The sequence below is a fragment of the Caretta caretta genome, chromosome 8 (genome assembly GCF_965140235.1).
Source record: "Caretta caretta isolate rCarCar2 chromosome 8, rCarCar1.hap1, whole genome shotgun sequence".
Classification (NCBI taxonomy): Eukaryota; Metazoa; Chordata; order Testudines; family Cheloniidae; genus Caretta; species Caretta caretta.
In genome coordinates, this window is record NC_134213.1 from 64562376 (window position 1) to 65139091 (window position 576716).

The 576716-nt window shown below is 40.5% G+C and overlaps 4 protein-coding genes and 1 long non-coding RNA gene across 24 annotated transcripts; 3 read left to right on the plus strand and 2 right to left on the minus strand.

Annotated features, from left to right (window-relative positions):
• The first annotated feature begins 631 nt into the window (after positions 1-631).
• CRB1 (crumbs cell polarity complex component 1) lies at positions 632-163755 on the plus strand. 8 transcript variants are annotated; one of them, XM_048861064.2, is made up of 12 exons: positions 632-897; positions 50752-51333; positions 64336-64531; positions 68278-68417; positions 73323-73505; positions 104764-105717; positions 109829-110061; positions 110747-110912; positions 115654-116560; positions 118679-118807; positions 124303-124429; positions 159615-163755. In XM_048861064.2, exons 1-12 carry the CDS (start codon positions 822-824, stop codon positions 159828-159830), a joined length of 3909 nt encoding a protein of 1302 aa, XP_048717021.1. In that variant the 5' UTR covers positions 632-821; the 3' UTR covers positions 159831-163755. The 8 variants fall into 8 exon arrangements, with proteins under 8 accessions (XP_048717021.1, XP_048717020.1, XP_074987651.1 ...); XM_048861063.2 differs by having other exon boundaries at positions 633-897; positions 109829-110379; XM_075131550.1 differs by having other exon boundaries at positions 633-897; positions 109829-110379; positions 159715-163755.
• Positions 163756-175044: 11289 nt separating this feature from the next.
• DENND1B (DENN domain containing 1B) lies at positions 175045-420513 on the minus strand. Of its 3 annotated transcripts, XM_048860503.2 has the most exons (24): positions 419871-420513; positions 416523-416587; positions 349655-349698; positions 322487-322536; positions 312530-312649; positions 298298-298367; positions 295827-295907; positions 289818-289877; positions 287937-287990; positions 283709-283819; positions 265691-265791; positions 253738-253783; positions 250233-250334; positions 239854-239979; positions 223799-223900; positions 215508-215598; positions 210258-210298; positions 209270-209338; positions 206608-206664; positions 205662-205772; positions 188922-189010; positions 185637-185853; positions 185232-185298; positions 183168-183307 (listed from the first exon to the last, which is right to left on the minus strand). In XM_048860503.2, exons 1-24 carry the CDS (start codon positions 419885-419887, stop codon positions 183297-183299), a joined length of 1902 nt encoding a protein of 633 aa, XP_048716460.1. In that variant the 5' UTR covers positions 419888-420513; the 3' UTR covers positions 183168-183296. The 3 variants fall into 3 exon arrangements, with proteins under 3 accessions (XP_048716458.2, XP_048716459.2, XP_048716460.1); XM_048860501.2 differs by lacking the exon at positions 185232-185298 and having other exon boundaries at positions 175045-183307; positions 419871-420506; XM_048860502.2 differs by lacking the exons at positions 185232-185298; positions 289818-289877 and having other exon boundaries at positions 175045-183307; positions 419871-420472.
• A 21599-nt stretch (positions 420514-442112) lies between these two features.
• On the minus strand, positions 442113-470381 carry LOC125641133 (uncharacterized). 2 transcript variants are annotated; one of them, XR_007357991.2, is made up of 4 exons: positions 468358-470381; positions 467370-467417; positions 449000-449156; positions 442113-444752 (listed from the first exon to the last, which is right to left on the minus strand). It is a non-coding gene; the product is annotated as an uncharacterized LOC125641133 (long non-coding RNA). The 2 variants fall into 2 exon arrangements; XR_007357990.2 differs by lacking the exon at positions 468358-470381 and having other exon boundaries at positions 467370-467752.
• Positions 467999-473078, plus strand: C8H1orf53 (chromosome 8 C1orf53 homolog). Its single transcript, XM_048860625.2, has 3 exons — positions 467999-468298; positions 471360-471461; positions 472852-473078. The coding sequence occupies exons 1-3, from the start codon at positions 468005-468007 to the stop codon at positions 472921-472923; spliced, it is 468 nt and encodes a 155-aa protein (XP_048716582.1). The 5' UTR covers positions 467999-468004; the 3' UTR covers positions 472924-473078.
• A 4131-nt stretch (positions 473079-477209) lies between these two features.
• LHX9 (LIM homeobox 9) lies at positions 477210-499388 on the plus strand. 10 transcript variants are annotated; one of them, XM_048860616.2, is made up of 7 exons: positions 477210-477533; positions 477751-477881; positions 483680-483964; positions 485696-485898; positions 487002-487357; positions 493180-493382; positions 494641-497506. In XM_048860616.2, exons 3-7 carry the CDS (start codon positions 483791-483793, stop codon positions 494896-494898), a joined length of 1194 nt encoding a protein of 397 aa, XP_048716573.1. In that variant the 5' UTR covers positions 477210-477533; positions 477751-477881; positions 483680-483790; the 3' UTR covers positions 494899-497506. The 10 variants fall into 10 exon arrangements, with proteins under 10 accessions (XP_048716573.1, XP_048716572.1, XP_048716579.1 ...); XM_048860615.2 differs by having other exon boundaries at positions 477765-477881; XM_048860622.2 differs by lacking the exon at positions 477210-477533 and adding an exon at positions 478467-478853 and having other exon boundaries at positions 477586-477881; positions 483846-483964.
• The last annotated feature ends 77328 nt before the right edge of the window (positions 499389-576716 follow it).

A 576716-nucleotide genomic window follows, 5' to 3' on the forward strand; every position in this document is an offset into this window, starting at 1 on the left:
TTTTTAAGGGTACACAACCATTTTTTCCTGGACCTAGGGACATGCAGTCTATGTAGTGAGAGTTATCCCAGAGCAAACTTTTATGTCTGAATTTATAAACTCCCAGAAAACCAGGATTTGTAATGGAGATGATGGTAGATTCCCACCTAGAGCTTGGAACTATAAATATGTTCTAATGAAGACCAGAGCACTTGGGCAAAATCCCCTTTTAATGCACCTCCATAGCTATATATAGTACAGAAAAGACACTATAAATAACTAACCAAAGATGAAGGGAATACCTCTGGCTTTTGTAGCTAAAATGAAATTGCTCCATGTTTCTAATCCATTTTGTAAGGGGGGTTAATACAGCAGGAATGCAAAATGTACAAAGTATTATTATTAGCAATGGTTCTTTAATGTTATATCAGAGAGCCTGGGATATAATGGAGCCTTAAATAAAGAATAAAATGTGTTGTTTTCTGAAAGCCTGACAGATTACCCTGGAATTGTGTGTGAAATTTGAGCTAGGCATTTAGTCGCACAGATCTATAATAGAAAGCCAGGGGGAAGGACTCCAATCCATGCAGCAGAGAAATCTGCACCAGGTTTGAAAAATCACCCAAACATGCTCAGCTAAAATCTTAACAGGCACAACTGCCTTTTGAATCAAAGTCTGTAGGTTTGCAGTGAACAAGCTGACGAGAGTCACAGGCAGAGATGGGATGTAGCGGACTCTGTGTCTTGGCTATCATCCTGGTCTCAGAAGTGAGGAGAAAGCAGTAAAGATCAGCACCAGCCCCTTGGCAACTAGGCAACTTAGAGGAGGATGTCCTATCAAGATGAATATGGCTCATTCAAGAATTAACTCTCTACTCATCTTCTACCTCAGTTTTTTGCTGCTCATCCATTTAAAAAGTAAGTGTTCCTCTTTTTCTTATCATTCTGACATGTCCTAGGGCTAGGTGGCTAGATAAACACCTCTGGCAGAAAGCTAATTTTGTCAGGAAGCCTCTAAGCCATTGGTTAAAGATGCCAAAATGAGTTGGTCCAGGGAACTATAAGTTTTATAAATTCATAGAACAGATGGCTTTAAGATCTGAGTGTTCACACTGTTTGATGTTCATAGAGAATGAAAGCATTTAAATTTTTTTTTGTTTGAATATTCAAAGTTTGGTGCTAGGAAACCCATAAGAAATATTCACATACAAATACACATCCATTTCAACCTTTGCACTTTTGGAAACTGACAAACAGTCCATTTAAACCTGGATGTTTAAAATGATGTGTTAATATGGAGATTTCTCTTTTGTTTCCTAATCCAACATATTACTTGTTATACTAACTGCTCATCTCGATTATGTATTGTTATTGTGTCCATCAAGATACTGTCTAAGCACTACCATACAATCATTTTTTTAAAAAAACTGTAGGAAAATTAATTAAACAAATATGATATGTTTTGTGGTTTAAAAGCCTTGATTTTAACCTGTGTAAATATCAACATTAGTTGATATTTAGTCTGATCATTTTTATTAAAGAAATCTCTTCAGCAAACTTCCACATAAGCTGAAGTATGCACAATGGGTTTCCTTAATAATTTTGTCAGCTGGATGACAGTAAATAGAATCCAAGGAGATTAAATGGCCTCAGCTGGTGAAGCTGATGTAAGTTTATGAAAGGCAGTAGCTATTGAACATGTTTAAAATGAAGACGGCAAGAGTGTGTGTCTGTGGGAAGAGGCTGTGTGATTGGTGACTGCTGAGTTTGAATTGCAATAAGACAAAGCTTTGAGCAGCTGGCATTAAAGAAGACTTGGCATTAGCGTACAGTGTTTTGTAATCTGGGTCACCTTCTGTTGCTGCATCAGTCAGATTGTTACTTGTACAGTTTACAGCTCAGCGTAAATCAGACCCTGAACACCCAGCAGAAACAGTTCCATGAATTAGCACTGTTAAAAAAACTACAACAAAACTTTAGAGCCAGGAAGACTAATGTGACATATCTTATACATTCAAGTATAGTTTCTGATTAGTTTTCTTGCTGGAAGACGTACTGCGATACGTAGTCATTGCTTGCACCAATGTTCTTTTCCAAACATCTTACAGCAGGACAACTATTGGAAAAAGACTTCTTGGAACTTTTATTTTCAAGATGCAGTTTTTATAGTCACTGTACTTTTTCATAAACAAACAGCCTTTAAATCTCTATGTAAATGTCGCTTGGAGAGAATCCTCTACTGTAATTAAAGGAATTGAAATGATGATAATGAAGAGATTTCATTTCTGCACAATGCAGGCAAATTACGGTATGACAGATACTGTGTTAAAGGGGAAAACACAGAAAGCTTATAAGATTAAGAATGTTATAGTAAAAGTATCACACACACAAGCCACTGATCGATGCGTAGGCCCTTGAATGTAAGCCACAAGCAGTACCCCAGAGGCAGTAAAGAAACAACAAAAATAATATCAATTTGCAGGGCTCAGTCCTGGGTTTGGCTGAGCCTGGCTTGATGTAGGACCCCAGGGCAGGCAAAAGTAGTTTTTGTCACCGTTCAACTCCCTTCCCCAATCAGCCCAAATCAACCCTGGCACAAACTAAAGCAGACCTTCTTCCTTTCTCTAGATATGTCCATATGGGAGGAGGGCTAGCAGGGGGTTGCCTTATACCACCTGAGGATTCTGTGTGGTGACTGAATTCTCAGTTGGCTGTCTGATTTGTGACTGCTTTGCACTGGGTGGAAGACTGTCACGGAACAACCACAGCAAGGACTGGACCAACATAGATTTTTAAGTACTGCACTTTCTGCAATCTCAACAGGGTACTTTATGGCATAAAACTTTTTCGAAGAACTTTTTAGCTACTGTTTTTTTTAGCGGTAAACAAAATTGTTGATTACAGCTATTTTCTAAGATAAGTATAAAAGGAGACCATGACATAGGTATAAGGGGTGTGCAGCAAAACTGAGGCTATATAAAATATGAGCGACAATAGGTATACATGGTTATAGAAGTTGATTTTTTTCAAATAATTTTATCCTATTGGGCACATCTTTCCCCAAATAGTTCAACAGTTAGTCTAACACAGGCACTAGAGCCCAGATCCATAAAAGTATTTAGGTTCCTAAATCTACCATTAAGATTCCACTAACATTCTCAAAAATGCTGCTTAGTTGTTGCCTAACCCCACAGGCTCCTAACTCCCCAAGGCACCTGAATTTCCACCAATTGGCATTCGCAAAAGCACCTAAGTGCCAACACCATCTCACAGCTAATGAGCTGCTCAGAGCCCTAACTTAAGCCGAAGCTCACGAGTGGGGTTCTCAAAACTAGGCAGGAGAACGTCTATCTCGCCAGTGAGGTCTGATCCTGTAAGCATACTCAGAGCACTCATAAAACCTGACACCTGACACAAAAGACAGCTGGGGTGAGCCGGTCAGGAATTTGTCGAGGAAGAGGTTGTGTGTGTTTTGCAGGAACGTTGCGATTATGTCAAAATTTTGGAAATGTTTTGTTTCATATTTTATATTTTATTATAATTTATATTATATAAAAATTTAAATGTTTCAGCTTTTACATATAATATTATATATTATAATGTAAAGGTCAAAATGATAGTCAGCTGAAATGTTCTGACCTTATTGAAATGAAACGTTTTAATAAGATCAAAATGAAATTTTTCAGAATATTTCCTTTGTGAAAAATTGCAAATTTTTAATTTTTTGTCCTGATTTGGGATGAAATGAAATTTCAAAATCTCAGACTTTCCATGGGAGAGCAATTCCATTTTTCTACCAGCTTTACTTAGCGCATGGGAGTGCGTTCAGCATTATGATGGCCCTGGGCTGGATTCACCCCCACCTTGCATCTTGTACAATCAATTACACCTGTGCAGAGCAAGTGCAAGTGAATGTACAGTGGTACTAAATCAGAATGATAGCATTTACTACACACTTTGCACAAGTGTAAATGTCTGCATAAGGTCAAGGCAGTGAAGAATCAGGCACCATGTCTCTAAGTGGGGTTATCTGCTGAGTAGGATGTATCCAGCCTCAGCAGCTGGCAAGTGCATATATTTCTGTCACCAGTGAGTACTAGCTGGCAGATGGTGGACACTCCTACTTAGAAGAACAGCAGAGTACAGCACTATGGCACAGTGCTCTGGCCAGCAGGATACCTCCTTGCTTCTCATTCTTCCATTGGGCAAGGTGGGATTTGACAGTGGCTTGGGTGCGGGTCTATAATACATTTAAGAACTGACTCTACAAGGTGTTGAGTACCCTTATATCCCATTGAAGATCCCAGGAGTCTGCCTAGTAGGGCTTCTTTGTAACCATGTTTTAATTTTACATTCACATAGAAATATCTAAAACAGAAATAATATTACTTAGCACTGACTTTAGATTAATTAGCATTTGTAAATTATTGTGAATTTGATATAAAAAGATTTCCCCACACAAATCCAGAACACAAAAGATAATTTCAAAGGACAACTCAAGGTGCTTTTTTATCAAGTGTCAGTCTCCACGTATGTGACACAATGATAATATTTACTTCAAACAGTGTTAAGAGGATTAGTTATTTAATTCTTGTACAACATGATGTAAGTGTTGAGTACAAGGAAATCCCTCATTTTATTAAAGTCTTGGGAGACATCCAAAAATTTCATAATACTGGGAATTTATGTAATCAGGGGAACATATAATAGCCTTCTGTAAAGTTGGGGGACAACAGCTTTTTTAATGAAACAGAGTTTCGAAAAATTGCAGTTAATAAACTTGTGTTTTACTTACGTTATTAGATGTACTCACATCACTTAACATCAAACTGTACAGTGAGAGGAATTTCAGCCAGCAAATCACAGCCCAGAAAAATAAAATATTATCTTCTCTCAAACAATATCTAATTCCTTGTTGATGCTATCTGCGCCAAGTTACATCACTCCACTTTCACACATCCCACTCTGCATGTAATTATTATTCACTTCTTCAGAAGCTATCCTTGAAGCGTGATTTTCCCAAACCCCATCTCTTAAGTGACCTCATCGGAAGAAATGAGGCAGCAACAGCACAGAATGTTCAAAACACTCATGTGGCAAAGGAAACATTTGTTTTGCCAAAAAATCTTTTTGTCCTGCTACGGCATTGATATACAGTGGTACCCATTAAAACATAGGCATTTGTCAACAGTTACTAAACCATGGAATCTGGAAGAAATACTCCAGTAACTCAGGTATTACACTGGGGTAAGATGACTTTTTAATAGTGACCACAGTATATTCAGGATGGCAAATGTCTTTTGTGATTATCCGAGTTTCAGCACCCATTTAATCTCAGCATTTATGCCAGGCTCTTCACCATGGTATCTGAGCACTGTTCTTCACTTAATCACCCTCAAAATCAATTTGTTGCCTAGTATATTCCAGTGCCAGGTGCACTATCCCCTAGGAAACAAAGAATAATTACATATGAAATGTATTAATCTGATCACTAGCATGACCTGAGGTGCCCAGCATCCCCACCCACAAATATTACACAGCAGGAAATAAACATTGATAGTTTAGTTCTTGTCTGACTTACACTGGGTCCCATGGCATACTTGATATTTTTTTTTCCTTAAAATCAGTTGCATTTCCTGAGCTGACATCCTGAGAGCAGTTCTTCCTCCCATCCATCAGCAAGAAGCAGTACTCCCCATGGAAGTGGCGATACAGAGTAGTGCAGTGGTGAGGCAGGGATGAGTAAGAGAGCAGAAGAGGTGCAAAGGCTGCTCGGGAGGCTTGTTCAACATGCAGTTTCCTCTGATTGTGAAAGAGTGTCAGAGGCATAAATGATGATCTTTCCCAAGTTTCATCCCATATTCATACCAGGGAAGGGATGGTCTGGAGTTCCAAAGTTCAGATTCAGCTCTAGATATGTAAGTGTTCAGATCTGGGGGGTTGATGTATGTCGCCTGTATACAGTGAGCATGACAGAAGTGTCTAATGTACAGTTCAGCCAATTCATTTACATGGGATATGAAAACAATATCTAACTGTAGAACATTTTCTAGACAGGAAACTATGTTCTCCTGAGACACCACAAGTGGTGGTGGCCATTGAGCTCAGTATTTTTAATTCATGTTACAAATAAAATGCGTGAAGCTGCTAGATAAAGCTGATGAAGAGCAGTGGAAAATGCCGTCTTTCCCTATTTAAACTCTAAATATAGTTGAACATCTGCCACCTCAGATACTGATATTAAATTTCTTGAATGAAACATTGGCTCTACTTTAATATGTCATTGTGAAATTGCCTTTTAATTGAAAGGCTCAGGCCAACGTTCTTTGCTTCTTTTCAAATGATTCAATATTTATCTTGTCTGCCATCAGTAAGGTAATTTGCACCTCAGATGCAGACACCCTACTGTTTGACATGCTGTACAGCAGAATCAATTTTAGCTTCTCTCTTTGGCTATCATTTGTAACCACTTGTTCGTAATCATCATTAAAGTGTATTAACCGAGGGAGAGACCAAATGTTTTTTGGTGTAGAAAAGTGGAGTTCTTTTATTCAGCTGCAACCTTTTATTTTAGAATCAGACCAGACTAAGCCTCTGTGACTTCCACATTGAATAACTTCAGTGCACACTCTGGCCCAGTTCAGGAAGGCTCTCTATTCAGGACTGCATATAAAAGGGGGTTACCTTTAGTCATAAGCTTCCGTTCTGTTAAAGTCAATGGGATTTAAGTATGTGCCTCACATTAAGCACTTGAGTAATTGCTGTTCTGAATATGGAAATACTTAAAGCTCTTGCTTAAATTTCTTCCTGGTCCATATGGGTATGTCTATGGGTATGCAATAAAAAACCTGAGGCATTCAGGCTCATGCAGTTTGGGCTGTGGGGCTAAAAATTTTAGTGTAGATGTTTGAGCTCAGGTTGGAGCCCAGCTTCTGAGACCCACCCCCCTTGCAGAGTCTCAGAGCTTGGACTCCTGCCCAAGACCAAACATGTATACTGCAATCTTTAACCCCACCACCTGAGCCCAAGTCAGCTGACCAGGGCCAGCTGTGGCCATGCTGCAGGTCTTTTATTGTAGTATAGATTTACCCATATGAGGCCACATTTAAAGAGCACTCAGAAATAACAGCTGGTGCAGAAGATGCCTACTTCCTGGTTGCCTGTTTGCTTCTGCTTCAGCTGATTCAAGGTGTCAACTATACTCATAAAGCCCTACATGGTTTGGGCCTCCTGGCTACCTCAGTTACCATCTCAGCCCACAGAAGTTGAGGTCATATGAGGTGCTCATGCTTATAGAGGCTAAATTGAAACATCTGGTATTAGTGGCGAAGGATTCTCAGTGAAGGACCAATGATGTTGGAATATGCTTTTTCCATGATCTGCCAGTGCCCAACCTGGTGTTCTTTAAGTCATAGTGAAAAACTCATCTCTTTTCTCAAACGTGCTAGATGGGGTGCTTTGGTTGAGAGGGAGAGATTGCTGCTGTTGGAGAAAAAATATGAGGAGATTAGGCTCAATTGTCCTCTGGCAAAGGAGAAGGGGCCATGTTACAGAGCAGATAGCTCCCTAGTTCTCCACTGGCCTACCCCCGCTGTGAGAGCAGCCTCGGGTCTTTTGCCATTGGCATAAAGTCCACTGTGGTGGCAGGGGGGAGCTGGTGAAGGAGCTGACTTCAGGCTTTATGCCCTTAGACGTTAACCCTCCAGCAAGGGAATTCTCCGTTGGCAAGTTACATTTTTTTTAATTCAAGATTTGTAATCCAGGTACTTAAAGAACATAATAGTATCCCAAGCTATTTTCTTTCCTTGAAGTCTGTAGATAATTTTTATAACAGGGAGTATCATTATCAGATACACATATTTCTGCAAAGAAACCAGACTATCAAAATAATTTGAATGATTATTTCTGACTGTGTCTTAACAGTGATAAATATAGAAATAAAATACGTGAAGGCAGGATACCTTGGAAGTGTAATATTCGACCAGGGGTGGCCAACCTGAGCCTGAGAAGGAGCCAGAATTTACCAACCTACATTTCCAAAGAGCCACAGTAATACATCAGCAGCCCCCCACCAGCACCTCCCCCATCCCAGAGCCTCCCACCCACCAGCAGCCCTCACAATCAGTGCCTCACCCTCCCTCCCAATCAGTTGTTTCGTGGGGTGCAGGAGGCCCTGGGGGAGAAGAGAGAGGAGCGAGGGCACGGCAGACTAAGTGGGGCGGGAAGGGGTGGAGTGGGGACAGGGCCTGTGGCAGAGTCAAGGGTTGAGCAGTGAGCACCCCCCGGCACATTGGAAAGTTGGCACCTGTAGCTCCAGCCCCGGAGTCGGTGCCTATAGAAGGAGTCGCATATTAACTTCTGAAGAGCTGCATGTGGCTCCAGAGCCACAGGATGGTCACCGCTGTATTAGACATTAGGCAATAAAGAGACGTTACATGGTACCATACATAAAACTGTCAGTGAAAAAGAGTCTGAGTCGAAACCTGGATCCAACGAGCACTGAACTTTTGAGAAGCTCAGATATGGATTTACAGCTCCATTACTTGAAAGTGTGCCAAACCAAAACTCTGGGTTCCAATACCACCAAACACCGGGGAAGTGCAGACCAGGATCCAGTCTGGATCTGAACTCTTGTCTATAGCTGTAAGAGACACAACAGCAGTCTAACATCTTATTAATGTTTTCCACATCAGAAAATTAGGATGTTAATTAGGATGTTAATAATTAGGACCAGCTGTTGTTCAATATACCTGCAACTATACATTGTAGCAGTATGCAATAGGAGTTACAGCACGGTGTGTCTAGTGTCATGCATGTAGATGAAATGGGAGGCATATCACACACATGGCTATTGGCTGTGGAAAAATCATGTAGGCTATGCCAGTGTTTCTCAACCTTTCCAGATTACTGTACCCTTTTCAAGAGTCTTATTTGTCTTTGGACCACAAGTTTCACTTCACTTAAAAAACTACTTACTTACAAAATCAGACAAAAAAAAAATACAAAAGTCTCATAGCACACTATTACTGAAAAAGTGCTTACTTTCTCACTTACCATATAATTATAAAATAAATTGATTGGAATATAAATACTGTACCTACATTTCAGCACGCAGTATTTAGAGCAGTATAAACAAGTCACTGTATATATGAAATTTTAGTTGGTACTGATTTCACTAGGGCTTCTTATGTAGCCTGTTGTAAAACTAGGCAGATATCTAGAAGAGTTGATGTACCTCCTGGAAAACCTCTGCGTACCCTCAGGGATACGCATACCCCTGGTTGAGAACCACTATGGCTATGCCACAACACTCTAGTTTGTGGAAAGATGAAGTCCAGGTGTGTCACATCTCTCTCATTTCACAGACGTGCACGTCACATACCACAAAATACTGCAACTGATCTCATATATTATATAGGCTGCTTCCATGCTGCTGTGTTTGCTTATACATGGCACTGTAAAACAATTCAGAGAAAACCGTACCTTTTGTGTTCATCCCAAAGCTGTAATGGTATGAAAGATAGTATCATTAATTTTCATGGATAATTTTCAGTTCACTCATTCTCAGATATCCTTTTTTTAATGAAAATGTCAGAGTTCTCCTACAAAAAAAATCAGTAGAGAGGTCTTTTCCATAATATGAACAATATTTGGGAAATATTAAATCAGATAAAAACACAGTGGCTATGTATTTATGTAACTGAATCATTGCTTTATATGCCCAATGTCTTCCATGGAGTCTCGCAAATCCACAGACTATCCCTGAGAGTTACATTTTTCATTTAGATGGCAGATATGAAAGAACACGTAGATTGACAAATCAACAATAGCTACACATGTGAACACTTTGATCAAGCTAAGGCTGGCACTAATTTCAGCTCAAAATTCTCCCCATTCATCTTTTTCTAATGGTACAGTACATCAGTGTTCTCTTTATGATCCCACCAACTTTTGTTCTGATTCTATCCCTTTTTGAGGACCCTCCAAGCATGAACAGGCACAGCTAGAGATATACCAATTTTTTCCCCACAAAGCCTCCCTACAAGAGAAGCCACTTCAAGTCTTTAGTTAAAACTTTATTCACACAAAGTCCTACCAGTGGGACAGAAGCTTTGTCATGCCATTAAAGGCCCATATAATGGTAAGTTTGGGGATACACAATGAAGATCTTGTTATGATTTATTGGTTGCAGTCCATAGATAGCTATGGATTAGGGTTGCCAATTTTTTAATAGCACAAAAAAGAACACCCCTGCCCCACCCCTTGCCTGAGGCCCCGCCCCCGCTCGCTCTATCCCCCTCCCTCTATCGCTCATTCTCCCCCACCGTCACTCACTTTCACCAGGCTGGGGCAGGGGATTCGGGTGTTTGAGGGGGGCGAGAACTCCAGATGGGGTGCGGGCTCTGGGGTGGGGCCAGGGATGAGAGGTTTGTGGTGCGGGAGAGGGCTCTGGGCTGGGGCAGGGTGTTGGGGAGGTGTGGGGTCCTGGCGGCACTTACTTCGGCTCCCAGGAAGCAGCTGCCAGTTCCCTGCAGTGCAACCTCTAAGTGCATGGGTGGCCAGGGAGGCTCCAGCACTGCCCTCGTGCCCGCAGGTGTCACCCCTGCAGTTCCCATTGGTTGCGGTTCCCAGCCAATGGGAGCTGCAGAGCTGGCACTAGGGGCAGGGGCAGTGCGCTGAGCCTCCCTGGGCACCTATATGCCGCTTCTGGGAGCTGCGCGGAGCTAGGGCAGGTAGGGAGCTTGCCTTAGCTCCGGGCCCCCACTACACCGCTGACCAGACTTTTAACGGCCCGGTCACCAGTGCCGACCAGAGCTTCCAGGGTCCCTTTTCAACCAGGCATTCCAGTTGAAAACCGGACACTTAGCAAGCCTACTATGGATATTGTTCTGCTGCATGCAAGGCAGCAGTTTAAATTAGTTTGTGTTCAGAAATTTTGATGAATGAACTAATTACAGTGAATTTCTCTTTTTGGGAAATTCCCACATATTTTGAGATCTACATGAGAAGGGAGCATGCGTCACCAGATAGAATAATAGATGCAGTGAACTCTGCCAAAAATCAAGAAGAACATGGATAACAGGTTGCTCCCATCCTACTATCTCATAGAAGTTGGCACCATGTAGCTAGGGACAGACATGGGCCTCTTAACTGCACATTATCTCTCTAAAATGACCATTGAAAGTGAATTGTGCCAAATGTAGGTGTGATTTAGGCCCCAACTCTGTGGCTGACTTTGTGTGGACAGACCTCTGAGCTCAGAGAAGTCATTTGCAGGATCAGGGCCTTAGATTTTAACCCAGTTTTATAACAGACCAATCATCAATGTTGTTGTTTGCTTTATGTTATCATAGACTCTACACAATGAAGAATCTAATTCTAATGAAGGATAATCTAATATTAATAAAAATTCACTGGATAAATTTTAAAATCTAAAACTATCTTAATCCATTATAGTGACTTCATGATTTTTCAGCTCAGTTGAAAAAAATCAACCATTTATTAATGTATACTATTCCATAATTTTCTACCCCAAATGTACATAAATTAGACTGTCATTCCATCTGGGAGTTCTGTGCAAAATATCTCAGCTTTATTTGACCTCCTCCTTTTCCCCTCTGAAATGTGAGCACTGTGTAATTTTTCCCTATGAACAAGGACTTTCTTTCTTGTAACTATTCTCATTACTCAGTAAACTTCTAATTAATGCCTAATTACTGTAGTCGGAATAAAGCTCTTCTTACAAAGACATTTGTGGTTTTGCTCATGTTGATGGTCCCTCATGCATACCAGGATGACATCAGGCAGGTTCCCAGCAATCAAGGGAATCATGAAGTATTGTTAGAATGAATGTTTGATGAGTTCATAACAGATACTGTACTTTAATAGTTCCTCATTAGTTAACTGCGGAATGCAGTGGCAGCTAGAGATGCATTCAATTATGTCAGAGTGCTAATGTGAGGAGCCTTGTGGCTTTCCCCTTCAATTCTGGTTTGCACAGATTTCATCATAAATAAAATATTTCTTCCTCTTTCTCATTCAGATAATCATCCAAAGTAAGCCCAAAGTGAGAACTTTAACTTCACTGGAGTCCTTTTTAAGTTCCTTTTATGTACCTCATTATAATGCACACACACAAAATTTCCTCGCTGCCTTTGGAAGCAAACTGTCTGAATCACAAGGATATAAAGTGGCACTGGCCACACTGTAATTCATGCACAAGGGAATAACTTCTGCAAGTTGTGAGTAAAGTCAAAATTTCTGTGGTAGCAAGAATTTCACCTGGCAAATAATATAAGCTAATTACACCTCTAACACCTCTCTCCTACCTTTCCCTACACTGTGGTGCATGTCACTGGTACCTACATGCACCACAACCACAAGGTCCTCTCCACGACTGCACATAAGTCTATCTAGACGTCTCAAGAGATCTGCAACCTTCCTACCCAGCAGGCAATTCACCAGGTGGTTCTCCCAGTCATCACAAACCCAACTGTCTATATTTCTGTCTATATTTCTAATAATCAAATCCCCCATTACTATTATCTGTGTCTTCCTAATAACTGAAAGTAACTTCTTAAGCTCTTAAAAGAACTGGGTCAGGTTCCACTTCTTTTCATAGCCATCATTCAATAACTGAACAACACAACCAGATTACAACACAGCAATTAAATATTTCACAGTCCAATATAGAGAGAAAGCCATCCCTACTGCATGTTTTGTGAAGGAGCTAAAATGGGAACTGAGGGGTGCTGAGACTCTCTACATTAGTCTCTAGATATCCCAGTGTGGTTTTGCCAAAATGAAAACACTCAAAATTTATGGACGCTTCTGAAAATTTATGTGCAACAGCTTGATGCTGCTCCCATTGAAGTCCATGTCAAAACTGGCAGAGACAGGAAGGATATGTAAGTGTTATAACTGTTTGTTCTTTCTGACCTCTCAAAAATGCTTTCTCCATGTACAGTAAAAGCTTTGCTATCCACCATGTTGGGGGAAGAGAGGGTGCTGGTACGTCAAAAATTCCAGTTAGCTAAGAGGGAGGGAGTTTGGGTGTGTGAGCCACCCGGATTTGGCATCCGCAAACCCCTTCCTCATCCAAACTCCCTCCCAGAGCCTGTGTCCCACACCTCCTCCCGCACTCCAAACCCCCCACGCCTGTTCCTCCACCACAGAGCAGCAGGGACATGACACCGCTTCCGGGGAGCCACGCAGAGTCAGGTAGTGAGCCTGCCAGCCCTGTGCCAACTGGACTATAAACCAAACTTTCAATGAAGATCAGAAATGCCAGTGTATAGAGCTTTCTGGTTGATAAAGTGCCACATGACACAGCTTTTACTGTATTTGTTTGTTTATATAAAAATGCGTGTGTGTGTATGTGTGTGTGTGTGTGTGTGTGTACATGCATTTGTTTATGAGTGTGTGTGTAGATGTGTGCATTTATGAAGCACACAGAAATAATGATTCTAAAGAAAGGAATGAGAAAATGATACTAAAGGGAAAATGCAACTGGTGACTCATCAAGGTGAGATCTTTAAAGTAGGAAAATTCACTCTCAGGTTAGTTACTAATTTAGTCTACAGACCTTGACTGTGGATCTTTAATTTGGCCTTTGTAGTTAATGTTAACAGTCTGGAGCTTTAGGACCACCAATGAGAAAATATCAACTTCAGGGAAGATTGCTACCTTTGCAAAATCTGCTGAAATCTAACTTACCAGCTTTTTATTCTTTTTAAAAAAAGTTTGGGTAGTTCAATACAGGAATATAAATAGTCACAAATCAGAAAGACCTAGGGAAAGGAAGGTGATTCAGTAGGAAGATCATTAATCAACCCTATAAATTGGTGTTGTCTATGAATAATGATCTATTACATCAATAACAAGAAAGAAAAGAATTTAGATGAAGGGTATTTATCATTTATTTCCAGCTACCTGCACAGGTTATGCACATCATTTTGCAGCATTGACATATTTTGTATCAGAGAAAATGTAGTGAGAGACCAGTAATAAAATATTAAGAGAGCTGAGCACTGATATAAACAAATAAACTGTATATATAGATGGGTAAAAGTGTCAGAAGTGCTTAAGGGCCATATTTTCAAAGGTGCGTTAGTGCCAAAAGATGCAGATTGAAATAGGAGTTAGGCAACTAACATGCTTGGGCATTTTTGAGAATCCCATTGGGGCACCTGAAGATTCATATCGGTGCCTCAATACCTTTGAAAATCTGGCCCTATGTGACTTAGGAGCCTAATTCCCTTTTTTTAAAGTGAGTTAGGCACTTAGGAGCCTAACTCTTATTGATTTTCAATGAAACCTGGCTACAATGTCACTTTTGAGATTGAAACTTAGGAGCCTACGTCACATAGGCATTTTCCAAAATTTTACCCCTTGTCAAGTGTTTCTCTTGGGAGTTATTCCTCTAGTGGGCAGTCATGCATGTTAGAACTGGTGGAATTGCAATTTTATTACAAAGGTATATTTTGTTAATTCTCAGGACTTGATTCTGCCTCGTGGTTTAGCTTCAGGTTACAGAGGTTTACCATCAAAATGCACTTCGTACATCAAAAGATTGGTAACATGTATAACTCACAATTTACGAGACTTGGATTTGTTTGTAATGTTCAGGGTTCACATCACTGGTATGATGTCCTATTGTGTATTTAGGAATTTAATATTTATTGGTCAATTTTTCAGCAGTTGCAAATGCAAATACTTAACTTCCTTGTGCACAATAGATAATTGTGAACAGTATTTGCATATGCAAGTGTAAAATTCTAAGTGAAAAGTGAATGCACACTTGCAAATTTGATCACTTCTCTTGAGCCAGTCTACCTATCCTGATGGAAAAAATCTCCCAATCCCTTACCTACACAGATTACTTTATGAGAGTGTGATATTTAACTGAGTGTCAGAGTCCAAGGGTGTATCACACATTAAAATCATTTAAATTTGGTCCAGTAAATTCAAAATAAATTAGGGTGTATATCCATAGAACCCAGGAAGGGTGATTTTATGTCTAAGTCACAGAACAGAGAGCCAGGAAACTGGGGTCCTATTCTGCAGTTTTCATATATAATGCTGAGTAAGTCACTTAATATCTGTGTGTCTCAGTTTTAGCATCTGTAGCACTGGAATAATCCTTCTCTAACTCTAAACGTATTGTTAGGCTGAATTAATTGTTTGAAGAGCACACAATGCTCCTTGGATAAAAGGCAGCAAATATATGCAGAGAATAATAATAATAATTAATCGTTCCGTGTTATACTATGTATCCATATAACACTGAAACAGGTAAAGCTGATTTTGTTCAATGCCACATTGGCTGAATTAAATAGCTAGGGATCCTACAGCAATGAAATTCCAAATGCTCTCCAACAAAGTATGCAGGTGTGAACTCAGTGAAAATTTGTAGTTAACCAATAACCATGGGAACTAGGCAGGATTACTTAAAAGGCTTTTCAAACCCCATCAGCCAAATTAGATTTTTCCATACAACTTAAATATTCACTGTTTGGTTAATTGTAAGACACCTCTTTAAAAATAAAAAAAAAATCAATCATAATATTTTAACCTCTAAGCAACTTTGCAGTGTTTGAAGAGTCAAGAAAATAATCAAATATGACTATTTTTGTTCCTGATACTTACTATTTTTTCTTAGGGGAGACTTTTATCCTAAATCTGGATGCACAGACAACAGGCATCATGCAGATGATACTATTATTCTCGATCGTTGATTTTAAAGATAGTTTATCAATCAGTCCTTAAATTGAACTTTTCTTTATTTCCTTATAGTTTTTCACATTGGCCTTATCAGTGAAAGGCCTCTCAGATTAAATTAAAAATAACCTGGCAAAAAACAGAAACAGATTTTCAAGTTAGAGTCTTACATTCACTTTATATTGATTGGTTTTTACTCCTCTAGAAAATAAGTCACTATTTTGCACAAATAGTACAATATTTCTGCAGGAAGTCCCAAAGCCTCTCTCTCATACATAGCCCAAGCAGCTGGGATTAGAGGACCCCTTGGGGCTACAGGGAAATAATCCTCTCTCTCCAGGCATTCTGCAGCTGTTGCTGCAAGCTCAGGCTGGAGTAGCCTCTATGCAGCCTCTGCAATGGGGGCTGGAGTCACAATGCCTCTAGAAGTGTGGCCACTAAACCACTGTGTGAATGGTTCCTGCTTGAGTCCCACTCTACTAACCAGGGTGCAGAGTTTAGCGGGGACAGTGGTACTAGCCTGGAGCTGTCTTTGTATGCTGGGGAGCACATGGTCTGGCACTGTGCCTATGCATCCTGAGTGAGTACTGCTCAAAGGGAGAGCTCTCTTCCTCCCCTGGCTCATCTGCACAAGGCCAGGCACGATTGAATCCTATTTCTTTAATCTCCCCTAGAATGAGACAGACAAAGCATCTTTAGATCTCAGCGAGTCCCACAGACAGGGCACACAGAATCATACTGACTCAGATTTATAACTTGGACAAACCAAGTGCTGATTCCTACCTAAATAATCAGCCACAAACACAACGGCCCTGAGTCTCCATTGTTCCAGGTCTGTGGGAACCATCTTTGTGCCTCCTGTATTCTGGGGCTATCAGAGACCTGCCTGGCACCTAGTTCAGATAATAAGCCTCAAGGCTGCTGTAATTTATGTTCAAGCTGCCAGTGGAACCCAAGTGGCCACAGAGAGCTGAGAATAATTGAAGTACACTGTGTGTTGGTTATGCCTCTGGCAACATATCCCCATTTTGGGGATGATAGTAGGAGCCTTTTCACAGCTCTGTGCCAGCCAAGGAGAACCTCAGCACTGAGTGTAATCTCCGGGGGCCATATTTACCAGCTGTCCATCCACAAAGGGAATGGATCATGAAGAAAACTGTACTCAGCAAGAGGGAAGATTTGCTATGTAGACTGTGCCACATTTATTCATAACTTTGAATGGGAGTTAAAGGACTTTGAAATCAATGTATAATTTGACAGGGAGCCAAGGCAAAGACTTTGAAACAGGAGCAATATGCTCAGACAGTCCATACATTCCAAGGCCATCTAATCTTGTGATCATCTAGTCTGACCTCCTGTATGACAGAGGACACAGAATTTCCCCAAAATAATTCATAGAGCATATTGTTTAGAAAAACATCCAATAACGTTACATGTCAATAAGGATGTGGATATAAGGCATTTCAAATAATTTGCATTTATTATGTAATGAGAACAGGAGCTCCCAAAATCAAGTGCAATAATTTAGCACTGAAAAGGCAGCCACCTATCTTAGTTGTTCCAAATCAGATATGCTGAGCAGTGATCTGATCCTGGTGATATTTTGTAGATGATTGAAAATAAGTTTCAGTAATGGATCCAGGATACATAACCATTCATAAATCTGGTGACAGTATAGCATCCAGACTTCTTACACCTGAAGGAGGAGTCCATGATATATAAAATCAACAGGTAGGAGCATAACTCACCCACCTTTCAAAACCAGTGACTGGCACCTCTGGTTTGTTTGCATGGTGATATTGATTTTTAAATACATTTTCTTAAATATGTGAAGTATCCATTGCTGAATGTGCCATAATGGCTGGCCAGAGAGTACATTTCAGTAGAATTTCAGGTGCAAGAGTAAACTGTTTCTGAGCATCAAGTGTATGGCTTTGATTATGGGCCAGATCCTGGGGTGTGGATAAACAATGCAGAGCACAGGTTAGGATGTACGTATATCACTGGCTTATACCAGCACTGCTCCACTGTGCATGCTGGCCTCCCTCATACCAGGCTTCAAGATCCACAGGGGGCCAGAAACACAGCTGAAGTCTGGCACCGTGTAAGGAAAAGCCCTGGTCACACTCGCTTTCCTCCAGCCATGGCCACTTGACAGTGCCAGCACAGAGTGGAGAGTTAGCATTTAGGAGGGCATAAAGAGAGGGAAGGTACCAGCTTTGCAGATTGGGCAAGGAGGGCCGAGAAGCTGGTGTGGTAAATGGCATGGAGCTGTCAGTGAGAGCAGCAGCACTGAATCTGGCATTTGTTGGTGGAGCTGGGAAGGATGTAATCGGAGATGAGATCAAAGCCATAGGATGGAGTGGAGCTGTGCCGGGCCTTCAAGACTCTTTTTGTTCTAGTCCCAGCTGTAGAACAGAAGTTTAACAAAACGTTTTCTGAACATTTCAGAATCTTGATAAAAAATTCCCTTTGAATTTCCACCTAAAAACCATATGAGGATATGAGGGGAGCAAATGGGAGAAGGAGACTTCCTAAACCCCAACCTATTTGCTCACTGCCCTTATATTTCAGGATTCGAAAGGGCACATTACAGTGTGTCCTGTTATAGGATAGCACAAAATGATGTTATAGGATAGCACAAAATGAAGGTGAAGCGGTCACCTTCAGCCCCCAACTAAAACCCCTCCAACGCATTATTAAGGATCTACAACCTATCCTAAAGGATGACCCAACACTCTCACAAGTCTTGGGAGACAGGCCAGTCCTTGCCTACAGACAGCCCCGCAACCTGAAGCAAATACTCACCAACAACCACATACCACACAACAGAACCACTAACCCAGGAACTTATCCTTGCAACAAAGCCCGTTGCCAATTGTGCCCACATATCTATTCAGGGGACACCATCACAGGGCCTAATAACATCAGCCACACTATCAGAGGCTCATTCACCTGCACATCCACCAATGTGATATATGCCATCATGTGCCAGCAATGCCCCTCTGCCATGTACATTGGTCAAACTGGACAGTCTCTACGTAAAAGAATAAATGGACATAAATCAGATGTCAAGAATTATAACATTCATAAACCAGTCGGAGAACACTTCAATCTCTCTGGTCACGCAATCACAGACATGAAGGTCGCTATCTTAAAACAAAAAAACTTCAAATCCAGACTCCAGCGAGAAACTGCTGAATTGGAATTCATTTGCAAATTGGATACTATTAATTTAGGCTTAAATAGAGACTGGGAGTGGCTAAGTCATTATGCAAGGTAGCCTGTTTCCTCTTGTTTTTTCCTACCCCCCCCCCCCAGATATTCTGGTTTAACTTGGATTTAAACTTGGAGAGTGGTCAGTTTAGATGAGCTATTACCAGCAGGAGAGTGAGTTTGTGTGTGTTTGGGGGTGGGGGGGAAGTGAGAAAACCTGGATCTATGCAGGAAATAGCCCGACTTGATTATGTAAAGAGTTGTCACTTTGGATGGGCTAGCACCAGCAGGAGAGTGAATTTGTGTGGGGGGGTGGAGGGTGAGAAAACCTGGATTTGTGCTGGAAATGGCCCACCTGCTGATCACTTTAGATAAGCTATTACCAGCAGGACAGTGGGGTGGGAGGAGGTATTGTTTCATATTCTCTGTGTGTATATAAAGTCTGCTGCAGTTTCCACGGTACACATCTGATGAAGTGAGCTGTGGCTCACGAAAGCTCATGCTCAAATAAATTGGTTAGTCTCTAAGGTGCCACAAGTACTCCTTTTCTTTTTGCGAATACAGACTAACACGGCTGTTCCTCTGAAACCTGTATCTACCATGTAACTGAAAAGGGCAATCAATGGCCAGATTTTTGTAGCACCTATAAAACAAGGCTCAGTTGCTATCCCCACACTCATCCACATCATCTTTGCCTTTCATTTGGAGGGTTTTTTCCCCAAGTGAAACATCACTGACATTTGTAATTCTATATTCACACTTAATCAGACTGAACATTTTGCAAGTCTTGGTCTGTGTAAAAACGCCCTCTGCTTGATATAATGAGAACTGTCTGTTCCTTTCGATCTTTAGCATTTCATGTCTAGTTCAATTACATCCAACATGCAGCCAATTTGGGGCTCCTGTGATGGAGTGAGGACACCAGGTAGCCCAAATCAATTACTATTTTTGCATTTTAAAGGCTTTTTCCAAAGTACATTCAAATTCACAAAGAAATAGGGGACCTTCCAGTACTTCGGTCTTTGCTTGTGCTAGAGAAAAGTACCAAATCCTCTTCCCAGCACATGGGCTGATTAAACAGGCTGGCCGGTGGAGAGATCTGGTAGGCTGGATGGGGAGAGATGTAATTCTTCCCTACAGGCTGCAGAGCAAAAGTGGAGCTGCTTTGTGGCCACTGCTATAGCCTGAAGAATACAACAGATCCAACAGACACTGCACCCAAGGGGAGGCAGTTGGCTGGTGATTCCATATAGACAGGGATGTACTAGCCCTGCACCCTGCCCTGAAAAATCCTATCTGCTGTAGGGCCCAGGAAGGCTTCCTGGAGAGGTGTTCCATACAGCACTCCCTGCTGTTCTCCCTGAGCAACAGAACCACAGTAGTTATGCTGCATTCAAGGCTTTCTGTGTCATATGGGCTGCATCACATGACCCAAAAGACTCAGAGGTGCACCTTCAGCACCAAACACAGCATACAGTAGCCCTGATTCTAGATTTACTTATTCTGGCCTTACACTAGTATAACTCCATTCCATTTTGTTTTATCACTGGTCAGGCCCAGCGTGCTATTTTATGTTTATACACACAAACTTTGTTTAATAGCTTATGATCAGGAACAGTTTATTTTCAAGTGGATTCAGGAGAATTCCCTTTGAGACTCCTTCCCTGCGTTAGGAGGCATCACAAGTAGGACCACACTCTTTAATCTTCTTTGAAAGACTGACTGAATGGTGGTAATAATCCTTGCCCATTAAATGTTAGCTCTACTCTGTGGTAGTAGCATCTGCATTTGCTTTCTGTTAAATGCAAGTGGGTTGTGGTTATACATAACACGGATTTCTATGTAACAGACAAGATGCAGTCATTTAGAAATCTATTTTTTTAATATTATCTGAATGATAGTGATGTGTTCTCTGAGCTAACAAAGGAACATGTTGTTCTGGGGGAAATGCACTTAGGGACTTACAAATGATTTAATTATACCTTATTTTAGTACAGATGAGCTGTGTCAAATATTTTGCAAACAGATAAAGATTTCACTTATTTTATCAACACATGCACATGCATGCACACACACACACAAATACTGGATGTTCAGACAGCTGGCAGATTGCTTCACCTCTCATCTTTCAGCCTTGGATAGCTTTTATACTAGAATTGTGAATTAGTTTGAACTGAAAAATTTGAGTCTGTCTTCATGGGTGACTGCTTCCTTTCTGCAATCAACTGCTCAGTGTTTGTATTTTCAGTGGTAACTACAGAGAAGTATTATGCACTTACAATAACATTGGCTTCTGGAAAATAAAGCCATACCACAAAGCATTTTGGGAAGGGCTAGAAGAATTGACATAAAACTGATAATAAAGAAATGAAACATTTTCAGCCAGGCTGAGTCAGTTATCACGGTGCTGGTATAGCAGTCATCTGAGCCAGGCCATCAGAAGAACTGCATTATCAGTTCTGGGATGTTTGTAGCAATCCAATGGATGATTTAGGGCTTGGGGAATGCTAGGGGATGAATGGGGGAGATAGAATTATTGGGATGAGGCCTTTAACTCCCACTTCAGACACAATTTAAAAAAAACTGGGGAGGGAGATTAGGGCTGGGAAATAAACTAAATCAAATATCAGTGTCCTTAAAAACATATAACATTTAGCCCTGAAGCATGGCTCAAAATCCTCTCCTTTCAAAATCTCCCCTGCAGGATCCCAGCATCACAGCCATGTTATTACTTATGCCCTTCTAACAGAACTCCTGGGGAGCCACAGGAATGCTGAGCATTACCATCACTGAGACGCCCGCCTTCAGAACCATACCATGACACTACAGCTTAGAACAATATCGGAGTGGGGAAGGCACTTGTGTACAAAATAGCCACGTGATGAGTGCTGCTATCACAGGAACATCTGCAAAATCTGTCGCTTCCTTTTAAAAAAAACCTGAACCACAACCTGTGTAGTTTTTAGGATTTTGACCTTGATGCCAAGGCCAGAAATTCAGCCTTTCATACTGCAGTCATGCCTCATTCCAGCTATTATATGCCTCATTTCTGTTAATCTTCTCTAATTAGTTCTGCTTCTTAAGTGAAGTCTTGGAAGCTAACATTTTTCTATGCTAGCAGTCAGGGCTTTGCTTTCATGTTCAAGGTCAAATTCCCATTTCACCTTGTGAAACTCATTTGTCCTCTCAGCACTCAGAGGGATATATTTTAATTCAGGTTGCGTGGCCAGATTTTCAAATGGCATTTTACTAACAGTGTTGAATTAAAACAGTGACCAGAGCTACAGGGGAGTCCAGTTTTATTGTAGGCATAGATGTCCTCCTTGGTTTCACTTCTATGGATACTGTATTTGCTGCTGCTCAGGCAGGCACAGAGTCTCGAAGTGCCAGGGGAACACCGGACAGAGAGTGACCCCTGCCACCACCCTTTGAAAGTGTGCAGTGTGTACCCCACCCCATGGGATCTAGCTCCTCCCATCCCACTCCTTCGGAGAAGCTAGTGCTGCCAGTGACGCAAGCAATCATTGCGCTCACAACGCCAAATTCAGAGGGAAGGTGTAAGTTAGATCCCCTACACTCAGTTAGACTCCACTGGACCTGCTTACACCCACTTGGCAAGTGGGTATGAGTGTAAAGAAGTCACCCTAAGGGAGTCTAAGCTGCTGTAACATCGATGTTGTTTAAACCAGAAGAGGAACATTACATCAGTTTGGACTTCTTCTAGACTTACTCTGAATTTAGCTCAGAGAGTGCAAGCTTACAATTGTGACAAGGCTGTGCACAATACTGCAAGTGTTTGTGTAGGTGGGGGCTTCTTGCACACTCTTCCACTGGTTTGTTTGTCTGCACAGAGCTAGTGACAAAGTATCCATAAAATACTTTCACTAGATATAGTGCCTGTCATGTGAAGATCTCAGAGCGCTTTATAAACATGCATGAGTGAATCCTCACACCACCTCTGAGAGGTGGGTATTATTGCCATTTTACAGATGAGAAAACCGAGGGACAGGGAGATTAGTTGTTCAGTGTTGCTCAGCAGGTCAGTACCACAGTCATGAATAGAATCCATGTCACCTGACTACTGGTGCTATGGTTTAAACCATGATTTCTCCTCTTTTGGGCTACTAATGCCCATGACATGTTACAGCTGGACTAAAAGAAAGCTAAGTCATGAATAGTGACTGCAGTGACAGATATACAAGACACAAGATATCATTGAATCATAGAAATATAGGACTGGAAGGAATCTCAATAGGTCATCTAGTCCAGTCCCCTGCCCTGAGGCAGGACTAAGTATTAATTAAATTATCCCTGACAGGTGTTTGTCCAACCTGTTCTTAAAAACCTCTAGTAACAGAGATCCCACAACATCCCCAGACAATTTGTTCCAGTGCTTAACTACCCTTAAAGTTAGGAAGTTTTTCTTAATGTCTAACCTAAATCTTCCTTGCTGCAATTTTAAGCCCATAACTTCTTGTCCTGTCCTCAGTGGGTAAGAACAATAATTTATCACCCTCCTCTTTATAACATTTTACTTGAACACAGTTATGTCCCCTCCCCTCAGTCTTCTCTTTCCCAGATTAAACAAATCCAATTGTTCCATCTTTCCTCATTTTCTAGACCTTTCATCATTTTTGTTCCTCTCCTCTGGACTTTCTCCAATTTGTCCACATCTTTCCTAAAGTGTGGTGCCCAGAACCGGCCACACTACTCCAATTGGGGCTTTTTTTTTTGGCAACAGTATTACTTTGGAATGGGAGCTGTGTTAGTCTGTATCAGCAAAAAGAACGAGGAGTACTTGTGGCACCTTAGAGACTAACAAATTTCTTTGGGCATAAGCTTTTTTGGGCTAAAACCCACTTCATCAGATGCATGCAGTGGAAAATACAGTAGGAAGATATATATATATACAGAGAACATGAAAAAATGGGTGTTGCCCTACCAACTCTTTTGCATACAATGTACTTTGGCCAAACCAGACAGTCTCTATGCAAAAGAATAAATGGACACAAATCAGACGTCAAGAACTATAACATTCAAAAACCAGTCGGAGAACACTTCAACCTCCCTGGACACTCGATTACAGACCTAAAAGTCACAATTCTTCAATAAAAAAACTTCAAAAACAGACTCAAATGAGAAACTGCAGGACTGGAATTAATTTGCAAACTGGACACCATTAAATTAGGCTTGAATAAAGACTGGGAGTGGATGAGTCATTACACAAACTAAAAACTATTTCCCCATGCTAATTTTGCCTCTACTGTTACTCACACCTTCTTGAAAACTGTTTGAAATGGGCCATCCTGATTATTACTACAAAAGTTTTTTTTTCTCCTGCTGATAATAGCCCACTTATTATGAACCGCGGCCACTGGGAGCTGTGAGCAGCAGTACCTGCGGACGCTCAGGTAAACAAAGCGTCTCGCGGCCCACCAGGGGCTTACCCTGAACAAGCCGCAAACCAAGTTTGGGAATCCCTGATCTAGGGTTTATCACCATAGTTTGCTTATGAGAAGGTCATGTGAGACAGTATCAAAAGTCTTACGAAAGGTGAGATATATCACATTTCCAGCTTCCCCCAATCCACAAAGCTTGTTACCCTACCAAAGCAGGATATTAGGTTGGTTTGACATGATTTGTTCCTGACAAATCCATTTTGATGGTTATTTATCATTGTATTATCTTCTAGGTGCTTTGTATTGTTATTATCTTCTAGGTGCTTACAAATTCTTTGTTTGATTATTTGCTCCATTATCTTTCTGGGTACTGAAGTTAAGCTGACTGGTCTATAATTCCCCAGGTTGTCTTTATTCCCCTTTTTATAGATGGGTACTGTCAAGGTTCCTTCCCCACTCTGAACTCTAGCGTATAGATGTGGGGACCTGCATGAAAACCCGCTAAGCTTATTTTTACCAGCTTAAGTTAAAACTTCCCCAAGGTACAAACTATTTTACCTTTTGCCCTTGGACTTTATTGCTAACACCACCAAGCGTCTAACAGATATATAACTGGGAAAGAGCCTGCTTGGAAACATCTTTCCCCCCAAAATCCTCCCCAAACCCTACACCCCCTTTCCTGGGGAAGGCTTGATAAAAATCCTCACCAATTTGCATACGTGAACACAGACCCAAACCCTTGGATCTTAAGAACAATGAAAAAGCAATCAGGCTCTTAAAAGAAGAATTTTAATTGAAGAAGAAAAGTAAAAGAATCACCTCTGTAAAATCAGGATGGTAAATACCTTACAGGGTAATCAGATTCAAAACATAGAGAATCCTTCTAGGCAAAACCTTAAGTTACAAAAAGACACAAAAACAGAAATATACATTCCATTCAGCACAGCTATTTTATCAGCCATTTAAACAAAACAGAATCTAACGCATATCTAGCTAGATTACTTACGAAGTTCTAAGACTCCATTCCTTTTCTGTTCCCAGCAAAAGCATCACACAGACAGAGAGAACCTTTGTTTCTCCCGCCGTCCAGCTTTCAAAGTATCTTGTCTCCTCATTGGTCATTTTGGGCAGGTGCCAGTGAGGTTATCCTAGCTTCTTAACCCTTTACAGGTGAAAGGGTTTTTCCTCTGGCCAGGAGGGATTTAAAGGTGTTTACCCTTCCCTTTATATTTATGACAGGTACTATATTTGCTCCTCTGGGATCTCTCCTGTCCTCCATGAGTTCTCAAAGATAACTGCTAATAGGTCAGAGATATCTTCAGCCAGTTCCTTAAGTATTCTAGGATGTATTTCATCAGGTCCTGCCACCTTGAAAACATCTAAATTGTTTAAGTAATTCTTAACTTGTTCTTGCCCTATTTTAGCCAGAGATCCTACCCCACTTACACGTTCATTATGTTAGTTGTCTGATCACTGCTAACCTTTCTGGTGAAAACTGAAACAAAAAAGGCATTTAACACTTGCTGCATTTTCTTTATTGTCTTTTCCCCCTCATTGAGTAATAGGCCTACTCAGTCCCTGGTCTTCAACTTGCTTCTAATAATGTGTAAAATATTTTCTTGTTACTCTTTATATCCTTAGCTATTTTAATCTCAGTTTGTGTCTTGGCCTTTCTAATTTTGTCCCTGCATGCTAGTGTTGCTGTTTTATTTTCATCCTTCATAATTTGATCTAGTTTCCACGTTTTGTAGGACTCTTTTTTGAGTTTCCAATGATTGAAGATCTCCTGATTAAGCCAAAATGATCTGAGACCTACTTGGTATATTTCCTGCGCATTGGGATAGTTTGCTCTTATGCCCTTAATAATATCTCTTTAAAACACTGCCAATGCTTGTGACCTTGTTTTTCCCCATAGTCTTGCTTCCCACAGGATTTTACCTACAATCCTCTGAGTTTGCTAAAGACTGCTGTCTTGAAGTCCATTGTCTTTATTCTGTTGTTTTCCCTCCTGCCATTCATTAGAATCATGAACTCTGATTTTGTGATTGAAATCAGTGGAGAATTTCAACAGAAATTCTATCTATCTATCTCTTGGTATAGATCCTTTATTAAATAGGAAAAGGGAGTAGTTAACATGAGATTCCCCAAGAATATGGAATACTACACCAAATATAGACTAAAAGACCTTAGTTTCTCCTCAGCCTTAAGGTTCCAGACTGTAGTGCCACACCTACACTAGCCCGATGGGTTTTGTCCTGAGTAATATATGAAAAAGAGGAATAAGTAAAACCTGAGGGCAGACTCTGACGAGTATTGTTCAGATGTACAGGGAAAGGACACAAGGAACTTATCACACATGTACTTCTATGCAGGGACCAGCAAAGGCTTGCTGAGAAGCTCCTGGCTAGCTCACCCAAAAGTGCTAGAGATAATTGGGGGCACACTGACCCTACCAAAGAGAGATAGAGTTGCCACTCTGGTGTGTGCTTCCTGGGAGAGCCCAGGAAAAATTGGTCAGCCACAATTCCACCTGTGGGCTCCAGTGGCAGCACACCCATATGCATCTCCTAGTGGGCCTGAGTAAGGGTCCCAGGGTTTAGCCTTATATTTTCAAGTAACCAGTTTGATTCCCCTCCCCCCTGCCACAAAAATCAATACACATTTCACTACATAACAAACATAGCCAATCACTGGGTCTGCGACTTCCATTACTGGTTTGAAACGGTTTCAGTTGCACAGCATTTCTTTATCTGGTTAACACTCCTTGCACTCTCTCATTATCACCTCAGACCAACCACCGACTATAATCCTCAACCTGCCATCCTGTAGGCCTTCCTTTATGATGATTGGCTAGTTGCAATAATTACTAGAGGCACATAACTGGTGAGGTGTGAACAGTAATGGCAGGAGGCATCTGAGCCTCTGGCGAGAGAAACACTCAACTACAGCTGACACCTGATCCAAATGGGCAGAACATTTTCATATTAATGGAATCTGAGGAAAAAACCCTCACGTTTTAATGCAACATAACAATCTACGGTATAATCAGTTAAAACAGCTTACTTAGAACAGTGCTGCTGCAGGTTGAACTTAGTTTCATATACTACTTGCAGTTCAAATAAAAAAAACCATAGGGTTAAGGCTTTGGATTTCATGCTCTCATTCTGAACAAATGGCCATAGTAGTGGAACAGAAATCTTTTCTACTCTAATCCAGAGGTCCCCGAAGTGTAGGATACACCACCTATGGGGGCGTGGAGGACTGTCGGGGGGATGGAGTTGTGGAGGGGTGTGGGCCAGCCCTCACAGGGGCAGGGAGGGAGCACCACCCAGCTCTTCCCACTGCCAGCTCTGCTCTGGTCCTGCCACCAGCTGCAGCCCTGGCTCCTGGCCCCGTGTGTGCCTAGCCCCATCCTCAACGTCTGCCGCGGCTCTGTTCCCAGCCCAGAACAGATGCTGGGGGCAAGGCTGGGAATGGAGTTACACTTGACCACAGGCCCAGTTGCCGGCCCCCACTGCAATCCAGCTACAACTTCACTCCTGCCCCCAGCCTCAGCCCCTGGCCGAGACCTTGCTCCCAGACCTACCCCCAGCTGCGGCCCCAACCTCAACCCCCTTACCCCTTTCCATATTCCCTTTCCCAGCCTTGGCCTCGCTCCTGGTCCCAGCTCCGGGGGAGTGGAAGGGAGGGGAGGGGAGGGCAGGGCAGGGCATGGAGAGGAGTAAGGGGGGACACAATCCGAAAAATTTTGTGTTTCATAAGCAGTGTGCTGGAAAATTTGTTACTGACTGATACATCTGTACCTATGTTTTTTTCCAAAAGGAGTGCAAATAAATATAGAGATCATTTTAAGAAACACTTAGCATTTTCACCTTTAATTTGAAGGCATATGGAGTTCAGAGGGATTCTGTATGGTCACAGATTTCCACCCACACGGATTCACTTGGATTCTGGTGTCCTCAAGTCATGTTGGGGAGGACCTCACTCCAGCGGTAGATGTCATTGCAACTACGTGAGCCGAATACTGTCTGACATGAGTAAGAGTATCAGAAACTGGCATATTTGAGCTATACATCCACTCCCACTACTCCTCCTCTCCAAAGGATGTCTCTCTCCCACTCTCCAAGGATCTTGCTACAAGAAAAGTTGATTCAGGGGTACTGTGTTTTGTTTGTGGTCTGACTCTATTTCCTGGGGGTCAACCCTTTATCCTCTATGTTTTTTGCTCATTAGGGAAGTAGTTGTAGGGTTATCCAAATCTCAGTTTTCCTGTACATCTCAAATATTGTCAGCTGTAAATATTTTCTAGGTATTGAATCCTTTCACCACGTACAATACTTAATATTCATAGTTATTGTGTGTTAAAAATGAACATCCAAATCCCAGATTCTTTGCCTAGAGATAGGCTATCTACATAGCTCAGTATGCTACTGTCTGTCAGGAATGACAGTAGAATATTGTTTGTACAACACCTAGCACAACGGGGTCCTGGTCCATGACTGGGGCTCCTAAGAGATACTGTAATACAAACAAATACATAATGTCAGAGACCAGGAGCTATTATGATATCTGTCTCCTCAATTGGTCCATAGGCCAATAATATTTCAGGTCTTACCAGCTAAGCTTAAGACATTAGTGTTCTACCCAGTCCAACAGGGTTTTATTAGTTCTGAACTATAAAGGGCCAGATCTAACTTCCATTAAGCCAACCATTGTGGGGGTTTGGTTTGATTTTATTTTGTTTTCATTGACTTAATGGGAGCTGGATTTGGTCATAGGACATTAGACTTCTTTAAAAGTTAAATGGAGATTTTTTTTATTTATACAGTGCTTAGAGGATTTGATCCAGCACCCTCTGAAGGTAATAGCAAAGTCCCCATTCAGTGGTGGAAGATCAAGCCTATAAAGCACTTTGTGTGAAGGTCATTATGGGATCGATTCCGCAAAGTGTTGAACATGTGGCCTCAATCCATGCTCTTCTATACATGTGAGTACTACCACTGAAGTCAGTGGGATTATTCACATGCTTAAAATTAAGCACATGCTTACCTTCTGCTGAACTGGAGGCAGAGTGCTCAGCGCTTCCCAGGATCAAGCTGTGCAGCACAGCTGTATGCTATTTCCAGAAGTATGGCATATTTACAGCAATGTACGGCATATTGACAGCACTTATTTGGATGTACGTCAGATAAGCAACATCTCTGACCTACCACTGAGCCCCGGAATATCCTCGTTTACAGAGGTACAAACTCCAGCACTGTGTAGCACAAAAAGGGGTGGAGTACTTTGAATTAATATTATTGAAATATTACATCAGCGTCCAAAGACCTCAGTCAGATTGGGATCCCCCTTGTGCTATACTGGAAATGGAATATGTCAAAGGAGAGAAGTAGGGAAACCAAGGGGCAACTAGTTAGGACAGGTCCCCCTGCCAGTTGAACTTTTCTCTAGTTTTAACACTGTGTTGTTGCCCTGACAGCTTCACAGTGGCTATATTCTGCTTTTGCATATCTTGATCGTCCCTCTCAACTCACAGTGACACTGTTTTATCATTGAAATATTTGCTCTGTAGACCTATACTGACAGGGCTTTCCCCTTCCCGCCCATCACAATGTCATCTGCACAGAACTGCATTGACACTATCTTTACATTGCCTTGACATTGTTTAGACACTTATGAAAACTTCATCATTATATTAAGCCCCCCTGTAGCAAATGGTGAAGGCAGCGTTGCCAGGAAATGAAAAAGTACTATGGAAACTGTAAAATAACTGCAAGGAGTTATGACATTGAAAATGATGTCTGACAAATTCCTAGTAGGCGTTACAAACTGTAATTAAATAAAAAACACTTGTCTCATGATTGGCAAAAATGCATCTCAAAGAGGAATCAATTTATTATTATTATTTCTTTGTAGCTGTGGGTCAAGGTTCAGTAAAACTGATGCATGGATGTGTTAATTACACCTCTTTGCACCCTCTGGCAGTGTCTTCTCTACTGCCCTCATGCAGAGGAGCTGCTTTCACTCCTAGCAGCTGTTTTCACTCCTAGCAGGAACTCCTATAGGAAATCAGCATGCTGGAATGTTGGAAGGGGTTGAATCAGTGAACTCGCCAACCATCGAGCTACACTCCCTTCCAAGAATTCAAACTTGAATTCCTTTTAGGATCCCGTTAAATTAGCTGGAGGCTCATCCTGATATTAGTAGGGGTTATTTCCTATTTGGTAGTAAAACTGAATTTAATTTTAATGAGAGCAAACAAAAAGGAAGTGGCTTTGAACTTGGAAGCAGCTAGTAGTCCTTTGGCACTCAGACTAATGCAAGACCACTGCATTTAAGAAGGTAGAGCCACCAAAGGCAATGGGCAAAAGTATAGTTTAGTGAATTCAGTAAATGTAAACGGATGCAGCTAGGGAGAGACAAAAGAAAGCAAACTTGACATTGAATGGCATTTTACTCAAGGAAAATGGAGGAAAAGGACCTAAGGAAAATAGTAAGTAATAATAACCTGAAAGAAGGATCTCAGTGTTGGGGGCAGCCATAGCTCTACGTATGCAAATGATTGCATAACAAATCAAGGAAAGTAATGGTTAGAATACACTAAGGGCCAGATTGTGTCTTCTCAGCAACTCCTACTGAAGTTAATCAGAACTGTGTGGTTAGAAACCTTTAGAGTGGTACAGTGAGCACTAAGTATAGATAAAGACCTTGATATTTTGGACAATGTACAACAGGCATCATCTGAGGACTGGATGGACTTTCTAATGATAAAAACTGGAGATATATATATTTGTCTTGTGATAAGGAAACTAGGGATGAATGGAGATCTAGATTTTTAGTATCTTTGAGATGGGCTCAAGCCAGAGAGTTTGGATCTAGGTCCAGTTTCTATCTGAATTTCAGGATTACTCAGATTCAGTGTTCTGTTTTAGCCCATTGTAGAGACTGGTTCTGGATAAAAGCCTTCATCAAATTCAGGGGAAGGGGCTTAGGTTCTGATATTTCAGTGTGGGCACAACTCCAGAAAAAACATCTTTCTGACTCCTGGGCTGGTGATATCATATCTAGTCAGATTAGAGCTTAAAGTACAGTTCTACTGTGGAAAAGTGACTGTACATATGGCATTGTGGGGTTCCATGTTTAGCATTACTCACTGTTAATCAGATCCAGTTTTCTCAGCTAACAGGTGAAACTACGGGGGTGTTTTTAATCATCAGTTCTGAAAACTCGCCCTGGGGTATGATTCAAGTGTTTTCCCTCCACATCACTGCCACTAATAAAGCTTCTGTAGGCCAAATAGTGTCCTTATGGTGGCACTGGTGCAACCTCTTTAACCTTTATTGGGTGTGCACAGGAATGACTGGGGATTAGTAGGGCACAGTTCTATTGATGATGCACAAAACTGATGAGAATCCAGCTCATTCTGTCTCATCAGAGATGATTCTGCATATGCACGTGCTGCTGATCTGTTGAGTAGTGAGGGATCAGCCTTACAATTGCTTTTCAGACTCCTGCCACACTTTTAAGATCTGCCAGATTTTGGCCAGGCGGAGCTTTGTCTCTCAAAATATTATTCTTGTAGTAGAAATTTAAAGCTAGGGTTTGAAATGCACACCGAGATTTTTCTGAAGTGGAGTATAATAAGGTGCCATTTAATACACCCTCCAGCCTGCTTGTGGTACTGCCTACATGCTCAGGACAGCTCAGAAGGGGAGGCAGCCATATGTCTGCTTGGCTGGTCTCCAGTGTAAATTAAAGTATCCTCAGGGCTACTCTGTTTTACACCAGTTGCCAATGGCTCCACAGGGCCACTGAGCTTACACAGACCCAGCCCTATCCCCTATTTCTTGGCAATATCTCCTGCTCCAAAAGCTGGGAGAGAGAGAGTACCACAGGAGCTCTACATTACCTGGGGATTCCCTTATGCAGAGGGAAATCTCAAGTGGCCATTTAAATGAGCTTTAGGGCTTATTTGGGCCACCAGGGAAGTGCAAAGCACTCTTAGTATCCTGGAAGATGTAGCTTCACATCTTCATACAGCAGGCCCCTTTTTCTGGTCTGCTTTATTAAGTACATGCTATGGCTAGGGAACCATGCTCTCACACAAATGAAATGTGGACATGAACTCTGCCAGTCGCTATACCCTACTAAGCACTTCACTGATGCATGTGATGCTGGGATGGAAACAGGTGCCTGGACTTTATATATGGCTATTGCAGATAACTCATTAACAGTAGGTTTTATCTCAAGTAGATGAACAGATTAAAACAAACCTCTAGCAGCCTGATACCAATGTAGACTTTATTAGCCCACTCTCTTCACCTGAAATAGTCACAAAGAAACCCTGGACGGGAGTATTACAAGGGCTGCTTTGTGTAGGTTACACACATAGACACACATGAAACCCCGGTGTAAAGTAATCAGATGATAAAGACTATTATAATGGTTTTATCTTGTATGCCATATCTCCTCTCTAGGCCCAGCTTCAATCCTGGGTCTATGTCCAATGGAAGCCAGAGCAGACCTAGATGCACAGCCCTAGAAGCAGTAAATCTACCTGCAGTAGAATCTGGCTGCACATTCTCCATTGTTGCAGGGGCTATCACTGCACGGAAAGAATGCAGCTAGGAGATGCACTGTTTCAGTTCATCCATTGATCAGGGATGCCCTCCCCCACCAAAATCCCATGGACAGGCAGACAGAAGCAGTGCTACCTAACCTACTTTAGGGTGCATCTAACTTGGGGTATAGACTGATCAGCTGGTTCAGGGTTGTGTAGTTTACTGCTGTTCCAGTTTGGTGAATTTAACTTCTATCATAAATTTCTTAGATGTTTCTGGGAACCAATTGACAGGTCTGAGATTGCTTATATCTGCCCCAAGAGTCAAAATTCTGTACTCTAATAATCCAACACAACTCCAGTTGACTTTCCTGGGAATTTTGCATTGGGACAATAGCATTCTTCTGGGTGCTTCGCCAGGATGAATTGAGAGCAGTGTCCCCCATCATAATGAAAAAAACTGTTGATGGACCAATAAATCTGGCAGTTCCTGCATTTAACTATTGCATGTGTATCTTGGATTTCAGGATTAGAGAAGAGTTAGCAAATTTCTCTTATGTCATAAAACCACTTAAGAGGAATACAGTATTCTTAATCAGCAAATGCAACTTTTATTGAGATCAGTGGGAACTGTGTGTAGAATGAGGGCAAGCTGAGGACTTTAGGGAAAAATCTGGGAAGAAGGGGACTGTGAGAAGTAACTATTTTTGCTAGGAAATCACTAGTAGTGCCATACTGTACTATCCTTTCTTCTGCTTAAAACTAGGTATCATTATATGTTCCTAGCAAATTATTACAAAGATACTACATATTTGTGAATCTAAGGAATAAAATAAGTAAATTCTTAATTTTATATTTCATTGTATTAGTTTTTCCTCCTCAGTAAAGATAATGGTGCTAATCAGATATTATAATTAGATATATGTCTTAATTACTTGTATTCAGTACAGATGAGCAATCCTGCCAAACGTCTGCAAATATTTTTTCAAAATCTTAAAAATTTCCATTTGGCTATGTCCATGATCCTTTTGTGTTTACTTTCTATGAATATTTGAGCAAAGGAATTTTTGGATAGAAGTGCTTGGTGAAACAGTGCAATTTAAGCAAATACTGAAGAATATTTACAGGATATGAATTCTGAATTATTAAAAAATGGAATATTTACGCTGGCAACCTGATCCTAAAGTTTGTCTATACAAACACTCAGTTCATGACAAGTTCGATGTAAATCTACCTTACACTAGCCTGCTACACACTAAGTGTCCATGTGGACCCTGCTGTTGCACACTAAAAGAATTCCCGAGGGCACTTGGATCTACCCCATTTTGAAACAGGAGTGGATTAGAGTGTCCACATGGACAATTAGTGCATGGCAGGCTAGTGCGGGATAGATTCATTTCAGCTTGCTGTTAACTAAGTGTTTATGTAGACAAGTCCTAAGGCTTAAGCTCATCCATTAAGGAAACATTCATACCGTGTGACCTATGTGTCCAATGAAAACTAACCAACACATTTCTGACTTTGAATGTCAGCTAATTAAAACAGACTCATAGTCTAGGTCAAAAGGCCATCATGATCATCTAGTCTGACCTCTTGCACATTGCAGGTGACAGAACCTTGCCCACCCACTCCTGTAATAGGCCTATAACCTCTGGCTGAGTTACTGAAGTCCTCAAATCATGATTTAAACACTTCAAGTTACAGAGAATCCACCATTTACACTAGTTTAAGTGCAAGTGACCCATGTCCCATGCTGCAGAGGAAGGCAAAAAAAAAAAAAACCCAAAAACCCCAGGGTCTTTGCCAGTCTGATCTGGGGAAAAACTCTAAACATTTAGGTAAGAGCCACCAGCCAGACACCTGGGAAAGAATTCTCTGCAGTAACTCAGAGTCCTTCCCATCTAGTGTCCCATCACCAGCCATTTGAGCCATTTGCTGCTAGTAGTTGCAGACTGGCTACATGCCATTGTAGGGAGTCTCATCATACTGACCTCTCCATAAATTTATCAAGCTCAGTCTTGAAGCCAGTTAGGTTTTTTGCCCCCCTGCTCCCCTTTGGAAGGCTGTTACAGAACTTTACTCCTCCGATGGTCAGAAACCTTTGTCTAATTTCAAGCCTAAACTTGTTGATGTCCAGTTTATATCCATTTGTTCTTATATCCACATTGGTGCTTAACTTAAATAACTCTTCTCCCTCCCTGGTATTTATCCCACGGATGTATTTCTAGAGAGCAGTCATATCTCCTGTCAGCCTTCTTTTGGTTAGGCTAAACAAGCCAAGCTCTTGGAGTCTCAAACTGAACATGCACGCTCTACAGACCTAGCATATTTGCTGAAGTTATTCAGTGACTAATTTCAAAAACTGGATAGAAAAAATCATAAGCTGTTCATGGACAATTTGAAACAAGAAACAAAATTAATCTAATACTATTAGCACTAATATAAACTCCCATTCACCATGGGAGAGGGGAAGAGGAAGAAAACTTGAAGTGTAGCAGTTAGAAAACATCAGACCAAGCCATTTTTCTGGTATGCTAATAGAAGGGGAGCTAAAGGACACAGCTAGGACCTGATCCTGTAGTTATTATCCATAAAAACTCCAACAATCATAACAGAACCAAAATTTCCTCTTTCAAAGTAGTAGAATTAAAATATATTAATTACACCAAAATGAAGACAATTAATATTATATTTATGTTATTTGAATGTCATGATCATGGTCAGGTTTAGTATTTATGAATAATCAGTTCCTTAAAAATATCAGTACCAAGCAGTCACAAAAATACACCACTCATGCACCTATACTGAAACTATTAATTCAGATAGTTTGTTCCTTGTAACTGTGAACACAGTGTCTTAGGAGTACAGTAACAGAATGCCTAGTTTCGTTCAAGGCTACCTATAACAATTAATTATCGCAAGATCAAAGGAAATATGATCCCTGGAAAAAATTGCTTTTGAGAATCCTAAAGTACTAAGTAGCGGGAATTAGTTCTAAATCTATTCTTCAGCCTTTCAGCCCTGCATACTATGCCCTTTGGGACTGTAAAACATGCCATGTCTTGAAAAAGATCTCCCTGAAAAGGCTCTAGTTTAGATGCCGTCACTGGGTATTTACAAGTTTCAGAGTAGCAGCCGTGTTAGTCTGTATCCACAAAAAGAAAAGGAGTACTTGTGGCACCTTAGAGACTAACAAATTTATTTAAGCATAAGCTTTTGTGAGCTACAGCTCACTTCATTGGATGCATGCAGTGGAAAATACAGTGGGGAGATTTTATATACACAGAGAACATGAAACAATGGATGTTACCATACACACTGTAATGAGAGTGATCAGGTAAGGTGAGCTATTACCAGCAGGAGAGAGAGAGAAAAAAAACTTTTGTAGTGATAATCAAGGTGGGTCACTTCCAGCAGTTGACAAGAACGTGTGAGGAACAGTGGGGGGGAGGGAGGGGAGAAATAGTTTTACTTTGTGTAATGACACATCCACTCCCAGTCTTTATTCAAGCCTAAGTTAATGGTGTCCAGTTTGTAAATTAATTCCAGTTCAGCAGTCTCTCGTTGGAGTTGTTTTTGAAGTTTTTTTTTTGAAGAATTACCACTTTTAGGTCTGTAATCAAGTGACCAGAGAGATTGAAGTGTCCTCCGACTGGTTTTTGAATGCTATAATTCTTGATGTCTGATTTGTGTCCATTTATTCTTTTCTGTAGAGACTGTCCAGTTTGGCCAATGTACATGGCAGAGGGGAATTGCTGGCACATGATGGCATATATCACATTGATAGATGTGCAGGTGAACGAGCCTCTGATAGTGTGCCTGATGTGATTAGGCCCTATGATGGTGTCCCCTGAATAGATATGTGGACACAGTTGCAACGGGCTTTGTTGCAAGGATAGGTTCCTGGGTTAGTGGAGAGGTTTTAGCTTCAGCTGCCAACTAAAACCTCTCCAACGCATCATCAAGGACCTACAACCTATCCTGAAGGATGACCCATCCCTCTCACAGATCTTGGGAGACAGGTCAGTCCTTGCTTACAGACAGCCCCCCAACCTGAAGCAAATACTCACCAGCAACCACACAACAGAACCACTAACCCAGGAACCTATCCTTGCAACAAAGCCCATTGCCAACTGTGTCCACATATCTATTCAGGGGACACCATCATAGGGCCTAATCACATCAGCCGCACTATCAGAGGCTCGTTCACCTGCACATCTATCAATGTGATATATGCCATCATGTGCCAGCAATGCCCCTCTGCCATGTACATTGGCCAAACTGGACAGTCTCTACGTAAAAGAATGAATGGACGCAAATCAGACGTCAAGAATTATGACATTCAAAAACCAGTCGGAGAACACTTCGATCTCTTTGGTCACTCGATTACAGACCTAAAAGTGGCAATTCAACAAAAAAACTTCAAAAACAGACTCCAACGAGAGACTGCTGAATTGGAATTAATTTGCAAACTGGATACAATTAACTTAGGCTTGAATAAAGACTGGGAGTGGATGGGTTATTACACAAAGTAAAACTATTTCTCCATGTTTATTTCCTCCCCCCCCCAATCCCCGGCTGTTCCTCAGATGTTCTTGTCAACTGCTGGAAATGGCCCACCTTGATTATCACTACAAAAGGTTTTTTCCCGCCCCCCCGCTCTCCTGTTGGTAATAGCTCACCTTACCCGATCACACTCATTACAGTGTGTATGGTAACACCCATTGTTTCATGTTCTGTGTGTATATAAATCTCCCCACTGTATTTTCCACAGTATGCATCCGATGAAGTGAGCTGTAGCTCACGAAAGCTTATGATCAGATAAATTTGTTAGTCTCTAAGGTGCCACAAGTCCTCCTTTTCTATTTATATTATGGCTCTACAAACGCGCAACATAGCTTACCCGAAATGTTTCCTTTAAATAATAACAATAAAAAAAGTCAAAACCAAACCACTGGATTTTTTTGTTTTGTTTTTAGATCAAAATAATTGAGCAAATCTGATGGGAATTCATGAAATGTTTTCGATGAACTGAATTTGTTTGATGGAACTAGTTTCATCTGAACAACGTCCCCCAGCCTTACATGGCACGGTTTCTCCCTGCCCAGGCAAAGAAACAGTGCCCTGCATCCTGCAAAGGGTAGCACTGGCAGTAGCACGATGCCAAGGGCTTTAAAAGCCCTTTTGAGCCCACTGGTGCAAAACAGATGGAAGCAAGAGCAGTCTGGTTACATCTAAGCAAAGAATGGAAGTGGAAGAGGAAGTGCCAGAAGAAAGCAGTGACACTTAGGAGGTTTGTGTTCTTGTGCACTAGCTTGCAAGATACTCCATGAGTTAATGAGCAGCACCCTTTCTCTCATTGTCTTAAGTGCTCCTTAATGGGAGGGGAAGCTGTGAGGGTGTGTGATGCCAACTTAGTGCCTTTGAACAAACACACCACATTGTGACTTGATAGGTAATCAGTGTGTGGTTGTTTTGTAGGAAAACCTGTCATATTGTCAGTGTGTTTAGTATAATCGGTAGCTGTTGCTGTACGGTGCATATAGGAGGAGGCAGGCTGGGATTGCACAAAGATAAAATGGTAGCAACAGAAAACAATGGAAAACAGTAACAGCCTTCATGCTCGGGGAGCAGTGTCACATTAGCATGTGCTTTCAGGGCTCATGGAAGAATAATGAAATGAAGGCACCCATTTAATAGCCAATTCTGTAATTTGAATCACAAATGTCTTTGATCTTCAAGTGTTTCCTAAACAACATTTTCAAATTATAATGCTTTTCAGTAGTTACTGATATACTAATATGCCTTGCATAGTGCTTCTGCTGTAGCAAATATGTTGTTAATTTAGTTTCTTTGTTTCTGCCGATGCAAGTGCATTTGAAAACAAAATTGGCCTTTTCCATGGAAATTGAATGTTTTGAATAACTGACTTTTTTTTTTTGGTGGTGCTGGTTACTATGGTAATAATCTTGATTCAAGATTTAAACCTGCCTGTGGTTTCTATAACAACATGATAGGATGCTTTGGAAACACAACTGAAGTAAACACATTCAAGAGACCCTTAATCTTAACTCTTTTATGACCAAATGGTTAGCATCTTCCTAGGGCTCACTGGCATGTGCTTGCTTGTTTGACAGAAGCATGTTTAGACCTTCTGAAGTACGGCACTTATTTCCAAAATGAAACTAAGTAAACATTGGGTATTAATTCTAAATTGTGCACAGGCTCTGGACCAAGAAGGTCAGGTCATAGAGAATGGCTGAAGCATGAGGAAGAAGGGATGGCATTTCTTTGGCTCTCATCAGGTGCCTGAGTGCTGATCTGGTCTCCAGAAGAAACGTAGAGTGGCAATGTAATTAAACTGTTCATTGTATTAAATGATGGAGCACAGCTGGGAAAGGAGGAATGGGACACAGATAGAAATGGGAGAGAGAGATGGAGAGAACAGTAGTTGTGAGAGCTATATGACTTAGGAGAACTTGAGCGGTACTGAGGGAAGGTAGAGGTTGGACCCCAGACAATGCTAGTGGATGAAGTTGTGTTGGTGGTGCCTTGTATCTCTTGAGGTATTCCCATCCATCAGTACACGTTCCTATGGCTTTATTGGTGTTGTACCTACCCCCTTGGCATGCTTTCCTTCCCCCATGTGTTGATCCAATCATAACATCCATTCCTTCAAAGTCATGCTAAAGATGTCCGAGACAACTCAATCCCTGTCTCTTTGTTCTCCGTATTATGCTTCTGTGGTCTCATATTCACCAGTGCTTCTTTAAGTGCCACCAGTGCCACCCCAAGGTTTAATGCATATGCACAGCCAGAGCCTTCTAGGGCTGTCTTTTCCAGGGAGTCACAGCATAGTTATGAACCACATGTTTTCACTGGCACATTGCAGATAAACTGAGATATGTCTAGGTATACCAGAGCTAAGCACTCTCCAGTGCAGTGCTAAGCACTTTGAGCAATGCAGATACATCCACTTAAATGCTAATTCTCTCAAAACCTTACTAGGACCAGAGAACTTGATAGTTCAGTGACAGGAACTCATACATTTGTGTTATAATCTCAGTGACAGATTTGTTTAAACAAGAAATGAACAACAAATGTTGAAGGATGGTTCTGACTCCGAACCCCAGGGACAGGACTAAGCAGCTACTCAGGAGTTTGTTGTACCAGCACTTCTCTGCTAGCCTTATCTGGTTGTGAAGGAAACCTTCTGAATGTGAACCAATGCCATCTACTTTTGCTAAGTCACCTGACAGACTGAGAGGCCAATGGTGCTGTGTTTATCTCAATGCACTGTCACCTCTAAAAGCTAATGAGGACTTTCCACATGTCAACATAGTTAACTATTCTGCTGCTGATCATTTTAGCAAAAAATCCCAACCCATATGGGCAGGGACTGTGGGTTGTACTTGAGTGGAGCAGCACGCAATTTCTCTTACTCAAATATAATCCCTGCTCAACACCACTTGATTAATAATTAAGGAATTAAATAGTTATGACTAAAGGCACTTAAAATTGAAAGTCTCAGCTATCAACTAATAGTCCAGCATGTGTGCTGCAGCAGGACAAAGAACAGTAGTACGTGTTAACACTTCAGTGGCAGGTATAAGGCTAAACATTCAAGCCTTTGACAATGTGTTAGGCAACACTAGGGGATGGTGCTCCCCTCAGATGAACCATGTATAGTGATGCACAGCTGGATCTGCTCAATATGAAACAAAAGGTCTGGGCAAGGACAGAATACCAGTCTTCGCTTTGATCTCCCTTGCCTATGTTAGTGTGTGTGGTTGTTACTTAAATGTGTGTGAGAGAGAGTCACAATAATTTAAACTTCCTGATTTTAATTTAGCAGACAAGTGAAGAACTAGCTATATGTTCAATAAAGGGGAATGTGCAGCCAATTAAGTCCCCTGCCAGGCACCATGCGCTTGTCAGTGCTGATGACTTTAAAATGTATCCAGGATCTAGTTGTCTTCCGCAGGGGAGTTCTTCTCCTAGGAAATATACCAGCTGCTTTGAGAAGGTCAGAAAATGTCTGTAGATTACATGAGAGGACCCTACAGCTGTTGGTGCTGAAAGCACCAGTGAAGATCAGGCCCTTCTTTCTCCAAGAAAAAAAATAGCAGGCCCTACTGAGGAATCGGTTTGCTAACAACAAGCATCTGCAAGCCGTGATGAACTAGTTAGCACAGTCCAGACCTGACAATAGTTCACCTGAATGCGATGAACTAGGCCCTTAGTGACTGAAATTTAGTAAAAACTCCTGCCTCGAGTTACAGTATTTAGCTACCTTATGGAAATGTGTCCAGAAAGAACATTTATTTGGGATTGTGTATATATATATCAGAAACAACCCAGCAGAATTCTGAGGGCCAAAGGATGTGTTTTTCTTCTCTGACTACTACCTACACTTGTAGGGCTTTTTAGAGGAAAAAGAAAAGGAAAGAAAAAAAACCTCTTACCTAATCATCTTATCAGTAAATGATTTACATTTATTAAGTGTTGAGATCCTCAATGGAAGGTGCTATAGAAGTGCAAAGTATTATGAAGTGCTGCTATGGTCCAAGCACAAAGACAAGTCTCCTGACCTGGGTTCCAGGCCCAACTCTGCAGCTGACTCAGCCTGCCACTTTGGGCAAGTCATTTATTCTCAGCGCCTTTCTGTAAAATGGGGATAACGATACATACCACCTTTCATAAGCACTATGAAATATGGGGATGAAAAGCATTGTATAAACATGTTTTAGTATATTTTAAATGCTAATAGCCCAATCTCAACAACCTGTCTCCAGCAAACAATCATTTTAGCAAAACAATGCTAGACACTAGGCAGAACCAGGAGCATAACCAGCCATGGTGCTGAGACAGAGAGGTGGAAAACAGTGTGCACTCAGAGCAGCAACTTTTGCCCTGATACCCTAGATCGTCCATATCTATGCCTAAAATTTGCCAAAGTACAAAAGCCTAAGGGTCAGGGGGAAACAACTTTGGGAAACTGATTAGTGCATCTATATGCTGGCAAGTCTCTACTCACCTATCATATGGTGACAGGGACCAAAGATAATATTTTTTGCCAGTATATTAAAAAAAATCACCCTGGACAAGGTGGGGCTGTGGAAAGGGCTGAACCCCAGCTTTGCAAAGATTCTGAGACTAACTGGAATCAAAGATGAGATTATACCATATCCACCTTCTTCTCTACAGGCAAAAGTCATTCCCATCTGACTTATTCTGGGAGCTACTAGATAGGAACAGGCCAGGTCACTCTGCGAAGCTGACTAACAGCTGTGTGTCTATTGGGAGTGCAGGTTGCACTGTGCAGTGCACAGCTGGACAAGTGAGTCAGTGCTGGGATTGGAGCCCAGTTGATCAGGGGACAATAGGATCCTGGATTCAGAGTCCTTACCAATATATGCAAAAAGAAAAGGAGTACTTGTGGCACCTTAGAGACTAACCAGTTTATTTGAGCATAAGCTTTCGTGAGCTACAGCTCACTTCATCGGATGCATACTGTGGAAAGTGTAGAAGATCTTTTTATACACATGAAGCATGAAAAAATACCTCCTCCCACCCCACTCTCCTGCTGGTAATAGCTTATCTAAAGTGATCACTCTCCTTACAATGTGTATGATAATCAAGGTGGGCCATTTCCAGCACAAATCCAGGGTTTAACAAGAACGTTTGCGGGGGGGGAGGGGGGGGTAGGAAAAAACAAGGGGAAATAGGTTACCTTGCATAATGACTTAGCCACTACCAGTCTCTATTCAAGCCTAAGTTAATTGTATCCAATTTGCAAATGAATTCCAATTCAACAGTTTCTTGCTGGAGTCTGGATTTGAAGGTTTTTTGTTGTAATATCGCAACTTTCATGTCTGTAATCGCGTGACCAGAGAGATTGAAGTGTTCTCCGACTGGTTTATGAATGTTACAATTCTTGACATCTGATTTGTGTCCATTTATTCTTTTACATAGAGACTGTCCAGTTTGACCAATGTACATGGCAGAGGGGCATTGCTGGCACATGATGGCATATATCACATTGGTGGATGTGCAGGTGAACGAGCCTCTGATAGTGTGGCTGATGTCATTAGGCCCTGTGATGGTGTCCCCTGAATAGATATGTGGGCACAGTTGGCAACGGACTTTGTTGCAAGGATAGGTTCCTGGTTTAGTGGTTCTGTTGTGTGGTATGTGGTTGCTGGTGAGTATTTGCTTCAGGTTGGGGGGCTGTCTGTAAGCAAGGACTGACCTGTCTCCCAAGATCTGTGAGAGGGATGAGTCATCCTTCAGGATAGGTTGTAGATCCTTGATGATGCGTTGGAGGGGTTTTAGTTGGGGGCTGAAGGTGACGGCTAGTGGCGTTCTGTTATTTTCTTTGTTAGGCCTGTCCTGTAGTAGGTGACTTCTGGGAACTCTTCTGGCTCTATCAATCTGTTTCTTCAGTTCCGCAGGTGGGTATTGTAGTTGTAAGAATGCTTGATAGAGATCTTGTAGGTGTTTGTCTCTGTCTGAGGGGTTGGAGCAAATGTGGTTGTATCGCAGAGCTTGGCTGTAGATGATGGATCGTGTGGTGTGGTCTGGATGAAAGCTGGAGGCATGTAGGTAGGAATAGCGGTCAGTAGGTTTCCGGTATAGGGTGGTGTTTATGTGACCATCGTTTATTAGCACTGTAGTGTCCAGGAAGTGGATCTCTTGTGTGGACTGGACCAGGCTGAGGTTGATGGTGGGATGGAAATTGTTGAAATCATGATGGAATTCCTCAAGGGCTTCTTTTCCATGGGTCCAGATGATGAAGATGTCATCAATATAGCGCAAGTAGAGTAGGGGTGTTAGGGGACGAGAGCTGAGGAAGCGTTGTTCTAAGTCAGCCATAAAAATGTTGGCATACTGTGCAGCCATGCGGGTACCCATAGCAGTGCCGCTGATCTGAAGGTATACATTGTCCCCAAATGTAAAATAGTTATGGGTAAGGACAAAGTCACAAAGCTCAGCCACCAGGTTAGCCGTGACATTATCGGGGATAGTGTTCTTGACGGCTTGTAGTCCACCTTTGTGTGGAATGTTAGTGTAGAGGGCTTCTACATCCATAGTAGCCAGGATGGTGTTATCAGGAAGATCACCGATGGATTGTAGTTTCCTCAGGAAGTCAGTGGTGTCTCGAAGGTAGCTGGGAGTACTGGTAGCGTAGGGCCTGAGGAGGGAGTCTACATAGCCAGACAATCCTGCTGTCAGGGTGCCAATGCCTGATATGATGGGGCGCCCAGGGTTTCCAGGTTTATGGATCTTGGGTAGTAGATAGAATATCCCAGGTCGGGGTTCCAGGGGTGTGTCTGTGCGGATTTGATCTTGTGCTTTTTCAGGGAGTTTCTTGAGCAAATGCTGTAGTTGCTTTTGGTAACTCTCAGTGGGATCAGAGGGTAATGGCTTGTAGAAAGTGGTGTTGGAGAGCTGCTGAGCAGCCTCTTGTTCATATTCCAACCTATTCATGATGACAACAGCACCTCCTTTGTCAGCCTTTTTGATTATGATGTCAGAGTTGTTTCTGAGGCTGTGGATGGCATTGTGTTCCGCACGGCTGAGGTTATGGGGCAGGTGATGCTGCTTTTCCACAATTTGTGTGTGGGGAGGTGGGAGGAGAAAACCTGGATTTGTGCTGGAAATGGCCCAACTTGATTATCATACACATTGTAAGGAGAGTGATCACTTTAGATAAGCTATTACCAGCAGTAGAGTGGGGAGGGAGGAGGTATTTTTTCATGCTTTATGTGTATAAAAAGATCTTCTACACTTTCCACAGTATGCATCCGATGAAGTGAACTGTAGCTCACGAAAGCTTATGCTCAAATAAATTGGTTAGTCTCTAAGGTGCCACAAGTACTCCTTTTCTTTTTGAGAATACAGACTAACACGGCTGTTACTCTGATACCAATATATGAGTATAAAAGGGGATGCTAGGTGAAGGTTAAGGAGGAAACCAGCATGTGGTCTATAAACAAGGTGGATGTATAATTCAACTTACTGGGGGGCAGAGGTTGTTCCCCATTGAGCCTGAAATCATTCATTTGAGGGAGATAAGAGCTGTTAAATAAGACCTGAATAGGATCAGAACTGAGGGAATCATTTATTCTTGTGTCTGTTAATTTTTTATGTTTAAAAACCCCCAAACCCATGAAGCACCTAGCTCTGAATAGGACAGATATTAGAAGAAACTGATCCCTAAAGCAAAAGTATTAAGAGTGACCTAGGAGCACAAATCCCATTGAAAGTCCATGGAACTGTGCCAAGTCACTTCTGAAAATCCCACCCTAGAATCTTCCTCTCTTTGTTATTGTTCTGTTGATTTAACCTTAAAGGGTCAAATTTGGCCCTGAGGTGCACATGGCTGTGCATTCAGAGCCTCATAAATAACATTGTCTTGTAACATCATGAGAGTGGATTCTGGCCACTGAAGCAGAAATCTGTAAGAAGAGAGAGCATCATACATTTTTCAGTGTTGATTAGTAATATGCTCTCAATTACACAAGTGCAACCCTGTTAACTTCAGTGGACTTAAACCATCTTATCTGAATGAAGATATGGCCCCTTTATTTCTAAAAAGTCTCTTAAATGTGACTAGTTTCTTCTAACTCCATCTCATTAATGTTACAGACTATTTACACCATTTCTAGTAGTATGGGTGATAACCAGTAGGTGGCGAGCTTTACTGCAAAGAATTTAGTATAGAAACTCAGAGAATCCAATATATTCCATCTTCTATGAAATGTACTGCCAAGCATTTCACATCAAAATGCCTTAACCATGGGGTAAAAGGTTTGGCGCTAATTTCTCTAGTAATTAGATTAATGTGGTGATGTTTTAAAGAGACTCAGATAATTACTTCATGTGTCAATCAGTCTAAATCTAAAGTGATCAGTGCTTTGTTTGAATTGTTCTAATGTTAAAACATTAATTTTAAGAATCTCTGTCAGAGCAGGTCACTGCTCAAGTGATCTTAATTGGTTGAGAATGCAAAAGGTTCATTCTCTGCAGAGTTTAGTTTGGAACATGTGAGGACACATAAGGTGATCTCTATATAAAGCTGCCAAAATCTAGCTCCCAAGAACATTCAAATGTTTCGTCACTTGCCCTACTCTCCTTTCCTACTATGTTAAACTGAGACATTGTTCTTCTGATAGCTACCATGTAGCACTCAACCTGAGCCATCCTGTACACCCGTGTGCCCTTTCTCCTGGGCATGGGCTACTCACACCATAGGTCACATCCTGCACAGGTAAGTGGGGAGTAAGTAGACCCTTGACCCTATTCTCCCCTACCCAGTATGCACTCACCAGCACACCTGAGCTGGGCAGAGGAGGAGAAGTAACCTGCAACAGGAAGAGGGCTGTGGCATGGAAAATGGTGGGCGTGGGGGGAACCAGGACCATATTGTGACTCAGAGGGTGGGTTTTCAAAAGCACCTAACTCACTTAGGAGCCTTGAGAATTAATGGAATTTGTGCACCTAAGTTGCTTACGGGCTTTCAAAATTCCCACCCTTTGAGTCACAGCCTGGTCCCTGCTGTGCTACTGGGGAAGCATGGCTACATGATGCCCCTTATTCAGAGCAATTGTACGGTGCCAATCTAGCTTGTAGAGAGAGAACATTGCTGTGTGTCAAATTGAAACTGGAAAGGAAAAATAAAGTGTGATTATACAGTCTGGACAAATACACTAGGGGCCAGATCATGGACCACACACTGTGGCAAAAAACCACAAGGAGGGGCATGCAGATCTGTTCTTCCCCAAGGAGAGCTACAGGAAGAAAGATGGTAGCAGTGCAGATGCTACAGCTTGGTAAGAATCCAGATACCTGCCTTCTTAACAGAAGAGGCTACCATCAAGAGACCACTGTGCATAGTTTCTTCCAGGAGCTCCAGTCTGCCTATGCTGTTAATGCAAATTCTTGATCCTGGTCGGCAAAGCCATCCGAAGGGCAGGACCCATCCTAAGCAACGACAGCATCTCCATCCAGGACTGCTTTTATGCTCTTTGGGACTATACAAATAAAACCCAAAGCCAAGCACATGAGAGAGAGAAAGTGCCCAGTTCTTTGTGGCCCTAAGGGCCCTTTATGTTGCTCTGACATAAACCAGACAGAAGCGTCCGCCTGAGAATCTCCCCAGCTGAGCTGTTGACCTACCACTCTTGTAGCCTGTATAGTCATAGCTAGATACAATTGCTAATTACTTAAACAGCCTAATTTCTTCAGATATATCCTAATCATACAATTTCAATTAATGTAACTATATAAACAGTTTGAAGAATGCATTATTGTGTTATTAAGATCATATGGTCCTAAGAAGTGCCTAACATAGATGCTAGTTTTCTTAAAGAACCCAGCTTCATTAATTCTAACAAACTAATTAACAGATTTACTTGTAAATTCTCAGATAATGAATTCTATACTCAAGTAAGTTTGGGAGGATCTGCTTCCCTCCCTGCCCCTCCATGTTCATAACTGGGAGGCTGAAATCATTCTAGAAGTGCAAAAGTCAACCTTAACTATGGTGTCACAACCAGGGCCTCCATAAAAAATTCCTTCCCATCCCAGATTCTAGTCACAGTCTGATTAAAACTCCCTAGTTTTTTATTAGTAAAATTTAGTTCAAACTCCTATGGATAATTCAGGGCTGGGGGGGGGGGGAGGGAAGCTCCTACTCTTTTTTCCATAATCCTCGTAAATGGGGAAGTAAAAGATTTGGTTTTCATGATATTCTGGGAGACAGTGGGAGGGGAGGAATAGGTGGCTAGAAAAAAAAACAGTTTAAGAAGCAAAACCAACTCTTTTCAGGTCTTATTTATACATCATAATAAAGAAACAAAAAGGCATAAAACACATGTTTTTCATTTGCAGGATACCTTAAAGGCCACTACTGGTTTGGGTCAAATCATGGAATCATTGTTAATATGGTATATAATATTCACACACAGGCTTCTTGTTTCATCAGGCAATAATTAGGCCTTTGAGTCAATAAATATATCCATCTCTGCGTATGTGGGACCCATCCTCCAAATTAGTATATTTTATTTTCACATATACCCAGAGCTCCTCTGCACATCTCATAAAGAGGAAGCCACATGATGAGGCACAGCTCACCTCTCTGATGTCCAGATGTGTCACTCTGCCACAGTTCCGACTATAGGCATGCTTTCCTGGTAAGATGATCTGAGGCTTTGTCCCTCTGGCCCCAGAAAAAGTCCTCTCCTTGCAGGACAAAACCAGGGAGTCCAAACTAAATAAGTCCTCCTGTATCCTCCCTCAAACAACAAAAAAACCAAACCAAAATACTGTACAAGCCCTTTTGTCCTCTGTGACTGGCCTCATTGGTCTTTTTTTCTCCCCAGATTTGTTCTCCTACGCCTTCCATCTCAGTGAAGAGGTTCCCCAAGTCTCTTGTATTACAGGCTGACCACTGTTCCATTGCCTTCCTAGGCTAAAAAGTTTATCATCTACAGAGCTCTGTAGATAGTCGACCTCCTGTCAGTGGCAGATTTCTCTCTCTCTCTCTCTCTGGACTGATTGTGTCATTATATCAGCTCACACTTTCCAGGTGCGACAGCTGAGGTGTCAGAGAACCTCAGCTCTCCTTTTCCCTCAGTTCCAGTCTAGGGACCCTGAGAGTGAAGTGGCCATCTCATTCACTAACACCCCACCCTGCCTCACTTCCCCCAAGCCACTTCCTACACTGCCAATCCCTTCCTTGGGCCTTCATAGCCAGTTCCCTCACAGGCTCTGTTCTTGGCTCCCTTTCTACAAGGAACTCCCCTGGCTCTTGGTGCGTGTCCCCAGTCTGCCATTATTCTACCCCAGGAATCTCTCAGCAGTGAACTAACTATCACTGATCTGTCTCCACAGCCCAGTTATTGATGAGCCTCCCAGCTCATTGCTTCTCCTACCAATACCATCTGCCCCACCCCGAGAGCAGGCTGCCTTTTACGTATCCTAGCTGGCCTGCCTCTCAGTCACCTGCTCTCTGGACTGCCAGTCCCAAGACCCAGGAATAAATTAGAGACAGATGATAGCTGAGCCTGAATTCCCTTTAAAGGGACAGCTCACCCACATACAAGGAACAGCATATTATTAAATAGAACATTCCACCATTCGTTATCAAGCAGCTACAATACAACAAATGTATACTGCCTACTTCTAAAACAGGGCTCCAGATCAGAAACTGAAAGGGGGGAAAAAACATAATATGATGCAGTCAGACCAGGACTGCAACACAGATAGTTTAATATAATATGCATTCTCCAGCACACATGCACCTCTTTTGTCTCTTGACTGAAGGGTCCATTCAGCTTTATTTAGTAGCGTCTCAGCCATGGTGTGACAGCATCTTTTTTTCGACGTATGAATACGGATTTTCCCCCTCCAGTAGTATACTTTTTGTTTATTTAAACAGCTTTACTCCTTTTATTCTGACTCCAGAATGCTGCACAGTTCCAGGAGCACTATATTGTCATCACTGAAGAAATTCCGTGCTACTCAAATGTTCATTAGACATGACAGTATTTGTTCATAGCATGATGGCAATTGGTTACAAAAAAAGTTGCATTGGATAAAATTGTAATCCTAATATTCTAGTAACAGTTTAAATATTATACATGTGTTAAGCTTTTAACATTATTTCTACATCTTCTGTTTTATTTCATGGGCTGTGTCAATAACTAAACCACCCCTCCTCCTCATTTCCACTCATTGGTCGTGACTGGATGTGACATTTGATCCATTATTGTCTAAAGTCTATGTTAGGATTGCCTACTGGCTTAGTAGGAGGCAATCAGAGAATTGCTTCCTCAGGCCCCAAGTCAGCAGTCCATCCCTGTTCAACAAAGCACCTAGGGACAGGCTTACGTGCTTTGCTGGTTAGGGATGAACTTAAACATGTGCTTAAATGTTTTGCTGATCTGGGGCCAGGGGTAACAGACATCCTGCAGCAACAGGATCATCTCTGTTGACATCTCTCCAATGATCCTCTCAGACCTTACAAACTAAGCTGTGGGTGAGTCAGGTCAGACCTGAGTGAGAGAACTCTAAGGTGCTCTAGGAAATGGTGCTGATGATTCCCTAGGTGGTATGCTTTCTGCTGAATTGGTCTTGAAGTAATGCCCTGTGATGATAGGGTCAATGAGCTGTTTCATTTTGGAAGAGAGAGGTCTTCTAAGTCCTGACTATTAATGAGCAAGAAAGATCACATAGCATTCTGTAAGAAGACAGTATTAACCCAGGTAATTCAGCTAAATTTCTGTTTACGTAAATTCCTTGTGCTGTTTCAGTTGGATAAATTATTCTTCACTTGTTGCCCTGAACTGATGCTGTGCTCAGTTAAATAATTGCCATGTCTCCCTTCTCCCCCACAAGTGGCTGCATCCACTTGGTCCGACCCAGTATGGCTGTTCTTATGAAAGATGCTGTATACATATAAGACTTTATTATCCCTCTCAAAAAAATCAATTTAGGATCCAGTGTTCCACATCATATGCATTCCAAACCACTGGCTGACTGTACTAATGTTCAGTGATGGTTGGGTCACCATTTTGTTATTGGTATTAGGCGGTGAGTTTGCAAATCTTGCCACTGCTGACAGTGGTCTCTGGAAGGGATGGGTAATAGGAAATTACACTCTGTTCAGGCTGTGGTACTGGTTTTTTCGTTTTTGTTTGTTTTGTATTAAAGAATTCATTGCCACCACCTCCCCCAACTCCATTTTCTTTTCAACAGTGAGAATTACAAGAGAGAGGTGGAGTTTAAAACAACATTATACTAAGATTTGTAGTTCTTTCTTATTTAAACTGCTCTGGAAGTTTCTCAGTAATTTTTGTGTTTCCTTCCTAGAGTCACTTAGCATAAGAAATGATTCCAGGTGCCTGTCAAACTCTTGCCAAAAGAACTCTACATGTGATGCTGCTGCTAAGGACGATTCCTGCCGCTGTGCGGACACAGTTGATATTTTGGGGGAAGACTGCAATAAAACTGATGATCCTTGCTCCTCAAACCCTTGTCTTCAAAATGCTACCTGTTTAAGCACTGCAGGAAACCTCAGCTTTACTTGTGAATGCCCCACTGGGTACAGTGGAACTACCTGTGAAACAGCCATCAGCCTCTGTGACACAAACCCTTGTAGACATGGAGGCACTTGTCAGAATGGCTTGGCTGGCCCGACCTGTGTTTGTAGTGCAGGATACACGGGCATGCTGTGCGAGACTTACTTCAATGTGTGCATTTCAAATCCATGCCACAATGGAGCATTGTGCAGGGAAGGAATTGACGGGTACTCCTGCTACTGTGTCCCAGGCTACCAAGGCAAGCACTGTGACCTGGAAGTGAATGAATGTGATTCAGATCCCTGCTTGAATGGGGCTACGTGCCTGAACCAGATAGGCAAGTATGACTGCATCTGCCCAGCTGAGTACATGGGTAAGCTCTATTAAAGAGATCTTTTTTCATTTTGACATGCAGAACAACTTTATGTTCCAAGCTATCTTTCTCACTGTTTATTTACTCATATTTTCATAACAAAGTTGGATCAAGTTCTCTGCTGAGTGCTGCTGCTTTTTGGGTTATCACATCAGTTTTAGAGATGGAAGGATTCAGGAAGTTTCACATTACACAAAATCTACAGAACATTTGACAGAGATCAACCTACTTCACAGACTTTGAATAACTTTCCTCTTAAAGCAACCTTCTTAAACTGGATGTGCTCAGAATGCTACACCATGTGTTTTGCTAATCAAGTAAAATCAGGTGTATTAGATCTTCAGGCATACAATGTTTCAAAACTTCAGACTGAGATCCCCTGGACTGGATTTATCTGCCAAGCTCTTTGGCCTTTGCATTTGCTTTTCAGGATCCCTTTCTTCTGCCTTCACAGCCCCTTCTCTCTCACTTTCTCCTCTGCTGAGAGTTGGGGGTTTTTCAGACTTTTTTCAAATGCTTGATTCAAACTTTCTTTCTTTCCCTCTCTCCATACCCTTGCTCCAAGTCATCTTTCTCCTTCTCCACTTTTTTGGACCTCCATGTCCACTTGATTTTTCTGTCGATCACTCTCACCTACTGCACTGTACATGACTTTACCCTTCATATTGTTTACTTCTAGTTTCTTTCTGTGGTCTCTCCTAGTCTATGCAACATACTGATAGCATATACTCGATCCAGTAGTTTCCTCTACCACTCATTTTCCTGCACCACTTCTCAGCCAGCACCTGCAACCAGTTATGTGGCTAGCTCCCCAGTCAAACACCCTTCCTCAAAACCATGGGAAAAGATTCTGAATGGAACACAAAGCTCAGAAAGTTCCCTCCAGCATGGAAACTGGGAACAGTAGTTTAGTGGGTCCAATGTATTCTAAAATGCATTTTCACCCTCCTCTCATAAGTAGTCAGGTTGATCCTTTAAGTGATGCAGACATTTTATATTTAGAGAGTGCACTTCAGAAGCATGGACATTTGTCCAATGGTCATTAGCATTATGTTTGCCGTGCAAGAGACCTAGATTCATTACCCATATCCAGTTCCTCATTCTTCAAGCTGCTAGTGGTTAAGAGTGTTCGAGAGGCAGCTTACTCCGCCTTTGCTGGCACCTTGCAAAGGTGTTAAGACTATTAACAATGGGCCCTCTTGATCAGATTTTGCCCTGGTGTCATAGCACCTAAGTGTGGGTTAAAAGCCTTAGAAAGATGATAGATGATTACAAAGGTTTAAGAGGAAGATCACTGTGATAAAGCATCAGGCTAGAGGAAGTTCTCTCTGTAGGACTAGGGGAAAATGTCTTTTACCTTTGAAGAAAAATAGATATTTAGAGCCAAACTTTCATCCTTCCACTTTGAACCTACGAAACAAAATTGTGCATTCATAGTGTCTACAAAACCCACGTTCTTTGCACATTCAGTGGCTGCACACACTTTTTTTGTACTTGCCATTTAGCTCCAGTGCCTGAAAAAATTGGCTTTATTGTTAAGGTTATTGAAAAACTAAAATCAATGAACTCCCTCATTATCTAATTGGATTTCATTTGACATCTTAAAGACTACATGGAGTTAGATAACAAAGCCACAAGAAAAAAACAAAACACCACTGTTGGGTTCCAGCACAGCATTTTGAAAATCAAGTGATTTTTTTTTTCTTGCTTATCATGTAATTCACTCTATGGGGAAGCACTTTCATGGTTCCAGGTCATTGCTTTAGTCGGCATTCTGATTTTGTGTAATAAACAGTCTCACAGAATGCAGAGCTCTGTTCTTGGACGGCATAGGAGGAGGGTTAGCACTACCAAGCTTTAAAAAAAAAGCAGCCAGCGAGATTAAGTGGCTGATCTGTAGTGAGGTAAGGGGAGAAAAAAAAAGGAAAAAAAGCACTAGACAGTATAAAAAATTGTAGCAGTTGCTTCAAGCGATTCAAATGAATAAGAACTAAAAGATGTGGTTTAAAACCCCATCCAAAAACTCCACCAGGGAGTGGAAGTCAGAAGGTAAAAGCAGATTTCTATTGCTGACACAGAATTCATTTGGAAGCCAGCCCTCAGTTAATATCCTTCATGTGCACAGAGAATGTTATTTAAAGGAAGCTTGTTGCCTTCCTGCCACCCTGCTGCTATCAGCGGGTGTCTCAGCCCAGGCCAAGGGATGAGAAAACTACAGAACTAGGGGAAAGCCAAAGTGGAGAAAGAAGGAAAAAACCTATTAGCAAGAAGCATGGCTATTCTGAAATGATCAGACTTGACCCGGACCTCCTGATGTACTCAGGAAGCTGTATTTGTTTAACCTGTGCTGTTAGCTCGATCCAGGGCTGGATCTACAGCACAGGAGATCTGCTTGAAGGAAAGAAGATTGTCTCTATAGAGACAAAGGGAGGGAAAACATAAGAAAGAAAAAAGGAGAGAAATGAAGAATTAGAGCAACACAGATTGTTGGAGGAAGCTCACTCTGCTGGAGTCGCTCTTTTTATCTCAGAGCTCTGCTGTTTCCCAGGCTGAGTCTCTCTGCTCTTCCCAAAATCAGGGACTATCATTCTGATGGAATGTCTACACTGCAATTAAAAACTTGCGAGTGGCCTGTGCCAGCTGGATCAGGCTCACAGGGTTCAGGTTAAGGGGCTGTTTAAATGTGGTGTAGGCATTCAGGCTCAGGCTGCATCCCAGCTCTGGGACCCTCACCCCCTCCTGCCCCCCCCCCCGCAATCAGAACACTAAAATTAAAAAAGAGTTAATAGGTGGAGGAAAGAGGTGGAAGCCAAGGAAGGAAAAGAGGTCTTGTATACAAAGCAGAAGAAATTGCACCGTTCTGATGTACAGCTCAGGCATGACTTCCAGCAGTAGTGAGACTAATAACAATAATTCTATAAAGGAGTAGTTGGCTGTTCCTTCAGCAGTAAAATGCCAGCTTTAAAGCCCACTTAACCAAATGATTTATCAGAAGCCATTTTTGTTATTTTCTGCACCTTGCTGTGAGTTGTGTTAAATGCATAAGCCAGAGGGATTATTGGATGAAAGCCCTGAGGTGTCCCCACTGGTAATAAAAATCCTCATTTACTCTGTCAGAGGATCTTGCCAACTGTTATTATCCTGGCCTGACACCATGAATCACAGTGGGAAGTCATCCAACCTCATCTCATTTCCCTAGGATGTTAAAGAGGTTATAACTTTTGATACATAGGTGGAGATTGCACAGTAAATCTACAGCGGTAATGTTAACCAAATGCTTGAGTTACTGGCTTTAGTTGCTACCAGTTTCATGGGCTATCACTGCTACTTTGTGTGATTGGTATGTTGCATGCAATTCCTAAAATAGCTGAGAAATTTCTCACATAATTCTTACACAAATGGGAGAGGTTAGAATGTCTAAAGAGCTGAAGAATGGAAAATGTACCATGAAATCTCTATTTTACTATGATAATGCACTGCATGTGTGAAATTATGTACAAGACGTGTCATACAGCTGTTAAATAATAAAGCTCAATTGGTTTGTCAAACCTTTGCTGGATATGCTGGCAAAATGTAATATTTCTCCATTGTACTAATTACACTTTCATTTCACTTAAGCAAACAGAGCATGGTATAAGAGCCTGCTCCTTGCTGATAGCCAATCACATTTATTATCTAACTAGACACAGTTGAAACCATTGCCAGTAGGTGAACATTTAAGTGTAAATTATCAAATATGTATACTGTGGTTCCAAAAATAAATCCTATTCACAGACAACAGAAAAGGCCATTTTGATTGCACTTGGCAACAGATCAAATAGATCTAATAGGCCAAATTCATCCTAGGTGGAATTCCATTTAGTACAGTAGAATTATACTTGAGTTGAATTCAGCACAATGTGAGGATATTATTGCATGCCCAAAACTAAGTCCTCACCCTGTCTTTTTGCACTGATGTAATATTTCCAGCAGTAGTGGACATGCCACGCTGGTATTTAGGGTAGCTTTATAAAACTCCATCCTCCTTCCCTGTTGTGTCAGGGCATTGCAATTATGATGCACTAAATTATCCACTTGTAATGATGTGTGATTGCACACATGTATTGACACTATGATTGCTAGGATATATGGGCAGTATGGATAATGACCTACTGCTCCAAAGACATAGAACTCCTCTGTTTGAGCTAAGAGTTTTCTTTTAATTTTCAGTCGTTCAAGAGGTAGGATCCACTTTTCAAGCCAGTCACTAGAAGGTAAGATACTGACACAGAGAGATATGCTACAGGAGCGCTGATATAGTCCATCCAGCACAGGGTAGTTGTACTCCCCCATACAAGTCAGTTTATAATGTTTGCCCATTCTTTCACTCCTGCCATGCTTGGGCAAAATGTAATTTGAAGGCCAAAGTTTCCAAGTGACTGAATCAGTTCCAGAGGTGCTGAGAACCCATACAGCTCCCACTGAGGTCAGAACGGGAGACAGGAGCACTCATCACCTCTAAAAAATCAGCTCACTTATGTGCTTAAATAGGAACTTAGGTGCCTAACTCTGAGCACCCACCTGTGATGCTTTACAAAGCTCCACTAAACATTTATCATCTTCTCCTGAGCTCCCTCTCTGTGACTGGGGCTGTGCATGCAGGTGAATATTTGTGTTCATTTTTGTAATTAGCTAAGAACAGAATGAATAATGGACCTGATTCTGCAGAGCACTTATGCATGTGATTAACTTAAAACACGTGAGCCGTCCCAATGATTTCAATTCAGACTACTCAAGTGCACTGAAGTTAAGCACAGGGTTAAATGTTTTGCTGGATCAAAGGCTAAATGTCTTTTCTTTTATGGGTTAGGCCTGTATATTATGAATAGAGGTTTCTGTTGCTGCGGTTTTATTTTAATTGCCTTTTTACCGTATTTAGGGCAGCATTACAGTTAAACACAGGTACACACCTTTCTTTTCTTGTGCTTAAAATGTCATGCTTCTGGATGTCAGCCCCACAATGTATATCATATCATGTTGGGTAGATACATTGAAGCGGGAGAGGAGTTTCCTTTTGAAGCACCTGGACACTGGAGTTGATGGACCAAAGGCATGACCCAATGTAGCAAATCCAATGTTTTTGTGGTAATAATCAGGCATTCTCTGGCCTGTAATTTTAAATCTGGTTGAAGTGAGACTGTTGCACTAGTTTCATTTTGTCACATGGTTTCCAGTGTTTGGAGCAATCTCTTAATGAACTCTGGCAGATTTATGATCACTAGACATAGTTCTGGAAACACATTTTTTACAAGTTCAATTATTCATAGGGCAGCAACCATGGAGGAGTTCCTTGCTGTATCTGGTGAAATATACATTACCACAAAACCTTAGGAGATCATTCCAGTTGTAGGACCTAATACCACACTCCTCAGATACACAAAACTCCCTCTGAAATCAGTGGTTAATTGAAGCAATGAAGCCTCAGAATATTGTTGTTTTGCATACATTGAAGACATGACCTATTATATTTTTAGAAAATATACTTCAATTACCTCTGATAATAATCCTAGTTATTTTATGTGCCAGTATGTTTTTAAAGAACATTTTAAACCACCAGTGTTAGCATTTACTACAACTGTATCGAAAGATCCCATTTTCAAGGTTTATTCTGATTTATTGTGATATCTCCGGCTCTAATACAGAATTTTACAAATGTGCTGCATTTGTTGTTGGCCAAATTAAGTCAGTGACCAAGTCATACAGAGTTTAACACTAGCAGCCTAAAGGTTTGGGGAAAATACTCTTAATCAAAGTGTACATATCACTCAGTGTATCATATACACTATCTGTAAATACATAGTTATTTTAAAACTGAAAATTATTTACAGCCAATTGAGAACCTTTCATTTTATTTTATTAAATGAGTACCTATCCATTGTGCTAGGTTTTGTACAGATATTACAAAACATATATTTTGTATCTATGGATAAACAGTATCAACAGGTTGTTTTCAGTTACCCCAGTATAAAATTGGAGTAACTCCAAAGAGTTTTAACCTGGATACATGTGGAGTGATTGACAGCATAATTCGGCCAGATACATCTATGTAGGCAATTTTAATTGTTAAATGATACTTTATATGGAAACTAAAAGTATATATTTCTACTCTGCAAAGTAACTGTAAAAATGCCAGCCTTCCTACCCTGTGAATTTTCAGGCATAGCTCCTTACTTTAACGAAGAAAAAAATAATATTTTTTTATTGCTATTAATACTGCAGTAACAACACAGCTACAGGAGAATAACCTGGATGCCATGTATCATCATCAGCATTATTAAACGAGTAAATATGATATAAGGTAATTGATTCAAACATGGAACCCCACAATGCTATTTCTGTAGGGCAACCTTTCAGATTATAACTGTGCTTTAAAAATATATTATGGCCTACTACCTGGGAAATTTTCATTTATGAACCAACAGAGTATTTTTAGTGCAAAAATAGTCCAATAATATAAAAACAATAATAGGTATTTTCTTAAGTGTATGAAAATATTTTTCTCTGGATCAAATGTTCAGAAATGGTCTCTAAAATTACAATCCACCATTTCTGATTCCAAGGTTTTCATTCTCAAATTGGGTAGTTTCACAATCACTCAATGTGCATCTGCAAATACAGTTTGCCCTTGCAATACTGAGTTTTGCATATGCAAGTGCTGGGAAATCAAATTTTCATGTTTAATTTTAGAGGTTTATAAATATTTGCTTCTAAATTGGAAGTCTGAGCATTGATTGAATATGAGTTAGAAGGAAAAATGTATCACAAAAAACATGATAGATTTAACCCAAGGTACATTATGTTGTGTCTGAATGTAACATCGTGGTACCCACCTCTTGCAAATGCCCCCTTCTGGTTGGGTGTGTCTTCAGTCTTTAAACTGTCCCAGCCCTAGTATTGAGCTATCCCTGGAGGCAATGGTTTTATTCTCTCTGGGCCCTTCTGATCCCAGCTCTCCAGCTAGGCCTCTTAACAGTTCAGATCCCCTTCTGGAGGTTTATCACTCACCAGTTGTCAGCCACTTCCCCAGTGGCTTCTGGGGGGTACCCAGGTCTGCCCACTACTCTGGGTGCCAGCCCAGGGACCCTAAGAATAGCAGCCATCCAGGGCCATGTCCTTTTAACTAACCTGCTTTCAGCTCCCTGGGCCACTTCCCCATGGCCCCAGCCTTCGCCAATGCTTCACCCTTACCTCAAGACACTTCTATGTTCAGGCCCAGCAGCCAACCAAGAGCTCTTTCTTACTGCTCTGGTCCCTGCCAGCACTGAGCTGTCCATGGTGCTGCAGTTCCCTTTGGCCAGCCAGGAACACAAACTACACTCCTTTGGCTCCAGCAAGGAACTGACCCTGGTTTTCACTGCGGCTCCCTTTATACTAGCCTGCAACCCTCTTATTGGCTAGCCCCTTATAGCATCCCCTCCTGATTGGCTGCTTCCTGTGCAGTCCTTCTAGGCCTCTTAGAGGGCTTAGCTCCACTGCTCCTTTCCTGGGACAGGTGTGACAGGACCCTGAGGCCTCCAGCACCAGTAGCTCCACCCCACCACAATGAATAAAACCCTTATTAAATGTCAGATGTTGACTATAAATACTGATGGAAGAATAGAACATCTTGTACATCCTGCCTTATACAATTTAGGAAACTGTATAAATAATCATCATCATCATCATCATCATCATCTGTGGAAAAGTGAGCTTTTATGCCTTCCTGTAGTTTGCAGAGCAGGGGCTCCATTTAAGTCAATGTGTGATAGGAATGCAAGATTGGGTACATTAATATTTAATGCAGAGACTAAGGCTATGTCTACCCTGCAGAGTTTTGTCACAAAAGTTATACTGCTTTAATTAAACCACTGTTGCATGTCCACACTATGCTCCTTGTGTCAGCAGAGTGCATCCACACTAGAAGCTCTTGCATCAACACCGAGAGCAGTGCACTGTGGGTAGCTATCCCACTATGCAACTGGCTGCAGGGTGCTTTGGGAAGGGTTTGCAATGCCTCATGGGGCAGGTACAGTGTCACATGATGCAGGTTTCTCAATCCCATCATTCCATGGGCATCCTACTAGATTGCCAGCTGCTTTTCAACTAAAGTGTGTGTGTGGGGAGAGTGTGTGACAGGGAGTGTGAGTGTGGGGGGAGGGGAGAGACAGAGTGTATGTTGGGGGAGAGTGAGAGAGTGGCGGGAATGAGAGAGACAAAGCATGTCTTGGGGGAGTGTGTATGTTGGGGGAGAGTGAGTGTGTCAGCATGCTGTCTCTAAGTTCAGACAGCTGCCGGAAACAACTAGTCGTGAGGCAGGGGAAGGGGGACACCCCGGACATCAGCCCCCACCTCCCTCTCTGGTGCTGCACAGCAGTCTCTTTCTCTCTCTCTCTCTTTCACACACACACAAACACCACACATCTGCCCCTGCCAGCAGCTGTGTTTCTAGTGCAAAGGAGAACAGGAGGATCCAAACATTAATGATTTGCTCTTTGTTGCAGGAGCTGAGAGGCAAGCTCAGCTGTCAGAACTTCCCAGAGCTTTGAAAGGGGAAGGGTGCATGCCTGCAGGGCATCTGAGTTCAAAACAGTGAGCAGAGCAGTCACACCAGGCATTGTGGGATACTAGGGGAGGCCAGTTATGGTGATATAATGAACAGCAGCATCTACACTGACACTTTGTCGCTTTAAGTTTGCCACAGAAAGCTTTATGCCTCTTGTCAAGGTGGTTTTTATTTTGTTGCTGAAACGGAAGAGTTTTGTCGCCAAAAGTGGCATTGCACTGTATCCACCTCCACTGTTTCATTGCCAAAAGCTGCCTTTTGGTGACAAAACTCTGCAGTGTAGACAAGGCCTAAATGGTGCTGATGCTATGTATTTCACTGATTCTTTTGGCAGAGCTGGGCATGAGTCTGGAACGAAACTTCCCCAAGGTTCGGGTATGTTCAGATCTGGAATTTTGTATGTTCTACAACCTGGTTTTAACTCTGACCATTGATGGAGGCTATAGAAAGCTTTCCAAAGTTATCTTAGCAAACAGGGGACTATGACAAAAAAGACTATTTGTCCAAGGACTATTTTTGGTTTTCTAATCAAGCCTTCAAAATGCCCTTGAAATGTCTGAATTACCCCTTAGCACACACAAAAAATAATGTTTTAAAATGCATTGTCTTTATATTGCAAATGTTGCCATCTCCTGACCCTACATTAATTTTCTTCCTCTCTGTGTCTGGCTGCACTGTAGCATTTTGGTCCTTTTCAGAATCATATCTCTAGCAACAATTTTTTTCCAGTGGGAGTTTCCCATCATATAAGAAATATTAATGCGCTTTAAAGTCATGATATAAGGCATGCTGTTAGGGTTGATAATTACAAGCAGGATACTTGCTGAAAGTGATTTGATTCATATTGTATGTGCCTGTCTGTGGAGCTCTCAAATGCCACAGATTTGAATACAAAGACACTGCTATTTCGTCTGTGAGCAAATGGCAAGGAGATAAGCAGCTGGAGATCAGAGCACTGCACTATTCTCACTGCTGCTTCCAGCAAGATGAGTACAGACAACACCTATCATAGCTAAAATGAAGCATACAGCCCTTCTGGAACTAAAGAAAAAAAAGCAGCAAGTATATTTGTGGAGGGAATTAGGATTCTATGGGCGGTATTTGTATGATGTTTGCAGAGACTATAAAACATGTTCTTGTCATAGCAGCACAGGCCTGGCTTCTGTTCGGGGCAATGTCATGAACTTTTGGTGTGACCCTGGGTAAAACTTGAGTCATTCAGGCTGATAGCTTGCAATCCTGCTCATATTGACTTTAATAGTGGAGGATCAGGCTGAGGTGGCATTTCGAGATCCTTGAGTAGGTGCTACCAAACCCCTAGTCATTGCTACTATCACTAGCTATTGAATCAAATGTGATTTTAAAATGGACTTAAATAAAAGGAATTTATTTATTGTTTTGCAACAATATTTGTGGTGAACCTTTGGTTTAACTGGGCATTGGGCTGAGTCAAATTCAGCCCAAGATCAAAGTTCAGCAAAAACAAAAGTCAACAAACTGTAAATCTCAGCAAGCAGAAGAGCGTACATGAAAACTCAAAGGCTGGGACCACTCTGAGGGAAATCTCCTTCTATTGCTCTAGTCCTGGTCCTGGCAACGGTGGGAGCACTGGAGTAGAAATGCTGCCGGTGTTATCATCACTATGTCACCAAAACTCACGTAGAGCTCCTACCCTTGCTAGCACCAGCAAAGTCGCAACAGTAGTTGAGCACAACTAAGCGATTTCCCTGAAATCCTCAGTGCAGACAAGGTCACAGCACTGTGCATCAGGGAACAGAACTGAAACAAGAAGGATGATCTCACCATCAGCTGGCTGCGTGCAAAGCCACAACAATAGCCCAATCCCAGGTGTCTGCCCCCTCTGTATCTAGGCATGGCCACACAAGGACTGAAGAGGCAAATGGAAGACAAAAGGAACTCCAGTCATTGATGAGCAAACAAGGGATTTGTTTTACCCCAGGCTGTTGTTTTAAATTCAAGCCCCTGCATAGGTAGGTAATGGGGAAGACGGCCGAAGGCTCCACCTCATGCAAAGGACAGCCATAGTGTGGCTGAAGAGCGGAGACCACACTCCATCCTAGTGCCTCTACTGGCATTGGCTGCCTGAAAGGGAGCAGGGCGAAGGAGGGGCAAGTGTGGAAGATGGAGCATAGCATGCCCTCTCCAAGGGTGATGTAAATGCTACACTGGTGTATGCTGCTGGGGAGTCCCCACAAGGATTCTTACCCCCTGGCACACATTGCATCTCCCTCCAAGATGCCCATGCAAGCATCCAGGTCATACTCTAGGCCAGCAGCATTAAATCAAGATGTAAGCAACATGCCCCCAGGGGTCAGTGAGGATGGAACATGGTCTCTGCTCTTGAGTCCTTATGCTCTACCTGCCCCCTTCTGGAATTCTAATGTATTGGGTGACACCAAATACCATGAATCAACAGGAACTCCGGTACTTAAGGGAGTTAGGTGACCAGCTCCCACTGAATGCCAAAGGGAAGTGGGTACTTAAGTCTCCTAAGGCCCCTTTGAGAATTCCAGCCTCAATTCTCAAGAGACAAAATCCACATTGGCTTCAGTTTTCAACAGATGAGCGATGCCCACAAGCAGCAAGAGAGAGAACTTTGGAATTATAGATAGGTAGGTGATCCTATACATATACATTAAGGCCCTGATCCTACTGCTACTGAAGTCAAAGGCACAGAACTCCCAATAACTTTAGTGGTTCAGAATCAAGGCCTACAGGCCCAATCCTGTTTCTATTGAAGTTAATAGAAGTTTAGCCTTCAGTTTAGACGTGAGTGTTGTTATTATTGTGTTGTGGTGGCACCCAGATATCTTAATCAGGACCCCACTGTGCTAGTCACTGTACCCACAATTAATACAAAAAGACAAAGAGCGTACAGTCAAATCATATGACAAGGGAGGTGGATCAAACAGGCAGTGAGGAAGGGAGAATGACAAGGTAACAGTAACACAGTTATGTTGGGTATAAACCCACGGCCTCAGCACACCAATTATCTAGCCTGGCAAAACTGTGGGAGCAGGAGCAGACTTCAAGTGCTAAAACAGGCAAAGTTTGTAATTTGAAAATAGATGGGCTGAATCCTTATCTGGTGTAAATTGTCATAGTTCTGATTTGCATGAGCTGAATATCTGCCCCAAGGTTGTTGGTTTTTTATGTACCTGAAAAATGTGAGGAGCAGCCCTAATTTGTACGTGAAGATTCCATAGTCTGATTTAACAGTTCTTAACACACATATCTACACCACAAGTAAAACCACGTTGTGTTTAGGGACACCTTTTTCTAACACACATTTTATTTCTCATGCGGAATGGACACTGTCACTATGTTAGAATTAATAACAAAGGTCTTGACCATGAAGGCTGGATTCTGAACGAGACCAAGCAAGACAGCAAATTGGATTTGGACTTTGATCTTCCTCACCCCCTACAAAAACATATGCTTTCTCTGAATTACTGTTAGGAGCAAGGAAGCATTTAATTTTTCTGCAAAGCCAAACAAAGGGAACACTTTGTAGATGTTGCTCTGGGTGCCAGATTTTCTTATTTTTATGCACTTCTAATTTAATTTATTTAAATAATAAATATTATTTTTTCTGATGGTTTTAACCTGCCAACTGCAAGTGTTCTGCCAGCTACAATATCGCCACTGAATAAATGTGAGTTGCCAAATTTGGATAGCAAAATCACAGTTTTCAGTAGCATCTCCTGCCCTCCATTTAGCTAAGAAGAAAGCAATAGTGCTAAAAAGGTATTTTAGGAGAATTTCCTGCTCAAAAGAAAAAGATAACTTAGCAAATAATACCAGCATCCTTTGGAATAGGTAGAAGAGACTTTCTTTTAACCTGCATGGTATCCTAAATATGGGTAAACAGACTTCAGAGTTGAGCTAACTTTGCAGAACATCCCAGAGGAGCTGTTACAATACTGTATTGTAACAGCCCTTCTGTTGTCAACAAGATATCACACACACCAGCGTATTTATGAATTGCCAAGGCAAAGACCAACACAATGAGACAATCTTCCAATTAATTCAACTAACTGTAAGGCCTACCAATATTGACAGAGTCCCTTTAAGTGACTGGTTCCTCACAAATGCTATTAAATACAAATGTAATTGTAACATGGTGTAAGTAATCTGAAAATTAAAGGGTTTGGTTTCCATGTGAATAGTTAAATAATAAGATGTGATTGTAATTATTCCTTGTGAATGAAAGCTGTTCTGTTCTCTTCTGTAAATTCCCCCAAATCTGCAAAAATGTAATCTTGCAATCCCTACTGAAGAGGCAAATGATTTTCTAAAAGAGATACTTGCTTGAAGAAAGCTTACATAAATATGACATTTAAAGTGTTCCCAGAGAAAACCTGAAGAATTAACACTTTGCTAAACTTTTTTTTTTAAAGGTATAAACTGTGAGCTGGAAATTGACGAGTGTTTGTCACAGCCTTGTCTAAATGGTGCAACCTGTCATGATACTTTGGGTAGCTATTTCTGTTCCTGTGCACTTGGATTCCTAGGTGAACTCTGTGAAATCAACATTGATGAGTGTGCCAGTCAGCCATGCCTCAATGGAGGGCAGTGTATAGATGATATCAATAGGTATGTATCCTAGATATAGGGTAACTTATACACAAGAAGGACCGATGCTCTGTAACTTGAACACTAATAGGTTGAAATAACATCTGGTTAGCTGAGTTGTCAAATTGTTGATTTCATTTACTAAAAGAGGACCCAATCCTGCACTGTCCTGAGTGCAAGTTTGGGTGCATTAAGAAATGCAAGATTGGGCCCAGAGCTGGTAAACCAATGGGAGTCTGCTGCAAAGACTGATTGCTAGGTAGACTCCTCATATTTGTAACTTTACAAAGTGCTATTTAGTCAGCGCTGCACAACTATTATTTAAAGGTGAATGCTGCACCATTTTGATGAAACAAATCTTGAAAATCATATTAATCTGCCAAAACTTCAGTTTCTTAATCAAGATGAGGACATGTACAAAATATAACATGTTGGCATTGTTCAGCTGTCCACTTTGAAAGAATAGAAACATTAAAGAAAAGTGAAAGACAGGGTAATAGTAACCATAATAATAGACATCACTAGAAAATGTGCAAGACATTTTGCAGATATATAAGGCAACAGATCCTTGACCCAAAGAGCCTACAGTCTGCCTCGATAAAGGACAGGAAAAAATAAGGAAAAGGGACATGACTTACAAGCAAGTTCCTTTTGCTGAAATTAAATGATCCTACAAGGAGATTCAAGTGCAACCCAGGCAGGCCAAAAACCAGGTCTCGGCTCTTTGATGATAGCATTGCATACTGTACATGTGATTCCAAAAGAGGGGAAACTGTGCAAAAGTAAAGTCTATATTATAGAAGTTAGGCTGGAAAGATTCAGTTAGTTCAGCTAGGTAATTCCTCTGTCAGTACTGGATTGTTCCCTACCATGTGAATTCCAATTCTTAAGGGGCTATTTTGAAGGTACCAGTTATAAAGAAATCCATCAGAAGAGCCATGTCATCAAGAGCCTGGGCTTGACTTTAATTCACAAGAGGAGAAAGATCATGTTCCAGCAAAGAACTTTTGCACCACATTGCAACATTACGCTAACCTTGTAGAATTCCCTTTCTGTAGTCCTGAATGACTCTGAGCAATACAAAGCAATTCTCGATTTTCCAGTGCAGTTCAAGCATAGTGGAGTGAGAGAAAGAGGTCGCCTTGCATCTGACACCCACTCAGCAGAATCATTTAGAAAGTCTGAGACCTTTTGAGGGCACACACATATTGTGAGCAGCAATAATGCTCATTCTAGCCAGACCAGATCACACTCATTTACCTACTGGAGACCAAAACTGTGGCACATGTAGGAATGCTTTGAAGTGACTGATTATACTGCAGTGTTTCTGGAGGTCAATTTGGTAATCATAATGAAAAAGGATCTGCACCCTAATTACATGAAAAAGGGGCTTGGACAGCAGAGCAAATCTGAAATATGAAGATAGTTAGCCAGTCATTTTCTGCCATCCCTCATCTTATTAAGATGTTTGAGTTAGAAGAAAGCTTTTATTCGTCACATCCTCATTTCTACTTTCTACCTCATCCTGCAGTGAAGTTATCCTTTGATGGGACAATCTGCTGCTATGAACATGAGTGTGAAGTCACATATTTAGCATTATGAGCTATTTATTCAAACACTAGGCCAAATTCTGCCCTAATTTTCAGTCCTGAAGCCCTATTGCTTTCAATGAGGTTACATGGGTGTAACATAGGGCAGAACTTGACACACTGGGCCCAACTCTCTTCTGAAACCAGTTTTAAATTTTACATTGACATCAGTAGAGCGTCTGCTAATTTACACTGGTACCTAACCTGCACCCACAAAATACCAATATGTGTACACAAAAATTATAGTTGTGTGTGCTCAAAGGACCTGATCCAAAGCCCATTGAAAGCAATGGAAATACTTTCAGAGGGATTTGGGTCAGGCCTAAAATAAGCACTGCTATGGACAAGTGGCTATTTTGCACATTGTGAGATCTGAAGCAGGGTGCCTCCAGAAAGATCGGTCTGGTGGCCTGTTTAAGCGTACACCAGTGAAATCACAGCCCTCTGCACTAGGAGGTATGGGTGCGGAATTTAGAGTCTCACTGGGCTTTCTATCCACCCTGCCCTCCTTTTATTAATTATGCAAACCAAATCCTATATACAAGTTAACCTCAAGGATTCCCTAGCAAATCATTGCAATTGCGTGTACATGAGAAATGGGTACATATGCAGATTTTGCAGTGCAAGCAACGCTATTTGAAAATTCACTGTGACTTCATTTCTGGGTCAAGGGAGAAGAGAGGATGGGCTAAACACAGATCTTCACCAAGCAGAAAATGTATCAAGGAAACATATGAAAAACTAACAAAAGAAATGACATTTTTCTGTTCTGAGAACACTTTTAAGAGTTTCTCTCAGGCTGAAAAAGTATATAATTGATCAGAGAAGACCTTCTCACCTCACATTTGACTTCCCAAATTCCATACACACTGGACCAAATTCATCCATGGTCTAAGTCCACATGCCCATTGGTTTTAGCGGTGTTACACACATTACGAATGAATTTTCCCCATTGTGAATTTTTTTCCCTACCATCCAAAGAAATACTGTAGAATGTTAATACTATAGTAGAAATGTTGCATTATGCTCTGGTGTTCAACAGCACTACTTGCTTCTCCAGAATAAGGCTTTGGAGTTAAACCCTAACATCAGAAAAGAAGTGTAGTCTTTTTATCTCAAGGCTAGAGATGTCATGTTCAGTCAGAAGTCTTCATGGTTTTAATTGCACAAAAGCCAAGGGATTTTTTTTCAAAATAAAGGAAATTTAATATAGTAGCTGAATTAATTTACTTTCTGATGACATACACAGATCCTCTGTTCTTACTAGATAAAGATGAAATGCAAATCACCCCAACAAGCATATTATAACTCAGCCATTTTGCAGAGGCCTGTCGTTTTGTATGACATGTGTTGCATTAGGTGATTGGATCATGCCAGAAACATAGGAGGTATGACATATCACGGTGCGATTACAAGATACTATGTGTAATGTGACACAGTTGGCATTTCTGAAATCAGCACAATGGATTAAAAAGCAGGCACTATTGATTGCCTGCAAATAGTTCACTACTGCACATATTCAGATCTCATCTTCAAGCACAAGCTACTTTATTTCTGAATAGAAAACAATAGCACTGTTGCCAAGTTAAAGAGATATTAGTATTATTTCTCTTACAATATCACACAGAGGCCTCATTGTAAGAAGCAGTCCCTGCCCTGAAGAGCTTATAGCTTAAATAGACCAAGCATACACAGGCAAGTATAAGAAAGGAAGCATCGTTATCTACATTTTATAAATGGGGAACTGAGGCACCAAGACTTGCCCAAGGTTACACAGGAAGTCTGTGGTAAATCTAGGGATTGAACCCAGATCTCCTGAGTCCCAGTCCAGTTCCTTAGCCAGAAGACCCAAGGCTGGGAAAACAACCCTCGTTGAAAGTGTTATGAGTGTGTCATTTAGGCTTGCAAGGCATTGTGCTGTTACATAATAATAAGTACTATTATTATTTATTTCCCATGGTGCCCACAATGTGCTAGGTGCTGTACAAACACAAGAGGAGGCACAGTGCCTGCCCTGATCTTTCAACTTTAAAAAAGCGTTTTCATTTTAAATGGGTCATCTCAGCACAGGATGCTTTAGAAAATGTTTCCCCTGTAAAAGCACTTCAGTCCAAAGATCATATATGAGTCATCATTATGACTTCTAGTTGGCCTCACTGTCAGCCTTTTGTATTGTAGGTATAGCTGCAACTGTACCAGTAGTGGATTTACGGGCCTGAACTGTGAAATCTTAATTTCCTTATGCCAGTCACAACCATGCCACAATAATGCTACCTGTGAGGACAGCGCTGAGAATTATACATGCCACTGTTGGCCAGGTAAGCTCTGTATTCTCTTACAAGCATTCATAGAATATCACAGTTGGAAGGGACCTCAGGAGGTCATCTAGTCCAACCCCCTGCTCAAAGCAGACCAATCCCCAACTAAATCATCCCAGCCAGGGCTTTGTCAAGCCTGACCTTAAAAACCTCAGAGGAAGGCGATTCAACCACCTCCATAGGTAACACATTCCAACGCTTCACCACCCTCCTAGTGAAAAAGTTTTTCCTAATATCCAACCTAAACCTCCCGCACTGCAACTTGAGACCATTACTCCTTGTTCTGTCATCTTCTATCACTGAGAAAAGTCCAGATCCATTCTCTGTGGAACCCCCTTTCAGGTAGTTGAAAGCAGCTATCGGGATCCCCCCTCATTCTTCTGTTCCGTAGACTAAACTATCCCAGTTCCCTCAGCCTCGCCTCATGAGTCATGTATTCCAGTTCCCTAATCATTTTTGTTGCCCTCCGCTGGATGCTTTCCAATTTTTCATCATCCTTCTTGTAGGGGCCCAAAACTGGACAAAGAACTCCAGATGAGGCCTCACCAATGTCGAATAGAGGGGAACGATCACATTCCTCGATCTGCTGGCAATGCCCCTACTTATATATCCCAAAATGCCATTGGCCTTCTTGGCAACAACAGCACACTGTTGACTCATATCCAGCTTCTCGTCCATTGTAACCCCAAGGTCCTTTTCTGCAGAACTGCTGCCTAGCCATTCAGTCCCTAGTCTGTAGCGGTGCATGGGATTCTTCCGTCCTAAGTGCAGGACTCTGCACTTGTCTTTGTTGAACCTCATCAGATTTCTTTTGGCCCAATCCTCTAATTTGTCTAGGTCCCTCCGTATCCTATCCCTACCCTCCAGTGTATCTACCACTCCTCCCAGTTTAGTGTCATCTGCAAACTTACTGAGGGTTCAGTCCACACCATCCTCCAGATCATTAATGAAGATATTGAACAAAACTGGCCAGAGGACCGACACTTGGGGCACTCCGCTTGATATCAGCTACCAACTAGACATGGAGCCATTGATCACTACCCATTGAGCCTGACGATCTAGCCAGCTTTCTATCCACCTTATAGTCCATTCATCCAGCCCATGCTTCTTTAATTTGCTGGCAAGAATACTGTGGTACACCGTATCAAAAGCTTTGCTAAAGTCAAGGAATAACACGTCCACTGTTTTCCCCTCATGCACAGAGCCAGTTATCTCATCATAGAAGGCAATTAGATTAGTCAGGCATGACTTGCCCTTGGTGAATCCATGCTGACTGTTCCTGATCACTTTCCTCTCCTCTAAGTGCTTCAGAATTGATTCCTTGAGGACATGCTCCATGATTTTTTCAGGGACTGAGGCTGACTAGCCTGTAGTTCCCCGGACCCTCCTCCTTCTCTTTTTAAAAGATGGGCACTGCATTAGCCTTTTTCCAGTCATCTGGGACTTCCCCTGATCACCATGAGTTTTCAGAGATAATGGCTAATGGCTCTGCAATCGCATCCACCAACTCCTTTAGCACCCTCAGATGCAGCGCATCTGGCCCCATGGACTTGTGCTCATCCAGACTTTCTAAATAGTCCTGAACAATTCTTTCTCCACAGAGGGCTGGTCACCTCCTCCCCATGCTGTGCTGCCCAGTGCAGTAGTCTGAGAGCTGACCTTGATCGTGAATACAGAGGCAAAAAAATCATTGAGTACATTAGCTTTTTCCATATCCTCTGTCACTAGGTTGCCTCCCTCATTCAGTAAGGGGCTCACACTTTCCTTGACTTTCTTCTTGTTGTTAACATACCTGAAGAAACTCTTCTTGTTACTTTTAACGTCTCTTGCTAGCTGCAACTCCAAGTGTGATTTGGCCTTCCTGATTTCACTCTTGATGCCTGAGCAATATATTTATACTCCTTCCTGGTCATTTGTCCAATCTTCCACTTCCTGTTAGCTTCTTTTTCGTGTTTAAGATCAGCAAGTATTTCACTGTTAAGCCAAGCTGGTCGCCTTCCATATTTACTATTCTTTCTACACATCGGGATGGTTTGTCCCTGTAACCTCAATAAGGATTCTTTAAAATACAGCCAGCTCTCCTGGACTCCTTTCCCCCTCATGTTATTCTCCCAGAGGATCCTGCCCATCAGTTCCCTGAGGGAGTCAAAGTCTGCTTTTCTAAAGTCCAAGGTCTGTATTCTACTGCTCTTCCTTCTGTCAGGATCCTGAACTCGACCATCCTTTAAAGCAGAAATGTCCTCACTTCCCTCAGATACAAGAAAACACATATCTACTGTCATAAATATAAAGGGAAAGGGGTTAAGAAGCTCTGATACAATACTATAAAATCCTTTTACCCGTAAAGGGTTAAGCAGCTCAAGTAACCTGGCTGGCACCTGACCAAAATGACCAATAAGAGGACAAGATACTTTCAAATCTGGGCTGGGGGGTAGAGGCTTTGTCTGTCTGTCTGTGTGATGCCTCTGCCGGGGACAGATGAAGAAAGCAAGCAATCCAACTCCTTTAGAATTAGTAGGTAATCTAGCTAGAAAATGCGTTAGATTTTCTTTTGTTTTTGGCTTGTGAAATTTGCTGTGAATGTGTATCCCTGTTTTTGTGTCTTTTTGTAACTTAAGGATTTGCCTAGAGGGATTCTCTATGTTTTGAGTCTGACTGCCTGTAAGATTATCTTCCATTCTAATCTTACAGAGTTGTTCTTGTATTTTTTTTGTTCTTCTAATAAAGTTCTGTTTTTTAAGAATCCGATTGGGTTTTTAGGGTCCTAAAAACCCAAGGCTGGTCTGTGCTCATCTTGTTTATTCTCAAGCCTCCCCAGGAAAGGGGAAGGTGTAAGGCTTTGTGGGATATTTTGGGGGAAGAGTCTCCAAGTGGTCTCTTCCCTTTTCTTTGTTAAGTTGCTTGGTGGTGGCAGCATACTGAATCCCAGATACGGGGAATTTTCTGTCTTGGGAAAGTTTTAACCTAAGCTGGTAGAAATAAGCTTAAGGGGTCTTTCATGCGGGTCCTCACATCTGTACCCCAGAGTTCAGATTGGGGAAGGAACCCTGACACCTACATACATTTAAAAATATTGTTTGTGACCAGCCTTGGAAAGTGTTCCTGGGAGAGAACCTCAGTATAGCTCCATTGGCTTCAATGGAACTCTGACAGTTTACCCCAGCTGAGGACAGATGTCCCCATATGAGGTCAAAATGAACAAAATTACAGGTCTGTGTACTCCACAAGTACAAAGTATTATTAAGTCAAGTCATTAGCACAGTTGGAACTATAATCTGGGGTTTACTTCCCAATCGCATGCTTAATTCATCAGCCCATGGGACATGGGAACTGTTGCTGCTGCCGCCGCCAGGTTTTCCGTCTTCACAAAAGGGACTTTTCGATTGAAATGAGAACCCTGGTGCTCCCACACAACATGTTGAATGCTCCAGCTGGAAATAAATTGAGCTATAAGTGGATTTTGAAAACCAATCTCCTGTGGTCCTCTGAGCGCAGGTCCTTACAGGTTAGAACAAGGGTCAGCACACAGGGTGCAGTTTCAGAGTCACATAGCCCTTCCTGCAGCCATGTCCTGCTAAACTGAGGAACTGCTTCATAGTCAGTTGTTTGAGAAAACACTTCTGCATCCCCAGACAGGATGCAGACACTATAGTTTCCAGAGAGACTCATTGTGGTTAGTCTGTAGGCTGGTAGATTGTTTTCCTGCTTACTACAGTGTAGTGGGAGCTCAGATAATAAGGTGATTGTTGCATTAGAAATGCATCGATTTGACAGAATTCTTAGAATTATGCAGGATTCTCAGGAATAACAAGTCTTTGCAATTCTGTAGCACCTTCCACTCAAGGAGCTAAAATCACTTTACAAATATTAGTTTATTTGGCCTCCCTACACTCCTGTGAAGCTTGCAGCCAAGCCAAGAACATGTTTCCTGATTCCCAGTCCTTTGCCTTAATCACAAGACTACCATCCTTCTTTTATATGCCCTGCTATTTTTGAAATGTGTGTACAGTTGAACTGGCATTGAGGTAAAGCTGAGGGTTCTTACTTTTCTCTCTTCCTTGAGAGATTTTAGAATCTGAGTGGTTTCTTTCTAGTCTAGCTGCATCTGCTACTTGCTTATTACCAAGGTGTAAATGATGTATTTGGAAAAACCGAACCAATAAAACAGAAAAAAGCAATGGTTGGAAAAGGCCAGCTGCTTCCAAGTAAGGCTCCTCTTAGGCAAAGAATACTAACTGAACAAACAGGCATGTAGAAACTGAGAAAAGCGTGGAATAGTAATGGACAACACTTAAAGGTTTGTTGGAAGCTAATCACCTCAAAGTGTGGATGCTTACTGTAAACATTTATAACCTTTTGGGTTTGTAAAACTTGGCAAAAAATGTTATAAGAATCATCTCTTTGTCCTTAGTTTACCAGTACTTCCTTCTTCTAGTTAGTACCATGAAAATATCCCCTCTTGCTGTGGATTTTTGGAACCATAAAACAGCAGCAGAAAGAACAGTTAAAACAGAAAACATAAAAAGGCTTAACTGCACCTTTTGAACCACATAGGGCATTCAGATCCATGGTTCCAGTTTGACACATTGTAAAGTTTGATTCCAGATTTATCCATGGTTTATAGTGCTCAATATTTTCAAATCCAGAATGTTGGTTCTGACTACTCTCTACCATCACACTGGCCATGGAGATTGTTTGATGATGACACATTCTTGTTGTGGAATTAAGGGAAATTAAAGGAGGAATAATATTCTCTCAGGTATTTGTTATGAGACTACAATTTTGGAAGTAATATTTTCCCCTGGAGAATTGAAACTTTTACAACACATCTTAAGTGGCTTACTTATCCAGGGAGACTCATATGTTTTTCAAGACTGAGTCAAACACCTGATTTCTGTTCCACAGGGTATGCAGGTTCCCATTGTGAGATTGATGTAAATGAATGCAGCAGTAATCCGTGCTTCTACGAGAGTGAATGTGTGGAACGGTCCTGGACAACCTGGTATGGACGTATTCTAGAACTGCCAGCAGATTTCAGCTACAACAGAGCATCAGGTTATGTGTGTAATTGTCGCCCAGGATTCACAGGTAAACCTGTTGGGAAAAACTGAAGATATAATCTGTTACAGTATCCTATGGTTTAGAATAGAGTTACATGTTGTATAGGCGACATAGTGCAAAGGGTCCCCCTGGTGGTCATAGTAAATATGGATTTTTAGCAGAAATATTGAGGGCAAGGCTCCCAATTCTACAAGATAAAAAAAGCTGCCACACACTTCAGTGACAAAGCTACTTAAGAAAAGCATCAGGCTACTTAATTTAAATGAATGGGTAATTACCGAGGGACTACTAATTTATTAAAAAAGGAGTTGTGAGGGTAGCAAGTTACCAGGAGTTGCTAAATTTGATATCCAAACCAATCCCTGAGCAAGGAGACAGAAAGAGAGACTTTGTGTCTTCTGCATTTTTGTGCTTGGAACACTGTTGCTCTTATTGCATGAGTTTGAATTTTACTAAAAATTCCTTTTGGTAGGGTCTTCTTTTCTCATCTGTCTGGGGATCACTGTGCACACTTATAACATTCCACAGTGGGCATTTTTGTAAATCAGACATGAAGTAAAAATTCTACTTGACAAGTTTACAATTTCTCTCTCAATCTCTGCAATCCTAATGCACTCCATATTGTAAAATCTAGGTATCAGTGGTAACCCTCCCTCACAATGACCCAAATGCAACTCCGTTGATACATGTAACATGTAAGGCACTGGTGAGCTTCTACATCTTAAATGAAAATTAACTTCAAAGGAGTTTGTATGTTTAATAAAAATCTTTTAGTGATAATCATAATTCTATAATAGAAAGGTAGGTCTGTCCTGAGATTCATGTTCCGTTATCTAACGTATTAATCCTTTAAAAAAGCCCAGCAGTGTAAGGCTATGGATCTACAGTCTGGCCCCGTCAACTCCACTCTCCTATTCCCCAAGAAAAAAGAATGAGTCTTTAAAAACAGAAGGGATGAATTTTACCTATCTTCAATTTGACATTCTGTTCACCTCCTGAGTGGTTTATAAAATCTGCAGTGTCCTCCAGTGGGTAGCATGACTGACCTCTCTGACTCAGCAGGTACAGAAAATGATTTTTCTTCTGCAATTCTCTTCCTCTGTCTGTCTCTCTGGATTTTGGATGGCTTTCTACAGAGTGGTCATGTGAGCCTAAATGATTCTGCTCCATTCTTTTCCCTTAACTATCCTTCCCTGTCCTGTCACCAAGTATTGCTATTGCACTTTGTTCTGTCTGAGGCATCCATCCCTCCCCCTGTATATTCAGCACCCTCACTCTCCTCCCAATCCCTCCTCTATCACCTTGCATCCCATCCCCACCTTGCATCCCTCAGCTCTCTGTTCCTCCCTGATTAGCCTACTTTAAAAATTCACATACTGTTCAATATGGCTCCCATTATTGTTCTTTGGTTTAACCTTCATCCCTCCTTTCCCTACCACTCTCTTTTGCCTGTTCCCTTCTGTCAAGGTTCCTTCCCCACTCCGAACTCTAGGGTACAGATGTGAGGACCTGCATGAAAACCTCCTAAGCTTACTTTTACCAGCTTAGGTTAAAACTTCCCCAAGATACAAACTATTTTACCTTTTGCCCTTGGACTGCCACCACCAAACGTTTATCTGGGTTTATTTATTAGGAAAGCGTTGTTTGGAAACGTCTTTCCCCCCAAAATCCTCCCAACCCTTGCACCCCACTTCCTGGGGAAGGTTTGGTAAAAATCCTCACCAGTTTGCAGAGGTGACCACAGACTCAAACCCTTGGATCTTAAGAACAATGAAAAAGCATTCAGTTTCTGGAAAGAAGGATTTTAATAGAAGTAAAAAGTAAAAAAGAATTACCTCTGTAAAATCAGGATGGTAAATACTTTACAGGGTAATTAGATTCAAAACACAGAGAATCCCTCTAGGCAAAACCTTAAGTTACAAAAACATACACAGACAAGAATATCCATTCTATTCAGCACAGCTTAATTTCTCAGCCATTTAAAGAAATCATAATCTAACGCATTTCTAGCTAGATTACTTACTAAATTCTAAGACTCCATTCCTGTTCTGTCCCTGGCAAAAGCATCACACAGACAGACTCAGACCCTTTGTTTTTCTGCCTCCTCCCAGCTTTTGAAAGTATCTTGTCTCCTCATTGTTCATTTCGGTCAGGTGCCAGCGAGGTTATCCTAGCTTTTTAACCCTTTACAGGTAAAAGGATTTTTCCTCTGGCCAGGAGGGATTTTAAAGGTGTTTACCCTTCCCTTTATATTTATGACACCTTCATATGTCAGGTTTGCCTGATTGAGGCTCTGATTTTGCCAACCTTACTCCCCGGGTAGTCCAACGAAAGTCAATGGGACTACTTACAGGGTCAGATACTGCTCAGTATGAAGAAGAATCCAGCCCTTACATCAGAAACTCTCTAGGGACGGGACAGTATATTTTGTATTCTCTGTAAAGTTTGGCATTATGTGAATGTTTAACAACAATAAATAATAATAGTTGCTGATATCTGCTCTGTGGCCTAGATGACATTGGTGCTTGGCAGATACTCTCTTCCCTACAAAAGCTTTGAGCAAATGCTAAGTCTATTGCACAGCTGTATAATTCCTGTGTGAGTATATGCAATATGGGCACATGGAATATAACACGTTTTCAATAGTTAGGATCCTAAATCCATATTTAGGCACCAAAATTCATTTTTCAAAAGTGCTGAGCACCCAGAGCTCCCATTGACTGTGTATGAATTTAGGAGCATCACTTTAGACTGTTTTTGAAAGTCCTTGCTAAAGTGTTTATATTACGTAGTCATCCTGTAGAATGTACCATGGGGCAAAAAAGCAAGTCAGAATGAACAGAATCACTCTTTGCACTCAGTGTGATAGGGGACTGGCTAGACACAGGAAGAAGGTATGTGTAATAAGAAAGGTTGCAGAAACTGCTGCTGAAGAACCATTCAGCAGCCACATGTTGTGCGAGGCAGTGGCAAAACAGGTTTATTCTCGTTACTCAGGACAGTTCAGCTGCAGCATCTGGTTCTCAAAGTGGTCCAGCTTTTAGCCACTTTCCTAGCTGGATTGGCCAAGGTACAAGGAGGTCAAGTGTCTTGCTCCAAGTCACACAGTAAGACAGCTGTTCTGCTGGAACTGGATTGTAGGATCCCCTGGGCATCCAGTGCTTTGCTCTAACAACTAGAGAAAACTGTCTGCTGGAGTTAGAGATAATGCAGTGAGACTGATTTGAAAAGGAATAAAATCTGAGTTAGTGCTGATGAATGTGGTGCCCTTAGTTGCAGTGCTAGTAACCACACCAATTCCAGTCTTTTGTGTGTGTGTGTGTACATACCCACAGACACTATAGTCAGAGGCAGAATCTACAGTCTATCATATATATATTCTTGAAAATGAATGTACTCAGAATCTGCTTAGTATGTCAAAAAGCTGCTTAGTATGTCAAAAATTCTGATGCTAAAATCTCCATGAGACTAGAATGGAAACATTCACTTCTAGGGGTGGTAAGTCATTTCTCCAATTAGAGCCAGGTACCCAGGCTTTCAAATAATAAATCACACTGTTCAGTGGGAATTAAGGAAGACTGGGGTTGATCAAGGTCTGTAATGGTTGCACTGCTCAGTCTGGAGATAAATCCATAACGAAGTTCACACACGGGAACATATTGGCTGCTGGTTTGTGTATGTGTATATAAATATACGTACAGTTGCCTTCTACAGTATGGAATGTCAGATGCTGTCGTCTGCTTATCAGTTCTATTAACTGGCTAAACTAAGTTGCTTTGGCTTGCTTGTTAAAGTCTGTGTTTTTGGAGCTGAAGATCTTGAGTTCTTCTGACCTTAACACCTAAAGATCCGTGTATGTTTAAGTACACTGTATGCAGCCACAGATCGCTATCAAAGCAAAGGATCAGTAGAATAAAGCCTGTTCTCTTTAATAAATAATCTTATACATTTTATTATACCCATTTTATTACAGTGGAATGTAAATTAAACTTGTGAATTCAAATAGCCAAAAAACCCCACAACACATAGTAGAGCCAAATTTTTCCCTTGAATACATGGCACTACCTGCTAGGGTCAATCATTAGCTGGAGTAAATTGGAATAACTTCAGCAGAGCTACACTGATTTACCCCAGCCAAAGATCGGGTCTCCATTCTTCTATTGGGGCACAGTTTCACCATCCCTTGCTGCAATAAGTCACATGCATGGCAGTGAACATTTATAGTTGTACTCTACTGTCCATTGGGGAGCGGAGAGAAATACCACCATATGTACTGTGAGACTACCTAAGGGTCTGATCTAAAATGAAGTCAACGGGAGTCTTTCCATTGACTTCAATGGCCTTTGGATCAGGCATTGATTTTGTAAATGCTTCTAATATATACCCTTGAAATACCATAGTTAGATATATAAGGTTAAAAGTAAGTGCTGTAACTCAGTGGAAAACTGAGACTCTCTCCTTTTCGAAGGTATGAAATCCCATTTTCTAGCCCAAAGGGTCAGAAGATAATGAACTTACTTCAGGGCAAAATATTGCTCATCTTAGGCCTCAGGACATCTGTGTGGGAGGTAAAGAAAGAAACAGTCTCTGGCAGTATTGACTTTTTGATGGTGGTTGGTTGAGTGAAATAGGTCTCAACTGTACAGTTAAAATTTTGTGTATGGACACTCGTACCCCCCAGAGTTGGAGAGGGAAAAAATCCCCCCTCCCCCATATTTGGATGACTTGAAGCCAGCTAAACAGATCTGAATTAAAATGCACCAAAAAGATTTGCTTCTCAGCTCAAAAGAAGTCTGGGGAATTTAATCCCCAAAGAGGATTTTTTGAGGGAGTTGCAAGTGATTGAAAATAGAAGCTTAAGGCCCTAGGGAGGAGCAAAGTGCCCGCAAAGAGGCTGCAAGGTGCCAAGTAGCTCCTACAAGGTGCTGAGATCATCAGCTCCCTTTTAAGCCAATACACATGGAGGATGCTCAAGTTTCAAGAGGTACCAGCACTTTGTAGGATCAGGCCCTTAGAATGTGGATGTTCTCTCTGACTATAGTGTCTGTATCCTAAAGTACTTTTAATAGGTTGGCTTTTCTTTTTATTTAAGATAAAATATGTTTGCAATTTGCTACCTTTGTCTGAAGACAATTATTGTACTAAAATTTATACTTTGTGGCCTTGATTCAGCAAGGTACTTTAGCATATACATAACTTTAATTAAGTGAGTAGTCCCATTGTTGTTAAATTAGGCATGTACTTAAGTAACTTGCTCAGTTGGGACCTAGATGCATAGCCATTTACATGTGGGTTTCACCAGTGTAGCTGCTAACGTGCTGGCTTGGAGACATGTGTGTACTGTATGGCTTAGTACTACATGTGTTTGAAGAATGCTGTTGGCTGAAAGATTAAACTTTTCACTTCCATGCATGGAAACGTTTAATGAAATATTTACTGACATTTCAGCAAAACCACCTTTGTACAGGGGGACATACTATTGATTTGCTAGTGACTTGTTGCACTAGATAGTAACAAAAATGAAGCCCCCAGGCCAAATGCATACATTGGAGATTAGTGCATCACTGATGTAACCACTTAAATGCTGCAGAGCTTGCTAGGTTTGTCCAAGCAGGCACATTCTAAAACTGAATTGATCCCAGAGAAAGGTTAACATTAGTCTCAATGAGAGCGGGACTGACTGAAAACCATCAGCAAAACCCAGCAGTTTTACATTAATAAACCTATGTAAGCTGCAGCGAGAGTAGTGACAGCAGAGCTAACCAAGCTGTTTGTGATTATGCCCAGCACCTGCTGCCAATTGACTTAAAGTTGAGTATTAAGGATTTTACCATTTACGGTGGCTTTCTGACATTAAACCACCTTGCCAGTTATGCCACCAGCACTGTTGCTTGCTTTGGCACACTGAGTTCCCAAGAGGTTTTTGGCACAGGAATTTTTTTCATTTTCTCTTTTCTCCTTTTAAGTCTCCTTGGCCCTTTTCCCAGTATGTTGGGGCAACTCATGAGAAAATGATGTGACCAGACTGGTGTCGTATGTGCATTCATTGCTTAGCACAAGTGGTTGGATGAGCAGAGGAAAGAGAACGAGGCTAAGTTGGCTGGAATGCACCACTGCCAAGCCGCCTCTCAAGGCAAGCTGCTTATGGAGCCCTGGGTAGATTTTACAGCTGTTTGCCTCTTGTAAACCCCCTGGCAAAGGGCAGCAACAGCAATACCTCCTGGAGGTAACTCCTCATTTTAGTGCAGCTGCTCCTGTGGAAGCAGGAGCTGCAAATTAAAGTTCCTGCCCTTGTGGATGAATTAGGCCCAGAATATTATACAGAGATAAATATTATTTGCGGTATACAGTAATGGGCAAGATACTATACACAGGTTGCCAACCCCAAATCTCAACAACCATGAATCAGAAACCCCCAAATCATTACAGGCCCAGTGTTGCAAAGTTGGAAAGGGAAGGCGGGGGAACAGAGAGAAGCCAATACATTTCTCACAGGAGGATGGGGGAGGAGGGAACAGAGCCACCTTGAACTGCTGCACACTTTCTGCTTCCTCCTCCCGCATCAAGCTGTTTTGTCTCCCACTTTTTCTACCTATAATCTCCTCTGTTTTTCTGATGGAAAGGACAGAGCTCTGGCTGCCTCCTACAACAGCTCTGATTGGCTGTTCTTCCTCAGAAGGTGGACGAGATAGGGTTCTCCCCAATGGCAGGGCTGAAAATTGCCTGCAGGCTGCAGCTTCTCATACTCCAGCAGAAACCAAAATTTTTGTCTGATAAATTTGCAAGAGTTGGTAATGCTGAAGACAGACAGACCAGAGAGATTAGACAGACAGCTCAATGGTTGATCATGCCAGGCTAACTTTGACTTCCTATTAGGCTAAGCAGAGCCTGGGAAGTTGTAAAGGTGGCAAGAACCTGTCCAAACTTTTCGGAGGATATGAGAGAATGGCCTGTGGTGCGCAGGGATCACTTTGAAACAAGGAGTCTGACAGAGGTCTTAGTTCTAACTGATCAGGACTGTGTAACATGGGCCTCTGCATAAGATAATAATGGCTTCCAACTAGCTCTTGCCAGAGCCTCTTAAAGGTACAGCTCCCCACATGGCTGGATGATGTGTGCCTATTGGTTGGCAAAGCAGCCAGTAAGTAATTTTGTGATGATATGGGCCGAGGAGTATGACAAACATGTAACCAGACATGTTACACAAGACTAATACATTTGAATGTGATGGTAATACTGTCAGTTGTTGGGGGTCATAGAAACAAAAGTGAAATTCTGCATATGTAAGCAGGGGAATGGCCCTGCTGTTGTGGGGAACTTTCCTAGCTTATACACTACCCTGGTGAAATGGGCTAGCAAAAAGATCTGAGTCCTCGCTCCCACTTCCTTTACCCAGAGCCCTGCCTGACGGAGAGGACTCCCCTTCCACTCTCCCATGTGGCAGAGTCCTCATAACTGCAACAAGGCTGGGCCCAGAATTCCTGGGGGGCTTGACCCCCAACCTTGTCGTTGTCACTTAGGGCAGGGGCTAGGGTGTCCCCACTCCAGGGTGCTCTCTCTGCACTTGATGCTTCCCTGACCCACTGAACATTACATACAGTTCAAAGCAAATACAATTTATTAAACAGCAATCAATTTTTAACAAAACAAGGAAAAAATGGGAAAGGTTAAAGGAAAACGTCACCCTGCTCCATGGCACGGGGACATCACAACCAGCATCTCCGGAATATAAGGGAAGTTCTGTCTGATCCTCACAAGTCCCAGGCCTCCTTCTCGGGCCCTGGCTGTGCTTGCAGGGATACTGCAGGTCAGGCACTTGCTCTGGCGGTGGCGACACGCCCTCTGGCTCTAGGTGGCAGGACCCTTCTTCCAAGCGTCACCCCTGCGCCGTCGGGGTTACAGTCCCCCTCCAAGTCTGGCCTGCAAGGCATCTTGGCTGGGGGCATCTCCCTGTGCTGGGCCCACTGCCCCTCACTCTCCCCAGCTGCTCACCGCACTCAGCTCCGGACTGCTCCAACCCCAGCTCCAGTTCTACTCTGCCTCAGCACTGCTGCTTCTCTGCCTCCAGCTCCCTGGGCTGCTTCTCTGTCCCCTGTGGCTCTGGTTGCTGCAGCTCTCCTCCCAGGACAGGTCTGTTCACTTGGCTGCTTCTGAACTCTGCTCCCAGCACTGACCTGCTTCCTGGGCTGCTCTTCTGCCCCTCTGGCTGGCACAGCTCTGCTCCCCAGATCAGATGTCTCCTTAGCTCGGCCCCACTCTGTCTGACCCAGGCAATTCCAGCTCACATGGAGGATAGGACCCCCCTGGCCTCCTAACTCCCTGATTAGCCTGCCCATCCTGTCAATCAGGCTGACCTGCAGCACTGGCCTCTCACCATTGTTCCTGGGGACTGTCAGTCTCAGGGTCTTGATTTCCCATCGACCCTTCCCCTTTCGGTACTGGGAGCTAGCCAACCAAAACACCCCCGCTGAGTTTTAGTAAGGGCACAACATTCCCCTTTCAAAAAAATTCATAAGCCTCTGACCCCTCAATGGCCAAATTAGGTCAGGTCTCAACAAGATCTCTTAGGCCTCTCAATGAGGATCAGATACCACATGGTAGCTATGGCATGCACTTGGAATCAAAATTCCTGGTAGACTTGCCACACCAGATTCTGGACCACTATAAGACTGTGTGATTCTTACTCAGACCAGAAATGATCTTGTTTCAATTCAAGGAGAGAAGAATGCCCTTGTCAGGCATGCACACTAGCTAGACTTAGGTGGAAGAAGGAAAAAGTCCAAAATCTAACACCTGAGACCATTACCTCTACTAAACAAACTCCGTTGTTTACCTGATAGTCTGGAATGGTTCCAGTTTGTATGTAGTAGACCTGATTCTTCTCTCACTTACATCAGTGTAAATCAGAGTGACTCCACTGCAATCTTTGGAATAGGAACAGTGTTAAAGATCAACCACAATGTACCTAAGATATACTATGCAGCATTAGGACTTGATTCTCATTTACTCTGAGGCCCCCTTTACACCACACTAGCAGTATAAAGAGGCCTTAAAATCAGGGCAACTTTTCATCTGCTCCATCCTAATTTTATTAACACCCATCTTTACACTGTCAGAGTAGTTTAAAGGAGATTCAGTGGTAATGAGGGTCAGGCCCTGTCTACACTAGGGCAAAAGTTGTACTGGCAAAAGTTCTGCTGCAAGCCCCCTTCTTTTTTCTGAAGACATTTATACAGTTCATGTCCATTTCAGTTTCAAGGGTGTAATAACCAAGTTCGCTCAGTCGCCACTTTTGTATGTCACATGCATTACTCTGCCCAGAAACATGTGGGGCAATAAGGAAATTGTGCTACTACGACCAGTCAGTCTCCAGCATCAGCCTGCACTACAGGACTGGGGTATGCACGTGTTGTACATCAATACACGGCACCCTCAGGGCCTGGCAGGCACTCACTGCCTGTAAAATCCCACTGCAAAAAAGACAATTAGCACTTTAAAGTACTTTTCCCTCTCTCCTGAAGCCTCTGATCTTGAAAGAGCATTTGGACAGGCTTTAAATAGATCTTATAACACTTCTTTTCTCCAATGCTTTTAACCTTTCGTCAATCCTTAGCATCCTAGTACAGGAGCTGTTCACTCTGTCATCAGCTGTGCTCACAGTGAGCTGATTATTCTGAGTCTTCCTCCTCCTGCTGGTTGTTTTTAATTCCTGAAACCTAACAAAGCGTTGAATTACATATGCTGTTCCATTAGCCACTTCCTCTGCAAATCTCCAGTAGGTGAGTGTGAAAGTGCTTTGCACGTATTCGGGAGTGCATAGATGCATCTGTGTTCAATTCCAGTCTCCATCTTTGTTTACTGTCAGTCCAACCCCTTTTCTTCGAGAAGATTGAGAGTCATTTCTCAAAGTACGCTGAAAATCCTCTTATCTGAGCATGCTGGGCCCAGATTGCAGCCTCTCTAGGCTTCTTGGAGGATTTACCTCTACTGCTCCCTGCTGAGGTTAACCCTGGATAATCCATCAGAGAGGAGAGTGCTGCCACCTCCCTTGTGCCAGGGTGATACTACAGCCCCCAAAGTGGGTGGCACTTGTGGGGTGTGAGCATCACTGGGGAATGTAGCAAATAAGCACTTCCTTCTATAAGTTTCCACCTGCAGAATTCGTATGGCACTTCAACAGGAGTTTAATGCCGCACCCCTTCAGGATCCATGAGGTTGTGCAGCTCTGGAAACACCATTTGTTCTCCCTTGGGGTGAATCCCCAGCATGGTTTCAGCACCAGAGCCTCAAAGGTGCAGGAAGGTATAATATTCACCTTCCTGCGCCTGTGTCAGTCACCAAAATGGCTAAAGACTAACGGCATTGCCTTTTCCAGCTCCTCCCTGATAAGCCTAAATTGGTCTCTTCTCTGAGTTGTGGTTGGGGCAGTACTCATTTAAATATGAACACTTTTTTCTGTAGCACGTTACCTAGGATTTATCATAGGCTAAGCGGGTCCGTGTTTGTAGGAGTGTCACAGGGCGCATCACTCACCGCCAGTCTGGCACCTCCTCCTGGTCACTGTGGTGATTAGCTTGAGACCAACGCCCTCCAGTCCGCTGTTTGCACGTCGTCGCTCTGTCTCTGTTGAACTCCTGCAGCCCCTCTCGCAGCCTCAGGAACCGCAGCATCCTCTTCGTGACTCGGCCCTCCAGTCATGTCACCATCCTTGTTTCCCCCTTCCAGGGGTTAGTGCCTCAGTCTAATAATCATGCCACTTCCCCAGTGGCCTGCCCACTACTCCAGATCCCAAGCCAGGGACCCTACAGATGGCAGCCTTTTTCTGTGACTCTTTTATGTCTCCCAATATCTGCTGCTATATCTCCCTGGTCCACTTCCCCATGGCCCCAGCCAGGGCCAGCCTTAGGGAATATGGCACCCTGGGTGAACTTGTATTTTGGCGCTCCCTTCCTGCATCACTCCTGGCCCCCATGGGCTCCCTGGGCTTTCACCCCCACCCCCTCACCTCTGGGCCCTGCTGCCTCCCCCAGTGTCTAATTTGTATTGAAAGAGATGCCAGAGGCTAGAACTCAGCCCTGGCACTGGCAGGGCAGCCTGACACTGGTGGGTGCTGGCTGGGCATCCAGCTCTGAAGGCAATGCCACCACCAGCAGCAGCGCAGAAGTAAGAGGGGTCTGGTATAAGGTGTATTGCCACCTTTCTGCGCTGCTGCTGTGGCTTGTGGTGCCTGATGCTCGCCATGTGGCTCAAAGCGGGCTTCATGCTGTCACATGGGAGCTGCATCTTGCCAGAGCCCATGGCCCTCCTGGCTCACCCAGGGCATCATTTCAGATTTGCAGGGGGTTGGGGGGGAGGAAACTTTAACCATGATTCCAGGGACTACTGAGGCACCTGAAAACTCTAAGTTTTTTGCGATAACAACTTAGGAATTGGCTGACAGGAGTACTGTTTCTAATTGTTATATAAAGAAAGAAAAAATATATACAAACTCCAATTAAAGCCACATTTAAAGTTTATATGTAAATTTAGAACAATCAGGAGAGAATACAGCAAAATATTCCCAATCCCAAGCCTCGAGGTATCATTTCTAGAGCTTCAACACAGATATCAGAAACACACGTTTGATACTCTGTACACTATCTTTATCAGAGATACATAAAATAAATAAAATCTGCTGAAAATCTGTGTTACTGCCATTATCCACTCTATTTTAGTCAATTGTTTTTCACTGACAAATAGTTGAAACATATGTAATGACATTTTCCCCCTCTTTTATTAAGAAAGAGAATTTATTTTTCCAATTATTTTGGCATTTATGTTTACCAATCACAATCATGTACGTGACTCCCTAACATTGGACTCCATCATTGCTATTGGTACCGTAGTTGGAACTGCATCGATTTTCATGGGAATTTTAAGTTATTTTAACAGACATAACTAAAAATACAATTTGAAAATAAGCAACCTTCATTTGTCCAGCATCTAAAGTTATGTGTTTAGCTAATGTTTTTTAACCTGGCACTGCTAAGGTTAGTACAAGCTAAAGTTACATTCTAGAAGGATACTATTATTTGATTGTACCATTTGAAATAATGAATGACAAAGCACAATATGATAATAAAAGTAATAATGATAATTACTCCAGTCAGGACAGGTTAGGAATTTTAGAACTCACTAATCAAAGAATTAAATGTAAGCATGAGAGAGAAATAAAATTTGGGAATGCACAGACCAGTCAAAAAACTAAGATAACAGCACTTTGAAAGAATAAAATTACCCCCAACATATATGCATTGCAGGAAGTACCAACACGTAACAACAGTAACATAAGTATGTGTTGGGGGGTGAGTGTGAAAGAGACAGCGTGTGTGAGCTGGGGGACTGTGAGAGCTGGGGGAGTGTGAGAGAGACCCTTTAAGAGAGCAGCACTCACCAGCCTGAAGGAAAGTTCCTTCAGACACAGCAGCAGCCCCCAGCAGCTCCGTCCATCTCTTGGTGAGCCCTGTCCTCACATGCACGCACACATGCACCCCGCTCTGTGGAGATGGGATACATGGGGGAGAGGCAGGGGACACCCTGACATCAGCACCCCTCCTTCCCCCCACCCCCTCCGTACAGCAAACGGGAAGCTCCAAGGAGCAGTTGGCCAGGAGCATCTCCAAGGCAGGGGGCAGAGCAGCAGGGCTGCAGATGTCAGCAGAGCAGCAGGGGAAGGGACAGCCATGCTCCGGAGGTGCCCCATTAATAATGGCACCCTGGGCTTTCACCCAGTTCACCCCTATGTAAGGCCGGTCCTGGCCCCAGCACCGTTTTCTCTCTTCCTTAGGGCATGCAACTCAGTCCCAGCAGCCAACCAGGAGCTCCCTCTTGTTCCCCTGGTCCCTGCCAGCAGTAGCTCTGTCCAAGGTGCCGCAGTTCTCTCAGCCTATTAGAGACCCAATCCTCACTCACAGAGCTCCCAACAACAACTGATGTTGGCTCTGCCCTGCAGCTCCTCTTATCTAAGCCTGCTGGGCCGGATTGGCTGCTCCTTACAGCCTCTCTAGACCACTTGGAGGAGTCAGTTGGAGGACTGCTCCCTGCTGAGGTTAACCCTTTTTACACGTGTGAGGCCAAGCCCCATCACAGGGAGCCTTTTGTTAAGGCAGGGCATCTCTGTGTAACAATATATTTTGCTTTACTACTTTCTTAGGGCACTTCTATACTTATCTAGATACTTACTGTGGGTGGCTCCTATTGCCCATGGATCTGAGCACCTCATGAGCAAGAGTGAATTTATCCTCCCATCACCACTGGGAAGTGCAGAAACATTATTATCCTCATTTCTCAGCCACAGCATAAAAGCAGAGTGAGATTATATGACTTGCTCAAGGTCTCACAGGGAATCTGTGGCAGAGCCAGATCTCCTGAGTTCCAGTCCAGTGCCTTAACCACAAACCTCCTTCTGACTCTGACTTTCATCTGAGGATATCAAAGTGCTTTGCAAAGATTAATGAAGTTTCACAACTTCCCATTGAGGTAACATAAGGACATTTTAGTCAGACCAAGTTAAGCATGCTTGATGGGTCCCTACGTTTAGAGTAATAGGAAAGATTTTTTAATGAAGTGAGAATTGACTTTGCAAATAAATTCAGCCTGACTATGATATTCCTGATTTAGAAGGAAAGTTTGTTATAGAACTGCAAACAGGCAAATACAGACCCATTTGCAATGACGATCTGTGCTGCAGTCATGCCAGGGCTGAACCTTGGTAATTCAGGAAGGAGCTCTGGAACTTTTCATGAGGACACTAAATAAAAATATGGCCCCAATTCATACAACTGCTTTGCCCCACTGAAGATAACATTTGGGGCTCTAACATGGCTGTGTATGTTTTCCTCATGCAGAATATGAATTCAACGAGAGATGTGCCACTCCCAAAGCCATCTCCCTGGATTTCTTCCTCCTTGAAAACGCAACAGGAAATTCAAAATTTTCACAGTAACAGGCATCTCTTCAGCAGAAAAAAATGTATAAATATTCAATTCTTTTTTTCTGAGTTGGAAATGCATAGGAAATTAAAACCCAGGGAGCTTCTACTAACACTATTTTCAAACATCTGCAGAGGTTTTTGCTTTAGGATTTCATAGCTGACCCATCATTACTATGATCCATCTTGTCTGGTTACATTGTTACGCAGTGTTATATAATGTAGCCCGACATGACTGACAGTGCCTGCAAGCAGTGGATATTTTGAATCTGGCACATCTCTCTGTGTAAAACATTGCTGTTCATAAACACTTTTTAGCAAACTTGTTTCCTTAAAGGAGGGAGGCAGGAGAGAGAAAGACAAGTATCTTCTCAGCCATGAGCACCCAGAGTCTGGTACAGATAGGATACTTAGAACTGTGGGAGTCCCAATATCCTGTACTTGGGCTGAGCAAGTTCCTATGGAAAGAGAATTGTGTATTATTGGCAGCAGGAGAGTGTTTCTCAAGTGTCTATGCAATGTATTTTCCAAGGACATCTTTCCCCTTCTCTCCTTGCACCCACTGCTGGTGGACTATTCCATTATTGGATGGATACCCTGTTTGAAAATATTCCAAATATCAAGAATTTTTCCTTTTGAGGCTTTCCTTTTGAGGCTTTTAGAGGCCATTACTATTTACCTTGTTTCTTCTAACTACCAAGAATAATTCTTCCCCAGCTTTTTTTCTAGTATATTAGATATTTAGAGTATGTTATGTCCCAGTTTTGTCATCTCTCAGCTAAACTGAATGAATCTAGTTACTTCAATCTCCCCCATATAGAATATGCTCTCTAACCCTTTCATGGTTGTATGGCCTTTACAGTCAGTTTAACTGTACCTGTCCAGTTTAACAGGTTCCATTCAGTATCGTGCAACTGAGACCTGAACACAAAACTCAAACTGTGACCGTCCTATGACTGAATAGAAAATATTTATCAACTCCCTAATACAGCCAGAGACTGGTAAGATCTCTTTCCTGGAACAATGTGGATGCTGATCTTGGTGCCTCTCGAAACTCATGGCATCCTGTTTCAGCTAATGATACATATTTTCCTAACTAGATATTTCCTTCCCCCACATGTCCGACTGAGCTCTTTGTCTAAAGAACAAGTTTGATTGTGCACGGCAGACTGAAGACAAAGACAATTCTATCACTGGCCATGGAGGGTAAAATTGTGCTGTGTTATAAGCAGGCAACACCCCCTCTGAAGTCAATAATGCCGCACATGCGTAATTGACAACAGAAAGTCACTCAGCCTCTGTTACTTAATAGTCTGCTTCTCCAGCTCATGGAAAACTTTAGTTTGTAGAGTTGATGCTTCTCAGCATAATATTGTACAAGTCCACATTGTACTGGTCAAATTTACAATCAGGTTGCCAAATTATGACAGATGCACAACCTGTCATATGCTATGCTTTGGATAATAAAACTTGCAATGAGACAATGAACTGGAGCATTATATAGTCTCACAGGTTCCTAGGAAAATCCTGAAAGAGTCTGACATATACAGAGAAGAAAAAAGAGGAATATGTTGGATGTGTAGGACTCATACATTTTACATGCCCCATATATTCTAGAGTATGAATGGGATATTTAAGATCAGACTTTAAGTAGTAAACAAAATGACCCAATGTAATGGTTCAAAAATGAATGTAAAAGGATCAAATCACATCCTATACAGCCCAACTAACTTCACTGAGTGCTGCACCAACTTACCTCAGCATTAAATTTGTCCAAGTATTAGATTTTTAACAAAAAGTTTTCTTAACATGCATATTTTGCTGTTTTGAATTTTGAAAACAGCCCTATAAACTCACCATTATAAAACCTATTAAAATACAGTGTACTGGGCATTCAGGAAATTAACTTTATTTCGATAAATACTTTTAAAGACAGACGGCCTGATTCTGATCTGTGTAAATCAAGCATAGCCTTGCTGAAGTCAAAGAAGTTAACATAAGTGTAAATCTGGGTAGAAATTAGACAAATGGCTACACAGTGCTGGGCTATATATATAATAATGTTCCTGGAGTTACATTATTGCTTTCTTTATAGAAAGTCTTTCTTGAATAGCTATGATTGTTAATTAAAGTGTTCCAAATGTTCTACATTATCTGTATTAAACTGCACAATCTCTCTTGGCTGGATGGATTGCATTTTGTGGTAAGAGAAAAACATTTGTCATCATTTCACTTCTCATGATCTACGGCATGTGTGTGTTAGTGAACCAGAATTTATTTTGCTCTTCTTTACAAATGAGTTAATGTAATATTGAGGTTTCAGATAACAGTAACCACGTCATGTGTATGCAGTATTTATATATTTGCTATGCCAATAATACTGGCCACTATTCAGATGTCAACTCTGTATTAATCTTGATTCTTAAATGTACAAGAATACAGCCTAGCCAGTATTTTGCTGTTGCAATAGCATTAAATGTTGTAATTCTCTCCTTAATTCATGCTGTGGTGCTTAGATCCTTTAAGGGTCACAAATTGCATTTAGTTAATATATTTCTTTTACTCTACTGTCGGCAGTATCCTCTGTACACTTGAGAAGATTTTTATGCTCCTACTTGTTTTGGCCCATTACTTTGGCAAATGTTATTTTGGATTTTTCAATGTGAAATTCTAGCTTGAAATTTACATGATGCTTTATCCTTTGCTTATGAACCAGCATCACCACACTGATATCAGCAGAGTAATAGGAAAATTCCCCATACTCCCTGCATCTGCTGAGCCAGCAGAGGGAGCATAGTGTTTTATAGATGTGTAGGACCTTATAAACATTGTCAATTGTTTGATTTTAGATTTAGCCTGTTATGTCTGAATGGAGTTTAGCCTGTTATGTCCCAATGGAACAATTAGAGCTTACTCCTGTAGATTGTACTCACTCTTTACAGTCAAGGACTTTTGGGTGAACTCAGGTCCTTAGCATTTTCTTAGGCTTGCATAATGTGAACACTGGGCCTCAGGATTCAGGAGATTATGGAAGTTGAGCTTTGGTGTCGTGTTGATTCACACAGACCTGGAGATGCTATGAAAAATCAGGAGCTGCAGCTTTGTGCAGACATGAAGAAGTAACTTGATAGTTGAACCGAGGCTAACATCCACTGAAAGGTGAATAGGCCTCTGATGCTTTCACACAGGAAAATAACATGGTACTTCCATTCCCGTGTGCTGTGTCCTGTTGATGGGGAAGGATGTCTTATTGATGAAATGACTTCATATTTAAGATGGACAGTGTGGAAGGAAGTGTCAAAGTGCCAGATCCCGAGCACTCACAACACACACTGCAGTCTCAACAAAATAAATATTTTGAGTATTTTATATATATATATATATATATATATATTATACACACACACACACACACACTCATGTGTTCTCCAGATTGTTAAAACAGCATTAAAGTAGGTTAGAAACAAGTATGCCGTCCTTTACATAAGGTTCCCATAGTACCAGTGACATAAATGATCTCACCTTTTGAGCATAATGGGCACCTACATCTAGGCTCTGAAATGTCAAGGGTAATTACAAACTTTGTTTTCAAATACATTTAATAGTTTATTTATGGTGTGAAATGCTTTTTTACCCTTTTGAACTTTCAGGTTTCCAGGCTAAGCAAAATTGTGGGCATTTTCCTTCAAAAAATAATTGCATCTGGACTGAGAAATTGTGTGCCAAGATCCAGCCTGAAGTAAATTAAGTGGGCTGAGCTAACAGGCTGGCTGGTGGTAGAATTCAGTACTTCCATGCAAGAGATGTGAGTTTCAGTCGAGGATGTGACCTCTTACTTCAGAGGCCAACATGGATGGGAATCACTGCAGAGACACCACACTTATCCTGGGAGAAAGGAATGTCTTGCATGGATGATTCACAAACAGTTAAAGAGATGTAGTGTCAGGCTCCACAGGGAATACAACCTACTTTTTTATAGGTCATCATGGTGTGATGCTCTGTACCTCAGGGGGACACCCTACACCCCCATGTTCATCTTTATAAAATGATTGTGTGGTATCCAGTGCAAAGTTTGTCATGTTGGGTGTCTTCGAAAGGCTCATAATGCACTGAGCATGGTTGTTATAGTGATGTTATTGTAATTGTTACAGTAATGTTATAGTATGGTTATAGGTTATAATTACATGTATATAGTTCTGAGGATGAAAATGTATCCTCATGGCTTACAGCAAGCCCAGGCAAAAACTCTCCAAGAACAGAGAGGCAGTTCACACCTCGTCAGGGCATGGATGGGACAAACCCAGCTCAGCCTCACAGGAACAATGGACGCCGGCTTAGGCAGCAACAAAAGAATCTGTTAGCCCCTCAAGGGAGCCACCCCAGTTCCTTTGGTCAGTTTGGGACTGCGATGAAGTAATGCTCACCTGACCCTGAAGGGGTAGCGGGGAAGTCAAGAGGAATTAAAGGACATGATAAAAGGAGAGACATTTTGCCATGTTCTCTTTTTTCTACCTACATCTACAGACACCACCACCACCACCACCAAATGACTGAAACTCTGATCAAAGGGAGAGCCTGACTGAAAAGTAACCAGCCACCCTGTGGTGAGAAGCATCTAAGTTTGTAAGAAAACGAAATGCACAAACCTTATCTCAAATGGAGTTCCCAAAACACTTTAATCCAAACACACTGGCATAGATAAAACAATAAAATAAGTTTATTAACTACAGAAAGATTGCTTTTAAGTGATTACAAGTAATGAGGCATAAAAGTGAGAATTTGGTTACAAGAAAATAAAAGGTAAAATGCGATTAAGAACTAACTTAACAAGCTAAATGAATTCAAAGCAAAATGTCTCTCTCACAAATGATTTTGCGGTCTTACTGGGTGGATGCCTTTCATCCAGGACCCCTCCCCCCGGTCCAGTGTTTCTTTTCTTGTCCTTCAGGTGTTGTGGATGTCGTGGGCAGAGAGAAAGAGAGGAGAGAGGTACAAAATTTATCATAGTCTTGTAAAAAGGATGAACATAAGGTTACAGACTGTCACACCTGCCTCACAGAAGTGCTTAGATTTAGTTAATAATGCACAGCATTTGAAATTGAAAAGCATTATGTCAGGCTCCCTGATCCTACAAACCACTACAACTGGACCTCATGCTTCTGTGAGGAAGCTTTAAACATAGTAGGTAAGAATGAAGCCTAGTCATGTTTGCAAGATCAAGCCCTCGTTGCTTGGTTTTATTATTTTTAAGAGAACTCCTACTATTTTATACCTTGTAAAGATGGTTTCTTGCCTCAGAAAATTGACTAGTATTTCAACTACCCAAATGTTCTGTTTTCTGATAAAACTACATACACCAGATTCCCATTGTAACCCATCAAGGACAAAAACCAAAAATCCCCCTGCCTGAAACACCTCCTCCCAAAAACCCCTGTGTGTGTTTTCATGCTTCTTGACTGAACCCAGGAGGTTTACATTTTGCTGACAGTTAATTATCACTGATTAGTCCCATGACTAAGGTCTTCTCAAGTACATGAAAAAGTATGTCACAATACCAAGCAGTAAAATAATCTGGAGAAATGAGTACCAAAAAATTTGTATTTTATGTGGTGTGTCACATAAAAGCTCTTTTACCTCAATTGTTCCCTGTAGCATCGCGCTCTTAATTGTTTTAGTGTTTGCAGGTAGTAAGAACATGAATGATAGTACTTTGCATATTTATATCAGCTCATTTGCACTGCTTGAAGTCAACACTAAAGTGATTATAATGAGGTATGACCTGTTTTTGTTTAGATATGCTTACTGACTCTTTCAGGTGCAAGGAGAAGTTAAAAGAAGCTAAACTAACCTTTTACTTCCCTTAAGGATGCTGATCACCTTTTTAAAAAGAAAATATTTTAATTACCTTGAAAATAGGGACATTGCTGTTTGTTTAGGAGGGAATGGATTAAGGAAAAGGAAAAATGCAGCATAGGTGGCTAATTTGTGCTGGTAATTAGTTGCTAGAAATAGATTCATTGGGCCTTGTTCAGATTGATCTCACTCTGGTGTAAACTCTGAGATTCTAGCTATGTTAACAAGAAGACATTATTAGATAATCATAAAGTTCAATAGGATCATGGATAATACACTGTAATGTCGGCACTGATTTTTTTCCTACCAAAAGAATTTATGCTTATTTATTATTAGGTTGTGTGCATATGGAGAGGGGCTGTGTCTGAGGTTAAGCCTTAGGGCTTGTCTCCATGAACACTTAGTTCATGGCAATCAAGGCTGTGAATTTACCCCATGCCTGTGTGCCATGCACTAAGTGTCCATGTGAACACTGCTGATGCATTGTAAAAGCTCCCTAGTGTGCTTTTTGATCTACCCTGCTTTGTGTACAGCAACACCCATATATAGTAAAATCCATGCCCTTACAATCTGCTGTACCCAGTCCAGAGCAAACCATAATTAAATACAATGGTGAGGACAAAGGTTATTGAAAGTATGTTTCGAGGAGAAGTAGAGACTCATTTTTCTACTTTATATCCAGCATAATATATACATACAGTATATACACATCTATTTTTAGGGCTCTATTCTCCTTTTAGCTGGGTATGCCCTATTAAAACTATCATTTTCTAGCCTACTGGCTTTTTGAATTTATTGTAATATGGACTGACAATGAGGTTATGCAAACACAGTCACTTTTATAGATTGTAGAGATGCACATTGGTTTTAGCAAAACAAAATTTCTTGCAAATCACTGAAATATTTTCCCAAGCTACTATCTCCTTGGGCAACAGTTAGGGGCAGGAGCAGTTTCACACTAGACAGCACAATGGCTGTACATGCCTATCTCAATTAGAACAAAGAGGAAATGGCCGACAAGAGACAAGATACAAAATTCCTTTTACAAGAGACTGGATGCAGCCAAGACTCTCAATAGCTGTATTCATCAAACAGCAAACGTTCTTAAAAACCCTTCAGAAGTTTTAGGAGTGAAAATTAATTTATTTTTTTAAATTCCAGAGTGAGGTTTTCTTTAATCAAATGCTCAAAACAGATTTTAAGTCAATGACACATGACCTTGTATGAACCTATTAAAGAGCTCAAAGGGATTGTTTGCTTTAAGATCCCTAAGGATACTTGGCAGTTCAAACATACACAGTATATGTTGGTACAAGTGTGTAATCTACACAAAATACAAAACAGATCATTGATGTTTTGAATTTAACAGTCTGGTTGGGATACCCAGCAAAGTGAAACATGAAAAATGGGGTGAATTGTTAACAAATCTCTCTCTGACATTCTGCCATGGCACTTGCAATTACAACATACTGCAAGTAGAAAATAAAACATCTTTCTTTGGCTTTCACATGTCTAGTCCGCAGCTCCTTCCAATCAGTTGTAATCCTGTCTCCAGTCCTTTTGACGCCCCTGTCCCACTTATTTCTGTTCTATTTTGGTCCCTATTTTCCTCCACCTTTTGTAAGTTGACAGTCTGCTTCCCCTCATATGACTGCCTTTTCTCCATTACAAAATCCAATGGCCTCTTGTTTTTCCTAACTCTTTTCTATCTTCTGCCTTTGACACTGCTGATTTTGTCCTCCCTGAATCCACCTTCGATCTTTTTTAGCCTCTTTCTCCCTCCCCCTGTTTATATTCACGTACACATATATATAAAATGTGAGCTCACTGTTGCTGAGACAAAATCACTATTCTGCCTCCCAAACTATCTCTACTTGTCTTTCTCTTACATCATTGATGCCATCCTCCCCATCACCCAGACCAGTATTTCTGGTGTCATCTTTGATGCCTTCATCTCCTTTTCTTAGAATCATAGAAGACTAGGGTTGGAAGAGTCCTCAGGAGGTATCTAGTCCAACCCCCTGCTCAAAGCAGGACCAACCCCAACTAAATCATCCCAGCCAGGGCTTTGTCAAGCCTGACCTTAAAAACCTCAAAGGAAGGCGATTCAATCACCTCCCTAGGTAACACATTCCAACACTTCACCACCCTCCTAGTGAAAAAGTTTTTCCTAATATCCAACCTAAACCTCCCGCACTGCAACTTGAGACCATTGCTCCTTGTTCTGTCATCTGCCACCACTGAGAACAGCTAGCTCCATCCTCTTTGGAACCTCCCTTCAGGTAGTTGAAGGCTGCTATCAAATCCCCCCTCACTCTTCTCTTCTGCAGACTAAATAAGCCCAGTTCCTTCAGCTTCTCCTCATAAGTCATGTGCCCCAGCCCCCTAATCATTTTTGTTGCCCTCTGCTGGACTCTCTCCAATTTGTCCACATCCTTTCTGTAGTGGGGAGCCCAAAACTGGACACAGTACTCCAGATGTGACCTCACCAGTGCTGAATAGAGGGAAATAATCATTTTCCTTGATCTGCTGGCAATGCTCCTACTAATGCAGTTCAATATGCCTCTAGCTTTCTTGGCAACAAGGGCACACTGCTGACTCATATCCAGCTTCTTATCCACTGTAATCCCCAGGTCCTTTTCTGCAGAACTGCCTCTTAGCTAGTCGGTCCCCAGCCTGTAGCAGTGCATGGGATTCTTCTGTCCTAAGTGCAGGACTCTGCACTTGTCCTTGTTGAACCTCATCAAATTTTTTTTTTGTCTAATCCTCCAATTTGTCTAGGTGGACCCTATCCCTACACTCCAGTGTATCTATCTTTCCCTCCAGCTTAGTGTCATCCATGAACTTCCTGACGCTGCAATCCATCCCATCATCCAGATCATTAATGAAGACGTTGAACAAAACCGGCTCCAGGACAGGCCCCTGGGGCACTCTGCTGGATACCAGCTGCCAACTAGACATTGAATCGTTGATCACTACCCGTTGAGCCCAGCAATCTAGCCAGGTTTCTGACCACCTTACAGTCCATTCATCCAATCGACACTTTTTTAACTTGCTGGCAAGAATACTGTGGGAGACCGTATCAAAAGCTTTGCTAAAGTCAAGGTATATCATGTCCACTGCTTTCCCCATATCCACAGAGCCAGTTATCTCATCATAGAAGGCAATCAGGTTGGTCAGGCATGACTTGCCCTTGGTGAATCCATGTTGACTCTTCCTGATCACCTTTCTCTCCTCCAAGTGCTTCAAAATGGATTCTCCCTTTACGTTAAGGTCCTCTCCAAATCCTCCTCTTTTTTGCCACGAATTCATCTCCAAAATCTTACCTGCTGTAGCACTACTATTGCCACCCTCCTTGTCCCAGTTGGTCCTTTCTGGCTCATATCCAACTTGGGATCAAGGACGGGGGAGACCGAAAGGCCCCTGAATTGTCTGCTCAGTAGTTGCCAATGTGTACCCCAGAGGCCAGGGAAGTAACTGGATGACAATCTATCTGAGCTATGGACAAGCATAATAGGGTGCTGTGGGCATGAGTGTTATGCCATCTCTGCTCTTAAAAAATGGAACTATTCAATGTCTTCTGTACACTGATTTGGTGATAAATGTGTAAGTCAGTGAACTAGTAGCAATGTCTGGTGTCTGCAGCTATTTACAAACTGAGCGATGTTCCTACTGGCTATCTCAAGAGGACCAGAGCAGAGAGAACATGAACATCACTGGTCCGTGGCTAGAACTGTTTAAAATCATCTGGAAATATAGAAATGTCTGAAAATGAGAAAAATAAAATAAAATAAGCAAGGCAAAAAATACCCCCAAAACAAATCTTAGTAAATGAGTATAAATATTAGCTGTGTCCTCCAGAAGACACCTTTTCATCCAACAGATACAAACAGGCTAACATATGTGGATATAGACACCCTGCCCCATAAAAGTGAAATGCAAGTGAACTAATCAGTTCTACAGAAGTAGGGACATGGTTGGGGCTTGAATTGGTTGCCATTCAGGGGAGGCATGGCATTAGTAGCACTTGTTTCTCCTGTTTTTCTGATTAAGGCCCCAGTCCTATAAGCAGATCCACATGGGCAGGCTCAGGGGGGCTGTCCAAGTGAATCTAGAGTAGGCCTAGGGGCAAGCAACAGCTATGCCATGCTGTTCTTCTATGAGAAGGCTTCATGCTATTCTCAAGCCCAAGAGTTGCTAGCCTCTGACCATGCTCTACATAGACTATTGAGTAAGATATACTGATGCCTAGCAAAGCAATCTCATGAAAAAAGCCCAGCTGAAATGACTTAGAAGCTGATGCCAGTGGTTAAATAGGCTGGCTGTTTCCAATATTTGTAAAATAAAATAAACAGGCCGGTCCTCACTACACAATCACCTACAGCAGGTATTTTTGTTTTCAAATGAAATCTATTTAAGGTGTTACCAAACATCTAACAAATGGAAAAAAATGTCCAAATGCTGTTGCGCTCAAAAAGGTTTAATGATGTAAGAGATTAAGGCCTTTTCCCCCCCTGCTTAAAAAAAAATCCATGAAGGCTGAAAAGTTCAAACCAGTCTATGAAGTTTCAGCCCAGTGCAATTTAAAAAGGTTGAGTTACAGCATATTATACCAAACGTAGCACATTATGAATTCCATATTCCCTCAGCAAGAGTGGCATATTTAATGAGTAAGCCAAGTCATTCAGCTCTGTTTCCATTTTATGTTTTTCCCAAAATTGTATTAGGCTAAAATGGACATTTCAACTGGCAAGAGGAAAAATAGCAGAATAATGAATTTGTAGGCAATAAAGCAATAACTAACAAGTTACTAGGACTTTACAAAACGTGTGTTCTATGTGAAAGGTATCATGTGTACATTATCTCAATGTCAGCAAAAGCTTTTTATAATGCAGTTTTAAACAGGGTTTTCAACTTTCCACGTGCGTCAGCCCTACGCTGTATTTTGTCTTTTGTACTATATGACTTTTTCCTGCTAAAACAGCCACACAAGATTTGCCAGAGCATATCTGATTGCTGGTTGGATTAAGACCAGCATCCAGCAAAAGTCATTTTTTTACATTCCAAAAGTAAGAGAAAAAAAATCCTTTAATTCACCTCACCAGCTCTGCAGTGTACGAAGCAGTAAAATTTCCCTCCTGACCCCTGTGGTAACTGATTTACACCCTGAAGCATGAGATTTAATTACCATTATTTGAGGACAGTCGATTTCGCTTCCTTGCACTCTCTCACTCATAAAGGTGCATTTCCTCCTTCCAGCAAAAAGTAATTATCTCTTTGCAATTATCAGCACAGATGTGGCAAAATTTGAATTTTCATGATTATTCAATAAGATTTGGAGCACTGAAGAATATGTACCCAGTGAGATCATTCAGCTGGCCTCAGGATTAATGAGTCTCTTGAATAGAAGATGCTGCATAGAGTGAAGGGGCTTTTATAAGAGACTGTTCCAATACAACTGTTAAGATGGGCGGGGAAAGGATAATTACAGATTCTTCCCTGTCCATCCCCAAGAATACATATTTTTAAAGGGCACATTATCATTTAGGTTGCTGCAAGGTTGACTCTTATTTTCATTAGAGTTAGCTTCATTTACACTTTAGACACTGGGAATTATTCAGCTTTGTGAGAGAGATGAGCCAAAACCAAAATACCATATCTGAACTCTTTGTAAGGTTCTGAACCAAAACCCTCAGATCTGAGCACTCTTGAACTTGGAGTTTGAACCCCACATCTGAGCCTTCCCAAGTTGCAGGGTGCTCAGATTTGGTTCATGATAGTGTTAGCTTCAAGCTGCAAACTGGAATCCAGAAACATGGTTTTCTTTCATGCCCATCTCCCTGTAGAACAAATGTGTAGTTGATAAACTTGAATTTTCTGGGTGTGGATGGCAGAACTTCCTCCATAGGTGGAGCAAGCAGAAATTTGACCAACTGTAAAAGCAGCTGCTCGGGCCTTCAGTGAGGATTCAATGCTGATTTTAGCTGACTGGTTGATTGTATTTGACTCCCCTTGCAAGCAGCCACGGAACAGGTTGTTTGACCTCTCTAGCTGAGATCCTGATTCTCAAAATGTGAAACTTTTTGCTTGTACATTGAGCCCATTTGTTAAAGAAATAATCCAGTGACAGTAGCAAACTCCCAAGTGCCATTGTACCAGAGTGACTTTTCAGTAGAGAAATGCACTTTGAGCCTTGTAAAGTACCCAGATACCACAGCATGAGCACCAGATAAATGCTGATAATAATCTTTAATCATAACACGTTACTAGTGTTTCCATAATTTTGTATAAGACTTCCTGAGTTACTTTTGAAAGAGTCTGAATTACTCGGTTCCAAAGCATATGCATTTGTTATATGCATGATCACACTATATACATAACTCTTTTCAGGCTGAAGGGGGTGGCTTAGTTATTTAAACATCAGGTTGCAAACAGCCAGGTCCCATGGCACTCTGGATTCAAATGCTGGCAGGGTCATCTCAGCCCTTCAATCTGTCAAGGTAGAGCAACTGAGTTTCCTGTATATGGGCATCTTTGGGACCATAAAAGCCATATGCCTGAGACACAAAGCTCTGACAACCCTGATACTGGGTGTGGGCACTCAAAGCCAGTCTGTGTAACCACTAGACGGGGGGAGGGGGGGTGTTGCATGTCCCAGGCACTCAGGGATGTTCTGATTTACCATACCCCAGATAGATTCAAATTGCAGGGCTCCTGTAGAACTATGACCACCTTTTAAAGATGCCCTCACCCCCCAAGGAGTGTGACAGTGCACATTTAGATGGGGCATTATAAGTTATAGCTTGAGAAAGAGTCCAAGTATACATGTCTACTGCGTAAGCAGCATAATGAGTCTTACATTAAGCCCTACTGATCTGGCTTGGGGAAAATACACTGTCAGCTACATCAGCAAACATAGTACGTACATGGAACAAGCTAATCCTGGAAAAGAAGCCCTCATTTCTAGAATTGTTTCAAAATTTACAGAAACTTATTTCATGGACCACATAAATATTGTAAGATCCATTTTACTGCGGAAAAAAATGATTGCAACTAGGATGCAGGCTTACGCTGTTATAATGACAGTATTTACAGGTAATTGGGGTTTCTTGTTGTTGTTGCTAAACTGTGTCTTGGCTCAGACCTCTCAGTGTTTTCTGGCAGTTAGACTGTACTGAACATACAGTTACTGACCTGAATAGTACTTGCATAATATTTAGAATGCATTGAGAAATTGAGATGGGAGGGGATGGTAAACGGATTTCTAAGCAAAGACGCAAACAAATGTTTAATTCAGATAATAGCTTTAATTTTAATTATTTAATGGAGTGAAAATTAATGGACACTTGGCAGAATTAAATTTGAATAATTGCTTTTGTCATTCAATTTCTGTGGCAATCACTTGCTACTAATTTTGAAACAAAAAGCTTAATTTAATATTTTAAGAATTTGGTGAGTAAACAGCTTTAATATCTTAATAGCACATTAAAATGCAAAGAAATTATCAGTTTTTTCAAGAACAAGGTCAAACGGACACATTTCATCCAATTTTTTAAATAAATTGCATCATCTCAGATGGGGAAAAATTAACATATGGTATATGAAGAAAAACATTTTTAAAGTATTCCTGATTTCAAATTGTATTATGAAATAAATGGTGTACAAAAGAAGGCTGGCTAATTTTACTTTTAAAAGAATGTACAATGTATTTAGCTGAGCAGATGCTTATAACTACCAAAACAATTAGCACTGAAGTGACAATTACTATTCCTTCTTAACTAATTTTTGGTCTGTCTCATGGCCTACCTGTATGCAAACTATTTTTTACATGATGACTTGTACACCAAACTGAGATTGGTGAACCACATAGGCAGTTCTATAAATATTGACTAATCCTTTTATCTTGAGTGACAGTGGTCCTTGCTTGCACAGCCAATTGGCAAATAACAAGCAATATCAGCCAGTGCTTGTAAGGAGGTTTAATTATTCTTTTCAGAGTAACAGACGTGTTAGTCTGTATTCGCAAAAAGAAAAGGAGTACTTGTGGCACCTTAGAGACTAACCAATTTATTTGAGCATAAGCTTTCGTGAGCTACAGCTCACTTCATCGAATGCATACTGTGGAAACTGCAGAAGACATTATATACACAGAGACCATGAAACAATACCTCCTCCCACCCCACTCTCCTGCTGGTAATAGCTTATCTAAAGTGATCACTCTCCTTACAATGTGTATGATACTCAAGTTGGGCCATTTCCTGCACAAATCCAGGTTTTCTCACCCTCCCTGGAAATGGCCCAACTTGATTATCATACACATTGTAAGGAGAGTGATCACTTTAGATAAGCTATTACCAGCAGGAGAGTGGGGTGGGAGGAGGTATTGTTTCATGGTCTCTGTGTATATAATGTCTTCTGCAGTTTCCACAGTATGCAACCGATGAAGTGAGCTGTAGCTCACGAAAGCTTATGCTCAAATAAATTGGTTAGTCTCTAAGGTGCCACAAGTACTCCTTTTCTTTTTTATTATTCTTGAGAACTAAACAGGGATTTAATCTTTGGCTTTTCGGTGGGGCTTGCATGTATGTTTTATGTTGATCTTAATACAAACTAGAATATATATGGTTTGTTATTATTTTTGAAATCTCATATAATACTGCTTAAACAACAGAGATTCACATTCAGACATTGAAATTCTTATGAAATAATGTTTCCTAAAATTTATCCTAACATGCAGGTTCTTTACATTCCAGGGTTTTTCCTTCTGTAGGCAAAGGAACACTGTAGTGTGGTTTCATTCTTGGTCATACATCACCATTAGTAAATGTTCTATTTAATTTAAAAAGTGGAAATGTATATGATTTACAACCAAATGTTCTTTGTTCATGGAATTATTTTCATTACTTAATTTTTATACTGATGTGAACTTAAGGCCTGATTCTCTGCTGCTTTGTACCTTCTGTAGTCATTGACTCCTACACAAAATAAATACAAAGTGTGTGTGATTGCTACTATTCTGACTTCACACCCACTTACCATGGGTATGAATGACTACACTAACTGCAAAAAGTGGAGAATCAGCCCTTTTTTGTGATACCTTTATGAGTGGCAGGAAGGATAAACTGGAAGGATAGACTCAATGATATATGTGCAGGGCTCAGACAGGTGAAATGGGGATACATAAGTACCTAGACAGACCACATATTGTGCCGTCTACTTTGCCAATTCACGCTATGAAAGGTGTAGTATGAAGTTCTGATCCATACATTGTTAAATGAATTCTGAAGACTCTGAGGGCATACAGCTCTTGGCATACTTAAGCATCCAGCTGATTCTACTGCTTCAATATTACATACATTTTTAGCCCTGACATAAAAACCCAGTGACACCTAAAGGGCTACAAAAGCAGTGCATGACAGTTGTACATTGTACACTTGTGGACACTTCATTCGTTATGTTAAAGGCAGAAAAAGTGGGCTACATCAGGAAGATGATGTATTAAAACATCGGCTGAAGCATAGCAGCTCAATGGAACTTCACTTTTCATATAGTCAAATAACTTCTAGTATAGCAAAAAGCAGGACAGGACTACAGCATATAGATTACTGTAAACTGGGTAAGGCAGATATTGTTCTGGCCCCCAGTCAATGAAGGTTTAGAAAGTGAACTTGACTTTAAGAAAGTCGGTCCCAATTATTCCTATTTCTGTCAGGTGTCACTACACATTAATGTACAAATAGACATCTCATGATGGAATATTTATAAGCTAGCTGGGAAACAGACAGACTACAGCAGTAATAGTCCATTGCCAAAACATAAGAGATAGTACTGGCTACATTTGATGATCTGAAGTTTCGTCTGGAAACTTCACACCATAATTTGAGAATGATAAATGACAAGGGTCATTGCTAAGACAGGGGTCTAGCTTTGATAATGATTGAGTAAAGTGGACAGACAATGAATTAGTATGGCTGCTATTCCAAACTAATCAAAATAGTTTAACTTGTTCCTATAATTTCCCTTGGAGGACGTTTGTGTTTTGCTGTAGTAGGTCAATCTCTTTATAGGTTTACATTCAAAGACAGGTACAGTATGTGATAGCAAATTATCTTCAATGAAGGGAATAGTTTCTTATCATATGCTGTTAACTGCACTACAGAGTTCTTATACAGTTCCTGGAGAGCCAACATAGACCCATCTAAGCCAATTTAATTTCAGTGGGAGATATTTGAGTTCAAACATTATTTTGGTTAATTACTTCATAATGATCATACATTGAAATTATATTTCAACTAAAGAGCTCCAGACATTTCATTTCATTCTCTGGAATAAAAACTGGGGAGGAAAATGGAATCTTTGTGTTACAACGCATGTGAGTTTTCAACCAAAAATCCCACTGGGATCTTCTGCAGGCCTCCATGGGAGTGTAAATGGATTTCCCCTCTCCATTGCATATGTACTGGTCACTTGTGAATGATGTGGTTCCTGGCTGTTCTGCATGAAAAGGGAAACTGGGGGATATAGGCCCCATTTATTAAGTTTCAGATCTATGTCAGATATGTATTGTTAGCATCAGAGTGAATCTGTTGAAGGAAGGGAAAGGTCACTCCCGAAACGTCGTGAAGTGAGCACTGAATATCAGAACTAACGGGTCACCCTGGAGAAAGCTGAATCTATAAAAGGAGGAGTGGAGACGTGATTATGGGAAAGCTTTTTTCTATTTAAGGTACGTATATGGCCTCCATCACTGTAGTTTCTCAGCACTTGACAATCGTTCATGTATTTATCCTCACAATACCCCTGTGAGGCTGGGAAGTGCCAGTATTCCATACCTTACAGATAGGAACAGAGGCACAGAGAGACTAAACGGCTTGCCCTGGGTCACACAGGATGTTTGCTGCAGAGCTGGACTTAAATCAGGTTTCCCGCAGCCCAAGTAGCGCTCTACCCACGGGACCATCCTTCCCCTCAACTGAATGAATGTAAATGAGAAAGAAGAACTTGCAGTCTCTGAGCTATGTATTATTTTATTATTCATACATATTAATGAACAGTTCTTGGCTTTTACCATGTGATAAAAAAAATGTATTTTTCCAGAAGAATTGCCACTTTCACACCCACTCTGCCATGGAAAGCAATTTGTTGGATCACATCTTCTCTCAATTTGATTACACTGCCATTCAAGACAAATGTGTAGCTTGTTCTTTTCTTCATCACTTACTTACCACATGTACAGTGTATGTACAGAGCTTAGCACAAGGCCCTGACCCTGATTGGCACCACTATACACTACTGCAGTACAAAACAATAACAGCATCTATTCTCATTGCTGTCAACCACTGGGGACCAACCATCCCTCGATAAACAGATTACCCCCTGTAATTAGAGTTCATTTTATTAAATATCTAAAACAGTTTGAGAAAAACTGGCCTGCACTTATCCAATCAAATCTTCTTTTTTTAGGTATTCACTGTGAAGAAGACATTAATGAATGTTACATGAACCCTTGCCAAAATGGTGGCACTTGTGAGAATTTTCCTGGAAATTACACTTGTCATTGCCCATTTGGAGAGAAGGAGGGGATTTCTTTTGGTGGCAGGAACTGTACTGAGGTCCTCCTTGGCTGCAATGACCATCAATGCAAAAACAGTGGTTTATGTATCCCACATCTAAAAAATGGCCACCATGGATCCAGCTGCATCTGCCCACCTGGGTATACTGGAACACACTGTGAAACAATAACCACCTTTTCTTTTGAGGGAAATGGTTTCCTGTGGGTGAACAGTGACATGACCGCTGTACAGGGATCTTTCTATAACATAAACCTGAGGTTTCAGACTGTGCAACCTACAGCTTTTATATTTCACCGCGGGAAGAAAGATACGTTTGTCACGTTGGAGTTACTGAACGGCTACTTACGCTTATTCATGCAAGTCAATAACCAGCCACAGGTTCTTTTGCATATTTCACATAATGTCAGTGATGGAGAATGGCATTCTGTGGAGGTAACCTTAGCAAGAGCTGTTACCCTTAATCTACTTGACAGCTCTTGTATAGAATCATGTGTCAATAAATCTACTGCTGCAATAGATAGTGATCAACTGATGCTTGCATTTCAGAACATATTTTTGGGTGGTTTACGAGAGGGAAACATGAGCAGTGACTCTCCACCTAACATCTATAATATGCATTCGGCACCTTCATTTGTAGGCTGTCTTCAGGACATTGAAATAGACTTGAACATTATTACCCCTGAGAACATATCAAGTGAAACATCTTTAAATGTCAAATCAGGCTGTACGAAACAGGACAGGTGTGAAAACCACCCTTGTCAAAATAGGGGACGCTGCATCAACTTGTGGCTGAGTTATCAATGTGACTGCTACAGGCCCTACACAGGGCCAAACTGTTCAACAGGTAAGATAATGTTTTTGGCATTAGTGTATTAAACACCAGCTCAAAGCATAATCACAAATAACAAATCTGTTTATATCAGTGATGAAATGCCATGACCCTTAAGACCTCCGCTGCTTACTTTCAACTGGTGAGAAAACACAAGAGGTTAGTAGAAGCACTTGTTCATTATTTTCTAGTTCTCTCTATAGGAAGCCTAAATTTCAATCAGGCAGAAAAGTCAAGCTAAATTGATGGGTTCTGCTCATCCAGTGCTTTAATTTTTTTTTAGTTTTAATATGCCATTAAACTTTGGGAAACTCAGGTTTACTGTAGGTGTAGCACCCAGTAACCTAAAGGCTATGTCTACACTATAAGCTAATGGTGTGATTCCCCTGCTCATGTACACATACTTGCCCTAGCTCTCATCCAGATAGAGTGAATATAAATAGCAGGGAAGCCACTGTAACACTGGTATCAACAGTGGAAGCACAGCTGAGCCAGACTGACTACAAACCTCTCTGAAACTGGGCTAGCTAGCTTGATGACAGCTAGTGTGAGTACATGTCCATGACAGGGGAATCACATCACGAACTTGTAATATAGACATAGCCTTAGGAGCTTAAGTCCTATTTTTAAAACTCACTTAGGTACTAGTGAGTCTCAGTATCTGTATGTAAAGCAGTACTCCTGTTTTTGAGGGTAAATGAAGAATGAATAAAATATTGAACAAATGAAAAAAATTAGACATTTAAAAAAAATCATATCTGAGCTTTCACCGGCAGATTAAGCCTGACAGTCAATAGCATCATTTTACCAACCAACCTAGGGAGAATGAACAGCCTGAGGATTGGTAATCGGATCTTTGGTTAGCTGGTTGAAGTCCATCCCAGGGTAAGAGTTACCAATAACTGTTACCATCTGAGAGCTGCCTGGTTGCCTCTGTGAAATGAGTCAATTTCCCACTGAACATGCACCCACATCTCAAAAACCATTTAACTGGCATTCTTATGGGCAGAATCAGCAGAAAGGCCAAAACCTGAATAGGCCTGGAAATTGAATTACCCTCACTTTCCTCCACATTAGGGTTGCCAGTCCTCCAGGATTGTCCTGGAGTCTCCAGGAATTAACAATGAATTTTTAATTAAAGATTATGTCATGTGATGAAATCTCCAGGAATTCATCCAATCAAAGTTGGCAACCCTACTCCATGTGATCCTCCACGTACGAGCTGAGGCAAACTGGAGGGACAATATGAGGTCCCTGTATTGCTGTCTGCTATGCTCTACCGGCTATGTGGATAAACAGAGTGCGCCATTCTCCAGGGTTGTAAATATAGCACCTTTCTGGAACACTTTGAACTGGACCCTCCCCTCCTTTCTCAGCAAAAGCCTACTGAGCTCAGACTGGGAGTTTTGTCTGAGGAAGGTGTGCAGGATTTGGCCCTGTATTCACACACAAATGCCCCCCACCCCTTGGTACAAATTACTAAGTTTCTACTAACACATGATAATTTGGGGATGAAGAAAAGACAGTTCATTTTTTAAACCAGGCAGTCTGGAAAAAAATGAAGAGCATCAGCAGTGCCCTAGCTAGATTCAAAGGGCCAGATCCTCAGCTGGTGCAAGTTGGCATAGCTGCATTGAAGGCAATGAAGCTACACTGATTTATACCAGCTGAGGATCTGGTCCCAGGGGGTTATTGGATGTATTTCACCAGAAAGCTGCATCTTGAAGTCCCTTTCAAAATGTTTAAATATTATATCATTTCATGTGCTGTATTTAATAGTTATTGATACCTTATTTCTTTTTTTTTTAATGTAAAATGATAAAGTCTGAGAGGTAATTCTAACAGACTGCTTTGAACTCCAGCTGTAATTTATCCAAAGGTTTGAAAAGCAACTTTGGAGTGTAGGAGAACATCTGGTAAATATGTTTGACTCTTTATATGAAGTGAAATGAAAACCATTCAGGGCCGGGTGAGGCTTATTCTTGCATTAGAACTGTTGAGAATGATTAAAAAGTATTTGGTATTTTTTTCTACTAACCACAATATTCCTTGCAAATCATACCACCATGCCACTTTGATACATGGATGTTAGATATATGCAGGACTTAAAACAGTATGGCATTGGGGAGGAAGGGACTTGTGGCGAGGGATAACATAAGAAATGCTGGTGTCCTTTTGAAGAAAAGTTGCTGCCAAGGATTTAATTGACGTGAGGCAATATTTTCACTACATATACAAAATAACAAACAGATGTTGACTTATTTTGATCAGCATCCAGATGTAGAGACACAAGAGGTTAATATTGACCAAGGGGATGCTAAGTGTCCCATCAAACCCAAGATCAGATTCAGTATTTTTTTTGTGTGTGTGTGGCAAAGTAATAGAAAAATTTCAAGTACAGTATTACCTTTTTCTAAGACTCACCCGTCCTTCGGAGGTTGCAAGGCTCCTATGCTCCAGCTCCTCACTCCATTAGAAATGCTCGCTTTTTTTCACATGGAAAATGCTTAGTTCTCAAGGACTGCCTTCTAGAGAGGGTGCACTCTACAATGCTCTCATGCCTCAAAACACCCATTCCAGCAAAAGGGAAGATTTATTTCTACATGTCATGGTTTTAACAAGCAGATAAAGAAAGAAACGTGGATAATCTCTTTCATAAAATTAAAATATTTCATACGTAGTTATTTATGAAATTGTCTATTCAGGAGCAAGTCGGGGATTTATTCCCCTTACTAAATAATATTACTGTGGCATATGGTAACACCCTGGTTGTTAAAGGATTGTTAGGGTTTCCACAGTCAATCCCCTATTTTCATTGGTTTTATAACCAAGTTATAAAAAAAGTTGTGCTGCAGGCAGAAACTTGACATATGAGTTTTACTGCACAAAAGAGGACTCTGACTCTTTAGTTACAGGAGCGATTTCTTTCTTTAAACCAGGTTGACACTTTTTATGCATTTGACATGCTAAAAAAAAAATAGCTCTTGAAAGTGTTTAGGCAGAAAGCCTACAATATGGAGAACAAGATTTTGAAACTTAAAAAATGTAAAACGAATAGAAATACTGTGGTTCAAAAAGCTGATGCATCAGAATAAATAGTTTCAATTACAGTGGTTTGGGAGACATTTTCTGTTCTTAATTAAAAATCCCTAGCTTCATTATGGAAAATAGAGAGTGACAGAAAGAGAGGAGTTCTGGTTTAATCATCTTAACTGATAAACACAAATTTTTAAAAAAGTGTCTTGGATTCTAGATCATTTGCCTACCCCGGTGGTACAGCAGTGTCATGTGTTGGCAGAGACTGATCATATATAGAAATGACAATTTGGGAGCCAGAGTCACTGATGGATCTAGGCTGATGCAGATCAGCATAGGTGTAATCTGCCAAGGGAATAAAGGGCTATCACAGCTCCAGAGTGGGTGGTGATGTGTAGAAACCAAAGAGAAAATAAGAGCATGTGCTAAATCAGCATATGCTCTTATCAGCCTCTTTGTTTGGAGACCTAGTCCTGATTTAACATTGTCCACTTTCCTTGATGGGAATGTTTAGGGAGTATATGTAGGGGAAACATTTCCTGCCCTCCCTGAGGATAAATCCCTAATGGTGCATAGGGGTCCACTTGGAATGGGTTACACTTCCCTACGCCAGCAGTAGTGCATATGGTCTTGGGGTGAAATCCTACCCCCGCTGAAGTCAATCACAAAACTTCTATTAACTTCAGTGGTGCCAGGATTGTACCCTTGGTTTTTAGGGGATGATAACAGTTAGGTTGGGCTCAAAATACACCCTTCTTATGACCAGTACAAATAACTGTGCTGGAGTCTGCCCTGAGAAACCATCTGGATACACATCCTCACAAGATGTACAGAAGCTGCAAAAGGGGAAGAATGTGGTGTAATAATGTACCTTATAGCACCAAAATAAAGCCTAACCCTGCTCCCATTGAAGCCAATGTGAATTTTCCCATGGAAGCCACTCAGACCAGAATCAAATCCTTATTTTGTCCTTAAATGCTAGCAGGTGCCTCTCTTTATTAGTGGTAGATGTTTGATCATTGTGCTGCCTGCATTAGTCAATTAGTCTTAAATTATTTTATTTTCTCTCTCTTTCCTCCCTCATTTCAAGAGTACATGCCAGGCCGATTTGGACGTGAGGACTCCTCGGGGTATGCTGCTTTTTCTGTTGATGCTGGTCAGAACGAAAACATGACTATATCAATGTTTGTCCGAACACGGAAGTCTTCTGGCTTGTTACTAGCTGTGAGGAACAGTACATCTCTGTATATAAGGATCTGGTTGGAAGATGGGAAACTAGTCATGTTAGCCTCAAATTCCACCAAATTGTTCGGCACATGGACTGTGAGTGATGGAAATTTTTACTTAATATCATTAAAAATACAGCCAAATAGGGCTGAATTGTTCCAGTCATCTCAACAGCTAGGCTACATTTCTACTCCAATACTAACAGTCCAAAGTAGGGATATTCTCTATATTGGAGGACTACCAGACAAACAAGAAACTGATATAAATGGTGGGTATTTTAAAGGCTGTATCCAAGATTTAAGACTGAATAACCAACAACTGGAATTTTTCCCCATTACCACATCACTGTATTCTGTCATCAACCGAACACTGATCAACGTGACCCAGGGCTGTACTGGTGACAATCTTTGCAAGGTGAGGATGCCATTTCTCAAAGCATGTTTCCATGTTTAGAGCAAGGACTCCTCTTTTGGCCCATGAATGTTCCCATGCAATATGTGACAGTAATGACATCTTAAACAAATAAACATGCTGGTAAGAGCAGATTTTGCTGAATAGTGCTGAACATCGTGGGCATCAGCAGCAAAATATATGGGGTTATGAAAGGTGAGGTAAGGATAACCATTTACTAAACCTGCTATCCATGCATGGAACCTGTAAGGCTTTATAGCTTTCAATCCAAAGTAAACACAATTCTGTTTTATCCCAAGCAATCCTGCCTTCCCTTGTGTGGGACTCCACTGCTACTTGCTAACACTTTGTCTCTACTCTTTCCATTTAGTCCAACCCTTGCCACAATGGCGGCATTTGCTATTCTATCTGGGACGACTTCACTTGCACATGCCCCCCAAACACAGCAGGGAAAGCATGCGAGGAAGTTAAGTGGTGTGAGCTCAGCCCTTGTCCTCATGAAGCACAGTGCCAGCTGGTACACCAAGGATTTGAATGTAGGTACATTTCTATCATCCCTATAACCTCTGGGAAACTGAAACAACTTCAGATAACGTTGATTTTCATGACCTGTTCAATTAAATCAAGCATTCCAATTCTCATGCAACCCAGCAGAATTTTGTTTGTTGTTAATGATGATAATATAAAATAATAAATAATAGAATCTTGATCACTGCTATTAAAAGTATTATGAATGGAATAATGGGATACTAAAATTCAAGTTTCAGCCATCATCTGTGGCTGATCACAAATTAAGATCCATTTAATCTTGGGCCTCTTTTTTAAAATTACCCTTCCATTTTGAAAGCAGTGGAGTGAGGATTCAGATAATATTGCCTGCAGGGGCTTTACTCTTCAGTTAATCAATGCATCTACTTGGCATGTTTATAAAATAGACCACTTTGTTCCATCAGAGCACCACTGCAAGGAGATAAGACGATTAATCTTAAGATGTTCTCCCTCCTCCGGAAAGACATGCCAGATGACATACTCCTGCACACTGCTTTATTCCATTTTCTTAAAGTGAAGGATCTTTAAAAGCTATCTTAAGCATCCTAACACTAGCAATGCATTTGAAGGATAGTCATTTCAACTGGTATCTTAATAAAGAGCATGAGAATTCCAAGAAGCTTGTTCATTTGAAAATTAATGACCACTACTTATCATAAGAACATTTGCCAATGTGTTGGATATCGCTTTTCTATTTCCCCTCCCTTGAAATAGCATGGAATTTAAAAAGCACGCTGAGATTTTGTTATGGTGTTTTCCAAAAATCATCCTTTTTTCTCCAAAAATACCCCCATGATGCTGTGAAGCAAGATTACTGTACACAAAGTGCAATGGAAGCAGTTAGAATAGCTGACTCCTAGGAACTGAAGAGTTGGTCAGCAAAAGATTTCTAGCATAGACGAAACGGAGCACCCTGCAAATAGATCCATATGATGCAGGTTATTGTTGAGACAGGAAAAAGAGGTCAGTCAGAGTGAGTATTAAAACACATTTATATTTTAAAATACATAGTTATATTTATATCCTAAATAACATATTACACATTCTCTTTGATTATAAAAATCTAATAGGTGATATCTTATCAACAATTTTAGCTGATTATAGTGGAGTATAAACATATGGATGGGAAGTAATTGCACTGTTTCCTTTTGCTAAAAAACAAGGCAATCTACATCTTTAGCAGTCTTTAACTTTAGATCTCAGTGTTCTTTTATGTGGCAATGGTAAGGGGTTGCCATAATGGACATTCATAAACTCCTGGGAGACAGATATGTATCTTTAATTATCTCTTTGTTTCCATGCATTAGTTTCCAAACTTCTATGTAGACAGACATAATAATATTCCCCTAAACTCACAGACAATAGAACTGAATCGGTTTGTTGTTATTATTGTTTATTATTAGTACTGAGGTGTGTAACAAGGGCCTCCACTCGCCGCTAGGGTAATGCCTCCTTCTGGCCACTCTGGGGATTAGTTCACAAGGTCAACGCCTCTCCTAGTGGTTACACACCATTGTTCCATCTCTCTCTCTGGTCTGCAGCCCCTCTCTTCCTCCAGGAAATGCAGCATCTTCTTTGTGACTTGGCCCTTTGGCTAGGTCACTCAGCGTTCCACCCTTCCGAGGTATAGTCCGTCAAGTCTCTACAACATGCAGCCAAGGTCTGTTCAGTCCCCAACTTTGCTGCTTTCTCCCTGGGCTGCTTCCTACTGTGGCACTACCCACTTCTTTGGTGTTTGCCGGCCTCTCTTCTCCCTCATCTTAGTGAGCAACTGTGAGCTACTTGTATCTATAGCCCCCAAACACACCTCCCTTCTGCCAGGGAGTGACTGCAGACTACCTCCCCACAGCTGCCTTCCTGCTATCAGCTCCCTGGCTTTATAGAAGACCTGCCTGTTCCTGCACAGGTGAGCATCCCCTAATTAGGGCTTTCCTCTCGGCCTTCAGCCTAATAAGTTAACTGGCCCATCTGGCGTGCATTAACCCCTTCAGGGCAAGTGTGGGGTGGACACCTAGAAGCCCCAATCAGCAACTGGGGTCCAGCTGTGATAGGTGCTATACACACATATAATAATTTCAGATCCTGCACTAAAAAGCTTGCATTGTAGGTCTATGATGAAACACAACAGGTAGGTAGATGTGGGAGGCAATAAGTAGATGTGGGAGGCACAAGGTAAGAGACAGATAATTATGATCACTGTCACAAACAGGAGTAACAGCACACTCGCCAGCTAGTCATTGCCAAGTGCTTAATAATGTCCACACAAGAGTGTTTTTAAGTTTTTGATTGAAAAAATCTTAGTTGGTTGTCTCTCTGAGAACTGAAGTAAACTTTGAAAATACATACATTATAAACACTGATGTTTCCAAATGCCATAAGTTATGCTAGGAAAACTGTTTCTGTTCACGTTCCCATTTTATGAGGCACAAGAGTTGGTATGCCAAGAGACATAATGGTACATCCATTGCCTTAGCATTTAGAGTACACATGCATAATGTGATCATTCACAGTGCTTAGTGTCTATATCTCCATTCCCAAACTATTTCAAATAAACTTACTTTCTAGTATTTACAGTAAAGTGAAGGGCAGATTCTTTTCTTGTGAGGTTTCCCATTAATAATCCCTTATTGGTAATCCCAAGGGTTATTTCAGCCAAAATTTGCCACAATTGGGAAAGAATGCCCACAGATATCCTAGCAATCTGCTTTATCTGACCACCACAGCTCTCACAAACCCTAACACCCATACAGATTTGAACTGAAGCATGAATAGGAGACATTTCCTTCTCTCTTCCCTCCCCCTATATCAGAAGTGGGCAAACTACGGCCCGCGGGCCACATCCAGCCTGCAGGACCATCCCACCGTCCCCGAGCCCCTGGCCAGGGAGGCTAGTCCCCATCCCCTCCCCCGCTGTCCCCTCTCTCCTGGAGTGATGCTGCCATGTGGGCAGCGTGGCTTGTGCCCACCCACCTCCCAGGCTTTCCAATAAGCCTGTCCTGCTGCTCTGAGCCGCATGGTAAGGGGGCAGGATGTCCCGGGGGCAGTTAGAGGACAGGGGGCGGTCGGATGGGGCGGAGGTTCAGGGAGGGTGGTGGTCAGGAGACAGGGAGGGGGGTTGGATGGAGGGGTTCTGGGGGGAAGTTAGGGACGGAGGTCCCGGGAGGGCACGGTCAGGGGACAAGAAGTGGGTTGGGGGTCCTGGAGGGCCTGTCAGGGGGCAGGGGTGTGGATAGGGGGACCAGGGGGATGGTTAGGAGTGAGGGGCCCCGGGAGGGGGTAGTCAGGGGACAAAGAGCAGAGAGGGGTTGGATGGGTCGGAGGTTCTGAGGGGGGCAGTCAGGGGGCAGGAAGTGAGAGAGGGCCAGGCAGTTTGCGGTGGCACAGCCTTCCCTACCCAGTCCTCCATACCATTTCGTAACTCTGATGTGGCCCTTGGGCCAAAAAGTTTGCCCACCCCTGCCCTATATAATAGCACACACCCTGAAAAAGCCTGGAATGCACATTTAAAATCTGACTGTTTTTGTCTATTAAAATGGACAAAATGCCAATGAAAAAATGTCAAATATATGTGTAAAGATCAGATTATCAGGCCCTAAAAATGGACACAATTCTGTTCACTAAACTACACTCACAGCCCTATGCGATTAGGGCTATATTCCCCTCCAAGTTCCATCAGTGCAGCATCACTGAAGTCAGTGGAAATATGCCAGTGTGAAATTGAGGGAACATCAACATCATGGGCCTGAATTTCCTTACATTAGTTTTACACTCGTTGTAACTCCACTGACTTTAGTGGAATATTCCTGATTTGTGACAGTGACTCACAATCAAAAGTTGTTGCTTTATATAATCATAATCATCCTAAATTGATAAACCCCCCTAAAGATACTTTTTCACAAAGGAGAGAAATGGAAGTAGGAGGGTTTCTATTTTTTCTGCAGTTCTGGAACTACTCGGTGTTTACAAAGATTGTAAATTCAGTCAAGTACTGTATCAACAACACATGAACTAATTATTAGACATTCTTTGTAATTCCTACCATTGGCTAATACACCTATTTACCATCTTGGAAAAAACAACACATAAATTAACACCAGCCACTACAGTTCTATTCAGCCTGAATTTCACAAACCTTTACAAAGTTATTTCCCCAGCTCAACAGCTGTTGTAAATCATCCCAGCTCCATTGATTTCAGGAGAATTATGCTGATTTTCACCAGCTGAGGATTGGACCTTTATTATTGTTTATTCGTTAAGTGTGGCACGAGACAAAGAAATAGGGCTTGATTCTGATCTCACATGCATTCATTTTATACTAGTGTTTCTCTACCGCCTTCCATGGAGTTACTCCTGATTTGCACAGCCTTACATGAGATCAGAATCAGGGTCACAGTTGCAGCCTAAGAGAGAGTGAGAGTTTAGACAAAAACACTTAGCATGCCGCAGAGGTTACAACATTTAGGGCTAGATCCTCAGCTGATGAAAATCAGCATAGCTCACTGACTTCAGTGGAGACAGGGATTGGCATCTTACTCTTATTTTTTAAAATGAGAAGCCAAGAGGCATAATATTGACACTGATTAGAATTTGCATGCTTCATGGAACGAAGTGGAAAGATTGAAATTACAAGAGGCAGGCAGCCTGGCACAGTGGAGTAGGGAAAATGTTGCACAGGTATCAATCGTAAATTGGCCTGCTTTCTCAACGGATATTATTATCTTTGCACAGGTGTTGCCAATGCAGTGTTTAGCGGCAGAAGCAGTGCAATATTTTACAGAACCAATGGGAAGATACGGAGAGACCTCACCAACATTGTCTTTGGCTTTCGGACTAGGGATGCTGATGTGATACTGCTGTATGCTGAGAAGGAGCCAGAGTTCATTACCATTCGCATTCAGAACACCAGGCTAGTGTTTCAGCTGCAAAGCGGCAACGGCTTTTACGTGCTGACCCTAGCTAGTTCACAGCCCGTGAATGATGGGAAATGGCACCAAGTGATTCTCTCGATGACAGAACCCCTATCCCAGTCGTCTAGATGGCACATTGATATAGATGATAAAAAAGACACTGCAACGAGTACAGTCGCCACAGGAAGCCTCAACTTCCTAAGAGAAGAAATAGATATTTATGTTGCCGACAAAGCTTTTGACAATCTGGATGGCCTAAGGGGATGCATGAGCACTATAGAAATCAGCGGCATTTATCTCTCGTACATTGAAAATTATGGCGGTCACACAAAAAAACCTCAAGAAGAGCAATTCCTCAAAATATCTGCAAATTCTGTTGTTACTGGCTGTTTGCAATTGGATGCCTGCAGCTCTGATCCCTGTATGCACGATGGGATATGTGAAGACTTATATAGTTACTATCGTTGTACGTGTCCCAAGGGATGGACTGGCATGCACTGTGAAACCAGCATTGATGAATGCTTTTCAAACCCCTGCATTCATGGAAACTGCTTGGATAGAATCGCATCCTATGAATGCAGATGTGACCCTGGTTATACTGGGGTAAACTGTGAAGAGGACATAGACAACTGCCGTGGTCACCTGTGTGCAAATGGGGCAACTTGCATAGATGGAGTTAACACTTATTCCTGCCTGTGTGCTGGTAACTTCACTGGAAAATTTTGCAGGTATTATAAATAAGAAAGCTTCAGAAGCTAAAAGAAAAGGAGTACTTGTGGCACCTTAGAAAGCTTATGCTCAGATAAATTTGGTAGTCTCTAAGGTGCCACAAGTCCTCCTTTTCTTTTTGCGAATACAGACTAACACGGCTGCTACTCTGAAACCTGTCAGAAGCTAAAGAAACTCCTGCCATCAGAGCTCACCTCTCAGATGTTTTCCAAATTGTTTAAATTAAACTGAGAAAAGATCAACCCCTACATCAATCCTACATTAATAGTGAGGCCACGCTTACACAATGGGTCCTACAGCAGTATAGCCATGGCACAAAGCTGTGCCACTGTAGTACCACAGCATAGATGCAAAGAAAGGGTTTTTTCTGTCACTGTAGGTACTCCACCTCCCCTAGTGGTGGTAACTAGGTCAACCGAAGCATTGTGCTGTTGGCCTGCTGTTGGCCAAATCTACACCAGCGATTACGAAGGCATAGCTACAACACTCAGGGATGGGAATTGTTCATACCTCTGAGCTCCATAGTTATGTCAACCTAAATTTAAGTAGAACAGGACTTAGGTTTTCCCTGCAGAATTATTACCCCACAGACATTCACATTTCAAAGGAATCTAGGGAAATTGTGCAGATCTTGTATTCTGTTGGATCACCAATATAATGTGTACATAGTGTTTTATTCAGGTAAATCCAAATAACATGTACTTTGCATTTGTCTCTGGGTAAAATTTTCAAAAGCATCCAAGTTACATAGGAACTTTGGCTCCTAATTCACATAATTTTGTTTGTCTGTTGGTTGAAAAGGCTCTTTTAGTGTCTCTGGAAGCCATTTACGGGGCCAAAATAATAGGAAATTGCTTTCCTCACAGAACTTCCACCATCCAGAATTGAAATGTAATGAGGAGACCAGAGACGGCTTTATTTCAGCCCCATACATGGCTCCTTGAGATGACAGAAACTGACTGCACTGGGAGTTTTGCCTGAGTAAGGACTTGCAGGATTAGTCCAATAAACTTGAAGACAAATAAAATACTGGGTCCCTTTTGTTCTTAATTGGTACAGAGACTGGACCATAAGGAATTATAGTCCATTGTCTTCAATGGAGTTACACTGATTTACACCAGCTGAAGATCTGACCCTCTAATTTCATTTAAAACTCAGACAAACTTGAAAACAATATATTTTGAGCCATTACCAAATTTTGTTTTTGCATTTGACGTACTATGTCCTATACACAGATTCTTTCAGATAAAGTGCTAAATTATATTGCTACCAAATAGCTCCAAGACACTCACCTAAACAAAGGATTTGGCCCATTTTTTGCCTCAGAGTGAATTATTAAATTTGTATTACTGGAGCTTGGGAAAGCCAGTTGAACTGATGTGAAATTAAGTTTTTGAGATTCACTGTTGCTTGGTATCACACTTTCCTTCCTTTGTAGACACCCCCTTTAGTAACTGAATTTCACTCAGCAGCAAAGATAATAAGTATGCCAGATAGCAACTGAATAGAAGCATACAGGTCTGGAGCGTTGTTCCCTGCAAGAAAACTGTGCAGACCGTAGAAGATGTCTGTCTACATGCAGTGCATCCTTCTAGAGATTCACAGCTGTGTGCTGATTTACAGCCAGATTGTGCCACCCTTACTCACATTGAATAGTACCTTACCCAAGGAGCCACTGAAGCTGATAGGCACCTTTGTGAAGTAAAGTACAGCTTACTGTGAGCCCAATGACAGATTTCAGAGTAGCAGCCGTGTTAGTCTGTATCCGCAGAAAGAACAGGAATACTTGTGGCACCTTAGAGACTAACCAATTTATTTGACATGTTCCATTCTATGCATGCGATGAAGTGGGCTGTAGCCCACAAAAGCTTATGCTCAAATAAATTTGTTAGTCTCTAAGGTGCCACAAGTACTCCTGTTGTTTTTGTGAGCCCAATGCTATTAGAATTTGACCCTTATTAAAGCAATTCATCTGTAAAACAGAAAACCTAAACGCATTCAGCTGAAACAGACTAGCATTTTAATATGGTGTTAAATAAATGAATGAGGGAAAATTAGATTTTACCTGAAATAAATAAAGAGTTATTAATTGCTGCTGTTGTCTCTTATTCATCTAGGCACATCAGGCTTCCTTTTTCCGTCTGTGGGAATGAGAAGAGAAATCTCACTTGTTACAATTATGGCAACTGTACTGAGCTCAAAGGCGAGTTGAGATGTATGTGCCTGCCAGGCTTTAGTGGAGAACGGTGAGACACTTCAGAACTTTATGTGCACTTTCCCTCAGCAGGTTATTGTAGGAATATTGGATTGTCTTTTTCCAACATGAGTTCCAGAATGGCTCCTTTTTGGATATCCAAAATTAGTGATTGAAATGGTACCTCACCTGCTGCAGACTTCCTGCAGCAATGAGACACAGTTCAGTCTATTCAAAATGAGCTAGAGTTAGAACTGGGCAAAATGTTTTTGATTCATGTTATTTGCAAAAAAACAACAACAAAAAACAGTTTCAGGTCAACTGAAATTATTTTTGAATTCAGGTCAAATTTGCCAAATAGTTTGGCTGGAAATTTAAAATAAAAAGTTTGGAAAAGTCTAAACATGTTGTTTTGATATTGTTAAAATGAAACATTCCAATTTTTCATTTTGAAACAACAAACGTTTCATTTTGAAATTTGCCTATATTTTATTTTTTTTAAGTGTTAAAAAACTCAAAAAAGAAACAAAATGTTTTGTGTTGAACAAAACAATGTGGTTGAACCAAAACAATTTTTTCCCAATATTTTGGTTCAGCCAGCGAACCAAAAATCAGTTATTTGCCAAGCTTAATCCTCTCTTTGCTAAATATGACTTCCAGGGTTTCACAGCATGAGAATCTGATTTCTACAAAAGTCAATAGTCAATGGGTCAAATTCATCCCTAGTGTAACTCCAATTACTTCAATTACAGATGAATTTGACCCAAGATGCTTTTTTTCTTAAATAACATTCTACTGATCCCATCTCCCTCTGCGTACAAATATTCCTGGCTTTATGTCGGTTTCAAACACAACAAAATAGAACAGTATAATTATTTTATCTCTCTGTGTATAGACACTTAAACACACAAATCCTCATATAATACACAAATAGACAGACATAAAACTAATGGTTTTATTTTAACTGACATCCAATGGAAATAAAAGAAGTGTACTCTCACAGGGGAAGTGTTATGCACAGAACACCCACTCATATTGTATCTTGCCAGTTTAGAATCAAATTCTAAAACAATTATAAAAACAAAATTGGTTAACTTCTTTTATATATATATATATAGGGCAGCTCTTAGCACGAGGATCCACCAACTTCACTCGTGACTAAATTTGTAGTGGATGGTGTACACCTCCGCAACCCATATTTATTGTCTATTATATTATTCCCAATTCTCTATATTTTCCTGTATCCTCAGTCAAGACTGGGGGCCCATTGTTCTAGGTGCTGTACAAACAGAGGAAGACATGGCCCTGACACCTATAGGTTATCCCGAGGTTTGTTCAGAAGCATTCAGCTGATAGCAAGAGAGGAAATACAGTACAAAGAAGGTAGAAAATATAAAACAAATGGTTTTGCTCGCTCTCTCTCAGCACAATGAAAATTAAATCAGTGGTATAGAAAGTCCAAAGGCCCAGTGGGCCTGCAATATGTAGCCTTAGCACATTCAGAAAATCTTTCAAGAAAAGGTTTCTCCCTCTCTCTCTCTTTAACACCCACTGACTTTGTGGAATCACTGCAGTAAGTCATAAATGATGGATGAAATAAAAAATTGTGGCCCACCCAGTACAGAGTGCACTTGGCAATTGCTGCTGTGCTGTAATATTTAATTCAGGCATCCAGAAAGGCCCCTTGCCAACCCCAGAAGATTTGGAGAAGAAAAACGGTCTCAACCACTTTTTTGGTGTGTATTTATCTTGGAGCTTCAGGGTAGGTGGAAAGTGCTTTTTCCTTCTTCCTTTCACTCTTAGGCATCTTGCTAACTAAAGCTTTAGAAATAAGAGTCCTTCTTTATATCCACACCCACTGGCTGGCAATAACCTCTATTTTATGGTTCCCAAGGTCCTACTACTGAGTGGTGATCCAATAGTGAGCATACTGCATGGTAACATACCACTGCAATGAGACATTCTACACCTTATTCTCTTTTTTAAATCCTAAATAGCCACTGTATTTATTCTCCTTTTTTCCGGGTTGCCAAAATGTTGTAAGGTAAACTAGCAGTGTCTTTCTCTTTGAAGACCTTTAGTAAACTAAATCAGACAGAACACACACAAGATTTATTTTACCAGAACAAATGCAAACTATTTCACATAATGGGATATTAAAAAATACACCATCTCCATGATTGATTGGACTGATATTACAGATATTTTCCTTTAAAAGTATAACTAATCTCTAAGAAAGGGTTTGATCTACAACCTAAGGAAATCAGTGGGTGTCTTTCCACAGAATGCAATGGACTTTGTGTGAGGACCAAAAGAAAGAATTTGATCGTTGTTAGAGATGGACAAGTTATTCCTCAGTAGAGTTGGTCAGACTGTTTATTGCAAAGAAATTATTCACTGAATTTAGGCTGGGATTTTCAACTTGACTAAGGGACTTATGTTTCCGGCTTCCACTGCTATGGCTCTTTTTCCTGTATGTGAACCAATCTTGATTTATTTTTGTATGTATGAATTCATTTGTATTCGTAAGTATTTGCCAACTAGTTTGATGAACAATTTTTGTTTCAGATTTTTGAGGACTGTAATTGATCCACTAAGTAAGATAGTATTTTTTCTGTTCCTGATTGGTGAATGTAGAAAATTCAAATGTGACTGTTTGATATGAAAACCAGCCCTTCCCCAAATGCTTATGCAAACAAACTTGTTGGCATGAATGTTTGCAGTTGGACATGACTTTGGTTAAACTGAACAGCTTTTAGTAATTTGGACAAAAATCCACACATTTACATTTTCAGGAACAGACCAGGTCTTCTAATCAGATGTTATTAAGGCTGGTTAATTGTCCTCACTAAAAATGGGGAAAATGTAGTCACAGCAAAAAATACTGAAGTCATAATTTTAGTTTTAAAAGTTAGTCCTGGCACACTCTTTTAATTAACAATAAATTGTTTTTTGTGATGGTGTTGTAGCCATGTTGGTCCCAGGATATAAGAGAGACAAGACGGGTGAGGTAATATCGTTTATTGGACCAACTTCTGCTGGTGATGGAGACAAGCTTTTGAGCTACACAGAGCTCTTCTCCAGGTCTGGGAAACATCACATCCACCATAATCTCTCTGCCATCAACAGGACAGTCCCTGAAATCCAACCACCAAATAGTGATCAAATCCACAGACAAAAGGGGCATTGTCATAGACCTCAACTATGATGACTACACTGACAAGGCCAACTGACAACTGTTCAACACCACCTATTATAAAGAACTCAGAGATGACCCCATACCACAGTTTACCCAGAAATATAAGGATATCATCAAATCCTTCCCCAAACAACGCCAAGAGAAACTCTACAACCTCATCCCCATGAACCAACCACAGGGACTGTCTACATCCTTTCTCAGATATACAAACAAAGGAACCCACAGCACTCATCATATCTGGCCACAACACTCTTACTGAAAAAATATCGCAACTCATGGAAGCCATCCTCAAACCATTCACCACCCAAAAGGCCAACTTCCTCTCGGATACAGCCAACTTCCTCCAGAAACTCTGCAACATTAACAACCTTCCACAGAACACCATTCTTATCACCATGGATGTCACTTCTCTCTACACAAACATTCCTCACAATGATGGCCTCAAATATTTACAAGATAATGAACAACCCTCAGATATCCACCCCAAACATATCGCCAAACTCATCCATTTCATCCTCACTCGTAACAGTTTTACATTTAACAACAACCACTTTGTCCAAACCCTGGGAACATCCCAATATACCAACTTCTTCATGGGCCACTTTGAAGAAGAATTTCTGGACAATGCACCATGAAATCTATGATATCCCTTGATGATCTTTTTATTTTTTGGACAGATGACCTAAACTCCCACATAGACTTCCACCACAGCTTCAACCACCAACCATCCATTAAACTCTCTCTAGAACACTCCCACACTAGCATCAACTTCCTGGATGCCATGATCAGCTTCAGCAATGGAACCCTACAGACAATTATATACAAGAAACCCATAGACCACCACACCTATCTTCACAGGTCCAGTAACCATCCCAAACACACCAAGAAATGTGTTATCTAAGCCATAGACTGGTGCCTCCCCATACTGGGAAAGGGGCACAATCTAGAGGGGAGGACACATGACCTCCCCATGTGTCTCCTCCACACCCCACCCTTGCCAGGGGCCTGCACACTCTCCCTGCCACCTTCCCACCCCAAGTTATCTGTGGGGGGAAGGGGCTCTGTCCTTCCACTGCACCAGCTCCTCCCCTGGCACGTTCAGCTGCCCTCCCTGCTGCTCTGTCCAGTGAAGCAGCTGCCTGAGAGAGATCCAGGTTGGGACAGGTGCCATGCATGCTGGCTGGTGGGAGAAATGGGGCTCTGGCTCACTCATCCCCTGTCCCCAGAAGCCAAGCCTGGGTGCGAGGCAACCCACCGCTGCTGCAGGCAGCTACTGCGCTGCACCAGGCAGCGTCCCAGCAGCCAGAAGAGGCTACAATTAAATAGTCCTTTAGCCCAAGCCCCACAACTCCAAGTCCGCTGGCCTGGGCCAGGGTCAGGTTTTTAATTGCAGTATAGACATTCGCTCTGAGTACATTTCCCAGACTTGAAGAAGAGCTCCATGTAGCTTGAAAGCTTGTCTCTCTCACCAACCGAAGTTGGTCCAATACAAGATATTACCTCATCCACCTCATCTCATTAATAAATTATTTGTCATGAGAAGTGGGATAGCCCCTATTTTATAATAAATATTATTTGAAACCATTAAATAATGTTTAACTAAACCTTTAAAATCTGGTACAATGCTACACTTGACATACTCTATTTCCTGGTATTATGGTCCTCAACTAGGCCAGCAGAAGAATGCTATTAGGAGTCTAATGGAATTTCTAGTAGGCAATAGGTATTTGGATGCTCACATAGGACTTAGACATATGAATAGATGATCACAATGGTCCCTGCTAACTGCGGGATCTATGAATCGATGAAAATGTGCATTTTTGTGACTTAGGGCCCAATTCTTCAAGATGCAAAGTGCCTTAAACTCTCATGGACATCAGTAAGAGTGGAGGGAGCACAGTTCTCTACAGAAGGTAGCCAAGACCAGCCTCTAAGCATATGTCTACGCAGGGATAAAAGACCCGTGGCACATCTGCGGCTGGCCTGGGTCAGCTGACTTGGACACATAGGGCCCGGGCTGCAGAGTTAAAAATTGCTGTGTAGACCCTCAGGCTTGCCTAGAAACCAAGCTCTGGGACCCTCTACCCTCACAGGGTTTTTCATCCCTGTGTAAACAGCCTAAGTCACAAAAGCCCATTTTACATGCCTAAGTGCCAATGTGAGCATCAAAATGCAACAGATATGGGATTTCCCATTTTTGTACCTATATGTGAAAACAACACAAGGCATCAAAGATGTAAGTGTAGCTGATAATGTCTGTTATTTTCAAGACAGTGAGAAACCCTTGTCCGTTTAATGTTATCTAGTTGCTACCACAGTTGCTTAGCGCTTTTGGTCTTTTACTGTAGGTGTGAAACAGACATTGATGAGTGCAACTCTGATCCATGCATGAATGGAGGCCTCTGCCAGAACCTACTTAACAAATACCAGTGCATCTGTGATGTAAACTATGCTGGCGACAACTGTGAGGTAGATGTAAGCGACCTCTCCTTTTTTGTCTCTTTATTATTGTGGCAGAATCTCTTTCAGCTTCTCTCCTACCTTATTCTGCGAATGGATGATGATCCAGCAGTTGAGTGGGGTGAACAGGAAGATTATTAGCAGTCTGTACACTCTTCGTATTTTAAAGCCATTGAAACACAATGGAAGATGCCTTGTATGAACAGGAAACTAGTTTAGCACTCAGAAAAGCAATAAGAACCACATTTTTAAAATCATTTACCAATGTTTTGAACATATTAAAATATTTTATTGTAAATAATTAATTCTCCAACTATGGCTTTAAATGCAGAAGCTAAGTTTCTAAGTAGCATCATATTTCTTTGTATTATTTTGTGTAAAAAATGAGAGATAGAACTTTCAAAAGTAAACATTCAGATCTTGGTTCTCACCTATTTAGGAATCATTTTCACTCTACTTTGGTTCCTTTGCTTAATTTTGGAACAGATGCTAGTAGATAGTGAATATCACTCTGAAAATACTGCTTTAACCCATTTCTACTGGGGTATTGCATGGTCTCTAGGTTTCTTACAGTGTAATACATAAGACTACTCCATGACGAGATATTCTAAGAGCTCAGGGTGAAATCCAAGCTCCACTGAAGTCAGTAGCAAAGATCCCATCAACTTCAATGAGACCAGGATTTCACCCTTAAAATGTAAATATATCACATCCCACATTATTCACAGCTGTTGATTTAGAAGTTTGGTTCAATGTCTGTGGAATCAGATATGTCATAACACTGAACAATGTGAAACTATTTTGGATAAACCACTGGCAATATACCAAGCCGTGTCCCAAGCCCTGTCCTGTTGGAATCAATGGAAGAATTGTCTTTGATTTCACTGGGAGTAGGATTAGGACTACTATCTGTACATTTCATTTGAATAAAAAGTTCACTTGATTAAAACAAAATGCAACTATTCTATGAATTCACATGGAATGGTTTTCAAACATGCACTATGGTATGAATTTATTCATTTTAACCAAAGCTCCAATGAGGATATCATATTTCAAATCCACAGGCAGAATTTGTTAGTTGCAATATTGCTACCACTTTAAGTAGATCTATTTTATCTGTGAACTGAGAATGTCAGTACTGTAATACATAATTCCAGGCAGAGGAATATGCTTATTTTTCACCTCAGGAATCAATCACCTTGCTCACTGATGGGTTGTGCATGGTTATCCTTAATGAATGAGGATTAAGTACATGATATTGCTCACCATTGTAGATCAGGCCTGATTCAGCAGAGTACTTAGACACGTACTTGGCTTTGAGCACACGAATAAGTTGAAGTCAATGGGATTTAATCACTTGCTTAAATTTAGTCACCTCCTTTAGTGCCTGGCTGAATCTGGGACAATATTGTTCATCTCGTACTTTGTTCTTTCTGGGCAGAGTTTTACAGGACAAGTACATTAATGAATTGTGCAGTTGTTCATTTGAGTATTATTACTCATGTTATATTAGTACAGTGTTCAGACCTACAAACACACATTTTACTAGTCCTCTTGACTTCAGTATTCACAAGAATAAGTGTTTACAGGTCTGTGTTTCATTATTATTAAGTGATGTGGCAGAGTTATGGGATGAAGGCAGTTATGGGAAAGAGATCTTTATTAAGTATGCTGAGGCTCTACAGTTTGAGAGAGACAGCAGCTTGGCTTCTGCTTCAATCCCTAAGCCCCTTGGGGGTACATCTACATAGGGATAAAAGACCCTTGGCACTGCTGCAGCTGGCCCTTGTGAGCTGAATTGGGCTCACAAGGCTTGGGCTCAGGGGCTAAAAATTGCTGTGTAGATGTTCGGGCTTGGGCTAATGCCTGAGCTGTGGGACTCTTCACCCTCACAGAGTCCCAGAGCTCAGGCTCTAGCCTGAGCCCAAGAGTCTACACAGCGATTTGTCAGCCCCAGAGCCTGAGGCCTGAGAGCCCAAGTCAGCTGATCTTGGCCAGCCAGGGTTTTTTATCCCTGTGTAGGCATGGCCTAAGTGTCACATGCATCACATCCCAAAACTGACACCTGACTCTCTTTCTCAGATTCTGTTCATTATTGTATGTGTGTGCAAAATGCTGTTATTTGTCTCTGTTACATGTAGCATGTTAATGTCTCAAGGAGCTGCCCTGGTCTGAAAACTTAGGTGTAATACATTGCTGTATAATAACTGTATTACACCAAAATAATCTCTATCATCTTTCTTTTACTAGAGAAATGCCTGAGGTAATTTTGCTGTTGATCTCCTGTAAAAATGTTTTATTCCTCTCTTGTGATTTATACATAACCACACTTCTGTGAATAGAATATAACAAAATATGTTTCATATTGCGGATGAAATTATTGTAGCAATATAAAAACATAAACACTACGTGTTTTATTATATATACTATTGGATTATTTTAGATCAGACTAGAATTATTTGGATAATATGCCTCTTAGCCAGTTTAGACTATGGAGGCAAGCAAATATTCAAGTAATGGTATTACACTTATACAACATAGGCCCCAATTTGGCAAAATACTTTGGCACATACCTAACTTTAAGCACATGCTTAAATTAGAGCTGATTAAAAAAATTATATGGAAAGTTTTCCCACTGAAAAATCTGGTTTAACTGAAACTAACACTTTTCACAACAAAATGACAAATAGGACCACCATTTTGATTTGCCTACAGGAAATGTCAAAATGAAAATTTTCATTTGAATCAACACTTCGATGTTTTGGTTTCAAAATTCCAAAAGTAAACAAAACTAGTTCATTTCATTTTGACTTAAAATGTAAATTTCTTTTGGCATCTTGAAACTGAAAAAGAAAAACAAAGCATTTTATGTTGAAATGTCAGTTCAAAATGGCAATTTTTATTTTATTTTGATTTAAACTGTTGTTTTGGTTTTATTGAAACCAAAACATGAAAACAAAATGACATTTCAAGTCAAAATGAACATTATCATACTGTTTCAAGATGTTAATCTGAAACAAAAACATTTAATTTGAAACTTCCAGCAGGAAATCTGAAATTTTTCAACTGAAAAATTTCTAACCAAGATTTTTTGTTCAAAATTTTGCACAGGAAAAATTTTGGTTTTCCAAGCAGCTCTCGCTTAAATCCCATTGAAATTAATGGGAGTTAAGCACCTGATTAAGTGCTTTGTTGCATAGCAAAGTCTGCTGAACATCATGCCACAAAGCTGTCTCAGACAATTGATTTCAGTTTGCTCTTAGTGAAAAGGAAAGCTGGGGAAAGAGATACATCTTATATTAGTGTTCCTAGCATACTGTATTTATAATGCACCAAACAAGAAATGAAAACCAAAGAATATATGCATGTATACAGATTTCAAACACACTATTTCCTCAATTCTAGAAATGTTCAAACGCATAGATATATACATTATACCATATATATTATATATGTATTACATGTTACATAAAAAGTTACACATTTCAAATATATTAAATAGCAGTGCAGCAATCCCCGGTTCTCTCCCCCAGTTTACATATCACTAATGCCACTATATCCACTGGGATTGTAAATGACTTCTTTCCTTCCTCTAATGCCTTGTCATCATGAAACATTTCCTGATTCAGAACTGCTGCTCCTTCCTCTTTGTACTTCTGTATTCTCAACTACGTTGTGTGTGTACATAGCTTTCCCATCGTTATACACAAAATAAACCTTCTGCCTTTGTCTCTTTATGTATACTTTTCATTTTTCTGCTGAGAACTGCTTTCATTTGCTTTAAGTGTACCATGACTTCTGAATGTTTACACTTCACTCATGTGTTACACAAATATATAAACCGTAGCTCTTCTGCACTGTAATGATACCCTTTTAACATATGCGGCCACTTAAACATCTCTTCAGACTGATGCCATTTAGTCAGAGGAGCATTATTCTGCACCCCAGGACAAGCATCCTTTATTTCTTATTCCAGAATATATTGGATGCCTGCTATTTTGATATCACCAAATGTCATCAGCAAAAGCATTCACTTGGCACTTCCCTATTTAAACCTGAACCTTGCTCTTCCCCAAGTTTCTGATGCTGGAAGTTTGCTATGTTTTAGTGTAACAGCTATAAACAAAGTATGCCGTGGGTTTTAAAGGAGTAGCACACAATGAGGGAACAATAACTGACATAGTGTATGCCAGATAACACAAACTAGTCCAAATAATTACTAGGGTCTTTACAGCAACATCAAGATGTGTAAATAATTGAATATGTCCAAATTCCTTACTTACTTACTCTATTTTTCAGTTATTGTTCTATTAAAATACATGGGATTCCAGTAAAATTATTTTAAGGTAACAGAGAGAAGAGATGAATGGCAGAAAGTGTCCATAGATACTGTGCATTTGATTCAGATAGCTTAAAGTGATCCACAAAGGATTTTTAAAGAACTGAGCTTTGTTCTTTTATGTTTCTTTCTTAAAAGCTTTTTGAAGAAAGAAAAGCAAAAAAACCAAAAGATGATTTTTTTGGTCTTCTTTTCTTTTTACTTTAGAAATTCAGGCTTCATCTACTCTGGAAGACTGTGTGGTGACTGGAAAACTATTGAAATTATGAAATCCCAAGAGACCAAAATCTGAGTACTTCAGGAAGGCAGGGATTTTTAGTCAAGCCATTAAAAAAAAATTAATTACTTTGTTAACCCCCATTTACTTTCAACATCCTAATAAGGATGGGGTTAGGATGTCTTTGTTAAAGTGTAAACATACCATCCCCTTCCATTAAAATATGATAACCTATAGAATACATCTCTGGGGCTACCCCATACACAGGTTTCCAGTGAAACCAGGGGAGAGCAGACTTCATAGTTCAAGGTTTAAAAATTACAATTTAAAAATTTTTATAAATATCATATAAAATAAGCTTAACAAAGTAATTTTTTTTTTTAAAAAAAGGACACTCCACTGCAGGTCACCTGTAAAGGGGCACAGCTAAGAAAGCAAACAGAACATATGGCTGCATGTGTCAGGAGTAAAAGCACCACAATGTACTTAATTACACATGATTTCAGAGGCTTTTTGAGGATTTAAGAGGCTCCCTCCGCCTTGCAGAAAAAGACTTATAGACATGTAGACTTTAAGGCTGGAAGGGACCATCATGATCATCTAGTCTGACCTCCTGCACATCGCAGGTCATAGAACCTCACCCAACCTTCTTCTGCAATAGGCCCATAACTGGCTGAGTTACTGAAGTCCTCAATCTTGATTTAGAAACTTCAAGTTACAGAGAACCCACAATTTACTCTAGTTCAAACCAGCAATTGACCTGTGCCTCACGTTGAAGAGAAAGGCGAAAACTGCTCAGGGTCTCTGCCAATCTGAGGTGGGGGAAAATTGCTTCCTGGCCCTTTACATGGCTATCAGAGTCTAAGTCCTCCACAGATCTTAGTTCTTGCTATTTGATTACAAGTCTCATGATATTTCATGTTTTGTTTGAAGCCCAGCTCCTGGAGACAATTGCTTATGTGACAATCTCAGCTTTCATTTTTTTAAAAAGAGCAAGTTCAGAAAGGGGTGTGAAAATGTGATCCAAGTACCTCTAAAGGCTTAGAAACCGGAGGAGAAATAAAAATAATTTAAATTAAAAAGATAATTTTTAAAGAACCCTCATGATTTTTTAACATTAAAGGTTGGCGACATCTGATCTCTTTTCTCCACTTTGTGCTCTTAAGGTATGATTTCCCTCACCTGATACAAGTAACTAACGCTCACAGAAGACAGTGGGTAATGGGATACAAATAGGCCCTAGGATTCAAAGGGAAAGTAAGATTTCTGTCAAGTAGGGAGAAGGAACCATTACTGGTGGTAATGGGGATGGGAGGAGGACTCCGTATTTGCAGTGAAAAATTATTTAAGATTCCTACATCAAGAACATGTTACAAAACCATCAACATGATGGAATCAGTATAGCCCCGACATAGTGCTAGTTGCATTGGCAGCATGGTATTCAATAAAATATTATCTGAAATACACCTCCAGGAACTTAGCATAAGGTGGGGTTTGGCTGGTCATTTCCATTTATATTGCCGTAGTGCCCAAAGGCCCCATTAAGGCTGAGAGCACATTGTGCTATGTAATCATAGAAATGTAGGACTAGAAAGAACCTCGAGAGCTCATCTATTCGAGCCCCCAGCACTAAGACAGGACCAACCTGACAGGTGTTTGTTCAACCTGATCTTAAAAAACCTCGAAAGACTGGGATTCCACAACCTCTTTTAGAAGACTATTCCAGAGCTTAACTATCCTGATAGAACATTTTTCCTAATATCTAACTTAAATCTCCCTTGTTGCAGATTAAGCCTATTACTACTTCTACCGAATACATCCACACAAAGGAAAATATGGCCCCTGCCCTAATTAGCTTGCAGTTTTGTTTGTACTTTGGAAAGTTTTCTTGAACAACAACATGGATTGCACCTTTGGCACAGTATTCACGCACAAAAGGTACCCTGATTGTACATGTACAAGTAATGCAGAAGTGGTGGCTGGATTCAGGACACAGAGTTTAAGTTCTGCGTTATGATGGCTAGAGTTCCCCTCCTCCCTCACACACACCATTGCTACTTTCATAACCTCTTCCAGCTGGTACCACTTCACCCTCCTGAGCAAATGGACAAATGCCACATGCTGCATGGTTACACGTCACATTAAATTTCATTAAAATACACTAATAAGCATGTATGATACGTTCAATATTGAGTCCAGATTCAACAAAAACTCTGGCTTCCATAGGGTGGAAGCTTGGGACTGTGATGGAATCTGCCCCTCAGTGATTAGTTAACATATTCATTAACTGCAAGTGTTAGTAATATGAATGTATCTAATGATACTTATTTACAATAATTAATGCGTGATGTCTCATGAATAATGTAATCACCAGCTATTTGCATTTTCATACTTATGCAGTTATTCATGAGTAATTATCATATTGACTAAAAAGCATGGACATCAGGAAAGTAACAACTATATCATCTTCTCAATGTTCACTTTTCTCCCCGCTCACCTGTCAACCCTCCCTCCCAGCCCACCTTTCTGTCTGGTTCCTGTATAGCATGTTGTTAATGCAGAAGGAGATACAATGTATTTTCCTTTTTTAAGAGTTTTAATGCAATGCTTTGATACATATGGGCCCAGTCAGTCACACATGGTTTCAGACTGAGCCAGCACCTCATCTGGTGGCCCCAGTAAGATTCTGCAGCTTGTCAGCTACCACTGAAAAAGAAAAGCTTCTAACTCTTAGGGTGGCAAAGAAAACTTCCCAAACCTTAAAAGATGTCTTTGCATCTCCAGATAGCCTGATAATTCTCAGAGGGATTTGGCCCTAAGGATTTTGTTCTCTGGGAGTTTGCTTTGGTCCAACGATTTGAACACACAAACCTAAATAGACTAGACTGGGAATGGAAACAGAAGCCAAGAATTTATGTGAGTTCTATTCCTGGCTCTTACACTGGCTCCTGCTGTGCACACGCAGAAGTTGCGTAACTGCTCTATCTGTTCCCTCATCTGTAAAATGAAAACACCAGCGATGCCAGCACTTGCAATTTAATCTTCAGAACCTTAGTGTTGCTAAAGCCCCAACTCCAACACAAGAATCTCCACTTTCACAAGTTTCTAGCCCTCCTGGGTATGAAGAAAAACTTGAAAAACATGACCCCCTAAAGGTTGAAAAACCAGAAAGCAAATAAAAAGCGCTCCAAATTGATTATATTTTTAAATGTCATGATTTTAAAGCCAATCTCATGATGGTCAAATGGCCTAACTCATGATTTTTGAATGCATGGGGCTGGCAATACTGGGATAATAATATTCACCTGCCTATTTCAGAGGATATTGTAGATAAATTCATGCTTGTTCAGCGCACTGAAAGTTAAAAGCACAAGGGGCTTGATTTTCAGATGTGTGAAGCAACCACAATTTCACTTGAAGTCGACAGGAGCTCAGGAACACGGAAAAGCTGGTCCTAAGTGTTTTTGATTTCAGAAGGTTGCTGGTGAGTCTTCCATTTTTGGACTGCAGCCCTGGATTTCACACAGGAAATGATGTTGCTGAAGAACCTGCAGTTAAAAGTATCAAGTTGGGGGCCTGCCTACTGGTACTATTTGTAGTATTGGAAATAGGCAGATGTAGGCCCACCCCCAACTAAAGGCCCAGCCCCTCAGTTAATGGGGAGGAACCACTTAGCCCAAGCTACAATTGAATACTTGAGACAACAAAGGAGCAGGAGTAAAGTCAAAGGTTGAAAATCAGGGATCCAGAGGGGTAAACCAAGCAGAGAACCCACAGCAGCACCCACTGCTCCTCAAAGACATCTAGGGAATCAATGGACATTGAACATAAAAATGGCCATACTGGTTCAGGCCAATAGTCCGTCTAGCCCAGTATCCTGTCTTCCGACAGTGGCCAATGCCAGATGCTTCAAGCGGAAATGAACAGAACAGGACAATCATCAAGTGATCCATTCCCTGTCATCCAGTCCCAGCCTCTGGCAGTCAGAGGCTTAGGGACACCAAGAGCATGGGGTTGCATCCCTGACCATCTTGGCTAATAGTAATTGATGGGCCTGTCCTCATGAATTTATCTAGTTCTTTTTTAATCCAGTTTTGGCCTTTACAGCATCCCCTGGCAACAAGTTCCACAGGTTGACTGTGTATTGTATGAAGGAGTACTTCCTTTTGTTTGTTTTAAACCTGCTGCCTATTAATTTCACTGGGTAACCCCTGGTTCTTGTATGATCTGAGGAGATAAATAACACTTCCTTATTCAGTTTCTCCACACCATTATATCATATCCCACCCTTAGTTATCTATTTGCCAGGCTGAACAGTTCATCTGTTTACTCTCTCCTCATATGGAAGCTGTTCCATTCTCTGCACCTTTTCCATTTCTAATATATCTTTTTTAGATGGGGTGACCAGAACTGCACACAGTACTCAAGGTGTGGGCGTACTATGAATTTATATAGAGGCATTATGATATTTACTCTCTTATGATCTATTCCTTTTCTAATGGTTCCTAACTTTCTGTTAGCTTTTTTGAATGCTGCAGCACACTGAGCATATGTTTTCAGAGAACTATCCATGATGACTCCAAGATTTCTGTCTTGTAACAGCTCATTTAGATGTCATCATTTTGTAGGTATAGTTGGGATTATGTTTTCCAATATGCATTATTTGCATTTATCATCATTGAATTTAATCTGCCATTTTGTTGCCCAGTCCCCCAGTTTTGTGAGATACTTTTTTAACTCTTTGCAGTCTGCTTTGAACTTAACTAAATTGAGTAATTTCATATCAGAGGAATTCTGCCTGGAGGATTGATTGGGCAAGGGACTGAAAACAAGCCCCACAGAGCATTCCCTCCACCTTGTTCAGGCTCCTCCTCCTGGAACAATGGATGGCCACCTTGGCCAGCCCCAGGAGGAGAAGGTTCCACAACTTTGGGGGGGGGGCCTACGGATGGGGTGTTCATAGGCCAGGCTGTGTGCAGAAAAGGGCAGCCCTCACCTTCTAGAGCACATGCCAGGGGATACATGGGGTGGACAGCCCCCTGTGCTGGCTGAGCGCCACAGGGTCCCCCCAGTCCTTCCAAGTCTGCTGGTACCAGCCAGGACCAACATCTGGTGCATCAAGGGGGACTCCACCACCTGCAAACGGAGATGAGGAGTATGTAGTATGGGTCGTATGAGGAGGTCCTCCTGCTTGGTGGTTGCTATGGATCTGGGCACTGAAACCAGCTTCCAGATCCTGAGGATGTCCTGGAAAAAGATCAGCAGCTCAGACAGGTCTTGTGGGAGACTTGTCAGGTGAAGATAAAAGAGATGCCAGCTGTATCAGAGTCCTTGGAGGTGGTGGAGGAAGGCATACATGAGCACATTCCATGCCAGATTACCTAAACGGTAAATAAGTCTCTGAAGGGCCTGAAGTGGACCTGACTGTGAATATGAACCAGGCCATAGTCAGAGCCCAGTTGAGCTTGATCAGGCACTCTGCAGAGGCATAAAAAACCCCAATCCCCCCAAAGTGGAGCCCAAAGCCAAATGCCTGCAGAGTAGCCAATAAGATACCTATTATTCACCCTGTCAAATGCCTTCTCCTGGTCCAGGGACAGGAGGGCAAGTGACAGCCCATCCCTACATGCTAGAGCAGGCCCGTGGGCCAGATCTGGCCTAACATTTCTGTCCAGCCTGCCATGACTAACATTTGTGTCCGGCCTCCTCTGCCCCCTCACGATCTCCAAGTCTGGGCTGCTAAAAGTCCCACAGCACAGTGGGGTGCTCAGGCAGGCTGCCTGCCTGCTGTGGCCCCACACCACTTCTGGAAGCAGCCAGCTGTTACTGGAACATCTCTGCGCGCCCCTGGCGGGGGGGAAGCGGCTCCGCATGCTACCCCTAGCACTGTCCTCACAGCTCCCATTGGCCGGTTTCTGGCCAATGGGAGCTGCGGGGGCAGTGCTTGCAGGCAGCACACAGAGACCTGCTGCCCCCCTCCCCCTAAGGGGTGCGCAGAGACATGCCAGCAGCTTCCAGGAGCGGCATGGGGCCACGGCATGCAGGCAGCTTGCCTGAGCCCTGCTGTGCCACTAGCCGGGAGCCGCCTATGGTAAGCACCTCCCAACCAGAGCCTGTACCTCACACCCCCTCCCGCATGCCAACCCCCTTCTCCAGGTCAGAATCCCCTCCCACACCCAAACTCCCTCCCCGACCCTGCATCCCCTCCTACATCCCAATCTCCTGCCCCAGCCCAGAGCCCCCTCCTGCACCAAACTCCCTCCCTGAGCCCACACCCCTCACCTTCTCCTCCATCCCGACATTCTGCACCAGCCCGGAGCTCCCTCCTGCACCCAAACTCCCTCCCAAACCCCGCACTCCCTCCATTAATATAGGAGAAATGTGCGGCCCGTGATGACTTACCAAAATTCATGGAGCAACCCCCCTGCAAAAATTATTGCCCACCCCAGTGCTGAAATAAGTTCCAGACCAAATAGAGATTATCAAAGATGGTCCAGCCCAGGACAATGTAGGCCTGGTCAGGGTAGATCATGTCCGCCAGCACAGGCCCCAGCCACAGCAAGATGGCTTTCACTGTTATCTTGTAGTCTGTGCTGAGGAGCAAAACTGCGTGCCAGTTCTTGAGTTTGCAGAGGTCCCCCTTTTTAGGTAGCACAGCATGCCAGCACAACAGGGAGAGTACCTCATTCCCCAAGGACTTGGCCCAAATGGTGGAAAAGTGTGACCCGAGTACATCCCAAAATGCACAATAAAACTCCACAGTCAGCCGATCGATGCCCGGAGAATTGTTGGTGGACATCAGATGAAGGGCTTCCAAGACTTCGGCCAGAGCGAGAGTTGCTCTAACTGGTCCTGATCACCCACACTGATGGAAGGAAGTTCATCCCACACCACCCTGCAGGCATTGGTGTCCCCCGGATCTGGGGAGAGGAGGGTGGCAGCTGCATCCCCACCAGATCCATGAGGGGATGCTGTCCTCTGCCAAGAGGCAGGGCTCAGCCCTGTTTTCTTCAGGACATAGAAGTAGGAACTGTAATCCATCTCCTGAAGGAGCTGAATGTGAGATTGAACAAAGGTATATGCTATACCTTAATGCGCAAAAACATTGGTCATTGAGGGCCTGGAGCTCATCCCACTTCTCCTGACACTCACCGCAGAAATATGGATTCCCAATATTAGCAATCATGTGCCTCTTCAGCTCCAAAACCTCCCCCTCCAGCTGCTCTGTCACCACGCACATACTCCAGCTGGCCCCTGGGGTGTAGTTGCGGCAGAAGAGCCAGGCACTTACCTTCCCCTTGTTCCACTACCTCTGCACTGAGGGAAAGGTCATCTCTGCCTCCTCCAGGCTAGCCAGAACTTCTGGAAGGACAACTCAAAGCCCACATCCTCTAGCAGGCTGTTATTGAAAAGCCAGTAGGCTGGTCCTGGCCTCTTGGGTATCACAGCCACAGATGGAAATCTGAGAATGGGGCTGGCCTCATGATGGAGGAGTGGGCCTGCAAGATGCATACTGGTGAGGAAGGGAGAGCAGTCTTAGCAGCACAGTAAGAAATGTTGCATCTGTGGCTTTTATCTTCTGTCCTGCTATGGCATTCTGGAGGGAAAGACTAACATTTAAAGGTGAAATCTTTTAAAAATAGAATTGTTTTCTTAGAATTCTTTCCTGTACTGTCAGGCCTTGTGGGAGCAGGATCCCTGCTTTGACAGAAAGTTAACACTATGGGATCTGGGATGCTAAAAATGTTATCATTTGAATGTCCAAAACTGTCATTGTGGTCAGTGGAATTTTGGATAGCCAAGGAATATAGAACTGGCCCTTTCATGTTTAACAAGTGGTTATGGCTTACAAAAGTAACTATGTAAAATTGGATTCATCTTTCTGTGAGCATTTAAGCCTAGACTGTGATATCCCTTCCTCACACTGTGTAGTATCTTATTCTATGTTGTGACAGGGTCGGGCCAGATGGCTATAGGAGAATAATAGAAGGCAGATATATTAGCCCCCGGCTAAGTAGGTCCCTTTTCCCTGGTAAGGTAACAGAGAAGGTTCCAGAACAATCAGGAACCTTCTGGAGACAATTAAGACAGCCTGATTAGAACATCTGCAGCCAATCAAGAAGCTGCTAGAATCAATTAAGGCAGGCTAATCAGGGCACCTGGGTTTTAAAAAGGAGCTCGCTTCAGTTTTTGGTGTGCGTGTGAGGAGCTGGGAGCAAGAGGCACTAGGAGCTGAGAGTGAGACTGCGGACTGTTGGAGGACTGAGGAGTACAAGCATTATCAGACACCAGGAGGAAGGTCCTATGGTGAGGATAAAGGAGGGGGAGGAGGCCATGGGGAAGTAGCCCAGGGAGTTGTAGCTGTCGCACTGCTGTTCCAGGAGGCACTCTAGACAGCTGCATTCCACAGGGCCCTGGGCTGGAACCCGGAGTAGAGGGCGGGCCTGGGTTCCCCTAAATCCTCCCATCTCCTGGTCAGACACAGGAGTCGTCGACCTGGACTGTGGGTTCAGAAAAACGGCCAAGCTGAGGGCTGCCGTGAAGCTCCAAGGCGAGCAAATCCGCCAATAAGCGCAAGACCCACTGCGGTAGAGCAGCAACTTTGTCACAATGTTAAGTCCTACTGATATCAGAATAAGGTACTATCAAACATGTGTAAAGTTATTACAATCTGGCTGTTAGTGAAATAACGAACAATGACTCTGACTGAAATAAGTGTTTACTACTTTTGTTAGCCCTGAAGAGACGTCACCACTTTTGGGGGCAGGGGGAAGAGGAGGAGGGGCTTGATTTTGCACCATCAACATAATTGCTAACTCATTATCACTGCAGAATCTTTATTGTTGCTGATGCATGTGACAGAAAGAACCCAGCTTTGTTCCTGTTCTAGACTGAGCGTGGAGTAAGAAAAAACACATCTTAAGATTTGTAAACTGAGTGGTTCTGCTCTGGAAGTCATTGGAAATATCACAATGCCATTTTTATAGTCACTCTTCAAAGCAGAACAGCCCTTTAATGTCCTTTGTTATTTTTTATTAGTTGCATAGTATTCTCTTGATTTAACCACAGTTGTAAAAAGGATATTGCAAGAAATGTAATATTTAATATGTGCTGTATCTTAATGTGCATAAACATTACGTTGTAAAGACAGTAAAGTTAGCTAATGTGTCATAGCAGTAAAAGACAGGAAAGCTCTCCAAAAGGCCAGCATTACTGCATGCATCAGTGAGAAGCAGTTGAATATTTAATGTGTATGGTAAATATGAGCAGAAAAGGGAGTCAAGATGACATATGATAGCATAACACACTGTAATATAGGAATCAGTTCAAGTACAGCATTCACATAACAGAGTTAGTATTCAGACTAACACATTTTGTCTGTACAACATCCCTTACATTGTAGTGGCATTGTTTTCCCTTTCCTCACCTTCAAATGTTTTCGTTAGAGACTCACGTTTACATCACACGGGCATTTATTTTAATAATTTCTCACCTTATAACACATTCATGTAATGCAGCCTTGCATTGTTTATATGTTAAATTTTATATCCTTTTCTCTTATAGTTCATCAGGGTTTAATGTTGTTTTCTCTTTTATCTATTGTTATTACCATTTGCAGACTGAGCCCCTTTGGTGGGGGTTGCTTTAGAAAGACAATTAATTTATATATATAAATATCACGTATTATTTTTACAATACTCACTCTAATAATTTGTCCATAAAAGCACCAACATTATTTTGCCTTTTCTTTCATCATACGGTCATGGATTCAAATATAATTTTCCCAAATCTCTTATGACTTACACTGACTTTCTAAATCTGCACCGTTATTGTATTTTCTTACAGTCTCCGTATACTGCTATTACCTGAGCACCACATCATCACCATCATAAGCTTGCATTAACATTGCTTTTTAAAATCAGTTAAATGAATGGGGGATTTTTGTTGCTCTAAATAGCTTCTGATATCTATGTTCCATAGTATCTATGATCAATTTTCAAAAATGTTCATTTGTACAATTATGGAAATTAAAAAAAAAACACAGTGCTCCCTCTACAGCAGCATTAATCATCTGCATTTTTCACTTTTAAAAATTCAGATTTTTTTTATTTGCTGGAGAATTGGGCAAAACGCTGTCTGAAACTAGATCCTAAATCTGTACCAATCCCATCAATCACAAATGGCTTAATTCAAAAGCAAACAAACAAAAACCAGCAACTTCACCTTCAAGCTGAAAGCTTGTAGTCCAAGTTTTCACCAGAATGTTAATGAAAAGAACAAGAAAATAGGATATGGGGTAAGGAGAATGCATTTATAATGGAAAACTTAATTCACTTGCAGCCAGGTCATGATGGCTGCAGTCTCATCAGGTGGGATGTCTGTCTCATTTATTGAAAATTAAGGATCTGATCCTGCAATGAGCTCTGTATGGATGGACCCCCAGTGAAGCTAATGGGACTGACTGTGGCACAAGGGTCTGCATGGAGCTCACTGCAGGACTATGGCCAAAGGTAATTCTGTCTTTAAGCTACCCTGTTTACTGCCATTTTTTAAAAGGCAAATGGTTTTGCACTCTCTCTCTCTCTCAAATTAAGTCATTGTTAGATGATCCTTTAATAAATGGCAGTTTAAGGTCAGAGGCCAGCTTTTGTAGCTATTGGATCTTGAGCACTTTTGAAAATCTGGCCCCTTCACTTGAGTGCCTAAATGGAAGCTGAGCTCTTGAAACCCAGCCACTTATTTTGGTTCTGAAATGGGAGTGGAGAGTTGGCACCAGTGGTGCTGGGTGAGAGACACTCCCACCCAACACCAGAAGAGGTGTCTGCACCAAGGCAAATGGTGGTATCGAGCTGAACTATGGTGTCTGCCACCAAAGCAGTGACTGTCCCAAGGGGTGCACCTGTATTGAGAAGTCCTTCGGTGCTGGGCCCAGCATCAGCCTCAACTCCACTGTCTGCAGCCTGTGAGGTGCTTCCCGCCCCCGGCCCCCCAGATGGCTCTGACACATGGCCTGAAGGTGCCAAGGGCACAGTGGAGGATGAGGAGGAAGAAGCTATGGACTGGAGGACTCCTGCACCAATGGAGAGTCCAGGACTTGAAGACAAAGCCAATCTGATGCCGCTTGATATGTGGCTGGCATGGAGACAGTTGGCACTGGTGCCAATGCTGTCAGCACTGGACTCAGTGGATACCTCATGGCCAGAACCAGAGGTGACAGTACAGGCTCTCAGTGAGCTCAGCATGGTACCGGGGAGCAGTTAGATGGACCAGCTCCCTCCTGCATGCTGGGAGATGCATGGTGCCAGTCAGCACTACTCTTGGAAGAGGACATAGAGTCTGCTTGAGCCCTGGAATGGTCCAGGTTGGATTTGTGGGACCTCTTCCTCGGTGTACCCTAGGAAGGTGAATGTCTTCTTCTCCAACGGGGGAATGCAAACATGGAGGTGCCTCACTAGCTGGATCCACAGTCAACCGTTGATCAGATGCGGCCCTTGGGGCCAACGTAGGCCTCATGGCCTGCTCCAAATGGTGCTGGTTCAACCCTAAGTCCCTTGCCACCTGAGTCCTCTTTGTAAATGACTTACAGATAGAGCACCCCTCCTTGATGTGTTCCTCGCTGAGGCACAACAAGCACCTCGTGTGGGGAATCACTATCGGGGATAGCCCCCCTATGTGACAGACAATGCCTGAACCCTGATGAGGGCATCACATAGGGCAGCCAATTACACTAACTAAATCTAACTAACACTAAACTAAACCTAAGACACTATTACAACTATATACAAGAAAAAAATCTCGGTAACTGAGACAGAAAGTGTGAGGTGAAAGAATGCCACTCAGAGCTTTGACTCCAGCCACAGTCAGTGAGAAGGAACTAATAGGGGTCAGGGCGGCACCCTTACACAGCTAGGGGAGGTGTTAAGGCCACGAGATGTTAGTGACACCCCTATGCGTACTGCTAGGCAAAGTTCTCCGGCTCCAGGGCTCTGGGTGCATGCACACCTGCATGGACTACATGGCTGTATCTACTTGAAGAAGAAACAGGGCATAACCTAAAGGGAAAGAAATCCCCGGTCTGAGCTGACCGTGTAGCATTTACACAGCTGCCCTATCCATACCCCCTCCTGAGAGGCAAAGTCCCTTGTTCTGTCCAGCCACAACTACCAAAGAGGCCAGTGAAGCCTTTGTAGATGACATGACATTAGCAGTGGCTGTCCTGATGGCCTTGTGACAGGAAGTTTCCTTCCCAATTGATTAACTGTCATTCAGGGAGAGACTGACTAGATTGCATGGCCTGAGGAAAATACAGCAAACTGACTGCTATGAGCTAGAGCTGTCAGCCGTGGAGCTGGATGGAGCTGAAGATCTCCTTAGCATGGCTATATAACTGTTATGTCTTCACTTTCTCAAGGTCTGCACTGCTACATTTCTAAGGAATCTATCATCAAGGGCAGCTGTCATTTTGTGAGGTAGGCTGGTGCAACATGTTACAGGGGAGACTCACACAGTGCTCTCTCTTGGAAACATTTTATTTTTGTTCTCTTTTTGATTTGTTCTTTCCCTTAATTGAAAATAAAAGTAATTCAGTTTGAAAGTATATGTTTTTGCCTTTTGTGTATCAAAAAGCATAATACTTTTCTCACATTGGGAAATTCACTTGGCTAAACTGGCCCATTTCATAGCCGTTTACACAGTTGGGAGTTATACACGCTATATTAGCTTGAGGGTTTGGCCTCCTGTGTATGATATTCCCAGACAGCCTTAGCAACCCCTGAGGAGATATCTGAAGAATCCAGAAGAGAGGTAATTCCCAGAGGAGATCCTTGAAACAGCCAGATCATCATATGACATTCATTGAAGCTGCCAAAAAGAAAGCATCTGTGGTGATCCCTGTAGCACCCAGGCAGGATGACAGAAGCAAAGATGCACCCAATAATACTGAGGGGCGTTGGAGCCATAAGAGTGGAAAATCTGAAATATAATGGAGTTGTATAAATCAAACATGTCAGAACAATACTGAACATGGGGAATGTATCAATAAGGACGGCCTCATTATCCATAAATAGTTTTAACTTGACTATGCCACTCAGGAACAATGAGGCCCCTCTGTTATAAAGCTAAATTGTATATACTTGGTATTGACTGACAATGTTCCTATAAATATACTTCATATTTAACAGAGAGGTTCTGGATTAAAATCACCATTCAGGAAACATTCTTCCTCAAACATTCCCCTTGCAGTTGGCCTGTTGTTTCATACCAATTTGATAATTGGATAATGTTAACCAAAACCTCTTCAGAGTAGCTACCAAATATAATTTTGATTCAGGCATATGTGTGTGGGGGTTTCTCTAGCAAGATAATCTTCCATTTTGATTCAGTTAGTGCATCATTTGTCCATCTTTGGCTAATGTCCATCTATCTAGGTACATATATGGTGCCCACAGCGTTAGTATCTGAGCACCCCACAATCATTTTGAGCATATGCTCAAACCACCACTGAGAGGTATGGAAATAATATTATGCCATCCTCCATCACAAGGGCACCATTTCACATTTCAGTGGTGTGAAGGGGGCAACTTTCAGCGGTGGTTCAGAAGCTCCTGGATTTTTCTGAAGGATAAAATGTAAAAATCCATAATCAGCCAGTCCCCTTCACAGCTTCCAAGGGTGAGAGCTCACTGTCCTTTTCCTAGGAAAAGCTGAGACTCTGAAGCAGAAGATGGCTCTCAGCCCACCACTGGGCTAGGGGTGCTGCAATTTGGCACTGGAGGAGCTGGGACCAGTCATGCACTATAGTCCACAGAGTGGGAAATAAGTATCATGGGGTAGCCGTGTTAGTCTGTATCCACAAAAGCAACAAGGAGTCCGGTGGCTCCTTAAAGACTAACAAAATTATTTGAGCATAAGCTTTCGTGGGTAAAAGCCTCACTTCTTCAGATGCATGGAGTGAAAATTACAGATGCAGACACATCCATTAGACTGCATGCCTGGGGCCAGTCAGCAGTGAGGCGTGGCAGTGGATGTGGTTGGAGCAGAGCTACAGTTGGGGCAGTGGGGGCAAACGACGTATCTGGCTTCGAGATTAAACTCAATAAGTTTATGGAGGAGATGGTATGATGGGATAACATGATTTTGGCAATTAATTGACCTTTAACTATTCATGGTAAATAGGTCCAATGGCCTGTGATGGGAGTTAGATGGGGTGGGATCTGAGTTACTACAGAGAATTCTTTCCTGGGTATCTGGCTGGTGAATCTTGCCCACATGCTCAGGGTTCAGCTGATTGCCCTATTTGGGGTTGGGAAGGAATTTTCCTCCAGGGCAGATTGGAAGAGGCCCTGGGGGTTTTTCACCTTCTTCTGTAGCATGGGGCATGGGTCACTTGCTGGAGGATTCTCTGCACCTTGAAGTCTTTAAACCATGATTTGAGGACTTCAATAGCTCAGACATAGGTGAGAGGTTTATTGCAGGAGTGGGTGAGTGAGATTCTGTGGCCTGCATTGTGCAGGAGGTCAGACTAGATGATCATAATGGTCCCTTCTGACCCTAATATCTATGAGTCTATGAGTTGGAGAAGCGGGTCCCAAGAGCTGGGCTGGCAGGGTTGGGGAGCAGGGGCTCCACGCTGCCTGCAAGGCTTTGGCCTCTGAGGACTTCAGGGAGCAGAGCCAGGCTCTGGGCCTGGAGACTGTGGTACTCACATAGTACAAAGTGTGCAGCGGGGGGGGGCAACTCTCCTCATTCCCTCATGCCTTAGCTAATTGGCACTCTGCTTCATTGGGAACTAAGGCAGAGAAAGATAAAGTGACTTGCCCAAGGTGACACAGATCTATTTTAACCATGGTACCCCCCATTCATGTAATTGTGTGATAGGTTATATTCTTACAGTGTTAAAACCAGCTTCCCTTAGCTGGAGATGGGTTTCAACTGGAACCTCACATCCAACCCCCCAAACTTTTAGGAAAGTTAAAATCTGGATGCAAGCTTTTGTGGCTTGAGCCTCTGTAATTGGCCTGAACTGCTGCCCTGAAACTGCATAGCTCTGAACTTGGAGAAGGTTTGGATCTGAACTTCCTGACTATGCCCATGTTTACTCCTCACCCAGAACCAATCCTGACAAGGCAACTGGAGGGGTTCTTCTAGAGACAAAACTGAATTGTTCACACTGCCACCCAAACATTATATAAAGTGCTCAGATATAAAGTTGCCTCCCAGATCTTTCTATAGGATGTGCCAGTAAGGAGTAGTTCATGTCAATATTATTAAGGATCTGTCTCTCCCTTACGTACTACTCCTAATAAATAAAAACAGAAGTCACACAGTGAGGGAAATAAGAACAAGATGATCCTTATTTCCAACACAAACTACAAGCTAAAGCACCAATCTTGCAACACAAAATATGTGGGTGGAGTACTGCACCAACATGAAGGCACATTGGCTTTATTGGGGCTCCACATAGGTGCAGCAGTCCACTCATATGCTATATGTTGCATGACTAGGGTTTAAATATGAACAGCAGTAACAGAGGATGATAATAAAAGAGTGGAACTATAGGCACATTTGACAGAAGGAAAAAGACTTCAAAATAACTCATACAAAGTCATTTATTGTTCTTAAACTTCCCCCTATATTTATAATAGCAACAAACTCTTTCAGATCATTCAAATGTCCTTCTGCTGGGGTCTGCATAGATAATTTGTTGGTCTCCCAGCTCTCACTACTTTCTTTTTCACCTTTGTATTAGGAAGGAGATGAATCTGCTTAGGAATCCAACCTCTGGTTAAAGCTAATCAGGCCATTCAGCATTTCCCATAGTAAGCAAGTCAGAACAGGTGTCCAGCTGCAAACTAACTGGGATCAGCTGAGCAAATCAGAAAAGATTAGTACAATTTTGCTCTCTCATTTCTCCAAGATACCATGAGGAGGAGTGGTTCATAATCGATAGCATATTCTGAGATTACAAGGTCTGCTAAAGTGGAGTTAAGATTGAGAACATACAGGTATAAGCAATTTAAGGGTAACAAATACTACAGTGTTGCTGTTATTACCCTAAAAACAAATATTACAACTCCAGGAAAATCAAAGTTAAATTTAAAAAGAATCCAAACATATTGAATTCTGGAAATGACTAGTTCAGGCAAACAAAATGTGGGCTCAAACTGGTTTAAACTGATTTTAAAGACACGTTAGTTTGTTTGTTTGACATGGTGTCATGGCAAAAAATGACCAGTAATCTTTACAAAAAATCAGGTAAATCCTATCACATAAGGAAAAGATGGGGACTGAAGAAGTGAATCTTAAAAGTGTTCTGTTTTAATTGTATAAGCAAATCATTGAGTATTTGATAACCAGTGTATTTGGCATTATTCAGACTTAATTCAGGTGAATGCTGTTTAACCAAACCCCTCTAATCCAAACCTGCATTATCTAAAATGTCTGCATCTTTCACAGCTGTTTCACTGATGCTAGTCAGCCTAATTTCAGCACCTTTTAATCTCTTAAAATAACCATTTTCATTGATCACAGTAGCTGACTTTATGCCAGTGAATTCTAATTGAGAATGAATTTGACTCACATTTTGATTCAGTAGAGTTTAAATTACAATTAATTTTATTTGTGTGGTATTTTAAGGCTTTAAATTCTAACTTCTCTCTTTGCATAAAGCATAGATATGTGCATTTATTAAGTTAGGCACTATATATTACAATATATGGAATTTATTGGCACCTGTCACAGTCTGTCACTAGCGTACTCAGTCACCTATATATAAACCCCTGATTATCCAAATGCTTTGGATGCCCCTCAAGGTCTTCAGAAAAACCAGTATGTGAAACTTGCATTCAAAATCTGGGGAAAGTTTTAGCATTTTGATTTAATTCCATATTAATCTCAAATTGCACAGTAGCAGTACTAAGTCTTTTGTTTATTTCTGTACAGGGCTAATTCCCTTTCTTAGCACACAAACATTAAGGGACTTTAAACGGATCTCAAGTCTATGTAGATGGCTAGTGGCACCTGCATTGCTTCTATTGAAAGAGAAATCAAAAGCACACACACTCTGACTTAAAAGAAACAGGTCTTTATTGGTTTGGGGCAATTACAGATAATGAGATGGATGGGAACAGATCATTTCAATGTCTCTGAATATTTTAGCTCAAAACAAGACCCCGAGGGTGCTATTCAGCACTCTTTACTCAAGCAATATGCCCACTGGAGTGTTGAGTTGGAGAGGAAAAGAAGGACGTGTAAGTTTTCCTAAACAGAATTTACATTAGGAAGAGTGATTGGCTGGTCAGTGTTTGTGATGGAGTGATTGTCCTAGCCTTAAAAATAGCTAACCCTGACCCTTGAGTTCAATGGAAATTTTGTCTGAGTTGGGACTGCAGAAGCCAGCTTGCCCACTGTAGTGTCCATGTGCAGATAACTGCAACATTCCTGAAATTCAAACAAAATAGAAGCTTCAGCTTTTACTTTTTTCCCCAAGCAAGAAGCTTCAGATGTCCAGCTGCCACAGCAGCAGCGCTGCAAAATCCCCTGAGCACTCAGTTGTGTAGGATGCATTGACAAAGATAAAATAATACACAAGGTGTTTGTTCCACCACAAATGTATATGGGTCCATTATTCTCATAATTACTGTGGTAGCACCTAGAGACCTCAAGCAGTTTGGGCCCCCTTGTACTAGGTGCTGTACAAACATATTGGAAAAGACATTCTCTGCCCCAGACAGCTTACATGAGAAAGGACAAGACCTAAGAAGTGGAAAAGACAAATGATTCCTCTTATTGTTCTTACATATATTTTACAAGAGAATTGGAATGTTCCTCCTTTGTAGGTAGTGTCGTGTGGGGTGATAGACCATGATTGTTGGGGATTGTGAGATATTTATGAGGGGAGAAATACCACACTGCTTTTTTACAGAGGACATTAGTGATAGCTGAAAGTGGGTAGGCAAAAATAAAATGTAAAAGTGTCTCAGAGCCAGTTCACCTCAGTAGGCAAAGATACCTTTTGATCTGACACAGAACGAAGTAAACAAAGCCTATTCTGCCCCCTCCCGCCCACCTCCCCCGAGGAGCTTCCACTCCATTTGGCTAAGATGAGGATCACATTCAAACTTGATACATGTCCACTGAGGGACCAGACTATTTTCTGCTTTTACATGGAAATAGACTCAATTACCTAGCAGTTTTTTTACATCTTTAACTACTATGATTTTCAATACGTCTCTAAGGACCCTGGAAACACACAAAGGAAACTATTGAACATTTTGTTATTACCTTCCAGTAACTAGGAGTAAATTTATATCATTTGCATTGTAACATATATTCTAATATTCGTAACGGGCAACAACAGTTATCTCTAGGTGATGGTGAGGTTAGAGCACGGAACTAGGAAGTTAAGGGAGAAGTCTCCCAAATTTCTTGCCACCCCCATCACTGTTTACAACATACTGGGAATACTCCATCAAGCATTCACTTCTATCTCCAAGTGATAGCAAAAAGCAACCTGTACCCCAACTTCATCCAACGCACACTCAATCGCCAGACCATAACAGCAATGTCTGTAATGGTAAGATAGAATAACATTTTATATGGGTGGTATGTGTGATCATCAGCCATGCCCAGTATTTAATACAGGAGACTATGTGGTCGGAGTTCAGGTTGTGTGTCAGACAGAAAATCACACACCTTCCTGTCAGCAACAAAGAGGTATACCAAAATCCTAACATATCCAGAGGCAAATCAAATCTCTGAATCCAGAAAGGGACTATGTGTAAAGGCTGGAGTTCCAGCCGATGATAATCAGGATATGAAAGGCCAGGAATATATATTTTATATTGTATTTTATTTATCCTTTTCAAATATGCATTTATTTCAAAATTTCCTTCAAACCTAGTATTTGCTGCTGTTAGTTCTCCCTCATCTGGGCACTAATTGACTTTCTATTAGGAAACTGCTGACAAGATAAAAATATACACAATCTTGTTAACGAGAACTATAATTAACTACATATCAGAAAATAACAGTGGGGTGTCATGTGGTGAGGCCAGTAATATGTAGCCAATAAAGGTCTATCTTTTACCATTAATATTTACAGTTGGAAGCACTAGATGGCTGCAATCTAAATGCTGCACCAACAAACAATAGCTATTGACTTGATACCTTGTAGGCTGACAGTGTAAAATATTCACATAGCTACTTTCTTAATCATCACTTGACAGCATCATGGTAATGCTAGGTAGTACCACATGGCTGTTTTGCAGAAGGTCAGCACCAACCGGGGAAACAGGTTCTCCGGATATTGTTTGCATTATTATACTTTTTTGATTAGCAAATTTGCACTGAGTTGAAGTACTCATGGGCATTCCAGACTGCTACTGACTTATATGTTACAGGGACAAATCACTTACCGTCATTCTGTGCCTCAGTTTCCCCATTTTACAAATCTTCCCATCAGAGTTGTGAGGCTTAATAATTACAAAGAACTGAGAAACTTGGACAAAATACAGTCTGTTACTGTAAACTATTAATCATCATTATTTCAGAAATCAGGATATTATACAATGGAGATATGTATAACAGGTACACTCTGATCCTAGGGAACGTAGTGCAATGCACCAGCTTTGGGTCAGATTGTGACTAGCACTTGGGTAGATGCTCAGAGGAAAAAGGCTCAAGAAGTCTCCCCCACTTTGTGAGATCTATACCAGGACCAGTCATGCATTCTACCCCAGAGAGTGTGGGGAGAAGTAGGACCAGGGCCTCACCTCCCTCTACAGAAGCCCATGGAGAGGGATGGCAACTCTAGGGGGAGCTGGTGACCTCTGGTAGCACTACCATCAACATGGACCAGTGCCAAAATAGTGTAATTTGGTCCTTTGTGCATGTGATGATGTTCCCCTGCAGTGACTAGTCTAGTGTTGAACTCCAGTGATCTAATTTCAGAGACAATAAAGGATCTACTACTAATATCATTTAAGGGACATCTCCTTTAGCTCAAGTACTGGAAATTTTGGAGTTTCTAGTCTTAAGACCCAGTAGGGTTAGAGAATTATCTCAGAATTGCATTGTTGTACACAGTACTGCCATTTGTTATATTGTGTGTGGGGGGGGGGGAAGAGCGTGAATACACCACCCACATAAAAATGTGTTGTGATAATGGAAGCCCTCAAACATCTCAACACTCTGCAGTGTGAAATGGTGGACAGTGTAAACCTGCCATATCAGTAATGATTATAATAAGATGTGGGGGGAGATATGGAAACACTCCCTGTCAATATCTCTCTGTGACCATTAATGGAGGCCTCACTTGAAGCTAAGTGCAAACCTTTTGCTTCACATATGTATCTTGTCACTCTTCTCGGCCCAACATTGTTGTGAGGAGAAGGGGCAGGGGCATCTAGTTAGAGGTGAGCAAATAGCAAATACAATGTACAATAGCCACATGGAATATTCACACTTACGTCAAATGGCAAAGAGAAGATGTTCATTTTGTCTGAGACTTTCAAAGGGACCTGTGAGAGGTACATGCCCAACTCACACTGAAAATCACAGGAGTTGGGTGCCTCTCTTCCTTGGGCCCCTTTGAAAATCCCAATCTTAAAGCCTATTATGCCCATATGCGAGTAGGTGAGCCCTTGCCCAAAAGATGATGAGCACCTTCAGCTCCCACTGGCTTCAATGGAAGATGAGAATGCCTAGTGCTTCTCAGGAGATGCTCAGCATATCACAGCATTGGGCCCTACCTTTGTGTAGGTTTTTTTTGTGCTCACTGTGACCATATGCACATACGCTGGCTGCATACAGAAATTAGTCACAGCGAGGTCATACATTTCCCATAGCATTCTTCTATTTTTATTGACCAATGGCATTTGTTCCTCCGTCAGAACTCGCTAGTAACAAACACTGTGTCCGCACATCTTTTGGAGCACAGCATGCCTTGGAATTGCAGTGCTGTCTGCAGGATCTGCATTGGACAGATCTTTCATTGGAATTGGTCAGAACAAATATTCTTCATTCACAAGGTAAATTATTTCTACAGAGAGACTAGTGACTAGGGGCCAGCACTGAACGTACTGTGCTATTTGTGCCACCATAAACCAAGTTATAATGATATGTAATAACTAGAAGCTTTACCCAAACGGGAGGAAATGTCAATCCACAGAGACTGACACATTTACTAAAACACGGTGTCTTATTGTTTGCCTGGTCTGAGATTTAGCAACTGTGGGCCAAATTTGTCCTGAGCCTAATTTCATTTAGTTCAGGGGGTTTACATGAGGGGTGCATTTTCCCTCTTGTGTTTTTAAATTGCAGCAGATGGTTAAGTTTTACACCAGAGGCTGTCAGTAGAATTTTAAAAGGCATCTTATAACAACACACTGAAGCTGTACAGTCAGTCTGTGCAGCACCAACGGAATGGTCCTGAAGAGAATTTGAGCACATTTGTAAAATTAGCATTGGCAGTTGTTGCAAAACAGTATCAGTTTGTATGCTAAAAGCCCACTCCTTAATCATGGCTTTTCTCCTGAAGCAGCCAATTGAGGCATTCTGCTCCAGACATGGAGAAGTGATGGTGAAGGAGAAAAGGCATTTCAGACTCAGTCCTATGAGGTACTGACTAAAGCATTTAACCATGCACTTAAGGGACTACACACATGCTTGAAATTAAGCACGTACATGATGGGAACCAGAATGTTGAGCACTCAGCATAGATAACACATTGGAACCAGTGATCCCTCTAATTTTTGACAGGCCGTGTGCGCAAAAATTTCTTCTGTGCAAATTTTTGTGCTTCTGTGCAAATTTTTGTGCACGCAGTGTTTCGCCGTATGCGCAGGGTTTAGGATCTGTGTGCACGCGCACACGCACACAGTTTAGAGGGAACAGTGATTGGAACCCCTCTAGAAAAGATCACTCTTATTAGGTTGCTTCCTGTCTAAACAGACCACCCCAAATAATCTCCAAATATACCGAATGCAATGCTGCATCATCAGACCACCTCCATTAACCAACCAATATTGTACAATGAATACAACATAAACAAGATATTAATATAGCAAGCAATTACAGAAAATATACTTTAGATCTATTTGTCCTTTGTTACATTTCCTATAAAGTCATTCATTAGAGTCAGCTACTGAGTTCAGCAAAGCTGGATTTCCAAGGGCTAATAATGCAAATAAAATGTTAGTTGAACTGACTATTGCTTCAACCAAATACTGGAATTTTGGAGAGAGTGGCTTGTTTTGGTTTACACATTGCACCATTGTTAAGAGCTCTAGGAACACTGATGATGGCCCTGATCCTGCAGTTTGAATCACGTGAGCAAAATTCCATAAGGAATCCTAACTATACAGATCAGATGGCAGGACTGAGGCCAACATTTGTAAATGTTTTAGCTGATGACATCTGCCTCGCTGTTAATATGAGACTCCTATAGGGCTCAGTCCTCAACGTCCCTTGAAATCAGTAGGTGTAACCTGGCCTCACTGCAGTAAAGATTAGTTTTGCCATTGACTTCAATAGGGCCAGAATTTCTTCCAGTGAGAATGAATGTTCTCAGTACCTTCCAAGGCTCATTCTTCACCTTGCTAGGCTAGATTACAATACACAGTTAAATCCACAGATTTCAACCATCTGCATGTGTGCTCGCTTTATAACGGGAGGTCACAGATGAGATGTTTCTTGTTTGAAAAACCAGACTATTTGACTGTAAATTAGAAAAATACAATCCAGTTTAGCAATTGATCACAATAGCTACGACCAGCTGTCCCGACATTTACTTGTGAAATCCCCAGCCCAAATGGCTGTTAGACAACTAAGTTTTGACAGTTCCAAGAAAGTAATTTACTCAGATTATGCAATGCATTTAAACCATTCAACCTATGTTCTGTACTTCAGTGGAGAGTTGACAGTGATGATTATGATTAGTTACTTCTGAGACTCTTTTAAGAAAAGGTTCAGAGAATACCATTCAGTGAGAAGACATTGAAGGTATTATTAAACCATAATATACATGAAATAAAATTAAGTTTTAAATGATAGGTTGAAGGAATTAGACTAATGGTCATTACATGAGGGAGTTAAAGAAACAGCTTGTCACCTCCAAAAGTCTGAGCAAGATACAGCTCAAGTAGACATGGATCCATTAAATTCAACTGAGTCCATAGTGTCTATTATTTTAGATAGAGAAACCAACATACAGGTCTGCACAGCTCTCAGGCTCTGCTGGTCGATGTTTAATATTGGAACAGCAGCTGTTGATTCTAGGTGATTCTAGCCAGAACAATCAGTGTTCATTTGTGAATGTAAAGAACTCACAGCATTTTAAACAGGAAAAGGAAAATTCATTTAGCCCTGCATGTGTTGCTAATTTAATGCCATGTTAAGATATTGGGACAAAGTCAAGATATTAATTTATTGCTACTTTACTGTTGTTATAAATAAAGTGAGGCCTCATATGCCCCAAGCCAAAGGTTATCGGTGCATCACATTATGGTAGGTTTATGTACAAGTGGCTGGATTTCTTACTGAACTACTGGGGCTCCTGTTGGAAACCAACCTTAGAATGATTTTCTGATAAGAAGGTTGCAAATCAAGATCAGTGTATCTATGGGCTTTTTAATCAATGTTATGGCTTTTCTTTGACTGGTCAAATTATCGATATATGCCCTCACCCCCTTTAAAGTAATTCTGACCTGGATTAGAGCTACTCAAGCCAATAGTCATTCAGTACTATAGCAAATGTTTTTTTGATTTCTAGGCAGTAAACATGAAGACATGGACCAGATTCGCTTCACTAGGAATTAAGCGATAAGCTGACCAATAGCATCAGGACTCAAGGTTACTCAGCTCAAGGAATGCTGGTGGTGCACATCAGCAGCCGCACACTTCTAAGCAAGTGATGCAAATGGCAGTGCAGGGAATGTTCCAGAGGCTTTACAATTCCCCATATTGTAAAGCTGCCAGTGATGTTTCTGTCTTGTTAAACTGCCCGATTATGGCTGTTCCTATGCAGGTGCTGGAATAAAAGGGGACCACTCCCTGTGCTAGAGGTAGCCAGAATCCATCCATTTGTGCTTTCTGAGTGTAAGCTCCCACTCGTGTTTCTGGACACATCACATGCCCCAACAAAGACATTTATTCTCAGGCCATGTCACTACTTGCCCTATGCAACAGCAAGCACCACGATGGCAGCACATGTGGCTCCTTTTGCACAGACACAGCAAGAGCCATTTTGGCCTGCATTCCCCAACCCCCTCCCCGTACCTGGAGACACAGGGCCCAGTTCTCTGATCACTCATGTTTGCATAAATCAGGATTAATTCCAGTGAAGCCACTGGAGCCACAGTAGTATAAAATGATGTGAGAAGAGAATGAGGCCCATAATGCCTCCCAGCACATCTCCTCAGGCACTACCCCCTACAGCCCACCACCCCAGCACTCCACTGACTCCCAGAGCCAGAATTCAGTCAAGCATTTTAAAAATGTTTTCCAGTCAAAATGTGTTCTCCTGGGGCAACCTCGCCCCATTCTACACTACTAATTTTCAGAAGGGAGCAATTCCTTTGCTACAAATTTTCTTCAAAGAGTGAGAAGCGATTACAAAAGAATGGTGTGTGTTATGTGACTTTGGCTTTGCAATTGGGCCCTGCTTATCCAGCAGTCTGCCCACACTCTACACAATGGGAGCTGGGAACTAAGTATGTACATCTAGAGTGCATTAACAAAATCACCTGCGTGGTAATCTTAGTAGGCCTTTAAAAGTTAAAGGACTTGATTCTCCCCTTTCACCCGAGAGGAGGGTGCATGCCAGAGCTGTCCTGTGGACAGTTCATACATAAGCCTTTGGAATCTGGGGAATGCAAGTGATTATTGGTTACTGAGAATAAGGTTGGTGTTTAGCCTTGCTTGCACTGTCAGGGGAGCTGTGGGCACTCATCACCATGCTGGTGATGCCCTTAAATTTCAACTGTTGTCTCCTGCTGCTGTGTATGTGAGTTCCACAGTCTGTTAAGTGCAAACTGCCAGAGAAGGTTTGTGTGCATATTACCCCACAGCAAGCAGCTGCCATTTAAATGACTTACCTTAGCTTTAGCATGCTCTAGAGGAAACCAGTATTTTTCCTTCACTTCACCATCCTACAAATCCTCAGCAATAGCACCCAGGAAAACAGGACACCTCTGAGTTAACTGCTCAGGGAAGTGTAACTGTTTCTTAGATGTAGGAGATCTGGGCTGATTAGATTTCATAGTTCCGTACTTTTTAGGGAAGTATTATAAGGATTATTTGTTATTGTTTTCTCAATACTGAATGGAACCGACATAATTCTGCAAACACAGCAACAGTTAGTATCCTATTTCATCCAGTCTGGAATTTACAATAGCCATTCACAAACCCAATTACAGAGTTACCAATGGATTCAAGTAATTTATGTTAAAAATCTCTAGCCCAGCTTAGTGGGTGATGTAACAAACATCGAGTTTCTTTTTGCTTAAGTCCAGTAGCTAATTAAGAGCAATTTTCAGCAAGAACTAATTGAGTAACATTGACTTTTATTATTTTCTTGCTTAAAAAGGTATAAAAATACCATCTTGCACAAGTTTTTCTTTGACTCACAAAGCAATGAGCCCTGAGAAAAGGTTTATTGATGATTGTTACCTGCAGTAGGATGAAGTGCAAAACGTAGCAACAGGTGTAATTCACCAATAATAAAGGCTAGGATTCAGAGGAGCCCTAAGGAAATTAGGCACCCAACTCCCACTGAGCATCTCATAGGCCCCTTGGAAAACCTCAGCCAAACACAGCTCTTTTTTTGCAAGACTGATGTGAACATGAAGATAAGGCTATGACTCCCAAATGCTGGATACTGAGCTTCTGGATACTTATAGGCAGGTCCTGATCCTGAAAGCTGCTCCATGCTGATGGACCCCTATGCCTGTATGGTGCCTTTGTGAAGTCATAGTGTTTCATTCAAGTACAAAGGCTGCCACCATGGAACAGTTTGCAGGATCCAAGCTTTATAGTATAGGCAAAGAAGTTAAGAAATTACCTCACCCATTCAGGCACTATGCTGTGCCCATCACCATGGTGTCTGAGTATGTCAGAGTCATTCCTCCATCTATAGTGGTCACCATTAAGCAGCAAGCATTTGCCAATAATTATTCATATTGGGAGTGGAGACATCACAGATCATGCCTATAAATTGATCACCATTATAATCTTTTCAATATTACCTAACATAAGTCATTTAATATTACATCTGTTCCCTACATACAGTTAATTATTTGTAAACAGCACTGTACTTGGATTAGAAAACAACTGTGGCAACTGTGTAGTATCTGTTAGCAAATATTGAATTTTGAAAGGCAGCCACTGAGTGTAACATTCTGATAACCAGCTGTACCGAAGAATAATTTTACAACATGCTCCTATTTAGGAAGTTTCCAGGTGTTCTGCAGCAATTTGTTTGTGCTGAGACGTAATAAAATATACCACACATCCTTCCTTGCTTCTCAGGATATTTTTTCTCTCTGCTCTTAGTGCTCTAGGGAAAACTGCTTGTGTTGGATCCCATTACAGCCCTGTGACAAACCGATTAAGCATATTGTATAATGAAAGCAAGTGGCCATGACCTAATGCTCAGATCAAAGATGGAGCTCTTAACACAGCTATCATGGGAAAGTTGGCATAGTATAACAGCAAAATGTGATACTAAATTGAAAAGTGATGTACCGCTGTGATGATCTGTGCAGTATTCAAGGAGACATTACCCATACATTACTCAGTGCCTTAGTACTGCAGGAGTCTTAGAATAGTGGATGACCTTACACGTATCACAGGCCAGTGAACATCTTACTCCTGTTGGTAAGCAGTTACTCACGTGAGGAATCACATTAGAGACCAAGGGACTAGTTATGTGGGCAACTGCTCACTAATGCAAATAAGGGGCTCACAGTCTGGCTCCAGACAAAGTGCAAGGCAATAGCCAGGGAAAATAACAGGATGAGTTAAGACAGAGTTGTGACTTTAATTCTTCATTTCCTGCTTTTAAATCCAGCTCCTACCATTATTCAAACATGTTTTTATTGTGGGTTTGTTCATTGACACCACCTCCCCTTAAAAAGCAGGACAATTATGTTCCTAAAGATGCTGGTCAGGGCTTCATCTTTCCTGGGTCCATGAACGATTTTTTTTTAATGTTTCCAAGTGTTGTTATCAACACTAAATATTGTGACACGCCAATCCCGATGCCCACATCTGAGATTTCGGATTCTTTTTTCAGACAGTACAATTTGTATTATGTTTTCCAAATTAAATTAACTGTTCAGCAATCAATTAGTGAAGAAACAGTTGATCCTGATGGGACCAGACTACAGAACCTTCTGGCAACTCTAGATCAGTTCACTGCTAGTGCTAATCAGGCTACCCGCACTGTAAACCTGAGCTTTGCTATGAGAGCTGACAGATCAGGAGGACAGCCTATGACCCAAAGTTTTTAATAGCTCAGTAGGGCCTAGATGAGTGGATTGTGGAAAAGTGTATTTTTTTTAATATTGGAAAATCAGCAGTGAACACTGAACAGAGAAGTAAAGTTGGTCAATATGTCCCTTTATGATAGAAAATGGCTCTGCAGATCTTACTCAAAGCTGTAGCCACTTGACAGATTGGATCAGGTTGAGATGTTTTGACAGGTTTCAATTCTAGGAACATCTGCAGGTCCACTGGCTTCCTCAGATGTTGGTCACCATCCAGTCAAGAATGCTCCTAAATCAACCACAAGAGGCATACAGACGAGGCAGTGTTCCTCTCCATCATAGCATTTCTATAGTAATTTTCTATTGCACTAGACTAGAATATCCAGGCACTGAATGGCTATGCACAAAGATAAGAAAGGTGACAAATTAAGCAGAATGACTACTGTGAAACGACAGAAATGTATTTCTATACTGATCAGTATACAGTACAAATGCAGCTTTGATAATTCTGACATTTATTCCTATTGTATTTGTGTTTTTTGTACGTATAAATTATCATACAATTTGTGTTTGTGAGGAATTAAACCTCATCTCCAAAAAATACAGTGATAGGACATGAACTTAGAATCTACTGTTGATTCAAGTCTCTTCCTAGGTGTAGTTATGATAGGATTTACACTGTTGCTGACTGGAAAAACATCAGACAGATTCAAAGAGTTTAAGATGAGATGGAACCATTAGGTTACATAGTCTGACTTCTTGTCTACTGCAAGCTATTAAATTTAAGCTAGTAACCACTGTATTGAGCACAAAAACTTGCACAGATGGTCTCATTCAAACCCAGGAACACAGAGTTAATTGTGAGTGAGGGGAACGGATAAACTAGTGGCACTGCCTGCATGCAGGAGATAGGGCAATTAACTTAATCCACCTGTGCCTTGCTTCCCCAATCTGTAACATGAAGGTGATACCTGGTAGGGTGTCCTAAGGTTAAAAATCCATTCATGATTGTGTGATGCTCTGGTACTACGAGGGCCATATAAGCACGTACAGACACACACAGAGAGAACTGGATCTCCAATAGGAATAGAAAACAATATTTTTAAATGCCTGCTGAAGAGCTTATGAAATGACATTCTCAATATGACTCAATAATATAGTAGACTGATATGTTCTGTGTCGCCTCATCTCAGGTACTTGGGTACTGTGTGATCTGTCACCTGGAGTAGGTTATTTCTATACAGGAAAATTAATTATTTTTTAAATCATAGAGGAGTCATATTTAACAATCAAGGGCAGAGGAGAGAGTAATTGCAGCTGGTCATAAAGCCCCCTAGGAGAGACCTTGAGCCAAACTTGCTTTCATTACTGTAGCTGGATTTTTTAAAATCCAGAAATAAAAGATTGTTTTAATATTTTTCCTGTGGCTCTGTCATTGTATTGCAGAAGAGTCTGAACAGTGGGGTTCAAGATGTGTATATTTGACATTAATAGGAATTAATGCCCAGCTTAGAGTATCCCTGTTCTGAATGCAGTATTATCCTCAGCACTAGGACTATCCCTGCATACTCCTTGGGAATGACTACTAAGCAGATCACTCAGTGTGGGTAATAGTATTCTGTAACAAGCTGTACCTAACTCTCTGGGAAATGGGATTTGAGTTCTGACCTGCTGTTTTCTGTTTCTAAACCTTTTGGATTTGAAAGTTCTGCCGCAAGCACATGTGCATCTACAACAGTTCAATTGTCACTTGTAATACAAATCAAAAGATGATGGCAAAATCTGCCTGGAAGACCAATTCCTTGCAGGGTGATTCTGTCCATAGGGACCACTTTTCCATGACACCCACATCATTTCAATGGCTTCCATGACTGCAGAAAGACTGTTTTAAACAAATGTTTTCATCTGCCAAAAATCCAACACTAAAAGGTGTTTCTGGCAGATTTGTTTGCATGTACATGGTGCATGTTGTTGTTATTACCTTTCCCATTGCTGTATGAAAACAGGGTATAAAAGAATACAATTTATATATCCATCCTGCACTGTATTGCTTCCTGAAAAGGAATTATGGAAACATGAGCATGTCTCCATAATTAAAGACGCAAGCTCTGTACGATCTGGGGGGATACTTCAAAATGTTTTCTGTGAATATTTATTGATTTGAATTTCCCATCAAATGCATTTCAGTTATGTTCATGTGTGTCCTTCGTGTGTTCTCAGTCTGAAACCTTCCTACACCACCAGACATCGTTTAGGATCCAAACAAGGATCCGCCAACCCTATTGTGTTTATTGTGCTGTTTGCTGGAATAGCTACCTTGTTGTGTTTCTACCACTTTTTTAGGATAAGTTGTTGATCTATCAATCATTCAACCCCCAACCAGGATCAGTGGGCTGCTTTTCTCTGGTCTCTACCCTTAGACCTGTCTGGCTTAGGTGGCCCTACCAAAATTCCCATCAGCATAGGTCTCAGGGTCAGTGAAATACCCAAGTCTTTCCACTACCTGAAGATGCAGTCCCCAGGGAAGGTTTGTGTGTTCGCCTTATGCAAATATTCCAGGAAACAACTGTACTGGCAGGAATGTTCAGAGAAATGGTGTGTTTTACAAAAGTATTTATGGAAAGCAAAATCTGAAATTGTAAGTGCAACTCTTCACACCAGAAACCTGATTCATTCAGTGAAGGAAATAGAAATGCCATGTGCCTATGTATCCAATGAAAACTGTTAAAATTTAAAATATCAAAGACTTGCAATGAACTGCTTGTGAACAACCTATGGACAAAGAATTGTTAGTAAAAATTCAGCAAACAATTTCTGAATACTAACTCTGTTTGTGAAAAACACAATCTGCTCACAAATAATTTGCAAACAGAAAGAAAGTTGTCACATAAACTAGTCATTTATACATGATTCACTCAGCTCTGGGTAAGTGCTCGAAAGATAGCATGCTGCAATAGGTTTACTTTCCATAGAACCTAAAGCACCAAACTTTGGAAGGCTAATCTACTTTTCTACTAGCAAATATGTTCTTTAAAATATTAGATTTTACATTATATTTGAAATGATTACTCTAGAATGTTTTCCTTCCATGGTAGCTCCAGTGTACGTGCCTCTATGTTCTTAACATCAATTATATTGCAATTATTTCAATCCTTTCAGTTGACAGCTGACTTGATCTCGAACATATTCACCGCCATTGGCTCAGTGACGTTAGCCTTATTATTGATCCTCTTCTTGGCAATTGTGATTTCCGTCATAGCTGCCAACAAACGGGCGACTCAAGGGACCTACAGCCCCAGCCGGCAGGAGAAAGAGGGATCCCGTGTGGAGATGTGGAACATGGTGCAGCCGCCACCGATGGAAAGACTGATATAGCAGAAAAGACTCCTCTGTGCTACACACTGGCAGGCATCTGGCTGAAAGGAAATAGAGTAAATATGATGGAAATGGTTGTTAATTTTGTTTTTGATACCAAGGAATATGTGATGACTTTAGGGGCTGTTGAAAATATTTGGCATTTAATCCAATAACCTTAAGGGTCTTCAGTATTTGAGTGAACTGATGCCAGCTTCTTGGACTTCTTGAACTTGGACCAGCTTCTCAAAGGACAATTTTGCTTGCACTGGAATTTTCAGCCTTGGTAATCAGCAGTATGCCTTACAGAGTGTAATGGCTTCTGGGATACATGTAAGTGCCCGTCTCTCAGATACACAGCTTCTGTTTTGCTTTTTCCTTTGACTGCCTAGTGATCATTGTTGCAGAAGACAATGCAGAGAAATAAAATAAGCCTGTACAATAAGTTCATCATAATTATGTCATGAGAGGTATTAGCATTAGAACTGTGTCTCAGCATATCTATTTTCATTCTTTAATCAGGGATTAAAAGGAAGGTCTGGGGAAGCTCCGGGGAAGCTCCCCATGAAGCGAAATAAACCTTTCAAAAGTTATTGGCTTGCTTCCCTTCAATGCACTAATTTCACCTGCTGTTTCACCACCCTTTTCTAATGCCAGTAGCCTCCTGTGACAAACACATGCCGTTCTTTAAGTGTAAGGGGACTGTTGCCCCCTTACTAACATTCAGTGGGGTGTTTTAGTTGCTAGCTCCCAGTACTAAAAAGGAGAAGGGTCTCTGGGAAATCAGGACCTTGAGACTGATAGTCCCCAGGAACAATGGGGAGAGGCCAATGCTCCAGGTCAGCCTGAATGACAGGGCGAACAGGATAATCAGGGAGTCAGGAGGCCAGGGAGGTCCCATCCTCTGTGTGAGCTGGATTTGCCTGGGTCAGACAGAGTGGGGCCAAGCTAAGGAGAAAGCAGGGGCCCAAGCTAAGCTGGGGAGCAGAGCGGTGCCAGAGCCAGAGGGGCCAGAAAAGCAGCCCAGGAAGCAGGTCAGTGCTGGAAGCAGAGTCACAGAAGCAGCCTGAAGAGAAGACCTGTCCTGGGAGCAGAGCTGTAGCAACCAGAGGCAGAGGGGCCAAAGAAGCAGCCCAGGGTGCTGGAGGCAGAGCAGCAGAGACAGAGGGATGGAGCTGGGGCTGGAGCAGTCCAGAGCTGGGTGTGTTGAGCAGCTGAGGAGAGCGAGAGGGACTTTGGGCAGTGGGCCCAGCACAGGAAGACGCCTCAGCCAAGAGGCTCTGCAGGCCAGGCTTGGATCATAACCCCGCCAGGGCGGGGGCGACACTGGGAAGAAGGGTCCTACCACTTAGAGCCTGAGAGTGTGTGGCCACCACCAGAGCAAGTGTCCAACCCACAGCCAGGGCCTGAGAAGAAGGCTTGGGACTTACAAGGAACAGGCCGTGAACTGCCCTGACATTCCAGAGACACTGTTTGTGATGTTCCCTGCCACAGAGCAGGGTGATGCGTTTTCCTTTAACCTTTTCCATTTTTCCTTATTCTTTTTAAAATTAATTGTTGATTAAATAACTTGTATTTGCTTTAAATTGTATGTAATGGTCAGTGGGTTAGGGAAATGCCCAGTGCAGAGAGAGTACCCCGGAGTGGGGATACCCTAGCCCCTGTCCTAGGTGACCACAGCAGGGTTGGGGGTCGAGCCCCGCAGGAATCCTGGGCCCAGCCTTGTCAGGGTTATGAGGACTCTGCCAGACAGGAGAGTGGAAGGGGAGTCCTCAAGGGCAGGGAGGCCACTGGGTAAAGGAAGTGGGAGTGAGGACTTAGATCCTTTCGCTAGCCCACTTCACTGGGGTAGTGCAGAAGCCAGGAAAGTTCCCCACAATAGCGGGACTATTCCCCCGCTTACACAAGCATCAGAAACGACACTCGAAACTGTTAAGGTGACACAGGTTATTTAACCAGACCTCTTTCAATGCATGGAATCTAAACATCATTTCAACCCTACATTCCCCACTGTCTTGTTCTGACTACATCACTACACTAACGTGCACTACTAGCCCTCATGCAACCCAGGTCATAAATATACATTAAGTACAAAACAGACAAGCTTGCTCAAAAATGTGTTGCCCAAGATTGCTGGAAAATATCAGAAAAGGAGAAGAATTGTCTTGTACCAAAAGCACCAGACTGGGAATCATGAGATATGGGTTCCCAGCTCTTCAACAGATTTCACATGTGACCTTGGGCAAGTCATTCACCTTTCTGTGCCTCGGTTTCCCTCCAATGAGGGATGATACTATTTGCCTACCTCATTTCCGTGATATGTGTCAAAACTTTTGTTGGAAGAGCTAGAGAAATGTAGAATATAATTGATGGAGCAAAGGAAAGTTTGGAAAGTCTCCGAACAATACAGACACAAAGGGGTAATTTTTCAACAGGACTTCAGGCTCAACTACCCCATTGGTGGGGGTAACTAGCACCTGCCAAAATGCATCCACATTGTTTTGTGCTTATAAGTTAAATGTAGGTGCAGGTGTTGTAAGCACACATCTGGCTAGCTGATTTGCATATATAGTCAGGTAGTTAAAGCGTAACTAAGCTTTAAGCTCCCACAAATGCTCGCAGAATGGAGGCGAGGCCAGGGAAAATTTGCCCCCTTCCCCAAATTACTTCTCCTGGAGTTCCAAGTGCATAGCGTTTTTCATATCCCCTCAATCCGTCCCCAGATTTTGACATGTAGATAGCTCAAATGGTTATGCCAGTACTACAACTGAGATCAGCTGGGATCTACTACTAAGCATCCCACTTTTTAAATGGCTAAACCACAGTTCTCAATGGGCTACTGAGGACCAAATCTGACCAAAGCTTATATTCTTTATGGACTATCAGCTGATCACAGAGAACAATCAGGGGAGGAAGGGCGGAACAAGCTGCTGTCCAGCCCTAAAACACCTAGTGAATTAGGAAACCAACAGAAACCAGCACAGAAGCTCCTTAGTTACAACTCCTACAGCTCCACTGAAGTCAAATACCTTGTACTCAATGGAATTGCAGAGACTTTAAAGCTAGGGTAGAATTTGCTGCACCCTGTATTTTGAATGAGTAAATGTCAGTTATCTTTTAAGCTGCTCCTGACTTCAATGAACCCAAATGGCAGCTACTAACAGAAAGCAAGAAACAAAAAATATTATAGTAGATACAGTGGAGCTTTAGCTGAGCCGTTGGCAGGGTTTGATTTGTTTATTATTATATTCAGATGACTGACACTGAGGCCCTCAGCACTAGCTTATAACTTAGCTTAGCCATTATAGTATGAGACTAGTCCTGATGGTTCAGACGAATAAGGAACACAAGGAGATTTGGTATGTATAGAGCTAGGCAAAATTTTTCAGATAAAACTTATTGCACCAAAAAATTGAAGATTTGGATCAACCAACACATGCAACACACCCACTGAGCCCCAAACACAATCCCATCCACCGTTTTGGCATCATCACCGCCCCAAGCTGCTCCTCACATATCTCTAGTGGAAAGAGGTGGGACCCAGTACCTATTAAAGAGCACATACCACTATCCAGTAGTGTAGGATAGGAAGAGATAGTGAGGCCTGCATTCCAGTGAAACTCCATGGAGATTTAAACTAGGCAGCATCTAATTATCCCATCTGGAACCTGGCCAGGATACAAGGTTTAATAGAATTATACATTACGACAGTATGTGCCTTCTGCATTTTTTTAAATGTAAAATTAACTCAATTCTCTCTGCAAATATAATTTTATAGCATGGGTGGTACATAATGTTATTATTTCTATGTGCAGCCTTAAAATACAGAAATGGCAAACAAATAGGGACTGTGGCAAATCATGCACAAGAACTGCCTATGTTTTTGTTTTGTTCTGTGGGACTATGTGATCAGACATTTAAAAATAAAATTAACCCCAGGCCAGAACCGTATTTGCTGCTCAAAAATCAAGAAATATTCCGTTTGGAACCAAGTGATCCATAAACATTTACCATCTACGGAAATCATATGAAAGTGCTTTGTAGCTGGGATCTGGGGCTGTCTGCATCAGTCTCCTGCTGCCTACATGGCTTTGGTAATATGTTCATGCTGAGAGGTTGCATTATATGTGTTTAAGGGAAAATATTTAAGACCAGGTGATCAGGTGGTGGAAATGAGCAAAGTTCCATTGGAGTCCATGAAATTATGCTGATTTACATCGGTTGAGAATCTAGCTCTCCATTTCCTAATTGACTTTGGTCTTTCCTGTGTTTTCCTGTTTCCTGCTCCTGTTGTTACTCACACTAAGTGTGGAATTGGAGAGTAGGTCAAATAGAGATAATTGGGGCCAACTCTTCTTGGTCCTGTGCAGGTGCTTAACGGCAAGAGTTCCACACCCACTTTTGTCCCGGAGGAAGAGATGAGCACATTTCACAGCCTGAGGAGACATTCCAATCCTTCATCTGGTGTCTACTGGTCTCTGCTGATTTCTCCTGGAGGGCCAGGAGCCTCAGGAGGCAGCATTGCCTCAAACCAAGTAGCCCATTGCCTCAAACCCATTGCCTCAAACCAAGTAGCCAGCTGGAACTACTAGGAACCCACTGAACATTTTCAGCCTGCAGTGGCATTAACTTCCCCAAGGGAGAGGCTGGGTTACGTTTCCCTCTCTGGGAAATGCAAGCGGCACTCTTAAAAAAGGGTTGCAGTGGCTGTGATTCCCAGCACACTCTGTGATGGTGCAGAGTTCAGGTACACACCAGCCCTGCCTCACAGCCTTAACTCTGCCCTCCTTGAGTGATGCCCCAACCCACCCACCAGATGGATGTTATGGAACAATAGGAGAAACTGTCATACTATGTCCTCACTAAGGAAAATTTGAACGTCAGCTGGTTGTGCCTGACCTATCCTCAACGCCTGCATCTACTTTGCATAAACCACATGAGGGTTGTCAGATGTTACCACCCCATGTTCCAAGGTTTCCCTCTGAAATATCATCTCTAACCTGCAGTGCACGGTCCTATATGCTATCAGACGGTTACAAATTCCCACATCACAAACAGATTACTTTGGTCCTCTAGAAACACAACCTACGTAACTCAGCACAGAAATAAGCCATCTGCAATCCCTTTGAGTGTAGATGCACCTTTCCTCCTATCGCAACAGGTCATCCCTGCACCAGTCCCTAGGACAGTGAAGGGCAGTTGCAGCGCACGCAGACGAATTATAGAATATAGTTCTGTGGGACAACATACCACATAAAGTGGCACATTTAGTCAATCCTCATGTCTGCTTAGTAAATGGCAGCCCTGGCTAACAGACGGAGTAGAGGTAGATTTTCAGGGCAGAGCTGGAGTGTACCTTAACTCTGTATTTCCTGGTTTTCAGAGTTTCAAGTACTGGTGCAATCAACACTCTGGAAGGGTACAAGCCACTGCTGGTCAATCTTAACTCTGTGTTGGACAATGAATACTTTCAGTGTTTCGAGTCACTACCTATTTAATCCTGGATGTCAGGACAAGTTGCAAGCTGAATTAAATCACCATAACTTAAAACCAAACTACGCCATCATACTAGTAACTGAATGCGAAGGGATTCTGATCTCCTCAAAGTAACACAAATGATGAGGATTCACCGCAGTGAACTTTAAATAAAAAGAAAACACTGCCTTGCCTTAAAGTAGCACTGTGAAAGGTGAAATGATAAGAAAATAAAGGAAACATTTTACTGTGTTGCCAAGAAACCCTGAAAGAGTAATTCTCAAAGATTCTTTCGCCGTTCAATAAAGTGTTATTTTACCTGAGAAATTGCTGTGTTATGTGACTTATGTTAACAGGCTACTCTGCCATTCAAGAAACTCCACTTCAGTTTTCCAGCTGTGGCAGGCCATTCTCAGCAGAGTGTCCTTAGATCTGGAAGCCACACCCCTTTGAGGTCTGGCAGAATCCAGGTCTAATAACCTTTTAGGATGCAAGATCCATCTGGTTCATCCGGCCTGTTGTTCAATAGCTGAGCTAGTATTTATTGTCAGTATCAGAGTGTGAGTGCACATGTGAGAGTGAGAGACACCGGTTTAGTAGCCAGTTAGCAATCAATGTTAACTGTTCATTTTTATAAACACCCAGATGATGGACATAATACATACGACAACTTAAATAAAAAAGGTGGTGGTGATTGATGCAACTTAAGGAGATGAGTGAGACAAGCACAAGAAACCTATAGCTGAAAACTTCTACCCTATTCTCTTTCCCCAGCTAGCAAAGCAACTGAAAAATTCTTCATTGCATTTTATTAATTTAAGCCCTGAGCTGGGAACCCACTCTTTTCAGGACAAGCATTGCAGCTGCAAATGCAGAGCCCCAGGAATCATAGGATGCTGGCAATGTTCCTTTTCCCTATTTTATCTGATTGCCTTGCAAATAACAAAACCTGACACTTCTGTATATGATTCAAATAAGAACATCAGATCGCGCAGTGTAAGTCAATAAAGTAAACACTGAGTCGTTGACAAAACTAAAATTTTTGCCTATTACAAAACATCACAGTTGAGTGCACGAAAGGGGCTTTCATGCCCCAATGGAGCATGCACAGCCTTCAACCTACTGGCATGTGTCAAGATGCTGCAAAATGTAACATTTATAAAAGATACATCTGGTGTGTATTTCTTGGGAGCAGAGTAAGGTCTTGTTTAAATTGTGCACATGCATTTGATGTGAAAAATAGGCAATACCCCATGCACCCCAATAAAATCATGTTCTAACCTAACCTCCAGCTATGATGGATGCCATGAAGCGCCAAGGCCTATTGCAGAGTTTAAATTATGAATCAAGGCAGAGGTGGGAATCCCAAAGACCAGAATAAGCATTCTCATTTCATTGGTGAGATGGCTTCCTGCGGATTCCCTTTAAATGTTATTTCTGGAATAAAAAATTATTGGGTTTTTATACTGTAACCAATCCAAACCATTTTGGGTTACATTTCAACTTGGTTTCACAAAAGTTGTTTTTTATTCCTGTTTTTATTATCTTGCAAGTATTTTCCTTAACATTGTTTGGCAAAGCAATTACATTCATCCAACATTGTCTAAGAACAGTAAGATTGACATTTCCAAAACTTTAAATCCTCCTTTTGATCATAACAAACTACGCAGGCATTCATCTGGTTTTGTGCTCTTCATGGTACTGTTCAAAGTGTGACATTTTTCTTAGCTCAGTAGTGTGTATGACCTTTCAAATTTCACCTGTAGTTTCACCAGAAGTGCAATTTTCATTGGCATGTATTGTAATAAATAGTGATGACAAAAGTGTGTGTTTCCAATTTAAACCCACCTAGTTTCATTTCGCACCTGTGCTGAATTTTACTTTTCTGCAGAAATATGAAAACGCTGTCAGCAAAATAGGTTTCGAAGGAGGAGTGCAAACCTAAAGGACAGAAAATTTGCACTGGTACATCAAGTTGTTTGGATGACAGTACTTTCTAACCCTCCCACAATGACATTTTCATCTGCATGAATATACATCTACAGCTTGTTTGCAGTGCATATGTGGTTGCAGCGTGAAGGACTCACAGGTTAAACATCAACTTTATGTCCCCTACAATCATTGGTTTAATGTGTGCTGCGCACCCATGTCACTGCACAGTAGTACACAGAATGTCAGTCAATAGCCAACTTCACGATCACAGTCAAATTGGCAAAGTGCGAGCTTATGTGGAAGAAAATTAATGGGATTTGTTGATACATTTTTGCCATAGTGAAAATGAGCTTAAACTACTGGAAACTGCTTTGCCTGCAAGCTTCTCCTTACTGTGCAGAAACACCACCCAAAGCTGCAAGTCTGTGTGCACCCAGCAGTGATGGGCCACCCTTTCTGCTGCCCTCAGTCAAGACTAGAAAGGTTAGGGCATGACACATCCCACCTAAGGGCAGAAAATACAAGACTTTCCTACAACCCTCTTGAGGCTGCCTGAAGTACTGGTGCCAAATCTAGCAAGACAGACATTTCAAGAATTGGACACAATGTCCAAGTGATCAGAAAACCATTGAGTGAACCACATTGAAAACCATGACAGTCAAACAGAATCTGAAACAGAAATGTTATGAACATATTTGCCCTTCCTTTTCTCTCTCAACTGCTGGATGTTGCCCCTCATTTGTTGTTGCCTCATTGACCTCACAGATGAAAATGTGTTACTCAGTGCCTAGGTGTGTCAATTTGAGAACATTAACAGTAAATTCGCAGGGTGGTGCTCACCTTTTCACCTTTAATGTCCCTCCCCCATACCTCCCGATTTCCAGGTAAACTAGTCAGGTGCTCCCTCTCCCAGAATATCCTTTCAGCCAGTGATCTGTGTGAGGGCTTTAGCTCAATATACCTACCTACCCTTCCCATCAGATGCCAGAGATGGAATCTACATTAGTCTGTTTAAATTAGAGCTGGGCCTGACAAGCATAATTCAGATCCAGCTCTTCATACAGCTGCATTGTAGCACTGATGTAATGTAGCCTAAAGCTGATTTAACCAGCCCAGGAAAACACTACTTTCAGGAAAAACAATGGCTGTTAAACACTAGAAAGAAAAATAGATGGTCCCGCAGAAGATGTGGATTTACCAAACTGTGTTGTGCATGCCAATCAATCCTGAGCTGTATTTTTCTCCGACGGTGGGGCTGAGACATAGAACTGCTGAGTCAGACTTCCTGACACAGATCGGAGTGGAGAGAAGACAAAGAAAAAAAACAAAAAACAGTTACACAAATACTGGTCTGTTGACATTCAAAATGAGACAATGAGGAGTATACAAAAAAAGATATAAAAAATACTTGGCCAGCAACCAAAAGGACCAAAGACAAGTCACAAAATAGGCTGTAACTAATTAGACTGAAATGCCAACATTGCTCAATACATTGTTCAAAGTATCCGTAGTGTCAGACTGCTGCCCTAACCCCCGATTTGAATATGCCAGAGGGAGAGATAGCAAAGGACTGACTCAGTGAAGTTAAATACAAATATTTTAAAATGACATTTGAATTTCAAGCTCGCCATTTTAACATTTTCAGAATCATTAAATAAGCATGTCGCCTATTCTGGGAGCAGACTGAATGTCAGCTGTTCGTATGTTTTATTCAGGTGAACGTTTAAAACACATAATCTTCCACACTGCTAAACAGGTTGTATTATATTAATAGGTTATTCTCATGACAGGGAACAGGTTAGTGCTGAATAAAAGAAATTGCTGATATTAGGAGTTATATTATGGTTCTCAGAGCCCAAGCTGAGATGAAGAGGGGTGCATGAGGGAAGGAAGGGAAAAGTAGTGGACAAAAGTTAACAGTGACCTCTGATTTTTAGAACCCATCTCAAGATATCTTGGGCCCACCTAAGTCTCAGATGATGAGCACTCAAAATTCTAGTTGAACTCATTAACAGCACTCAGCACCAGTGAAAATCAGGCCCAGAGAATCTAAAGATGGAGACCCGAAAGGAGAGCTCCCCGAGTCAGGAGCCATTCTGAAACGTTTTGGCCTATGACCTTGAGCTGTCCAGTGCTGATAGCAGCAGCACCCGGCATCCCTTTGAGCACTGGGAATGCAAGCAGCAGCACTATTATTGGTGGAAACCCCTGTGCAGTCCCCCTGCCCAGAGCAGCCATTATTTGGTCCCCAATGGTTTTTATTTCCCTACCACCATCAGTGTACTAGTCTTTAAACAGACAAACCTGGAGAGCTTGCAGTCTAAATTGACAACACATCTTCCTTCAATTCCCTCTGTTGGCTTCCCTTTGCCCATCTTCAAAGCTCTGCAAAAGCACCCCAATCTACAACATGGATCTGAGTTTTCCCTCATCTTCTTCGCTCTGCCAGTGATGTTAAAGTCACTATGATGTCCTCCTCCTATCCCTCATCTCTGCCCCTTCTTCCATGCTGCCTCCTGTACTTGGAACTACCTCCAGCAAAAGCAGCTGCCCATCAGTCCAAACCACTGCTAAAAACTTCCTCTGAGAGGCTCCAGAACGCTGAGCCATGTCAGCCTAATGCTTTCTCCACCCCAGGAAACTGGAAGGAAGAAAAACAAAAAACAAAAACAACCAAAAAACTAACACCTTTCTCTGGATCTCCCAGCAACTTCTTGTGATCTGAGGCCTTGTCTACATGGGGAAGTTTTTTCAGCATAACTCAAGTTATGCATTACACCATGGTGGTTATACTAGTATAGCCCACATGGGGACACTCTTACTCAGGTATGAGATGGTCTCTTTTCTGTTAGCTTATATTTCTTGGGAAGGGGTCTAAGCTAAACCACAAAAAGGCGCTCTTATACCAGAATACAAGTGTCCACATGGAGAGGTTACACTGGTATAACTGATAACGCTTCCCCCTGCAGACAAGCCCTGTGTTTTGTGGGGAGGGGAAGTTTAATACTGTGAGCACTACAGGACAGGAGCCATCTTTAATTATGTCTTCCACAGCACTGAGCCCATCAACAGTACTTAACAAATAAGAACTGATAATATGGCAGAAAGGAAGCAATTTGCAATTTGCAGTGAAGTTTAGGGTTTCCTATAACCCTCATTTTTGTTTTATCATCTATTCACAGTTATTTGAGGGGAGAAGTAGGATTTATAGACCTCATGAAGAAAGCCAATGGAGCAATGCCAATATACACCAGCTGAGAATTTGGCCCTTATACTATAAGAGGAAACTTAAAGGAGAGGGTGTTAAGTCAATGATAGTCTATATTTCAAATGTAGTCCCTAACCTTTATTTTTAGCACTAGCTCTTGTTTATATTTCATGCACAATTTGTAACAGGATTGACAACCTTCAGGGTTTTAAAGTTTAAGAAAGAAGCTGTCAGCATTTTTTCTGATTGATGAAAAACCACAAACTCACTCCCCTTTGCTTTTACTGGATACCAACAGACCCACATCATAACTTGAGGCATTGCTTTTGTTTCTATTGTTGTTAGGACTTGTCACATCAAATACAAATCTAAATCCCTGCATTTGATAAAAGTTACTTTTTCTTTTGGGATCATGAGGGTTCAGGCACTGGGTGTTCTGGAAAGAAAATGAAATGCTTTGCCCGTCATTCACGTATGGTTGCAGCAGCATTGTATATGTGTATGTTGCAATAGCAATGTTCTCAGCTGCTTAAGGAGCACACACATGATATGGTGGCCATTAATGAATAGCGATTTCATGACCTCCATACCTAAGCAATGCCACAAAATGACTGAATTTTGAGTTACATTTTTTCCTAATAAACCACAATTCTTAATAATGTACCAACCTGGATATTACCTGGTGTGTCCCATCTGACTGTTTTACCAAAGCACTCTGAAAAATTCTTCTTTCCACAAATGTTTGACATAATTTTTCTTGACAGGATTAGAGTAGCCCTATAGTGCTGCTGCTTTAAAATCTGCCACTTTAAGATCAAAAGATGAGGCTGCTTCACTATCCGCTGTATCCCCTGTACTCCTCTACACTTACTATAGGAAATAACCAGTAATTGCAACATTTAAGGGGTTCAACTGCACCTACACTGTAAAGCAAATGGGCAAGCTGAAGCTGAAAGAAAACCAATGAATCAATTGTTAATTATATTAAGCTATTTTCATACTTGGATGAGTACTTTGCTCTTTCACACTGCATCCAAGAAGCAACTGTCTGCTTGTGGTGACAATGTCACTACAATTCTGACAGGAGTAATTCAAGAGACAAAATGTGTGAGGTAATATCTTTCATTGGACCAATTTCTGCTGGTGAGAGAGACAAACTTTCGAGCTCCACAGAGTTCTTCTTCAGGTCTGGGAAAGGTACTCCGAGTCTCACAGCTAGATTGTTTTCATTTTCATTATCAGAGGGGTAGCCGTGTTAGTCTGGATCTGTAAAAGCGGCAAAGTAGTCTATAAGGTGCCACAGGACTCCCTGTCGCTGTTCATTTTCATTGTGTCTTCTGTTGCATCACAACTTGGACAGATGACAAAGATTTTGTTGTTGTAACCGACTGTATTAAGAGATGAATACATGGATGTAACTTTTAAAAAATTGACTGATGATTAATGGTATCAACAATGATCTGGTGGTCTGTATGTTTTGTTTGTATAACACAGCAAAATACTTTTGGCATTCTTTTCCAGTTCAGACAAAGGAATCATTGTTTAAATCACTGACCAGATTCTGCTGTGTGGCCATTTTGTGTCACACTGCCTGTGTGGATTCTGGTTGTAATTCTACATGAACTGGCTCAGGGAGGTTAGATCCTATGAGAGGCTGAGCCACAACTGTGCAAGCACCTCATGTTATGGTGTTTGGGGGACTGAGGGATTTTCTCTCATTGCTCTGTATCCTGCCATATAGAAAGTGACTAATGGCTGGAAAGAGCTGCCTTTGAGGTCTTTACACTTTGTAGTGGACAGCGTGATCCCACTGGACTGGGTGGATTCAGAAGACTTGGGTTCTACTGGCTGTGACACTGGCCTGCTTTGTGACCTTTGATAAGTAACTACACTTTTTAGTACCTCAGTTTCCCCATCTGCAAAATGGGGAAAATGTTTGCTTCCTTTGCAAACTGCTTCTTCTGTAAAGGGCTTGGAGATCTACAGATGAAAAATGCTATATAAACACTGGTTATAATTGGCTGGGATTTTCAAAGGGGCCTAAGGGAGTTTGGGCCCCAAATCCATTGGAATTCTATGAGATCTGTGCACCAAACTGTGTTAAGCTCCTTAGAAAAGCCCAGCCCTTATTATTATTATAAATTTAATTCTAAGAAAGAGCACACTGAGGAAATGGGACATCTAATTTCCCAAGAAGCAATAGATAAAGAGCTATCATAGAATCATAGAATATCAGGGTTGAAGGGACCTCTGGAGGTCATCTAGTCCAACCCCCTGCTCAAAGCAGGACCAATCCCCAACTAAATCATCCTAGCCAGGGCTTTGTCAAGCCTGACCTTAAAAAATCTAAGGAAGGAGGTTCCACCACCTCCCTAGGTAACACATTCCAGTGTTTCACCACCCTCCTAGTGAAGAGGGTTTTCCTAATATCCAACCTAAACCTCCCCCACTGCAACTTGAGACCATTAGTCCTCATTCTGTCATCTGCCACCACTGAGAATCCATCCTCTTTGGAACCCTCTTTCAGGTAGTTGAAAGCAGCTATCAAATCCCCCCTCATTCTTCTCTTCCGCAGACTCAACAATCCCAGTTCCCTCAGCCTCTCCTCATAAGTCATGTGTTCCAGACCCCTAATCATTTTTGTTGCCCTCCGCTGGACGTTTTCCAATTTTTCCACATCCTTCTTGTAGTGTGGGGCCCAAAACTGGACACAGTACTCCAGATGAGGCCTCACCAATGCCGAATAGAGGGGAAAGATCATGTCCCTCCATCTGCTGGCAATGCCACTACTTATACATCCCAAAATGCTGTTAGCCTTCTTGGCAACAAGGGCACACTATTGACTCATATCCAGCTTCTCGTCCACTGTAACCCCTAGGTCCTTTTCTGCAGAACTGCTGCCTAGCCATTCAGTCCCTAGTCTGTAGCAGTGCATGGGATTCTTCCGTCCTAAGTTGTCCTTGTTGAACTTCATCAGATTTCTTTTGGCCCAATCCTCTAATTTGTCTAGGGCCCTCTATCCCTACCCTCCAGCATATCTACCTCTCCTCCCAGTTTAGTGTCATCTGCAAACTTGCTGAGGGCGCAATCCACACCATCCGCCAGATCATTAATGAAGATATTGAACAAAACCGGCCCGAGGACCGACCCTTGGGGCACTCCACTTGATACCGCCTGCCAACTAGACGAGGAGCCATTGATGACTACCCGTTGAGCCCGACAATCTAGCCAACTTTCTATCCACCTTCTAGTCCATTCATCCAGCCCATACTTCTTTAACTTAGTGGCACGAATACTGTGGGAGACCGTGTCAAAAGCTTTGCTAAAGTCAAGGAACAACACATCCACTGCTTTTCCCTCATCCACAGAGCCAGTTATCTCGTCATAGAAGGCAATTAGATTAGTCAGGCATGACTTGCCCTTGGTGAATCCATGCTGACTGTTCCTGATCACTTTCCTCTCCTCTAAGTGCTTCAGAATTGATTCCTTGAGGACCTGCTCCACGATTTTTCCAGGGACTGAGGTGAGGCTGACCGGCCTGTAGTTCCCCCGATCCTCCTTCTTCCCTTTTTTAAAGATGGGCACTACATTAGCCTTTTTCCAGTCGTCCGGGACTTCCCCCAATCGCCATGAGTTTTCAAAGATAATGGCCAATGGCTCTGCAATCACATGCGCCAACTCCTTTAGCACTCTTGGATGCAGCACATCCAGCCCCATGGACTTGTGCTCGCACAGATTTTCTAAATAGTCCCGAACCACTTCTTTCTCCACAGAGGGCTGGTCACCTCCTCCCCATGCTGTGCTGCCCAGTGCAGTAGTCTGGGAACTGACCTTGTTCGTGAAGACAGAGGCAAAAAAAGCATTGAGTACATTAGCTTTTTCCACATCCTCCGTCACTAGGTTGCCTCCCTCATTCAGTAAGGGGCCCACACTTTCCTTGACTTTCTTCTTGTTGCTAACATACCTGAAGAAACCCTTCTTGTTATTCTTAACATCTCTTGCTAGCTATCATGTCTGCATACGTTAGCATCCCAAAGCAGGCAGAGTTACGTTTGTCTGGGTAGTGCTACCATAACTGTGTATTTCCTGGGATTTCTTTCTGGTTGTGGTTTGCTTTGTTGAAACACTGATGTTTTTGAAGGGATGTGTGACAGAACTGAAACTGAATGTTTTCTGGTTTTCCAATATTTGAGGGGGCTGTATAATGTAGTCGTCTGAACCTGGGGCTAGGAGCTAGGAACTACTGAGTTGTAATGCCTGCTTTGCTGCTGGCTCTCTCTGCGTAGGCTCGATCAAATCATGTAACATTTCTGAGTCTAGCTTGGGGATAATGTGCCTATCAACTGTCTATCTCACAGGACATTGTGATAGTTAATATTTATACACTTTGAAGATGCATTATATAAATGCTAATTATTAATAATAAACACTTGATTAGCGTCTCCAAAATGGAGAAGCTGAAATGATCATCCAGCGGGTTGTGAAAAGCTCATAGCATAACAACATCACCATGTTGCTGTAAACTACACTTCTGCTGGAAAAAGATAATCTCACATCCTTTTGCATGAAATAGGTAAATCAGATCACTACATCAAACAAAAACCTGCACACCACAATGGCTTTGATTTTGGTAAATTTTATTTTATAACACAATGTGGGGCACTTCATGGTAATGTGGAGTTCACAAAAAACTTTGCACTGACACTGTAACTTGGAAAAAACACAATTTATAGTACATACACAGTGTGCTACTGGTAGTAGTCTAAGGTCTGGTCTGTAATTCTGGAGATGACTTCATACTGTAGGCTAAAGTGTGCAACAGCACAGAGTAAAGTCCTAAATTTGGTGGCAGTTTTAATAAAAGCCAGTGACTGATCCTATTTATAAACATGTTAGAACACAGTGTTAATTTATTTAAAAACCTCTGTGATTATTGAAAGGATCAATAAAAGCATTACATCTCAAAACATCCTGTACTTCATGTCTTTCCTGTAGGTAATTAAAGATGTCCCTACTGGCCCATAAGAGCTTTATAAAAACTTTTCCCAAAGATGGCTAAAAAAAGCTCTGAAAAAAAAGTTCTGGAATAATGCCAGGATAGGTTATTACTCTCTGTTCAATGCTGATGCTCTTTCCTTCTCTCTTTCAGACACAGATTAAAAAAAACAGTTATTTCCTTGACCAAATGAAACATTTTTACTTATCTTCTGAACAAAATGGTGAATTAACACAATATATGCTTGTTTGTGTGTTGCATCCAAAACTAACTATTCCATAGTGCTTTATCGCTCCATTCAAGTAAATTAATTTAAACCAGTTCTTGACAGAAGCTTGAAGGTTACAACAAAATGTACATCAATACATAATTTAATTTACAAAAAATTAAAAGGTACTTGCAACAATTGATTTAAGCAATGATTTATCACAATTAGGGCTGCCACAAACTAGATTCTGGATATACATACAGTCACCACCATAAATTATTATCTAGAATTGATTGTATTAATAAGAGACGCTTAACTTGTTAAAAAAATCAAGAGATAAACTAAGCATCAGAAGTTCTAAATGTATAAACAGAAATTACTCCCACTATGTTCTTGTAACATACTGTGAGTAGAATATAGGGATTATTACTTTTGAGTACTTGTATATTAATCATTGCTGAAACCATGTTTATTACTATAGTATGCAATAACATGACAACCACAATCATTTTCAGTCACATTTGGAGATGCACATTTGCCTGGTGACAACGTGTACTGTTTATGTTTTTATCATACAACCATATTAAATGCTACAAGTAATTTTATACAGTTCCAAAAAATATGATCTCAAGGATCGGCTTGAAAAGCAGATGTGCATATTTGCTGGAACTAAATTACTTTAAAAAGAGAAAAGGAAAAATATTGCACAAAATCCAGTAATTTTTTGAAAGTCAATACGTGTTCCTCCACATCCAAGTAGCTCCCTTATTTTAACAGAAACATAATTGCATTTTACACAATCAGAATCAAATGTCAATTTACTTGAATTCCACTTCTGTTGTTCCAGGGCTAATACTGTTATTGGACTCTAAATATGAATCCTGATAAAACTGACCTAAGTAATGTAAAAACTAGCTTCCGTTGAGCCCATGTAGTAAAGCCTGGGATATAGTTCATAACTTTGAACTTTTCATCCCAACTACAGCTGGGCAAAATTTTTCAACCTAAACTGGTTTTGGTGAAAAATGCAGATTCAGTGACATCAAAACATTTAATGAATTTGCGTAACTTCACCAAATTGTTTTGGTTGAACCCCCTAGCCCCCTAAAATCTCACAGGCCCATGATTAGAGCACTCACCTGACAGGTACAGATCCCTGTTCCAACCCCTTTTCCCACCTCCCAGGGGAGTATCCTAACCACTGTACGAAAAGTTACGAGAGAGGTCTTCCTCCGCCTCCTCTGGCTGTTCTGTAAAAACTCATCTATGGGGGCCTGATTCAGTGGGCAGTCTTTGAGAATGCCTACTGGATTGGGCCCCTCAGGCAAGTTCAACGCCAAAAGCTTGTTTTCTCCTGGTTTGTACATCATTCTGGGGCTTACGCAGGAAATAGGTGTCTGGTTGCCCACAGGGAAGAAGCACTGTGTGTGCTCAGAGGCAGAAACATGGACTTCTAGGGAACTTTTACTACAAAAACTTAAGTCGCCGAGTGAGTTTAGGTGCCTACAGGGTTTCAGTAGGAATACTGGGGATTGCAGTGATCCCAAAACTGGAGACTTAGGCACCTAACTCCTTTTGGGCAGTCAGCCCATGGTGCCCCATGTGACAATAAACATCTGCTAAGTCAGAAACCCCCATGTAAACCCCTTGGAACAGACACTATCCTTTTAATAGTATTGACAGGGAGGATGGATGGCAAAGCTTCCATAGATCAGCAGTTGCGTAGGCTCCTTGCTCCTGAATGGGGTACTAATGCAAGTTTTTATAAGACAAAGGGCCAGATTTTCAAAAGGGCCTCAACCTAGAATCTAGTTTCCCTGCATGAAGTTTTGCTCCTGCAATCAATTACATGCACATAACACAGATTATAGACATTTACCTACCAATATGATTTGAGGGTTGCACAACTGATTGTTCTGTAGAACTGAACCCAACAATTAATTGTGGATGCAAAATTAGAAACAGTTTAACTGGCTTAAAATTTCTTTGCCTAGAAATATATAATTAATAATAACATGGGGTTAGGAAAAACTCATTCTACAGCCTGAAAGAGACACAAACCCAAATTTTAAAATCTTTAAAGAATTTAATAGTTAGGTAGGATTTCAACAGTGCTCAGCGTTGGTCTAAGTCTGCTCCCATTGAAGTCAATGTTAAAATGCCCGTGACTTCCCTGAAAGCAGAGTCTAGCTAATGCTGAGACTTTGTGAAAATCCCACCTTTAGCCAATCAGCAATATCACTCTCAGAATGCTACGTGACTGAAGGTTTCAGTCATGACAGTTATTTCACAGCTTCTCGAACTACACTCTTCCTTCAAAACAAGGCTATTTTGGAAGTGATGCTACCCCAAAACATGGCACTGTGACTGTCACACTGTTCTCAATCATCTCCTGAACAGATCTCGCTCCACATGCATACAGGGAGGGCAGTGACTGGCTCTGCATCCATGGTTCTGTCCATCCCTGGACTTCTGTAAAGGATTTTCACAATATTGGGGATCTATACATGGAGAGATGGGAAGGCGATAATGGGGGCCACAGATCATCCTTCCCCCTGTGGGGGATTTGATGAAAAGGCTTCATTGGAGTCATGCTGCAAAACAGCTAGAATGAGACAAGGCCCAGGACTCCAGAATACCCACTGAGATCCACAGGTTCTGGGGGCTCAACCCTCTGCTCACGGGTTGAGGCTCCCAGCTGTATCACCCCAATGGAACAATACAGGGAAAAGTCAGAGAGGGGAATCCTGGAGAGCATCTCTCCCTTCTGATGCTCTCACTTTGTTTTTTCCTAAGCAGAATGGGGATATGGCTCACATCATGGAGGCATGGTGCATAAGCTATTAGAGATGAACCGGAAGACCTGAAATTCAAGTCCCAGTGTAACTGACTAGGTCAGGACTTTGTCCCTAAGTATGGATAAGAGAGTGCAAAGTTAAATAAAAAAATCTCATATTTCCCTCACCGGGGAAAAATAGGAAGCTCAGAAAGATACTGATTCAGCTACAAAACAGGTGCCTCTACTGGAGTCCTGAGGAGCTTTTTCACTGAACTGAGTTCAGCTCTCACCAGTAGATGGAGATTAATGTTGATGCTTTAGAATACATTGGGAGAATTCACACAGATGAGAATAGTTGAAAACTTGTAAAATCCTTGACTTGGACACTTTTTCTTACCATGGGACTGTCTGTGACAATCAAAATACTGTAGACGTGGCCTACAGACAGACTGATACTGTGCGAAGAACAGAGTAGAACTGCGCTGGCTGGAGATATCAGAGTTGCTACTCTATTTGATAAATTTGGCATGGTTATCTGGTTTTTTTGTTGTTAATATGGAAGATGCTTGGTAATTTTGTATGTTTAAATAAGGCACCAATATTAGCCTTTCAAAAAGATCTTTGATATCAAGTGGTAAAGGATCTAAAAATGTGGCTAAATTTAAATTAATCAAACATAAACAACGAGGCTATATTTTAAGGTATTTAGGGTTCGAAAAGAAGGAAGACACAATAGTCAAAATACTGTAAACATTCTACGAATCACATCAGCAATATGCGAAGGATTTGACATTAGTGTGCAATCCTAACACATTCATGGCTATTGCAATAAAAAATGATTCAAAAAGTTGAATTTTACCAGCCATCTTTTAACTTTCTACTTTAGCAATTTCACTTATCAGATACATGAATATTACTTATAAAACAATAACCCATCAAGGCATCAATGTTGTACAATTCCCAAATCATTTTTTTCAGTGCTATACTCCTAATAATCATTAAAGGGACATTAGCAACCTGGTATGGCTTCCAAATTCTCCTCCACTGAAGTGCCTAAGGGAGTCAGGTGCCCAACTTGTATCAAGTCAGTGAAAGCTGATCCATTAGATGTTTTTGAAAACCCCATTCTTAAATCTCATGCTCCATTCCTGAAAGATGCTTTTATAGATTTAAAAGTAAACATCACTAAAATTTCTGATAAGCTTATTTTTTTCTCCGAGACAGAAACTGATAAGTCTATAAGATATAAAAGCATTTAATATATATTAAACATCTTACAAATGTGCATAGCGCTTATTATCCTAGTAGATTCCTAATGTCTTTTCACATTATCTCATTCTGATTCCTCGTAGTTCTACCCAAGAATTCACTTCACCTACTATGATCGGGTGTGCGCACCACACCAGCCCTGATTGGGTTAATGAGGGCCTGAGAAGCTAATTAGGTCACTTGACATCACCTGAGAGAAGGAGGGCCAGGGTAACTGAGAGGGAAGTCCCGCTTGGGGAAGGGCTGGGCCAGCACTAAAAAACCAAAGAGGCTGAAAGCAGCAGGCCGTGTAAGGAGTCTGGAAAGAGGCTAGGAGGGGTGAAGTAGCCACGGGAAGTAGAGTAGGCTCCAGTGGTAAACCGAGAACCAGGAAAGAGAAGATACAGAAGCTTGGTAGGAAGGAGACTGGGGAAACAGTGACAGGGAATGGGAATGAGGACCTGGATTGCTGGTTATAAGGTCCCTGAGCTGGAACGTGGTAAAACAAGTGGGTCCGGGTTCCCCTGCCAGCCTCTGGTATATGGAATTAAGGTTAGCAAAATGCAGTTACACAAATAAGAATGCAACTGAGCATTTCATGTTTCTAGTGTTATCAGAGTAACAATCAAACAAGAAGTGCTATGAGATTGGTAGGACTTTTCTTTTTCCTGTCTTATCCTAAACGCACCTAACAGCACAACATAACCTACTTGGGTACTGATTCAGGACCAACAAAGCAGCATGCCACTTCCTGACTCCCTGAACCACCTCCTGCAACATCTTGTGTTTTCCTTGGAGCTCCCCCATCTAAACACTGTTCAGACCTGACACTTCCTATTTCTTGATATCTGATAACCCAGCTAAAATGTTTAATAGTTTATGGGTTAATAATAATTTTGGTCCTCAGTAACTCAAACACAGTTTTGCCAAGTGCCCCTTTTTGGGATAACACAAATAAAGATGCCACCTGAATCTCAGATACTATGGTGATATGTACTACAGAAAACCCTAAGGCAGATCAGGATGCAAATCTTACAATCATCCTCAGCACCAATAAGCTGCTGAGGTCCTCTTCAGAAATATATACTGAACACACCTATAAAAACTTTCCAAGGTCATTATATTATGAATTGTGAATCCACAACCTGACCTTTTCCCTTGCACGTAAAACGGGGCACTTTGGTGAAGGGGCCTCATACCATTACCCACTAATGTGGCCCATCCTCACCAGTGGTGTGGCTGAAATCTGCCTCCCCCCTCCTTTTCTCCTATTCAGAGTCTGTAGTTTGGGATACAAGACCTTCTTTTACAACGCCAGGGATATTGCCAACAAAGTTATGTGAAATGACAAGATAGTATTAGACACTAAATCTCATGGGCAGAGCATCAAACAGCCACCCCTCCCCCCACAACCTCCCTAAAGGGATCACACACCAATTCCCTTGAGCCACCTGACATAACCAATTGCCTGATGCTCGTGGTGATAAAACGGGAAAAGAAAAGCCAAATCGCTTTAGTCAAAAGGAAACTTCTTTTGTAAACCCAAACATGGCAACTGGTGTTAACCTGTGTAGTGATCCACTACCAAAGTACTGCAGCCCAACCTGCCTCAACCCCTGACTTCAACTTGCTCTCCATGGTCTGTGCTGAGGATACCACTAAGCTGTCTTTGCCACAGAAGAAGATTCCTGCTGTTGGTGAGGAAGAGTGGGAGAGCACTCCTCGCAATGACAAATCCTGTTACTCCTTGCTTTGTGTTACACATGCCAATAGACAGTATTCAAAGTTGCCATTTTTGGCCTAGTGTGGTTCACCCCAGAATGTACTCATTCTGATCTACAGAGGGCAGGGGAAGAAGAGGGGTGGACAAGGAGAATGAATAGATGTGCTCTACTCAGGGAGGAGTCTACTTTTTGAATTTTAAATACTGAAATATCCTCTAGGAATGCTATGTGCTCGAAAGGGGATAAATGTTTATGCCTAAATATAGTACATGCAGCATCCATTTAATTCCTTTCCTTGTAATTGCAAAAAGATTCTCTTGCATACATGAGGGTGGGGTATTTGTGTTCTTAATTGCTGAACCAATTACTTTAGATGTCTAGTGTTATAAGTAATCTTCATTCACTGCTCTTTAAAATACTGCACAGCTCAACAAAACAAAACTCCTAAGAAGCAAAGTGATAATTTAATGTTTCTTTTAAAGGTGGCTTGTAAAAATCAAATGGTCATGTTCAGCAGTGGCACAAATTAATGTTAGTACAGAATTATTAAATTGTAGAAATTTTAAAACAGCAATAAAATCTATCAATTTCACTTACAGTTTCCTTTCTGAAAATTCCTAGATGAAAACATCTACATTGGGACACTGGATAATATGTCTTTAAAGTGCCTTAGTTGTAAACAGAAGTTAAGTAACTTCACATTATCATTCAGCACTTCACAAGAAAAAAGTATGCACCACCTTTTCAAGGTCTAGAAGACATGGCCACAGTTTCTGTTTATAACAAGCTCCCTATTATTCACAAGAGATCCTTTAGTTTAGAAAAGATCTTTTCCCCCTTTGCTCAAGCAGATACCTGCCATGGAAAATCATTATTACTCTTCTGAACGTTTGCAAGTCACCTTCTAAGATATATAAACCTTTCCCCCAAATGATTAAGGCAATTAACTCATTACAAACATCAATATTTGTAAGTTTCAGATAAATCTAAACTGTTTTGTTCATTTCATGCCCAACAGGATTAATACAGTACCTTCAGTATCTGGATATATGCAAAGATGATACACTTCCTGCTGCACAAAGGAACATTAGTAAGCACCATGCACCAGTTGTATATTCCACATACATACAAACTAGTACCTGATTTAAGAGTGCATTAGTATATTTAGTTCCATCTTGTAGACTTAAACACAGCCAACAAATTAACTGAGAAACATATAAGCAGATGTCTAAATCCATGTACTAATCAAAACACAAGGATTTTAAAACGTAAAAGTAATTATTCCTTTGGGATCTTTTGGTTATCATCTATTACATGGACTCCTGAGTAGTCTCTCTTTAACCTCCCATGGAAATAGTTTCAAAGTTCCTTTATGCTTTATTTCCACTGCTATTACTGGAGTAATTATCCTCTGAAATGTTTAAACTGTGGTGAAAAGCAGAGGTCACTTTACATAATGATACAACTTCATGAAGAAGCCCACTTTCTTCTGGGGTTTCCTTTCCTTCATCCCCGTCTTTTTGCCAAGGAATTAGAATGGATGGATGTTGACAAAGGTTCACAGGGAGCTGATCCTCTGAGGTATTGCTTAGTGTTTCATTCGGTTTTATCTTCCTATGGAAGGAGTCTTCTACTTGGGAAAATTCCAGAGAAGCAAGTTGTGCAACTGATCGTGTTGGAGAAGCTGACTTTACAAAATCTTTAGGGAAATCCACGTGGTCAGCACTAAGGGTTTTGTCACTGTTTTCTTCCTGCAGCACAGAGACAGATTCCATATGGTCACTAAAATCAACTTGCTTCCTTGGTGATGGAGGGAGCTGTTTCCCATGGAGAACACTATCATCCTGACCAAGATTCCACTCCACTGGGTCATTAGTACCACTACAGAGCAGAGCGAGGTTGCTCTCACTAGGTGCACTAGACTTGTTCTGAAACAAAGAACATGTGTTTTTACAGTTAATCTTACAAGAAGAACCCTTCCTCTCGCATCACTGAAATAAAAATCCTGTTTTCATGACAGGATATACATCCCCTGAATTTCCCTAGATACAGAATGGCATAGCTGGGAAATTGCAATGCAAGCTTTTTGACACTGCCTCATCCCGACATTTAAAGATCACCTCTAGGAATGACAAAAGAGTTCAGTCTCCATTGCCCATTCAACCTTGACCACAAAGGTATAGCCTGTGTCAGTTGCAATTGTGGTTTTGCATTATGAGATAAGAAATTGAGATTCAGACCCATGGCCACTGTTGGCAGTGTTGGTCCCAGGATATTAGAGAGACAAGTGGGTGAGATAATATCTTTTATTAGACCAATTTTTTGTTGGTGAAAGAGACAAGCTTTCAAGCTCCATGGAACTCTTCTCCAGGTTTGGGAAAGGTATTCCCAAGGTCACAGCTAAATGCAAGGTGGAACAGGTTGTTTAGCATAAGTAGTTAAAACACACTGTAATACCTTTCAAGGTGAAGTGGACAGTTAACTCCTCTCTAGTCATAGGACAAAAAAGGGGGGTTAGTGGGTTACAGATTGTTGTAATAAGCCATAAATCCAGTATTTTTATAAGACCATGATTTTTAGTGTCTAGCACAGCTATGACTTTAGATCCTGGGCTCATCTTTTGAAAGTGCTGTGCAGGTTTCCTTTTAGAATGAGGACTGACAGGTCAGATATAGAGTGATGACTTTGTGAAAAGTGTTTGCCCCTAGATGATAGGGTGTTTTTGTCTTTTATCACTTTTCTGTGTGAGTGCATTCGAGAGCGTAGTGACTGTCTGGTTTCACCTCATAATTGTTATTGAGCCATTTAGTGCATTGGGTGAGGTACACCACATGTTGTGATAGGCATGTGTAGTACCCACAAATCTTGAAAGGTGTGTTGTGGGGGATATTGCTCATTTTAGCAGCAGAGATATGTCTACTGGTTTTGCATGATGTTCTGGCAGGTCTGGTGCTGCTTTGAATTGGTACGTCTGATCTCTGGAGAGCTTGCATCTGATGATGATGTTGGGGGTTGTTTGAAGGCCAGAAGAGGAGGTTTGGGAAATTCTTCTTTCAGGATGTGGTCCCCATGGAGTATGGGTTTTAATTGTTTAATGATACCTCACGTGGGTTTCAGTGTAAAGTGGTAGGTGACAACTAGAGGTGTGTGGTCAGAGGTTCTCTGCCCTGTACTAAAGCAGATTTTCCCACGGTATATCTACTTCCACCTTGTATTTAGCTGTGACAGTCTGAGTACATTTCTCGGATCTGAAGAAGAGCTCTGTGTAAGCTCAAAAGCTTGTCTCTTTCACCAGCAGAAGCTGATCCAATAAAAGATATCACCTCACCCACCTTGTCTCACCCATAATCACTGGGATTTCTATTCTTCGTTTCAGTAATCAGTTCCACACACATTTATTATTAATCTTTTAGTTCACAAACAAAATGGATATTTTATTAATGCAATCCTTGTATGGTGCTTATAACATCAATGTTGATCTGGATTAGCATCAGAGTTAATTGTTCCAGCAAAGGATCGCTAATATGGGAGTGCTTTTGACAACAGCAAATCTTAAGCACCAAACACAGAAGTTGAAACTTACAGATACAAAAGTCTTTTGACAGTGGTCACCAACACCAGGGAGCTGATCTAATGAAGATTTTAAAGATTTAGCAAAAGCTCTGATCCTGCAAAAGAATCTGTGCCCTGGGTCCAATGGGACCGTGAATTAGAAGCCTTGAGTGGGCAGACCCATTTGTAGGGTGGAGCCTTAGACTGCTAAACTGAAAATGAAATCGTTTGTAAAGCAATGACTCCTTGGATCCCATGACTTAAACAAGCTGGGAAACTTCCCCAGAGTGATATACTTACCCCTATTTTCAATTGGGGAGTCCAAATTATTATCAACAGCCTCTAGAACGATAACTGAGACCAATTCCTGCCCAGGGGATAGAGGGAGAGAACATAAGACCCCCGTGCAGCAGCAGGGAGGATTCCCAACAAGCCCTAGATGTGGTTACCGCATCTAATGGCACACCACTGATAAACTGGAAAGGAGTATACCCAAATCCTCAGCTGAGGAGCATTCATACTGTGGCTAGCAGCATGAGTTTGTTAGAAAAACATGCTTCTGGTTTTTGGAGCAGCAGCAAGGCACAGTTGTGACGTATGAACCATTCTTCCACATACTGGGCCATGCATGCAGTTTCCACCAGCGAGTGCCAGCTTCTATTCTAAATTAATGAGGTTGTTTTACACATGAAAAAGATGACTAACCATAGCCTTATAATCAATATCATCCGTTGATCTAAAGAAATCCAGGCTCTTTGCTCCTGAGAGCTTTCCTTGATCTGAACTGTGTGTGCTCAGCGTGTCCAAAATCTCTCCCAGCAAGTCCATTTCTCCTGTGTGATAAGACATTACTCCTGTTTCACCAGAATCGTCACTATCATAAAAATAAGCGGAAGCTTCCTCGCTGTCTTCAGATGATAACCTAAAAACAATAAACTTTCCATCAGCTAAAAACGTAAAATATTTTATGATGTCAGAATGGCCACTTCTGTAAGTAAATAAGGATAGCTTATTCAGAGGCCATTTGAATTTGAAAGTGGACTTAACCTGGCGTTTGTTCCAACAATTTCACCTGCAAATAAGAACATGCAGACAGATGCAGGTGCAATCAGGGAGTAGGTATCTACATGCCCCAGTAACATACAGAAACAAAAAAGGAGGCCAGGTCTTGTAAAGCCAGCATTAAGTAGTGATGGATTTATTTTATGTGTAGCATTACGAAAATAAAGTTCACAGAGTACAAACAGCCTTTTCGAATATGGTCTACATATTGACAGTATTTGACTGGAAAATGATAACACAGACACCATTAATAAATAAGGAGAAAAATCATGTTGCTACTGGTAGCATGTAGATATTTTTTCTATTCATCAAAGTAAAGGAGATCAGCACCGACTGTAACTTCAGTCTCAATGCTTATTACCATTCTGGTTAAGAAGTACAGCAGGATGCAATAACTGTAGCCAAGCGGCTGGAAGGAGAGAATGAAAGTCAGCGACTCCCAGCAGCACAAATATAGGTCCCACATCTACTTTCCTCTTTATTTAGGTCCCACATTTACCCCAGTCCTAGCCCTCCCACCCTCTCCACCTCCCACCCTCATCACCACCACCATTTCTACACTCGTACTCATTCCCCTTCTTCCCCATTCCTTTGTTTCTCCTTTTCTCTTACCAACTCTGGAATGCTTACTCCATCTCTAAAAAGATCACAACTTCTTCATAGCTGGCTACCTCCAGCCCCTGACTCTCAGAGGGATCTGGATCCCTTCCTTTCACTTTGTCTTTGCAGCTCTCCTCTCTTATGGAGGCCTCTCCTCCTCACAAACTCCCTGCTTTGGATCGTGGCAGGGGTGTTGAGATTCTCCTCTCCTGTTCCTGACACTTCCTTCACCCTCCTCCTTCCCTTCTGGACAGCACTGCATGCAACCTTTCCCCCCTCTCCCCAACTCCCTTTGTTGCTCTCATCTATCATCCACCCAACATCCTCCTCAACTTCCTCTCTGATTTTGTCTCCTGACTCTCTCTCTATTCTCCTCACAATCTCCCTCGGTGACTTCAACTTTGATGTTGATGTCCCACCTGACCCCTTAGGCACAAGTTTCAGTGCCCTCACATCAAACATATGCTGCCTGATTTCACTTCCATGACCCTTCATGATGTATCCCCATCCTATTTATCATCTTTCATTCACTATTGAGATGTTGACTCATGTCTCCGGTTAGCCCATGATGCCAGCCTTCATTGCTCACTCATCATTTTTCCAAACAAATACCTTTATGCTTTCTCCCATGATGTTCCTCCTGCTCGGAAAAAGCCCTTATAAACATAGAAATGCAGGGAGGCAAGGGACCTTGAAGGGAGATCACCCCTGACAGGTGTTTGTCTAACCTGTTCTTAAAAGCTTCCAGTAATGGGATTCTATAACCTCCCTTGGAAGCCTGTTCCAGTGCTTAACCGTCCTTATGATTAGAAAGTTTTTCCTCATATATAACCTACATTTCTGTTGCTGCAGATTAAGCCAATTACTTCTTGTCCTACTTCAATGGACATGGAGAACAATCAATCACCATCCTCTTTATAACAGTGCTTAGCATATTTGGAGACATTTATCAGGTCCCCCCTCAGTCTTCTTTTTTCAAGACTAAACATACCCAGTTTTTTTAACCTTTCCTCATAGATCAGGTTTTCTAAACTTTTATCATTTTTGTAGCTCTCTTCTGGACTCTGTCCAATTTGCCTTGCTTAAAATGTGGTGCCCAGAATTGGACACAGTACTTCAGCTCCTGGGGCCTCACCAGTGGAAACTAGAGCAGAACAACTACCTCCCAGGTCTTACATACAACACTTCTGTTAATACACCCCAGAATATTATTAGCCTTTTTTGCAATAGAATCACATTGCTGACTCATTCAATTCATGATCCACTATAATTCCCAGATCCTTTTCAGCAGTACTATAGCCTAGCCAATTATTCTCATTTTGTAGATGTGCACTTGATTTTTCCTTCCTATGTGTAGTACTTTGCAGTTGTCTTTATTGACTTTCATCTTATTTGAGTTCAGATCAATTCTCCAATTTATCCAGGTTCTTTTGAATTCTAATTCTGTCCTCCAAAGTGCTTGCAACCCTCCAGCTTGGTGTCAACCGCAAATGTTATAAGAACACTCTCCACTCCATTATCTATCATTTATGAAAATATTGAATAATACTGGATCCACGACAGACTCCTGCTGGACCCTGCCAGATACATCCCATCAGTTTGACAGTGAACCACTGATAACTACATATTGAGTAAAGTCTTTCAATCAGTTGTGACCTCCCCTTATAGTAATTTCATGAAGACCACATTTCCCTAGTCTGCTTATGAGAATGTTCATTCCCCATATGCCTTACATTTGTGTATAAAGATCCACAAAACTACCTCATTATTCTTCTTCAAAACCCTCCTAAAAGCTCTCCATTGCTGTGATGCCTTAAAAAGACTTGACAATGGTTAGGCTGGTTGTGCACTGAGATCACTGACTTTCATGCTGACCAATATTGTCTCCTTGTTTCCTTGTCTCCTTGCCTCCTACCTCATCTACTTGTTTGTATCAGTCTGTTGTCTCGTCTTGCATGTATATATAAGCTCTTTGGGAGAGGGACCATCTTTTTGTTGAGTGTACGGTGCCAAGCACAAAGGGGTCCTAGTCCATGACTAGGGCTCATTGGTGCTATAATAATACAAATAAATAAAATAATAATAAATAATAATAATAATATGCTGCCCTTGTTTCTCTGCTACTAAAAGTAGGATTTTATTTCCATATTAGACACTAGAACATGTAGCAATTTTTAGGTCAGGAGTCACACTGGCAAAATATTCACTCACATGAACTCAACTGGTTTAAAAATCCATTTGTGGGACAGACTGACATACATATATTCTCTCTCTCTGTCTCTCTCTCTCTCTCACACACACACACACACACACAGAGAGGTTGCTTACTTGCTTGTTCTGTCCATTTCATCATCATCGTCATCATCCAGGGCAGAATCATGATTGCTGACATTGGCGAGGTGTTGGTTGAAACGCGTCTGGAGAGGAAAAATCAACACTGTGATCTTTCTTTATTTTCTTGCCTTCTGATCACTGTTCATTTGGGGTCAGACCACACTCTATTCATTTATTTCAATGAGAGCAGAGGCTCTGAGCACCTACAGGAATTGAGCCCTTGATGGGCAGCATTATGTATTGATAAGAGAGGTCCTTTAGGGATTCTCACAGGAGGACCAAAAGAACTCAAACATCACCGATAAAAGAGCAAACAACACAGTACATTTTTCTTTATGGACATAGATAGCCGAATAATTCATGTAAACCCTTAACACCAGTTGAAGACTGACCATTGAAGATGAAGAAACTGCACTGGAGAGCACGGGCTATTTTTTCTTGCAAGCATCTTGGACAAAGAACTGTGGTTCAAAGTCTCCAGACATGTATTTGTGTGAAGTTCTCAAGTTTAAGTGGCCAACTGTGTATGAGAATAAGTCATTTCTGGGAATAGCGACTATTAAACGAAGCATGAGGCTCTTTATGTATCTTCTTTACCATGTAGAATGCAGTATTCTGTTGAAGTGTTTTACTCTACTTGAACAAATGTCTCAATTACCTTAATAAAAACTATGGGACAGAAATTTTGGTGGTTTGTACAATCGAAAGGGCAGAAACCTGCCTCAAAATTCTATGCAGCTTTAATATTTATGTGACAATTAACCTATGCAGAAGAGCCACAGAAAAGATCTTCACATATCGGAAAACTGACCATTGTGAAATGTATGCAAAGCCAAAGTACCTATGTTAGCTAACTTAAAAAAAACAAAACCAAAATAAACCAACTATACACAACTATAGAGAAGTGCTACTGCCAGAAATCCATACATCATTATGGCAGATGGTTCAGGAAATGTCTAAGGGCTAGTCTACACTATGAGTTTATGTCAGATTTAGCAGCGTTAAATCGAATTAACCCTGCACCCGTCCACATAACAAAGCCATTTTTTTCGACATAAAGGGCTCTTAAAACGGATTTCTGTACTCCTCCACAACGAGGGGATTAGCGCTGAAATCTACATCACCGTTTCGAATTAGGGTTAGTGTGGATGCAATTCGAAGGTATTGACCTCTGGGAGCTATCCCACAGTGCACCATTGTGACCGCTCTGGACAGCGCTCTGAACTCGGATGCACTGGCCAGGTGTACAGGAAAAGATCCAGGAACTTTTGAATCTCATTTCCTGTTTGGCCAGGCAAGCTCATCAGCACAGGTGACCATGCAGTCCCAGAATCGAAAAAGAGCTCCAGCATGGACCTAATGAGAGGTACTGGATCTGATCACTGTATGGGGAGAGGAATCTGTGCTATCAGAACTCTGTTCCAAAAGACAAAATGCCAAAACATTTCAAAAAATCTCTGAGGCCAGGAGGGACAGAGGCTACAGCAGGGATGCAACACAGTGCCGCGTGAAACTTAAGGAGCTCACACAAGCGTACCAGAAAACCAAAGAATCAAACGGACGCTCCGGGACAGAGCCCCAGACATGCCACTTCTATGCTGAGCTGCATGCAATTCTAGGGGGGGCCTCCACCACTACCCCACTCCTGTCCATGGACTCCGATGATGGTGTACTCTCCCCCATGCCTGAGAATTTTGCGGACGGGGAAGATGAGGAGGAAGAGGATGAGCTTGAGGACAGCACACAGCACACCATTCTCCCCGACAGCCAGGATCTTTTTATCACCCTGACTGAAATACCCTCCCAACCCAACAAAGCCAGGGAAGGGACCTCTGGTGAGTGTACCTTTTTAAAGATAATACATGTTATAAAAGCAAGCGTTTTTTAATGATTAAGTAGCCCTGAAGACTTGGGATGCATTCGTGGCCAGTACAGCTACTGGAAAAGTCTGTTAACGTGTCTGGGAGTGGAAATCCTCCAGGGACATCTCCATGAAGCTCTCTTGGAGGTACTCTAAAAGCCTTTGCAGAAGGTTTCTGGGGAGAGCGGCCTTATTCCATCCTCCATGGTAGGACACTTTACCACGCTTTGCTAGTAGCAAGTAATTTGGTATCATTGCGTGACAAAGGCTGGCAGCGTACGGTCCTGGTGTTAGCTGGCATTCAAGCAACATCCGTTCTTTATCTCTCTCTGTTATCCTCAAGAGAGTGATATCATTCATGGTACCCTGGTTGAAATAGGGGAATTTAATTAAGGGGACATTCAGAGGTGGCCGTTCCTACTGGGCTGTTGGCCTGTGGCTGAAAAGAAATCCTCCCCGCAGTTAGCCACGCCATTGGCGCTGAGCTGTTTGCGTTTGGCTAGCAGGGATCTTCCCTGATACCAGCCACACAGTGGGGTAAAGCGATCATCCCAGAGAATTGGGCGGGGGGGTTAGTTTGGTTTCTGCTGCTGCACGTTAACACGAAAACTGCAGCACTAAATGGCCAACTCAACGGGCTTTGCTTGGTATTGGAGAGGAGGGCACTGCTGTTATGAAGGTTGCAGAAGCCAAAAGACTATGGCTTACCATGGCTGCCTGCAAGCTGAATTCTGTTGCCTGGGACTGCGTGTGTGATCTCTAATACCAAAGCCGCAGGCACTCAATATAAGATGCAAAATGCGACCTTGTACCGAAATCATATGTGCTATGTAATGTGAATAGTGTTGTTCACCATGAAAGAGTATAGCCATTGTTCTGTAAAATGTATCTGTCAAAATACTTCACTCCCTTTTTTCCCCTCCAGCAGCTGCAGATGTTTCAAGCCTCCCTCCTCTGTCCCAAAGGCTATCTCAGATAAGGCAGCGAAAAAACAGCACGCGCGATGAAATGTTCTCTGAGCTCATGCAATTGTCCGGCACTGACAGAGCTCAGCAGAATGTGTGGAGGGACACAGTAGCAGAGTACAGGAAAGTGGCCGATGAACGTGAGGAGAGGTGGCGGCAGGAAGATCAGAGGAGGCATGAGGCAACGCTGGGGCTACTGCGGGATCAAATAGACATGCTCTGGCGTCTGGTGGAGGTTCATGAACGGCAGCAGGATCAGAGACTGCTGCTGCAGCCCCTGTTTAACGGCCCTCCCTCCTCCCCAAGTTCCATAGCCTCCTCACCCAGATGCCCAAGAACGGGGGGGAGGGGTCTGGGGGGGAAGGCTCCGGGCACCCAACCACTCCACCCCAGTGGACAGCCCAAGCAACAGAAGGCTGGCATTCAAGAAGTTTTAAAGTGGCCTTTTCCTTCCCTCCTACCCTCCTCCACACCCCACCTGGGCTACCTTGTGAGTTATCTCCCTATTTTGTAATCAATTAATAAAGAATACATGTTTTTTAAACGATAGTGACTATTTCTTTTGCAAGCAAGCTGTGATAGAAGAGGGGAGGGCGGGTGGCTTACAGGGAATTTAGAAGCAACCAAGGGGGCGGGTTTTCATCAAGGAGAAACAAACAGAAGTGTCACACAGTACCCTGGCCAGTCATGAAACTGGTTTTCAAAGCTTCTCTGATGCACAGCGCTTCCTGCTGTGCTCTTCTAACCGCTCTGGTGTCTGGCTGCGCGTATTCCGCAGCCAGGCGATTTGCCTCAACCTCCCACCCTGCCATAAACATCTCCCCCTTACTCTCACAGAGATTGTGGAGCACAGAGCAAGCAGCAATAACAATGGGAATATTGGTTTTGCTGAGGTCTGAGCGAGTCAGTAAACTGTGCCAGCAACCCTTTAAACGTCCAAATACACACTCTACCACCATTCTGCACTTGCTCAGCCTATAGTTGAACAGCTCCTTACTACTGTCCAGGGTGCCTGTGTATGGCTTCATGAGCCAGGGCATTAAGGGGTAGGCTGGGTCCCCAAGGATAACTGTAGGCATTTCAACATCCCCAACAGTTATTTTCTGGCCTTCTTCTATTTCTAATATACCTTTTCTGAGGAGGTATTACTTATTACTGAGTTTTCTATTTTATGGGTGAAATCAGGCAAAGAACCCAGACTAAACTTTACAATGAAACCAATATTTGAGCGTGGAACAGAGTTCTGTACAGTCAATATCTAATGAAATAGTGGACAGCTGACTCGTCAGTGACTAATGCTACTGAAAGTATCTTTTGAAACATATCCTCTTTATGGTTAGCAGCAGTGACACTCAGTTGTCTAAGCATTTATCTGTGTTGGGGCCATTAAAATACTTTGATTCCATAGGGAATGAACTAATTCTCAATGGAGATTCCCACTGATGTGTCGATTCTGGATAAATTTCTCATTTAATACAAATAAAGGCCCCTGTCCTGCAAGTGGCTCTGCAGAGCCCAGTCCTGTAGACACATCAGATTTAGTTGTTGCAACCATAAATCACCCCAGTGATGAAACAAGAAGTCTTCAAGAGAAGAAGGGCTATTTCAAAATGAAGAATTCATTCCATTTTTAAAAAATTTAGATGCTCTAGCTCACCAAAAATACAAATTAAAAAGAGCAACTGCAACAGGCTTTTTATACGGAAGCATTAATTCTATCAACAGAATAAACTGCCATGGGATTACACTGACTGGCTCCTAGAAACAAACAGTAAAAATAGTTGCAAACAGTGAATGCATCAGGTTAAAAAAAAAAAAGGTGTCTTTGGGAAATAGGAACTGATCAAACTGATTACAACTGGTAAATGCCACAGGGCTTAACAATTACCCTTGCCTGGGCTCTTTTGAGAGGTCTTCTGAAAGTATTACAGTTTGCCATTACTCTGCACATTAGTGGATAACAGCAGCAATAGAATAGTACATGAGTATGACACAACATATGCCGATGAAGTAAATAAAAATAAGAGAGACATTTCTGCCTTTCCCCTTGACTTTCACTCTCTCTTTGGAGATGGATTTTTGAATTTTTATGGGTGTGGTATTATAGGAGGAAAATTTTTTTTTTACATCCAATTGGTGAATGCTAACACAAATACAATGAGATGTACATAAACAATATTTAAAATCCTGATTAAAAATTTTAAAAGAAAGAAATATACTATAGGCACATTGCCAGGACTAAACAAGCACATTCACAATCATTTAAGGCACCATGAAATAGCCACTGAGACAAAATGCAACATATGTTTTTTTGAATAGATGATTTTCCTCTCAGAGTTGCAATAAAAATGACGAGGAGGGAGGAGTATGTCCAGACTGCTTTGCAAAAAAGAAAAAAACCCTCTTAATAAATTCTAAATGGAGAGCCATAAATCTTTTTCAAAGCTCCACTAGATGAAGTGACATAGTATGTGCACCTGCAAAAGCTGTCAAAGACATTTAAGAAAACCTTCCATTACTGATGAACCCTGCTGTTTGGAGTTATTTAAGCTTTTAATTTCTGTCTTTTCTGCATTTTGAAGTGTGCACACTTTTTATACCATTTCATAAAAAAAGGGACAGACCTTTGTTTCCTTCCTGATCCGAGTTCTAATAAACAGACCTCTTAAATTCATTACCACAAAAAACAAGATTGTAACCCTCCTTTCTTGCTGCACCAAAACTTTATAAAGACTTAATAAACTGCTGTCATAATTTGCTTTATAAAGTAAAACTTCCCACAATTACTAAACTCATATGGCTTCTTCCAGTTGGTACTGTTTATATAATAAATTTAATAATAAAATATTCATAAAATATATATATATATACACACACACACAAACACGTTTCATGAATTCTACATTTTTCTTAACTTACTTATAAGAGTAAAGTGAAGGTTTCTCTGATAGATATCCCCACCTCTTCTGGCTCACACAGATTATTAGCTATGTTATCTTTTCCTTCCTCTCTGTGAAATATAGTGTAAGTTCCACAATGAAACAATTTAAGAAATGATTCGTTGGTGGACTCCATAAGCCATTTCACTGAACCACCCATCAAGCTTAACTGGCCTGTACAGGAGCTATGGGGAAGGTCTAATTGTAGCCAGCATGGGGATGAGTTCAGAGACCCATCTCCAACTCCCAGATGGCATCATGATGCCAGCTGATGCCACGATAGCTTGAGCCATTCACCCATCCTGGAGCCTCTATGGAGCACTGGAATTGGTGGGCTGGTGACATATCTGTGATGTTGTTGCTTCTTCCCTACTGTCAAGACATGTTTCCTTTCATCAATAATGTATGTAATTTTAATAAAGTTATGACTGTTTAGCCATAATTTTCACAACTCTGTCTTTTCTGGTTTCTGCTTTTTTGGAAAACCTCCATCTTTACAAGGTTTGCTATCTAGAGGACTGAGGTGGATGCTGGCAACTGTGAATAAAGCGAAGATTATAGCAGAAACTATAAATATGGACAGAACCAAATAAAATGAGGAAAGTTACAAAAGGAAAAAGGTTCTCTTACATATGGCAGTGGTTTCATAAACTTGCTATGATGGCCCAAAAATCTCAAAAATGTAGGAGAAATACATAAATACTAAAGGATTTAAAAGTTAAATTGTTACGTTTTTGATTGGGCATGAAAGCCAATGTTTGAAATGTCAGCTTTTTAATTTAATATTTCAACTTTCAGGATCATAACTTTCAGGTAATGAGCCCTTGTTAATCAGTACAAACACAGGAAGTTTGATAAGGCTACTGCCATTAATTGTCCTCAACGTGAGAAACAAATAAACCTTTGAAAAATGGCAGCTCATATATAGTTTCACATTGACTAACTATTCAATACATCAGCATTTAAAGTTTTCAACTGTGTTTAAAATAAAATATGTGAAGTAAATTTCCTGCTGGTTTATGGTATGAAAGTTACTCATTTAATATGAGAAAGCTAGCTAAGGAAAACTCAGTCATCAGAAATTCTATTTCTCTGAGTCCCCTCCTTCTCCCATCCTATCCAATAGCAAGAATTACAGACAGAACGAAGGAGGCAAAAAAAATCAGTTAGTTCAGGGTACTATGTAAGCACTAAGCTACCCACTCCTTTCCAGTTAGAGACTTCCAGGCTATAGTAAAGGACAATGAGATCATAGGGAAAATACTTTTAGTTACACTCCTCAACAGCAGACTAGAATGATGCAGGAAATGGGAGGAAAAGAGAGGACTATGACAAATAGGATTACAGTTGAGTAAATTTTCCCTCGTTCAGTGTTCCTCTTCCCCATTATACCAAGCAATTACAGGCAAATGATATCATAAGAAGTGAGCCAAAGGAGTTATGCTTACTTGACAATAGTGTTCAGAGCACCTAATAGCTAATACATTTCAGTAGGCAAGGACTGATCCAACTGGAAATGGCAGATGCAGAGGGGAGGAGATGAACAAATGGCCACTTCACAAATTTCAGTATCGTGTACTTCTGCTCTGAGAGTCTGGAACAGTCCAGGCTTCTTACAAAATGGCATTTGGCTGTTTGCTCTGGACATAAATTAATAGGATATAGTCTTTAATCAGCCAAAACACTGTAGTTTTGGTACCTTTTGCCACTTGTTATAACCATCACAAACAGGAAACTTCTAAAACTATGAGTGCAAGATAGAAAATGACTTCAAAGCTATGGGAAAAGACACTTTCTCTGCAGCAGCAAATACAGATAAGGGCACAACCTAAGTAAACCAATAGGCTCGTTAACATACAACTCTGAATTAATCCCCAGAACAAACTCAGTGGGAAAGTCAGTGAACTGTCTGGTTTTGAAAGACGCAAACCACCGAAGGAGAAATAATCAGTAAGTTTAATTCCCCCCTCTCTGTGGGATATCTTGACAGCAACTGAAATGCTACCTTAAGAGAACCGTACTTATAATTTCAGGGATATGTCTCTCAAAGTTTGAATGTGGTTCCATGAACCACGGGAAATCTGAAAACTACTTGCTGGTATTTAGGTTTCTGTGAAGAAAGGGAATAAAGAAGCTTTGGGGCATAACGATGAGAATCAATTTCTCTACTTTTAATGGGACTATGAATAGTTCAGAAGGCTGAAGAATGGACCTGGAGAGAATCAATTTAAAGCAGATGTAAAGGTCTTACAGACCTTTCTTGAAATCAGACAGAATTAAAACAATACTAGTCTGGGAGCTGTAGCCCAGATATTAACAAACCTTCTGAAAAACATGAGGACACAGGTTCCTTTCCCAGGGATGATTACTGTTATAGTTAATAGTGGCTCATGCTAAACTAGTTCTCTGTGATGATGTCCTTCCCTTAAAGGTAAACTACTCACCAAGTAGAGCAAGGAATTAAATAGAGTGAAGGATGTGTGTGCGCCAGGGAATGCGGGCGACAGGAGAGTGACACTGGTATGTGTGTAGGGAAACACGGGGAGGAAGACGAAATTTGGGGATGCGGAGGTCAGGAGATTGGGGAACCTGGGATATACAATCTGGCTGTTTTGTGCTACTCTGATGATACAAAACAGCTGTAAACCCAGTTTACATGGCCAGAACACTCGGGTTGCTTTGCACTGCTGCTAAGTAGGGTGAAGCAGCCAGAACATATCAGTTAATCTGATCCTAAAATGTTAAAGTAAAGAAAAATGAATTTCAAGTTGATACACCGTATCTTCAAATCATTAGAAATATCACATGATAACATTCTCTTTGGGATTTCTGTTAATAGTTCATATACAAAATTATTGCTAAAGGGGAAATTACCAAACCAAAACCTATGTGAAAATAGAGCTAAGGTTAAGGGTACATATGAGCAATTTGGAGTAAAAGAGATTACAGGGATGTTGTAATGATTCCCAGAAAAGCATTATACATTCAGAACCCCAGAGCCAAAGGGACCCTGTTGCCTCTGCTGGCTAGAATGTGGGAGGAGGAAGATAGCCTATCAGCTTCAAGCTCCCTCCTTGAGGAGAAGAAGGACATCAACCCCAGGAGTGGGAATAACTCTTCCAGAAGGATCATTGCCATGAGAAGCTGGGCAACAGCCTGATGGTGGGAACAGATTTCATCCAGTATACATAAGCCCAAATTGGGAAGCATGGAGGCTCTGAAAACAAAGAGGGCTCATATGCTGGTAGTTTTGGCATTAATATTACCGATCCCAAACATACAAAAGTCATGATTTTTGGAGCCCAATGTTTGCAATTGGCTTAAAAACCATTAAGGTTGTTTCCCCCCCACAAATAATAAATGTTGAGTTCTTTTTATTTCCCTTCTGATTTTTGAAACCTGCAGAGGGTTCATGTTTTCAAGCTTTTCTATACAACCATGAGGACTATAAACTTTTTTAAAAATGAAAACTGAGATTTTCACATCAATCACAGGATTCCAGGAGCTGGAGCTTTAGGAACAGATTCAAATAAGACTCACAATAAAACCAGGAGAGTTGACAACATTGCATCAGCTGCAACTCTGTCACACAGACCTACAGGCTCTGTTAGAGCCTATCCAGGTGAGGAATTCTCAGGCTGACTGTGCAATCTAAGAAGCAAATCTGTGTTGCGGGGCAATGGAGTTGAGCCTTAGGGGTGATTCCAACATCATCTCAGTTCAGAGTCCATGAGCAGAAGATTTAATCATGAGGAGGAAATCTTCCTGCTAGTTCCATGTACATTTATCCCTTCCAGCAGCCAACTCTACTAGCTGTAAGGTCTCTTCTGGAAAGGATTTTTCCTGTTGCTCTTCTTCTCCCGGCTTTTTCCATCAGCCATATTCATTTTCCTATAACTGAATCACTTCTTTTTTTCATTGCTTCCCTCTAACGTACAGGAGGTTAGAGAATAGACAGAATGAGAGCTGGAGCCTTAAGGCTGCTCTCTCCGTGCTTCAAGGTCAGGAGGCAAAATTAAGTTGGAAAGGAAGCAGATGGATTGGTGTCTTGAACTGACGGAACTTTTGACTCCTTCCTTCTGCTAGGTGGAGCCATAACACTATCTGTAACTGCTGTTCTTAGGTAGGATGGGAGAAGAGGGCTGCATGGCAAATAAAAGTAAGATATAAATATCAATGTAATTTATCTCGATTAGTAGTCTACCCCTAGTTACTTCAGTTAATTATCAAATATTAAAGAGCTTCTTCTGATTCTCTACAGCATACTCAGCACAACAGTGTTTCTCTTTCAGACCCTTAAAAGAATCCTTTGTTTGTGCAACACTAAGGTTGTTTTTGTGACAGACTCACAGCTGAACTGCCTTTTCATTCATTAGTTCCAGAAGTAAAATAGATTGCATATGTCAAAAGAATCCACCTGCCAAGCTTTCACTTTCTAGGTTTCTCATTTGGATAAAGCTGATGCAGTATGTGTTGGTGCCTTTGCCATGAAAAGGCCAAATACTCATCTAAATGCCACAAAAGCCAGCAAGAGCTTCTGGACCAGCTTCCAGGCCCTCCTTTTTTTTGTTTGGAAACTTGATGACTGACAGAGATGGCTCTCAATTATGGTTTTCCACTGGGGAGGCAAAACCAGAGAAGGGCAGATGTCTTCGATGGAATACAATGAAACATAAGACTACAAGTCAACACTGAGTAAAGGAGAAACTTGCACCAGTAATGCAGCTAGTACCATAAGCGTTCTTTCTGTTTTGGTAAGACCTTAACAGGAAGAAAAAATGAATGGGCTGAGAATAGAAGAGAAACAATCAGAGATAAAAATAAAAAGCTTTATGATATCTGCATTGTCTCTTTTTTGTTTTAAATACATCAATTTGCTAAATAAATCACTGAAATGAGGTAGTCCCCCTTCAATATTTTTCATAATTAATTCAATAGTATGGTTATGCCAGAAATATTTTAAGTAAAATAAGGAAACTTATAGATTGTTACTGTTCAGAGAGTACATCTACAAAAGATTGTTCTGTTTGAAGGACATGGATATGACAAATGTCTATAAGTCTGGATACTCTTTTAGATAAGAATTCTTTTGAGATAATGGTTAGTGTTTTGTTTCTAAAAGATCTTTTGATGTAAAGAGCAAGCATTCACCATATGAGATTGGCTACATATATGCTTGTAGTATATGGGAAGATATCAGGACCACCAGAGGGCAGTCTCGTAATCTATAATTTGAATTTTTTGCTCTCTAGGTTTTTCATTTTTAATTAAAAGAAAAGCTGAACAATTTGCAGAATGAAGAGATTTACTTGACATACAAAGACAAAAAACCTTCCCCATAAATTAAAAAAACTAAAATTGCCCACAATATTTTCAAATTATGCCCTCTTTTGTTCAAAATACATCATTTACTAATTGACCAAACTTTATTGCAGAACAAATATTTTATAGGAAAATTTTCCCTAAAGATGAAGCACACTCTTAAATTATGAATTCAAAACTGTTAATTGTTACTGTATATGACATCTGTCAATTGTAATATTTTATCTACATTAATTTAATTATTCAATGAGGATTAAAGCTACACAAGCTCCATGGAGGATTTTCAGTAGATATGAGGCATGTGGACAGAAGCTGCTATTCTGTTTCCCAAATGTGATCCCAAACATTTCAGCTGAATCCAAATAAATAGAAAGCATAGAACCACAACTTTTATATTTTTTAAATTATGAAGATGTTTGATTCGTGTTTGATAGTGGGACTCTTTTGCAGTATTTATATTCAGCAGCACTCCAATGGCCCAATTTTGCTCCAGTTTCCTCTTCTCCCATTTCCTTTCTATTCCCACTATGACCCGCCATAATCACCTTTTGCCAGTTTTGGAGGGTAGTCAGGCACTGGAGGCTCTTTGCAACTAATATTTATGTCATTTTTTTGCTAGCCTTTGGAGATGGTATTAACGTATGGGACATTCGGTATTCTCCTGAAGATGCCAAATACTGCCTCCTCCAGCAAGACTTGCTATAGCTGTTGAGGACGAGCCGAAGTACACATTCTTTCACTTGAACTGTGTGTGTTCTATTTCTTATGATATATTGTACTACGTATCTGAAATTCACCTCTATGTTCTGCTTTAAAAAGAAAAGAGGAAAATACTTTTATTTGGTCAATTCACTTATGTTTGGGGAAAGCAAGATAAAAGGTTTAATCTCAACTGGTTTTAGTTATACTTGTTACATAAAGAAGTTTCAATTATAAATGAGATTTTTAAAACATTATATTTAAAATACTGCACAGTTGTGACAAGTAGTTCACCTGGTTGCTTCGATATATATGTAGTAAAGTAGCAGGGACACATTGGGATTCCCAGTAAATCCACACTTACAGTCCAAATTCCCTATTTTTTATTATGGCTACAAGTTACTGCATGCCTATAAGTCTTACGTCTATTTCCTTTGAGACAAGGGTGCATTGGTAGCTTATTAATTATCAAGTGAGCTCATAGCCATTACACAGTACTCTGCAAACCTGCTAGCATGTTTTATAAGCCACTGAATACATAAGGACTATTTAAACCCAGCAATGTTCCCTTTTAAATAAGCCACCAATCACCTGGGATAATGGTTACATATGGTAAAACTACATAGATCATATTCATGAAAACAAACAGATCTTCCTGGTATTCCTCCTTTATTCTTATTGAAACTCCTTTTTGGGGGGAGGGGGGCGGGGGCGGGGGGAGTTGTATTTTAAGCAATATGGTAGAAAAATAGTTGGGTCTGTGTACACTCCCCCCCACCCAAAATCTGCACTGCATCAATGCATATAAAGAAAAGGAATCAAAATGAATTCTGAAAAACTGAGTTCTCAGTAGTTTAATTCATGCATTACCAAAAAATGTTGGTAAATAGTAAAAAGACAGTCAACACAGTGTAATTTGCTAATAATATGTGGCACAATAATGTAAACATGGGCTGAAACAATCTCATGTTTTGCTTTAGTTTGTCGTTCAAAACATTTAACTAGAAATTTCTCATACTATCTCAGGTACCTTGTCCACTTAGAATATAGAAAATATCAGAGAAATGCTATTAGTTTAAGGCATGAAACAGTTAACAGCAGTGTACATGCCAAGGTTTTAATAAGGCTTAACAATAAAAAGCTTCAATCCTCTACTTTCACTAGATTTTGTTGTTGTGGTTTTCCCTTGCTTAGGGCAATCCATCTGTTAATGTTGACTTGCAATACAGCTAAGCTCACGCACACACAAAAAGCCCAGAATAGCTAACCTAAGCAAGAGTGGGCTCAAACATATATGAGAAAGAGAGAGAGAGAGAGAGAGAGAGAGAGAGAGAACAATTCTTCTAACACTATCTTACGTTAAGTTGAATTGTGGGGTTTTCTGTGTTTTGTTTTGCTTTCTTTGGGAAAGATTTTCCAAATGCTAATGAAAGGAAACCAATATAATCACTATAGTTTGTGATAACAGATTTAATTATTTATCCTCTGATTAAGCTTCAACGGCTATTTTACATATCATAATTCATTCTGATTTATTATTTTTTTAAAAGTCTAATTTTTTTTAAAACAACCACAAGAGCAATGATAAAGATTAGTAAATATTCATTGTTAAAAATGGCTCTGCATTGTGACCAGTGCTGGTATTCTCACTGGGCCAAACTGGCCTTGTTTTCAATAAAACCAGAGAAGAATCCTTTCCCTGGAGCCCTGTTAGGCTGAGGCTGCAGTTGGAACTGTCATCTTCACACAAAAGCAAAGGGGCTGGGTTTTACAAACGCAAGGCCTAATTGGAAGATCTTCATGGCTGTACCCTTGACATTTATTTAAGCCTCATCAACAAAACAGGAAATAACCGTACTAATTAGTAGACCAGCATACAAACTACTATTTGTTGGAGTAAAAAGCAGATTCACATTCTATTGTACAAAATCTCCTGGTAATGAAACAGTCATTAAACTGAGCACTAGAATCAAGAGAACTTCAGCATTATACACTATTTTATAAAAGTTTTTTTTAAATTATCAACAATATTTTTGAATTAATTTCAAATGACTAATTTGACATTTATGATTTACTGGAAAGCAGCAATGGGGAAATAAAAACTCCCATCCGTAGGCCTGACATGAAACAGAAAGTGCAACTTTAAATTCTTTATGTTGCAGTACTTTAAAAAGACTTACTGTGAGATGGTTAATAATGAGGGAGTTGGAGGTGGGGGAAGCCCACATTGTCTTGAGGTAAGAAGACGTAAAAATCTAAACTGTCTGGGATTTTAGAAGTATTCTGATAGTTGATTTTTCAATGAACCAACCTTTATCCATTATTTAAAATGTATATTTAAATGAATAAGCTACCGTGTGACCATTAGCACTATCTTATTTTTCAGTTACTACACTGAGAGGACAGTGAGCGGTGCCATTTTAGAAACCTGGACAAAAAGATTAATCAGCAGGAAGGAAAGCTCCAGACAAAGTCCTACAATTATGAAGTGTAGTTATGAATGCAATTCACTTGCTTTTAATAATAAGTAATATAATTTACATAGATGCAAGCTTTCAAAGCCAGCAGTTAGTTCAATGGATCTTGCATTATTGTTAGTTGATGCTAATAGCATCCATGTTTAAAAATAGCACCAGTTATAACACATAGGACAGCCTGAGACTCCATATAGATAATGATGTTTTGGGACCACAAAGCCCAGTTTGCATTTTTTGGAACTGTACAAGACCAAACTTCTTGGTCAGTGATTATAGCTTGTTGTTTCCTGCCCACTGAGTGCATGTGACATTCAGGGTGAGGATGGGGTGGGGACATAGGTCATGCTGCTCTTTCAGCTCGGCACAGATACGGAGCCCTTAGTAAGAGAGCTTGTCTTGTAAACAAACCCCTGCTTTTTAAAGCACATTAAGATTTTCCTTGCTCTATATAGGACAAAAAAATCTCTGCTGTTCTGACCTGATACACTGTATCATTCAGAAAGAAGTGTATGCTGTTTCAAAAATAAAAAGTTGGCTAGTTGGCAGAAAAGATGTACTAAATCTCAGTAGTATACGATTGTATGAATGAAAAATCAGATAAATGTTGAAGTATTCTGCAATAACACAGTCCTTCAGAAGAAACATTAATATCTAATAATAAAATTTACTTTGGTACAATTTATTGATGTAGACTCCAGTACTAAAATTAAACAATTGAAGTGGAACAGCAGACAGACCTGACCATGAAGTAAATTAATAAACTCACAGTTTTTGTATATGTGCAGCATTTAAAAGCATCTGAATGTGCAGACACATATTTTAGCTACATTTGTGTTGTACATTTGCATAAAAGTTTAAGTGAACATATAAACAGATTTGGGTATGTGTTTCTACTGTGTCCTGAAAAAAGCAGTGTTATGCGACACAGATGTGGTTAAAGAAAAAGTTTCTGTATATTAGAATGACAGTTACCAATTAAAAATAAATATGTTAAGTATCAATTTCTGTTATAAATACTACATTTTTAAAATTCTAAATGTATCTGCATATCTTCTGTCTCAACAGTCAAGATAAGAATTTAAACTATACAAGGTTCTTGAAAGAAAGGATGCACTGTGTTAGTCTAGGTGAAATACACTGCAGACTTTAGTATTACTGTATTTAAAAAGAAACCTGAAAAACATGTTACAGAAGAGAATCCGCCTGCATAATTAAAACAGATATGCCTAAATTATTTATACCACTGAAACAAATGGCTTTAGTGTTACCATATATTTTCTAACATTCTACTGAGCAAGTCATTGATCTACTCTAATTGTATATTAGTTTCCACAAACACTTTCTTTTTTATCATTCAAAAAACCTGAATGCATGGGCTTATAAAACTAGAATTTTATCATAACATTATTATTATTATATATAAAGTAAAATAATGTCAATAGTCAGGTAAATACAACTGTCAATTCGAAGAGGTACTCATTTGACCTACAGTACACCCATCTTATCTAAGGAAGAAACATTTGTGGTATCAAAAACAGGAGTCTGTATATATTATTAAAAATATATATTCTTATTCAAAAGAGATCACAAAACCCCGCAAACTGTTTATTACTCTATACAGAATAAAGCAATAATTCGAATAGAATTTGGACATTCGGGAATTAGTATTGGGTTAAAATTGAGATATTACACCTGTTACAGAGAATCAGACCCATTAAAGGAACTGAGAACAGAAAGACAAGACATCTGACACACTGTTAGCTAGTTGACTTAGTAGTAAATTCACTGTATGATAATCAGCTTGAGCAAGGTCTGAATTAAAGGCATGCCCTCTCTCAAAATCAACTGGCTTTAGGTAAAGTATTAACACATGCCACTATATTTTAGGGCTGTAAAAAGATAGCTTAGCAGTGAAAATCGGCTTGGGTATATATGAATATACCAGAATTCCTTTATTCAAAAACTAATATTCAAGCCTGATCTGAAATGTGTGTTTTATGCCTATGAAATTATTTTATCTAATGGAAGTCCATAAAAGATACAGACTACTAAGTAAACTTTTCAACAGATCACACCGTCAATATGCCTAGCATTTATCTAACTGTTTTGTACTGATTCTTATAGTACTTTTAAACAGTAGTTATTAAATAATTTTAAATATTTTTTTGAAAATAGTCCTATTTCTAAGAATCAATTGAGATTTCTTTTCCTGGAGATGTACCTGGCAACCTCATCTCCCTGTTGAATTTCCTATTTTTTCCCTCCAGGAGGATGATATATGATAAGCCATTCTCTCTACGCTCAAAACAGCATATTATGCAAGCAATATTATTGTGAATACTACTTATCATATTTCCTGAATACAGATGGTAATAAAGGTATTTACCATAATATTTTAACACACTACTGTAACAGGAAAACAGTTTCCCCCCATATTTTAAGAAAGTGAGCACAGATTTCAGGTGACTTACCTGAGCAAGTCTTCGTTTTTCTGAGTTTCCTCTTTTCTGATTGTGTAATGTGTACACTGGCGCACACTGTAGTACACCAGAGCTACAAGTTCCATATTCTTCATCACTCTCCTACACAACAGAATAGATTTAAAATCCCATGTTTATAATATTTATCTACATATCCGGTGTATACTTAGAGTACTAAAAATCATTGTTATTAAATATCTGTCATAAGATCATATCTATTAACAAAATGAAATACAGCATTCCAAAGAGTTAATCGTTATCAAATGCATCTTTCCCAGTGTGAAGTTTTCAAATTAAGCTTTTAGAATGTATATAAAACAATTTAAATCCATTCATGTTTATGACATATTTTTTAAAACTTTATATTTGAGAAAAGTATAAAATAACATTGTAGTTAGTTCCCCCTTCCCACAAGGAAAATCGTAAGTGAAGAAATAAAACTCATTAGGAAAACTGTCCTTAAATGCCTAAATCAAGCTTCATTCTGATATTTCTGTGTTACTTTTCAAAGTTGAAATGTTTCTCTATTTTAAAACATTAACATTGTGCTTGGATCTTATAAATCCAAAACAGACAACTACACCTTCTGAATTACATTGTACTGCAAGACTATCCTGTCTTAAATTCTCAGCTTGAAGCAAAGGCTTCAATTGTGATATCAAAGCAATCAACTTTATGAAAACATACATCCTGTTAATGTATCTTTGAAGAGCTCTGTTGTTCTATGATAAAATATGCAAACAATAAAGAGATTATTCAGTGGATGCATAGAATGACAGATAGTTGCCAGAGGGCTCGTTATGAAAAATGTATTCTTGAACAAAGGGCTAAGCATATTTCAAAAGTCATTAAAAACACAAATCTCATGTGATTTGTAAAGTATAAGCTTCAAACTGATACAAGAAGCAAGGTAAGAAAGTAAAATTGTATTACATACCTTGTGTTTTAACTTACTCCTCACTTCTTTTATTCCCTGCTTTGCATGACTTTTTGCCTAGAAAATTAAAACAAAAGGACTTAACTGGTGGTGCAAGAGATAGGCTTTGTTCAAAGAATATGCTGCGTAAGGCCTACTTAATGAGAAATTATTTTTTTAATTCTATGTGATATAAGGATAATACTCTCTATCACTAATTTCACATGGGCTGTCCCAGTTAGCTATACTAATAGCAGTCAGTCAGTAAGAGATGTACATACATGCCAATGTTGTGAAAACACATTAATTTAGCCAATGTATTCTCACCTATTGCTAAAAATGAACTGTCCTGCTGGTCTCTTGTGTCCATCCCCTTATTTGAGATGGTACTTTAAATCTGAAGTAGTATTTTAATAGCAACTCATGTTGGAAAACTGTTAAGATTTTCAAGCTCACTGCTATAGTGTTCCAGTGTGGTAATTTGCAAGGCAACATCAATCTTAAAAGAAATGAAGTGGTTTTATATGCAGATGGAGAATTTCTCCAGCGCTGCTGAACAGCATAGTGTTGATAGGAGGAAACTGTGTGCATTAAAATAGACAGCCAAGTCCCATGATTGTTCATGACAATAATTTGCACAGAAAATGGACCCAAGGGCATCCCTCTATTTAGAGATGAATTACCATTCTAGATGACAAGTAATTATATTCTAAGTTTTCTACATTTTATTTTTGCTAGAAAAAATGCTAACCGGTCTTAAGAGAAATAGGAAAGTTTTCCTTACACGAACCGAGTTAGACTCAAGTTAACTTTTAGAACCAAATTTTCAAAAGTAGCCTTGAAAATTATGCCCATGCCTTTTCACATTTAAGGGCCATATATAAAAAATTTCAGAATCTACCCATGAAAATCACAGACATACACATCTCAATTATTGATTTTGCACCCGAGGAGATGTAGTTTGTGGGGAGAGTTATGAGTGTTTCCATATTCAACAACTTGGGACAGTTTTGAAGGCCAGATTAGGGAACTTTTGAAAATGTGACCCTGAAATCATAAACTCAGTAGCTCAATAACAAGCAACAGGGTGCCATGTAGTAGATGCATGCATGTATGGAAGGTGAAAGGAAAATAGAGCACATATAGACCTGCTCCTGCACTTTGTTCCATGCCTGAACAGGCACAGATTCCCATTGAAATTAATAAGGCTTCTTGCACACAAAGGAGTCTGCCGATGCAGAAAAAGTTGTAGGATCAGGGACACAATGGGAAAAATGGGTGGCTGGGAGGAAATCATAAAACTTCATCTAAGATCATGAAAAACAGAGGAGGAGAATAATTTCCTGCTAGCCTGTTAATGAACCATTTTTAAATTATAAATGAGTGTGTTGATATATAGTACCTTTAATTTATTTACCTGTTTCTCTCCTCATGACTTTTGTGAGGGTTTGAATTGATGTATAATTAAAAATTCTCTTTTAAAGTTTTATTTAAAATCTACTAGCATCACACTGTAGCATTGATTTATTCAGAACTACTGTACTATGCATCAATCTAAAGAGCCCTTGGAAAAGCCAAAAGGAAGGCAGAGAAGATTCTTCCCCTGTGTGCTTTGAACCCAATCTTAAAATACTTAATCATTGTGTCATTTCTTATGAGCTACCACACTGTTTCTATACCCTGGATAATATAATGTAATTCACATTCTTTATAATCTAGGGATATTTAAAGATAATTTAAAAACTGGACTGCTTGTCAGACTGAAGACATAAAACTAGTTAAACAGCGTGTGGTGAGCTGGGGTGTAAATTTTCACTGAACAAGCCTGCTGCGCACTGCCAGTGTGGACCCTGCTACCATGCACTAAAAGTTCCCTGGAACACTTGGATCTTATTCCTGTTTCAAAGCGGGCTAGATCAAAATGCATCAGGTAACTTTTACTGTAGCGTGGTTCATGTGGACAGTTGGCATGTGGCATGCTAGAGCAGTGCAGATTTACACCCCAGCTTCATCTAGATAAGCTGTAAATCAATGGCCAAGAGTGCAAGTCCATAACTTTTTGAATTAGTGCTATTTTATTAACACTATAGCAATAAGTTTAAAAGATGCTCACAACAAAATAAGTAATAGCTTGCTTATGGTGGAAATTTTGGACTGCAATCGTTCCCTGCACACAATATAAATGCTTCCAAACCTACTTTGGATAGGTTACTACTTAGTGTCAAAGTGGAGTTGTTAGGGTCTTATTGTTATTTATACAGAGACTCCTTTACACCACCTAGAACTGTAAACAACATTTATACTGACTTTTAATTTACACTGCCAGGGAGGAGTAAAGGGGCCTTAGTGTAAATGAGATTTAGTATTTTCAGAGTCCGTTTTTAGTATCATCAGCTAAGTAGAGGTTTTCAGCTGTATTTCAAATATGTAACAGGTATTCAAATAAGAATCTACTGTATATTTTGAATGAAGCCAAAAATAGCATACTGAACCACTCAAAACAGTAACATGGAGTGGTTACTGTTCTCCACAAGATAGGAATAAAAGCTGAAAACAATTTCTTAGGCTGTAATGTTTTTCTGTAATACATATCGGAAGGATACAGATTTTTCAGTTTTTGACAATAACTGGAGATTGTAGGTGGTTTCTGCAATTTTTTATGTACAGATTGTGTTGATCTTACAAATTTGTATGCTGTCTTCACAGCAGGGCTGGCTTTGGTCATCGCTGTGTTGATTAGTGCACCTCCTTTCTGAAACATACAAAAGCATATTTTAATAACCCTTATAACACAGGTTAAAAGTTAAAACATTAGCAAGAAAAATAGATGACAGGCTGACATAAAATAAAGTACAAAAATAACAGCCCTCTTTTTAAATTAGGAAAAATTTCCACAGCTGCATTCTATCTACAACCTACTGTCTACATCTACACAAGGGTTACAGTATGTCATTATCATGGCTGACACATATTTATCAATGCATTCTAACATAATGACGTATTCTCATACCCATGCATGAACCGTTACCATATTACATGTCATATTGGAAGTTTTCCTTGGCTTATTAATGTATATATTGTATCGTTTTAAAAAATCTATTTCTATCACATTGAGGTAATCAGGTCCTATATAATCACAAGAGTTTTGTCAACAGTACTATCTTTTACTAATCCTGCCTAGTAACAACGTTGTGCAACACAGGTCCTCTGTTAGTCAGACTATGTAAAAACATTAATATTAACCAAACTGCTGTTTACTAGAAGTGATAAAATTCCTATCAAATCCTAGTGCCACACCTAACTCACAGTTATGGAATTTAACACAATATAGCATACAGAAAAAACCTTGGCTAGATAAACAGAAAAACATTCTGTGCTTTCCAAAATTTGGCATTTATTTTGTGCATGAGACATTTTCTCATTTTTAAACTAATATAAACATATTGTCATGACAAAGACACTAGTTTATGACAAAAATATTTGGGTAAAATAACTTCCTTACTAATGTAATATACTTTCTCTGTTACAATAATACAAGGAACACTGCAAAAATTTAGAGATTGCGGCTAATTGACCATATAAAGTCAAATATCCTTTTAAAGCTCGATGTTCAGTATGCTGACTTTTTCAAAGATAAATAAACTAGTCAAATAAAAATAAAATTGTTATACCTTTACTGTATGCACCCACTGCTGATAAGATCTTGAATTTCCTAAGATGTGAATGTAAAATAAAATAAAATAATCAGACACACATTCAGCACATTTTTGGGTGTTCCTGCCCCCTCCACAATACACTTTGTATTAAAAATAGATTGTTAAACATGAGTTTGAGCCTTCCAATACTGTGAAGGAGGGAAATCCATGTACACAAAAAGCAAAAATGGGGCTACCCTATTATGAACCCCCTTGTTTTCTTTCTAATAGTGCTTCTTTTTCACCATACCCAATCATTTTCTCTGAAGAAAACTGCTAACTCTGACTCAAGTATGATGAGAAATTAAAGTCGCCATCAAATATTCAGACTCACTAAAAACGAAAGGAAAAAATTATAAAAAAAAGTCTGAAGGAGGGGTGTGTATATATTGTGCTAAGAATATATTTTGTATTGGATATGGTGATTTCCCCCTTTTTACCCAGAACTGGGTTCCTTCCCCTATTCCTCTGGGCAAAAAGAAAAACTTGCAGTGAGAAAATGAACTGCGCTACAGACACTACCATCTTAATATCAGAGGGAAAAGGACTAGCAACAGGCATAAGGACTTTAATATCGCTTCACATCTCCTTTGCAGGGAAACCCACTGTGATTGGAAATGTAAATTACATGTTCTTTCCTTCACAGTGTAGAAGGCAAGTGGATGAGTAAGACAACTAACAACATAGATAAAATCATTGGGTGCTATTATATTATTAAATTGGCTACAGAAGATATGCTAAAATTTGATAAGGTGGTTGAGGTAGAACTGAAACATCAGTTTCAGAAGACACTTCAGTTGAACATGCAAGACTGACTTTCTTACCTTTGAGAAATGTTAAGAGTAGCTTAATCACTTGAATTTACTAATATTGTGAAGTACAACGACAGTTACTATGAACGAATGCTTCCAAGCAAAAAATCTGAGATCACAAAAATCATGTTGCTCAAAGAGAGAATTTATCAACTTTGCAAAGAACACACTGATATCCTTTGACAAAACATCAGCTTTTTAATAGGAGATTTCACAAGTTTAAGCTCTGAAATAAATCTAATAACTAGAACCTGGATTGGCTGGTGGAAAGCCAAAACACCAACAATCTAGCTCTCATAGACCATGTCTGAGGACTACCTGGATAATCGTAAAAGGTAATACAGCAATTTCTGAGGGAAACAAGTGAAGGGATTTAGCTGTTTGGACTTGTAGAAATGCTTTCATTTAAACGTTCCATACCATTGCACTAAATTCCTTGCAAGCAATTCTGCAATACCCAAGTTCTCAGAAACAGTGCAGTGAGTGAAAGGGATGCCAAGTTGGAAAAGAGAGCTTACTAGAGTTGACTGTGCACTTATCCACAGCACAAGTGCCTTAACCAATATGCTACATTCACAAAGACTGAACAGTTATCTTTTTAAGATTGACTAGGCTCACTAGTTTCAGAGTAGCAGCCGAGTTAGTCTGTATTCGCAAAAAGAAAAGGAGTACTTGTGGCACCTTAGAGACTAACAAATTTATTTGAGCATAAGCTTTCGTGAGCTACTCACTAGTGTTAGTGGAGGACACATAGTATACACACAAAAACTATTTCCTCACCATAAAGTAGAATGTAGCCACTATTCATTCACTAATATAATGAACTTGCGAACGTAACAATTTATTGCTCAGGGTTATGGCAAAGTTAACCAAATAATGATTATGGGCTTGATCAAAAACCCATTGAAATAATGGACTACCATCGGCTCTTGCTTAAGAAAGAAATTTCCGCACTTGAAGTGTGTTTATCACGGCCCCTCTGAATTCCATTTGTTACAAGAGATTACAGTAGATGAGATTTTGTAATTTAATAAGAGGTTTATTAGACCAGTACACTGGTGGGGAGGCTTGCAGATCACAAAGCCTTCCGAGTTCTACCATTTACTTGTGAAGAAAAACAGATACATACTCAACCAGGGAAAACATGAAGCAAACACCATTTATGCTGAGCCAATATCTGAACTACCTCAAATTTAAATAGGAAAATGTTGAATTCTTATTATAAATCTCACATTCCCAACAGAGGTTCAAAGTCTCTTGACTTCTTTACTGTTAAGTAGAATCTTTTTCCACCAGTAGCTCCAAGGTTGTCACCACAACTAAAAAAATTAGTGTACTGATAAAATACGAATGTTTGCTGATATTTTCTTCACTAAATTTGCCAATACGTTTGGGTTATGAAAAAAACCCTCTCTGGATGAGTAAAATGCATCTGTCAAAATTATTACCAAGCCCCAGTCCAAGAAAAAAATAGGTGATAGGTGCAAAGGTGCAGAAGGTTTGCTCTTATAGAAGCAGGAAAAATTCCCAGTTAAATTTCTTGCTAATACTTATTTATGTATGAAGGCAATTTGATGGGAATTACAAGACTTGTAGTTTGTATTTCTGAGCAGCCAGCTGTGACCAGGGGCAAACAAGTTTAAATAACTGTGCGTAAAGTTTTAATTGAACAGCAGCAATGCAACACAAACTGACACTGGGTTTTAGCCTGTTTTCCAATATGACCATATTAAAGAAAGCTCTACGGATGAAATTAATTTCATAGGTTTTGGGAATAAACATGAGATACTTTTTCCATCAATAAAAAATGTTTTTCCATTGTGAAAGGGAATGCAGTGAAGCATAGTGTGAAAGTGTGCAAGAGAAAAAAAAAGAAAAAGCAGACGGCCCAAAGGGAACATTAAGATGATTAGCAATCCTAATACCCCTGCAATTGGTAGGCTTCTGGGAAGTAGGGTGTTGAACACCTGATTCTCAACATTATTCCCAGACCTTTGACTGCTATGGCATACCGTTCCCCATTCCCTGCCTCTACTTTACATTTACCTTGGAAAAAAAATTGATTGAAAAAGGTTTTGCAGCAGGTGGGGATCAAACTTTCTACTAGCTAACAATTGTTTTTTCATGTGGCACACTTAGAAGGTACAATAAGGACTCAACAACTCTGCCCCTCCAGCAGAGCTAACACAGAGTAGAAGAAAAAGGCCACAGGGTGTACTATCAATAATCCTAGCAGTGCACTGAAAATTACATTCGCACTGATGATTCTTATATTTATCTTTGCAGGAGAATGCATGTGACGGAAGGTGTAAACTTGTGAAAAAGTTTTAATGGGAACGGTGCATGATACAGAATGCCATTTTGATATGGTAGACAATTTTTTTCCATCCTTCAGACTAAAAATTGTAGTTTCAAATCACTATGTTTAAAGAAAACTCTATTTATAGATATAGAACGGATTAAATGCAAGCATTGCTTCAAATTTTCAGTTAAAATTTCTACATAGTTTAGCTATGTTTGTATTTGTTGGAAAATGCAATAAAATATTAACGAAAATGGAGAGGCTGAAAGAAAGTCCTTTCTTTTGACTCAATAGCATGAAAATCTTATCACTGTTCTTCATGATGTGTTCACCTGCCCCTTCAACAATGCATAGGTTACTTTGACTTTTAGTAACCTTTCTGAAAGCTGGTCTCCACCCAGTTGTGTAGTCTTCAACCAATGGCAAAGTTGATGGGATTTAACTATGAAATATACCACAGTTCTATACCATTAGTGTCACAAAATGTCACCCTCAATTCCATACTTGTTGCTCTGCCTGCACCTCATAATGACGATGAGACAGCAGCTATGTAAATATTGAATATGTGCCCTAAGCAATTTGTCCACAATGTGGTACAGCTTGTCTGACTTGAAAAGTAAGGATACAATAAATTCTAACACAAAACTGCTAGTGAAGGTGAACATTCCCTCCTGAGCATAGCCAGATAAGACATGTAGTTGACAAAACATATCAATGTAGAGCCAAGAACCTAACTTTATCCAAGTTCTAATGTTATTTCACTGCACCCTTTTGACCTCTTAACTGCAAAGAGCAAAGGAACTTTAAGCACTGACATTACCTATCTGAATGGACATGTCCACTGCATAAAAGCCATTCATGAAGTTGTATGAGTAAGTTGCCCTAAAGGGCAGGAGTGAGAGGGGAACAGACTAAAACTTGGTGTTACTTCCATTCTCTCCTAACCTCTTCAGGAAAAAACAGACTGCAGGCCAGATCTCAGCAGAAGGCTAGGAAGATGGGAGAAAGCAGGGAGCAAGGCCGCTTTATAGTCAGACTCTAGACAAGTAGGCTTCTATGTCGAGAGTCCAGGGGACATGGCACAGAATCTCTTATGGTGGCTCTCCAGGACAAATCCTCCATTGGCCAGATCTGCTAGCTTGAGGGTAGCTTTGTAGCAGAAGACTGTCACAAAGCTGCCCTAAGAGACATGATTTGGTTCAACTCACGCAATTCACATTTATACAAAAAAGTGAGGTTCTGCTATGAAAATTGACTGTAAAAATGGCATTGTGGGGGATCACAATTATTGAAGGAAATAGAGCTGGTTTATAACTAAAAAGGTATAACTAACTTGCCATGGAAATGGTTAGACAATCCTGTTGGAAATGCAGAACATGGAATTGTATCCACCTTATGCTTTCTTATATGTACTGGCTTGGCAAGGCTAGCAGGAGTTAAAAGTAGTACAGGTAAAATTTATTTCAGTCACTGAAGTCAATGGATATGACTGAATACAAGCAGGAAATAGTAGATATGCTTAAGAAGAAGATATATTTTTATACTGTCACTTTTTAGACTCGAACTGCACATTAAGATTATTTATTTAAGCATAGTGCATTTTGCTTGAGATAGTAATTACTCATATTTTGGAGAAATTTGACTTCGGTATATTGCAGAACTACATGAGATACATGAAGGAATTTTTAAAAGAGACATTAGAAAATAACTAAATTAACCGTTATTAAAAAGGAAGGGAACTAAAGTCTTCCAATTATTACAAAAAATATACTTTAGCCAGTAAATATCTAATCAGTTATTAAGCAAGCCAATACTTTAAAATCATCTAATAAAATCTCATCTGATCTTGATTTTATAAAAACTAGTTAATTACAGTAAAACAATTCCATTTATTTTCATTTAATGCACTGCAAATGTTTGGCTAAATAGCTAATTCGCTATTCTGCTACCGATATATAACAGACTGAAACCCTGCTAAGAATGAATCAGAGGCACTTAAACTGGATAAGTGCTTATCTGACTATGTTCAAGTCAATATGATATCGTCCTCAACAGCTCCTGTGGAAGAGGCAATGATATATCGAAACAAATGTTCCTAAAATAATTCTGTACCTCCACAGAAGCCTCCAGAAGTGATCTCTTCTTCAAAAACATCCGAGAACCCTCTTCCTGCATTTAGCTTTGATAGTCGACCATCAATAAACTGCAATATAAAAAACATGAGTCAAAACTATGTTGGCCTTCCTTAGGTTTCACAATATTAAATTAAAGTATATATACGTTATATGTAAAATATCTATGTCAACAAGAATATAACAGATCACAAGAATGCTGTAATAATTTTGGATAGATATTATAACAATGGATATAAATACAAGTGGCAGAAATATTATCACCATTTTACGAGTGGTTTTAGTATTCTTTTCTAGTGTTGTTTGTTGTGTGTGTGAACAAATATATAACTTAATATATTTTAAACTAACAAGGTTATTCCTGGAATGAAATTCCAAATAACTTGTTGCTTTGAAAGTATTTTAAGTTGCTTTCTAGCTCATTCTTTTTCACAGGAGATGATGTGAAAGTTTATTAAATTTATTTCATAAGAAATGTTTAATTTCAAGTTTAAAATTATAATCACTTAAGGATATTGAGACATTCACTCATGTCGTGTTTGAAAGATCATGAACTGGCCTCATGTCATGTCCCTGATGCCTTTCCAGATAAGTATCATTGAATCAGAAGAAAAAGCTAGTTGAAAAATGAGGAAGATTTGTAGTTGAAATTTGGACACATTTTGACCATCTCTAGTTCAAAGCAAGGCTGAGCTGGGATATCTGATGCCCACTGACTGTGTACTTGAGAATTCTGGCTGAGGATTGAAACTCTTCTGGGTGAGGAGTTATGCAAACTGAGAAGAGTTTGGATCACAATCATTTTATATGGATGGAGAGAAGCTGGTAGTTGCAGCCTTTAAGGAACAGTGGCAACAGCAACAAGAGGGATGGAAGGATATTTTATTTAAATGTAGGAGAACTCAATGCACTGAACTGCCAACATAGAAGCACTGTGTAATACAGAACCATATTTTAAGCTTGACCTCTGCCAGTCTACACCTGACTGTGTGCTCATACTGGTCCATACAGCCACACTTTTCAGGTGCAAACACATACATGCCTGCATGTTTGAAAATTCTAACACCTGCACGTTTGTGTGTATGTGCATGAATCCATGGAAGTGTCAGAATTTTCACCCACAAAACAACTTTCACTTAATGGGATTTGCAGATACAGATTCTAACACATGTCCATATTCAGGTGCATATGCCCAAACATGTCAGAAACCAAGAACGGTGAACATAAAATAAACGATCATCTACTATAACCTCCCAGAAGAAATGAACACATTCTTTTAAAGATTCAGTTTGCCTTTCAGGATTAAGACTAGAAACGCTGGCATTTCTAATATGCTTTCAAGAACTAATCTATGCATTTTAGTTTGAGTAAGCAAGCTCAAGTCTGTACAGAGATAAATTGAGAAAACATTTTACTGATTATTTGTTTTCTAGCAGGAGTTACTAGATATTCCCAGTTACTAAAATAGCACATAGAAGCTAACAGAAATTAATTATTTGGCTGAGTGTCATACAGTATCACAGATTATCCAAACAGTACTGTCAGTGACAATCTGATGCTTGTCAATGGATAGACTGATGACATGAAACAAACACCATTCTTCAAGTACAAAAAATTCCAGCAGCAATAATAATAGAGCACATGCTGTCGAAGATAATCATTCCATGTTCTTTCTTGGCTAAACTCTGTTTTATTTTTTCATTCTGACTCCAAGTAGGCTTCTTTCCAAATGGGTTTGGTTCATGGTCAGACCACTATGGGATCACTGGATTATTTCACAGTAAGAAAAAGAGATAAGAGCAATAAGAGCATCTTTAGCTACTGCTGTGCAGAAAACAGACTTTGAACTGCAAGACATTATCTCTTTGGGGAAAGTTATGAATTCATTCCATGCCATAAACCAACCCATGATTTATGGGCACTCTCATCATTTGGTAAAATATCAACAGAAAATGGAGAGGCTGGCTTTTAGTTTTCAGTGCACGGATTAGTCTAGCAAAACATTTAAAAGTAAATACTGCCAAATATAATTGTTAACAGAAATGATAGAAACTTATTTGAAGGAAGTAACAGAATTATTATTAATTATATTGAGTATCAGAAGTGAGAGTAAAGCCATTCCAGTTTTTGGGGGTTTTTTTTGGTTTTTTAAAAGCAGTACATAGCGGAAAGCTTGGGTAACGTTAGTACAGCCTAAGTATAACCAGCATGGCTCTCTGTCCCCTTCTGTAGGATGGACCTCAGAAAGGCTTCTGATTCTGTCTGGTCTTTGAGCTATTAGATCACGGTCTTTTAGTTAAGGTAGTAGAAGCTCATGCTTTTAGATCCACAGAACCTGAGTTTGATACCCACTATTGACAAACCACTTAGTGGCACTGCATAATTAACTCAGAAGGAAAAATACTTATCTGCAATTTTGCTTCTCTGAAGACATCATTCTGATAGGATTCTTCCTTTGGGTCTTAGCTCCTCAGTAAAAGAATAGCAGGACTCCCAGAGTTCTTTAAGAATTTTGCCCTTTGAGGATAAAATATGAGCCAATTCCCTTGTGAAACTTTGTGTGCCACTGCCTGTAGCAAACAGGAGACGCCAGCCAATTCATTTGGTTGTGCAGAAGACAGAGCTCCCATGATAAGCCAATTCAAAATTAGGTAATGCAATCTAAAAGCATGCTTCAGAGGAGAAAACAATCAGGTATGAGAAAGAAATCACTTTAAAGAAAATAATTTCTGAAGTGATGTAGGAGAATGAATGAAAATCCTATCGTAAATCGAAAAGGAGGACTTGTGGCACCTTAGAGACTAACAAATTTATTTGAGCATGAGCTTTCGTGAGCTACAGCTCACTTCATCGGATGCATGCAGTGTGAGCTGTAGCTCACGAAAATTTATGCTCAAATAAATTGGTTAGTCTCTAAGGTGCCACAAGTCCTCCTGTTCTTTTTGCACATCCAGACTAACATGGCTGCTACTCTGAAACCTATCGTAAATTGTATCTTCAGGAAAGCAGAATTAAAGGTAAGTAATTTCCGCTTCTCTGTAGATATAATCTGTGAGTATTCTCATTTTCGAGGAGGAGGAAGCTTAAGGAGTGACTCATAACAAAAAAATAGCCAAGGTTTAACAGCTTCTGCAAAATCTGGAGGAAACAGTTTCTTTTCTCATGAAGTTGCTGTCTTGGTGCCCCTTCAAAAGGATATGTATCTGAGTCCAGACAGCAGTCCTTATCACCCTGATCTTCTGCCTGCTCTGACTCAAGCAGCTAGAATTCTGTAAGTGAAGTGGGGGCCTGGAGCATCAACAGAACTTCATAAAGCATTCACGCTGATTTTGCTAGAGCCGTTAGGGAGGGTGCTAGCACTGCATTCCTGATGCTCACTGGTCTTGGCTGACTCAAGCTTTTTCTTTCAAGGGTTTACACTTTGCTCTAGCTGGGTCATTTCGTGGTAGACTTATAGGCGTTTTCCTGGGATGTTCCAAAGAGGCTTGAGAGGTGCTGCCCATGTTTCCTTATCAAATAGGGTGATATCTGAATGCAAATCTAACACCTGTGCACTGGGGTTGACTTCTAGGCACAGTGCAAAGAGTATGGTTGTCTATACTGAATATAGTTCTGCTGCATGGCTTTAAGCTGTGGAGCAGAGCTCTTTCCTCCTTTGAAGATGGGGTACATAAAGAGAAAAAAGATGCTGGAAACACTAAGAGGTTGCTGATGCAACGAGAAAGGAAAATGTACATTGGAACCCCAAAACAATAAACACCAACACACTAAAAAATGCATCTGAGTGCTCAGGCAAAGGTCTCACAATTCAGGCAACTTGCCAAGCCAGCTGGATGTTTGTAGAAAGAATGAGAAAGATATAAGCAGTGGGAAGAACTGGAGGAAGGCAGAGTTCAGCGAGGAAAAATACCAATATGTTATATAATGGGAATTTATAGTTAACAGTATGTACCTTAGAAAATCTCCTTGCTGGTCCAGATATTCCTTATAAATGAGTTATTATTTTCACTGGACACCCGTCAAAAATATTTAAGGTCCAAAACACAACGACTTATAGCTGGTGTTTGAAGCTGGGAACAAGCAGTAGCTAAACTCCAGACTTCTAACATGAGGTTTAACAACAGTAATATTACATCATCCTAATAAAAGGAGACTGGACTGGAAAAAAAAACAAAATTAATAAGTCATCCCAAAAGGCTGAAGAAAAGCTGGAAAAGGAGTAACACAGCCATCAAATCTAAGGAAATACAAGCTGTTGAGCCTGAAGGAAAAATTGGCATATCTGACTTATTTAATTAAAATATGGACCTCTTCTCAGGCACAAAGCTTTATCTACTGAAATTAAATCTCCTCTCAGAACTAAAGAATAAGGCTATCTTGGTTTTAAACATGAAAAGTCTTGATCAGGGCTGAGGGAAACTCTAAAAATCCACAAATGGGTTATAAAAAAGGGCACCAAATGCCGCAGGGCTATGAACCCTGTTCCATATAACATGCTTTTAGTTAAAATATTGCCATGTCAATGGGGAAGTATAGCAGGAGGAAGGCCAGATTCTATGCTAAAATTATACAACTGAGAGGACTTTAATGATTTCGGTACGAAGGCAGCAGTCTTCTACGGATATAATAAAAAACATTCTAGTGGGTCTTTAAAAATAAATTTAATCTGATCTGGGACCACAAACCCTACTATGCATGAATCATAATTGTATTCTTACTGCATAGTGTCACTACAGGGCATAGTGAAGGTGGTTAGATTTCTTTTAAATTTAACCTAACCTGTGAATTTCCAGGATTTATTTATGCTTGATTTGGGTATCATTACAAGACTCCTGTAATGTGTACCCTAATCAAGCTTACTGTATTTTTGTCTTGAAAATATCAGTTTTTAAGCAGACAGACCAATTTCCACCTATGAAATTTTATCCTGGGATTTGAAATCTGTGTTCTCTGTGGCTAATGCAACATCATCTGTAACACAGAATATGTCAGTCAAAGTCTGCCATCCATTACACCAATGCTACACTATTGACTTCAAGAGAGTAATGCAAATGTGTCTGTGGGTAAAAGTTTGCCCTGCCATTGGAGTGTAGTTAATGTCTCTGATGATGAAATAATCCAACTGCCTCTACAACAGATGCAAGGCCAACAGGAGGAAAAAATAGTTTAAAAAAATGTTTTTGTCACTAAAGTGAAAAGATCTGACTTTGGACATACATAAGGAGCAGATCTGCTGAGTAAGAATGTTAAATTTGTACACAGTCACTTCTTAGAGTCAAAGCAGTCAATACATTAATAATCTAAGAAGCTTTAGGAAAAGAAAAAAGGCAACTAAACACAGAATGCTTGCCCTTTTTAGTTTACTTAATTCCAATGGCTTCTTCTTTTACTTCCCCCTTCTTCCTTTTCTTTTCCACAAAACAAATATAGGTATGTCTTGAACTTGTTTACAGATTACTGGTTAAATGTCAGTGTTTGCGAAGTTATCCACTGCGGTAACATAATGTTCAGATACACTTTTGATATGAAGGAACTGCAGTATCTGAGACACAGTTTATGTGCTAAACAAAAGAAAGAAACTAATTACAACAAAAGATAGCAGAGGTGTTAAGTGCAACATTACAGTCTATAGATTCTTCCCCAACCAACCTCAGAGATCTTGAAAAACACACTTCACAACCACTCAACAGTGGACAGGCCATCTTTGATAATAAATGTCTATTACAAAGCTTAATAATTCATATTATTATTCAAATAGTATGTGGGATATAGAATAAGTTTGGTCAAATACATAATAAAGTAAACAACAGACAATGAAGACAAGTGTTTGTTCTGGATAACAAGGAGCTACAGATAATTTAGGTCAGCTATCAGAAGATGAACTTTACTGGGAGTTAGTATAGTCATGTAATGGTTCTTGATTTAGCTATTCCGTGGTGCAAATCCACCATTGAAAGTACTGCATCCATTGAGAAGTGTTGCAGAGTTTGGTGGTAAGAATGGACCTCAGTTGCAAAAACAAAAAAAGAATAAGTGCCAGGGCAGCACTTCTGAAAGTGGCAGACAAAGCTCATATGCAGCAAAAAAACTGCAGTTAAAACACCTCCAGGCAGACCAGCCTAGGTGTCTAGGCTGCTTTCAAGAATTATTTTCTGCTAAAAATAATGCTCCGTATCAGGAACCCAGTAAACTCATGTTAGCCTTTGAAAACACAAACAACCTTGAAAGCAGCCCAGTTGTCAGTGGGGAACTGCTGGAGATGAGGCAGCTGCGCTGTGGATTAATTAGAGAAGTGAGAGGAAACACAGCAGATCATAACTAAAGAAAAGGCAACATATTAGCTCTTAAAAACATTTAAAATAGAATAATTTTAAGATATTCTCATCTTCAAAGGTATATTACTTCCTCGGTATGAAGAAATGTCAGAAAAATAATAAAATTGTTAAGTGTTCTTTAAAATTACATATAAATTACAATTGAACAGCTAGATGGAAACTGACAGAGCTCTAATAACTTCAGTGGAACTACTCTAATTTACTCCATCTGAGGATCTGGCCACAATACTCATATCATAATTCAGACTCTTCGGCATGAGCAGTAGCCTTTTATTGACAAATATCCCTGATAGCTGAAGAAACTCAGAAACATGTAACACTGGATCACAGCAATAAAAATAATGATGTTTCCATGTTATATTACTTTCTCTACCACCAATCTTAATCTGGTAAACACTTATAAATGTTTAAAATACCTCTTTTAACACTTCATATAAATGAAACCTTTGCCCCTGCAGATATAATACAGTTAAATAAAATAAATTGGATTCTAAGAGTTGATCCCTGGAGTACTCCATCTATTATTCTATTATTTTTAAAGTCTGTATTTATGTTATTTATTTGTAGGTATTTCCATAATGTTGTCCAATTAGAAAAGTGTCTACCTATGACTACTACAAGCTAGCATCCTTGTAGTTTATAAATCTCTACCTTAGCCATTAATCTTTGATACAGAAACTTGTCAAATGCTTTTTGAAAATCAAAGTATTCTACATCCAATGAATTTTCCTTATCTATTATGATAGTATATCTTCAAAGAACTCTAGCAGATTAGTTAAGCATTTACTCCCCTGCCTGAATTCATTCAGGCTAGCTTCAATCAAACCATGTTTTTTCTAGAAGTTTTCCCACCTTATCCCAGAAGATGTTTTCTCAGATTTGCGCGCAAACAAAGATAAGCTTACTGGTCTACAAGTTTATGGTCGGTCTCTTGACCCTCTTTCAAACAACTAAATTACATAAGGGAATCGAAAGGGAGGACAAAGAGAAAAGCCAGGAGAAAATAGCATGAAAAAAGTGCATCATGGATCGTGCTGAAGCCATGTTGTGTAATACTACAATAAGAAAAGGAGTACTTGTGGCACCTTAGAGACTAACCAATTTATTTGAGCATGAGCTTTCGTGAGCTACAGCTCACTTCATCAGATGTTTACCGTGGAAACTGCAGCAGACTTTATATTACATTTACATTATACATTTACATTATAGACTTTACATTCTCTGTGTGTATATAAAGTCTGCTGCAGTTTCCACGGTAAACATCTGATGAAGTGAGCTGTAGCTCACGAAAGCTCATGCTCAAATAAATTGGTTAGTCTCTAAGGTGCCACAAGTACTCCTTTTCTTTTTGCGAATACAGACTAACACGGCTGTTCCTCTGAATACTAAAATAGTTATTACTGAGCTGTAAATCCTCCATAGGAAATGTTGTTTTGCGGTCAACCAAACTCAATACGGAGGAATTTTCATGAAACTATTAATTTATTTGTTTGGCTGAGGTCCTGATTTTGAAAAATTCTGTATAACAAAGTGTTAAGTGCTTTGGTCCTTTGTCCGTTGACCAATAGAGCCTGACTATACTGAAGAGGCTGAAAAGTTCAGCTGCTAAAGTTCAGGGAGCTCCTTGCTTTTTCCTTTTCAAGGGAGTTCTTGATTGGCTCCAGAGGCAGACACAGCCAGTCATTTGCGGGTAAAAGTGGGGACTGTGTTTGTGCCTGCACTGAGATACAATGGGGTTGGGAAGATTCTTTCCACACTTATAGGAGTTAAACATTTGCCATTCCCCCCTCTCTCCTTTATTTCCTCTCAAAATGGTCTTCCTGAGAGCTTTCAAAAGCTGACAGGCAATGGATACAGAGGCAGAGAGGACAACATATATGTCTGATATCTGTTAGAAGGAAACTGTTAGATCACGAGGTCAATTGGCCTGTCATACCTGTTTAAAAAGTTGAAGATTCACTGCAGTTTCCAGGAACTGTTTGGTAGTACTTGAACGATGCTTCACAAAACTGTCCTCACAGAAAGTGATAGGCTCTCCCTAAATTTAAACAGAGCGAGTTAGAAGGTACTCCTAGCTATAACCAGTACTGGCACATTTAAAATTCTCCTTCATCAATTTTTCCCCCTTAAAAGTTAGCACGTATAATTACTGCCCTTCAATCAAAGAGGTATTTACTGAATTCAAAAGGAAAGTAGGAAGAGACAGTGTAATAAAACACTGCAAACACTTTAAAGTTTTCACCAAAATGCATTTTGATGGTGACAATGTTCTGCTTGAGTTATGAATCTTAACTACTGTACAACATTACTCTGATTTAACTGCACTTAAACCAATGGCAGAAGCAAGCAGAAACTCTGAATGGACACCAACATGTTAAGATTATCACCAGATTATTTGTCTATTTGTTGTGCTAAATATAACATTAATGTGTGTGCAGCTAATTTGATTAACCAGGAAATAATTAAGAAAACATAACTATTTTCTGTCACCAATTTCACTGTCAAATTAAAGACTCCTCCTGTCATTTCTGGGAGTTATTACATAGTCATACAAAAGGTTTAAAAGAGGTCAGATGAATTGTTAATGCAGTAAATCGTGCGGCTTTTGGAAAAGAAGGTAAGAATAATATGAAGAATACTGAGTAGACACGTCAAAAACATAAAGTGATGAGACAAGGTAAATACATATAATCTTTACTGCAAGCTAATATATGCTAATCAAAGTAAATGAAAATAGTAAAATTATATTGTAACTCCTTATCCCTTATCCTTATCCCTTATCCTAAATACATACAGTCTTTACTGCAAGCTAATATATGCTAATCAAAGTAAATGAAAATAGTAAAATTATATTGTAACTCCTTATCCCTTAACTGCATAAAAGAGTATCTGTCTCTACTGTATAGTGACCAAATCAAAGTACAGGAAGAAGACTCCCTTAAATTATATTATTCTGCTGTTTAATTTCCATAAACTCCACTAGCATAGAGAAGGTTCTAAATATTTTAATACATCAATGTATATTCTGCATATTATTTCCATGATAATGATTCAGAGAGATATACTGCAGGGAGTATTGTCATGCAGGCAAAGGACCTACCCGTCAAGAGCATATGCCTTCATGGTTTAAAAAAAAAAATACACCAGGTTGGAGGAGTTTACCCTAGATTTAGGTAAATCAGACAATTTGAGGTCCTGCATAAAATATTAGAATGCACAACTGACTCAGCTAATAGAACATTTTACTACCATGGACTTTTACACATGGTAAAAGCCCAGAATGGGGTAAAAGATACCCCTTATGTGGATCCTTACCATAATGAAACAGAGGAACCTTTCAAACACAAACTGCAGGCCACTTTGAAGACAAACATATTTCTGCCAATGATCACTGCCTCCTCCTGCTCCTATTCCTATTAACTCCGGCAACCTTAGGTGCTGCTTTACACAAATTGTCCTAAATTCTAGTTTACAATGTAATTCAATGCTTAAGGATTGAGAGAATGAGTTTCCCTCATGTGATCTGTCAGCACTTTATTGAGTTTGTCCAAAAGTATCCCTAAATCATCTTCAAATGATCTTTATGTTATATTTATTTGTAAATGGTAAGAGTATTATCTAAAGAGATGTTACATTAAAGCCACTGATGTCATTTTAAAACCTTGTTTTGATATTTCCAAGCGCTCCCTTCCATATTGATTTTTCAAAGACTAGATCTTGGATGCCTTAGGCTCCAGTTCATCAAAGCACATAAGAACATGGTTAAGTTCATCCCTATTCAGCACAGCACTAAAGTACATGCTTAATTTTTATTGTACAATCCTCCCTTCTTCATGGGATGTATGGAAGCTGTGGTGCACGATCCCTTTTCAATGCAGTACTTGGAAGCTCAACAGCTATACCACATCTCAGGGCAAACAATTTAAGTTGCCGTAGCTGCTAGGCTGTAGTACATATTAGATCTGAATAAGCGATCTACCAAATATCTTCAAAATGCCACCCTCCCCCCAGGCGCCCCCAATCATCTGCCTCTCTGACCAACTCATCACCAACCAGCCCCCCAATTCCACAGAACCTTTCTTTGTTCAGTAGATTTGTCACAAAAGATCACAACAGCTGAGATAGCAGAAATGCTTTAACTGAATCCTCAGATTTAAATGGCTGCAAACTGGAAGCATGATGTCTTTGAGAGAGCATTTCTCATCTAGAACTTACTTCCCCCATTTGTTCAATACATCACAAGTACACTGCAAGGTCCACCTCTTTACATAGGCCTTTACCTGAGGAACTGACCTGTGGCACACTTTTGGGAATGGAAAGTTGTTGATTCTTTTCGAGACATTGAGTCAGCTTGTAATGATTACTCTTTAAATACATACGTGCACCTAGAAATTTCAAAGAGGCTTATTTTATAAATAAAAAAAGCATCTAAAGCTGCATGTAGAGAATAGATAGATCCTCTGATGTTACCAACATATACCAGGGAAGTACCCTAGAACTTCAAACTCAGGGCATGACAGGTAAATAACGAAGAAAATTATTTTCAAATATTTTGATTTGAAAATATAAGGTCTAAACTATGCCCCCAATGTGTAAGAGTTCTGAAGAGAGGAAGTGAGCACAAATGAATTTTTCCCTTCCAGTGCATCCATATACAAGAGGCTAGTGCCAGTATGTGGCAGTGTAAAGCATGGATGGGGTGGCGGCGAGCAATACTAAAGGCATTAGCAGCCTAAGAGATGTTGGCTCTAAGGCACCATGTACCTTTGTGATGTGATGACCCCGTTGGGAGCGTGCTTCATCCATATTTTTAAAGCACAGAGAGGGATGTTCCCCAGCAGGCTTTTTCTAGCATCCACGGGGACATCATATTTTCAGTAAGCACTGTTCTATCTGCGCTCCCTTTGCAGTGCAACTCAGATTCACAAGCAGAACAACTGCATGTTAAATGTAATTTTATTTAGATCCATAAACAGTTTACATTCAAAAACAAAAGCCTTTAAGACTACATTAATTTATTGTTATTCTTACCTGTATAAAGCAGGCTTGCTTGAAAAGTTTTACCGTTTGAAAGATTCTGCTCAGGAAATCAAAAATACAGAATAAGAATTCCTTTAGAACCAGCAGAATTTTTCAAATCAGTGCAATTTTTTCGGGGCATCCCTTGTACTTCTGAAACTCCATCTAGCAACTGAACTCACACCAAAGTTTTTCAAACCCTTATGTCTTATATTTTATTGGGTAAAATATTTTGATTAACATAAGATTGCATTAGGAATAACCCTGAAGTACTGTAATTATAAAAGGACTCTGAAATGCTTTATTACAAAAAGTAGAGTGAATTACCAATTATGAATAAAAATATTTATATCAGTTTTCTGATATGAACTGCACATTTCTAACAGATTTATTTTTACAAATACTATTAAATAAATTCAGAAACTTTGAGTTTTGGAGGAATGTTTCACTGATATTTAACTAGCACACAGTCCATTAGCCCCTTTAGTATTGATCTACAATGTACTTTCAAAGCAAGTTCGATCAAAACCCAGTAGGGATTCTATATTGAAAAGTAGACAGCTAATACTCAGACCAAACAATCTATGCCCATACAAGATATCTGTCCTTTTAACAACAGTTGCTACAGAATTTTTTTGCCCTTTTATGGGTTGCCGCACACAGCAGGAATCAGTTCCTCTAAGTTGCATTCACATTTTCATTAAGCTATTTATACAGACTCAGATGAAACATTCAAGTTAAACATAAAACATTAAACTAACCCTATATGATTATACTAAAATCAAAATCAATCTTGGTTAGCAGAGATATTGTTGCTTTCCAAATCTCGTAATATTTAACAACAGCAATAAACACATTTCAATTATTTCCATGCACAGAAGTAGTTCAGAAATTTCTTATTTGGTTTTCTTTTCCTACCAAAAAAGTCTGACACTTGTGTCAGTTACTCATTATTGTTAATATTAAAGTTTATTTAACATATTTAATTCCGTTTTGGTATACAGTAGCTCTATGCTGGTTGCATTATGAGAACAAGGGGACCTGTAGACTCCAACTCTGAGTCTTTAAAAACCATCTCTACTTTTACATTAAACCATTGTGCTTTGTAACAAGAGTGCATCTAATAGTACCAGGATGAAAATACCACAATTTCTAGCATTCTTAGCAGATAAAGATCCAGATAGTAACCAAGAACAAAGCAGGACTTTATTGTTGTTTCCACTTGCGATGGTGCCAATAAAATTTACAAACAAATGTCTGAGTTGAAAGTCCTCTGTCATCAATGTTATTTACCTAAAGCAAAATCTAGATTACCTGGCACCTCCTGGAATCACAACTAAGCCATACTGAAGACCCTACAGGCCCAAAGTATGTTTTCCCTGTAAATGAACTTGTGGCCCTTAATACACTCCTCAAGCTAAAAACCTTAGTGTGGTGTGTGTTAGGATCAAGCATGAGAGTACTGCACCTAATCAAAAGGCCTATTCTTGCATCAGATTTTCTTTCCTCCAAAAGTGCCTTAGTTGCACCCACTGCCAAAGCCATGCCCAAATTCTGGGAGAAGGGTTACGGCAAATCAGATCCCATTGCAAGGTACTCTTGCCCTCTAAACTATAACAATCAAATTCTGAAACTTAAGCCTAAATAAACCATAAGCAAATATTTCCCCACAGATAAGTGAACCTGTATGCCATGCTGAAGGTGTAACCAGATAACCTGGCTGCAGATCCTAACAGAATGCCATGGAAGAAGGCATGGTACACATACACTTTGCTGGTTAAAACCAGGGTATAAGAACAGGAATCACCAATCCCAAGCATTAAATATACCCTAATACCAGTCAGCTAATACCTCTTTTCAGGGTATACAAACTTCTTGCTTAACCAGGTATGCCTATCCCCAGTCTGTGTTCAGAACAGGAAAGGTTGTGTAAGCAAAACAGGTTGATCCTGGCAAAGAAGAGGGTGAATGTTTGTAATGAATGGGAGTGGAAGTCTATGCTTGTTAAAGACTAAACATGACATCATAAAAATAAGCAATGGAGAAAAACTGTTTACGAATTTGTTAAAAATATTGGAGGGGAATAAACACTTGTGTGATAAAAGTGTAATTCATCATGATAAAGTAGGGGGGGAAATAATCTATTTTACATAAAATAACAAAACAAATCATCTTCCTTAAAAAACATATCTCATTAAAAAAAGAGTTAAGAGTATAAACTGGCATGATTTATTTTCCATGCTAAAAAAATTCTGGCTTTCCCTCAAAAAGTTAGGCAGCACAGAAAGATCAAGTCATACAAAAGAAAAATATATTGAAGTTACCTCCCCTTTGGGCGGGGGTAGGAGTGGGGGGAGAATAAACCACCTAACATTAAAACAGAAAGGAAATTGACCCAAACAAAACTTTGAGTAATGATAAGGCTCAGACAACATTTGTGAAAAGCAAATTAAAAGAAAGGCTAACTGTTAGGATATAGATATTCAGGCCTGTCTGCAAAGGCCTATACTCTAAGAATTTAGGTGTATTCTTATCACTTGGCTAGTGATAGAGGTATAAAAGAAAGAATCAAAATCACTGTCTGCTGGTGTAAGGGCCTTCTCTTACTGTGACAGTCTGAGGCCCTGTTCTTAGGCTAAGGCCTTTGGCTAAGCAGCAGAGGCAGCCATAAGCTGGGAAGCGAACGGTCACATCCTCACATTCCAAACTAATCACATTGAAATAAGGTGCTATTGGGCTGTTAGGCACTATTAGGACAGGACTGTATTCCTATCACCTCCAGACAAAGGGAAGTGCCTAGAAAATGTAAAAGGAAACTTAGTTTGATAGCATCCTGTCTGGCAAGAACTCATTTATCAATAGCTGGGACGTGAAATCCTCACTTCTGTATTGTTTTGTCATTATAGTTCCCACTTTGCTGTTGTTTGTCTGTAGAATCTCTGTCTGGTTCTGTGATTGTTCCTGTCTGCTGTATAATTAATTTTGCTGGGTGTAAACTAATTAAGGTGGTGGGATATAATTGGTTACATAATCATGTTACAATATGTTAGGATTGGTTAGTTAAATTTCAGGAAAATGATTGGTTAAGGTATAGCTAAGCAGAACTCAAGTTTTACTATATAATCTGTAGTCAATGAGGAAGAGACTGGGTGTGGGTGGGGGTGGGCATGTGGGTGTGTGAGATGGGAACAGGGAATGTGGGTAAGAAAATTGGAATCATGTTTTGCTAAAGGGGGAAATGGGACCAGGGAATGGGAGTAAGGAAGTTGGAATCATGTTTGGCTAAGGGTAGGAATGGGAACAGGGACACAGGTGTAAGGCTCTGTGGTGTCAGAGCTGGGAAGGAGGATACTAAGGAAGGAAACTGGAATCATGCTTGCTGGAAGTTCACCCCAATAAACATCGAATTGTTTGCACCTTTGGACTTCGGGTATTGTTGCTCTCTGTTCATGTGAGAAGGACCAGGGAAGTAAGTGGGTGAAGGAATAAGCCCTCTAACACTAACAGATTGCTCAGTTTCTGAAGACTAGGTGTTACAGTTCTTAAACTATACCTATGTCCTAGTGCTGCCAAGGAGATAATTTGCAGCTTTGGAACAGGATATCTTGGCAAAAACTGAGACCTGGTCTAATTGGATACCACCCCATAGGAGTCTTTGGGTCAAATTCAGCAGTGGCATAAATAGTGACATCAATTACATATCTGATGCAAACAGTCTAGCAGTATGCATTGCATAAAGTAAGTTTCAAGTGTTGAGGGAAATGATTGCAATGTTCACAGGGTGGGATAAAAGGGCCTGTAGCATAAACAAAACATAACAAGAACGTGAAAATAAAGGGGAGAGAAAGAATACCAATTTTGCACACAAATTGAATGACAACACCTTTATGCTAATTACGCTCATATAACCTTTGCATCTGATGTGTAACTCTCATCTCGGTTTACGTAACTGCAATATTTGAACCATTATGTAAAGTTATGGATTGGTATTCCTAAAGGAATATATTCATAAATGATCTGGAAAAAGGGGTGAACAGTGAGATGGAAAAATTTGCAGATGACACAAAATTACTCCAGATAGTTAAATCCAAAGCTGTTTGCTAAAAGTTACAAAGGGACCTTACTAAATTGAGTAACTGGACAACAAAATGGCAGATGAAATTCAATGCTGATAAATGCGAAATAATGCCCATAGGAAAGAATAATCCCAACTATACATACTAAATGATGGGGTCTAAATTAGCTGTTAACACTCAATAAAGCGATCTTGGAGTCATTGTGGACAGTTCTCTGAAAATATCCACTCCATGTGCAGCGGCAGTCAAAAAAGTTAACAGAATGTTAGGAACCATAAGGAAAGGGACAGATAATAAGACAGTGCCACTCTATAAATCCATGGAATGCCCACACTTTGAATACTGCGTGCAGTTCAGGTTACCCCATCTCAAAAAAACTATGTTCGAGTTGGAAACGGTACAGAAAAAGGGCAACAAAAATGATCAGAGGTATGGAACAGCTTCCATACAAGGGGAGCTTTAAAAGACTGGGATTGCTCATCTTAGAGAGGATATGAAAGAGGTTTATAAAATCATGAATGGTGTTGAGAAAATGAACAGGGAAGTGTTATTAACCCCTTCATATAAATACACGAACTAAGGGGCACTCAATTAAATTAATAGGCAGACAGTTTTAAACAAACAAAAGAAAGTACTTCTTCACACAACACACAGTCAACCTGTGAAACTTGTTGCCATGGGAGGCTGAAAGGCCAGCAGCATAACTGGGTTCAAAAAAGAATTAGATAAATTCATGGAGGATAGGTCCATCAATGGCTATTACCCAAAATGGTCAGGGATGCAAACCCATGCTCCTAGTGTCTCTAAACCTCCGAATACCAGAAGCTGGGACTGGTGACAGGGAATGGATTACTTGAAATTGCCTTGTTCTGTTCATTCAAAAACATCTGGCACTTGCTACTGCTGGAAGACAGGATATTTGGCTATATGGACCACTGTTCTCATGATAAACGTTCAAATATTATGGAACCTAATCTGAAAAGGAAGACTTGAGAATGGAAGGCGGGATTCTGGGTTACACCTGTACTGAATAACAAGTTGGGTTTGCATGTGCACAAGTGACTTAAAACTCACCTTCACAATCCCTCAATCCTAGCGATGTCTCTGGGCAGGGATGGTCTCCTGTGCTGAACTAGAGCAATACATCTGTCATAAATATAAAGGGAAGGGTAAACCCCTTTGAAATCCCTCCTGGCCAGGGGAAAGCTCCTCTCACCTGTAAAGGGTTAAGAAGCTAAAGGTAACCTCGCTGGCACCTGACCAAAATGACCAATGAGGAGACAAGATACTTTCAAAAGCTGGGAGGAGGGAGAGAAACAAAGGGTCTGTGGGTCTGTCTATATGCTGGTTTCTGCTGGGGATAGACCAGGAATGGAGTCTTAGAACTTTTAGTAAGTAATCTAGCTAGGTATGTGTTAGATTATGATTTCTTTAAATGGCTGAGAAAAGAATTGTGCTGAATAGAATAACTATTTCTGTCTGTGTATCTTTTTTGTAACTTAAGGTTTTGCCTGGAGGGGTTCTCTATGTTTTTGAATCTAATTACCCTGTAAGATATCTACCATCCTGATTTTACAGGGGGGATTTCTTTATTTCTATTTACTTCTATTTTTATTAAAAGTCTTCTTGTAAGAAAACTGAATGCTTTTTCATTGTTCTCAGATCCAAGGGTTTGGGTCTGTGGTCACCTATGCAAATTGGTGAGGCTTTTTATCCAACATTTCCCAGGAAATGGGGGGTGCAAGTATTGGGAGGATTGTTCATTGTTCTTAAGATCCAAGGGTCTGGGTCTGTAGTCACCTAGGCAAATTGGTGAGGCTTTTTACCAAACCTTGTCCAGGAAGTGGGGTGCAAGGTTTTGGGAAGTATTTTCGGGGGAAAGACGCGTCCAAACAGCTCTTCCCCAGTAACCAGTATTAGTTTGGTGGTGGTAGCGGCCAATCCAAGGACAACGGGTGGAATATTTTGTACCTTGGGGAAGTTTTGACCTAAGCTGGTAAAGATAAGCTTAGGGGGGTTTTCATGCAGGTCCCCACATCTGTACCCTAGAGTTCAGAGTGGGGGAGGAACCTTGACAACACCTCTACCCCGATATAACGTAGTCCTCGGGAGCCAAAAAAATCGTACCACGTTATATGTGAATCCGCATTATATCGAACTTGCTTTGGCCTCAAGCATTTCCGTTATTAATAGTCACTTCCCGCCCCCTGACTGACCCCTCAGAACCCCCGACCCATCCAATCCCCCCCATTCCTTGTCCCCTGACTACCCTCTCCAGAGACCCCCGCCCCTAACTACCCCCCCAAGACCCCAGCCTCTATTTAAGCTCCCCTGCTCCCTGTCCCCTGACCACCTCCTCCAGAGACCCCCCAATCCCTAATCACCCCCATGACCCCACCCCCTACCCAACCACCCTGCTCCCTGTCCCCTGACTGCCTTGACCCCTATCCACACCCCTGCCCCCTGACAGGCCCCCCGGGACTCCCAAGCCCCTGTTCCCCTTCCCCTGACCGTCCCGCCCCCAGAACCTCCGAAACATCCAACCCCCTCACTCCCTGTCCACCCCCCAAGACCCTCTGCCCCTTATCCAATCCCTCAGCCCCGGCCCGGCACCCTTAACACGCCGCTCAGAGCGGCGTCTCTGAGCCAGACACGCTGACCCGCCGAAGTGTGCAGCCCCACCCCCCAGAGCGCTGCTTTACCATGTTATATCTGAATTCGTGTTATATCGGGTCGTGTTATATCAGGGTAGAGGTGTATATGGGTATTTCTAGCTTACAACAGTTGCAAACAGCCCAAAGGGTCAAAAATTAACAGCTGAGAATTGGCATGGCACAGGGATATCCCAGCCACCCCCTTTTCTTCTTATGATGGTTGTTTTCATGGCAGCAAAAAGGGGGAGTGGCCTAACTTCCCCTACATCAGCTCTACTCTAGTAAAGAATCACCCTTATAGTGGGGTAATTCCTGATGGGCCAGGTAAGTAAATTTTATGGCCAAATTCCTCTGGCATAAAGAATCTGACTCAAATCTTGCTTGTGCAGGAGTTGTGTACAAACTCATCATTATTCAGTGAGCCAATTAAGAGGTTTAGTTTTGATTTCTTTTCCCATTTTTATAGCCATTTACCAAATAATAGGGAAGAAATAAAGAGAAATTAAGAACAAAATCAATTTTATTATTTTCTCTTAGGGTCATAGAATCATAGAATATCAGGGTTGGAAGGGACCTCAGGAGGTCATCTAGTCCAATCCCCTGCTCAAAGCAGGACGAATCCCCAGCTAAATCATCCCAGCCAGGGCTTTGTCAACCCTGACGTTAAAAATATTTAAGGAAGGAGATTCCACCACTTCCCTAGGTAAAGCATTCCAGTGTTTCACCACCCTCCTAGTGAAAAAGTTTTTCCTAATATCCAAACTAAACCTCCCTCACTGTAACTCGAGACCATTACTCCTTGTTCTGTCATCAGCTACCACTGAGAACAGTCTAGATCCATCCTCTTTGGAACCCCCCTTTCAGGTAGTTGAAAGCAGCTATCAGATCCCCCCTTATCCTCCACTTCATTGGAAATATTGGAAAGGCAATGGTAAATATGGGGAAGTTGTAGGTTTTAAAGTTGTAGGGTTACAGATAGAAAGACAGAGAGAGAGAGAGAGAGAGTCTGTCTGTCTTTTTACCATTACTGAAATTACCAATGTTTGGAGCAGTATCAACGTGATTGTTTTATATTAGTTTGTTGTAGTACTGTATTAAGTGAGAGCAATGGATTATTATTGCTTTTACAAGGAATAACACCAAAGTAAACTTTTATGAGCAAGAGTGTATTTCTTACAATTATTCTTTTCAAATGATATGAACTATCACCTTTATAGATGTCCTGCCTTTAACAGGACGGTCCCAAGTTTTCATATGATGTGCTGGTGTCCCAGAACTTCTTTCAGCATTCCACTTTTCCATTTCATCAATCTATTTTTTTTAATAACCATAATATGTATGTTCAAGGCATACTGTTACGCTGAGGAAACTTTGTTCTCCGTTTACTAGAAACAAACAGTCCCATGAAATAAGCGTTTACTGTGAAGAACAGTGTTTGGAGTGAACGGGAAAGTTGAATGAGTGCAAACCCTAACAAAGCTGTTCTTTTACCCAAAGTGAATATTCCATGTTTCAAGCTAAACTCATTCAGTGCATTAGGATATTGGAAAAAAATCCACCAAACTGAAAAATATGCTTTTGAGTCAAAAGCAAACCCCAACATACAATTAAAAAAGTGTACTTTTGTATGGCTGTTTTGTGACCATAAAAATGGTGCCACAAAAGCACTCCAGGTTTTGATTCTGAAAATATGGTCAATTTATATCATTATAATTGTTTTAAAATTATAGAGTGAAGCTTCTCTTTTAAGTATATCCCTTTAAAATGCCAATGTGAAACATTATATGAACCCCAGTCTGAAAGTAAAGGAGTACTTGTGGCACCTTAGAGACTAACCAATTTATTTGAGCATGAGCTTTCGCTGTAGCTCACGAAAGCTCATGCTCAAATAAATTGGTTAGTCTCTAAGGTGCCACAAGTACTCCTTTTCTTTTTGCGAATACAGACTAACACGGCTGTTACTCTGAAACCTGTCAGTATGAAAGTAGATACTGTCTGTGACTCATATTTGAGTTTTCATACTGCACCCATCGCTATGGTTTTCTGGAATGAGAGAGAGTACGTTCTCTATACCCATTCAGTACAGGACACATCTCTTCTGAGAATACTCCCAAATGGTGCCAATTAATTGTGATGAGGTTTTTTTGTGATATAAGATCCACATCCACTAGCTTTTGAACTGAGATCAACTCATTTCATGTAGGTCTTTGATCAATCATTAGACAACAACTCTCAGTCACTATTAACCTGGACAAAGTTCAAATTGGTAATCCAGAGATAAAACCTGTGACAGACCCAGACCAGGTACAGGAGTCTGGTAAAAGGCAAATATACTGGCCACTGGATGAATAGTTTTCTGTTCCCTGAGTAACCAGAGCAGGGGCTGTCCGAGAGCAATCAGGAACTTGCTAGAACCAATTAAGACAGGCAAGCTAATCAAGACACCTGGAGCCAATTAAGAACTTTCTAGAATCAATTATGGCAGGCAGGCTAATCAGGACACCTGATTTAAAAAGGACCTCCCATCAGTTAGTAGGAGGGCATGTAAGGAGCTGGGAATGAGAGGACGTGCTGCTGGAGGACTGAGGAGTACAAGCGTTATCAGACACCAGGAGGAAGGTCCTGTGGTGAGGATAAAGAAGGTGTTGGGAGGACGCCACAGGGGATGTAGCCCAGGGAGTTGTAGCTGTCACGCAGTTATTACAGGAGGCACTTTAGACCGCTGCAATCCACAGGGCCCTGAGCTGGAACCCGGAGCAGTGGTTGGGCCCGGGTTCCCCCCAAACCTCCCAACTCCTGATCAGACACAGGAGGAGTTGACCTGGACTGTGGGTTCCACCAGAGGGGAGGTCTCTGTTCCCCAACCTACACGGTGGATCAGCAGAGACTGTGGGGGTTGTTCTTCTCTTTTTCCCCATGAGGGCCAGTGATGAGGTTATCTGAGCGAACGGCAGATTTGAGCCACAAAAGTGCTTATAGCTTAGGTTGTTTAGGTCAAACTGATCGCTGCCGTAAATCTCTGAGGCAAGCAAATCCACCAATAAGCACAGGACCCACCAAGGTAGAGGAGGAACTTTGTCATAACTGTAACAACACACTAAGAATCCTGTAAATCAGAAACCTAAAGAAATAATATGTGAATTTCATAAATAACTACTGTGTACTGCATTTCTTATACAGCAATTTAGAAGAGGTCAGATTTATCTCCAAGGAAAAATAGCTTCTGGGCATGGTGGGACCTATATTAGTTAAAACAATATGAACAGCAACTGACATCGAATATTAACACTTGGAAAAAATGTTAAGTTTTAGCTATATTAGGTATTTCTTAAGTTATATTTTTTCATTTTTAACTGGTATCTGCCGACCTAAGACAGGCTGACAATGGCCAGCAGGCTGAGAAATTCCAAAATGGTGCCCCTAATTAGACCCTTTTCCATAGTGATTCCACAAATACATTTCTCTTATATATGACCACTGGATTAAAAAAAAAGGGGGGGAGGGGCAAAAGCAAATAATCTTGAAAGGAGGAGCTACACAGGTTATTATTAAAAAATGTTTGCCAACTTGTATTACAATTTCATATTATCAGTACAATGGAAAACATGGGTTTCTCAAATTGCAATGGAGCAACTGATGAAAAATTGTAAACTGAAAATTGAAAAATTGTGACTTTTTAAAACCACCAAAGTAAAAAGGGACCTCGTGCAGCATCTTGAAGACAGTTATAGATGAACTCCAACAGACTTACTGAACCAAAAAGGACCTGTTCCTTGGTCATTTCCAGGACCAAACATCAGGTCAGAACGTAAGGAGAGCCTCCTCCACCTCAACAACACTGTCTTAATCTACATCTGATATATGTGAACGAGACACTGAAATTTAGTTGTTTGCTCACCAACAGCCAATGCAAACTGCAGAGAATCAACGCTAAAGACTCCCTTAAAGGCCACTCTTATACCAATGAGCAGATGGGCAACCCCATTCTGCAACGGCTGCAGCTTCCAAAGCAATTTCATATAAATCTCATTTGGAACAAATTACATCATTCTATCATGGAGACAGCAAAAGTAAATAACTGTGAAGGTCTGTAATGGGGAGAACTTTGGGTGTCTGAAATGCACTCATAACTCGAGTCCTGCACTGGATTCTACAGGATCTTGAAATTTTGCATAGCCATTTTAGATACTATTGCAACGTGGACTTTCAGGTCAAATAGCAATTACTTTAACTCTAAAATTCTGTAGTTGCCAGAGGCCAGCCACTGAAAAAAATAGCGCATTCACACATTCCTTAAAATTGCTTATCTCGATTGCTTATACCTGGTACACCATTTCAGTCTTATATGGGTTCAACTTAGTCAGTTGTCTTTCATCTAAAGAAAAATGCCTGCCAGTCAGAATGCAGTGTAGTTGTAGTTATGTCGGTCCCAGGACAGTAGAGAGACAAGGTGGTTGAGGTAATATCTTTTATTGGACCAATGTCCGGTTGGCGAGAGAGACAAGCTTTCGAGCCACACAGAAAACCTGAAGAAGAGCTCTGTGTGGCTCGAAAGCTTGTCTGTCTCACCAACAGAACTTGGTCCAATAAAAGATATTCCTTCACTTGCCTTGTCTCTGCCAGTCAGAATGACAGTGAGGGGTCAATACGAAAAAGGTCAACAACAAACAAGACAGCCTGCAACAAGAAGGCACCCATCATTACTTTTGATATGTCACATCCCAGAATGAGTGTAATCAGAGGTCAACAAACAATTCTGCCTATTAGTATCAGGAACCACAGCCTACCCTCTTACATCTAGTGATCATCTGAATCGGAGGTTGACAGATTTCAAAGGACAGATCCCTCATGTCTATCATAAGATCACTAACAATTCTGTTAACTAGAGCTGAATCCAGGACATCAAGCAGGCAGAATTTAGACAGAAGTGTCAGAAATATCAGATCATGATAATACTGGAGTTACCAAACCAACATGATCTCACTATCCTTCCCCAAATGGAGAGACCAATCAGTAGTTTGCAAATAAGTCAGTGTTAGAGGAAAGTATTTTAAGTAGGCTGCTTCTCTGAACATCTACTTGCAGCTGTGAAAGTGCCATCTTTTGATAGGCATTAACCACATCTGTCAGCAATAGGCTCAGCATTATTCCACTAGCATTAACAAAACAAAGAAAAACAAAAGAAAAGACAAAGATCCATGCTAGCTCCAGTCTATGAAGCACCAATTGAGCCTCAGAAACACACACATTCTGAAATTTTGCTAAGACAGACTGGGCTTTCATCCCTTCCTGCTCTATTACTGATATCAAAGTAGGAATGTCACAGATCATGAGCATGCTAGATTCACCAAACAGCCTGTCAGTGACCAGGGCATGGGCGGTTGTACCGAGTGGTTAGAGCAGGAGCTGGTAGTCAGGAATTGGAGCCCGGTGTCAAAGACCGAAGCAGAGGCCAGATGCCAGAGAAGAGAATCAGGAATTGAAGCCAAGAATCAGGAGCAGGTTATCTGGAGTTAGGGAAGGCGGGCACAAGGCTGGGGCCATTGGCAGGCACTAACACAAGCCCATGGCAAATATTTTGAGCAACTGCTGAAGGGCTTCTGCTGCATAGCTTAAGAGCTGGTGTGCTTCCTCTTCTAACCATCAGTCAGTGTAGCCAATCAGGCAGCCTACTATCGGCCAGCTGTGCTCCTTAATTTGCCAGGAGACTGGCTCTTCTGCAGGCCCTGCTTCCTGACGCAGCCAGACCTAAAACAGTTCCACTAGATGATTCCAAGCCTTTGCTAGGAGGTAGTAAAAGATTCTTGGCTTCCACCAAGCTCACTTTTGGTGGATTCTAAGTAGAGAAAATGACCAACCTCCAAATTAGCCAGCCCCTTTCCCAACTTTGTCAGTTCCTGCAGTCCATCAATAATCCTAAGTGAGTCATACACGTAGTTTCTTTATTAGAGCTCCATTTAGTTGTTTCAATGAATGAGAGAAAGGGAAAGTAGTTTGCTGGCGGGCAAGTACCTACTGTAAGTAAAACACAGATCATTCAGATGCTCAAGGTTCAAAAGTCAAAGCAGCAACTTCTAGATTACCACCTTATGATCAAGTTTAAGATAACATTTAGGACATTTTATTTTTTGAAACCCTTAAGATTGTGATAAGACTTTAGTACTTTTCTTCCAGACAGCAAAATGATGAGTTTCTGTTCTTATGAATAAAGGAAAACAAATTAAAATAATAAAAAGCCTTACAGGTTTGTATCTTAGTGCATCTCTGTAGGATCCAAACAATGCTGCCTGTGTCCTAAGGAAGGCCCTAGCTACTCCATCACCTGTAGCTGTAGACTGCTTCTTCAGTTTATTTTTCAAGGCTGAGACCTGTATGACAGAGAGGAACAGTTAAATTAACACCTCAGAAATTGGTACAGCAAGGTATGAACCCAATCAGCAGGCAAACCACAGTGTCTACAGGTCAGCCAAAAATTCATCCTCCTCCTCGATAGCTTATCTTTTTAACTGCAAAGAGCACCTGCTGGTCTGTTAATTGAAACGAAAGCAGGGGATGATGGTAAAGTGCTTATGTAAATTGGTTTATGCTCTCTTTTTTTTTTCCCAAGGCCTCTTGACATAAATAAGCTTTAATTATTTTACAGTAAACTGCTTGTGAGCCACTTTTCTGCAGATTTTTTGCAATCATAACATGTGTCTGCTTGTCTGAGATGAAGCCAGTTGGGCATCTTTCATTTATGCTGTGGAGGGTTATTTTTTAAGGGCACTTCCAGCTCACTTACCTCTCAATTTTAGTTTTTTTGTTGCCAACTTATTAGCATGCATCATTTTTCATGCATCATGGGAGCTGTTGCCACTATTGTTTGCTAGTTGGGGAAAGCCTGTATAAATTCAATAGTGCAGTGTCTTTAGAATTGGCCTAAGGAATAAAACATCTGAATGGGGTGGAGGGGGTGAAAGGGATGGAGAAGGAAGGGGATAGCACCCTTTTATTAGTGATGAGGCACCTGCATTAAGAAAAACATTAATTCCAGCATCTGATTTCTGAAGATCTACCCTGTTTTATGTGGTAAACAAGTTCTGATTGTACAATTCTGGAAGGCATGAGTAACATTAGATTAAAAGGCCATTCTTTAGTTAAGGAAGCTTTGGAGCAAGATCATATATTTTGGAATTATTCTGATATTCCTAAAAACAAGAAAGATGTGTGAATGCAGTTAATAAGAGCAGTTCTTCCACCCTTGTTTTAAGATGCTGAATACCAGACAGTTGGAGAAAAAAATCAATTGCAATTATTATGAAGATGTATTTCCATATTAATTTTTATTGCAAAGTGCCTTGCAAAACAATACATCAGTTATCAGATTCTGTCCAAAGCATCATTTATTTTCAGTTGGGTTACTCTTTAACCAGAACATTTAGGCTACCCTTATAAGCACAAAGTATCACCAAAACAGGTTTCATTCTTTTATAAATGTATGCAAGAATGAATATCTTTTTGTTTCTTTATGCAAGCAGTCATGACTGTTCTTGTAGATGATGATTGTAATTGAAGTGTCAACCTAATTAACAACTAAACTTTGAATAATGCTAATGAGAACTGAACATGGCATCAGAGAAAAGACCAGCTCTACAGGTGATAAACCTTCACAGTAGTGACATTTTCCACTGTAAAGTCACAGTTACTATGATCTGATCAAAGAGAGAGACCCCCATTGGGTCCAATTATAACTATAGTTTTGAAAAAAAATTATTGAGTTCTGATGTTCATAATCTATGCAGAAAGGCCTTTACAGTATAGGTCTTCTCCCCATAGCTGTGATCTTTTCAATTTATATCCAAGCTCCATAGATCCAGATAAAAGTTTAGAGTCTGATTCAGTTAGCCCATGGAGAGCACACACCAATGCTCATTTAAGTATTTTTACTTACACCTCAAAAGAAAAAAAAAAAAAGGAGCGAGTACAAGAAACAGTTACACAGTTCAAGGCTGCAAAAATAAATGCTTGTCATTTCACTTTCTTTGTTCTGTAGTTTGATTATTTTGAAAGTTATTAAAATTGAAGCTTATTTAATTCAAGGGTAAAAACATGCATAAGTTCTTTTAAACGGAGAGATGTGTCAGCAATTACAGTTATATTTCACTAATGTTGAAATAAGAGAGCAAGGGTCAGTGTATAGAAACCTGGTTTGTCAAAAATGAAAACCAGATTTCCACTTTTTTAAATCCAGTAGAACATTTCCTAAATGCAAGAGACAGAAGTTTACCCCCTTTCCTCCTTAAAAAGAAAAATTTGCATTCATGTAAATTATATATTATAAATAGGGCTGTGAAAAAAATTGTGAAAAAATGTTCATGTGATTCCAAGCAATCTTTGGACAGCAAAATTGTGCATATTGCAATTTAATTTTTTTTTGTATAATGTCATGTCTTGTGTGTTTTCATATGAAAGCTGATCCTCATCAAATTGAAATTTCACTCTTTAAAACAGAGTATTTGGTCTAATTTTTAAAACAAATCTTAGGGGTTCATTTTTTGAGCAAAAGCAGTAACAGAAAATAAACACAATAAAAATCTGGCAGGTTTTCACAAAATGGAAACGTATTACAAAAAGCTCAGACATTTTAAAATGTAATTGAAAATATTTCTCACCTCCCAAATAATGAATTAGGAGACTTTTGTTTTCAACATAATTATGTCAACTGAATTAATTGGTTTATGGTAAAAATGGTTATTGAGACAGGACCTTTTTAAAGAATGCATTCTATTACATACTGGTGAGAAAGGTGTAATTTACCTTACTGCTTGAAATCAATAGAACTATGCATGGTTTTAAGCTATTTATGTGCTAAAATGTTTTACTGGATAAGTGCCAGAATGCTGAGCACCTTTCGGGCTCAAGCTGCCATATACAAGAACCAGGAGTGTTTAGTGCTGGCAGTGAACTTGACGATCAGAGGAAATAAGACCTCAGGCTTACTCCCTATACATCAGCCTGCAAAGAAAGGTCAACAATGGAGGACCTTATGCTGCACCCATCTGAAATGGTGTTACAGCTCCCTTTCTGTCACATATCCCTCTCATCTCTCTGAGGCATTCTGGGTGGTGAGCCAGAATCCCTTTGTGGACTGCCACTTAGGCAACTCCTTCCTCATCCCAATGTAAGATCCAGCTATCCAAACTAGAGGACAACCCTTAATGTTCTAATGTAGCTTCTGATGGACTGATACTTATTTTTTGCCCAGAGTCCTAAAGAAGTATTGCTGCAAGAAAAAATTGAGCCACATGGAACAATTAGCACCTGACACAAGTGTCTACCTCACTGATGAAAAAGGGATAAACCACACTCTGTTGATGCATCACCAGCTTCACCACAAGGTTAACCAAGTAATAAATTTATCTTAAATATGATTATTACTTCTGCAGTGCCACAGGTGTGCTCTACAGACATTTAAAAATAATAGACCACTCCCCTGAAGCGCTTACTATCTAAGGCCCCCATCTTGCAAACATAGTATAGTTACATGCATAAGCACTTGCATAATCAAGCTCCAAGTTTAAAGATCACTAATGATTAAATTAAGCAATGGAAATGTCAGAAGAAGGGAGGGCATGGATTATTAAAAGGGAGGGCATGTTGCTTTGGCATGACATACATGGATCTTGATGTCTCTATTTATTTTTTCATATGGATGGATGGGAGAGCTAGAGATTACCGATATATGTTGATGATTCACCCACCCAACTATCTTTGTAAGCAAGGACAAAACACATAGTCAGCAATGACAGATTGAAGAGCACAGGAAGGTACATTTTCTGTTGAGAGGAGAGACAACGCTGCAGTGAGTACAGGAGAAAGAGTTGGATGGGAGATAAGGGAGCTTGTGGGAAGAGAAGATGTGTAAGGGTAGAGGTGAGGGAGGAGAAAGGATGTAAGGATTAAATAAAGCTTGGTGAGGGAGGGACCAGCCTATATGTTCAGTCAATCAGAGACATTAAAGATAAGCAATCAACATGGTCAAAGCCTTGTATGGTAAGAAGTAAGCTAGTAAGCTATACACGTGGGAGAACTTCACCATCTCGTGGATCTATCTGGTATAAATAAGAGCAGGGTGTGTCAGCATAAAGGCAAAGGTACTCCCCTATAAAATATGGTAAGAATTCTACTCACTCCAAGACAAACTGTGCTCTAGCCGTAAGAGTTGGGTTAACAGCTCCCATACAGACTGCTAATGAAGGCAAATCTATCCTCCAAAAGATTATTTTATAGTTCAAGGGAAGCTCCCACAAGTTCCCACCTTCCCCAAGAACACTGGGCTACAGGCAAGGGGTAGCTCCACCAGATCATAATGGACTTCCCACTCTTGGCAATTATGGTTTGCCAGTAGTTCAGGTCTTTCCCACAGACCATATGCAGTGGCAAGAGCTTCTTTAGCAGTGTCCCCACAAGAACTGTGTCATTGGTGTGGTATCGGCACAAGGTTCTCCAAAAAGAACCTAGCTAAAGAAAGCAGTGGTTAAAACAAAGGAGAAGCTTGAAAGTAAGCCAGACTGAACTAGGACAGATCAGTACTTGTGGAGTGATTCAAGTGTGAACAGAGGAGGGGAAAGGTGCTGTGAAGTGCTCCTGAAAGGATTAATTTCAATTACTTGGCTGTGGGGTGGAATCTTGGAGCATGTTAACAGGGAAAGGTGGAAAAATAATTTGTGAGAGGTGGTAAGCCAAAGAGGGGAAATGTGAATCACCTGGGGTGACATGATAGTGGCAATATTAGTAACACAAATGGATAAAACAAAGATTAACAAATTTCAAATGTATATTTATACAATATCAGTAACAAAATCAAACATGTTATAAGGTTGAAAGTGAATTGTTATGTAGCTTGTATGGCAGTTGGTGCTCAGGAAGCCACAAAAGCTAAAACTGGAATCAAGCAATTCACAGGAGGCAGGAATAACAGTCAAGTTTGCTTCCAGGAGACACTAGTGATCCATTAGGACAGTCAGAGATGGGGTTCTTAAACTGCACTGAAAGCAAAATGTTTATCTTTATCTTGCCCTGACCATTCTTGGATCCTCTTGGGAAGGTCACTTCACTGACTGTTAAACACTAGCAAGCAAGGGTAAAGCAGAGATGTGGAAAAGTTGGAACTAATAGGATATCATCAAGAGACTGTCGGGGTTTCTGGTTGGTTGGCTGGTGCTTTTTACCACATGCTGGGACATTCTGAAACGTAAAATCTAGACATATTAAAGAGGTAAGCAAAGAATGTGTCACAACTTTGGAAATAATCACTGTATTCCCCTGAAGATTTTAAACTTTCAAAAATGCAACTGACTCAGGATAAAATATCATCAGTTTAAATACATGTGACTTGTACCCTGATTGCTTGATATATGTCAATGAACCCTGTAAAGGTGACTGAAGCCAAAATTCACCCTTCATAAGAAGAATAAATAAATATTTTATGATCAATATAAATAATCATTTATATTTAATATTCCAATGAAAACATTTTGGGAGGATTTTTAATTGAAACATTCCCTTGGGGTTCTTGCAACCCACATACTTTGGGCTACATAGTGCATGAGGGCAAAAAAGTAAAGATGACAAGAAACTGACTAGAAATAAAAGTGAAACAGATTAGGTTTTTTTTATTGCCCAAGTAGAAAGAAATATAAAAGTAAAAACAGAATGAATGATGCAAAATAAATTCATAAAATTTTCTCAGTTTTCATCATTTAAATTGTTAACATAGTTTAAAACGCTTATTTTTAATCTCACTGTGGACCCAGTCCTGCACCAAAATTTACAAAAGTTTTCACAAGTTTACGTTAGAGAATTTACAAACAAACTTTAAAAGAATACGGGATCCAATCTTTGTAGTCTGTAAAACTTCAAACCTGCAGGCCAAATTCATGCAAGTGGTCACTCTGAAATCAATGGGATTACTCACCCAGGCCTTGATCCTGCAAACACTTATACATGTGCATAGCCCCTACTCCATAGTACCTAAGTAAACCAAGTGCTCAAATGTTTACAGAATCAAAGTTGGGTGAATAGTCCCACTGATTTCAGAAACCACCTGCATGAATTTGGCCTGCAGGATTAGAGCTTCAGAGACTGCCGGACTGGATCCAGTATTCCTTTAAAGTTTGATTATAAATTCTCTAAAATAAACTTGTCACAGGCCTCTTGACACAAATCACGTTTGTTTCTCTACAAACCTAAGCACAAAGTTCTCAAATCTCCCAGGTGGATATTCAAGATATTATTCCAGTATGAGTGGGAATTGCTTATGTTTCAATCAGCATTCCTATTAAATCAGGCCACTGTAAGAATAAGACAAGTGACAAGCAGTGAGAAAGTGGATTGGCTAAAGAACAGAAGTGGAGGGCAGATTAAAACAAATTTACCTAAACAAAAGATAACCTCAGAATATGGAGATGATTATTTTAATGAAAAGAGTTTCTCTACGCACAGACTTTGGACATCTCAGCCCTTCATCATCTAACACTAAATATCCATTTATTTTTAACAATGACAGGTATCTGCTTAAATGTAGATATTTCCAAAACCAAATAGGGTTCAAAGAATGCTGTAATTTTTAACCTAATATTCTAAATTCTAAACGTATACCAAGGTTCACTGTGATGCCAAATGACTGTAAAAATCTCTGCACGTAAGCAACTGGCTCTCACAATATTGCCTACTTTGCTAGCCAGCCATTCTGAATTTCTAATGGATTAATAATTATTTTTATAATACATTTTTCTACTCACACTTCATAAGTAAAAAAATTTAAATATTCTGACTAATGCAATCAGTGTCACAGTTAGGAACTAATCACACTTTATTTTACAACAGAACTAACTGTTGTACTTTGAGGAACAACATTCACAAGAACTACTATTCAAAGCAAATACTCAGTTTTCTGAATAAATTAGCGTCTACTTATCAAATATGGAGTGGATTTACGGTGTCGAAACAGGTTTACTTTACGTATCTAAAATATAATTCTTGATGAAAAGGACACATATAGGTACTGTTCTGCATTGTAGTTTCTAAATGCTATACAGACCATCTCTCTTTCAGTTGCTCTATAGTTTTTTAGTACTTGACACCATTATTTAACAAAATGCAGAAAATATTAAAGAAATCATAATTTTCCACAAGTCATATAAATATTTCGCAAAGCATTGACACACAGCAAGACAAGCAGAGGGCCCAATCCTGAGGTCAATGGAACTGCTCATGGTATTAAACACATGACAGCAGTCTTGCAAGTCTTTATGAACATGCTTAGCTTTAAGTACATGAGTAGTCCCACTGACAAAGTTAAGCATGTATGTAAGTCACTGCTGGATTGGGCACAGCATTTATAATTTTGAGGTTCTTGGAGTCTCAACCACCACTGAAAACTTATAAGGCCTTACAAGAAGAAAAAATGGTGTTCTAAGGACTATTGTATTAGAAAATTTACTCTTACTGAAATAGCTGCTTATTTTTCTTTAAAGAAATGAGACAAATCTATAGTGAAATGATGAAATCTAAAAACAAGTGTTCTTGTTAGAAGACAGGAAGAAGGCTTTTTCCCCCCTTAAGGAAAACAAAGGATTCCTGAAAGTCTTGCATTGATTTATTTTTCCAATTTTAAATACCTTAGGAATAGCGGAACTGCTACTGGCATGGTAGTATTTCTAACAGTCAATAAATCTAGAATATTATGTGTGAATATTGGAATGAAGCCATTAAGAAGATTACAGCATGCAACGCAGCAGAGGGTCCACATGAAAAAAGGACTGGTAATTCAGGACAACTGTGACCGCTGACCTTTGAACAGTCAAGACCACTGGTCAATCTGACAAAATAATAGAGTTCACATGCACAGAAAGTTATTTAGCCTGTAAGTATAATTTAAATGCTTAAGTGAATGATTTTAAAAGGTCCTTTAAATCTCAGTTAATTATAATGAATTAGACATAATATCAAATAGTAATTTTTTCAGATTTCATATTATATTTTTTTAAGAAATCCATTCACAATACAAGAAATATTAACATTTTAATAGTCGTATTACTAGACTTTGCTAAACTGTTATATGCCTCGCCACTGAAAACATTATCTTCAGGCTTATTGATTAAGAAAGCTGTTATCCAATTTCCTTTTAGACACAAGAGACAGTTTTAGAACATCCTTTGAAAATGTTAAATTTATTATGGTGGCTTGTTAATTTGTCTGAAATCAGTTTTTGGAGGGGGATGGTAAACTTAAAGCTGCCTTTATACTTTCAGCAGTTTGTTCTGGTTTAACACTCTTAATTGCTATTCCTGATTATATATTTTTTCATCAAAAGGTTTATTACCCTTGTCTGTACATTTGTGGGTTTTATTTATATGTATTTATATGTTTTACATCTGCAAATATATGCTGTGATCTTTTCAATTTGATCTATCATTTTTGTTCTATATTTATAATATACTTGAAATATCAAAATCCATATATTAGCAATTGTAATTTCTCTTACGAATGAAAGACAGTTTGCTCTCCCCGGTCATGTTATATGCCCAAATCTGTATACTGTCTGTACCCTTTGTTTAGGATTTTTCACTCACATTTGTACGTGTTTTTAATTAACAAATTAGTTCCACACAGAAAACTGTTTCACTGCTCAAGTCAGAAAGAGATGGGGAGACTCAAACAAAATATAAAGTAACCTACTAAAACTTGTTTCATCCAGAAAAATATGTTCCAATAAAATCTGGCAAGTGAGACATCTATAAAAACACAGTTTCCCTGTTTTGTTCCATACTGTATATGGAATGTTGTATTTTATAAAAAGTCCATTGTGCACTCTATGTGCCTGGGTAACCCTTATTAACATTAACAGCACTTACACGCACACATCCTGGGGGACAGCATACCTCTAAAAGTATGGGAGTTTGTGTTCACTAATTTTATTTCAATCCAGCCTGCCTAATCAGAGTATTTTGATAAGCATGTTTAAAAACAAACAGATTTCCTTCAATGTGTGCACTCCTTTTTTACAATTTGAAATCATTGTCACTTACAATACTGGTCTATAACTGAAGATTACGCTTAATTCTGAATTTCACATCTAACTATCACGTCACAAAGGACATATGCTTTATGGCATATATTCTAACCTCAACAAAATAACATTTTTCACTTAATGCAAAGTCAGCCCGACTTACTGACACAACAACGAATGACTGGTAGTTTTTTATTTAACTTGTTATTCTTATAAAAAATACAATACATTTTAAATGACTGACAAATATACCACAATCAGATGAAATATAAACAATATCAAATTCTTTTATTAGATCTTGGAGATTGCTGTATTTGACACTTTATCTGGTCAAACTATGCCTTCATTATCTCAAAAAAGTTAAGAAAGTAATAATATTAAAATAAACTATCTGTGACCATTAATGTATGCATCGGGATTTTGCTTTCTGTTACATTTGTACTCAGACAAATTACCACTGAGAGAAAGATAGGGCTCATCAGTCACTGTAGTGCCTTAGTTTGGTTAAAATACTGAGTTTTAAAAAGATTGCTATTTTGGAAACAGGCTACTATTTGATTTCACTCCCTTCTATAAAATACTTTTTGTTGACACACATTTAAAATAGCATACTACTATTATATCTTGAATATCTAAAACCTGAAATACACACATTGGTATCAAAAGGGTATCCTTTCAGCACTATATTAAGGAATAGAAAGGTAAGTGTAATGCATTTTTGAGAGTATTTAACATGAAATACAGAATATGTTCCATTATAAGCAGCAGGGGAAAAAAAAATCTTTGCAAGATCAAAGTCCAAAAAGAACTGGCACTTAATTTATCATCCTTTACAGACAAAAGACAGTTTTCGTCATTTCAAAAGGATCAGATGTCTTTTATGACAAACTGGGTTAGCAGTTTAATTTACAAATAGAATTCTAAGTAAGCAGTCTTTGCTCTGCCAGAGCAAATGACAAACAGTGTAGGTTTTCATTCATGCGACCCTCAGCAGGATAGAAGAGATTAAAATAAAACTGAAATAATTTAGAGAAAACAAATAAATGTTTCAGAAAGTTGAAGTTGATCAAAGCCTGAATTTTCTGACCCCAACTGTACAAGCATTTCTTATTATATTGACCAGTGCCATCAGATCATTAATTAAAAGGAAAAGTGCTGGCAGGTGGCAGGGAAGCAGAAGCCGATAATTGGCCCCCTTCTTCTTTTTGCCTTCAAAAACTCTCTCGTTCTTTTGCAAGACATGCCACTAGGCAGACAGAAATGCCTACTTTGTAATATAATGATTAAGATGAGATGAAGAGACTCTTGCGTTTAAAGCAGCAATGCCTAATGAATGCAGCTAGCTTTATAATTATGATCCTGCTTTTACAATAAGGAATATGATGTTCCATTCAACATCTCCTCAACTGTCAAAAAAAGTTAAAATCTTAAATATGGGGCCACAGCTGGTACTTTTTTTCCTTATTCCTTTTATTTCAGTTAGCAAAAGCAGGCAAAAATCACTATTAGTAATTCAAGCTACTAGAAAAGAAAAAAACAACAACAACATGAAATACCCATCAGACTTACCACTTCACTAGGTAGGTTGTTCAGGTCATTAAATGGGTTTTCTAGAGTGTTTGTGTCAACATTTAGCATAACCACATCCTCCAGTGATCTATTTTTTACTCTCTGTTCAAGAAAAAATGCAAGAGGGTATTCGTATTTTAATACATTGTCCTCATAAATTACACAATTTTCTATGCTTAACTGAGGATTATATGAGGATTATAACAATTTACAAATAAATGAAAAAGCAACATTTTCATGTTTTGGATCAAGGATATCATTATATGAAGTTTTAAAAAGTACTTTCCTCTTCAGTGAACAGCAACAGTGCAAAAACTGCATACACTTTGAAATAGCAGAATGTACTGTATGGAACCTCAAAATTAAAATCCGTAAGTTTATTCAGATATTTTTCTAAACAATTTCTGTCCTCAATTTACATCCACGCAATCCTGTTGCTGGCAATGGGGTTGCACAGATATAACTGAAGGTGCAATTGGATCCTTCATGCTGAAACTGTTTGGATAAATATTAATCAGTTCAAAGAGTTTTCATTTGTTTATTTTGACCCCAGTACTAAAATAATGTGGGATGAAACTATGAATGGGCACTTAGGGGACACAGCATTATACTTTAACAATTGGTTGATGATATTTACGCCTAGTACCTATCTTTATGTGTTTCAAAGTTTTCAAAATCACAAATGAATTATGTAGCCCCAAGTAGTATGGAGATTGTGAAAGTGGCAAAATTGGGTTTAAAAAACAGTACACAATCACCATTTAATTTCAGGGAAATTATAAAAGGTAAAATAAATATACTGTAATCTGTGACATAATATATGCACCCAGTTTGCCTTTTATTTTTAAAGAAAAAAATTAAGCTTACAATGAGGAAAAAATGTGAAGATTTGCCTAATAAACTCTATCACGGGAGCCGAACAAATGATTTGGGTGACCATAATGCTACAGCAGTTCGACATCTTTTACATCAGTATGTCAGAATAGCATTGTCTGCCAGCCAGCCAAAGAGCATGACGATTGGTGAGACAGCTGCAGCTACAATTCATTTACTACTGAAACAAAGGAAGGTGCTGAATAGCATTTGAACTATAGATGGGAAGGGCATGGCATAAAATATAAAGAAGAGGAAAGCAAATGATCTCAAAATCCTTACTGTGAAAGGACTAGTCAACAGGTTCAGCACTAACTAAATATCAAATTAAACTGTTAGCATTCTTTTAAAGTAAAATCAAAAACGTTAGGTATCATCATTATTTGAAATCTATAAATGACAGGAAGCAGATCAGGTGAACTTGTACTTGTTTCTATCATCAGGAGCGATGGAACAGGGAAGTCAACGAGGCACTAGTGCCACCACAATGGAAATATTGTAGGGGCTGATGTATGTTTCTGTCCTGCCATGTCTTCTGCCACACAATACCTCATAGAGGCAAGAGCAGAATCCTGGTGTGTTTCTAACCCCTTGCACACAACAGGAGGGAAGGGGGAAATAAGAGTGGGCCTGGAAGAAGAGCTGGACTGGCTGCCATGGGGCATGGGATCAGGCCCACCACCTGTTGGGGAGTATGTAGGAACAATTATCCTCTTCCTCTTTTATTTCACTTGACTAGCTGTAGAGGCTGTGGCATCCAGGGTTGGTGGGCAGCGACCACACGGGGTGATACAGCTTATGCCCTGAGCTGGCTGGGGGAGCTGGCTGCTCATGTGACTCCCTGGCCAAGCCAGGCCAGTCTTTGGGCCATCAAGGGTCCTAGAGGAGACACTAGGCCCAGGAGCACATGTGTGTGCCACCAGGATGGAGTGGGAGACAGGGCACCAGCATCTAGGCAGGGCGCATCAGCATACAGGAGACCAGCCGCCGATGGAATGTGGAAACACAGGGCACCAGCGACCAAGGAACTGCCATAGGACCAGAAATAAAAACTCTTCCCCTATCCAGTCTGGAGTAGGCTATGGAACTGCCCTTGCTCCCCCTCTCATCCCTTTGCCCCAATTCTCAGCGAGTGTCTGCCCTCCCCACTGCCTCCTGACATTGCTTTCCTTAAACAGTTGATTTTGTTGGTAAAACAGTACAACTTAGGTTTTCCAATGTCTTCTGCCCCAATTAACTACACTGACAGACAGTGTCTGAAACCAGAGATTTGTCTGCTGTTCATTTTACTAAATGTACACAACCTAGCATGTGACCCTATTATTAAATACTTTAGGACATGAATCTGCCTCTTTATTTTTTACTTATTTTCACAAACTCCATTATTATGCAAGAATATGAGAGAGAGAAGCTGGTCCAATAAAAGTTATTACCCCATTCACTTTGTCTCAGAAAGATACACATTCGGAGAATTCTTGTCTCACAGATTAGCAAACAGGGAACATTATGAGGTGAGCTAATGAAGGTTACTTAAGGAAAAGTAAATGTGAGATTGCACTATCAAAATTCTCCTTCGAATCAATGCACTAATGTCTCCACAAAGTATGTCTAGAACTCTGCAAATTTACTCAAATGGAACATGAAGTTCCATTCTACATTAATTCTACATTAACCATCCTAAAATTAACCTGAATCTTCCATGACTACTGAATGACAGTCTAATTTACTATTATCATTATTTTTGTTATCAGAAAAATCTTAAGCATTCAGGCACATTTGCAATGTCTACAGCACTAGTGAACCAGTTTTTCTAAGTTTTTTAAAGGTTAGAGATTCCATAATAGTTTATGGGATGACAACTGTATACAAGGAGATGAAAAGCAGCAGTTTCTTCAACCTTTCTTTCTCATTCTATTAAATGAAGTATTGTAGCCTGAGGGTATGTCTACACTGCAACAAAATATTTGTGGCTGGCCTATGTGATCTGACTTGGTTTGCAGGGCTATAAAATTGCAGCATAGACATTCAGATTTGGGCTAGAGTCCAGGTTCATGGGCAGGGACTCCATGAGGGGGGAGGGCCCCAGAGCCCAGGCTACGGCCAAAATGTCTACACTACAAATTTGCCCGAGTCCCGCAAGCCTGAGTCAGCTGACACTGGCCAGCCATGGGTGTTTTAGGCAGTGTAGACATATGTTAATTAAGTTGACTTTCCACTAAAGACTAGTAAAGCAGGTATACTCTATTTTACACAGGAGGTCAAATACACCTAACATAATGCACAAGAAAATTCATACAAAGATAGTTAAACTAAGTATAAGCAAAAGCACATAATGCAAGCCCTGAATATCCACATAGCACATTTGAAAACACAACTTTTACCAAGGACATTTCTACTTCCATGCTGCTTCCAGTGTTTGAAGTCAGTCATTTCATTATGCTAATTAAACTGGTAATCATTCTCGAAGGAACTTCATTAAAATTATTCTCTATAATATGTATGTTCTTAATAAAACAATTGACAAAATGCTCACCAATCCTTTCTCCATGAGGAGAAAAATAATGCCCCCTGTAATCTTTTCCATTCTCACACACATATATGAAATATAAAGGTTAGTTTGAAAATTACTCACCTCTATTAAGCTTAAGTGGACTCCAATTAGATACGGCATTGGTGCACTGAAATAAAAAATGAAAAAAAATCATTTTTTCTTGAAATACAAACCACCAGTATCTTCATCATCATAATATGATAAACAAATATAGAAAAGCTCTACATAAAGCAGACTCCAACTGGTTTTCACCATTTAAAGCAGTACTGAGCATACACATCTTTAGTCTAAATTAAGCAGAGGAATTTATTCTGTTTTAAATCTCCAACAGAAGCGGACTCTGTTGAACTCAAGACACAGTACCCAACTATGGGAATTAAGACAGATAAAATCAGATGTGTAAGGCTGGCTGAGCAGCTTGGCGGGACATACATTCTAGCCAGCCTGAATCAGATCTCTTTGACTTGGCTTGAACTTAACCTGAGTAGCGCAAGTTCAGGTTCAGCAGACACAGCTGTAGAGGTAACCTGAGGGAGCCCATACTCCATAAGTTTGGCTCCAGAGTGAGAGTTGCATGAGGAAAGCTGATTTAAGAAGACTTATCTGCCATTCTGGAGAATGTGTTCCTCTTGGCTGATATAATGGGAATGATTACATCACCATATTGTACCATAAATATCATAAAGATGTGATGCCAGTTTGGGTTCTCTATGCTTTGTGGCTACAATCCAGGCCTTACCCCTTTACATTAGCCCAGATCCTAATGCCTATCTTTGTTATTGGGAGTTTTAAAGGTGTATAATACTGAACTCTATACCGTAAGTCTCTCATTCCATATCATAAGTCTGTCATTTCAATGGTGAACTAAGACAAGAAACTATACGCTGTCCAACAACCACCCAAAGTAGAACATGAAATGATGCATTCCAATTCAGGTGAAGCCACCAGATTTAGACCTCTGAGAGTACAGTATCAGTAAGATATTGTAGTCAAGTTGAGATGATAAAAGGGTTTATCACCATTTCTATATCTTTCCAAACCAGTAGCTTACTCAGTCTCACAAGTAAACTGATTATCAAAAGAAAGATTGGATGCATACTAAGACTTCATGCTCAAAGAAAAAGTTAAAGCAATGCTATCATTGGGAATTAGAGAAAGGAGCATCACTTAAAGAGTACATATGACCCATTGTACTAATTAATAACATCGTTTTACTTGAATTTAATTTCCATAGGACTACAGCCAATGCTTGATATCAGGGGAAAATATTGACAAAACTAATGTGGAGAAATTAATTAGAGTTAGCTACACTGACAATATCCATATCTGTAAGAAAACAACTATAAATGGTGGAAAAAAGATCCAAGAACCAGCATGCAAACGCTGAACAGCAAGGTAATTACCAAAGGCGTACAGCATAATAGCACGTTAACTTAGATATATGAAACAAACTTGTGCACGGTGATCATTAGAGAATAGTTGAATAAATATAAAACAAGCTAGGGATGTACTTCAAAGAACCACATTTTGCACATAACCGTATAATAAAGAAAGTTTAAGGTTGTGAATTTTTTCATAAAGATAATATTCTGTCAAATAGTCTTCCAAATGTGCTTTCCAGCATTCTTTTCCATTGATGCTATGTGACAACTAGAATTATTCTCATCACGGGGAGGCCTATCCCAGTTATGGAGGTATCAAACCCTGCTTAAGAATATTATGAAAAAAACCCAGATTACAATGAGGTCCTGATAAAAATCAGAATTAATGGACACAAAATATAAATTCTCCTTAATCACTATTGCAGAGTTTGGGTTCAAATGTTACATGGGTCATAGCCTGAGGACAAGATGACAAGTTTTTAAGTTGAAATAAATAAGCATATATCACTTTTGAACATAAACTTTCAGCAATGAGTAAACAAACCAAATGTTATGGTAGCATGTTCGTTCACATGAAAAAGTCACAGAATATTAAAACCTAGTTTTAGCTAATAAAAACAATGCAGTTCAAAGTTATGGCTGAACAACTCTGTGCTTAGCACACTCCACACTGATATGTTGTAAATTCCCCCCATTTTCTAAGACCTCCCTGATTCAAAGCTAAATTAACAATAGCATTATGGCATAATGCTGATTTTCCAATAATCTAAATCAGACTTTTATTATTACATTTTGTAGTCTGTGTGTATGAATTTCTTCTATTTTTCCTAATTCAGGTCAGCCCTCCAGCTGTTTTGCCAGGTGTGTGAGGAAGGATAAAGGGAAACAGTAGTCCAGTAACTTTACAGGGGTCAAGGTATGGGAAACAGCAGTGACATTTCAGACTGACCAGCCTGCCACATTTGCCTACTCATAAAGGGCTGTCATGCTATGATGGAGAACCTAGTTCTCTTGTCCCCTCCCTTCACCCATGATGGTCAACACTGTTTCTATGGGATACCTGTTTCTAGGCATTTTGAAATGCAACTGCAGAAAGTGGCTGTATCACTAGAGCCTTCAGCAACCATACAAGTAGTACCACAGTGCTCCCTACTCCTTGGCAGCGCTGGTTAGCTGTGGGAATAGATGAACTACCATAGTGCCTACAGGACCCAAATAAGACTGGATCCCCACTGTTCTAGGCACAGTACAGCACAGAAACAGTCCCTGCCTAGCAGAGCTTACGGAGTAAACAGGTAACGTAGAAGGAGGACTGAGTATGAATGTGTAAAAGCAGACATAAAAACATCTAACATACAAGCAAAATGAACAATATGATGATTTGCAAACATTCTATTAGTTCCATTTTTTAAAAACATTGTTTAATTTATTCTTAAGTCTCATGCTTAGAGTGCTAAAAGGGTAGGTAGATGAGAAAGTCTTAAGACAGGTATAAAGATTCAGCAACCTCTGGCATTAACAAGCACTCTTGACAGCATATGGGGAAGACAAGATATGTGAGGTAGTATCTTTTATTGGATCAACTTCAGTTGATGATTCACATGAAAGAGACAAGCTTTCGAGCCACACAGAGCTCTTCTTCAGGGCTGGGAAAGGTACTCCAAGTATCACAGCTAAATGCAAAATGGAACAGATTGTTTAGCATAAGTAGTTAGCACATATTCTAAGGGCCTGGCCCACGGTCACCTCTGCAGTCATAGAACAAAAGGGAGGTGTAGTCGGTTACAGATTGTTGTAATAAGCCATAAATCAAGCATCTCTGTTTGGTCCATGATTTTTAGTGTCTAGCAAAGTTATGACTTTAAGCTCCCAGGCTTGTCTATTGAAAGTGTTGTACCGGTTTCTTTTGAGGATGAAGACTGATAGGCCAGATATAGAATAATCGCATTGTGAATATGCCTGTTTCTCTCACCAATAGAAATTGGTCCTATAAAAGATACTACCTCACCCAATTTACCTCTCTAATATTCTGGGACCAACATGCCTACAACTACACTGCATACAGTGTATGAGGTAGGCATGCTGGCCCAAGCGTAGCCAGGAAAATGGCACTGAGATTCGCTCTAATTCAGATTGGACTGTGTGATGGATCTGCCCATGGACAGACTACTTCGTGGGCAAGCACAGATCATGGGAGGGCAATTGCCCAAAGACAGCATGAGGAAGAGCCAGAATGAAACTTGTGTTTAGAACTCTATTGCTCCACTGACTAGGCTTTACCTGCTCTTGAACATTCTCTGCAGGACCTCCTCTCTTGTGGTGAGAATGAAAAGCACTCTTCCATTTATGCTGCTACAACAGTCACCACAGGCTTACAGATGAGGCTCTTACAAGGTACTGCTTGGGCCCTTCCTCCATATACTTTTGACTCATACCTCACACTTCCTTCCCAGTATTTTCCAGAATTGTTACCACTCTGACATTACTGATATTGGTCAGGGGTAAAATTTTTGAAAGACTTTTAAGTGATTTAGGAGATTCAGTCCTATTTTCAAAAGTGACTTGAGTTCTTAGGAGGCTAAGTCTCGTTGGTTTCACTCCAAGCCACTTTTAAGTGATTCTGAAAATGTTACTTTCTGGGCTCATGGGTTCAGATGCAAATGGCTGGCAAAATCCAGGCAACGGGGGAGGGGTATCCCAGCAGGGATTCCACAGGGAAACACTCTGGATCACCAGGGAAGATGTGCCAGGTTACGTGTCTCATGCAAGATATACAATGTAGGCACAGATGACCTGACACCAGATTCCCCTGGGAGGCAATAATGTGTAATCAAGGGCCAGCATGGGACTGTTGGTCAAGGTGAACAGGGCAGAACTGCACTGTAGCAGATGTTTCCAAAAAACAGACTGGTTTGGTAGAAACATCTCCCAGGTTCTCCTCAGCACTTTATTGCTCAACTAGTGTTGAACAAGAATATGGGGTCCTTCTGATAAAGGCATTGGGGATAAACGATAAGTAGCATGATGCTCCCCAAACTCAGCTTGTAAGGACTTACTTCCCTAAAGTATTAATTATAGTAACTGACGTAAACCCAAATTCATCTCTTTTCAGTTAATCTATCTGTGTGCCCTTTTAATATGCATAAGTATAGCAAACATTAGCTTAAAAATAATGGAAACCCATAACTTCATGTCTTTAAAACACCCTATAAACATTTTCAAATTGCCTGACAAAGTATTTAACCAAGACTACCAGAATGACTAACAAATGGATTTGAAGATTTTCAGAACACACTGAGTTCAATTGTTGTGTAAACCCTTAAGCAGCTTCTTGAATAGTATATGAAGACATTGTTAAAAAGGGAAATTCTGCAAAATAATTCCCTCAGTTCATCATGTCAAGCAATTTAAATGTTAATGATGATGTGAGCTGAAAAAGCTACTCGGGAAAAAGTTACCTATGTCTAGTAGTCAGTTTACACACACAGATTCTCATCTGGAGTAAACTGACATAGCTCTATTGGCTTCAAAGGAACTACTCTGACTGATAACAGCTGAGGATCTGCTCCATTAACAACTGTGCTATTTTAAAAAAGTAGAGCAGTGGTCAGCAACCTTCAGCATGCGGCCCACCAGGGTAATCCGCTGGTGGGCCACGAGATATTTTGTTTATGTTGATCCTCCACAGGCACAGCCCCCCGCAGCTCACTGTGGCTGCGATTCACCATTCCCAGCCAATGGAGAAGAAGAGCTAATGACAGATGACATCAAGAAGGCTGACGAGTTTAATGCCTATTTTGCTTCATTCTTCACTAAAAGTGTTAATTGTGAACAGATGCTTAATGTAATTAATATTAACAAAGAGGAGGAGGGCATACAAGTCAGAAGAAGGAAAAGACAGGTTAAAGAATATTTAGACAAATTAGATGTATTCAAGTTGGCAGGGCCTGATGAAACTCACTCTAAAGTTCTTAAGGAAATAGCTGAAGCAGTCTGGGAACAATTAGTGATTTACTTTGAGAACTGATGGAGGACGGGTGAAGTCCCAGAGGACTAGAGAAAGGCAAACATATTACCTATCTTTAAAACAGATTAGGAGGAGGACCTGGGGACTTACAGACCATTCAGCCTAACTTTGACACCTGGAAAAATACTGGCTAGGCTGGGTAAGTGGTGTAGGGTGGAGAGTTTTGGTTTTGTGGAACATTGGTCCCCCTTCTGTGCAGAGAGGGGGCTGTATAGCTTGGAAGGCATCCACCTCAGTAGAAGGAGAACCAATCTTCTTGGGGACAGGCTGACTAGAGTAGTCAGGAAGGAGTTAACTTAATAGTGAAAGGGGAGGGTAAAAGATGGAAGATATGAGCACTCAGCACAAAATCAAGATGTTGAGAAAAAAATTATTCAAGGAATTAAAAGACATGAAGAGAAAAAAATCCTGAATTGCTTATACACCAATGCTAGGATCCTGGGTAACAAGCAAGAGGAACTGGAATTGCTCTAGTTTGTATTACTGAAACCTGATGTGATGATTCACGTGAATGGAATGTTAAAAAAAATCAACCTATTTAGGAAGGATCCAGTGTGAGCAAAAGGCGTGGGGGAGTGGCACTCTAAGTTAAAAATGGCAGTAAGTGTTTCTGAGTCACTGATAACTCTGAAGAAAATCATCTTGAATATTTCTGCATAAATGCCCTAACAGATAAAGCCCAAGATGGGGTATTAGTTGGTGTCTGCTACACCACAACTAAATCACACTAGGGAACAGGATGACCACCTCCTTATACCTCTACCTATAATGTGTAGGCAAAAAACCTGCATGATCATGGAGGACTTCAATTTAAGTGACATATTCTCACATAGTCACACAGTCAGTACTACAACATCCTTGGAATTTCTGAACATTATAGATGACTATGTATGAACTCAAAGTGTTGTAGCCAACACAGGTGAATTCTTTAGTAGACCTTGTCCTAACAGATGAAGAGGAACTAATCAGAAAACTAAAAATTAATGGTCGCTTAGGTACAAGTGATCATGACCTGATCACATTTATAATGTGCAAGCAAAAAAAAGTCCAGACTAGTAATATCTATACATACACACATACTTGGTACTTAAATAGGACCAACTGCACAAAGCTGAGAACAGTTACAAGCCAAATCAGCTGTGAGGAAGAGTTTAGTCAGGAAATTGTGAGTGATAATTGGGAATCAGTTAAGAATATCTTATTAGATGCCCCAAAAGCCATAATCAGCCACAAACCAGCTGTGCTGGTTAAAAAAAATAACCTGGGTCAGAAGGGAAGTGAAAGCATAAAATATAAAATATATATTATTTAGAATGGAAGAAATGTAAGAAAGCAGCAGTTGATAGTAATGAACATAAATCAGAAGTTAGAAATTGTAGAAAATTGATAAGAGAAGCAAAAGGATACAAGTACAAATCTATGGCTAGCAGAGCTAAGAAGGAGTTTTTTAAAATATATGAGGAAAAAACAGAATCCTGACAATGCTATTGATCCACTACTAAATGGAGATGGTAGAATTATCAATAATAATGCAGAAAAGAAATGTTCAAGAAATATTTCTGTTATGTATTTGGGTGGGGGGAAACAGATGACACAGTCTCATCACAAATTGTTGATACACTCTTTCCATTCCACTAGTACGCTGGAGGATATGAAACAAAAGCTACTAAAGTTAGACATTTTTCAATAAGCAGATCCAGGTAACTTGCATCCAAGAATCTTAAGAGCCAGCTGCGGAACACACTGGACCACTAATGTTGATTTTTCAATAAGTCTTGGAACAGTGGGAAAGTTCCAGGAGACTGGAAGAAAGCAAATGGTTTGCCAATTTTTAAAAAGGATAAATGGGATGACCTGGGAAATTATGGCCTGTCAGTCTAACATCAATCCCAAGCAAGAGATATGGGACTTGATTCATAAATACTTAAAAGAGGGTGTGTAATTAATGTAAATCAAAATAGCTATCACATGACATTTTGATTAAAAAACTAGAATGATATAAAATTAACATGGCACACATAAAATGGATGAAAACTGGCTGATAGGTTTCAGAATGTAATTGTAAACAGGGAATCGTCATAAAGCAGTTTTTTTTCGAGTGGGGTCCAGCAGGGATAGGTTCTTGGGCCTACGCTATTTACCATTTTATCAATGACCTGGAAGACAACATACTACCATAATTAATAAAGTTATCAGATGATACAAACATTGAAAGAGTGGTAAATAATGAAGAGAACATATCATTGATTCACAGTGATCTGGATTACTTAGTAAACTGGGCACAAGCAAACAATGTGCCTTTAAATACAGCTAAATATAAATGTACATATCTAAGAACAGAGAATGTAGGCCATATTTAGAAAATGGGGAGCTCTAACCTGGGAAGCAGTGACTCTGAAAAAGATTTGGGGATTGTGGTGGGTAATCAGCAGCACGTGAGCTCCCACTGTGACGTTCTGACCAAAAAAGCTAATGTGATCCTGGGATGTATAAGCAGGACATCTAGCGTAGGAGCAAAGATGTTATTTTACCTCTGTGTTTGGCAATGGTGTGACCATTGCCAGAAAACTGCGTCCAGTTCAGGTGCACACAAGTCAAGAAGGATATGGATAAATTGGAGCAGGCTCAGAGAAGAGCCATGAAAATGATTAAAGGGTTAGAAAACATGTCTTACAACAATAGACTTAAGTAGTTCAGTCTATTTAGCTTAACAAAGGGGTGACTTGATTACAATCTAAGTACCTACATGGGGAAAAACATTTAATAATGAGCTCTTCAATCCAGGCTGGAAGTCAAAGCCAACAAATTTAAACTGAAAAAAAGGCATGCATTTTTGACAGCGAGGGTAATTAACCATTGGAACAATTTACCAAAGGGGGTGGTGATGTTCCATCATGGACAATTTTTAAATCAAGACTGGATGATTTCTAAAAGATATGCTGTAGGAACTATTTTGGGGGAGTTATAAGGTCTATGCTGTAAAGGAGGTCAGACTGGATGATCACAATGGTCCTTTCTGCAATTGGAATCTATGAAATGATTAAACAATCAATTTGTAAGCACCTAATTGATAACTGGGATGTAGATAATAGTCAACATGGATTTGTCAACAACAAATCATGCCAAACCAACCTAATTTCCTTCTTTGAGAAGGTTACCAGTGTACTAGTTACAGGGAAAGTTGTAGATGTGATATATCTTGATATTAGGCTTATGACATGGGCCCATATTAGTCTCATAAGCAACCTAGGGAAATATGGTCTAAAAATTAAATTACTATAAAAAGGTGCAAAAGTGGTTGAAAGACTGTCCTCAGAGTAGTTATCAGTTCACTGTCAAACTGGGAAGACATATCTAGTGGGGACTCACAGGGGTCTGTTCAAGGTCCAGTATTATTCGATATTTTCATTCATGACTTGGCAACAGAGTGGAAAGCATTCTTATAAAATTAGTGGAGGACACCAAGCTGGGAGAGTTTGCAAGCACTCTGGAGGACAGTATTAGAATCCAAAATGACCTTGACGAATTAGAGAATTGATGGGAAATCAACAAGATGAAATTCAATAAAGACAAATGCAAAGTACTACACTTAGGAAAGTAAATTCAAATGCATAACTACAAAATGGGGGAAAACTGGTAGTACCACTGAAAAGGATCTGGGGGTTATAACGGATCACAAACTGAATATGAGTCACCTGCGTGATGCAGTTGTTAAAAGGCTAATACCATTTGCGGTTTATTAATAGGAGTGTCATATGTAAGACCTGTGAGGTAATTGTCCTGCTCTACGGGTCACTGGTGAGACTTTAGCTGGAATAAAAACCAGATTATGAGAAAATGTTAAAAAAAAACGGATATGTTTAGACCTGAGAAAGGAAGACTGGAGGGGAGGGGGAATTTCATAAGAGTCTTAAAACATGTTAAGGGCTGTTATAAAGAGGATAGTGATCAATTGTTTTCCATGCCTACTCAGGATGGGACAAGTAGTAATAGAATTAATCAGCAGGAAGGGAGATTTAGGTTAGAATTAGAAAAAACATTTATTCTAACTATAAGGATAGTTAAGTACTGGAATAGGTTCCAGTGGAGGTTGTGGTGGTTTTTAGGAACAGGTTGGACAAAGGGATGATCTAGGCATACTTGGTCCTGCCTCAGCCCAGGATGCTGGAGTAGATGATCTCTTGAGTTTCCTTCCAGCCCTATATTGTATGATTTCTATTTGGTTTGATGGGGTTACTCACATGTGTAAGTGTTTGCAAGATCAGGGCCTACATCCTTTAAGTAGACTAAATCATCTTAGTTATTTTGGGGTTTTTAACTATCATTTTAAAACAGCCAAACCTCTCTGGCACAAACAAGTTTTGTGGCAAGCTGCTAATACCTCTGTTTCTTGAATTGAGTTTCATGTTACAATGATGCTGTGACAATGTGACTAAGTCTATGGGAGACATCATAATTAAGACCAAGTGAAATAATATTGATGCAATCTCTGGTTAGGACATGACATTTTGAGCCAAAAGGAAATAACGGCAACACTGTAAAAATAAAAACAATATTTTTATGTCAAGACAATGGCAACATAATAACAATGCACAAGAAAGTCTATGAAGGTCATTTTACTCGTTCTGAATTGTGGCAGCACCCATAGATTGTTCTCATTACATTTAGGCCCTGAAATCATACAGTATGGTCCTACATCTAACTAGTGTTCCTCAACACTGAGTCATGTTTTATGCCTAAGGGGAAAATATTTACTTTGCTAATAAGAGCCAAGAACTGGGGGAAGGAGAAGTATTTCATGTAACCCTTATTGTAATACTTCTATCTGGCTAAAAAGAACACAGCCCTGTATTAGAAGCACTCAGACAGAGAAACATATATATGCAACAAAAAGTTGAATCATAATTGCTGTGGTAATTTTCCCTATCATACTGTTGCTTTTGTGATTTTTATGTTGTAACTTGAATACTTTATAAACTTGTTTTCCTCTATAGTGCTAAAGAAAAAAAGAAAGAGGATATAAACAAGTCTTACAGGTTTAGAAACCTCTTGCTTCTTTAGTGAGTGAATCAAATGTTTGGATCATGCCATAAAGACCTAGAATCTCAACTATTAACATGACAATCAACTGTGTGCAGGACCTGCCACTACAATGTCTGGGTATACTATCCACAGCTTAGTAGTGAGAAATAAAAGCCCTTCGGTACAAGATAAATATCATAGGGTACCAGGTGAAGCAAAGGGTGAGAACTGAGGTTCACAAATCTGCCTTCTTTCTGAGAAGAGAAAAGATGGATGATATTGAAGACGAGTCAGGAGTTCTGATGCTAAGTTCAAGTGACACAAAAACTAAAAGAACCGTGTCGAAACTATACTCCTGTCTTGAATCATTTTCTCAAATGCTGAAGAGAAAGCAAACAGGAATGAGTTTCTCCAAAAGAAATGTATCATTTGAAATGAAAGGCTTGGGTATGCTTTGAAGGGGAAAAAAAGAGAAAAGATAATTTACTAATAAAGTAAAGATACTACCATGGAAAGAAAAAACAATCCACAAAGATCAACCATCTGCTTAAGAAGACAGCAACCAAGAAGCCTTAAGCAAAAATATTTAGAACTTCTTTAGAAATCAAGAAGTTACTGATGTATTGAACAAAACTCAATGAAACAAACACCAATACTCATAGGTTCTATAGAAAATCCAGCAACCTATCAAACACGTAAACATTATTTCAAATGTGGGAAATTCAGGAAACATTAACTAAATATAGGAAAGGCGGCAGATATTGTTGTTAAGGCACTCAGGAGATCTGGGCTCTATTCCTGGCTCTATCACACACTTCCTGTCTGAACTTGGACAAGTTACTCTACATGTCTAGGCTGCAGTTCCCTATCTGTAAAATGGGCATAATCATTCTTTCTCCCATTCTTTTCTGAATTGTCTGTTTAAATTATATGCTCTTTTGGGCAGGGACTATCTCTTGCTATGTGTATGTATAGCCCAATGAAGCCTCTGTTTCAGTTGCATCACTAAGGACTATGGTAATAGAAATAAATGAATAATAAATCATTTGTACTCCTAAGTCTTAAAGCCCCAGCCTTTTTGAATAGTAAATTACTTCTGAAAATACTCTGACAATCCTAATAATTCGTGGCCACCAAATATGTATAACTGGAGCCACTTTCTCTTCAATGACTATGAGAAGTGGCCATAGAGACCAAAAGCACAACTTTCAACTCTAACTTGCCAAGAATACAAAGTCTGCCATATGATCAGCACACTGCAGTTTGGCTCAATTCTTTAACAGCAGTATTTGTTGACAAAAATTTTCCTCCCCAAAGATATTGGGATACCAAAAAGAAGACTAAGTTCTTTGGGGCAGAAACTGGAGGGGGTCCTGATGGTGACAGTTTAAGGTCACAATACAGGAAAACACTTAACCACATGCTTAAGTTCATCTTTGTTCCGGCTTAAGTGCCTTCCTGAATTGGGGCATACATCATTATTAGTGTATTCATTCACACAATTTATTAATGTTTTCATGAGTTACTTAGATTGACAAAGCTAGGCATTATTATGGCTAAGTATCTCAGAATTAAACATTATATAATATATTAGCTATCTTACCAGCAGTAATCCAAAAGGTGTGGAGGAAGCACTGGGATGTATATGTGTTGCCAATACATTGGATATAACAATGCCGCTGACCCATGAACACAAGCAGTTAACTGAAAATAAAAATATATACACAGAATTGACAACAAAAATTTTTTAACACGAAGAAAGTACAAAATTTAAAATGAAATGTTTATATCCTTAAAGTCTCAATTGCATGAAAAAAATAAATGTTGAAATGTAGCATTGTTAATATTATTTTTAATTGTTAAGATGTCAGAGTTTAGGGCTAGAACTGACCACCAGATCATCTAGTCTGGCCTCCTGTATATCACAGGCCATCAACACCAGCCAGTACCCACACACTAAACCCAACAACCAAAGTAAAGTATTACAGACCATCATAATCTCCGGACACAGACTCATAGACTTTAAGGCAAGAAGGACCATCATGATCACCTAGTCTGATCCCCTGCACATTGCACACTACAGAACCTCACCCACCCACTTCTACAGTAGGCCTTTAACCTCTGGCTGGGCTACTGACATCCTCAAATCTGGATTTAAAGACTTCAAGTGTACAAACATTTATAAAATGATGAACTGACACAATTTGAAAAGGATGCCCCTCATAGTTATCCTTCCTCAGCCATACTCCCTCAAAAAGAAAAAAAAAAAAGAAAAGAAAAGAAAAAGCCTGAGCAAACAGATGTACTTGCATCATGCCTGCAAAGTCAACAAACTCAGATACATCGGAGTAACATCAGAAATGAATCCTACAATTTATTTATTTTAATTTTTTTTAAAATCCCCATTAACAGGCCATACAAAGGATAGCCACCCAATAGCGTAACAAGCCTATCACACGCCCCAAAACTGAAATAGTTTCCCAGCCAATAATTTAAAGAGCCAAATACCCAAACCTTCAGCTTTCCACAAAAATCTTAGCAAACAAATAGTCTTTGTCTTTGGGGAAATGATGCAATTTCCTGCAAATCACCCTTGGTAATCTTGGATAAAAGACCTGAGCCACAAAAGAGAAGCTCCCTCTACTCCTGTAACTCAACACCACGTCATAATCAACAGAAAGGTAGAAGACAGATCGGGTATCATCATCGTGGACATTTGGGACTCAAGTGAACTTGCACAACAGTCAATTCATCTGAGAAGGAGCATAAGTAACTTTCAGGCGGTATTCCTAAGGGCTGAACTAAATTCTCCTTAGTCTTTCTCTGTCTTCATCTCTAAACACCTTTTGAAAAAAAGAGTCCAGTAAATCAGGATACTCCAAATGATATGAGACCAGCTTTGTCACCTTTTCAAATAACCCCTCCCAAAAAACTCGTGGTGAGAGACAGGACAGAAGTTGACAAGAAATGGTTCCCTGACCAGTAAGTGAACAACTTCTTGTATGAGGCAAGCTAGCACCTTGGTATCCTGTAATGAGAGGTTAGTCTCTACTAATATTGGTCCCAGCAGCCCAGTTTGTTTTACCATTCATGAGGTGCTATCTTGCGGGCTGTATGCCACAGATCCTTACCTGGAGGACATACCTCTACACACTATTGTGAATAAAATCATTTGAAACAACCAATAATTACTTTGCATTTGCTCTCCCATACAGGGCCCTCCTACCATGAAGACAGATAAACTGGACTGAATCTGGTTGATTTTATTCATAAAATAGGTGAGAAATTGCACAAAATGAGAAAATATCAACACTGTTTCCAAACAGAGGTAGCCCAGATCCAGCACATGAGGCATCACCAAGAACACAATCCTACTGATCTAAAGTTCTCAGATGGAGTAAAAGAAGAGGGGGGGGGAGACATCTTTCCTATGCAGAGGATTTCAGAAACCCAGACATAATAGGACTCAAAATCTTATCTCTTTAGTTCCACTACTGGTGCTACAATTGCCTTCCCTGGTACTTGATTTGCCACAGATAATCCAATGGAGATCTATGATAATAGCATAGACAGAAGGAGGTTTAGAAGCCACCTTGTTTATGGAAGAAAAAAGATGGTTATAATGTTTTATTAGGTCATCGATAAAGTGACTATCCAATATTGACTTAATTAGTACTGGTCTTTATTAAGCATGCATTTCTACTGTAGCAAATGTAAGAGCTAAAAAAATGTGGATCCTGCTAGTACAGTGCTGAAATGTTATGGATTTTATAGGGGAAATCTCTTCATGGAACAAAGCAGCAATTAAAGCTTTAGCATCCTGGGTATCTTGGACAGTTATACTTGTTTATAAAAATTATAGAACAATTTTGCATATACATTTTTATAATAAAAATGGAAAAAATAATTATAAGAGCATCTTGGCAGAAATCATAGACAATTACAATTTGTGCAGCACAGTTTGCTCATCACTCAGATTAATATAATACGATTAAGTATGGAAAAAAAGAGGGTCTGAAAGCTCCTGAGGGATATCATTAGGGCAAATTGCCAAAGAATGAAACATGAGCCAGTCAGGAGAGTCTGGAAACTGCAATAATACCAAGGGACTTGAATGTTCGACAGTTGGAGCTTCAGTAATGTGTGAACCGCAGGTTACGGTATCAAGAGACTCTGTTCACTGACACATAGAATGTCACTATTGACCAACGAACTGCCCAAGCTTGACAGCTATACTACAGGAAGCCAAGTATATCATAATTCCATATTTAAACTGTTCATTTCAGATTAACATTTTGTTTCTTAGCTTTATGTTAAACAACTACAATTGTACTGTTTTTGGCATTAAGGTAATGTCCAATTTAATAATTATTGCTTTGTTACAAAGAGTTAATTATTCATTTATCTTTTGGCAAATGAACATCCTTTCTCTCTTGCACTCATTATTATTTGTTGGATTTACCTAGGATTGTTTTCCTTTACACTTTAAGTAATATTCTTGAAGCTGTACAACCAATTCAGTACTATTTTTAAGTATTTTATACAAAACAGATGTGGATTCACAAATTAAAATATATTATATTATATTTTGTACTTCAAGCCAAACTATCCATTAAGAATTATTGTTGCAGACATTTCAATCACAGACTGAAATAAAGTGAAGTGCTCATTAGAAGATTCCCAAAATTTAGATAAAGATCTCTTTATCTAGTTAATGAAGTTGTGTTATTCAAGATTCTAAAATTGTATATCTTATGTTTACACATACACAAAAAATAGATACATGCACACAAGCATTTCTATTTCTAGTTATGCAAAAAATTGAAAAATGTGCATTATGTTTTGGTTCGCGCTCATTACCAAAACAATCTAGGAAATGAATAATTACATTGCACAAGATATTTAAAGTTTTATAATTGGTCTTTACTACTTTGTGATCCATGTTTTGGGCTGACATTCAGAAGATTAAAATGTTAAATTAATGCATAACATGACAATTTTAATCTTTTCTAGCAGTGAAAGTATGGACTTAACTGGTTTATTCATTTAACAAAGTTCATTATATTTCTCCTTACATTTTGTACTTAATACACCAAAAGTGTACTGTTTTAACATTTCTATCTGTTCTTTAAACAAGACTAAGTGGATTTATAAACATACCATTGGGAGGTATATAAAAATTTAGTGTGCATTCTAACTTCTAATGAAATTTGGTAATTTAAGCAAATATGGAACAAAGATGCTTATCAGCTGAATGACTCTGAATACTGTGTCAACTCTACATTACAACATTTGTAAAGTGATAACTGTGGCCTTTGTGTATGAAAGGATTTTGCACTTTTATCTTGGTACTTTATTTTGCTTTTGGTTTACCTTGTGATTTTACTTTTTTTAAAAAGTTACAAACCGTAATGTTATATCCCAAATTCATCATCCATCTAAATAACTGCATTTCAATATTCGTAGTATTCCTCCCACTAGGTACAGGAAAATATAGGGAATTCTGTAGATACTGGGATAAAACTATCTTTACCTTTAAATAACCAGATATTTAAGGAAAAATTGAAAAATATTTAAGGGACATTCTATACTTGACCATTTGACCTCTTATGAGCTCAGCAGTTTATAAGTCCACCATTGCATTCAGTGGGATACAGGAGAAACCGCTGAAAGTCTTAGAGGGGAGTGGATGACCTGACTCTAGGTTCCGGTGGTGACTGCTAAGGGAGCAATTAATTGGGTATCGAAGAGTTGTTGTTCACAGGACTGCAAAGAATGGTAATATATGACCACCAGAGTGCAGTATTTAGCATGCTGTGGGGAACTGAGTAATGAAGACATGGGGCAGAAAGCAGAGTCTGAGTCCCATGGTGCTGATGCAGAGAAAAGTGGTATAGGAAACAATGATTGTGGTTGAAACAAGTTGTGAACAGTGCGGTTTATGTGAGTCCCTGGCAGAATGCAGGACTGTTTTTGCTATCTGAGGAGAAGAGTACATTTAAATGGAGACTGCATCCAGACTGAAATCCATTTCAACCGGGATGATTAAGAATTACGAAAGAGAGTGTGGTTTAGATATTTTTCAGGGCAGAAAGCATCTTTAGTAAATTGTCTTGGAGTTGTCTTCAAGGTTGTGGCCAGTCCTACCCATCCTGTCAGTTGCTACTGGAGATTACATCAACTGCAAAATCTGATCAATTTCTGCATAATTATTTCTAAAGATATGAAAATGATGCATGCAGAACTTCCCTATTAAACATGTTGAAACAATCCAACACGTTTAATAGGGATTACTTAGTTTCAGAGTCAGAACAGTCCAATGCAATATGTTGAAACTGGTATTCCATTCCCCTGCAAAAACTTGTGGCTTACATTCTTGTCTGGCAAAATTCCTTTTGTAACATGAGATGTTTTGATTGGCACATAATTCTATGGTTTTAAAGAAGATGGAGAAAGTCTGTTGCATGAACTTTGCTAGACCTGACTGTTTGGTATTTCTATACCAGTATTTGATTTTCTAGGTCTTGAAAGTGGTGGCAAAACAGCTATAAAAGCATCTAGACAGAAATGTTTGATAACTTTTTGTCTGTTTTCAGGCAGGGAGCTGAAATATGGTGCTGAGATAGCCTTTGTCAGTCACAAATAACATGAAAGAAAAGGCCTGCCTTTGTTGGTATTATTATGACTGTCAGAATCATTTGATACTGTCAATAGATTCTATTGCATTTTCAAGTATGACTGGGAATGTTTACATCTGTTTCCGGTGCTACCTGACAAAGGATTCTAGTCAGTATCATCAACATCAATCGTAGGTGCTGGAACTAAAGGTCCATGGGGTGCTGTAGCACCCCCTGACTTGAAGTGGTTTCCATTATATATGGGATTTACAGTTTGGTTCAATGGCTCACAGCACCCCCACTATAAAAATTGTTCCAGCACCCCTGAAATCTTGTGTTGTGTTCCCATGAGATGTATAATAACTCTAGTGCTCTTTAATTCTATCTGCTACCTCTTTGAAAAGTGTGTAGGAAGTAGGTGCTTACGGATAATACCAAGCTACATATGCTACTTTCTCCAGACACTTAGGGGATTTCATTGTTTAAGAAATTTCCTTAGTGAAATTAATGACAATATGGCACTAAATTAGCAGAGACTGAATCCCAACAAGATTGAAATTATGCTGAGCAAGTTGGGCAAGAAACGTGAGGCAAGTCAGAGTTTCCTTACATCTTCCTATTTCAGATAAGTAGTCTCTTCAGAAGCCTGACAATGTTCAAAAACTGAGGCACCCTTGAAGAGCGACTATTGCTAGGTGGTGCTAGGTCAGATGTGGTCAAGGCAAGTTTATTCTTTCCCTAAGAACATCAAAAGACTATAGCTTTCTTTCTCTCACACACACATGAGGACTTGACAATTCTGATATGTGCCTTTGGTACTCTAATGTTCAACCCTATCAATGAACCTTTACTATGAGCTTTCAAAATAACTGGTCAACTGCCTGCAGCTAGGGCAAACAACTGTCTATGGTGTCAACAGAGAGGATTCTGCCTGCTCGCGGTTATACTCTGTACTGGTCGCCTGCTTGGGTACAGATTATGTTTCAGATTTTGATCTTAATATTTAAAGCTCATGGTGGACAACAAGTATGTTATTGAGGGTCTGGGGTTCTATATATCTTCTTGTCTTCTAAGATTCCATTATAACTGGGCATGGAACTGAATTTGGAACTGTGTTTAAAACCAGCTTAAACAAGTCTCCAGTTAAACTATTTTCTTATATGGTTTGTCAAGCCAGAAAGAATGGTATTAAACTGTATTAGAATCATGTTTTAAAATCATGTTTATAATTGGCAACCAAATCATGTCAGAATCATGTTCGAAATCAATTTAAAGAGTTCCTAAACTCATTTCCTAGTCCAAAATGTTTATATTTATTGAATATCCACATACTATATAGGAGGCGTTGGAACCCAGTGGAAAAAGTAGTGGACAGACTCAGGAGACCTGGGTTCTATTTCTGGTGCTGGGCAAGTCACTGCACCTTTGTGCCTCGGTTTCCCCATTTGTAAAATGAGGATGATTATAGTTAACTCCTTTGTAAAGTGTTTTAATACCTACAGACAAAAAGAACTATATAAAAGCTAGATATTATTATTATTATTAAGAAGGTGATTATGGCTGCAAGAGAAGTATATAATTTAAAAAATGTTTCCAGTTCTGCTTGTGTGTTACCTTTTTGGAAAGATTCAATACAATAATATGTTTTAAAAGGTCATTTGTCAATTCCAGACTGTGAAATGCATGAGTCTTTATATGGCATAAAGGAACATATCCTTAAAACAAACCAACAAACAAAACTTGACTACACTTTCAGAAGTTTGTATGACCTGTACACACTAAAGTCAATGCTCTGTCAGGAACTGTGGGAAAACTGTAACCTAATCATCTGACTTTGCACACAGGGGACACACATTTAATACTGTATGCTCTCTCAGCAGTAGTACATGCTCAAACATGTCAGATTTATCTCTAAAAAACATTGACTAGCTGAGAACTGTCAGTCAGTAAAGTATCCTCGGGAAATCTTTACATTTGAACCTCTATTTTGATTTTATATTATTTCTATTTAGGTTCTTACAACAATACCCAGCACCATGGCATCTGAGCACTAGTTAACAATATTTAATGCACAACAATGCAAGTTTACACGCTAAACCTTTTGACAAGCCAGAAGGATTTGCCTTTTGGAATTACACCTCTCTAGTAAACTAATTTATTTAAAAGTAGCAATAGAGACTGACTTAAGTTTATACCTTTTTGTAGTCTGGAGTCTATGTCAACAAGAAAAGCAATTTTCTACAATATTTAAAGTTACATTTTTTTAATTTCTGCAGAAACACTGCTATCTGTTTGAAACAATGCTATTTTGAGTTGAAAGCTTTTTGTTAACTGATTTCTACAATATATTTATTTGATAGCTATATGCAGATTCATCTAATTCAAGTGAATGATCTGAAAACAATAACTCCATATATCACACAAACCATTTTTCTTATCTGACAGTTAACATTCTATCAGGATAAATTACTTTGTTCAAAGCACTTTCCGCAACCTCCAGTGAAACCAAAACTGAGAGAATACAAATGACAAGATTTACAATCATGACAATATGAAAAATAAGAATTTATGAAAATTTACTAGCAGAATGTTATCTGCAAGCCAAACACAGTGACTCAAATTAGACAAAATGTGCAAGTAAAATGAACCTGTGGTGCCATGCAATCACCTTTAAAAAAATCTACCATATGAGCTACAGCATTAAAAATTAATTCCCCAAAACATTTTCTAATGTTGTCAGTGGCTTTGAATGTCATGTCTGGAAATGAGCACTGGCATACTCTTTCTCAAAGTCTCATAGGCCTAATGGTTTGTCTCCCTCCCAATCCCACCTCAAGGACGATGATCAGACCCCTCTATTTAAATTCACCTTTTCAACCAAGGAAATAAAATGAAATGTTGGACTTTGAATAAATTACATGAAAACATTAAGTTTAAACTCGTAGGCATATTTTAAAAACAACCTCCTGTTTTTCAAATTTTGTCCTCTTTTTATCTGTATTTTCAATATGTTTATTCTGTGCATTTGACAGCATTTTGTTTACAGTCATTTCATTGTGTTGCTGATGGGCAGTTGCTATTTCTCTCATGATGCAGCATGGTGATATCACCCTTGTATACTACCTTGGAAGGGAGAAGAGCTCACACAATTCTTGCCGAGCCTTATGAGCTCAAGAAAGGGATGTTTCCCAGTAATAGCAGCAGAGCAGAAAATGAAATTGAAGAGGCAGTGTGCAGGTGAGTGCCCAGAAAGGAGCAGGTGGAAGGAGAAAAATGAGCTTATTTGCCTGCACAAAACACCTTTCTAGGCATAAGTGGAGGTGGAGGCATAAGGGGTAGCAGAGACCAGCTCTTTGTAAATTTTTTAAAATGTTTTTCCTCCAAAACAAGCTAGAACATATTTTAAAGGGTGCTCTAGAAAAGAGTGTTTTGAAAAATATTAGTCAAGTTTAACACAAGTTCAAGTTCAAACTGAGTGTCCCCTTAAGTGTTAGACTAAATAAAGAATGTCTCTCCATTCTGGTGCTGCTTTAATCTTGAAAAAGATAACTCCGCTTACCACTTCTTTCTTCTCACTTTTTTGTCTTTTCTAATGTTCACTTTCAGTCTCCCTGTACTCTTTCCACTTCCATGTGCTATCCTTCCTTCCCCTCTTGCTCACTTATACCCTACTTTCTAAATCGCTCCCTAATTTTTCCCGTGTCCCCTAACCTCTCTTTCTCCCACACACAGGTTTCCTCACCCATTTCCCGCCTCTTACTACCTTCTGTCTCACCGATAATCCTGTCTCTCCCTCTTCCTTTCTCCCCCTCCCCCTGCACTACTTCCCCTCTCTATGCAAAAGGAGTGGCTCTACCGTAAAACAAGGGGGGTCTGCATATGTTTCTCCCCTCTGAAGGGGGAATTCCCAAGAATAATTTTTGTATCCTCCCTCAAAAAGTAGAGGAACTCCATGGCATGCTCTCCTGCTGTCCACTAATTAAGGAGCAGCAGGGAACAACGATCATTGTGAATAGTTGACAAGTGACTTATTTACTGCAAGCAAGACCAGAGAGCATCATTGGCTATGTTGTAATTCATCTCTTCAATAGTGAATATGAGGAAGAGAAGTGATGGGATGGGTGAGGAGCTGTGCTAAGTAGGAAAAAGCAGATAGCTAAATACTGCTGGTATGGTATGCGGGCAAAAAGTGCTAGTGTGATATACCAGTTCAGTTCAGGCACTGATCAAATCTCCTACTTTTACGCAGCCACTGATCAACTGAGTAATAGTTTTTTCAAGGGACCTGATTGCTCTGGCAATTCATAATGGAATCTGGGGCATTCCACTTTTAGGTCACCAGTCCAAATATGGCCCAGCTAAATAGTGACTCAGCATCTGAAGAGGAGTTGTTTTTTCACTGACCTTCAGCCCAGGTCCACAAAAACCGCCATTATATCTGGCACTTACTGGTGCTCTTGTTTGGCAGTCCTTACCGAATTGCCAGGGATTACTGGACATGGAAAGTGAGGAGGAGTCCCAGTCAGACGAGGAATTTTTTCTTTTTGTCTTAGTGTTAAACTGCAGATGGTGGTTTTTTTTAAAAAAGGTAATTTGCTGATCCACCTTTGAATCATGACCTTTTCTTGAAACAAAAACGAGCTCTTATTTTTAGGCACAATAGTACTATTATTTATGTTTCTATACAGATGGCAGGTAATGGGAGAAAAACTACAATACTGTTATGCAACTTCAACCTAGTCAGATAAAACCAGAATTGTCAACAGCATAATTCCTGATCACAGGCTTCACTGCTTTTCCCCAATTCATCTCTAGTGTCATTCATCTTCCTATTGTATCATAGGTTCAATTCCCTCCTTTGCCCAGGTCTTTTGGCGTCACCTTAGGCAAGTCACTTAGCCTCTGTGTGTGTCAGTTCCCCACCTGTAAAATGACATTTGTTTTTGTAATGCTGTTGTTCATCATTTTTTGCAGGCACCAACATTGGTAATAATGGGGTGTGTGTGTGTTTTAATGAGATTTCTGGGCATTCGCTTAATATCAGTTAAATCTTTGCAATGCTTTATGAATGGGATAACAAATTAATATCACTTTCCTACTTTCCAGAGCTAAATTCAGCCCTCAGCTATGTCCACACACACCCTACTGACCTTATTGGAATTTTGTGCATATATCTGAGAGCAGAGTTTCATCCTAAATCTGTATTTTGCATAGAATTATCAGGACAACTCTACTCAACATGATTGCTGCTATAAAGTTTACAATCAGTTTCTCAGATGAAGAGCAGCCATATTGCACTGCGTCACCAGCAGAATCTGCTTAAAGAGCTGGTATAACTAGCCATGGGAGGATCACCCCAGTGCAGGGGGATCACTCTGCAGGCACAGAGCCATCATAGCAATTCCTATGCCAATGCCTTCCCCCAGCATATGGGCACAACTGAAACTGACCCCCAGGTACTGTTTTGGCTCCTTCAGTTTACTCCTTAAAGGAGTCTTGTCGTCTTGTCTTCCTAGTCCCTGGTTGACTATAGATACCATGACTGTCAAGGCAAGGGAACTGAATAGAATTTAATGGGTAACAGTAATCCATATGGACTCAACAAGATTCTAAAGACCCCATTCAATCCAACTAACTATACTGTATTCAGTAACTGAGTGGGGCTGCTCTCTTTGCATAAAAGCAAGGAAAAGCCCACAGTCAAATACCTACAAAAAACAGTTGCATCTATTGTTAACATAATGAAAGAATTCCTAGTGCATTCCTTTATATGTGAGCTTCTCCAGAAAGGGCTCACAGACAGTGAAGTCAAAACTTTAACTACAGCGCTTACAGACTGATCAGGCTGGTATTAGCTAAAACAAATATTGGTCAAAATGGAGATAACATTTAGACATCTGCTTTAAAGTGAAGCTTCCTTTCCACCTGCCACATAGGCCACAAAAGATACACTCTAGTTAACATATTACTGACAGCATGATGAGAAAGCTCCTGTCAGACGCTGGCCAGCCGGGTGTTTGAGACAAAATGCACAGCCCCAGCTGACTAGTTAGAGAAAGTCTGGTGAGGTACAATTATAGAGGCATATGACAGGCCTTCATGCTTGACTGACTTGAGAACCGATGACATGGCTTTAAACAGCAATCTTTCCTACCTCCGGTCACAAAACAGCAATAAGTCAACTGATGCACTGTTGTAAAATCATGATTTATTCCTTTGCTTTGAATACATGAGACTATGGTATGATGTTCTGGTAGACTACCACAGCAGGTTCACTTGGGGCCTAAACATCTAGGGCCTGCCTACAGCATGCATAAAATCAATGTTCTCGCTCAGCCTTACTAGAAAAGCTTTCCACTCTAGCTTAATAATTTATGCAAAGATTGAATAAAAAATAAACTGCATTAAAACTATTATATCCCCATTTAATTAATAAAACAATTCATACAAATATAACAGTGGATGCTAAAATACTAATATACAAAAATACTCAATATTTTAACATGACATCTTAAACCAGTCCTCCTTATTCAGTAAAAGTGAAACAACAAAAATCACCTCTGAATATATCCCACGCATTGTTTCGTTCACTCATTCCAAAGCGTAATTTGCTTTTCTTTTATAGATACCTGTTCAAAAGCTACAAATTGTAGTTTTTGCTACAAACAGATCTTACAGAACATGATCCTCAGGCTAGGTGAATCTAGCCCACTCTAATACTAAACCCCAAGCAAGCTGCAAGGTTGATAACAACCATATTATTAAAGGGAGCTGGAAAGCTGTACCAGTAAAAGAGTCAACAGCTAGGGCAAATAATGACCATGAAGCTATAATAGAACTGAGTACAGGGAAGTTTCCACCTACACCTTTTTGTGCTCACCATGCAGATTGCTATTAAAATTCAAGCAGAGGGAGTTTTTAAAAATAGAGGAATAACCCTTGCAAATCAGTTTATAGAAACATGCAAAAGATTAAACAGAGTTGCAATTATGAAAAGATGCATACAAAACAGAAGCCTGCTTGGTTGGGAATGAAATGCAAGCATCTCACTGCATTAAACCTATTGAACAAATTAGATTAAAAATGCAAATGGTACAATCACCAATTAAAAAGGCTAATTGATAACTTAATGATTCAACCTTCTCTTCTGTATACTCCCTCCCTCAAAGTAAACCTTCTTTATAAAGGCAATATCGTATTTTTCTCTTGCTTTCATGTCAGGGCCAGTCCTTTATCTTGAATACAACAAACACATCAAATTTATAGCAGAGAAGTCCGAGACTTAAAAGAATTTTTTTACAGATATATTCAAGTAATTTTGCATCCCCCACAAAAGAAGGGTAAGGAGAGATTGAGCGAAGCCTTGAATTATGCCTTTTGTTATCCGTCCTTACTGCCCTGAGATAGTGAACCGAAACAGAGCTGATAACTCGAAAGTGACATCACAACCCAGTCTTCATGAACTGTCATAAACACTTGGTATTAAGTTAACCCCCAAAATAAGGGACAACTCCCTTAACAATAAAATGCATCTGATATCACTACCTTTGAAAGATAAATCTGCTTAAGAATCAAACTTTAATTTAGAAATATCAAAGGGATACCTTTTCAGCACAGTCAACAAAATACTATTTTATACATGCAATAGCCAAGAGAACTAAATCTAGCATACACATCACTCAAATAGAGACTGTTTGTTTATTTGGAATATTTTTATTAAGACACGTGCATATTTAAATCCAGCAGTCAATCATTTTAATGAAGCAATGTATTAATCATACCAAAAAGCAAATTTAATCATTCTTAACTATTGAAAATAGTTTTGATAGAATAATTTAGAAGAGTGATTATATATATATAAAAAAAACAGTAAAGTACAGCAGTAAGTAATTCTACCAGCAGTCCTGTTCAATTTGTACGAGAGGCTGTTATGGGAGATGGGGAGGCAATGTGTACTGAAGTCTTATGTCAGTGACCCTCAACTCTACATCTCTATTTTATCAGACCTCACTAGTGCAGTTGACCAATTTACCAAGTCCTTTGCCCAACATTCCCTGGAAACTGCACATATGCACAGCCAAGCAACTGTTCTGTATCCACCATACATCACATTGCTGGAAGCACAGGTGGTGTAGTGGCACAAACTGCTCCCTGCCATGATTTGCTACTTTGCTGTTATTGATCCTGGTTGGGCAATCTGAGCATGCTCAGTAACATCTGCTGAAGCCACTGCTGACTCTTCCCTCACTCAGAACTAAAATTGGCTCCCTGATATTAATGGGGGATACCAGAGTGCAGAGAGAGCAAATTGGAAGGGAGGGATGGCCTGAATTTATGTAGGGAAGTCAGATTGTATGTGCAGGGGAGTCAAACAGGTGCAAGCAGAGAAAAGAGAGAGGCAGATAGGTAAAATCAGGGACAGGGTAGGAGCCACGGTTAAGAAAGAGGGAGATGTGCTGCCTGAGAGTGGCAGAGGGGAAAATCCCAGGACAGCGAGGGACAGCAAGAAAAAAAAGTTACCCCCAATGAGCAGCACTTGCAGAAATAGGATGTAGGTAGCAGATGGGCTTACCCCCCCCCCCTTGACAGGACAGGGCATCTCAGCACCCACTTCTCAGCGCAACAGGGAGGGATAAGGAGTTGGGTTGGGGGAGATAGGGGCTCCTAGGAGGAGATGGTAAGATGGCTCTCTCGAGGGCTGAGGCTCCTGAACGTGACACAGACGTTCCTAAAATATCTTAGGTAACAATTACAGTAGCCAATTTTCAAATATCAGTTATGAGACTGTTTTCCTTTCTTGTATTATTATTAATTACTGCTTGAAGATGGCAAAAATCAATTTTGTTTGTGAGTACAGTTATCCAGAGTACCAACAAATGCCAAATGTGGTATTTTTAGTTTCATCTATGATCCTGAGTTTAATGATTAAATTTAAGAATCCTGAACAAAATTATTATTAGCAACAGCTCATAACTTAATCATGGGTGTCATTGCTACTAGATGTGAAAGAAGGTCTCAAGCATTCCAACTGACTGTCCAACTATTGGCACACTACTCCACAATAATACATGTCTTTAAAACTTCCTGGACACACATATACATGATACCCTATCGTAGTACACATTTTTTCAAGTCCTTAACTACATATTTACATAATCCATACTTTAAACAGTCCTGAAATACTCACTTATACACTAGAATGTAATCTTTCTAAAAAGCAGTTGCAATCCATTTTATATACTCTCACATTGTTCTGTGAGGGATTTCTCTCTCTCTCTCTTTTTTTTTTTTTGTCCTTAATAATAAATTGTAAGCTTGCCCAAAGACAAAAATGTAACACTCAATGGAGTTTATAGCCCACTCAATACAAAGAAAATTTAGAGGGAACATTGTCTTTGCCAGTACTATGCCTTGGAAATGGGCTAGCTGACTAAAATTTAATCCAGTTAAGACTCTGATATTGTTGGTAGGTTGGGAAAAATAACCAGAAGAAACTGAGGAAGTGATATCAGCTCCATCATTCATGGGAATTTGTCTGCGATCTGTTATTCGGGTTGACACCTTGTGGATTTTATTGTATCTTAAGCTGTTTTGGGATGGTCTCAATTACTATCTGGACATGAATATCTTTTCACCTATAGTTGGTCGAGAGATTGCAACATTTTCTTTCTGACAGGTTTCAGAGTAACAGCCGTGTTAGTCTGTATTTGCAAAAAGAAAAGGAGTACTTGTGGCACCTTAGAGACTAACCAATTTATTTGAGCATGAGCTTTCGTGAGCTACAGCATCACTTCATTTTCTTTCTGGTGAAGATTCCACCATAGTATCTATGTCACTTCACTAGTGGATTATTGCAATGCAATTTTTATGGGGCTGCATCTTAAAACTGATCAGAAACTTCAGATAGTTCAGAATACAGCTGCCCAGCCCTTCCAGACCCCCACAGGCCTTGTTCTCCCTGTACAGGTAGAAACGGGCATACACCAATCCCTGAGGGTTCATCCACTAAACACTCACAAAATTATCAGGCCTGCAGTTCCCCAAGGAATAGTACACCAGCATGCAAGTTTCAACTCAGAATCATCACTTAGTACCATAGCACTTAAATACATTTATAATGAAAACAAGAATAAGTTTATTATAAGAAAACGGAGATCCAAGTGATAGAGAGTAAAAATATTAGAAACAAATGATTACATATAAAACAAAATCATGATTCATTTTCTAGAAACTAAATTCAAAGTAACAGGTTAACCTACTGTCTAAAGAAGTTTATTTCACCCAAAGTTCCCTACAGTGTTTTCAACCAATTCTGGCTGAGACCCCTTTGTCATGAAGCAAACTCATTGCACATTTAGTTTCTCAGTGAAGGACGACAGGGGTGTTTTCTTTGCCCCCCAAATATAATACAGCAAACCTCTGAAGAGCACCTCAAGATAAGGTTCTCTCCCCCTCTACCTCAGTTAGTTTCTTTCTGAAGTGCTCACAATCCTTCATTTGCATTCAGTTCAGACTGGTGATAGGAGACCCACTGTGAACAAGACCATACTCAATTTACATGTAAAAAGATAGATGGAAATACATCTGTTGTCTGACAGAGAATCTGTTTCTCACCTCTGCTGCTGACCAGTTCCTAGACACAGACATTAAGAACATATTTTCTGTATATATACACACATACATTTCTTGCACAACATTTGCACATGCATTTCACAATGATACTGATGATGCACGTGACACTGGCTTTTATTTGAGACCTCACATGACATTCTTTGGTGAACTAGAATGTTCATATCAGACTCAGGAGATTCCTGTAGCTCCTACGTGCCCCTTGCCAGTTGGCACTAAGAGGTTCCTTGGTCACAGTGTCTTACTATGCCGTTGAGATCAACTGAGATACTAAGGCTAACAGCCCTGGTCTTAAACGGGAGGGAGCTAGAGGCAAAAACAGGTCCGATTATACATCCCATTAAGCTTTCCAGGACAAAGCAGACTTAAACCTGGCTTAACTGACTAATACAGGATTCTTATAGGGGCATAAGGAACACCACACATCCTACACATCTCTTCTCCTACAGCAGCACTGGGGCTATTTACTGGACCCTTATGGCTATTATATCTCTTATCAGGGACAAAGCATGCAGCTGGATTGGTGAGTTGCAAAGATGGCTTAATGCTACCTATTGCCCAACCCCTCTGGACTTCAGAATATAGGTCAGAGTTTGGCCAGCCTAGAAGGTGAGGATCAAGATGTTTTCTGTGAAGGAGCCATCACTTTAGAATTCTCTTCCCTCACGGTTTGACAAAGTCCAAATTTGTTGTTCATGGTGTGATGCTCGTCTATTCTCCTAGGCTTTTTCAGGGAGGAAGGATGCGTGAAGTGATGGGAAGCTGATGATGTGAAATGTTGGTTTGGGGTAGGGGAGGCTGGGAGGACTTCTGCATTTGAACATCAGTTTAAACTGTTTATTGCTTATCTTTTATTGATAAGTTTTGTACATGCACTACTCTTGATGGATGCATTTTAGATAAACTGAAATAACTATTGGACTGTATGAGTGAAATAGGTGATTCTAGCCTAATCTGAATTTAACAGAGAAGATCTAGCTTTTAAAAGTCAAAGGCACTGGGATTTGAATAGAAGAATCTTTTTTTGCAAGCTTACAGTACTTACATCATCAACTGCTTTCTAAAAGCTGCACATCACTCATTCAAGATCAAACTATTTATGGGTTATTTAGCTTGGCTCTGCTCCTGCACCTTGTGGCATGCGAACTGATGTGCTTGCATTAAGACCCACTAAAGTCATGTGGGACTCTGCACAATGCAGCAGCCACACAAATTGTATATTTGGGGACTTGTGATGTTTTCTTTTTCTTTTTTAATTGTAGGAACTGCTGCTACTTACTAGCATCCTTTGGCAACACAGGGTTTTTCCCACACAACATTTCTGGCTCAATGGAATTTAAATTACTCTTTATATACCATATATTCTCTGAGTTCTCAAAAAATATTACATAATATAGAAATTTGTTTTTAGAAACATAATAGTACATCTATATCCCTCTGAAAAGTTGCTCCAAATTGTGTTTTTAAAATTGCATCTAAATCCTACTCCCAAACAAAACTGTTCGTTTACTCTTCAGTAAAGTTAGTAATGTTGAATTACTACTATGGAAAATGTGTCAGACAAAAGGCTTTATACAGCACTACTTAAAAGAAATAAAAGGATTTTCTGTGATTGAGTTTTAACAAAAGATTAAAGCTACTAAATGACAAATATATACTATGATACAAATTGGTTTGTAAAATTATAGTCACTTGCAACCTGAGTTAACCTCTCAAGCTTGCATCAAACTATAAGAAAATCTCAAAGTTTAAAACAAAAGAATATCTGAATATTTAGATATGTTTTTGTAACCAAACATAGACATTCTTTCATCTTCCCATTGACATAAGGAAAAACAGTTCAATGTGGGCAGTACCCTAAAACCTGTAATAAAAATGCTATTTTGAGTTGTAAATTATTATCAGCCACAAGAGCTGTTCCAAATCAGAGCTATTACAGTATATACCCCAAACCACTACTCTGCAACAAAGATGAATCTACCTATTACCTGGTTAGGATAGCAGCTATTATCATGGCCCCTTGATTTCCTTCAAGTAGCTCCAATGGAATAAGCCACAAGTGAATAATAAAGATCTTATAATAGCCCTTAAGAATTCTTTATAGGGAGCAGGCACAGAAATGAACTCTGGAGAGTTAAAGAACTCTCATCTCCTGATAAGAAAAAATAATTAACCTGACTTAATGTATCTGAGTAGGTCTTATATAAATCAGACTTTGGTACTTCAAGAGCCAGATTAAAACCATATATCAAAAAAGTATGTAGATATTGTCTTACAAGTACACATGGAACATATCTAAATCTGCAGAGATCTGTAGGTCTTTTTATGAAGTGCTCAATATATTCTACTTAAAAGGAGATGTGTGAAGTACTTACAGTGCTTAGTTTGCTAGAGGTAATAATGATTCGTCTCTCATGCAACATACTGGCATAAAGTTGCATCATGTTGTTCACATCCACAGCAACAAAATATTCGGTAAGATTTCTCTGTTTAAATAAATAAATAAAAATGTTAACATATATTAACAACAGTAATTGATTGGAACATTTTTACATTATTTATAAAATTTCTTACAATACAAATGAAAATCAATCCTGCCAGAGAAACGTGTCTGTTCATTAAATATCTGCATGCATACAATTCCTTGCCATTTTAAACACAAAGTAAAATTAACTTTAAGATCATCTCTTCATTTTGTATGTTTAATTATCCTTCTAGGTGGAGGGGAACTTTGTATTTTCAATAAATTTGGAAACATGGAAACTTTGGAATAATATGTGCTAGTTCTGTTTAAAACAGCTATTCATTTTTATTTATATTTTGGGTTTTTAGTATGAATGCATCATGGGCCCTAGGTGACTATACATTACAATTTTTTAAAATGCATTACTTTGTAAAATATATGCAAAAGCATTCACAAAGACTTAATACCAACCCTAATAAATTCAACTAGTAAATTCCTCGTTGTATGCAGTGTTGTTGTAGCCATCTTGGTCCCAGGATATTAGAGAGAAAAGGTGGGGGAGGTAATATCTTTTATTAGACCAATTTCTGTAAGCTTGAAAGCTTGTCTCTCTCACCAACAGAAGTTGGCCCAGTAAAAGAGATAACCTCACTCACTTTGTCTCGTTAGTAAATTCCTCCTCATTAATGCATAAACCAAGAAGTTTAATCCGTATAAGAAGATTCCAGATATGTCACTCTATATGTCACTCTGAAGCCTAAAATGTCTGTTGAGTCGGTGTGAAGCACTGGAAACAGCTACCAAATTCTTGTTCAGAATATCACCAGGTTCATTCATCACTGGGATTCTTGGTCTGTTATTGTCAAATTTTTAAGTTCTCAGCCATTTTGACTTGACAAATTATTCCCATGTGGTATCCAGCTGGTAAGGCATGTACGTATACTATGCCAAGATTCCTAGACCAGGGGTTCTCAAACTGGGTGTTGGGACACCTCAGGCGGTCATGAGGTTATTACATGGGGGGTCGGGAGCTATCAACCTCCACCCCAAACCCCGCTTTGCCTCCAACATTTATAATACTGTTAAATAGATTAAGAAGTGTTTTTACTTTATAAGGGGGGGAGGGTTGCACTCGGAGGCTTGCTATGTGAAAGGGGTCACCAGTACAAAAGTTTGAGAACCTCTGTCCTAGACCATTGTGATATCAGTGGTAACTCAACCAATCATTAGCCTTACTCTACAGCTAATAAGCACACAACAATATCTTTGGTTGTCTGAAGGAGACTACACAGATGGTGGATTATTTGACCCAGATGCCATTGTTCTGTAGAATAACGCACACAACAACAGAACCAGCACACAGTAACTACAAATATATATAACCCCTCACTGTAGTACACACTTCTGATCTGCCAGCTGCACGAAACAACACAAATCTCCAGCACAACCCCACCCCCACCAAATGAAAATCAACACAATCACACACACCACCACTACCTGGGATTTGTGGTCTGTCACTGTCGACGTTCTCAGAAATTTTCAGCTTTTATATGCATGACTTTATGTATTACACCTTTGTAACAGCACGTGCTTTCAGCTACTAGTATTTTTATTAATGTGAAATGGTAGAATGGATCTGACTAGACAGCTGCCCATTGGCAGTACCTATACAGGGTAACCATTTACTCCATAATGGGCTGAATCCCACGGTTTAGGGTACGCCATGGTTGATGGGGACAAGGAACCCAAATGGGACTCACAGCTGTCAGTTAGGTTTCTCCAGCCTCTACGGATGGTGTGGCCCAGCGTCTGACCTCATGGTTCACTAATTACGGGGGGAGAAGGGGAGTCTCAGATTGCATGGTCAGGGATGATGAGTCTTAATTTCATAGGTCCTAAACTGAACAGGAAAGCAGCTATCACTGGCCAGCCAGGGGGCTCAGAGTGCAGGTAGAGTTTCTTCCTGAAGTCCATCTCATATTCCATCACCACCAACCAACTGTATGGTCAAACCTTCCCCCCTACTCCAGGTTTCCTGCAATTCCACACCTGTAGAATTTGTCCCTTGGTCTAGCTATGACATCAGAGTGTGCTACCCTGCCAGGTTCTCACAATGCCAAAAAGAGCAGGGGCATGATGATTAATGTTACTCTCAGCTCTACTGGTTGGCCCACAGATCCTGTGCCCTCAATATCCTGGGGCGTTTAGAGAAGATGCTGAGTCCCTCTGCCATTACCTCCCTTCATATGACAAAGATGCCAAACACAATCACCTCCTCTAAGGGGTAGCAGGAACAAGATTACTTCCAGACTGCACCGGGCTGGAAAGAGAGAGGGGAAATTCCTGTTCACCAGAACTGGGCTAATACTACAAATAAACCTTAAATAAATAAATATTTGTTTACATTTTGCTTGGGTAAGAATGGTCACCTTCTCCCTTGTGATTGTACTTTGGGGCATGGGGTAGAGAAAGGAGAGTGAGTAAAAATTGCAAGGTGAAGCCTTGACATTTTCAAAGCATGTGGATGCAACTGTGTAGGGCCCAATTTCACATAAATTGGGGCATACTGCATAAATGCCAGGAGAAGGCCTACAAAGTAATCCCTGGCCCTGGGGCATCAGGGCTCAGAGCTGATGAACGAGATGAAGGTAGGGGCTGCTAGGACCCAAATTGTTGTGTGGAGAAAGGAACCGTGGCTCTTTGAACAGCATGTTAATATCCCATCTGAGAGATGTGTGCCATGATAACTGGATTGATTCTAAATTACGAAGGACTAGCTGCATAGCATCTTATTTATATCGCGGTTCTGTGTTGCTAAAGCTGCAGAAAAGTCAAAAGGTACATCTAGCTCTTCACTTCAGTAAAGCACTCTACATTGCTATGTAGATTTATTTATTTTTGCTAAAAATGTCAGATTTATTTATATTTTAAAAGTAAGTGTTCATTGCAATATTTTAAGCTTCACAGCAAAGAATTAGTGGACTACAGTTTATTATTAATTTACTACTGTTTGCCCCCATCTATTTACTCCCCATGTAAAATCACAGCATCTTATTACTTCTTCTCAGACTGAAAGGATGGGACACACAGTTACAAATGGAATCAGTGGGAAAGAGATGGTAGAGACAGGCACCTCTACTTCCATTTCCTTTCCTTCCTGTGAACTGTATAAAAGTATACAGCATCACTTTCACAACAACCACAGCATCTATCAACCACAGGCACAGATCTGAAATACTTCAGTTAATCAATATTCTGCTATGTGCGTCACATAATTTCTTCATGCCACCATGCAGACTTAATTTTCTGGGCGGGAGGGGAAGATATCATAATTTCAAAACTGTAGCAAATGGCCAGCTATAGCATGAATGCCCTTGATCCCACATTTAAATGCAAGATTTAAAGAAGGTGGGCTATTTAAATAAGCTACGCTTTCAATGGCTAGCTATTAAACATGTAGTCAAGCACACACTTGAAGATCACAGACACTACATTTGCAGCCTGCTTAATGTATTTATCTGGCCTCCATCACATATTTGAATTCTGTATAATGCAAACCTTCATTTAAACTAAGAAAAATCTTTTAACCATTAGAGCTGTCAAGATGACCTTCCAAATGTGAACCCGTGTGTCTTAGGTAGCTTGAAACAACAGCACTCAGAAAAATAAATTGCTTCCATTCATCTCAATGGAATGTTAATTCTGGAACTTAAATATGCAATTCTGGGGGGCCAGACATTCAAATAACTCAGGTGCATAAGTGGCAGGCATGATTTCTATACATAATTACCATAAATGCACACACAAATTGAGTAACTGAATGTGCAAATGATCAAACAATGTACAGAAATGGTAGTCATAAAAATACCTTGTATAATTTTTTATCACTGGATGATGCTCAGTGCAGTAGTTCTTTCACTAACTAAAGATTCTGTAATTAGACAAAGGCTGTATTCTCCCCTCATTCTTTGTAAAAACCTCCGATTGACACCAGTATGAGATCTGCTGTGGAAAGCAGTATATGGCTCTAACTTTGTAGGCCCAGCTATAGACCATAATTACTAATTGAATTCAGCCACACCCATCGAATAAGGTTAACACTGCTGGTTAGATATTTAAAAACAAACAAACATACTTACACTTTCTGGGATTGTTGGCAATCCAGTTACATCAGGAGTAATGAAGTACGAATGCTAATCAATGGGGTGGAGGGAAAACAAAATTAATATTTTGTGCGGAAAGAGACTAAGAGAGAGAGAGAGTGTGTGTGAGAGATAAAATAAAGCAGACCAAAACAACCTTATACAACTTTATATATTTAAAGGTTAAGCATGAGTCAGGATTTAAATACAGACCAGATTAAACTCAGAACAGATGTAATTCACTAATTTACATTAATCCAGTGACTTCAATACTTAGACAAGGAATGAATTTGGTTCAATTAGTTTAACATATCATTAGTGTCCTAGCCTAAATCTTGTAGGAGAAAAAACTTTATTTATCCCATTTTCTTAGTGAGCATGTACTCTACAATTTAAAATAACTGCCTCTGTTTATATCGATCTATAGATTTATATCTATACCTAGATATAGATATTTGAACCACCAATATAAAAATCAAATGTATCTCTCGTCAAACTTTAAAAAGATTAACTAGAACATGATGAAGTATATAAAAGTATATAAAAATTTTAGTATAGCTAATGTAATTTATTATTGCTATTTACTACATGCATGTAGGAAGATCTTACTGCACCAGATTGATGGACTTAAAGAACATTTTCCCCTTAACAATAATTAGTTTATTTCACACGAGCTAAAAAGTCCAAACACTAGCTATACAAAAAACAATGCATTACATGAACACTGTGCCGTGTGCATAATAAATAAACCAAGGTACAGATGTGCATTAATATATTTATGAAAGACAAAGAAAATTATTTTTCCAATTGCTAAGACCAAGAATACACCCAGATCAATGAAAAAGTCCTTTGTTTTCTGTTTATACCAAACATTGAATTCTTTTCTCCTCCCTCACTGCCACACGCACACACAGTATTTAAGGCCACAGAATATTATTCAGTAGTAACTTAGAAGTGAAACAATCAATGATTTTCTAACTGTTCATAATTTTAACAGAGAAATAATCAGTTCAATGATCAGAACAGCAGAGATGTGCTATGGGAAGCCATCACCCACTACTGCCAGACACCAGAGCCATGATTTGCTACAGTAGAACCTCAGAGTTATGGACACCAGAGTTATGTACTGACCAGTCAACCACACACCTCATTTGGAACCGGGAGTACAAAATCAGGCAGCAGAGACAAAAAAAAAAAAAAAAGCAAATACCGTACAGTATAGTGTTAAATGTACACTACTAAAAAAAATAAAGGGAAAGTTTAAAAAAATAGATTTGACAAGGTAAGTAAACGGTTTCTGTGCTTGTTTCATTTAAATTAAGATGGTTAAAAACAGCATTTTTTCTTCAGCATAGTAAAGTTTCAAAGCTGTATTGAGCCAATGTTCAGTTGTAAACCTTTGAAAGAACCACCATACCGTTTTGTTCAGAGTTATGAACAACCTCCATTCCTGAGGTGTTGGTAACTCTGAGGTTTTACTGTATTTCCAGTGGAAATAATTTATACTCCAAGTACTGCAACGTATTATGAGGTCTCTTAGGGAGACACACAAGATCTTGTAATAGGTATGAAATTAACCAGTACTGGCCACTGTCATGCTTCTACTATTTAAAAAGTGGCAGTGAGATTAAATGTAGGATATTTATTCCATTTTAAATTGTGTTTTGCTTTTGTAAAACACATACTGCAGTTTTAAAATAAGGTTAGTATAAACAGAAATATATTAATAAAGATTGGGTTTTTAAGACTAGAAAACCACAGAATAATCATTTTCCAAAAGACCATATATGAACATCCTGAAATCAACAGAGACATCATCTGGCAAGTAATTATTTCTTTCATCGGTAGGATTTAGGTAGCCAGTTCTTTTAAACTCACCGATACTAGGTACGGCTGATTTTTCAGAACTTGCTCACTTGCAAAAAACATCTCTTGATTCTTATGCAATATGAGAGAAAAATCGAACATTTTGTTTTTTAAACCAAAAAATTACATCTGATGCATAACATTTTAACTATAAATGGAACTGGGGCAAAGATTTCATATGCGATAATCTTTTTAGAAGAATGAAAATGCTGAATGACTTAATCAGTAGAATTTCAGGTTCTGACCTTCTACATAACAATGCAAGACTCATTTGTTGAATATAATTAGCTAGAATAATATAACAGATCAACAGAGAATGCATAATAGCCATGAATAAAATGGCAGGGCATAAAATGTATCTGCAGGGTGATTAAGCAAAGTTAAAGATTGGGGTTTTTTGTATTTTTGTTGGTTGATGGAGTAGAAAATCTCATTATGTTGTGTGCTATATCTACCTAGGAGTTAGACTTTAGTTTTTTAACAATTAATGATGACATCACCCATGCCTGGGTTCCATATATTGAAACAAATTTCCTTGGTTGGACAGTTCTGATTTCACCTCCTTAGCATCAAAGCAGTCACACTGTGATATAAAAGCATCTCAGTGCAGTTGAAGTATAGGTATCAGTAAGAGTCCATAACTTTCTACCACCCCCCCAATAAAGCTCTATCTAGAGGTGCAGATTTATGACTCACACACTCCAATGTACATGTAATCAGGGGAATGGACAGACTTGAAGTGTGGTAATAGTCAGACGGGTAACTCACTCATCAGATTTGTTACCCGTGTATATTCAGACCACAACTGGCTAACATTTCTGACAAAAGTGAACCATTATTACTTTTTATTCCTGTTAGCTACACAGGGCCAAAACATCAAAGGGCTTGTCTACACGGCACCACAGTGACAAACAGTGTGAACTGCAGAGCTCACGAAGCGTGACGTGCTAGCTGCCTTGTGTAGATGCTGCCGGTGCAAACTAAAAGATGTTTACTTCACAGTAACGTAGTGCTTCCAAAACAGGATGTTAACACAAACTAGGTACTTTTTAGTTTGCACCAGTAGCATCCATGTGGAGCAGTTTGCATGCCGTGTTTTAGTGAGCTCTGCAGCTGACACCTCAGCAGTACGGCTGAAGGGCGTTGTAAACAGAGTCTGAGAGTGTGTGACCTGGATTCCAGTATGGCTCACATATCAACAGAATGCTTTGATATGGTAAGTGCCATCTGAAGAATCTTTTTTTTTTTTAATTAGTGCTGATGTGCGAGACGGAAAGACCACAGCTTGGCTTCCACATCCCAGGATGAGTTTGTGGAGTTTTTTCCAACTGTCAGCATCTTTTTACTTCTGCACCAAGAAATTTGATCTAGACCCACTCAAGGACAGTCAACAGGGAATTCCATAGTGCCATTTTTATAGTCATTTTTCAGACTATAACTTAACTTTAAATCTATTAGCATCCACAGTTTAAGACCTTGCCACTTACAATATGGGAGAAAGGGACATAACAAACAGACATAAAAATTTAATCCAGGCTGCAGACTAAAACAGTTTCTGGAGTCCTGCAACAGTGCCAGTTACTAGGGCACATGGCTCTAGATCAAGTTCAGCAAGAACTTCTCACACAGTTTGACTGATTTAGTCCATATGTTTATTTGTTACAGGTCCTAAAATTTGGTTCCACACCACTTCCTGTCTTTATTTGCAGCCCAACACTTGGCATTGGGTCTGCATTTATATAAGTACCTTTCATCTAAATGGATTCCAAAGCAAAAATTGTTTAGCACTGTACTCTCTCCTTCCCCCAGACACGCAGGGGATGATGGCCAAAGGAACAGCTTCCCTTCCAGTCAGCCCACAGTTTAGCTAATCCCACCTCTTCCCTCCATCCTCTTAACCCAAAGGAGAGGGGAACCCATAGGAGAAGCCATGATCCCTTTCTTGCTGCTGGCCAGACAAAGCCCCACCCCTTTAAAGTATCATGGAACATATTTTAACACCGGCAATCTCTCTAAGATGAAATGCAACAACTGTAAAGGAGAACAGTAGCAATTCTCAAGAGGTAAGAGAGGCAATGAAGAAGCTTGCTATATCCAATTGTGACTAAAGTAGAAATATTAAATAGGAAGAATGTAAATTGCAATACTTTTGCAATACAATACTACAATACTCTTGCAAAAAGTGCCAAGGTGTAGTATTAAATGATATATTGGTTTTCTTTTCTAAAATATATTCCACTTGGTTGTTCTCTTTAAAATAATTTGAAATATTTTGACGATGTTGAAACATTTGAGAGCCACAAAAATTATTTGAGGGCTCGATAAAATGAAAGACAAAGAGCTCAATCTGTTTAGTTGGGGGGGGCGGGGGCGGGAAGAAGAGTGAGAGGTAACTTGATTACAGTATGGGCAGAAATACTAGGTACTAAATGACTTCAATCTATCAGAGAAAGATATAAAAGAACCAACAGCTGGAAGCTCAAGCCAGACAAATTCAAATTAGAAATTTGGCACAAATTTTCAACAGTAAGGTTGATTAACCATTGGCACAAGTACTAAGTGGTAGATTCTCTATCTCTCAGTGACTCTAAATCAAGACTGGATGTCCTTTTAGAAGATGAATATAAATCATAAAATAGGAACTGTAGAAAACTGATAAGGGAAGCAAAGGGAACAGGGTGAAATCTATGGTCAATAGAGTAAAGGACAACTTTTTTAAGTACAACAGGAAGAAAAAGAATCCTAATAACAGAACCAGTTCATTAGTAGATGGAAATAGTTGAAATATCAATAATAATACAGAAAAGGCTTAAGTATTCAATACATATTTCTATTTTGGTACTTGGGAAAAAACAGATTATGCAGTCATATCATACAACAACTCTCTTTCCACTCCACTAATACCTCAGAAGAATGTTAAACAGCAGCCACTAAAGTTAGACATTTCTAAATCAGCAGGTCCAAATACCTTCCATCCAAGAGTTTTAAAAGAGCTGGCTCAGGAGCTCACTGGACCGTTAGTTTATTTTCAATAAATCTTGGAACACTGGGAAAGGTCCAGAAGACTAGAAGAAAGCTAATGTTGTGCCAATTTTTAAAAAGGGTAAACAGGATGACATCAATCCTGGGCAAAATAATGGATCAGCCAATATGGGTCTCAATTAATACAGAATGAATTGGTACTGGAATTAATGCAAATCAACACGGTTATATGGGAAAAAAGATAGTGTCAAAGTAACTTGATTTTTTTTGGATGATATTACAAGTTTGGTTGATGTAATATATTTAGACTTCTGTAAGGCGCTTGACTTGGTATCACATGACATTTTGATGAAAAAATTATACAGATATAAAATTAACATGGCACACATGAAATGGATTAAGAGCTGGCTACTGATAGGTCACAAATGTAACTGAAAAGACTAAATCATTATCAAATGGAGGTGTTTCTAGGACCCACAGGATCAGTTCTTGACCCTATGCTCTTTAATGTTTTTATTAATAATCTGGAAGAATGCATAAAATCGTCACTGATAAAGTTTGCAGATGACACAAAATTTGGGGGAGTGGTAAATAAAGAAGAGGATAGGTCAATACCATCGAGCAATCTGGATCACTTTGTCAGCAAGCAAGCAAACAATATGCATTTTAATATCACTAAATGTAAATGTATACATCTAGGACCTAAGAATGTAGGCCACACTTACAAGACAGGGGACTCTACCCTGGGAAGCAATGACTTTGAAAAAGATTAGGGGCATGGTCAATAATCAGCTGAACATGAGCTGCCAGTGTGGCCAAAAGGGGTAATATAATCATTGGATGCACAAACAGGGGAAACTCATGTAGGAGTAGAGAGGTTATTTTACCTCCGTATTTGGCACTGGTGTGACTATTGCTGGAACACTGTGTCCAGTTCTGGTGTCCACAATTTAAGAAGGATGTAGATAAATTGGACAGGGTTCAGAGAAGAGCCACAAGAATGATTAAGTGAGCTGTAGCTCACAAAAGCTTATGCTCAAATAAATTTGTTAGTCTCTAAGGTGCCACAAGTACTCCTTTTCTTTTTAAGAATGATTAAAGGATTAGAAAACATGCCTTATGGGGTAGACTCAAGGAGCTCAATCTAGTTAGCTTAACAAAGAGAAGGTTATGTGGTGATTTTATTACAGTCTACAAGTATTTACATAAGGAACAAATATTTAATAATGGGATATACAATCTAGCAGAGAAAGATATAACACAACCCAATTGCTGGAAGCCAAAGCTAAACAAATTCAGACTGGAAGTAAGGTGAAAATTTTTAACTGTGAGAGTAATTAACCACTGGAACAACATACCAAGAGTCATGGTAGACTGTCCATCACTGATAATTTTTAAATCAAGATTGGATGTTTTTCTAAAATATGTGGTCTAGGAATTATTTTGGGGAAGTTCTATGGCCTGTGTTATACAGGAGGAGAGACTAGATCATCACAATGATTCCTTCTGGCCTTTGAATCTATGAAAGATACGCTCTAGCCAAACACAAGTTATACTTTAGTCAGACACAAGTTAACAGGTTCAACACAGGGATAACTGGGTGAAATGTAATGGCCTGTCATATACAGGTCCAACTAGATGGTCCAATGGTCCCATCAGTTCTTAAACTCTATGAATCTAAGAAACTTGATTCTTTTTGTATTGCTATTTATGATATTTCATTTGGGAAACACTTATTTGCAAAGCAGCAAAAAACAACTGAGATTTTAGTCACTTCCTTACATGTGTACCAGCATCACTGATGATGTGAGCTAGAAGATGCTCCAAGAATTGTACATTAGGCCAACAGAAGAATCACAAAACACTGTTTTATCCAGGCTGTAATAAAAATGTAATTTTAGGTTAAACTTCTCAACAATGAAGAAGTTTACATTTAAAAAAAGGAAGACCCCAATACTGTTAACCCAGATGCAGTCAGCAACCAGATTCCAATCATTTTAAGGACAGTTCACATTTTGAGTCAATTGAAAATATTACCCCAAACAATTCTAAACACAAATCGGAAATACTATATATTATATGCAAAAAACTTACAACCTAATGCTTCATTAATATTAAAAATTCAAAAGACAAAAAAGGTCAAGAACTGCAAAAATTTTGGTTCTCATATTAACATTAACTTGCCCACATTTGGCATGCTGCTTTATTTTTCTACCCAGCCAGTATATATTTTAGCATGCCATTCAAAAATACCATTTCACCCAGAAAAAATATTAATTATGAAAGGTGCAAGTGTCAAAAATCGGATGGGGTGGGGTGTAATAGGCGCCTATATAAGACAAAGCCCCAAATATCGTGACTGTCCCTATAAAATCAGGATATCTGGTCACCCTATCTAAGGGAGTTGTACTCTTTGAAAAGCAAATCCAGTATGATAGCAGTAAGTGATGAGTACAACAGTTTGCTGCTCCTGTGGGAGCCATAATCCTCTACAATTTTAGGACACATTCCCACATCAGCTTACATGTGTGCAAGTTCATTGGTCTGGACCTGCAGAAATCTTTACACAGTTCAGTAAAACCCTCCCTACCCTTTTCCGCACTCCACCCTGGCATGATCAAGCACAAATGGGAAAAGGTGCAACTGCAGGCAGGCAGTAGAAAAGCCAAGCTCAGACTGACATATGACATACCCTTCCCTACTCAGGTGTTCAGAGGCCATGGAGCGGATCTTGATCCACAGCAGGAGGAACTAAAGATACTCATCTGAGACAGCTGGCAATGAACAAGATAGGGAGTAGCATTGCCAGTTGCTATGGTAGCTTGCCCTCTTACCCATGCAGCAAACCTCAATTTCTGCTAGGTTAGGACTGGAGTCTGCATAGACACACACACACACATTTTACATAGTAAGTGAATACAGTATGGTAAGCCATTTAACAATAGGAGGCAATATGATGAGATGATAATAATTTAGCACCAATACCACAAGAAACTGAGTACATTTTTACAATAGAGAGACATTACACAGGATACCTACCACGTTTAAACTGACAGGAGTGTTTGCCTTTGGCACAGGGTGGCTATACAGTGATTTTAACATATCATTCAAGTCATTTTCCTACAGGAAATATTTAAAAAGAAGTACTTAATAATCATATACAAAGAATACATATTCCACTTTAACAAATATATTTTCATTTCATCACAGATAATCTCATAGTGCAACTGCCATATATTAAAGTACAAGCACAATCTATTTTTATGGCTCAAAGAATGATCATCACTTGCAAGTTCTGAAGTCAGTTTTTTTAACATTTATTTTCTTTCTCTACACTTCCTGATATACAGATGTAATTTAACCATGTTACTTGAACCCCTTCAAAAACGGGGTTTTTCAAGCTAAAAATGGTATTAACACAGTTTATCTGGCCTGACAACACCTTTCTAAAATTGTATTAGCCTTTGGACCTCTCTATACAACATTTAACTGAATTTATAATCAAGCAAAGATATGGTGGACTCTACATATGGCTTGGATCTGTACACAACATGGTTAGCACAAGTTTAATCACCATGGCAGTTAATGTGCCTAGGCTGCCACATGGTTGTCTTTCTGTGACCTGAACGGGTCACTATACTTATGTTGCTTCAAAGACAATTCTCCCTAATCATATCTGTGTTACTGAGTTGCCTGGGTCTTCTTTCCTCCCAGCTCTACATATAATAGGGTCTCCCAGGATGCATTTCCCTTTGGATTGCTTGTGGCGCTCCATGTATATGTCCTACAGGCACTCTAACCCCTACTTAGACGATGGGGTAGCGCCTCTGAATTTCCCAAAATGCATTAACGCAAACATCATTAGGCAGAGCGGTACATGTGAATGCATACAGATGTCATACGGTAGTACAGTAAATAAAGTTGCTGTGGAAACACAACTCAAATGTGTTTTTTGTTACTGGGTCTGTTTAAGGTGTCACAACCTGGTTTCCAAACAGAATTGTACTTAGGAGTGATAATGGAACCTAGATCATGATTTTTATATTCATAAACTCGGTCCTAAATGGAACAGGCAAGCACAACAGTTTGAAATATTATAAAACAGTTTGGCTAATGAGATCAAGCTAAATGTGGAGAAAGGTTCAGCATGTCAGCAGAACTGTACATTCAACTTTCATATAAACTGAACCAATTTGTCTGAAGAGGGCTGCCATCTCTCTATGCAAAGATGGGTGGAATTACTCAGGTATTAGCAAATAAGGCCTTAGGTTTAGATCTTTGACTGGTCAGGGAGACAAGAAGGAGCTCTCTGATAGATTTATTAGTCCAAGAGACAGGGGACAAGGCAGTACACCAAATCGAATACTTTCACTTTGTACAGTGCCAGAAAGAACTTCTGGCCCACTAAAACGTAGAGTTCTTTAACATATACTATAATAAAGTTGCAGCTTTGTCAGCTATACATTGAACTACTATTTATTTGTTTAGTGCCAACAAGCAATGAGAAAGACCCAAAGGTAAAGACGGTCCTTGCCCTGCATGAGCCTCGTCTTTCAAGCATAACCTCAATAAAAAGCCCCGACTATTACAATTAAATAGTAAGATTAAGACAAAACAAAATTTAATATGATTTAATATGCTAACAACGGGAGTTCAGTGACCATTACAATCCGTTTTACTTAAGTTAATGCAACTGGGCTATTATATTTTCTTTATACATAAAATTTTATTGTTTTCTTTAGTCTGTTTCCAATAGATATAATTATTGCATGTATATTCTTTCAATCTCAACATCTGCAGCCAACAGCATATGGCTAACTTTTTTCTCTTTTGAAAATGACCATCTAGTATACCTAGATACTTGAAGCAGGAAAGTTTATCTTTAATACTTTTAATAAAGACAGATGCCAGTATTTTCTTTCCTGAGTAATCCTGTGAATGTATCTAATTGCTCATGAATATGCAAACTAAACTATCATGATTCTTCACTGAGTGCTGCAAGCAGTTTCCCCCTTCTAGTCAAGATGACAGCATGACGAAGTAGTTTTTAGTTAATATGAAGGGCAAAGTAGTACATCAAATCTAATGCAGTTCAGAAAAAGTGTTTGTATCTGATAGTTCCTGAGATTTGGGGTTTATCTGGTTAACAATCAACATATCATAGAGTTCTCCAGTGGCTTGACACTCTGCTCACACTTAGCCCAGGATTTGTTTACAGAAGGACTCTGACACTTTGCTGTAGTATGTTCTCAGCAGCTTTTAAAAATTAATACATGACATCCACATAATAGTGGCAGCAGCATATCCAATTTTTTTTTAATTCCATTGGGATATGTCAAACTTCTGACAACTTACAAAATTAAAATGCATACATTTTTTATTTTGTTGCAAATTTTAAATACATTGTTCAAACATGCAGACAGTATGAAACAGCTTTGTAGGATTTAAAATTATTACGATTAATTTCAAGTAAAATAGTTTATTAGATGTAAACAAGTATCTAAAAGTACCTGTTCTTTAGCCAAATAATCTGCCAGAGTATTTAACAACTTGTAGTATACCTCAAACCATGGCAGGTAACTGTAAAATAGAAATATGTATATTGTTACTATTTTTACCAAATATAATAAGAAAATTATTGTCTATTTTCCAGTGTCCCATAATATTATTGCAGATTAACTTTAATCATACTTCCATCATAAACATTTTGAGCAAATGCTAACTTGCGTATTTTTTTATTTATGACAGTATATTATTTCCAGGAAGCATACTAACTACATTTCTTAAAGTTGTGCTTGTTATACAAAACTATACTTTTAAACATCCAGTTCAGCAGTACCGTTAATGCTTATATTTCAGCACTTCATAGGAAAAATGCAATAGGTAAGCCATTTCTGGTTATACAGTAAGACAAACAAGCATGACAGACACAAAAGTGAAGAAAGATCTCAAAACTGTTTGATTTTTCTAACTATATTTTAAGACCAAAAGCATTTCAAACATTCCTGAGTGGATATAAATGTAATTCATCATGTGCTTAGTGGCTACCGTTCCATGCACTCATGCGATTTCTTTTTGTGAAAATTAGATTTGCCTTAGACCTCAGTCCTATATTGTGTAGTTCATGAGCAGACTGCCATAACTGTATGGAACCCCCATGAAGTCTCTAGGGCTTTCTGTGGACGAAACAGCCCACACACACAATACCCCATGCAAGATTGGGTCCCTAAAGCACTATTATAGATTCAAAAATATTTCAAATAAATATTGGTCTCTCTGCAAAATAATCTCTATAGAGACTTTAGAAGCCATGTTCATGTACAGATATTAGGCACGTACATGTACAAATATATGAACATAAAGAATATTTAATAATCTTCAAACCCAAGTCTGCAGATCGCATGCATGCGGCATTCTCAGACCTCAAGGTAGTTATCAGATAACAAACGTGGTCCCAATCTTTCCAGTCCTTACACATATCGGTAACTTTGCATCAGCAAATTATTGTGTGTCCAGATGGTGGGCTTTTATCGCTGACGTCACTAATGACTGGACATTAATTCTTTTAAAATGTAAAAAAAAAAAAAAAATCATTTTTCATGCACACAATTTAAATTTAGTAAATCTTACCATTATTACCCAGAACAATACCAAAATAAATTACATATGTACAAGCTACTATGTACGTTTTCTTCAGTTTTAGTATTTCATCGCAAACATAATGGTACCACTAGAATACTGCCAATTGAATACTACAAATTCTATAATTGGTTTAAAAGTTTTGGGAGGAAGCCTTTTTTTAAGGCTTATTTCATTAGCAAAATATTGTAATGTAATTTTATCACATAGAAACCCACAGATGTACATTGTACAGGATATTAAAAAATACTGTGAAATACTGCATTTATAACAGCCAATACCTGTTTTGGATATATTTGTGAAGTTTAAAGGCTATGCATCAGAGAGTATTATGCTAGCTGCATGCCAATTGCCAAAGAAAACACCCAGGATAAAGATTCTAGAAGCTTTTCCTCAGAGGAAAGGGAAACCTGTTAAAGTAGTTTTCATGGAGATCTGGGTTGGTGTGGAAGCCAGTCTTGTCCAATGAGTGGACTGAAGAGTTAAGATTTTTTCATAAAAGCTCAGGTGACCAAGCCAAGTAAATAGAGGGCCAGGCGGAAGAAACAGAATCTCCAGTTTTCAAGTCAGGGAATGGTATGAATTTATTATTTTAGTTTGAGTTTGGGACATGATGATTGTTTACATTACAAAGTAATCTTAAGGAGTACTTGTGGTACCTTAGAGACTAACAAATTTATTAGACCATAAGTTTTTGTGAGCTGTACCTGTAGCTGTAGCTCACGAAAGCTTATGCTCTAATAAATTTGTTAGTCTCTAAGGTGCCACAAGTCCTCCTTTTCTTTTTACGGATACAGACTAACACGGCTGATACTCTGAAAAAAGTAATTTTAGTTTGCTATTCTTATAGTTACTTCACTGTTGGTTCTTATAGTAATTCCTCTTTTGCCTGATTCAGTTTTCCTTTTCTATCTTTGTATGTTTGGGAATAGCCCATTACTAAAGTTATAGTCTGAGAATCAATGTTATCTTCTAATCTATTTTCCCACATCTTATGGAGAATGTTTTATTAAAAATAATAGTAGCAGTGTTCAAAAGGGATGAAATAGCAGCTGATTTTACTGCCTTTGCAGCACACTACTAAATACTGTAAGAGAAATCCAAAAAGAAGATTATTAAGCCATGGAAATAAACAACATTATTAGTATTAGTTACATGCCTACAGAGTGTTTGGAGCTGCATAAGACAAGTATAAAAACAGTCCCTGCCTCATGGAATTTAAATTGTAGAAGGCTGACATAGAGGAGACGGGAAACATTGGAAGCCAAAGCTAACGTGCAATGTTTTTCTTTTTCTTAAATATTATTTTGCATTTGCTTCCTGTAGGCAGGGTTTAAAAATAAGACTTTTGGAGGAATAAAGGAAAGGATGGTTTGCTTGGAGAATCAGAAATAGGAATCAGAGTAGCAGCCGTGTTAGTCTGTATTCGCAAAAAGAAAAGTACTTGTGGCACCTTAGAGACTAACCAATTTATTTGAGCATAAGAAATAGGAAGTTATTCCATGTCAAAGAGGCAGTGCAGAAAAATGCACAAAGATAGCGGACCAGCAGAAGGAAATAAATGGTGTTGTCTGTATCTGCACTTCTGAAGAATGACAATTCATGATCCATGGGTCAGGTGAAACCCAGAGGAAACTGTAAGGTGTTCAATTTATCTACCTAAGAAAAACTTCATTGATTCTGACTGACTTTTATCCAAGGATTTTACTCCAAGGAGTTTCAGGATTTAAAATCTGATCTTTGACCACCAGAAAGCTTTCCACAGAATATAAAAGCCCATCCTATGTTTTCCATGTGTCTAACCAGACATGTCTGTAAGAATAAATTAATGGAGGGTTGTGAGGGGTTGATTGTTTCCACAAATGGAGACAGAAAAAACAGTATTTTCCATTTGGCATATTATGCCAGTTCTAAATATCTCACCATTATTTGTTTGTTAGTTTTTTTAAAAAGCACACACTATTCTGCAAGTATGACTATACAATACACATAAAATATGGCATCTATACCATCTGATTTAAAACTGCCTGGTTTCATAATTCTAACATTTATTTATGAAAGGCTATAACCCAAAAAAGGATCAATAATATGCAAATTTTCAGAGGCAAGCATGCAAAAGGGAGCATTTATTTTGAAAACTTTCCTATTTAAAAAGATTTTTAAATGTATATGTCAAATATTACCTCTCCCCCACATTGCAATTTTATCAAACTCAAGGTTTTAAAATTTGAACTGGTTTTTAAAAAGTGGGATAAACTGACTGATGGTAGTTCTGTACCAAGTGTATCTAGCATACAGTAGAACCTCAGAGTTACGAACTGACCAAACACACATCTCATTTGGAACCAGAAGTACACAATCAGGCAGCGGCAGAGACAACAAACAAACAAACAAACAAAACCAGATATGTTACAGAACTGTGATAAATGTAAACTACTAGAAAAATAAAGGGAAAGTTTAAAAAAAGATTTGACAAGGTAAGGAAACTGTTTCTGTGCTTGTTTCATTTAAATTAAAATGGTTAAAAGCAGCATTTTCTTCTGTATAGTAAAGTTTCAAAGCTGTATTAAGTCAATGTTCAGTTGTAAACTTTTGAAAGAACAACCATAACGTTCTGTTCAGAGTTATGAACATTTCAGATTTCAGAGTAGCAGCCATGTTAGTCTGTATTCGCAAAAAGAAAAGGAGTACTTGTGGCACCTTAGAGACTAACAAATGTATTTGAGCATTAGCTTTCGTGAGTTACAGCATCCGATGAAGTGAGCTGTAGCTCACAAAAGCTTATGCTCAAATACATTTGTTAGTCTCTAAGGTGCCACAAGTACTCCTTTTCTTTTTGCGAACATTTCAGAGTTACAAACAGCCTCCATTCCCGAGGTGTTCATAACTCTGAGGTTCTACTGTATCTTTAAAATGGCAGAGTTTGAAACGACTTAGCTATTTTAGCTGTTCATATATCAATATGCTCACGAAAACAAGTGGCAATGTGTTAACATCTCTCATTATTTCAGCTGAGGCTGATTAGCTTTGACTTTGAATGAAAATATTTTTCCCTGAAGCAGCTTTTGGGAAATATATGCCTGCACCCTAGCTAATTCACAAGAGTAGATAGTCCCAGTTCTGTGTAGTTCAGAGACACTGACCTGTCCAAGAGAGCTGACAAATTTGAACGAGTATTTATTTTTTTATATAGATGATGGGTAAGGTTTAAAATATTGGAAAATTTGATGTGATAAAAAATAAAAATAAAGATTTCAAGAATCTGCTTCTGTCTGAAGAAACACACATCTCCCCAAACTGTGATGACTTCAGATGTCTTGCCCAATATGTGACTGCAGCTCACACTGAAGCAGATGTCTTTCTGAAATCTGCTAGAGGCTTTAGGCTCCTGCAGAGAGTCCGCAAGTCAGCAGAGTTTGGGCTGAAGCAGCCTGTTTCCTGAAAGCTGCTACAGACACACACTAGACAGTTAGCCTTTTTTAAAAGGCTTTAATGCACATTGTGCCGTCTGTTAACTACATCTGAGTCCATATCTCAGTGCTTTAACAGACGTTTATGCTACCTGGTAGTATTTATGGTAGTTAAAGTGTGACTTTACTGCACAACTTGATTACAGTATTTGCTCTTCAATACCCTAGGATATAATTGTTCAGTGTACCCCACCACACTTAACTAAAGGGCACTCAGTGAATGTTGTGTGTTATGGTGAAACACGGACTATAAAATTCCACAAAATGATTGCTTCTGGAAGTTTCTTCCTGATAGATTATCTTTCCTGTTATCTTTTGGAAATATGTTAATAGTAGAGTTTATTGGGTGACTGAAATGCAACATATATGTCTAATGGGGAAATTGTGAACTGCAAAACCCAACACATATCAAACACTGTACCATATAGCAAATAAAAAGTGACTTTCTCAGTCTAATATAGTGATGTAGATTCGTGTTTTGTTCTAAGTATTTATCTACAAAATCATCGTACAATTTATAAATTACAGAATCATTTTTCATACTGGTCACGTGGTGTTAGTTTAGACTATCCATCAATTTTCCTGTGTTGTGCCATGTAGCAACATCTCAGCAGTAGTACTACAGTATCTTTTCCTACTGAAGTGAGCTGTAGCTGACGAAAACTTATGCTCAAATAAATTTGTTAGTCTCTAAGGTGCCACTAGTACTCCTTTTCTTTTTGCGAATACAGACTAACACGGCTACTACTCTGAACCCTTTTCCTACTATGTTTCTCTTTTCAGTAGAAAACACAAAGCTCTAAAATATATGTCCCTTGACTTCTGAGTCTTCATTTTTCATTATCAAGAGCACACTGTAAAAACAAGTGTTCCCATTTTAATCTCACATAATGCTTATATTTATCTCTAACAATCCATGAATTTAGCTCCCACTTACTACAAAAACACAAATTGATACAATATTAAAATAGATGCAGAGAGAAAGGTCATATTCATATTCTGAAACTAGTGATGCTTAGCACACAGCTAAGACAGGTTTTCCTTCCTTATAAGTAGGCATACTTACTGTGCTTCAAATATTTCTTCCTTTAAGAAAAAATAAACTAATTTTATATGCCCACATTCTAGCTGCTAACAAAAATTTGAATTATAAAAAATAAAGTGAAGGAAAACAAAGTAAAAATCTTAGTTGAATACAATGTTTTAAATACTACAGTAGAAAGCCTTTTACTTCATAGTTGGAATACTAAAACAATAATTACCTTTAGCTTAAAAACTGTTAAAACCATAGAAAATTAGGTTAAAATAATTTTAAGCATGCCACTTATAACCAAAAGAGCAAGGGAAGCAAAACTTAATTCACACAGTTGCAGAAAACAAAAAGAACAAAATATACACATCATCCTGACAGCACAAAACTAATTAAAAAAAAAAACAAAAAACCTCGGAGTGGTTTTTAAGCAAATCTTTTTTTCAGGTATCCAATAGTGCAAATTAAGTCCAGTGTTTCTGCCCAGATTTTTAACTTTATTTTCTTTAAAATACTCCAACAGTGCACTGCAAAGAGGGGAAAAGAAGGCAATTGGACCTCCTGAATATTTTTTTTTCTTGGGTGTGATTGTCTAAAAGGTGCTAGTAATTATATGAGAATTTTATTCTTAAAACAAATGCTTAACTGATCGTTTCTCTTTATATTGAAAAAGAAAATATATGTAAAAGCAGCACTGCATTCATATGCACCACTGCAAAAAAAGTCAGCATGTGTGCATAACAGAAAAAATATCAGTGAGGAAATGTGTCAGTTTCAAGCTCACAGAGACGACTATACGTGTTTAAAAATTACTTTAAAAGTGATGTGATACAGTATTATTTGTCACTGGACAATAGAGGCTCTTGTCGAGCAACGGTAGCCTAATATCAAAGCCTGAGCTTGCAAACACTTATTCCCATTAATAATCTCATTGATTTGAACAGGATTACTTGTGAAAGTATTTGCAGGATTCGGACAATCTTGATAGAAAATGAGCCTTAATGCTTTTATTAAAAATAAATATGGGCTCAAAACTGCCACACTGATTTATTTTGAGTGCAATTAAAAAGAGAAGTCTCTAAATAAGGAAGCACTTGCTACCCAAGTTTGAACTCATACAAATATGTATGATCAATTTATTATATTATTATTTCACTGCCTTACAATAACAACAAAAGGCTTGAAGCCCCATTGTGGTAGCCACTGTAGAAACACAAAGGAAGATATGCGATGGAGTTTTCATAAGTACCTAAGTGACTTAGGCTGCTAAGTCCCCTCTCCAGAGAGGGCTCAGGGTGCGATAATGCACGCTATGGGGGAGTGATTTCCAAAGCATACTCATGTGTTGTGCATTATCGGTCCATGAAGACCCTGTTGGTGCATACATCTACACAGACCAACTAATTTGTGCACTTCAGGAATCACACTCCCACAGTGTGCAACTCCCTACCATGCAGACAAGCCCTCAGACTCTTGGGAGCCTAAATCTCATTGATTTGCAATGAGATGTGAGCTTCTAAATGTCTAAATTACCTTTGAAAATAGGACTTCAGCTCCTATCACTTTTGAAAACTTTACTCATGGTCTCTGCCCTGAAGAGTTTACTATGTATAAGCTTCTGAAAAGCAAATATGGAAAAACTTGACAATCTATTCATTCACTGGCATATGAGGTGCTATGACCAATTTTTCTTGGAATGAAAAGAATAAATCCTATAACTCAACTTCTGCAACACAGATCATGAAAATGAAAATTTAATGCTTTTAAAATCCAGGAGATTGTATCTAAAAATGTGCACATTGCGGTCATGAAAAAAACACTACCACAAGATATTTCATGGGTAATTTAAAAAGTGTATTTAGCATTTTTTTCTAATCCAAAGTAGCAACAAGGCAGGAGCTCAAACTTTTATTCAAAGTCATGCATCATCTTTGTTGCAGTAAGTAGACTTCCACCTCACTTATACTTCTACAATAGCTCTGATAAAACTTTTACATTCATGAGTCAAAGGTTAAATAAAGGAAAGGAAATGTTTTCTGTCAAATAGTCAGGTAACCACTAACAGTCCTGAACTAGCAGCAGGAATCTAACTTCTAGTAATCAAATAAAACTAAGGAAACCGCCTTTCCGTAGCTAAATGTCTAATGTCTAGGGGCTACTTTTCTGTCTGGAAAATTGACACAAAATGTGCAAAATTGAAACATTCTGCTTCTAAGGGATTTGCCTAAAGGAAGAGTGAGAAAGCTTCAAGCATGGTCTGAGTTGAAGAACTACAAAGGCTTACCATATAAACCTGTCTTCCTTATTAGAGCATTTCATTTGGAAATGTAGGTGACAATTTTACAGTCATAAAATTTCATTAATCAAATCTAAGGCAGAAAATTTTTAATGATGTCTTGCATTTCTCAGTGTACATAAGGTCAATATTAGAAGCAGTCAGCAACTGCAAAATTTTAACAAAATGAATCACAGTTGTAATAGTTGGCCTTTCTATTCAAACAATGTAGTTGTAGACAATAAAACATTAATTTAGTATTGCTCAATATCTGTAGTACATGTTTTTTCTAAATATTATCAAAATATTTAGTAATAAAATATAAAAGAATCACATTTCCCCCCATGATAACAGAAGAATACTTAAAATTTACAAACATATTACAGGATATCAATCAAATCTGAATTTGCAAACATTTGCCATTATTCATATAAAGAAGTGAATTGGAAAAAAGACCCAATCTAGCACACAGGCACAACAGGGTATATTTAAAAAACACTCTGAAGGGGCACCCCATTGTGCTTACATACTAGAGGGCATGTTAGCTGAAAAGTTCGGAGGGGACCACGCACACAGCAGGAGTCTACATTGTGAGCTTCACAAAACAGTCTTAAAGAGTCCTGCAAAGAATCATGCACAACTAATGGACGTGAATCCAACAGATTTTTTTTCTGGATTCACTATATGGTTGGTTTCCCACTTATTTCTAATGGGCTTTGGGTTTGGTAGCTGGAATCAGAACCTGCACAATCATTTAAGGTACATTGTATCAATGTCTCTTTCTTTAAAATTAAAAGATGTTAAATCTATATACTGGGTTATTTTTCTTTCACTGTGTCAACATAAACAAAATATACTTACACTAGATGCCACCTTATAGAAAACTTTGAAAAAAACATTCTATCTTAGAGACAATTCTCCCTGTATACACCCACCCACCTACAGTCTGCATTTTTCTTCCTCTTCTTTTATTACTGTAAGCATTTTCATGAGTACAAGAAGAGTACATCTTGTGGTATTTATTCTCCTGTGGCTACAATGTCAAAACTGGTTTCCTCATATTAAAGTTTCGAGTGAAGAATAAACTACAAGAGAAGTGAACCCATTAACTACAAGACGGGCAGTATTTCACAGCCAGCTGGAAGCCGCCACTTAATGACATCATGTTTACCTCAGCAGGACTGCCACCGATCAAATCTATTTCTTTAGAGGTCTGGGACTGACTAGCACATAGCAAGGTGCCATCCATAAAAGGAAGCTACAGGTGAAAGGAAGGATCCCTGCTTTTGTTCTGCTTTCCACCTGCGCACTCAACAACCCACCCAATCTCTTTACTTTCCTCTCTCCTTTCTGCTTGGCCTGCTCCTGCTTCCCCATACAACCTTCACAGGCTGTACTGAATTTAGTTACATGTAACTGTGGCATTATGCCCCATATTCTTCATAGAGATATTGTTATGATATGATTAGGGCATAACTATGATGTATCTTATACACGATAGGTCATGTGACATATCATTGAAAAGTTATGATTTACTGAATATGATTATCCTATTTGTATGCATGTATCATTTTTGTATCTGAAGTTAGGAATATTGTCTATGCATCTATTACAAATGTGTTTACACCTGGGGAATGCCCATAGGCAGAATGCAATCAGTCTAGATGGCAGGTTGGGAAGGACCAGTAGGGAGAACAATAGGTCTTTGAAGATTCTAAGCTCTCACCGGGAAGCCTTCCTGGGGATGCTGCAAACAGCCTCTGAGTCATGGCTGCGGTGGCCCTACAGGGACATGTGACCAAGTCTCCTGGTACTGGACTCCATCATAACGCTAGTGTTTTTCCACTGATGGGAGTGGGAATCAAACTGCGAGACAAAGGGTTTCCAACATACGCAAAAGCTATTTAAGGCAGAGGAGTGACATCATCGTGGTTCGTTCTTCACTGACTCCCTGCCCAAGAAAGAGGACTGCTGGAAACACCTGAGAAACAAAAAGACTGAACTGGGGGAAAAGGGCTCAACCCAGACTAGATGGTTGTCTAGCCTGTGAAAGGAATTACTGGAGTTTTAAGCTGCAACAAGTGTAGCTTGCCTTCAAGAATCTGGCTAAAACATTACGGGTGAGAATTTACTACACATATCCAATTTCTTTAGTATATTAAACTTAGATTGCGTGTTTGTTTTATTTGCTAGGTAATCCTCTTTGATCTGTTTGCTATCCCTTATAATCACCTAAAATCTATCTTTTGTAGTTAATAAACTTGTTTTGTTTTGTCTAAAACCAGTGTGTGGAAATCATAAATGTGGGGCAGAAAACTGTATATTCCTCTCCACATTGAGGGAGGGGGTGAATTTCATGAGTTTATGCTCTACAGATCTCTGCACAGCACAAGATGGTACAATTTTGGGTTTGCCCTATGGATGGGTGTACTTGAGTACCAGGCAGTTCCTTAGCTGAGCCTTTCCATTCAGAGCCAAGCTCAGCATCTGTGTGAAGCTGCAGCTGGATATGTCCCTACCTCTATGTGTGGTGGTAAAGTGCAGTCTGAAGCCTGAAGGAGGGCTCGGCAGACTGCACAGCAGTACAGTGTAAAGCGAACCTAGGCTGGTGGATCAGGCAGGCTCAGTGGTACCCCTGTTCCAAGTGGCATCCCAGGGGGAATCCATCACAGTTACCATTTCAGTTTGCTAAATGGGGCCCTCTTCATCTTCTGCCCTTGATCTTCCCCCAATTTGCCTTTATTAAAGCTACAGGAAACAATCTTAAGCAATCCTTAAAAGAACAGATAATGTTGATGCAATCAAAAATTAATCTTTTGTTCAAGAACTTGCATCAATTTAAGATTTCCTTTGTATGTGGTGAATCTTTAAAATAAAAAAAAGCATACACTGTGGATACTCAGATGCAATTCTAGCACAAATCTGTGTGTGAATACTAACACATTTGGCCACTGCTCATGAATTTTGGATGCACAGTACAGACCATATTGGATCCGAATATGTATCTATCAGAAATACATACATTCTATCAGCAAAGTTTCAATGCAATCTCAAACAGCCAGCTGCTAAAGCAAATGAAATCTCATATTTGTAAACTGCGCATTTTCAGTATTAAGGAGTACTTAATACAATCACCTTACAGTACTTGATGCTTTTATATTGTACTCCATTTGTACAAAGAAAACAGTGGAAAAACAATACTCATCCTGTTGGAGATAAAGATTTAACGTGTTACAAAGTAACAGCATGATCTTTTTGAAAACCAAAAGGCAGCATTCTACTCCTGAAAAGATTTCTTTGCACTCAGAGTTAACGATGTTTTTCCACTCCCTCCCTCTCGAGTTAAAGATGAATATTTTACCAATCCAGAAGTACAGTTTTATAAAAGTTGGTACAACTATGTATTCAGCATTGCATTGTAAATTTGAAATTGTCACAACAGAAGCAATAAAGGCAATGTTTTTATTATGACTCAGTGAAAAATTATAGCTTGCCACTTTTCATTTCACTAGTTATTTCTACAAAGTAGCAGACCATCAGCCAGATCCTCAGCTGATTCATATTAACGTAGGTTCCACTGATTACAGTCGAGCTATGCCAATTTACACCAGCTTAGGATCTGGCTCCAGTACTTATTTTTAAGTAGACAGAACTACAGTGTGTGGAACTGATGAAGCATTTATTATGATAACATTAGAGATAAGTCAGACAACGTTAGAAGAACAAGTAGAAAATGTTATTTCTTCATCTGATGTGGAAAGGAAGGGTTGTGGGCAAAGGGAGTGAGCTAAAACAGTCACTCTCAGTCTTTCCAGACTACTGTACCCCTTTCAGAAGTCTGATTTGTCTTGCAACCCCCAAGTTACACCTCACTTAAAAACTATTTCCTTACAAAATTAGACATAAAAATACAGAAGTATCACAGCACACTAGTACTGAAAAATTGCTTACTTTCTCATTTTTACTATATAATTATGAAATAAATCAATTGGACTATAAATATACTGAAAGGTAAGTATAATATAGTATATAGAGCAGTATAAACAAGTCATTGTCTGTATGAAAATTTAGTTTGTACTGACTTCGCTAGTGCTTTTTATGCAGCCTGTTGTACAACTAGGCAAATATCTAGATGAGTTGATGTACCCCCGGAAGACCTTTACGTATCCCAGGGATATATGTACCCCTGGTTGAGAACCACTAAGCTAGAGCACATGAATAAATCTTCCCTGAGCATAAACAAGACATGCCAGCAAAAGGTATAACAAAGAAAATGGTTCAGTATCCTCACGCTCCACAAAAGCCAAGATGGATATATTTTTCAAGTGTTTTTATTAAATAGTTATCATCATTACTGTAAGAAAGCCAATTAATATACATAAGAAAATACAGACTTTCACATTCATATCCAATTCCTTATTCACTGGTTTGGACAAAGCAAAAAGTGAACACCAGACAGTTTGTCATTAATATATTGATTTTTTAATCACTCCAAAAACCCTGCCTGCAAGGCAATGTCATTACATTAGAGGCTGCTGAATATCCCAGTAAAGACTTGATTGGGCATTTTCAGCAACAACAAAAATGCTCTTTCTACAAACTTCTTTGCTGCCTGTTCCCTTTCTCCCTTTGTATCCAGCCTACTTATGCCCATCTTCCCTATACATGGTGCTAGGCCTTTTCCTGAGCACATCACCTAACCTCCTGATGCCCTTCACCAGCTCCTCTAGACCAGTGTTTTTCAAATCGTGGGTCAAGACTTGGTATTGGGTCACGGCATTCCAGGCACTGGGTTGCCTTGCTCTGGTCAGCACTGCCAACCGGGTTGTTAAAAGTTCTGTTGGCAGCGCTGCCCAACTAAGGCAGGCTAGTGCCCACCTGCTCCAACACTGCGCTGCACCCCGGAAGCGGCCAGCAGCGGGTCCAGCTTCTAGGCAGTGGGGCCACAGGGCTCCGCACACTGCCCCCACCTCGAGCACCAGCTCTACACTCCCATTGGCCAGCAACCGGCCAATGAGATCGGGGGGGTGGCGGTGCCTGCAGGCGAGAATTGCGCAAAGTACTGCTGCTGGCTCTCCTTTTGAGACCAACTTCTGTTTCCTGTCCTTGTACTTCACTGCAGCTAGACTGGCTCCTCCAATTTTTTCCTAGTTGGTTTTACAAGCAGCCAGGCTCCTTTTTAAAGAGGATGATGCTTGTTTTGCTCTACTTTTAATTAAGTAGTTTGCTGCATTCTTGTTCTTTAGGTTTTGTCAGCTTTTGAGCTGCTTGTTAAAACTTGTCAGGAATTTTCAGTCAGAATGATTTTTCAATGGAAAATGAAGTTTCTGTAAAATTAAAATTTCCCATGAGAAAATTTTAACTGGCCTTTTTTAAAATTATTTTCCATAAGGAAAACCAAAACAAAATATTTAGCTCTGGTCAGTTTGAAATATTTGGTACAAGAACTACATCTCCTATGATGCAATGCAGTCTCTCCTGTAACCAAGCAGCATGGTGCATTGTAAGAATCACCTATCTGCAGGTGCCTTATACCAGGTGTCGTCCAGCTAAGGAGCTCAGACCACAGGAGAAAATGGCGGCATCAGGCACCCAAAACTACACAGCCCAGAAGACAATACGCCACCACACGGCAATGCAATTTAATGTCAAACTAACATGAAAGGGCACATCTCAGGTCAGTATAACAAACCAAATCAAAACATTTTGATTCAGGAATATCAAAACGTTTTTAATTGAAAATGCTGAAACAAAATGTTTTGTCATTTCTGAATCAAAATTTTTCAAAATGTTTTGATCCGCAAATGTTTGATATTTTAACTTTCGTTTTTGGTGAAAATTATGCACACATAAGGGAATGTATATAGAAATGTTGCTGTGATGCAATGATCTTCAGGACTCAAGAATTCCTACTGATTACTCTGGAATATAGCATCAGAATTAATACAACTAATAATAATAAATATTGAACTACTTGAAACATCTGTATCAATATTAGCACACATGTAACATTTCAGGCCAGAAAAGCTACATAATATTCTCAAATATCTCTTTAAAGCAGATCTTTCCTATTATTTATGTAGGAATATTTAGCTTATCCCTCGGTTCAATTTTATAAAAATCATTTAACTTATTCCTTTGTCAAAAATTAATTGTTAATATTATTATGGACAAAGGAAACACAGTGGTATGTGAGTATACATCATCATTTAGAAGATTTTTGAGCTATTAAAAAAGTCTCTATGCATTTTAAAGCACAACAGACTATAACCCTAAAAATAACAAGTCCATGAAGTAAGAAACTCCAGTTTCTCTTATATTCACTCACCTTACAATACAGAGGCAGACTTTGCCTCCTGATGTTAACCGGCAAAATCCAAACTTTTGTTTACTTTCAATGTCTGTAAGCACAAAGGTAAAGTGCTGTCCTACTTGATTTTGGGACACCCTAAAAAAAAATTAAAAACAGATTGTAAAATGGCTAAATCATATATGACAATACACTGAAAAAGAAAACAACAGTTTTAAAATTTTACAAATATTTAAATCAGTTAGCAGCATGGACAATACTTTTTCTAGGAAAAAACAGTATTTTAAACTATGAAAAATGAGAACACAGTGATAAGTTTTCACAAATCCTGTAATCAAAACTAAGCAAGTTTTGATCCTAATCTTCAAGGTGCTCAATGGCTTAGGTCCTGAATACCTAAGATCACATAATATTCCAAGATGAGGGCTGATCCACCATACCACACCTCATGCACAGTGGAACATTCTACCACAAAGGGAAAGCTTGTCTGTGCAGGAGACAGAGCTTTCTAATTTATTACAAACACACACACGTTAAAGTTATGTTAATATTGCAAAGTCAAGCACTCAAAAGTCACTAAGTGCCTGTGAAAAAAATAGTGTGAGGTAATTTAATTAAAGACTGCATCATAATGCATACACACAAGGAGGCCGAGTTAAGGTTGTATAGCAGTAACCCTCCCCAAGCTTCTCATTTCTCTCACCCCGAAACTCCTTGCCCAAGTCTTCTTGCCCAGCAAGTCCCAGTCTCTACCCCTGGGGTTCCCATTCCTGTCAGCCCCACACCCTCCCAGGCTCCTTGTCCCAATCTACTTCTTTAAGTAACACAAGTAACATCTTAGAGAGACAAGGTAGGTGAGGTAATATATTTTATTGGACCAACTTCTGTTGGTGAAAGACACAAGCTTTTGAGCTTACACAGAGCTCTTCTTCAGGTCTAGAAAACTTACTCAGAGTTGGTCCAACAAAAGATATTCCCTGACTCATCTTGTCTCTCTAATATCCTGGGACTGACATGGCTAAAACAACACTGCATTCAGTGAATAACATCTATCACGTGTGGTTTGCTCCCTCTCAGAGGCCTGTCTGAGACTATGGAATGAACTCCCATAGGAACAAAGGACCACTACAAGCTTTACCACCTTCCACTCCAAATGCAAGATACACTTCTGTAAGCTGCCTTCTGTCACATAGCAGCATTAACATATAAAGCGGGGGAGGAGGAAATGACCTCTATAGTGCACACACAATTCTCTTCCTGTGAGAAGATGAGAGAAAGAATGAACTACATTCAATGAATGTTAGTCACATTGTTTAATCCACATCTGGAAGGTGCTCAGATTCTACAGCACCAAGCCCGTATAAAAAACCAATATAGAACAAGCAACAACATGTCCGGTTTGGCATTCATAACAAATTGGTCCTCCAAAGGACCAATTGGATTAGGTCCTATCTGCACATAAATTGGCTGTACTGAAACATGAGCCCTATTTGAGTATGCAGGTAAATAATTAACTACTTGTCTTTACTTTCAAGGCCCTTTCTCACAGCTTAGAACCTCTAATATGGTATATAGCTGTCAACCGCATCTTTGCTCTGCCAACATCATCAACCTTCATTGCCTATCAGTTAACTTTTCCAGTGAACACCTCTGTGCTTTCTCCTACACCTTGCCCCTTTGTAACAGAGGATGTCCCTATAAAAATCTGCACTGCACTTCTTTCAAATCTCTTCCTGAACTCACAGCTTCTTTGATACCCATAATTCACTCAGCAATGGCTGGTCTGTAGTTACACATGATCACAGCATATTTAGCATAATCATCTCACTTACCTTGTGCTTTCCCTATTTGCTTGTTGTATCCTATTGTCCAAAGTCTTATACTGCAAATTGAAGCATTTCGGGGCAGAAATTTTCTTTTTGTTGTATGAGTATACAATGCCTAGCACAGTGGGGGTGCAGCCACTAGGCAGTATAGCAATACAAATAAAATTAATAATTTCTCCTATACATAGTAATATGTGTTTCTAATTTACTGTTTCAGTAGGAGGTTACATTAAAGGACCACCTCAGCATCTTTGATCCACCATACCATCTACACTTGTCTGAGCCAAAAGAGCTTTATGCTGGAGATAAGACATTCTCAGTAGCAGGCCACTATCTCTGGAAATTGCTTCCCAAAGAAAAACACTTACGCTCAGATCTAGCACATTAAGAAAAAAAAGTGCAAGAAGATGAAGGCTTTGACGCTGCAATCAAATCTGTGCAAGCAAACCTTCAAGCTTATGTGGGGCTCTATTTGCTTCTACGCAGCTGCACATAGACATGAGTGTCCCCCAACCTGAATCAGATTGCAGGATCAAAGCCTAAACTATAGTATTAATTCCTGGGTTCCTAACTGAATAAGGAGCACTTGGTGTTTTCTCCTCTTATTTAGAGCACAGGCTGATCCAATTCAAGCCTCATAACAAAATTCTGAGATACTATGGTGATAGGAGTCTTCTGAATATAAATAATAATTCAACTTAAACATATATTGTAAATTTTATGAAAATTCAGCAGATGTTACCAATACAAACAAATGTTGACACTTCCAATTCGTGTACCTACAGTATACATTATGCTGTGATAAATTCTCTGACTACAGAGATTTTGAGTGATGTCATTTAAATCCAATTAGTTTAATATTATCAGCTTCTTTGGACCCAAGTCTCTCTTACAGAAATACTTAACAGTCCTTTATGCAATTACCAGAGAACAAGAAAGATGGCTGCTGCAAGCTTTCCTCATTGTGAAAATTCCCCTCAGATCTTTGACATATATAAATTATTATATATAGTTCCACATTTCATTACAGAGCACAGAATTAATTGGTCTAGTTCTGGTTGAAAAAATATTTTCTAAAGTGTTGGTCAAAAGCAGATAATTTTAACTGAATGTAGCCCACTCTTCTTGAGCAAAATGAACAGATGCAAATTGTTACATATTCTGTTACTGACCTTTTACTCACTCTCTCATTCCTCTTTTCTGCCTTTCTTTTTATACGCAACTCCTGCAATGCATGCTTATATATAATTTTAGTTTAACAGTAATAAATCATAAAATAGTGAAGAATGTGTATAAACACCTATTAACTACAGACTACAAAGGGCTCTTTCAGGGTCACTATAATCTATCACATAAATAAATCAAGTTTTTTAAATTGTCTACATCCATTTTTACATAATACTGAAACAGCTCTTTGGATTATACAGTAGATAGGGAGTACTTTTAAATATCCTTATTCATATTATAGAGACATAAATTTAAGGCTTCCTTGAGATCTTTGGGTAACGTTGGAATTAAATCCCTTCCTCGCATATAGAAATTAGTGTGCATCATCCCCAAGCTTACACCACTTACTATAAGAGACATAACTATTTTTCTGTGATTATATGCAAATCTGTTTAACAGTTTAGGAGACTGAAAACATTAAAACTGACTCCTTGTTGAAGTTTTAGGATCCCTCTAAATGGCTTTGTTTTCATCTGTGAAACTTAAGAAAGATATGTAACACAGTTAAACAAATTTTCAGACTTGGGCTAGGATTTGAGGATATATTTAAAGAAAATGTGAAATAAAATATAATACCATTATTCATCCTAACCGTGTCTATTATGACAAGGAAAACTGATGGCTATGGCACTATTCTGCTTACAGCTCAGCCAGTTAGATTTTGAAACACTTAAAGTTCTAAACACAAAAATCTTTCAGCAGTTCAGCATTTATCTGGATGAACTGTAAGGAAGGCCAATTTCCGCAGACACTCGAAGGAGCTGTTCTAACTGAGGTTTGGGAGATGAGGCTAGAAACAGGTTGAGGGAATGGTGAGATAAAGACCTCTGGCAATCTCCAGCTTTGGGTCCTCAGTCCCCCAACGAATTCCTTTCCATGACTCCGGATCCAGGCCCCTGTCCCGCCTCCCCAGTTCCAATCCATATTCTATAACTCTAGCACTCAGGCACACTTTTCTAAGATTTGACTCTAGCTCCAGCCAACTCAGAGTAGCTGTTTTCCAGCTTCCCTGATCTCTTATGCCTCCAACAGAAACAGGCAGCAGCCTGAAAGCAAAGAAAGATTTAAACAGCTCAAGTTATAAAAAGTTTCCAATCTAGGAAACTCCCACATTAAAAAAATAGTTAACAGAGTTAAGGTTGCTAAAATGTCTTTTTCAATCAACATAAAAACTGAAAGAAACAAAATTGGACAGGATACAGTGATTCCATTGTTCATTTGATAATATATCCACATCTATATGATCAGTTTGCACAAAATAACTAAATGACCCATTTGGATCACAACCTTAATTCTAACCTTTCTTTGCCAAATTAGTTACTTAACCAAAAAAGTCTCAACACAAAATGTAATAGAATAGCCATTTTCAATAGATATTTGAATACAACCTTATAAACACAAGTATTCAACAACAAGCTAACATTTGTTTTCCATAGCCCAGAAAATTTATATAATCTTCCATCCAAAGACCATCTATGTATAAGCAAATATGGACTGAATCTTTAATAAAAATTGTCTTTATTGATAAAGTATGCAGTAACAGACTAGATAACTGGTATATATTATGGTCACAGCTAAGATTGTACATTGATCTGGGATGAACAAAGCATAAAGGGAATGCTGTATATAGTGGAATCACTTTAACTCTACATTTCCCTTATTTTCAGTGTTTGCCTGGATTAAAAATGCACTTTCATTACTTACTTCTAAAGCAAAGTTTTCTGTATGTGATAAATTACATAGGTACTTTTGGTGAGGACTGTACATCCAGTGACCTCCCACTTCCACTGACTACCATGCTTTCAGATCACACCTGGCTTCTGCACCTAGCAATTCCCCTAGACACATCAACAAAAACAGCAGAGTGAAAGTGACATCATCCCCACCGTTTTCACTTGTTGATCCTACTTGGTCACTGGGGAAATGCTATGCACAGGAGCCCAGGTGTGATCCAAAAGCATAGGAGTGATCCTCCATTGCTAGATTTCTTCCTTCTCCTCACGTACCAGCAGGGGTAGTAGGACTCCAGCACATAATGCTTCCGAAGTGACACCACAAGACCAACAGGTGAAATTAATGAGGTACCTATCAGCGTCACTTCGCTACTCTTTGTGATACTTCTGGGAACGTGCTACCTGCAAGCGCATATTTACTGTACTCTCTTCTTCTGGGAGGTGCTCTGCAGAAGGATCACAAGCTGAAGGGGGGAAAAGAGATAAACAGAAGATAGGAAGAAAGGATTAGAGGGCAGAGACAAATGAAAGGAGAGGAGATTCAAAGCAGAAAGAGGACTGAGTCATCTAGGGGTTACATATTGCAGTTAGGGACTGACTTTGATCCTTCACACCCTGGGCTACAAATACTATGAAGGCAGCCACAGGAGAGATGACACAGCTTGCATGGCACTTTAGTGACCCTCTGACCAATTAAAGGGACCTGCAGTCATGGACTCTATAGGGAGCCACAGCTCAGACTCTTTGGCTGGAGGGAGGATAACCACAATGAACAGAGGTTGATGGAGAAAATGGGGAATGTGAGGCCCCTGAAGAAACAGGAGAGACAGACAGACACAGAGACTAGCAGTTACAGACAAAGAACACGAAGACATGGAGAAGGAGGAGAAACAGAACTGATTAGTTTAATTTGGTGAAGGAAGGAAGGAAGGAAGGAAGAAGCAAGCTGTGTTAGAGTTGTTTTGCCAAACAATACAAAAGAAATGCGGAAATACCCTGTACCCTGAATGGTAGAATCCATCTGCCCCAGACAAAAAGGAGAGGAGAAGGGAATCCCCATGACAAACAGAAGTGAAATTAGTCACCCATTAATGGCACCAAAGGAGCGATTACAACTATTATACAACTGAGTGTCATTTATTAAAGTATGAAATTATTTATTTACACACCAGACCTAGAACTCTTAGCACCAACTGAGTAAACTCATAAGCACTTATATGTATGGGTTTTATTTTTCCCTTAAAAAAAAATCAACCACAATCATCACTAATGAAATTCAGGGTCTGAGTTAAATCACCAATAGTACAGAAATTGAAGTTAAAAAGTAAAATCCTGATATGCACTTTATACAACCGTGTCCTCCTCTGGTTTGCTTTTCAGCCTTTATTTATTGTACAGTGGCTAAATTAAGTACTGATCACAGATTTTTAGCCTCCAGTCATATTATTTACTTTTGAAAATTAGAAGGAATAATGTCTTAAGTATTTACCACATCTGCCCTGCTTCACCTAGCCTTATTTATGTGTTTATGGTTTTGGTTGGGTTTTTTTTTTTTTTTTAAGTTTTCATCCCAAAAGAGCATTCTATACAAAAACAAACACATTAAAGAGACAAAGATTATGGTATCAGAATACTCTGGCTGTAGCAGAATTGATGCAGTTCCACCGCAAAGTGGACCACTGCAAAGATTCTGGACCACGTAACCCACCACCTTGCGCCCCAGCACTCAGAAATTTTACATAGTGAGCTGATGAAATAGCTGGGCAAGGGAGCTGGTCCCTAACTACAGTCATCCACTGGCTATTCCTCAACCCTGCAAGAGTTGGAAGTAAGAGTACCTGGGGCTACTGCAGCCTCAAGCTGCTGCAGAGTTGCCCTACTGATGCTTAGTGGCCTGATGAAGACTCTGCACCCACGCCCCTCCCTCCACACAGATCTTCCCTCTAAATCTGGGGTATCCAGAAGCTGTGTACTAGATGTAGGATTTGGCCCAAAGGCAATAGTCCAGTACTTTTGAGTAACTGGATAACAACAATCTGGTGTACGCATGCAGTGCTGGATAACAGATCTGATAATGCATTCATTTTTGGCACATGACATACACAAAGGAGATATTTCATGCACCTACACAAACTCCTTTTGTTATCTGCAAACTGAGCCATCTGGTTCCCAATGCTAGTGACCAAGCAAAATACCACATTCACAAACATGTTTAGAAATTCCCTAACTCCACCTATTGTGAGTGTGCTGAATCCGAAAGCAGCTCTAGTTCCTGCTTCTGCCTATGTGGGTGAGTGGGAGACCTTAACAACAGCCCTGTGTTTACCCTTCTGGGCCCAAGAAGGAGGTATCAGATCTTTCCGTGGGAAGCTACTGCCACTGGCTCAAAAAAGTAGTCTTCTATCACCTTCTTCCCTCAAGACTAGTATCTCTGAGGTACACTTAGTTACACTGGCCTACACAGTAAAAGTCCATGGGATGCTCTCAAAACATTAACAGTGACCTTTCTTTGAGGTGACTAGGTCAGTATGTAAAAGTTTACAATGTGGAGTTTCTGTCCAGGAAAACAACATTATATAGTAAATACAAAAATGTTGCATCAAATGAACATTAAGGTTGAAGCACACAACCTTTTATAGGCTTTCCCAGGGTTCTCATCAAGTATCTGAGAGCCTCACACACCTTGAATAATTTATCTTCACATCACTACTAACAGGCTGACAAATATTATCACCACTTTACAAATCCCAGTCTGAGGAACAAAGAGTAAGTTCAAGATCACACAGGAAACCTGTGGCAGAGGCAGAAACAGAACCCACAATAGATCCCAGTCTATTACCTTTATCTTCCCTTTCTTGCAGGCTCTTACCTCATTTGTGACAAACCATACAACTAGTATGGTGAATAAGGCAAGACTCAGCCCAATTCACTACATAGCCTTGCCTCATTCACTATCCAGTTTGTGCACAGAATTAGGAAGGTGTCCTGTGGAAAGATGTAATATGTGATTACACAATTAAGACTTCATCGTAACATTTAGGATGTGCAGGGTACCTTGTCATTTAAAAATTTTAACTTTAAAAATTATTAATCTACTCTTTTTATGGAATTTCCACTTTTAATATAAACAAAGAAGAAAGAATTTAATTCCATCATATCATACAAGAGAGTCACAGAACTCTCTATAATGTGCAATATGGAGAATCAATGAGACAAGAGCTCTTGCCTCAAATTATTTGTATCTTTCTATTTTATATGTATAACGGCAGGACTCCTTCAGAGCCATGCCTCCGTTCATATGTTCCTTCAAGAACTGTTTTCCAGAATGTTCTAACTATAAAGCCTGAGATTCCATTCTACTTATTTAAACACACAAAAAAGCACACCCAATGGCACTCTGAGAGGTCACCTTTTCAATGAAAATTTTTACTACATGTATATAATCATGCGTGTACATTGTCAGAAGAAAGTTTGGGAGTTTCTTAGTTTTCTGGTTAGAATAAACCAGCATACATGCACAAAATGAACATTTTAAATCTTTATAACTTGTCCAAATTAAATCCACCAAACCAATGACTGGCACATCTATGACCTAGGGAATATGTCCCTGACAAATTTCAATTTTCCATTATCTTGTATTTGGGCACTACAGCCATTTAAAAAAAAACAGTTCACAACAAAATTTTCTTAGCAAAAATAAATGCTTCTTTTCCTCACTCCTGCACAGAGCACACCTACCAAACCTCAGCCCAACAGGTAAAACTTTGAGAAAACAGTAAACTGAACAAGAGCCTTTAAAATGGAAATGCTAGGTAACCTAAACTACAGACATTGGTTTGCCTGTTAATAGCTAACAATCACACACAGCAATTTGTGGAAATCATTTATTTACTGCTACTGGCTAAGTTTTTGCCACTGGATGGCAGCAACAGAACCTCACCCGCTTCTGTCATCTCCAAAGTTGATTTCCATGCCACACCTTCACTATTAACTTGAAACAGATACTCGTACATACTGTAAGCTCAAGAACGTACAGGCTTTAATGCACAAATACAAAATATCATCAACAGTGTTGCGTGAGTCATAAAACTTGTGTAAGGGATTGCGTGTTTAACCAGTTCAAAAGTCAAACAACTCAACTGAAGCGCAACATCTAAGAGATTAGGTGACCAAGTTTACTATCACATAACATGTATTTGTAAGGTTCTATGTTGCACCTGTCTTCTCTTCCAAGCCCTTCTTCGCTCCCATATACACATTAGTTTTACTGTCTTCTGTTTCCTAAATTGTAACACCTTTGGGGACCATTCTCTTTGAATCCCATCATGCAACTGATGCTAATACCATTGAGACCAGCGAAATCTGAAGGCTACTTGGGTGCACATTCATTAATTGTACAAACCAAGCTTCTACCGGTAACACAGTATCAACTGACTCACAGACAGACACAATGTGAATTTCCCAAACTACAAATCTACACAGTTGGTTAAATTAATAATCATTAAACTCATGATCAAACATTTTGATGAAGTAAAATAAATATTTGGTGCTTATAAAAAATATCTTGTACAAACATTTGAAATGAGTGGCAACTGGCATGTGGAAGCCACACTAAAACCGATATAAGGAAGGTGAACTACCATTTACAAACAAAGGTCTTGAATCTACCCTCAGAAAAATCCATTGCTGCCCGTGCACATTCAGTTACTGGCATGTAATTGAAGTTCTTTTAATTCTTATATAAGGTGAAACACAAACCATGGGTTATTTTTAAAACTGCAAGTGAGATTTTATATTTCAGTATATTGCACCATTTCTTTATTGGGAGGAAATTATCTTGTATAGTTATATTACACAGATGGTGTTTACAATTGGGCTGGAGGAAGTTGGGAGCCAGGATGCAGCTCTATATCAAAAGAGAATTCTTAAAATCCTAGCAAGGGTGTATTATACTGTGATATTTTTCTACTAGTGCCTAAATACATACTTCGAGAACAAAGGAGAAAATGTTTAGTCTTTATTCTTTTCACCTCCAGGTGCAAGACTAGAGGATGCAGTGTATTTTATTTTGTTCTTATTTCTTTAAGTCTAGACTTTCAAAAAGTTATTTTCATCTTCACTAAATAGATATATAATTTAGAATACACTGAGTTAAATATTTTTAAATAAATGATCACTGTACTACAAACCTTTCAACGTCAAAGGGAAAGCAGAACTTCGGCACACTCTGCAGCACCTCCTGTAAATACAGATTAAAGAAATAATGTTAGGATTTTAAAATGACATTTTATTTAAGTATTTCTGTTATACTGTTTGCTACAAAAAACATTTTAAAGAAATATTTGGTTGCAAGAAATATAGCACACGTTCCTGGACTAAAATAATTGATTATTAAAAAGGAATTAAGTTTGTGCTTTGGCAGATTGCAAAGACAATGCCATAGAAGCCCCAGGAGGGAAAGGCCTGGCCTGAAGGGTATTAACACCCTTCACATCCCCGCTGGGATTCCCTTCAACAAGGCCATATGGATTTTACAAGAAGCACTGCACCATATGGGTAAGCCACGTCTGCTGCTACTTGTACCACAGACTAGCCACAGGGACTTCTGACAGATCCTGGCTCAAAAATACAAATGTTGTTTCAATTAAAATGCAGGCAGAGAAAAGGGAATGAAGTTGGCAGCAAAATGAATTACTGAGAGGTATAACAACTCTATATGTGTTTCATAGTCAAATGCTGAAAACGATGAAAATCTTCTGTTGGTATAAAGTAGAAATTTATGCAGTTATCCCTTCAGTAGAGCAGTAAGGCATTCACAAGCAAACCTCATTATTAATTAATTAAAAGTAAGACCATCCCTGCAGTGTTCAGATCATCATGTAATGGATACTGTGTTTCTTTTCTGGACATTTTTATTTAAGAAGCTGTTTAGTGGCAAATAAAATGTGTTAATTCAAATATAAAAATGTCCTAATGTTTTTAAGAAGTACAAGATCTCTCTCTAGAAAAATCAGAGCTAACAGATCAGCTGTCAGCAAATCTGAATAAATGTATAATACTGATCATATAAGATCCAAAAAATGGTATTTATTTTCTTGCTTACAGCAAACCAGTTGGGAAAACAAGTCCTGTGTGAAATGTTTAAACTTAGGGGGAAGGTTGTTGATGATGAAATGTAGTTGGGTCAGTGATGTGCAGCACTTGCTTACTATACCAAACCTGCAAGCATTTATGTACATAAAGGTACCTGTATCAGTCATCCCGCTAAGTGAGTGTTTGCAGGACTGAGTGTGTAGGTTCCAAACTTCCAGTGCCAAGGGTCAGGATTTAGGTGCTTGACCTACAAGGTGCTGAGAACCCTCAAAACTCACTCAAGTGAAAGAATGCTGAGCACTTTGCAGGATGGGACAGCAACTCCCATATCCTGAAAGTCATGCAGTTAAATTCCTGTGCACTGTACTGAATAAGTGCCTTATCTTAAGTATTTGCCTGGTTTTACACAGTGTAAAACACCCATAGAAAAATATTAATATATTAACCAGCAAGGTCTGTATATTTTAAAACTCTGTAAACATTGCATGAGTGAAATGTGTACAGCTTTTTTCAAGGCTATAGCGTGTGCCCTGTAGACCACTACATTAGTGCATACAGTAAGAATGAAAAAGCCTATGAGTTCTGGAGCAGCTATGAGACTTTCACTCTGTGTGATAACAGAGATAAAGAATAGGATGAAAGTAATATGCTGTGTTTTGGGGAAGGATACTAACTCTCTTGATTATGGAAAATCTCTTTCTATGTAGTAGCACATATAATATTCTCCGAAGAGACTGCTGTTCAGTCTCTGTTTCGGCTGGCAGCAAGGGGCCAATGTGGAAATTGCAGGGAATAAAACACACACACACACACACACACAAAGCTGAAAACAAGCAATAAAACAAAACCAAAAAACACAAACTAAAGAAAAAACAGTCCAAACTTGGTAATATATTAATTTTCAAATAGATCATTCTTTCAGGTTCACAAAATTTTAATTTTCTTTTTTCAAAGAAATAATTTCATTTTTAAATTTGCGGTCCTCAGGTAATAAAGCTCAACACAGGTACCTTCAACCATTTTCACTTTTAATATACATCTTAGTTTAAAGCATCATTTTTGTCTTACTATCAACAATATTAATTGCTGCTTGGTGACTATAGGACTTATTTAAAATAGGGAAGGAAATGCATTTCCAATATTCATCTAAGTTTCCCATTGGAGCTTTTTTTAAAAAAATAAATTACTGCATAAAGAAGGAAACAAAAGAAAGATATTAGCACAACATAAAAATCATCAGTACATTTTGCAACATTTTTGAGACTCAGATGAACTACAGTACTTTCCCATTGCGCTGCCTCCCACCCCTCCCCCACCCTGAGCAGCACACACATACACACACACAACTTCTGCAAAACACAGCCTCAGCTCGCTTCCCAACTGGCAGGAGCATCCCTCAGGGGACAAGTCTTTAAACCTCCGCACTCTTTAAAATTCAACCAGCCAGCAGGTCTATAGACTGGTGTATAAACAGTATAGACAAAAAAATCCTCTCTCAGCTTATGTCAGTGACAAAGCAGCTCAGCAGTTGACTCCTTCTCCCCTGACAGTGTAAGCTGGGTTTACACAGATCAATAGCTGGAAGTCCTACCTAGCTTCCAGGGCTCAGTTTTCTCCCTTAATTACAGGTACTATTCAGATTTTAAAAAAGTGGGAAAATAAGATGCATCTAAGATGCTTTCTAGGTGTCTTCTAAACACTGTTGGGGTGTATTAATTGTAAATAATCATGTTACACATGTATTCATACATATTAAGTATTAAAACATATTTAAAGAGGGATAGCTCAGTGGTTTGAGCATTGCCTGCTAAACCCAGGGTTGTGAGTTCAATCCTTGAGGGGGCCAGTTAGGGATCTGGGACAAAAATTGGGGACTGGTCCTGCTTTGAGCAGGGGGTTGGACTAGATGACCTCCTGAGGTCCCTTCCAACCCTGATATTCTATGATTCAAAATTGACACTTATTGTACAGTGACCCTTTCTCCTGAATGAAACTTGAACTCAGTTTTCTAATCGATCTTCATTTCCACGGGCCTGCACCTAAGACATACCTGCTTATTGGACAGAAAGATGTGTACTCATTAGAAAAAGAGCACTACACTAATTTATATCCCCTTTTATTTTAAAGGTTTAATAAAAATATTTATTCTTCTCTGATGAAAAAGTTACATGAATCTTCAAACACTAAGAAATATCCTTAATTCTAGCTTCTGGTGGATTATTTTCATTTATGGAAACTGTAATGTTAGATTTGCTTGCTTCCAGAAGAGTATTGACTGTTTAACGTGGGAAATAAAATTATTTTGCAACGTATTAGCTAATGCTAAAAGCAGTAACATTGTTGCCTTTAAAAATAGGAATTTTTGTTAATATTTGTGTAAACAAATTAACTTTGTTGTTAAAACAGGCAACTACCTCACTCTTTAGAAAACTTTCTGTATATACATATAAACATTAACAAAACCATTAGTGCAGTTATGCAAGCTTCAAAAATCCCTCAACTACAAAAAGGGTAGATTTATTTTCCTGAAATATCACACTCTGTGGGCGAAAGCCCAGTCCCCTGTGCAAAGCCCAAGTAGAAGGGGAATGGAAGTCACTTTCTCATTCCAGAGGCAGGGCATGAAGCATCTCAGCATAGTCTATTTATTTATATAATGTTGTAGCAGATATTGCACCTCCCATGGGGATTACAGTCCAGTAGTTCCTGGCAGTTCACAATTTCACTGACCACACCTTACCATTCCTCCAGCTTTCCCACAAACAGAGATCTCTTCTGTGGAGAAAGCCACTGCAGGCACCCGAAATATAAGAATGATTTTCTTTTTCTTGCTTAACTGTACGTCTATCTATCTGGGTTATTATTATATGGCATCCATCACCATGGTATATGCATCATCCAAAGCAAGTAGAGCTGAGGAATATAAGAATGATGCTTAATGTACAGGTGATGATGACCATCTGTTGTAGGAAATTCTCCTGCCAACTCACAGCATTGCCTTTGGAAAATATTACTGGTCTGACCTTTCAGTTAGACGACTGGCATAACATTCATTACTAAGGTTCTGTGACCTCTGTGACTTCTGCAGCAGCTGGTGCAGCAGCAGCAGTTTGGGTGTGGGAGGGCGCTCAGGGCTGGCACAGAGGGTTGAGGTACGGGGCAGCGGTTAGCTTGGGGGGCTCCCCGAAACCGGCTGGTATATCCCTGCACCTCCTAGTGGAGGGACCAGGAGGCTCTGCGTGCTGCTCCTTCCTGCAGGCATTACCCCTGCAGCTCTCATTGGCTGCAGTTCCCGGCCAATGGGAGCTGTGAAGCCAGCGCTCATTGCGGGGGCAGTGCCTGGAGCCCCCCAGCCCTCCCTCCCACTAGGAGCTGTAGGAACATGCCAGCCACTTCTGAGGAGCTCCCAGCCCTGCCAACCCTCCCCATCCAGCACCAGCAGGGGTCCCGGGCCACGCACCACCTCTGCCCATGCCCCCCCCCCACCCCCCACCAGCATCAACGAAGCTCCTGGGCTGTGCGCCACTGCCCACCTCCCCCCAGCACCCGCGGCGCCCCCGAACTGCCCTCCCAGAGCATCTGCAGCCCTCCAGCCCAACTTTTAGTTAGGGGTATATAGTACAAGTCATGTTTACTGCTCGTGACCTGTCCATGACTTTTACTAAAAATACCTGTGACTAAAATGTAGCTTTATTCATTACTAGCTAGGAAGGAAAAGGCTGGAATTTTAATAATGGAAGTCATCAGCAAAGAGAAGAGGATCTTCATTAACTTACACAAATCAACACTCAGAAATGCAAAATCCTTTAATTAATCTTTGTTTTGTGCAAAAACAATCATCAAGAGTAGATCAATCAGATTTTCTCTTAGTCAGACACTAAAAGTACTAAAACCCTTCCCAACCAGACCACCACAAATGGCTAAAAATATAGGGTGAAATCCTGGCCTTATTTAAGTCAATGGCAAGACTCCTATGGACTTCAACAGAGCCAGGATTTCACTCATAATGTCTATACAATACATTTTCATAAAGGTTTTGTAGGATATATTCTTTGCTCACCCCAATGTTATCCTAAAAAGCAGATTTATGATCCACTATAAACAAAGAAGTTCAAATTGTGTCATATTCAGAAAGTTGGAGTCTGAAATGCATAATGGAATTTTGATAGTTGATTTACCAACTTGAAAGGAGAGACTATTACATTAAACAATAAAGCATGTATAACAAACAGAAAGGTGTGCATACTGATGGGAAAGGTAACTTGGAAATGTACAAATTTATATTTTTCTTTAAACAAAAAACACTGGCACCTAACTATAAATGAATGGAGACTAAGGTGTTGTCTACATGGGAAAGTTATACCAATGTAGCTTAGGTGTGAATTTAGTTATACCAGCAAAACCCACTATTTAAACACTCTCATTCCAATATAAGAGTGCCTTTTTCCAGCTTAGTTTATGACACTTTGGAAGGAATTTAAGTACGCCAGTAGAACTGACAAAATTTTCCCACACAGACAAGGCCTAATACTACACCAAATTTGAGTGTGGTGAACTTGCTAGAATTCTTTGTTCTTGATTCTTTAAAACTATAGTAAACATGTTACTTGGTACAAGCACACTGTTTGAACTGATTAACTTTTAAAATGTGTTGGGTGGGGATTTGCAGGTATACCATCAGAGAAATTTATTTATTTTTCTTTTTATAATATATGCTGCCAGTATGCACTATCTGGTGTATTTTAATGGGATGGATGAGGGTTGGGGGCATTGACGACTGGCTTTTTCAAAGCACCTCTATCTTTCCTAGCAGGGATGCTTTATGTATCCAGAACTGAACTTTATCAGAGGCAGGAAAATCCATTTTCCCATTCAATTCAAACATTTTTTTTTCTTTTTAAGAAAAGGAACAGTACCATTCCAACTGGTTCTGTGTTGGATCCACAACACAATACTGGGCCTTAAGAAAACAAGCAGACCCTCAACGAGGTGACCACCCTAATCATAAAAAGAAAAGGAGTACTTGTGGCACCTCAGAGACTAACCAATTTATTTGAGCATAAGCTTTCGTGAGCTACAGCTCACTTCATCGGATGCATACTGTGGAAAGTGTAGAAGATCTTTTATACACACAAAGCATGAAAAAATACCTCCCCCCACCCCACTCTCCTGCTGGCAATAGCTTATCTAAAGTGATCACTCTCCTTACAATGTGAATGATAATCAAGTTGGGCCATTTCCAGCCCAAATCCAGGTTTTCTCACCACCACCCCCCCCCACACACACAAACCCACTCTCCTGCTGGTAATAGCTTATCTAAAGTGATAAGACACGAAAGTTGCAATTCTTCAACAAAAAAACTTCAAAAAAAACTTCAAATCCAGACTCCAGCGAGAAACTGTTGAATTGGAATTCATTTGCAAATTGGATACAGTTAACTTAGGCTTGAATAGAGACTGGGAGTGGCTAAGTCATTATGCAAGGTAACCTATTTCCCCTTGTTTTTTCCTAACACCCCCCCCACCCCCCAGACGTTCTTGTTAAACCCTGGATTTGTGCTGGAAATGGCCCAACTAGATTATCATTCACATTATAAGGAGAGTGATCACTTTAGATAAGCTATTGCCAGCAGGAGAGTGGGGTGGGGGGAGGTATTGTTTCATGCTTTGTGTGTATAAAAGATCTTCTACACTTTCCACAGTATGCATCCGATGAAGTGAGCTGTAGCTCACGAAAGCTTATGCTCAAATAAATTGGTTAGTCTCTAAGGTGCCACAAGTACTCCTTTTCTTTTTGCGAATACAGACTAACATGGCTGTTGCTCTGAACCCTAATTATAAGCAAAGGAATAGAAAAGAGAATGTGTCCCTTTAGGAAGAAGGGATTAATCCTACACCAAGAGACAGGTACACTAGGTCCACTCCAGAAACATTTCAGAATTGCCCAGGGGAGAGGGGGAAAATATTTTTTTTAAAAAGTAGCAACCATGACAACACCAACTATTTAACTACAGAACTGAGATGAGATAGCAAACAATATTCATATAACAGGTGCTCAAAATAACTAACCATCTCCATAAACTTGCAGAGAGACAGGACATCTGCTAGGGAAATATTATCACATATAGGAGCATAAATAAAAATCACTAACTTAGAAGTGACAGGTTTTTACATCTTCTTTCCTCACTACCCCCTCACTTATTCTATTTCGTTATTTCCTTTTTCTTTCTCACCATGTTATTTTTCCTTTTCTCATTTCTGCCTAAGGCTTTTTTCCCCCTCAGTCTTTTTTTTTAAACTCTCCTTCATTTTCCTGTACCTCCTTTTCTCTTTTTTGAAAGAAAGCAACTCCTCTTCTCTCAATTGTTTACCTCTTACACATCCACCCCATTCTATTTTGTACCTCCTTGCTTTTTCCCATGTTGCTGAATACAGCTGCTGCTGCTCAGGTCCTGCTCTTTGTTCTCTCCTGTATTCCAGGACATCTCACCTATTTCTCTCTCAACTCTTCCTTTCTTCCTCCTTGCACTCCCTGTTTCTCTCTTTCTCACTGTAAAATGCCCTGTTTGGGTGTCATCCTGGTAGTGTTTCCTTTGGTCTTCCTGCCCCCGAGCTCTTTCCCCTCTTGGAACTCCCTCATGTCTCTTTCCCTCCAACTCTCAACTTTCTCGTTTCTTGGGACCCACCCAGCTTTATTCCAACCTTTCCCCTCTCCACAGCAATTCCTTTCTTCAGAGTTCCTACCATTTTTTTATTCCTCCTTTGTCCATTAAAAAAGCCACACTAAAGGCTGTTATTGTGCTGAGCACCTAGGCCTGATCCGGTGACATCAGTGAAATTATTCAGATGCTTAAAGTTAAGCACATGCTTAAGTTCTTTGCTGGATCAAGGCCAAACTTCTCACGTTTGAGTCCTTCACCATTAAGCCCCTAGGAGTGTGAAACCCTGATACTGCCACGTAAGATGGCCAATGCAAATCCAGACAGCTCAGTCCTCTCTCTGATCTTCCTCTGCTGGCTTCTCGGTCACCCCCTCTGTATGAGACACACACAGAGGAGCATGAACCTAACAGAAGGAGAGCAGAGAAGAGGGAATCATAAAATTATCCCCTAGCAGTGGAGAGATGAAGGAAGAGAGCTATTTAGCCCAGCCTGACAATTCCCGCATGCAAGAGAAATGCACTGGTCAGAACACTGCACTGTTCTATGGAAGCAGGATAGACAGCAACACTGTTAATAGTACAGAGATAAGGTCTCAGTACACCTTATCAGGCAATTCCCAGGAAAAAAAACTGTTAAATGTCAAAGACATTATCATTTACTTCTGCTAAAAATATCAGAACATTAAAAAATCCAAATTAAATCCATGAAAGCCAGGAAATTCTAGACTTTAGATTACATTTATGGAAAAACCAAAAGGTCTGAAATCTGGAAATTCAGAGTTAGGGTTCCACATCCTGGCTCCTCTCTTTGCTTTGCAGAGCATTGGGGCACAGCCTAGTCAGGAAACCAGCAGGAAGGAGGAGTCCCAGCTGCCTAGCCAAAAGGAAGACAACAGCCTCGAGTGACACAGAGGATGCCACAAAAGAAAGCTGTCAGTACAGAGGTGGGACTTGGGAGCCAAAAATCAACCACCACTAACCTGCCACTGAACATACAAACAGCAGCTGCAGCACTGTCCAGAAGTAATAATGTACCAAGTTTACTCCAAAAGCTCATACTTTTATTTTTTAAAAAATAAATGTCATTCTTTGGATGGATTGTTTAATATATTAAAAAAAAAACAGAAAAAAGGGAAACAAACTTTTCTCATACTTTCAAATGATTTGATTTGCATTTTTAAGTTTGGTACAATGCTACCAAACACAGAATGATTCATAATATTGTCCTTTAACAATCATCTGCGTGAATCTCGGCAAAAGATACATGAAAAAAACTAAGTGATTGCTTTTTCTACAAATCCAACCCTAAAAAGGGATAATTTTACCTCAAAAGGAAATGTTTTTATTGAAATAGTAATTTATTTTAAATACAAAAAAAGAACAAGAACAGCCCACTGAAATTTTGAGAAAAATAAAAATAACTTAATCACTCTTGTCATACCACCAAATTGTGAGCCTCAGAAAAATCTCAGTTTTTACATGGCCAGTAGAGATTTGTTAGACTCTGGAAGCTAAATTCCACAAAGACTCCATCTACACTGAGTATGCTCCAGCCCAGGCTGCAAGGGCGGAACTGCACTTGTCCTACAATTGCTCCTCCCAGCGGTCAGGAGCTGCTGAGGTACCAGGCACAAGATATTAAAGCAGACTATCTCTCCTGAACTCTCAATGCTCTCCCTATTGGGACCGGAATCATGGAGGAAACAGAAGGAATTAACAGACTAGAATGCAGGGTGGATAAAAATCAATGATTTAAAAAAAAATTGATTTTTATTTAAATCGGATTTTTTTGATAAAATGCTTTTTGAGGAAAAAACCTATTGAAAGATAGTTTTAATTAAGATACATTATAGCTCAAAGATATCTCATCATGGAATAGGGATTATATATTCTAATTCTATAGTATGAGACAATATATTCTTGTAATGTTTAAGAAAATTTTGTAAATGAGTTCCAATAGTTCATGGATTAGGGACCCAATCTTATGTGGTTCCAGGGGCTTCTGTATAGATTATTTAGGTTAATCTTTCCATTTACCCAATGGGACTCAGTGCTCAGTCTGGAAGATGCCATCAGAAATGCTTAGTTTTGCAGTTCTCAAACTGTGGATTTGTGTCTCCAGAGATAACATGCTTTTTAACAGCAAAAATGTTTTAAATAAATAAATAGAGAGAGAGAGGTGAGAAATAACAGACCTCAACCCTACTGTCCCGCTGCAAAATTGTGTACACAAAGTCAATCCCTTACCTCTCTCTAAAAGTGCAAAGTTTCAAAAAGTTCAATGAACAGAAGATTGTTGGGGGCAGAATAGATCTGAACAAGGAGAAGAAGTCTGTAGATAAATGTGAGAAGGAAGGGACAGGCAGTAGAAAAAAAAGTGAAACTGTTTGAGCAGCATATTCCAGAAGTCTTGAGGTCCTTCTGAGTGTAGCCTTCATTGATTTGAGGTCTACCATACCATTCTCTCACTAGAAGGGAAAACTTATAATGGCAGCAGGCCATAAAAGAGACCCAGTTTGGGAATAAGAACCATTCAAGAAATATATGTTTGCTGATGATGTTTTAAAGCAGGGGTGGGCAAACGTTTTGGCCCAAGGGCCATATTGGGATGCAAAACTGTATGGAGGGCTGGTTAGGGAAGGCTGTGCCTCCCCAAACAGCCTGGCCCCTGCCCCCATCCGACCCCTCCCACTTCCTGCCCCCCTCTGGACCCCCATCCATCCAATCCCCCCCCACTCCTTGTCCCCTGACCACCCCCTCCTGGGACCCCCACCCCTAACCGCCCCCAGGACCCCACCCCCTATCCAACCCCCCCTGTTCCCCATCCCCTGTCCCCCCAAGAACCTCTGCCCTATCAAACCAGCCTCTGCTTCCTGTCCCGACTGCCCCCCGGAACCCCCAGCCCCTTACCCAACCCCCCAGCTCCAGCCCTCTTACCATGCCACTCAGAGCAGCATGTCTGGCACCTGCGCCACCCAGCCGGAGCCAGACATGCTGCTGCGCTGCCCTGCATGAGCACACAGCCCCGCCGCCCAGAGTGCTGCCCACACAGAGGCATGGCTGCGGGGGAGGGGGGACAGCAAGGGAGGGGCCGGGGGCTAGCCTCCCCAGACGGGAGCTCAGGGGCCAGGCAGGATGGGTTTTTTGGGTTTTTTAGGAATTTGGTTTTTTTCCACTTTTTTTTTTAATAGATCTGTTAAATTACATATAAAAAACTACATTAAAAGAATGTTAAGGTTGCAGAGTCAAGCACTCAAAATTTAGGTAATGCTAGAATTAAGGCTGCCTGTGCGACTGCCACCTGATTTTATTAACACTTCATAGCACTTTATTTGTTCAGAGCGCAATCATCAGGGCTCGAAACTTACTCTTCTTAAACTCTGGAATTCTCATGTAATCAACTGAGTCAAGCAGCTGGGGCTTTGAGGAAAAAAGCTCCAAATACCATGGAACTCATGATAAAACCATGAGAGTCAGCAACGCTGCATTCCACAAAGGACTTCTCCATGAGAGCATGTTCAGACAGAGTTAAATAACTGTTGTAACTATTGGTGAACAAACATGAGTATGATAAAGACCACTGGGTTACTGCAGGGCTAGTATAGTAAAGTCTGAAGTCTGTCTCTTACATCATGCATCCACAAGCAACTTCTACTGATGTTTTTTTTTTTCTTGATTCTGGCTTGTGAGATTCTTATTCCCTGAGCAATATGGGAGGTCTGGGGATTGTCGGGGGGGGGGGGGGGGTGAAGTACTCCCTTCCATCAAATGCCACTTGTATAGATTATTACGTGGACAATAATTATCTTCTAAGATAGAAAATTTCCATGTTGCTTGCTGGTTCATAAAAACTCTGGGCTCTCCACTTGCTAAAAGATAATAAACATTCCTCTATTATCATCCAGTAAACGAAAAGGGGTGTCTTCACCAGTATACAGCTTCAATGACAGCATCTCTGGCTTTATTCACAAACTGATCTGAAAAGCAGTTGAAACTAAAGATAAAAAGGTAATTATTGTCTGCAGAATGTTTCATGAAGTAAAACATAACTAACATGTAGTTACAATCCTTTCACCATTCTCCACAAGCAGAGAGGGTACTAATGTACCACATCACATAAGTCTAGTCAAAATGTCCCACTGTTGCTAATACTGATATAGCTCCATTCTAGTATAGATAGCCACACACATTTTAAGCATTGTGTCATCTAATCTGTCTTAGAGCAGACATAATTGACGTGATCGACCCTTCTATAAGGCGCCAGTGTCCAGACTACAGGGGTGTGATTTGCGGAGCGCGCTAAACTGTCCCATGTAGACACTACTGGCAGGAACTAAAAGGTACCTTGTTCTCATTATCACACAGGACTACAGTAACGCAAACTAGGTATCTTTTTGTTTGCCCCAGCAGGATCTACATGGGGCAGTTAGAGTACCACACTTTAGAGCGCTCTACAAATCACACTGAACTGGACTGCAGCATTGCATACACAAGCCTCGAGGTTCCCAAAGTTGAGACTAGTAGAGCTTAACCAGCATTAACAAAGTAGGATTTTTTGCAAAGCTCTCCTTTGCCTCTTCAGTGGTGTATATATAATGAATACACATAGAAGAGCACAAAGTTCAATTAATTAGTTCCTATATGATTATTGGTTTACACTGGTAATGTTTGTAATCTCTTTTACAAGATTTCAAGTTAGTGGCTCAGAGTAAGTATCCACAAATCTTATTACCTTCTTTAAATATTCAGAACTCCATCTTAAAGCAGTGGTTTCACTTTGAAAAGTGATTGTAAGAATAGCATCAAGGGATTCCACACTTATGAACCCACAATGACTTTCAGGTGAAAACTGCTCAGGTTTACAAGTACAAAGACTTCTTATCCCCTCATCCTGACATCAGAAATTCAGGCTGGGTTCTTTCAGGGCCCAAATGATGGTGATGATGATAAAGAATCTTTCTTAACTATTCTGTTTATGATGCAAAAGAAAGAACAGAATCCAGCCAACTCTCCCATATCTGTATTGGTTCTGCAAAGAGTACACACAGTAAACACTTACTTTAGCCAGTAAAGGAGATATTACTTTGAATACGCTCAAAAAACAGGTCAGTAATAATGTGCCAATTTCACAGAGTCACTTTTCAGAGTACAACTGAACTACAAAGTAAAAGTATACTATGTTTAACAGTACAGATCATCTGCAAAAAAAACTGAGCCGCATCAGTATTTTTGATTTAACACTGGTAAAAAAAAAATGTAGAAAACAGCCAGAGTTTTAGTAGTAACTAATCACTATACATTTTAATAAGCTACTGTAGAAGGTACATTTTTGAAATAAGATCAGAATCTAACATTTAAAGTATTGTTTTCATTACTTTATATATTTGAAACCACTATTTTAAATAATCCCAAACATGTTTATTTTTCTTTGTCTCAAGTTAAATGATAAATTTGAATTTTAGTTTTTACTTGTTAATGAGTCCTAGTCTCACTTCCTAGTGAACAGTAATATATAGTAGTGAGAGTCAAAAATGGATCATACCCCCACTATGTCTGGTTACTGTCCCATAAAAGGGCCTAATACTAAAAACAGCAGAGCACCTGCAATTCCCATTGAAAGAAAGAGCTGAAAGGACACATCATTATTCAGGATTAGGTCGAAAATAAAAAATCAAGCGAAAAAGAAGAAGGGGACTCCCTGGGGTGGAAGGTACAGGACTGTTAAACTTATTTTCTTTGCAAATCAGACACTGTTTCCCCCCCTGTAAATAGTATTTCTCCAATGGAGTACCTCAAGAGCACTAAGCGTTTTGGCTATGCAACCAATGAAACAGATTTTTGACAACCAATGCAAGTTGTTTCAAGGCTCCTGTCAAGCATCACCAGCACAAAAGCCATAGTGCTTAACGTAACATGCATGTTATTACAGGCAGATAGATGAGACAGATCTGGTCACAATGAAATTACAATAGTTAAAAAATAAGGAAGTTTCCCTTAAGTTTTAAAGGAAATTAACTTTTATCCAGGAACATTTTAGCAGCAGAACAACAGCAAACAAACAACATTACTAATGTAACACACAAAATTAGAATAGCAGTTATGGGTGGAGGATTCTAATTACTTTTTACAGACAATGTAGGTCATGCATAATTTTATTATGGCATAGCATAATTAGAATCATACAACTTAATTAGAATCACTAACTGGGGAGAACCAGTGTTCTTCAGTGCAAAATATTGCTATCATAGTTGAAGTTGAAAAAAGGACAAAAGAGATTAAATGAAGATGAGAGGACCACCAAGTGGGAATGGGAAGCAAGTGGGGAAAGACATTTCATGAGCATAGCTTAAAACCTGTTACACTTTGCCCTAGTGATAGCAAAAGCAATTAGATGACCTTACTTTCTCACTGCCCATCCCAGAAAAGTAGAATAATAGAGACACAACTATGCATCCAAGTGATGCAGAGTATTCCATTCAATGTCAAATATCCAGGGAGGCGGAGCTAATTGGAACACACACACGCACGCACACACCCCCACCCACCCCAGTGGATGGCCTGAAGCAGAGGGAGACAGAATTGCCAGTGGAGGGACAAAATATGTCAATACAATGAAGGCTAAAATGGAAAGAATGACCTGAAAAGGGAGGGAAGACAGTGTAACGGAAGAGTAGAATGAAGGGAAAAGTAAGCAGTAAACTGGAATGGAGTGAGAGCAATAGAAGTCTACTAAGAATGACACCAGGTAACTATTTTCGGCATTCTTGCTCAAAATGATGATCTAAAAGATTCATCATCACTGATCCAACACCTGACCATGGACTACATTTTTCCCTCTTTGGATTGTACATTACTGAGGGTTATAGGGATAGGTCAAACCACTAACATAATTAAATTTTGAAGGCTGTATCTGAAGGACTGTCAAATATTAAGCTAATACTGTACTTACTTGAACACACACAGAAGAGAACATTTTTACAAAATGTAGTCCCTAATATTACAGCTGTATGATAAAAAAGCTGCTAACATATGCATACAGTCTAGTAAAATGCACACAGTCTATTAAAATGCACATAATTTATTTGACTCAAAATTAAAACATATCTAACAAGTAATTCCATTCATCTGGCCCTTTTTCACCCAGCCTTAAGATATACAAATGCATGTCTTTTCACCAGAAACAGCAGCTGCGAATGAAAAGGAAGGCATTCAAATGATCATTTTCACATCATATTCCATCGTCTTTTCACCAGCTTCTCCTCCGTCTTTCTTTGAACCCCATTCTATTACAAGAGAGCTGCTTTTTAAATCAATTCATATTTCCATAATCCACACTGCTGTTTCTCCCTCTTCTCCCCAGGGTGGACTAACCCCTACATCCAGAACTATGGCTTACAACTGTCATTAAGACCTATAACAATAACAAGATAACAAAAGAGCTGGTAGAGATGAGGCTAGCTGGTACCATATGCTGATCAAGTTCAGCATTTTTAACTCATGAAAAAGCTCTATAAAACAAAACCATCACAATCCTAACAATAAGTATACTTGCAGTTGCCACCTGTCCCCAAAAGTGCAGGAAAGTCCCGATTTTGAACATCAGTGCTGCATTCACTTTGTTAAAAATGGTGCCCTCATATAATTGATTTATTGTGTGTTTTGGGGTGAAAGAAAGGATAAAAGACATTGCTTAGATTGCATCTTGGAACATTTTAAATCCTGAATGTTATGGGAGTCTTTAGTGACCTTCACTGCTTTTAAAACATTTAAACAAATAATTGTCCTAAAGCAAGTTTTCCAAAGCAAAGTGGAAACCTTCTGTTCAAACAACTCAGTGTAGCAACTAACATTTATAAAATGGCTAAAAATAACTGTTGTTTGCGCATGAAACAATTTGCAATTTGCGCATGAAAGAAAAATAAAAGCATTCCTTACTTACACACACAGAGTTTCTTAATTATTTTTTCCTTAAGTCCTTTTGACTTAATAAATATTAGATGCTTTTCAGCCATAAAGGAAGTTAAAGAGCCAGCAATTCATAGGAAATTATCTAGCAGGGTTTAGCTAGCAGGCAGAACATTGCTATTGTGTGAGTTAGACCAAGAATTTTCCTGGATGTCACTTAAGGCTATAAGTTAGAACATAAGAATGGCCATACTGGGTCAGACCAAAGGTCCATTTAGCCCAGTATCCTGACTTCCGACAGTGGCCAATGCCAGGTGCACCAGAGGGAATGAACAGAAAGGTAATCAGCAAGTGATCCATCCTCTGTAGCCCATTCCCAGCTTCTGGCAAACAGAGGCTAGGGACACCATCCCGGTCCATCCTGGCTAATAGCCATTGATGGACCTATCCTCCATGACCTTATCTAGTTCTTTTTAAAATCCTGCCATAGTCTTGGCCTTCACAACATCCTCTGGCAAGGAGTTCCACAGGCTGACCGTGTGTTGTGTGAAGAAATACTTCCTTTTGTTTGTTTTAAACCTGCTGCCGATTAATTTCATTTGGTGACCCATAGTTCTTGTGCTATGAGAAGGCGTAAATAACACTTCCTTATTTACTTTCTCTATACCAGTCATGATTCTCCCCAGGGTGGACTAACACCTACATCCAGTACTATGGCTTACAACTGTCATTAAGACCTACAACAATAATAAAAGAGCTGGTAGAAATGAGGCTAGGTGGTACTATATGCTGATCAAGTTCAGCAAGTTCCTAAATTTCCCTAAACAATGCAGTGACAGTACCATTTAAATAAAAGAATACTTTCAAGGTTAGCAGAGACCCATGTTTGACACATTCAGGGTACCTCTACACAGCAAAGAAAAATCCACAGCTGACCCGTGCTAGCTGACTCGGACTCACAGGGCTCATGCTGCAGGCCTGTTTCATTGCTGTGTTTGGGCTTGAACCAGAGCTTTGTTACCCTCACACCCTGCAGGGCCCAAGAGCCCAGGCTCCAACCCAAGCCCAGAAGTCTACACAGCAATTAAACAGCCCCACAGCCTGGGTCCCGCGAGTCCAAGTCGGCTGGCATGGGCCAACTGTGGGTTTTTCTTTGCTGTGTAGACATACCCTTAATCTCAAATACATAAACACAAATATTCTCCAGATAACAAAAACACCATCAACTCACCAGCATAAGAGCAGCACCAATATCTTAAATTCCCCTTTCAGATTGGTTGACCAAAGTAACAAAACCAAAGATTTGTTGCATCCCTGATGCAAACACCCTTGTATTTCCCATGAGCATGTGAAAGGAGCATTTAATGCCCCATCAGTGCAGAAGAACGAACCTATCAAGAAGGGAAAAAAGATGGTGAGATGCATCTCCTCATATCATCGCTGCAGCCTTGATAGAAGTACAAACTACCTGATATCCTGGGCTTGTATTGGTCTCACAGGTGAGGAGCTGGGATTTCAAGCCTATTACAGCTGTCTTTTATAAATTATTGTTTGCAGTGTTCTTGTAGGAGTGTTGGTCCCAGGATATTAGAGAGACAAGGTGGGTGCAGTAAAATGTTTTATCTTTTATCTAATGGTGAAAGAAACAAGCTTTCAAGCTTATACAGACCTGAAGAAGAGCTCAGTGTAAGCTCAAAAACTTGTCTCTTTCACCAACAGAAATTGATCCAATAAAAGATAGTACCTCACCCACCCTGTCTCTCTTTTATACTTCATTGAATTTCACATGACTCAGTGTTCATTGTCCAGAACACAAGTTTGTCTTCTGAAAACCAAATCCAGCTTTTTATAGCGCTTGTACTTTTATAGAGCTTGTATTATTATTTAAGTCAGAAAACAATATTTTCTCCTCCACATTGCTCTGGTCTCTATTACTGCTGACTTCACTGATACTTCCAGACACCAAGCACTCGATGCAAGATGCAGAGCAATCTGGCTGTGATCCAGCAGCACACTTAAGCATGTGCTCAATTTTCAACACAAATGTCATCCCATTAACCTCAATGGAACTACTCACATGTCCAAAGTTAAGCATGAGTTTAAGTGCTTTGCTGGATCAGGGTCAGAATGTTCAGCACTTGGTAGGATCGAACCACGAGAGCAGACATCTGTTATACCACAGAAATCAGAAATCTTGCCTAAATGGTTCACAACTGGAAAGGGTGTTAGGACACCTAAGAAATGGGACAGTCAATAACCAGGGACTATTAGGTAAATCAGTTGTGCAGCCTCATATAGAATAGAGTGCATATTACTGGTCACCCCATCTCAAAAAAGATATTAGAATTAGAGAGGTTTTTGTGAATGACAACAAGAATGAGCATGGGCATGGAAAAGCTCTCACATGAAGAGACTGAAATGGCTGGAATTGTTTACCTTAGAAAGGACATAAATAAGAGAGGACATGATAAAACTACACAGTATAATTAAGAAGGTCTAGAGAAGGCAGATCAGAAACGTCTCCCTGTCTTGCAACAAGGGGAGCAATAAATTAAATTAAAAGGTAACAAACTAAAGACTGATCAAATGAAATACTTCTTCACACAACACATATATTATACCATGGACCAAGAACTTAGGAAGATTCAAAAAGGGATCAGTTGTTCATATGAATACCAAGAATATCTAGAGTTATCATAATTTATTATGATAAAAACTTTGGAAGGGATATTAAACCCTACTCTTCAGGGCTTATACCAACCTCTTAGGCCAACCATTATTTAAAAAGCATGCATTATAACGGTCTGAAATTTGATTAAAAAATCTGTCATCCTTCTGCTATTTGGCTGACTAGTTATACTGAATACTTATCAATTCTCTATTTCATCGGTGCCATATTGTTGTTTCTAATATTCCTAGGGAGAACTGAACTGTAACTCGCAAAATGACCTGAAAGAAGCTCCACATCTTTGCCAGGGTAAATTGTTATTTGATGATATTATGAAGGGAGCACTCTCAATGAGTTTTCAGTTTATTAAAGGGACAACCAGGAATAAAGCTGCTTGGGGAAAAGCTTGAGAATTAAATCCTGACCCCATTGATATCAATAATAGTTTTTTGCCAGTGACTTCAGTGGAACCAAAATTTCCTCCATAGTCTGTCAAGTTACTGCGGCTCAGTGCTGCATCACGGCATTACTACATTTTCTGCCAGAGATAACTTTTTTGTTTTTAAACAATTATACAGGATTTGGGGGGTTTGTTTTGTTTTGCTGGAGTTATTTTGGCTTGTTTTATTTTAAAATTACTTTGAAATATAACTATTGTATTTTTTTCAACAAAAGTGTTCAAACAAAACAGAAGAGGTTACTCACCTTGCAGTAACTGAGATTCTTCAAGATGTGTGTCCCTGTGAGTGCTCCACTCCAGGTGATGGTGCATCCTGACGCCGTTGATTGGTGATCTTCGGTAGCAGTGCCTGGTCGAGACACATGCACTCAGCTGTTGTCTCGCTGCATTGTTAGAGTCTGTCTGCGTAGGTGTCCCGCACCCCCTCAGTTCCTTCTCTACCGTAGAGTCGTCTGATTCATACTCCAAAGTAGAGGGGAGGAGGATGGGTAGTGGAACACCCACAGGACACACATCTCAAAGAACCTCAGTTACTGCAAGGTGAGTAATCTTCTCTTCTTCAAGTGCTGTCCCTGTGGGTGCTCCACTCCAGGTGAACGTGAAGCAGTACCCACTATGGTTGGTGGGACTTTGGAGTTGCGTCGTTGATAACGATAGACAGTACTGTGTGGCCTACTGTCATAAATATAAAGGGAAGGGTAAACCCTTTTAAAATCCCTCCTGGCCAGAGGAAAAATCCACTCACCTGTAAAGGGTTAAGAAGCTAAAGGTAACCTCGCTGGCACCTGACCAAAATGACCAATGAGGAGACAAGATACTTTCAAAAGCTGGGAGGAGGGAGAGAAACAAAGGGTCTGGGTCTGTCTATATGCTGCTTTTGCTGGGGATAGACCAGGAATGGAGTCTTAGAACTTTAGTAAGTAATCTAGCTAGGTATGTGTTAGATTATGATTTCTTTAAATGGCTGAGAAAAGAATTGTGCTGAATAGAATGACTATTTCTGTCTGTGTGTCTTTTTTTGTAACTTAAGGTTTTGCCTAGAGGGATTCTCTATGTTTTGAATCTAATTACCCTGTAAGGTATCTACCATCCTGATTTTACAGGGGTGATTCCTTTACTTCTATCTACTTCTATTTCTATTAGAAGTCTTCTTGTAAGAAAACTGAATGCTTTTTCATTGTTCTCAGATCCAAGGGTTTGGGTCTGTGGTCACCTATGCAAATTGGTGAGGATTTTTACCAAATCTTTCCCAGGAAGTGGGGTGCAAGGGTTGGGAGGATTTGGGGGGGAAAGACGTGTCCAAACTGCGTTTCCCAGTAAACCCAGTTAGAGTTTGGTGGTGGCAGTGGATATTCCAAGGACAAAGGATAAAATTAATTTGTACCTTGGGGAAGTTTTAACCTAAGCTGGTAAAAGTAAACTTAGGAGGTTTTCATGCAGGTCCCCACATCTGTACCCTAGAGTTCAGAGTGGGGGCGGAACCTTGACACCTACTATGGTGTCTGCCATAGTGTCCTGCGTGATAGCATAATGTTTGGTGAACGTGTGGTCTGATGCCCATATGGCTGTCTTGCATATGTTGGTAATAGGTATGTTTTGCAGGAATGCAATGGATGTTGACATCACTCTAGTACAGTGTGTTCTGATACCCTCAGGGGGGTTAAGCATTCTGCAGGACCTAATGCATTCAGATATCCATTTGGAGAGTCGTTGCTTGGAAATCTCCCAGGTGAGTTCCCCAGCCTATCAGGGAAGCGTCTGCATGAAATAGGCTGACAGAGAATTATGATTGGATAATTCAGGGAAAGGTTTGTAGCCCACTTCTTTGAGAGGGGGCTCAGTAGCTCTGGATGGAGCTGGATATAGAGGTGCAGACCGGGCCTGTGGTCTGATGGAGGGTCCGCGAGAATGACTGGCATCATAGGCAGACCATGGATACCACTGTGGCCACTGCATACAGTATGAAATGTGAGGCCCTGCCCCTGAGGGGACAAAACAGGGAAATTGAGGCTGGTTCTTGTGGGGAACCACGCCTTGAAATAGGTGTGGCTCTGGTGGTGGAGGACAGTCAGGTGGGGAAAACTCTGCCTGCTGTGGTATGTCATTCTCACGGTCAGTGAGCGTGGCCAGGTCAGGTGGTGAGAGCAGCTGATCAAAGAGTGTGCGCTCGGTGGAGAGGAGAGGAGAGGACAGTCAGGCTCTGGGGTCATGGAGATGTCAGCATGGTTTAAGAATTGTTGCTGCTCCATGGGCTGTGGTGCTGCGGGTCTTGGAGTGTGAGCTGATGTCCGCAGAGATTTCTGTTTAGCCCTAAAGGGCGCCGGTAGCCGCATATAGGTGCCCTCCGTTGGTGGCGCATCTGCAGTGGGGGTTACTGTTGGTTTCAGTGCTGACGGTCTTGTCGGCACCGGGGTGAACCACACAACTGGTACCGAGTCCGTCTGTGGTGCCAATAGCTTCAGTGCTGAGGAAAGCTACCCGCTGTGGGGGGTCAAGTGCTTGTTTCTGCACCCCATGTGCGCTGTGCCTGAGGTGCTCGGGTGGTCATCTGTGCCGGTCTTTGATGCTGTCAGCACAGGGGGAAGTGACTTCGCCGGAGACCTTTTTCGTTTATTTAGGTCCCTATGTGGAAAGGTTGGGGCTTCCTGCCTCTTCGCATGAGAGGGTGAAGCTGTGCTCCTAGTCAGTTCCGACCTGGCAGGGAAGCATGAGGGAGAGGGTTTACTCATGCCCCTCTCTGCTGGTGGCTGCAGGGATTTCTCCATAAGAAGCATTTTCAGCTGCAGGTCTCTGTCGCAGCTAGCCCTGGATTTCAGGCTATTGCAATGGACACACTTTGCAGGAATGTGTATCAAGCCTAGACACTTCACACACAGTGAGTGTCCATCAGACCGCAGCACAACTCATTGCAGGAGCTGCATTCTTTTAATCCAGGGAACCCCGGCATCATGAAGCTATGACTGCCTGGGCAGGAAGTCTCAGCGGGAGAGAAACTTGAGAAAAAAAAAAAGTGTGTGTGTTTGTTTATTTTTTAAACTAACAAATAATGAACGACTATTCTAAAGGAAGGGAAAGAACTGGGATACTTCTAGCTAACTATTTCTACTTGTTTCCTTCAGTGTCCAGGGGAAGAGGTTCAGCACTGCCCCAAGTCCTGTCTTCAGCCGAAGACATTAAGAAGGAACTAAGGGGGTGCGGGACGCACGCGCACAGACAGAACCTAACAACGCCGCGAGACAACAGCTGAGCACGTGCGTCCTGACCAGGCACTGCTAGCAAAGATCTCCGATCAACAGCACCAGGACGCACCATCACCTGGAGTGGAGCACCCACAGAAACAGCACTCGAAGAAGTGTGGATTCTAATGGCTAAAACACAGACCTAAATATTCAGTGTCTTGTCACAAAACTGCCACTGAATTCAAATGGGAGTTTTGAATGTAATTGGACTTCAGAAAGGGGTGTGCAGGCATAGATGTACAAAATATATTATCCATCTAAAATTTAAGATTACCTGCCCACCAGCTGCCATTCACATAGATCTGAGTTTGTAGAGGTTACCAGGCAACCATACAAAGAGACTGTTTCTACAATGAGCAGATTAATTAGCCATTAGAGGCTATTCTACCTAAAAGTACAACTGAAGACCAGATTCTGCCTAACCTGACCCTTGCATGGGTGCACAGCATGTACAAAGGTAGTGATGACAGCATAAGAAGTCTTAATTTTAAAGATTAACAAAATTAAGATGCTGTGCAAGATCCTCAACTAGCGTAGATCAGTGATTTACATCAGCTGAAGATCTGGCCTGTTGTCTTGTTTCAAAAAAATGTCAAACAAAATGTGCTGTCACTGATTTTTTTTCTACGTTTTAGAGCAGTGGCTTTCAAATTGTGGGTCAGGACCACAAAGTGGGTCGCAACCCCATTTTAATGGCATCACAAGGGCTGGAGTTAGATTTGCGGGGGCCCAGAGCCAAAGCCTGAGCCCAAGCCCAAAAGCTTCAGCTCTGTGTGTCGGGGCTCAGGTTACAGGACCCCACCTTGGGCTGAAGCCCTTTGGCCTTCCCACCTGAGGTAGTGGGGCTCGGGCAGGGTCAGACTTTGGGCCCCCCCCCCTCGGGGTCATATAGTAATTTTTGTTGTCAGAATGGGGTCATGGTGCAAAATACAAGAGAAAAACTTTCAATACTACACATTCTATTGAAAGAAGTTTGGTTTTCTCTCAAGAGATAACTAAATGAACAAATTTATTAATGGGTGAAAGGTTGTAGTGGACAAAAATAATGTGTTTGCAAACATCATTGTACTTCTGAAAGTGATAACATCTTTCACCAAACCTCCCTCATCAAACAGATATGGAAATACTATTGCAAAAGGGGTATCAGAGCATTCTTCCTAAATGAATAAACTTAACTGCAAATTGTGTTTTCATCCCACAATACATTTTCTATCTACAGGTCCCAAAACGTAAAGACAACTGTTTCCTCGGTTGATGGTACCTTACTCCTACTTCAGTCAGTGAATTGGTCATGATCTTTCTAGTTTAACTTCAGTATTAGATTAATCAATGAACTTTTTAATTGCCATTTCTGTATTGATTACTAGAGCGTCCCAACTTAAGCATTTGTGACTTCTATTGGCTTGCTATTTTAAATGATTTCATCTTTCAACACTGATGTTGAGACTTTTGTCATCTCACTCCAGGTTCTGAAAAATTCCTTTACTGTGTTTTGTGACCATGTTTGTTGCATGGAAGAATAATATACAATTGATGCTGATGTGCCATTGTTTTAATGAAGGGCTTTTCAATGCCCTACTTTTCCAGGTATCTTATAATAGAATTTCTCCAACTCTGTCAAACTACATTTCCAAAGCAGAAATTCCAGCATAATGGTAAGTTGTACAGTTGTCTGACATCTCAATGATATGATTAGTTTCTTCATACAGAGGTCTTTATTGCACTGCACTCTGTACAACTTGCTTGTGGCTCAGCTTCACTGTATGGTATACAGCCAATCTCTAGGTGAAAATCATACCAAGCTAACCAAATTTCCCTCTCTGACAGGGTTACTGACCTAGTAGACATGAGGAAGCATAAATGATTTATGTAGATTTTATTAATGCTTTTGACATTCTCATAAGCAAAATAGGGAAATGTGGTCTAGATGAAACTACTATAAAATGGATGCACAAACTGGCTGAAAAAAACACACTCAAAAAATAGTTATCAGTGGTTCACTGTCAAACTGGAAGGACATATTGAGTGGTGCCACACAAGAATCTGTCAGGGTCCAGTACTATATTTTCATTAACTTGGATAACGGGGTGGACAGTATGCCGATAAAATCTTCAGATGACACCAAGCTGGGAAGTTGTTGCAAGCACTTTGGAGGACAAGATTAGAATTCAAAAGACCTGGAAAAATTAGAGAATTGGTCTGAAATTGACAAGATGAAATATCATTAGAGACAAGTGCAAAATACTACACTTAGAAAGAAAAAATTAAATGCACAACTACAAAATGGGGAATAACCAGCTAGGTCATAGCACTGCTGAAAAGGATCTGGGGATTACAGTGGATAACAAATTGAATATGAGCCAACAATGTGATGCAGTTGCTAAAAAGGCTAATATCATTCTGGGAAGTATTAACAGGACTGTTGTATGTAAGACCCAGAAAGTAACTGTCCCCCCCTACTGGTAAGGCCTCAGTTGGAGTACTATGTCCAGTTTTGGGAACCATACTTTAAGAAAGATCTGGGGAAACTGAAGAGCATCTAATGAAAATAGTTAAGGCTGGAATAGGGTAGGTGTATTTGGTCCTGCCACTGAGCAAGGCACTGGGCCAGATGACTTCTGGCAGTCCCTTCCAGCTCTTCATTTCTATGATTCTGTGTTGAGATCCATATTGTAAAAGTATCAGGAAAAGCATTTTTCCACATTTCAATGGGGGAGGGGTTGTGTTGTTTTTGCCTCGTCTGCCACATGAATAGCTTTGCAGGCATTTAAACAATTAGCACAGAGAAACTGATTTGTTCACAGTCACACAGGAAGTCTGTGGCAGAGTGAGTCCTGGGCTGGCACCCTAACCATTGGACCATCTTCCTCCCACACATGCAAACTGTGATTATAATTAACCAGTTTACTCTGACAGAACATTTTTCAGATTGTGTGCCTATTATTTCCCCAGCGCCCTAAATGTGCAGAATGCTTGACAAAATAAATAAGATGACAAAATTCCTGCCTCAAAGAAATGACCTTTTAATCAAACCAAAACCAAATAGTTCTGGTGCAAAGTGACCTAGAGACAACTTTGGTGAGATCTGTCCAGGAAGAATTTGCAAAAGTGGCCAGATATGAAAGAGCAAACGTCTCTTGGGAAACAAGAGATAGGAAAATGTTCCTAGGGCTAGTAGGAAAAAAATGTGAAGCCAAGAGGATGAAAAAGATATAAGGAAGCAGTAAAGATTAGGAAGAGCATAAGAAGAGAAGGAGGAGGAGAAAATCAGAGCAAGTGAAATAAGCAGGAAAAAGGTTTTGCTGAACCACAAAAGTGAAGGCAAGAGAAGGCAATAAGCTGTCAAGCCATTCAACATGGGAGAAAAGCAATTCTGTGTTACTCTCTGTAACTGCAACCAATTCACTATTATCACAAGTGCCTAGGGATTTTAGGAAAGATGATTCCTTGGCATACATTCAAAATTGAACACATTTTACTTTTAAAGCAGAGCTGACTGGAAAATGGGGAGAAAAACATGCATGATTTTCTTTTGTGAATCCCCCCTCAAACACAAATACACAAAACATTAATTTAAGTTTAATTATTTCATTACAAATGCTCTGACTAGATCTAAATAGAAATGTGCAAGAGGACTTTATTTAGATCCTCCAAGTCTCCTTTTCTGTTGCTTTATCCAAAGCCTACTGAAGTAAATGAAAGCTCCCACTAACTGCAATGTGTTGGTTGGATCAAGCCCTTCATGCAGAAGCAAAGCCCAGCGGTTTGTTCTTTTCAAAACCTATTGATCAATTTACATTTTAAAGGCAACTTCTCCATGAAAGGGGATTTGAAATTTACTTTTTTCCATGAAAGCTGATATAATACCAGAATATTAGTTTCCCCAAATTGTGGAACAGGTATGAATGCAGGTTGTGCAGAGCCCAAAGCCAGGTTCCAGACAGATGCCTTTAAAATTCGGTTGGCCACGTCCATTCCAGCATTACATGTTTCCCTCCCGTCTTCAGTAGACTTCATCTTCTAGTCATATTTCAACATCCAATGTTCACTGACTAACCCTCAACCTATTGATTAAATTCCAACTTGTCCTCATACTTCATTTCTAACCTCTTTTGAGTGAGTCCTTCCTAAAACCTCTGAATTTAAACCAGAAAAGAGACAATCATTCTTTCCTCAGAAAGGTATTATCAAAACTTGCAGAATATATGATTAAGAAGGTATGATGGTGTACTTTGCTCATATTCTTTTTATTCCTTACTTATAACCTCCAGATCCTTGACTGGTAATAATCTCCCAACCAGATAAAGTCACAAATATAAAAAGTGTGAGCTAACTATTCCTTTAAATCCTGAACCATCTTATTTCTATCTTTATAGAAACTCATGTTATTAATTTCAGACTGTTTCTCCAATTTAACAAAATCTACTGTTCAGACATTTCTAAGCAACTATTGTGGTGACACTGTCAATGCTTGGTTGACTCAATATGGATATAAGAAAGCAAGCAAAGGAAGGTGTTCTCTGGCATCAGAAACACTTCTTCTATTAACTGTGTCTACATAAGCTTTTTTTATGCAAATACAAAATGGTGTCAATAGAACAGATACATCTAAATAATAGTGAAATACTAAAAAACAGTTACAAATAAAATATTCTCTCCATCTAAGCAGACTACCTAATTAATAAACTTGCTATTAATGCTATCAAGTATGGACATAACACTTTAGATACAGTGGGCTTAAGTTTACCTTTGAGAACAATTCATAATAAGAAACTAGAGCTTCAGTGTTTGTACGATCAGTAGGTTTACCCCCTTTGTCCATTACTAGCATGTGCAAATCAACTGTCCTACAAAGCAAAATGTATAGTAATTTTGTAAAACAATACAAAATGTTGAGCTGTAAACTGCTATGGCAACATTATTTATAAAGGTTCCAATATTAAAAGTAGATATCAGGATGTTTTTGTTTATTTATATATCTTTTGAGACAAATGTTTGTCTCATTAAGATTTTTTGTAAAGCTTTGTTGAGAAATGTACCTTTTTTTCAACCCTAAACACCACAAAAATTGAACTGCATAAAAACTCATTGAATACATTATAGTTCATATAATAGAAAGAATGTGAAATCTATTAAAGACACTACTATGGATAAAATGCTTCAAAACTACTATTTCATATTCTTCTCACAAATGCATTCTAATTACTAATCCATCAGTTGGTGAAGACTTGCTCTCCGATATCATTAGCATCTGCCTTTCCACAGCTGAGTAGGAGAGCTTTTTTTATTATTATTCTAACATTAAAAAAAAGTTCAATCTCATGTTTCCAACCTGGTCTCCGAAGTCCTCCGGGAACTTCCACAGTACCACCGGATCTGTAAATAATTGACAGACAGCATTAATCAGAGGCAAAGGAACAGAGTAGTACAGTCAGAGTACATTAATATTAAAGAGAGGGTCAGCATAGCTTCAAGCTCCCTGGCAAGTCAAAAATGTATCTCAAAACTGAGGAAGACAGTGGATTATTAAAAATATTCTTTTATTTCATATTTATGGAACTGCAAGTATATTTTTATGTAACAATGGTAGGTTACAATGTATTGAGATATTTTCAGATTTAAATATTCTTTTTAACCTTTGAGTACTTCAACCTTTTTTAAAGGAGTAAATCCAATATTCAAAATTCTATTTCAGTTATGGCATCAAGTGAACAGAGCCTTTTTTCCAGCCACTGCAGGTAAGATGGCAAGATCATAGACTATTTGTAAACACACTCTACATGAATACAAAAATGGCCATTATTTTCAGGGATTCTTGTTTATCCATTTTCCTTTCAGACTCATATCGATGCCATTTAAGCTATGGATTAGAAAACTGATTGTTATGTACTTATGACGTGCAAGCATCATAACTTACCTTTGAGCAACAGTCAAAACAGGACGACATACCTCCTTTTATTTTGGAGCTTTTAACCCCTCTTAATAAAATGAAATACTTCTTTAGTTTCTTATATCCAATTATTCCAAACTGTTTCACAAATATTAATAAACCCTTAAAATGCCCCTATGAGGTAGGTCTGGCAAGTATTATTATAATTTTACAGATGGGGAAACGGAGACTGATGTTTTATTACAGGTTGTGGAGTAAATCAACAATAGTAATAAATCGCCAGAACCAGATGGTATTCACCCAAGAGTTCTGACGGAACTCAAATGTGAAATTGCAGAACTATTAACTATAGTCTGTAACCTATCATTTAAATCAGCTTCTGTACTAAATGACTGGAGGATAGCTAATGTGACACCAATTTTTTAAAAGGACTCCAGAGGTGATCCTGGCAATTACAGGCCTGTAAGCCTGACTTCAGTACCAGGCAAACTGGTTGAAACTATAGTAAAGAACAAATTTGTCAGACACATAGATGAACATAATTTTTTGAGGAAGAGTCAACATGGTTTTCGTAAAGGGAAATCATGCCTCACTGATCTACCAGAATTCTTTGCCTGGGGGGGGGGAGGGGAGTCAACAAGCATGTGGACAAGGAGGATCCAGTGGATATAGTGGGCCAAGTTTTTCAGAAAGCCTGTGACAAGATCCCTCACCAATGGCTCTTAAGCAAAGTAAGCTGTCATGGCATAAGAGGGAAGGTTCTCTCATGAACTGGTAACTAGTTAAAAGATAAGAAACAAAGGCTAGGAATAAATGGTCAGTTTTCAGAATGGAGAAAGGTAAATAGTGGTGTCCCGCAGGGGTCTGTATTGGGACCAGTCCTATTCAAAATATTCATAAATGATCTAGAAAAAGGGGTAAACAGTGAGGTGGCAAAACTGCAGATGATACAAAACTACTTAAGATAGTTAAGTCCCACGCAGACTGCAAAGAGCTACAAAAGGATCTCTCAAAACTGGATGACTGGGCAACAAAATGGCAGATGAAATTCATTGTTGATAAATGCAAAGTAATGCACACTGGAAAACATAATCCCAACTATCCATATAAAATGATGGGGTCTAAATTAATTGTTACCACCCAAGAAAGATCTTGGAGTCAATGTGGATAGTTCTCTAAAACATTCACTCAATGTGTATCGGCAGTCAAAAAAAGCAAACAGAATATTGGGAATCATTAAGAAAGGGATAGATAATAAGACAGAAAATATCATACTACCTCTATATAAATACATGGTATGCCCACATCTTGAATACTATGTGCAGATGTGGTTGCCCCGTCTAAAAAAGATATGTTGGAATGGGAAAAGGTACAGAAAAGGGAAACAAAAATTATTAGGGGTATGGAACGGCTTCCGTATGAGGAGAGATTAAGACTGGGACTTTTCAGCTTGGAAAAGAGACGACTAAGGGGGGATATGATTGAGGTCTACAAAATCATAACTGGTGTGGAGAAAGTAAATAAGGAAGTGTTATTTACACCTTCTCATAACACAAGAACTTGGGGTCACCAAATGAAATTAATAGGCAGCAGGTTTAAAACAAACAAAAGGAAGTATTTTTTCCACACAAAGCCGAGTCAACCTGTGGAACTCCTTGCCAGAGGATGTTGTGAAGACCAAGACTATAACAAGGTACAGAAAAGAACTAGATAAATTCTATGAGCCAGGATGGGGAGGGATGGTGTCCCTAGCCTTTGTTTGCCAGAAGCTGGGAATGGCAACAGGGGATGGATCACTTGATGATTTCCTGTTCTGTTCATTCCCTCTGGAGCACCTGCCATTGGAGCACTGTCAGAAGACGGGATAGTGGGCTTTTTGGACCTTTGGTCTGACCCAGTATGGCCGTTCTTATGTTCTTGGATAAGAATCCAAGTTCCCAAGTACCATTCCCACACTCCAACCTAGGGATAGAAAAATCTTTCAGATGTCTACTAAACCAGGGGCTAAAGGCCTAATTAGGAGAGGCAAATACATCAGATGGGGAAGCCCATGAGTAAAATCCTGGGCAAATGCCCAGATGAGAAGTCCAGCGCCCCTGCTCCCCCTAGGTGCTGAGATTCCTACCTGCACAAAGGCTGAGATTATTGGAACAGCTCAGCCTCTGGCTACCTCTGTCTGATAAATCTGAAGCCCCACACCCTTCACTGGCTGAAAGGGGAAAAATTTTCTTTTTTTTTCCCATTCTCCTGCCAGAAGCTATTGACTTTTGATGAGGTTGAGAGGGTGTGTCGACACTGCTCTGCTGCTCCTCAAGCCTGCTGGTTGTTGAGAGTAGGGAGTTGTGAATGAGTTCATGAAATCCAACTCACTATTAAATCTAACCCTAATCAGGTCCTCTTTTGTTCAGTTGACCAAGAACATTTAGGGGACCTGTTTTTGTTCATGTGAACACTTGGGAGAAGTTATTATTCATCTGAATACAGCTATTCGTAAGTGAGTTTGCATATTTGCACTCGAAGTGCTAGCCCACCTGCCCAAGTTCTCAATACATACCCAATACGTACTATTGTGTATGTTTGGAAGCAAGAATGTTAGGAGGCAGGTAGGAAACGAGAGAGAGAGAATGCTATTTTTTCACTGAACATAAGCCCAATAAGGAGAGAGTAGAGGGAGCAGGGGATCAGATACTTCTGAAAGGTCCTTTGCCTGCAGCCAGTTGACACCTGTGCCAGCTTCAGAACATACAGCAAGATATCTGTGGTGTTGCCAGATACTAACACAAGGATGGCGGGGTCAATGTCCAGGAACAATTGTTCCTCTCCATGCTGCATGGCCCACATACATTTATTGAAATTTACTGAAACAACTATAAGCAATCAGAGTTCTCCTGGTAAACTGTGTAGTCTGACTTTATAATGACTAATTACAATTATCTATCCACCTGTAAACAATAATGAACCTCCTCACCTATCAGCCTAACCCCATGAAAAAGATGTATTTTGCAGTGAATCTGTGCTGTCGTGAACCAAGCTGACTGGGAAGCAAAATTTCAAGAAGGGGACCTCAGACCCCGATAGAGAATTCCTCCTGTTTAAATAGAAGATGCTCCAGTTCAAGCACATCTGCTGTTTGCAACCTAGGCTGTTTCATTCTCAAACCATCTAGTGGTTTAAAGGTCAAAACAAACAATTTCAATTCCACCCAGGTACTCACAGTTGCATTCTATATAGGTTCTTAGACTTAGTGCCTTCCAGCAGAGCATTAGCGATAGGACTAATAACTGAAACCTGTGGCTTCTTCTCTCATCCTCTCCCCAGGGCTAGAATTGTGTGCGGGGTGGAGTGTTTTGTTTTCCAGTTGTTTCCTTAGTCTACCATTACCTAGGTATTACCTGGAGTAAGCCTCAGACAGAAAGCCTTGTCCTACACACATTGGGCCACCCATTCCACTGCATCAGTAGGATCAGACATGATGGCGTTGCAAAAATGGGTATTCTCAGAATACTCAAGGCATTGCAGGCCAAGTCTCCTTAACCCTTCTAGGGGACAGCAAAAGATTTTCTAGGTCTACTTAACTCATTTATCTATCTCCCTGAAGTACTCCCAACCTCTCCTTCAGTGATTCAGTATCTGAGTGATTTTTTTTTCCAAGCACCATGGCTCTTTTCATAAAGGTTAAATAATCAATTCAGAGAACAGAAGTCATATCAGGTGACTTAGGTGACCTATAACACAGACCAAATTCTGACTCTCACTACGAACAGTTCTATAACCCATAATACAGAGGACATGCATACACTTCTAAGATATGCTAGAAATCATACATATTGGTTACTGCATTACTAAGTATTTACTATTTACTAAGTATTTACCGTAAGACATATTTTTTAAAAAAAATTAAGTACTGTTTATCTAGATAGAAATTTCCCACAATCGTAAAATTACTCTCCATTAAAAAAAAAGTCATCTTGCCATATTCTAACTATAGTTAAATTATTATTCAGAACCATTCTGTAAACTAGAAATTATGCGAAAAGCACTATTTTTATTATTTATTCGCAGCTACTTTTCCTTAGTCATTAGAAAAATGAACCATACTTATCTATCAATGATAATATAGAAATGGACTTGAATGGCATCCTGCAACAGTGCCCTATAGATTGTAAACTACAAGATAAACAAGATAATACAAACTCCTTTTTGTTTCCATAGTACCTTAACCAATATAAATCCTACAACTACAGTTCAGTTCAGTGCAGGTACTCAATAGGGAATGGATACAGTGACCAGATAAATGGCTTGGTAAAGGACTTAAAAAGGAGGTGTTTGTTGAAGGAGCAGGACCGAGGGGGCAGGATTCAGGTTTCCTATGACTGGCACTGCAGGGAGTAAACCCCCTTTCCTTATAGCCCACCTTAACCCTCATTCGGGGGGGGGGAGGGAGGGCAAGGGGGACAGATAGTAAGGTCCTAGTGATGGGTTGGCTGGGGGACCTGGATGGAAAAAGGGGGGGCTGGCTGAAGTCCCCATGTAAATATTGAATGATCATGGAGTTACCTGCACTGTACACTTTTATCTGTCAGGTAGTCCCAGACATGTAATAATAAAGTTGTGGCCTGATTAAAACCATATCAAGTGTCTCCTGTCCTTTTTTCGGTACAGCCAGACAAGAAGCCTTATGTGTCTGCCTCATTACATAATATTTATTTTATACCAGCTCTCTCTTATTTTCACCTGGTTTTATCATACTCTCTCTTTCATGTTCCAACAACTGTAAGTGATTTACAATTATATGTACTGCAGTGTGATTTCTCTCTTTACTTATTTCCAGTTAAACACATTAAAAAGACAAAAGACACACCTATCCTCCAGCTCTATGGACTCTGACAGATCTCTAAAACTATACAGTCCAATACAGCAATGGCAGGCCATTAGCCAATCCCTCCCAAAAACGAAACAGCCCATAAAAAAAATCCCCATCTTAATTCGAACAAAAGCATCCGACCCCACAAATAGGAGGGGGGGGGAACATACCTCTCAATCTCCTCCAAATGTTCAAAGAGACAGGCTTCACAGAACTGTAGTTACTAATATTTATGTGGTTGTGTTCATCTGTTATTAATAGTTTTATGGATGTAGTAAAGTTATTTAATAATATCTAAAAGAAAAATATCTATATTGCTTATGCCACAGAAAGAAAGTTTACTAGTTTTCTTTTCTTTTTTTTCATTGTTTCACTGAAACCAACCAACACTACCCAAAAAAAGTCCACCCTACCCTTCTTTCTTTGGATTTTATTCTAATCATCTGAGTCCATTTTTGTTTTTTTAATAAAAGATTATGCTTGTTTCGGCTTTGGGGGTTAGACTCAGACTACATCTGACATATCTTTGTAGCAACTTCTCACAAGTGCTGCAGAAGAAACAAAAGGGCACTGAATTTAAAAATAGAAAGATACAGAATAATCCGATTTTGCAACTTTATGCACTTTATCTTCAGATTCACAAAGACCGATTTTTCTTTTCCCCTGAGGATTACTTTCCAGATACTCCATCTGATCTAGCAATGTTAGGTCAATTGGGTGAGAGGATGGGAATTGCTAGCAGGAATAGCTGTTACCATAGTTGGCTGATGAACCATTGGGTGTCTCGGAGTTTCCTAATTCTAACCAACCTGTCGTGGCACACATGCCTTGCCTTAATTCTAAGTAAATGTGTCGGTGAGAAGAAACCCTCAATTAAATATATAAAGAGACTTCTTTCCACATCTACTGAATCCATGGTACACATTTCTTAAACAAGAAAGTGCTCAACATTGGGCCAAGAATACTTTACAATTAAAATCTTAATCATCTTATCAGGGAAATAATATTAAGTATTGGAAAATACACCTCACATGTATCTAAGAAAAACCAAGTATTATAAAGTGGCCTCCCAGTCTATGTTACCTGATTTAATAAAACTATAGCTACAAATACGCCTCTACAGCAATTACTAGTCTCTTGTTTCTTCCTCAGCTGTGAGCACCCAAAGCAACCATATTTTATTTTAAAAATTAAAAATAAATAACCCAGACATCTTATTTTAAAAAATTAGATGGATCTGTATTACATTACAGCTCCTACAATCCTGCATGGAACAGATCCTACATTCCAAAAATGAATAGTAAACTGCTTACACTAAATCAAAATTTGTTAGATGAAAATATTGCTAGAATGCTATTTATTGTGTAGGGTAACTAGAGTAACAGTGTATGATGGGTTAAAAAAAACACCACACGCACAGCTGATTGTCATGATCCAATTTTGATTGGAAAACCCTGCAGTAATAACGCTTTGGCTAGTAAGAAAACATTTCATTTTAAACCTTACTAGACACATTGTATTACTGTGACTAGCTGTAAGATTAATTTGAAAATCTAGTTTGAGGGAAACAATATTGTCTTGGAAAAGAAATTCTAAAGTCATTACAAAACTAGAAACAAATTATTAATGTAACTATCACTTTCACTTTGAAAATACAATAATACCATATAAGCTGTACTTAAAAATTCCTTTACAGAAATTCCTTTGCTGCTTGTAGCTAAGAAAGAAACTTCCTCCGAACAAACATATGTTCCACAAAAAAGAAATGGGTGAGAACTACACCCAAAGCACACTTTAATAGATAGCTAGGAGAAGTATTTAATTTGCCATGGAAACCTTAAGAATAATAAACTATAGAAAAAAACTGTCTAGAGCAATACCTAGAAACACAAGTACAGTAAGTCAGAAAGTAGCAGTCTCTAGAAAAACTCAGTTAAGCCTCAATTATTCAAACATCTATCCACCTGCATAACTTTATCACTTAACACATGATGTTTGCTGAATAAGAGGCTTCAGCTTTATGTTAAAAGGAACTCAGTCAGTACATCATTTCCTAAAAGTTGCTTAGTTTAAACTAGAAGCAGATGATGTTATAACATGATGAATATATGATCAACAAATTATCCCAAGTGTGTCCTTCAGAAGCTTCAAAATAGAGCTCTAAGTCTGTAAAAAATGTATTTTTTTTTTATTGTTTGCTAAATGACAAACAGTGCACTCAGTTGCGTATGGGACATCAGTGTTGCATGCTCTCATGATTTTATCGTGAGCAATGGGATTTGGGCATGAGAAGCAGCAATCCTTCACATAAATTTCAGAGTGCCAAGGGGAAACCTCCTTTGATTGGCTGCCTTCCTCAGTTCCCTGCCTCCTGGTAGAAAACAGCCAATCAGACATGCTGCAGCATGCAGGTTGAGCTGTCCACGTCCCTTCAGGAGCTGAGAGAATTTTTGGATAGGGGAAGAAGGAGCAGCTGATACTATTTTCAGAGGAGAAGAGAGTGGAGGAGGAGGAGGGAGAAAGAACCTAGCAGCTCAAAGCAGCTCCTGTCCTCTTCGCTCTTGAGAAAAAATTGGTCAGCTCCTCTCTGCTTCTCCTCCCCTCTCTATGTTGAGACACTGTGCATGGAAAGGAGGAGGAGAGGAACCCCATTGGAACTGCTTCCCACATGAGGCTTTGGGGTGAAAGGAGGAGATTGTGAAATGAAGACCCTGGAGCTATTGGCCTCCCCAGACCTGAAAGTGGGGGTGAAATGCCTCTACAGCTACATGAGAAATGGAGGCATTCTGGGGGAAAAGAGGCAGCCAAAGGGTTGGAGGAGGTGCAGAACTGATTGCGGGTCTGAGGGGGTACATAAATCATGTAGGGATGTGGGGGCCAAAAATTGTATCACACACTATAAATGTGAAATAGATGGCAATGCTGTCATTATATATTTAAAATCTTATGTTTTGAGCCAAACTCATGATATTTTGGGGTGCTCATGCACGATCTTTGAACTTCTGGGGGTAGCAATTCCTAAACATAGAAAACAACAGTCTCTGTCTCAGGAGTCTAGAATCTCAACAGGCAATGAAATGTGCATGGGGAGTCCCCAATGGATATCCTATCTTCTAACATTTTTTCTAAAATATTGATTATGTTAATGAGGGGGAAATGATAAAGTTCATGGCAAGTGGTGAGGGTTAGCATTTGTGGGCCTTGCAAAAGAAATGGGTCTAAAGGATGAACTATAAAAGGGGGGGCACCTAAAGCATGGAATTGGAACATATTTCTATCACTTTCCTTTTTATAAAGACACCCATTGGTCGGTAACTGAGTAGCTAAATCAGCTTTAAGTTTTTTTAAAAGTGTAGTATATAAATGTTACAAGCAAAACTGATTGAAATGATGGGCCCACATTGGATCCAGGACAGTCAGAGGTTTCCACAGCATCATCTTTCAGCCTTTATTTAAGCCATGTCTACTCTTAAAAGGTTTGCAGGTATAATAACAAACTCTCATAGTGTAGATGCAGTTTATAACACCATAAAGGGGGGGGGGATTTTTAACCAGAACAACTAGTTCCTGCAGCAAAATAAGATATACCAGCAAAAATATTTTTTTGCTAGTATAATTGCATTTACCCTAGGGCTTTAACAGGCATAGCTTTGCTAGTAAGATATCACACCCCTAACCAAAATATCTATGCCAGCAAAATTTTAAGTGTAGACCAGGCCTTACAAGACCAGGCCTTTAATCATCAGGCTATTGGGTATCTGAAGCAAGCGGGAGGGCATCTCTAGCCTTTTTTCCTGACGAAGCCATATAGATGTTTTCCACATTTTCTGCCCCACTGGCCTAATGAAAACAGGAGATTCACAATGTCCCCATTCCCCTTCTCTTAAAGCACCTTTTCCCTCTCTTCCTATTTTACATTATTCCCGTAGGTTCAAACCTGGCTGCTTCAGTGGGAGATAGAGGGAATGCATTCATCTAGCCAATAATTTAGCATTGGTGAGTACATATTTTGAAAGTTGATTGTATCCGTTATGTCTTTATAGTAATGGAGTAGGTGTTTCCCTAGTACAGGTCATCTTAAACTATTACTTTAGTTTCATTGCAAAAATGCTGTGTTCAGATCAGAATGATACAGTCCATTAGCCGTTCTCTACAAGTATGATGGCTATAGAGAACAATGTCATTTCAGTGATATGAGTAGTAGTACAATCACAGACTGGCCTCAACCTCTGCTCCTTCAGGTTTGTGGAGAGCACAGCACAAGGACTCAACTTTTATGAGTCACTACTAGCTAACACTCATTTTTCAGGGCTTAATGTGAGCCTCATACCTGTGTGCATTCCAGGAGTACGTGGGGAAATGACCTTCTCCTCTGAATCGAATAAAGGATGCTGTTGGAGACAAAGTGCAAGACTAGCTAGATCAATGGTGTGTGCCACTATAGCAATTCCTCAGAAAAATGTGGAGACATTTTTTGAGTTCTGACAGAAAAAACTGAGAACATATCCTTGGGCAGAGGAAGGAAAAAAAGGTTAGGCTGCTAATTAAACCATTCATAAACTGGTGACACTGGACACTAACTAAGCCTTGATCTACACTAGGAGTTGAGGTCGAATTTAGCAGTGTTAAATCGATTTAACCCTGCACCTGTCCACACGAAAACCTCCCAAAACCTTTTTTTCCCCGACTTAAAGGGCTCTTAAAATCAATTTCCTTACTCCACCCCCGACAAGGGGATTAGCGCTGAAATCGGCCTTGCTGGGTCAAATTTGGGGTACTGTGGACACAATTAGACGGTATTGGCCTCCATGAGCTATCCCAGAGTGCTCCATTGTGACCGCTCTGGACAGCACTCTCAACTCAGATGCACTGGCCAGGTAGACAGGAAAAGAACCGCGAACTTTTGAATTTCAATTTCCTGTTTGGCCAGCGTGGCAAGCTGCAGGTGACCATGCAGAGCTCATCAGCAGAGGTGACCATGATGGAGTCCCAGAATCGCAAAAGAGCTCCAGCATGGACCGAACGGGAGGTACGGGATCTGATCGCTGTATGGGGAGAGGAATCCATGCTATCAGAACTCCGTTCCAGTTTTCAAAATGCCAAAACATTTGTCAAAATCTCCAAGGGCATGAAGGACAGAGGCCATGACAGGGACCAGAAGCAGTGCCGCGTGAAAATTAAGGAGCTGAGGCAAGCCTACCAGAAAACCAGAGAGGCGAATGGCCGCTCCGGGTCAGAGCCCCAAACATGCCGCTTCTATGATGAGCTGCATGCCATCTTAGGCGGTTCAGCCACCACTACCCCAGCCGTGTTGTTTGACTCCTTCAATGGAGATGGAGGCAACACGGAAGCAGGTTTTGGGGACGAGGAAGATGATGATGATGAGGTTGTAGATAGCTCACAGCAAGCAAGCGGAGAAACCGGTTTTCCCGACAGCCAGGAACTGTTTCTCACCCTGAACCTGGAGCCAGTACCCCCCGAACCCACCCAAGGCTGCCTCCCAGACCCGCCAGGCAGAGAAGGGACCTCTGGTGAGTGTTCCTTTTAAAATACTATACATGGTTTAAAAGCAAGAATGTTTAATGATTAATTTGCCCTTGCATTCACGGCTCTCCTGGATGTACTCCCAAAACCTTTGCAAAAGGTTTCTGGGGAGGGCAGCCTTATTCCGTCCACCATGGTAGGACACTTTACCACTCCAGGCCAGTAGCACATACTCGGAAATCATTGTAGAACAAAGCATTGCAGTGTATGTTTGCTGGCATTCAAACAACATCTGTTCTTTATCTCTCTGTGTTATCCTCAGGAGAGTGATATCATTCATGGTCACCTGGTTGAAATAGGGTGCTTTTCTTAAGGGGACATTCAGAGGTGCCCGTTCCTGCTGGGCTGTTTGCCTGTGGCTGAACAGAAATGTTCCCGCTGTTAGCCACGGGGAGGGGAGAGGGGGGAGGGACTAGCCACGTGCTGGGGGGAGGCAAAATGCAACCTTGGAACGAAAGCACATGTGCTATGTATGTAATGTTAACAGCAAGGTTTACCGTGAAAGAGTGCACGCACTTTTCCTTAAAATGTGTCTTTTTAAATACCACTGTCCCTTTTTTTTTCTCCACCAGCTGCATGTGTTTCAAGGATCACAGGATCTTCTCCTTCCCAGAAACTAGCGAAGATTAGAAGGCAAAAAAACCGCACTCGCGATGAAATGTTCTCTGAGCTCATGCTGTCCTCCCACACTGACAGAGCACAGACGAATTCGTGGAGGCAGACAATGTCAGAGTGCAGGAAAGCACAAAATGACTGGGAGGAGAGGTGGCGGGCTGAAGAGAGGGCTGAAGCTGAAAGGTGGCAGTAGCGTGATGAGAGGAGGCAGGATTCAATGCTGAGGCTGCTGGAGGGTCAACCTAATATGCTCCAGCATATGGTTGAGCTGCAGGAAAGGCAGCAGGAGCACAGAACGCCGCTACAGCCCCTGTGTAACCAACTGCCCTCCTCCCCAAGTTCCATAGCCTCCTCACCCAGATGCCCAAGAATGCGGTGGGGGGGGCCTCCGGCCACCCAGCCACTCCACCCCAGAGGACTGCCCAAGCAACAGAAGGCTGACATTCAATAAGTTTTAAAGTTTTAAACTTTTAAAGTGCTGTGTGGCCTTGTCCTTCCCTCCTCCACCACCCCTCCTGGGCTACCTTGGTAGTTATCCCCCTATTTGTGTGATGAATTAATAAAGAATGCATGAATATGAAGCAACAATGACTTTATTGCCTCTGCAAGCAGTGATCGAAGAGAGGAGGGGAGGATGGTTCGCTTACAGGGAAGTAGAGTGAACCAAGGGGTGGGGGGGGTTCATCAAGGAGAAACAAACAGAACTTTCACACCGTAGCCTGACCAGTCATGAAACTGGTTTTCAAAGCTTCTCTGATGCGTACCGCGCCCTCCTGTGCTCTTCTAACCGCCCTGGTGTCTGGCTGTGCGTAACCAGCAGCCAGGCGATTTGCCTCAACCTCCCACCCCACCATAAACATCTCCCCCTTACTCTCACAGATATTGTGAAACACACAGCAAGCAGTAATAACAGTGGGAATATTGGTTTTGCTGAGGTCTAACCCAGTCAGTAAACTGCGCCAGTGCGCTTTTAAATGTCCAAATGCACGTTCTACCACCATTCTGCACTTGCTCAGCCTGTAGTTGAACAGCTCCTGATTACTGTCCAGGGTGCCTGTGTATGGCTTCATGAGCCATGGCATTAAGGGGTAGGTTGGGTCCCCAAGGATAACTATAGGCATTTCAACATCCCCAACAGTTATTTTCTGGTCTGGGAATAAAGTCCCTTCCTGCAGCTTTTGAAACAGACCAGAGTTCCTGAAGATGCGAGCGTCATGTACCTTTCCCGGCCATCCCACGTTGATGTTGGTGAAACGTCCCTTGTGATCCACCAGTGTTTGCAGCACTATTGAAAAGTACCCCTTGCGGTTTATGTATTCGTCGGCTTGGTGCTCCGATGCCAATATAGGGATATGAATTCCGCCTATGACCCCTCCACAGTTAGGGAATCCCATTGCAGCAAAGCCATCCACTATGACCTGCACATTTCCCAGGGTCACTACCCTTGATATCAGCAGATCTTTGATTGCGCTGGCTACTTGCATCACAGCAACCCCCACAGTAGATTTGCCCACTCCAAATTGATTCCCGACTGACCGGTAGCTGTCTGGCGTTGCAAGCTTCCACAGGGCTATCGCCACTCGCTTCTCAACTGTGAGGGCTGCTCTCATCTTGGTATTATTGCGCCTCAGGGCAGGGGAAAGCAAGTCACAAAGTTCCATGAAAGTTTTGCAGCCACTGGGAATCATCCCAGACCTGCAACACTATGCGGTCCCACCTGTCTGTGCTTGTTTCCTGTGCCCAGAATCGGCGTTCCACCACATGAACCTGCCCCATTAGCACCATGATGCCCACATTGCCAGGGCCCATGCTTTGAGAGAAGTCTGTGTCCATGTCCTCATCACTCTTGTCACTGTGCTGATGTCGCCTACTCGCCTGGTTTCGCTTTGCCAGGTTCTGGTGCTGCATATACTGCTGGATAATGCGTGTGATGTTTAATGTGCTCCTAATTGCCAAAGTGATCTGAGCGGGCTCCATGTTTGCCATGGTATGGCATCTACACAGAAAAAAGGCACGGAATTGCCTCCCATTGCCCTGACAGAGGGAGGGGCGACTGATGACATGGCTTACAGGGTTGACTTACAGGGAATTAAAAACAACAAAGGGGGTGGCTTTGCGAGAAACTAAATGCCCCCCTCAAGGGGAGAACTCAAAACCTCAAGGATAGAACTCAAAACTGGGTTTAGCAGGCCGTTGATTTCACGGAGGAAGGGAGGAGAAAAAAAACAACACAAATCTGGTCTATTTCTTGTTTTGAACCACTTCATCTATCTTTATACATCTTGCTGGCAGCAGACTGTGCAGTACGACCGCTAGCCATCGTTATCTCCTGGGTGCTCGGCAGAAGACGGTGCAGTATGACTGCTGGCCATCATCTTCTGCTGGCTGCTGATTAAAAGACAGTGCACTGCCGGTAGGACTCAATCGCCATGAGACGAAACTTAAAAGTGAAATGACCTGGCTGAGTCACTCCCATATTTGCCCAGGTGCCTCGACCTCACAAAGGTCGGTTAAAAGAGCACCCAGGACTACGTCGACGATGGCTACCAGTCATACTGCACTGTCTGCTGCCAAAAGGCAATAACTGCTGCTGTTTAGCAATGCAGTACCACGATGCCAGCACCCAGGAGACATATGGTGACGGTTAGCTGAGCGGGCTCCATGCTTGCCGTGGTATGGCATCTGCACAGGTAACTCAAGAAAAAAGGTGCAAAACGATTGTCTGCCTTTGCTTTCACGGAAGGAGGGAGGGAAGGCCTGACGATATGTACCCAGAACCACTTATGACAATGTTTTAGCCCCATCAGGCACTGGGATTTCTACCCAGAATTCAAATGGGCGGTGGAGACTGCGGGAAGTGTGGGATAGCTACCCACAGTGCAATGCTCCAGAAGTCAACGGTTGCCTCAGTACTGTGGACACACTCCGCTGACTACATGCACTTAGAGCATTTGTGTGTGGGGACACACACAATTGACTGTATAAAAACGCTTTCTACAAAACCAACTTCTATAAATTCGACCTAATTTCGTAGTATAGACATACCCTTAAGATTTCCAAAGGGGTCCACAACTCCATTCAAAAAAATTTTGGGGTCCACAAGTGGAAAAATATTGAAAACCACTGCTGCAGTGTCTCTTAATAAAAGTCCCAAACAGGGTAGCATGGGAGAGGCCTCTTGAGGGGAAAAAAGGAACCATATTTACATGGATACAGTGAGCAAAAATAAGCACACAGGGTGCAAAGAGGATCTAGAGTCTAGCCCATAGTCTGGAACAGAAGCTGTGCAGGGGATATACGGTCACTCTGCACCTCACCCACTGATTACAGGGAGAAATTGGTATTTGAAACCTGATTGTTCAGGACTTCTGTGGAGACAGGTTGGGTCAACTTCAGCCTAAAATAATAGAAAACTTCAAGAAAGAAATACAAATCTAAGTCTCAAGAAATGTAGAGTAGAACCTCAGCATTACAAACACCTCAGGTATGGATGTTTAGTAACTCTGAAACGTTTGTAACTCTGAACAGAATGTTGTGGTTGTTCCTTCAAAAGTTTAGAACTGTACATTGACTTAATACAGCTTTGAAACTATACTCTGCAGAAGAAAAATGCTGCTTTCCCTTTTTTTTTTTGTTAGTAGTTTACATTTAAACACAGTACTGTACTGTGTTTGCTTTTTTTTTTCCCCCTCCCCTTTTCTTTTTGTCTCTGTTGCTGCCTGATTGTGCACTTCTTGTAACAAGAAGTGAGGTGTGTGGTTGACTGGTCAGTTTGTAACTCTGGTGTTCGTAACTCTTAGGTTCTACTGTATAGTGTCACGAGTCACAATACTTTCTCCCTGGGTAACACTGAACACAAAAACTTAGTCTTCATGCAACACTTAATAAATGGTTCAAAAGTGTTTTAAACTTGTGCTTAGTTTACAAAAAAAATACAGAGAAGTAGGATACAAGTTAAAAGAGAAAGAATATTCCTCTCAGTGGAAGCAACTCATCTAGAAAATCTTTTCTTTACAGTGATAACAGTACAGCATGTATAACTGTATATTTGGTGAAAGCATTTTTAATACATTTTAGCCTCTGTAGCTATATTTGTAACAAAACCAAGAGAAAAATAAAAGTAATAGATTTTATCACAAACAGTATTTATTATAATTTGTGTTTTCAAACATGTAAAAATGGAAACGATTGAGTACAAAATATTGGGATCTAATTTTTCAGATATTTCACTAGGAAATAAATGTTATGCAAAAATCATTGTTTCACTGTCAAACTCACAGATCACTAACACTCCCATAAAATCAATATAACCTAATTAGCACAGACACTTAATCTGGCAGTTCAATAAAAGCTATAAGTGTGCCTTTACAGACTTGATTTCAAGCAAACTGTCTCTCCTGTGGGCAGAGTTCTACATACAGAATAATACACATATTGAAAAAAATCCCTGGTTGAGGTTAAAAGTTTATTCCAGACAGTCCTGCTTTATATATAATATAAAAGAATGCAATGAATAAATCTAACTTGTCAACCCATTCCCTCAGGAGAAAATGATAAAGCAGCTCACCTACTTAAATGTTAAGTATATTTGGTTTTGTTAGCATAAAATTTTATTTCACTGCACAAAAAACAGTACCTAAAGCCTAGTTTTTAAAGTATTCCTCGACTCTCAAATAAGCATGAGAGTTATACACTTTCAGCTGCCATAACTAAATAGAGAATCTCAATCTTAACTATATTGGTGCTGTCACTCTAATATAATATCTTGCTACTGTTATAGTTATTTATAAACAAAACAAGAGAAAAGACCAACCATAATGTACAATGTAAGTATTTTCAAAGATGAATTAATTTGGTGATGAAACAGCATTCATATAAATATAAAAGTTACTGTTAGCAAAGATGACTTCTATATATCACATTAAAATCTCTTTGTCAACAGTTTCACTCAGTATATGCAAGGGTGCACTAGTACGTGATATAATGTTGTCAGGAAGATTGAGTTTAGGAGTGGTCTCAGGCTCCTAGGTTCTGGAGGATGAAAGTGGAACATATTCTAGTAGTTGGATGGAGAGGCGAGCAGAGTAGAGTGGGAGGGGAAGGAAGTTACAGTATTTGCCAGGCATCGGTAATCGAAAGAAAGAACAAACACAGAATAGAGTGGAGAAACTTCATAAAAAAAGAAACTAAGAAACACTTGCTAACTTTTCTGGCACTTAAAAATGTCAGATTAAAGACAATATGCAAATGAGAGTGCCACTTTAGGAAATACATGAAAGCACATTTGTATGCAAATTATGCACTCAATGCATTTTTGCTCATCAAAGTATGAATATTAAAAAAAAACTTTTACTGAAATGTTAAGAGTCTGTTCTTACTGTAGTATTTCATAGGAGAGCAACAACAGAAAGCAGGTACCCAGTTAGAGAGGGTTCCTTCACAAAAAAGTGTAAAAAAACATATTTACAAAATTAAATCCAATTTCAATAACCTGGACAAAGGAAAAAGGACAGAGTATGATTGATTACAAATACTGTGTTCTAAACAGTGATATACTGTAAGCTTACCATCTACTAAACCTGGCTTCATTATAAGTAGTCCCAGAGGAGATGGATTAAGAGTGTAACGTGCAAATGAGGGAAGAAAACTTTCAAGTTTAATTGAATGTATATATCCTTATCACGTGATTTTTTTTAAATTACAATAATTACATATGATATATCTTATGTGGATGTGTATACAGATTGGGTGTATATTTTCAAAAGTGCACAAGACCCACTTTCAAAAGTGATTTAGGCACTCAGGAACCTAATGTAATTGAAAGGCAATGGGGCTTAGGCACCAAAGTGCATAAATTGCTTTTGAAAATGGGTCTTGGGCGCTTTTGAAAATTTTACCTGTTCACTCACTCCCTTGTTGCTGTGTGAAAGGCTTACACAAACTAAAAAGGGAAAATGACTGATCATAGAATCAGTGAAACTGACTGCACTAAGTACTGTCAAATACACAAAGTAAATAAAGTGGAAAAAGAGAAAATAATTTGTTTAGTAGTCTTTTTCAATTATAGTAATCTTAGGTGTTTCTTGTAATAATGGTCGGTAACACGTCAAGATAAAGATGTGATTCCATTACCTCTAAGGTTCAATGAACAATCAGTACCAGGAGGAATGAGAGACTTGTACCACTGTAGAGCTAGAAATCCCTTTTCCCCCAGTTAAACACAGAAATTGTTTCTAAACATGGGAGGTCATCAGTTAATGAAGCTTAAAATTATGACGTTAAGAGTTATAACAAAAACTATGATAGATCATTTTTAAGGTTTTTTTTTAATGTATGAGTCATACCGTATGAGTCTTAAATGTATGTGTTTCTATTCCTTCACTTGTAACTTGGACCCAGGGTACTGTGATATAACCAGTTTATCTTTTTAGAGACGTATGATTCAGTTGTAAGAAAAAATGTTTTCACGACACCAGTGTGCATCATTCATGTTTCAGAAATGGACATTTTTAAGAGACAGTGAGGGAAAGTAACAAATTTGCCAATTCAAAAGTAATTCACCGGAAAAATGTTTCAAGAACAATAGACCAAATTAAACTATGGTCTAAGTAGCCCAACTCACATTTGAAGTCAGTGAACCAAATTCTGCTCTCACTCACACTACTAAAATTCCTCAATAACTTCAGTGACTCCAAATGTGTGTCATAACTAAATTATTTACTACAGGTCTGAATTTGGCACAGTCTCTACTTAAGTGTGTGAATTTGATGTATATGTACATGACACAGTAAAGGCACTGCCTAGAGCCAATGGCGACATAATTTCCATAGATTTGTATCGAAGTACCTCTGTCTTAACCTGTATCATAATGGTTCTTCAAAGAACTCAGCAAATCTACATTGTTAAAAAAAATGCAAAAAACTAACTACTCCCACGAATACCTTGTAGGATTCAACATACTGCATTCTGGATCCAGTGTTTCAGCTGACAGCACTATGAGCATTTGTGACAATTCTGAGAAATAGTTGTCAAGGTGCCATGTGTGTATGCAACTCACAGAAACCAGGAAATATGTACTTTTTTCCTTCTTACAGATAGTGTAAAAACTTCTAGCCACAACTTGCCATTTCCCTTCGAGTTATAGGTCAATCCCTTTACCCAAGAATTTGTTACCATTGAAGGACAGAGCAATAAGTCATTTTCAGCTAACTAGGGACATAAAGAAAGGGTCTTTTTCATTGCAATGCTATTAGCCACGCTTCTGGGTAAAACCTTAATCAGGGTGAAGGTTCACTGCACAGAAAGTGTACAGATGAAATGAGTATGTCCAACCTTTACTTGGTCTTTCTGCAAGATAAGATGGAGTTGCTTTTCCTTTAGCTACCAACTCATTAGAGCGGACTTGTAAACAGCTATCGGCCTGTTAGTAACTGCAGCATTACTTATTACTTTTTATTTTTCATCTGTGAGTGAATTTACTGATCATGAAAATTAGGGTCTAAAATCAGCAACTGAAGGACAAGCAACTGAAGGACAGGGAGGCAGGCACTGTGCAAGCTTCCACACACATCACTGCTAATGCACATCACTTAATACCTACAATACAACTGTTATCCTTGTCCCAAGACTCTCTTGCGCAAACACTAAATGAGCAAAGTTGTCCAATGATTTTGTGAACTGAACAATTGTTGAACAGGATAAGGCTACCAAACCCATTTACACTTATAACCAAATACAAGTTTTGCATCCTGTTGAAGGTGAAAAGCTAGCTCACTATGCCACCTAGACCGCTGTTGAAAAACACAGCATGAAGTTATCTTTCAAGATTCAAGTGTGGTATTCAGGATCCTTAAAGACACTGTGCAGAGCATCCCCTTCCGGAGATCAACCAGATATTTTGCTAGATTGCTCTTGCAAGCTTGATTTTGAGAAAAATCCAGATGATTTCAACACAATTATTATTGAACAATATATGCTGAGTAAATTAGGAACAAGCATACCTCCGATGCATCTAAATGTACCTGATATATCCTATTGCTTAATATGCCCCCTTCCAATGGGGAGTCTGACTGGAAAAAGACATTGAGCAAGAAGCATTTTATTTCAGTAGTGAAGAGGCTATGTTTACTTTGTGAAAACTATAGACTTCATATGGAAAAATCTAAAGAGCTTTTTGAATCTAATAGACACTAGATCTCTAGTATCTTCTTGGATATATGTGCTATACTCTTTTCTATCTAATTCCTTTTAGGAAATGCCAGCTCATCTATAGGTTCTAACATGAAGTTAGAGAGGGCCAGATCCAGGGACCTGCATATACAAAAATAGTCAAGGTTCTCTAAAGCAAAATGCCTGGCTTGAAAATTGGCGCAAAAGAGTATCAATAAATATTCACCATTTTCTAGCAGACTGCTGTTGGAAAAGATTCAAAAACAATGCTATGTTGTAGTCTAGATCCTTCACATGCAAGAAAAAAAAGTCCAAATAAAATAGGCAAAAACAAATCAAAACACTGATGCTTCTGTATAAAATTAAAAACAGAGTTAAAAAGATGTTAAAAATTAAAAACAGAGTTAAACTGAAAGCTAGCTTTCTTGTACCTTTTCAGTGAAAGAAGAAAGCTAATGTAATGCTCACATGGTTGGAGAAGAGAGACATATTGAACAAGGCAATATTTTAGATATTGAGTTGTCGTAAATATAAAGGGAAGGGTAAACACCTTTAAAATCCCTCCTGGCCAGAGGAAAAACCCTTTCACCTGTAAAGGATTAAGAAGCTAGGATAACCTCACTGGCACCTGACCAAAATGACCAATGAGGAGACAAGATACTTTTAAAGCTGGAGGGAGGGAGAAACAAAGGTTCTCTCGGTCTGTGTGAGGCTTTTGCCAGGAACAGAAAAGGAATGGAGTCTTAGAACTTATAAGTAATCTAGCTAGATATGCGTTAGATTCTGTTTTGTTTAAATGGCTGATAAAATAAGTTGCGCTGAATGAAATGTATATTTCTGTTTTTGTGTCTTTGTGTAACTTAAGGTTTTGCCTAGAGAGATTCTCTATGTTTTGAATCTCATTACCCTGTAAGGTATTTACCATCCTGATTTTACAGAGGTGATTCTTTTACTTTTTCTTCAATTAAAATTCTTCTTTTAAGAACCTGATTGCTTTTTCATTGTTCTTAAGATCCAAGGGTTTGGGCCTGTGTTCACCTATGCAAATTGGTGAGGATTTTTATCAGGCCTTCCCCAGGAAAGGGAGTTTAGGGTTTGGGAGGATTTGGGGGGGAAAGATGTTTCCAAGCAGGCTCTTTCCCTGTTATATATTTGTTAGATGCTTGGTGGTGGCAGCAATAAAGTCCAAGGGCAAAAGGTAAAATAATTTGTACCTTGGGGAAGTTTTAACCTAAGCTGGTAAAAATAAGCTTAGGGGGTTTTCATGCAGGTCCCCACATCTGTACCCTAGAGTTCAGAGTGGGAAAGGAACCTTGACATGAGTAGATACGCCTGATAATTTACAGTACCTTTTACTGAATTACTGCAGCATCTACCCAACCTCTTAAATAGTGGGGTACCACATAGCTCTGTGATGACCAGGCTCTGTTTGATATCTGCATATTAGACCTTCCTCTAAATCATGGCACATAGCTGGTGTGCCAAGAACTGCAAAACAGTGAAAATGGATGAATCCATTAAATAGAATTCAGCTGTACTGCAAGATGTAGTGTTTGTAGCACAACTCCAGAAAATAAAGATTTCATCTGTATAATGCATCATTAGACAAAACATTTTATTGTGGTTCTCTGTCACCGATTGATTACCTTATCACCATCCAAAGGCCTTAGGGTGTTGTTATTTTCACCATCTAGTCCCTCTTCACTGCCACAAGCAGTGGCTGGCATTAAGTAAAAGCAGAGGCTGGCATTACCAGTCTTGAAATGGGCTGCCTACAACATTTTAAGGAGCTCCAGCAAGAATGTGACTATCATCAACATGTCTATACCATGATATAGCATCCTTTTAGTCCTGAGTATATTGTGAATACAAGACACAGTGAAACCATGACGTAGTTACTATCTGTCCTTGTGAATATTAATTTACGACAAACCTGCTCAGAGGCAGAGTACCTTCAGGCAGCCTAATAAAACTAAGTCTCCTCAAATCAGCAAACACCTGAATGATCCTCAGCCCAATCACCTTCCTTCCCCTATCGGTTGTGATCATGAGGCCCAAGCTTTCAGTCAGCCTTGCAAACCCAGCCCCATTGATACTGCCACTGCAACACAGTACGTGCAGAAGCAATGGTGTGATGAATGGGGTTGCATGATGCATGTACTTAGGAACAGTAGGTTTGCAGCTGAGGATCTGGGTTCTACATTACTTTTATTAAATTTAAGCCAATTAAAGAAACAGATTCACATTTCAATGTAAGTACAATTCAACAACAATGCGAGACAGGGATGGGATATTTTTAATTATGACCAGGCTTGTATGTGAAAGAGTACGGTGAATGGAATTGTTTGTTTTTACAAAAAGACTCAATTTGAAATGCTTTCCCCCTCCTCCTCACCCTGAATTGCCCCAATCAAGATGTATATTTTGTACTTATGAAATTTAAGTCCTTTGTTTTTCCCCCATGGATAATGGTAGGGAAGCACCAGGAAAGCTAGTGTGACACAACCCAAACCTGATCTGATAGGCCAATTCCAACTCTGGGGAGTCTCTAAAATAGCATAATCAGAAACTTCTCTAACTGTGAATGTGCCAACTGTATTACATTACATTTTGTAGTTTTGTGATGTGAATAGTAGTCCACAAGGAATTTAACTTGAGAACACTATTTTTTTCCTTATTTACACAAAGAGGACTAAATATCATCACTACCACCACCACCACAGGTTAGTTGTATAGTCTATACATATAGTTTACTGAAGAACTTACATGAAGAACATCTAAGAATCCTTAATATTGTATGTTTAAAAATATCTTTTCTAGCTACTTTTGATTCAGTATTCATTGTATCATTTGTTCATAATGTATCAAGCGACTATACAAATGAAGACTGCTGTACAGATCAATAAGAATAAATCTCCTTTTGCCTTTCCTTTCCATTGTATACCAGATCTATTTTAATAACATGGGGGAAAATAAACTCATCAGTCACCTGATGAAGTAATTCAAAACTTAACCAAACAGGGCTAATGGGTGAGAATTGAATTGAAAACACCTTGACAAAGAAAGCAATTTCTTTTCTTCGCACTCCTCTGAAGCTGTGGGTGATCACTGTAATCGAACCATCAACAGTGAGGGGCCATCTGTCCCAAGGGCCCTCCATGTGAGCAAGAATCAACAACAACAAAAATTTAAAATGCCGCACCACATACATTCAGCCTTGATTCATCTGTGACAGGCAGCATGCAGCTGAAAAATCAATGTTTTGAGGTTCTTCACATACCAATCTTTAAAAGTCAACACTAAAGTTTTGATAAGAACAAAGCAAGAAAAACAGGTTAATAGGTTGCTTATAGAAAGATAAGTGTTACTTCAACAGCTAATAAACCTTTTAATCAACTGAGATTCTCACAATATCATGAAGCATTACTTTCTTACAACTCAGTGTCTCACACACATACTCTACATGGGAACAAAGGGGGAAAGAAAATATTTAAATTAGTATCTATGTTGAGGGCTGCCACTAGAATAAGTAAAAAAGATTATTTGTCTAATCTAGATATGCAGTTCCTCCACCGTTTATAATATTCTATGAATTGTTCCATCTGTGGATTTAAAAAAAATTATTTACAAAGAAAGAGCCAAGTCATACCCTTCTGCAGAAAAAATCATGGAAGGAGAGAATATCTCCACAAAAAGTTCCAAGTCAGTGACTGCACAGATGTGACAGTCTTCTAAGGAGAGGAAGATTAGGAACAGCACAGAAGAGGCACAGGCCATAACCGTAACATCATATGGAGTCCAAGTATCAACATGGAATGAGCATGCCATATCTGTGGATCTCTCAGGAAACCTACATAGGCTGTATGTCCCTGCTAGCAATATCCTGGGCTCTCTATTTCCAGTTTGGTGCCTACATGGAAATTGCTCACCTGTTTTTGACACACTTAATGCTCCAAGGTGGGGACAAACTACATGGTGCAAATTGGTACTGCTTATTGCTGCAGTGTTTTCCTACTGGAAAATATGCAAATTTACTAGTAGAGCAAATTGCCTAGAGTAGCTATGCCCCCACATTGCCCCTCTTGAGCTGGTCACATGTTCAAATGCCTTTGAGCCACAAAGAAAGAGAGAGGTCATGAAGGAATAGCCACCAGCTAAGAAGAAAAGAGAAGGTGCCCCATAGTCACTATTCCATTCTTTCCATGCTCTGCCGCCACAGTTGGTCCATATTCACATTTGCTCCTTTCTGATCTATAACAGACAGAACTGTCGAACATAGGCTGTCAGAGGAGACACCATAGTTCAGTAGCAAACTGTGTACTGGACTGGGGATCACAAGTGAAGGTCCCATTTCCAGCTCTGCCAGTAACCTGCAGGGTAGCCTTGGGTAGGTCACTTTACGTGTCTGAACCTCATTTTCCCCATCCGTAAAATGAGCACAGATACTTGTCCTCTGTAAAGTGGTTTGAGAACTATACATGTAAAGCACTAGATAAGAGATAATTGTTATTTTTAAATAAGTAGACCCAATGCTAAATGTTATAGGCAATTATTTGACTGGACTAATGAGATAAAAGCATTTTGACTTTTAAGGAATAGACTCTTCCTCAGACAGTGCCCAAGAAAAAGGCACAGATGAAATCACAGAATATTAGGGTTGGAAGAGACCTTCGGAGGTCATCTAGTCAAATCTCCTGCTCAAAGCAGGGCCAATCCCAACTAAATCATCCCAGCCAAGGCTTTGTCAAGCCAGGCCTTAAAAACCTCTAAGGATGGAGATTCCACCACCTCCCTAGGTAACCCATTCCAGTGCTTCACCACCCTCCTAGTGAAATAGAAGTCAACCTTCTATAACAACTTCAGTTGGTAGGTTTAAAAAAGGTCTTAATGTTACATTATAAAAAGTCAATAGAAATAATAATCTCACACAACAAAAAACAAATACACCTAACAGTTAATGTCCTTATTCTCATTTAATGTGGATCATCAAAATATTTAATTGTACAATGTACAAAAGTAATGACAGCATATTTGTAAAAGAATATTTTGTCTACTGTTTCAAAACACAGCTAAGAAGAATGCTTTGAACCTTTGCACTGCAGCACAGGGGAGTAACACTTGTCCTGTAAATCTACCCAAATCTTGGTCCCAGGTTTAGTGTGGAAGCAGAGCATAAGCAAGTGAGTGGGATGCAGGGCAAAAAGAGGGGGTAAACAATGAGAACATAGTTGTGTTCCCACGAACTTGCCAGCCAGCACAGCTGAGAGAGTTGTGAGAAGGGAACTAGCCACACCCTATAAAGGGGCATAAATTTTTATTTCTCTCTGAAGGAGGAGGGAAGCACAGATGGAACTGTGACATTCTGAGTCATAATTTATTCTTGGAGCTCCTGTTGGGGAAGTACATCTATATGTCACTTCATACAGTTCAATCTTTCCCAAACCATATATAGTAAATAGGAAATGAATCTACCAAAAATGCACTGCATGTACTTACAAACACTAATCCTTCAGCAATAAAATAAAGTTTACTTTCTTCTCTTATTAATGATTAAAGCACTGAATTTTCAGAATAGCAAACAAAGGCCGGGTGGAAGTATCACTCCAATTTACCTTTAATGATGTGATAATATGATAATTGCACTGTATGAAAGTTATAAAAAATGCCTTCCTGTAAAGAATATGCATCTTATAAGGCCTATATTTTTTTTTAAAAAAAATCTTTTCTTCATTTACTACGGAGCATTATAGACAGAATTTGACACAAGGTACTGAACATCAGTTTGATAATGCAGTTAAATATATTCTTAAACTGCAGAAGTGCATTTGCCTCAACACCTCCTGTCCCCCTCTAAAATACACATACATGCTCCATTTGTAATTCTATTGGTAAAACTATATGAATGGATAGTATAATTCACCATCAATAGAACCAAGCTTATGCAGAGCTCAAAATGATACATTTGCCCTCATATTTCCAATGATAATATGAGCTTAGAGTTTTACGTACCCTTTATGAATTGAGCATTTTCTTAATGCACCATTAGGAGGAGCTTAGTTCTCCTCTAAATTACCACAGTAGTATGGTTGCATTGAAACAGCCAGTCCTAAAACATAAAAGACCTGTGTCTCAGGAGAAACCAATTAAATGAAAGCATGCTACATGATCTCTCTCCATTTAAGGTTTTACTATGGTGATTATCACCATGGAACAGTGGTAACTAAACAGAAATATCAAGCTCCTAATACTGAATTTTGAAAAGGCTCCAGTGGATAAAATAGAGATCATGAGTAACTATACATTCACATACATGTGCCAGATTTCTAAATTCACACAATTCTAGGGAAATAATTTTGGAGGTAATTATTATTGCTATGAAATATCAGGAAATGTTTACCAGTAATGAAATAATTGTATAAATTAAGGTTACGTCTCATGTGAGAATGTGTTACCTTGACAAATACATCTGCCTTAAATGTTCTAGACTGTATATAATTTTGCGTAAGTTTCTACTGTCAATATGTAGAACACACTAGGAACTAACTTTTCCTTTTGTTTACATGTAACTATATTGTCTATGACAGGTTTCAGAGTAACAGCCGTGTTAGTCTGTATTCGCAAAAAGAAAAGGAGTACTTGTGGCACCTTAGAGACTAACCAATTTATTTGAGCATGAGCTTTCGTGAGCTACAGCTGTAGCTCACGAAAGCTCATGCTCAAATAAATTGGTTAGTCTCTAAGGTGCCACAAGTACTCCTTTTCTATATTGTCTATATGTTTTTAAACATAGAAGTCTTTCCTGGACCACTGCCTTTTCCAACTCTAATACCATAATTTATCTGCATTCAATGGTTACATGTAAAGATTAGACAATATTAAGGAGACAAGACAAACACACTTTTTCAATTAACAGGCCCAGCTGTCTGGTTACGGCACTCTTTTTGTATTTGTGCTGTTGACATCTTCTCCCTTGATGTCCATCTTACATGTATTCTGATTGCCTGCAGCCCCTAGCATTCTAATCTCTTTGGGTCACTTCGCTTCTGTCCACCTGTATGTTTACTACCCCTCTAATTTAATGCTGTCAGTAAATAAGATCATGGTTGAATGTATACCAAAGAAACTCCCAACAAAGGAAAACATGAAGCAACAGTGCAGGGTGCAAACTGGTGTGTGCGCACATGCGTTTGCTTGTTAATTTTAGCCAGTCACAGCATTAGGACAGCCAAAGGAAGACCTGGGCTGGTTTTCAAATAGCAACAGGCATCATTCTTGAAGACTAGGAGAGCTATTTAGACCAGCAATACACCACAGATCACAGTTTAAGAACCACTGTGCTACCAGGTAATGAACAAAGAAAGTAAAATATTCCATTTTGTTATTTGTTTTTTAAAATAATGTACACAGATAATTTCTTATCTACACATGTGTTGGTATCTACTAAATCAATTGATAAATTGCTACTTTCATTTTCACTCAGAGTACTTACAAGCAGAAAACAAGACTTTTGGTGGCTTCGGATTTACAGTCATAATCACGTGGAACCTAGGGATTTACTACAGCTGATAATTTTCTAGATGGGTGGAAAATCTCCTCTGACTAATTGGAGAAAATACGAAGAATTAACCCTGGATGATCCCTTCCCAGACTGGTGTATGAGACATGAGGAACAAACACATTTTCAGTAAGAATTTTAATCTCTGTGTCTTTAGACAAGTTAGCTTTTATTATTAAGAAGTGCTGCAGCAGATGTGAATGAAGTACTATCCATATGAGTGAATGATGATGAACTACCTACCATACACAGTCAGATGCAGGAGAATCTGACTTGTTTCAATGCCATGTTGCTTAATTTATTATCCAAACACAGTAGAACATTCTAACACACACTAAATACGAAACCCAATTGTAAGTGAACACAATTTTTAAAAAAGGACAAATCATCAAGGTGAGTCTCACTCATTCATTTTTGACAAATGTAATTCAACTGTTTAACTTCATGATGTGCTAGTAAAAGTAATGTTGTACATTTTGAAAAAGTTACTGTGTAATCAGAGACTTTCCTTATGGTGCTCTTTTGTTAAATCCTGAGAAGCAGTGAGAAAAAGTATTCTTTTCATTTTAAGGTATGCCAACTAGTGAGGCTCTACTATACTTTTCTTAGAGTAGAAAAATTTGCTTAGAAGAGAAGAACTGAATACTAATCCTAGATTTGTTGTCTTCTCTCTTCTTTTGTTTCACTACTATATTAAGAAACTGGAAATAAAATGTTTGAACACTCCCTGGAGAGATAAATAAAGCACTGTACCTAGGTTTAACTACAATGTTCACCACAACTCCCACCATCCTGATGAACAAAATCAGCAACCTGGCCACACCAGGGAAACGTGCTCATTTCTGAAAACAGAGACGGGACCAAAGACAACACTAATTATTACAATGTGAACAGATATTTTCTTGCTAAGAAGTTCTCTTGGATTACTTGTGATCTATATGTTCATCTTTTCTACCAACGTGATTAACCTTTCTAAATCAAAAGGGAGGAGATATGCCAGTGAGCATCTTGACAATTATTCAACAGAGAATATAGAGTGCAGTCCTGGAACCTAAAATTTCCCCATGTCTGCAGATGATTTCCTGTCCAGGTGGATGCACTCCACTGATTAATATTGAGCTCCTATTTTAAAAACAGGATAAAACAAACCACAAACACTTTCGTTTCTCCAGGACAAATGGAATTTTAAGATTCCAGGAGTGAAATCCTGACTCATTTAAGTCAGTGGGGTCAGGATTTCATCCCAGAATTATATATGTTTTGAAACTTTGCTACTTAAAACAGACCATGTTCTAACTTTGTTCACATATCTTCCACTATTCCAACGTGGAACAGAAAGAACACTAGACAATTATATGGTGGACTTGAACTCTGCAGTAGATTCTATAGCCTCCTTATAGTGCCTCAAAAATTCATTGGTATTTTTAGACCTTTCTTCTTTAGACACAGAAATGTTCTATACTAAGGAACCAGTCTAGAACATGAGGATGTTATTTCGTCTTGAGCAAGGTAGCGAAGAGGTTTAGATTGCTATAAAGATTTTCAAAAGGAACAGTTACAGGTAAATCTGTGTCTCCTTGGTTCAAAATGCAAGTAAAATCTACTGAAGTGTTGTCTATACTAATAAAGCTTGAGATCGCTTTTAGCTTCTGGTTTAATGCTTCCTAAAGGGCAAAATTATCAGTCATCCTGGAGGAAGTTCACTTTATCCACAACAAATTCACAAAGCCCATAAGGACACAACAGTGCCTGTCCTACAGCAAGCTGACCTCTGAAAGGGAGTTAAGAACTAGACTATTAATAAGTAGTAGTATCTGGGTTACACTAAATCACTTGTTTCACTTCCACTAAAGAACCATGGGAATGTTCCCTCAAAAAAAAGTAATTTCTTACAGTTTTTCCAAGAAGGTCCAGGCTACATAAGCTATATTTGGAAATGTCCACCTGAGATAACGAACACATAAAGCATTCTCTCAGGATCCCAACTTCTTTTCTAGAAAATCCCGAGTACAGACATTTCCTTCAGTGGACATAAAAATGCAGAACGCAACATACAGGTCCATCTTTGAAGAGCCCCCACATAAAAATCATTTCTCTTTCAGCGGTTTGCTCCAGTTGAAAAGGATTTGGCTACAGTGGAACTCAGATTGCAAACGGGAGGAAATGAAATATTTAACTGAAGAACAGACTGTCCAGGCTTGTCCAACGAAGGAACAGATTCCTGAATCTTTCATTTAAAACTGACTCAGTTGGCAGCCCCATGTTTCCGACAAGCTGTTCATAGAGGTGCTGCATTTTGACAAAAGTAATCTTGAATCTAAAGAGAATAAGGGGGCTTCTCCCCCAGCTAAGAAAGTGCCAGACCACCGAGTTACACGTAGTAGTGTCTTTGTGAGAAATGTACCTCTATTGTAATTGAAGAGAAGAAATAACCCTACATACTGAGGAGGTAAAAGGATTAAGCTTTGGTAAGAGATAAAGGAAGCAGAAGTCAGAGATTGTACTAAATCTGAACACAAACTAAAATCAAGCATCTACCCTCTCTGTCCTCCTCCCTCCCCCCCCCCCCCAAAAAAAGTGTATTAAGCACCACTAAGGAGGCAATGAGGCTGGCTGGGTAAAGAGGGATCGTGCTTGCAGACCAATTCTCTTAAGCTAGAGTGATGAGAACATCCTGGTCAAAAGAAAATAACTTCTGTTCATTCCTGACACACCTTAAAAACATTTGACAGGAGTAGACAATGAGCTCTAGCTTTGATTCTTTCATAAAATGTGGGTGGGGGGGTTCCTCAATACAAAAAGGCCTGCAATGGTCAGCAGGAGTCGAAAATTTGCAGTGGTACATTAACAAAGCTTTATGTCTTCTTCTTTTTCCCTCTTTTCCATGCTAAGGAAAAGAAAATACAAAGCAAAGCTGTTATTGTGGATCTACTGTAGTGAAGCACACAGTATACTAGTGTTCCAGGCAGGTAGTCCAATGGCATCACGTATATTATTTACTATTTGGATCTACTGACTGACTGAAGGGAAGGATGGTAACCGATTAGTCAGACTGGTGTTAGAGTGTAGAAGGCACAACTATTAACTAACAACATAACTTCCATCATTTCTAATTGGATTGTGACTAAATTCTCAGCACTGATAATACCAAAATGAGATCAGAGGGAAAAGTCTCCATATTCCCCTTGCACTAAGATTTAGAACAGCTCTCCCCTGGTGTTGTACAATAGCAGTGACCACCCAAAGACCTATGTCATTAACTTAAGAGACCCATCTCACTGCCTGCTGAACAAGAGTGAGAAGGTTATAACATGCACATGAGATGCTTCTAGCTTTTGCACTTCTTTACCACTCTCAGCAAGAATGAGATTTACTATAAAAGAACAGAACTGAGGAGAGAAAACAGTTAAGGGAATTGGGAAGGAAGGTTGACTGGTTTATCTATAAAAAGCAAGATCAGAAATATCCTGATCTTAGGAAAAAACTTACATATGAGACTTAAAAAAGGAAGCAGAAGGTAAGATTTCTGTATTGCCTCTCTCTTTGTTTACCAGTATCTGAGAAAAGAGATCTCAGAAGGTTTCAAATTAAGCACTAATATGCAACTAAGAAAATTAAGTCAGTGGATACTTTAGGAATCCCACATGTCCTATCAGAACTCATGTAACCATTCCTGACAGTCATCTCTTGACCCGTTTTTGATAAACAAAGCATAGAGTACTTGAAGTATTTTTCCCCCTTGTTCATCCCATTTTTCATTGGTCTCTTATTTTATGGTCAGAGGTTAAACTGCTGACCTCTCACCTTCCAGGCAAGTTTTTCCCTCTTCTATAAAAGGTTTTTCACAGTGTGCAGCATTTGGATTAGCCCCTCTCCTCTGGAACAAAAGCTGTGTCTTTGTACCGCTGGTTTGAGCATGGAGTCTGTACATCAGAGTAAGCTGCTCCTACTTAACATTCACAATAACTATATTGTGAGGCCCCACTAAAGCCTAGCCTCTCAATGTCTAGACTTTCATCCAACCAACCAGCAAAGAGAAAATCCTGTCAAGCATTCAACTGAAAATTAACTAAGGTATCCTGTTGTGAACCTGATGAAGATGTTATTTGAACATACGGTAAAACTTTCCATTGTTTAACATAAAGATAAGAGAAAAACTTTTAGAGCCCAAAGCTTTAAACAATCATTGGCACTAATTCAATCATGGGTCAGTAAATTTATTTTACTAGCAGGCAGCTATTGCCCTATGCGCGCCTATAAAACAACACACAGATTATTAAATGACATTTAAACCCCAAGTATTTGGAAATGTATTCAGCCTCAATTTTTATATAATCCAAGGAAAGACTAAGGCAAATTACAATGCAGGATAAAAATGTTTATTTCTTACTATTTTAAACAAAGAGCACTGCATCAGTATCAACTTGGAATATTGTATTACTATTACCTTTAGCAACTGCTACAGTTTGTGCAAAAACTAGAAATATGGCAGCCAAGGTTTTTGAAGTTTTCATCTACATATCTCTTGGTCTATACAAGTGACATCTGTTCAACACTAAACACCATCTAAAGAGAAATATGTGGGGGAAAACCTGTAAACCTGGGGTACAAAGAAATCCTGGAATTCTAAAAAATGTTGTGATGATTTAATTATGTTTCACTGTAAAACCATTATACTGTAAAAAATATGCATTTTCTACAGTATAAATCATGCCCAGAAGACAGAATATTATTTAATTGGATAACTGGTAATACTAATGTAGTCTTCCTTGTTGAGATACTTAAAGCAGACCAGGGGGGAAAAAAAGATCAAGAATGCTTTTGAAAGTAAAGTAAAAAGAACACTATTCACTCTGCATAAATATATGCATCTATCATGGATAGATTGGCCCAGGGGCTTTGGACAATAACAGTTTTGTGGCCTGACAAACAGGGTCTGAGGGATCAGTGGCCATTTCCAGGTACACTAGCTGGTGAACTACCAGAAGAAAAACTATTGTTTTTATTATGTATTGATATAGATCCTAATTCAAAGCCCATTTAACTCAGTGGGAGCCTGTTGGCTTCAATGGGCTTGTACCCACCTTGATCATAATTTTGTTGAGGTTGGGGTGTTCATTTATTAATAAATTAGAAACTTGTTTTGTGATTGTCATTCAGCACCCAAAGCAAATAACATTATTATTATTATTACTACTACTATTACTATTTAATCAGGCCTATAATGCCCCTATGATCTTGGTGCTTTACAAACATGTAAGACGACAATTCCCTGTCCTGAAGTAATTGCGATCTAAGACCCTAACCCTGCAACTGATAGCATACGGGCAGACTGAGGCATTTACAGATCATTAGACAAGTAGATAAAAACTAAATGAGGAAGAGGAAGGGATGCAACCATTCAAGCAGAATGACTGAACTGAAGTTTGGCACACCACCTGTGTCCCCAGAATTTTTGTAATGCTATGTAGCACCTTTTTCTAGTTCTGAAGGGTCACAAGATGTCAGACTTTAAATTAATTTTAACTGATGTTTATTAAATTTTCTCTGGTTTCAGACAGAATTAGTGATTACCATTTTGCCTCCCACAACACCACTAACCACAAGTACACTCAATAGTGTCCATTATCTCAAGAACTGTTAGAACGAGAAATAAGGCTGTATACTGTACCATGCAAAACTGTGATCCCAGTTGCTCTTGGACTTTATGAGGATATGTGAAGTTGAAAAAGAGTCTGGAGTTGACATGAGGGAATAAAACAAAGCTGTATTCAGGATGACCTGATTTTAACTACGAGTGTCACATAATGTATTAGGTTCGAGTACAAGCAGCTGCTGACCTCAGAACCAGTTCCACTTTCATGTTCAAGAAGTGCTACAATAACCCAATGAAGTTAACTGGATATAATATTGGGCGCTGAAAAAAATAAAATTGACTGCTTTCTCGTTTCTTGTACATCCTCTGGAATATGGATATTGGAACTGCTTGTGAAGTCAGCTATAGCAGCATGAGACTCAACGAGCTCCTCAGGCTTTGCAGGGAGAGAGCTACACAGCCGAGGGTCAAACATTAACTTTTCTTTGTAAAAGAGAGTCAGGATGTCTCAAAGGAAAGGACAGAGTCACCTGCAACTCAGCATCGATGGGATTTTGTTGGTTTAATTTTAAAATGTTGGAGTGAGTTGGGAGCCTTCCTTCCACTAACAGGAATAAGTTCCACCCACTCACTGATCCTTAGCCTGTGGCTCCCTCGTGGCAGCAGCATGTGGGAGGTGCCATGAAAGAGCCCAGCTACTGAAAAGAGAAACCCTCCAACAGCTATGGAGAGACAGGCAGGGACATTTGTCATTAGATAAAACAGAAGTTTCCCACAACAGCCAGCAAGGATGATAATTATGGGAGGCCCTTCATCAGTGGAAAATGGAAGACAAATACCCACAAGAGACTCAGTAAAGATGGAGCAGGCACCACACACACACCACCATCTCCCTGCTTCACAAAAGATATGCAGGCCCATAATGGACTATAAATGAGCATGTCAACATCTTTTTTTTTTAAAAGGGAGAGTCACAGGAAACATGACAACCAACCTTTACATCTTCTGTAACTATTCAAGTTTTACACACTCAACATCCAATAAAAACATAATAATAAAATAACACATCAGGCAACACCCATGTCTTAAGGCCTAAAGAGAAACATTTTTGTGGGTCAAGTAGAAATGTTTTCATAACCCACTGGAGAGTGTGTGTTGTAGGTCTCACTCTGTGACCAGTCCAAAGAAGATGATAGTCTGTTGCAGTGGTAAGAGTTGACTCTCTGGTTCATGCTGAAGTAGTTAATGCTTGTACCTCTGGAGGTCACCATTTCAATCTCTGGTGTGTCAGTCAGGATGATAAGCTGTCACAATTTCAGGACCAGTGAATTTTCCCAAGCACAAATATAAGACCAATTATTAGAAAGACATATTTCCCACCCATGAGTGATTTCTGCCTCCTGCTTTCTGCCAAGAGTACCTGTACCTTCAAACTCACACAAACAAAACTCAACGTACCTGCACCATAAAGGTACAACTCCCACCACGCTATCACTCACCAACATCCAGGAGTAATACTAAAGGTGAATTGAGGGAGAACAGCAGGGGAGGAAAAAGGACAATGGTTGGCTGCGCAAGCTAGGATGAGACATAGACTGTCTGTCCTCTGCTTGATGTCCATAGCATCCTGACCTCTTACCCTACCCTTCCACCCCAGATACATATAGAATCTCCATACAATAATTTAGGAATAAGCTCACTAAGAACATTATATATCAATAAGATCTGTAATTTATTTCAAACCCATTCACTCTTTGATGCAACACAAAATAATCTAAAGAACATTTCTACACAGACTGGCCAAGTCACTAACAACAAGGTAGATTTCTCAAATCAGAACTGACAGCAGTAAAATCAGACCTGCAGTATTACCACACTAGATTGTTCTCTCAAACTAAGGAGCACTGCATTCAATGTCATGTACCTTAATCCCTAGACCAAGTGTACATTCACATACTAGACATGGAAGTGTCAACATTTAGGGAAGGGAAAATTGAGGAGACCCTCTTCAATAGTCACCAGTTCTATGCTAATGTGAGGACTTTCCAAATTTGTGGACTCTCACCAAGTGTATGATCTAAAATCAAGGGAATTCAGACCTACAAATGAAATATGTTTTCATACATATCTAGGTTTCCATGGGTGGGCATAACCACATTGGTTTCAGACAGGCATAAATGCGAGAGATAGAAAACAAGCAAATCTAGAGCACTGATCCAAGAATAAGGCAGTGGAGGCTAAGCAATTTTTAAATTCTTCCCTCCTACTTATAGTTGTAAGTAGGACTACAAAAAGAAAAGAGAACATTAACATGGCCTCAGACTTTGAAAGCAAAATATATAGTAGCTTTTCCCCAATACTTTAAGTTAACCCCAAAATTCTGTTTCCTATGAAAACTAATTAACAGTATATGTAGTTCAAAAATATAATGTTGGGTAATGTTTCATTCTGATCCCTTGCTTCAGCACCACTCCAGGAACATAAGAAGGGTTCTATAAAACTGGACTACACCTGACCAAGGCAGATGGACTACTGGTTTTAGTCTTAAAATGGGTAGAAGGTTGGTTTTGTTTTCGTAGTGACATATCTATGAGAGGAAGTTGAGTAAGGATACATATTTACAATAAGAGTTTGCACTCTGGATAGGGATATGGTTATGCAGGTGGGCCTGTGATAGAGAATGAGCCCTTTGGAAGGGACTTTGTTGCTAGTGGTGGATTTGCTTGCAGCTCTTACTGGCCATCAGTCAATATCGTTTCACTTGGGAAAAAAAAAAAGATATAGAGCCTTTTCCAAATCTGACACTTACCCTGATCCTCTCAGTGGAATACAATATTAGGCTGCTTTCCCCACTCCTTGCCCAGCTGTGCTAGAGGGGTGAGAGTAGAGATATGGTGTGTGCAGATTTTAATTATAATGCCATTAGTTGTTATACAAGGAAAGTGGAGAGAAGAAAGATGTAGAAGAGGGTGCTCTGAACAGCATGGAGGTTCTGATGTTGGCATTGGAACCATGTGTGACATTTCCCAGGGTACAATCTGAACCACTGAACTGCTGTGTCACCTTAATTCTCCAGACCACGATGTCTCTTACACTGCTCCGCTAGTGAAAAGCAACTGCACAAGGGTCTGCTCATAAAGCCATTAGCATGGAAAGGCACACCCAGCAAAGTTACATGAATGTTCTCCCAGCCACTCATGAGCAGATAGAGGGCAACACCAGCATATCCCTCAGTCCCAGCCTTGCACCCCAGAAATGTGCATCTTACACTGTTCAAGACCCCCCCCAAACAGTGTAAGCTCCTTAAAAGTTTGTCAGTCCATCAAAGGGACACTTCAACCAAAAGCACACTGGTTTAGATAAAAAATTAAACAAGTTTATTAATGAGACAGGGAGGGAGATTTTAAGTGATTGTAACAGATAAAGGCATAAAAGTCAGAATTGATCAAAACATTTTAACAGGACAGTGATGCTCAGCAGATTATGGGCTTTCAAATGATACCTCACAAGGCATATTTTGTACAACATATATCATAACTATATAAAAGTGGTGAACATGGGGTACAAAATCTCATATGTGATATAGGATGTCACAACGGTATATACAGGCTTCAGTTATAATGCCATCAGTTGTTATAAAAGGAAGGTGGAGAGAGGAAAATTGTAGGAGGGGGTGCTCCGAATATCCCGGAGATTCTGATGTTGGCATTGGAACCATTTGTGATGTACTGATGTCCTTGGCTGCATTTGATGTAGGAAAGAATGGCAGCTATTTATAACTCTTATTGTTATTCTTTTTTATCCTGTTTTACCAACCAAGTCTCACTGATAGGAGATGGGGGAGACATGGGCAGGAAGGGTAACAAATTTCTAACATAGTTAGGATTGGACTAAGTATTTTGAAGCATTCTCTGAATTTTGTTTTATCAACCTGGTTGAAGAGCAGGTGAAGTAGGTGGGAGCCATTCTGGCAAAGGCCATGGATCTGATGGTTTGGGAGTTCCTTATCCAGATTTATTCAGAAGTACCTATCCCAGACTGTCCCCACTTGGAGGCAGAGTTGAGTACGTCTCTCAAGAAGTTTTCCAGCTATTTCAGTCAGATTCAGACCAGACTATCCATTTTTGTCAAAGAGAGCAAATGTGATATCTAACCTGGTTAAACTTCAGCTGGTTTTACAAAACGGTTTTAATGGTGCTGGGGGAGTGTTGGTCTGCAGCCTGGATACATGTCCCTCAGAGGGAGAAAGATCATGTACATATCTTTGTGATCAAAGAAATGCAGATATAGTTATTGTATCAAAAGAAGGAAAATATACTTCTGAAGAAAATCAGATTTGATTTGGCTTCTGACTCTCACTCACAAATGTACAACAATAAATTTTCAATCACAAAATTCTACTTTTAGCATACAGATTTCTGTTGCTCCTCAAACAATACAGCATCTCTTTAAGAAAAGGTCTCAGTCACAATTTCCTACCACATACACCCACACCCAAAGTTACAACAAAAAACACTAAGACAGCAGAAAATAGAGCTGGTTCAGCTACACTACAAAGATATTCACTGAGGTACAGAACAAAATAAAGAAACCTCATTTGTAACATGTAACATTCAGTAAAAAAGTTAGACAAAAATACTAGAAAACTATACAGGAGAGAACAATCTTGCAGTAGCAAAAGGCTGGTTTGGTTGACCTACTAAGTCTTTTCCCCTGAGTTGCTATATCATAACTAGGACCCTAACAAATTTACAGCCATGAAAAACACATCACAGACCGTGAAATCTAGTTTCCCCTTGAAATCTGCTGGGGAGGGCTTGGGGCGCGCCTGCCGGGGCTCCTACCATACACTGGGCTCCAGCTGCTAGTCCTGGCAGGATGGGGGAGAGACAGGACTTCCTATTTCCTGCAGGGTCCACTCTTGGGGCTGGATCAGCCCCACCTCCGGGAATCTCCCAGGGCTGCAAGAAGCTCCACGGCTGCTCCCTGTAGAGTGACCCCCTCCTCCCTTGGTTGGGGGGAATGGGGGGGAAAAGTGTTTGTAGGAGATGTCAAAAGTAGGATTCTAGGTCACCTCAGAGCTGTATCATGTTCGTGGGAGTGGTGGGCAGAAGGAGAGACCCAGAGATAGGACAGACTCTTCTGCAGGACTAAGAGTATAGCTGGACAGATTAACAATATTGTTGGGTGAGTTAAGGGAACCCCTGTTGTAGCCCCTTGTGGCATGTAGGAGTTTAGATAGTTTAGTATCCTTTTTCCTCTCGAGAGAAGCAAAGTGAGGTGCTGTCGTCATCATGAATAGGTCGGAATATGAACGAGAGGCTGCTAGGCAACTCTCTAACACCCCATTCTACAGGCCCATTACCCTCTGATCCCACTGAGGGTTACCAAAAGAAACTACACCATCTGCTCAAGAAACTCCCTGAAAAAGCACAGGAACAAATCTACACAGACACACCAACCAGGGGTATTCTATCTGCTATCCAAGATCCATAACCTAGGAATCCTGGACATCCCATCATCTCAGGCATTGGCACCCTGACAGCAGGATTCTCTGGCTAGGTAGACTTCCTCCTCAGGACCTACGCTATCAGCACTCCCAGCTATCTTCAAGACCCCACTGACTTCCTGAGGAAACTACAATCCACTGGTGATCTTCCAGAAACATCATCCCAGCCACTATGGATGTAGAACCTCTCTACACCAACATTCCACACAAAGATGGACTACAAGCCGTCAAGAACACTATCCCCGATAATGTCACGGAAAACCTGGTGGCTGAACTTTGTGACTTTGTCCTCACCCACAACTATTTCATATTTGGGGACAATGTATACCTTCAAGTCAGCATTGCTGCTATGGGTGCCCGCATGGCCTCACAGTATGCCAACATTTTTATGGCTGACTTAGAACAACGCTTCCTCAGCTCTTGTCCCCTAACTCCCCTACTCTACTGGTGCTACATTGATGACATCTTCATCATCTGGACCCATGGGAAAGAGGCCCTTGAGGAATTCCACCATGATTTCAACAGTTTCCACCCCACCATCAACCTCAGCCCACAAAAGAGGTCCACTTCCTGGACACTACAGTGCAAATAGGCGATGGTCACATAACCACCACCCTATACTGGAAATCGACTGACCGCTATACTTCCCTACATGCCTCCAGCTTTCATCCAGACCAGATCACACGATCCATTGTCTACAGCCAAGCTCTAAGATACTACTGCATTTGCTCCAATCCCTTAAACACAGACAAACACCTACAGAATCTCTATCAAGCATTCTTAAAACTACAATACCCACCTGCTGAAGTGAAGAAAGATTGACAGAGCCAGAAGGGTACCCAGAAGTCACCTACCACAAGACAGGCCCAACAAAGAAAGTAACAGAACGCCACTAGCCATCACCTTCAGCCCCCAACTAAAACCTCTCCAGCGCATCTTCAAGGATCTACAACCTATCCTGAAGGACTATCCATCACTCTCACAGGCCTTGGGAGACAGGCCAGTCCTCGCTTACAGACAGCCCCCCAACCTGAAGCAAAATACTCACCAGCAACTACACACCACACAACAAAAACACTAACCCAGGAACCTATCCCTGCAATAAACCCCACTGCCAACTCTGTCCACATATCTATTCAAGGGACACCATCATAGGACCTAACCACATCAGCCACACCATCAGGGGCTTGTTCACCTGCACATCTACCAATGTGATATATGCCATCATGTGCCAGCAATGCCCCTCTGCCACGTACACTCGCCAAACCGGACAGTCTCTATGCAAAAGAATAAATGGATACAAATCAGACGTCAAGAATTATAACATTCAAAAACCAGTCGTAGAACACTTCAATCTCCCTGGACACTCAACAACAGACTTAAAAGTGGCAATTCTTCAACAAAAAAAACTTCAAAAATAGACTCAACGAGGAACTGCAGAACTGGAATTAATTTGCAAACTGGACACCATCAAATTAGGCCTGAATAAAGACTGGGAGTGGATGAGTCACTACAAAAATTAAAAACTAAATTTCCCAATGCTAATTTCCCCCTACTGTTACTCACACCTTTTTGTCAACAGTTTGAAATGGGCCACCCCAATTACATTGGCCTCATTACAACTACAAAAGTGATTTTTCCTCATGTTGATAATAGCCCACTTCTACTTAAATTGAATTATCTCATTAGCACTGAACCCCCACTTGGTAAGGCAACTATTTTCATGGACTGTCTGTATTGTGTGTGTGTGTGTGTGTGTGTGTGTGTGTGTGTGTGTGTGTATACACACACACACACACACCTACTGTATTTTCCACTCCATGCATCTGATGAAGTGGGTTTTAGCCCACAAAAGCCTATGCCCAAATAAATTTGTTAGTCTCTAAGGTGTCACAAGTACTCCTCGTCGTTTTTGCTGATACAGACTAACACGGCTACCACTCTGAAACCTGTCTATCTGATAAGTTTCAGCATGAATTTATAAGGCCACACAGGGGGAAGGGACTAGGCAGCACAGTAATTTAGCATACTAGCTCTCTTTGAGAAAAGACAGTGCAAATCCCAGTTTAGGTCACAAGTAAACATTAGTTCCACAATGTCCTTCAACCCTCCTTTTGAGTACATCATGAGCAGTCTCATGATTTGTCACAATTGGCTGTATCCGTTCACAAGACAGCCAGGTCAGGAATGGCACAGGTGTTTCAGGTCAAAACTAAGACATATTAGCAGGGCTGCAGAGGGAATCTTACACAGTACACTTGGCTGCAGAAGAACATTTATTTTTAAGAAATTCACAGTTCTTTCTCTAACAACAGATCTTTATTTATAAATCTCATGATGCACTCCTAGGGCAGTGATTACAGAATACACTGGAATGGATTCCTTACAATGATAAATGGTTCAGTCCACCCCTTCAGAATGCTGCAAGTTTATGTGGTAACTTATTTCGTGTACATATCCACCAAACACAGATCATTGGCGGTGAAGAGCTCTCTTAACCTCACATTCCGCCCACACTACTTCCTGCCTGAAAGGGAATTCTTACTAAACTGCTTAACTACATATAAATATTATCATGCAAATTAATGTTTAATCACTGACAGCTAAATGTACATAGGTGAAAATCTGGCAATTTTATGAATGACTTTATAAAAATATTTACTTTGAAGGCAGGAGAAGTTTGGTCGCTGTGTTAACAGTGAAAATAAATTAACAAATAAGAAGGGAACTAGGATCTGATTCTGCTCCTATTGAAGTCAGTTGCAAAAGTCCCATTCACTTCAGAGGTGCAGGATTAAGTTCTTAATGAAAGGTGAAATAACTGATAAACTATTCTAGTGAGGCAGGAAAAATTTTATTTATCAAAATGTGAAACAACTAGTAACTCCTAACTCTGGAAAATATAGAATATCTTTTAGTGCATGTATTGTTCAGATTTCTGGTAAGAGAACAAGAATGCAGACTGCAGGCACTCTGTGCTTCTGAGGTGAAAGAGTTGGGGTTGTTGTTGTTTTTAATCCACTCTCCCTGATGCTGCTCCGGCTAACAGGATCCAGGTGAAGCGTTTTCCTTTTTTCAAGTCCAACAAAGAGTTCAAAAACACTAGTGTGTGACCTGCATCTCTTATTTTTGAAATGCTTACCAGAATGAAACTGCAATTATAGGATATCAGGTGAAGATGAGGAATTCTCACTAGTGTTATACAGAGATCAACAGCTATTGCTTCTCTGACCCTTTCTGAGATAGACTGGAGCTATGGTGTAAAAGGGTTGAAAAACTGGTGAGCGCTCTTAACACACTCTTTGTAAAATGCTTTATTTTCATCATTTGACTTGGTTTTTATTTGTATTATTGTAGCACTCAGGAGCCTTACAATATCTGATTGTATTGTGATTAATTATTATGGATATACTTATTCTAAGATCTAAAATAGTGTTCATTCCACATTTAGAGAAGCGGGGGTGGACGAAGGGTGGAAAATGGAATTAGCAACAGAGCCAGCTGAATTATTTTTAGATTAATCGAAAACTGGCATATATATTTTCACTTTTAGTTGCACAGGGTTTATGGGCAACAAAATAGTTAATTTATTCCTCAGTTTTTTTCAAATGCTGAAACTGCCTAGTCTGAAATAGGGCATAGTGATGCCATTTCTCTTCTTTAAGAAAAAAATTTTAAGTCTGAAAAATAGGATATTCATACAGCTTGTTAAGCATCATTACCATCATTTTATACCTGAAACCAAGAAACCTAACTGACCACTTCTTTAAAACAGCAAGCCAATGGAAGAACCAGGATTAAAACTAGAGTCTCCCGATTCCCAGTCCAATGCCAATTCAAAAGTACAGTGCCCATCAGACAAGTCATTAAATCCCTTTGAGCATCAAAAAATTGGTGAGAGGGAGCAAAAAGGTAAAAAGAGAGAGGTGGTATTTACTGTTCCCCTGTCTGCCACTGGCTTCTCATTAAGTGTTTTTGTTCTGCCTGCTGGTCTGTTTAAAAAATAACATCCTTGGTAGGCCCAAACAAACAGTAATCAATATTAATAGAAATGAGGGATGTAGGACTCAAAGGATCTCCAAATAATTCACCAGAAAATTAATTCCTACATGCATTCTACCCCAACCCATGTTTACAAAGTAGGCATTACAGATCCAAGTTAGTGTTAGAAAAGTGAAGTATTCCCCCATCTCACTTCTACAAACGTCATGGACTTGTCCAAAAATTAAGTGCTTTTGGAAGAATTTAAGAATTAATGGAGTCTACCACCTGTTTCATGAAATGGATATTCTTGCAACAATTTCATATCCCAATTTAACTACAATCCTTGAATTGCCAGACAATAACTCTTTTTGAACGTTTTTTTCCTGTTTTGATTTGAATGAAACTTAACAGTTCTTACAGACCCATAAATATTCCTAGCTTATCTGATTTTTAATATAACCCTACAAATGTTCTTCCGAGATCTAATACATGCCACAGTTTGTCATTTGTCATTCTGAGATTAATTTCACTCCAAAGTAGCAATTTATGAACTGGACTAAAATAAAGGAAGTGTGAAAACAAATGCAAATAAAGTAGCATTCAAAATGGAAAATATTCATTTGCTGATGTCTCATTTTGTTATTACCTAGTAAAATTTAAACAAAAGTTAATATACCTTAATATTTTTGCTACTAATGTTGCTTTCAGTGAGATGACTATGAGAAGAGATAATGAGTAATAAAAAGAAAAAAGACATAGGATAGTTTAACATTAGCTCCAAGTAACTACATTCAGTACTGGGAAACTGCTTACAAAAATATACTATATGAGGTGTTACTCATGCATTTCCAGCATTAATCATCCATTTCCAGTAAAGTGCTATTCAACTTGCAAATAACAACATAAACAAAAAAACAGTTTTTGAAGAGATAGTCAATGCTTATGGATCTGGCCTATAACTTACTATACTGTACTACTGAGAGCACAGGGAAGTGGGTGCTCAGAAATTCAACCCAGCAGAGTGCGTGCAGTATTACTGATGCCTCCCTTCATCAGCATTTCAGGGAAATCCTAACCATGCTCCTGCCCAGAATCATTCCATTTTGAGTTTCTCTGGACCCTGCTGTCCCCCCTAGCCCAGCAAAAGTAAGGTTATGCTCACTTTGTGCAGCCATACCCTCCCTCCCTCGTTGCCTTTCTGTCTGCTTCAACATGACTTAAAGTGAGCATAGATCCAGGAGTGACTCTGGCCCTCAGTTTGCCCTCCCGCACCCCACCACATCATGCATAAAGCTAGTGTAGCCAAGACAAAATGTAAATACGTATGAGGCAAAGAGGCTGGGTTAGATCAGAACAATCACAGGATAATAATCAGGGTTAGATTTGAAAACATGACCTTGGGCTGAAAGTTTTTGTATCCTAGCTCTAATTACTAAGCCATCCAGCCTCCTAAATTAGGAAGATATTTCATCTATTGTTTTTAAAACTCTTTTCCTTGTTGACTTATTGTGATCCAAAACTGACTTCCATACTTCCTGCTGATATTATATTGCAGCCTAAATATAAAATACTTTGCACTACAATGTTTCTACTAATCTCCGATGGATTCCCTGAGTACTGTATTAGAATTACCCTTTCTTTTCTGTGGATGAGGATTACTATTTGCTATAATTAAACTGTATTTTATCCATCCAGCTGTTCAGTACTTTATCTTCCATAACTTCGTTGCATCTCCTAATTTATGTAATCACATAATTTATATTTTGGTTTTTGTTATAACTTAATTTTACCAAGTGCCTTCTCCTGATTTCATTTTCAAACATCTATGTAGATATTTTACTGGGTGTTTTGTACATACCTATCCTTCAAAGCTTTCCATTAGTGCTACTCAGTGTGGTCTTTCTACCATTCAATAGCAGTTCAGGAGCTTGAAATATATCTATTTCAAACATATGTCTCATATTTCTTAGTGTTCCACATGTTCAAAGCAGAAAAAATATGGCCTTCTCTCTATATATTGGTACAAATGCAATACTACCATCATCCTAGCATCTAGGCACTGTATAGTTAATTTAAAAGCATAAATTATGTAAGAATATTTTATATACCTAATTCTACATGTCGAATATTATAACGTTGTTTAACTTTAGGTCTATTGATTTATATTCCAACTGTGGTTTCTAAGTGGTATTACTTTATTGCAACTCCCAGTAATGGATTGGTTTTGTTCTGTCATAGTGCATGAGCTTAATTTAGTTTATTTTTTGTAGAGCTGCAAAGAGTTAAATCTATTTTTTCCTTTTTGTTGCTCTATATGTTATAACTTTTTATATTCACATGACATAGATTGTTGGAATGTGCATTGCAAAGACTTGAACAAATAATATTGGGGTGAACGTAAGTCAGCAGGAAGGTACTTCCTTACTTCCCATAATCCTGTGAGTGTTAAATAGTCACTTGTTTAATCTCCAAGTAGATTGTCAGTGTTTCTTCCAGGATTTGGATTAACGTCTAGTCTCCAAGTACAGATGTATCGTAGTAATAGTACATAGCATATATAGTATATAGTGCTCTATATATTCAAATGCTGAACAAATATTAACTAAATGAAACTGATGCATCCTATACAAACTAACGAGTGTTCATTTGTTATTGGGTCCTAGGTATGACCACAAACTGCATCCAACTAGAGACCCTGGTGCCAGCGTGGCGGGGCTACTTGTGGCAGGGTAGCTCTTATAAAATGCCACAATGTTGCAACCTTCAGCATAAGGTGAATATAGGGTGCCTCAAAACCCTAGCCCCCACTGCCTTGTGATTATTCCTTGGTTGGAGTAAGGCTAACGGACGTCACCCTGACAGAAACGCGGCCTCGTATTAAGCAGTGAGCAGCAGCTCTAATCTGTTGCTCTCTGGCAGAAGCTACAACCCTTGAGGCACTGAACGTCTGGCCTTCAGACACTATCTCAGTGGTCTAAAGGGAGGATGGTAGGTCTAGGGCAGCCTCCACTCCTCCATACTCTTGCCTAGGCATATGCATCAAAGGTCTTGACCACATGGATCTACTAAATTTGTAAAAACTGTGTCGCTCTTGAATTGGGCTTGTCAGCCATACGTGGAGTCATCAGGCATCGGATTAGACCTCTTATGCATACACCATGATCCAGTTTGGATCAATGGTTGTCAATCAATCATTTGTCAAAGAAGTTTTATTTGGTTTATGTTTACATATAGTAACAATTCTATAGCAGCATAAGCATTCTATAACTTTGACCTCAATATGAAAACCCAGTAAAAAATCCAGATGCACCATCCTTTAATTAAAATGTAGCCAGGAGTGTATGTTATGGGATGTGAAGTAAAAAATAAAGCTCCTTCCCTGATTTATACAATCTCCATATGTGTTTAGGTTAGGGTTTGGGTAGATCTGGTTTGCTCCTAGAGGTGGGCCAGATTCCTACGTAAGTGTAAATGGGAAACAAAACAATACACATTAACACAAATTTTCACCTTACAGCAGGCTCTAACTTCAGGCTGAAGTCCAGCGTTAAGACAAATCATGACTCACCTAAACGGTCAAATTCATTTAGTCTTTAATTTTACTGAAGTCACTAGTGACGAAGTTGATATTCAGGTATACTAATAATTTTAAAATTCCAAGTCATGACTTTTGGGGGGCTCACTGCATATACAGCCTAATTTTGAGCCTGGATACAGCTTTCTCCTTCTGCTATATGTTTAAATGGGCTATCAAGCATTTGAAAAATAGGACAGTATACATCAAGTACAGTGCCTGGTCTGTCCAACCACAAATCAAAATTCCTATTACATATTCTATTTGAAGACAAGTGTCTGGTAAAATAAAAAATCTGGATTATTTACAGAAGTTTTTTCCCTCTGATTAAGTAACTGCTTCAGACATTAACATTCATGTAATTACTTTTAACCTGTTTGCCTAAGCACCAAATGCTTTTCTCTTTCCCCCTAGTCTGGCTCCTGCAGGAGTCGTTCAGCCATAGGATGCACGTACTCCGCCCCAGTTCCCAAAAGAGGTGTGCAGTAGATATCACAGAAAGGGAGTAAGGATATGTCTACACTTACAGAGTTTTTTCACTGTAAGTTTCACTGGTGATAGCGAACCGGTGAAAGTAAAGCGCTGGTTTGTGTACTCACTCAATTCCTCAGGCATCAGAGAGTGTTTACATTACCAGCACTTCCATCGGGGATGAGAGCAGTGCTGTAGGCCAGCTATCCCACAGCCTGCAGCTCTCCAAAAGGTCTTGTGGGAAGGGGGAGGGGGAGCGGAAGGCATTCTGGGTCCCTGCTCAGTGCCCCACGCTGCCCTGCTTCATGTCTCAGGAGCCCCATTACTTCCTGGTTTCTTCCAGTGGCATTTTTTTTAAAACCCTCCTGCTCTCTGGCTGCTTTCCCCACCACATCTACAAACAAAGGGAAAGGCAGCTTTAAACTTCCCAGGGCTTACAGGGGGAGGGGCGGACATCTGTGCGTCAGAGCAGCAGTGATGCTGGCCAGAGTGGTAGCTTTTGGAACTGTATGATATCCTCCAGAGGCCAAAGGGTGTTTACACTGCTAGAACGTGTCTTCACTTTCACAGCAGCGCAAAAAGAACAGCAGTAAGAGCTGTATACCTCTTGTGAAGGTGGTTTTCTTTTTGCGGTGAAACTTTTGAGTTTCACTGCAAAAAGTCATTAACAAGTGACTTTTTAAACAATTAACAAGTAGATGCTCCCATGGTTTTAGTGCAAAAAAAGGGACTTTTTGCGCTTTAAATGGTAAGTGTAGACATACCCTTTGTGAGAGCTAATGCTGCTACTTAGAGATTCCAACTCAGAAATCCACAGAGTGCTACTGCTCCAGAGTGCAACTACTTTCCTGTTCCATCCCAGCTCTGAAAAAAATCTATCCAGTCTGGACAGCATACAGAGGAAATTCTGTAAGTTTTGAGGAAGTAGGATGGAGGCTTTGGCTCTACATCCTCCTTCACTTGGCTTCAGAGAACTTTGCAGGTTTCCAGCATTCCCACTTGTTTGCTCTAAACCTGCAGAGTAGACCACATAACAAGAAAGCAAAGGGAACCCTGATTCTCCAGCCACATACACAGCAAGTATTTGGGTTTTCTGTGGGTGGACTGGCAAGGTGAACTCTACTAGATCCAATCCAGAGCATGTAACTGCAGCAACAGCCCCTGTGCAGAAACTGAATGAGATGTTGGAGCTATTGGCCCTCTCCAGCTTTCCATGTCAACCTATCCAGAGACCTTTCCCAACCACATCAGAGATGTAAATGCAACCCTGTCAGGCCTTTCTGCCAAGACTCCCCTTGCACAGCTTTAATGCAGGGTTTAAGTGGCATGGTTGGCTAGCGCAAAACACACCACATGACAGGTGAATTTCACCCTCAGTGGACATAAAATGAAATGTTTTTTTGCAGGAGGAGGAAGGATTTGAACAATGGGAGAAAGAGAGGCAGAGTTACAAAGCAATCCAAATTTTTCTAAAGAGCTTGTAATATCCCATTTGTTGTCTACAGTCACAGAATGGACAGATTTTTTTTTTTTTTTTTTTTTAGGTAAATGAACTTTACAGCCCATTCAACTACTTTAGAATATAAATCAGACTATGGGATTGTATGATTCATATCGGAAAGTATCTACTAATCCAGACTTATTTTTGTGGAGTTAAGTGAAGATGATCTAGCAATAGTAACAAGGAGCAGAGAAGAAAGTAAAATAAGATGATCAAATCTGCTTGTCTTACCAATGTTTAGCAATAGCCATGATTCAACAAGTAGAAAATTAAGGAAAATTAATATCACTCAGTAAGGCTAAACCTTCAGTTTTTTTCTCTACTGTTCTCCAGCATTCTATCAGTACCAAGATCATTATTTAGAAAATAATTTATTCAACAGATAAATGTCCCTATGTTTCACATAGCACAGAATTGTAGTTTATAAAAAAACTGATCAGTTAATACATTGAAGCAAGGCTTTTCCCCAACTTTAGTCATGCTTTGGATCTCACTAGCACATTTTACATTACAGATCTCCAAACTGTTATTCTATACGTAGGATCAAGACTGTAATTGATATTACTTCTACTTCAACTGAATACTCTTCCTTTTATTCCAAGAAATTGCCTTGGTCTGCTCGATGACATGACTGGACTTTACAAAGGTGAAATGCATCTGGACTTTACAAAGTAACTACGGCTAATCTGAAATAAAGAACAGTTTATTTTCGATGCAAAAATAATATGCACTATTTTTTAAATAAGTTTTCATGAATCTATGTTCATGCTGTCTAAAGACCTATATAAACGTAAATGCATTCAGCTTCCACTTCACCCACCCAAATTATTATTTTAAACTGAAACTATGGTAGGAAGTGGAATGTCCGTTACTGAGAGTCAAATTCTGTCAGAGAGCTATGTAACTCCAGTTAACTGGAATCATTCCAATTTTCTACTGATGTAGTTGAAATTAGGATCTGCTTAACAGACTATACGGTTCAACAGAATTTCTTGTTTTTATGACACTGAAAGTCCAATATGAAAAGTGAAACCCAACTAAAAATTGACTAGTTACTGGTCATCTGATTAAATCCAATAAATCATAGGGAGTTAAGTTTTTTTTCCATTAAGATGACAGCCCATCAGTAACTGTGAAAAAGTTAGACTTCTAGGCAGCCTTCTTTGATACAATGCTGCCTTTATGGAATTTGCTTGACAATCATTCACTACATAGTATTATATTGTATTTTATTAACACATGAAACAGCTATAAAGGGAAGTGCTGTGATATAGCTTTTGCCATCTGAATTTGGAAAGACCAGATCAAGCAGGTACAAAGTTCATTTATGAAAGATCAGTTCACAGAAACATGAACTTCCACTGTCTTCATGGGCCCCGATTCTCCTCTCACTTAAACTGGTTCAAAAATAGTTTATCTCCAGTAATTTCAAAAGAGTTACTCCCCATTTGAGTTTCTGGACCAAACATTTAATCCTATATTTTTGTGAGTGAGCTTTGGATGCCCATTTTGGTAAAATCTTACCAAAACTGATCATTAGAATTGAAAGATTTATTTTATTTTTTCATTGTTCAAATACAAAATGTAACAGCGAATGTCCTATGAGGACTGTGAAGGCAGTAGCAATTATAATACAAGACAAAGGAGTTCACTAGCTCTTACACAGGGGTTTCCTAATTCAGTATCACACAACTGCTTATTTAAAAGGAAGATAGTCATCATCAGCAGTAGCCTGAGAAATTCCTGCTGTAAGTGCAAACTTTGTTTTTCAAACAACATTTCAGTTTATTCACAGAGGGAAGTGGCTTTTTTACCTTTGGTGTTCACTCCGACAAAATGAAATTTTGAATATTTTTCCTTTATTCTGAATAAGTAATACTGTTTCTTTGATTACATTTTGGAATGCTTCACAGTGACTTTTTTGGCCCTACTACTTTTTTGGTACCACTAATGTAATGAAGAGTACTAGAGTCTCAGTAGAATCCAAATAAAGCTTTTATCAGTTCGGTTTACAATTATTCTTTTCAGTCAAAGAATCTCTCACATTCATGAGCAGCAAATTATGCAAGCTGCTGACCCTTAGCCATGTTTTGATCACCTCACACATTTTTTTTTAAATCTTTATGGCCTCCTGATAGTTATTTGTAAGCTACAATATGTCCAGAACCCATGAGCCTACATTTCAATTTATTCTAAGTAGAATACAATGCATCAGGCCAGAACTGAGAAAACAAGTGGGAGGGGAAAAAATAGCAAGAATTCTTTATTTACTACATGTACTAGTTCAGTTGTATTTCCTAATTACTGGTTTTTACTACTAGCATGGACAACATTTAGATGTTGTGAATATTTTTGGACTTGATCCTCCAGGGTGCAGAGCACTCAGTCCCTGATCCAAAACACAGCACTTAAGCACTTTTAGCATGTGAGTAGTCCCACTAACTGCAGTGAGACCACTTGTGATTAAAGTTAAGCACATGCTTAAATACTTGGGTGGATCATGGCCACAGTGCTCAGCACCTTTCAGAATTAAGCCCCTAGATCAGAAGGCTTCATCAGCTGTTAACCACTACAAGAAAATTAACATGTAACTATGAAGTGACAGACAAAGCACACTGAATTCAGCTGAGGAATAAGCAGCAGCCAATGAATTGCTAACGCACTAAAATTCTGTTTACATGGAAGTGTTCTTGAGGGAGAAGAAATCCTGAAAATATACCCCCAGCAAAACTGCCCCTATACAAGAGTATTTTTCAGAGTTTCCCACAAACTGTCATATTTTTAACTACTATTCTCAACTCTAAATGCTAGGAACAATACTGCCTGATATAGATCACCACAACTATATCACTTAATCACTTTCTTTGTTCCCATTAAGTGAAAGGCATCTATTAGTTTAGGAACAAAATGTGATCTGCCATAAAGTGGCTATGAATCACTGGATACTAGCCTCTGAATACAAAGCTTTAAAAAAGGGAAAAATAGTTATTCTTTATACAGGATGCACAATATTTTGTACTTCACTATTTACTCCTGAGAGCATTCTGCACCAAAAAATTAAAAATTCTACCACACAAGATTTTAAATTTCTGTAAAATTCTGCAAATGTTACTTGTCAAATAAACATGGAGGCTCCAGCATGGCACTGGGGAGCACAGGCCACTGGCTGCACAGAGATGGGAGTTCACTGTACAGCTGCCCCCAGAGACATGGACTCAGCAATGAGGCTGCACACAACTTCTGACACAGTGCAAGGACCAGGCCTGCCCCAGAAACACCCCAGGGCCCTGCCCCTCAATGCCAGGTGCGGGCAGGCTGGATCCAAGAGTGGAGGGGCTTAGTGGGAAATCCAAGTGTGGGTTGAAAGGGTTCTATGTGGAGCAATCTGGGTATGGATAGCTCATGGGGGATCCACATGCAGGGCGATCTGGATGCACAGGGGCTTGTTGGGGGGTTCTGGGTACAACAGTAATGGGACTCTGCATGGCGGTCCAGGTGAAGGTGGTCTGGGCTCAGTGGGGCAGGAGGCGGTGTCTGGGTGTGGAGGGGAATAGAGCTCGGCAGGGAGTCTGGGTGTTGGGGGTTCAGATGCTGGGGGTGTGGGGCGGGGATCCAGGTGCAGCTAGTTGGGGCTCGCTGGGGTAGAGATCCCAGTGCGGGTGGCTCATTGGAGTAGTCCAGATGCAGGGGGAGTGGGGCTCATAGGGGGAGTTCTAAGTGTGAGGGGGGGGGATTAAGGCTCAGCAAGAGGGTCTGGATATGACAGGGTCTGGAGGCACAGGGGTTGGGCAGATGGTGGATCCTTGTACAAGGATCCCTCCCCCTGCAGCTGAGGAATGATGAGCGCAGAAAGCGGGCTGTGAGGGAGTTTGCAGAGCTTCCTGCAGCCTGGAGAAAAATCTGGAGGTGGGTCTGACCCAGCACGCACGCTGTGCAGGGAAAAAGAAGTCCCATCTTCCGCAGCCCAGATGGTACTAGCAGTTGAGCACAGCTCAGGGTAGGAGCCGCCAGCTAAGTCTTCCCCTGTCCCACTTCCTGCCTCACAGTGATTTACCTCTCGCCAGCTGCCCTGGGCAAATGAAACATACTGCTAGGGAGGACTGCATGAGTGCTCTTATGGCTTCCCTTTGCTTCTCCATCAGAAAACTATTTTTCTGAGGTGAAGCAAAGAAATCTGTGGGGAGACATACATTCTGCACAGGCACAGTGGTGCAAAATTCCCCCAGGAACCATCTTATAAACTGGCTTATAAACCTCATTTACTCCTATTATTGATCACAAAGGCAATTAATGTATTTTTGTATGAAGGGAGGAAAAACCAAACAGTGACAACAGAATAAGAAAAATACAAAGATAATTATAAAATTATAATTATATAATAATTGCGCTGGAAATGGCCCACCTTGATTATCATGCACATTGTAGGGAGAGTGGTCACATTGGATAAGCTATTACCAGCAGGAGAGTGAGTCTGTGTGTGTGTGTTTTGGGGGGGGGGGGGGGGGGGGAGGACGTGAGAAAACCTGGATTTGTGCTGGAAATGGCCCACCCTGATTATCATACACATTGTAAAGAGAGGTTTCAGAGTAACAGCCGTGTTAGTCTGTATTCGCAAAAAGAAAAGGAGTACTTGTGGTACCTTAGAGACTAACCAATTTATTTGAGCATAAGCTTTCGTGAGCTACAGCTCACTTCTGCAGTTTCCACAGTATGCATCCGATGAAGTGAGCTGTAGCTCACGAAAGCTTATGCTCAAATAAATTGGTTAGTCTCTAAGGTACCACAAGTACTCCTTTTCTTTTTGCGAATACAGACTAACACGGCTGTTACTCTGAAACCTGTAATTATAAAATAGTCACTATAACATAAAACAGTATTTTATACTGTTCTTTGTTTTATGCTGTAAGAAAACTCAGAAAAACAATGCAAAGACAAACAGTCTTAGGGAGCAAAGGAAAGAGGACAAAGACCACACAGAATGTCGATCCAGTACACGGCAATGGCCAGAGCCAGATTAGGTCATAGGCACTATAGGCCCATTCTAGGGCCCCAGATCTAGAGGCAGATGAGATCAGAAGCTCAGTATTCATTTTAAAAACATCATGTTTTTAGCTCTCATGGATGCATAAAAAAGCTTGAAAATGTGAAACAAGTGTAACTGATCCGTGTGAGAGTCTGCTCACAACCTAAAAATAATATTTCAAAGAGATGGGAACTGCCCCGTTCATCTTAACTCTAAACTTGTGCCACCTCAAGGAAGGGCAGGCCCATGGCATAAGGATGGGGACCCTGGGCACAACATCTGAAGTGTGCCAAGAGCCCTGAATTGCCTTAATTTGGCCCTGGCAATGACACCCATCCGTAACTATCTCCAGCACTGGACCAGCAGCACACGCAACCATCAACAAGCAGTGGACTGGTAACCCCACTGTGTGATTTGCCTATCAGTAGGGACCTAATAAGGAGCTTAGCCTGTAGGACATGAAGAGGTTCTAGTCTGAAGAATGGTAGCAATAGACAAACCAGATATGCATCATATCAACATTCTTTAGCATTTGTGAATTCCTCCTCTGGAAGAAGAGTAGAGAAAGAGGTATTTAAAATGTTGCTGTTTCCTTTCCTCCTTTTGACGGACTACGTTCCTGTGCTTTATAATAGATTTATGCTCCGTTTCCACATTCCAGTTTTAATTCCTATATCACAACAAAGTTATTTTGGTATTCAGGTGCATCACGCTGAGCAGGCCTATATCATCAACATGTTGTACATTGTGAAAAAGAAAAACAAATAAACATGAACATCTCTGCCCTTTTTCAAAGGCAAAATTCTGATGCTATATCTAACAGCAGTGGGGGTTTGCAAAATATGGGTTAGTTTTAACAGAGATTCAACCAGTAGAACAAACAGAGTAAACAAATGCTCTTGGTTTGGGTAACATCTAGGGTCAGATGCAAAACACATTTAGAATTCTGAGTCTAGAAGAATGAAAGCAGGATCAGAACTGTTAATCATCCTTTATGTCTAGTGCCAGTCACCCCTGAACTGAATTGCAGTACAATAAACCGAACTATAATGGTTAACATTTACTAACAGTTATTTTCTATTTTGAATGTCGGGGAAAACTGCTGTACCGCAGCTATCACTATGTGGTAACTCAACCTATTGTCTGACTTTCTCATGGTTATGATCTTTAGTGAAACATCCTACTTATGATGATCAGTGCAGACCTGCCTTACCTAAGGAAAGTTCACAAGAATGTAATCTAAATAACAGATAACTGCCCAAACCAAAGTGCCATTTTCAGACAGAAGTTTGCAACCTGAGCTTCTCTTCATAATGGGCTGAATCTAGGTAACTTTGGAAAAATCTGATTCACAGCCAAATTTTGAAGCCCTAAATTCAAGTATGCATGCTGAGATCCAGAGTTTTGGATTAGGCCCATCTTCACTAAGTACAGGGTATTAATATCACCACCTTTCAACAGAGCATCACGAAGTTGTTTACAAAAGCAGGCAATGTGTGTATAAGCTGCTTGCCTGCCTCTCCTGTCTAGGAAGGACTGATGTAACGCTGACAGACCCTGGTTGTCAGTGGGCGGGATCGAACCTAGGTACCGCATGAGCTAAAAGGCAACTGACTCCTAGTTAAGGCTGTACAGCAGACTCATTTAACTCTCTCTGAGTGGTCTCACTACCACTAGATGGGATAGAACACCTCACCCAGAAGGTGTGTGGGTTACACTAACACCATACCTAAAATCTGGGTCAGGCTCTTTCACAATGCTTCAGCTTTATTTCTTCATAATAAAACAATTCAATGCAAGTTCCACATATAAACCCCTTCTTTTCCCTGAACAAGGATCTTCTGAAGGGGGCTATATATCCCTTCATTTTTGGTTTTTAAAATTTCACAGGAATTTAAAAATGTTTATTTAAAAAAATTTTAAATGGGTGAAAACTGTAAAAAAAACAAAAACAAAAGGGCAGAGGGCAAGGAGATTGGGGTGCCCTGTACTCACAGGAGGGAGCAGGCAGAGGAGTGAGGGGATCCTTCTGCTTCCTGCGGGCATGTCACTGCAGTGGTTGGGTGGTCTCTGCTGCTGCAACCCAGCTCCCTGCCCATCTCACTACCCCTTTGCGTAGGGGGAAAAGGTGAGGCCACACTGATGGTCCAGGGTCAGAAGGTGGCTATGCCCAGCAGGGAAAGTAAACAGGGTCTATTGCCTGGTTTCCCACCCATCTCACTCCCCCACTGTGCAGTGGGGAAGCAAGACAGACAGGGAGGCAGGTGATAGGGAAGCAAGATGGGCAGGGACCCCTTAGCTGCCAGGACCTGGCTCCTTGCCCCGTTGCTCCCTACATTGCAGCAGCAGCCGCCTACCAGCAGTTACCCGCCTCTATGCAGCAGGAACTCTGCAGGGAGGTACCTGGTTGGGGAGTTCCAGCTCTTGCAAAATCCAGGTAAAAACTTAGTAATCTGAATATTTTTTTCAAAACCCAGGAATTTTTCAGGAAAGTTGGGTAGAAAACAAAAACGAAGCTCTTCCCTCTTGCCCACAGGTTCACACTTATCAGCTGCTCTCTTGAGAGTGACCCTGCTTCAGTGCCTGCCACAGGAGCCAACCCGCTTTCTGCGGCTCTCCACCCCAACTAAACCACTTGTTGGCTTTTATCACCACCTTAGCGATCTCCTAGCTCAGACTTCTTATCAGTCACAGTTGAGGCCAGGCCCAGCTTCCCTTAAAGGGTCAGATGCCCTGTAAAAAAATGCCCATTCCAGCAGGGACCATCTTTTGTTCTGTGTTTGTACAGCATCTAACACAGTGGGGTCCTGGTTCATAACTAGGGCTCCAAGTCATTACAGTAATACAAATAAGAAATGAAATAGTAATATCACAGATAAGGAAACTATGACCCAGAAAAATCAAGTGCCTTACTCAAGTCAGTGGCAGAGGCAGGAATAAAATCCACACCACCTAACTCCCACTGCTTGAGTCCCAGTACAAGAATATGTTGCCTCCCTAAGAACACCCATCACTTCAAGCTTAGTGAAACTCACTTGAAGCTTCCATGGGCATAATATACATATATACATACTTAACACCTTTTCAAAGTTATTTTTATATATAGCATCTAGGAGGCTTTAACCAAGACCAAAGTCCCAATGAGCTAGGCAGTATGCAAACTCATAGTGAGATAGAGTCCCTCCCACTCAAAGAGCTTACTAAATTCCTAATACAGAGTTAACTTCAGAATCTTTGGCTTTTCATCCAATTCCAGAATTCTCTATTTCAAATGTCAATGCAAAGGGGCAAAAGTTTATAGCCAATAATTTAGTGTTAGAGCAGTTGTTTACTTTGAGTGTGGAGACCTAAGCTTCTAACAACGAACATTATTTACATCAGAGAATCCTGATTCTTCGTATCAAGGGGTTATCACAAGACAAGGTCTCTTATGCAAAAAGAGACTACTTTATACATTGATCTTCAAGTGTAAGTATGCACAAGTTGCTCTTAATATACATGAAGTTCTTTAAGAACTAATTTGCTTTGACAAAAAATTTAAAGAAAAAACACCACCCTTCAGTACTTTGTACTGGCAAAATAGCTTATATAGTAGTCTCTTTTGTGACTTTTAGAATGCAAAAGCATAATTTTATTTATTTTTTGGATTTATATATAGAACTACCTATCCCAACAAAATTCTACAATAGGCACACCTAGGACATCACCAGACAATATCAGAGCTGGGAAAGAAACAAATTAAAATAACACTTCTGTCAATCAGAGACGAAACATGGCATTCCACTCTCTTCAATGAGTGGGGAGACAGAGGGAGATGGCTTATGACTGCAGACAGGATTTGTAAAGCTTAAAATCATCATAAATTGTTAGAGTAAAATACATTTTAAGTCCATACCAAAAGTGGAAGAGAGGCCTTTAAAGTTACACTTTAACAGCAAATGTACTGTACTATCAGCGTAACAACTCTCCTCTAAGAATGAAGTCCAACTTAGAGAAGACTATCTTTCTAAGATTGACTGTGCAGTGTGTGGGAGGGGAGAAGTATGCTAACACTAGCTGAGAAAAATATGCAGTCAGACTCTTTAATGCTTCTGAACACAGAAGTTTAAAAGCTAGCTAATGAACAGAGTCACCTCAGATATCCAAGTACTAAAATGAGACAAATTCAACTTCAGTAAAAAAGCAAGAACTGCCATGTTTTACACAGGTTGACCCTACTTATAAAAGTTTGCTATCTTTGGCTCACACATTTATATTAGTATTGATGTACTTAAATACATACTGGCAATCCTATTAAAAATCTACAATATAGTTCTTTTCATGGCAAATTAATATTTATGCTTCCTAACCCATCAGATATTTTTCTTGTATTCCACTGCCTACAAACTGGTCACATATCTATAAATAGCATATGGCATTAGCAGAAACTGATACAGCCAGGCAATAGCAAATGTCTTCAGGTAATAATTCATCTCCATCAACATCATGTCAGACAGCCTGCTCCCAACATCTGCTATGGTTGGTGCCTGTGAGGTACAGCTGGGCCTCCCACAACTGCTGAAACATGGAGTCAACCCTCCCCCAAAGACCTCTTCTCCAAAGTGGAGAATGAGGGCTGGGTACGATAAATAGCTTCTCTAGCCTATGTCTCCTCCCAGCTCCCCCACTCCCACCATGACACACACATCCAAGAATAATCTTGGCTGAGGGAAGAGCGCTGTAGAAAATAAGAGAGCACAGTAGCAATTTTCCATCCCCTTGATTACTCCTGATGAAGAAGAGAGGGTGGGCCCTACAAACTTCCTCCCTTCTCCAAACTCCTGTCAAAGGGAAAGGAAAGGGTGAAAGGGGCCAAGCCACCAATCTGTGTCCTAAAAGGTAAATTGAAAAAAAAATTCAATTATTATTTGTATTCCTATAGCACCCACAATGTGGTAGGTACTGTCCAAACATATGGGAAGACTTAGTTCCTACCCTTAAAAACTTTCAGACTAAATAAATGAAAATTCAGTAAAATAAATATTAACCCACTTAGATGTCACTGGAATTTAAAAAAAATACTCATGAGATCATTATGATTTGTAACCTGCTGACAGCATTCCTGGTGGTGTACATGAGACAAATATTAGACCACCTCTGGTCTGTATTCTTGAGATTGTTCAATATGGATATCATTCTTTGGTTTTAGAAAATACTGCACAATCTCAGACACAATTCATCTGCTTTTGTGATAAAAAAAAAAAGTTTGTGTAATACTTCATTAAACAAAGGATTTGTTAACTATCCTCCTAATCTGTTAAGAACAACTGTAAAGGAACCAGGTTACAAGTAAATACTTTTTTTTTTTTCAAGTCACATTATGTTTGTAAAATTCAATAATGGAAATTAAAAGAAACCCTTAAAGGGAAGTGGAACTCATCTTAGATATGGCTATAATTACACTGTCAATAAATTACAGGTAAAGGTATAGGTTTCAGAGTAGCAGCCATGTTAGTCTGTATTCGCAAAAAGAAAAGGAGTACTTGTGGCACCTAGAGACTAACAAATTTATTTGAGCATAAGCTTTCGTGAGCTACAGCTCACTTCATCGGATGCATGCAGTGGAAAAGGTACCTTCACTTTAAACTATAGTAACAAATGACTCATATGAATCTCCTAGAATATTAAGTCCTGATATAAATATTCATAATGATAGATCCACAATTAAATAACCCTTTTTATTTGTTGTAACTAAAGTGAATTTTCAACATGCACTTACAGTTATGTCAATGTTGCAGCAAATATTGCATATTTTGGGTAAACATTTTTACAGATAATCACATTCAGCTTACTGCTTCTTCTGTAACAAGTCCAAACATGCACACCTAAACTCCATATACAAAAATGCTTTGTTGCCATTGTCTATAGCACCCTGCTACCACAAGCAGCATCACAATACTGTATTCACAATACCACAAACATCATCATACATTTTAATTAAGGACTAACTATGAAAAAATCTCAACTCCTCCATATTACTAAAAACAATTTTTAAGAAAACCTAAAAAACTTCAAAAACTTGTGAAAGGGATACAAGTTTTAAAAAGCAAACCTGTCATACACCTAAATGCTGGTATCCAATTACAGTACTTAAAGCAAGAATCATAAAGATTACACAAGTCTAGAAGAGGGATGTACCACATAATACAACTTTAGGCCTGTGTGCAACAGAACATTTTCTCCAACATCATATTGGGGCAAACAAAGCCTTAATTTTTTTTTAATAAAACACTGTGTATTTAATCTTTATTTGAAGCACCTATTATGTTTATATTGATAGCCATTTGGTTAAGTCTTATAATAACCTATACATTCAAGTAATTACACTGCTAAGAAAGTGTTCAAATACATTTTTCAACAGTAAACTTATTTCAAATTAATTGATAGCAATGGACAAGTGTGTGGCTGCTTTTTATTCACCTTTCTGCCACAGACAATTTTAAAAATGTAGAGATCAGTACTTTTGAAGGTAAATGTCTCTTTAGTACCCCACCACTTGAAAACCAGCAGTTAAACATATCCGTATTGAAGAATAACGGGGTATTCTACTGAATTTTTCAAGTATTTTGAAAAAACAAAATTACTACAGATTGCTTGGTGCATTACATTGATCTAACTAGCTTTTTTATCAGACTTCAGTCATGCTCTGAAAAGGAAGAGGAAAACAGTTATCTGATCAGCACGTTACACCCACAGTGTTTGTGGTTAATGAAGAGCTCTGTGCAGTGGGAGGAAGACAACATACCAACAAACAGAGCACGCAGACCCCAATCCTGCAAGCAGCTCCATGAACATAGACTCTGGTGCAGAACCCCACTGAATTCAATAGGGATTTCCACCTGCATTTCACTGCTTGCAGGATTGGGATCTCAGTCTATGTCTACACTTAAAACAATACAGCAGCACAGCTGAATTGCTCAGTGTAGCCACTCACTACAACGATATAGTTAACCAACCTCCCTGAGAGGTGGTAGTTAGATCAACAGTATAGGAAGTATTCGTCCATCAACCTAGAGCTGTCTACAACAGGGACTAGGTCAGCTTAACTATGTCATTCAGGGATGTGAATTTTTCAAAAAATCATAGAAGATTAGGGTTGGAAGAGACCTCAGGAGGTCATCTAGTCCAAACCCCTGCTCAAAGCAGGACCAACACCAACTAAATCATCACAGCCAGGGATTTGTCACTCCTCTGAGCCACATAGTTCAATTTAACTTTTTGGTGTAGACCTGACCATAGTGAAACTAACCATTTCACTTAATATTAAAATTCATTTTAATTAGAGATTTGCACAATTTCATTATTTTTGAATGTGTCTTTTCCAAGCAAACATCACTTGGAATAAAGAGTACACAAATCTCCTGGGTTTACTAACATTATTTGTATTTATTATGTGTATTATTGTAGTGCCTAAATCAGTCCGAAATACACTGTGCTAGGTGCTGTACAAACAATGAACAAAAGACAGTCAGCATTTAACACTGTTCAGTGGATCCCAACTGATTCTTAAGACAGGAAAAGAAACATTTAAGGATATCCTTTGAGGATATAACCTTTGGACATAGCTCCCTACTAAAAGAAGTTATGTTACTGGAATTAATAATGCTAAACTAAGTAATCTATACTGTTAAAGCAACTTCTTCTAAAAATCGCATACTCCTAGACCTATTTCGGTTTATAGAAGATTTTTGAACGGTTAAAACAGCATATCGTCAGGAGCCTCATGCCCCTAAAGGACTCTGGGCCCCTTTTACCATCTCAAACTTAGCATACAGGGTGAGAGAACCAGGGTGGAAATTGGTTTACTGTCACCTGAACAGAAAAGGGTCAACTTGAGTCACATTCTTCTCAAGGAGTGAGAGAAGAATGGTTTAGAGACCATATCTACTAGAGATATATATGCTGGAGGTCAAGTTCAAGGAATTTATTTGCTATGCAACAGTTCAAAGCTTATCATGTCCATAGAACTTGTGTGGCCTGCTGACTTTCCAATTCAAAATAGCATATTTTTATTGCCTATTGTGCTACATTTCAGTAAAATTAATATAGTGAAAAATCTGTTTGTCTTTAATAATAAAATGATGTGAACAAATAGACAGCTTCAATTAAGCTATGAGCAAACCTCTACACTAAGGTATGACAGTAAAAGGTGCTTCTGCAGCATATAACCTTCAAATGAAGGAAGGTCTCCAGGGAGAGAGAGAAAGTTTGTTTCAATGTAGCAGCTCAGCTATAACTAAACAACAGCCATGTGCAAGTTACCACTGTGAGGAAGTTGCAGAAGGACACACTGCATGCCACTTTTACCAGACAGAAGACCAAAAAACACTGGAATATAAGTTAAAAAAATAAAATTCTGAAGACTGACACCATTACTTAGAATAATATAACGAACAAACCAGATTCTACAATATTAATGACAGGTTTCGAACTGTGCCTTGTTTCTACAAGTGATAACTGAATGTAGAATGCCAGCTGAAAAATGTTTCTTCTACTGCCATATGCTTTTTTTTTTTTTAAATGTGCCAAATAAATCAAGGTATGACATGCTGACAGAAATAATCAATCTTGCAGTTTTCTAAGAAATAAAGTAAACATGTCTACTCTATTTACTGCAGAACCATGTTCACACTGCACTTCAAACATACAAGCAACAGCCTCATTGCTGCTAGAGTGTGTTAGCACTGTTCTCTTGGCCCATGCAGAAAATCATGCTGCACATAAACTAGTCTAATTTTTATGAACTCTGTCTTAACATGTATCTTGGGGGGAGGGGAAATGCCCATCCACAGTGATCAGCTAACATGTGCTAATCGAGCTACCCCTAGTTGATACTAACACAGTTTTGACCCCATTATGAGGCCATCAAACTTTTCCCATTGGCTAGGTAGACCTAGATTTAACAGAGCTTCTTACCTGTGGATGATCTACTAGAATTTATCTCAATCTGATAAATTTAACATTTAGTTTCAAATGCAATTATATACTGTAAAGTCCTTTATCACTTTTCTGAGTTATTGGGCAAAAGCAAGAGTGTTAGCCCTGCTGAAAGTGTAACATGCAACATACTCCAACTTAGCTAAGGCCTTTTTTCTGTGTCTGTATTCTTACATCATCAGAAAATACATTGTCCCCCTAACAAAATAAATACTAGAAGTATTTCCTGAAGTGAAATGATGAAGGTTGAAACAAAGGTCCATAGTCAATCAAATACTGCTATTTTGAGTTTCTCAATTGTACAGTAGACCCTCAGTTTCGAACACCTCGAGAATGGAGGTTGTTAGTAACTCTTAACAAAATGCTGTGGTTGTTCTTTCAAAAGTTTACAACTGACATTGACTTAATACAGCTCTCAAACTTTACTATGCAGAAGAAAAATGCTGCTTTATTTTTTAGTATTTATGTTTAACACTGTACTGTATTTGCTTTTTTTTTTGTCTCTGTTGCTGCCTAATTGCATACTTCCGGTTCCAAATGAGGTGTGTGGTTGACTGGTTAGTTCATAACTCTGAGTTTCTATTGTATTAATTGAATTAAGTTTTCAATTAATTAAAATAGCATGCATTTGGATTTTATTTATTTATTGGATTTTACTCTTGGCTATAGAAGCAATAAATTTTAATCATTCAACTACTCCTCAAAGCCAATCTCACAGTTTATTTAAATCCTATGACACTGTTTGTGTATTTGCTCAGCTATATCTGAAAAAAAACACTTTCAAGGTTGTCAGGCCTGTTTCCAAAAAAAGATGTTATATTTTAGGGGTTATTTAAAAATGTTCAGCTGTCAAAACTCATCTTTGGAAAGTGCTAATTTCTGTGTGTCACATCACAAACAAACTGGTACAGGTGTGCAGCATCCTATTTAAAAATACTAGCTTATTTATAGTCAGACACAGCAGGGATATACTAGTTTTTACTTGTTTGTTTGAACTGTAGCACAGCCAACAAAGGGTGGTTAAACAAATTGCAGAAAAATCTAAAAGAGGAGCTCACTCTAGGACAAACTTGAAATGAAAATCTTAAAAAGATATATGGGTCAAATTAAGGTCTTTCTCCCTCCTCACTCAACTTCTCCTGCTGCTCACTCATGCAGGGAGATCATAATTCTGTGCTTGTGATACTTCCACAGTAACAGTGATGACAGTGATGCCACAGATTCAACCATGACTTCACTGCAGGATCAAGTACAAGAAGCAGATGGGATGCGAGAAAGTCCCTATTTAAACACAATTCTCTTTCATGGGAAAGAAAGGGGCAAGAGCAAAGAAACAGGTGAATGGACCTTGTTTTGATATATTATATATTCAAAACATTATCATAGCATGAAAATCTGTTTAAAGGCAAGTCTTCCAATACAGTGTAACTGTCAAATTTATTAGCCTTATAATAAACCGACCTGGAAAGCTCCCTGTTTAGTAAAACAAACCTGTGCTCAGTTTTTAAAGCTGTGTTAGAGAAATTACACATTCATCTCTTTTTACATGTACAATAATTCCTTAAATAAATCCAGTCTTAATACTCAGATGTATTTATTTGACACACTACTATTGTACTCACTATGCTACAGGCAAACACGATGACAGGTCCCTGCCCCGAGGCGTTTGTGATCTAATGTGATGCCCAGAGTATGGAAAGATGAAAATTATAATATACAGGTGACACCCTAAGAATGGTGATGGGAACTGCACCTCAGCCACTAGACCTTTCACTTGTGATATTTCAGAAGGCTCATTTCTCTCTCCAGTCCTATTCAAGATCAACATGCAGCCACTGGGCGAACTGGTACGAAACTAGAGACTTACGTGCCAGCAATACATAGATGACACAGCTCTACCTATACATCACCATACAGGACCATACCACTCAACATCAAACATCTCATCCAAGCACTGGACTCCGCTCATGGATTAAAAACAGCTGGCTGAAGTTCAACCCATGCAAGACAGAGATGGGCAGAAGAAAGCACTCTGAAGAGTCTGCACCCAAAGTGCAGTCTCCTTTGGTGGAAGGCGCACACCACATCATTCATCAGTTCAGCTGGGAGTTTTGTGGTGGTTCCTGGATTGCTCATTGATGCTAAGAGCTCACATAGCATCATCCACAAGTGATGCTTTCCAACATCTCTAGCTGTCTAGAAGACTCCATCCCATCATAGTGGATGGTGCCCTGACCTCATTTATTCATATCTTTTTCATCTCCTATCTGGACAATCGCAATACAATATAGCTGGGCATGAAGTCTTCAGCACATAGGAAATCCCAGCTTGTACAGAACACTGTAGCACATCACCACCTCACCACACAGGCTACTGTGAAAACAACAAACCTGTCCTCTGCTCTTTACGAAAGTTTCCTCATAAAATAGTGAGTCAAATTCAAAGTCTCTGTCTTTTGCTTCCCGGCATTAAGGCCTGGGCCAAGCATATCTAAAAGACCGCCACAACAGGTACAACAAAACTTGGGACCATACAGGTAAAGCTCATCTGTGCAAGGGATCAAGCTTTCTTAGGGACTGCTCCGAGAATGTGAAATGAACTCTGTCAGGAACAATGGATAATCACATCTACCAAACCCTACCAAAAAGCCCCACTACACTGGACACACAATTCTCCTTCTGGGGAGAGGGAGACTGAACCACACAGATGTTAGTCATGTTGCTTAATGCACCACTTGTCAAATGTTCATATTCTATGGTGATGAGGGTGATATATGAACCTATATGGAATAGAAATCAAAATATATACTTGGTAAGAACCCATCTAGTTGCTTCCTTTTAAAAAAAACTTATTAATGTGTGAAGATTTGGGAGTGAGGACAGGAATAGAAGAGTAACCAAAATATGTTTTGAGGAGTGTTTTGAGAAGATGAGAAGAGCAAAACAGCCTGGCACACAGGGCCATGAGCATACTCCATATAGAAGAGGCTCATGAGAAAAGGCACACAGTCTCTTGTAGCAGAAGACAACCAAAGGAGCATTAAGATGAACTGAAATAGCACACACAGTGAGAGCTGGGGAAGTGCCAAGAAACTAGTGTTGAGATGTAAGCAGAAGCCAAGCCTTGCAGTCCTGAAGGTGAGTATAAGGAGTTTGAATTTGATGCAAAAGGGGACTGAACACCAATGTATGATTTGACCATGCAGATATCACAGAGCTGTAGGTGAGGCAAACATTTCTGGTAACAGCACACTGGGTAAACTTAAAGGATACGACATAAGAATCATGGTCAGAAATGAAGACGCTGTAGTAATCAAAGCAAGAGATGACAAGAGCATGGATCAAGCTTCTGGCAGTAGGAATAGAGAAGGGACAGATTTTAAAGATATCAGAGAGGAAGCACCAGACGGATTAATTGGCAGACTATATGTTGGGGAGAAAGAAACTGAATATGACATGAAAGTTGCAAGCCTGGATGAAGGGGAAGATGAGCTGAAATATGGCTGGACGTCCAAAAAAAGATGTCAGATAGACAGTCACAAAGCAAAGACAGATCATGGGAGACAGATCAGGTGTGGAGAGAGAGATCTGGGTCTCATTATCATTCAGGATATGAGAATGGACAGAGAGTTACCAAGGGAGAGAGTATAGCGAAAGAGGAAGAGAATGGGAGATGACCAGAAAGTTGCCACTATGGGAATTGCTAAGAGGAGCAATTAAGAGAGCAAGAAAAGCCAAACCCACAGAGAACCATAAAAGCACTGAGAGCAAGTCAAGGAGCGAGCGTAGCCAACTGTGTGAAGGAAACTGATCGGTCAAGGAAGATAAAAATAAAGAAGTCACCCAAGAACTTGACCAGGAACGGAATATAATATCCTGCCTCGATGAAGGTAATTGCATGAGAGTGAAATGGATGGGAACTACCATGCAGAGAGGATCCAAGAGGAAGTCAGAGTAGAGGAGCTGTGGCATTGGCAAGACAATAAATTCAAGAAGCCTGGGTATGAATGGGAGGAAGAATATACACTGGCAGTTAGAGAGGCTGGAAGGGTTAAGGAAAATTATTAGAATAGGGAATACAGCAGTGTGCTTGAAAGAAGAGGATGTGATGGAGAATAAGTGAACAAGGAAAAATATGGGAAGCAAGAAAAATCAATAGGAAATAAAGTCAAGGGGGCATACTGATGTCCTAAAAGATGTAAAACTAGTCATATGCCATCATTCTTGTTGAGTCCCTCATTAGAAATTCCACACAATTCTAGTCAGCACTTTAACTTCAACCTGAGAAGTTACATGTTTTCCTACATGCAAGTTGCAACCAAAAGACTTGCTCAGATAACTGATTAGGATTGTGATCTTGTTAGTACTCCTGCAGCACCATATCTCTTTCACCAGAGTGCTTGTAGGAGTGTGAAACTAATTGCTAATACCAATTCAAGTCAGCTCACAATAACATTTGCACCATTCCAAAATTGCTACAGTAAAAGTTATTTTCTGCTACTTAGTTTTTTTTTCTTTTCTTTCTTTCTTTCTTTCAACAGTGATTGTTAAGAGAAAAGCTCCAAAGAGACAAAAGGAGAAATCAAAGTACTCAAGGCCCAGTTCTGAGACATACCACTAAAATGACATGACTTATTAAATCTACATTTTATGGAATGAAAGATTATAGGAATTAAAATGGTATAAGTATGTAACACAAACCACAATATCAACAATAAACTGCTGAAAATGCTTGCCCCTTCTATCATCAGAATATTAATAACTGAAAAAATTAATTGGAATAATAGCAGTGAGCACTAACAGAATTTCACATTATCAACACTTCAAAGCATGAGGTGACAAAATAGAGGGTACGTGGACTAAATAATTGAATAAGATCATTTGTGTCCCTAGTTTCTATAAATAAATGCCAACAGTTGGAGTACATTACCTTCATTTTCAGAAGCCTGGCATTTTACCTTGAGTACCAAATCAAATGTACTTTCTGGATTTTCCCTGGAAATAAAAAACAAGTCAATTGATTAGTCATACATATGTCACAAACCGAAAAACACTGATCTAGATTATCAAGCCTTCTCTACAGTGTCCATAATGTTATATCCTATCCACTCCATTTGACACTAGAAAATGAGAGAAAGAATCTCAATTATTTGGATGTTTTGTAAGATTTCAGAAGTCATATTTTTCTTCACATCCTTTAATATATTCACACACTTTTCAAAAAAGAATAGGCAACAGAAACAAGAATTAGATGATAGTTAAAACAATCAAAATTCTGTGATTACACTGATAAATCGTAGTTTTATATGTTTGAGAGCTCTTCAGTTATTTCATTGTGTCATTACCCCATTTTAGAAAGTCATGTTGAAGTAAATACAATTTTAAACTTGCTGACAGTTTGCTTTACAAAACTGAACTTTACAGACGGAAAAAATGCTGCTAGTTTCTCTATTATCTATCAGTTTGGGCCTCTCTGATAGCCTTTTTTACTTCGCCAGTTTGAACCACTTCTGTTTTTAAATTATGAAGAAAGTGAACCAGGATTAGGCTTCCATCTTAATTCCTGCAAACTGAGCCATTAACACATTTATCTTTTTTAATATATTTGGTCACCAACTGAAACTTGACAGTCACCGTACCATCTCCTTCAGAAGTTACTGCCATTGGCACGTTTAAGGATTGAATCCTGTACACAACAATTCAACTAGTGAGAAAATATTAATCCAGTAATTATGAATTATATTTGCATATGTTGTCTGATAGCTCATTACCCAACCCTAGCCTAAATGTAAATAATTATTTGAACCAAACAGCCACACGTGAGTACCATTATTATACAACATTCTCTGACCAAGAATAAACTCATACATTTCAGTAATTTCTTGATTTATTATGTTACGTTCAGAAGAAACCCTTAATTTATTTTTACCATTCTGAGTTATTTAAATTCTCATTCTGATGAGCAATCTGCCATTTATAGTAAAAGCAAATATTATAACCTCCACCATAACAATTATTTATCTAAGTAACCACATAAAGGGCCCAGGTTTGAACTCTTTTCTTGAGTAAAATGCCTACAGAAGTCAGCAGTTTTTCACAAGTAAGGAATTCAAGAGTGGGCCCCAGGTTTCTAAAATGATGCATATAAATCTAAAATGATGCATATATCACATATTGATAGTTCAATACAAGTTTTTTTAAAAAAGTTTTAGAGGGATTTTGGACTGGAAGGAAACTTTCACAGGTCACCAGTTACTTAATGAGTTTTCTATCATTTATTTTGTCACCAAGTATTGATGATATGCATTTATATTAAGACTGAGATATCGCATTTCTGAGTAACAGTCACATATCTTCCCACATCATATTCCTTCCCTGCATCACTTTTCAAATTATTCAATTGGAAAATCTTAAAGGAGGATCCTGAATGAGCTAGTTCTGCTCTTATGGGGTTTTTAGTTTTGTTTTTGTCTAAGTTTTGCTCTCAGTTACACTAGTGTAAATCCAGACTACTAGAAATTTACTGGAGTGTAACAGAAAAGAAAATGATCCATTTTTTCTCCCCTCAGCTAGCAAGATCAGAATGAATCTAATCAGAGTTGCACTCGTTTAAATGAGGACAAAACTGAGCTGTAAGAACCCAGCCTGTAGTGAGAAGAGTGGAATCCCTCTACCATAAAAGGGTTAAATGAAATTTAAACTAGGTATGTGTTTGCTCTTTTGGCTCATTTTCCCCCTTCCTTAAAGAAGGAGTGGAAAATCAGAATGCTGGATTTAACATGTTCATTTCCATTAAAACCGTGTCTCAAATACAGGATTAGGACTTCAGAGCTCAACTTCTTGAATTTACATGTGAAAACGTGTTTGCTTCCTTCAGTACACCACCACAAAGTCTGCTTCCACAGAAAAGTTCTAGGTTTACTCTTCACCTCCCACACAGAAGGTGTTACTTAGACTTAGAAGTGTCAAGAAATATGTCTAACTAGTCTGATATATGTCAGGCTGGCTTTCATTTCTATTATAACTATTAAATAGCAGCACACTTATTCATCATAAATATAGATTACTGTCAGTTTACAAAATACAGATTTAACCTCTCGTCAATTACTGAATTAAGGAAATCAATGGGACTCCTTACAATGGGCAAGTAGCTTCAAACCATCACAGAAAATTTACTTCATCAAAGTTTGTCAACACATCAGGGTTACACTAACATTCTCGCGAGGTAGAATTATTCTCTTAACGTCTTGAAAAACAGTAATTTTCTTCAATAATCCAATAAAGAGATGTTGTTAGATTCCTTAGAAGAAATGTTTATAAACAACCTCTGTTTTGATGTTACTAGTTTTACACACTATTTTTGTAGCTGTTCCTCAAAACCAGGATTCATTCGCCTGTAATTTTCTCAAATATGACAGTCAAGTAAAATAGCTGGAATATTTTTTAAAAATCACCATTTATTGGCAATAGATCCAAAGAGACAATAAATAGACAAAAAGAAGAAGCGTAAAAGTTTGTTCAGAATTGGTTTTGTAATCCACCTAACACCCAAACAAGTCATCATGGCCATTCTTCTGAGATGTTTAGTAGGTACCAAACCTTAGGCTGGCACTGTCTTTCTGTGAAGACTAGTTATGATGTGTATGAGCCCAGAGACAGAAACAATGGCCTGTCAATTCTCCCACTTGTGGGGCACTCCCTCACTGGGATGAAGATTATTATAAATCTCTGTGTACCTTTATCTCATCCTCTGGTGATGAAGGATTTAGCCAGTGGGGCTCACTTTAAGGTGCAGGTAGAACAGTCTCTGATGATTGAGGGGGGTCATTTTGACAGAGACAGAGTGTGGGTTCTACAGTCTCTCCCTGGGAATAAAGGATGATAAGGCAGAGAGGGTGGACAAGCTCCCCTTGTGGGGCGGGCTGCAGGATTCATGGCAGGGCGTCTCCACGGGGGATGGAGAACTGGGTGGGGAGCCACCAGCTGTTCACTCTGAGGCTGCCAGTGTCACACCTGCGGGGAAGGGGCGGATTTGCCGTGTGGGCTGCCGTGACAGCCCCGCTCCTGTCGTGCCAAGGGTCTCTGCTCAGCCGCCCCCGTACGTGCCCAGCGCAGAGCCAGGCCCCTGCCCCACACCCCGCCAGGCTGGGGGAGGCTTTGAGGCCTAGTCCCTCCTCCCCTCTCCCTCCAGCGCAGCCCCCAGAGCCGCCTCGGCCGCCCCGCTCCGCCGAGCAGCCCCCGCGCCGCTCCCCCTGCCTGCCCCGCCGCCGGCACTCACTTGATCCTGCTGTCCATGGTCACATCTCGGGCCCCGGGCGGCCGCTCCGCGCCCCCGCGGGGAAACACCTCGCCCGGCCGGTAGGGAAAGGAGGGACGCGCCGGCCCCGGGGGAGGTTACAGCGGCTGCTGGCGGTGGCCCATGGCTGCTCCGCTCCCCCGGCTCGGGCCGTGAGCGCGGCGGGGAGCGGCGGCACCGCCTCCTCCCAGCCTCAGTTCCTGTTGCCGCGGCGCCGGCACCTTCTGGGAAGCAGGAAGCTCGGCGGTGGCCGAGTGTCACCTGCGCGGGGCCTGGGGGCGGCTCTGCCGCGGGGGGACGGGACTGAACGGCTCCGCGGACACGCTGCGGGGTGTAGGCTGCCCGGTCCCCGCAGCGGCCCCGGGCCTGCTGCAGTAGCCTCTGCCCTAGGGGCCCGGCCCCAAGCCCGCGCTGACGGCGCTCGGAGGCACAGGGCAGGGGCCCGGCTCCACGGCCTGACCCACGGTGCGGCTCCAAAAGCTCTGACTCGTTGTGTCCCCTATGGGGGCTGTCCAGTTCCCGTCCAGCACAGCCCTGCACGTTTCCTCTAAACACCCCGAGAGGCGCCTCAACTTCTCCTTTCGTTATAATTAACGCTTCCCTAGACCGAGGGGGAAAAAAAACCCAAAACCCACCACTGGGCACTGTTCCTCCATCAGGCGTTTAGAAAGAAAAACATGCAGACAGCTAAATTGTTGGTTTTTTTCACCTCATTGCCCCAAAGCCTTCATGCTGGGTTCTCAGGTTGTTACAGGTTTAGAGGAGTGGAGTTCCCATTTACACACACACCAAATGAAGAGGGAAAGGGAAATAAAATGTTGTGTCAGATATTTAAAATATCTCATTACTAAAGCACATTGCAAAATCCTTCATCCCCACAGAAAGGGGGACTTTTTAGAAATGCCTTCATTAATCCAGAGTAAAGCAGAGGTGGCTGCTCTACTCTCTCCCAACCAGAAAGCTGGCTCCCTAAGCCAAAGACTCATCCTCTAGGCTCCAGTCACGCAAAGATTTAAGTATATTCCTACCTTTACTCACTGCAAATATTCCCATTTGAAAGAGTCTGGTGTCAATGCAACTCTTCACAGCGCACAACGTTAAACATGTCTTGCAGTATTTGGTCTTTACAGATTAGGAAGGCCCAGATCCTGCAAGCAGATCCATGGGTCTGCTCATATGGTTCAGCTTTCAGGATCTAGGCCTTCACACCAGGAAGAGCCTTCAGAGGAAAAGAACAACAGAAAAGGCATACACAAGAACCTAATCCTGCAAACAGTTATGCATGCCAGTAGTCCCATTGAACTCAATGCAGCTATTCACAAAGTTATTCCTGTGTATTTTCAAAATTAGGGCCTTCCTACTTTCTAAGGGACAGATTCCTTTGACTTCAGATGGAGCAGCAAGCATGTAGGTAAAAGCAGAATTTGAATCAGAGTCTTTTGTTGGGCTATAGATAGCCTTTCCATAAACAGGTGCAACTGGCATTTGCTTCCAGGGGAGATCTTATGCCAGAGATGAATTTGGTCCATTCTGTTTACAAGTAGTGCAGTCATTTTAGCAACAGTCATGTCATCTCCACTTTATACCATCACAGATGCACATCAAATGTTTCTATTTAATATATTTAGACACTTTTACCTAACAGTTTTATTACCGCTATGTATAGGTTAGTTCTATAGTGGAAAAAGTAATGGTTTTAAGATTATTTTAAAGTTAAGAATTTTATTTTAGCCTATAATGCTGTTAGTTCAGCTTTGTTTTGTATTGTGTCTTAAACAAACTCCCCCAAAATTCTTAACAAGTAATCCAAAGGAAGAAATTATAAAATAAATCATCAATCCTGCAAACACTTATACACAAATAACTTTATGGACGGTAGTAGTCCCATTGAGGTTGGCATGGGATAAAAACAAAAGCTGGCCCTAAGAATGCACCAAGTCCCATTCGCATTAGGTGGTCTGTGCAGCAAAATTCCCACCAATACCAAATTTCCTTTACCTCATAATATAATCGCAATGAAAAATGCATAAAGCAGAAATTTTACAATACTGGGCCAAATAAAAAATGTCCTTCACTGCTCCCTCTGAAATCAATCATAATATCAGCACTTGATGAGTGGAATACATTCAAGCCAATGATCTATTAAACACATAAAACAGGACTAGTACATTACTGAAGTTGAAGAATCAAGCACTCAAAGAAGTCAGGAAATGATAAACAACCGTTTTCCTGCTGCGACATTAACTTGGCCATGTTGCACATCCAATTCACCGTATGGTATATAAATTAATAATAAAACATATACCATGTGCATTAAAACCAATTTGATGTTGAAGCAGAAACATTAGCTTTTGGATTTTCTTGACTTTTGAGTGCTTACTTTCTCAAACTTAATGATGCATTAATTTGTGGGTGTAGTTTCAGAAGCAGTGAGCATATGCAACTCCCACTCCCACTGAAGTCAATGGGAGCTGTGGGGAGTTCAGGATCTCTATAAACCCAGACCATCTTTTTTTTTAAATGAAAAATAAATGAATTGATTTTGTGGTAATTGAGGCTCCTAAGAGGAGCACTGAAACCTGCTACCCTTAACTGACCAACTACTTAAACTGGGCTCCTCTTTGAGGATTGAATGGAGGAAGTGGGGAAAGTCGTCCAAGTTCTGGCCTCAAAATAAGCAGTAGGCTGTGCAGGTGCTCAAAAGGCCTCATTCGGAATATGTGCACAGTACTAGTCGCTTCATCTAAAAAAAAAAAAATCTTATGGGACATTGCAGGCTTTCGGTCATCTCTTAGGGCTAAATACTAGTCTCATTGGAAGTTTTGCTGTTGATTTTACTGAGACTACCATTTATTTCAGTTTCTCTGCCGTTATTCCAAGTTGTAAATGCAGTACAATTATAATATGACAATTCCTATTCAAAATTCTCCAAACAAGAACACAAGCATGAATTTCCTAATTAGGGTGCCCAGCCTATGATATTTACCTCAAGTTAATATTAAAAAAATAGATCCTTAATGGCCCATCCCCTAAACCAATCTTAACCCTTAAAAGATTTGGCCTTTAGAGAAGAAAGGTAAAGACTCAGTCACTGATTCAATATAGATCCATTTCTAGAACGCTATGAAGATCACTAGCAACACATTAGTAAATAAATGTCTAAAGTATTTCAAATCATTCCATTCACCGTCAGTTGTCCTCAGGATGTGCTTAGCTGGGTAAACTGTTCTTCATCTTTACAATGACTCTGTACATGGTCTTACCCCTTTACCACCTCATTTTTTAATATTATGTATCCAGTTATGTCGATTATTTCTTTTAATGGTAAAAAATTTAATTTTTGTCTTAGGGACAAATGTGAGTACCAAAGACATCTTGTGAGGGTGTGTGTTTGGTTCAATAAAAGTCTTACATGCAAATTGCACTGTGCTATCATTAATGCTCAGGAATGCAACAAACTGGTAGCTGTCACTACTCATTTGATAATGCTGTGTCTGAACACCATGCATGTGCCACATGACAACTGTATTTTACATAAACATGCACACACCTCTGTAAATAAGCAGGTAGACATCCATATTAATGAGTGAACTCCCAGGGAGAGGTCGGTACTAAGGTAGGAATGAAGATTTCCAGGCTTCCTAATCAATGTGCCCTACCAATTGGGCTAAAAAACCAGCTCCACTTAAGCAGGACAGCTGATAGATTCACCTACAATTCATCACTTCATTAGTGAGTGCCAAGTATTTCAATACATCAGTTCAATATGGACATTTTTATCATTTATGTCTTATTTAGTGTATGGTAACTGTTGGATACTAACAGAATACGTGTCTCACCTTACCTAAGATCGTGAGCATCATAGTGCCATCGCTGCATACCTACATATGTGTCAGTTAAAAAGCAAAATATTTTCTATATAAATCTGGTGACTATCCATTGTTCTGCTTCTGAGAACATAAGTTTAAGCAGGTCTGCATTCCATATTAAATCCTGTTTGTTCTAAACTTAAAATTGTAAAATTAATTGGGGAGATCAGAAGAATTTACATTAATGTCATATTCAGATTGCACAGTTTAAAAAGACAGGAAATTGAAATGTTAAAATTGTTACAGCAATATTAACTAGGAACATAATATTTTTAAGCAGTATTTTTCAAGCCTTATTTTTCTTCTAAATGGGTAACTTAGGGCCCGATTGTGAAATCCGTTATGAGTTACCAATGAGAGCAATAGATTCACAATCTGGCCCTTAATGTATTAGTTTGTTACATGTGCACCATAAATTGCAGAAGATATGTGACATGCCCAGGTGAATTATATTGTATAAGCCTTCAGGGTGAATCTCTTACCTTATTTTTTAAGCTGTGCCATTTTAACATTACACTAGTGTTTTGCAATTAATTTAATTTTTTAAATGAAAGACAAAAAATGCATTCCCAATGCTTTCCAATTTCTATATTTAATTGTACTGTCATGTACAAAACAAGTTGGGAAAAGTAGAAAAGCATTGTGAAGAATTTCTGCTTTCTACAAATATAGCAGCACAAGAAACTGATAGTGGAATAAAGAACTGTTTACCTACTAGGCTTTGAAACCAGCCCAGCTCAGTAGCTACCACCAGTTCTTACTAGCTGTTGATTGTTCAGTGCAGTATTTGAAATGGATTGATTATTATAGTCCAATTCCTATTACATATGTCCATATCACAACTGCCACCTTGTTAGCATACTCAAAAAAAAAAAAATCAAAGAATGAGCAGAGAAACTCCCCCCATTCATTCCCCACTTGAGATAGTCTCTCCATGCAAGGTTTGAGAGACATTGACAGCAATAGTGTGAAAGCATGCACTGCTCCTGCTCATATGCAGTGATTATTAGGAAAAACTTTTCAGTCCACCGGACATTTTTCACAAATACTAATTTCCTTTTAAAACAGAGGCCAGTTTATGACTCCCTTCTTTGTGTTGGTAGTAATTTACTATGTGCATAGTTTGAATGGAGGATAGGACAGGTTGAATCCAATAATGCTGAATGAATTCAGTTTTTCTGTTTAGATTGAGGAATCATATTTCTAAATGATAGCAAAGCCCAGAAATGTATTCTGCATTTTATGTTTACCAGGCTAATCTGGTTGTCAGTAAAACTATGATGGAGCAAAGATTTCTTTGTCATTTTTGGAGCAAGATAAAAGCTTTATTCAGTCAGCAAGAGAACAATTTTTACTACCAGCAGTGTGAAATTCTTGAGGTTATTGTTCACTGAAGTGTACTTGCTGTGGTGAAACCGAAAGCGCATAGAATTAGGAACTGATCTGTATTAAAATAAGGATGTGCTTAGGACTTGCAAATCATTGTGGAAATTGTCTTGCTATTTCTAACCAAAATACAGCACTAGCTTTGTAACTACAGTTTTTAGGGGATGGTTCAGGGTGAATTACAGTCTTTCATTAAGGTGTCAGTACATAAAGGGACTGTTTACTGGTGGAAGTTATATATGGAAATTAGCTGCACAACACAAACCTGTTTCTCAGCTCTACACAGGTAGTTTTCATTTTACAAATATAGAGGGAGTTGCCATTACCATTACATGTATTTGCATACCAAAGGCTTACAAACATCTCAGGTGTCTAGCTTTTATCTGAGCATCCTGATGCTCATAGTACTTACCCATCTCAATTCTAGTTGACACATAACTGAGTGGAGTCCAGCATTCTGACCTGGTCCAATAACATAAAAAGATATTAGGCCAATAACTGGCTCCATTTGGCTTCTTGGTCATTATACCACCAGTACTTCCCCAATCACATTGCACTGCTAATCAATCCCAACATTTCTCCCTTTCTACAGAAAGCTGCCTTTATATAAGACAAAATCTATGAACCAGTATTTTTCTACAACCTAAAAAAGGTACCATTATGCATTGTCTTAACCCCGAATGCAAATAAAAAGTATTTCTATGCTTTTGCTGTAATAACTGCTTGGTATGCATGAGGATCTCAAGATGTTCTTAAAACAAAATGCAGTTTTACACTCTTCTTTACTCAAAGATAGTAGGGCAATCTACTTAGTTACCTTTGTTTGAGTGTTTTGTCTCAGTGCATGTGCTGGCCACCATTTAACTCTCTATTGGGCCTGATACTGCAAGGTGTTGAGCAGCTTTTGAGAGATGTGGAACTGCTCTGTAATAATTTGAATACTGGATGTTGACCCAGTTATTGGAATGTTTCCTGTATGGCTAGATTGATTTAGTTCAGTGGTCTTAAACTTTTTTTTTTTTTTTTGCAGACCACTTGAAAATTGCTGAGGGTCTTGGTAGACCACTTAATGATCTTTCCAAATGTTGTTTGTACCATTAGCTAACTATTGTAAAGCACTTTGGATAAAAGCACTATATAAAAAAACCCTCCTTAATAATAATGAACTTTTTTGTTCTACAAATAAAAGCACACAACTCATATTTTAATATCAGTAGTCTTACCTTTCTAATGCAGTGGATGTGCCCTTTCTCCCCTGCCATGGCAGCCCCTGAGCTGGGGCTGGGAAGGAGGGGGGGTCTCTCCCCAGCAGCCGCAGCCCTGGATCTGGGGAAAGTCATCTCTTTCTCTGGCTGCCACAGCCTTGCACATCCCAAATTCCCTCCACCCCCTCTTCTCACCCCACTTCCTCCTCCCACCTACCCCCATTCTCCCCAAGGCACCTCACCTTACATGTGTGTCTTCTCCAGGGTCCAGGCACCTAATTAGTGGAGCCATGCCTGCACAGCTCCACTAATTAGGTGGGTGGCCCTTCATTCTCTCACGTGCAGCCACCCAGGCGCACACCTTAGAGGGAACTATCCTCAGACCGCCTGAATAGAGCCCAGTGGTCTGCGGACGACAGTTTGAGAACCTCTGGTTTAGTTTAATAACTGGCTGTAAGGAAACAGGCAGGAAGGAATCAATAGATCAAGTTAAGCCACTCCTCAGTAAACACTTCAGGGTTGTTAAGAGACACTGCCCAAACCATTACCTCTTAAGATTTTAGCTCCTGGCTCCCGCCATCTTATAGAACTGATTTGGAGAAGCAAGGAAAAACCCCAGGAACTGATAAGAATAAAGGAGCCCTAGCTGGATTGAAAAAGACTCCCTATACAGGGGAGGCTGTTATTGGGGGGTGTTAGATAAAATGGACAGGTGTGTGCACGGTTTGTTGGTTTAAACTTCCTCCCATTCTTTCTTCTTCTTCTTCTTCTTTTTCTTAGGTTTCAGAGTAGAAGCCGTGTTAGTCTGTATCCGCAAAAAGAAAAGGAGTACTTGTGGCACCTTAGAGACTAACCAATTTATTTGAGCACAAGCTTTCGTGAGCATCCGATGAAGTGAGCTGTAGCTCACAAAAGCTTATGCTCAAATCAATTTGTTAGGCTCTAAGGTGCCACAAGTACTCCTTTTCTTTTTCTTATGCTCTCTTCCTACTGTAAAAATAAATGATACTTTGGTTTAAGGAGGCTATCTGGTCAGCCTAGTAGTCATAGACTCCTGGAAGAGAAGAACCCAGTTGGACCTGCTGGATAAGCATGGTTGATAAAGGCACTATAGCCCAGGGCCCAGTCTAAGGTGGGTGAATCACAGGGTGCCACCTCAGGAGAGGTAAAGACAAAACTCTGACACCTGAGGGGCTGCTCTCAGAGAGGGGATCAAGGCGCACCTAGATAAGCAACCATGACATGGGATAGCCTCAGCACCCATTGATTTCAGTGGAAACTAAGGGTACTCAGTACCTCTCAAGAGCGGCTTAATACATTGCAGCAGTATCAGGTCCCTATTGTCCTTAGGGACTTGCACAGAAAGTTGTGGAAAGTCATCATTCCTGTGTAAAGTCTGTTTTGCTCAGTACTCTCAATCTCTTACTTTGCTCTTCAATAGGAAATGGTCAGGAAGTTGGTTCTTCCAGCAAAACAGTGCCCTCTAGCATTATTCTGAGTCACTAGTTCAGTCCTACATCTGAGGATGAGTAGTGTTACCTACAAAATCACTAGCACCACTTCTGAAAACAGCTGATTCTTGGGTGTCTCCTATCCAAATACTGGCATTAGCAAAGGTGAGAGTTCTGATGGGATATGTTAAAATAGAATAATCTGGTTTTACTCCATCTCTGAGTATCAGTGTTTTATTTTTCTTGCAACCTCAGAGAATTTCTGGTCACAGCGTATGTTAACATGTAATTACAGTGTTTTGGTTTTTGTGGTTGTTTTATAATGGTCCTCCATGGACATGTTCTTTCTGCTTTAACATCTTCTACGTCCATTTTATGTCAACCATTAAAAGTGATGCCTTGTTCCCAACAGCTTTGTTATCCATGTAACAAAGCACCAATAACACTGATTTCAAAAGCAATGTAAAAAGTGTACTACAATTCAGCTCTTCATGGCCTGTTCTTGTCTTAGCTGGCATTGGTTTTTACATATTAATCACATTGGACAGGGTACAAACTACTTAGTTCAGTTAACCCAAAGTTTGCCATGTCAAAATGTTTTCACTGTATTAATAGTTACTGCTGGCACCAATATTTAAACGTATCTGCTATTGAAACATAATATCTTGATCCATTTTAGTCATTTGTTCTGCTTCTTCTCTTAAAGTACAAAGTGTTTTGCACATGTCATTCCCCCTCCCTGCCCCCCTCCCCATAATACATAGTAAGCTTGGCAACGGAAGAAGTCCAGGGACTAGTTTCACAAAATAAAATATTATTTTACTTTTCCACAGAACATATGTCTGCCATTACCATACTCATAAGATGTAACCCATAGGAAAGTCCTTCAAATATATATTTTGAAAAACCAATCAGAAGCTTCCCTTTGCAGGACTCTTCCTTCAATATATAAGTTTGGGGTCAGAATGGGACCTATTCTATAATCCAATGTAGATAGTAAAAATAGGTTTAGAATAAACAATTACTTTATCTCCTTCTGTTAGCAAAACAAATGGATGTTGCAAGGTACTTGCTGTGTGAATAAAGCATATTTTGATTTGGCCAAGACTTTAATAAGATATCCCAGTTTAGTCTGACACATTATTTATAATGGTCTTCTGATGTGATACAATGTATTTGTCCAATCTGGTAGTTTGAAATACATATTACAATTGTAAGTGTTGTACAACGTTCCCTTATTAGCCTATTCAGTATGAAGGAGCTATGGTTAAAGATGTTTGTAATATTCTAATCATAGTGTGTGTAAATTGACCCAAATGTTTCATGATTCCCCCATTGGTATCTTTGCAAGGCTGTCTCCATTAACCAGCTGTTAATTAAGTTAAATTTCCTACGTGGTCTTCTGAACTTGAAACAGCAATAGCCTTATTTTGCCCTCCATGGTCTGGAACACAAGTAGAGTCCAAGAGAAATAATTTGCTGAAGCACCAGCAAACTCTGTTCTTCAGGTTTCCAATTGTTTGCTCATCTATAACCTGTTTAACAAGTCACCCAACAACATTTTCAACAAATATAGCCATTATGCTTTGCCACAGCAAGTCTCCTTTAGTCACTTATTTACACAATAGCAGGATCCAATCAGCCACTGCTATTAAATATACAAAAGATGTAGTTTGTCTTTCTTCAGTTTCACTTTTTTCCTTTAAACATCACTCAGGTCCATTCACTCATCGAAACAAAACAATCAGCATGACTCACCTTAAACTGATGCAGCCAGTTAGCATCTCCCAAGTCCACCCACTTGAATTCTGTTCCATACAGAATCCTTATGGCTCAAATTAACCCATCACTCTGCAATACTGTGTTCTACTACACATTCTCTTCCATTCTTTTCTTAAACTAATCCTCAGTTTATACAACTGCTTCTTACAATAAAAGAAGGCAAGTTAACCAGGGAACCAAGTATTATTCAGACAACTGGATACTTTTGTTTCATTGTCTCTGGAGAATTACTCTCTTGTTATTGTGTATGTTTAGTAGTAACAACTATGCTGAAGTTTGGGAAACAGTTTCAGCTATAAACACCCTCTATTCAGTTGCATTGGATTTTAGTAGTTCTCCATTTGGGATGAAATTTTGACAGCTTCATCTTTGAAAAAAAAAAGATTTGTGTGTGTGTATATATATATGAGAAAATCCTTTTAGTCATCTTAAGTTGTGTATGTTTATTTAAAACCAAAACCACCATTTTCCCTAATGTAAAACAATCATGGCAAAATCCCCTCCTTGTTTCATAAATTAATAACACAAGAGAGCTGAACTTTGAAACTTGAGCCCAATCCTGCAAACACTTGTATTTTATGTTATTCAAATGAAGAATCCCACTAACTTCTATAGGACTATATAGGAAAGGAAAATTAAACATGCATATAAGTGTTTGCAGGACACTAAGCTCTGAAGTTTCAGAATTACATAGTGATCATTCACAGTAGAAAAAAAAATCACCAAGTCTGAGAGAATTTGCATTTGTGAAGAAATGCACTGTTGAATGTGGGTGAAATTCACCCTAAAGCAAAAGATATGCAAAAATTCCTCCATAGCACCTATGTCCTACTGAAGCCCTTAATGTGGGCCTTGTGAGGGTTTGGAGCAGTGTGTGAATTTCACCCATGTATACTTTTTGTTTTCCATTTTACTAAGAAAAAATTATGCACCACTGTGGCCAACATCTAATAGCTGCCTGAGTGTTCTGCGAGCATTTTTGTTCATTTTTTTGTTTACCTTATTTGTTTCCATTTATTCATTCCTATTCCTCCCTATCCCTCCCCCTTTCAAAAACAACCTAGGAAATTAAGGCTCAGATGATCAATTGGTATAAATCAGCATCACCCAGCTAAAGCCACAAGAACTCTACCAGTTTATATCAGCTGAAGATCTTGCACTAAATGCCAAAAGCTATGTTAAGGTTACACAGGTAAAAGTCGGGAAACGACCCACAGCAACATCAATTCAACCTTGTTTCATTATATAATATTTTCTCATCTTGTTTTCCTTCTAGGTAGCTTTTCATAAAATGTAGCTTAACATACTGCTGTTCAGGTCATTACACAGTTACTATAAAACATACAGAACGTAAATTAGAAGTACTGTAAACCACCTCCTACAGTTCTCCACCTGATCACTTTTCAGACTCAGGTAGCTTCATTGGCTCCAATTTTACTAAAGATTTACTCTGTTGCTGACACCTTATAATTAAGGCCTGATGCTTAGGAGCCTGGTATTTAGGAGAATGGTATTTACTTCCGGCACCCAAATACATGACTGGGGGTTCCATATGGCAATGCCCTTGTCACATGGCGGAGGTTGGTATCCACTTAAGGTATTCATCAGCACAAACTGCTTTATGTGTAGTCATTGATTCATCCAGTGCAGACAGAAAGGAAGTAAACTGAAAAGAGAAATGAGGAAACAGGAATACAAGCAGCACAACGGAACCAGAAAGTTCTAATCCACTCCAATTTAGCTTGCTCAAGAAGTATAATGCAGATGGAAACTACATATAGTCTCAACATCTTGACTTATTGTCTGGTCAAATCACACAAGCTAAACAGGTGCTGCAGGAAGTTTGTGTTGGTGGCCTTTGTGGATTATGTAGCTATGTAACCAACAAGCCATATCATTCTGTTGTCTGTGCACTATGCCTTCAGATGCAGAGGAGTTTTCTTGCCTGCTACAGGTGCAGCACTGAGGAAGCTATCATTTTGGGTTCTGAACAGATGCAGAATGTTAGAGTGAGAACCTGCGTTCACTCTTTCACATCTGAGAGCCTGGTGAATATATTTGTTCATTTGTGTTGTTGTTTTCCTTAATGTGAAACAACTTGTCTAGAGCCTGAAGAATGCATATTTTGTTTGTTGGGTGTGAAAACACATAACAGCTCTCCTTCTGCTGAGTCAATGCTCAGCCAATGCCACAACTTGGTACAGGGGAGACTGCACTGCTATTTGTCAGATGCCATTTGTCAGACAGAGGTCCTGCTGCTTGTTATCATTAAGGAATCCAGGCACCTTTTGCAAGGCTAGGGATATTAGAGTCATAGAGTTTAAGGCCAGAAGAGATCACTAGATCATCACAGGCCACCAACATCACACAGCACCCACACACTAAACTCAACAACAGAAATTAGACCAAAGTAAATGAGAAACACCCCCCCCCCCAGAAGACTAGACTACTCTGGGCCACTGGCAGAGAATAGGAAGGACCAAGGCAGACCAGTGCCTGTGGCCTCTGCAATGACAGGAAAATGATTAAATGAAACGTACCCACATAATCCTGGCAAGTAACCCGCACCCACACGCTGCAGAGGAAAGTGAAAAAACAGCAAGGTCACTGCCAATTTGACCTGAGGGAAAATTCCTTCCCAACTCCACATACGGTGATCAGTTAGACCATGACCATATGAGCAAGAACCAGCCAGCCAAGCACCTGAGAGCGAGAGAATGCTCAGTGCCCTGGCCCACCCTACCCACTGTCCTATCTCCAGCTCGGGCCATCTGGGATGCTTCAGAGGAAGGAGATAAAACCTCTCAGAATACATTGGCAGGAGGAGAGAGTCCCTCCCTGACCAGCCGGCCATTGGCAGGGAAGACTGAAGCATGAGCTTTAGGAACATAAGATATAACTGGAGCAAGCCCCATCACCATTAACCTTGAGGCACTGGCCACATTCCAATATAGCTAATTCCATCTTGTTTACTTAAATGCTCCCGGCACTTTTAATTAACTGCAATATTTCTCTTGTCTTCCTGTCCTCAGTTGTTTTGTAGCATTGCTGTGTACTGTCAGAGAGTTGGTGAGTTCCACCCTAGAGATGGCTGCATTTCCCTGATGTGGGAAGAGACTCCTCCATGTGTGTGTGTGTTACATTTGTAAAGTTATCTGGGATGGAAGGCAACACAAACATAAATTATTAATTTGTGAAATGCAATAATGCTTTTTCATATCTCTCTTCTTTGAGCATGTCTCCCATTCACACTTCTTTTTTCCAAGGGGAAGTTTGCTGGCAATGCTTGTGAAATCTCACTTCTAGTTCCTCACACAGAATAGTCAAGATGTGATGAAGCTGAAGATTTTGTTCCAAAACCACATCTGAAGGTTTTTTGGATTTCCCTTTGCAAATTTTACAGTCAAAGAGCAACCAGTAGGACTTGGTGACTCCTGTTCATCAGTAATTGTAACATCTGGAAATTTAAGACAACTTTGCCAAACTTAACATGTGAAATTCCAGTGCATATATGGCCCTTGATATATTACCTAAGATGCAGCAAAAGCTTCTGTGGCATCCAAGAGTGAGCAGATTGTTGAGGCAGTTCTTCAATACAAGAATATAAAATAACAAGTTCCTTTGTATGTATCAAAGGAGAACAACTTAGTGGTGCCAAATAATTATTAAAACTACACATTGCCTTACTTGCTTCAAAGAAGGGTTTGCACTTTGCTGGTGTTTGAAATCCACATTGAAGTCTAAGCTCAGCTAAACCCTACTATGTTGCTGGTATTGCTTGGTTGGTGATTTAGCGCTGAAGTCTTTGAATAGATTCCAATCTGGGGTAATTATGGTACCTTTTTGCTTACCTCAAATCCTCCTTGTAGTTCCAGTTGAATAAGATATTCTTCACTTCTTGTTCCAGAATTCTTGTGTAGTAGTGTGTGAAGTTAAAAAGTTTCCAAGTATCAACCTAGAAATGGCTGCAAAAACAGTGTAATGGAGAATGAAATGATGGCTATGTAGTTTGGTAAACTCTTCAGAATGGAAGGTGTTGTGTAATTTATTATTTTTTTTCTGAAATGCCATACATTTTCTTCAGAACTCCATCTCTCTTCCTGCTACAAGTCTTTCTATTTGGCTAGAGGGAAAAATGTGTAGATGATTGAGCAACAAAAGGTAATAGAATGAAAGATGCTACTTTAAGGCCCTTATCCTACAAACATTTACTCCCAGGATTACTGATGGTAGTAAAATTAAACAGCTGCATAAATGTTTGGAGGATAAAGGCCTTAGACTGTAAACTCTTGGAATCAGGGATTGTCTGAGTTATATGTTTGTACAGTACCTTGCACAATAGGGTCAGAGCCTATAGACACGACTGAAATAATAATGTTAACTCAGCCAAAGCCTGTGTACATTTTTAAAAAAGGGAAAAACATACTCACAGGCCCCCTACAAGGGCCTCTTTATCCCCCCACTTCTGTAAGAACTAGTCTCTTTGGAAATTCATTTTGATTCAGATAATTGCCCGAGAGTTTGCATGCTTCTCCAAAGACTATTCCACCTCTCAAACCCTCTCGAATCTGAAAGATTGAGAAGAAATCTCAGCAGAAATTATATTATATGAGATTCCCTGTTACTCCCAGCTTCTGGTCAAGTAGAGATTGTTCATGAAAAGCTTTTCTTAAGAGACTGTTGCACTTCGCTGTCCTTTCCCTGCAGAGGCTCATGATAAAGAAAAAATAATAGAAACAAAAAAGTAAAAAAACTGTATAAACCTTTGAATAAAATTGGGTTCTGAGCAAAGGCTCAGTGCAATTCTTAGATTACTCATACTAACCTATTCATCTTCAAACACCTCTGATAAAGTAGGGCAGGGAGAGAGCACTACATTTTGGCTGCTCCCGGATGGATGTGCTGGAGGGAGAGATCAGAAGAGGGCTCAAAAAGCCTTTCTACTGTAGTGCATCTTAGAAGGGCACACATATTTTGGCTGCAGGTATTTGGGAGCACAAGGATGGGCAGCCATTATTATCTTCCATGACAGCTACAGTCCACTGGAACAATGCAACAATTGACCAATACAGAAAGTGTAGAAGATAGAACTTTCACAGGAGCTGGGTCAAGTCTACGGAACTCACTCCCACAAGAGTTAAGAATGACTCATTAATTCAACTTAGCTTACCATCAGTAAGTACTTTGTACACGCATACACACCACACTCACAAATTATGTTTTAAACAATATTACAACAATATTAAATGACACGATAAGCTAATTAACCTATTTCTCCTGCAGGCTGGGAAGGAAGAAAAAGAAAGAGCACATTATTATTATTTCTATTTTAAAATACTACTTGTGAAGGCCTCACATGCTATTGTCACAGGAGTCATATAAGAACCCCAGCCCTAATCCTGCAGACTTAAGCACATGCTTATCTTTGGGCACCGTCAAGTGTCTACTCATTTGGGGGATGAAATTAGTATATTATCCAGCTTTTCTCCACATCTTGAAATCCAAGACAGTAGTCTATATTCCCTGTACAGCCAAAAAGTCTGCAGAAAATTAAGGATGGAAGTCTTTGCAGTACATAGGTAAGTCTGCCAATGAGAGACGTTTTTCTGCCTAGGATAAAGGCAGAGCTACAACCTTCCCATAGGTGTCACTACATAAGAAATGTTGGAGGAACCTAGAGAGAAGATCTGAGTCCTGGAGCCATACTGGAAAGGACACAAATGGAATACTAATGAATCGAGGGAGCACTGGCCAGTAACACCTTCTGAACTTCCAGGGATTCATAGATTTGTATATTTGTATATTCAAAGGCCAGAAGGGACCATTGTGAACATGTAGTCTGACCTCCTGTATAGCACAGGCCATAGAACATCTCCAAAATAATTCCTAGACCATGTCTTTTGGACAAACTTCCTATTTTGATTTTAAAATTGTCAGTGATGGAGAGTCCACCACACCTCTTGGTAAGTTGTTCCAGTGGTTAATTACTCTCACTGTTAAAAATGTGCACCTTATTTCCAGTCTGAATTTGTCTAGCTTCAGCTTCCAGCCATTGGATCATGTTATATCTTTCTCTAATACACTGAAGAATCCATTATTAAATACTATAGTTGTTCCTCATGTGGGTACTTATATACTAATCTCCTTTTTTTAAACCAAATAGATTGAGCTTCTTGAATCTATCCCTATAAGGCATGTTTTCTAATTCTTTAACCATGCTCATAGCTCTTGTCTGAACCATCTCCAGTTTATCAACGTCCTTCTTGAATTGTGGACACCAGAACTGGACACAGAATTCCAGTAGTTGTCACATCAGCGCCATTACAGACATAAAATAACTTCCCTACTCCTACACAAGATTCCCTCTTCATGCATCCAGTGATTGCATTAGCTCTTTTGGCCACAGCATTGCACTGGGAACACATGTTCAGTTGGTTATCCACCATGACCCCCAAATCTCTTTGAAACATTGCTTCCTAAGATGGAGTCCCCATCATGTAAGTAGTCCCTGCTTTGTTTTTTCCTAAATATATCCATTTACATTTAGCCATATTAAAACACGTATTTTTTGCTTGCACCCAGTTTACCAAGCAATTCAGATTTGCTTTATATCAGTGACTTGTCCTCTTCTTTTCTGACCACTCTCCCAATATTTATGTCATCTGCAAGCTTTATCAGTGATGATTTTATGTTTTCTTCCAGGTAACTAATAAAAATGTTAAATAGTGTAGGTCAAGAACCAACCCCTGTGGGACATCACTAGATATACACCCATTCGATGATGATTCCCCATGTACAATAACATTTTGAGATCTATCAGTTAGCCAATTTTTAGTCCATTTAGTGTGTGCCATTAGCCATTTCACTGTATGGACTGCTCTCCTCTTGGTGTTTCTCCTACATTATGTTTTAGCCACAGTGCCCTTAGTGCCTGATCCTGCAAAGACTTACACAGATGTGACTTTACTTATGAGATTAGTTCTTTTGAAACAAATGGGTCTCCTCTTATCAGTAAAATTATCTGTGTGCTTACATCTTTACAGGACTGGGGCCTTAGATTGTCAGAGTTAGGGTTAGTCTATGGGAATCCTTGCGGGTGCAGTCATCACAGCGTACACTATCAATGGCAGCATCAAGTCCTAAGCTTTTGTTTCAGGAGTCTTACTGGTTTGTTTCCCTAGTATCAACATATTGAAAAATCTAAAGGCCAAACTACTCTACTTGTTTGCTTGTATATAGCTCTCTAATCTGAACTTGTTATGTGTGTCATTCTTTTCTGTGTAATGCATCTTTAAACACAGAGTAACCATCCTTGGTGCTTCAACAGGAAACTCAATTTGTTTAATTTCATATGCAGAACATTACAGAAGGAGTTACTGGGTTTTCTTGCTTCGATGGAGACTTTATATGTGTTCCTCCTTGGTTTTCGGTAATCTGAAAATAATTTCTTACATCCATTTGAAAAGTGCAGGGTTATGTTCATAATGTGTTTCTATTTTTCAAAACAATTGCTTCAATGCCATGTCTTTTAAAATCCGTTCCAGCTGTGCAGCACCCATGAGCAACTCTACACATTAAAAACAATGGCCTGTGCTTGAAAGGGAGAGAAGAGAATGGTTGGGAAGAAAACAGATTTTGGCTCAGATCTGCAGCTGGTGTAAATCAGCATAGCTCCATGAAAGTCAGCTGATTTCCACCAGCTGAGGATCTTGTCCTTCATTTTTAAGCTTCCAATAAGAAACTATAAAATTACATTGTCTTAATGCTTAAGATTCATGAAAAATACAGAGTATTCTTTTAATATTTCATGAATATATTCAAAAGACCAAAATCTTTACTAATAAGGCTGAGGCATATGTTTATGCAGGAGTCATGAAACTAGTGTTGAAGAATTTGGCAAAAATAGTTCTCTCATAAGAGTCAGATTCTGAGTTCTATACTAATTTATAACAGTAACTGCCAGAATGCTCAGTCATTTTCCAAGAAATCTATATTTCTTGGATGCATTATCCCAGCTGGTCTATTGATTTCATGGTTCTCCATTCCAAATCACAGTTCCAGCTCATTGATGATTCTATCCAGGACTAGTTACATGAGGTGTTGTTGAAAGCCATCTTTCCTTTGAAGAAGCATGTGTTTCCCTGACAGATGCATTGAGCCAATCTGATAGTCTCCAAACTTCCTACTTCTGGGTTTTGCCTGCAGGAGGAGGCAAGCTGTTTTCTGCAATAAACTTTTCTCCTTCAGCCCACACTGATGGCCACAATCCATGTTCTAAATCACTGTCTTCATGAGCTTTAAGTAAATCCTCCTTCAAATTCCCTTCTAATTCAATGGCATGTTGTAAATCAAATACAGACCATTATAACTGTCTTGAGACTATACTGAGCTCTTCAAAGATATTCTTAGAAAGCATCAAGCATATGGGAAGCTTTGGGTACATTTTCAGCATGATATAAAAGGATTTAGTCATAGGATAGACCTTAGCAAGCTTAGAAGCTTGATAGCTTGAGCTTTTGCAAACATTCAGATGCTTAACTTTTTAAGCATAGGAGTTGTCCCATTAAAGTCAATGAGACTCTTACCTTTAGTAATTCTTACCTTTAGTAACTGGTTTGTATTTGCCTCTTTCACAAAGCACCCAAAGGCTTTTTGGTGGCTGGCAGGGTCTTATGGCTAATAAAACATAAAATCTTCTAAAAGACGCCACTGTCACAGATCACCAAGAGACTGGAGCCAAGCAGGCACAGTTATTAAATGTTTTTCTAACAAATAAAGCATAGGCAGTATAGCCAGACATAAACACTGTACAAGATCAAAAGCTTAGGGCCATCTAGATTTGTTCACACAAGTCACAAGATGACATACCTACAGAATTACATACAGAGATAGACTGAGCAAAATAGCACACAGGCTATGATACAGGATCTGTTTTTTTCCGGGGGAAAATCCAGCTTTTCTTTTCCAAACCATTGACAAAATTGAAAAGCCCATTTTGCCAGAGAGCCTTGGAGTGTTTTCTCCTCTCCCCTTATACATATGCTTTTGGTAAACGCTGCACAGCTACGCAGTGAGACTAGAAAGGATATAGAGATGACAGCCGCAACTATGAAAACTAGGAACAACATGAGTAATTGTTCTGATGTTTGGATACAAATCACCATTTATGGTAGAAGTTTTCTGGGAGATTTGTACCAGTAAATATTGGTTTAAAATTTGAACCTGAACCCAACCCTAGATATATGGCTGCCTGATTGTACGTGGAGTATAATGCTGATCATCAATTCCCATTTAGAACCCTGACTTTCTGATTGTTTTGTCATTAGTAACGAAACCTTTATAGAGCACTTTACATGTTCAAAGTGCTTAGCAAATCGTAACTCATTCACTGGTTCTCAGCTCTTTTCCATACCATGACCGCAGTTAATACAGAAAAATGTTTCAGGACCCTACCTCCCCTGCCCCCCTTTTCCATCTAATCCTAAAAAAAGGGACGGTAGTCACCCTTCTCCTTGATCTCTCTTTCAGGAGTTGCAACTCTCATGTTTAGAACCCCTGAACTAATTAATCCTCTTAGATGCTGAGTTCTGTCACCTGTGGAGACTAATCCCAGTAGGCTACCCTTGTGAGTTAGGTATCTATTAATCCCCATTTTCCAGACAGGGTTGTGGAGATAGACAGGTGAAATATTTTGCCCAAGCTTACAGAGGTAGGGATGTGATTAGAACACTGGATCAGGCAAATGCCATTCCCACACAGTATTCCAGCTCACTGTCTCCTGACAAATCCAAACCAATGGACACCTGCTTATTTTCTTTAACCATCCTTGGTTTTGCCTGCTTTAACAGAAAAACAAATAGCCAAGCATCTTTCTTCAGTCATTGTTTTGCTTGACAGGCCTATCAATAAGGTCGGTGCTATTAAAGTACTTGCCCTTTGATGCATTTGTGGATGGCTTTCCAATGGAGAGATAGCAATTTTAGGTGCATCTTCCTTATTCTAAATACCCTAATGAATAAATTCATTCCCTGTTCATTACCAGACTGTGTATTCTTCAGGGAAAATAATAATCAGCCTCTTCTTTGGATCTCTACCAGAGCCAGGGACTGCAGCCATGCCATTTGGATTAAAAGAGCTTTATTCTTGCCCAGTTTTCTAGCGTGGAACCACAGTGACTGACTGTGTTGGCATCCAATCTGTTCTCTAAGTCCAACAGGCCTGGTAGTTCTGGACTGTGACTTTTTTATACTACAGTACTTACATCTGGGTAGCAGACTCTCTTCATTGGTGAGTTCTGAAATATTATTTCCCACCACAAAATAATGCACTGACCTTTTTAGATTCATCTTTCTCATTGTCATATGCATCTGCTGGCCTCTTTATTCCTATGTTCACTGAACTGGCTTATAAACTGTTTTCCTCTTTTATTCCTCTCCTTCCCTGACTTGTACAAATTGGTCTGAAGAATCACTTCATCTGTTTCAGACACCTCTGCTTTTGGAAAGAAATTCTCCAATATCCATTTCTTAATCCTATTCCTAAACAATCATAACTACAAAAATGTGAATATAAATATGCCAATAGGAAGCCAGTTTGCCAAATGTTGATGATACTGACTTCATACAGCACACTCTGAATACTGCACAAGGTTTTAGCAGTTGCATAGTCACTTAGGGCTCAACAGGGTGGATCAATATTCTGTAGTGAGCCAACTTATTCAGTAGGGAGATCAGTCTCTAGAAATGAAAAATAAAGCGTGACTCTTATGTAGCACCAAGTTGGAACACAGAGAAGGAGGTGCCCCACAACTTCAAACTCTTTCCTCTCTTTTCCCCCTCCACAGCCGTGCAGAGAATTTTAAAGCCAGGAGTAAATCTCCTATGAACCTGTAGAAGGGATTTAGGTTTACTTTGTACTAATTCTCCTGTAATTTAATACAATCAAATGATGTGGGGAGGTTTCTGCACCATTTTTAGAGCTTCAGTGTCTTAAAAAGAAAATCTTTGGACTTTTTCCCTTTCAGTGTTTCCTTGGCTGACTGACTATTTGTTCTTAACATCAGCCAGGGGAAATATATTTTGGCCTCCGCTTTCTCATCGATAGTGGAAGAAAATGTTCAGCTGGTATACGTAGCAATCCCTGGAGGAAGAAGCTTATCACTCAGGCCACCAAACAGCAGGAACGTTTTAAATTTGGCCTAGCAAACTGGGATTAGTCTCCACAGCCTCCAGCACTCAGCAGCTTCAAGGCTAAATATGGTTGGACAGACCACTTACTGTAAGTTGCAACCATTTAGAGTGAGACCCTGGCCTCACTGAAGGCAGTGGAAGTCTTGCCATTGTCTTCAATGGAGCCAGGATTTCACCCTGAATATTCTCAAAGATCCTTCTCACATACGTACTCTTCAACACAGTGTCCATTAAGCACTGGCCCTTATGTCAAGAAAACCCAAGTTGCACCTTGTGGGATGGTCCTAGCTTGTCTTGGAGAAAGGACAGTTTTGCTAAGTACCACAGGATATTTTCCAAAGATCTCCCCATTTAGGATACAGCCAGACCTGAACTTCAGGCCATATTTTCAAAAGCCTGCATATGCATCAGTCCGGCTAGGCAATCAGAATATAGGCATGCACAGAATTACAGAATGTTCAAAGTGGAGTGTCTGGGCATGTGAAGAACCTCTGCTTCCCAAAATGTAAGCATGCACTAATGGGTGCAGCTACAGAGACTGGCATACACTACCCCTTCTTAGAATTATGCAGGGCCACATCAGGCACATACAAGGTAGGTATGGCTTTGGCAGGTATAAAATATCCAGCCCAGGGAGAGGCCATCTCCATGCATTGGAATTAGAGTGGGTGACCCAGCAACCAAAGAAGAGCCAGTATCTGAGGCAGAGAACAAACACTTGACTTTGAAAGAGAAATGGCCAACATTAGCTCCACCCACATGGACCAGTTTCAAGCATATGCAATAATAGAATTCCCCAATGATTCAATAGAGTAAACTCTCTCCTTAACAGAAAGCCTGAGGCTTCCCCCTTGTGGAAATGGCTAAAGGCTTCCTCATCTCCAGTCCCTTCAGAGGGAAATTACAACATGGACTTAAGGGCCACCAGGTCTCTCAGAGAAAGCCTTTGTCTCACTTTCTCAGCATCACCCCCACCCCTAATGGACAAGGCTATCCTTTCAGTTTGGAAGCCCCAACATGCTGAATGACCCTGGCTTATTGCCATACCTAATATCATTTTGCACATGTTAATGCTCCATTAACACAAGTTAATGCAACAGGTTGGCCATGGCTTCAGAGGCTTCCATATACCGGAATATCAATGTGTAGGTTTTTAAAGGTAGCCTACTGAGTGGGAGTGGAGACCTATACTTTTGATGCTAAAGGTCCCAGGTTCAATCCCCATTGACAACCCATGGTGGTGGGTCATTACAAAATTGTGGCCACTACAAGGATTTGAGTTCCTGTGGAGCATCAGAAGCTGGAGGAACCAGGCTTGCCAAATGAAAGAAAACAAGAATAGTAAAGAAATACCTTTTATTTTTAAGCTTTCAAGAAAGTGTTACAAACAAAAAGTACCTTATAACTAACACAGACATCACTTGAGCAGGGGCATCATGTGCTATGGGTTAAGAGGGGCAGTTGCCCACCCCAGTTATTGGTTTGCCCCTCCCGAATTTTCATAGGTCTATATTCTTCATTATATTTTCTAGTTTGTGCTTCCCATATAAATATATTTCAGGAATATAATATAATCACATATAATGTTCTATATGCTGACACAACTTTGCCCCCCAACCCCCATATATTTTTTTCCCAAAATTATGCCCCTGACCTGGAGGACACTTGGAAAAGCAGATGGGGATCCTCAACAGAGTAGCCTTATTTGTGGAATTCAGCTTCCCTTGGCAGTCTGCCCCATTTCAGGTTCACTGACTGTCAGAGCATGGTGTCAGGCAAATTTATATTATCTGGCCATAGCTGGAGATGGGACATTGTACGGGGTGTGCTCGTGCTCTGATGTGATACTGAGCATTCTCTCTCTCTCGGGTGCTTTGCTGCCTGGTTCTTGCTCATATGCTCAGGGTCTAACTGATTGCCATGTGTGAGGTCAGGAAGGAATTTTTCCTCAGATCAGATTGGCAGTGACCTTCTGGGGGCTTCATCTTCCTCTGCAGCCTGGTGTGCAAGTTGTTTGCCATGATCATCTTGGAATAGCTCAGTTCCCTGCCATTGCCTTGAGCATTGGTCCATCTGGGGTCCCTTCTATTCTCTGCCTGTGACATGTATTGGTTTGGTCTCCTGAGGACTGTTAATATCTTGATCTAATTTCAGTTGCTGGATTCAGTGTGCAGCTGCTGGGTGGAGGTGGTGGCCAGTGATATACAGGCAGTCAGATTAAATGATCTGCTGGTCCCTTCTGGCCTAAAATTCTATGACTCCATGGCTTTTAAAGAACCTAAATATGGCTGCTTTAGGATGCAGATTATGCCAAGCAACAGTCATAGCACCAATGGGCCACTAAGCTACCTTTGTGGGTAGTTTCCATATATAATTTTTGTGTGTTTCTTTTAATACTGTAGGGTGCCAATAGATCCTGGAAGAATGCCCTGCCTCCCTCCTAGTCATTTCAAAATCCTCTATCTTTGGTTGTCACATGCAGTCTGTAGATTGCACTTCAGCTTCCATGCTGTTAAGGCTGTTGGTTGGGGACATTCACATCAAGCTTAACTCGTGTTATTAGCATAAACTGTTGCTTTTCTAAGTGTTATTTTTAACGTGACAGTGAGAGAATTAGCTGCTTTTCCAGGCATGAGATGAGGGAAAATTTGTGGCACAGGAGAAATAAGGGCCAAATTTTATGCTGATTTACACCCATATAACCCCTGTGAGATCCTGTGGCTGCAAGACAATGCAAAATGTGGCCTGTGTCTATCTTTAGTGTAATGCAGAGACATAAGTGTTGCTAAAACTATGGGTTTTCCTTGTATGTTATTCAATTTATGTCCCCATATGAAACTTTCTCTTGCCTTAGGGGTATATATATTGATTCATCACCCAGGGAGCTCTACTTCAGGATTACTATCTTCAGTGTTTAGATGAGATAAATTATCAGTATTTAAAAGTCCTTATTAAAAACTTTTTACAATAAAACGTTCTCTAAGATCTTTTCCAAGATGTTGACACAACATAGTTTTTTCTTGAAGCTTTTTTCTTCTTTAATTTTAATATTTTGTTGCCTCCAGAGAATAAAACAAAGAAATTGATACGAATCAGGAGAGAACAGGAGAACTTACAGTTAACCATTCCCAACAAAAACACACTCACACAAAATAAGTTCATCGGATAAAGAATTGTGAAAGGACCTGCTGGCTCCCGTGCTATGAAGAGGTCTTGATCATGTTAGAAGTTTTCAATTACAGAATAAGTTCATATTTCAAAATATAAAATATTGGTAAAACTGAATAATCAGAGTCTTCTGTGGTAACTGCAAACTGAAACCAAAGTACTAGACCTCTGTATCACCAGGCAGAGAAAGATGGGTGCTTGCTAGTCTGCGCAACAGAAATTTTCAAAACAAACCATTTACATTGTACAAATCTCAACTTGTGATCTTGTCAGATAACATATTCTAAGGGCCAGATCCTGCAAATACTTCAGCAGGTGAGAAACTGTACTCAGTGAGTAAAGTTACACATGTGCTTAAGTGTTTACAGGACTGGAGCTTAGGTGAGACTGGTCTGTATGTGGCAAGAAAGCCTAAAATAACAGAAGAAAGAAAGAAACCTTAAGTGCTGCAGAAAGCAAGTCTGATGATCATGTAGACAACAGTCTCCCCCAATGGGTCTGTTATTGAACTAGTGCCCACAGTGTGCTGTTGGGAAAGGAAGTTTATTTTTATCATACAGGATTTGAGGCATTTGTGGTCATAGTGGTACTTGCAAGATTATGGCCTCATCCCTCGTGCCTTAGATAAATTCCAGTTTGGGTAGCTGTGTCCTGTTTCTCCACAATTCCACCACCAGTTGCAACAAGGAGATTTCAAACTCTCTCGTGATAGACATGCATTGAAGTCAGTGGAGTTACACCAGCAGAGAATCTAGCCCAACAACCTTCTTGTCATAAACTGTTATTTCACTTCAGAAGTGGCTGAAAAGATTACCTGTGCAATTTAAAAAAGGAAATGGGAGAAATCTGGTCAGAAAGTCATCTGGATAATTCAAAGGAAGGTTTAATTTCAAATGCAATTATTCCCAAATGCAAATGATCTTTCTTTTAGATTTTCTTGGTAAACATATAGCTTTGGAACAGTAACTGGGACATAAGCATTCTTTACTGAATGGGTTTCTGTTATCATATACTTTAATATTTGATGTTCTGATCTTCACATTTTTTTAAATTTGGCCTCTAGGAAAAGCTGCTCTGTAATTTCTGATCTTTCTAACGCTAGGAATGAGAATTTTGTTTAGTGTGTTGACTGACAATATGTATAATTCATGTTTCTGAGCCAAAGTGTTTTTTAACTTTAACAACAGCTTTGCATTGACTGTAGTATTTCTCCCCACCTTATTAGATTTTATCATATTACCAGTATCATTATTTCTAAAGCAAAAAATAAAATGTATATCATCAAGATGTTAATTCTAACAGGAAGTCTTACTTGAAGGCTTAAATTCAAACCTTTTATTAAAATTTCCCAACACAAGAAATCCTCCCTTATGTGTATCTCTCTTTTTCCCCAATATATCTGTTCTGTGGTCAGATAAATTATGTTGGTGGTTGGTTCTGCTAAAAACCCTTCCAATAACCTTTGTTGCCAGAACACCGAGCTATAAAAATCAGTTTTAGCTCCCATAGTTCCAGTAGGCGCACATATATTAAGTTTGAAGTATTTGAAGATTCCCTGCAATTATCATTCTCCTTTTAATAGTGCAATATATAATGGAAATGCTGTGAAAGTGTGTCACTCTGGTCTATTTGGATTACCTGCAGCTACAGGAGTGAGTGCTTTCTAATGTATAATGAATGCTGAGGCTGTGCTTAGATTTGCCCAAGGCTTGTTTTGCCTTAAAATGCTGCATTTTGTTTGGGGGTTGTTTGTTTCAGGGAAAACTGTTGTTGTACCTTAAAAGGGTTTAACAATAGTCTCTGGAGAATTTTGGGGTTAGTGTTCCACATGTCTATATTTTCAATACTGGTTGGTGAAAGCAAGCACCGAACGTTTTGCACAGCTGATCTTTTATATGCAGGTCGAAAGATTGTCCTTGAAGAAAACCCCTATTGCTGTAGCAGCATAGCCAAGACTATAACTGGGCAGAGAGGTAGTCTACTCTGCTGTTACACCAGGACATTCAAAGGGAGGAGTTGGGAACTCAACAGTCTACATCTAATAGAGATGAGACTGTTAAAGAGGCCATAGGAAACCAATGAATATTCTTGTCTACAACCTGTTTTTCTGGAGGAGTGACTATATCTGAGCAAGTAAATATGTATTTATTTTTAACATTCTAGAACTGAGATAAGAACCATGCACAGAAAGTGTATCAAGTGCGCCAGGAGTCAGTATGTAGGCCCAAGATCTCCACATCCATGACTCTGTCCTCCAGTGGTTCCCCTTAGACACACAGGTTCTGCAAGCCAACCCCTCTACTATTTCTGCAGGGAAGCAGAGAACAACTCCTAATTCAAACCCAATGGGTGATACAGGTGGTAACTGAGTGCAAACTCACTGCATTTCCTCTACGTGGGAAGTGCCAGACTTAATTCTAAATTTCCTTCGTTAAAGTTAGGGTCCTTAACCCTCTTGTTATAACACAGGCTTTGTAGTCTGTTTGCTATAACACTAAGTATTTCTATAGCACTTTTTATCCAGGAATCTGAAAAAAACTTTACCAGTATTAGCTCACCCTCAAAAAACTCCTATTTCTTCAAGTGTTATTTTACAGAGGGACAAACTGGGGCAAAGAGAGGTTACAAGATGTGCCAAAGACACACAGCAGCCCTGGTGTAGCCAGGAACAATGTCCAGGAATCTTGGTTTACAGATTCCTGTTCAAACCACTAGACCACACTGCTATCCTAATTAATGATATGGGCATAGCATTGGACTTTTCAAACTTGCATGCTTTCTCTTGTCTATTTGTGACAATTTTATGTTAAAGTAAAATTATTGGATCAGAATAGTGGGGTTTTTTTATTACTATGGTACAAAATCCATTTTTAGGCCTACTTTTCTTGCATTAGCAATATAGCCTGGTAAAAATATTTTCTACATTTATGTCCAAATCTTAGACAAATTATTCCATTATAAAATGAAAAATATATATTTTCTGACATGCCTTTTGGCCATTTAAAATGTTCCTATTCTTATGGGATTCAACAACTGTTCCTTAAAGCATGCCACGGGCATGTGAATGATAATGCAATCATAAGCCCAGGTCTGAAAAGACTCACATACAAACATTTTCTTGGATTTCCAACAACTTTAAAAAACAAGGTTTGGCAACTGCAAACAAAACTCTTGTAGCTTTTCGCTGTTCACCCATTACACATGCAGAGCCCAGCACTGAAACAGATTTGCCATTATGATTCCTCTTGCAACTTTTGGTCATCAAAATTACCTACAGTTTAAGTATCACTAATAAATAGCATAATGACATTTTTTCTCAGTTATTTTGAAAAAGGCCCATATATGGACCCTGGTCCCTGGAGAATGTAGCAAATTCAGCACAGGCAAAGCCAAATCCTGCAGACTTGGGAGTAAGTGCTAGTTTTTTCTTGAAAGATTGAGCCCAGAGAGACCTTCCAGATTCAGAAGACAAACTGGTTTAGTGATGGTCCCCAGGAAGTCAGCTCACTTATTTTTCTGGGTCAGCCACTGGCAGGAATACTGTCACCCTGGAATGACTGAAAGATCAAAATGTCTAAAGAGGGAGAAAACTCGCTCGCTTGTTGAGAACTATCTTACAAATAAGAAAACAGCAGCATGAGAAATGGGGGAGACAGGGGAATAGGTAAAAGGATTAGGGGACAAGATGAAATGTGACCCAACACTTGAAAGATTTCAATATATGAAATCGTTTGTTTTCCAATTGCCACTCTCCCAGAAGTCCCTACTGTAATCAGCCAGTTAACTAGTTACATGTGTAATCCACTCTAGGAGAGTGTAGTTCTTTGTCCTGTTCTAGTGGCTGGTTCATATATGGGATAAAATCCTACTCCAACTACCAGCTAGAAGAGTTACTACTTTAGCTCAAGCTTGTTTTTAGCACTGAAGGTCAAACCTCAATGATGGCCCTAGTGTGGGTCTCTCTCTCTCTCCCTCTCTACTTAAATATATTGTAATGGGCTTCTCTCCCTCCACTAGCTGGGTTGCAGGTGGGTGTGGTTCAAGAGAGAGACTCAGGAGGCTGGATGGGGAAACAGGTGCTGCTGACAACTTTGACAGCGTTTAAGTTTGTTCAATTTTTTTGGACAACTTGGTCTTGCCTCATTCTTTCAGACAACCCTGATGCTGCAATATCTGTCCATAGCACTCCAACGAATTATCCTTAGATGGTTGTGGGTGGTGGCTACCACTCAACCATTTGTCTGCATCCAGGTCATGCTGAGGGCCACATGTCTGCTGTCAGGTCAATTGGAGAAGATCCATTGAAGCTAATGGTGCTCCACCAATTTACATCAACAGAGAAATTTGAACAAAGTCTTCACAGGTCTGGGGCTTCCTGATCTCCAGAAAATGATCCCATGAAGGGGTGGCAATGAATATAGGGACAGTTCTTCCAGAACAGGCAGAATGATGTCAGGGACACACAGCTCACCAAGGTCAATCCTGATGAACCGTGGCATTCACAGATGAGGAAATCGTGTAACCAAAACACTGTTCCCGAATTCACATACTCATTGCAGCAGCCTCCCTCTGAGATAACTGTGAGGGGAAACTGTAACCAGAAACTCTCCTAACACCTCTCAGAGCTCTGACAGGGCTCTTGTTATATGATTAGACTTCCACAGAGGCAAACAAACTGCAAAACTAGTTCTCTTCAAGAGGCTCAACACTGCTGTTCGAGGACTATGTTTTCTCTTGGCTGAAGAGACATCTCTCCATAGATCTAGGGTCTTACTTCTGCACTAAAGCCTCAAAGAAGTTGCTGCTGTTCTGTTTCCTCTCTCTCCTCCAGCCCTCACCTCCCTTGACCCACAAAGCCACATAGTCAGGGGAATGCTTGCCCATTTTAGTATAATTCTTTTGACCAGTTTTGGTGCCTCTTGCGGCCCAAAGTTACAACCTGACCTATAGTACTATCTCAGTAAATATATTGGAGATAAACTAATTGCACATGAATTAGTGAAGAACCAGATAGACAATCAAAGTCAGAGGGGAATTTGTAAGTGAAACATATATATTTACCAGCATCACAGAAAGAGCTGCCTATGTCCTGTATTTCTTTGTCACCCTAGTTTTCCTAGTCCACACAGGACCCCAGCAGATGTGCATTCACTCTGGGATGGATTTACATTTTGGCAAAGCTTGAAGGGAGTTGTATTGTCATCTACGTCTGTTGTGACTACAAAAAAATAAGATAATTGCATGTATAATTTCCATATGCAAATTATTGCCTGGATTCAGTTAATTTGTTACTGAAAATGCTTCCAAGGTGGTGGGAGGTCTGTCAAAGGAAAGATACTAAAGGATAAATTAATTGTTGTTTAATAATACAATTTTCTCTACGTATTAAAATAAAGAGTATGAAGACAAAGTAACCACTATGCACCATTACCAGATGAAATACCATCTAATCACATTATCAGATTATACTATATTTTTGTATGAATCAACAAATGTTTAATGTGTTTTTTTTTCTCTAAAGGCAAAAAGAATCATATTACAGAGGATTAAAACTATGTAAAAATATCTAGATTAATATCGCATCACTTAGGAATAAAGAACATGATGGGTAATGGGTAGATGACCCAGTTACAAAAATGTGGTGATTTAAATACAAAAATTCAACATGAAGTATTTTTAAACCTCACACCATTTAAAAGTCTTTGACTATACTTCAACAAAGGAGCCTTCTGTTATGCAAAGAAGTTGTACATCCTGGCACAGAAAGAAACATGAATTCGATTTTAATTGAAAGAAACCTTGACACCATCTCACCTAAGAAGCAGGTTTGTTTTTATTTCACAATGAAGCTATCATTCAAAATATGAATGGGCAATGTTCCCTCCTAGGTACATTGGTTTGTAATCCAGCAGTGAGCAAAGATGCTGTGGGCATGGCCAAAAAAGTAAACTGCATTAACCCAGCATAGCCAAAGCCCCCTTGTCTTTGTACCACACAGTTGAACAAAATAGGCACAGTCACTAGTAGGAATAGTTGCGGGGGGGGGGGAGGGGCGGGGAAATAAAAGAAGACGAGCCACTGTAAGAGCAAGATTGTGTAGTAGCCATTCCATAATTAAGGTTGAAGCTGACTTCCCATTATAAGCCTGATTTTCAAGTCTTGAAACTCTCTCCTCCTCCCAAAAAAACAGTCCCTCTGAAATTTTTCATGCCACATCTCAATCCAGGGTGGAAGTTTCTGGAAAGTTTGGGACAAGCCAGGATTTTTAAATTATGTTATCTGAAATTTTTCCTTCTGAAGTTTTGAAAAATGTCTTGACTTTTTGGCTCATCCTCTCTCCAAATGGCTCAAACTCATAGAAAGTAATATTCTACCTCTACCCTGCACCCCTTTAGTCGTCACTTATGAGCTTTCCTTAAATAGGTAAGTCATCATTCTCTCTATATTAAAACAGATGGAGTACCAAACCTTAGGTTTTATGTTGGGATTCTTCAACAATTTATTAACAGCTTGAACTACATTCTCTTGAGGGTTTATCCTGCCTGTTGAATCTGATTACATTAAAGTCCTTCGTTCATCAAGGGACACATTTGATCTACATATGATATTAAAAATGAAACAACCCATGCCTGAACAATATGTTTGTGACACAAACTGAAGAAGCCTGGAAGTTCAAATTTCCATCATGTAATCTTTTCCTAATGATATCAACCTTGAACACACATTTGCCTGTTTCTCCCATAAAAGCTCCCACTTCCATCTTTCATGCATGGAATGCCCTCTCCAAACTAACCCATTAGACCAGTACCCTCTTCTCCTTCACATCCCTTCTCAAGATCCACTTCCACTGCGACACCTACAGAAATCAGCTAGCTGATGATGACTAGGTTGCAGGCTACGTCATCCCCAAGGAATCTTCTCCGCAGAAAATTAGATTCCTTAAAATCTGACTTCAGTTAGCTTTACCCAAGAGAAAGAAAAGTGCTCTCTGAGATAGAATTTATATTTTCATCCCCTGGCCAACTTCCTGGTTGAGTCGCGCTGGAGGACATTGCTCCAACGACAATGTGGTAGGGAACAGAAAAGCAGTGCTACTCACTTTCCTTCTAACCCTGTTTATACTAGGAAATGATGTCATGTTATTTTAAAACATGTTACCAAACATTTTTTAATGAACATGATTTTAAACAGGACTTGCATAAAAATAATAATATGGAGACCGGGCAAGTCATGTTTAAAAAAAAAAGGCTGACCATGATCAGCTAGCATGTTTTTTGAGCACAACTTGTCCTGTCCTGTCAGCTGACACATTTTAAAACACCACCTATATTTCCAGTCTCGACATGACCATAGAAGACTGAAAAAGTCACAGCCATTATTCTTTTCTATAGAGACAGCAGTCTGCGCACACTCATTGTTTAGTGGGACAAGGCACTCCCTGCACTTGACTATAAAAGTAGTTGTGTTAGGGGCCCAATCCTGTTCCCACTGAAGTCAACGGACGTTTTGCCACTAGTTATAATGAAGCCAAAACTGGGCCCAAATTTTGTAGTTAGGTCATCAGGGGACAGGACTAAAACTTGCTTTTTAAAGCAGTACATTGTGGGTGTTCCCCACATGCAGTTCCACAGGGGAGTATTTTACAGCCCAAGTCTGACGTCACTCTTCAGAGACCAAAGGGCAGCCCATCTATTTTCTCAATCTTTTCCCTCTCGGAATTGAGTGAGAGCTATCCACGCAGGCGGGTTCATGAGGCAGGTGTAGGAAGTGTTCTCCAATACCTTTTGGTCTCTTTCCTTTTCCCCTCTATTATTAAAAAAATTGTCTCATGCTAGCCAGTTGTTCCATTTCATTTTTCCCTTTAGATTATTGAAACTTGTTATATTTTGCAGGTGTGTTGGTTGTTGCATTATGCATGTATCTGGTTCAAAATCAATTGCTGACTGCAGCTAAGCCCTTTGGTCTGAGGGCCTCTGTCCACTGGACAGTTTCTTCCGTGGATGTCAATCCCTTGTGTGACTGAGTTGCCATGGTAGTTTCTGATACAGAAGCTCTCGTGCCAAAACTGGTGTTTAGATCTGGAGGGAAAGTTTTGCTCATTGCACTGGAGAAAATATGCTGATGACTTAGGCTATGTCCACACTATGGACCTTGCAGGGGCACAGCTGAACCGCTGAAGCTGCGCTGCTGTAAGGTCTCCTGTGTAGCTGCTCTATGCCGGCAGCAGAAAGCTCTCTCACTGGCATAAGTAAACCACCCCCAATGAGTGGTGGTAGCCATGTCAGTGGCAGACCGTCTCCCGCCGACATAGCACTGTCCACACTGGCGCTTTTGTCTGTGAAACTTATGTTGGTCAAGGGTGTGTTTTTTCAAGGGTGTGTTTGCCGAAAAAAGTGCTAGTGTAGACAAAGCCTTAGTTCCCCTCTCTTTTCATCTGCATCTTGTTAAGTACTTGACCTCAGCTACTCCTAACAGACTGGCAGAGAGGATTGTAGGCGTTCCTTCCCCAAACCATCAATCCCTCCAAGTCTGTCAGCAGACACACAGAATCAATGAAATGAAGGACTGGGAGGGACCTTGAGAGGTCATCTAGTTCGGTCCCCTGCACTGAGACAGGACTAAATATTATCTAGACCATCCCTGATAGGTGTTTGTCTAACCTGTTCTTAAAAACCTCCACTGAGAGGGATTCCACAGTCTTCCTAGGTAATTTGTTCCAATGCTTAACTACTTCAAGTAGATGAAAAGTTGTTGTAAAGAGCAGGTGATAAATTGTTCTCCTTATCCACTGAGGACAGGAGTAGAAGCAGTGGGCTTAAATTGCAGCAAGGGAGAGTTAAGTTAGACATTATGAAAAACTTCCCAATGGTAAGGGTAGTTAAGCATTGGAACAAATTACCTAGGAAGATTGTGGAATCCCTCTCAGTGGAGGTTTTTAAGAACAGGTTAGACAAACACCTATCAGGGATGGTCTAGATAATATTTAGTCCTGTCTCAGTGCAGGGGACCGAACTAGATGACCTCTCAAGGTCCCTCCCAGTCCTTCATTTCATTGATTCTGTGTGTCTGCTGACAGACTTGGAGGGATTGATGGTTTGGGGAAGGAACGCCTACAATCCTCTCTGCCAGTCTGTTAGGAGTAGATGAGGCTAGATTCAAGATTATTCCAACCCAACTTTGGTGTATTTTCACTCTTTTGTAACCTTTTGCAAACGTTGTAATTCTTTGTTATTTTTAAATGCTCTGGGGCTAGTTTTTTTTTCCTTAATGAATATTCTATATAAACAAAAAAGCCTTAGCACTCATGAACAATCCTGCAATATCAAACTAGTGAACATACCTAACAAGAATTAGCAACTAAGTGGTACTCAATGGGCTTTACTAACTTTAACTTATTTTCCCAACATACCTGTGAGGTGGATACAGCAGCACTATTCCTACCAGACAGATAAGGAATTAAAAGACAGACTCACCCAAAATCACATAGGAAGTCTTTGGCAGAGCAGGAAATGGAACCCAGGTATCCTGACTCAGCTGTGTGTCTTAGCTATAAGGCCTCCTTTCTCACACAAGGACTGATCCAAAGCCCACCAAGGTCAATGGGCGTCTTGCCACTGACTTTAATGGACTCTGTGTTAGGCTTAATCATGGGAAATTAACAAAATTTGTGTTAGGGAACAAGTGTGAACTTTATGCTTCCGACCCAACAGGCAAAAAAAGCAGGGAATCAATAAGTGACCATTTTTTTTAAACCCTTGGTAGCATCTTTTTTGTGGCTACAGAATTAAAAAATATTTAAAATGTGAATAATAATTTCAACTGAGTAGTATCTTTTCTTATAAATTATAAATGAAGGCAGCACAAAAATCCCAGATCAGTGTCTAGTTATCAAGTCCTAAACGAAACGCTGTTCCTTATTGGCCATCCAATCCATGGAATGGAGTTTAAATGTTTCCCTCATCTTAAAGGACTTTGTCAAATAGGTATAAAAATGTATCTAACAATGGACATAAGGAGAAGGGGTGGGAACAAAAAGAAGGTATTAAGTGTTTTGTGCTCCTTGGGAAAACAGGAGCATGGATTTTGCAGTGAAACAGTGCAGTGAAACAGGCAAACATGCAGTGAAACAGTGAAGACTATTTTCTTCTTAAGCTCTGTGACAAAAATTCTGGGCTGCTCATTAACACATGCAATAAGGGATCTTATGCTGCACATGGATTTATCCAGGCAAATCCATTAAAATTAATTGGAGATGTTGAGTAAATGCCTATTCACCACACCAAAATATTCCCCCTATGAAAAAAACAGGAAAGAGATCCTGTATCAGGCTAGCAATGTTCACTTGAAACGCCTCACACTGGTAGCAAGTGTTGGTCCTGCTGAGAAAGAGTTAAGTGAATTCCACTGACTCACTAAAGCAGGTGACTCAGTATCCCACTTGGATAGGTGGGAGTGTCTCTTTGGACACAGAGAATCTAGGATGTGAGCTGAGCAGTTTAGGAGAAGGAGCCCCAGGAGCATCCAACTCATGAGGAGAAGGCTGGGGTTGAAACTTATCTCATTGTTCATTTTGGATTGATAAAGCCAAACCCCAGAAAAGGGGCACTTTTTTTATTCTACCATGTACCAACTGTGTGCAAAAGCAGGTTGGAAAAGGCACTAACAGCACTACCCAGGAAGCAGTGAGGAGAAATCAATGAACCACAAAAGCATTCCTTCCAAGACTAAGCTACTCTTCACTTTAACACTAACAGATGACCCAGGGCTCCTAAGAAAAGGCCCAAACAAACCTCCAGTATTCTCTTCTCAATCTGAGGTGGTCAAGAACATATTTGAACCAAGCACAACTCTTCCTTCTCAAGAGCTTCTCACAGTATCCCTCAGTGCCAGCAAACACTTAAATAGTCAATTTGTCCAACCTGTGTGGCAATGTTCATCCTAATAAATCAATTATTTCAGCTCACATGGAGGGGTTGGTGTTTACAATACAGTATCACAAGCATTGTAAACAAACACAAAAAGGAAACTGTGCTCCCCCAGGTACAATAGATGTAGGAGCATTTGATTATCCTGTGACGCCGGGAAAGTGATAAAAACACTGTGCTTCCGTGCATTTCTACAGCTTTGACAGTAATGTTCTCCTTGACCACTGTGTGGATGGATCAGATCATGGCACCGAGGCCTCAAACTGGGGCAGGTTGTGCCAGGTTAGCAATCCAACACTTTTTTTTTTTTTTTTTTTTTAGGATGCCGTCTTGTTCTCTGGGACCTAATTTCTTTTTTTAAAAAAGTCTCTAACCCTTATGGATGCAGAGAAAAATCAAGGAAACATGAAACAAGTGTCAATTGATGTAGCAATGTCTGCAGCAAGCCTGAAACAACAGATCTGAGAGGTGTGAACTGCACCATTCATCCAATTACCTGATGGTGAGAAACTCAGATGTCCAATGATGATTTAAATGTCAACATTTGTAACTATTTCAGTGATATCACAGCATGGAAGAAAAGAGAGGAAGGATCACAGATCTGCACAATCTACAGTCAGCGTAGGCAGATCATTCGTCGGGTTTTAAGATGGACAGTGTTGCTTTTCTAAGGTCTGTCCTCCATCTGATACTGAGAAAAATATGGGCGTGGTTTTGTCTGATATCAGATGGGGTTCCATTTTGAAGAGCATCTGATCCCGTCCACTGCAAGGTCATGCTGATAGAGTGGGATCACCCAGGCTGCGATGAGCTTTGGCCCATACCATTCGCAGAGGTACCGGAACGTTTGGTATTCTGGGAATCCATGAGTGGTCACCCTATGTCATTAGCATCTTATTTTGGTGCCAATAACAGATGGTGTTTGGGAGAGCAGCAGCATTTCTTGTACCTAATGTGCCCCATGGAGCTAAGTGGCCTAAGGGGCTGAGTAGAGCCCAAGTGTGGCCTCTAAGTCACACCAAGGAGAAGGCAATCCCACAGAGCCTAAAGGCCATCCAAGCCCCACCAGAGGTGAAACAATTCCATGGAAGACATAAAAAGGGCCAAGTCTGCACTGAAGGTGTGCGGGCTTCCTCCCTGACCCTAGTGACTGCTGCTCCTCCCTCTGCTGGAGGCTGCCTGCCGACTCAGGCAGACAGCACTGCATCACTTACACTCAGTTCACATTTTTCAAGCTTTTTCTTTGCAACCATGAGGGCTGGAAACGTTTTTTTTAAATGAATCTTAGATTTTGATGTCATCACAAGACTCTGGGATCCAGAGATTAGCATGTGCCTATTGTGTCTCGGGAGTATCCTAACATCACTCAGAGAGCCCAGCACAACCCGCGGGATGACAGTTTCAACATCTGCAGAATCTGCTGTGAGTGGGGGGCAGAGCTCAGTTAGGGAGTAGAGCCTAGCATTTGGGTGGAGCTTGAGAGGGGTACCACCATCTCTCCCTCCCCTAGTTCAGCTCTGATAGCACCTCTGGTAGTTTGATGTTCTGCCAACTGCCACAGTCCTTTTTAACTGGCTATCTACTGTAGGTTTAAGGTACCCATTTTTTGTGGGGGAGGATATGTATGCAGGCCTGGCGACAACAATTCTGGGCCTCAGGGCAGAACAGTCAAAGGGCCCCCCAGGCCCAGCACGGCGTCGCCACGTGGACACAGAGCTGGACCATGTGCGGCGGCTGGTACACACAGGCACACACAAGCCGCGCCTGCATGGAAGCGGTCCGCCTGACATTTGGGCAATGCTGCGCCTGCTGGTGCCCAGTGAGCTGCTGCTGGCTGCGCTGTGGGGCACGCTCTTCCGGCACAGCCAAGGCTTCCACGTGTCCGCCCGGCTGCCTTTGCTACCGCCGGTACCACCCCCTGCATGCCTAGGAGTGGTAGCAGCGGCAGCCAGGGGTCCCCAGGCCCTTTTAAATCACCTGGGGCCCTGGGCAATTATCCCCTTTGCCAGCTCACCCCCCGGGGCGTCAGCGGGCCTGTATGTATGTGACTGTAGTGCTCATGATAGGTGTCAGAATATCAGCACTGGAACCTAAACGCTGCTCTCTAGATACCTAGGTACTCAGATGACCCTTATAACTGTAGTATCTGAATCCAGCACAAACATTAATGGATTTTATCCTCACAGCAGTCCTATGGGGTAGGGAGGGATTAACCTCATTTTACAGATGGGGACTATGGCATAGGGTAGATTAAGTGACTTGCCAAAAGTCACAAGTCATTGACAGAGCCAGGTCCAGTGCCTGAATCATGAGATCATGCTTCCTACCCACCTTATCCACTAAAGAGTGACTGTGTGAATGGTTGTAGTACGCCATACTACCCTGCCAGTATACCTCAGCCCTGGGTGGATGCAATCACCAAGGGATGAAGCCGGATCCTTGGCCCTTCTGCTGAGACGGCCAAGGAAGGAGCCACATCTGGGAGTTCTGTGATGCAGATGTTTGTCTTCCAAGAACTGAGCTACGACCAGCAACTCCTTTTAACCAGATCACTGAACAGCCTTCAGGTAGCATTTGTGTGCCAGTTTTAAATGTTTTTTTCTGGACCACAGCCCTCTCAATTCACTTTTTTGTCAACAGACGTGAAAGAAATTACCTGAAATGACGCAACTGTTATTTTTTCCAGGCATTTTCCAAGACCTTCTGGAAAGAACAAGTACACACACCTGCACTCCCGCCACTTTGCTCCTCTCCACATACTGTGGTTTCGCTCATATACTATAACATTTACAGTAACTTTAGTAGAAGGCAGCTGGATTCAGCTCCCTCAGAAAACAATCAATTCCACTATTTAGCATCCCTCTAAGTGCATTTTCAGCAGGTAAAGAGAAATTTTCTGCCTCCATGCAAGGGCAGAGCCAAGCTCAGGCCCCAAACTTGGATCAGCCCCCTGGCAACATTATTCTCTGCCATCACCAGGCTGCCTAACTAGCTCTGCTCTGTTTTGATATTCTTCAGTCAGGGGAAACAGGAAAGGTGTTAGCGATATTAACAACTGCCCATTCCCCACTTAATATTTGTGTTTTGTTTTTAAGTCCTTTTGCTTCTGCCTCTGTCAACAGCTCTGATTGTATATAAACTTGGTTTTGTGCATCTTTACACAGTGTAAAACCCTCGTAGCAGCCAATCCAGCATTCCTTAGTTATATCAGCAAGGCCTGCAGATCGGGGCCCATAATGAAGTCATTATTTCCATAGACAAAAATCACTAGAAGTGGAGTGTCTTTCTCACCAAACTGTAGTATGTACACTTCAATGTACTGAAAAAAATCTGGGACTTCCATTCCACCTGACCCTAAGAGTTGATGAAGGCAAATCCTAATGAAGTGACTTCCAAAAACAACATTGGTTTTATTTTAAATACATAGGAACTGGAGTAAAGTCCTAATTCATAAGATGTTCCAGCCCTGCAGGACTCTCTCAAAGAGCATTTACACAGCTAAACAGATGTGCATGTATCTAGATTCTAAAGCACTGTAACTTTTCCACTCTTGTATTGACATCTCTGTACTGGATCAGGTTACCATATTAGTAGGGGTCCTGTGCTCTAAAACAATCAGTCATTCTCTTCCGTGGATAACCAGCCCTTGTATGCAAATATTCTGTTCTTATTCTATACTCAGCACAAAGTTACACACATTTGTCTGCATCATTTTAGACTCCTAATGCATTTGATATTGCTTCATATGTTCTCAAGTGATAAAAAATAACAGATTTCATTGCTAAGCACCAGTGTTTTACTTTACTATCCCAAGTGTGACTAACTTGTGTCTATTCCTTAGATGTACACATTTTTAACTATATACTTGTTGTTATGTCTGCTAATGGAAAATTTTCAAACTTCTCATATAAAGGGAAAGATTGCTGTTGCACCATGGCTGCTCCCTTCCATCTTCTCTGCACTAGAGAATTGCACCTTTACAATTTGTATTTCAAACAAATGTTGATAACAGGCAATAGTACATGTCCATCTTTGCAACACCAGTTCATTGTGGGTACCTATCCCCCAGTTCTCAACACAAAGTTCTTGAAGCAGGTATTTGTTGGTATAGCAATTCACAGCTGAGAGATACCGTGCCCACATTCCTTTTAGACGTGAATTTTCCATGTATTAAAATCACATGTATTTTGTAAAATTAAACGACAAAATATTCTTATTTTTAAATAACAAAAGGTTCAGGATTGCTGCTTTGCACCTCATAAACCAAGACCTGTACACCTAGAATTCCAAAACCAATTATGCAAAATGATTCTGTGGTGGACACGATAGTGGTGAACTTCGCTCTGAAAAAAATGGAGTTGCAGTGATATCAGCAATTCTTGTGCACCACTGCTAGCCCTTGCGTGGGTGGAGATGAAATGGAATGGAATGATAATGCAACAGGGGCTTGTAATGCCAACATTCTCTTGCGCAAACAAAGTTAGGAAGTAGACTAAACATAAAGAAATAATGCAGGATCATTCAGCTCTATTTGCCTGATACTGCTGAAGGGTCTGAAATGAATTTGCCCTCAATGGCCTTCTCTATGCTACAATATTTTTAAATGGTCCTCCATTGCACAAGCACTGGTACATAGCTCCACTGGTGATCGCAACAGTGAGGGCACTAGTGTAAACGGGCTCTGAAAGAGGTTAGATGACAAAGAGGAAAAAAAAACCTGTGCCCTGTCTACACTAGAGCTCACCCTATTGGTATCACTAGTGGAGGTGCACAAGTGCTAGAGCTATTCTGGTATATTCCCCTACATTTTTCAGTGTACGTAAAGCCTAACAGAAGAACACTATGAACTGATCATTACAAAAATTTGATTCCTACCTCAATAAGGAGCAAAGGGACAAGCTGGCAGCCAGCTTTTCCAAGCAAGAAACTGTAGGGGACTCAGACTTCATGGTGCACCAATTGGGCTGCCGCAACTAATCTTGTGTAGGTTACACACATCGCTTATAACAGTCACCAGTAAAATATGACATGTAAAGCTTCTAATAAATCAACCTGCCCCTGATGTTTTGCTGTATCCCCCTACACATGAACACTAGAATAAGATTAATTACTTTATTAATAATAATCATTATTATTTGCATTACCACCTAGGAGCCCAAGCCATGGACCAACGCCCCACTGTGCTAAGTGTTATTCAAACAGATAGAACAAACAGTTTACAAATAAGTATAAAATAAGAGAGGACTATTTGCCCATGTGGTATATAGCAATCTTTTTATACTGACCACCGTTTCACATCACGGATTAGGATATTCCTCTTAGTTCATCTCTTCTTACCCAGAGTGACTGGGCAGTATTTTTGCAACAGTATAGAGGAAAAAACAGTACTAAGACAATAAAGAGTCAGAATCCAATTTGAAGCAGACTGAAGAGCAATGCAAGTGATCTCTGCTCACCTTAACTCCTAGCAAACATTACTAAATGCATTTAATAATGCTTATTTTCCTTATTGAAATTAAAGTAGCATGATAACTCTACTAAGTCTATAAACATTCATATGCATTGCAGTTAACTTGTAAAGCGCTGTTTACTTTCTGTTTTCTCACTTTGTAATTCTTAAATACTTTTGGTTTCTTATAACCTGACTTGAATTGAACTATTCTGCATGGGACACATTCACTGTACCATCCTTCAAAAGGAAGGTAACAACACATGCCTTCCCAAGAGGAAGTTTTCCTAAAGAGTACAAGCAAAAGAAGGCAAAGCAAAGGAAAGAGTTGTAATAGCCCAGGTCTGTACAGAAAGGTCTGCTAGAGGTGGAATAATGGATTAGAGAACCAACCCCATAAAAATTGTCAAGATACAGGGGGGCTGGAACAACTTGTATAGTGGGGGTGTTGAGAGTCACTGAACCAAACTGTATATGATGGAAACCACTGTATATGATGGAAACCACTCCAAGCCGGGGGGGGGGGGAAGGGGGTGCGGCAGCATCACAGGCATCCCTAGTTCCACACCTATGTCCAGATACAATGCTAGGCACTCAAAGAAGGGACAGGGCACTTGCCAGCTACTCCTCCCACACCAGGTACTTATCATATATAGCACTGTAATTAGTCCATGTCACTAACATGGCAACATTGTAATACCAGAGGTGATCTCACATGCAATATGTAATAGCAAATTACAGCAGTCACCAACTATCAAATTGGTGTTCCGTATTCATTAATTACCCTCAGATCTTAAAGTGACTTTTCCTATTAACAGTCAACTGTCACAAAATTTTGTATTAATTTAAATGGCAGAGGAGATGAGCTTATATAACATGTGCAACTACAGGGGAAGGAAGAAGGGATAACAGTAAGGAATAGCATACTTAATATTGGTCTCCCCATTCTGCACATGCCTTCTCCTTGATCTGCCTCTGTAACAAGCACACTGGATATTACTCCTAATAAGATTCTGAGCATTACAATGACAATTCTTAGGATCTCCCCGGAGACCATCCAGACTCTGATTAGTTTCTCAAACTGCTCCCACTTCCTAATCTATTTTCAATAGATGAAAACATTTCTGGGCCCAAATTTTTTTGTAGACACTGTACATCCCCATCTGTTACTTAAAAGTAAAATGTTTAACTCTCTACTCCGTTCTCTAGAAGAACGCTAAACATGAAAATCAAAGCCTGATTCTCATCTACACTCAGGGTATGGCTATGCTGCAGTTTGAATAGCATGTGTAGGCATACCCGAGCTTTGATTGGGTTAGCTTGCTAAAAATAGCAGTGTCCTCACAGCAGTACAGGTAGCACAATGAACTAGCTGCCTCAGTATGTCCCTCGGCAGGACTGTACTTGGGCTGCTAGCCCATGCCACAGCAGCTACATGTCTATTTTTATCAAGCTAGCCTGATCAAAGCTAGTGTGGGTATGGCTACGCATGCTGCAATTGTGTCCCCCCAAGTATAGTACAGACATATGCTAAGACTGCTTTACTCTACTCTGGCGGTGTAGGATAAAGCAACCCCAGCGTAAATGAGAATCAGGCACTTGTATTCTGCAAACTGCCTGAGTTTCACTTGGTAGATATATAGTGGTATTATGGAAATCATGCACAGAGAACTCAGGATCAAATTATAATAAGGCGTCACAGCAAAGATAATAAAACAGTTTGGGGCTTAAATAATGCTGATCTATATTTTATTAGTAGTACTACTATTTATTTATATGAGAGTAGTGCTCAATAGCGCAAATCTCCCCACTGTGCTAAGCACTGTGCAAATGCATAGACACAGTCCCAATTCCAAAGAGTTTAAAGCGGGAAGAATTGCTGGCTGTAAAATAAACCGATGAAAAGGATCCTCAACCAGAGCATAACTGCATTTGCTGCAGCAGAAGAACCTGATGTGTAGCAAACAGAAACATATTAGAAATGGCTGGAGAGGGGGAGGGAAATAATCACTTGCTGAGGCCACGTGAGTATGGCTGGCTACAAAAACACTAAGGGTAGATATAGTCCATTTAGCATCATAAAATGACTTTGCTACATACCAACTAATAGCAACTGAAAGGCTGTTTTCATTTCTAAACTCACAAATGTGTGGCATTTCTAGGCTCCCATTTGAGTGTGCTATGAAGCTTAGAGAGCTGAAAATGCAAAAGAGCTCACTGAACAGCATTTCAGAAAAACTGTCTTCTTCCCACTCAAAGAAAGGTTAGCTCGTACCAGAAAAGCAGAGTCTGCTAAAAGACACACTCACTAGGATACACACTATCATTTCCAAATGTCCCTCACAGATGGCTCTCTGTCTGGAAGTGTGATTTTGAAGATACTGATTGCTCTTCCTCAAAACACAGTAAGAAATACAAAGACAAATTACTGTCACGCATTTAAAGGGAAAAATATATTTCTCTGCTAGATGAGTAGTAAATCTACAGGAAGAGCTTCTCTTACTCATAGCTAAAAAGCTTCTAACCGTCTGGGGAGGAGAGAGCTGAAACATGGACGCATATAGGGACTGCTGTGCTGGTAAGGGAGCCTGAACAAAGAAGAAGCAATTGTACAAGAAAAGTAGGTAAGAATGTGCTTTGTACCACATATTACAGCTTACAAGTTTCACGCAAGGAAGCCTTATAAACACTGTGAAATATGGAGTAAAACTACGAAATCTGGTGATTGTGTAATATATACTAGCAGTGCCCTGCACAATTATAACAGCTACAAGTTCAATAAAGTACGACTGATTTGCCAGACTGCTTCTGCTTGTTGCTCAGGATGGTTAGGTGCATGTGCAGAGGCATCACTTCACAAATCAGGAAGGTGGGTGCCCCTCTTCTTACGACACTGGAAAGACCATACCTAGGACACTGCGTTCAGCCTGGGGCCTACATAAAACCAGGTGCTACAGTATCAGTGACCTCTGCAGCGTCTAAGAGCCCACATATTTGAATCAACCAAAACTTAACCACATGTATTCAGAGATCTCCCCACACAACTCAGAGATTTCCACAGACTGCAATTTAAAGTCTGCAGCTCTGGTGACCTCCTGCTCTTGGCCATACAAATGATCAATACGAGTTCTGTATGTGAGCCCAGGGGCCTGGTCCTCCATTGCCCTGCACCATATGGAGTCATTTACATCAATACAAAGCCAAACATAAAATGCTATACCGAATCAGAATGGTAGCATTTCACATTCACTTTACACTGGTAGAAACGTCTACTCTAGGGGCAGGGCCTGTTAATCGGGCCCCAGGTGTTATGCTCACAGCTGTCCCATCTTGATGCCCTGCCTTGGATATTCAGGTGAGGACTTTGACACTAACTCTAATAGATGGGCAATGAAAAGGCACAAGACAAGCTTGTATCTCAAGAACCTGTTGCAGGTTATTTACTGGGAGTAAGGCAATATCCCTATACTGTCGCTGGCCTCTGTCCCAATAGGTCCTACATGCCAGTCTCTTTCTACTGCACCCATTCCCATTGCTGAGTCAAACAGCAGTTGTTGAAGAAGTGTGACATCCAGTGGCAAAGGCTTTAAAACTAGAACCAGTAAGGAATTTTTCAACTAAACTTTTTTGACCAAAACTGCTGATTCAGAGAAACTGGAACTGTTCAAAGGAAAGAGTCAGTTTTGATGAATTTCCCACTTCAAAACATTGTTGAACAATACAGCTTCAGAAAAGCTCCCTTTTTGACTTTCATTTTTAAATTAAAGTTAATTTAAGGTTAAAAATAAAAAAGACAAAGTCAAAACAAAATGCTTTGATTTACCTGATCTGAAAAAATAAACAAACCGCAGGTTTTAGGTTTGCAAAAATTTTAAAGATTTGATTTTTCATTCAGATTTGAGATGGGAACGTTTTTTAAACTCTTTTCTAGTCCTTTCTGCCCCGCTCTATTTAAAATCTCAAACTAGTGCCTGAGATCTGACACCACTAATATTCTGGGCATTCAAAGTCCCCATCCTATATGACACAGCCACAATCAGAAATTGTACTGACATCAAACTCTTATGGAAAGCCAGGCCTCCCCATCCACAAATGTTAAAGCAAGGGGCACCTTCCTGCGCTAGGAGTGAAGGCTTCAGTAACCAGCTTTCCCTCATCTCCCCTGGTACAGTGAGAGCTCCCCCCTGCTTCTTTCAATCTACTTTAGCCACTGCCAATCCCCCATTCTTATTGTCTTTTAGCATGGCTTTATCTCCTCCTCCCACCTACCTTGATTACCAAAAAGTCAGTGACTAATGTCCTTCCACACTATACTCCCACACCGTTCCCAGACGATAGTTCAAAGCCAGTCCACTTGCAAACTCAAAGGGTTTTGAACAATCACACTCCTCCCATCTCAGAACAAATGCCCCCCATAAAAAATGAACAGAAAAATCCCCCTAACAATCAGCTTTTCCCTTCCAGGAAGAAAGCCCAGCTACTGGTAGAGATCAACCTCCTGGTCCTTTTCCACAGTTCCCCTTTCCTGCTGCTCTCCATACCCCAACACCCCCACCTATCTCCACCAGCAACCACATGGCACCCAGGCCCAGCACACTTTGATTCAGGATCTCTACTACTGAGTCCCCTCTAGTTCCTACAAACAATCCTTCATTGTCACTCCTGTTATGACCAACTGCTTATCTGAAGCCTGGGAGTAAACTCTCCAGGTAGCTACAATCTGAGACCTTCAGGCTTTGTCCCAGGCTGAGTGGTTCATAGCACTCTACCAACATCCTGTTTCCCTGGCCACAGCAGCTCTGCCAAGGTTCTGACAATCCCTTCTCCAGATTGTCCCCTTACTGCTGGAAACTCCAGTTACTGTTCTGCTCTCAGCTGCTTCTATGACTTCCACCACACAGGCTCCTTGAAAAGCAGCAGCCATCTTACCTCTCCTGTATGATGAGAGCAGGCAAACCTTCTCCAGCTGGCTGTGGAAGAATATCCTATGGGAAGCAGCAGAAGTCCCACTTCTTGAGTAATTTAAAACTGGAAAAAAGGTTGACTATACTGGCTGTGACAATCCTCCACAGGCAGGTGCTAGCCTAGATGTCAGAACTGGTTGTTCTATAGAACCAAACAACAGGCAAAACTGCTATTTTTCACAGTGATAACAGAGCAGAATCACACACTCCAGACCTTAACCAGCTCCCATGGACTTCAGCTCTCTGTGCTTCTAATACACCTTGACCTTTAATCAGCAAAATTCACCCTGCTGTGAAGTCACTGAAATCAGCAGGTACAAGGTTATGCCTATAGTCCATAAAAATGTGTGCCTGTGACAGGGTCTCTCATTGCACAGGCAATATTTTCAGGTGACAAACAAAGGAAGGTGTTACACAACATGGTCTGCAAAATCCTCACTGAAAAAGTTAGAGAGACATGTGCTGGCTGGTTCCGGCTGTGCCCAGGATTTCATAGCAGAAGTTAATGAGGAATTTATCTGTCAAAATTTGAAAGACACATTAAATCCGACAAGAACTGCAGGACAGGGGCCAAGATCTGCAAATATGAGCATGCTTTACTGATATTTACAACAAAGAAACTTTTGAAATAGGATATTCAGCAGGGATCTTCATTTTGTGAAGCTGTTGAATATTGTAGTATATATAGATATTCCCCTACACAAAAAATTGTTAAGAGATCATACTGCTAAACTGCATAAACCACCAACCCAAACTGTAACAAGCAAGTAAGTAGTTAAGTCATTCAACACTCCACTTACCAGTTCCCTATCTCAACTTTCACTACCTCCTTCCCTCGTCCACACTCAACTGCACAGCCTTAACTCCAAGGTCACACTTTTCCACATACAAATAACACACTATAGACTTCATCACTGTGTATAGGGAATATATCATAATTTAGCTGAGGTCAGAGATCAAGCTGTGTGTGTGTGTGCGCATGTGTGTAATTGCGAGGGATCGCATATGTGCATTGGGGTTGTATGCTGCAATTGAAAAGGACTTTGCTTTGGAGCTATGTCTGTAGGGCTGAATCCCCTCTCACTTGGACTGGCGTAAATCAAGAATATGCTACTGAAGCCCATGGAGTTACACAGGTGCAAAACTGGTATTAGTGAGAGGAGAATCAAGCCCAGTGGGTTTGTCTATCATGATGTGTGGGTGAGAAAGCCTGTGAATTGAACGTGTATTATCTAACTAGCGAATTCCTTGTTTTTTATTGATCACCTTGATAGGAAATGAACTCAACTAACTATAAGTTAGTTACAAGTTTTTTTGTGGGGGCTATAACTATTATATAACCAATACAGAGTGTTGCACTCATCTTACTGATGAAATTAAAGAACGCTATAGGAAAGAAGGTAAACTAAGTTTTTCAGGGTAGGTTCAATATTTTATGTGTATTCTTGCTACTTTAAAGCATCACATACAGTGCTATCTGAATAATATAAAAAAAGTTTTAAAATATAATGACACAATTTGGGGCACTTTTAGCAATGTTCTGAGATGACAATACCAACAATGAACATCTTCCTATGCTGTGAAATAAAACAATAAGATCTTCATAAGTTTCTATGCCATACTTATTATTTTCAAATAAAATAGAAAAATACAATTAAATGCAACCTGAATACAACTGAGAATACAAAATTGACTGAAATACGGACGGGGACACTCAGCTGATGAATAGTCCTCAGTGCAGAGTAGGGTCTTTACTGGGGTTGAAAATAAGTTAGTTATGATTTAACAATGTTGGGACCATTAGAAAGTGGTCCATCCAGTGCAGAACACAGTGTTTGGTTACATGTACATGCAGCTTTGGACACATGCTGGAAGAACGAGGAGGCCTTGTGGCACCTGAGAGACTAATAAATTTATTTGGGCATATGCTTTCTTGGGCTAAAGCCCACTTCATCAGATGCATGCAGTGGAAAATACAGTAGGAAGATATATATATAAATCTATATACAGAGAACATGAAAAAATGGGGGGTTACCATATCAACTCTTAACGAGACCAATCGATTAAGGTGGGCTATTTGCCTGCCTACTTACTGCGTCTTGATCTGGATATTCACTTCCTTGCCCAGGCAGGAAACCCAGCTATTAAAAAAGTGAATGAATATAGAATAAAAAACAGACATATTTAGTATTTTCCTTTTAAGGCCTGATCCTGCAAACACATATACACGTACCAGCAGGATTTGGCTGGGATGTACTGGAAACTATTGGTCTACATAGCAGAAATATGCAAAAATTAAATATTTTCTGTAAACCCCTTGTCCACCTAGAATGGGTCATTTCTAACACAATTGCAGGGGCAAAGACATAATTAATGATGAGGTCCTGAACAAAGGTGCTTCCCTGAGGCATATGACACTAATTCCACAGGCCTTCCTTGCGCTGGAGGCATGGCTGGGCGAGGGGCTGTACAAGCAGCTAAGACAGTCTAAAGGCCCGATCCAAAGCTCCCTCGGTCCTGCCATTGCCTTGGGTGTTCTTTGAAGAACAAACAGGGGGAGAGCCGAGGTGGGCGACAGGTGACAGCACCAGGAGCAGACCTCGGTTCTTTTCTTGTCGGCCTCCCCAAGCGGACGAGCCCCAACGGGAGACCAGCCTGGGGCTGTTCAGGGCTTGTGACCCAGACTTGCTGGCGGGAGTGGGTGGCGCCCCGGCGAGAAGCGCCAGGAATGGGGCCCTCCAGCTGGCTGGGGCTCTCCTGCGGCTGCAGCAGAGCAGGGGCTCCCGGCCGCAGCCGCGTCCCGCCCCTGGGCCCATGGCAGCGGCGCCCCTGGCGCCCCGTTGCAAGCGGCTCCCCACCCTGGGCCCTTCTTTGCAGCCGGAGCGGCCGCGGCCCCTGGGTGCGCTGGGCCACGGGCGGCGCCGGCGGGGAGCGCTCTGAGCAGCCGAGCCGGCCGGGCAGCGAGGAGCTGCTGACGGCGGCGGAGAAGCGAATCGTGGCGCTGCACCGGGAGGCCTGCGCGGTGAGTCCCCCGCGCTTCCCGCTCGGGCCCGCGGGGCGCTGCTTGTGCCGCCGCCTCACCGCTCCGGGGTGCTCCCAGGCGGGCCCGCGGGGCTGGAGGCGCCCCACACAGGCGGCGTGCTGCAGGCGAGGGCTCCCTGCGGACCCGCTCCCCTGCTGCAGCGGCTAATGGGCGGCCCGGGGCTGCTCCGTGCCGCGCCCACTGGCCGCCTTGCCTGGGCCTCTGCAGCCAGCCCCGCAGAAGCGCAGGGAAAGGCTGGCAACAGGTTGGCTGCCCCGGGCCTCTCCCTCAGCCTGAGCTGGGGGCATGCCGGGGTCGGCCCAACACCGCGGCCGGAGCACTGGCGCGTGGCCTGGGGGTGCTTGGAAAGGGGGGGGGGCGGTTGGATGAGCGCAGGGAGCTGCTCTCGGCGCTGGCTGCGGTCACAAGGAAGGAGTGGACGTGCACCACCGAGAGAGTGACAGGAGCTCCGTGTCCCAGCAATACTTGTGCCACATTAGCGATCACTGATCGTCTTGCCCTTTCAACTTCCCCGGGGCAGGGGCTTGCTGTGGCCTGGGGGGGGGGGGGGTCCATTTGGGGTATTTCATAGCGATGGCCTTTCTAGCCCGAACTTCTCTGTCCAGAAGTATTGAGACGTGCCTCTGCGCGAGCAGAGATGGACATTTGCTCACAAGACGCTGCCTGGTGCAACGGGAACTGTAGAGAGAATAAAGTCACAAAACCCCAGAGAAGCCTTCCGAGCGCGCTCCCGGTCCCAGCATTCTGTAAGGTTGGGGCAAGTCACGGAAGGCCTGGGACCAAGAGAACAAATAAGACAGCAAAAGCGAAATCTTTTTTCCGGGGAGGGGCAGCAGTCCCCAGCCTGAAAGCTCATGCAGAGCCTCAGTGAGCCATGCTGCGTGCACACTGGGGACTTACAGCACTAGACCTTAGTTATTGATTAGGTCAGGGAGAAAAGTAACAACGTGCTGGTAAACGCAACTCTTGGACGCCCGGCAAACTGCCCAGTGCTGGTAGCCTGAACACCAAATGTATTTACAGTAATTTACCCAAACTTCGGGCCTGACAAACTCGCTTGTATTTCTCGTTTTTCTGGAATGCACGTGTGTTTTGCAGGAAGGGAACTATGTCCCGATAACAGCCTCCAGGCAGAGAGGGTGCCGACATGTTAAGTGACTCTCTCCTTCCATCTCCAACTCCGGCATTGACATGATTAATAACCGCTTCGCTCCCCTTTGCACGCGGAGAGCTGCAGAGCTGGTACCTCAGCTCCCATACCGGAGGGCGGAGGAAAGCGGGGCAGCCTTGTTTTGTTTTGTTTTCTGGAGAGATGGAAGCAACCTGCTGTCATTGTGCACGGAGCTCATCACTAGCGGTAGGAACAGCATACATGAGACCATGGAAGGCCCATGAGAACCTGCAGTAAATACTGTCTGTAGCAGTAAGTGGCGTCCACCTCCTCTCCCCCTGCTCTAGACACCGCACCCTGATCGCACCGCAAGGCGACGCTTGGCCCTTTCCCCCTGCTCACACGGATGTGCATCTCCGAGCACCTCGTGCTGCGCGCCCCTCTTCCGCCGCGAGCAGTCGCTGAGTTGGCCTGGACAGCCATTGGGCCGACCGATTCTGCTCCGGTTGCGGAGTTTTGCCGTTGGCTCCAGCGAGATCGGTCCCCGCAGGAGGTTCCCAACCAGCCCCGGAGTGGACTGAGGAATTCCCCCATTCCTAGGCAGCTGCCCGCCGGAGGGTCAAATGGCAGTTGTAGGCAGTCAGCATGGTTACAGTAAATGACCTCAACGTGGGCATGGAACTGTCCCCCGGCTAGATCTCCCACCTGCCTTCCCTGTCGCAGGCGGCTGGTTCTCTGCCTTTGCCGCCATTAGTGATGGCTGATGTTTAGCAGGCTTTCTGGCCCAATTTTAAAAATACCTTTGGGCTTCTTTGTCTTAGTCCGTCCGCTATTTCAGGGGCTGCAGGCAAACACCAGGGAACGTGTCCCTTTACGGATGCACAGGCGCAACAGAACAGGGAAGCAAAGGAGTTGGTTCGCGTACCACTTTTGAAATGTGCAGCTCCAGCTTAACTCGGGGAGCGTTATCTTTGCTCTCCGAAACGTAGGCGTGACGTATTTGGTGTCGAACATTTTAAAGCTATGTCCATACCGGCAAAGACACGATCCAAAACCCTGGCATCTTAACATTTCCACTCGCTATAAGCATTGTTGCAAAGGTCACTTGCTGGAAATGACAATCAAAAAGTGACCTAAATATTAAAAGGTGATATCTTGCTACCACACAGCCTTGTCCAGCAGCAGAGGCGGATGCCAGACAAGTATTTAAATTCCCTCCAGTATAAAATACTGCACCGTGTTTGCAAATTGCAGTTATACTTTTTAGCGTCAAAGCTGGCGTGATGAAAGTTGCTTTTGATCAAGCAGCACTTGAAAGCAGCAGAAGGTGTCAACATTCTATAACCATTTTAAAAAATCATTTACAATGTAATCAAAACTCAAGAACATTTAGAAAGGGAAAAGAATGTGGCATAAAAAGTCCAAAAGTGTATAATGTCCAAAGTGAACAGGAAGAGCGTAAATGTCACATTCTGTCTCCAGGAGCAGCTGCTTCTTTGATTAGACCCTTTTCTGGAAGCATAAATACAGCATCATACATTTACACTTTCTCATAATTCGAAGTGTAAATGGATCTGCAACCTAGGAGTGAAAGTCCATTTTCTCCTAAAAAGCTTAGAATAATGTAGAGAATATATAAGATATCTCTAAGGAAATGAATGGCAAAGGCTGATCTGTGGCTATGTTAAAATATGCACTGTTGATGTTCTATTACTTCCTCAAATCTCTTTATTTGTCAGTTCTGTCTGAGTTACAGAATATAAGGGTCAGATTATAACAGTGGTATTAATGCATTTAATCATGAACTGGTTTCAGTTAAGCAGTTGGATTTTAGGGAGATAATGTCAAAGCACTTCCAGTTTGAAATCACAAAGAGATGAAGAATATATAGAATTGAGGTTGACTCTGTTTTGGGTGGTTCTTTTTAAGGCTGGCCTGCAAAACTATGTGGATCCAGTTACTGGCTATTTAGTGTTCACCAAAGTTGCCCACTTGCAGAGAGGTAAATGCTGTGGTTCTGCATGCAGACATGTGAGTATGAAATCCTTGCTTTGCAGCATTAAAATAACTTTGAAAAATATTTTAAATGCTGGCATTAGGAATAGCAAGCTATCTGGCATGTTTCACTGTGAAATTTAGACTAGCCAAGGACAATAAGTCCAGGAAAGGTCACTGAGGGATTTTCTTAACGTTAAAATAGAATGTTGCAACGTTTCAAGTTAACATTATCTCCTTGAACTGCTAGGAGAATTTCACGGGAGTTATTTAATAGACTGTTGTTTTATATAAGTTATGTTCTCGTTGTCAAGTGCAAGATGCCTGTGAAAAGAACCAGCATATCAGAAAGTCTATTCCGAGCAAACTTTCTCCTCTTAAAGAAATGAGATAACATAACCGAGACATTTTGCCACAAGTGTAGTTTAGTTTTCTAAAATTATGTTGAAGGGTCTGTTTTCCAGTCTGACTGAGAAAGTATCAAAAGATGTAGGCTATGGTGGAATATTGTGTGATTTTTAAAATAATAGGACTTAGTGTTGGTATTTTCCGAATACCATGTAGAAATCGAAGTTGTGCAGTGTGAGAAGGCGATGTTTTGTATTTTGCACACACCGCACAATCCCGCTTCCATTGACATAAATAGCAAAAGTCCCGTAGCTTTCAATGGCTGACAAGATCAGGCCCTTAATAATATGTTGATCAATTTCACTTTACTCAGGCGAGTAGTGTTTGACGCCCCAGGTGGGTAACGTATATTTCCCCTTTGTAAATTTAGTTATTAGAACATGGTTTAAAGAACAGCGCACGAAAAAAGGGGAAAGGGGGGAAACAACGGGGTAATTTACAGTTCAAATGTGCACTGCTCACTTCTAGTTCCTCTTTGGCTTCTTAGTTGAAAAAGTTTTCTTATACCACTATTGCCGTGTGAAATACGTGAGTAATGATGCGAAAGACTCACTCTTTGATTAAAACTCATTAAATACATTTATAAAGAGAGAGTCAATTGGTAAGACGTTTGAAAACAAGTGTAAATTGATCAGGAAATGTTTACACTTACTACAGACAACACTGAAAGGCTAGAATGTTATTGTCCTGTCTGCCCCTTTGCTTTGCTAGGCGCTCTGTTATGCAGAACGTTTTGCAATAATGCACCAACTAAAGAAATTTAAGGGTGGGGGGAAGAGATTGCTTTGGTCAGTCAAATTCTTCGAGTTGGAAGGACATATTTAGGAAATGGTTCTTGGGCACTAATTAGGACCATTTGCTTGGGGTTGCCATTATTTTCCTGTTAGTTTAGAGGGCACAATAGATCAAATGATTTATATAATATAATTAACAATTCTTCTTTAACCATAGCAGGGCTGAGCTTTTTCTTACTGATTGCTAAGTAATGCAGTAATGACTTGTTTGATTTCTTCTGCAGTGTCCATATGATCAAGCTAACGTAAAAGACCCATCCAAAAAGAAGCGGTTCAATTCATTTTTTTTTACTTGACAATCAGTGCATATGCCATTTACGATGAAGACTGCAGAAACCTAAGCCAGGATCAAGTCTTTGTGGCTTCGACTGCATGAATATTGGCATTCCTGTTATTGATGCTGGGTTATTTGAATACATTTCAATTGTAATAAAAAACAAGCTAAACCGTGTGTGCCTGGGTGTTTCAGATGCTACGTTGTTAGTGATACTCCCTTCCCTTTCCTTAGCGTTATAAATCACACGTTACAAACTGAGACCACAGTTAATTTCGCAGTAAAATCAAGAATAGGGGTGCAGGTAGTACTCAGATTACCATCGCTTTACTTAACACTGCTACTGTATACACCGTAAATCACTTCAAGAGATGTTGTTGATTTTGGTAGTAAATCGAGGAGTTTCAATGATTTTTTTTTATTATTTACATCACTGGATGCTATGTGTAACCTACAAGAATGCCCAAGAAGTGTAATCCCATTGCAAAAGGGTTTTATTCTAGCAGTAAGAATTTAAAAGACCATATATTTGTATTGCGTTATATTGTGTGAATCGAAACCAGTCTTTAGAGAAGTCTGTTTGGAGCACGGCCTGTGCTATTTTATCACATCGTGCTGACATTCGAAGATCATTAGATAGGCCATTAAAAAAATTAGTCTGAACTGAAGTACCACTGACATCGAGAGTGGCATTAAACCTAGATCGAACCACAGCATCAAGGTTTCACCTCCATCAATTCCTCCGCCACTCTGGTCCAAGGAGAACGAAGACAAATGTGTCATTACCAAGTCCATCTGCCATTCAATGAAACACCGTAGCATCGTTAAGGGTGGCAAAGCACACACAGAACCAAACATCGATCTTTCCACCCCTGTGGAAAGGGGTGGTTGTTGCCATCACCTTGAGGTAAAAATCAAAGGAGGCTTCCTGACAGACTCATTCCAAGGTAAAGTCTCTGGAACTGAAAGGAGGGGCAGTGAGGGTCCCACAGATGCGTTTGAGTTTCTGAATAATTTAACTTCTGAGTGTTTGATTGAACATCAGTCTGTTTGGTGTCCAAATTAGCAAGTGCCTTTGAAAAGAGGAGAGAACTATGTTTGCAAACATAAAATGAAATGTAAAATATCCTACAAATATTCATGAGCACCCAGGAGGTACTTAACTGTTGTATGATAGAAGACACCTCACTAAGACATCTCAGCTTTATTTTATTTTAAAGTCCTGTTCTATTTCCCATGAACGTTGTTGGTATCTTGACTGTTGCAATTTTTTTTGTCTCTTTCTCATTAGGAGTAAATAGCCCCCAGATATGCCTGATTAAGGTTTCCATTGATCACTGTATGTTTCCAACAAACAAACCCCCACCAGGTACCTGACAAATATCTTTAAGGTCGAGGTGGCTCCCTTCCTACCTACCTCCCCTCAGATATGATGTGCGAGCTGGGTTATTTGTAGGCAGTGATTGGGCATTTAGCTATCATGATGTCATCTGAGAACTCCAAGATGGACCTTCCATCTTAGAAAAAGGACAGGAGGGGAAGAAGATATGGTTACCCTTAGCTGTTGTAATAAACCGAAAGATTTCCCTTCCACTCCCCAGTTGTGGATTGTGGAGCACCGGAGTCTACTTAGACTGGAAACTATTGTCAGTTGTTTGGTGTCCCAGTTTGGTCCACTTCAGCTTTGGTTGAAGGAAATGTCTTGAAACCCATCCTAGAAAGCTCCCTGTGCAGCCTCCCAGATGCTAAGAGTTAGATCGTTTGAACGTCAGCGCAGCCTTCTGGTAACATTAAACATCCAAATGGACTTCGTTTGCGTATTAATATAATTCCTTATGCATTAAGATGGGAGAGCAGCAGTTCCGAGCTAAATTCCATTTGCCTAGTTTTGGTAATTGGATCTAAATGAACATTCACGTCTGGCAAGTAAATAGACCGAAGACACATTAAACAGAATGTGTGCAAATAGCTGGAAGTCCTTGGAATCACCGTTCTAGCAAATAGTAACTTAACGTTTAGGATTATTAGGGGTGTTTAGATATATATGCATGCAAATACATAGAGGGAGATTTTTATTGCAGGGAAATGGAGGCGTAAAAATCCTAAATGAACTGATCTGCTGCATTTGAAAGTATCCAAGGGTAGAATCTCATCACTTTTGTGGCTCGGGGAATCAAATGCTAGTTACTATAATTTAAGGACCCATAAGCAACTGGTTCCCCTTGTGTCAACATAGGGGGATCCATCGGCTTTCGTTATCTTATCAGCAGGAGAATTTCCAATGTAAGGTCTAGTTATGTCATCTCCGCAATAATATCAATGAAATAAAGCATGACATTATTTAGGCATGACGCAGCAGGTAGCTTATTATAAGCCTTGCATATTCCTCGGCCTCCTGCTCCCATTAGGGCGTCGGTAATTGGAAGAAGATATATATATATATATATGATATTTTCTAAACGAAATTGTTAGATAGGGAAAATGCATCGAAGGCTCCTTTGGGTGCGTTTTGCGTATGGAAAGGGCAATACATCTGGCCATATAAACTGCTGGAGCTCACTTTAGAATGGAATCTCTCTTTGCCCCCTTTCTATTTTGTGAGAGGAATAATGCTTCTGCCAAAGTAGCGAATGCAGACACAGCCTGGCAATAACAGCAATGCATTAATATGTATTGTCATGGGGCAAGAAAAAGGCTCCTTCAAAGTAAACAGAAAAGAAAAGATACAGAAGGTGCAGTGTCCCAAGAAGCTTCAAAATAGAACAAGCCCACTTAAATATACCTTTATCTATTTATTCGTGCACATGGCCAATTTCAAAGCAGATACAGAGATGCCGATGCTGTGATTAAAGCTCTTCACTATTAAGGATTGTTCTTGCAGTTGGCAGCGCTGGCTTTAAGCTCCCTGGTTGTAAGTGGATTCGATTAACAACTTTTTAAAAACGTGTCACCTCCATGCATATTATGAAAATAAAATCGACCTGCAGCTCCTTAATGTCGATAAGTCAAACTTCCTGTATTTATTTTTATCACCCACCCACAAAATACCCATCCTACAAAAAGATTGCGACGCTTTTAGTATTATAGCACTTTAATTACTTTCCCTCCTTGACACCTGCTCAATCAGTCACTTCAGATGAGTTGCTGTAACACGAGATCGCGGTATTTACTGCAGGTCCAAGTTAAAATACTATGGGAACTGAAATTAACAAGCCTTCCCCGAATGAGACCCCTGAAACTCTGATTTCAAGCGTTCAGCATGGCATTTTCCTGCATTATTATATAAGCCATCTAGCTATTTGTAAGGACCGGAGAGAGAGATATTAAATACACCAGGAGCGGAGCCTTCACCAACCGTGGGATTACTGACGAGATCCCCCTTTAAAGAACATGCTGAAAGTCGTGCCGTGGAGAGGAACACTTCAGTGACACGATGCTATTATTTTGTCTGCAGCATGAACTCGGTTCACACCAGCAGCTGTTTGTTGACAACTACCACAACTGCCAGAGTCTAGGCAAACTAGGGGAAACTTGCTGAACTGCCAAAGAGTTCATGATCAGCCCTAGCCCATTCCTGGCGCTGCACCTTCCTTGCACGTGATGGATTAATTGCTTTCAGACACTTACAGATTTTTGTCGATGATTGTACCACAAAAGCGTTATTTTTGACTTTGTAAGATCATTAGCATTCTTTGCTGTTTGGAATAAAGAATCACGCTGGCTACAAACACTAAATGACCACGTTGCTTAGGAGAGATGAATTGAAACTTGTCACAGGCGGAAGGGTGGGGGGAATTATCTAGTATTCCTGACCCAGAACCAACTGCCCCCGCCGTTAGGATTCTTACAGGAAACCCATCTCCAGGAAAACCATTCTGTAAACAATTGGTGAGAAAGACGGGTGTACTGCTCTCCCCTAAGTGCATGGTTGAAACCCCTGGGCTCCTGGCGGTGCTGGGTTTTTGCATGGCCCTGTAAGGAGAATGACTCTTAAAAATGACTCTCAGATCCATATTTTTTCTATTGTTTTGAGTCAGTGGATCAGTTGTCATCCAGGCCCTCACCTAAGAAGCAATGATTCCAATTCTTCTTGGCATCTGATTTTATTCTAATGGGTTAAATTAGATTCAGTTTTACAATTATCCGAGGCTTGGCTGCACTGTATTGTATGACAACTCCCAGTTTCATCAGGTTTGGCAATGCGAGGTTATTCCATACATCCGTACATCATATCACATCACATCAGGCTGAAGTCTGCTGTTTAGAGACTCCATTTGAGAGGGGTTCTTTTTATGAAAGTGGGAAGGGTTGATACATTCCAGGACTGGTTCGGGACGGTTTTTTTAAAAAGTACAGAGGTGGCCCCAGCACAGAGGAGCTGCTGCTCAGCTGTGACTAGGCAAAGAGCGAAATGATGACATGATGGGGAAATAGTGCAATATTTGAACAGCCCTCCAGCCCTTGCTGCTTTTTAAAAAACAAACCCTAATATGTTATTTGCTTTACTAGTTTTATTTACAACCCGTTCCCCATTAGCACCTCCCCTGATTACTGAGGAGGGAGCGCTATATCAGGAGAGATGACTGAGAAAGCTGTGCCAGGAAAACCCCGCAAACCAGCTACCTTGGGGAGGTGGGGTTTCTTTTTTCTCACGCTTTTTTGTTTATTTGTTTTGTTTAAAAATATTTTGAAGAGTAAACACAAAAGTAAAGGGCAGGTATAAAGTGTCTGTTGGTAAGAGGTCAGAGGTTAGAAATTCACGTCAATTCTGTGGTGGAAGCTGTGGCGTGGGGCAGGGAGAGGAAAAATATCTTTCCACCAAGCAGCTTGTTGATTTTAATTAACACAGGGATTCTCTGCTAGGAACAAGGAACAACCTCCATCTACTGGCTAGATCACTACGTCTCCTCTCCTTCCAAAACCCCATTCCTCAGTCATTAGGAAGGGACCAGTTTTGGGGGAAGCTGCTAAGGTCTTAAGGTAAGATCCTGCTTGAGTCTTTGCTAAGAATACAGCTGTTTAGACCTCACCGATGTCATTTGCTTGCTTTTTTTTGTGTGTGTGTGTGTGAGCCCCACCGAATGGTCTTTTCCCCAGGTGTGTTCGCAAGCGACATTTGGTGCATGTGAGTGTGTTTTAATCTAGAAATAGCAGCCTTCGAAGATTGAGCCATTCTTCTTAATAAAAGAGAGGTTGGGAGGGGGGAAGTGGTTTTGGTTGTTTTTTTGTTTGGTTGGTTGGTTGGTTTTTGTTTTTTTGGAAAGCTTCTTTACCAAATACACTAAAATATGACCAGCTCCCTGGGAAGCTTCTTGCGTCCTTGTTCTGATTACAACCAGGGTGCAAATACAAGGTTCATAGAAAACAATTAACAAGCTAACAGTTCTGAGCTGCTCAACACAGTTCGGTGCTAGACTATAATCTTGCTCTGCCTCTTTCTTTTGGATGTGTGATTATGTGTTCGTGGTTACTCCCCATTTGGCTATGTGTTTGGCATGACTGTGCCGCATTGTTTGTAATTAAAATACCCTCTCCTCAAGCCAGTTAATACATGCACATTTCCAGGTTACCGGGAGATACAAGCACTTTGCTCTGGCCGGGTTTTTTCCTCCAATTATTCTATAGATAAAGATAATCCGTGTTTGTGTTACTCAAAGACCAAGAGCCACCGTACCGCCAGCCTGGGGAAGAGAAGCTGATTTTGTGACTCTCTGAGATTGTAATGCACCAGCTTTCTCCATTTCTGGATCATTCGAAAGTTGCCCGCAGAATATTTATGGGAATCCGAGCAGACTTCACCTGATAGAAAAAAGGCAATGCTGGCAGAGAGGCTATTTCTGACATCGAAGCGGATATTTACACGACAATATCGTTTCCTCAAAATGCAATGCATTTAACTGCTGAAAGCCGCGACGTCTGAGGCCACTGCAGAAGGGATGTAACTACGTTCAGGTTTTCCTCCTTTGTGCTTGTATTAGCCGCGGCTTTTGTGGGGTGATTAAATTGATCGTTAAAAGCATTTATCCCATCACTACCTTCCAGGGCAGGAAAATAGATTTCATTGGAGCTACCGCACTCGAAGGCACCAGGATCAATGGTGCTGCTGCTTCGGGGGGTTGCTTGTTTGTTAATTTATTTAATTTTCCGGAGTTAATTACATTGGAAATTGCAGGAAAAGTTCGGGCACGTGAAAGAGGCGGGGCGCAGCTTGCTCGGTTTTGTGTCTGTGGTCAGCTGTCCGACCCTTGATCCGGCTCGCCAGAGTAGCATTAAGCAGCCAGCCCGACACACCCTCTGGCATTGCCAGGGTGCCATTCTCCCCAAACAAGCAAACGCTTGATTTCAGGTAGACTAAGGCAAAACCTCCTCTGCTTAAAGAGCCCGCCTGCTTGAATACCCTCCCCCTTCTTCTAATTATTATTTGTCAGTTATTAATTTGTATGTAGACCTTGTCCTAAATCCTCAGAACTAGACACAAGATCCGTTCACGCTTTAACAGGCTTGAGGCAGTAGCCCGTGGCAAAAAGAATACGGTCTCGATAGCAAAACGGATCCAAATGATCGCATTCGCATGCACGAAATCTGCCCCGGGCGCATGCTAATTGCAAAGCTGGAAGTGGCGTTAACTGTCGCAGGGAAGGGTCCATGGAAGCGCTGAAGCGGAGGCGCGTTTTGTGACCACTGCAAAGCGTTCTGTGTCGCGATACAGAGACAGGGAACATTGTACCTGCTGGGATGATCTCAAAAACAAGAGAATCCATCTCACCCCTTTAATCAGGGAGTCCAAGCCGCACCCTGTCTCTGTCTTTGTAAGGGAAAATCTAAAATCGCATAGCACGATATGAACATAGCCTGGATATTACTCAGCACCATTTTATTCTTCCTAAAATGTCATTGACAGAGAGAAGGGGGAGGGGGAGAAAGGCCGTGTGAAATGAGAAACCAAATTCAGAATCAGTGGGGCACTGGGATAAATCGATTCCCAGAGGAGAATCTTCGATTGGATGTGAAATTTCCTATCGGATTGGTTTTAAATGATGAATTCTCTCTCCCACCCAACCAAATCAGCAAAACTCCACCGGGAGCCAGCTGTCCGTCGCCCACCAACCTGCCTGAGAGCAGCAGAGTTACAATGTACAAAGAGAAATGAAATCTTAAGAATATTGAAACAGATTTACCTTGGTCTACTACGGGCCTTTTGGAAATGAAGAAATCACGTTTGATGCTAGCAACAAACTTTTAGTATCGCTCTAGGTCAGGAGTGGTCTGCCAACATTAGGATGTTAACGAGAAAAGGCTTAAGAAATCCCTGGCCTTCTTTGCTGGAGCAGCCGCAGCAGCTAGTGTATCCTTCACCCTAGCTGATGGAGCAGAAAGAAAGGGCTCTAATTAATTAAGTGCGCCCAATTGTAAGGGGTTTAGTCACTTCTGAGTTTTGTTATGGGATCTGCCCAATTATTCCTAATAGCGCCATTGAGCTAACAGAGTGATAGAAATGTAACAAATGAAATATATATATATATATATATATATTCGCTTGGTCTCTCTCTCTCTCAAACGCCCTGGCTGGCTCGGAAGCTTTCCCCCTGCACCTGCACGTTTTCCATTGAACCCAGCAAAAAGCCATTAGCAGACAAAATGGGGAAGAAAAGGGGAGAGAGCGCTTCAACTTTTCAAGAGCACTTTGCCTGAAAGCGCCCGGGAGCTGGTATTTTAAACCCCGCTTCCGCTGGGGCTGGCTGGCAAGGAGAGAGGGCAAGAAGAAGCCACTTTCGGATGAGTGACCTGGTGGAGGGAAACCAGCAGCTCATTGTACTTGTTTCCGGGCACGGAGACTAGCCTTTATTTTCAGTGCGGTCCCAGAGGTGCGCTGGCGCCAAATCACTCCCCTCTAGGCTCCGGGCACAGGCAATGAGTTTGCTCGGGCTCAGCTTCAGTCAGTCGGGCAGGAAACAGCCACACATAGGACAGGGGTCGAGCGGTCCCGGCTGAGGAGAGAAACAAACACACACCGGAGTAGGGTCCCCTCCACGCTGAGTCCGGGCACATTTTGAGCACGTATCTATTCCAAACGCAAGCAACTTCCGCTCTGGAAAATAGGGCCTTGAGGGGCAATCTTGATCGTTCTCATAAACCCGAAGACACGGGGAAGCCAGTGAGTTAGGTCATGGCTTGTTACCACTGCTACGGGAATATTTGGAAGGGGATAAAGGAACAAGTTAGGCAAAGACGAATTCACTAAATTTACAACGATAACGGGGATATTTGTATCATCCATCTGTTTAGAATAGATTTTTAATCATTTCCAAAATAGCTCTGTAATCTACAATACGACACACACTGTATACATAGGCGCGCACACACGTAATCTCTCGAATCGGTGTGTGCACGTATCCACACACACTTTCTGCAAACGGTTTAAATCTCTTCTCTGTGGAGAGTGGAGTTCGTCCTTTTCCTTTCAGCAATTAGCCCTTTTCTCTTCCATTACAATCTTTATAATTAGGCACCAAAACCGTTGCTTCTGAATTCCTTTCCTAAAGCTTCATCTATCTACACTTGCTGTGCAATCCTGGATTGTGTATTTTTTTCTCCCCAACTGTTTTTTCTTGGGGGGGACAACTTTTTCATTTTCTGGCCTGGTTTGGGCAGCACGGCAATACATAAATAAATACTTTTAAAGTTTCGAAATTCCACTGCAAACAACACCCGCAGCCCCAGACTGAATCGCCTTGTTTACCTCTTTCTTGTGGCTTGTTGTGCTAATTGACTTGTTTTCTCCAAGGAACACCTACCCCTCTGAACATCCCCACCCCCGTTTTTTTCCAGGCGTTGACTGCTTTTCAGGAAACTGCGATTTGTGAGAGGACCTACCCATTTTTAAGGGAGAATCCCTGACCCTTTTGTGTCTGCCGTATCGTTTTATAGCAATTACTTTTCTATTTAAAAAAAAAACAAAACAAAACCAAAAACAACAAAAAAAATTGATTTCCATCCAAAAGGGCTAATTACATTACTTACAGTAAATAGCAGCCCTGCTGTCCAGGATCTAGTGTGCCAACAGAGAAAAAAATACCGGCTTATTTCACTTGATTGGCTCCATCTTTGTGTGAAATTGTGTTTTATGAGCTGTATTCTGGCACTGGTAGGAATGTTGCAACACTCAATCTGCAAATAACATTCATTTCAGCGGCTTGGGGCGAAAGAGAAGGGAGGATTTGGGGGTTACATGGGCGGGGGTGGGGAATCCCTGTTCGAAAGGAAATGGGGGCTGAAGGGGGTGTTTTCACGAGTCATGCTGGAGTTTAGGGCGGAAGGCCCCTAAGGGAGCCAGGGGAGCAGAACCGCCGCCAGGAAGATCCTGCAGCAGGGATTGAGGTGTCAGGAAACAGCCTGCAGCTGTTGCAGAGAAAGGCAAGGCGGAGAATGGTGTGAAAAGTAAGTGGGGAGAAGCGAGAGCTGGCCCAGACTGGCTGTCCCACCCAGCCCCCGCACGCAGCGCTCGCTGACACCGGGGCAGTCAGCTGAAATCCCCGCTTCTCCCGGGGGCTGTGGTCCCCGGCTGCAGCGCTGCTCCGGGCAATGGTTCCAGCGCGGGCTTCCTCCCTGCCCCATACCCCCCAGCTCACGGGGCAATCTGGGGCTCCGGCTGGGCTCTGCTTGCACTGCGAGGCTGAGGGCTAAGGACGGGGGTCTGCCCGGCGGGACGTTAACACGGCTGGAAGTTTAAACTTCACCAGCGGGTGCAGGGGGGTTACTGATCCCCCGGCGGCTGGGCAGGAGCAAGGTGACTGGCGCTATCCCCAGCTCGTGATCTCTGCCCGGTCTGCGGCTAAGTCTTCCACATGGGAGCCGGGGTCCACCCGAGACGAGGGGGGCTAATTCTCCAGCATCCTTTCTGTGGACACAATAACTGGGCGGGGGGGTTGCTTAACGCTCTTTGGTTAATTACACTGCTAGCAAGGTCCAGCCGCTCCCCAGGATAGTAACCTCCACCCTACGCCTACAAAGGTGTTCTCATTTTCCTGCCGCCACCAAAGGGCTCAAAGGGGGGTGAATCTGAGGTCTGTAGGCGGCCCTGGCCATTCAGCACCGCCAGGGGAGACAATAAACACTGCAAGATCCTGCACTTCTATGGGTAAACTGGGGGTAGGGGGGGCCAGGGGGAGAGACCCACCAAAACAGTCCAGCCGCAATTCTCAGCTCAGCAACCCTGCACAGGGTGCTCTGAATTTCCCTTGTCCCTGTAACACGCGTTAGCTGGGACTCCTCTCTCTCTGTATGTGTGTGTGTTTTTGGGGTGGGGTGGGGTGGGGGTATAGATCCCACCATCCCCAACTAGCATGTTTGTCACTGCTTGCCTATCACCGGGGGTTGAGAGGAGGATGACAGGTCTTTGTTGTCTGAATAAAAATCAGTGGTAGCTCTAGGGAGAGAACTCCTCCTACTAAATTATCAAAAATGGGCTGGCTTTAGTCTCTTAACAAATTGGACAGAGCTCCGGAAAGCAGCAGTCCCCAATCCAACCTACAGGCACTGGGAACTTTAAAGCAACCAGGGACTGCTGAAAATAGCACTTCTTTTTGCTTTCTTTGTGTTCAAAACTATTTCCTTTCCCGACCGATTTGGCTGCCCCTAGTTCCAAGTCTCTTCAGTCAGGAGCCCCCGCTCTCCACCGCAGTAACAGATTCTCCTGCTTGGTTTTTTGTTTGTTTGTTTTGTTATTCTTATTATATTATTTTTCCTCTCCCCCTTGTTTGTTTTCTGCACATCTTCAGGAAGCCCTCGGTGCTTGTGCAAAGAGAAGCCACTATTGCAATCTCCCCCTGCCTGCGCCGTGCGCCTTGGTGTAGACATTTTGGATGATCTAAAGACTCTGGGGTCTGTATATGGAAATAGTGGGGTGCAGAGCAGAAGAAAATACTTGTCCTTTCCGTCCCCCAGCCATGCTTTTCCACGGGATCTCCGGAGGCCACATCCAAGGAATCATGGAGGAGATGGAGAGGAGATCCAAGACCGAGTCCCGCCTGGCCAAAGGCGGACAAATGAACGGCCGGGAAACGGTAAGAAACAAGCTAGCACCCCTTTAAAGGGAATCACTGCAAGATACGAGCCTGCATCCTCATAGACACAGTCTGGGGGAAGAGAGACTCTGCTTCCCTCCCTCCCCCGTTCCCTTACACCCCTTACGTTTAGAAACATTTCTGAGGCTCACGTTAAACACCAATGGCTCTCTAATGGAGTCTGTTATGCTGGGAGGCTGAGACATGCATTCGTCTAATATTTGTGTGTGTGTGTGTGTGTGTGTGTGCTCATCTGAGTCATAAGAGGGAAAATATTTAAAGTTTCATAAGAGGAACACTTTTTAACTCATTATAGCGAAGCAGACCTCTGACTCCTGCATAGTTTTCAGTGGGAGCCTGGCTTTCTCATTTATCAAGGGGCTACAGGCCGGGTTTTGAAAAGGTGCATTTTACCCTTAGCAGCCCTGGCACTTTCCAAACTGGACTGTAGAAATCTTCGCTGCAAAATTGTTTGTTTTCTTCGGGGCGAGGGGCGGTGTTTAAAGTAAAAATGTAGCTTTAATGTTTGAAAAGGGAGCAGCCCTGCTGAATGTTATTTCTTCGGCCACATTGTCTGGAAATAATCTCTTTTCTTAGCAAACGAGTTGTAACCTTAGCAATGATAACACCCCACGCCTGGAGAAACGGTCCCCTAGCTTCATGCAATATCTTCTGCAAAGCGAGCTTCTGCATTTCTCCTACTTGTAGGACTTCCGTTGAGCACTGGAACACAAAGTAACCGCCTGGGGAACTGCTCTACTGCTTTGAGCTATTGGGTTTCCCTCCCTTCTCCTATTAAATAAACTCCTGAGGGTTTTGCAATGTGAATTCAACTCATCCCCCCAGTTGTTACAAAAAGGAAAGACACTGAACTGCGTTTGCATTTTCAGCTAAAAAGAATTCGGTGATAAGAACAGATGGATTTTTTTTCTTTTCCTAAAACAAAACAAAAAAACAACTATTTTAAGTTCGTTTGGGGGGTTATTCTGGTATGCACACTATTCCTCCATCTCCGTTTCTTATTAGTGGGATTTCTTATGGAAAACAGGCCAACAGACACTTGAAAACGTTTATTAATGAAAGGAAAAGGCAATAATTTAAGGGGAAAAAACCCTCCCTGTGCATTCTTTTCATTAGGATCACTCTCCAACATTTTGATTGTTCTCAATTAATTCTTCATGGACTATTTTCCCTTCATTTCTGCTCTAAGAGAGCTATTTGCATTTAGAGGAGGGATTTTAAATAGTTTAAGTGGTATTCAAATTTAAACAGGAATTCGAATTGGGAATGTCTCCACTGATGCAAATTTCTAGGGCAGCAAGGCGATATTTTCCTATTTATAAAATACTCGCTAGTCTGGATTTCCTACCACCAAAGGGTGCAATTTTAAAACTAACGGGGAAGCCAGGGCCAACTCTGTAACTTCCCCAGGACTAGAAAACAATCCGTTCTCCTGTCCTAGTGAGGCCTAATCACCGGGCTATAGGTACTGAAATTAAGTTACATCATTAGAGAAGGTTTGATGGGCTAAACACCCGAGTCGTGTCCCCTAGGGGAGGTAGCCTGGCCAGCTGAAAGGCCAGAGCAAATGCAGCCAGTTCGGTTCCAAACAGCTGGGGGTTCTTTCTGTGAGCCCAGGCTTTGGTTCTTGCGGCAGTCCCAGTCCAAGCATCACACCGCCCGCTTGTCTTGATTTGCTTTCTCATCCACTTTTGTGTGGTTGTTTTGCAGAACATGCCCCCAATGAGCCCCGAGAAGCCTGCTTTGTGTGCTGGTTGTGGAGGGAAGATCTCAGACAGATATTACCTGCTGGCTGTTGACAAACAATGGCACCTCAGGTGTCTTAAATGCTGTGAATGTAAACTGGCTTTGGAGTCAGAACTCACCTGCTTTGCCAAGGACGGCAGTATTTACTGCAAGGAGGATTATTACAGGTACAGCACTCAGTCCCTACCGGTTCAAATGCCCAGTCCTCCCCAGAATAGCAGCAGCCAAACCACTCATGTCCAGCTCGGGATAGCTTCTTAGAGGCAGACTCCTCATTGTATACACGTGGCTTTAGGGCAAGTACATCAAATGTGCCTCCTTTGTAAATCTCGCACGTGTAAAATACGGATCGACATTTTCAAGAGACACGATGTTAAAGCATGGTAAGGTATAAACAACAACAGGAGACAGAGTCCCACATAGTCTAGGTGCTGTGGGATCGCTGCCAAAGTTTCAAACAAAAGTTTCGCTCTCGCTGTAGCGTGTATATTTCTTTCCCGTTTCCCAAGAGCAGGGGTCACCCTCCTGAACTGGCCAGGTACCTAAGCTAATGGTAAAGCTCCGGAGAGACGCTGTAAAGAATAGCAGAGGCAGCTCTTATTGGTACAACAAACCATCCTTTCTGCTAAATCAAATCAACTCCTTGCAGCTCACGGCTAGATTTTGAATTCTCATCGGCCAGCGGCTCTAGGCAGGCAGAATTCCAGCAGAGCGCAGTTTCGTGGCTTGCTTGATTTGTTTTGATTTTCTGTTTTTTCCCCACCGTGCCCAGTTCTCTCTCCCTCCCAGCCTCTCAGTCCGGTTTAGGGTTTAAGGAACGAAGGGGAAGTGAGAACAAGTTTTCTCCCAATGCTGCTTGTTTATCTTTATTAACGCTAGTCGAGATTGTCAAATTTTATCTAGCTGTCAAATAAAAAAAATCCAGGCAGAAAGATCAGTTTCCTGAAGAAAATTAAAGTGGACTATTTCTGGCCCATTCTCCTTTTCTCATACACAGAGTTTCTAACAAGCCCAAAGAGTTTAAATTGGCCAGGACTGGGGCTTCAGGAGAGGCCTACGTTGAAGGCCGTTCTCTGAGGGTTGGGTAGAAAGGGGTCCAGCTGCAAGATTTGGGGAGCAAATATTGTTAGGCTCTCAGTTCAGGAGCAGAACTGGGGGGGGGGGGAGGAAGGGAGAGGGGACATTCAAGTCAGGGGAGCTGGGCAGCACCCGGGGGCTGGGCAGGACTTATCACCTTTCTGGTTGATGCCCACTTTTCTGTTTCCTTCAGAAGGTTCTCCGTGCAGAGATGTGCCCGCTGCCACCTTGGGATCTCAGCCTCTGAAATGGTCATGAGAGCCAGGGAGTCGGTTTATCACTTGAGCTGCTTCACCTGCACCACCTGCAACAAGACTCTGACCACAGGCGATCACTTTGGCATGAAGGACAACCTGGTTTACTGCAGGGCCCATTTCGAGACCCTTTTGCAAGGCGAATACCCGCCTCAGTTGAGCTATACTGAGCTGGCTGCCAAGAGCGGAGGGCTGGCACTGCCTTACTTCAATGGCACTGGTACAGTCCAGAAAGGGAGGCCCAGGAAGAGAAAAAGCCCAGCTCTAGGAGTGGACATCGTCAGTTACAACTCAGGTGAGAACAGGGCCCTGAACCTTCCGCTCCACAGAAAGGGGCCTTCTCAGGCTCCCCTCCCCAGCCAGGCAGTGTATCTGTAACTCATCCAGGCCAAATCTTGCTTAACCATTGGAAAATCAAACACACAGTCTTCTGAGGGTTGGAGCATTTGCAGGAAAGCGAACAGAAGCCCTTCTAAAAAGCTGTCTTCCTCTATTAATGTCAAATACCCACACAGTCACTTCCCAGGGTGAAGACAACACCCCCGCCCCCGCCCCCAAACCCAGCCCTACCTCTCTGTAGGAATGCGGGAGATGTGCTTGCTTTGATTGTCTCAAAATCAAACCCTCCACCACTCGGACCCCAATTCAGGGTCACCTAAACTGATCAACAGAATATAAGTCTGGAGGAAACATGTCTGATTTCCGTAGGCCTCCACGTGAATCTGTAGATACTCCGTTATTGTAACTCATTCCTCAGGCTGAATATTTTCCCGTTTTGCTGGCAGTTTTTTTTCCCTACCCCCTCCTCCGCCAACAGCTCCCTAGAGCGGGGCAATAAGAAGCAGATTAACAAACGGCGTGTCTGTTCCGTTCACAATGAAAGGAAGGGACAACAGCTGAGCTGGAACAGCGTTATTATCTGAAACGCTTTTAACTTTAGTACCTTTGTCACCCAAATATCAGAACTATTTCTGCGCCAGAAAGCGCCACGGGCCCGAATTAAATCGTTTCAGGCAAGTCACACGGAGTTCCACTAACCTGCAGACGAAAGAATTGCCCGAATTTAAACCGAATTTAAAAATGACCGATCCCCAAAGAATGTTTGTAGTGAGTCTCCATTTATTCGTGAAATTGCCCTGTGACAGGGAAAGAAAGGGGTGTGTGTGTGTGTGTGTTGGGGGCTGTTAGAGTGAGCAGCTCTGTGTTTTCCTGGGTAGGCAGCAAGACGTTTCACTCCCAGTTGAGCTGGGGGACGGAATTCTGGGCGGTGACCTGCAGTGTGCCTGGGAAAGGCTAGGGCTGGTGTGTCCGCGTCCTGTAGCTGGGGGTGCTCGAGGACTCGCAACTGGGCTCAATGAAGCAAAGCGGTCACCGCGGAGCGGTGCACAGAAAAGGGGACCCGGCTATTTCAGTTGGAAGAAACTGCTCTGCGCGCAACAACAACGCACCAACTCCGGCCTGCGATTCCTCCCCCGAGTTCACCCCATTGCCACGGAGACGCAAAGAGTCCTCCCTCTCCCTTCCCCCAGCCCGCACAACCCAGTCCTCCCCGGGCGGCCACTTCTCTTTGGGGCGGTTTTGTGAAGAGGGCTTCAGTGTGGAACTGCTTAGCGCTGTGCGAGGCTATTTCAGCTCCTCTGATGCGTGGCCCTTGGAGCCAGGGCAATCAGTGCATTAATTGTTCTTTGTTAATTGAAGATGACGTGGGAATCCCTGGGCACTGAGCAGTTCCTAATCAAGTCCTGAACGGCTCTGACGGAAGGGGAACCTGTAGCCCGGTCACCCGCTTCGGGATTGCGAGCCAGGAATTCAGTTTGGGTTCCATGTTATTCCTTATTCGCATACAATCATCCGAGCTCACCCAGACCTCTCGAAACCAAACATTTAGAAGCCATTCACTATGATAATTATGCTCACAAGCCTGGGGAAAGGCGAAAAAAATAGGCTACAGCAAAACCCCTTTGAATACTAATGAGGGGGGGGCGAAGTGAAACGCCTTTATAAAGGCAATGTGGTGTTTGCGTTTGTATGTTAAGTTAAAAAGTCTTTTCTTTCTTTCTCCGCCTCGTCCCCAGATAGTTAGCGGGGCCACTCTCTGCAAAGGAGCTTAAGAAGCCGCATCTAGGACTAGGAGACAAAATGTAGCTCACCCAAATGGGAACGCAGAGTTTACACGGGGGAATGTCTGAGTAAAGCGAAGCTACTTCGGACCGGCTTCTTTCGAGTCAGTCGAGATCAGCCACCATAATTTCTGTAGCTTTAACATGTCATTTTTTGTGGGGGAAGACTAGGAAAAGCCAGTGCTGGCACGTGGCCTTGAGAAAGTACATTTTACAACTAAACTAAAGACGGTCTAGCGCTGATAATTCCAACCATTGACCAATTTAACACTCAAGAAAGCCACAGAATCTCTGATGATTATAGAATGACATGAAATAGATATAATTGTTATTTGAAAGAAAAAAAACACCCCTGCAGTAGGCAGCCATTTAAAAAAAATACATTTTTCCTCGTTCGCCTTTGGCTTCACGATTGAGAACTATTCTTTTATGTAATTGTCTCCAAAGGGTAACGAATCTAAATAGAAATAGACATAGAGGATTCAAAGCGTGAATTTAGAGCAATCGGAAAAGTGGGACACTTACACTTTCCAGAAGCAGGAAAGAGTCTAAAAGGCAGTCTTCTAGGGTATCTTTCTCTCAGATATTAGCCACAACATGTGCTGGCCTTTTGCATGTGTAATTAACGGTTTAGCTGGAAACCTGGGTACTGATTCTCTAATCTAATTCAACACAACAGGATAGAAAGGATGAAGTGAAAGTATTTTGTCAGGCAGGATGGATTTGGTTTTAAAAGACCTCACTAAATATCACTTTCAATTGTATGTGGCAGGGAACAAAAAGGTGTTTTCCCCTTGGTGGTATTTCATTAAATTCTGCACGAAAGAAAGCCAGTAAGTTTTTTCCACCTCTAAAATATTGCAATTCCAAGTCTGTTCCTACTTTTCAAACTCCAAAGTGTTCAAATAGCTAAATGAATGTGTTAGTGACCCCTAGTGGCATCTGGAGGCAGGCGTATTTCTCAGGTAAAGGCTGAAAACTCGTTTAAGAACTTATGTTTATCAGAAGCCTGATCATTACTAAAGCCAAAATATATGTCTTTAGACCTGTTTAACTGCAATTTTAGACCCTGATGGGTTCCTAAACGTGGACACTAGTGCTCAGTGATTGTTTTGTCTCTTAGCTGTAATTCACTGTGAAAACATCTCTGAACACTAGAACATAACTTAAACATTTCCATAAGGTATTTGTGCTAAAACTTATCAAGTTTCGGACTGCACTCTGCAGGTAGGCAAAGGAATCCATTTGTTGTGTTAAAAGCTAGAGTGGTAACTGACGATGAAAGAGTCTCGGAAGAGGGGCAAAAACTTACCTTTCCAATAAATCAAGATGCTTTCTTAATCAAAACACATATATCATCCTATTCATACTGCAAGGTGTAGGACATTATGGAAACAACCCAAACTTCTAAAAAATTGAATTAAATGTGTTGCTACCCCTGTTTCAGCAAACAATTTGACCATACGATGGAGAAAAAGTTTATTCTCAAACAAGATTATATGAATATTGCTTAGATTATGTGTGTATGTATGTGTATATAGTTTATATATTCGCGCACACATAAAGAGGCAGGAAAGTGTTGTGGCTAGGCACTGGAGTAGGCTCTAGGAGAACTGGGTTTTGTTCTTGGCTCTGACACAGCCCTCTTTTGTGACCTTGGATGAATCACTTAATCTCTTTGTTTCTCTGTTCCTCAACTATAAACTGGAGACCTAACAATACTTCAGAGGGTTATGAAGCTAACACCATTAATATTTGTGAGGGGCTCAGATACTACAGTGATAAGTGTCCTATAAATAATTTACTTGATCCATATTAGCTACCATATGTTAGAAATAATTTCTATTTTGAGAGCAATTGTGTTGAACAATTGTCCAAGGGACAGAAAGGTCATCACATCTGAAGAATGTAAATTATCTCAAAATAAAGGCAATTTTTCTTTCCCTAGGGCAATGTTTTGCACAGCTATTGCTCAAGAACTCAATCCCTTATGGTGTGTAAATGTAATCACTTTGCAAAGTGTATTTGGTGAGATCTTGGCAATGGGAAGTGTATTGTGCTGGCCACTAAAAAAAAAGGATGGTGCAAAGAAACATGCAGGAATGTATTGCCTGAATTTTAGCTATAGACTAGTTTTTCAGGCAATAATGTAAGAGTTTAAGCCACACAATGCTATTTCAGACATTTAGAGAACAGACTGGTGTAATTATTATATAAATTGGGATTTTCAAAGGCACCTGAGGTAGTTATGAGCCCATGTACCATTGACTTAGGCACCTTTGGAAAAGCCAAGCCATAATAAATAAATAACTGCTCAGAAACCATGTGCTATAAGAGGCTTGGCTAGACAGTCAGATAAATAGGCATTGTTGCCGCATAACTTGAATGCTTTAATAAAAAATGGCCTGCGATTAGCTAAAATAACTTCTTAGAGCCAAATTTTGATATCCTTGTTCACCATGAACAGTATTTTACCACTCAAACAGTCCCATTGAAGGCAGTAGGACTGCATGTGGAATAAAGTGTTATTCAGCAAGAGTAAAAATATTGGAAACCTGGTCCTAAGTTACTTCCAAGGTAATTTCCACGTCCAGATGGTTTCAGAGCTGTCAGTTTATTTTATTTGAAAGTACAGATATTACTATAATTGTAGCTAGAATCGCTTCCATCCTGGGTGAACATTCACCTGATCCTTTGTTTATGTGTTTCGCAGCTACCAGATGTAACTGTAAACTTGTCTCCTAATTCAGTAGGGAGCAGAGCTCTGAGAAGACTTGAGCTTCTTATTTTTGGGGCAGTTGAAAGCTGTTTTGCCTCTTTTAGCACTGCAAGTCTCAGAGGTTCTACTGACTGATGCAATGCAAAGTGCTAACTGTGTGCATTTCATATATGTGTGTGTGTGGGGGGGGGGACACTGAGAGTTGGCTAAGACTAGTTAATAAATCCAACTGTAGGGAAGTAGACTAAAATAAATTCAAATGAAGAATTAATGAAGCCAGGGCTAATTTACATGGTACATTCTTTACAATTTTTAAATTAAATTTTTTAAAATTCATGTTCTTTGTTCTGTGGCAATCAGATTTGCCCTCTGTGTGATTGAGCTAGCTTTGTAAAATATAATCCTGAAAATGATCAGATTATTTTTCAGGCCTAAAAGTAAAACATGGATGACTTTGTTATTTTTCTTGGTATTTGTCTCATTCCTGTCCCAAGCATAGGCAGTGACACCAGATACCTAGCACTACCACTGGCCTGGTGTGCAACTCACACCCGTGAGGCAGTAATCTGCAATATATTTGTCATGCAAAGTCACATTAACAACTTTAAACATCATCAAATCAAGGCACATCTTCAGCTCTGTGGTCTGGTAAGTTGGCCATTCTGCAGAATGGTCTATGTAGGTGCCAATATAGCTGTGGTAACACTGCAGGCACCAACCCCCAACGTTTTTCATATAAAATTCTAGGCAGAATCCAAATGCATTTATTTTGCGTTTTATCCGCAAATGGTTCGGTATTTATACTTGTCAAAACAAGCCTTCCCACCTAATGCTGCTTTTTTTTGCCTGCTGGTGATTTGGGAAGATTCAAAATGTTGGTTTGATCTTTACTCTTCTCTCAAGCGAGGGCGGTTTCAATGAGTGAAATTTTAAATGATTCTTTGGAAACATAACAAAACCCTTCATCACCAGAGGGACCTGAAAATTAATGCCAAAGGAGTGAAACTTGGCAGGTCTGCCCTCAATATACTGTTTCCTTAGCAGGTGTGAGCCTGAGGGATATAATAAATGTTAAGAACAGGAAAAGGCCATCCTCCTGACCTTTATTTGTAAATCTAAATACCACTTCATGCCCATCCCGACACCATATTAGTTCAGTCCCCTCTTTCTTCTCCAAAAAGAGCGTATGATTCTGGAAACTTGCCTTAGTTTTATTTACTACAGTATGATGCATGATCACAGCCAACTCCTTGTTGTGTCATGTTATTTACTGATCAGGTTGTAATGAAAATGAGGCAGATCACCTGGACAGAGACCAGCAGCCTTACCCCCCCTCCCAGAAGACTAAGCGCATGCGCACTTCCTTCAAACACCACCAGCTCCGCACCATGAAGTCCTACTTTGCTATCAACCACAACCCAGATGCCAAGGACCTCAAGCAGCTTGCCCAGAAAACGGGCCTGACCAAGAGAGTTCTGCAGGTAAGAAGCCACCATCACAGGCTTGACAAAACTCCCCTCCCCCTGCCAATACAATAGTATCTCCCTTATTTAGACTGTTATATGTATATCTCTTCTTCTTAGTATAACATTGCTGTGTCCCTAGAAAGTGTGCAGAGAACTTAATGGGTAAAGTACTAAATGGCAGGAGTGCCCAGTGTATAGCTCACCACCCAAATTCAGCCCACAGAATTCTGAAATGTGGTCTGTGATCACCTTCATTCTTCATACGCAGGAACTATCTCCAGACATTGCGAGGGAAGCAATGCACCCTGGGACTTGTAGTCTCTAGGTGGTAACCTCTATATTAAGGGGATAGAAGCAATCTGCTCCATTTTACATAAATGAGGTACAGCCTTTGGGCTCCCTTTAAGTTGTCGTTGTGGTCCTTGGTTGGGCAAAGTCTGGTTTCCCTGGGATATGGCAAACAAGCTTTGGCTGATATGATCCTCCAGGACCAGATTGCTCCCTTTCTCCATGTCTATCCTTAAGGGCCTCCATAGTAAAGTCAACAGTTAGTCACTCCCCTACCTAAGATACGCCCCCAAAAAATCACAGTTTGAAAAAATAAATAACTGTAAATCCCCTCTCATTGTGTGCTAGCTCAGTGAAATTAAAGTGAGGTATGTAGTGCTGTGTGCAGTGTGCAGAGAGAAGGCAGCGATCAAGGCAAAAAGAGAATCTATTAGCATTAATTGCTTGTCCATGTTACGTGTCACCTAAAACATTTAAAATGAACCCACAGCTTTATAGGGAAGAGGACTAGGAACCCCTTATTAATAACCAGTGCTATAGGGGATGGTATCAGTTTCCCTTTTTAAGTTTTCAGTCTTTAAAAATGGTCACAAAAGTTTACCAGCCCAAGCACAAAATCTTTACTTTACGCATCCTTTACCATGATGACCTAGGTAATGGAACAACACCCCCCACCCCAAGGATATGTTACTTGCCCATCAGAAAAGTTACTCTCCTTGGATGAGTGGGTGAGTAGACTTCTGCAAGGCTGCTCTAAGAGATCCTCATCATGGGCTTCAATGTTCCATTAATCAGCACCCACAGTGTTGGACCTAATGTACAGATGCCTTTGTATGACGGAAATGAAGCAAACTGGTAGTAAACAAAGATGTAGAGTTACTTAGATGATTTGCCAAACAAAAAACAAACATAAAAAATACATAAAAGCAAAAACAAAAACAAAAAGCAAACATCGGTAAAGAAATCAATTGGGATTGGTTTGCAGGTTTGGTTCCAAAACGCAAGAGCCAAATTCAGAAGGAACCTTTTGCGGCAGGAGAATGGGGGTGTCGATAAAGCTGATGGCACGTCACTTCCGGCACCGCCCTCAGCAGACAGCGGCGCTCTCACTCCACCCGGCACTGCGACCACTTTAACAGACCTGACCAATCCCACTATCACTGTAGTGACATCAGTGACCTCTAACTTGGACAGCCACGAATCCGGGAGCCCCTCACAAACTACCTTAACGAACCTTTTCTAACATTTGAATATTTTTTTTATTCTTATTCTTCTTTATTATTATTTACAAGACTCTTTATTTTTTTTTAAACAAACCCACAAAATATTTGGGAAAACAAACAGCTTGGTGTGTAGCATCTGCAGCCACTTGGCAAATGAGTTTGCAGTAATATGTCTCCATTACAAATGAACATATTTTGTCTATAAATTGTATTTGGATTTTTTTTAATTCATCAGACAATTGAAAGGAAAGTTATGAAGCATTCTAATAAGTGCCTCTTAAAATTGTATGTTACTTATTTCCAGAATCTTGGGGGGAGGAGAGGGAGAAGGAAATTATATTCCCACTCTGATAATTGGAGAAAGCCTCTGACGTTCATTTAAAGCCAATAGTTTGCTACTCTAGGATTGTATGTGCATTTATGGAGTTTCAGAGTCCTAAGTCTAACTTTATTTTTATAATACATGTTCAAGTTTCATACTATGTATTTTTCACACCTACAAAACAAATCAAATTAGGAATTGGAATAGACAGAGGCATTCCAAGTGTCAATGCTTCTTCTTCTTCTTCTTGTATAAATATTAGTTATGAGCTTGACCCTGTATTCGTTGAGCACCCAAAATTCCCATGCAGGTCAATAATCTCAACCCTGCAAGACATTCATCCATGTGGAATGTCCATTGACACCAATGGGAGCAGGGCACGGATGGAGGATTTGCAGGATTAGGCTTAATGGGAGTGGTGTGTAGGTAAGGACTGCAAGATCGGGCCCTTGGTCTGTGAATTCTGCATTATGCACACCAAAGGCCCTAATCCTACAAACGCTTATGCTCCAGAGTAACTTTTCTTATGTAAGGAGGCTCACTAAGGTATACACCAGAGGAACAATTCAAATGAGGAGTCCCATTGATTTCAATGAGTTTTCTCATATGAGTAAGGTTACTCTGTTGCATGACTGTTTGTGGGATTGGGCCACAAGGCTGAATAATTCAACATAAGTTTTAGTATTGCCGAGGCAAAATTTCATTTCTTCCCTCTCTGCCATAAATGCCACTGATTTTAATTTAAAAAATAAATAAATGAAAACAATTAACTTTATATGGCCCTGATCCTGCACTATTAAAGCCAATGGGAGATTTGTCATTAACTTTAGTGAGTGTAGGATGAAGTTCTAAAAGTATACATATGTTTATTACTAAGGCAATTCTCGATGAATTAAACTTTTTCAGGGAAGATGGAAATAAGCAAAATATAATTTATTAAGATGTTTAAGGAAACTGATTTTAGGACATTTTATTCATGCTATTTTGAATTTATTTTAGATGTTTCATGAGATTGTATCAGACACTTTGTTTAATACATGAACTTAAATCTTTAGTACATTAATATTTCTAATATATACTTTAATTTTTTAACTTTTGTATAAAAGAAAAAAGCATTAGAAGAATTCCTATGAAATTTGGAATTGGCAGTGGATAGCTTTGAGGCAGATAAACTCAGAACACCTTGTGGATGCTGATCTAAATACATTTCCTAGTTTACAATAGCATTTTTTTTCTTTTTTTTTTTTAATTTTAATAAAACTAAAAGTCTGAATGGTCTGGGCAGTGGTGAATGTTCATTTGTTCCCATTTATTGTAGTTAAAAATAATTAGATTGTGGAAAGTCTGAGACACAAAAACAAAAAAAAACAGTCAAGATCTACATCTTGCTTTTAGTGGATTGTTAAGAATAACTTTGCACATAGAATCCACTTTTTAGACCCCATCAAATCTCTCTTTTGGTGGTGAAAGTGGCTATTTAATATATTTTAAAGGTGTCCTTTTTGGCTGTATAAATGTGTGGTTACATATTGACAGTTCACTGCCCACATTAAAGTGCATTATTGTAACTTTTGCTCAGGGTTTTTAGAAAATTAGCACAGAAAAGTAGCTTATTTTTTAAAAAAAAGATGATGGAAGAAATGTTAACACTGTAATAGAAGAAAGGTGTGTTTGCCATTATATATTTAGCAAGTATGGTTATCATCTTCTATGGAGCTTAAATCTTGACTTTTCCTATTTCTATAATCTTATGGGCATTTACCACTAACCAGACCAAACAACCTTGGTAAGGCTGATATCTTTATTAATACACTTTTACAGGTAAAAATATTGATACTTATAAATTTTGTTCTTTGACAGAACAATATATGGTACTATAGATCTACTTTATTAAGTAGACTAATTATAACTCAGTTCTACTATGTGCCTTATGATATAACTTGGGAGTAAGTTTGTGAAAAATCAGGATATATGTGTTGTTTGTTAAATTAACTGTTTTAAGCCCTTTTGACACCTCACTAGTTTTGTACTGTTTTACCTCTTATTTCTGAAACTCTTTTTATGGTGTATCCTGTTAGAGGGGACAAACATGTCATAGAAAGCAGTTGTGCACTCTTTCAGATATAGTTGATAAATTCAATAATCTTATATATTGAGCTTCGTGTTTATAGTACAGTAAGTGGTCTAGCAAAATTGTCCATGTTTCTTTGTTTATTGATAAATGCATTGTATAGAAACTATTTCCCCTAAATATTTATGGACCAAACAATTGTGATATATCCTATTAAATTTGTGTGAATAAATCATTTTGGATCCAAGGAGTTTTATTTCCCATCAGTTTTTTTTTTTAAAATTTAAAGTCTACCTGTATCTATGTGTCTGCATTTTTATTATGAATGAATGAATGAATGGTGTTAAACATGGGAATGCAAGCTTATAAATGTGATTTCTTTTTAGGTTTTCACTTTCTTCATAGTAAATGTACTTACCATTGATGGCGCAACTTAGGTTTTAATTTTTAAACCCCCCCCCCTTTTTTTTTTGCACATGAAAAGTAATGCCCCACTGATTTGATATTGCAACCTTATCTTAGGATTTTAAAAATCAGATAACTAGCAGCTACAGTAATTGCATGAAAAATATAACAAATAATTATGAAATGAATCAAGATTTAATGCTAGGTATATTGAACACAAACTAGAATTGCAGACCCCTAAAAGCCAGGTTGCTCTGTAGTTTAATAAATTGTCACTATGATTTCTTTCAGGGAGAACAAATCTTGGGGCATTACAGCCAAACATCCCGACGTTTGAAAATTCCCTAAAGTATTAAAAGAAGGGGAAAAGTTTGATCGGAAATCCACTGCAGTGAAGACAAAGACAATATTAGGTTATGATAATCATATATTTAAAAATTTATTGAGCCAAAAAAAATTAAAAAATAAAATAAAAGACTCAAATGTCATTTCCTGAATGTTAACAAAACATATGTTATTTTATGGTGTTTAATTATCAGAACAAAAGGCTTAAACAATTTGTGTGGTATTAAAAACAAATTCAGAGAAACTGTGTATAAAACCAGAGCAACCTGGCAGCAATCTACCCAGCCCATATTTGAAGACAATTCTTCCTAAAAACAAATTAAAAATCACATTTGTCAAGCACAAGTACTTGTAAAATAAAATCCGAATGCATTCATTCCACCTGCTTGCTAATGTGTATTAGTCATGTCTGTTAAATGGCATATTGTAAATTCAGAGAAAAAACTTTTCACTCATTTAAGATCATAGGGATCAAAACCAAGTAATTTTAGTACGATTGTTTCTGGCTTCTTTTTTTAATAAAACAAAGAAATCTGCATGCACTTTTCCATCTGTCACCAATAGTGTACATTTCTGTATGATGCATTTTCTCTTTGATGTTTCTTGTACAATAAATAGCTTTCATTAATAAACATTTTATTTGATGCAAACATAGTTAACTTTATGTAAACTCATAGATAACTGTTGAAATTAATTTAAACTCATTTTTTGAGAAGAAGCAGTACAGTACATTTCCATCATGTTATATATAGAAAACCAAAAGAATGAGGTGGCAATATTGTTGCAAAGTGTAAAATAATTTCCTTTGGTGTTTACATTTTTCATTTTCTTCTCTTCCTTTGTTGTGTACAATTGACATATCTAAAACAAGATTAATAATAATTCCACCAGCTTCAACAACAAAACTAACAAAGTATAATCAGCATAGGAAAGCATATGCAGCATAGTATGCAAAACCATCTATGACTTTTTAGAATACAGAAGTATAATTTATGGAACCCTGAGATGTTTACATCTTGACTATGCAATGAACAAATTTGTTGAACTGTTAAGAAAGAACTGATCTTTGCCCATTCCAAATCACAGCTGAGTTTAACAAGCCAACAAGCAAGTGTAAAGATAACCAATTCTTTAGTAATGAGGTTTTGTAATTGTTCAAAGGACTATTTGCAGAAAGGTTTTTTTAAAAAAACTATATTGCTATTTAGCTGTATATCCAAAGCATATGTTAAACAAATTAACATATACGAGACTTGCCAGAAAACCTTTTCATTAAGATGAAATTTTTATTATATAGAAATGAACCCTATGTAAACAATGTAACTTTTATGAATACTGACAGACATTAAATATTTCACTTACGTGTATCCTCAGCATTTTGAATGTTTTCTTAAACTCTCAGTTTCTGAAGACTAAAGAGAAAACCCAAACAAGCCCAGTACACACTATTAACAACAACAACATAAGACAAAATTTCACACAGATTACTTCAATAATCGTCTGAAAACCAGTATCTAGAATGTGCAAGCAACAGTTAGTTATCGTTTACTCGTGGCAATTATGGTGAATATTGTTTAAATAACATTTTTACAGTATGTGGTAAAATACTGTTGAAAAATTTAGTTCAGAGGACTTAGTTCAAATCAACCTGAGAATTTAAACTCTATTGTGAAATCCTTAAACTGCATTGCTGTATGGCGCAACTAAACGTAAGAAAGCAATGAGTCATATCACATCATACTATTGGTTCCTTCTGCTGTGCTTAGACAAATAACGCAATTACAAACCTTAAGAAATTGATCTAACCAGTAAGAGACTTCTGAGTGGGGTCGGGGGTGGGGAATCTATCTATTCCCTGGAAAATCTTGTGCACATCAATATGTTCATTATCTCCAGTAAATGGATTAACTCCTTTCCCCTATTGATTCTTAGAGCCATACTTTCATTAAAACTCATATCCTGTGTGGTTCCAGTTTTCATCTGACTTAAAAGTGGGCGTGGAGAGAAAACTGTGTTAGCTAAAAGCTCTAGGTGAAACCCTGGCTCCATTGAAGTCAATGGCAAAACGTTGACTTCAGTAGGGCCAAGATTTCACCTGCCCCATCTAACTAGTGCTATTAGGGGCAGATTCTGCTCATCGATCCATACTCAGAACTACTATTGACTTCAGTGAGTTTTGTACACATGGTGCTATGGCTCATCTGGAGCTTTACATTAGCCCACTTAGATTTGTTCCGAACAAGACAATACTTGTTTAGTACAGGAAAAGATGAGCAAGTTAAAATGGTAGGGACTGCAACAGAAGAGAAAGAACCACTGGAAACAAACTAACAAAAAAATAGAACACAAAACAGATCAGTGTTTTCAAAAACGTGGGGTGTAGAAAATGAGTTGGGGAGGCTTAATCCAGTTTGTAGTGGACAAGCACCACCATCTCACCACATTCAGCACTACATGATGCTCTTGCTCTCAACAGAGAGGCCAGTGGGCCCACGCCTTCAAAATCTTACTCTGAATTGGTTGCCAGAGAAATGGTTTGCAGGAGCAGATCAAATGACTGAAAGTCAGATCCATAGCCCACTGAAGTTATGCAGTCTCCCTCTGACTTGAGTGGGCTTTTGTATCAGGCTCTGAATGAAATTGAATTACTCTCTTGCTCCTAAAAAACGTTCCCTCCAGAACAAGCTTGCGACATATAGGACAGGAGGGGCCACTGCTGTATGGCTTTTCTCTTTATAGTATTTGACCAAAACATTAAAATATGTAATGCCCTGAAAAGTATGTGAATCTAGACTGCTTTGACAAATGTTCTTTGTAATGTCTAGAACAGCGACTTATTGCAGTCATTGAAGTAGCTTGTTTGCTACTAAAAAGGAGTATTCTACTCCACTAGTGAATTACCATTAAACAATTTAAAAGTAAACTCAATTCTAACTTGTATTAAGGCAATTAGTATTAGAAATCATTGGCATTTCCTGGCGAATTCAGTTGTGGTTTTGGGCCAAATGGGCTTCTTTTGTTTATGGCCTTGAGACTGCTAGTAAAGCATCCTTTGTAGTAGCTGACGTTAGTCACTCCCAGGAGTAGTGTACCAGATTTGATAGACCAATGGGTCTGGTTCAGTACAGCAAATCCTATGTCCATCTCTGTTTTGTGCTCTTTTTAAACTGGACTATAATACGGGAGAAAATATTTTCAATAATTATTCATTTTTAAAATGTATTTCTAGTGACTGAAGGTTGGCTGTGTCTATCTTGCACTTCAACTACACAGTTCAGTAGGGATCTCTGTCTGGAAACATGCACAACATTTTGAGTCTTCAAGGCTACTGCATATATCCCTCAGCTGTCTTAAACCAAACAAATAATGGAGAAGGAACAGCATAAGAACAGGGCTACAGAATTCACATATGCCCACCACAGGGACTCTTCCACTCATTGCCTATATGATTAGCCCTTATATTATTACTGTGGAGACAGCATACCAAATATGGACAGATTAAGGCTCTGTGGTGCCTGAGGGAGTGGAGAAAGAAGAATGTTCATAGACTTGAAGTTGGAGCTCTGCAGCAGCTGGTCTGCTTAACTGTTCCTTCAGGAATGTGGATTTGCCAAGAGCCTAGGAGTTGGTAGCCTGCTATGGCCCCCTGCAATCTGATCCTGGGGCAAAGAAGCCACAGCGAACAATCTCTGGACAGAACGTGAGATGAATAATTGTCCTAAAGAGAGAAAAGGAATGCTTTCAAATATCCGAAACCAATAAAAAAGTTAAATTAAAAAGATCAAAATACAAGTACAAAATACTACTGTACATTTAAAAAATACCCGCACATAAGTGTTGGTGAGCTCAGTCCAGTTCATAGCAGGAAACTAACCTCACCAAACTCTTACACCCCCTAGCACGGCAGACATCCTTTGGGGGCAGTCTCAGCAGAAAGGACAGGAATAAGTTTGGAGACTTAACTGATTTTGAAATTAACAGGCAAACTCTCTTTTTTTTAGACTAAGGCCTTTGCTGCCATTGCTTGTACTGTACTTCTTCAGCTGGTAGAAAATAGCCCTCATTATGTAGATCTGACTGTCTGGCACATTTAATAAACACAACATGAAATTTTAACACTTTGAGAAAACATATGCTACATAAGAAAAGCTGAGTGGGTGCTATACAGTCCATGACCGATACTGGATGCCCATTTTGTGGCACATGGGGCCTAATGAGCAGGTGTTACAGAATGTGGCTCTTAAAATGGTGAAGTTGTGGTGTCATTCTTAACACTTGACTTTCTTTCTACTTTTATTTCGAAGGCATCTTGTTTCTCCTATAAGCCCCCTCTTGTTACTTTGGGATATATGGCTGAAGACTTACTGTGTATAAATCTCTTATGTCTGGTACTTTGTGATGGGGTGTACACACCCCACACTGGGCAACAAGGGGTTATGGGATTATTTTGGGCTCAGCCAGCCTGGCCCCGCCACACCTGCAGCAAATGCTCCATCTGCTGGAGGAATTAAAAAATAGGGAATTAGCTCATTTGTGGGGCAGAACTGGAGGTGAGCAAACTTGCGAGCCTAGTCTAAAGGCTCTATCACAGCTGCCCAAAGGGGCCCTCCCTAAGGGAAGGGAGAACCCATCCCACAAGACAATCAGAGACGGAAGTATTCCCCTTTCTCCTGCCTATGGACCCTGGACAATGTTAACCCTCTTTTACTTATTTTGGTTTGGACTTTCCCAACAGGGGAAAGTCCTGGGCTAACATGACCGGGTGCGGGGAGGGCAGGGATGAGAGGAAGAGGCCTCGGGAGGACAGCCTTAAGCAGCCTTGGTTGCCAGACTACTGGTAGCCAAAGGGCCCTGGGTCAGAGCCTGATGGAGTGGGAGGTCCCGGGCTCCCCTCCCCACACGCCCCTTGGCAATCAGGGGTTGCAGCTATGACCACTAGGCCACACTCCCCAACCAGACCCTGAGTGAGGACCATTACATACTTAAATAACACTTAAGAATATGATTATGTCACAAAGGTCATGGATCCTGTGACTTTCGGAGACCTCCGTGACATTTTCCACATCAGCCCCAGGGTTGCAGGCCTGGAGCTATCAGCTGGTAGGGGCCCCGCAGCCCCAAAGTGCTAGAGCTGTTATTTGTTTTAGGTGGTGGGTGCTGGGCCCCCTTCCCCTGCAGTGGGGCTCAGGCTCTCATCCCACCCTGCTAAGGTTTCAGTCATCCCCACATCAGCCCCCCACCATTACATTTAGTAAAAGTCACAGACAGGTCATGGGCTTCTGTGAATTTTTGTTTATTGACTGCGACCTGTCTGTGACTTTTACTGAAACGAACTGTGACAAAATCTTAACCTTAATGATGCTATTTTCATGCTCTGCAATGAAGAATCAGATTATCTTGGGTTAGGGTCTACTGCATCAAGCAAACTAGTTATTCTGTTCTTTTCACATATTTAGTCTTGACTTATGTATCTATATTGAATCAACCTTAACTGCCTCAGCTAGACAAATTGTTCCACTCTTTCTTTGTCCCATTAGTCCAAGTTTTTTCCAATAGTGAAGTGTCAGGGGTTTGATGCCTGAGCCTTTACACTCTCTTCTGGAAGTACCCCAATTATTTACCAATCTTGAAGCTCAGTTTTTCACAAGGATGAGCCTAAAGGTCTAAAACTCAGACTATGCCTTCAGATACCAGTACCCTGTTTTTCACTACAGCTGGCTCTACAGCAAGTACCAAAGGAGGGCATGGATCAGCATTCACGTCGCTCCCCGTCAGTACTTGGCCCAACCTGGGGAAGCTAATGATCCAACCAGTGGACCAAATTTGTTGATGAATTCTGGTCATGTGGCACCTGAGGCATGTTGCGCATATGCTAAGAAGAAGCAAGTCCCAACGAGTTCAGATCCCTCTTTATAGACTTTAATCATTTCAGGGAGCAATGCAACCAGTGAGTAGCTGCAATGACAGGGAAGCCTTTTTGAAACAAACCAGCAATTATTAGTCAACTGGTATACAGTCTTTGAGAGTTCTTAGGTCAGCATGGGAAAAGCCCAGCTTAACATTAAGTCTATATTGGCAGAAGCAACTGCCCTGTTTGTCCATGGTTCGCTGGCTGGTATCCAGCTTAGTCTCTCTTTGGATCTGTGTCCCTGTCTGAGTATAGCAGCAAACTCTCCTCAAAACTGGTTCCTTTTGTCTTCAGAAGCAACCACTCTGTGGCCACCTGTTCTTCTTCCTTGGTTGTCAGGCACTGAGGTTTCCATTATTTGTGCAGGACCCTCCACTCACATGTGCATTCCATTTGGTTCTTGATAGGCCCAGCTGAGTCTGGTGTATATGACATCCACCAGTTTTTCTTCCCCTGTCTCAGAGGAGGAAATTAACTCGTTCATGTCCAGTGCTTAGCAATACAAAATGAGTGGGTAAACTGAGTCACACTTATTCTTCACAAAAATATTACAAACATTCCCACATTCTCCACATCAAATAAACTAATCTCTTCTGCAATTTAATCTTTATCGAGGTAATTATGTGGCAAGCATCACTAGGATAGCTGAGTACCTCACAAACATTAATTACTTTAAAACCACTGCTTCTCATTTTGGACCTAAACCTACAAGCTCATTGTTTGAGGTACTGCCACTAAAGTCAATGGGAGTTCAGAGATTAGCGGACTCGAAGGAGCAGGCCCTTACAGCTGACGATCAGATCAATAGTTCTTTTTGCTCCATTGCATTGAGTATTTATAATAGCAATGGGAAAATCTCAAAAAGGTTCATCTGGAGAAGAACTGTTTGTCTGAATTTATCCAAACTGTCTGACCTTAGTATATCTACAGACTGTACTTGGGAAACTTGATGAGAGCAGGAGCTCCCTGACCCTGATTTCTGGGATTTCAGGTTGCAACTACAGTCCCATTACAAAGTCCTGGGGTCTGGCCTGAAACACAAGAACTGCCTTTTTATGGTATTTTGGCCTTTCTGGTCCTGAACAAAACCCAGAAGTGAGGGGCTATGTGATAAATAGCGAATCAAATGTTTCAGATCCTTCAAATAGGGTAAGTTCAGGTCAGTGCTAGAAAGGGGCAAAGGTTTGAGACGATAGTAGGATGGGCTGGGACAGCCTATCTTTCTTTTTCTTTTCTTTTTTAAAAACAGGTTCGCTGGTAGCTAATTTACACAAAGTTCACATCTATCCCCCTAAGCATTGTGCCATAAGGCTAAATGAATTCATTTCCCTTTACTTTTCACTGCAGCTAAATCAAATTATCTGATTCCCTTTTATTGCTTATTTCAGTTTCTTTGAACATTTTTTGTTTTCTCCGCATCTTTTTAAAATGTGGAGACCCAAGCTGTGCATAGTATCTCAGGTGTAGTCTTACAAGCGAAGCTATATTGCATTGGTAAGAACGATCCCTCAGCAAGAACACCTCCCAGAACTGAACAGACTTTCTTCTCAGCTGCTTTGTTTGGTGAACTTGTGTTCAGTTTGTTAGTCCTCATTTCTCCCTTAATCCTCCCTTCTAAGAAAAGGAAAGAGGTATACCGTTGTGAATATACTCCGAAGAACTAAGAACTGCTGAGTTCAAGTTCTAGCTGTGACATTGACTCCCTCTGTGGCCTTGAACAAGTTATTTATCCCTTCTGTCTCAATTTTTCCCTTCTGTGAAATGGAAATAATACTAACTGTACCTAGCTCAAAGAATTGCTGAAAGGAGTCATTAAATAATAGGTGTAATTCTGGATGCCTTATGCATAAATAGCATTCAACATATCTTTTAAAAACTGCTTAACCAGAGTTCTAAGTACTGTACAAAGGTGATAAGGCAGGCAGGATTCTCCACAATGTTTATAAAATGAGTTGAATGTGAGAAGAGCTACATAAATGCTAAGTATTATTACCACCATAAGAAACCTTTACCTAGTTTTTTTCTATTACTTTTTTGTTTTGTTTTGTTTTGGGAATTTAGAAGAAGCTCATCCATTATTGTGGGATTATTTTCTAGCCAGCTCTGTGAAGACCTAGCTCACTGAGATCAGGAAGGTGGTGATTACCTCATACTATGCCACAAAGGACACTGCCCTCTAGTTCCTTGCTCCCCTCTTCAGAGGGCCATGGGAAATGCTACAGGCTTCAGCCAGGAACCTGTCATATCGCCCCGCTCCATCTTAGGATCCATGCTTGTTTATTGGCACTTCCCCTTTGCACAGTTGGAGATGGAGACCTGCTGGCTTCTTTTCCATCTTTGATTTTCCCAATATAGAGCTGTGATCTGCCTGCAAATTATCCTTATGGGCTCATAAAAGGAGCAGGTATGTTCAGGATTCACCAGCAATAGAACAGGAAAATACAGGTGACTTGTAAACCAGACCCTGAAGGTTTTCATCATGTTGCTCCATAGTACATGTCACACTTCCCTCATGAGTAAGATTTCCTTCACCTTCATACACTTGTAAAGGAGATGACAAAAATGATTTTTTTTTAATCATTCTTATGCTGGTTCTCTGCACAGATGAATTTGACCCTACATGATTAAGTTTCTTAGCAGACAAGAGCAACTGGGCAACAAACAGGTAAATAAGAATGTCCACATGTTCACCCCACGAGGAAATACCATGCTCAGAAGCACCATAGAGATGAAAATGACCCACAAATTCAGGTTTCTTCCCCAATAAGTATGTTTGTATAGCTACAATCTATACATAATTCCTCAGTAACTCCTTCAAGGAGAAGGATGAACTACTTTTAGGGATCAGTTACCAGAATGGTCATTGGAGCTATGAGAATGTGTCTCCTTGTGAGGAGGAAGAAAGGAAAAACTATGGAAAAGTAAGAATTCTTACCAGCTCAGGAAGCAGGAATAGCAACAAAGAGCAAGCTGTGGCAAAATGGCCACTTTAAGGCTGCAGGAGTGTTTCTCTTCAGTAGTCAAAGGGCCAGCCAGCCCCTAGAAAAGCATGGTAGGGAAAAGTTCCTATATGAGGGCAAACCTGCAGCGGGAAGGTTTAGTAGACACCAGGCAGTCAAAAAGAAAGGTGAGTTAATTGCTAAGGGGGGAAATAAACAATAGTGACATACCTACACCAAAATGCCAGTTCTGAACACCCTGATCTTTAAGAGTTTGGATCTGAACGGATCATCTCTCTGATCTTTGTGAAAGTTTATCTCCAGACTTGAACTTTGCATGTTGGGCCTATCTGTAATGGTTATGACATTAATTGAAGTTTCTTGTTATCTTACTGACCATCAGTTCTGGCTAGAGCTGGTCAGGTATCATATGAAGTAAATTCAGACAGGTGATGAGTTCAGTTTGTTATTCACAGTATCATATTAATTATTATGAGTATACAGGGTATTTACAAATGTTTGCCAATGCAAAACCTCTTCAAATTATTTTTTTGTCCAAAACTTGTGGTGACCATCATCTGCCACTTTCATTATCTTATTTAAAAAAGTTTCAGCCATCCAGTCAGGGAGCAGTAACAACACCATGTGACTCAGGTGACAAATCACACACTGTGAATGGTTAACTCTATAATTGAAGTGAACAAACCAGCAACTGAAATGCAGCCAAATAAAATCTGATGAATATTTAAAAACAACAAATAATTTGTAAAATTAAATAATTTGCAAGCAGAATAATCAGCAATTAAGATTATTTGCAATAAATAGTTTAACTAGCTTTACTCCTGCTTTAGAGTTATCCGATCCTCCTCCTCACAGGAAAATATTTTCAACTGATTTAGGAAGGACCTTGACATGTTCTGTTGCTCACAGCATTCTTTGCTATGCTAACATTTTCTGCGCTGCATGCTGCAAGCATGTTCTCTCTAAAAGACGACTGACGTGTTGTTTTCTAAATGTCAGTCAGGCGTAAGATAGCCCAAGCCCAGAATATGTTAAAAAAAAGTTTGAAATACTATTAAGGCCATAACCTTAACTGACAAAAGCAAGAAAATTCTGAAGTGAAGCTTATCTTTTTATCCTTAATTTCTCCTGTTGTGATTGAATAATGCAGGAGTCTCAGAAAAGTGCTTGCCTCTTATAGACAGTTTCATAACATAGCCTATAATACAGTAGGGTGAAATATGAGAAAAGAGGTCAGCTCAAATACCAGCTCTCTTTCTCACACACAAGATCACTAAGGCCCTGATCCTGCAAACACTTATTCACATGCTTAGCTTCACTATTATGGTAGTCTCCTACAGACCATTTCAGTTAGTTTTCTACCATCAGTGGTGAAGGTAAGCGTGTGTGTAAGCCCTTGCAGAATTGGGGCCTAATTTCTTAGCTCATTAATAGCTCTTTCATTCTAAAGGATCCCAAAGCACTTCACACATCATTAGTACAGCACTGGTGAAACATAACACAACCTGCCAGAGAAATGTCTTCGTTTGTTTTTTGTTTTTTAAATGGCAGCTGTTTGACAATGCTCAGAAGTTTGGGGGGGCAGATGGATTAGTGGGCGAGTAGAGTGAAAATGGTCAAGAAGTGCAAAGATAAATGGTATTTATTATATGGATGTCTCCACCATATGTGGAAACATTCTTTGTATATACTCTGTTCTTTGGGAAGCTGGCACAGTATGGAAATACATACTTCTGGCATTTCAGGTTATTACTGACATGTTGATTCCTCTACTCCTCCATATATAAGAGAGCTACAGATATGTAGCTATACAGTAAGTGAAGATGAATTTGCTAGTCATTAATATCTTTATACACAGAGGGTGGAGGGTTTTGGATTTTAAGGTCTGAGCCTCGAAGAAGGGTTACAATTTCTGAGTGGGTGGGAGAGAGGCAACCTAGATGATTTTCAGATTAGGGAAGAGGGACGGGTGGAAAAGCCTATCTAAATATCTTTTTTTTTTTTTTTAGATACATACTTCTTGGTAGCATAAGGTGAAAGCGGCTTCATGCCCCTTCCATTTACATAGCGACACACAGGCAAGCCAATGTTTCTAAAGGGGAGCAGAATCTCATAATCCACTCACAAGCATGACAGTAACATTCAAAACAAACAATTCCACCCTTTTACAGGTCACCTCAGCAGGATAACCATTTGCCCAGTGCGTAAATCCCCTGTTGTGGTGATTGTCAATTGATTCCAAATATAAAATGCAGTGAGGATAATCACACCGCTAGTACACATGCTGGTATGTGCATCACTGCTTTTCTGCTCAACCTTGATGCCGACATGTGTCAGAATGCAGGCTACCATTTCCTCTCTGGCTAATAGGAGAGTGTGTCCTGGGGTGGTTTTTCACCTGTAGTGCTAATGACAGTCCTGTTCAGAGAGAGCTTCTTCAGATCCTCTGAAGGTTCTGTCACTTTCCCCCATTGATTACAGAGTAAAGCCACCTGTGGATTGCTGACCATTTCCGGTGTTACAAGTGTTGTTTCTTGATATTATTCTGTGTTGACTGTGGTCTATATGGGTGATATTCACTTCTGTGGGGAGAAACAGCACAAGGCTTATGCACCAACTTAAACTCCACTTAAGCCCTTGGTAAGTGGTGTATAAAGACTAGAATGGCTTTCTGCACAGGTGAATTCAACCTTTTGTGATTAAGTGTCACAGCAGATAAGAGCAACAGGGCTCCTGTCACAGAGTGACTGGCCCTGAAAGGAAGGGAGCAGTGTCCACTGCACCTGGACTGATTAGCTTCTGCCCAACTGGGCCTAAGGAAAGGCACCTAGGCCTTTCTTTCTTTCTTTCTTTCTTTCTTTCTTTAAATGACAGCTTCCTCTGCCAGCTCAGAGACCTACAGGAACCACCATACTCCCTGCAGTGTCTGCAGATATGTCCCAATCATTTCCAGCAATCCATTGGAGAAGCCTGAACTCCAGGCAAGAGGTATTAGGAGAGCAAGAAAACAGCCCTTCAGGGAGGGAGCTGTGCCCCGCTTGGGACTGAAGCAGAAGGGTGTTTGAACGCTGAAGGGAAGATAGGATGTGTGGGAGGAGGGGCTGGGCCCAGCTGAAAGTGGGATGAAGACTTCAAAGATTTGAAGTTTACTTTTCAAAGACTTCTTGTTGAATGTAATAAATTGGACTCCAGAAGAGGGAATGTTTGCCCCTTTTTTAAGGGAGCCTGAGTTAAGGAGACACTGAGGCAGGCCCCAGCAGAGCTATCCTTGGCCAGAAGTGGGTGCTACCAGGCAGGTATGCCTTTAACATATGGTGGTGTTTGCAAGATTGTGAGATGGACACCCTCCCTCCCCACCATTAAATCAAGGAGGGAAAGGAGAAGAGAAAGCTGTTGACATTGTCTTTCCTGGGTGGGTGCGTTAGCCACCCTCCAAAGTTAGCAGGTAGAGCAGAACCAATGACCATAGGAGTTCCAGGCTTCCATGGCAACATTTTGAGGGGATCCACTGACAGGAAGAGATTAGCTGCCCCAAAGGCAGAAAGGGAAAGAGATATGGCCCCACTCAACAGTATGGATGGATTGTGGGCAATAAGGACATGAAAGGTTTGTGTGGTGGTTTTTTTTTTCTACTACCTAATCCACATTATGAGGTTTGGCCCATTGCACAAGACCCTATGAAAACTTGGGGAGGCCCAGACTGTTAAAGACACTGTGTTACAGGGTGATGGGGGGCCTTGACTATTATGGGATTGAAATGAAGGACTGTGGGGACTAGGGTGCTGGAACAATTTGTATAGTGGGGGTGCAGAGAGCCATTGAACCAAATTGCAAACCTTTTATATAATGGAAACCACTTCCAGTCAGGGGGTGCTGCCACACTGCCAGCACCTAGTTCCAGCTCCTATGGTGGGGACCCAGTTTGGATGGAGAAAAACAAATGCCCCCGGGTAGTATGTTCTGGCTGTGGAGAAAAGTATGAAAGGACACAGCAGGTCTATGGAGGGAGATATTACTCCCATAACAATGTGGGTGGAAGAAGAACAGAAGTGGGTTCAGTTAAAGGAAAGCCAGATAAGGGTATGCAGGCCAGAGTCATTGGAAACCCTAAGAAGAAGATGGATATTGTCACTGACATTCTCAGTGCTAAAGTGGGTGCACTGAGAAGGCACTTCCTCAGAATTGTGAAACAGCTTTAGGGTTGCCAATTTTGGTTGGACATATTCCTGAAGGTTTCATCACATGGCATCTTTAATTAAAAAATCATATTTAATTCTTGGAGACTCCAGGACAACCCTAGCTTTATACAAACTTAACCAGGATCACAGCTTGATCTTGTAGATGGCTTGGAAGATAGCCCAAGGACTCTGTTATAAATTATGGCATGCCGAGAACTCTGGGGGATTACATGAGTTATATAAAGTTCATTGGACATAGTGCTGGCCTGGCTTTTATCGCACAGTTTCTGAGTGGCAAAACAAAGGCTATCGACAAAGAATCGCTAGCCCTTTTGGTGTCAGAGAAAGCAGGAGTGCCTATATGACTGGAGAGCTTGAACAAAAGATGGCCACCGAGCATACATTTGGGCATAGGAAGGCTCAAGAGGGGTGGGAAAGTATGTCACAAGGTGCACTGGATCCTGCTCTCTTTCTTGAAGGGATCAGTTACCCTGTGACAGCCACAAACAAGGAAATAAAAACCTCCACGTGTTCCGAAAAAGGAAATTCCATATGCAGAAGCACTGTAGAGACACCTATACCCTGGGGCATAACCCAGGGTGACGAGAGCCCATGTGCACAGCTCTTAGAGCAGAGTGTGTAAGTCTCCTATTATGGAAACTGTCAACTGATTCCAGCTTGTGATCTCATTCACACCGATATTACTTCATTTGGCTTCAATCAAGTGTCTCCATTACATTTATGTGAGTTTCAAGAAAATCAGGCTTGCAGACTCAAAACTGAGATCTTTCTTCCTACAGTCCTTCCTTTTGTTTGACCCCTGATTGCGTGTGGCTTATTTGGGGGGAGGAAAGAATAGGATCACAGGAGAGAGAAATCTGTATACTCTTGGCCACATTCAGGGAATGAATGGAATTAAATCGATATAGCTTGTAGCACCCCTCATGATCCACAGCCTGTTAAAAGGGTTACACAACACCTATGCATGGCCCTTTAAAAGCAGACAGTGTCCATGTGTTGCCAAGAAGCCTTTCAGGACTCTTCCCTCCATGTGGCTATTAGTTTAGCTTTAGTTATAACATATATTAAGCATTAGTATGGCATCTGTAAGGGTGAAATGCTGGTATGTTGGCACTGGGACAGAGGGAATCTTCCTTTTTATATTTTTTAGGGGAGGAAGCTTCTGAATTTTTGTTTCATGACTCCTTAACACATCCATCAGTAAAAATAGAAGTAGAATACTATAGGGCTTACTGTTCCTAGTGCTGGCATTTGTATGGCTGTATTGTAATCTAGTTACCTGACTGGAATATTCACGATGAATGTGGCTTATCTATGGAAAAAGGTTGGCAGGCTGACATACATGGAACTTCAGCCTGCCACAGTGTCTGTTAGTGCTGGCCTTAATTCAGACTAACTCGCCTACCAAGGCTATGACATTTGCCACAGTCTTTGATTCCTGTCCTCTCCCAACTCCATTGTCACAACTCCTCATTTTTTTTGCTGATCCAGACTAACATGGCTACCACTCTGAAACTCCCTTGTCTGTACATCTTATCATAGAATATTCGGGTTGAAAGACATCTCAGGAGGTCATCTACTCCAATCCCCTGCTCAAAGTGGGACCAACACCACCTAAATTGTCCCAGCCAAGGCTTTGTCAAGCCAGACCTTAAAAACCTCTAAGGATGGAGATTCCACCACCTCCCTAGGTAACCCATTCCAGTGCTTCACCACCCTCCTACCGAAATCGTGTTTCCTAATATCCAACCTAGACCTCCCCCACTGCAACTTGAGACCACTGCTCCTTGTTCTGTCATCTGCCACCACTGAGAACAGCCGAGCTCCATCCACTTTGGAACCCCCCCTTCAGATACAGTAGTTGAAGGCTGCTATCAAATTCCCCTCACTCTTTTCTTCTGCAGACTAAATAACCCCTGTTCCCTCAGCCTCTCCTCGTAAGTCATGTGCCCCAGCCCCCTAAATCATTTTCATTGCCCTCCGCTGGACTCTCTCCAATTTGTCCACATCCCTTTTGTAGTGGGGGGGCCAAAACTGGACGCAATATTCCAGTACCAAATAGAGGGGAATATCACTTCCCTCGATCTGCTGGTCAATGCTCCTACTAAGGCCGTTGGCCTTGGCAACGAGGGCACACTGCTGACTTATATCCAGCTTCTTGTCCACTGTAATCCCCAGGTCCTTTTCTGCAGAACTGCTGCCTAGCCAGTCGGTCCCCAGCCTATAGTGGTGCATAGGATTCTTTCTTCCTAAGTGCAGAACTCTGCACTTGTCCTGGTTGAACCTCATCAGATTTCTTTTGGCCCAATCCTCCAATTTGTCTAGGTCACTCTGGACCCTATCCCTACCCTCCAGCGTATCTACCTCTACACACAGTTTAGTGTCATCTGTGAACTTGCTAAGGGTGCAATTAATCCCATCATCCAGATAATTGATAAAGATGTTGAACAAAACCAGCCCCAGGACCAACCCCTGGGGCACTCCGCTTGATACCGGCTACCAACTAGACGTTGAGCCGTTGATCGCTACCCATTGAGCCTGACGATCTAGCCAGCTTTCTTTCCACCTTGTAGTCCATTCATCTAATCCATACTTTTTTAACTTGCTGGCAAGAATACTGTTGGAGACCATATCAAAAGCTTTGCTAAAGTCAAGGTATATCACATCCACCACTTTCCCAATAGCCACAGAGCCAGTTATCTCATCACAGAAGGCAATCAGGTTGGTCAGGCATGACTTGCTGTCATAAATATAAAGGGAAGGGTAAACCCCTTTGAAATCCCTCCTGGCCAGGGGAAAGCTCCTCTCACCTGTAAAGGGTTAAGAAGCTAAAGGTAACCTCGCTGGCACCTGACCAAAATGACCAATGAGGAGACAAGATACTTTCAAAAGCTGGGAGGAGGGAGAGGAAAAAAAAAAAAGGGTCTGTGTCTGTCTGTGTGCTGCTCTTGCCAGAGACAGAACAGGAATGGAGTCTTAGAACTTTTAGTAAGTAATCTAGCTAGGTATGTGTTAGATTATGATTCCTTTAAATGGCTGAGAAAAGCATTGTGCTGAATAGAATAACTATTTCTGTCTGTGCATCTTTTTTGTAACTTAAGGTTTTGCCTAGAGGGGTTCTCTATGTTTTTGAATCTAATTACCCTGTAAGATATCTACCATCCTGATTTTACAGGGGGGATTTCTTTATTTCTATTTACTTCTATTTTTTATTAAAAGTCTTCTTGTAAAAACTGAATGCTTTTTCATTGTTCTCAGATCCAAGGGTTTGGGTCTGTGGTCACCTATGTAAATTGGTGAGGCTTTTTATCCAACATTTCCCAAAAAAAGGGGGGGTGCAAGTGTTGGGAGGATTGTTCATTGTTCTTAAGATCCAAGGGTCTGGGTCTGTAGTCACCTAGGCAAATTGGTGAGGCTTTTTACCAAACCTTGTCCAGGAAGTGGGGTGCAAGGTTTTGGGAAGTATTTTGGGGGGACAGACGCGTCCAAACAGCTCTTCCCCAGTAACCAGTAATTGTTTGGTGGTGGTAGCGGCCATTCCAAGGATAACGGGTGTAATATTTTGTACCTTGGGGAAGTTTTGACCTAAGCTGGTAAAGATAAGCTTAGGAGGTTTTTCATGCAGGTCCCCACATCTGTACCCTAGAGTTCAGAGTGGGGGAGGAACCTTGACACTTGCCCTTGGTGAATCCGTGTTGACTGTTCCTGAGCACCTTCCTCTCCTCCAACTGCTTCAAAATGGATTTCTTGAGGACCTGCTCCATGATTTTGCTGGGGACTGAAGTGAGGCTGACCGGGCTGTAGTTCTCCGGGTTCTCTTTCTTCCCTTTTTTAAATATGGGCACTATATTTGTGTTTTTCCAGTCGTCTGGGACCTCCCCTGATCACCACAAATTTTCAAAAGATAATGGCAAATGGCTCTGCAATCACATCACCCAGCTCCCTCAGCACCCTTGGATGCATTATATCTGAACCCATGGATTTGTGCACATCCAGCTCTTCTAAATAGTCCGTAACCTGTTCTTTCACCACTGAGGGCTGCTCACCTCCTCCCCATACTGTGTTGCCCAGTGCAGCAGTCTGAGAGCTGACCTTGTCTGCTTTTTTTGCCTTGGTCTTCATATCGAGTACTTCAGCTTTTTCCACATAATCTGTCACTATGTTGCCTCCCCCATTCAGTAAGGGTCCCACAATTTCCCTGACCTTCTTGTGTTGCTAATGTACCTGTAGACACCCTTCTTGTTACCCTTCACATCCCTTGCTAGCTGCAACTCCAACTGTGCCTTGGCCTTCATGATTACACCCCTGCATGCTCTATTCTAGCAATATTTGTATACTCCTCATAGTCATCTGTCCAAATTTCTTCTTTTAAGCTTTCTTTTTGAGTTTAAGCTCATTGAAGACTTCATTGTGAAGCCAAGCTGATCACCTGCCATATTTGCTATTCTTTCTGCACTTTGGGATGGTTTGTTCCTGCGCCCTCAATAAGCCTTCTTTATCACTGATGGCTGTGCTGGTTAAAGCCTGGTCTCACTCAAAAGACTGCTGTGTCTCTGCCAGCAGCTCCTTCAAACTGTATTTGTTATACTGTTGGTAAAATGGGTTGCTCATACTTACCATTATCAAATGCTTGCCATTGTCTATTTTTTTGAGACCTACAGATGAACAAATACTATGTGCTTGCAACATATTCTTATTAGGCATCTCTGAAAACCAGCTAGAAAAATGGAGATAGAGCCTAACCCACTAGTCATTGAGCCTAACTTGCAAGTCAAAGGAAGCGGGTTCACTCTTGAGTCTGACATTTATTTGGTGTGAATTACCTGAGAACTCATTTACTCTTTTTGTTTTTTCCATCTGTAAAATGCGGATATGGAGGCTTATCTACCTCATTGGTGACTTAAAAGATTAATAAGGAATGCTTGCACAGTTTGAAATTATTTGCCTCCTGCTTGGAATTGCAATGAACCTTGTGTGGCAAAGAACAAGCAAGCCTCCCTCTGTCCTAGATCTTCCTTTCAGAGTCCAGAGAGGGAGAGCTTCTCAAGATAGTTAAGTAGAGAAGGGAGTGGAATGGGGAAATATTTGGCCCAAACATCTTCCACAGAGAAAAGCTGACCTGAAAGAGAGAGTCCACATGGGTGCAATGAAGCTTTCGTGCTCTGTTGAATGAGGTGGTTAAGCGCTCTAAAAATGCGATCTGAGATTTACTTTTTCTGCAGCTGCTGTTTTAAACTTAGGCAGGGCTGACTCAGACCTTAATCTACAAGGCAGGGACACATTGTTCCATGCAATTTACCATGTGGATTTTTCAGACCAGGATTTAGACCTGAAGCATTATTGGCTTCATTGACATTCAGAGCCTGGACTGCATTTTGTAAAATGCTACTCTTACAAGTTTCCTCTCCCCTCACTGTTGTGTAATGTGCTGTACAGCTTCAGTCAGAGCTAGGAATGGTCAGTACTTCCCAGGATTTGTCCTTAAGTCAAATGGTAAATCTCAACAAAATTAGTTTAAATATACAACAAATGTAAATGGTACAGAATGCTTAGTCTAATTGGTAATGCCCAGAGATCGCAGATAGGACTGGAGCCCAATTGTACTAGGAGCTGTACAAACATAAAGGTGGATGGAGTTCCTGTCCCCTAAGGACTTAAGAATTTTCTAAAGCTACTTTTTAGATTATTTGAGAATTTGCATGTAATTATACAATTAAAGAAGAAATTTTAACACACAAGGGAAGTCCTATCTTTGCTCGAGCAACTTCAACATTATTATTTTGAGTACTCAAAAATCAGACCTTAGTTCTAACACTTTTCTACACAGAAATTAAAAAACTGAGCTAAATTTAGTCCTCTAAAGGACCTGAACAATTCATTAGAGTATTTTTATGGGGTGATCTTAAAATGGCAATGCTGAACCATTTTTACTATGGCAGGTAGTATGGTCAGTGCACAGAGGGAATAGTACACAGAGTGAGCAACAATTCAATGTTTTGTTTTCTGCTCACAGTTTAACCTGTGGCCCTAGGCCTTATTTATGGCATACTATTTAAACCCCCTCCTGAAGACAGAAAAGCACATGACAAAATTAAACTATGGTGATCGTCACTATATCATCTGAGTACTTCATAATTTTATTTTTACCACCCCAGGACAAGAGGGGGTATTATCCCCATTTCACAGATGGGGAGCTGAGGCACAGAGAGATTAAGGTAAAAAATATTCACTAATTTTGGGTGCCAAATCTGAGATGCATAGGACCTGATATTTTGGAGAATTTAGCATTATATAGCACTTTATAAGTTCAAACCCCATATCTCATTGACTGCAGCTGTGTGTGCTTATGCAAATCAGACCCCAGGGTCTCAAGTTGGACACCCAGAAAATGAGGAACATCCTTCTAGAGACCACCTGTGAAATATTTGGTTTAAATGTCTTGCCCAGCATCATATAAGAACTCTGGCCCAGGCAGGGATACAATTCAAGTCTCCAGGGCAGCATTCAACTGCCTTAACCATGAGACCATCCTTTCTCTTCCTATAATCCCCTACCTCATTCACTACACATCTTCCACCTTTCTCAATAAATGAGGCAGGGGTCCTTTTTCACTACACATCCTTGATTCTTTTCCAGAGTAGGTCCATGCTGTGCACTGAATGAATAAGGAATCCTGTGGAAAAATAGTATGTGATCATGCAATTAAAGACTGTATCCAAATGCATATGTATAAGGAGGATGAATTAAGGTTGCACATGTGACCTTAATTCTGGCATTTCCTAACTCTTGAGTGCTTGACTTCACAACCTTAATGTTCTTTTAACATCAGATATTTTTGAGTGTGTAACTTTCTCATTGTTTAACAAAGTCAACTTAAAAAAACCAAAAGTGACATCATATTGACATACCCATAGTTCATCAGCCACTCTGGAATCCTTAGATTCCCCCACATAGACCTCTGGCACTTGAACTAATGGAGTAAACCCTTGCCACTGCCTGCCAGATTTCAAAACTCTGATCCAGGATAGCAGTGGGTAGGTTGTCATTGTCTGCCTATGTGGAGCAGCGCTAGAGGAGGATGGGGTTACACTTTGACACTGGGTTTCACAGATATTTGCTGATAGAGGAAAGGTGAGATTCAGGAATCTGGGGTTTAATTCCAAACTCAGGAGAGGAATGTGATCCAGTGGACACAGATTCACCTGCCTGTTCCTCCAAGCGTGACTCCTTCTGTCCCATCCCCTATAATCTGTCCCAATCCTGTATCAGCTTCACCTCTGACTCCTCATCCCAGTCACATTCTCTTCACCTAGCTTGTCCCAGGTTTCATGCCCCAGTCTCCTAGTCTTATACCTTTTTAAGATGCCCCATCTTGGTCATCTTGTCCATCCATATCTAGCTTCCTCCCCACAATTCCTTGCCTCCAGTCTCCTTGCCCACCCAGTCCCAGTCCCTCCGCACCCTCTAATTGGATCTGTCTGTTGACCCAACTAGGTCCTCCCGTTGCCCAATCTCTAAACCCACATTTCCTGTCCTTGTTCCAAAATATGGGGGTGCTAGAACTCTTCAAAGAAAAGGTCACTAGAATTTCTAACATGAGCAGAACAATGTCTTTTTTCCCCCTTAGCCGCATTCTCAAAATCTCTAATAGCTTTGGTTGGAATTTTCCAGTAACATTCAACCTGAGACACACACATGGCATACTTTTTTTTTTTTTTTGCCCCAATGGATATAGGCTCTTATAGTGGGAAGTGTTGTACAACCTTCATAATAAGTAGGTAGTGCCACCTATAAAATACTAGCCATTGGTTATACTGCAAGATTTTTATTGTGAGAGACATTCTAAAATACACAAATTCACATGACATATTAGAACTCTTCTAAAGGCAGTTGCTGAACTTAGGCACAGCATATGCCCCACTTACTGAATGGGTGATTATATTTATGGATTTTTTTTTATAGTACCATAACTGGATGTGTTAAACCACATGGCTTGTTGGTGAGTCCACTATTGCTCCCCTGGGGATGTAGTACTTTACACATTCTCCTTTTAAGAAATTGTCCAAAGGCCGTGCTATTTAACAGAAAAATTTGTCAGAATTTGGAACTCTACTTTCCTGCTAAACTGTGATCTTTCACATCTCTGCATTCATTCACTTACATGCAAGACAGTCTTGCAGAACCACATATGTGGTAAGAGGATGAGCCTTTTCTACTCTTAAGAGCCTAACCTTGTTTCCACTTAAATCAATGGCAAAGCTGTCACTGATTTAAATAAACCGGATTGGGCATGTTCTGCATAAAGGGCCTAATCCTGCAAGGTGCTGGACGGTCACAGTGAAGGATACTCAGCACCTTGCAGAACTGAGCCCAATTATAGGAAATATATAAAATGTAAGTGTCCTATTTCTATAATACTTTGAAATTTAGTTGATAAAGGCTTTTACTTTAGAGATCAAGGTGAGAAGGTTTTGAAGAAGGTGGCAGCTGTTTTGCGTTTCAGTTCTTTAAATGACAATTCAATATGGGATGTGAGTTTGGAGCTGCATTATGCTAAGCATTGTACAATGCTGGGATCTTTGGGCACTACTACAATATTACTGCTACAAAATCAGGTGGCTTGGAATTGGGGAAGAGGGGACCAAGTTTTTTTTACAACAGTGGTTGTCACTATCTGCAGAGTTATGACTACTTATCTTAGCACACTATTGCCCTTCATTAGCATCTTAATCACTTTAATGCTTCTAGTATAGAATAGTATACATTGCATTGCTCTATGACAAGTAATGCATATGTGTTTAGAAGATATATTGCCACAAATCAACATAATAAATACACCAAAATTAGTCATTAGCAGCTAGCTGCAAACATGCCAGCACAGCCTGTTTGACTATAAAAACCACAGGCCTCTATCGCTTCATTATCCATGAGAGTTAAGGCTTCTCTGCCACTAGAGGGTGAAACAACTACAGAACAATAAACTCTTGAGCACATACAGACTACTGAGTCAGTCCCAGGGAGAACACATATTTTGCACCACTGTATATTAGCTTGTGAGTGAGTCAGAAGATCACACATTATCCTTGGTGTTTGTATGCCATTCCCTCTTCCCTAAACACAAAGGGCTAACAAATATTGCAAGAATCTTCAATTTGCATTTGCAATGTCGGAAGCTGTAAGGGAATAAGGAAATAATATGCACTGCAGATGAACACAGCTTAATGTACTGGAATGTAGACAGTTACTCAGTTTCCTTTTCAGATATGAGTTTGCCACCCCAAAGTCTCTGTGGGAAGTACAATAAAAACAAAATTCTGATTTCAGATCTTGAATTTATGTCCATCATCTGCTCCTGATAAGAATGAATTCTTTATGAATCACAGAACCATCTAGGTTAAAGGGTCCCCCCTTGCACTATTCAACACCTGATAAGTGGATAATGATTATCCCCAGTGCTAGTGATTCCACACAACCTTCCTTTGGTAGCTTGTTCTACTTCATAACTCTTCATGCAGCTATAACATTTTCCTATTATTTAACCAAAATTTCCCTGCTGCAGCTCACTCATTACCTCTTGTGGACAAATGAAAACAGCTGCTTCTTCTCTTATGTAGTCTCATTACATATTTGCAGAGGCTTATGTCTCTCAGGCCTTTCTCTAGAATGAACAGGCTCAGTTCTCCTCACCTTTCCTCATTTTCCAAACCTTTTATCACTTCTGTTCTGTATATTCAAACAGTTGTATTGTGCCTTTAGATTTTGAAGCTATAGCAGAAAACCCTTTCATATCTATTAACTTATCTTCATCCTCATGGAAACCAGCTTGTCTTATGTTTCTTGACTAAACACTTCATAAATAAGTAATGTTTTGATGTCCTAAGGAGGCTCTTAGAAGATATTTCTCAAGACTTCCATAACCCACAAAGAAAATGCTATTCATATTTTCAATTGATAAAAGCTAGATTTTACAAAAGAGGGGTTGTAGAAAACAATAGGTTGGTTTTAGAGGAATTATGTTTTCGTGATTTAAAACAAATCCAATCCCAAACGGTACTGTAACATCAAGCAATTTCTTCCTTTGTTTCTTATTGGTAAGCCCTCTGAAGAATTCCATCCTTAAATAGGTTTTGACTATGCATATGAGTAGTCCCATTAAAGTCAGTGGGACTTAAGCGTATTAACCAGAATTGATCCTTAATAAAAACCCACCCAGTTCTTATTGGTTTATAAATCCATTTATTTATACTCCTAGTACAGTACAGTATTTGTAGAAATTCAGTGAAACACACCATGTGAGCAATGGTTTCTGCATTTCTAAAAATAACTCTAGATTTGTTTCTCTTGTCCCCTTACTCATTTGAGGCTTTCCGCTGAAAAGAAACAAATGACATTCCCTTGTGCTGACACTAAAAATCTCTGGCCCCTTTCTATGGGTTCTTTTCTGTAGTGTCCTAAATACCAAAGGAGCAATAGAGCATTTATAGTTTGAGGCAATGCTTACCACCCCCATTTTCATTAAAAGGCATGTGAGGGCCCTATGGAGCATTCCTCACACCCCCAAAATGACCCAGGCCCTTCATCCATAACTTTCTCAATCTTTTGTTAATCACAGCTGCTGTACACAGACTGAACAATGCTGAAATATTTTCCCATTTCAGATCTCACATAAACTGCTCAACGCGTACAAAAGAATTTCAATGTGCTTTTTAAATTGGCACGGGGCACAGACAACTTCTTTTTTGTGTCTAGAATTAAAAATTTAAATGTTGAATATTGCTTTGAGTAGACTTGTACTCGTAATAAAATGGACAAATTTAGTCAAGTAAGATGAATGAGCTGTTCCAAATTCAAGGATTTCTCTTATTAATGAAACCTCTAATTGTTTTGGGGGGAGCGGTGTAAGCTCGTCCAAGTACCCTGCTGTCTGTGCTCATGTACAGTGGTGAGACCCATGGAGAGTGTGATTCTACAAGGTGCTGAGCATCTGAATCACCCACTGATTTCTATGGAAATGTAAGGCACCCAGTATCAGGCCTTAAAGCAAAGTAAAACTTTCCCTTATGGAAGTAAAACAGTGCCTACAAAAAGGGAAATAATATCTGGTTTTCCTGCTATAATTTTTGTTTCTTTTTCCTTCTAAATATAAATATTACAGATTTTAGCTCCCTATTGATCCCTAACATGTCAGGGCCTGATCCAAAACTCATAGATGTCCAGTGGAAAGACTCCCACTGATTTCAGTGGGGTTGGATGAGCCCGCAAATGCTGCTTGAAAGAGAGGCCCCTTCAAGTCTTAATCAAGAGCAATGGTCTGAATTTACAGGGGAAATTCCTAAGAACTTTTTTAAGAACTTGTGGTTTTTAATGTCTGCGTCTAAGAACTTTGCTGTTGGCATTTCATGGAATCAAAATGATCAGTGGTGGAAGAGATCAAGGAAGTCACCAGTCCACTTGCTGAAAATGGATGTAGGTAAAGGAAAAAAGCAGCAGTGCTTGTAATGTGCATTGCCTTTCTAGTGTCAGGACATGACCATGCCTGAGGCTTCCCTACCTCATTTTCTTCCACTCAGTTGCCTCAGTTTCCCATTGCTTTTGGGGGTTGTATGACTTAGCCCACCAGGCAAACTATAAAACTTCTCAACCTAAGGTAAACAAAGGTCTAAACACACAATACATCTTTAGTGTCTTTGGCACTCAGCCTTCATCTTGTTGATGCAGAAATGAGTGATGCCAATAGTGGCTTGCCTTCTCCAAGTTAAACAGCTCAATATTCCTTACTCCTGGAATCTGCCCTCATCTTCCTTCTGTAGTTGCATGGGGTTTTCTCCCTCCTTTTCTGGAAACCTGTTATAAGTCCCAGAACAGAAAGCTAACACTATTCTCATCTCAAACCACTGTGCTTCTTTTGCCCACAACTGCTTTCTTTGATTCTCTCTGGGGTCCTTCTGTATTCTGACTACGTGTAATCTGCCTTCCCGATGGAGAGTCCCACTCCATGTCTCCGTTTACTCCAGGCCTCCCTCCAATCTGAGGGAAGGCTGCTCTTTATATTCCCATATTGTAGAGCCGAAACCGAACAAGCTCACACTTCGCATTGCTGTCCTTGTTCCCTGAGGGACAAAAGGTATGTGGTTTCACAGAGAAGGATGGGAATATGGTTTTGAAATGCTGCAAAGTCCAGTAATTTAATGATACTAATCACTTATACAGCACCATAGTTTATGCTGTGGCTTATACATATAGGACCCTCAGATTGGCAGGGGGGTTGGACTAGATAACCCTTATAGTTCCTTTTAACTCTGTGGCTCTCGGATTCAATTACCTGAGTCTCCTCACTTATTTGTGTAAGTCAGGTGTAGCTTCATTGAAACCAATAGGAATGACGTAAATTGACAGCTCCATCAGCTTCAAAGGCTTTATGCTGATTTGCAGTAGCTGAGGCTCTAGCCTTATGGCCATATACCAGGTAAAACTGACGCAAGTGAGAAGAATCAGGACCACAGAGCTTAACTGATTTTGTTGAAGCCAGTAGCAAAGTTCCCATTGACTTCCTGCTACCTCTCCATCAGGAGCAATATAAATAACGCTATATGAGCACTTCACAATCTTTAGCATACATATTCTCTCAATGCCCCTGTGAGGTAGGAAATACTATTATCCCCAATTTACTGATGGAGAACTCTGAGGCACAGAGATTAAGTCCCAAGGTAAAAATAGGAAGCCTGTGGCAGGAAGAAGGTCTGAGATAGGAATTGAACCCAGATCTTTGGAGTTCCAGGTTTGTACTTTAAACACTGGACCAGCCATATTCTTATTGGTGGGATGACTCTTGAGCCATGAAGCCTTTGTGGCGGCCTGCCATCCTTATACACTAACCCCCAGCTCCACCAAAGGGAATAGCAGAAGTTAAAGCTGCGTCTCTGTTTTCTGGTGGCATTTCTGCAGGCTAGCCAGGGAACATCCCAAAGCGCAGCAGCTCCCAGGCTCTGCTCTCCTTCTAGCTCAACGTGTCCCTGCAATGTTCATGCAGGGTTCTTCCTCGGGCTCACTGGGAGTGGAAGGAGCTTGTTGCTTATCTGATGCTCCCCAGTTCTGGGTTTGGGACTTATCTTACCCTTTTCATGCTCCTTTGTGTCCCTCTGCTTGGCCTCCAGCTTTAGCTGATCTGACATCCATTTCCACAGAAACATGAGTGGGAATGGCAGCTAGCAGTGGCATGGGTAGATCTCTTGCCTAGTTCAGATGTGGCTGTCAGATAAAAGCTAAAAGTCGCATTTTTCATATCAGTGGCATCTCCAGACAGGCTAATATAATACTGAGCAAGCAACCAAAAAGAACCCGCCCCTTTTTTATCTGAGATTTTCAAAAGAGGTTAACAATTTTATTACAGATATAAATGTGTTTTGAGGATATGGTATTTTCAGGTATGAAGATCCCATCCTTGAAATAACCTGAGTGCATCCGTCTTATGAAACATTATATAGTACCCAACTTTCAAAATAAATTATTTGTTTTAAAGGTTGAACATGTCACACAGTAATAACATCTAACCAGCAGCTAAGAAATGTCTAAGAAATCAGAGGCGATCAGAGAAAGCTGGGAAAGCAGAAGGTAATGTTAAAGAACTGAAAGACACAAGACTCCAAAAAAGTTTTTATTTTTATCAGATATATTGGGATACAGATATGTCAACCAGATCATGCTTTTTCTGTCAACTAAATCAGAAACAGTATTTTCAGTTAGGCTAGACAATCTTGGTTATGTCAACAAGGTTTCAGTGGTGTAAGTGAGATCCAGATTAGAAGCACTTCATATGTTTTAAGCTATGTCTACATTACCACTTATGTTGATATAACTTTTATGTCGCTTAGGGGTGTGAATAAGCCACCTCCCTACAAGCGACATAAAGTTACACCGACCTAAGTGCCAGCATGGACAGCGCTATGTCAAGGACAGCTACTGCTGCTCGTTGGGGGTGGATTAATTAAGTCGATGGGAGAGCTCTCTCCTATCATCTTAGGGCGGCTACACTAAAGAGCTTACAGTGGCACAGCTACATCAATGTAGCTGCGCAGTTGTAAGCTCTCTAGTGAAGCCATTGGCTCATGAGTGAGGCGTGAGAATAAGTCCCAACAGACAATCCTGCTTCTTTCCGCTGCTGTTCCACCTCCTTTCTCTGTCCACCGATCCAGCTCCCAGCACAGCTACTGTGTGGTTGAAATAAGAAGAAACCCTATAGGTATTTTCATCTCTTCCAGGTCCAGAGGGGACAACTTGGTCCAAAGTCAATTTTGCCATAGCACTCTTGTATATTTGCTAATTCATGTGAACATGTACCCCATATTTCATGCAAAGGACAGACCATATATTTTGATTTTCCACTTTTTTGAGTTGCAGATCTCTAGAGATAGCTCTATCCAAATATGGTACTCCAGATATATCCATTTGTGTATATTTCTGGTGCTACTTATGCTAAAACACATCAGGATTTAACAATTACATTTGTAGTACTTACAAGGGCCTGATTCTCCACTGTCCTGCACCTTAGGTAGCCATTTGTACTTGTGCGAAGTGGATTTAAAACATTACCACATCAGCATATTCCTGTCTTACACCCACTTTGCACCAGCATAAATGGTTTCACAAGGTGAAGAATCAGGCCCTTAAATGTGAATAAAAATTTATTCAATATTGTAACTTGCATTGAACCTGTACTACAGGATGTTAGTTTCATGGTGCAGGAAGACCAAACCAAACCCTGCTCCCTAGCATTGTAAGACATTTCAGTAGAAGCAGAAAGCATAGTTCTTGTGTGCTGAGTGACAAAATAATCCATATCAGTTTTGTACAGGTAATGTTTAATAAGTAGAATGGCTTTGGGAAGGCATCTGTATACTAAGGAACCTGTAATAATATAAATAGTTAGTTATGGCCAGCATGCAATATAAGAGTTTGATTAGTTGAAACTAGATACTATATTTATGAATGTACTTTCTCATAGATTATTTATTAAAGGTTTAATATTGCAATGTCTAATAAATACGTTGATAGTTTTGTCTCCAAAGAAATTGCAGTATGCAAAGAAGGGGGATGTCATGACTGAAATTAGTTGCTGTATTTGGGACAGATGCACAGATTCAATCTGAATAGAGATGAGCAGACACACACAGCTGGAAGAAAATACAATTAGGAACACAGAGAAAGGAGCAAATATAACACTCAGAATACCTTTGGTGAGTGTGTGAAGGACTCACTAAGTTTAAAGGCCAGAACCTCAGCTGGTGTAAAGTGGCATATAGCTCCATTGAGGACCTCGCCTCAGAGATCTAAGAAAAGCTAGCACTGCCTCATTTTGGGATAGTTCTATAAAACGTTAATGATACGTTCATTCATGAAAGCAGAAGCCATGATAGTCGTGCAAAACAGCATGAATTTTCCTACAGACAGTTTAACTTATTAGCTCCCATGCCTTCATTTTACTATATATGGTTACTAGTTAGCATATACCAGAAAAAAAATCTAAATGTTACCAGGGGCAGCTTTGTGGACACATAAGCATCATCTGGTTGAGACCAAAAGTACTTCTCGCTCTCATTCTAAAGCTTGTATAATAAACACTCAGTATGATTTTTTTTTCCCCTCAGCCCCCATATTTAACCATGGATGTTCTAGTGGCCATTATGATTTAATCTCAATTATTAAAAATTAATATTACTCTTCATTGCATGGTTCTTGCTGTATAGAGGAAAATCTTAAGAATAACACTTAGCAATGGCACCACTGTCCATGCTCAAGGTACTCTGTAGCCATTAACTAATGAATGGGAAAAAATGAAACTTCAAAACCCACCTCTCCATGATTCCTGATCAACTCTGTAGTATAAAAAATTATGGCCCTGATCCTGCAGTCTTCATTCATGTGAGTAGTCCCATTGGCCACCCATGTGAATAAAGTTTGCTATCTCTAGCTCTCTTATTATTATTTTTGTAGGTTTTTTTGTTCGCTTTAATAAAGTGAACATACTACACAGAACACAGAAGACAGCCCCTGACAACAGGATTTTATATTCTGAATTAATACCATTCATCATTTAAAAAACAGTTTATGCTAATAGCCAACTTGAAAAACAGGGCAGTACTATTTTAACTTGACTGTCTCACCAAGAAGTCTCTGGATAGTAGCCTAGGGGATTTTGACAAGGTAACACAATTCTTGCTTTTATATGATGACAATATGACCATATTTTTCATAATCAAGTAATCAGCCAGCTTCATCTCCTCAGTCACTGCAAGAAAGCTAGTAAGGCCTGCAATATTACAGGTGAGAACTTCAGTAGACTAAGACATTCTGGCATGATATACTGCAAAGGAACATGGTAGCAGGAGTCTGGGCTATTATACTGTTAGGGAAACAGAAGCTAGATGCGTGAAGTTCTGGCCAGTATAATGCTGGGGAAACAGCAGCAGGTTTTGAAAGAATCTTGTTGGGACCCTAACCTGAAACTAGCGTTAATCGTGTAAGGGAAAGATGTACATTCCACTATGGTGAGAGGGGAACATCCAAGGTTGAGCGAGGAAGAGGCCTTCTGTCCAGCAGCTTCACACGAAACAGATACATGGAAGACTTACCAGTTTATATATGTTTTCAGACAAGAATATGAATTCTGCCATTCAGAAGAAGCCTTTCTTTCATGTAATTCAATAACACCCTCCTCAAGGGAGGATACAGTAACTTAGTATGCAGATAACCAGCTGTTCAGTAAGTAAGAACTACTTAATGGTGCAGATGAGGAGCAAAACATGCTGCTGCTTTATGCTGTGAAAAGACTGGAAATAAAAAATAAATCGGTTGCTTTTTATAGTCAACATATCCTGTCTTCCCTTCCCTCTGATTGCTGCAGGGGCTCAGTAGGTCATTTGAGGACATGACTAATGGTCTCACAGTAGGGTAGGTATTCTGATTCTTCAGTTGTCTAGGGCTGATCCTGTGAGATGATGAGCATCTTCTGGGAGGTGCTGAGCACTGTCAATTCCCAGACAGTATAAACAGTATCCCCTTCTTGCTGGACTGGAGAAAAGACACGTTACAGGACTGGCCTCTGAATGGGGATGCATTCTACTTTAATAACACTCAAGGGAAGGGAGTGTTACCTACATGGATTTTTGACAGTTTTGTTCATTAAATAACTGTTTTGTGGGGAGGAGGTATTGATTCCCTCCCCCACCCACCTTCCCAAATATTAAAACATAGGGGAAAACCTAAAGGCAGTAGGGATAAAATAACCACTCAGTCTGCTTGGCTTGATTTATGAATCATTTATAGATTTATTTACATACTTTAGTAAATAGCCTCTGTTTTACAAGCTGGACATCCCCTGGGCTTAAGAAGAAATGAAAACATTTGAGTCAAATCAGAGTTTTGTGTCAGGGCTGTGGGATGCCGTGAAATGGTCTCCATATGTACCCAACTGTTAACAATGTAGATATTTTTTAAAAAATTCAGTGATATTGAAGTGACTTATTTGGATAGTAACTAATATTGAAATAAAGATTGTGGGACTGCCATACAGGTAAGGGACTGAGTAGAGTTAGGAAACGTGGAGGTATTATGAAGTTACCCACATCTTAATTGGCATGCAATGTTTTCCTTAACCTTTTCTGCCTTTTAAAAAAAATTTGGAATGTAAGAAGCCAAAGATATTGCACACAATGGGCTTAATCCAAGGCCCACTGAAGTCCATGGTAATCCTCTCTTTTACTTCAATGGCCTTTGGATCAGGCCCCATTTAACAGATTTATAAATGGTAGGGAGAATAGTGGAACCAACAAAGATGTTGCAACTATTTTTAGGTTTGTTTTTTTTTCTCCTCTCTCGCCTAAAAAGGAAGGAAAAATGAGCAAAACCAGGCTTGGGTTGGGGGAAAAAACAAAGAAGCAATAAAAGAGAGGCACTGAAAGTTTAGTAGATCTGTTATTTAGGAGTGGGACGTAATAAGTGTTTTGGTTTGGACTGTTTTTCCTGTGCCAGGTGTCCTGGAATCTTTTTGGAAGGTGCAGACAGCGAGGTCATGGAAATCATAACTGCATAGAGCAAATTGCGAAAGAATAGTAGGGGAGCAATCACCACTTTTCACTGCTGGAAGGTGTGTCCTGAATCTGTCAGCAGGATTTCTGTTTCTAGTTTTCAAACGAAACCGTTCAGCAAAACAGATGAAACCTAACTTACTTTTTGTCTGGGTCGCCATCATTCCCTGGAGGAAGTGACAAGCTCATTTTACACGACTTTTATTGCCATTCCCATCTCAATTCTGTTTTACTCATTAATTGCAATTCTCTCAGCTTTTGTTCCAAATGACTTAAACAGGATTATCAGCTTTTCAGTCTAATTCTCCATTGGTTACCTATACTTATCACTGCCTTTTTTTATAATGCTTGATTTCATAACCTTTTGATCTGCTTTAGGAATTCACTACTGGTAGTTTATACCACCACCATAATTATTTTTTCCCTATTTCAGTTTTGTCTTCAAGCTCATAAAGACATTTAATTTATATACAAGTGTCAAAACATTCATGGAGGAGGCCATAAAGTAGAAAATGAGCATTCAGTTAACTGTAGTCAAACCTAAGGTGTTTTTATCTTAAACTCTATAAGGCAAGTGGACTAGGATAGGAAAATGACTTGGCTAACATTGTAAGTAGATAAATTTAAAAGAAAAAGAACAGAAAGTTAAAAAAAAAACACAAAGGACCCCAAACAAAAGAGAAGCCTAAATAATAGCTGTGAGGACAGGACTAATAAGCCTAGAAGAATCTACAGAAAGATGTTAAGCAGATAGAAGCAAGGTCATGGAGAGCCTTAAAAGAAGTAAAACCATGTTCTGCATTCAAAGGGTCAGAACATGACCATATGTTATCAGCATGGATCTATTTGTAGCATGCTCACCTCTTGGCCAAAGGTTATGGGTTCAGCTCTCTTACTAGGCACCTTTCCATTGCTGATGTGGAAGGTAGGGGATGCTACCTCATTAAAAGTGCCATTCTTCAGATAAGACTAGGTTTTCTATCTGCCTTTGGTGTGAATTAAAGATCCCAGTATGGATAGGGCACCAAGGTTATGCCCTGATTAACATTCCTTCTCTCTGCATGATAGGCCCTAATGTCTTAGACTGTGTGTGAATTCTTACTGAGAGTATAATGGCTCTTGTTTGCCTATGCAGTCACTATACTATCTATAAAAAGAAAAGGAGTACTTGTGGCACCTTAGAGACTAACCAATTTATTTGAGCATGAGCTTTCGTGAGCTACAGCTCACTTCAGGGGATGCATCCGATGAAGTGAGTTGTAGCTCACGAAAGCTCATGCTCAAATAAATTGGTTAGTTTCTAAGGTGCCACAAGTACTCCTTTTCTTTTTGCGAATACAGACTAACACGGCTGTTACTCTGAAACCTGTCAGTATACTATCTATGTCTAACTCACTCACTGCTTTACAGGGATACCTTGAGATAGAATAAAGTTTGGGGTTTTTTGTTTAAAACTTTTCAATCTCAATTAAACCAAGGTCAAAGTACCAGCTTATCCATTCTGGTTAGTTAAAGGGACTAATTTGGAAGTACATTCTTATGCCTTTCACCTTAACTCTTAACTGTCTTTTCAGGTGTTGCCCAGTGATTTGGGAATTCCTGGAACTTAATGGGCTCATTCGTTCTGTTCACCCATTGTTTTTTAGATCATCTCTTACCAATTTGGTCCAACACAATTTGCTATGACAGTGCTATAATACAATATGCCACTGGCTTAGAAGTGGGAGTTTTGGCTGAGGGCATCCTGACAGAGCCCCCTATACTTTGACAGCAATGAATAAACAATGTTAGTGGGTGTTTCACACTCTATTTTCTCCTTCCTTTCCACCATGTATACTACTGATTTGGAAGGGAAACTCGGCAACTAAACAAGAGTTCTAGACCTTGCAGAGAGCTTCATGACTAAACTATCATAATTGGAAGAATTTTTTGTTCCAAGCTGAGGCACAGTCCAGGAGAAGAGGGCCAAAGATGGCTTCAAGTCACCTTTTTCCCCCATCCTCGGGGTTTGATAGCAGCCTTCAATTACCTGAAGGGGGGTTCCAAAGAGGATGGAGCTAGGCTGTTCTCAGTGGTGGCAGATGACAGAACAAGAAGCAATGGTCTCAAGTTGCAGTGGGGGAGGTCTAGGTTGGATATTAGGAAACACTATTTAACTAGGAGGGTAATGAAGCACTCGAATGGGTTACCTGGGGAGGTGGTGGAACCTCCTTTCTTAGAGGTTTTTAAGGCCCAGCTTGACAAAGCCTTGGCTGATGATGTTGGTCCTGCTTTCAGCAGGGGATTGGAGTAGATGACCTCCTGAGGTCTCTTCCTACCCTAATCTTCTATGATTCTAGTTACAACACTCTCTCCCTAGGGCTGCCTACAGCTTGCAGAGCAAGCCGAAATGACTGACCGTAGCAGTGTGTTCTATGGCCCCTCCTACCCCAGACACACACGCTCCCACCCCTAGCAGGCCTCCCTATACCTTTGAATAGCGGGTCAGAATCCCATCCCTAGTGTGTAACTCAGAACTCTTCCATACCTTTGACTTGGTCTGTGGTCTCTTTGAGATAACACTGTGTATATTAGGTGAAAGGTCTTCCTACAATAAATTGAATAAATGCAATCTAATGACTTCACTCTGGATTTAATTGTCAGTACACTACCACTGTTCTTCCAAAAATAGCATATGTTGTCTAGTAAATCTCCATTAAAAGAATGAATGAATCAGACAATTTTAAATGGGCTTAACTATTAGATGTGAAGGATGGAAGTTCAGTATCTTAGGGCTAACACTCAGTTCAGAGGACTTGCCTTCATGTTTTATTAACATAATGTTGTGATTTATGGCATATCATAGTTGGGTAGATTAAACTATGAGATCAACATAACACAGCTTAGCTTCCCCCTGCCGCCATCAGCAGTTCACTTAAACACTTACAGTACCTAGTTTTAGGATATAATATGAATATAGATATAGTGTGTATGTTGGAAACATTTATCCACAATAAAGAATATTACAGCACCTCTATGAAACAGCTTTCTAAATATACTTATACCAGTAGGCAATAGACACATTCATTTGTACCTTCTACTTTATAATGCCCCAGGAGTTAACTATGAGATAAGTACATTATCTGTCACACCTTACTGCTTAATTGTTGTGTTTATTGGATATGAAGTAGACATATAAATTAATAACACAAGCCTATAAAGTGCTCCCAAATCTTGTGTAAATGACTAGTAATGTCACCTGAAATTTTAAGAAAATAGGTATGTAGTAAAATAAATATTTGATACTGATAAAGATAAAAGTATTGTTTGGAGCAACAGATACATTGAGACTTTATTGATCTACAGCAGTGGTTCTCAAACTGTGGGTCGAGACCCCAAAATGGGTTGCAACCCCATTGTAATGGGTTCACTAGGGCTGGTTTAGACTTGCTGGGGCCCGGGGGCCAAAGCCTGAGGGCTTCAGGACTGGGTGAAAGGGCTAAGGGTTCAGGCCCCCTGCCTGCGGCTGAAGCCCTGGAGCTTTAGCTCCCCCAGCCTGGGGCAGTGGAGTTTTGGCTATGGTCCCCGCCATGCCCAGGGGGGTGGGGCTTGGGCAGGCTTGGGTGGGCTTAGGCTTCGGTCCCCGCCTCCTGGGGTCCTGTAGTAATTTTTCTTGTCAGAAGGGTGCAATGAAGTTTTGAGAACCCCTGATCTATAGGCAATTAAGGCCCTGATCTTGATCTGATCAGTCATGCAAAGCTCCATGGACTTCACTGGGGCTCCAGATGGGCAGAATTCTGCCCATGCAGATCATGTTTCAGGACTGAGGCCTAAAACTTTGACTGGATTTTATGTGGTTCATGTACAGTATGGGTAGGTCTTCACTGGAAAGTTAACTTGGGCTCTTATGTCACCTCTAACTTCTCTTCCAACCACACACACAATTTTCTCACCTGAGTTTGGTGCTGTAAACCTGGGCTAGCTGGCTCAACTAGGATCATAGGTTGGAGTTTGCATGCTGCTTTTACCCAGGCTGTTCTCCTCCCTGCAAAATGGGCAGATTGGAGGCTAAATCACGGAAGTATTGATAGTCCTCTAATGCCTTCCCACACTTTCCCCTATGTGCCCAGAAAGACAGACAAGTTATTTTACAATTCACTGGGCAAGACTCGTAGACTGGCTTAGCGTACAGCAGCACAAGAACCATAGGATGTGCCCCCGGAAGTCCTAGCAACACACACAAGTTAGTGAGGACACAGTAACTTGGGTAAGACTTGCAGTGTGGTTGCTCACTCCCAGGCTAGACTAAGCTGCTTGCCAATCACGCAAGTCAACATTGTGGGAAAGAGGGACACTAAAGGTTTTGTAGTGCTGAATGTATAGCTGGAGTGTAGAATTCCTTTCTTGCTTTGGAGGACTTAATTCTGACTTTTTTAATTCTATCTTCATGCAGGTTCTTCTGGAGATGTATTTTAATAAATTGTGTCAGGGTGTACTTTATTTATTTCTTATATTTTATGTATGCACGGCTTGTTGTCCTGAGGGCTCGTTGGAAAAATACAAAATTTTGATTTAACAAATCTGTCTTCCTGAGCAAAATGGTGAATCTTAAAAAGGATTTGTGACCTAAAGCAAACACCATTGTATTATGGCAAAACTAGCATTTACAGATACCATGCTTGCTGATCCAATGTAATCATGAAAAGAAAATTGAATGTTTTATTAGGTCTTTCAAAAAAGTTTCTTGTTTTTGAAAAAGCAAATTAAGTTTGGTAGAAAATATAAGGCTCAAATCCTGATAAAACTTGTCAACACTTTCAATTTTACATTTGTTGCTTATTACGCTGCAGGACTTGATAATATGTTTATGATCGCATCACCACAATGGAAAAGGCAATGTTAAATTGTCATGTTTGGTCAAGTAGGGGGCCTAGTCTTTCATGTATATTTGATGACAGACAATCCCACTGAAACATAGCTGGATTTTTTTTCTGTAGTATCCCTTAAAGAAGGACTTGCATTCAGTTTTGTTGTTTTCTGCCTCAGACATAATTATCTATGTTCTCTCAAGTTACTTTAAGGAAGAAAGTGGAAGAATATTTACTCAGACCATTCAGAAAACAGCAGCTTCATGTGAAATGCTAGTTTGATTTTTTTCATTATTAAAAAAAGTTTGTCATCTTTCATCTGGTTAGCCACTGAACAAGAAGAACAGACTTGTCAATAAGAAATTCTAGATACAGGATAATCATCCTTCAATATTAAAATTGAGGATTTTGTGCATTAATATCATTCAGTAATTAGATTTAGTTATCAACATCTGACCTAAAACGTTTTCAACACAGGTGCAGTTGTGTTTTCATCTCAATGCCCTAGTTCTCTAAATTACAGTTGTCAAAAAATGCACAATTGTAAACTTCCTCCATAATTTGAGTTCCACGTCAGACATATGTGGAGGCTGCTATGCGGTGACACCACAACCCTGAGAAAAAGCTGCCTCGAATCCCAGTGTGTCCCATGAGAGGTCGCAAGACAAAGGTAACTTACAGTTTTTAAAAACATTATTTCTTTCAAAATGTTTCACAGTCTGCAAAAAAAGAAAATCCAACCTGTTGTCAAGATGCCACTGGTGTGGTGCTCTGCTCTGTTCAATGTTGATAACAGTCGGCTGCGTGCGTGTGTTCCCTCTGCGTGCTGCCCCGGCTCTGCATATCGCTGGCACAGCAGACCCCGAGAGAAACCCCAATGACCACAGACTCCGATAAGGTACAGAGGCACCCAGTGAGGTTTATTGTCAAACGAAGCACAGTAATAGTTCCCTGCAGACTCTACAGGACATATTTCGAATACGTGCCCCCTGACAATGGACCAGCTCAGTCAGTGGTGGGACTCTCCACTGCCCCCTAGGCCAGACAAAGACACCGCCCCGGGTATGCATTCTTATACACAGGTACAAACAAGTTACCCATCACTCCTGATGTATTGAGGTGCAACCCCTCTACGTAACAAGGTGCAGCCCCTCTACGTAGCAAGGAGCCACCTCTCACCTTGTACATGTTGGTTCGAACAAAACAACTCTATCCATCATATTACCCTTTTGCCCCTGTCTTTAGGATGGGTCAGCTTGTTCCTTGTTATGTGTGTGGAATGTGCAAATATTGGAGTGTTCTGACATCTAGTGTCCAGTACCTTTTTAGGTATGTATCTTTTTGCAGCATCAGCCCTTTTCTTGCCAGTTTCTGTGAGCAGGGCCTGCCTCTGGCTCACAGCTTAACTTTGCTTTATGTTAGCAAAGCCTTGACCATTACTTTAGTACAGGCATTAGTCCTCATACCAGGCCTCTGATATAAGGGTTTATGTTTCAGGGCTCATCTTACTACACAACCCACACACATACATTTTGGTAGCTAAGAATGGGCCATTGTTTGTTACCCCATCCTGAACAGGGCAGGAATATGCTGCATCTGCTCGGGATTCTTACCAGGGCTACTCAGAGCGGCTGGCCTGATTTCACCCCACTGGGGATGTCCCTTCCAAGGGCAGATGTAGTTTCTGAGAACTAGCTAGCTTTTTTTTTTTATTTTTAATAAAGTGTGGCTGTTTTTTTAATGTATGGCTGTGAATTGGGGATTTCAAACCTTCTGGATGATGAGGGAGTAATTCAGTGGTGTTTTCTGGTGGCAATTTTTTAAAATTATTTCAGTGATAAACAGCTTTTCGAAAAACCATTTAATTAAGGGGATTTTTTTATTCCTTTAAAAACAGGACCTGATTAGGGCAATTAGTATTTTTGCTCAATAGATCAATCAATATAGCCTGGGGATTAATATGGCAAGTGTCATGAGGTGGTGAGCTACACATAGTTTTCCACAAGACAAGGTGGGTGAGGTAATACTTCTTATTGGACAAACTTCTGCTGGTGAGAGAGACAAGCTTATGAACTATACAGCTCTTTTTTCAGGTCTGAGAAAGGTAGTGTCACAACTAAATACAGGATAGAACAGATTGTTTAACATAAGTAATTAACACATTGTCGGAGACCACTCAGCATGATGCGGCCCATTAACACCTCTGGAGTCAGAGGACAAAAAGGTGGGGTTAGTGGGTTATAAATTGTTGTAATAAATTATAAATCCAGAACCTTAAATCCATGATTGTATCTAGCTAAGTTATCAATTTAAGGTCCTGGGCTTGTCTTTTGAAGGTGCTGTGCAGGTTTCCGTTGAGGATGAAGTCTGATATGGAGTGATTTAGTTTTATGAAAAGTGTTTTGCCCATATTTGATATGGTGTTTTTGTTGTATCATTTTATTGTGTGAATATATTCGAGATCGTAGTGATGGTCTGTCTGGTTTAACCCACATAGTTATTGGGGCATTTAGTGCCATGGGTGAGGTGCAGAACATGTTGTGATAGGCATCTGTAGGACCCCTGAATCCTGAAAAATGTGTTGAGTAAGGTGGGGTGTTGACCATCCCAGCAGTGAAGATGCATCTGTCCTGGCAGGGTCTGGTGCAGTCTGAGTTGGTGTCTCCTGGTCTGTGGGGACTTTGTTTCTGATGAGCTTGGGGAAATTGGAAGGTTGTTTGAAGGCCAGAAAAGGAGACGTGGGAAAATATTTCTCACTATGTGATCCCCAGGGAGTATGGGTTATAACTGTTAAATGATACCCCATGTGGGTTCCAGGGTGGGGTGGTCAGAGAGGTTTTATTTCTGTACTGAAGCAGGTTCTCTGGGTGTCTTTGGGTGACCTATTCCATGATGTGATCTACTTTTGTGGTGGAATGTCCTTGTGTCAAGGTTCCTCCCCCACTCTGAACTCTAGGGTACAGATGTGGGGACCTGCATGAAAAACCTCCTAAGCTTATCTTTACCAGCTTAGGTCAAAACTTCCCCAAGGTACAAAATATTACATCCGTTATCCTTGGAATGGCCGCTACCACCACCAAACTAATACTGGTTACTGGGGAAGAGCTGTTTGGACGCGTCTTTCCCCCCAAAATACTTCCCAAAACCTTGCACCCCACTTCCTGGACAAGGTTTAGTAAAAAGCCTCACCAATTTGCCTAGGTGACTACAGACCCAGACCCTTGGATCTTAAGAACAATGAACAATCCTCCCAACACTTGCACCCCCCCTTTCCTGGGAAATGTTGGATAAAAAGCCTCACCAATTTGCATAGGTGACCACAGACCCAAACCCTTGGATCTGAGAACAATGAAAAAGCATTCAGTTTTTACAAGAAGACTTTTAATAAAAAATAGAAGTAAATAGAAATAAAGAAATCCCCCCTGTAAAATCAGGATGTAGATATCTTACAGGGTAATTAGATTCAAAAACATAGAGAACCCCTCTAGGCAAAACCTTAAGTTACAAAAAAGATGCACAGACAGAAATAGTTATTCTATTCAGCACAATGCTTTTCTCAGCCATTTAAAGGAATCATAATCTAACACATACCTAGCTAGATTACTTACTAAAAGTTCTAAGACTCCATTCCTGTTCTGTCTCTGGCAAGAGCAGCACACAGACAGACACTGACCCTTTGTTTGTCTCCCTCCTCCCAGCTTTTGAAAGTATCTTGTCTCCTCATTGGTCATTTTGGTCAGGTGCCAGCGAGGTTACCTTTAGCTTCTTAACCCTTTACAGGTGAGAGGAGCTTTCCCCTGGCCAGGAGGGATTTCAAAGGGGTTTACCCTTCCCTTTATATTTATGACACGCCCCCCAAATCTCAGCTAGGGTGAAACACTGGCTGGGATTTCTTCCTGGAGCTCTAGGAAAAACAGAGTTAATAAGACACATGCATCTCTAAATATACTACCAAGTACATAAAGACTAACAATATTTTCCACATCTCAAGGACGATTTTAACCAGTTGACTCTGGGAAACTTTCACGGGAGAGTGCATCAGCCACTTTGTTAGAAGCTCCTGAGATGTGTTGGATGTCGAAATCAAAATCTTGGAGAGCTAAACTCCACCGAAGAAGTTTTTTGTTAGTTTCTTTGACGGTGTGAAGCCACTTCAGTGCAGCATGGTCGGTTTGCAGGTGGAAACGCCGTCCCCAAACATATGGGCGTAGCTTTTCCAGAGCGTAGACAATGGCGTAACATTCTTTTTCAGTGACTGACCAGTTGCTTTCCCTCTCAGACAGTTTTTTGCTGAGAAACACTACAGGGTGGAATTCTTGATCAGGTCCTTTCTGCATTAAAACTGCTCCCACACCATGCTCGGACGCATCTGTGGTTACTAGGAACGGTTTGTCAAAGTCTGGGGCCCTTAGTACAGGGTCAGACATGAGTGTCGCTTTAAGCTTGTTAAAGGCCTTCTGACACTTTCCGGTCCACTGAACAGCATTTGGCTGTTTCTTTTTGGTTAGGTCTGTCAGTGGGGCAGCGATTTGGCTGTAGTGCGGTACAAATCGTCTGTAATAACCAGCCAAGCCTAAGAAGGATTGAACCTGTTTCTTTGACTTTGGGACAGGCCACTTTTGGATAGCATCCACCTTGGCCTGTAGGGGGCTGATAGTTCCTTGACCCACCTGGTGTCCAAGGTAAGTCACTCTGTTTAGGCCTATTTGACACTTCTTAGCCTTAACAGTTAGTCCTGCCTCCCTTATGCGCTCAAGGACTTTTTGTAGATGTTCCAGGTGGTCTGCCCAGGAATCCGAAAATATGGCCACATCGTCAAGGTAGGCGACTGCATATTCTCCTAATCCCGCTAGGAGACCATCTACAAGTCTTTGGAAAGTGGCGGGTGCATTTCGCAGCCCGAAAGGGAGTACATTAAATTCATACAGCCCGAGATGTGTGATGAAGGCTGACCTTTCCTTGGCAGATTCATCTAGCGGTACCTGCCAGTACCCCTTGGTTAAGTCCAAGGTAGAGATGAACTGGGCCCGTCCCAGTTTCTCTAATAGTTCATCTGTGCGTGGCATTGGATAGTTGTCTGGGCGAGTTACAGCATTTAGCTTACGGTAGTCCATGCAAAAACGTATTTCCCCATCTGGTTTGGGAACTAGAACCACTGGAGATGCCCATGCACTTTCAGAGGGGCGGATTACCCCCATCTGTAACATATCCTGGATCTCCCGTTCTATAGCAGTTTTAGCTTGAGGAGACACCCGGTAAGGTTGGACCCTAATTGGGTGAGCATTACCTGTGTCAATGGAGTGGTATGCCCGTTCAGTCAGTCCTGGGGTGGCTGAGAACGTTGGCGCGTAGCTAGTGCACAGCTCCTGGATCTGCTGTCGCTGCATACGCCCAAGGGTCATGGAGAGGTTCACCTCTTCCACACCACCAGCACATTTCCCTTCGTAGTAAACACCTTCAGGCCACTCAGCGTCGTCTCCTCCCTGGGCTGTAAACTGACAAACCTTTAATTCTCTGGAATAAAAGGGCTTTAGAGAATTAATATGGTACACCTTAGGCTTTCGGTTGGAGGTGGGGAATGCTATGAGATAATTAACAGCTCCCAGGCGCTCCTGGACCGTGAATGGCCCTTCCCACGATGCTTCCATTTTATGGGCCTGGAGCGCCTTTAAGACCATGACCTGGTCTCCTACTTTGAAGGAACGCTCTCTGGCATGTTTATCATACCAGGCTTTTTGTTCTTTTTGAGCATCCTGTAAGTTTTCTCTAGCAAGGGCTAAAGAGGTTCGGAGGGTGTTTTGTAGGTTGGTTACAAAGTCCAGAATGTTAGTTCCTGGAGAAGGTGTAAATCCCTCCCATTGCTGCTTCACCAACTGCAATGGCCCCTTAACCTCACGGCCATATACAAGTTCAAATGGGGAAAACCCTAAACTGGGATGTGGTACAGCTCTGTAGGCAAAGAGCAACTGCTGCAACACTAGGTCCCAATCATTGGAGTGCTCATTTACAAATTTACGTATCATGGCCCCCAAAGTTCCATTAAACTTCTCCACCATGCCATTTGTTTGATGGTGGTAAGGAGTGGCAACCAAGTGATTTACCCCATGAGCTTCCCAAAGGTTTTTCATAGTTCCTGCCAGGAAATTAGTCCCTGCATCTGTGAGGATGTCGGAGGGCCAACCTACCCTGGCAAAAATGTCTGCTAGTGCCTGGCACACACTTTTAGCCCTGGTGTTGCTTAGAGCTGCTGCTTCCGGCCATCGGGTGGCAAAATCCATGAAAGTCAGTATGTACTGCTTTCCTCTGGGTGTCTTTTTCGGAAAAGGACCCAGAATATCCACAGCTACTCGCTGAAATGGAACTTCAATGATGGGGAGGGGTTGTAGAGGGGCTTTGACCTGGTCTTGGGGTTTTCCCACTCTTTGGCACACCTCACAAGACTGGACATAGGTAGAAACATCCTTGCCCATTCCCTCCCAGTGGAATGACCCCCCCAAACGGTCTTTGGTCCTGTTCACCCCAGCATGGCCACTAGGGTGATCATGGGCTAAGCTCAAGAGCTTGGCCCGGTATTTAGTTGGAACTACCAACTGTCTCTGAGGATGCCAGTCTTCCTGGTGTCCACCAGAAAGAGTTTCCTTGTATAAAAGTCCTCTTTCTATAACAAACCTGGATCGATTAGAAGAGCTGAGAGGCGGTGGGTTGCTCCGTGCCGCCGTCCAAGCTCTCTGGAGGCTTTCATCTGCTTCCTGTTCGGTCTGGAACTGTTCCCTTGATGCTGGAGACATCAGTTCCTCATGGGATTGTGGACCTAGGCTTGGTCCCTCTGGAAGCGATATAGGGGATGGAGCTGTTTCTGTTGACTGTGAACCGCTCTCCGCTGGTGCACTATGTTGGGATTCAGGCTCCGGCTGAGCCTCTTGTGTAGGGTTATCGGCTGCTGCCAGTTCAGGTTCGGTGGGGCCCTCTGGTGTTGAGGTTGCAAGTACTGGATTCAGTGCTGACACGGGGTCTGGTGTTGGTTGTTCGGCTGGTTCCGGTTCTAGGACTGGTTCCGTCTGGGTCTCTGGGACTGGATCCACTACTGCTGTTGCAGACATTGGCCTGGGGTCCAGGTCCATCACCTCTGACCGGGTCCTGATAGAAGTTTCCGGAACAGAGCTAGGCCTCACGGCTTGTTTAGCCTGGCTGCGGGTGACCGTTCCCACCCTCTTGGCCTGTTTCACATGATTGGCCAAGTCTTCCCCCAACAGCATGGGGATGGGATAATCATCATAGACTGCAAAAGTCCACATTCCTGACCAGCCCTTGTACTGGACAGGCAACTTGGCTGTAGGCAAATTGAAAGAGTTGGACTTGAAGGGTTGAATCGTCACTTGGATCTCTGGGTTGATTAAATTGGGGTCCACTAAGGAAGCATGGATAGCTGACACTTGTGCTCCGGTGTCCCTCCACGCGGTGACCTTCTTCCCGCCCACACTCACAGTTTCCCTCCGCTCCAAGGGTATCTGGGAGGTATCTGGGCCTGTGGACCTCTGGTTTGATTCCGGTGCAATGAACTGTAATCTGTTGGGGTTCTTGGGGCAGTTGGCCTTTACATGCCCCAGCTCGTTACACTTAAAACATCGTCCAGCTGACGGGTCACTGGGGCGAGGAGGGTTGCTGGAGAACGGGGTGGTGGGACGATAAGGGGTCTGGAGGGTTCTTTGGGAGGTAGGTGGGGCTTTGGGCGGCCCCCGGTAATAGGGTGTGGTCTGGGGTGGTCCCTTCTGGTCTCCGCTCCAACTGCGACCAGTTTTCTTCTTCTCTGCCACCTCCACCCATCTGGCTCCAATCTCTCCTGCCTCGATTACAGTTTTGGGCTTCCCGTCTAGGATGTATCTTTCTATTTCCTCAGGAACACCCTCTAAGAATTGTTCCATTTGCATTAGGAAGGGCAAATTTACTGGAGATTCAACACTTGCTCCTGATATCCAGGCATCCCAATGTTTCACAATGTGGTAGGCATGTCGGGTAAATGACATGTCTGGTTTCCACCTTAGGGCTCTGAACCTCCGACGAGACTGCTCGGGCGTTATCCCCATTCTGACTCTCGCCTTGGATTTAAACAGTTCATACTTGTTCATGTGTTCTTTAGGCATTTCAGCTGCCACCTCAGCTAAGGGTCCACTGAGCTGCGGCCTCAGCTCTACCATGTATTGGTCAGTAGAGATGTTGTACCCAAGGCAGGCCCTTTCAAAGTTTTCTAAGAAGGCCTCAGTATCATCACCTGCCTTGTAGGTGGGGAACTTTCTGGGATGGGAAGTGGTACCTGGAGAAGGATTGCTAGGGTTTGTTGGTATATTCTGCTGGGCCTTTATCCTCTCCACCTCCTCCACATGCTTCCTCTCTTTTTCCTTCTCCTCCTCCACATGCTTCCTCTCTTTTTCCTTCTCCTCCTCCACATGCTTCCTTGCCTCCATTTCCCTCTTGTGGGCAGCCTCCTGTACCTCCTTCTCCAGCCGCATGAGTTCTATCTGTCTTTCATGTTCCCTTTGTCTTTCCTCAGCCTGAAATTTGGCTAATTCCAGCTGTAGTTGAGCTGAGGATTTGGTCATTCTAACCTCTCTGTTTTTAACTAACTTTACACCTGAGGTTTAGAAATAAACAAACAAAACTTGGCTGTAAAATTTTGCTGTGCTGCAATAGAATACCTATTCTCTGATAGTGATTGTCAGCCTACAGAAAAAGACAATTCCCTTGTCTCTGCTCTGGGCCCAAATTAAAGCAAAAAACCTCCAACTGCTTGGAAACCTGCTTACCCAGCCCAAAGAAAAAGCAAATGGGTAGAACACACACCCCCTATTTACTTTTAGGAAGAAAAGAAAAAAACCACCTCTGGGATGGAAGATTTCCCTGCAGGAGTTAAGTACCCTGCCTCCAGGCAAAGAAAACCTGCAATTCACAAGATAATCCCCTTTTGTCTCTGCTTGGCCACAAAGCAGAGAGAAACCAAGCTGCTTTCAGTTTCAAAGCTGCTTTCTGCTTTCTGGACTATTCTTTCCAAAGAAAAAAAATTTTCCTTTTTAAAATCTGTATTTCTAGTTCAAAAAATCTCAACTGGATCTCAAATGATTTCAGGTTAATCCCACCACTGTGCCACCATGTCAAGGTTCCTCCCCCACTCTGAACTCTAGGGTACAGATGTGGGGACCTGCATGAAAAACCTCCTAAGCTTATCTTTACCAGCTTAGGTCAAAACTTCCCCAAGGTACAAAATATTACATCCGTTATCCTTGGAATGGCCGCTACCACCACCAAACTAATACTGGTTACTGGGGAAGAGCTGTTTGGACGCGTCTTTCCCCCCAAAATACTTCCCAAAACCTTGCACCCCACTTCCTGGACAAGGTTTAGTAAAAAGCCTCACCAATTTGCCTAGGTGACTACAGACCCAGACCCTTGGATCTTAAGAACAATGAACAATCCTCCCAACACTTGCACCCCCCCTTTCCTGGGAAATGTTGGATAAAAAGCCTCACCAATTTGCATAGGTGACCACAGACCCAAACCCTTGGATCTGAGAACAATGAAAAAGCATTCAGTTTTTACAAGAAGACTTTTAATAAAAAATAGAAGTAAATAGAAATAAAGAAATCCCCCCTGTAAAATCAGGATGTAGATATCTTACAGGGTAAGTAGATTCAAAAACATAGAGAACCCCTCTAGGCAAAACCTTAAGTTACAAAAAAGATGCACAGACAGAAATAGTTATTCTATTCAGCACAATGCTTTTCTCAGCCATTTAAAGGAATCATAATCTAACACATACCTAGCTAGATTACTTACTAAAAGTTCTAAGACTCCATTCCTGTTCTGTCTCTGGCAAGAGCAGCACACAGACAGACACTGACCCTTTGTTTGTCTCCCTCCTCCCAGCTTTTGAAAGTATCTTGTCTCCTCATTGGTCATTTTGGTCAGGTGCCAGCGAGGTTACCTTTAGCTTCTTAACCCTTTACAGGTGAGAGGAGCTTTCCCCTGGCCAGGAGGGATTTCAAAGGGGTTTACCCTTCCCTTTATATTTATGACACCTTGTTTGGTGAAAGCAGTTTTAGGTGTGTTAAGGTGTATATCCTGGAATTTTTTTTCTTCAGAGCATATTCTGGGGTGTGAGTGCTTGGCTGTAGAGAACAGATTTCTTGGTGTGTTTTTGAGATGGTTACTGAATTTGTGGAGGCAAGTGTGGTGATCTGTGGGTTTCGTGTATATAGATGTCTGTAGAAGTCCATTGCTGAAGTTGATTGTGGTGTCAAGGAAGCAGATCTCATTTAGGATAGTTCTAGAGAGAAATTTGATGGATGAGTGGTGATGGTTGAGGCTATCGTGGAAATCTATGCATCAGTTTAGTTCATCTGTTCAGAGGATGAAAATATCATCAATGTATCTCATGTGTATCACTGATTTCATGGAGGATTTGTCCAGAAACTCTTCCTCAAGGTGGCCCATGAAGACGCTGACACATTGAGGAGCCATCCTTGTACCCATGGCTGTTCCCATGGTTTGGACAAGGTGTTTGTTGTTAAATATAAAATTATTGAATGAGGATGAAAGGATGAGTATGGCAAGTGTCGGGGGTGTGGGGTATCTGAGAGTTGTCTGTTTTCTTGTAGATATTTGAGGCAGGCAGTAATGCTGTCAATGAGGGATATTGGTATATAGGGAGGCATGGTGGCAAGGAGGGTGTTTTGAGGGATGCTGTTAATATTGCAGTTTCTGGAGGAAGCTGGCTCTTTGTGTGGTAAGTGGTTTGAGAATGGTTTCTGTTAGTCCCAATATTCCCTCAGTAAGGCTTCTGTGGCCAGATATGATGGGTCTGCCTGGGTGCCCTTGCTTGTGTATCTTGGGAAGCATATAGAAGACCCCTGAGGTGGGTTTTGTGGGGGATGAGATTGCAGAGTTTATTTTAGATTTGTTTGGGGACGGATTTGATGAAATCCTTAATTGTGGGGTAGTTTGAGGGATTTTTAGAGTACATAGAATCATAGAAGATTATGGTTGGAAGAGATCTCAGGAGGTCATCTAGTCCACCCCCTGGCTCAAAGCAGGACCAACACCAACTAAATCATCCCAGCCAGTGCTTTGTCAAGCTGGGCCTTAAAAACCTCTAAGGATGGAGATTCCACCATCCATTCCAGTGCTTCGCCACCCTCCTAGTGAAATAGTTTTTCCTAATATCCAACCTAGACCTCCCCCACTGCAACTTGAGACCATTAGTCCTTGTTCTGTCATCTGCTATCACTGAGAACAGTCTAGATCCATCCTCTTTGGAACCCTCTTTTAAAGAGTTGAAAGTAGCTATCAAATCCCCCCTCATTCTTCTCTTCTGCAGACTAAACACGTCCAATTCCCTCAGCTTCTCATGGTAGCAGTTGTCTGTTGGCCTCATTAACTTAATCACCACAGTTGAGAACTATGATGGCATCCTCTTTGTTTGCTGGTTAGATAACTATCTGGTGGTTGGATTTCAGGTATTGTATAGCTGCATGCTTAGTGGTGGATGTGATGGATATCAGGATTCATAGAATCTATCCTCAAACCACTCACCACACAGAAGGCCAGCTTCCTCCAGGACACAACTGACTTCCTCCAGAAACCCCACAATATTAACAACCTCCCTCAGAATACCATTCTTGCCACCATGATGTCACCTCCCTATATACCAATATCCTCTTACTGCTCTGCCTATTTCATTAGAAGAAGATTTTTAAGTATAGAATATGTAAACATATTTTTAAAAATAGAAAAAGCTTTTACCTATCAATATGAGGGAAGAAGGATTAAAGGATAGAGTGGTGAACTTTTTTCTTTTTGAATGTAATAATCACAGTTTTTAAAAAATTTTTAAAACAATTTTTCAGAGTCACCAAGTTTTAATATTTCCCAGCATGATCAAGGAAACACATAGAGACAGAGATAAAGATTTCTTAAGGAATAATGTGCAAAAGTTGGGGGGGGAAAGCAGTTATTTTTTTCTCAGCCACATTTTGGGTGACATTGGAGGATAAATTACCTATTTTCACTTATAATGAAACTACAGACTTTTTAGATGCATAATAAGTTTTATTGACATCTGTGGAACAAACTAATGAATTAAATAAGGAGTTACTAAAATCTTTGATCTCCCATGTTTGAATAAGCAGGTTTGTGTATGGATTTTGTAAAATCTAGAACTGGAAATCTGTTGCCAAGATTTAATATTGAATTGTTTATGTAATACAGTGTCAAAACCTGTTCTTGTAGTCGGATTATGTGTTCTTCTCTTTGATGCTTTGCACCTAACTTTTTATTATAAAAATCTAACCATATCAACACTTACAAATTTCATAAGCTCTCTTAATAGTAAATAGCAATACTAAATAACAAGTTTGATTTTTCTGATTTTAATAATAGAAAATCTGCTAATGTATTAGCAAAAAAAATGGGAAGGTTGTGCTTAAAAATAACTGGAAAACAAGATGGCCCAGTAGTTAAAGCACTGAGCTGGCACTTGGGAAGTCTGGGATCAATTCCTGGCTTAGCTACAATCTTCCTGTGTGGCTGTGGCCAAGTCACTTAAGCTTTCTGTGTACCATTTACCCATCTGTAAAATGGAGAAGTAATACTTCCTTTGTGTGTCTTGTCTATTTAGAATATAAGCTTTTGGGGGTGGGGGAGGAAATGCCTTTTATTATATAAAATTGTACAATACCCAAGACAATAAGACTGATCTTGCCTCGAGTTGCTATTATAACAAAATCTCTTCCTGTCATTTCACTAGGAAAACCTAAGATTTAATGGAGATATAGTCACCTTTCACTTTGAATCCTGTATAACAATAATTCATGGCATTCTATGTTGGTATTCAAATAAGTACACCAGTCCTCCCACTTTACTTCCAGAAACTCCATATCTAACACTATTTTAACAAGTACCTTTCTGCAGTAAATCAAGAGTTTAGGCATGCCAGCACCTATAAACATCTGTTTAAACCTGTTAGGGGTTATTAGCACTACTGTATCTCAGCCTTTTAGGGTTAAGATGCAAGCTAGATTGTAGTCCAAAACAAGCATACAAATGTGAGGTAACAAAGGATGGGAGGGGAATCTTTTGGTAGCAGAGCAAAGATTAATTGGACATTAAAAGATTTGCATGCACATACTGTATATGTATCAGAGGGTAGCCGTGTTAGTCTGTATCCACAAAAACAACAAGGAGTCCGGTGGCATTTTAAAGACTAACAGATTTATTTGGGCATAAGCTTTCGTGGGTAAAAAAACCTACTTCTTCAGATGCATACTATACATGTTCATTCAGATCTAATCAGATATAAAAACAAAGGTGTTTAAACCAACAAAGGATTATGGGTCTAGACCTGCACTTCAGCACATTATAATATCAGAAATTAAAACCTGCACTGGTCCAAGTTTCAGGTCAAATTCTGCTCTCAGGTGTGCACACAACTCCCACTGAAGATGATGGGAGGAACAGGTATGTGTCTGTACAGAACTAAACCTTAAAGCTCATTATAAACACAGTGCAGAATGTCACAATTAAGTAATACTAGGGGCATATTCACAGATGGTTGCTGTGTTCAGAACTGGTCATCCCAACTCCAACATGATACTGCAGATTAGAGGGAATTCAGAGACAAACAGCTAGAATGATTGGGGCATAGAAAAGCTCTCATGGAGAGAGTGAAAAGATTGTGATTGATTACCTCAGAGATGAGTGAATAAGAGGATACATGCTAAAAGTATAGAAAATAATGGATGGCCTAGTACAGAGAAAGTGGATTGGGAACTTCTATTCTCTTTCTTGTTATACACAAGGGAACATTCAATTTCATTGAGAAAGGGAAATACTTTTTCATACAATGCATTAGGAATGAAAATGGGTTCCAAAGTCTTATGATAAATTCAAAGAGCTCAATCTATTTAAGTTTAACAAAGAAAAGGTTAAGAGGTGATTTGATTAATCTGCAAGTACCTACAGGGAGAACAAATATTTGATAATGGGCTCTTCACTCTAGCAGAGAAAGGTGTAACACGATCCAGTGGCTCAAAACTGAAGCTAGACAAATTCAGCCTGGAAATAAGGTGTAAATTTTTTAACAGTGAAAGTAATTAATCCTTGGAACAATTTACCAATGGTCCTGATGGATTCACCATCACTTGCAATTTTAACTCAATTGTTTTTTTGTGTTTTTTTTTTTAAAGATCTACTCTAGGAATTATTTTTGGGAAGTTCTATGGCCCATGTTATGTAGGAGGTCAGACTAGATCAGTGGTCACCAACCTGTCGATCGCTATCGACTGGTCGATCCTGGAGCCTCTACCAGTCGATCACGATCTCCGGGCTGCTAAAAGTCCAGTGGCACAGTGGTGCTCAGGCAGGCTGCCTGCCTGCCATGGCCCCACAATGCCAGAGCCGTCCCTACCCAAAGTACGCAGCTGAGTAGGGTACCAGGAAATTTAGGGCACCAAATTTCCTGGTGCCCTGCGGAGCTATGTGCTGCTCCAGCCCCTGCCCTGCGTCTTCCCCATGGCCCCAGCACCACCTCTTCCCACCCCCGCTCCACCTCAGTCCCACCCCCACTCCGCCCCAGCCCCACCCTCACCCCCACTCTCCTGAGGACTGCAGCTGCGCTGGGCCTGCACTCACCAGCAGCAGGAAGTGCAGCAACCCAGCCCCAGCTGCACCGCCAGTGAGTGCTGGGGGGCGGTTCCCCATTGTCCCCCAAGCCAGGTGCAGGCCCTTCCCCCCCGCAGTTGCCTGGGGCTCAACCCCCCCCCCCATGGAGGGGGCTGCATAGGGCCCCAGAATAGCTAGCGATGGCCCTGCATGCCGCTCAAGGAAGTGGCTGGCTGCTGGCATCTCTGTGGCCCTTGGGAGGGGGGGTGAGGCAGCTCCGCATGCTGCCCCTGTCCCCAGCACTGTCCCTGCAGCTCCCATTGGCCTGGAGCTTCAGGGGTGGTGAAAGGAGACCCGCTGCCCCCTCCTCCCCTCCAAGGGCCACAGAGACTGCCAGCAGCCAGTCTCTTCCAGGAGTGTTGTGGGGCCACGGCAGGCAGGAAGCCTGCCTGAGTCCTGCTGCACCGCTGGCTGGGAGCTGCCTGTTGTAAGCGCCTCCTGGCCAGAGCCTGCACCTTGCATGCCCTCCTGCACTCCAACCCTCTGCCCCAGCCTGGAGTCCCCTCCTGCACCAAACTCCCCCCCAGAGCCTGCACCCCAATCCTCTGCACCAGTCTGGAGCCCACTCCTGCACCCAAACTCCCTCCCAGAGCTTGCACCCCTCACTCCTGCCCCCCAACCCCCTGCCCCAGGCTCAGCCCAGAGCCCCCTCCCATAGTCCGAACCCCTCGGCCCGAGCCCAGAGCCTGCACTCCCTCCACACCCCAAGCCCCTGCCGCAGCATGGTGAAAGTGAGTGAGGGTGGGGGAGAGTGAACATTGGAAGGAGATGGGAATGGAGTGAGTGGGGTGGGGCCTCAGGGAAGGGGCAGGGTAGATCCTGGGTTGATCTTAAATTCAAAAAGTGATCTTGTGCACAAAAAGGTTGGAGACCACTGGACTAGATGATCACAATGGTCCCTTCTGGCCTTGGAATCTATGAATTTTCCCAATGAGTCTTTGAAGCCAAGAACGTAGCAAGTCTCAAAGTAGGATTTGACATTAATATAACTAGAATTATAATTGTAAATACTAATAAAAATGCTTTTAGCAAGGATAAAGCCTCATGCTTCAAGGCATAACCTTATCTCTATTAGGAGAATGGAGGAAACTCTCTTTGGGGGGCAGCTTATCTGACATCTGCCTCCAGTGGGGTTTCTTGCACGCCTTTTAAAGCATATAGCTGTGAGTACTGTTAAAGCCAGGATACTCAACTAGATAAATGCACCGTGGGTCTGATCCAGTATGACAGATCCTATGTAAATCAGTGTATATCAACTGCATACTTCAGCAGTATCCAGAGGAGGAAAGACTCAAGTTCCAATAGAGTCAATGGAATTTAAGTCATAGGGGTTTTTTTAGGCCAGAAGGGACTATTCCAAACATCTAGTCTGTGCACCTATGTAACACAATACCAGTTTATACCACTTGAGGATCTGTCCCTTATTTTAGAATATAATAGTTTATCCATTCTTAAAGCTCTTTTAAAAAATTACAGAATTTACAGTTTGAACTTGCCAATTTCCAGTACTCTGTGGGAAAGCAGAGACTGACTCTTATTGAGTATAATCAATTTGACCTCTTCTTATTAGGAAATTTCCTTTCTTACTTTCTGTCTGAATGCTAAGGATTTGTTGCATGTAAAGTTATTTTACTTTTTAATTAGATGTACAGTATTGATTTGAAGTTGGAGTTTTTTCTTCCTGTCTTATATTCACTGTAGAGAAGTTAGCCAGGGCTCGTCTCACTCTGGGGTGGCGGGGAATCACACTGCCTCACGAAATTGGGGAATAGGTCTTGCGGGGAATTAGTCCAGCCGCAGGAGTTGTCCTCTGCGGCCTTTGTGAAGGTAGAAATAACACAGTAAGCCCAGGCCCTAGGTCAGGGCGGGGCACGGGTGAGTCAGGCCCTCAGGCAGTATATAAACAGTGAGCCCAAGCCCTAGGTCTGAAGGGCCTGGGAGCGGGGGAGACTGCCACCTGCGAGTTGGGAGGTGGGGGGACACAGAGGCCCTACCACTCCACTGTGTCCCAGCCCAGGGCCCTAACAGCGGCAGAAGACCCGCTGCTGAGTCAGTGGGGATCCTGGCTGCAACACACTGACATGGGTTCTGGCAGTGCTGCAGCCAGACTAGGGTTGGCTGCCCCTGGGCTACTTCCAGACTCCCCCTCTTGAGGTACCTGAGTCAGGGTGGTGTCCTCCGGCGGGTCCAGCACCAGGGGTTCCTCAGGATAGCTGGTGTGGGGCAGGCTCGGCAACTCCTCTGGGTAGCTGGCGCAGGGCAGGCTCGGCTAGTCCTCGGGTTACCGCAGGCCGCTGGGGTTTCCCAATCATGAGCTAGGCCAGAGGCGCCTGGCCTCCCCGGCGGCTGCTCTCCAAGTGAGCCCTGAGGTCAGGCCTTTATACTTCTGGGGCAACGCCTGACCCTGCGGGGGCAGGCTCAGAGCTCCCTGGCTCTGTGCACTCTGGTGTCCGGAGGGACTCATCTCTCTCTGGGGCGGTGGGGAACCACACCGCCTCACTACACAACCAAGATCAAAATCCTTGTATAGATGAAAGTGGCATTTTGGGTGGCTAAATGGGGAAATTTGGCACTCTGTGTGGCAAAGTAGGAGCAGGGAAAAAAGGGGTGAGACAGGGGCATGGCTAAGGGCTATGCCACTCGTGTTGATTTTTCAGAAACCCTAGCAAGGTTTCCACATGCCCAGGAAAGTGGTGCTGCTCTAGTCAAGAGATATGCACAATTCATAAGGCAAACTCTTGATTTGATTACAGATTTTGCACTCTCACAGACCCATTATATAGCGATTACAAGACACCAAGCTCACTGGAGAATTGTAATTGAACAAGGAAACAAGGATCCATGGAGAAGCACACTATCCAGGTGTGTATTATGGAGCTCCCAGGAAAGAATTAGGTAGGAGGAAGGAGTGAAGATGGACCAGGCCCACCCTGGGTTGTGAGGGTGCATGGTGGGGGATGGGGTCTGAGACAAGGCATTTATTCAAGGGCACAGCAGCACAGCTGGACATCAGCAAGACACCCAACCATAATGACACTGATTTTTAAATACAGAAGAATGGGGTGGGAACTGGGAAAGGGAAGGGACAACAGACATCTGTGGTAGGCAGTGCTGACCCTTGGGTCGTCGGTCACTGGTCCCAACTGCAGAGCCCCAGTGGCTGCTGTGGAACACAATGGGAGGAAAGCGGAAGAAGGCCTATTTGACGATAATAGGTGCAGAGAGTTGATAAGGCTTACTTCAGTTGTTCCAGCGTCTTCCCTTCTACATGCAAACAACAGCCAACTTCGGAACTCAATAAGTAGCAAAGGAACTATGGAAAGCACGGCCATCCTGCCTGTCACTCAGGCCCACTACCTGGGCATCATCTTTGACATGGATGTCTCTCTAGAGCCTCACTTCCAGGCTAGATCTCAATCTTGCAGATACTTTCTTCATAACATATCTCAGAGCCTTTTCTATCCATCCACACAGCGAAATTCTCATCCAGGCTATCCTGTCGCATCTTGTTTACTGCCACAGCCTTTTCTCTGGCCATGATAGATGCAGTCTTGCTCTGCTCATATCCATTCAGAATGCTGCTCCAAAGAGCGTTCTCCTAGCCTGTCACTTTGACCACGTCATCCCTCTCTTTGCATCCCTCCACGGGCTCCCTTTTCTACCACACCAAACATAAGCTGCTTGTCTTTCAAGGCCCTTCATGGCTTATCCCCACCCTATCAGTCATCTCTCATTCACAACTGAAGTGTCAACTCCCACCTCTAATAGGACCATGATGCCCACCTCCATTGCACACTTGTTAAATTTTCAAAAAGCACCTTTGTGCTCTCTCCCCATCTGCTTCACATGCTTGGGAAGAACCCACCTTACACCTCTGCAGAATCACCTTATCCTCCCTCAAACCCCTCCTTAAAACTCTCCTCTGCCATGATGCCTACAATAAACTTGTACTAAGACCACCACCTATCATACTGGCCAATCATTAGTTCCTTGTGCCCTTCTATGTGTGAGTCCTGTATCCATCTGCTGTCTCATGTCTTGTATTTAAATTTAAAGCTTTGAGGAACAGATGATCTGGCACAATGGGGTCCTGATCCAGGTCTAAGGCTCCTAGGTGTTATGGTAATAGTAATAACAAATACTGTAAGCTAAAAATATCGACAAGAGAAATGGTATGCTCTCATTCTCTCTTACAGCATATTGTTCCACTTAAGGCAGTGACAGTGAATTCATCCTTAGGTTCCAAGTTGGATGGCATGTGACTGATGCCTGGGAAGGAGGGACAGTGAAGTGGGTTTGTTGGCATGGAGGGTCGTGCTCAGAGGTGATGTGTGAGGTTAAGTGGTATGTTTCAACAGGCATAGTCCTCATAGTGTCTGGGGAGGGAGGGAGGGAGGAGAGAATTGTATGGCTTGCCATGTGTTGGTGGCACCCGTCATAAGAGGAACCAAAGCCAAAGTGAGGGTCTTGAAAGAATGAGGAATGATGAATCCCCTTCTGTCAACAAGTGTGTATTCATTCTTTTGCTTTTGTTTTGGAAGGGTGACCCCAAATCCCAGTAGACTGTTTAGATGACATTTTCTCTGGCCCACTTAAGAATGTCAAACTGGAGGGTTGCAACTGAGTCTGAAGTACACTGGTGCACTTTCATAACTTCTGCCTTCTGCATTGCTAAATTGGCTCCAGAGAATATTTTCATAGGCTACAGACATATATTTCCATATGTTATGGCACTGGGAGGGAGATAGTTCATAGAGAAGTGTTTGAAAATGATTGTAATGAGAGGGAGACAAATTATTATGTGTATTTAAATTGGAATTCTAAGAACAAAGAAAACTGTAAAACAAAACAGAGAAAGCATGTCTGATAATAGTCAGCAATATGTCACCTTAAAGGACATATTTTAGTTGAAATATTAAAAGCGTTGCCAGAAATGCTAACAGCAGATTAAGCCCAACAGCTCAGTTATTCAACAGAATTCTGAACTGTCCATGAAATTTTGCATCTCTCTCTTCCATGGTTCCCCCTCCACCCAAACTCCTCACCTCCTCTGGGTTCCAATATACATGGTGGTGTTCTTCCAATTCGAAGAGCAGCCTAGCCAGGGAAAGCAAAAAACATTTTTATAGCCACCTCTGAATGATTTCTTCTATAATTAGAAGATGACTCCCCGCCCCCTCTATTGAAGGACTTGAGGGTATGGATTGATACCATTTGGATAAACGGATGAATCCTTCTGACTATGACAAGGATGAAATTATTTTGGATTTCTATAGTATCTCTCATAAGTGTTTCTAAAAGCACTTTGCAGATATTATTGTGCTATAGGAGTCCAACGGAGGGCAACAAAAATGATTAGGGGGCTGGAGCACATGACTTATGAGGAGAGGCTGAGGGAACTGGGATTGTTTAGTCTGCGGGAGAGAAGAATGAGGGGGGATTTGATAGCTGCTTTCAACTACCTGAAAGGGGGTTCCAAAGAGGATGGATCTAGACTGTTCTTACTGGTAGCAGATGACAGAACAAGGAGTAATGGTCTCAAGTTGCAGTGCGGGAGGTTTAGGTTGGATGTTAGGAAAAACTTTTTCACTAGGAGAATGGTGAAGCACTGGAATGCGTTACCTAGGGAGGTGGTGGAATCTCCTTCCTTAGAAGTTTTTAAGGTCAGGCTTGACAAAGCCCTGGCTGGGATGATTTAGTTGGGGATTGGTCCTGTTTTGAGCAGGGGGTTGGACTAGATGACCTCCTGAGGTCCCTTCCAACCCTGATATTCTATGAGGCCTCCCCAATGCCAAATAGAGGGGAATGATCACATCCCTCAATCTGCTGGCAATGCTCCTACTTATACAGCCCAAAATGCTGTTAGAGTTCTTGGCAACAAGGGCACACTGTTGACTCATATCCAGCTTCTCATCCACTGTAACCCCTAGGTCCTTTTCTGCAGAACTGCTGCCTAGCCACTAGGTCCCTAGTCTGTAGCAGTGCATGTGATTCTTCCTTCCTAAGTGCAGGACTCTGCACTTGTCCTTGTTGAACCTCATCAGATTTCTTTTGGCCCAATCCTCTAATTTGTCTAGGGCCCTCTGTATCCTATCCCTACCCTCCAGGATATCTACCACTCCTCCCAGTTTAGTGTCATCTGCAGACTTGCTGAGGGTGCAATCCACACCATCCTCCAGATCATTAATGAAGATATTGAACAAAACCGGCCCCAGGACCAACCCTTGGGGCACTCTGCTTGATGCTGGCTGCCAACTAGACATCTAATGCTGGGCCCCTAAGGCTCTCTGTCAGATATCTTAGCTTTTCTGCATCTGGTATGGCCCACTCCTGCAGCATTTCAGTGGTATGCTCTAACCAGGGTTCAGATTCCTCTTCCCCAGGTATTGGGATGGGATCCCCCAGCAAATAACCTTAACTTATGACAGGAGTTTGACATAGCATGGGACAGCACAATGTTTTCCAGTGTTTGCCCCAGTGCTTTTGCCCAATCATCAGCCGAGGCTGCAGCCCCTGAGCTGGAGGCTGCTGAGCCGGGGCCCAACAAACCCGACATATTAGCCATTATACAAACAGTAATTTCCTCTGAAATCACTGAGAGCTGTGTTAAGTGTGTGTGGGTGGGGGCTGAAGATATATTGGTGAGCAGCTGGCGGAGAGGCGCAGCTGGCTGTGAGGACTGGAGCAGAACCCCACAGAGAGGCATGGCAATCAGCTGTTGAGGGCCCAAGCCGCGGAGCGTGTAAGGTGTCTCCATACCTTCCCCCCCAGGCTGGGAGGTGAACACTGAATTCTGGGGCTGCACTGTGTGTGCCTGGACTGTGGCCACACCCCCAGACCATGGCCCTGCCCTAAGGCCCACCCCCCTAAGCCTCCTCCCCCCAAAGCACTGCCTGTGCTCCACCCCGGCCCCAATCCACCCACTCCCTGAGTCCCCCCCCCGCCACCTGCACCTCTCTGCCCCCTCCCCCAGTCCTCCCAATGGCTGGCCAATCAAGTCACCAGCCACTCACCGGTTGCACGCATCTCTTCACCTGCTCCAGCAAGGCCCACATGCAGGCAGAGTGGGGACGGGAAGAGGCGGAGCCTTGGGGGAAGAGGATGTGCTGGAGTGGGGCCTTGCGGCAGAGTGCGGGTGGGTCCACGGCCAGGCTGTGCACCCTTTCAGCAGCGGTGCACTCCAAGGGCAGCAGGCCGGCTGTTTGGGGAGACTTAGCCTCCCCTGGCCTCCTAGATCTGCCGCCTGTGAGAGCAGAGAATAAAAACCATGGGCTTCTGACACCAAGTCCGGTGCCCTGGGCACTAGATCATGTTGTCTTTGCAACATTATTAATTAGTGAATCCTCTTCACCCCAGGAGGGAGGGATGTAAGTAGCATCTATGTTATACAGAAGGAGAAACTGAGTTACAGAGAAGTTAGGTGACTTGCCCAAAGTCACACAACAAATCTGCGGTAGAGCTGTTGACCCCCAGACCGTTTGGTTTTAACTGAGCCCATGCTTCCTACCCCTAAGGGAATAGCCCCTCTTGAGACTTGTCTCTCTTAAAATCTGATTCTTTCAGGAAATCAATCAAATTTGTATTAACTATGAAAACATTTTTAATATTCAATATTTTATTGAATTATTTAAAATCCAGATTAATCTGAGATTAAGGTAAAACAGTGCCACAGGTAAGCATATTAATATAGCATCATATAAAAAAAGCTATTTTATATGAAGAAATGATTTTTTTAAAAAGTTTGGTCTCTTTTATCTAAATAGAAAAGCAGAACAGGAAATAGAAGAAGGAAGCATAGTGTAGAGTTATCACTTCTGTGGTGCTCAACTTTTGCAATGATGAGTGCCATAGAAATTCCTATATATAAATTCTGTAGCACCTTCCATTCAAGAATCTCAACACACAAAGTAGGAGAAAAAAGCAATGAAAGGAAATAGTACAGCACGTAATCTAAAAATAGATTCTAAGTACTGCCAAGCTGTCTTCACTGTTCTGAAATCTATACAAGTTCCCATCTCATAAGAAGCTGCTTCTGGAATTGATATCCATTTCCTTTTCATTAGAGTTCTCAGATTTTTATCATCTTAGACTTATTGCCTTGGCAACCAATAAACATATATTATATGAGATTTTTTCCCTTGAAGTTTTTTACATTTGAAGTGTAATAAAGAGACAAAATTTAAGAGGGAAGTAGTGGCCCAGATTCATTCCTGGTTTACTGCACGAACTTCTATCAGTGCTGAATTAGATTTTTAGACTCTCTAACTGCTTTGGGTGTATCTATAGGCTGTAGAAGATAATTCTATAAAAAGAAAGAAATCTGAGTTATATAAACTTTCAAATGTCTTCTCTTCCTCAGAATAGGTCCAAGAATGACACTTCTGGGGAAGACAGAGCAGGACCATAAATATTTTTCAAATTTTGTTCCTGTTGTAGGAATTTACCAAAATGTTAGGTTTCAGAGTAGCAGCTGTGTTAGTCTGTATCCACAAAAAGGAAAGGAGTACTTGTGGCACCTTAGAGACTAACAAATTTTATTTGAGCATAAGCTTTCGTGAGCTGCAGCTCACTTCTTCGGATGCATGCAGTGGAAAATACAGTGGGGAGATTTTATATACACAGAGAACATGAAACAATGGGTGTTACCATACACACTGTAACAAGAGTGATCAGGTAAGGTGAGCTATTATCAGCAGGAGAGCGGGGAGGGGGAGGTCACCTTTTGAAGTGATAATCAAGGTGGGCCATTTCCAGCAGTTGACAAGAACGTGTGAGGAACAGTGGGGGGGGGGGGGGGGGGGCGGGAATAAATTTACTTTGTGTGATGACACATCCACTCCCAATCTTTATTCAAGCCTAAGTTAATTGTATCCAGTTTGCAAATTAATTCCAATTCAGCAGTCTCTCGTTGGAGTCTGTTTCTGAAGTTTTTGTTGTTGAAGAATTGCCACTTTTAGGTCTGTAATCGAGTGACCAAAGAAATTGAAGTGTTCTCCGACTGGTTTTTGAATGTTATAATTTTTGACGTCTGATTTGTGTCCATTTATTCTTTTACGTAGAGACTGTCCAGTTTGACCAATGTACATGGCAGAGGGGCATTGCTGACACATGATGGCATATATCACATTGGTAGATGCGCAGGTGAACAAGCCTCTTTTAGTGTGGCTGATGTGATTAAGCTCTATGATGGTGTCCCTTGAATACATATCTGGACACAGCTGGCAATGGGCTTTGTTGCAAGGATAGGTTCCTGGGTTCGTGGTTTTGTTGTGTGGTTGCTGGTGAGTATTTGCTTCAGGCTGGGGAGCTGTCTGTAAGCAAGGACTGGCCTATCCCCCAAGATCTGCGAGAGTGATGTGTCGTCCTTCAGGATAGGTTGTAGATCCTGGATGATGCATTGGAGAGGTTTTAGTTGGGGGCTGAAGGTGATGGCTAGTGGCATTCATAAAGACTGGGAGTGGATGTGTCATTACACAAAGTAAAACTATTTCCCCATGTTTATTTCCCCCCCTACTGTTCCTCACACATTCTTGTCAACTGCTGGAAATGGCCCACCTTGATTATCACTTCAAAAGGTGACCTCCCCCTCCCCGCTCTCCTGCTGATAATAGCTCACCTTACCTGATCACTCTTGTTACAGTGTGTATGGTAACACCCATTGTTTCATGTTCTCTGTGTATATAAAATCTTCCCACTGTATTTTCCACTGCATGCATCCGATGAAGTGAGCTGTAGCTCATGAAGCTTATGCTCAAATAAATTTGTTAGTCTCTAAGGTGCCACAAGTGCTCCCTTTTTCTTTACTAAAATGTTGTTTCTCTGAAAGTTTTTAAAATTCAGGGTCTGTTAAGGAAGTAAATTTACCATCTGCAAAATTAGCAAACTTTTGAAATACTCTTTTATTATAATGCAATGGCAGCTGTGTTGAGGTTGCATTGCAAAATTCAATTTTAACAGGAACTTTAAACTTCCCTCCCATTAAAATCTCATTGAAATAGCAAAAACCAAAACAGATCATAAACTTTGGGTGCTATTTAAATTTTTCATGGTGATTTGATGAAACTTGAACCGATACAAAGAGAATAATTAATTTAAAAATCAACTTTTAGCAATTTCCCCCCCTCACTGAGTTGTCTCACTTTCTGCAAGAAATTCAAAACACTCTGGGACTGTATCAGATATATTGGTAGTTTTTGTCTCTAGAGTATTTGATAACTATAATTTAACAACAAATCTGCCATGGTGTAAATGCTGCCCCTCACTTATGGAAGGAAGTTGGGGGGTGTCTGACCAAATACCCCTGCAGGCTTGGGGAAAGTTCACTGAAGTAGGAAAGAGGATTTCAGGAGTCATAATTTCACCTTTCTTGAGTGCTGTTTAAATCCCCTTGGAATTCATTACCCTTTGTTATTGACTACAGCCACGAACCTCAACCTAGAAGACAGATAAGGAAGAGCTACTAAACATTTCTCACCATCATTGCATATTTTAAAAATAAATCAGCAGAGACATGTGCAAGGTTGCTGCAGGCCCAGAACCAAGCTCCCTAATATAACATGCCCCCATCCTAGCCATTGCACCATGCTACCTTTCAGAGCCACTTAACCCAGTTTTGGTTAACCTATCTTTAACTAGTATAAAGAACACTGTTCTCTGAGACCTAGGGATAGAATCTAGGATTCCTGATCACCAGTATTCTATCAATGATGAGTAAATAGTTGTGTAATCCACTATTGCAGTGTGTCAAGTCCTTCTGCAGTGGCTGGCCTATAAAGGGGCTAGAATTTACTCCTGTATCTCAAACAGTGTAAGGGGTCTAACCTAGGGATATGAAATCCTTAGTGGGCAAGTGGTTCAAACCCTATTGCTGATGTATGGAGGAATGGTGGTGGTATAGTTGCACTGAAAAACACTGCTTTAAAACAGAATTTGTACTTCAATTCTGCTAGTCTATACATTATTGTGTGAATCATCAAAATTCACACTTCAATCATTTGTCTCACATTTTGCTTTTGTAACCCAGTCAGTGTGTGAGTTGTGTCCCCCTCAGTCTCCAATTCAGAGGATGCAAGTCTGTGTCAACTCCGCTTGAGAGCCTGGCTCATTAGCACAAACTTTTAGTTCTGGAGATGATTGGTTTTATCCCTGGCGTTGGCCAAGATAGCAGCTGTCACACACATGGGTGTGCTACAGTAGCAGGTTTGGCTGAGAGGTAAGCTTTTTACTGGCAGAGGAGAGGGAGAGCAATGGGCAGATCTGCTGGTGTAAGACAGGCACACTGTACCCAATATAATTAACATTTAAAGAATCCAGCTGCCACGCGCACCCTGCTGCTCAGCTACTCTTGGCTGTAAGCCATTTGTGGAAGTCCATGAGAGGTGACAATGTTTTTGGAAGTGAGTAATAAGACACTCTTTCAAGGAAAATCCTTCCAGCTAATGGCTTATGTCATCACTGCTAAACATGGAGTACAGTGAGACCCAGGGACCTCTTGGTGCCAACTAGTATAAGGCACAGAGGTACATAAAGGTTACAAGGATCCCTTGGGTCTAGCACCTACCTACCAGTTTACCCAAGAGTGCCATGCAAGGTTTGTTTTGAAAGCCTGTGTCACACTGGTCCTCATTAAGTGTGAAATGTAAGTATGGATAATATGTAAGGAGTTATGAATATATGCTGAAAAATGTTCTTAAGGTCTGCAACTTGGGGCTGGTCACCAGAAGAGATGAGAAGCAGATTTTTCAGGCAAGAGATGTTTATCTGTTTGTCTGAATGTAAATTGAGTATTGTCTGGTTCACAATAATCAAGTGATTGCAAATTCTCCAGGGGAGACCCTACACAGGAAAACACAAGCAACGGGGATTATCCAGTTTGCAAGTGCAGACAATGGATTTTTGTACCTCAACAGTAGAGCGAGACAAACTCTGGATCTTTCCACTGAGGCAGTAAGAGGACAGCATGCTTGTTTCATGAACGAAAGATCACAACCAAATCTGGATGTAATACGCTGGAAGGATTTTGGGTGAGCTTTTGTTCTTATGACATGACAATGTCTTATTAATTCTTTGTAGGCTTTTGTATGCATGCTATGATTTTATTTTAGATGTAAACAATTATTTCCAATATTTCTGATTGCTATCATTTGAATCTCTGTTAAATAATCTTACACTTGCTTGCTCTATAAACATATCTAAGCACTGTGTGTTAAACATGTGATGGGTTCAGTCACAGAGATCCCCTCAGGACTGTCTCCTAATGTGCTGAAATTACCTCTGAGCCCATTTTCCCTGCCAGCTTGGGACTTCAGAACCCTGCCTTGTTGAGCTGGACATGCTAGCCTGCTGCAACACAGACCCAGGTCTGGTCCATGCCCCCAAAGCTTCAGAATTTAACCAAGAACTGCTCGGCAGGTCTCCTATCTCCAGCACCCAGACACCCAGGTCCCAATGGGATCCAAACCCCAAATAAATCTGTTTTACTCTATAAAGTTTATACAGGGTAAATTCGTAAATTGTTCGCCCTCTAAATCACTGATAGAGAGATGTTTGCTCCCCCAGGTATTAATCACTTACTCTGGGTTTATTAATAAACAAAAGTGGTTTTATTAAGTATAAAAAGTAGGATTTAAGTGGCTTCAAGTAATAACAGCCAGAACAAAGTGAGTCACAAAGCAAAATAATACAAAACACACAAGTCTAAGCCTAATACATTAAGAAACTGATTACAGGTAATATTTCACCCTCAAAGATGTTCCAATAAGCTTCTTTCACAGATTAGACTCCTTCCTAGTCTGAACTCAATCCTCTCCCCGGTACAGCTTTTGTTAGATCCAGCAGACATCTCAGTAGGCAGGGGTTTTCTCATGACTGTCCGCCTCTTTTGTCCTGTTCCACCCCCTCTTATAGCTTTGGCACAAGGCGGGAATCTTTTGTCTGTGCTTGTCCCCATCCCTGCCTCATCAATGGAAAAGTACAAGGCTTAAGATGGCTTCCAGTGTCATGTGACATGGTCACATGTCACTGTAAGACCCCTAGTCTCCATTCTTCCTGGGTTGGCCCACATGTACACAGGAAGGCATGCAGGGAAATAAACCATTTACAACCAATTGTCAATGGGAGCCATCAAGTTTCTAAACCACCATTAATGGCCCACACTTCGCAAAATTACAGTAGGACCTCAGAGTTATACTTCATATTTCTAGCTTCAGATACAAGAATGATACATGCATACAAATAGGAGGAATATATTCAGTAGGTTATGCCCTTAGTTATGATACCTTACAAGAGATCTTTTGCGTAAAACATATTCCAGTTACTTCATATTCACACTCATAAGCATATTTCCAAAAAACACATGGAGTGCGACGTCACAAAACAGAGCTGTGTTCTGTTGTGTAACTGGTAAGATGGGGATGTACTGTTCCTTTGGGAACAGGTCCTGAGAAACTTGGAGGACTGGGAGGGTTGGTGTGTGCCTGTTGCTAACCTGTAAAGAGAGAGAGCAAGGCCTGCAGAGGCCTGGAAGGTGGTGCTTGTGCAGCCAGAGGCTGGAGGTGTTGGGGAACTGACCCTAAGCAGGCACAGAGAAGGCTTCCTCAGGCTAAAGGCTGGTTGTGTTGAGGTGCTTCACAGCCCTCTGTACTCCTGGGAAGCACAACAGGCTGCTCTTGCTGTACCTCCTTTTAAATGAGGATAAAGTGCTGTAGACACAAAATATTTACTGAAGCAACTCTCAGCCTCTCAACCTCTTCAGAAGGGTCGATGTAGTTGAGAGCAGCTTCAGAAGCACAGTTTCTCCATCTGGTTCCCAGGCAGTGCAGCTTATAGATTCATAGACGTTAAGGTCAGAAGGGACCATTGTGATCATCTAGTCTGACCTCCTGTACATTGCAGGCCACAGAACCTCACCCAGCTGCCCTTAACCTTATCTCTGGGAAGATATCCGCTATATAAAAACCCTAGGAAATGATGTAAATAGGCAATATGTACCCGCACTTTGTCAAACTTGCTCTTTAATACAAAACCTTAACAAAACCTCAGGAGTCACTGGATGGAGGTGGAAGTAAAAGCCTTAAGAGGGAACTGAGTGTTACTGACCGTGTTGCAATGTGAAGGTGAAAAGGAATGCATAAGACTAGACTTTCTCTTTACCTTTTAAAAGCATGGAAGTAAGTTTTTTGGGTGGATGCAGTATGTCCCGATGCAATTCCGCCTGTCAATAAACATAGCTTTTGTTTGACAATACACCTATATCTCAATATCAGAAATTCTTTAACTTGAGAATTTCCCCAAATATATTAGAGTGAGATCTAACTTTTTTCTGCTATTGTAAAAGCTGCACAGTACACTTTTAAATACATACTGATGTTTTTAAAATAAGTTTAGTTTTTGAACTATTTAGTTATGAACACAATTTCTTTAAGAGCATAAAAAGAAACCCCAACAACACCCACTCCCCGGAAAAAAAAAAAAAGGGACTTAAGAGGTAGAGGGGACAAAATCAGACCGTGAGGTCTATATTCACTTAGTATACACTGTCATATCTCTGCTGGATTCTGGAAAAACACAGAAAACACATGGAGTCCTTCCGTCAGGGGGAGTTGACAGCAACAAGAGCTGGGTCTTTCTCTAAATGACAATACAAAACTGACCCAGCTCAAGCCCCCACCCAGTAATCTGGGAAAACTAGAAACCACCCCTGGGTTCCCGTAAGAGGTAATGCTCCCACACTCACAACACATGCTCGTTACTGGGATCCCATGTGCTCAGGCCTCTGATGATCAGCATGTGTATTTGAACCTCATAACCCTTAGATCTCAAGGCACCAGCCAGAGGGGCATATTTCTCCACTTTTTGAGCTTGGGCATCACGGAAGGCCAGGGTCCTGTTCTCAAAAGGAACTGTGACATCCGCTATGAGGATCCTCTTCTGTTCCTTGTTGGTAATGAGGATGTCTGGTCGCAGTCGACTGTCTGTTCCAGGGATAGCAGAGTTCACAGCTACCTTCCTCACAGGTGGCAGAATGGCTTTGACTAGGTGACCTTGGATGGCATTGTGGAACAGTGGCCAGGCTCTGGAATGGGGCTTGCAGCTACACAAGACGTGGGGTAGCGTCTCATTGGCATAGCCGCACTTTCTGCATCGCTTGTCCCGATTCCCGTGGTGGACAGCTCCATTCAGCAGGATGCAATTGAGCCGGGCCCTGTGGATGAATCTTCAGTCAGCAAATCAGGTGAAACTGCCCACAGGGAGGAAGTGGTTGCTGATGTCCCACTTGCACATCACTTTGAAGGCCTTGACCTGGTCCCACTTCTCTCTCAGGTTTTCCATGTACTGTCAATGGATGGTATCCTTCAGGGTCCTTTCTAGCATGGTTCTAGCTCTCAGAGTGATGATTGCATGCTCTGTATTCTTGACCTGTGGCAGAACGACTCCCAGTTTCTGACATTCCTCACATCATGTCTATATACGATAGAGTCCTAGAATTGGTTTAAAAACCCCTCAGCTGTCTGATTAAGCTGGCTCCACAGCCCTTGGAACTGCAAACATGCCATGGCAGATCATAGAATCTGACCCAGTAATCTTATTTATCTAGTACTCTCATCCCACCAAAGCACCCAGGGCTCTGTACAACACAGCAAAAATGAACAGAATAATCTAAAATGGCAATTACAGCCATATGCACACTCTGCTTAAGGAAGATGGACGAAAAGCCCTGTGCTACCAGTGAGCACTTTGGGTGAATTAACTCTTGTCACTAAACAAACTAAACTTCTATAGAATGGCTTGATGTTCTACAGTAACTGACTATTGATGAAGACTAGAGTCAGAATTCAGTCATACCTGCAGAAATGTATGGATTTGACTGTACTAGGTTCCAGTAGGCCTGAATCATGGAAAACTTCAGATTCTTAAGTACTGCTGCCACCTACAGAAATATTAACTTTTTTCATAACTAGAGTACTATATTACTATCTATTTTACTATAGTACTGACATCATATTGTCAATATAAATAATAGCCAAGATCAATGTGATGGAATACTTAATAGTAAACTCAGTGGCATTCTAAATTACTGGTTGAGGGGCATTTTAAGTAGCCATTAGTCAAACGTCCTCGATGTCAAAGGGTGAAACTAACAGTATGTTGTGCTGCATTTTGTATGAAAAGATGGATAGTAAATTGCATAACATGTTGAGGATATTCCTAACTGAATGTATATTAGTGTTTGAAAAAACACAAGGGACAACTTCAATTAGGATATGTGTAAGGAAGCTACATAATAAAGAGCTGAGGAAGAAGACAGAAACCTGCTAAACCTAAGGCCTGATTCTATAGTTCCTATTAATGTTGAATGGGACAATACACATATGGGTTGTTGAAACTGGTCCTAGTTACTAAAAATCTGGTGCAAAGGATAGGCAGTAACTACTTGTACAGTCTCAGGCTCAAGTATTTAATGGCACCAAAAATGGGACAATTACAATAATCTTCAGACATAAAATCTTTGCTTTTTAGTATTCTACTACTTATAAAACCAATAAAGGAACTTGTATAAATAAAACAATTCAATTGCCTACAAACAGTATTGGATCAAATCTTGCTCTCTTATACAGCAGTATGAGCCCCATTAAACATAATGGGTTGTAGCAGTGTAAACGAGCAGGATTTGACTCAATGAATTCTGGAAAGCAGTGTTTATAAAATTACATACTGCATAATTATAAAAAGCCACCATTGGCTGCACAGCTTAAACAATAGCACTGAGAGCTTCTCCAAGAAACAGCACTTTAAAAAAAATTCCCATGTTTGATAGGACATAAGGGAATAATTAAAAAATTAATGGTAAATGTGATGGAACACCAAACCAATCTGAAGTCCAGTGTCCACTCACTCATCTGCTCTTCCCGTAAATATAGAAATCTGACTGAAAAAGACTCAGCAATCCCTTATCTATTGTTGAAATGTTAATTCTCCATAATGTGAAATGATTCTGCATTTACAAGAGACAAGGTGGTTGAGATATCTTTTATTGGACCAACTTCTGTTGGTGAGAGAGACAAGCTTTTGAGCTCTGTGTGGCTCAAAAGCTTGTCTCTCTCACCAACAGAAGTTGGTCCAATAAAAGATATCTCAACCACCTTATCCCTCTAGTAGCCTGGGACTGGCACAGCTACAACTACTCTGCATTTGCAAAGCAAATGACATAAAAGGTATTTTTAATACCTCTACCTCCAGGGTTCTAGGAAGCATGTTAGTATCTAGCTTGTGGCATTTTACAACATGGTCTGCTGTTTAAATATGAACAAGTTAGAAGGTGGGATCAAATTATAATATGTGAAGTTATGAGTCTACAGATAATTGTACCCACAGTGAACTTCATGTTCAACATTACTAGTCAGACATCTAATTATCTGATATGCAGACATAAAAATATAAGTTTAGCTACTAATATTTGCACCCAGAATATGCTGTGCACACACAACCATGAGTATGGTATTGCATACACAGAATCTGTGGCTACCTCAGAAAAGTGTGTGGTGGAACCACTCCTTTCACTTCAGAGATTTTAAGAATAAACCCCTGTATCTACAAGTAAGTAATGGTTCTCCCCAAGTACCTGCTGATCTTCAGTTCAAGCATCGTTGTGCTAGCTAAACACCACAGCATTTTTAGTAGGTCATGCAAATTTAATTTCTTTACCATCTTTGCTCTTTATCAGTGTTCTGTTCAATAATGCTGCAATTTGTAGAAGTGTAATATTTTTGCAGTTGTAGAGCATCTTTCACCTGAAGAGCTCAGAGCACTTTACAAAGATGGTTATTACTATTGCTTCCTCAACAGATGGCAGCAGGAATGGCCACAGGCCACTACCCCCATGATATGCATCTGCATGGATCACTAGATCCATGCAGCTAAATAGGTCTATTGTTTGTGCCTATGACCTGCCTTCATTATGCTCTTGTGCAAAGGGGTTCTGTAGCACTCAGTGGGCTCTGGAGTCTGCCTGTGTGGCCCTTCTTGCATTACATCCCCACTTGTATGCTAGGACTGTGGAAAGTCATCTAAATGACGGACCTTCTGTGACCCACAGGACTTCACACTTATTGGGTAAGCTATACAAATACATACTTAGAATATATGGCTTTTTATGACTGTGGAACTCTCCTGGTTTTCAAGTCTCCAGGGATTTGCTCAGCCCTATGTCTGACCTAATATCCATTTATTCCTCCAGCCATTCCTTTCACCTTTCTAGCTGTAACCTCTCTTTCTAGTGTAGGAAAGAGGATCTAGTCAATAGGGCATGGGAGTCAAGAGAGCTGGGTCCAATTACTGGCTTAGACTACCTTAGTAACAGTGGGCAAGTCATTTAATCAACTATGCCTCAGTTTCCCAAGCTGTAAATGGGGATAATCCTACTTCCCTACCTCATAAGGATACTATGAGGATAAAATACTTGAATGACTGTGAAGCACTGAGATACTATAAGGGCTGTATAAGTATCTAGATTTCTGTTTCTTCACCCTGAGGTTTACTGACATCTTTGCTGTCCCATTTCTCAAAGTCTCTCTCTTAGTAGCAGCCACTTTATTTTTTCCATTCTTTCCTCAAAGGCTTCATGTTGGCACTAACAGTTTAGTCCTTTGGATGTCAAACAGTATATGAAGCAAGGACTTAATAGAGTGAAATTCAGTCCTGCACAGAAGGTTGACAGAGGCATGTGATCCTGTGCACCACTTACGTCCCACTTAAGCCTTCATAAATGGTTTAAGTAGAATTTAAATGGTGCTTGGGTCTTGTATGAGCTTTCTGTGCAGGACTGAATTTTACACATTGTGCATGTCCATATGGGACCCACTGTGCTATACATTCATAGGATACCAGTTGTCTAGACCTTAAACAATAATTTAAACAAATTTCTTATTTGTTTTAAAGAAAGCTTTATTGGTAGGATTATATCTTGCTTCATGTTTCTTAACTCTTCTGCATGCCTGAATAAAAATAAGCCACTCTTGAGCTTTGATTTAACAATGACACATTAGAAATTGAAACATGTGAAACATGCCTGTGTTTTGCAAAAATAATTCTGCTGAAATTTGCTCTATGCTTACGCTGTCTTCAGTGCTATAAAATTATTTCTTCTTTGTCTATGTAAATTCTGCAGTGATTTATTTTCTTCTGTGCATTTTGCACTCTTTTTCATATGTCTGTCATCAGAGCATTAAAATCATAAAAAAAACCCTTTGTGCTATAAAAGTCCTGACAGCACAGTTTCAGCTTCCTTTATTTTTTCCTTTCTCATTCAATTCACAGTCAATGTTTGGAAACATCAAAGTCTGTCGACTATGGTTCTTTTTTTCCCCCTAGATCTTTTATTTAGCATGCGTTTCTAATAACTACTTGATAGCCAAAAACTAAACACACAAAAGGTATCAAGTTCCTTTTTTGAGTTTGCAAAGAACAATAAGATGTTGAATTGTTGTCTTCAAGGTTTCTCATAATGAGAAGTTTGCAAATGACTTACATCATTCTTAGACTTGATCAGTCATAAAACTGCTAGTTAAAATTATATTGTACACACAGAGTAGGTAAGGAATAATACAATGTTGTGTTTTAATTGATTGGTTAGCCAGTTTTGCTGACATCATTCCCATGATTACATTCAGTAGCTCCAGAATGGTCTTGAATTCCCTTTTTCAAAGGTAAATGATTAGGGTACAGTTTCATGAGCCAAGTTAGGAGCGGGTGGTCAGGGTTCCCCAAATAAGTTTGCATAGATGCACTATACAGAAGAATATCATTTATGGGGAACTAAGTCCCTTCTTTCCCCTTCAAGTGCAATCCTGATCTCCTCAGCACCTTGACGTCATGAACCTTTCCAGTGTTTCCCATGTTTGTATTCATGAATCTCCCTTCTGTGGTCCACCTAGCCTTGTAGAACAAGTGAAAGTAAACTTTTCAGTTCACACACTCACATGCCTCTTTTGGTGGGCAAAGTATTGGGAAATGGGTGCCATCCATAGCGGCTGCACAGTTGAGAAACCCTATCCTTTCAAATCCATTATTTCGGGAACTTACAGCAACCACCTGTGGTTACATCAGTGTTAATTGCCCCATAAACCTGCCACCACAACCCTGACTAGACTTTTCCCAAATGAAAGCGGCTTTCAACTGACCTATAGCTGTCTAATGTTGCCAGCTTCCACAGGGCAATAGCAACCCACTTCTGAACGGCTTTGGCTTCTCTGGATCGAGTGTTCTGGTGCTGGAAGTTTGGTGCGAGCTCCTTGTACAGCTCCATGAAGGTGTTTCCTCGCTTTGAAGCCACTGCTAATCATCCAAGGCTTCCAAAATGATGTGATCTCACCACATTGTGCTGGTTTTTCTGCACCAGAAGTGATGGTCTGCCCACAGGTATACCACAGCAACACCAGCATTTACCATGTCTGCACCATGTGATCTGAATTAATTGTCATTGATCTTCAGGATCAGACATGTTTGTTTGTCAGAAAATTCTGTCCAAGTTCCATCGAGCATCTTGCTGATTGCTTACTCCATTGGATAACTATCTGCTTCCACAAACAGGAGCAGGAGCAAAACTAGATAATCATCCCATTGCTCCATGTCTTCAGCCAAGTTTGTGGGGAGCAATGTGATCAGGAACTGCCATCAGCAAACATGTGACAGTGGTGGACAGCACCAATAACACACAGCAAAGAGGCTCTAGAATGTGTCCTTGTCTGCACAGAACACTGAGATGCATCCTGGAACTGGTAGTACTAACATCACGTAATAGCACCAGTGTAAACATGGGTATATGCGTGTACACAGCATTATATCCATGTCCAGCACAGCATAATATGGACACTCTGTGCAAGTACGTGGAGAATGCATATGGTCCAGTATTTGAGCATACTTATCAGTGAAGACAGTCTTTTATAGAATATTCTCTTATCAAGGACATAGAATATTAGTTAAACCCTGTTCGCTGGGAAGCGAGTTGTGCTCCTCTGCCCTGTTACAGTACTCTATATTTATAATGGGGCACAGAAAAATACTACATCTGCACACCTCAGAGCTTTGGGGTGTTTGACATCTAGTTCTGAACTTCGTGACTTGAGCCAACCAGGTTTATGACCAAAAAAAAAAAAAAATGGTACCATGTGTTAGTAAAGTGGCCCTTTTTAGACTCATAATAGATGAGAAATGCATTTACAAAACAAGAGTCCCCCACAACTTCCATTTGTCTTAAGTTTTATTGCTAGACATTACATTCCAGTTATAAGACATTTTGTCATCTGAAATTTATTATGGGCTAGATTTTGGGTTGGACTACATGCCCATACAAGAGCATAATCACTAAAGAATTCTCATAGTCCCGCACAGCCTTCTCCTGCCTTGGGTCAGGCAAATGGGGCAGCACCCCCAACCCACCAAGCAGGTGGGTGAGGAGAACATGAAGCCATTGCTTTCCCCCCAAAAATGTGGGGACCAGCAGAGCTATTTTTTTGCCGCTGATGTGAACCAAGAACAATTTACTATCCCTGTTGAGCAAGTGCGGCAGGGAAGGAATTGTGCCCCTCTGCACCTGGTACTAGCACATGTAGAATTTCATGGTGATGCTCACTAACTGTTCACAGTGACACCTAAAAGACAATGGTGACTCCCATGACTTAAAAAAACCCCATTGGTCTTCGAACTCTTCCCCAGGTTCATTATTAGGATCAGGGTAGCATCCTCTGGAGGATACTACTCCGCAGACCTATACGTCTTCCTAATTTAATGTTTGCTGTGAATTGTGTGTTAGTAAAGTTAATTATGCAGTATGTTTTGAAGAATGTTTTCATTGTATTGTGGAAATGTCAGTCTCATTAACAATCATTATTTCCTGTCGGTAAACAGGAGAAACTTTGAATGAATCCTATTTTTTTCCTCAGATTTGTGCAGATGCATACAAATCTTTCATAAATGTTTTGTTTATTTATATCTGAATCATTAGAATGATCTTTCTTTTCCCTTTCCAAGTTTTCTTATCCTTGATCCAATCCACAAGAGAGAGACTGAAGCTCTAATCTAAGGCCCTGAGTGGGTCAACTGGACTCTCTGCTTTCTACAAGATTGAAGCATGATGAACTCCAGTTTATCTGCTAATTAATCTATATCCCAGAAAAGGAATCTAAGCAGCTTCAAAATGCATGTTAGTCCTCAATTTCACCAGAAATCTGATCCTAAGCTACCTTCTAATTCAAGGATGTGACATTGGACTGAAGACTTGGAAGAAGTCTGAATGCAATTCCTTACTGAAATTTTAGTACTTCATTAAAGGAATGAAACTATGCATATTTTGAATCACCACTGATGTTTCTGATGGAGTTCTGCGAGGATGTGTACTATGCCTGATGCTATTCAATATTTTCATAAACAATCAAATATACATAAAATAACTGCTGATTTAAAAAAAAATGTGGATGACACAGACTGGTGGAGTGAAAAGTAATGGTGAGGGTAGGGCAGTCATACTGACCGATCCTGATTGCTTGGTAAGCTAGGCCCACTCAAACAAATGAGTTTTCACACACAACTTCGCATTTAGCCATATCTAGGATTAAAGAATACAGGCCATACTTACAGAATGATGGACTGTATCCTTCAACATAGTGACTTTGCAAAGCATATAGTGATCATAGTGGACAAGCAACACAATATGAGCTCCTCGCCTGGTACAGTGGCAAAAGGGGCTAATGTGATCCTTGGATTTATAAAAAGGAAATAGTGATAGGAGTAGAGAGGTGATTTTTACCTCTATATATTGCACTGGTTAAACTGATGTTTGATACTTCATTCAGGGGTCCATATTTTAAGAAAGTTGTTGAAAAATTGGAGAAGGTGCAGAGAAGAGCCACAACAATATTTCACAGTAAGACAAGGAGCTCAGTCTGTTTTGGTTTGTTACACAGATCAGACAACATAATCTAACAGTCCCTTCTGGCCTTAAAACCTATGAATATTTTTGCCTTAAGTATCTTGCTAAGGGCAGTAAACTTCCTGTGAACTGTCACACATAGGACTTTGAAGTTTGCCATATATTGTGCTGACAGTCTGTTCCTATCAGATAGGCAGTGTTATTAATGAATAGGTGACTGGCCTAGGTTCAAGTAGCCTGGAGTCTATTCAAAGCTCTGCCATTGACCTGTTGTATAATGTTGGGCAAGTCACTTCCTATCTCCATGCCTTTTTTTTTAAGTGCAAAATGGGGATATTTACTTCCTTTGTAGCCATAAATTTCAAATTATGCTGAAAAATGCTAATGTATATAATCAGTGGTGTAAACTAATACAGTCTGCTTTGCAAGACTCAGTCTTTAAGGCAGTATCGGAAGGCAACTCCTAAACAGAAAATTTGGTCATGTCACCCCCTCACAAGCCCATGAGCCCTTACAGCCACCCCATGTTCTTCCCAGGAGCCTTTTCCCTCTGGGAATCCCACTGCTGCTTCTTACTCCTCCCTGCTGGCAATTCTCTTCTATCTCACTCCCTGGAACCTTTGAGGGAGCCCTGGCTCCCCCTGCCCTGCTCCTTACTTTACCCACCCTGCTGGTAAGCCTTGCCCTCTGGTGATGGCTACATCTTGCTTCTTGGCCAGTCCCTGGCACTGACAGAAGCTACTGTGGTTTCTGGAGCCTGCACGTGAGGCTCAGTATGCTGCACACAGACAGAGCAGGACCCCAGTGCTGGCCAGACCATGGCATGCTCCCAGCCATAACAAGGATGACCAGTGGTTAAGATTGCTTTGTGTCGCCACACGCACACAGGAAAACCCTCTGATACAATACATCTTTTGACCTTCAAACTGCTGGACTGGTCAAAAACCAGCTGGGTGGCAAGTGTGTGACTTCTTTCACAAACTGTATCCCAAAAATCTTTACACTGTTAAATGATACACTTACAGTTCTCCAGTCATTCTGGTGAAGATAAATTGACATGACCTGTGTTTACAACTGCCAATAGGATGAGTGTTAACAAAATTAAACTAAGAAGTGTTGGCCAGCGAGACAGCTATATCTAGTAATGTCTTTAAAACCTAAACATTCCCAATTAATGCCTGATGGTTATTTTTTAAATCTAAGCCCTTCTAAAATACTAAGGACTTGTAAAACTGTAACAGAAAATTTAAAATGGGTGTTCCTGTGAAAGATTAGCAAGAAATGTGAGTGTAAAGGTGAGGAACACTTGGGGGAGCCAAACGAACTTTCTTTTTCTGTATCCTGATCAAATTTGCAATTCTATAAAAGGCTGGGATTTAATGAGAGCCTCTTGTTGAGGGTCCTTATCAGCAATAGTCAGAACCTTGCCAAGCCACTAAGATCCCTAATAGAGAAAAATGGTCTTACCTGTTCATTTCTCTCCTGGGTGGTAATCCTCAAAGATGGGTGGTCTGCAAACTGAAAATGAGGCTGATCCTTCTACTCTGTTAATGATGCTTTTGAGTCACCTGTCCAGATTAACTCTGCCAAAGTTTAGTAATGAAAAATGGGGGAGTCTTCACTATAACAGCTAAATTAAACATCAAAGAGCATAACTCCTCTTATGAGCAGGAATAAAGACCAACACAATATTGTGTGTGAGCTACTAGAACTCAGTTTGGACATAAATAGAAAGAGATGGGGGGGTTAAATTTTAAAATATTCCCACAGCAATATTATACACTCCTATGGGTAGGATGAGCCAGCCAGCCAGCAAGCCATGCTTTCATCAGAGAAAAGAAATAAACAACGGAGAGTAATTCTTTTTTTCCTGAATGCATGGCTGGGAGCCCGAAGTGATGGTACAGGTCAGATCCTCAGCTGATGTAAATGATCATAGCTCCACAGGCTATTGGAGCTACACCATTCATGTCAGCTGAGGATCCAGCCGCATGTGTTTAGAACCATATAGTTGATATTTTAATGGTATGAGGGAAAATTTGAGAACTTTTAAAAACATTATTTAACTGTGTCAGGCCTCTGTGAAATCAGTTGGAATGATGGGTTAAAGGATAGCAACACACTTGAACAGTGATGTCCTTCGTAAACAGCAGGGGATATTCCATGTACATGGATATATTTCATTCTGCATATTGCATGTAATTGAAATGACTTTTTAATCAGACAAAAGGCAAATGTATGGCAAAACAGGAATATGAAAGAATCAATATATGCTTGCTTTGATTTGGTTATTTTGGTGCAAGATTCCCATTAATGTAAAAATGTGTTTTCTTAAGGATACCAGTGCAGAAAATCATTAAGTTCACAATCACAACATAGTTTAGTTTCACTATTTTATGTGAAAAGTTGCTAGTGACAATGCAATAGTTTGTGGGGTAAAACTCACAAAGGGAAATCCAGCATAAGGAATCTTGTGTTTCCATAATCTGAAGGGGAGTCAGAAGGAGATTTTCTCACACTAAAACCTGAAAAAATGAGGATGCTTGGATGAAAGGTAAGTAAAAGTATTTGGGATGATTTTTGAACTTGTTAATTCCTTTCTAATGATGTCAACATAATGTAAGTTAAATTGGAATTTAAATTACACTAATACTGATATTTAGTATCAAAATGTATCGGTTACACATATTTTTGTGCATATGTCTAGAAAAATAATAGATCCAAGCACTTAATTTTGACCGGAACTACAATTTAGAAGGCAGTTAGCAACATTACAAATATAGCAGCATTATGCTGCATTCATTCTGTCATTAGAATAGTTTAAAGGCCGGGAAAGGTTATTCTTACACCATCAATTTACCATTTGATGATTTACCACATAAATTATACTATATTATTATTCTCTCTTCTTACTGTTTGCTTGCTTCACAAAGGTAAGTTAAAAGCATATCCACTCTTCCATTATTAAAATATTCTTGAGTTGTTATTCTCTACCTGGCTATAATTATTATTGATATTCTACCCACATCTTAAATTTTTTTTACCATGCTGTTGAATAGAACAATTTAAACTCTGTAAATCAAAGCAAGTTATAAACCAGCCGATTAAAGGTAGAGATCATGCCCCAGATCTTCAAGGATTTTAGGTGCATAACTCCCTTTGAAATCAATGGGAGTGAGGTGCCTGAATACCTTTTGAAGATCTGGACCTATGTGCATACCAGTATACTTAAGATAGCATCTGGGTTCAGTGTTATCTTAGCTTCCCAGTTAACAGTGTGTTCCAAAGTTGTGTATGAACTTTTCCTGATAGGAAAAATAGCTAGCACTTATGTATTGTCACAGGTATTTCATAAAGCATATAGTAACATTCTTTGGAATACTTGAAGTTTTCGATTTACATTTTTTTATTGGCTTTCTGCATCAGAGTTGATAACAGTATCAGGCACTGGGAGCCCAATTTTCTAAACAAGGTATCCTATTATTCCCAGATCTTGCAATCATATTGGCACTTTGGTGCCGAAAGTAAATAATTAGGTTCCTTGAGCAGCCAAGTTTGAAAATTGAGCCCACAGTATGTAACTATATATCAGAGATGTAATATGTATCAAGCACCATAACATCAAGTAATAAAAACCTATACTCTCACAGTTCATAATGATGACACTAATGTTTACAGATTCTGAGAATTAAATAGTTCTCTCATAAGAAGCCTTCAAATAAAAAAAAAAAAAAAAAAGGACTTTCAGGAAACTAGGGTAAGATGTATTCAAAAGAGTTTCTAACGGAGACTCCTCACCTGTGTAAAGCTACTCTTGTATATTAGTGTTTGCAGAATTGGGGCCTGCAGTTCTTGGCAGATCAAGAGATATAATCATTACAGTATCTCAAATGCGAACTGAAAGACGAAGATCTAGAATAACAAGTTGTTTTTAATCAATAAAATACTGCTGTATGTAGATGCTAACATATTTTTCAGTAGTTCAAAATCTCAATAAAATTGTATAAATTTCAAATTTGAAAAATGACTGACTGATGATAGATGTCTGCTAAATGTCAAGTCAACAGAGCGTATGCTGTCTGCCATTAAACAATATCACAGGTAACCACAGGAGAATGAATAATTTGAATAGTTGATGGCACGGTGTTGAAGAAAATTAAACCTTTGGGGTGAAATCCGGCCCTATACAAGTCAGGGGCAACATTTCCCCATTAACTTCAGCTGTTCCAAGGTTGGTGTTGGGGGTTATTTTAGATTAATCCTTGACATAATGTGATCACAGGGATTATATTATGGGACATAAAAATTGAGTAGGGTATCTGTTTGACAAATACCATGTGTGGCCTTTAATATTTGGATAGCTAAGTGATTATGGTTGTATAGTCCCATACTACTCGCATGCTTAAAATTTGGCCCCAGTTCAGGAAGGTACTTGTGCCTACATCCTTTTGAAGACAGAACTAGATACGTGTACTGAAATCTGTTCTTATTAAAGTAACTCCAGATTTATAATGAGAGCAGATGTTTGTCCCCCACAATTACTTTCAACTTGCATAGTCTACGATTTTAAGGACTTCATTGTATTTATAAAGGTGCACCATTTTTCACTTTATCTACTCATTGGAGAGTGTAAGTAAATGCACAAGGTCAAGAAAATTTCACTTGCAGAGCTGAGAGCCTGTCACTGCTTTTTAGTAATTTATCAAAAAGTTCTGCACAACAAAACTTTACAGCTTGTCTCTTGATGTTTTCCCAGATTAAAAAGTGTTGTGAACATATCTTGAAAGAAACCATAAACACTGTCCTTACTTTGGCCTCTTAATTAACCAGTAATAGGAAGGCTGCTCTGTTTTACAAAGATATAAGTTGGTTCTTGCAGTAGGTTGATTGCCAACTACTATAACTTATTTTGACAGGCGTACCCCAAAAGGTTGCTGCTGAATGAAACATAGACAAGTCTTTTAAAGTTTGCATCTGGGGAACTTTTTATACACAGAGAAGAAGAAAAAATGCGGGTGGATGAAGAAAACCAAGCAAAATGCAGTGCAGGGATTGAAAATTTAAG

Coding starts and splice junctions, on each gene's coding strand:
- CRB1 (XM_048861063.2), top strand. CDS start 822: ATGAATATGGCTCATTCAAGAATTAACTCTCTACTCATCTTCTACCTC. Junction 898..50,751: donor GCTGCTCATCCATTTAAAAA/GTAAGTGTTCCT, acceptor TTTCCTTCCTAG/AGTCACTTAGCATAAGAAAT. Junction 68,418..73,322: donor TACATGCCACTGTTGGCCAG/GTAAGCTCTGTA, acceptor TCTGTTCCACAG/GGTATGCAGGTTCCCATTGT.
- DENND1B (XM_048860501.2), bottom strand. Junction 239,980..250,232: donor ACAACCTACCTAGTGAAGTG/GTAAGTCTGATG, acceptor TCTGTCATACAG/GTCTCAGCCTTGAAAAATAA. Junction 206,665..209,269: donor TGAAGACAGCATACAAATTT/GTAAGATCAACA, acceptor TTAATTTTCTAG/GCAAAAAGTCATGCAAAGCA.
- C8H1orf53 (XM_048860625.2), top strand. CDS start 468,005: ATGGGGCCCTCCAGCTGGCTGGGGCTCTCCTGCGGCTGCAGCAGAGCA. Junction 468,299..471,359: donor TGCACCGGGAGGCCTGCGCG/GTGAGTCCCCCG, acceptor GTTCTTTTTAAG/GCTGGCCTGCAAAACTATGT. Junction 471,462..472,851: donor GTGGTTCTGCATGCAGACAT/GTGAGTATGAAA, acceptor TTTCTTCTGCAG/TGTCCATATGATCAAGCTAA.
- LHX9 (XM_048860616.2), top strand. CDS start 483,791: ATGGAAATAGTGGGGTGCAGAGCAGAAGAAAATACTTGTCCTTTCCGT. Junction 483,965..485,695: donor AAATGAACGGCCGGGAAACG/GTAAGAAACAAG, acceptor GTTGTTTTGCAG/AACATGCCCCCAATGAGCCC. Junction 493,383..494,640: donor TGACCAAGAGAGTTCTGCAG/GTAAGAAGCCAC, acceptor ATTGGTTTGCAG/GTTTGGTTCCAAAACGCAAG.